Genomic DNA, 576716 nt, shown 5'->3' on the forward strand with positions numbered 1-576716 from the left:
AAAATTTCTGATATTTATCTGAATTTCTAAGAAGCAGTTTTGTGTTATGACAAGAATCTGGGCTTTGAAGACTTGGATTACAATTATGACTTCTTGGAGTTCCCCTCATGGCTCACTGGTTAACAAACCCAACTAGTATCCATGAGGATGCAGGTTCGATCCTGGGTCTCACTCAGTGGATTAAGGATCTGGTGTTGCTGTGAACTGTGGTGTAGGCCAGCAGCTGCAGCTCCAAATCAACCTCTAGCCTGGGAACCTCCATATGTCACAGGTGCAATCCTAAAAAAAAAAAATGCAATTATGACTATGACTTCTTACTAGTTGTGTGATCCTAGTGACTTATATAATTACTCAGAGTCTCAATTCTCCTCATCTACAAAGTAGAAATAATAGTACCAACTCAAAAGATTGTGGGAAAGATTATAGTAGAGAATGTACCTAAATGCCTAGCTTATAGTGGGATCTACTATAAACACTACAATTAAAGGTAATTGTAAACTCTTAAGTTCTGAACCTTTGTAATGAAAATATAGAAAAACACTTCAATCTTTTTGAAAAATTGCATTAATTATGCCAATGATTTTTCTGTATACTCTCTGAATGTGTCGTTAAACATTGTGTGATTAATGCTTTCTCTCTCTCTCTCTTTTTTTTTTTTTTTTTTTGTCTGCACCCATGGCACGTGGAGATTCCTGGGTCAGGAATCAAACATGTGCCACCACAGAAGCCTGAGCCACTTTAGTGACAGTGTGGGATCCTTAACCTGCTGAGCCACAAGAGAACTCCCAATACTTTTCTAATTAAAATACCACCATATTCTGTATAATTTCCTATCACAGTCAATAAATATTTAAATACATTTGAAAATAATATATAGCTTTTGATTTGATATTGTCAGAGCTTAGTGTCTTTTGGTGTGTCTTCTCTAACACTTGACAATTACAGTTTTTTTGTTTGTTTGTTTTTGTCTTTTTGCCATTTCTTGGGCCGCTCCCGAGGCATATGGAGGTTCCCAGGCTAGGGGTCGAATCGGAGCTGTAGCCACCGGCCTACGCCAGAGCCACAGCAACGCAGGATCCAAGCCTCGTCTGCGACCTACACCACAGCTCATGGCAACACCAGATCCTTAAACCACTGAGCAAGGGCAGGGACCGAACCGCAACCTCATGGTTCCCAGTAGGATTCGTTAACCACTGCGCCACGACGGGAACTCCGACAATGACAAGTTTTTTAACTTTACCTCAGAAAAATTAAATTTAAAATGAATAACTCGTGAAGGATCTGGCATTGCCATGAGCTGTGGTGTAGGTCACAGATGCAGCTCGGATCCAGCATTGCTATGACTGTGGTGTAGGCCGGAGGCAGCTACAGCTCTGATTAGACCCCTAGCCTGGGAACCTCCATATGCTGTGAGTGCGGCCCAAAAAAGCAAAGCAAAAAAAAAAAAAAAGTCTTTAGGGGAGTTCCTGTCGTGGATCATTGGTTAACGAATCTGACTAGGAACCATGAGGTTGCAGGTTCGATCCCTGGCCTTACTCAGTGGGTTAAGGATCTGGCGTTGCCATGAGCTGTGGTGTAGGTCGCAGATGTGGCTCGGATCCCATGTCACTGTTGCTGTGGCTCTGGCCTAGGCCGGCGGCTGCAGCTCTGATTCGACCCCTAGCCTGGGAACCTCCTTATGATGCGGGAGCGGCCCAAGAAATGGCAAAAAAACAAAAAATAAATAAATAAGTAAATAACTCATGACCAGTGAGTTATTAAACTTAGATCTAATAAACATTTTTTCTTTTTTCAAGCCTACTCCGTATCAATTCCTATATTTTAATAGATCCTATCCAAATCAATATAAAATTACAGTAACAGGAGTTCCCGTCGTGGTGCAATGGTTAACGAATCCTACTGGGAACCATGAGGTTGCGGTTCGGTCCCTGCCCTTGCTCAGTGGGTTAACGATCCGGCGTTGCCATGAGCTGTGGTGTAGGTCGCAGACGCGGCTTGGATCCTGTGTTGCTGTGGCTCTGGCATGGGCCGGTGGCTACAACTCCAATTCGACCCCTAGCCTGGGAACCTCCATATGCCGCGGGAGTGGCCCGAAGAAATAGCAAAAAGACAAAAAAAAAATACAGTAACATACACGAAATTTGTATTTATATATGGAAACATACAGACACATCTTATACACACTAAAATATAATCTATTGGTGTATTTAGAACCAAGTGCCCAGTTTGAAATTTTATATAAGCAGTTAGCAAAGAAAATGCTTTAAAAAGAAAAAGTAATGCTGGAGTTGGTTAGAGTATTTACCTATATAGTTGAAGCTCTTTAAAAGAGATTGAGGCATTCCCGTTGTAGTGCAGTGAAAACGAATCTGACTGGGAACCATGAGGTTTGGATTCCATCCCTGGCCTCACTCAGTGGGTTAAGGATCCAGTATTGCCATAAGCTGTGGTGTAGGTCGCAGACATGGCTGGGATCCCAAGTTGCTGTGGCTGTGGTGTAGGCCGGCAGCTACAGCTCCGACTGGACCCCCAGCCTGGAAACCTCCATATCGCGGGTACGGCCCTAAAAAGCAAAGTAAATAAATAAATAAATAAAGATTGAGTAAGATTACTTTCTTTTTTTTTCTCAGAAATACCTTCATTTTCAGTATCTTTACATGAATGTTTGCACAATTCAGCTATTTAATAAATATCCACAAGATGGTGCCATGGTTAACATATTAACATGAGAATTTGAAAATTAAAAGGGAGGAAAATGCTCAGCATACCATTGTATGTGACAAAATTACCATCAAATTTTCATTCCCTTTCTGTAATACTCATTTATGCATTTCACATGTTGTTCAGATTATTATATTTGTGGTATTATAGTATTAAAGTGTTTTTTTGATTGTAAACATATTCAGAGAAACTATTAAACAATGAAAGGATATCCAAAATTGCTAAGACATAAGTTGAACCTTTTATATTTTACAAATTAATGGATTTTTTTAATGACCTCTTGTCCCATCTTTACTGCCAGAATTAAATATCCAAATGGCATTCCATTAATTAGTGTTAGTTAATAGTACATGTAGCCTAGGTCTTTGCTATGGACTGAATTGTATCCCCCCAGAATTCATACATTGAAGGCTGAACCTCTGGGGTGATGATATTTAGAGATGAGGCTTTAGGGAAATAGATTTGGATGAGACCATGAAAGGAGGCCTCATGATGAGATAAGTGCTCTTACAAGACACCAAAGAGCTAGCTCCTCTCTCTTTCCACCGTGTAAGGACAAAGCCAGAGATGGCCTTCCGCAAGTCGGGAAGAGTTCTCACCAGAATCTGATTATACTAGTAATCCTGATTTTGGCCTTACAGCCTCTAGAACTGTGATTAAGTAAATGTCTGCTGTTTGAGCTACTCAGTCTATGGTACTTTGTTATGGCAACTTGAGCAACTAAGATTGTCTAAAACAACAAAAATTACCCAAATGGCAGAAACCAATTATTAAAAAATAAAATGTGTGCACAGTAGATAGAATTTGGTATAGTCTATAACAATTAACTATTATTTATAGTTAACCAAATGTAATCGTTAGTAATATTTAGGCTGTTGTAATTGGAGTTCACTATAGCCATAGTAATAATGGTTTTGTTGATGAAATATCTAATATAATCATTTTAAGGAAGTATTTTGAAGGAAAAATCCAAAGGAAAATTTGATGAGTGAGTGGGAAGAATCTCCAAAAATAGTCAGATGTATTCAGCAGGAATACATTGAAATTTAAGAAAACAGCTAAGGAAGGAAACTAGGAAATGGGAAAAATGAAGTGAAATTTTTGACAGTGGAAAAGAGGAAGTGTGAAAGTACTCTGATTGGATTCCCTACAGACACCTAAAAGTCATTTTAAAAATGTATCACTAAACTCTTATCTTTTTGCATTTTTTCTGTGATGATGTGCAGTTGTTATTAGTTAGCTCAGGTTGAAATTTGAAGTCTTCTTTGATTTCCCCAGCTCTTTATTTGACATGACTTAACCTACCACAAGATTTTGCCATTTCTTTCTCTGGGGTATAAGTCTAATATGTTTTCTGCCTCATTTCTGGGTTAGTTATCAAGAAACCTTATAGAAAGAACTTTAAGTACTTACTTTTAAAATGTATATACTCTCCCAGATTTTAATCTAGTATCTATTTCCAATATTATCTATTCCATTAATGCTAATTAATGGAATGTCATTTGGGTATTATTCTTAAGAGATGCCATTTATAAATTCTGTGTTGGTGATTTAACTATTCAGAAATCCTATATTCTTTTGGACTTACTCTGAATTTTGCAACACTTCAGTTACTGCCTCTTTCCTCCAATAGTCTTTTCTCACTATTTATCATCAAATCATATATTCATCTAACGCAGAGACACTGGTAAAGGAATTTTTGATGACTATGGGGAATTGATATCTTTTTAAAAATATATTATTTTGAAATATTTCAAGCCAAAAAAAGAGTATAAAGAATACTCTTTTCTTTGAATTTGAAGAATTCATTAATCTTCAAATTCATTAATTTTTACAGTTTTCCTACTTTTTCCTTATCACTCCTTTCTTTCACTCTCTCTACACACATGCATACATGTATGCATTGTTCATTTTTTTATTATGGTAAAATATACTTGACATAGAATTTACCAGTTTTAACCGTTTTTAGGTGTATAGTTCAATGGTATTAAATAATTCATAATGTTGAATAACCATCACATGCTATGCCAGGCAATTATCCATCTCCATAGCCCTTTTCAGCTTGTAAGACTGAAGCACTATACCCAGTAAACAATAACCCCCCATTCTACCCTCTTCCCACAACCTGGAAACCACCATTCTTTTTGTCTCTAAAATTTTCACTACTATATGTATCTCATGTAAGTATAATCATACAATATTTATTTTCTCGTGTCTGACATTTCAATTAGCATGATGTTCTCAAAGTTCATCCATGGTATACCATATTTCAGATTTTTTTTTCTTTTTAAGGCTGAATAATATTCCATTGTATGTATGTACCACATTTGTTTATCCATTTATCCATCAATGGACACTTGGGTTGCTTCCACATTTTAGCCATGGTGAATAATACTGCTGATAACATAGATTACAAATAACTCTTCAAGACCCTACTTTTGGGAGTTCCTGTTGTGGCGCAGCGGAAACAAATCCTACTAGTATCCATGAGGATGCAGATTTGATCCCTGGCCTCACGCAGTGGATCAGAGATCCAGCTTTTTGGGGACCTGTGGTGTAGGTTGCAGACTCAGCTCAGATCCTGCGTTACTGTAGCTGCGGTGTAGGCTGGCAGCTATAACTCCAATTTTACCCCCAGCCTGGGAATGTACTTGTGACATGGGCGCGGCCTTAAAAAGAAAAAGAAAAAAAAAAAAGAGGAATTGCTAGATCATAAATACATCTGTATTTAAAAAATATAAAAAATGTATGCTTTGTACATCTTCATATATAAAGAGACGTATTTTTTTTCTTGAGTCATTTGAGAGTGTGAATTGGCATAATGCCTCTAAATACTTTCTGTGTGTATTTCCTAAGAATAAGAAAATGTATGATTATATATCCACAATATAATTACAAAATTTTAGAAATTTTACATTGATACATTAGTATTATCTAACTACAGTCCATATTCAATTTTTGGCAGTTATCTCATCAATGTCCTTATGGCATTTTCTATGATTCAGAATCCATTTGAGGGCTACACATGACATTTTGTTGCTCTGTCCATTTAATTTCCTTTAATCTAGAATGGTTTTTCAAATTTTCTTTGTCTTTTATGATAGTGATATTTTGAACAGTATAAGTCAGTTGTTCTGCAGAATATCCTTTGCCTTTTGTCTGATGTTTCCTCCAATTAAATTTAGGTTATGCATTTTAGTCAAAATTGCTTAATGATGATGTCAGTTTGCCCCATTACATTATATTTGTTATATTGTCAGTTACTTTGGTAATTGGCTCATTTTTCCTATGCTGATATTTTTTGGTAAAAATCAGAAGATGGGTGTATATTCTCTTACTTCCCCTTATGTCTTGCCTAAAAGATAGCATATTGTAGTTGCTCTATTTACAGTTTGTTTTTTTGGCTTTACAGTATATACTGAAAATCTTTTCATTTCAGTTTATGCAGATCTTCCTCATTCTCCTCTACATCTGCATATTCTATTGTGTGGATCTACTGTAATTTATCCAACCAGTCTCCTTATGTATGCACATTTAGGTTTTTTCAGTATTCTGTAATTACAAATAATGGAGCAATGAATAGCCTTGTGTATATGTATTTTCAAATATTGTTGAAGATGTATTTTGAGGGTAAATTTTTAGACATGGGATTACTGGTCAAAATGTAAAAATATATACATATATATAACTAGTTAGATAGTGCATATTCACCTCTGTAGGGAATATACTACTTTTAATTCCCATTGGCAAGTTATGAAAGCACTTATCTTTTTTTTTGTCTTTTTTTTTTGGTCTTTCTTTTTGCCATTTTTTGGGCCTTTCCCTGGAGGTTCCCAGGCTAGGGGTCCAATTGGAGCTGTAGCCACCAGTCTCTGCCAGAGCCACAGCAACATGGGATCTGAGCTGTGTCTGCAACCTACACCACAGTTCACGGCAACACCAGATCCTTAACCCACTGAGCAAGGCCAGGGATCGAACCCGCAACCTCATGGTTCCTAGTCGGATTCGTTCACCACTGAGCCACGACGGGAACTCCTGTCTCTTTTTTTTTTTTTTTTTTTTTGTCCTTTTAGGCCACGCCCACGGCATATGGAAGTTCCCAGGCTAAGGCTCTAATCGGAGCTATTGCCACTGGCCCATGCCACAGCCACAACAACACAGGATCCCAGCCACATCTGTGACCTACACCACAGCTCACGGCAACACTGGATTCTTAACCCAGTGAGCAAGGCCAGGGATCGAACCCGCAACCTCATTGCTCCTAGTCAGATTCGTTTCCTCAACACCACTAGGGGAACTTCTGAAAGCGCTTCTTTCTTCAAAGCCTAACCAGTACAGTGTGTTAAAAAGCTTGAGAGAGCTGGCAAATCTGACAGGTGAGAAATGGTATCACAGGGTAGTTTTTGGCCTGAAGGACTCATTTTACTATTTCTTGAAGTGCAGGTCAGCTAGTAATTAATTCTCTCAGTTTTTATCTGGGAGTATCGTATGCTCTCCTTCAATTTCGAAGAATATAGAACTTTTAACAGTCTTTTTTTTCAACTCTGAATATGTCACCTCATGACTTCTGGCCTCCATGATTTCTCATTAGAAATTAGCCGTTAACCTTATTTAGGATGTCTTTTACCTAATGAGTTACATCTCTTGCTCCCTTCAACAGTTCACTTATGAAGTGTCTGGGTGTAGAACTCTCGGAGTTTATTCTACTAGGAATCTATTCTGCTGCTTGGATGTGTATATACTAAAGTTTTTAATCAAATTTGGGAAGAGTTTAGGCATTATTTATTCAAATATTCCTTCTGCCCTTTCTCTCTTTGCTACTTGGGCTTAAGTTATGCATACGTTGATATGCTTGATGATATACCACACATCTCAGAGACTGTTCATTTTTGTTCATTCTTTTTTCTTTCTTCACACTGGATAATCTCAATGCATGCATTCTCATATGTATAATTGTATGTATGTATAATGCATAACGCATAAGGGTAGTCTAAGAAGGAGAGGAGAGGAAGAAAGGAGCAGGAAAAAAATAATTGAAGAAATTTTGGCCATGGATTTCCTAAATTTGATGAAAAACACTAATCTACACATCAGAAAAGTTAAACAGATGCCAGTTAGGATAAACTCATATGTATTTAGCCATCAGCATCAAGGCAAGACCCTCCACCAGCAAGAAATTGCAACATGTGAAGATTACAACAGTTTTTAGCAATAATGTATTTTTTAGTTAAGGTAGGTACAATGTTGTCATAGACGTAATATTATTGCACACTCAATCAACTACAGTATAGTGTTAGCATAACTTTTATGTGCAATGGGAAACCAAAAAAATGTGTATGATTCACTTTCTTGCAATATTTGCTTTAATGCGGGTATCTGGAACTGAACCCACAGTATCATTTAGGTGTGCCTGTGCTTAGTCAATCTTTTTTCTCTTCCTACTTTCAAGATTTTCTCTTAGCAGCTATAGTTTTTTGAGCTTCTTGAAAGTCTAAGTCAATATTTTCTTCTTTTAATCAACTTTGGGAAGGTTTCAGTTATAATTTTCCAAATAATTGTCCTGCCCATTTCTCCCTCTCCTATCCTTTTGAGACTACCACTACATGTATGTTGATATGCCTAATATTGTTCCACAAGTCTCTGAGGCTTTGTTAATATTGATTAGTATTTGACTTTGTGTTCTTAAAGTTGTATTATTTCTGGATCTAGCTCAAGTTCACTGACTTTTTTTTTTTTTTGGTCATTTTTAGGCCATACTTGCGGCACATGAAGGTTGCCAGGCTAGGGATCTAATCGGAGCTATAGCTGCCAGTGTACGCCACAGCTACAGCAATGCCAGATCCAAGCCGAGTCTGCAACCTATACCACAGCTCACAGTAACACCAGATTCTTAACCCACTGAGCGAGGCCAGGGATCGAACCAGCAACCTCATGGTTCCTAATCAGAGTCATTTCCACTGCACCATGACGGGAAATCCAAGTTCACTGATTTTTTTTTGGCACTTAAATATACAGTTGAACAAAATGAATTTTTATTTTGATTGTGAATATATTAAGTGTACAAATTAATAAAAGGATAGTGTTTTCTATGCTTATGTAAAACATTTTTACATTGAATAAGTTTCTTTTATATCCATCAGGCTTATGATTTTCAGCACAATTCTTACATTTCTTATCAAGTTCATAATTAGCCATTCTTTGGATTGATTATTTTAAGAAACTCTTTTTGTGGTGGTTGTCATTATAATGGTTTTATTATCATCTGTAATAAAACTTTGTAGTTTTCCATGTTTATTTTGTAACTAAATACCTTAGTAAAGTTGCTCAGGTTTTTTAAAATCTTCATTTGATTATGAGATTCTTTAGATATTTGATCATAGTATGTGTAATTAAGAATGTATTTTGCCTCCTTTCAAAGTCAGTATCATTTATTTTGTATGTTTGCCTTTTGTCTCTGTGCATTAGCTGGGCACAGAGGTGTCACAAACTTTCATGTTCTTATATCAAAACTTACCAAGGTAGGAGTTCCTGCTGTAGCACAACAGGATCAGCAGCATCTCTACTGTGCCAGTATGTGGGATCGATCACTGAGCTAGTACAGTGGGTTAAAGAATCCTGAATTGCCACAGCTGTGCCTTAGGTTGCAACTGCAACTCAGATCTGATCCCTGGCCCAGGAACTCCATATGTTGTGGGGTGGACAAAACAAAACAAAATGAACAAACAAAAACTTGCCAAGATATAAGATATCTATGTAGCATATATTTAAACAGGGAATAACACAATTGCAAAAATTATCTATGAGTATATGTTTTAGTCTGTTGGATACTGTAAGAAAGGCATGTTATGCCAACAATAGTTGTTTTCAGATTTTTTTTTTTTGGAAGTATAGTTGATTTAAAATGTTGTGTAGTTTTAAGGTGTACAGCAAAGTGATTCTGTTACATATGTAACTTTTTCAGATTCTTGTCCCTTATACGTCATTACAAAATATAAGGTAGAGTTCCCAGTGCTACACAGTAATTCCTTGTTGGTTATCTATTTTATATACAGTAGTGTGTATATGTAGATAAGTCTTAATTTATCCCTCTCTCCCCTTTTCCCCTTTGATAACCATAGAAAACAAAGATATAGAAAACAAACTTCTAGGCATAGAAATGGTTCTGTTTCTGTTTTGTATATAAGTTTATTCGTAGCATTTTTTTAGATTCCACATAAAGTGATATATATGATACTTATCTTTGTCTGGCTTACTTCACTTAGTGTGATAATCTCTAAGTCCATCAGTGTTGCTGCAGACAGCATTATTTCATTCTTTTTGATGGCTGAGTAATACTCCATTGTGTGTGTGTGTGTGTGTGTGTGTGTGTGTGTGTCTGTGTGTCTGTATCTTATCACATAATATCTTCTTTATCCATTCCTCTATTGCAAAACATTTAGGTTGCTTATATGTCATGGCTATTATAAGTAGAGCTGCTATGAACATTGGGGCAGGGGGCATGTATCTTTTCAAATTATGGTTTTTTTCCACCTAGATGCTCAGCAGTAGAATTGTAGGAACATATGGTAATTAATTTTTTTTTTTTTGGCTTTTTAGGGCTGCACTTGCAGTATGTGGAAGTTCCCAGGCTAGGAGTCAAGTTGGAGCTGCAGCTGCCAGCGTCTGCCACAGCCATAGCAACACAGGATCTGAGCCTTGTCTGCAACCTACACCACAGCTTATGGCAATGCTGGATCCTTAACCCACTGAGTGAGGCCAGGGATCAAACCCACATCCTCATGGATACTAGTCAGATTTGTTTTTGCTAAGCCATAGTGGGAACTCCCAAAATTGTCCTTTTGTGAGAATACATTCATCCAGGTCCTTTGGATTGAATTGATTCAATGCCCCCAGAGATGATGTAACTCAGGTTTGGCCAGACAAAGCCGCAGAGACTGGTATACCAGCTAATTAGAACCAGTGAGACTTGACGGAGAAAGTAAGAAATCATCAAATTCAGATTGGTAACAATCTGATGAAATCAACAACATTTGCTAATAGTGTAGATGGTATAAAAGAAAGAGAAGGGTCAAGACTGATTAACCTGAGGAGTTCCCACTGTGGTATAGAAGGTTAGGGATCCAACATTGTCTCTGTTGTGGCGGGGATTCATCCCCTGCCCAGTTCTGTGGGATAAGGATCTGGATTGCTGCAGTTGTGATGTAGGTCACAGCTGCAGCTCAGATTCGATCCCTGGCCTGGGAACTTCTATGTGCCATGGGAGCACGCCCCCCCCCCAAAAAAAAGGCTGAATAACCTGAGCATTTGGGAGATGGTGGAAAAGTTAAGAGTTTAGTTTTGAGAAAAGTAAATTTGAGATACCTATTAGACACAAGAACAGATGTCAAGTAAAGAATTGTAAAGATGAATTTAGAATTCCTTAGGGTAGATTTAGGAGTAGATTTGTTGGATCAAAGGTTATGTGCATTTTTACAGAGTTGCGCTGGAGCCAGCTCCTGCTGGCTTATGAGAGTTGATTGTTAAATTTAAAAAAATTTTGTGAGTCAGTTGTTAGAAATATCCATTAAAAATTAAATTATATATATATATGTATATATCTTATCATACAGCACAAGGAAATGTGTGTGATTGGGTCACTTTGTTGTACAATAGAACCTGACGAAATATTGTAACTCAACTATACTTTAATAATAATAAAGTTAAAAAATTAAATTATATGAACTTACAATTAAATACATTACTTTTAAAAAAATATAATGGGGGCAGTGTCAGAAGAAGTCAGGATTTTCACCGCTACCCAGCAGGAATGAGGCTACTTTCCCCCCATCTCCCCAGGAAGTCACATAGGGAGTAGGAATCAGGCACTCCTATCTTTCCCAGGCAGGGAAGTATCAGTTGGAGCACTAGAGCCAGAACTCCCATCCCTGCCCGGCAGTAATGAACAGCCCTTACTCTGAATGTCAACAGAATCCAAATCAGAAACCTGGACTTCGACCCCTGCCTGGCAATGATGAGAAAATCTGCCCCTCTCCTCCCCTGCCATAGCAATGTCAAAGAAAGCTGGTTAAAACAGAAGGTTTTTGTTTTTGTTTTTGTTTTTCATTTTAGGGCTGCACCCTCGGCATATGCAGGTTCCCAGACTAGGGGTCTAATCAGAGCTACAGCTGCCGGCCTAGGGCACAGCAATAGCAATGCCAGATCCGAGCTGCATCTGCGACCTACACCACAGCTCAAGGCAACACCAGATCCTTAACCCACTGAGCGAGGCCAGGGATTGAACGCGCAACCTCATGGTTCCCAGTCAGATTCATTTCTGCTGTGCCACGTTGGGAACTTCCAAAACAGAAGATTTAAATAAGATCCAGAGTCTCATAAAACAAAACTCAAGATATCTAAGTTTCTGTCAAAAAGCACACCACCTATCCAGAACCAGGAAAGTCTCAAACTGAATAACAGAAGAAAAAAGAAAGATAATCAGTAGCTGCCAACTTGATGACAGAGGTGTTAGACCTATGTGACAAAGATTTTATGTTTTTTTTGTTGTTGTCTTTTTGTCTTTTTAGGGCCACACCCACAGCATATGGAGGTTCCCAGGCTAGGGGTCTAATCAGAGCTATAGCTGCTGCCTACACCAGAGCCACAGCAAAACCAGATCCAAGCCAAGTCTGTGACCTACACCACAGCTCATGGCAATGCTGGATCCTTAACCCACTTAGTGAGGCCAGGGATCGAACCCACAACTTCATGGTTCCTAGTCGGATTCGTTTCCGATGCACCAGGATGGGAACTCCTGACAAAGATTTAAAAATAGCCATCATGAAAACATGTCACTGGACACTTACAATATGCTTGAAACAAATGAAAAAAATAGAAATTTTTGGCAGAGAAATAGAAATGTAAAGATAAACCAAATGGAAGTTTTATTTTTTGAATTTTATTAGAGTATAGTTGACTTACAATGTTGTGTTAGTTTTGGGTGAAAAAGTTATACATAGGCATTTATCCATTCCTTTTCAGAGTATTTTCCCTTATAAGTTATTAGAAAATATTGAGTATATTTCCCTGTACTCTGCTGTAGATTCTTGTTACTTATCTATTTTATATAGATTTATCCCTCCTAATTTATCCCTCTCTCGGTTACCTTAACTTTGGTTTTGAAATCTGGGTCTGTTTCTATTTGTGAATAAGTTCTTTTGTATCATTTTTATTATATTCCACATATTAGTGATCTTCTATGATATTTCTCTCTCTGACTTATTTCATCTAGTATGGTAATTTCTGAGTGGAAATTTTAGAATTGAAATATATAATAACTCAATGGATGGGTTCAGTGGCACAATAGAAGCATCAGAGGAAAGAATGACTGAACTGCAAGAAAGAACGGTAGAAATTACTCATTCTGAACAATAAGGAGAAAATAGATTAAAAAAATGAACAGACCCTCAGGAATCTGTGGGACTATAACAAAAGATCTAATATTTATGTCATTAGAGAGTCTTTTTTGAAAAGAGAAAGAGGGCATGGCTGAAAAAATGCTTGAAGAAATAATTGCTGAAAACTTACCAAATGTGGCCAAAAGAAACCCCATAAACCTATATATTCAAGTGTCTAAATAAACCTAAAGAAACCCAAACCAATATACATCACAGTCAAACTATTAAAAACTAAAGACACATTAAAAAATCTTTAAAGCAAAGAGTAAGAGAAGCAACAACTTACTTAGAGAAAAACAATTCAAATGACAGTGGATTTCTCATGAAAAGCCACAGAGACCAGAAAGAAGTAGCACCACACTTTTCAAATGCCAAGAGAAAAGAACTCTGAATCCAGAATCCTATATCCAGCAAAAATAACCTTAAGGAATGAGGGGGAAATAAAGACATTTTCAGATGAAGGAAAACCAAAAAATTATTACCAGCAGACCTACCCTAAAAAAATGGTTAAAAGAAGAGCTATAAACAGTTCTCTAAACCATACAAAGAGATGTACTCACAAATACTATAGATAAGTCAAAATAGAATTTTTCCTTTTTTTTTTTTTTTTTTGGTCTCACCTGTGGCCCAGGGAAATTCCTGGGCCAGGGATCAAACCCAAGCCACAGCAGTGACAATGCTGAATCCTTAACTGCTAGGCCATTAGAGGACTCCTCAAAATAGAATTCTAAAAATATTCAAGTAACCCAAAGGAAGGCAGGAAAGGAAAATAGAAAGGTGCAAAAACAGAGAACATAAAGAAGATAAGAAATAAAATGGCAACTTAACAGATCAACAATAATCTTAAATGTAAATGGTCTAAATACCAATTAGTAGACAGAGATTGGCAGAGTGAATTTTAAAACAGGACCCTGCTATATACTTTCTTTTTAAAAAGTATAGGAGGAGTTCCAGGAGTTCCCATTGTGATTCAGTGGGTTAAGAACATACATAGTATCCATGAGAATTCAGGTTCGATCCCTAGCCTCACTCAGTGGGTTAAGGATCCAGCATTGCTGCAAACTGAAGTTTAGGTCACAGATGCAGCTCGGATCCCACGTTGCTCTGGCTGTGGCATAGGCTGGCAGCTGTAGCTCTCATTCCACCCCTAGCCCAGGATCTTCCATATGGTGCTAGTGCAGCTGTAAAAAGAAAAAAATAAATAAAAGGAACTTCAAAAATAATGATCTAGACAGGTTGACAGTAAAACAATAGAGAGGGACATCACAGAAACATTAAATAAAAGAGAGTAGTAATTGTTATATTAATATCAGATATAGTACAATTCAGAGCAAGAAAATTGCCAGAATGATAAATATATTATATGATGATCAAACCACCAATAAGACACAGTAATCCTAAATATGTATGCACCAAACAACAGATCTGCAAAACAGGTGAGGTAAAAACTGATAGAACTGAAAGGACAAATGGACAAATGCACAATTAGAGCTGGAGACCTCAATACCCATCTGTCAACAACTGATAGATTGGAAAGCGGATTTAAATGTAAAAGCTAAAGCTGTTAGAAGTAAAAGAAGAGAGAGAATATCTTCATGATCATGAATTAGGCAGAATTTTTGCAGAGAGGACCTCAAAAACCATAACAGAAAAAAAAATGACAAAAGGGCTTCATCAAAATTTAAAATTTCTGTTTATTGTGTGGATATACCACATTTTGTTTATTCATCAGTTAATGGACATTTGAGTTGTGTCCATGTTTTTGGCTATTACGAATAATGCTACTATGAACATTTGTGTACATATGTTATTGTGAACATGTTTTCATTTTTCTTTGATATATATACACACTAGAAGTAGAGTTTCTGGATCATATGGTAACTGTCTTTAAAAATTTGGGGAATTGCCACACTGTTTTCTAAAGTGGCTCTAACATTCTTACCAGCAGTGAATGAGGATTTCCATTTCTCCACATCCTTGTCAACATTTATCTTTTAGATTGTAGCAATCCTACTGTACGTGAAGTGATATCTCCCTGTGGGTTTGAGTTGCTAATGATGTTGATCATCTTTTCATGTGCTTCTTAACCATTAGTATATCTTCTTTAGAAAAATATCTATTAAAGTACTTAAGACCTGAATAGACATTTCTCCAAGGAAGATATACAGATGGCCAGCAAACACATGAAAAAATGCTCAACATCGCTGATCATAAGAGAAATGCAAATCAAAACTACCATGAGATATCACCTCACACCAGTCAGAATGGCCATCATTAAGAAGTCCACAAATAACAAGTGCTGGAGGGGCTGTGGTGAAAAGGGAACCCTCCTGCACTGTTGGTGGGAATGTAAACTGGTACAGCCACTATGGAGAATGGTTTGGAGATACCTTAGAAATCTATCCATAGAACTTCCATATGACCCCGCAATCCCACTCTTGGGCATCTATCCGGACAAAACTCTACTTAAAAGAGACACGTGCACCCGCATGTTCACTGCAGAAGTATTCACAATAGCCAGGACATGGAAACAACCCATATGTCCATCGACAGAGGATTGGATTCGGAAGAAGTGGTATATATACACAATGGAATACTACTCAGCCATAAAAAAGAATGACATAATGCCATTTGCAGCAACATGGATGGAACTAGAGACTCTCATACTGAGTGAAATGAGTCAGAAAGACAAAGACAAATACCATATGACATCAGTTATAACTGGAATCTAATATCCAGCACAAATGAACCTTTCCACAGAAAAGAAAATCATGGACTTGGAGAAAAGACGTGTGGCTGCCTGATGGGAGGGGGAAGGAGTGGGAGGGATCGGGAGCTTGGGGTTATCAGACACAATTTAGAATAGATTTACAAGGAGATCCTGCTGAATAGCCTTGAGAACTTTGTCTAGATACTCATGTTGCAACAGAACAAAGGGTGGGGGGAAAATGTAATTGTAATGTATACATGTAAGGATAACTTGATCCCCTTGCTGTACAGTGGGAAAATAAAATAAAAAAATTAAAAAAAAAGTCATGTGGGCTAAAAAAAAAAAAAAAGGTATATAAGTTTCCAAGCCTACTTGCTTTGGGGGGAATTTTCTCCTTAGAAGTAAAAGTTTAAAACATCAGTTAAGTATTAAAAAAAAAAGTAGGGAGTTCCCGTCGTGGCGCAGTGGTTAACGAATCCGACTAGGAACCATGAGGTTGCGGGTTCGATCCCTGCCCTTGCTCAGTGGGTTAAGGATCCGGCGTTGCCATGAGCTGTGGTGTAGGTGTGGCTGGGATCCCGCGTTGCTGTGGCTCTGGTGTAGGCTGGCAGCTACAGCTCCGATTAGACCCCTAGCCTAGGAACCTCCCATATGCCGCGGGAGCAGCCCAAGAAAAGGCAAAATGACAAAAAATAAATAAATTTTTAAAAAAATTAAAAAAAAACCTTAAATCCATTTTTTGTTTTTTAATTTTTTTTTTTTTTTGCTTTTTTTTTAGGGCACTCATGGCATATGGAGTTTCCCAGGCTAGGGATCCAATCGGAGCTACAGTGGCTGGCCTATACCACAGCCACAGCAACTCCAGATCCAGGCTGTGTCTGCAACCTACACCACAGCTCACGGCAATGCCAGATCCTTTACCCAATGAGGGAGGCCAGGGAGCGAACCTGCATGCTCATGGATGCTAGTCAGATTCATTTCTGCCAAGCCACGACGGAAACTCCCCGCCAAGATCACCATTTTTTGATTAGTGGATTTTTACATTTTTCTTTTCATTGTATAATATATACAGCAAAATTTACCATTTACACTACTTTGTAAGTACAATTTAGTAGAATTAATTACATTCACAATGTTGTGTGACTATCACCACTATCCATTTCCAGAATTCTTCCATCATTCCAAACAGTAACTCTGCACCTACTAAACAGTCATTTCCCATTCCCCTGCTCCCCCCAGACCCAAGTAACCACTATTACACTCTCTGTCTCTATGAATTGCCTATTCTAGGTACCTCATATAAGTGGATCACCCAATATTCATCTTTTTGTGTCTGGCTGACTTCACTTAGCATATTGTTTTTGAGGTTCAGTCATTTTATAATGTATTGGAGTCTTTCCTATTTAAGGCTAATATTCTATTGTATGTGTATACCACATTTTGTTTATCTATTTATTTGTTGATAGATAGGGGTTATTTCTACCTTCTGGCTATTGTGAAGAATGCTACTGTGAACATGGTACAAGTATCTGTTTGAATTATTTTGGGCACATACCTGGTAATAGAATTGTTAGGTTATATGGTAATCCTTTGTTTAACTTCCTGAGGAACCATGAAAACTGTGCTCTACAGCAACTGCATCATTTTTCATTCCCACCAACAATGCATGAAACTTCTAATTTGTCCATGTCCTCACCAACGCTTGTCATTTTCCTTTTTTTTTTAATAGCCATCCTAATGGGTGTGAAGTGGCATCTCATCATGGTTTTGGTTTGGATTCCCCTAATGATCAGTGATGTCAAGCGTCATTTGCTGTCCTTCTTGGCCATTTGTATGTATTTTTTGGAGAAATGTCTATTTAAATCTTGTGTGCATTTTTGTTTGTTTGTTTTTGGCTGCTCCCTCAGCGTATGGAAGTTCCCAGGCCAGGGATCAAATCTGAGCTGCAGTTGTGACCTATGGCCACAGATGCAGCAGCATCAGATCCTTGACCCACTGCACCAGGATGGGGATCAAACCCATGCCGCTGCAGAGATGCTGAATCCTTAACCTGCTGTATCACAGCAGGAACTCCTTGTGCTTTTTTTTGGCCACCACATGTGGAGTTCCTGGGCCAGGGATTAGATCCTAGCCACAGTTGCTACCTAAACTGGGCTGTGGCAACTCTAGATCCTTAACCCTCAGAGCCTGGCCAGGGATCAAACCTGCATCCCAGTGCTCCCAAAACACCACTGATTCTGTTGCACCACAGCAGGAACTCCTGCATTTTTAAATTGGATTATTTTTGTTGTTGTTGAGTTGTAGGAGTTCTTTATACATTCTGGATTATTAGTCCCTTATATGATTTGCAAATATTTTCTCCTATGGGTTGTGTTTTCATTCTCTTGATAGTGTCCTTTGGTGCAAAATTTTTTAATTTTGTTGATGTTCAATTTACTTTTTCTTTTGTTGCCTGGGCTTTTGAGCTTGTATCTATAAAAAATAAAATAAAATAAAAATAAAATAAATAAAAAATTTGAAAAGAAGTTCTCATCATGGCTCAGTGGTTAATGAACCTGAGTAATATGCATGAGGAGGCAGGTTCAATCCCTGGCCTCACTGAGGGGGTTAAGGATCCCACGTTGCCACGAGCTGTGGTATAGGTGTCAGATGCCGCTTGGATCTCACGTTGCTGTGGCTATAGCGTAGGCCAGCGGCTACAGCTCTGATTGGACCCCTAGCCTGGACCCATATGCAGTGGGTGTGGCCACAAAAAAATACTGTGTTCTGCAAGAAACAGATAGCAATATTATTGAGTTTAAGTAGTTTACAGTCTAGTGAAGAGGTTTGGCATGGATACTGTGGACCCTGTGATTTGAATTTTGGACTTAGACCTGGTTTGAGTGTCAGCCCTGCTACATATTGGATTGTGACTTAGACCAACTTCCCTAACTTCTCTGAAACATAGTACAACCTGGAGATGGGTGGCACCAACCCCAAATTATTACCACTGGAATTCAATGAGTAAATGAAGACCACTTGTGAAAAGAAATGAGCCCAGTAATTGGAACAGAGAAACTCAATCAATATGACTTCCTATCATCATAGAACAAGAAGAATGTGATATTATCAAGGAGTTGCAAAAAAAATACAGAAGCACAGAATGAAGAGGAGTTAATTAAATTACAGAAACCTGGAAAGTTATAACTTGAACTAAAAAAATATTAAATGCAAATGTAGTGCTGCAAAGATGAGAGATGTATTTCTATGCAATTCGTGTCCAGTTTGGTTTGACCTCAATGAATATCTAATTCCTTTCGGTTTTATTCAGAAGTGCTACTATTATATTCTTAATAGAGCCCTAGTTTCAGACAAAAGAGAAGGACCTACTAAATGAATTAAATTTACATCCAGTAGTAATAAATACAATTGAGACAAAAAAAATTTTTTTATATGTAGAATAGAGTAATGGTCCAACTTCATTCTTTTGCATGTGGATGATACAATTTGGCACCATTACTGAAATCGTATGTCCATATATGTGAAAATATAGTTCTAGGCTGTTTTGGGGGAGAGGACTTTTTATTCCAGTCCATTGGTTTTTATATCTGTCTTTATGCCAGTACCACACCTTTTTGATTACTGCAGTTTTACAGTAAGTTTTGAAAGCAGGAAGTGTAGGTCTTCCAACTTTGTTCCTATTCTTCAAAGTTGTTTAGGCTATTTAAAATCCCCTAACTAGAAACTCTTGAGAGTCTGGTGACTTATCAGCTACTCTATCAGACCTAATAAGTCAATTATTATTGGACTACATCTGTGAATAGTTCTAACAGGTGATATCTTCAGGGGAAAATTAATATTTGCTATTGGATATCTAAAGCTCAGCTAATAATGAAATTTTCTGCTGGTCTATTTTTTTAAAAAGTTCAATCCCAAAGCACTCTACTTATGTATTCCTTTAATTCCATCACTCTTTTGCAGTCCAAATGGCTGGAATCAAAATTTAAATTCTGCTAAAACCCTCAAGGACCAGTTAACCCTTCCTGTGGCTCTAAAGACTGTCTACTCACCTATTCAGGAACTTACTAGCCCTTTAAAACATGTGAAAGCAGCATCGTGACTCAGTTGAACAACAGTAGCTCCAGATCTTGCAGTCATCTCAGAGAAGCAAACTGTTTCCAAGTTTTGCTGTTACTGAGAAATCTAGCTTAGTCTCTTAACTTTAAGTTATATTTTGGAGTTGTTTTCACTTTCCTGACATAATATTTTCAATTAAACAGAAACTGGTAGGTTAAGTGACCATTTGTTTGTTCTGAGTCTTATTTAAATATAAGAATGTACTGAACTAAGTCTCATTTCTGTCCAAAGGGACTCTCATTTCAGGATTTCAGTAGCTTTAATAAAATCCAAACAAATCTTTTTTTAAAAATTAAAAAAAAAAATTCCCCTGAAATTCCATGTGGATTTTAGAATGAGTGTTTCTATTTCTGAAAAAAAAAAAAAAAAGTAGTTGTGATTTTGATAGGGATTACATTGAATTCATAGATTACTCTGGATAGTACTGTCGTCTTAAAAATACTGAGTCTTCCAATCCATGAACATGGGATGTCTTTCCATTTATTTATGTGTTATTCAATTCCTTTTCTTTTTTTTTTTTTTGGTCTTTTTTTTAGGGCCGCATCCCCAGTACATGGAAGTTCCCTAGGGATCCAATCAGAGCTACAGCTGCCAGCTTATGCCACAGCCACAGCAACACAGATCCAAGCTGTGTCTGCAGCCTACACCACAGCTCACGGCAATGCTGGATCCTTAATCCCCTGAGCAGGGGCAGGGATCAAACCCACATCCTCATGGATACCAATTGGATTTGTTTCTGCTGAGCCACAACGGGAACTCCCAATTCCTTTGCTTTTTAAGTTCCTTTCAGCAATGTTTTGTGGTTTCAGTGTATAAAACTGATTAAATTTATTCCTAAGCATTTTATTCTTTTTTGATGCTATTGTAAATGGAATTATTATTTTAATTTCCTTTTTGAATTGTTCATTGATAGTGTATTAAAATTAAAACGAATACACAACTGGTTTTTATGTATTGATTTTGTATCTGCAATTTTGCCATTTTGCTGAATTGATTTATTATCTCTAAAAGTTTTTTTTTGTGTGTGTGGTATATAGAACTTTTAGTATTTTCTGCATATAAGATCATATCATCTGCAGACAGAGATCATTTTACTTCTTCCTTTCCAATTTGTATACCTTTTATTTGTTAAGTTTTATAGTACATTTTTAAATCAGGTAGGGTTATTCCTCCAACTTTTTCTCTTCAAAATTATTTTGACTCTTCTAGGAAGTTGGCATTTTTGTACAAATTATAGAATCAGCTTGTAAATTTCTAACAAAGGTATCCTCTAGGCACTTAAATGTAATTCTGTTGAATTCATCAATCAATTTGAGAATATCTTAGTGGTATTGAGTTTTCCAATCCATGAACCTATTATATCTCTACATTTATTTTTAAATTTTATTAACAATATTTGTGGTTTTAAATGTATAGGTTATACACATATTTTATTACATTTATCAAAAACTGATTTATTAGTAAGTAACTTCCTTTCTAATATCTGTGTCTTTTATTTCTTTTTCTTGCCTATTTCACTGACCAGGATAGCAATACAACACTGAAGTGGTGAGAGTGTGCATCCTTGCCTTGTTCCTGATCTGATGGGGGAAAACTTTCAGTCTAATTCTTAAGTGTGAGGTTAGTTGTAATTTTTGCTTAGCTATCCTGTTGAGGTTTAAGGAGTCCCATTTTATTACTATTTTTTTTTACTTTTTGTAATGCGTGGATATTGAGTTCTATAAATGCTTTTTCTACACCTATTGAAATGGTTATATGAATTTTCACCTGAATCCTGCTAACATAGTCACTTAAATTGAATGACTCTTGAATGGTAAACCAACCTTGTATTTATGGTTTAAACTTTACTTCCTCATACTGTATTCCATATTGCTGAATTCTGCTTGCTAATATTTTGTTTAAATGTGTTTTATCCATGTTTGTGAGAAATACTCTATAATTTTCTTTTCTTATGATATTCAGTTTTGGTATCAGAGCAATGCTGGTGGCATAAAACGAATTGGAAAGTATTTCTACTTCCTCTATTTTCTGATAGAGTTTGTATAGGCTAGCATTGGTTCATCCTTAAAAATTTGATGGGTTCAAACCAGTGAGTACATTTGTGCCAGGAATTTACTTTGCACAAGTATTTTAAACTAAGAGTTCAGTTTCTTTAATAGCTATAAGTTTATTCAGCTCATCAAATTCTTATTTCTTCTTGATTCAATTTTATTAATTTATGTTTTCTTCAAGAAGAAAATGTCCTTTTCACTCAAGTTGTTGAATTATTAAGAAAAATTTGTTCATAACACTTTCTTTTATCCTTTAAAAATCTGTAGTGAATAGGAAGTTCCCGTCACAGCTCAGTGGTTAACGAATCCGACTAGGAACCATGAGGTTGAGAGTTTGATCCCTGGCCTTGCTCAGTAGGTTTTAAGGATCTGGTGTTGCCGTGAGCTGTGGTGTAGGTCGCAGATACGACTCGGATCTGGCATTGCTATGGCTCTGGCGTAGGCCAGCGGCTACAGCTCCGATTAGACTCCTAGCTTGGGAACCTCCATATGCCGTGGGTGAGGCCCTGGAAGACCCAAAGGCAAAAAAAAAAAAAAGAAAAAAAAATCTGTAATGAATAATTTTTGTATTTGCTGTTTCTTGATCAACCTAGCCAAGAGATTTATATTTTTAAACTGTTCAAAGACCCAGTTTTTGGTATCTTCTAAGAAGGATATTGTCCTAAATAATCACAATGTTATTATCTACCCAGGAAATTTAACATTGATACGTTAATCTTGTGTAATATACAGCACACATTAAAATTTCCCTGGATGGGAGTTCCCATTCTGGCTCAGCAGTAATGAACTCAACCAATTTGTATCCATGAGGATGCAAGTTCGATCCTTGGCCTCACTCAGTGGGTTAAAGGTCTGGTATCACCATGAGCTTGGTGTAGGTTGCATACTCGGCTTGGATCTCGTGGTGCTGTGGCTGTGGCTGGCAGCTTCAACTCTGATTCTAGCCTAAGAAATTCCATATGCCACATATGTGGCCCTAAAAAGCCAAAAAATAATAATAAAATAAAATTTCTCTAGTTGTCCAAAAAAGTCCTTTAAAGCTGTCTTTTATTCAGTCAAGGATCCAAGCTAAGACCATGCATTGTTGCTGCATGTATCATCTCTGTAGTCACTTGCAATTTGTAACAGTCCTGTCTACTTTTTTCTTTGATAAACATTGATATTTTAAAAGGATCTAGCCAAATGTCTCATAGAATACCTCACAATTTGTTTTTGTCTGGATGCCTTTTCAAAATTAGACTCAGGTTAAAAGTTCTTGGCAAGAAGTTTCATAAGTAATATTGTGTACTTCCCACTGTATCATATCAGTGGGAGGTATTTAATGTCAGTTGATTGCATTATAGCTATGCTAAGTTTGATCACTTGACTGAAGTGGTGTCCATAAGATCTCTCCATTGTAATAATACCTTTCCCCCTTTGTGATTAATAAGTAATCTTAGGGGTGATACTTTGAGGTCATGTAAATATCTTGGTACCCAGCGAATTTTCATACAATGATGTCTACTGTTATACTGGTGGGTACAAAATAGAATTTCTTAGTTCTATAATTCATTCTACTTTCCTTTTTCATTCAACATATATTTACTGCCTACAATGTTCTAGGCACCATGGTAGGAATTAGGGATAGTGAGGTGACCAAAAGAAACACATTTCCTCATTCTTATAGAGGGAAATAATAATGAAACAGCCTCTTCTCAGCACTCTAGGAAGGAGCTACCTAAAGAACATTATTTGTTTTGTTACTCTCTATATCAAAGTTTGTTTCATTTGTCATTTTTCTTTCTTTCTTTTCTTTTCTTTCTTTTTTTTTTTTGCACCTGCAGTAGGCAGAAGTTCCCAGGCCAGTGATCTACCCCACACCACAGCAGTGACTTGAGCCACTGAGGTGACAACTCTGGATCTTTAACCTACTGTACCACCAGGGAACCCCTTTTGTCATTTCTTACCTTGCATGTGTGTGCTTTCTCCCACTCGATATAGTAAGCTAGTGGTTTTTCTGTATTTTATTGATTTTCTCGAAAGAAACAGAATTTTTTTTTTAATTTTTGGTGCCACACCCGTGGTATATGGAAGTGCCAGGCTAGGGGTTGAATCGGAGCTACAGCTGCCGGCCTACACTACAGCCACACCACCAGGGGATCCAAATCACATCTGTGACCTACATTACAGCTCACGGCAATGCTGGATCACTGACCCACTGAGCAAGGCCAGGGATCGAACCAGCATCCTTATGGATACTAGTCGGATTCGTTTCCACTGCACCATGACGGGAACTCCCTAGAAAGAGAAATTTTAATTTATTTATTATATAGTTTCTCAGTGATCTACCTCAACAATATTTGCTTTTACATTTATTATGTCTGCCCTATGATATCATTTGATTTATTTTTTTTCTAGCTACTTGAGTTCAAAAATTAATTCATGTATTTTCATTCTTTCATTTTTATTGATAGAAATATTAAGAATATTTTCCTCTGACCACTACTTAATTGTATCACTGAGATTCGGACATCTAGACATTTATTGTTATTTTTTGAAAAATTCTGGGATTTTCATTTGTATTTTCATTTTCAGCCAAGAGTTGTTTGCTAGAAAGTTTTAAAATATGTAGTTGGGAGTGGGTTAGAGATCCGGCATTGCTGTGAGCTTTGGTGTAGGATGCAGATGCAGCTCAGATCCCACATTGCTATGGCTATGGTGTAGGCCGGCAGATGAAGCTCCAATTTGACCCCTAGCCTGGGAGCTTCCATATGCTGTGGGTGTGGCCCTAAGCCAAAAAAAAAAAAAAAAAAAACTTGTTGGGTTATTTGGTTCCTATAATCGATAACTTTCATATGTTCATTGTGTATTGAAGTTTTGAGTAGCGCAACATTTCTTTCTTTGTCCCATTTAATGTTTTTCAGCATGAGTTCTTCCTGTCTGATATTAAGGTCATAAACTTTACTATCTTATTGTTTGTATTTACCTGGTACATCTTTGCCCATCCCTTTTTGTTTAGGCTTTCTGTTTCACTTAATTTTAGGTATGTATTTTAAATAAAGCATAAATTAAATTTTGTCCTGAAATCTGAAAATCTTTTTCTTTTAATAGGTGAATCAAGCTCATTTACATTTGTTAATATGGCCTAAGTATTTGATCTCACTGGCAACAATGGAAATAGCTCATGGCTCAAAGAGAAAGTCACAGGAAAATCAGAAATATTTTTAATTAACTGAAAATGAAAATAGAACATATCAGAATTTGTTGGATGCAGGGAAATTTGAGAAACAGTTGTTTCTTTTAGAAAATAAAGAAATATCTCTAATCAATACTCTAAGCTTCCATTTTAACAAAATAAGAGCAAATTATAAAACTGATGTGACCAACAAGGGGTTAATATCCAAAATATACAAATAGCTCTTAACAATTCCATATCAAAAAAGCCCCAAATAACCCAATCAAAAAATGGGCAGAAAACCAGAGTAGACATTTTTCCAAAGAAGACATACAGATGGTGAGCAGGAACATGAAAAGATGTTCAGCATTTTTATTTATTAGAGAAATGCAAATCAAAACCACAGTGAGGTATCACGTCACATTGGTCAGAATGGCTATCATCAAAAAGTCTACAGGAGGAGTTCCCGCCATGAGGGGTTATAATACCAATTTTAGATAAATTATGTCATAAAACAGAAGGAGAGGGAGTGCTTCCCAACTCATTTTATAAGATCAGCATTACTGGAGTTCCCATTGTGGATCAGCAGTAACAAACCCAACTAGTATCCATGAGGATGTGGGTTCAATACCTGACCTTGCTCAGTTGGTTAAAGATCTGGTGTTGCCATGAGCTGTGGCATAAGTCACAGACTCGGCTTAGATCCTCCATTGCTGTGGCCGTTGTATAGGCCGGCAGCTGCAGCTCTGATTAGACTACTAGCCTAGAAACTTCCATATGCCACAAGTGCAGCCCTAAAAAGAAAAAAAAAAAAAAAAAAAAAAGGACAATCGGAGCAAAGGGAAAGCAAGGGTAGGAGAAAATAAGAGAAAGGTGTGTCTTATCTGTTTGGGCTGCTATAACAAAATACCATAGACTGGGTGATTTATAAACAACAGACGTTTATTTCTCAGAGTTCTGGAGGCTGGCAAGTCCAAGATCAAGGCTCTGGAATATTTAGTGTCTGCTGAAGGCCTACTTTCTGGTTCATAGGTAGAAGGGACTAGGGACATCTATAGGAGTCTCTTTTATAAGAGCATTAATCCCATTCATGAGGGGTCTACCCTCATAATCTACGTGAGCACCATCCACAGGCCCCATCTCCTAAAATCATCACATTGAGCATTAGGTTTCAGCATATGAATTTTTTTTTTTGGGGGGGGACACACATTTTCCATCTATAGCAAGATGTCAAAAGGAAACAAAACTCTAGACCAAAAACACTCCTGATCACACGCATAAAAATATTTAACAAAATATTAGCACATCAAACCTAGAAATGTGTAAGTATAATACATCAAAACCGATTGAGAGTTCTAAGAATGCAAAGTTGATTCAATATTTTAAAATCAATGTAATTCACCTTTAACAGGCTAAAAAATTATAGTCACCTCAATAAAAACCAGAAAAAATTTGACAAATTCCACATTAATTTAGGTGTTTTTTAAACTGTAAGCAAACTTGAAATAGAAGGAAACTTCCTTAAACTGATCAAAAGGCATCTTTGAAAAATCTAGAGCTAGCATGGTGAAATATTGAGTGTTTTCCCCCTACGAACAGGAATAAGGCAAGAATGTCCTCTTTCACCATTCCTATTCGGCATTGTACTGGAGGTCATAGTGAGGCAAGAAAAAGAAATAAAAGGCATACAGATTAGAAAGGAAAAAAAACAAACCTATCTTTGTTTACAGACAACATGGTTATCTATGTTGAAAATCAAAAAGTATCTATAAGGAGCTCCCTGATGGCTCAGCAGGTTAAGGATCCAGTGTTGTCACTGCTGTGGCTGGGGTCACTGCCATGGTGCAGGTTTGATCCCTGACCCTGGAAGTTCTGCATGCTATGAGCATGGCCCCCAAAAAAGTATCTATTGAAAAAAAAATTAGAATAATTAATGAGTTTAGCAAAATTTCAGAATATAGTTAGTATACAAAAGTCATTGTATTTCTATACACTAGCAATGAACAAATGTAAGTTGAAATCTAAACAGCATGAAAAAATGTGAAATACTTAGGAGTAAGTGTAGTGAAATGCAAGATCTGTATACCAAAAGTAGCAAAATATTAATGAAAGAAATGTTTAAACCTAAATAAGTAGAGGGATATTCATGGTCAAAAGTCTCAAAATTGTTCAAATTTTCCCCAAGTTGAGTTAGAGATTCAACATAACCCCAATAATTTTTTTGACAATTTGACATGCTAAATCTAAAATTTGAAAGTGTATATAGAAATTAAAGGACTTGGAATATCAAAATTAAGTTTGAAAAAAAATAGAACTCACACTACTTGATTTCAACACATATTATAAAGCTATAGTAATCAAAACTATAATATTTATATAATGATAGACATGCAGATTAATGGTACAAAATAGAAAGAATTAGACCTACATATAGATGGTCAAATGAGTTTTCCACAAACATGTCGGATAATTCAGTGGATATGGTCAGTATTTTCCAAAAAGGATCTTGAAATAATTGGATATACACATGCTAGAAGAAAAACTAACCCTCACCTCACATCATATATAAAGATTTTACTTGAAATAGATCACAGATCTAAATATAAATTCTAAAATTATGAAACTGCTAGGAGAAAAACTTTATTTCCCTGGTTTAGGCAAAGATTTCTTGGATCACGCAAAGCATGAACAAGAAAAAAATTGATAAATCATACTTAAACTTCTCTTCAAAAAATGTTTAGATGAAAAGACAAGCCACAGACCAAGAGACAATATTTACAAAACACATATCTGATAGGGGACTTGTATCCAGAATGTACAAAGGACTCTCAAAACTCAATAATAAGAAAATAACCAAAAAAAAAAAACCCTCAATAAAAATGGGCAGAATATTTTGACATTTAGTTTAACTTTTCCTTAAGTGTATTACCCTTTGTGGTTTCTAGCTTTATAAAGGGGCTTCTTTCAGACTTCTCACCTCACAATTGCCCTAAGCATTATCTTTTATCCTCTCCTTGAGTCTCTTTAAAACTAAAATTTTAGATTACCAGGTATCACTGGTTGAATTGTGTCCCCCTAAAAGATGTTGAAGTCCTAACCCCCAGTACTTGTGAATATGATCTTGTTTGGAAATAGAGTCTTAGCAGATGATCAAGTTAAGATGAAATTATTAGGGTGGGCCCTAATTCATTATGACTGGTATTCTTAGAAACAAGGGAAGTCTGGACACAGAGGCAGACACACAGAGGGAAGACAGTGCGAAAACATAGGGAGAACACTATCAACAAGCCAAGTTATGCCAGAGGCTGTAAGAAACTAGAAGAAAGGAATGGAATCAATTTTCCCTTAGCCCTCAGAAGAAACTAACCTGATCTCAGACTTCTAGCCTTTAAAATGTGAGAAAAATTTCTTTTGTTTGTGATACTTTGTTATAACAGCCCCTGAAAAGCACTGCAGTAAGGATCAGCGGATGCCCTCCAGAGCACCTGGCATCAGGACTCACTTTCCCTCCTTTGGGGGCTCTATACAGTTCCCTTACTTACCAATGCAACTCTGAATTCCAAAATATGTTGTTGAAAATACTTTACCAGCAATATATTTGGAAAGATTTTTAAGGAAATCTAGGCTTCATTTTGTTGGAAATGAAAGTCTACTTGACTCTTCTAGAGTAACCTTCTGAAAATGGAGTTTGGTTTCTTAAAGGTACTAATTACTTTCCAAATCTAATTTATTATTTATTTTGTTCCTTGCCTAATCTCCTGGTATAATCTCTATAAGGCATTTTATTTCTTGCACTAAACTGCTAGTTCTTTGACAGTTGAGATGATTTAACTCACCTTCATATTCAGCATATAGAAAAATACCTCACATATGGGTTTTTAATAACTGTGGATAACTGAATGTACTGTATATTAGTCACATGCTTAGGTCCTTGGAGTGATGACTGTAACTCTTAATTCAGAGTTTCTTTTTCTTAATATACAAATGTCTGTGTTACTCAATTTATGTCCACCTAAGAGGGTTGTTTTTTTTTTCTTTGTTTTTTTTTTCTTTTTAGGGCCACACCCACAGCATATAGTGGTTCCCAGGCTAGGGGTCGAATCAGAGCTACAGCTGCCAGCCTATGCCACAGCCACAGCAATGTGGGATCTGAGCCACATCTGTGACCTATACCACAGCTCATGGCAACTCCAGATCCTTAACCCAATGAGCAAGGCCAGGGATCGAACTCGGAACCTCATGCTTCCTAGTCAGATTCGTTTCTGCTGCACCATGACGGGAACTCTGGGGTTTTCTTTTCTTTCTGATTAATATAACTAAATCTAAATCTCAGGAAACCTGTTCATTTATAGCTTCCCATGTTTCCTATATTAAAGTATTAAATAACTTATCAATAAATATTATTCCTATTACAACCCCATAAAGTAAATATAACTTTACAAATGAGGAAATGAGGATCAGAAGGGTTAAGTATCTGTTCCAAGGTGAGATACATAGTAAGGACCAGAGTTAGAAATAAAGTTTATTTGGCCCTTAAGCCATTCACTCACTATCCTGTACTGACAGCTTATTACAGATCCCATTATGTAATGATTAGGGAACTACTAGGTATTTTTCTATTACCATTTGAATCAGAAGATCATAGTCACTTATTCTAAAATAATGAAAGCTATCTTTCAAAATACCTGCTTATGTATGTTTTTATAACATATTTTATGTCCATGGAGTCACTTTCCCTTGTTCACTTGACATGTTTGTTAGATATATACACCTTCAGAGAGTATATGCTGGAAAAAGACAATTATTTTGAAGTGACTTTTTCTTCTCGATAAAGGAAATTTTCCACTCTAGGGTATTTAAATTAAATATCATAAGCCTTTCAATAAGATTTTCAGTAATACATTTGCTTTTTTGGTGCAGTCTATACCGCATACTACCACATACCTACTTATATGGTACTTCTACTTACTTTCATGTACTTACTTATACTTACTTTGTTTGCTTTCCAGTGGTTGTATGTATGCCACAGGTAAACTTCATGTACCCGAATAGTTAAGTCCCTTTGTGTCAAGAATGGATTTTCTGTCACTTTGTATTCCCCTTATGAATAGTTTCCTATTTATTATAGGCTTGATGAGTACCAGGATATTTACATACATTTCATTTATTATTTACAATAACATGACAAATTAGGTATTATGACCCCCGTTTTGCAGATGTGGAATATGGGGCTATTAGTCCAAAGGTTGTAAACCTATTAAATGACTATAATGATGGGTCCTTAATATGTGATTGTTGAGCTGATTTGTGGTAATTTCCCTGAAAGATCCTTCCCTCTGGGTATAATGAAGTAAAAAAAAAGACCTGGGTTTATATCCTTATGCTATAAATTACCAGCCTCTGTCATGGACAAGTTAATTAACATCATTTGAGTTTCCTGATTTGTGAAAATGGGAGAATAAAGCCCAATCCATGAGGGGGTTATGAATATTAAATCAGGTAATATAGATACCTAATTAACATATATTGATTTATTAATTGCTTGATTTTGTTTCTTTCTCCTTCTACTGAAATGTAGGTTGAATTAATATATGTATAAATTAACAAGTACTAAAAAGAAAAGACAAAGTATCTTCTGTTTTCTTTGTGTACACATGATTTAACAGCCTACTAGCCGAAGACAAAATTCAACATAATTTAGTGCTTTTTATATGCTAATATGTCCTAACTATATTAAAATATCTTTAGAGAATCCTCTCAGATCATTTACTATCACACTTCCTAAACAGAGACTCACTTGCTTTTTAGAATGTTCATGGCCTTTTCCTAAATATTTAGGATTTTATTTCCAACAATCTTGGATAACAAACTGGTAACTTTTTAATTTAATGGAAAAGTTTGATTCAAATATTTCTCCTATCCCTCCTTTTCCCCAAATTAATGGAAGATTTTCAGATGAGACATTTTTTTCTGTTAGCTGATTTAACATCATTGTTGTTCTTTAACTTGAAACTTATACATGAATTTTATGTTTTGATCTGATTTTTCTTTAGTCTGTTCTATTGCTAAATAAGGAGAAACTTCACAATTTCTATAGAGAGTTCTATTGCTTAAATTCTGTATAGTTAAATTCAAAACGATGCAGAAATGTTAAGTAAATCTTACATTGATCCTAAATATAATCTATTTGTTCATAGAAGACAGAATGTGCTACCAAAAATTCCTAGATCTTTATCCTGGTAATTCAAGACAGAGTATTTTCCTTAGAAAGCACTGATCTTTACAATTCTTTTATGTTGGTAAGCCATAAAGTTTATTTGCTGATTTTTAGGCATAGTGCATGATCTTTCAATAGGATCTGATGAACTAAAAGGAACTGTTGATTACTTTTTTGAGAAAAAATTTTAAATTAGAGTACTAATAAATTAGTGTGTATTGTGTATTTTATACATATTATTCATATTTTGAAAAACTGTACATTTAAAATATTTAAAACATAATAAATGTCTTTTTAAAGAAATGAAAGCAATCATTTATCTTCAGCTGATTTTATTATGTACAGTTTTCTTTTATATTGCTACATTAATATTTTCCCCATGATACTTGTGATGTCCCTCTGGATACCAAAAATATATGTACACATATTTCTTCTCTTAACTGTCTTTGTATAAAGTTATTTGCTTTTTGGCACACAGTATATTTAAAGAACTATAGGCAATTTATACTAGCTCAGAGCCATTTTGATTGCTCTTAAGCAAATTAGCCAGCATTGAGGCAGTTCGGTGCTCTCTCCCATGTAGCCCTACTCAGGCTGCACATTAAATAGTCCCTCAGTCTAGTGCAGATGTCCAGCTATATTCACTCAGAATATCCTTTCAGAATGGTGCTGAACTTGCTGTTTTTGGACAGAATGTGTATATGTTGTATTTAAGTAAAACATATGATACATGTAATTTTAAAATATGACCGTATATAAGTGATGATTTTCTAGCTGTGTTTTAAAAGCATCACCCAAGTTAAATAGTAGAAAACTTCACTGGAAACCATAATATTCTCTGTACCAAGAACATTAATTTATTTATATTTCACATAGTGGTGTAATTTTTAAAAAAGTATATTTTTTTGGTCTTGCTTGCACTGCTTTTGAATTATTGGGCAAATATTTTTTACTAGTCTTATTTTATCCTCACTTTTGGATTATTTAGCAAACTGCCCAGCATGTTAACTGATATTAAATTAACCCACAGGCAAGGCTACCTAAAACACAAAATAGCCACTCTTCTTATAATTATCAAAATTCTGTTCCTAATATTTCAAATTTGAGTATATTAATTGTGGATGTTAAGTGGTTTTCATATATATTTGCATCATGAGAAGAATTTAAAATAATAACCTAGGTAGAACTAGGACCTGCATCAGTGTTTTCAGTTCTAAGATTTTAACTTACAGCCTTCCCTGGATCATTAGTGAAAATGATCTCACCTATATCTAAAAATTATCAGCTTATATTTCTGTAGCAGATCATAATTTAACATCTTCAAAATAGCAGTATGAAGTGAATTGGTAATATTTGTTCAAAATATATATTTATTCAGTACTGTACTTTAGTAAGAAATATCTAAACTTATGTATATATACATAAAAATGCTCATATAGAACCACAGAGTATTATTTGGATTACCTGCATAACTAACTATATGCTTATAGCTAAACATAGAAAACTTTGACCCATGTGGCAAGTGCAAAATTTAATTATAAAATAATAATCACTACAATTAAAGTATATAATTTACCAATAGAGTAGTTTAATTTAAAAAAAATTTGCTTTAGATTTGCTATCATAGTCCTCTCTTCATATTTTCCTACAAATATCAACATTTAAAATTGTTGTTAATTAAAATAATTAGCCTTATTACTATGGCAAATTAAAATATATTAAATTATTTTGCAAAGACCAAAAATTAAATTTAATATTTTCTGGATCTTGATTCTAAGCTGATAATCTTAGCATATGTCAAAATATTAGATGTAGTTTAAGATTTCAATTAATTTATATTGAAAACATAAATACACACTTGCTACAAGCTAATGTCCACACTTTTTTCACTTAACTTTATTTTAAATAAAATACAGACAAAGCTTTTTCACTCATAGGCCTATGATAAATTTTAATTAATGGGAAAAATTACTTTTTAGCATCACAAGACATGGTTTTTAAAGTTGAAGTAATGTTTGTGAGTAGAGAAATAGATGGCTGAGGCAGCAGAAATAAAGGAGAATTAGAAACCTTTTCCTACATGCTATTTTTGTTCATCACCTATAATGTGGAGACAAAAATGTTAAAAAAGTAAAAAAGAAAGAAAGAAAAAAGAAAGGAAGAGAAGGAAGCAAAGAAAGATAGGGACAACCAAAAATATGGGTGATAGTATAGGTAAGTTTAAAAAAAACCCACTGTGTTTTAATATTTTAATTATATTTTACTTAATATTGAAAAGGATACTCTGGAATGATCAATTACTTTTATATATCATGATTGCTATATAATGTTGTCTTTTACTATTAAAAATCATACCACAATGCACACTCTTGCTTATTTGAATACTGAGGTAGGGAATATTATACTATTAATCATCATCAAATGCTGCTTCATTTAATAATTTGATCCCATTTATTCTTCTGATATTTGAGGCTTTAAAATTTTCATCTTGAATCATCGCACTATAACTGATTTGCAAATTAATTACTCTAGGCCTTTCAAATGTTAACATTTTTTCACAGCTGTTCTGAACTTGGACAAAAGAAGAAATGCATGTTTCTTTTTAAATGGTGTGTATAAGTCTGGTCTGAAGTTCTTGAATTAGCAGAATGGGCATCAGAATGTTGCTGCATCACTGAAGACAGTTACTTCTTAGTAAAAATATCTAAAGGAGAAAATTTTGGAACAGGAACTATTTGGGCCCAAATGGCTTTTATAATAGTTCTAAAATGTAAAAGGGGATATTGTTACATTAGCTATACACAGAATACACAAATTATTGAATAATTATTCCTAAAGAAGAGTGAGTTATTTTTCACTTTAGGAAATCATGTTCCCAAGGCATAAATTTTAAACTCAGGGCGGAGTTCTTTACCAGCAAGTTGTTCAAACTGTGCACTTAGAAACAAGGGAGTGGACTGTACTGTAATATGGTTTTGATAATTTGGATGCACTTCTAAAATTAAATTTTAACATTAAAAGATGGAAGTTTTGCTTTATAGGTGAACTTTCACTATTCTTATAACTAATCTGAAAAACTAAGGCATATAACAAAAATAAAATTAGTCATCATGATACTGCTTTACAAGTTCAAGTTAAAATATCAATTTTTTTTTTCCTAAGTAACTACTCTACTGATGAAATATAAGAGCAGAAGCTTCCATCTCCAAACCTTTCAATGGGGATTTTTGAGCTTGTCACCTATAAATTCCAGAAGCTGTCCCTTATTTTAATGTTAAAAGATACTTATTATTACTTTAATTACACCAATTGAATGCATCTGAGGTCCAGGTAAATTATTTCTTCTTTCATAATATAGGTTAAATGTAGGATTTTGTCTTAGTGCTTAAAAGAAAGGACGGGTAGTTTGGATAAGGATTGGTGGTTTTTTTCACTTCCTCCCCAAAAGAGCTGATGTTTTTGGCTGACTGGGTTTTTTTCGGGGGGGTGGGGGGGGTAGGGAGGAGGGAAGAGGAAAAGGCTGAATGTAGAATTACTGATTAGGCCTCCACTAAAATTCTTCCTTGACCAATGGGAGACTGGGAGAGAGGAGAGGTGAGGTGGAACACTCAAAGTATAACAATATCTGTGTAGTTTTTGAAAATGTACAAACTCTCCTCCAGTACCCCGTCCCCTTCCTCGTATGTGCTGGTACCTCTGGACGGTCCAGAAGCCATTTTAGAATTCAGGAAGCAAAATATGTGAGTTCCACTTGTGCTTTTGCAGGTGCTGTCGTGGCAAGGATAACCTCTGCTCGCTTGTCGGGTGTATGACCATGCCGTTATTTAATGTCTTTGAGGATTCAATTTTAAGAAAATCCCAAACCCACACCCTAACTCCTAAAGCTCGCACAATGTTCTATAGCAGATGGCAAAACATTTCACTGGAACCTTAATTTACCAAGTCAATATCCAGATTTAGGGCGTTTTTATTCTTTTCAGGCTTCGCTAAAAGATCCATCCTCGATTTTCGGATCTATTCCAGGTTGAAAAAAAAAGGGACCACTTCTAGGTATTTTGCGCGCCCTAACCCCACCCAAAGTCCCGACGGGCCTGCAAATTCCCATTGTTCCAAGCTGAGGGTCTTTCTGAAAGAACGTGCATTTTCAGTACTGGATGTCTAGCAATTTGTGGGTGAAAAAGCAACACCGTAGCACAACTTCCCAGGCAGTCGAAGAGGGTGAGACGCCTGAGAGGCAGTTGCCTCCTCGCAGTTGGACGCGAGGCTCGGAGCCCGGCTGTCCTCAGCTGTCACGGGGGGGGAGGGGGGGCGGGAGAAGGAGAGGGAGTGCCGGCTTTGGCATTGGGCATGGAGTTGCTCCAGCCGCCGCGCCCGGTCCCGCCGCCAGCTCACCTCTGCAGAGAGCTAGGCACTCACCCGCCCCATTTGCCCCTGCTCCCACGTCGCCCTCGGGCCCCAGTCCTCAGGCACAGGTCGCCGGAACCATCCAGTGGGATGGCCGCTGACTCTTCGGGGACCGCTGCCTGAGGGCCAGGGCCGGGAGACCTCCGCGGTCCCGGTAGCCCGCAGCACCCGGGGTGCCGCGGCGGCGGCCGCGAGGCACCGGGGCCGCTCCCCCTCCCCGCCCCCAGCTCCCGCCTCCTGCCTGCGGCGCCGTGCGCCCGCTCGCCCCGGCCGGCTGGCGCAGCAGCGCTCACACTCACTCCGAGGGCGCCTCCAAGGTTACCCGCGGGGTGGGGGCTGGGGCAGGCTCCGCCACTGGCCTCCTCCGCTGCTCTCCTTGCGCCCCAGACCTTCCGCCGCTCCAGGGCGACCAGGATCCAAACCCCAAAGCAGAAGAAGAGACTCCAAAGTCCGGGGAGGGAAGTCGAGCTGGGAGCAGACAAGCGTCCGGGCGGGGGGCGGCCTTAGTTGGCTCTGGGTACCGGGAGAGTCGGGTCAGGCGAGGTCGCGGCGGGAAGGGGCTGCGGCTCCGCCGGCCGGGCGCGCACTGAGCCGCGTAGCCTGGGCCGGGGGCAGCGGCCAGGAGCCCGAGGCGCCCCTGGCCCGCTGGGGGGCAGAGACAAGCGGGCGGCCAAACCTGCTGAGGAAACTAACTAAATAAAAAGAGACTGTTATTTAAGGCGCGGAAATTTGAAATATTTGGACAGGAAGAGAAAAGAAAAGAAACCTTAGCGAGGGAGGGGAAAATAAAAAAAAAAAAAACACAACGCGAGCTAACGGTTTTGAAACTCCCCCACCCCCACCCCGGCCTTTTCTGCGCGCCCTGAGGGAGCTCCGGGCTCGGGCTTCCTCGCCAGGGAGCCAGGAGCTGCGGTTGGAGTCTGGAGAATTTCTAAGGGACCGAAGGGGTGACTTCGCAGCCCCTCCACAGAGGGCTTGGGTGACTATGGGCAGAGCTTTTCTCTGGGTCTTAGGCTGGAAGATTGTCTCCTGCCTCTCATTAGGTCCCTGAGTGAATCTAGTTTTTTGGCTTTTTTGTTTTTGTTTGGAATTGTGGTGTAAAATCAAAACAGTCTCGAGAGACCAAGGTGCGGACTTTTCCCCCTCCACCCCTCACCCCCGGCCCCGCCTTTTGATGAAGGTCGCCTAGGGCACCCAGGAAGGCTGCGAGTACGACCCTTTCTCGCTCCAGCACTGTGCTGGTCTAGTGCTTCCAGAGTATCACTACTACCCCCGGCAAAAGCCGAAAGCACCTTTTTGGGAACAGAGATTTCGAAACCAATCCGGGCCACGGATTCCACAATGTTTGTTTGATCAACACAATCAGGGACATTTATAATATTACCAATTGAACTGCTTTCCTGGGACAGAATTATTATCTAGTTATTAGTAACCCAGGGTAGTGTGTGTGTGTGTGTGTGTGTGTAGGAGCTCATCACACCATTACGACATACATATTGGTTATCAGGAAACTACTGATTCACTACCGAAATATGGTAAAGTGCAGTTTGTTTAGTGGCCTGGAGACCAGCACGTGGACCGAAGTCCTATTGGAGCTCCCCACCCCCATGCCAACCCCGGCCCTGCTTTCTCCCACGTGTAAGTTTACTCCGCTCAGGCAAAGCTTAAGTTTCCCGACGTGGATGCGGACGCGGGGAATAACCGAACCTGAGAGCGCCTCTCTGCTTAGTATCCTCCATTCTTCCTATGGTGTCGTCCCCTGCGCCTCAGGTCACTTTATTCATCTGCATGTGTCTCTCAACCCTGCATCTGAAAAAGTTCAGATCCTTCTCCACCTCAGGTCGCTGCAAACTAGACCTCGGTTAAACTCGGCAGCATCGTTTCTTCCATCCTATACATTTCGGTATGTTTGTCTTACAGAATATTGTCGAGGTTTTTGAGAGATTGAATGATGGCTTTTCATACTTCCCAGAGGGGACCACACAACTCATTTCTAAAATACTTAGATTAGCAAAGCTATTTCCTGCAAAGGGCCCGAGAAATGTGGCGATGTTTTAATGCCTAGACAAGTTTAAGGTTGATGAAGCGAGACGGAGCTCCCTCTCCTCTCAGCCAGCTTCCACCACCTGAGAACAAAGCAACTGAAGAAGTACTTCATCTTTAGCGTTAATGAACGCCCTATATTTGAAATATCTAAAGACAATTTTAATGCTTATTCTTGGTGGATACCGAAAAGTTAATTAAACGCGACTTTAAATTAAGAAAAGTCCATCTTTACAGCTGCAACTTGTAAGAAGTGTTATTTATATTTTTTTAGTAATAGTCTCTTGCTTAGAAAATATCCAGCGTACTCAAGCTGTGTATTTTGTATATTGATTCTAGTTTTTAAATCCAAAATGCACTTTTTCCTTGAAAACCATCTCAATTTCTACTTCCCCCCGAATTTTAACATGCGTTTTACATTTAATTTCATGTTGCTGTCAAAAAATAAATTTAATCAGTAACTTGTAGTTTGAGGTGACAAAAGTTAATTCTTTTTGCATTTGACATAGGGAAGGTGTACTTAAAATGCCAAATGAAAAGGATTTTTTTCCTATATTTTTATACTATTACGGAAAACAAATGATTGAAAACCACTTGCCTGCAGCCACTCCAGTCTTTGTTAGGGAAGGCATCAGAACCTTGTCCTTTGGTAAACCTTGAAGTAGTTTTTTTCTTTTTGTACTGAGAGCAGGGAGCTTATGAAGCAGAAGGAGGAAACTTTTACATAAAACACCTTTGTCCATGTGGGAGATGATGAATAGTGTTTATAAATTTATAAATGGTAACTGCATTGTAATCCTTTGGTGAAATCTTTATAATGACAGAGTGAGTAGTAGATGCTGCAAAATGCTCTTGAAAATTTTTCTATTTCTAATTCATATCGAAAATTTTAATTTTTAGTTAAACATATTCTTAAGAGTTTATATGCCTTTAAAGTTTTGTGGCAGTCACTCCTATATGTAGGAGTGAGCTATTTATTCAGTGTAAAAGTTTCTATATATGTTGTACTTTAAACCTCTAAATTAGTTATGACTCTTACATGTAATATATATGTATGTTCTTGCTTTTTAATCTCCTAAATATTGGTATTTGCAGTGTATTTTAGTACTTAAACATTCTGTAATTTTACACTTCTGATATTCAGGGAGGAAAAAAGCCAGTGTTCCACTTAGCATACTTATGGTATAATTTGGGGAAACATATTTAACCAATTGTTTCATTTTGTGGCTTAAAAAAATCAACTAATGGAAAGCACTTTTAAGATGGCATTTTATTTTTAATGCAACTTGTAGAGCTAACATATACTTGTTTTCAGATCACTACTTCTGAAACCTGTTTTTCAACTATTTAACTTTGAGCAAAAGGGAAGATCAAATATTAGGATAAATTCGCACTGAAATAATTTCAGGTTTAATCTCCAAAAAATGTTGTTCTTACTGTTTTAAAGCAGAAATATTAAGCACCAAGTAAAGTCTTTGGGGAGAGGCATAAGGAGAGAAAGAAAAGAATAACTGAATCATCAATAGAATATGCCTAGTTTTTTAATTGGTCTGCTTTTTCTAATGTTAAGACTTAAAATACCATGACATTTTAGTACGGTTCTCCTTAGCAAGAAGCAAATTATATGGGGATTATAAGAGGAGTAGAAATCACAGAAAAACATTGTCCTGTTTTGAAAAAGTGTTTTAATCAGGCAAAAGAAGCATCAGGACACCATTTTTAAAACAAAGTCTCCAAGTTGGGTACTGAGACTGGCGAAGGAAAAAGCAAGGAGAAAAGTCTGGGAAAGATAAAATATGCAGAAGAAAATCAAAGCTATTTGCGATTATATGTTAGAACTCAGGATTTTGCAGGTGAAAAAGATGTTGCTTAAATATATTCATAAACTTTTGGTAAGATTTCCACTTAGCAGTTTCAGAAGGTTTAACTAGCTGCTTAAAATATGACAAAACTGAATTTTAACAAATGATATTAAAATAGGGCAGCCAATCAGTTAGCTGACAAAATAGAAGGCAGTGTGGGAGAGCCCTCCCCACATTCATTGCAGATTCGGAGCTCCCTCCGCCTGGTTTCCCTCCATCAGGCTAACGACCTCGTTTCTGCGGTAGAGCCTGGCCAAGTCGCAGGCGGTGTCCCCCTGATGGTTCCGATGCCCCACTTTGCTGGCGGTATGCTTTACAAGGAACTCCACTACCGGAAGGTGGCCTTCTTTGGCAGCCAAGTGCAAGGGCAGGTTCCCTTCATTATCCTCGATGTTCACATCAGCTTGAAACTCCAGCAAAGTCTGTAAAGTGTCCAGGAAACCTGCTCTGGCTGCATCGTGAATGACAGCGAAACCAGTTCGGTCTTTCAAATCGGGATTAGCACCTCTAAGTAGTAGTCTCCTGGCAATCTCTGGATTTCCAAGTTTCATAACCTAGAAAAGAAGAAACAACGGTAGAATCCCTTCAACTGCTCCTACTACAAAAGTATTTTAAAATATTCATCTCTTTTTCTATTTATGTAACTATTTTTGGTGAAGGAGTGCTTGGGGAAGTCCCATATGATGGAATTTGAAAGGCTCAGTTGCAGGAATTGAGTACTAGTAGATAAAAGTAAAAGGAAACTTCTAAAAATTGAACTTCTATGATGGGATATCTTAAACCGTCCCAAAAGTAGGAGAAATTGATTAACAAAATAGAATGAGCCTGACTTGTATTAAATTCACTGACAACTTAATTCTCTGTCTCCATGAAGAGTTGTGTAATATCATAAATTTATTAAAAAAAGAAATGGAATTTGAGATTTAAATGTCTCCTTCTGTTTGCTAGTTCATACTCCTAAAATGTGCCCGAGGTATTAATTCTGTACAACAAAAAGCGGGTAAAATTTATTTTTTCAATAGGTGAAAGGAAATAAGGAGGTGAGTTTCTTTAAACCCTCAAAGAAATGTTTCCGCACATCAGACTCCATCTAGTCTGTTTTACTAGTGTAAAAGTGATCTCTTAAAAATTCAGACTTGGTATTTTCTTAAATTATTAAACATCACACGTTTTCTCCAAATAAAGATAGCCCCAAGTTTCCAAGTAGTTTTTTTTTAAATAGTTTTTTCCTTTGCAGTTATTTCATATGGGTTACTAGGTGTATTTAGTGCATAGAATCCTCCACTTGAAATTTTAAAATGCTACTGATTATTAAAGTGTTAAAAAAGTAACAGTGTTCTACATTGCCAACTATACTGATTTATCTAAAACTGAGCTCATGATATGGTTTGTATTAGATAGGAAATGACTGTATGGCAACTGTTCTTGAAAAGAATGGAACAGTCATCCTATTATATTTGTTTCCTAAAGTTCTAACTAGCCTCCTAATTTTCAAGTGAGCAAAAGAAGAGAAAATAAGGTATTTAATGTGGATTTTAGGACAGACAGCTTTGTCTTGTAGTTTCAGACCATTTATTAATCAACTGGTGATCCTATCTTATTTCTTTTTGTGATTATCATCAGGGATTTAGGAATAGCTATTTGTAAACTGGCAATATTTTTAAAGTCAGAATGTAGTATTAAAATCTCCTATCCACATACAGATAATTCACAAGACAAAGACGTCTACCGGTGTTTAAATATATTTCACTCTATTTAATGGTCTCTATTAGATTCTCATAATTATAAAATATCTTGAGCAGCATGCAGTTACACAATACATATAATTTAGTTGTGAAAAATACAGTCTTGTTAATGTGTAAGAAAATTTCAGCATTTTAATATTTTAAATTTACATTTAGGTATATTCATAATAACCTAAATTTATGATAGATTGCATAGTAGAAACTCAAATGTTTTTGAAATTAAATATACATTGGAAAACACATATGAAGCTGATTTATCTCTTTAGAATGTTTGTTTTAAAAAATCACAAATTAAGTAATATAATAACATACATTTAAAAGGAATAATATTCTGTAAGTGCAAACTATATAGATGGCCAAGATGTCAAGCTTCCCTGGTGATAAAACCTTGCTGACCATTAGCCCTTCCTTTGGGGCAGTGGTTAAAAATGATACGTAATTTATTTTTCAAGAATATCAATGAAATATACTTTTTGGTTATTAAAAATTAACACAATTTAATTTTAACCACAACTACCTCTAAATATTAGTCATTTAAGGACCTGGACTGGGAAAAATGAGAGACAGACACTTTGGATCTTTGTAAAGCACATGTACGATCAAGGCCTTTGATATTATCCTGATTAAGAAACTTACACTAGGAAGGGGGGAAGATCTTTTAACATAATTGCAGGAGGAAATCTGCCATATTTCACAGAAAAATAATAGTAATAGTAGAAATTGTTTTGAAAGAAAGTTCTTTCTTGAGTTATGACACAACTTCAGAGTTAGGATTATACATACTGAAAATAAGCCTTGAGACTCCTGTTTGTGTGCGTTTCATTTTATGTACTAGGGCTAAACCACAATAAGTGGGTGTTAGTATCTTGATAAGTATGTTTAAAATAAACAGGACTGCAGAGTTGTATTAAAAATGTTTGTCAGAACTTTTTTTTTCAGTATTAATCTCCCAGTCCTCGTGCTCATCAAAAGCCCTGTAAGATCTTATTCGTAGAGGGTTAAGTGGCTCATTCTTTGTAAGATATATATAATACTTTGAATTTTCAATAGGAAACTTTTCAATATATTAAATTTGTGGCATTGCTATCATCACCAAATTACTAGGTGGAAAAATGAATCTGCCTGAAATAACAAGATAAATAATTTAGTATCTATGTATAAGCTTCCTTAATACATTTGAAATTTTTTGCAAGGCCAGTGTATTCTGTTAAAATATACAGGCTGTATGGACTTCGTCTGTTAATAATACATCTCCTGCCACTTAAATTTCTAATATTTGCGATTAAAATAAGGCACTCTAAAAACCCACTTCCCATTGGATTTTCAAAACAGCTTTAAGTGTTGTATTTTGAAGAGCTCATAAGAATATCATCAGAACTCAGATAAAGCAACAATTTGAGACTACTTTACCATCTTTCTGTTTCTAAGTCTTTCAACTAAGTTACAAGATCAGTTCAGAGAAGGAAAAAAATTACCAGGTACACTATTTGGCAGCTGGATGTGTTTCATTTGTTGCTTGTAAATCTAATTACTAAAAATTAGAACATACCACGGTATGACCACAGAGACAAAAACACTATAAACTGAGCTCTGATTAGAAAATTCAACTTTCTATTCCTTCTCAATCCTGAATGGGTGGATGGTATTACATTAACTGTGAAATGTACATCCTGTGCCCGTGCCCAGGCCACCCATTCCAAACGAGGAAAGGTCGTTTGTCAAAACTTGAAGCTTTTGAAGAAAAACACCCTCGCCAGTAGTCAAGAAAATTAACATTAAAGTCAATTATTGGAGCAAAGTTCGGAAACCACTAATAGCAGTGTATTTACTTCAAATAATAATCATAATAATGTGTTTACAGAGCTGTCTAAAAAAAAAAAAAAACCCAAAAATAAAAAACTCCGCGCTGCTACGAATGCTTTACAATCCCCACCATCACAAAAACATTCCAAAAATTAAGACCAAACCTGGAACCCAGTTGATATCGAGGATATTATTGGATTTGACGAGTTCGTTCAAAGTACGTCATTTTGGGTAGTTGGATCCACTTAAAGATATAAAATATGGCAACCAACTAGTTTTAAAAACAGTGAAATTTTGTACCCCTGAAGGCTTAAAAGCTATTATTCTAGAAACCCGGGTCACGTAGGCAACATTGTTGACCTGTTTTCCCCACCTCTCTGGATACCAACCTGCAGCGCAGTCCTTCCAAATCCATTTTGTGCATTGACGTTTACATTATTTTGCAACAAACTAGTAAGTTGCTCTAGGTCCCCCCTGGCAGCTGCGGACGCCAACTCGTTCCCCCAAGGCTCGGCCATTCTTTAGGGTCCTGACGGTCGGGAAAAGATGAATTAGTTGTTTTTCTTTTTCCCCTTTCCTTTGCTCCTAACCAGGCTGCATGATGGCATCGGAGACTGACAGAAGGACTGGGATGGTTAATCTGGAGTAGAGCTTGGTAGTAAATACTAGTAAGATCTGCCTGCCAAAAGCCCGCCCCTCGATTCACACGTGATTATTCAGCAAAACTGAGCCATTGGAGAGGGGCTCCGCTCCTGGCTTTTTAGCTTAACCCCTATGAAGAAGTCTAGTGATTAACAGAGAGATATGCAGACACACATATATTCCTGGTAAATTACTCTGGACGTAAAATGTAGGCTGAGCTGTCACGTACGTACACTGCTAATCTCTGTGAGGAATGTGTGCGGAGATTTAAGGGACTAGATCAGGGTAGGAAATACTGCGGAAGAAGAGACATTTGGGGGAAGAAAAGGCATTCACCCACCCTTGTTCACGGTGGTGACCTGAGCCACGCGAGCCAGAACCGCAGGGCAGGTCCTCGGGGGGACTCGGTCTCCATCCGTCTCGCCGAAAGAGTAGTCGTGCGTCCTCCGCTGCAGGGGGAGCGCCGCGGTGGCTGGCTGCTGACGTGCTCTGGGGGTTAAAGATGATCGCCAAAAGCAAACCAGAGTAGCAGTTCCGTGGCCCTCAAGTTACAGATCGCAGCAGCTCCTCGGTGGCCTTGGCTTCTCGGGAAGAGCCTTTATTTACGTCCGGGCCGAGCTGCGGGCTAACGCCGCGCGGGAGGGCTCCGGAGCCCGCCCGCCCGGCTACCGCAGCCCCGCCGAGCCTCAGAGGCCGTGGGAGCCAGGCTCGGCGCGCGTCTCCGGAGACAGCCGGGCGCGCGGCGGGTCCCCGGCAAGCCGGTCATGCCGGCCCCACAGGGTCCCGGGACTTGCAGAAGCGAGGACGGGGGAGAGCGATGCGGGAAGCGTCTACGGGTCCGGGTCCGCTGAGGCAGCGCGCTGCAGCATCGCGGTCGCACACGGCAGCCCACCGGTAACTTCCCGCCTACGACCAAGCCAGTTCAGACTTCCTACTGCAGAAGTTCATTCAGCTGCCGCCGCCTCTTTTCCTTCCTTTCCCGGTTTTCTGAGGGCCTCTGGAGATCGCGAGGGTCCCGGGAGGTCTCAGGCCAAGCTTCGAGCATGGGGTGCTGCCACAATTCCAAGGCACAGCCAGTCCCGCTGCCCTCTCGGGGAAAGCCCAACGGCTTCGGCGCCCGGTGCCACTTCGCCAACCTCTCGCGGTCCCCTGGCCTGTGCCCCCAGCCTGTGGCGCCGAAAGGGCAGAGGCCGCCAGCCAGCTGTGCCCGGAGCGGAGCCGGGTAGCACTGCTTCCTCCGGAGCCGCAGCGCTCCCAGTGACAGTTTCTTCTGTAGCTGGTCCCCCTCAAATCACCGGTCCCGGCTCCCTTCACCCCTACAGACACTTGTGCGTCGTGCCCCTTTCTGGTCTTTTCCTTCCCTCCCTCCCTTGCTTCTTTTTTCGCTCAAACAATTGCTGCTTCTGTTGCTGCTGCAGAGACGGTGCCGGTTTCTTCTCCCTTTTTCCGACTTCATCAGCTTTTTTTGAAAAGAAAAAAATTGAGCGCTTTTTGAGTTGAAAAACCCGCCCCCATTTTAACGGCAGTTTTAAGGAGGCTCTGCAGAGTTGCTGGCCGCGGGAGCGGGAACTCAGGGCGCCGCCCACGCCCCGCCCTCCGCGCTGGTGGCGCTCGAGCTCTCGGCCGGGCTCGCCCCGCCCCTTGCCCGGCGCCCTTTTTCTAGCCTGTTAGCAGCTTGCATTCCTCCCTCCGTCTCCTGCGCTGGCTCCCACCCGCCAGCTCGGAGGCCCGGCCCCAGCTCGAGCGGCTTTCGGCCCGGTGGAGCAGGGTTTGACCTCTTCCCACTGGCGGGCGGAATGGAGTCTGCGGAACCCCGGGCTGCCCGGGGCCGGGGGCGGGGGTGGGGCGGAGGTGGGGTGAAAGAGGTTTGTTAATTAAGGCTGTGGAGAGCAAAGCTCGGTGGGTCAGGCTGCTGGAAGGCGGAAAGCTGGCCCGAAGCGAGTGTTTTCCCCGGGCTTGGCGGGGCAGCCCGGCCCGCCTCCGCGCTCCTGCGCTAGGCTCTCGAAGTTCGGGCAGCCAGGCCTACGGCTGCAGCCGCTCCTGGGGCGCGAGCCGTGTCAACTCGGCCTCCTTTTCTCAGTCCAGAGCTTCGGCCTCCCACCTGCCAGATCAACGACCAGGGCCACGATGGACAGAGGTAGCTGCAGGGGTTGAGGGAGAGACCCAAATGACAGCAAAAACAGTGCTCTGAAAAAGGAGAAGTCTTTTATAGCCTTCTTCCTCTTATTTTTTTTTTATTTTTATTTTTTTGCGAAAACTAAAGGCACTGTATAGGTAAGAATCATGACGAACTCTGAAGCCTTCATGTTACAGGGACTTGAAATATCCCCTTTCTTTGGGGAAAGGGAGAAAAGCAACTAACTTTAAAGCAAAATAAAAAATAAGTCCTGGGAAGGGTTTTCTAACAAGACTATTTCTTTACTGTCACAGTTCTTTAATTTCTTAGATGAGACTTGTTTTGGGGGATGTAAATGTAAAGGAATCGTATCTTCCCTGGTCAGTCATCAGGACACCAGTTCTCTGTACTTTTTACTTCCTCTTGTAGCTATTTAAGATTAATCAACTACTGCTTTCTATATTTTTTGCTCTTAAAAATATCCAGCACTGCTGCATGGTGCACCTAGTGGTCAAAATGAAACTAAGCAAAAAAAAAAAAAAAAAAAAAAGACAGGTGGTCTAACTATTACTGGCCTATAGCAGGCATAATATCCTCAAGCAGCATCTATACCCAGCTCCTTGAAGTACACGGGGACTATTAGCAACAAAAAACACACCAACAATATCTGGATAATCATCTAGCAACAGATTGTAGAGGGAGAGTTGAAACTGGGAAGAATCTGGCAGTGTTCTCTTTAACCGAATTGGTGAGAAAAAAAAAAAAATAACCAGAGCTCTTCTTTTAGGTAACTAAGCTTGAAATGTGAATGAAACATGAACTATAGCAAAAGAAATTAACTCCTCTTATTTTTACATGTATTTATATATTTCAAATAGAAGATTTAGGATTCCATATATACCAGTAAATACCACAGATAATACAATTTACATAAATGGTTCTGGGAAATTACTATGTAATCTTTCAGTACAGCTGGGGTGTGTGATGATATAGTAGAACTGTTAGCTGATAAGAGATAACTGGCAATTTATGAAAGCTGCTTTCTAGCATTTATTATGGTTTCTGAAAAATATGAAAGTTGCTTTCTAGCATTTATTATGGTTTCTTGCTAAAAGAAGAGATTATAGTAAGTCTTTTTTTTTTTTTTGTCTTTTGTCTTTGTAGGGCCATACCCATGGCATATGGAGGTTCCCAGGCTAGGGGGTCCAATCAGAGCTGTTGCTGCTGGCCTATGCGGGAGCCATAGGAACACCAGATCTGAGCCACGTCTGCAACCTACACCACAGCTCTTGGCAACGCTAGATCCTTAACCCACTGAGCGAGGCCAGGGATCGAACCCTCAACCTCATGGTTCCTAGTCGGGTTTGTTTCTGCTGCACCAGGACAGGAACTCCAGGAAGAATCTTAAATTGTACTCATTATGTAAAGTATAGGTATACATGTGTTATAATTGTCATGAAATAAAATACTTTTGCTGAGTAACTGAATAAATAAAGCTTATAGTAATTTAAGATGCATACACGAGCTGGATTAAGATTTTTGGAGATCCTAATCACTGAAAAGATTTTGATGTCCCATGGTCTTACCTCATACATAAATAAAAATAACACAAAACTTAAAAAGTAAGTGTAAAGAAGTCCAACAAAGTTCTGATTTTTCCCATAATGACTACTTAGGTGCTTTTACTGAAGTATTAAATTCCTTAAGGAAGTTTCTGTTCATTTGCTTTCACTCTGGCTTTCCTTGTGTCTTAAAACATATGCTTTGTTTGCTTATTGTGTAACACAGAACTGGCAGCATAGAGGTTGCATTCTTAGTTCAGAAAGCATAAGTAAGCACTATAAAGGACCTCCAATGTAAATCTTATATTAATTGAGTGATAGTTCATAGATTCAAAGGTATCTCTGCCTTAAATAAGCTTCTATTATGACAGTGTAGAAGAAACATTCACAATTATCTATTTTATTGATGTTTCATTCTCACAAATGCAGAAATAGAGCCTTTTAGTTTGATATAAAATATTAAGTTATGGAAGTCTTTTTCTTTGCAGCAGTTCATGCTCTTTAAAGGGTTCATAGAAATACTGTAATCAAATTATTTTGTGCTTTTCCCCTCATTAACTCAAATATGCATAGTTTCTGAATGATTAACTTATAGGTATGTGTATATGGTATTTACAATTTCTTTACATAGTTCTGAAGTCTTCTTTTTGTTGTATTTATGGATCCAACAGAGGTAGGAAACAGATTAGTACCCTCAGGGGCCTTCTTATCATTTCATAATTGTGGTTTTGGCATTTTATTTCTGAGACTCAGCAGACTTTTTCGTATGGGTACTCACACCACTTATGAAAGTCTTTTTGTAAAGTAAGAAAAAATATGTCCAGTAAGCATCTCAAAAGGTTAAACATAATAACAATTATCATTTGTATAGTGTTTCCTAGTTATAAAATATAATGCACACATTATTTAATTTTAACAACTCTATGAGGTAAATAAGATATTTCAGATGAAGAAATTGAAGCTTATAGATATTGACTTAAAGCCAAGTAGTGGATATAGGATGTGAACTCAGATCCTGGGTCCCCAAATGTTATGCCTTTTCCATTAAAGAGTCCAGGACACTGAGGTTTGTGTTTAGAACTCTCCCAGATTTGTCCCTATGTGCTTCTAACATTGGCTGGTTGTGGCCTGTATCTTTTCCCTGTAATAAATTGTAACCATGAGTTAAAAAGAGTCCAGGATCAGGCTAGTCTCCTAAGGAACATTTAATCATTAAACACTAAATCACTAAGTATATTTTTGATTATTTAAGTGTGGGTCTGATGCTGTAGCATCATTAATCTTCTCATAAATTACATTATAATTGAGTAGTAGTGTTAAAAATCTTGATTAACTTAATCAATGGATCAAGGTTAACACTGCCAGTAGTAAGTCATGTTGATATTTTGTGTCCCTGATGTGATGTGATGAGGACACATCACATTTGTGGTATTCGTCCCCTGAATCCGTAAACTCAGCATAATTCTGAGAAAACATGAGGCAAACCCAAACTGAGGGACATTCTATAAAATTCCTGACTACTACTCTTCAAAAGTGAAAACTGAGAAATGGTCACAGATTGGAAGAGGCTAAGGAAACTTGACAACTAAATGTAATGTGGTACTCTGGTTTGGACCCTGGAACAGAAAAGGTACATTAATATAGAATCCAAAGAGAAGCTCTAGAGTATAATTAATAGTATTATGCCAATGTTAGTTTTTTGGTTTTGATAGCAGTACCATGGTTATGTATGATGGTAACATGAGAGGAAGTTGGATAAAAAGTAAATAGGAACATTCTGTACTGTTTGCAAGTATCCTGTAAATCTAAAATTATTTCACATAGAATTTAGCAGGAGTTCCCATTGTGGCACAGTGGAAACGAATCTGATAGAAACTGTAAGGTTGTGAGTTTGATCCCTGCCCTCGCTCAGTGGGTTAAGGATCCAGCATTGCCAAGAGCTGTGGTGTAGATCACAGACGTGGCTCAGATCCCACGTTGCTGTGGCTCTGGTGTAGGCTGGCAGCTGTGGCTCCGATTCAACCCCTAGCCTGGCAATCTCCATATGCTATGGGTGTGGCCCTAAAAAGACAAAAGACCAAAAAAAAAAAATCAGCAAAATAACTACAAGTAAACTTTATTATATGTGTTTGAAAAAATACAAAATAAAATTTCCTTTTAAAAGAGGAATGGTAAGATCAAAGAACGTGGAGATTTTAGAAAATAGATCTGTATTTTAGAAAATAGACTGAATTCCATGAGTTAATGTAGTAGAACAACTAAAATAATGAATATATTAAAATTATTTTTCTTTGCTAATGCTTATGTACAGAGAATCTCTATACATTTTTATTCTATCAGTTTGTGATACTAAAATGAAATTGTTTCTTTTAAGGAAAGAATTCTGGGGAAATGACTTATTTTTTCCCTCTTAATTCAGTATTTTTCTTTCATTCCTTTCTTTGTAGTGGAAAATTACTCTGGATTCTGGGTATTCAACCATGGGGTTAGGTCATAGGGAAGAAGTAGTCTCTTCAGGGACTGTACAGCATGGAGGGTAAAATGCAGGGAGACAACAGGGTAAGTGGAAAGAGCACTAGTCTTGACCTAGCCTTGAATACTAGTGCAGCACGACTTTGGGCACATTTTTAACCCCTCAGAGCAGTTTTTAATTCTGTAAAATGGTTGTAAGAATGAAATAAGATATGTGAGGTACCTGTACATACTAGCATCTGATAAAAATTCCTAAATTCAAAAGCATTTGTTGTTTATTAGGTGCCCAAGTCTTTGTTATGTATAAACTCTGGTGAATATAAAAATACATGGAATGAAATAGTTTATAATCTCAAGGAACTTTCAACCTTTGAGGAGAGATTTAAACATGCATGGATGGAAAAAATAGAGAAAAAAATTACAGAATTTATCAGAGTATTTAATTGTATTATAAAAATAGTAAAAGCAGTGATTAGAAAGGAGAAGAATCCTTGTTGGCTTAAATTTTACGAAAGATATGGTCTTAAGAAAAGCATTTAGGAACTGGTGTACAAAGTAATAGAAACTAGTATGTTTGGAGAGCTTTCAGGTTTGTGAAAAGTTTTCACAAGTATTATATAACTCATTCACAATCTATGAGATCAGTTTTATAAATCTTATTTTAGAGATAAAGAAATTGAGATTCAGAGAAGTTGTTATTTTTTTTTTGTCAAAAGGTAGAACTAGAACTCAAGCCTAGTAATTCTGAAATCTGTGCTTGTTTTGTAAAAATATTTTGTTCCCATGCATTATCACAGTTGTTTTCTCATCACCTGAAATAGTCACCTCAGCAGCTGAAGTCAGAGAGTTTAAATGATGTGTCCAAGTTCCCCCAGCTAATTAGCTGGGAAAGCAGTACTAGAATTCATCTGGCTGAATGTCTAGGATATTCTCCCCTTACCCCCTTCTTTTAGAGGCACCCATGGCATGTGGAAGTTCCTGGGCCAGGGAACTGAACCTGAACCACGGCAGTGACAATGCTTAAATCCTTACCTCCTAGGCCACCAGGGACCTCCAAGAACCTTTTTATATTTCCACATTCTTTTGATTCCCAGATGGAGAGAAGGGAGGGAGATGGGGAGCAGCACTGGCTTTTAATGGGCGCTGAGATATACATACACCCAGGGAAAAAAAGACCTCAACTTTGCTAGGCTGCATTAATCCTGGCCATGTGACTAGAGACAATTACTCACCTGCCTGGTGCTGAGAATGACATATATGAATGGGGCAACCGAATTGCCACACTTAAGCTGCTGGTACTATGTTTCACCTCATGTCACATTGGTGCTATGTTTTGGAATTACTTCCTTAGGGATGCCAATTAACCAAGACCCTTAAATCCATGTGATTATAGAGGGTTCTATTCCTTATCTACCTAATTCTGGTCTAAATACAGATTATCACATGAGAGTGTATTTTCATATAAAGAAAAAACCCCGCATAAACCTATGTCTTTAAACATCATAGTGCTTTTGTGTTCAGGAAATACAAAGACCTAGGCCTTGATTCTCTATGGTGATTTCATTTGTATCTATTTTATCTCTACAGCACAACATCTGCAATCTTCTTCACACTCTGAGGATTTTACGAACTTTCCAAGACAAATACATGCTCTATTACAGTTCAGAAGATGATATTTTCTCAAGTCAAAGTGGACATATTCCATTGTCACTCCTCCTCCAGGCAGGATAATTACAAACCATCACACTTACTTGTACATAGTCTGGCTATTCTTTTTTTTATTATATTACTCAGTGGATTTTATTACATTTATAGTTGTACAACGATCATCACAACCAAATTTTATAGCATTTCCATCCCAAACCCTCAGTGCATCCTCCCACCCTCCAACCTGTCTCATCTGGAAACCATAAGTTTTTCAAAGTCTTTGAGTCAGTATCTGTTCTATTCTTTACTCAAAGCCTGATTATATTTTTCTCGGGTCCATGTTCTCACCTTTCTCGTCTTCCCTATCTGCCCCGTGACCACCGTGGGAGTCTGGTTACTTGTTACTCCTTGTTACTGAATGTCTGAGGATGCAAATCATCAGGGGACTTGGGTCGAATGCGCCAGTGTGTAAGTGGGTTTTGATAGGTTGAGCGTAAAAGACTGTACAAGTTGTATTTAGATGAAACTTTGTTAGAGAAAATGTACATTTATGAAATGCTGTTTTTAGACGAGTTGTGACGGTGTGCTGAGTTGATTTGTATGTGAGAGAGGCTTGATGTTTGTGTGACTATATAACCACGTAAAGGCGCGGAATCTGATTCCCGCTCCAGCCAGTGGGAGGAGGTACCCGAGGTCTTTACTTAATTCAAACCGGAATAACCTGTTGCGGGACTCCGCGCTCCCGCAGTTGCAGGTTAGCGTCCCAGCCCGCAGCGCGCGGATCCCCGCCCGGTAGTCGTGCGCCCAGCGCTTGACAGGAGGGCAGTCACGTGGCAGCCGCAAAGCGGCGCTTTGCGACCTCGATGACAGGCAAAATGTGCGACAGCCTTGGCGCTGGCCAACCAGGGGCGGAGGCGTGGGCCAGGGAGGAAGCGGAGGAGGCGGAGGCGGCCGTGGCGTTCGCCCGCCTGCTGGTTCGCTCGCTTTCCCCGCCCCCGCCGTTCTTGCCGCCGCTCAAGGGAGCCGGGTGCGCGCTGTCGCAGCCCTCATCCTGGCCGGCGACAGTAAGCCTGGACCCACATCCCTCCCAACCTCCCCGTCCCGGCGGCTGCTGCACGGGCTCCGCGGGCCGCAGGCAGGCGGCCCAGGCGCCTGAAGGTTACCGAGTGCATGAACGCCTAGCCTCCCGCGCTGCCCCGCCCGCCGGCCCGCCGGCCAGCCCGCCCGCTCGTCCGTCCGCTAGCCCGCCAGCCCCTCGGAGCCCGGCGGCGGCGGCGGCGGCGGCGACGACGGCCGCAGGAGGCGCCGTCTCCCTCCCAGGTGCGCGCTTCGTTCCCGGAGCCGCGGAACTCGGCGGCCGCCATGGCGTCCAACATGGACCGGGAGATGATCCTAGCGGATTTTCAGGTGAAATATCAGGCCCAGTTACCGTCCCACCTTCAACCTCGTGGGTTCCCAGTGCCCAAAGGGTGGTCTCTTCCCAGCATTTGTTTGAGCACTGCAGTGGTGTGTGTTTTGGGTTTTTATACGGTGCGTGGCTTGAGGTCTGTGTTTGTGTGTCTGTGTGTGTGTCTGGTGTGAACTATTGGGGAACGTGTAATTCATGTTATATTGGGGGCGTGTAAGATGTGTTATACATGACATGAATGAGATTTGTGGGGTGAGGGGGTGTTACGTTGGCTTATTTTGTGTGTAGATTGTGTGGTTTTTCCTGTATTATATGAGGAATGTGTAGAATTTGAGGGTATTAACTGTGGGGGTTATTATGAGGTGCTTTGGGTGAGGAGTTTTAGGTTGTTTATGAGAGTGTGCAGTATGGAGTGTGGGTGTGGTGTTGTGGGTGTGGTGTATTAAGGGGAAAGTAAAAGATGATGAGATGGTGAGGGTATGGGGCATTGTGGTGGTTTTAGGGAGAAGTAAACACTTGAAACTTTGGAATAAACAGTGGAATCTTTTGGGGGGTAGGAGGATGAGGAGGAGACAAATAGACTGTATATCAAACTATCTTGCAGTGAATTTACAAGTCCAATAAATTACCAGTTTGTATGTGTGGATTCCTTTCCTCTACAGATTTGAATTACTTGGTTGGTGTCCTTTCTCTAAGAATATAGATGATAAGCAAAGATAATTCCTTACCGAACCCAACTCTAGTGACACTGGTATATAAGTATTTTAGGGAGGCCCTTTGGAAGTAGAGCTATGTGCTTCATGAAAGACTTGGATTTAGAACTAATATCCTGTAAACACTACCTTTTCCTTTGGGTGAAGAAAACATTGTAATGAGATATTTTTAACCATTTGTTTTGGCATTAACTTAGAAGCCCCAGTTAAGTATAGGCAGACATTTCCCTCCTTCTTTAACACCCTCATCATTGCACATGGTCAGACACTAGCATAGTGGGCGGTATTTTTCCTTACTAATATTTTGTTGGACTTTTCTTTTTTCTCTAATTTTTTAAGTTACTTATTTTTACAACTTATATTCTGATGGCTATTCCCAGAGTTTGCTCTTTTGATTATTCAAGTGATAGCTGATACATCAGGAATATGCATGTATCTGCATTTGACTTTACTGCAGTTTCCAAACTCAGACTGAAAGAGGGTTCTTGAAAATAAGCGTTGACAAGATTTTGGTGCTTTGTAGGGTTAGGATTGGCCTGAGGTTTTCTGCCTGATTCTTTCACCTTTTTTTTTTTTTTCCATTCTCCATTTAAGTTTTTTATCTAATGTGGAATGTGGTTGTGTGAAAAAGGTCTCTATATGTCTAGGAGTAATTTTATCTTTTTATATAAAACTGTTATGCTCTGGTAGGAGTGGTTTTAGATAATGACAAAATGGATAGTTTATCTCTTAAAGCTTTAAGATAACTATCACTTTGCTTTGATTTACCAAACTTTCAACTTTCTCTAATAACTTGTAACTGTTTGCTTTCTTATTATTTGTGACAGTTATTATGCTTAGTTGTATCTTCCAAGGTCAGTAAATTTAGGATTCTTGTACTCAGAGGCAAAGTAAGATTTTTCTGACAAGTATTTGGGGTTTTGTTTTGATCATATGAATACATTCTAGTAAGTTTTTTTCTTCAAACCAGTGGCAATATTGTGAACAATTGTTTACAAAATGGAAAAAAGCTTATGGTACCTGCAGCAAATAGTTATTTGCCAACTGATGAGTTAATTTCATTTTGTCAAATAGGCAACATTATTGGTAGAATAAAAGTTATTTTGAAAACTATGCACAAGCACATTAGCCATTTGTGAATTTAGGAATCTTGTATTGTCTTACAAATGGTAATTCCAGGAGTTCCCGTTGTGACTCAGTGGAAACAAATCTGAGTAGCATCCATGGGGACACAGGTCTGATCCCTGGCCTTGCTCAGTGGGTTAAGGATCCGGCATTGCTGTGAGCTGTAGTGTAGGTTGCAGACACGGCTTGGATCTGGCATTGCTGTGGCTGTGGCATAGGCTGGCGGCTACTGCTCCGATTGGACCCCAAGCCTGGAAACCTCCATATGCTGTGGCTGTGGCGTAGGCTGGCGGCTCCTGCTCTGATTGGACCCCAAGCCTGGAAACCTCCATATGCTGTGGATGCAGCCCTAAAAAGACAAAAAAAAGAAAAAAAGTGGTGATTCCAGATCAGTTTGTTCTTGTGAATTTGGTTTTAAAATGGATTATTCTTCTTTTTTAAAACATTATATAGGAGTTCCCATTGTGGCTCCAGTGGTAATGAATCTGACTAGTATCCATGAGAATGTGGGTTCAATCCCTAGCCCTGCTCAGTGGGTTAGGGATCTGGTGTTGCCATGAGCTGTGATGTAGGTCATAGACAAGGCTCAGATCCAGCGTTGCTGTGGGTGTGGTGTAGGCTGGCACTTCTAGTTCCAACTGGACTCCTAGCCTGGGAACTTCCATATGCTGTGGGTGTGGCCCTAAAAAGAAAAAAAAAATTATGTAAAATATTTATAGAGTTAACTTAAAAAATTAGCATTTATTTATTTATTAGAAACAAGGTAATTTATAAATATTGTAACTCAAGACTTGGAATGTAGATACCTGGATGATACTGGCTTCTTCTATAGCCAGGCATAATCAGTTTCCTCAGCCAAAGTGAGTATAGTAAAATTACATTCTACATACTTCATTATGATTGTGAAAATTATAGTTTTGAGAGCTTGGTGCTTCCTTTGTAGAAAGCGACATGATTTTTAAATGTGATTAGATTTTTTTTTTTATTTGCTTTGTAGAGCCGCACCCACAGCATGTGGAGGTTCCCAGGCTAGGGGTCTAATCTGAGCTACAGCTGCTGGCCTACACCACAACCACAGCAACGCCAGATCTGAGCCACATCTGCAACCTATACCACAGCTCACAGCAACACTGGATCCTTAACCCACTGAGCAAGGCCCGGGCTCAAACCCGCAGTCTCATGCATGGTTCTTAGTCAGATTCGTTTCCACTGGGTCACAACAGGCATTCCTAAATGTGACTAGATTTTTAAAATAAATAAGTTTAATATTTTGATTATTGCTGGGTAATAGGTTCTTATAAATGCAATGTCTAACTGTGGAAAAAAATATGTATATTTTTGGTCTTTTTAGGGCTGCACCCATGGCATATGGAGATTCCCAGGCTAGGGGTTGAATCAGAGCTGCAGCCGCTGGCCTATGCCACAGCGATGCTGGATCTGAACTGTGTCTGTGACCTACACCACAGTGCATGGCAACACTCGATCCTTAACCCATTGAGCAAGGCCAGGGATCAAATCTGCGTCCTCATGGTTACTGGTCAGATTCGTTTCCGCTGAGCCACAATGGGAGTTCCTATGGAAAAGTTTTTGAGAAGGATTTTGTATTCTCTTTAACTATTTCAACTCGATAAAGAAATGGTGTTCCCGGTGAGCTAGTGGTTAAGGATCCAGCATTGTCACTGCTGTGGTACAGGTTCCATCCCTGGCTCAGGAACTTTTGCATGCCTTGGGCGTGGCCAGAAAAAAAAAAAAAAGAAAGAAAGAGAGGACTTCTGCTGAAATCATTGGAGGAATAGATAAAAATCATATGAGGTAAGTAGAACATAGTTTTATTTTACTGTGTTCATTTTGGGATAGGGAAATTGATTTGACCAGTTATGGAAGAAACCAGCATCATCCGTGTGTTCACTATTCTAAGTCTTGAGCTATAATTTTAAAAATAAATTGCCTGGTTTCTTCTTCTTCTTTTTTTTTGTCTTTTTAGGGCCTCACCTGTGGCATATGGAGGTTCCCAGGCTAGGGGTCGAATTGCAGCTGTAGTTTCTTGCCAGTGCCACAGCCACAGCAATGCAGGATCCAAGCCACATCTGTGGCCTACACCACAGCTCATGGCAATGCTGGATCCTTAGCCCACTGAGTGAAGCCAGGGATTGAACCTGGATCCTCATGGATCCTAGTCAGGTTTGTTAACCCCTGAACCATGAAGGGAACTCCAGAATTTTCCTTATTTTTAAGGCTGAATCATATTCCGTTTGTATGTATGTACTGCATTTTGTTTATCCATTTATCTGTGGACACTTCCCCCCACATTTTGGCTATTGTTAATTATTACTGCTGCTGTGAACATGGGTATACAAAAAAATCTGTTTGAGTCCCTGTTTTTAATTCTTTTGGGTATATACCCATGTACCCAGAAGTAGAATTGCTGGATCATATGGTATTTCTATTTTTAACTTTTTAAAAACATTATTATTATTTTTTCCTTTTTAGAGCCACACTTGCAGCATATGGAAGTTCCCAGGCTAGGGGTTGAATCGGAGATTTAGCTGCCGGCCTGCACCACAGCCACAGCACCAGACCCAAGCTGAGTCTGTGACCTACACTACAGCCCACAGCAATTCAGGATCCTTAACCTACTGAGAGAGGCCAGGGATTGAACCCAAGTCCTCATGGTTACTAGTCAGGTTTATTATCGCTGAGCCACAACAGAAACTCCTAGTTTTAATGTTTTGAGAAACTGCCATATTATGGAATAGTGACTGCACCACCATAATTTTAATGGAGAGAATGACAGGATACTGTTTAATCAATTATTTGTAAATTTCACTCTGAAAAAGTGAGTTGAGAACTTGAAATAGTCCAACAAAAATCAGCTCTAAAAGGTGGCTGCAGCTCCGATTTGACCCCTAGCCTGGGAACTTCCATGTGGGGCAGACGAGGCCCTGAAAAGTAATTAAACAAAAGCAAAAAACTTTTAAATGTAAATAGTGTTAGCATAGTATGTTACTGGTAAAGGAATGACTAGACTATTAAAGCTACAGTTCCAGGGAGTTCCTGTCATGGCTCAGTGGTTAACGAATCCAACTAGGAACCATGAGGTTTCGGGTTTGATCCCTGGCCTCGCTCAGTGGGTTAAGGATCTGGCATTGCCATGAGCTGTGGTGTAGGTTGCAGACGCAGCTCGGATCCTGTGTTGCTGTTGCGTTGGCTGCGGTGTAGGCCAGCGGCTGCAGCTCCAATTAGACCCCTAGCCTGGGAACCTCCATATGCCGAGGGAGCAGCCCTAGAAAAGGCAGAAAAAAGAAAGACAAAAAAAAAAAGCTACAGTTCTGGCTGACCAGAGGCAAACTGGGAGGTGTGGGGTGGGGGGTAGGGGTGGAGGTGTGTAAAGAAATTTCGTGGGTTTAAAAAACAGGAAAGCATTGATGAATTGTGAGAGTTTTTTGTTTTGTTTTTTTTTAAGTTCTTGCTACCTTTCTATAGTAAAGAGATGCATTCATGTGAAAGTTCCAAATCTTTTTCTGTTTTAATTGTATAATTTCTAAACTTTTTTTTTTCTTTTCTTTTTTATTTTAGGGCCCAAGCTTCGGCATACTGAAGTTCCCAGGCTAGGGGTTGAATTGGGGCTGCATCTGCGACCTAGACCACACACAGCTCATACCAACTTTGGATCCTTAACCCTCAGAGCTAGGCCAGGGATTGAATCCGCATCCTCGTGAATACTAGCCAGGTTCATTACTGGTGAGCCACAGTGGTGGTTCAGAACTCCCTAAACTTTTTTAAGATTGAGATGTAGAGCAAAAATCATTTGATCACACTTTTGAGACTGTGTTTGATTTGTTTCAGACGTGAAAACAGTTATTCAAACAGAATTGCAGTTGCTATTAAATACTTCCAGTAATTAGATTACCTCTTTCTTTTTTTTTCTTTTTTCTTTATTTTTGTCGTTTTGTGTTTTTAGGGCATAACCCGCTGAGCCATGCCAGGGAGCGAACCCACATCCTCATGGATGCTAGTCGTGTTCACTAACCGCTGAGCCACAACACGAACTCCCTAGATTACCTCTTTCTTTGGGTCCAGATGAGCAAAACAAAAAAGCCTTCTCCCTCCCCCACCGCTTAAGCTTTCAATTAATGTCATGCTATTTTTTTCCCCTCTAGATGTGTTTATTTTACTTATAATTTTTCTTTGAGAACAAAACGGGTGGTGTAGCCATTTAGATTAGTGTCATATGTGGGTCTCATATTTTTTTCTATTTCTTTCTTTGTTGCTGATGATATAGAGTCACAGATCATGGCTTTACTCAAGTGAAGAAAAAACAACTCTCAAAGTAGTAATACTTTCTTTTAGGTCTTTTCCGAAGCAGAACTTATCTGTTTTGCTAAAAAAGTATTCTTTCTGAACCTAGTTCCAGTGGTCACAGATTAAGAGAACCTTTATTTCTTCTCTACTTTGGCATTGATTTTGATGTTACTTTGTGTCGTACATCTTGGGTAACAATTGTGCCTTTGTTTTCCACTCCTGGTCTTTCTAGCTAGTAATATTTTTGCTGCCTAAGGTGCTTTATACATTTTCATACATTGGACTGTCACTATGGTATTTAATAAACATTTACCTATCAGCTCCCCCCGTTTTTTTTTTTTGGTCTTTTCAGGGCCACACCCTCAGCATATGGAGGTTCCCAGGCTAGGGGTTGAATCAGAGCTGAAGCCTCTGGCCTATGCCACAGCCACAGCAACTTGGCATCCGTGACCTACACTGAAGCTCACAGCAGCGCCGGATCCTTAACCCACTAAGCAAGGCCAGGGATTGAACCTGCGTCCTCATGGATACCAGTCGTGTTCGGTAACTGCTGAGCGGATGGGAACTCCATTCAGTTTTAATTTAAGTAATTTATCTAGCATAGGGGTCAAAAAACTACATCCTGAGGGCCAAATCACCACCTGTTTTGTCAATAAAGTCTTAGTGGAAGTCAGCCATGCATATTCATTTACATATTGTCTCTGGCCACTTTTGCCCTCAGTAGAAGAGTGAGTAGTGGATTGTATGGCTTGCAAAGCCTAATACATTTCCCCTACTCCTTACAGAAAAATTTTACTGATCCCTGATCTAGATAAGTGTTTTTCAACTTTGGATGATTTCTCTTCCCCAGAGAACATTAGGCAATGTCTAGAGATATTTCTGGGTGTCACAACTTGGGGGTGCTACTGGCATTTAGTAGGTTGAAACCAGGTATTCTGCTAAATATTGTATAATACAGTAGACATCCCATGACAGTGAAGAATTAACTACCTCAGAATTTCTCTCTCTTTTTTTTTTTTTTTTTGTCTTTTTGCTATTTCTTAGGCTGCTCCCACGGCATATGGAGATTCCCAGGCTAGGGGTCTAATCGGAGCTGTAGCCACCGGCCTACGCCAGAGCCACAGCAACTCGGGATCCGAGCCGCGTCTTCAACCTACACCACAGCTCATGGCAACGCCGGATCGTTAACCCACTGAGCAAGGGCAGGGACCGAACCCGCAACCTCATGGTTCCCAGTTGGATTTGTTAACCACTGCGCCATGACGGGAACTCCTTTTTTTTTTTTTTTTTGAGAATTTCTTCTTCTTCTTCTTTTTTTTTTTTTTTGGCCTCACCTGCAGCATGTGGAAGTTCCTGGGGCGGGAATTGAACCCATGCCACTGCTGTAACTAGAGCCATAGCAATGACAACATGGATCCTTAACCTGCTGAGCTATGAGGAAACTCCCTGCCCCAGAATTTCAGTAGTGCTGAGAACCCCTGGTGTAAATCAGTGATTCTCAAACCTTAATTTGCGTAAGAATAACCTGGAGGGCTTGTTAAATCACGGGTTGCTGGAGTTTTTGATTCAGTGGATCTTGGGTGGGGCTTGCACATAAGCATTTCTTGGTTCCCAGGTTATGCTGATGTTGCTGGATCCTAAGACTGCATTTGAGCACAATTAGTCTGGATGACTTCTGGGGTTACATTCATTCCTGTGATTCTTTGATTTTGTGATCTTAAGTACTGTTCCATTTTTTATGACTTAGGGAAATTTGAATATTTCAGTATATATATAGTATATATATATAATGGTCACAATAAAATGTGCTGTTTCATGACTCCATATATTTGAGCCCTTATTTTTCATGTCCCTTTGGAAAACTTAGATTTATCTTTCAAAATCCATTGTTGCCTTTTTATAACATCCATACTGTGTGTGCCTAGTTAGTGTTAATCATTTCTTCTTATGTATCTTGTACATATTTCTCTTCTTTTGAGACTCATGTCAGATTGTCAGGAATCACTTAACATGTTCTTTCCCCTACTGTCAGCTCTTTGAACAACTGCCTGGGTCTTTACCATCTGTTCCTGCAGAATCTATTAAGAAGTGCTCAGTGAATATTTTTTGAAGGAATATTATGAATATTGGCTGTTATGGTACAAATAAATAGAGTAGAATTGTAAATTTTTATATATTTTGAAGCATTTACTATTTGTTGACATATGGTTTTGGTTAAGAAAATCTGCTTACTGAGAGAATAAAGATGGACTGGTTTATTGAATTGAGGGTTGTAACTCACGATGTCCCATTTATGGAGAAGTACAAAACACCTCCCCTCTGGTTTAGGTTTTATGGAGGGCTCAATATGGTAATGTGGCAAAATATAGGGCTTGAGGTCATGAACTTTTTAAAATTTGAATGCTGTTACTGAATTGCTATGTGTCAGCCACTCTTCCTGATTATGTTTTCACTCTCAAACTGTTTTTAAGGCACATATTCTAATTTCAAATCAAAATTGCTTACCACGTTAAATTATTAGTCATTGACTTTACGTTTGAGATAATTTCAAGAAGCAAAATTAACAGTATAATTGCACTTGTCTTTATACTTATTTATGGTTATAGAGGAGTAATTTAGATAAAAAGAATGAGATGTCACGTTGTGGTAAAGTAGAAAAGTTTACAGGTTATGTGCACCTTAATGGAACTAGAATTAGATTCCAGTCGCCTGTTCTTTTTGTTTTTGTTTTTTTTCCTTCTGCAATTCACCCTAGTTTAATGACTGAGCTATAATGGAATAGTGTTAGTGAGAGGAAAGCTTTGTCTCTTGTGCCCTCCTGGCTCTGTCCACTTTCTTTCTCCCAAGGGAAAAGTAGTGGTTGAACTTTTTTTTTAAAGGCAGTTTTAGCCGTATTTTTTGGTATCTAGTTAAAGTGAGATGGAGACACAATGGAACATTCTTATTTTAGGTTTAATGGGGAAGGAATAATAACATTAGCATCTAGCTTTTGATTGGTTTGTATGTGCCAGATACTGTGCTATGTTCTTTTTTTTTTTAATAGTTATTTCCCCAATACAGTTTTTTTTTCTACTGTGCAGTATGCTGACCCAGTTACATATACATGTACACATTCTGTTTTCGCACATTATCATGCTTCATCATAAGTGACTGTGCTACATTCTTAACATCTAAATTCAGCAGTGACCCTGCCTTGGAATCCAGAGATAAGAGTTCCCCATGGTTTCTAGACATGGTTTCTTATGAGCAGAGGCACTGACTTCTTTTGTTTCTGACTGTCTTTTCAAGGATATTTGTATAGTGAGCAGCCTTGGAAGATAGAGGGACAAAGGGCAGGCATGCGTAGTATCTATTTTAAAAGGTTTGGGTTCTCTAGACTCTGGGTTCCTCTTCTGTAACCCAGTCCATTGCAGGTGCAGGTACCATTTGGCCCACTTTGTGTCACTTTGTGGGAAATGGTTCTGGGGAACTGTTCAAGAAAATTCTGATATTTTGATTACAGATATTGCTGTGAGTCATAAAGTTCATTGTCTGCAATCCAGAAGTTTAGGTCTTTGGCCAGCATCCATGAAAGTGGCAGGCTAACTTAGTTTGCAAGTAGGGTAAAAATCTCAGATCCTTGGAGTTCCCAACAGGGTTGGTGGCGTCTTGGGAGTGCTGGAACGCAGGTTTGATCCCTGGCCTGGCACAGTGGGTTAAGGATCTGGGCGTTGCTGCAGTTGCACCTGCAGCTGCAGCTTAGGTTGCAACTTTGGCTTGGATCGGATCCCTGGCCCAGGAACTCCATATGCCACAGGGCAGCCAAAAAAAGAAAAGTCTCAGATCCTTTTCTGCTCTTAACAGTTCTGGCAACAAGGTTGGCATGTTGACAGACACAAAACTTTTTAGAAGAGGAAGGGTGAGGGCACTAAGGGCTGGTTAAAAATTTGAGAGTGGTCCATGGGAATTGGTAGCGAACATGTTGATAAAACTGTTAAATGGTTCTCTACTTTTTTGCCTGTTAATGAGGAGGAATTAAGGAGATGGTTGCAGCCTGAATACCAGAAGTAGAGTCAAGGTCAGTGCCTATACACTCCTCTCTGGTTGCTGCTGATTGTCAGCAACCCTCAAATAACCTCTTTGCTAGAGGGAATTTTTTTTCACCAATCTGTCAGTCAGACTCAGATTCAGACGCCCCACAATATAACAACTAACACTAAGGTGTTCCTTGCTGCGGAGAAGGTTCTTCCTACTTTCATACTTTTACAGATTGTGTGCACATACACTTGAGTGTGAAAGGAGTCAAATTTGCAACTACTGTGGGCAGAAAACAAAGTTGTTAGAACTTTCACTGCGTTGTCTGAGAGATAAGAGGATAGGGTGCATATTGTCTTGTGGCTCAGCCACTCCTTTGGAGGAAGCTTTATTCCCAACTTTCCTGTGTGAAGCAAAGCCACTGATTCAGTGAGGTCCTCAGTTTATTGATGTTTCCCTAAACCTGGGCCTGGTTCACCAGTGGTTCAGCCAAGCTGAAACTGATTGTGTCTACTCGTCTTTTGTGGCTGTTCAGCCTCTGTACCAGCTATGCACACTGATAATGACTGTAATTGCTGTGTTCAGTGGACAGAATCAAGGCTGTTCTTATAGGTTTGGCCTGTACTCTCCTTCATGAAATCTGTATTTCTACTGACCCTTGGCCTGTTGCCAATGGCATAGCTATTTGGTCTGCCACTTGGAAACTATAGACTGGCAGATTAAAGACAGCTTTCTTTGAAGCTGTGAACTATGGAAACAAATTATAGTTGCTGATCAAACTGTCTGGATCACTCATGTAGATGCCCACAGTACGGGCCTTTTCTCTGATGAAGCCCTGGAATCAAGCTTCTGATTGGGCTTGTACTGCCCAGAGCCATCATTGATGGTAGGATCCATCATTGTATCAGATTTGACAGCATATCAACTATCGTAAAGTGGGTATAAAGTAAAAGACTGTTTTTGATGCAGAAGGTACCACTGCATGCCAGACTTGTGACTCCTGCTAAAAGTTGGCCTGTTTATCATATAATGAGAGAAGCCACATTATATGGGACATGGCCCCTGTCTGCTTTTGGCAGATTGAATGAATTGGACCTTTGAACTCCTCTGAGGTATCAGTGGTGCCCCACTGCTGTTGACATTTTTTTCTAGTTGTGTTGTTCTCAGTCCAGTTAGCTGACTGGCTACACCATTTTGGCCCTTGAAACTAGTTGTGTTATGCTTGCCGGCTTTCTGGACCATTTGCAGTCGGACAGTGGTGCACTTTTTTATCACAAAAGTCACTCAATAGTGAACTGATAGTTATGATATTTGAGGGAACTTTCATGTCCTTTACCATTCACAGACATCTGGTATTTGGATGAATATTGTACATTAGAACAAATTCCTCCTTAGTAAGTCAGTTTGGTTACTAAATGCAGCTATCTCCAGAAAGGGATCATCTCATTTTGGTTACTTCCTAGGTAGTGATCAGGATGGAAGGGGTGGGAGGTTATATAGCTCTATTTTGAAAATTCAGGATTATATTCTAACCATTTCTGGCCATGATGCTTCTTTATTTCTCCTGGCAGCAGCTCAAGGCCAGCCTATTGGTATACCTTCTATGTGGCAGCTTGCCAAAAGATGGCCTAGGGTATTCAAATTGAATTCTGGTTCCCCACATGGATTCTCTTGTTGGGTTGACTTGGTCTAGGATCAAAAGGATAATGACTACCTGGTTGAGTACATTGCTTGCTGAGTCTCCCTACAGTGGCTCATGTGGATCATTAGGGACCATAAATAGATTTCTGTACATTTTGTAAATATTCCCTTGACCCTCTTGCACCTGACATTCCCAGATAAAAGGCCTGAGTTTAAGTAGGAGATGATGGGAAAAAAGATGAAATTATAGCTGCTGGAATGAGACCTGATTTTATGGCAGTGGAGGGAAAGCAACAATCTTGACACTTGGGGAGGGAGTACCTTAGACCCCAGAAAGTTTGGGGAAAGGAAAGACATTAATGTTCTTTGTTTTTCCTGAACCAAACTTGAAGCCTTCTTTATGAAGGAAAATGCCCTGTTACAGCTCTTCCAAACTGTTGCAGGCACATTAAATTCAATTGATTGTTGGGTCTGCCAGACCTCAGTGGGCTCTGATAGTCATTTGGTTGGTTGTCATTCCTCTTAACCTTACTGAATGGTTTACAGGAAATACCAGGGGTTGTCCCCCCGCCCCTTACTTCCCATGCAAAACACCTGTCAATACTTCCTGATGCCTACCCCACCCGTATACCATAGCCTTCGCTCAGAGATTCTGTGGGGCAGATTGCTATTGGCCTGGACAAATGGGACCATTTGGACTGGCTGCCCTCATTCATTTCTTTCAAAAACAAGGACTAGGCTGAATTGTTGGAATTGAACTGGGAACTTTAACGGCCACCACCTGACTGGGAGGCCATGCTGGGACACAAGTTGACAGTGCCTCCCAGAATCCAACAATTGTAAACAACCCACTCTTTCTAGGTGTCTTGTGTCTGGCCTTAGGACTGTCTTCCTTCCTTCCTTCTTTCCTTCCTCCCTCCCTCCCTCTCTCTCTTTCTTTCTTTCTAGTCTTTTTGTCTTTTCTAGGGCCACACCTGTGGCATATGGAGGTTCCCAGGCTAGGGGTCTAATCGAGCTGCAGCTGCTGTCCTATGCCACAGCCACAGCAATGTCAGATCTGAGCCGCATCTGCAACCTACACCACAGCTCACAGTAATGCCGGATCCTTAACCCACTGAGAAAGGCCAGGGATCAAACCCATGTCCTCATGGATGCTAGTCAGGTTCACTAACCGCTGAGCCCTGACGGGAACTCCACGACTGTATTTCTTATGTGGAAACCAGGCATTAATTTGCTTCCTTCCTAAAAATAGAGACTCTAGCAATTTTTGAGTGTTTAGGCAAACATTACCATGGATCTTTTTCTTTTGGCTGCACCTATGGCATGTGGAAGTTCCCAGGCCAGGGATTGAACCCATGCTACAGCTGTAACCAGATCCACAGCAGTGACAATGCTGGATCCTTAACCCATTGTGCCACGAGGGAACTCCATCTGCCAGAGTAGATCTTTTAGCCTTCAGATGACTGCAGAGATATCTCCAAAATGAGTCTGTCTTTGGCTTCCTAGGGAAGCTTCCCAGAATGATTGCTGACTTGTAATTTATGTGCACCCTATGGACAGTTATCCCTAAGAGGGAAGCCATTCAATTAGAATAGGTGGTTCACAATTTGTTCCTGACGTTTTAGCTCAAGTGACCAGTAGCACACCTTGGCCCTTCCCGCATTCAGGTCAGCTTAAAGTCACTGACCAGAGTTATGGTTGATAAAATTGCCCTAGACTTCTTCCTTATGGGCTAAGGCAGAGCCTGTATAATTAATTAATGCTGTTGTTCCTGGATTAATGCCTTGGGCCAGGTGGAAAGGTTAACACAAAAACTTCAGGAGAAAGAAATCTGATTCTTTCCTGAGGTAGACCCTGATGGCTTGTGGGATTTCTTCCTGTTATTTGGGTGTGGAATCCCGAGGAACATGGATGAAATAAATTCTGAAGGTTGGCCTCATCCTGCTGGCTGTTGATAATTGCCTTAATTAAATGCTGTATGAGACAAATTAAGTGGATTTAGTTCTAGCTTCTGTCAGATTAATCAGAGTGGCCATTGGAGTGGTATGCTCATGAGAAACTTTGTTCAGTGGTGAAGATGGTTAGAAGTGAGGAGTGGATATTGTTGGGAGACAGTTCTCTGTGTGTCTCTTCTATTTCTGCACATTTTAGAAACAGAGACACTGATTGTTACAGATTATATTTTCAAGGGTGTTGGATTGTGACCAGCCTAGATAATGTCTCCTTTCAGACAAAAGGCAAGTTTGCTTACAGCCTGGAAGATAGATACTTTCATCTTCCAAAGCAAAGGGTATGCATGCTTACTGTCTTTTGTAAAATATTAATGTTCCTTAAGCTCAGGGTTCCTCTCCCGAAATGCAGATCCACTGCATGTGCAGGTGTCACCTGGTGTACTCTGTATCACCCTCTGAGAAATGGGACTCAGTAACCAGTATAAGAAAATGCTGATACTCTGTCTTCTGCTCTTGCTGTGAGTAATAAAGTACTTTGACTTCCATGTCTTGAGTCTTCCTCCAGCATTCATGAAATTGTAATGAGCTGTTAGCTTGCGAGTAAGTAGAGTGTAATATTTGACCCTTCACAGTTCTTACTACTATGAAAGGTCAGTAATCCCTCACTTTACGGATTGATTTTGGAGACAGTAATTATAATAGCTACTAACTATAATAATATTTACTGAGCAGTACTTTCTGCTGGCCTCTGTGATTTATTTTATCTGCATTTATCTGCATTCAGCATGCAGAAGTTCCTGGGCGAGGAATCAAACCTTCACTACAGCAGTGAATGCCAGATCCTTAACGCACTGAGCCACTGAGGAACTCCTATTATTCCCATTTTAAAGATGAAAAAGTGGAGGTATATAGAGTTTGAGTAATTATCTAATGACAGGTAGTCATAACAAGACTGGGTTTGAAACTCAGGTCTGCTCTATTCCAAAGTCAAGTTTGTGGTCTTATATATCCATGTTTCTCAGATAAGTATGCTAGAGAGTGCTCAAAGCTACAGAATAAATATGCACATCTTCTTGTAGCACTAATTGACTAGAAAAACTTAAATGTGTTTCCCATTGTGGCTCAGTGTAGACGAATCTGACTAGCATCCATGAGGATGCAGGTTCAATTCCTGGCCTTGCTCAGTGTGTTAAGGATCCGGTGTTGCCATGAGCTATGGTGTAGGTCACAGACTCAGCTTGGATCCCGTGGTTGCTGTGGTTGTGGTGTAGGCCAGCAGCTGCAGCTCCAATTCAGCCCCTCACCTGGGAACCTCCGTATGCTGCGGGTGTGGCCCTAAGAAGACAAAAGAAAAAGACAAAAAAAAAAAAAGAAATGTGTTTTTAAAAAATTAAAGACAACTGTAAATATAAAATTCATGAATTTTAAATAGAAAATGAAATTTCAAGAAAATTGTTGAAATGTGGCCTTCTTTTCTTTGGGTCATCTCCTCTACTCCCATGGAAAAATATGTTTTTCTTCCTCTATCATTATGACCATAGTAGTGGAAAAAATTAAAAATACTTTACAGTATTGCCTTTTAAAAAACAAATCAAAGATGCATCAAGTTAGTTTTTGATACCCTCATCCTATTGTAGCTTTGTGAAACACAAAAAGAACAATAGAGTTTTTCTGGTTTCCCTGGATTTACCAAGGCTAATAGGGAGATCAAAAGAAGAAAAAATTGGAATTCATTGACTTCTTATTTCGAAGTTGTATTAGCAATGGTTGCTATTGCGATTACTTAGTACTTCAGCAAGAGCTTATCCTATTACTGGTATTATTTTACTTCATTTTTACATTTATCAGCTGTAAAATATTATGTTAGTTTCAATTTATAGTTATGCTCAGTAAATTTGCCTTATTTTTTGAGGAGTGCTATCAGTTTGAGTATATTCCTAAGGTCCTAGTAGTGGGACTTGAAACTAAAGTATAGTGGTCCCTTGGTATCCACAGGGGATTGGTTCCAGGAGCCCCTTAAGACACTAAAATCCAAGGATGCTCAAGTCCCTTATATAAAATGGCCTAGTACAGTGAATACAGCGGGCCTTCAGTATCTGGGGGTTTCACATCCGTGGATACTATAATGATGCTGTGACAGAAGAAAGAGAATTGATTGCAGCTAAGGTAAGCTGGCCCCAGGCTGATACACATAAACTTTGTTTTACCCGCATTTTTTTTTTTTAAAGGGGCATGCCCCCAATATGTGAAATTTCCCAGCCTAAGTCTCAACTTCAGCTATGGGGGATCATTTAACCCACTGCATGGGGTAGGGGTGGAACCCATGCCTTTGTAGCCAGAGCTTCCGCAGTTGGATTCTTAATCCACTGCGCTATAGCAGGAACTCCTGCATTGTATTTTAGAAAAGGAAAACATTGCTTAGTGATTATTATGGGATAATATAATAAATATTTTGCCAGGGCTGACAGGGTATTTGATGAAATTAAATGCTTAGGGTTTTCATTTATTTATTTATTTATTTATTTTTGTTGTTGTTGCTATTTCTTGGGCCGCTCCCGCGGCATATGGAGGTTCCCAGGCTAGGGGTTGAATCGGAGCTGTAGCCACCGGCCTACGCCAGAGCCACAGCAACGCGGGATCCGAGCCGCGTCTGCAACCCACACCACAGCTCACGGCAACACCGGATCGTTAACCCACTGAGCAAGGGCAGGGACCCGTAACCTCATGGTTCCTAGTCGGATTCGTTAACCACTGCGCCACGACGGGAACTCCTGCTTAGGGTTTTTAAACGTGATAAGGCATTTGGGTTGTGTTAAAAAAATTCTTGGAGTTCCTGCAGCTGCTCGGGTTGCTGCAGAGGTACAGGTTTTATGCCCACCCAAAGCAGTGGGTTAAAGGATCCCAGTTGCTGCAGCTGTGGCATAGGTCAGTTGCAGCTTGGATTTAGTCCCTGGCCCAGGAACTTCCATATGCTGCCTTCTATGGGTGCACCCATTAAAAAAAGAAAAGAAAAAAGAAAAGAAAGAAAAGAAAAAGAATTCTTTTTTTTTCCTTTTGTCTTTGGTCTTTTCAGGGCTGCACCTACAGCATATGGAGGTTCTCAGGCTAGGGGTTGCATTGGAGCTACAGCTGCCAGCCTACACCAGAGCCACAGCAACACCAGATCCGAGCCTCATCTGCGACCTTCACCACAGCTCATGGCAACGCTAGATCCTTAACCCACTGAGCGATGCCAGGAATCGAACCCGCAACCTCATGGTTCCTAGTCGGATTCATTTGCACTGTACCATGACGGGAACTCCGAAAAAGAGTTCTTATCCTTTAGAGATATGTGAGATATATATTGAAATATTTATTGGTGAGATGATATGATGCCTGGAATTTCAGAACTGTCTGGGAAGGCTTTGGGGTGGGTTGATGGGAAGTGAAGTAAGACTGGCTATGACTTGGTAATTGTTGAAGAGGATATCGTATTCATGGCTGTTCATTGTTACTTCTACTACGATATATGCTTGAACTTTTACATAATAGGTAAAAAAGATGTTCTGCCAAATCAAAGTGACTTTGGGGGGATTGCAAGCTTTAGGATAATCATGTTGTAATGGACTATAAGATTAGAAGAATGGGGATGAGACTATTACAAGGGAGTAATTACGTAGCAATCACAGTTATGTTATGTGATCCTATCATTAAACCAAAATAGTTGATAAATTTTTGTCTCTATTTGTCAGTGTTATAAAAATTAACTAGTTAAAATTTATTTGTTAAAAGCCTTAGCTATAGTTTGGAATAAAGGTTTCCTAAAAAAAGTCAATTTTCTAAGATAAAAGATAGAAACTTGTGAGGAATTAACTTTGTGTGCTGAGTTTGAATAATTGATGACAAGTGTAATTTTGGCAAAGAGGTGCTAACAGCTTTTTTCTTTTTTTTTTTTTAAAGCAGTACTTAAAATCAGAAACCTAAAGGTACAGAAGATATATTAAGCAAAAAGGGAGGGCCATTTAGATGACGTGTCATTTTCTGTGTACATTGATACAGTCTGTTTTTTCCAATGACTTTTTTTTTTACTTTTTATTTTACCTTTATTGTCCCAATAGAACACATGTGATAGTAACACTTAAATATGGCTTGCTTCATTTTTTAAAAAATTATGTAAGTTTCAGGTGTATAGCAGTGTAACCCAGCATCCTCATGCACTACGAAATGATCACCCCTCAAAGTCTCGTTATCATTAATCACCATACACATGACCTCCTTTGCCTCTTTCACCCAACCCCTGTTGCCTTCTCCTGGTAACCACTGATGTGTTCTCTGTATCTATGAGTTTGTTTTTGTTTGTTCATTTGTTTTGTTTTAGATTACACATGAGTGAAATCTTATGGTATTTGTCTTTTTCCTTCTGGGTTTACTTAGCGTAATACCCTTAAGTTCCATCCGTGTGGTTGCAAGTGGAAAGATTTCATTTTATGGCTGAGTAGTATTCTATTGTATTGTTTTACATATGTGTGTGTATAGCTATATCTATATATATCTATATCCATATCTGTACACACACATACTGCATCTTCTTTGTCCATCCATTCATTGATGGAAACTTAGTTTTTTCCATATCTTGGCTATTGTAAATAATGCTGTAATGGACATGGAGGTGCATGTCTTTTCAAATTAGTGTTTTTGTGTTCTTTGGATACCCAGAAGTGGGATAGCTGGATCATATGGTAGTTCTAGTCTTAATTTTTTGAGGAATCTACATACTGTTTTCCGTAGTGGCTGCACCAGTTTACAATATTACCAACAGTGTATGAGGGTTCCCTTTTCTACGTGTCCTGTCCAACACTTCTTATTTCTTGTCTCCTTGATAATAGTCATTTTAACTGTTTTGGGATGATACCTCATTCTGGTTTTGATTTGTATTTCCCTAATAATTGTAGATGTTGAGCATCTTTTCATGTGTGGGTTGGCTTTCTGTATGTCTTTTTTGGAAAAATATTCGGATCCTATGCTCAGTTTTTAACTGGGTTGTTTGAGGGTTTTTTGTTGTCAAATTATATGAGTTCTTTATATATTTTTGGATATTACCCTCTTATCAGATATGATTCTCAAATATCCTCTCCCATCAATAGGTTGCCTATTCATTTTTTTTTTTTCCTTTTTAGGGCCGCATCTGCAGCATATAGAAGTTCCCAGGCTAGGGGTTGAATTGGAGCTGCAACTGCAGGCCTATGCCACAGCCACAGAAACACCAGATCCGAGCCACACCTGCTACTTACGCCACAGCTTGTGGCTGTGCCAGATCCTTTACCCACTGAATGAGGCCAGGGATGATACCTGCATCCTCATGGATACTAGCCTGGCTTTTAACCTGCTGAGCCCCAACGGGAACTCTTGCCTTTTCATTTTGATGATTGTTTCCTTTGCTGTGCAAAAGCTTTTTAGCTTGCTATAGTCCCATTTATTTTTGCTTTTGTTTCCCTTGCCTTTGGACTCGAATCCACAAAGACATCTCTAAAGACTGATGTCAGTGAGGTTTTCATCTATATTTTATTCTAGGAATTTAACAGTTTCAAGTTTTACATTCAAGTCTTTATTTTGAGTTAATTTTTATGCATGGTTTAATATAGTGGCCTGTTTTCATTGTTTTGCATGTGGCTGTCCTATTTTCCTAACACCATTTATTGAAGAGGCTATCCATTTGACCATGTATGTGTAGGTTTATTTCTGGGCTCTCAGTTCTGTTCCATTGATCTCTGTATCTCTTGTGCCAATACTATACTGTTGAGTTTGTAATATAATTTGGACCTTTTTTTTTTTAACTTTTTAGGGCTGCGCTTGTGGCATATGGAGGTTTCCAGTCTAGGGGTCTAATTGGAGCTACAGCTCCCGGCCTCTACCACAGCAATGAGGAATCCAAGCCATGTCTGCCACCTACACCACAGCTCATGGCAATGCTGGATCCTTAACCCATTGAGCAAGGCCAGGGACCAAATCTGCAACCTCCTGATTCCTAGTCGGATTCATTTCCGCTGTGCCACGACGGGAACTCCAGTTTGTGATATAATTTGGAATTAAAGGACATGGTATCTCTAGCTTTGTTCTTTCTCAAAATTTTGGCTATTCAGGATCTTTTGTGTTCCATACAAATTATTTGTTCTAGTTCTGTGACTTATGCCATTGGAATTTTGATAGGTATTGCATTGACTGTGTAGATGGCTTTGGATAACAAGGACATTTTAACAATATTAATTCTTCTAACCCATGAGCATGTAATATCTTTTATTTGTGTCCTCTTTATTTTCTATTGTTGGTATCTTGTGGTTTTCAATGTACATGTCTTTTATTTCCCTTCATTACATTTATTTCTAGACATTTTATTCTTTTTTTTTTCTTTCTTTCTTTTTTTTTTTTTTGCCTTTTTGCCATTTCTTGGGCCGCTTCCTTGGCATATGGAGGTTCCCAGGCTAGGGGTTGAATCAGAGCTGTAGCTGCTGGCCTACACCAGAGCCACAGCCACTTGGGATCCGAGCCGCATCTGCAACCTACATCACAGCTCACGGCATCGCCGGATCCTTAACCCACTGAGCAAGGCCAGGGATCCAACCCACAACCTCATGGTTCCTAGTCAGATTTGTTATCCACTGAGCCACGATGGAAACTCCAGGACATTTTATTCTTTTTGATGCAATTGTAAATGGGATTGTTTCTTAATTTCTCTTTGTGTTAGTTCATCGTTAGTGTATAGAAATGCAACAGATTTATATATATATATTAATTTTGTATACTGTCACTACTTAATTCATTTGTTCTAGTAGTCTTTTGGTGGAGTCTTCGTGTTTCCTATCTATAGTATCATGTCATCTGCAAATAATGATAGTTTTACATCCTTTCCAATTTGGATTCCTTTTATTTCTTTTTCTGCCAAACTGCTGTGGTTAGGACTTCTAATACTATGTTAAATAAAAGTGGCAATAGTGGGCATCTTTGTTCTCTTTGTTGAGTACGAGTATTAGTTGTGGGTTTGTCATATGTGGCTCCTAGTATGTTAAGGTACATTACCTCTATATGCATTTTGTTGAGAGTTTTTAATCATACATGGATGTTGAATTTAATCAGATGCTTTCCCTGCATGTGTTGATGTGATCATATGATTTTTCCCCTTTGTTGTATTAATGTGGTGTATATATTGATTAATATGTGGATGTTGAATTGCATCCTTGCATCCCTGGAATAAATCCCAAATGATTATAGTGTATGATTCTTTTTATATATTGCTAAATTTGGTTTGCTAATATTCTGTTAAGAATTTTTGCATCTATGTTCAGTGATATTGGCTTGTAATTTTTTTGTGTATGTGGTGTCCTTGTTTGATTTTGCCATCTGGGTAATGCTGTCCTCATAAAATATGTTTAATATGGCTTTGCTCTAAGAACAGAGAAATACTGCATAAGCTGTTAGTCTTCCCACTTACACATGCATGAAGAGTTATCATAAAGTTAAAAGGTAGATTATGCCAAAATGAAGTATGTTTTATTGTTAAGATTAAAGACTTCGTTGGATCATAAATCCCATCCATAATCCAGGAGTAATTTTTTTTTTTTTTTTTGGCTTTTTAGGGCCGCAGGTGTGGTATATGGAATTTCCCAGGCTAGGGGTGGAGTTGGAGCTGCAGCTGCTGGCCTGTGCCACAGCCACAGCCATAGCAACTCGGGTTCTGAGCCATGTCTGCGACCTACACCACAGCTCACAGCAATGCTGGACCCTTAACCCCCTGAGGAAGGCCAGGGATCAAACCTGCGTCCTCATGTATACTAGTCAGGTTTGTTTCCACTGAGCCACAATGGGAACTCCAATCCAGGAGTAATTTGGCAAGATAAAAATATTCATATGTCAGGAAACAACCACATCCTTTCCTGGCTTGTCTACTAGAGGATTTTAATTTTTTTTTTTTTTTAAAGTCTATGCATTGTGTGTGTGTGTGTATGTGAGAAAGAGAGAGGGAGGGAGAGAGAGAGAGAGATGGAGGGAGATAGAGATATAATATTGATTATAGCAGAGTCTTGGCATTTCCAGGGGTGGATCCTGAAGGAGGCCTGTGTACTTAACGTAGATATAGAGTCATCCTTTGATGAAAGGGGAGTGGTAACATACGTAGTTGGCCCCAGAACGCAGATCCAAATACAGTCCTCCTGAATATTTAGGAGACCTTCATGAAGATAGCTGCAAGGAATTCTCTACTGGCCAGGGCACATCTCACAGTTGCAGCTGTTATTTGTTACCCATGGGGAATGTATGAAACTGTAGAGTCATGTATCTAGGTTGTTTTTCTCTTTTATCTCAGCTGGGATGCTTTGAGGTTGTTCAACAAGGCATTTAAATGCCTCTCTTCTGGTTGTGATCAGATCAGTGAGTTAAAAGAGGTGGAAATATCATGGAGCTTTGGTGGTTTAGTAATTGTGTTTGATTAGTGAATAGCTTTTTTAATTCTTATTACACATCACATATTGTGATGGAAAGATAGAATGTGAGGATATGAGGAATACTGAGAAATATGTATTACCTGAAATTGTCTTTATTTGTATTTTTACTCACTTGACAAAATTGAATACCTTTTCTGTGCTGGGTACTATACTAGTTAATTGGGAGATCACTACTTCATAAGGCACCTAAGATAGCTAATAAAAGTTTCCCCATTTGTAACTTACTGATTTACTCTAGACCTATACAGAAGTTATTTTCTGCCATATGAAGGTAACTGTGTTACTGATAACTCTTATTATCTGAGCCCTAATTTTCCAACTCTTTTCACCACTCTTAGCGCTTGGTTGCTTTCTTCTAGATGTGTTTACTTATTAATGGCACACTTCAAAGATGGAGCTTGGGAGTTACCACAATATTCCAGAAGAGATTTGGAGTACAGTAGAATGCCTCTCCCTCAGTTTTGCACATTATATTACTGTTAATGCAATCTCCTTAAAATTTTGACTTGTTTGATGATGGTAACTTAAAATGCTATGTGAGTGGGTAAGGTATATTTCCTTCATTCTAAATTTAATCATTTAAATTTCTCAAACTAAATGGAGAACTTTGTTAACTTCCATCCCTCTACCTGCTCTTCATTGTCTATTTAGAAATCTGCTCCACATCAGTTTTTCCTTACATTTCCTTTGGTTTCTGCATCTCCCTTTCTACTGGCTCTTGTTTCTCAACCTATATCCAATTTGAAAACTTGCCAAGTTTCTCTCGGTTTCCAAATACCCTTTATTGATCCTATGTCCTGTTTTGAATGCTTCTGTATTCTCTCTCCTTTCCTCCTATATTTCTCTTATGTACTAACGTATCTTCAGGGTCTGTCCTTGTTCCTTTTCCATTTCACTCTACCCTGTCATATATGGTCTCTTTGGATAATCATCTTTTCTTTGGTTTTAACTATCTGTTATATATGTGCTATTGACTTCCAAAGCCAGCAGCCTCATTCCAAACTACTCTTGAGCCATATATTCAGTTGCTTATACAGGATAAAAGTCAGGTTATTTGGCATGGTTAACAGAACCTGCTGTGATTTGGCCTAAAACAGCTTATGCTTTTCCTGATATCTTGTTCTGTAGTGATACTTTTGATGCTTGTAATTTTCGTGAACTTAAAGTCATTTCATGTCTCTTTGCCTTTGCCAGTTCTCTCATTGCTTGCCTCTCTGTCTTCTGTTTATCTTTGAGACTTCTGCATAGACATTATCTCCTGTGAAGTGTTCCCTGATAGTTACTTACTGTCTCCTCTGTATTTCTCATTCTTATACATACATCTGCCATTGGAGCTATCACATTTCTTTGTAAATATCTGTTAGTCTTTCTTACTAATTTGTGAGTTCCTTACAACCAGGAACTAGATCTTATTCATTTTAATATTCATGGTGCTTAATACACTTTCTGGCACATAGTGTATTCTCACTGAGTATTAAATTGAACTGAACTAATTTTGAGCTTGTTGAAATAACATGAAGTATGATAAAAGAAGGGTATGATTGGGGATTTGGATCCTGATTTTGTCATCAGAATATTAGCTGTGTTAGCTTTGTGTCATTTGCATATGTAAATGAACAGCAGTCTGTTAACACTTGAGTGTCCTGAGGTTTGGAATTGTGTCATAGTCACCTCTGTATTGAGTGTATCTCAATAGTACCTAACAGTGTCTGCCAGATGTCAGGCTACCAATGTTTAGTGAACTGAAGCAAGTCAAATTGAAATTAGATGAAGGCATTAATGCTGCAATGATAGTATATGACTAGTAATCTTCATCTTTATTTTTGTATTTTATCTTTAAGAATAAGTCAGAGAAATTTTGTCAATTGCCTTACTGAAATGCAGATTTAGGAAATATGTTATATTCCTGACATGCGAGTCAGATCATCTGTTAAAAAATGGAATCATTTATTCACAGTGATTGCAGTTTCCCTTCTAAGATCTGTAGGTCAACATCTCTTTTAAGAATTTGTTCTGGAGTTCCCGTTGTGGTGCAGCAGAAATGAATCTGATGAGGAACCATGAGGTTGCGGATTTGATCCCTGGTCTCGCTCGGTTTAAGGATGGGATGGTGTTGCCATGAGCTATGGTGTAGGTCGCAGACACAGCTCTAATCTGGCATTGTTGTGGCTCTGGCCTAGGCCGGCAGCTGTAGCTCCGGTTCAACCCCTAGCCTGGGAACTTCCATATGCTGTGGATGCGGCCCTAAAAAGCAAAAAAACAAAATAATTTATTCTTAAATTTTGTCATGAATCGATGGCAAAGTAATAGTTGTCTTAATTTTTCTGTTTTTCTCTTCTTTTGAAGTGCTTCTAGGATTCCTCCTATTAAAAAAAAATCCGGAATCCCTGTCATGGCTCAGTGGTTAACAAATCCAACTAGGGGCCATGAGGTTGCATGTTTGATCCCTGGCCTTGCTCAGTGGGTTAAGGATCCGGTGTTTCCGTGAGCTGTGGTGTAGGTCGCAGACACGGCTTGACTCCCATGTTGCTGTGGCTCTGGCGTAGGCCGGCAGCTACAGCTCTGATTAGACCCCTAGTCTGGGAACCTCCATATGCTGTGTGAGTGGCCCTAGAAAAGGCAAAAAGGCAAAAAGACACACACACACAAAAAAATCCTGTAGTGCCTTTGATGGTTCTTGGTGCAAGACATAAATTTACAGACTCAGGAATCTTGAGAACACCAAGTAGGAATGGTATAGAGAAGTTCACAATTAGACACATAATAGTCACACTCCTGAAAATCAAAGATAAAAGCATCCAGAGGAAAAGGCATTCTGTGAAGAGAACAATGACAAGAATGTTAATTAATTTTTCATCAAAACAATAGAATATAGGGGACAATGGAATGTTTTATGTAAGTGCTAAAAAAAATTATCACAGTAGAATTTTATATATAGCAGAATTATCCTTCCAAAGTGAAAGTGAGGACATTTTCAGAAAATAAAACCTGAGAGAATTTGTTGCCAATAGATAGAAATGCTGATGAAAGTTCTTTAGGCTGAAGAGAAACAGTACCAGATGGATGTGTATGGAAGAAAACTGAAAATGGCATATACAGGCATATCTCAGGGATATCGTGAGTTTGTTTCAGACCATCACAATAAAGTGAATGTTGCAATAAAGTAAGTTACAATTTTTTTTTTTGTTTGCTGGTGCATATAAAAATTATGTCGATACCAGAGTTCCCATTGTGGCTTAGCGGGTTATGAACCCAATTAGTACCCATGAAGATGTGGGTTCAACCCCTGGCCTTGCTCATTGGGTTCAGAATCTGACTTTGCTGTGGATGCAGTGTAGGCTGGCAGCTGCAGCTCTGATTCGACCTCTAGCCTGGGAACTTTCATATGCCACAGTTGTGGCCCCCCCCCAAAAAAAATTATGTTGCTACTATGTAGTGTAGTCTATTAAGTGTGAAATAGCATTCTGTCTACATAAGCAATGTACATACCTTAATTTAAAAATACTTTATTGCTGCATGTGGCACAGCAGGTTAAGGATCTGGCATTGCTGCAGCTGTGGCATGGGTTGCAACTGCTGCATGGGTTTGATCCCTGGCCTGGGAACTTCCATATGCCCTGGGTGCAGCCAAAAAAATACCTTATTGCTACAAAATGCTAATCATCAACTGAGCCTTCAGTGAGTTGTAATCTTTTTGCTGGTGGAGGGTTTGAAGTATTACAAGAATTAGCGAAATAAGAAACAGAGATACAAAATGAGCAAATACTGTTGGAAAATGGTGCCAATAGATTTGCTTAATGTAGGGTTGCCAGAATCTTCAGGTTTTTTTTTTTTTTTTTTTTTTAAACCAGTATCTGTGGGAGTTCCTGTCGTGGCGCAGTGGTTAACGAATCTGACTAGGAACCATGAGGTTGCGGGTTCGGTCCCTGCCCTTGCTCAGTGGGTTAACGATGCGGCGTTGCCGTGAGCTGTGGTGTAGGTTGCAGACGCGGCTCGGATCCAGCATTGCTGTGGCTCTGGCATAGGCTGGTGGCTGCAGCTCCGATTCAACCCCTAGCCTGGGAACCTCCATATGCCGCCGGAGCGGCCCAAGAAATGGCAAAAAGACAAAAAAAAAAAAAAAAAACCAGTATCTGTGAAGCACAGTGAAATGAAGTATGCCTCTATATGCCTGTATGTGGGTAAATTTAAAAAATTGTATTTCTCTTTGCATATTTTCTTTCTTTCTTTTCTTTTAGTTTCCTTTCTCTTTTTTTTGGTCTTTTTGTCTTTTTAGGGCTGCACCCACAGCATATGAAGGTTCCCAGGCTAGGGGTCCAATTGGAGCTGTAGCCGCTGGCCTGCACCAGAGCCACAGCAATCCATAATCCAAGCTGAGTCTGCGACCTACACCACAGCTCAGTGCAACGCCAGATCCTTAACCTACCGAGCAAGGCCAGGGATCGAACCCGTGTCCTCATGGGTGCTAGTTGGGTTCACTAACTGCTGAGCCATGATGGGAACTCATTGCATATTTTCTTTAAAAAACAATTGACTAGGAGTTACCTGGTAGTTCAGGGAGTTAAGGATCTGGCATTGTCACTGCAGCAGCCTGGGTCGTTCGTCTGGCGGGTTCAGTCCCTGGCCCTGGGAATTTCCACATGCCACAGACGTGGCTGAAAAAAACAAAAACAATTGACTAATGCAAAAGTAACAACATTACATTGCAGAGTTTTATATTTTATGTAGAACTTAAATACAGTTGACCTTAAACAACATGAGTTTGAACTTGTATGGGTTGACTTATATGTGGGTTTTTTTTTTTTCCAGTAAATTTGTGCCGTAATACTATGTGATCCATGGTTGGTTGAATCTACTATAAAGTTATACATGGATTTTCAACTGCATAGAGGGTTGGCACCCTTGACTGCCGTGTTGTTAAAGGGTCAACTGTATGACAACAAGCCCAAAGAAAAGAAGTAATTGAACTCTCTTGTAAGGTTCTTATATTATATGGGATGTGGTAATGTATTAACTCAAAGTAGACTGATAAGTTATGGATGCACATCATAAGCTGTAGAATAACCACTAATAAATAGAAAAACTATAATGAAAAAGCTTATTAGAGGAGATGAAATGGAATACTAAAAAGACTTAAAATCAGCCATATTAGTAATTACATTAAATATGAGTAGGCTAAACAGTTATCAAAAGGTAGAGACTGTCAGATTGGATAGAAAGAAAAGCTGGGTCTATCTTGTTTATAAGAGGTGCATTTGAAATATAAAGAAATACAAAAGTAAACGGATGAAAGTAGCTATATTGTATGGATACTAATCATGCCAAAGCTGGTGTAATTAGTATCAGTCCAAGTAAACTTTAAGGTAAAGAACGGTACTAGGAGTAAGGGAAGTTCTGGCCTACTATTTCTCTGCTTTCTGATCCTGGATAAATCATGTGGCCTTTTTTTTTTTCTTTTTTCTTTTTTTTTTTTTTTTTGTCTTTTTAGGGCTGCCCCTGTGGCATATGGAATTTCCTAGAGTAAGGATCGAATCAGAGTTGCAGCTGCTGTCCTACGCCATAGCCACAGCAACGCCGAACCTGAGCTGCATTTGTGACATGCTGCAGCTTGTGGCAACACCAGATCCTTAACCCACTGAGCAAGGCCAGCGATCAAACCCGCAACCTCATGGTTCCTAGTCGGATTCATTTCCGCTGTCCCACACTGAATACTTATAAGCTTTAATTTACAGCAATGCTATAAAAAGCTAAAGAATTGATTTAGCTTTTGTTTGTGTTTATTAAAGAGTCTTGGGAGTTCCTGTTGTGTGGCTCAGTGGCTTAAGGACCTGATACTGTCTCTCTGAGGATGTGAGTTTGATCCCTGACCTGGCTAAGTGGGTTTAAGGATCTGTGTTGCAAATGCTACTTGGATCAGCTGTTGTAGTGGCTGTGGTGTAGACTGCAGCTGCAGCTCCAGTTCAACCCCTAGCTTGGGAACTTCCATATGCTGCAGGTGCAGCTGTAAAAAAAAAAAAAAAAAAAATTCTTAGAACTCTCTAGCTTACCTTGCTGCCTGAAATACTGTAAAGCCTGAAAGGAGGAGCTCTTTTACCCACTGTGTTTATATTTCCTCATACTACTGGCACATGATAGACACTCAATTAAATATTTTTTGGTAGTTTTATTATTTTTTTTTTATGATTTTTGTTCCTAAAATTCTTCTATAAAAATTAGTATGTCGGAGTTCCCGTCGTGGCGCAGTGGTTAACGAATCCGACTAGGAACCATGAGGTTGCGGGTTCGGTCCCTGCCCTTGCTCAGTGGGTTAACGATCCGGCGTTGCCGTGAGCTGTGGTGTAGGTTGCAGACGCGGCTTGGATCCCGCGTTGCTGTGGCTCTGGCGTAGGCCGGTGGCTACAGCTCCGATTCAACCCCTAGCCTGGGAACCTCCATATGCCGTGGGAGCGGCCCAAGAAATAACAACAACAACAACAACAACAACAACAACAGACAAAAGACAAAAAAAAAAAATTAGTATGTAATGCAATTCCCGTGAAGATGTATTAAATATTTGCCCCCTCTTGTGGACATAAATGAGAATGTAAGCTCTTATAATAAGTCTGTTCTCTAGTTTTTTTTTATTAAAAGGTATACCATAAACAATATATTAAATTTACCAAGATTTTTTTTCTCTTTCTGGAAGGCTACTAATCCATACAACTTTATCAACTCAGTAAACTCCTAAAACACACATAATTCATACTCAAGTAACATTGTGTAATGTCCAAGATAACATTTGTATATTATTATTAGATTCGATCAAATCTGCATCTTGATGGATACTAATTAGGTTTATAACCTATGAGCCACAATGAGAATTCCTGCAGACTTAATGTATTTGATTTTTATTTATTATTCATTGATGATAATGTTCTAGAAAATTGACTCAAAATAATGGATTCGTAGGAGACTGATTTGTTAACCAGAATATTAATTTATGACAGGATATACACTTTTACATTGACCACAGTACTTATAATCATTATTCTGAACATCCTCTTCTTAGTATTAGGATGCCTGAGAAACCATTTTGGTCATTAGAACATGGATTGGTAATCATGGAAGCAGAACAAAATGCTTGGATTGTTTTGAGTGATGGTTTACCCAGGCTATGGTAAGTGTAGGGAATTATTTCTGTTCCATTTCAACTGTTTGGATATTCATACAGTAGTTCCATGAATACTGTTTTTACTACCAGTAATGGACAAATTCTTACTTTCTGGTTCTTCTTTTCCTATATTACTGGTACTTTTCTGTTAGAAGCTTATTTTTATTTTTTATTTTTGTCTTTTTGTCCTTTTAGGGCCACACCTGTGGCATATGGAGGTTCCCAGGCTAGGGGTCAGTCAGAGCTATAGCCACTGGCCCATGCCAGAGCCATAGTAATGCGTAATCCAAGCTGCATCTGTGACCTTCACCACAGCTCACGGCAGTGCTGGATCCTTAACCCACTGAGTGAGGCCAGGGATCAAGCCCACGTCTTCATGGATGCTAGTTGGGTTTGTTAACTGCTGGACCACGACGGGAACTCCTAGAAACTATTTAAAGCATATACGAATATGATTAGCTTGGTGATTTATACAATTAGTCTCCTGTTACAGCTTGCTCTTGATAAAATTAGGGAACAACTTAATACTTTCTAATACTGTGCCAAAGATACTCATCCTTTTTTGATGTTAATAGCTTGATGAAATTTGTAGGGTTGTAGTGGAAAGATTGAGTGCTTTGGGGTTCTGACTCTGGATTCAGATCCTAGTTCTGCCATCAAGTAAATGAGCAACTTGGACATGCTGCTTGATCTTTTTAAGCTTGAATTTTCTCATCAGTGATACTTTATCTTATAAGGATGATGAGAGGGTTATGAATTAATGTGTCTAAACACTTGAAAAGTGCATAAGAAATGTATGTGTATTAAATTCATCCATTTATTCATCAGCAAGTATTAATGAGGGATCTACTTATGTTCCAGGCAGTTTACTATGCATAGAGTTACAACACTGACCATGATAGTCAGTGATCTCTGTACTTACGGTATTTACAGTCTAGTGGGGAAAGAGGCACATGAACAGGCAGTTATAATACTGTGTAATAAGTGCTAGAGTAGGTGATGATAGAAGCACACTTAAAAGTGTTTTTAGAAATGTCTTAAAGAAGGCAGTGTCAAAATCTTTAAAACTTTTCAAGGCTTCAGTCCCCCAACTTACTAACAGTGCCTTGTTGATGTCTGTGAATTGAATGCACGCACAACTCATATGAAGGAAGTGTTTGTATGAAAGATAGCTAATGGGAATTAAATTCTGGTATGGTTATTCAAGGTTTTTTTTTTAAAGAAAAAACTTTTAAGGAAAGATTATTTAAGAAACCAAAACTTGGGTCAATCACTGATATATTTTCTTTCTTTTTTTTTTTTGTCTTTTTGCTTTTATAGGGCGGCTCCTGTGGCATATGGAGGTTCCCAGGCTAGGGGTCTAATCAGAGCTATAGCCACCAGCCTACACCAGATCCAAATCGAGTATGTGACCTATACCACAGCTCACGGCAAAGCAGGATCCTTGACCCACTGAGCGAGGCCAGGGATTGAACCCACAGCCTCATGATTCCTAGTCAGATTCATTAACCACTGAGCCACGATGGGAACTCCTGATATATTTTCTGATATTAAACTTAAAGTGCTTTACTTAGGAATATCTAGCTGGGGGTTAGGCGGTGGACAAGGCTCTCTTCACACTATCCTGGTGGTTCTCAAACTTTGACCTCTGTAAGAATCACCTGGGATGCTTAATAAAATATATATTATAGAGCCCTGCTTCTGGGACATCTACCTCTGTAGTTTGAGATAGCACCTAAAATTTGGTATTTTTAATAAGCATCCCAGGTAAACCATATGTAGGAAGGACAAGGACTATTCCATAAATAACACTTGGGTCCATCATGCTCTCTTTTTTGCTGTCTGCGATAGTGACTTGTTTTGATGTTGCTCAGGTCCTTCTGTCTCTATCTTTCTGAAGTCAGCAGTACAGAATATATTCATAGATACAAGCCCCAAAGTTATCTTCCTAGTGTTGGTCCTCCCTGGCTAATCTATCAAAAATTTCAATCCCTTCCCAATGCTTCACATCCCCCTTCCCTGCTTTATTTTATTTTATTTTCATTTAATTTTTTTGTCTTTTAAGGGCTGCACCTGCGGCATATGAAGGTTCCCAGGCTAGGGGTCCAGTTGGAGCTGTAACCACCTGCCTATGCCAAAGCCACAGCAACGTCAGATCTGAGCCATGTCTGTGACCTACACCACGGCTCACAGCAATGACAGATTCTTAACCCACTGAGTGGGGCCAGGGATTGAACCTGCGTCCTCATGGATGTTAGAAGTTTCTGCTGAGCCACGATGGGAACTTCTCCCCTTCTCTGCTTTAATGCTCAGTTTATTACTATCTGAAATTTATGTGTGTATTTAAACAATTTATCTTGCTTATTGTCTGTATCTCCCCTTTACAATGCATGTGTAGTGAAAGCTGAGTTTTCTATGTTTTTATTCACTGTATGCACAGAACTTAGACTAGTGCCTAGAAGGCAGTTGATGCTTAATAAATATTTGTTGAATAAATGAAGGCATGGGGTGAAATAGGGTTGGGAGACATTCATTATTTTTTTTCCCCCAATATCCTTCTTTTTGGGCTGTTTTTGAGGCATATATACCTTTAGTAAATAAGATACATAGACTTTTTTTTTTGTCTTTTTGTCTTTTTCCAGAACCGCACCCGCGCCATTGGAGGTTCCCAGGCTAGGGGTCCATTCAGAGCTGTAGACACTAGCCTATGCCACAGCCACAGCAACGTCAGATCTGAGCTGCATCTGTGACCTGAACACAAACCACTGCAACAATGGATCCTTAACCCACTGAGCGAGGCCAGGGATCAAACCCTCAACCTCATGGTTCCTAGTCGGATTCGTTAACCACTGAGCCACAATGGGAACTCCTAAAATACATAGACTTTTAAGAGCACAATTTGATTGGAGTTCCAGTCGTGGCTCAGCAGTTATCGAACCTGACTAGCATCCAGAAGATGTGGTTTCAATCCCTGGCCTCACTCAGTGGGTTAAGGATCTGGCATTGCCGTGGGCTGTGGTGCAGGTCACAGGTGCGGCTTGGATCTGATGTGGCTGTGGCTGTGGCATAGGCCAACAGCTGCAGCTCCAATTGGACCCCTGGGAACCTCCATATGCTGCAGGAGCAGAGAAAGACCAAAGACCAAAAAAAAAAAAAAAAGCCACAATTTGATTAATTTCTTTCTTTTTTTTTTTGCTTTTTAGGGCCACATCTGTGGCATATGAAAGTTCCCAGGCCAGGGATCGAATCGGAGCTGCAGGTACCAGCCTACACCACAGCCACAGCAACGTGGATCTGAGCCACGTCTGCAACCTACACCGCAATTCACTGCAATGCCGAATTCCTGACCCACTGAGTGAGGCCAGAGATGGACCCTGCGTCCTCATGGATACAAGTCTGTCCTCATGGATACAAGTCCGATTTGTTACCACTGAGCCACAACAGGAATTCCAGCCCTATTTTTATTTATTTATTTATTTATTTATTTATTTATTATTATTATTATTATTTTTTTGTCTTTTTGCCTTTTCTAGGGCCGCTTCCCGTGGCATATGGAGGTTCCCAGGCTAGGGGTCTAATCAGACCTGTAGCCACCAGCCTAGCCAGATCCACAGCAATGCGGTATCTGAGCCGAGTCTGCAACCTACACCACAGCTCACAGCAATGCCGGATCCTTAACCCACTGAGCAAGGCCAGAGATTGAACCTGCAACCTCATGGTTCCTAGTTGGAGTCGTTAACCACTGCGCCACGATGGGAACTCCCTGTTTTGTTTTTAATACAGCCAGCCGTTTGCTCAGTGGAGGCCATATAAAAAAGGAAAACCATTTCATATTAATCAGTTTGGTAAAAAAACAAAAATAATAAGTAGACCTCGAGGCATTTTAAGCAGGAAGGAAATTGGATGCTGATGAAACCTTCGCATGGGTTAGGGGAGAAAGGGCTTTGTTTTCTGGAAATAAGTGATTATAGGGATAGCTTGAAACTATTAGCAGTTAAGAAGTCAGTGATTTGTGAGAGCTCACTTGGAGGCCATGATAAATTTTGTCTTCAGTTTGTTCGAGGTTTGATCTTTTGCTCCAGAGAAGGCTTATTTTACTTTATTTTTTGGTCTTTGTGATTAAATTAATTGCGAATCTGGGTGATTTTTCATATATATGACATCATGGAAGTGTCTCTAAAAGTGTCCTGTTTTTATCATTTTTTTTCCCCCAGTGGCTGCACCTGTGGCATATGAAAGTTCCCAGGCCAAGGACTGAATCTGAGCCATGACTGTGACCTACACCTCAGCTGTGGCAACACCAGATCTTTTAACCGACTGTGCTAGGCTGGGGATCAAATCTGCCCCTCTGCAGTGACCCAAGCCACTGCAGTTGGATTCTTAATCCACTGCACCACAGCATAAACTCCTATATTTATCATTCTTGTTTAAAGCTATGTTTAATGCTATCTTGGGATGGGTGTTCTTCCCATTTGGTTGAGTGGGAGATATGTAATGAACATACAGAAATACATGTGTGTGAGTGTGTGTTTGAAGGAAATTCTGTTTGTTTTTAGGGAAAGCTGTATATTGTCTTCACTTTGACATCTTGTTACACTTTTGTTTTTTAGTTACTTCTAATAAATGTACATAATCCTGGTACTTGGATTCTTGCCAAATAGTGCTTATTAAATATTGGATTGATTTTTTTTTAACCTTTTAGTATTTGCAACATTGATGTATCAGAGAGTTAAGGGTCTAGTTTTCACATTTTCAATTTCTCTGAAGATCCTCTACTACATTTTATTTGCATTTCCTTGTTAACTAAAGTTTTTGGGCTAGGAATTTTAATTTTGTGTGATCTCATATAGATAGCTCAGTCTTGCTTAGTATTTGTTTGTCCAACTACGTACCTACTGTATTAGTTTCCTAATGCTGCTGTAACAAATTACCAGAAACTTAGTGGCTTACAACAATATAAATCTTTTCTCTCATAGTTGTGGATATCAGAGTCCAAAATTATCATGTTAACAGGGCCACACTCCCTCTAGAGGCATTAGGAGAACATTTCCTACCTTACTTCTGCTTCTCATAGCTGTTGACATTTCTTGGTTTATGGACACAGAGCTCTAATCCTTGCTTTGATATTCACATTAACTTTTTCATCTGTGTGTGTGTGTTTATCTCAAAACTTCCTCTTCATCTCTCTTATAAGCGTCACAATTAGGGCCCATTCAGATGATCCAGGATAAACCCCTCATTTCAAGATCTTTAATTTAATCACATCTTTTGCCATATAAGGTAATATTTATAGGTTCTAGGTCACTTTTTTTCTGTTTGTCACACCTACAGTTGTCAGCATTCCTTTTTTTAGAGCAGCAGGTGCGGCATACAGAAGTTCCCAGGCTAGGGGTCGATTCAAATCAGAGCTGCAGCTGCCGGCCTGCATCACAGCCACGGCAAGGTGGGATCCGAGGTGCGTGTGCAACCTACACCACAGCTCATGGCAATGGCGGATCCTTAACCCACCAAGCAACGCCAGGGATCGAACCTCATGGATACTAGTCAGATTCATTACCACTGAGCCGCCATGGGAACTCCCAAGTCAGCATTTTTTAGCGCCATGCTAATGTACATCTGAAAGCTTGCATGTGGTGGGCACTCACTGCTTTGTAAAAAGTACCTGCAGGCTGCTCAAAGTCTGGAAGGTCTTGAAATGGCTGTCACCATTCGCTTTTGTCTGTTTTCGTGGCTGAGTTGGTGACTTTGTTAACACTAGAGGCTTTTTTCTCTAAGGCCCTGATGACTTCAGTGGCCACATCTCATGTCACACACTACAAAGTGGTTAAAGGGAAGGTGCTCTGAGCTCCCCAGACACATGGGCTTTCTTGAGATCATAAGATTTTAGCCAAGTCCCTTAAGAGCTTTGGGTTTTGTCCAAGCTTCTTGTTTGAGCTGTAGTTAGTTGCCCCCCACAACTCAGCCAGCCTGCAGGTGATGTGGGCCATGTGGCAGTCCACTACTCAATGGTGAGTAGTTGGTTATGATGTGACTGGAATGGTTGAGAATGACTACCTGAGGGACAAAGCTATGCATCCCTGAGGGAAGGTCATTCTTGCTGCTTGTCCTTCAACATATTCTTCACATTGATACCCAAGATGCAATTAGGCAGGACCTTGTGGTGTGTCTATATAGACTTGACCTTCATGGTGCTGTTGCAGGGGACAAAAGTCAGTACCATGGTAGGCTTGGGAAGTCTGATTCCACCCATCCTCCAGACATGATGCAGATGCCTCTGATCTTACAGATGACCTGCAAGGGCTTGTTGATGGAGCAGGCAGGGGGAGTGATGGAGGCCAGTGTGTCTAGCTGTGCCATGCCTGCCACGTTCTTTTCCCTCCTGGTGATCTTCTGAACCAGTGCATTTTGCTGTTGGTAACCAGCATGTTGTCACTGTGCTAGCCCAAGATGGTTGTGAAGGCCAGAGCTTCAGATTTGTAATTGATCTTCTTGATGTAAGGTTTTACCTCCTTGGTCAGCTCCTCAAAGCAATCTTAAAAGATAATTAAAACCATAATTTTAATATAAAATACATTAAAATGAGATAAAAATAGTATAGGGAGAGAACTTGTTTCAGTATCTTAAACAGAGTAGCCTATTTCAATGTGTTGTGTTAGGAAGCTGTCTCTTTAGCTGGTTGCTAAGGAAACTTTTGACCTCTATTTGGCATTCTTGCTTTAGAAGAAAAACTAACCTTTGAGATTAAATAGAAATATATCTCAGTAATGTTTAAAGCCTTTCCATACTACTTGCCTTTTTTCTTTTTTTAATAGTTGACTTTGATTTTTTTGAAAGCTTAGTGCTATGTAAAATTTGAAGATTTCCTCTTACACAGTCACTTAGTGGCGAGAAAGGAAAGCAATTACAAGGCAATAAAACAAGCACACTTTGAAAATTAGAATTTAAAAATTAAAAAGATAAGCATTCCTGCTGTGGCTCAATGGGATCAACAGTGTCTTTGCAGCTGCAGGGACTTGGGTTTGATCCCTGGCCCAGTGCGGTGGGTTAAGTTTCCAGCATTGCTGCAGCTGTGGTGTAGGTTACAACTCTGCTTGGATTGGATCCCTGGCCCAGGAACTCCATGTGACAGGGGATGGCCAAAAAAGAAAATTAAAAATTAAAAATTAAAATAAATTTAAATTTTAAATGGAAATATGCATACTTTATACATATATCCTCTTTTTTGAATTTTATGATTTTTTAAACCATTTCTAAAAATTGTTACAGTGCTCTGTTCTAGATGTACAATGAAGTTATGCAATTCTTTTTCACATTCTTTTCCATTATAGGTTAGTACAAGATACTGAATAGGAATTCCTGTTGTGGCTCAGTGGTAACTAACCCGACCAGCATCCATGAGGATATGGGGTCAATCTCTGGCCTCACTCAGTGGGTTAAATATCCGGTGTTGCCATGAGCTGTGGTGTAGGTTGCAGATGTGGCTCAGATCCTGCATTGCTGTGGCTGTGGCATAGGTCGGCAGCTGCAGCTCTGATTGGCCCTTCAGCCTGGGAACTTCCATATGCCGCAGGTGTGGCCCTGGGGGGAAAAAAAAAGATACTGACTATAGTTTCTTGTGCTACATGGTAAGTTCTTGTTGGTTATCTGTTTTATGTATAGTACTGTAGGCATGTTAATCCTGAACCCCTAATTTATCTTTTCCCTACCCCCTTTGACAACTGTAAGTTTATTTGCAGTCTGTGAGTTTGTTTCTGTTCTGTAAATAAGTTCATTTGCATCATTTTTTTAAAGATTCCACATGTAAGTGATATCACATGGTATTTGTTTTCTGTCTGACTTCACTTAATGTGATAATCTCTAGGTCCATCCATGTTGCTGCAAATGCCATTATTTCATTATTTTTTAATGGCTGAGTAATACTTCATTGTATGTATATACCACATCGTCTTTATGTATTTGTCTGTTGATGGACACTTAGGTTGCTGCCATGTCTTGGTTGATGCATATAGCACTGCAGTGAACATTGGGGTGCACATATCTTTTTGAATTATTGTTTTTCTACTAGTCTATGAATGTGGTATCATGATTCGTCTTTGTTGAACCACTTTTGCAATCCTGTGATAAATCCCACTTGGTCAGGCTGTATATGCTTTTAATATGTAGCTGGTTCCAGATTGCTAGTATTCCCCTGGAAATGTTACAGAAGAATTATGTTATTTCTTCTCGATGATGGGTAGAATTCATCTGGTCCTTGGCTTTTCTTTGCTGAAGGCTTTTGATTGCTGATGCAATCTTTATGATTGCTGTAAAGCAATTACATTTTCTTTTTCGTCTTGAGTCAATTTTGGTAGTTTGTTTCTAGGAATTTTTCCATTTCATCTAGGATATCTAATTTGTTGTCATATAATTGTTCTAGTTTTATTTTAATATTTTTATTTCTATAAGGCCAGTAGTAACATCCCTGCTTTCACTTCTAACTTTAGTAATTTGAGGCTTCTCTCTTTTTTTTGTGGTCAGTCTAGCTAAAGCTTTGTCAATCTGTTATCTTTTCGAAGAACCAGCTTTTGGTTTTGTTGATTTTATGTATTGTTTTTCTGTTTTCTATTGTATTAGTCTCTAATTTGATTATTTTTTTTCCTATTGCTGGCTTTAGGTTTACTTCTTTTTTTTTTCCTTAAGGTATAAAGTTACATTATTGACTTGAGATGTTTGTCTCTTTGAATGAAGATGTTTATAGTGGTAAATTCCTTTTTGGCAATAAAAAGATATTTTATATGATTTCAGTATTTTATTTTATTTTATTTTTGCTTTTTAGGGCCATGGGTGTAGCATATGGAGGTTCTCAGGCTGGGAGCTACAGCTGCTGGCCTCCACCCCAGCCACAACAATGCCAGATCCAAGTCGCGTCTGCGACCTACACCACAGCGCATGGCAGTGCCAGGTCCTTAACACACTGAGAAGGCCAGGGATCTAACCTGCAACCTCAGGATTCCTATGAGTTTCTGTTGCGCCACGATGGGAACTCCTGATTTCAGTCTTTTAAAATTCACTGAAACTTGTTTTGTGGCATTACATAATGTACTATCCTAGAGAATGTTCTGTGTGCACCTAGGAAAAATTTGTATTTCTCTTGTTTGGGGGTGGAGTGTTGTGCAAATGTCTGTTATTTTTAGTTGGTTTATAATATTTTTCAAGTTTTTTATTTCATTATTGATCTTCTATCTAGTTCTGTACATTATTAAAGGTAAGTTGTTGACATCTCCAAATGTTTTGTAGAACTGTTTCTCTTTTCAAGTCTGTCAATTTTTTCTTCATAAATTTTAGAGGCTCTGTTATTAGGTGTGTACGTTTATCTTTTTTATATCTTTTTGATGGATTGGCCCTTTTATCAACATAAAGTACCCATTTAATTCTCCTATAATTTTTTTTAAGCTCAATGTCTGTTTTATCTGATATTGGTACAGCCACCCAACCTCTCATTTGGGTAGTAATTGTGTGCATATTTTTCTCTTCTTTTACTTTCCATTGTTTGTGTCTTTAGATCTGACATGAGTCTCTTGTAGATAGCATTTATTTGAGTTGCATCTTTTTATGCCATCTGCTAATCTCTGCCTTTTCATTGCTGAGTTTAATCCATTTATGTTCCAAATAATGACTAATAAGGAAATATTTAGTTCTGCCATTTTGCTATTTGTTTTTCATGTGTCATATCCCCCCCACTCCATCAATTCCTTCATTATTGCCATTTGTGTTTGAATGTATTTTTTTTTGTCTTTTTGCTATTTCTTGGGCCGCTCCCGCGGCATATGGAGGTTCCCAGGCTAGGGGTCCAATCGGAGCTGTAGCTGCCGGCCTATGCCAGAGCCACAGCAACGCTGGATCCGAGCCGCGTCTGCATCTGCGACCCACACCACAGCTCACGGCAACGCCGGATCGTTAACCCACTGAGCAAGGGCAGGGACCGAACCCGCAACCTCATGGCTCCTAGTCGGATTCGTTAACCACTGCGCCACGATGGGAACTCCTGTATTGTATTGTTTTGATTCCTTTTTTTTAATTTCTTTTTGTATATTTTATGGGGTTTTTTTTGAGGGGGGGGATCTTTTGTCTTTTTAGGGCCACACCCACAGCATATGGAGGTTCCCAGGCTAGGGGTCTAATTGGAGCTGTTGCTGCTGGCCTACGCCAGAGCCACAGCAATGCCAGATCCAAGCTGTGTCTGCAACCTACACTACAGATCACAGCAACGATGGATCCTGAACCCACTGAGTGAGGCCAGGGATCGAACCCACAACCTCATTGTTCCTAGTTGGATTGTTTCCACTGCGCTACCATGGGAACTCTGGTTTTTTAAAGTGGTTGTCTAAGGATTACAAATAACTCTTTCAGTTTGTAACAGTATATATATATATATTGTCTTTTTAGGGCTGCACCTGCGGCATAGGCATACAGCAGTTCTCCATATAGGGGTCAAATTGGAGCTGCAGCTGCTGGCCTTAGCAATGAGGGATCCGAGCTGCATCTGCAACCTACACCACAGCTCAGGGCAATGCTAGATCCTTAACCCTCTGAGCGAGGCCAGGGATCGAACCTGTATCCTCATGGGTACTAGGTGGGTTTGTTACCCCTGAACCACAACAGGAACTCCTGTAACAGTCTATTTTGAATTAGCTTAGCTTCAACAGTATACAACTATGCTACTATCTCTCTTCTTTTATGTTGTAATCACATCTTGGGACTGTACATTATGTGCCTATTAACATTAATTTATAATTTTTGTTTTATGCAATTGTCTGTTAAATCATACAGAAAAAAAGAGAAGTTATAAACCAAAAAGCACAGTAATACTGGCTTTTGTATTTACCTATGTACTTAGCTTTACCAGTGTTCTTTATTTCTTTGTATGACTTCTTGTGACTGCCTTGTGTCCTTTTAATTCCCATAATGGACTCCCTTTTGAATTTCTTGTAGTGTAGGTCTAATAGTGACAGCCTCTTTCAGCTTTTGTTTATCTAGAAATGTTTTATTTCTCCTTCAGTTTTTTTTTTTCCTTTGCTTTTTAGGGCTGTACTTGGGGCATATGGAAGTTCCCAGGCTAGGGGTCAAATTGGAGCTACAGCTGCTGTCCTATACCATAGCCACAGTGACACAGGATCCAAGCTTTGTCTGTGACCTACATCAGAGAGCACAGCAACACTGGATCCTTAACCCACTGAGCAAGCCAGGGATTGAACCTGCATCCCCATGGATCCTAGTTGGGTTCATTAACTGCTGAGCCAGAAGGGAATTCCTTTTTTTTTTTTTTTTTGGTTGTTCAATTTTGAAGGACTTTTTTTGTTTTTCAATTTTTTTAGTTTGTTTTTTCACTTTAAATATGTCATCTCACTGCCTTTTGACCTTTATAGTTTCTGATGAGAACTTAGCTTTTAATCTTACTGAGGGTTTTTCTCTTGTTATTTTCAAGATTCTTTTTGGCTTTTGATAGCTTGATAACGTATATTTTCATATGGATGTCTTTGCATTTATCCTTCTTGAAACCTTTTGAACTTCTTGAATATGTTCTTTATCAAATTTGTGAAGTTTTCAACTATTTTTTCTTCCAATATTTTTTCTGCCCCTTTTCCTTCTAAGGCTCCCTCTTATGCCTATGTTGGTATACTTGGTGGGGTCCCACATACCTCTTAGGCTCTGTTCATTTTTCTTTGATCTTCTGAGACTGGATAATTCTAGTTGACCTATCCTCAAGTTCTCTGATATTTTTTCTGCCTGCGTAATGTTGCACTTGAAATCCTATAGATAATTTTTCATTTCAGTTAGTGTATTATTCAGTTCTGGAATTTTTCTTTTTTTCTCGAAAATAACCTTTATCTCTTTTTTGCTATTCTGTATTTATTGACACATCATCCTTCTGGTTTTCATTAGTTCTTTTTCCATGGTTTCTTTGAGCTCTGAGCATGTTTAAGATAGTGATTGGAAGTCTTTGTCTAGTAAGTCTTACGTCTGTTCTTTTTCACAGACAGTTTCTATTAATTTCTTTTTGGAATGGAACATACTTTTTTGTTTCTCACATTCTTTACAAATTTTTTTGAAAAGTGGGTATTTTATTTTATTTAATTTTTTTGTGTGTGTGTCTTTTCTAGGGCCGCACCTGCGGCATGTGGAGGTTCCCAGGCTAGGAGTCTAATTGGAGCTATAGCCACCGGCCTACACCAGAGCCATAGCAACGAGGGATCTGACCTGCATCTACGACCTACACCACAGCTCACGGCAATGCCAGATCCATAACCCACTGAGCAAGGCCAGGGTTCTAACCCGCAACCTCATGGTTCTTAGTCGGATTCATTAACCACTGAGCCACAACGGGAACTCCAAAAAAGTGGGTATTTTAAATATAATGTGATAACTTTGGAAATCAGATTCTTCCCCATTCCTCATGGTTTGTTTTTGTTGTTTTCTGTGGGTTGTAGTTGTCTGTTTAGTGACTTTTCTAAACTATTTTTGTAATTGTTTTGGTCATGAGTGGTTTCCATCTTAGTCTGGGCTACCATAACAAAATATCAAAGAACAGAAATCTATTTTTCACAGTTCAGAAGTCTGGAAGTCTGAGATCAGGGTGTAGATGAGAACTCTCTTCCTAACTTGCAAATGGCTGTCTGTTTTCACTTTGTTCTTACAGAGCCCCGAGAAAGAGATGAAAGAGCAAGAACAAGCTCTCTGTGCCTCTTATAAGGGGCTCTAGTTCCATCATGAGGACTTCCCCTCTATGACCTCATCTAAACCGAAGTACCTTATTACAAAGACCCATCTCCATGTATCATCATGTTGGATGAAATGGGGGGGGTACATAAACATTCAGTATATAACAGTATCTGACGTCTCTTTTTCTTTAAATGTGTTCTGCTGGTATTGTGAGAGAGGTTTCCTGAAACACCTAGAATTTAAAGATATTTTCTTATTTAGAAAGAGGGAAAAAGAAAAAGAAAATCATATCTTAGCCTTTTGGACTGGTTTTATGTTGGGGCACTCTAACCATCAGCTAGGCTGTTTAAAACCCTGTGATAGTCTTCACTTTCTGATTGTGCTGAGTCTAGAGATAAGAATAGTTTTCTCTGAGGAAGTGTCCTGCGTTGGACACGTGCATGCTCTTCTAAATTTCCCCAGTGTTTTTTAATGCTTTAATTTCTCAAAGAAACTCACTTTGCAGGTTTTCCTCCAGGTTTTTTTTTTTTTTTTTCCTGCACCCATGGCTTATGGATCAAATCCATGGCTTATGGATCAAATCTGGCCAGGGATCAAATTTGAGCTGCAGCTGTGATCTATGCCACAGCCAGGTCACTGTGCTTATTAACCCACTGTTCTGGGCTCAGGATTGAACCTGCACTGCACAGAGACAATGCCAGATCCTTAAACTGCTTTACCACAGTAGGAACTCCCTTCTCCATGAATTTGACATGTCTGTTGTTTGACTCAACTGTTAATATTTTGTCCCAGATGGCAGTAAATTTTCCTTTGCCTTTAGGTGTTTTCGAAAAGATAGCCTCTGATAGTTACTTTTCTGTCTTAAAAGAGATCCAAATTGATGAAACAAAGGAGAGTGCCTTTGGTCAGTCCTTCAGGTAGCCCCATACAGGTCACCACAGACCACACAAATTCTTTGAGAGCAAAGTCTACTCTGCTACCTCAAGAACCCGGGTCCATGGTACAACCATTGGAATGTGGGCTGGTGCATTCTACACTGCTTTGAGCCAAGAGCTGGGAAGGAGAAATAAAATGCTGTAAAGCTTTCTCACTGCTTTTCAATCTTTTCTTTTCTCTTTTCTTTTTTAAGTCCCCCTTTTCTGGTTTCATCATTTGTTTAGTTGATATAAAACTTTGACCATTTTCCAGAGTTTTGGCAAATTTGATTTTGATCGTTTTTACTCACTTTTTTTTTGGTATTTCTCTGGAAGGATGGGCTCTGGAACTACCTCTACGTTTCTTTTGTTTTTTTGTTTTTTGTTTTGTTTTTTTTTAAAGGACAAATGGTGATGCCATTGAAGAGGTGTGTTTTGCTTGTGCTTTCTGATATTTTCTGCTGCTGGACTTGCTCTGCCCTCCCTGCAGCTTTTCTTTCTGTTTCCTCCTGTGTAACTTCTGCCTGATCTTAACCGTAGTTAGTAGCTTTTTTTTTGGATGATATTCGTTGCTTGTGGAAGTTCCTGGGCCAGGGATCAAACCCACGCCACCCCAGCAACCTGAGCTGCTGCAGTCACAGTGCTGGATCCTTAACCCACTGTGTGACAGGGACATGTTCTTAGTAGCTTTTATTAATATTAGGAGGCCTTGGATTATTCCTCACTTTCCATTTAGCTTAAAATGAAGATTGCATTTTTAAATGTTGTCTTCCTTGTTTGCCTTTGTTTTCTTTTTTTGTTATCCAGGATTCACACTGTTCCTTGACTGTCCAAAATTTTCACTCTTGGTGTTTGTAGTCAACCCTTGTGCCCACCCAATAACCCCAGTAATCATTAATATGTTTCCTGTTCTTATAACTTTGCCTGTTCAGAATGTCTTATAAATGAAATAATATGGTATATAGCATTTTGTGTCTGTCTTTTACCTAACATAATTTTTTTGGGATTTATCCACTTTTTTTTGGGTCAGCAATTTGTTCATTTTTGTTATGGAGTAGTTTTCTAATATATGAGTGTACAGTTGAAGGATATTTAGGGTGTCTTCTGTTTTCAGTGATTATGAATGAAAGCTGTTATAAACATTCATGCATAATTTTCATATGAACATAAATTTTTCTTTCTTTCTTTCTTTTTTTTTTTTTTTTCCAGGGCTGCACTCATGACATATGGAGGTTCCCAGACTAGGGGTCGAATCAGAGCTACAGCTGCTGGCCTATCCCACAGCCACAGCAACATGGGATCCAAGCCATGTCTGTGACCTACACCACAGCTCATGACAACGCTAGATCCTTAACCCACTGAGTGAGGCCAGGAATCAAACCCGAAACCTCGTGGTGCCCAGTCGGATTCGTTTCCACTGCACCACGACGGGAACTCTAAATTTTTATTTCTTTTGGATAAGTATCCAGGAGTAGGATTACTGTGTCATGACTTTCTAAGAAACTGCTAATCTATTGGCACTGTTTTGCAAAGTCGCTATATCATTTTGCTTCCTCTCCAGCAGCGTGTGAGAGTTCCACTTCTGCATCCTTACCATCTCTTGATAATGTTAGTATTTTGGGGTTTTGTCACTCTAATGTGTGGAAAAGGTATCTCTCTGTGTTTGTTTTGTATTTCCTTAGTGACTAATGATGTTGAGAATTTTTTCATGTGCTTGTTCCTGTATATGTATCTTCTCTGATGAACTTTCATTTTCTGTTTTTAATTTTTGGCTATGCCTATGGCATTCGGAAGTTCCTGGGCCCAGGATTGAACCTGAGCCACAGCAGTGACAACAATGGATCCTTAACCCACTGAGATACCAGGGAGCTCCTGTTGAAGTTTCTTTTAAAATCTTTTGCTACTTATAATTTATCTAAACTGAGTTTTGAGAATTTAAAATTCTTGGATTCTGGTTAGTAGTCCTCTGTGAAATGTTTTGCAGATATTTTCTCCCAGTGTGTGGCTTGCCTTTTCATTCTCTTAACATTGTCTTTCAAGGAGCAGTATCTCTTAATAAAGTCCATTTTATCGAATTTTGAATTGTGCTTTTGCTGTATCTAAATGTCACAAAGATGTCCTATGTTTTCGTTTAGAATGGTGTTAAAAACAGAATGAGGAGTTCTGTCATGGCTCAGTGGTAACGAACCTGACTAGTATCCATGAGGATGAGGTTTCAGTGCCTAGCCTCACTCAGTGAGTTAAGGATCTGGCATTGCTGTGGCTGTGGGGAGGCCTGCAGCTACAGCTCCGATTCGACCCCTGGCTTGGGAACTTCCATATGCCTCAGGTGCAGCCCTAATAAGACCAAAAAAAAAAAAACCAAAAACAGAATGAGTCATATACATAATTAACAATTTTTTAGTATCCATATTGAAAGGTGGAAGAAGTAAAAGAAACAGGTGAGCTTAGTTTAAATAATGTTTTATTTAAGCCAGTTTTTTTTTTTTTTTTGTCTTTTTAGGGCTGCACCCGCGGTGTATGGAGGTTTCCAGGCTAGGGGTTGTATCAGAGCTGTGACCCCTAGCCTACGCCACAGCTGCAGCCATACCAGATGGCCGAGCCCTGTCTGCAGCTTACACCACAGCTCTCAGCATCACCGGATCCTTAACCCACGGGTTGAGGCCAGGGATCGAACCTGTGTCCTCATGGATATGAGTCAGATTCATTTTCTGCTGAGCCATGACGGGAACTCTAAACCTATATATTTTAAATGATCATTTTAGCATATGTTCAGTAGAAAAATTATTAATGAGATATTATGCATTTTTATTTTTGTACTAAGTCTACACTAGTGTTTATGTCTTTTTCTTTTCTTTTTCTTTCTTTCTTTCTATTTTTTTGCTTTTTAGGGCCGCACCCATGGCATATGGAAGTTCCCAGGCTATGGGTCGAATCTGAGCTACAGGTGCCAGCCTACGCACAGCCACGGTAACTCAGGATCCAAGCAGCATCTGCAGTCTCTACCACAGCTCATGGCAATGCCAAATCCCTGACTCACTGAGCGAGGCCAGGGATTGAACCCACGTCCACATGGATGCTAGTTGGTTTCGTTTCCGTTGTGCCACAACGGGAACTCCTGCTGGTGTTTAGTTAATGCAGCATATTTTAACTCAGTTGAGCCTCATTTCAAGGATTCACTAACCGTATGTGTCTAGCAGCTTTGATATCTGACAGCACAGATGCAGAGGCTTTATAGTTTGGGGTTTTATTTTAGATCTGTTTATTTATACAGTTATGCATTTATTTAAGTATTTTTATATGTATATATTCTCCACTGTGTTTATTATTATTCTTTTTTGTCTTTTTGCCTTTTCTGGGCCGCTCCTACGGCACATGGAGGCTCCCTGGCAAGTTAAGAAAAAAAATTGTTCTCAGTTCTCCTCCAGTGGCTGCCATCCCTTCCTTTTGTCCACACAACTCCCAACCTGTTTCCTCAGGGCCAGTTCAAAAATGAACCAATTCACTACCATTTTTATAGAAAAGAACCAGTGCCAGGAATGTAGAGAAGAAAGTTGTAAGGAGGCAACAGTACTGCCCAGGTTCTACTCAAAGGTAGGCCAGGTGGAGATGCACAGAATTTAAACAATGGCCTCATGATGATGTATTCTAAGTAGAATGAGCTGGAGAGGAGATAGGGTAGGCCCACCTGAGGCTTTAGAGGACTTTTCTTGGGTCTTTGTCAAAACCAGAGAAAGTGACATCAGGAGAAGCATGGGGAGACCAGGGAGGTAGTCTTTGGAAAGTTTCACAGTTCTCCCATGTTGGGAGGTGGGGAAAGTATAGAGGGTACCAATGGCCTCACTCATTTTGGCAGACAAACTTACTCTACTGTTGGGAAGTCACAAAAATGCCATAGACACTGCAAAAGGCTGTGAAGGGATGCACAGTTTCACAAAGCACAGTAATCACAGACTATAGCAGTGGAAATCATGCTAGTTGATGCAGAAACTACAAAATCCGAAAACAAGGAGAGTGGCATTTCAGGGAGCAACTCTGTTATCAGTCACCCAGACTTGACCCCCGGTCAGAAAATGTGTTTCACAGACCAGCTGACAACCTTGAAAGTAGGACTTATAAAGGACTTAAATCAACCAGCCAAAAGATGGGAATGATAGTAAGCTCTTCCAGGGCTCTCAGGAATCAAGGGCAACACTGGGGACTGGGTGGACTGATGGACAAGAAACAGTACCAGAGAGCTTTTCTGCTTACCAGTCATTTGGAGAGGGGAAGAGGATCCAGGAAGCAGTTGAACAGAGTAAAGATGGGGTTCCGAAAAGGAGTCTGTGGAGGCTGAATCAGAAAAAAGAATGCACACTGCACACCCATGATGAAATGCAACTCTGGACCCCAAATAGGGGAGGTGGCCATAGGGATGGGCATCATTGACTGAGGGTGGTGGGTAGGACAGCCTCACAGTAGCCATCACAGGGCCACAGGGACGTATATGGCCTCAAGGTCCCAGAGGGCCCCTAGCCTGGTTGGGAAGTCACTTTCTCACAGAGGTGGTCCATTGAGGTCTGGGTGGTAAAAAGTATGGAAGTCCTCATCAACAGCGGCCTCTTTTGGCAAAGTGTTGGCAGACAGAGCAATTGAATTTGTCTTACATAACTTGGGGCCCATCCTTGAGTGGGCAGGTATTCTTGATAAGAGGCCAGCTTTTGAGTCTTTGAGAATTTCTCTTGCTCTTTGTGAAAGCCTCCCCTGGAAGAATCCCCATGGCCTGGTCCAGGAAAAGAAAGTTCAGCATTGACCCTCCACCAACTGTGACCTAGCTCCCCCCACATTGGTTCTCTGTCTCAGGAAGAAGGTGAGACACTCAGCAGTGGTGGAGTCATTGGTCCCCTTGATCTTGGATGACCTCTGTGAAGAGCTGATGAGGAGTCACCAGGCTTTCCATTGGCCATGGGGGAGGGCCCAGAAGACTTGGTGGTCTGATAAGACATTCATCTTTCTCATCTCCAGTCTCTTCCCACTCTGGCAGTGGGGGTTGCTGCTGATGATTCTGCTTCTCTCATTTCAGCATTGCAGTTATGACAATGGCTACAGAAGGATTTTCATCTGTTATTTGGGCTAATTTTTGTATAAAGTACAAAGTATGGATTGAAGTTCATTTTTAAACACATGATTGTCCATCAGAAGCTTTTTCATAAAAGTTGTTCTGGGAAGATATAGAGATCTTAGAGATGCAGAGATCATCCTGGGCTCCAAAGCTCAGCATTTAAACATATTTTATTACTTTATTGTCTTTTATTTCATGTAATTTAAACTTATGTTGTAATTAACAATTTTCAAACCACCTGTGTAAAATGCTTAGCAATGTTAGGCATTTTGTTTCTTGGCTTTATTTATATACCTATTCAAACTTAAATTACACATTATGCTGTTTACTTTTTTAAGGCTAATTAACCTCCCCAAATTATATCTAAAATTCTTATTTACTTTGTTTTCAGGCATGTACTGGCATTGAAAACATTGATGAAGCTATTACACTGCTTGAACAAAATAACTGGGACTTAGTGGTAAGAAGTTTCTTTTTCTTTTTGTCAGCTTTATTGAGATATACTTGACATATAACATTGTGTAAATTTAAGGTGTACAAAGTGATGATTTGATACTATACATGTGTATTGCAAATTGATTTCTGCAGTAAGGTTAGTTAATGCATTCATTACCCCATATAGTTTTTTTGTTTTTTTTTTGTGAGAGCTTTTAAGATTTACTCTTTCAACAACATTCAAATATACAATACAGTATTGTTAACTATAGTTACCATGTACATTGGATCACCAAAACTTTTCATCTTATAACTGGAACTTTGTGCCTTTTGACCACCTTCATTCATTCTCCCCCAACCTGTGGCAACTGCCAGTCTACGCTGTTCTTATGAGTTTTTGGTTTCCTTTCTAGATTCCACATATAAGTGAGATCATGAGATCATACAGTATTTATCTTTCGTTATCTGACCTATTTCAAGTACTTTTTTTCTTTATTTGACAATTACTGAAATTTGATGAATTTTTTTTTTCCTTTTTTTTTTAGGGCAACACCCGAGGCATATGGAGATTCCCAGGCTAGGGGTGCAATTGGAGCCACAGCTGTTGGCCTACGCTACAGCTGCAGCAACATCAGATCCAGGCCACATCGGTGACCTACACCACAGCTGATGGCAATGCCAGATCCTTAACCCACTGAGCAAGGCTAGAGATTGAACCCACAACCTCATGGTTCCTAGTGGGATTCGTTTGCTTTGCACCATGATGGGTACTCCTTGATGAATTCTTGAATGTCTTTAACATACCTTAGAGGGGGTTCAGCATACCACAGTCCATCTGTAATTCTAATCTGAATGAATAAAATCTATATACCATATCTTTAATATGAAGTTCATATTTAGTCCAGTATTAACTTACTAAATTATTATGAATTCTTAGGTAATTTAAATTATTTTTATTTTCTTTTGTCTTTTTGCTATTTCTTGGGCCGCTCCTGCGGCATATGGAGGTTCCCAGGCTAGGGGTCCAATCAGAGCTGTAGCCACCAGCCTACGCCAGAGCCACAGCAACGCAGGATCCGAGCTGTGTCTGCAACCTACACCACAGCTCATGGCAACGCCGGATCGTTAACCCACTGAGCAAGGGCAGGGACCGAACCCGCAACCTCATGGTTCCTAGTCGGATTCGTTAACCACTGCGCCACGACGGGAAGTCCTAAATTATTTTTAAACTTCTCTTCTTTTACTGTACATTAAGGTTCATCTTCCCCTGTAGTATTGTGGTGGAGATGATTGGAAGGAGAGAAAAGTTAGACTTTGTCTGAATGTCTGAATAACTCTTTTGATGTTTTTCCTTCACTTCTTTCTATAAGAAGATATAGAAATTTACAAATTAATAATCACTTTTAATTCCATCCTCACTGATGACTACTCTGTTCTAAAGCTGTTAAAGAAGTGGCATTCTGGTGTGGCTTTCCTTATGAACTTCAGGCAGTTTATTATAGAAGTGGTTTAGTTTTTTGTCGGGGGGAGTAAAGGTGAGGCCCAGCTCACTGACAAAATTGTACTCTATTTACAATTGCAGAGCAAATTAAAAATGAATTATGTAACAACATAGGAGCAGTATTGGTTGTTTCGGGTTGACACAGATGTTTCTCAGTGCCTTTGAAATCCTAAAATAGTCCAAACTAGAATTTCAAAGAAGTATTAATTTTCAAAAGTCTAAACTTGCGATGTGTAATTAAAGAGCTGAGAGTAGAAATGTAGGTATGTCTAAGTCTTAGGTAGCCAACTTTTAAGTGTCTGTGTGCTTTGTGTGGGTTTATGACTATTAATTTTTTTATTAAAAATATAAAAAGCCATTATTTACAGCTTGTGAAAATAGTAACTCAAAATAAGATGTGGAAATTTACAGAGAACAAATTAATAATCACCTTTAATTCCATCACTTAGAGATAGTTATTATTTAACATTTTGGGGTATCTTATTCCAGGGTGTTTTCTTTTAATTATATGATTAAAGTGATTTTTAAATGATTTTTTATTTTTTTTTGTCTTTTTTTTTTTTTTTGCTATTTCTTTGGGCCACTCCCACGGCATATGGAGGTTCCCAGGCTAGGGGTCGAATCGGAGCTGTAGCCGCCACCCTACGCCAGAGCCACAGCAACGCGGGATCTGAGCCACGTCTGCAACCTACACCACAGCTCACGGCAATGCCAAATCCTTAACCCACTGAGCAAGGGCAGGGACCGAACCCGCAACCTCATGGTTCCTAGTCGGATTCGTTAACCACTGCGCCACGACGGGAACTCCGTAAATGATTTTTTAAATGCAAATTAAATTGTTCTATTTTTACTGTTTTATGATTTGGATTTTTCACTCAATAGCCTGTCATGAATGTGTTTCTATCCAAGTAAATGTGACTTGTTCATCATTCTTTTTAATGTTTGGATGGAATTTCATGGTGTGGTTATAGCATAGTAATTTTACCAATCCTATGCTGTTAAACATTTAGAATTTTCATGATATTTTGGAATTATACACATTGCTATAGAGGACATTCTTGTAGTTCATCCTTACATACTTAGTCTGTTGTTTTCCTAGGAGATAATGGATAAATTCAATTCATAATTGAATTTCTGGGTCAAGTTATATACATACTTTTGGGCTTTTGGATGCTTAGAGTCATATTGCCCTCCAGAATGGGCACACTAATTCAAATTTCTACCCACTGTATAAATTTTTTTTTCCCGTTTTAGGCCCACACCTGCGGCATATGGGAGTTCCCAAGCTAGCAGTTGAATCGGAGCTGTAGCTGCTGGCCTATGCCATAGCCACAGCCACAGTAATGCAGAATCCAATCTGCGTCTGTGACCTACACTGCAGCTCATGGCAGTGCCGGATCCTTAACCCACTGAATGAGGCCAGGGATTGAACCCATGTCTTCATGGATGCTAGTCGGGTTTGTAACCTGCTGAGCCACAATGGGAACTCTCCTATATAAATTTTTAAGATTGCCTATTTCATTAAACCAGTGCTACCTTATTTTTTCATGTTCTGGCACTTGTCAAAATTTACAAATATTTGTATGGCCTTATTTCAAATCCATGCTTTACCACTGCGCTATCTTCTTAACAAATTATAGCAGAGATGACATATTCCTGATTTCTATGTGGAGGAAGGGTCACTGACTTATTTGGAGTGATATCACCAGGTTTCTTGTCTTGAAACTTCTTTTGCAATAGTGAGAATATTGCTTCATTTAGTTTGTATATTTTTAGTATGTCTTGGAGAGGCTGATGCAAATTATTGGTTGAAATAAAAAATCCCACCAAGCCACTCTTGCATGGTACTGATGAGAGGTAATATGCGCTGGGGTAAAGGGACATTATGGACTGAAAGTAATGGACTATAAGTCTTTGAAGTGAGAATTATCATTTGTCAGAGTTGGATATAAGTTCTTTCCTTATCTGCTTCCTATTGATCCATGTTCATTAATTTTGGAGGTAAACATCTACTCAATTTAGTAATTTGTCTAGAGTATTGCAAAAAGAGAATTTTTCCCAGATAGTGTTAAATAATTGAATGATACAGGTATTCTCCAACTATTTCTGAGTTGCTTGATTTTGGAAAATACTAAAATAGCACTTGGGCTAAAAATACTCATGCTGTATTTCTGCAAAAATACAATCTCATCTTGTGTTGGTCCTAAGCAAAGGCATCAGGCTGTCTTTCACAGTCTTCAGCTTTGGCTTTCTTTTGAAATTTATGCCCTAGTTGGCTTTTCTTGGCAAATAATCCATTTTTCTCCACAGTAAGGATTTACTGTGTTGTGTAACTATCTTGCTTTAAATTTTGTCTTATTTCCCTTGTTTTTCCACAGCACTCACTTTACATTGTTTTTAAAAAACAAAGCAATAAAAAAAATAAAAATCATTATTTATATAAAAAAGAATCTATACATGTATGTATAGATGGGTTACCATGCTGTACGGTAGAAAATTGACAGAACACTGTAAACCAGCTATAATGAAAAAAAATAATAAAAATCATTATATATAAAAAAAATAAAAAAGGAAGCAAATGTTTTGAGTAAGCCATTACTAGTTCAGACTGCATTAGGATCATGTATTTATATGGTGTTTTTTATATTTTGCTTGTGTGTTGTATTTTGTGTTCGAAATTATGATTATCGTTGCCTTATATTTTATGGGCCTTATGGAACAACTTACGTAAGTTCCATATCCTTATGGAACTTAGGGTGTGTCTGTATCTTACATTTGCTGTGTGTGCTGGTTAGCCTTCTCCAGTGTCTTTGTGAACATTTTGCTAGAGAAGTGTGGAGGAATGTGAGTTAGGCATCACAGTCTGGAATTGTGATGAATTTTAAAAAGACTAATAACAAAAAACTCATTCTGTTGATACTGAATGCTTACAGACTCTCTGGATTTATGTTAGATACAGTGGAAGCTGAAAAAAATGTTAATACTGTATGGTGTCTGAGAAGTATACTGAAAAATTGAGAAGACAAATGGTCTTTTATACCTGTATATAATAATCAGAAATGGGAATAACTTCTTGAAAAAATGATTGCAAATATATTTTTGCCATTTTATAGATTTAGACACACAAATAAAATAGTATTCTATATGAAAATGTAGCTCAGTCCTAGGAACTTCAGTCATTAGTCACGTTCCCTGATCCTGAACATTAATTTTATTGTTTAGCTATCCATAGAGTGGTATTTCGAAGCCCTATGTTTTAACTGCCCTACAATTGACCCTACTTATTTGGGGGCAACTGCAGTTTGGGTTATATATGCTAAAATTCTGAGAAAAAAAAAATGTGAGCTTTAATACCGTTGATGAGCATCTTGGGCTACTGTTTTATTTGACATGAATCCTCTAGTATTACTCCATCTACCTCAGACTTTAATTTTTCACACTGTCCTGCACTTTTAGTTAAGAGAAGATTAATGCCAGTATAGGTGATTCTTTCATTGCAGACAAGTATTTTCTTTTCTTTTTTTTTTTGTCTTTTTGTTGTTGTTATTGTTGTTGTTGTTGTTGCTATTTCTTGGCCGCTCCCGCGGCATATGGAGGTTCCCAGGCTAGGGGTTGAATCGGAGCTGTAGCCACCGGCCTACGCCAGAGCCACAGCAACGCGGGATCCGAGCCGCGTCTGCAACCTACACCACAGCTCACGGCAACGCCGGATCGTTAACCCACTGAGCAAGGGCAGGGACCGAACCCGCAACCTCCTGGTTCCTAGTCGGATTCGTTAACCACTGCGCCACGACGGGAACTCCAGACAAGTATTTTCTATATAAATCCAGAAAGGTGAATAAATACCCAAGGAAGAATTACTGGCAATGATTTAGAATCTTTTACCAAAGCATTGCCTTCGTACATAGATGCGTCTATTTGATCACTTTAAATTATAAATCTGGGCTCCATAATTGACCCCCTGCTCATTTTTTGTTTTTCGGTACAGAAGAATTTGAGTCAGTTGTGAATAGAAATCTATATGACTTGTGTTAACTTTGAGTAATCAGAATATGAGACAGCTAATCGTAGTGGTGGATCCATTTCCTTCATCTTGAATTAGAAGATTTAGCTTTTTAAACCTCTTGTCATTACTTTATTGAGTATGGCCTAGGCCAAGTTACTTCTCTGTGAACTTAATATAAGATAAGGGATTTGGGAGTTCCCTGGTGGCCTAGCGGTCAAAGATCTGGTGTTGTCACTGCTAGTGGCATGGGTTTGATCCTTGGCCTAGGAACTTTTGCATGCTGTGGGTGTGGCCAAAAAGGGGGGTGTTTGGACTAGTTTATCAAGATCCTTTGTACATGAAATATTTACAAAGACTGTTTATGATCTAATTTTTGTTGAGATTCTATAAAAAGCAGACAATTATAAATAGTAATATAAGTAAACATTTTAATAGAACTTAAAAATTTGAAACAGTTGTATGCATACTATCTTGTTTAATCCTTTTAACAATTTTATGACACAAATAATGGATGGACAAGATGCTGTGCTAATTGTTTCATGAAAAGTCTTTATATATGAAGCTCCTTCAATAAATTAAAATTTCCAATAAGCTATAGAACATGCAAGGGAGGCTTTTTGACATATACTTGATAACTCAGTGCTAAGTAAAATAAAGTACAAGTAAACATTAACTTAGCCATACTACATTTTAAGTACTCTATGCTCTTAGGAAATGATTTTTGAACTTTGTACTTACTTTCTGCTCTAATATGTGCTGGGGGCTGACATAGCTACTTTGTTGAAGGAAGACTATTCTGAGTGTTTGTATTTATTTTTAACTACATGTCCCAACTTAAGGCAAAAATGAAACAAATAAGCCTGCCTAACTTTTGGATCATTACTGAATTTCTAGTCTTTAAAGATAATTTTATATTAATAGGCACCTGGAGTTCCCATTGTGGCTCAGCGGTTAACGAATCTGACTAGGAACCATGAGGTTGCAGGTTCGATCCCTGGCCTTGTTCAGTGGGTTAAGGATTTGGCGTTGATGTGAGTTGTGATGTAGGTTGCAGACGCAGCTCGGATCCTGTGTTGCTGTGGCTGTGATGTAGGCCGGTGGCTACAGCTCCGATTAGACCCTTAGCCTGGGAACCTCCATATGCCAGGGGAGAGGCCCTAGCAAAGACAAAAAGACAAAAAGACAAAAAAAAAAAAGAGTATGAACTTTCGCTAAGTGAAGTCAGCCATACAATGAGATACCAACATCAAATGCTTTCACTGACATGTGGAGTCTGAAAAGGGGACAGACTGAACTTCTTTGCAGAACAGATGGTGGCTCACAGACATTGAAAAACTTATGGTCTCTGGAGGAGACAGTTTGGGGGGTGGGGGGATGTGCTTGGGCTGTGGGATGGAATTCCTGTGAAATTGGATTGTTAGGATCATTATACAACTACAGATGTGATAAATTTATTTGAGTAATAAAAAAAGATAATTTTATATTAATAGGCACTTATCATAAGGTCACTAACTCTGAAGGGTCAAACCCAAGGAAAATTATGCTCATCATCTGTCTCCTTTTGAGATTCATTGAGGTGCTTTGAGACATTTCCGTTCCTCCATTTTACACTTTTGAAGAAATGTAGTTTCATAACTATCATGAAATGCCTTAGAACAGTTTTTTCTACTACCCTACTCAGGATGTGGCTATTGAGTTCCTGGAATATATGCTGCTTTGCTACTTTATACACCTGCAGTTTTATGAATGAACTAGTCTACCCAGTGACATAATGAATCGCTGTCATCATCAGAAAGCAGCCAGGCATTGAGTGCTGCCCCTCAGTGGCCATTAGACACTGGCTGATATTTGTAGAGATCTTTGCAATGACAAAAGAGATGTTACTCTGAAGGAATATCTCATTATATCAATTTCTCCTCCTTTGCTGTAGCCTTGGTGGTTTTTTTGTTTGTTTGTTTTGTTGTACCCGCAGCATGAGGAAGGGATTGAACCTGTGCCACAGCAGTGACCTGAGCCCTTACAGTGACAATGCCAGGTCGTTAAACTGCTGAGCCACAAGAGAACTCCTTTGTTTTTAAAGGGCTATAAGCCCCTTAAAATTCTACAGAAGTTTTTAATTTCAAGTTTGTAATTTAATAGCCATCCACCTCTATCATCTGTCCTTTTATTGAGGGTCTACTTTATGTTAGGTATTATGTCAAATGATTTACCCTACATTATTTCATTTAATCTTCACAGCAGTCCCAAAAGGTGGCTAGGTAGGTATTACTTTTTTTTCCCTTTTTTTTTTTCTTTCTTGGCCTTACCCACGACATATGAAAGTTCCAGGCCAGGGATCAAATCTGAGCTGCAGCTGTGACTTATGCCACAGCTGCAGCAAGTGGGATCCTTAACCCACTCATTGCACTGAGACTGGGATTGAACATGCACCTCTGTAGTTACCTGAGCCACTGCAGTTGGATCCTTAACCCACTGAATCACAGCAGGAACTCTGGTATTACTTTTTTTTTTTTTTCCCTTTTTATGGCCAGCACTTGAGGCTTATGGGAGTTCCTGGGCCAGGGGTAGAAATCAGAATCACAGCTGGGGCCTACGCCCCAGCACTGGCAATACTGGATCTGAGCGGCATCTGTGAGCTAAACCGGCAGCTTGTGGCAATGCCAGATTCTTAACCAACTGAGTGAGGTCAGGGATCAAACCCACATCCTCACAGAGACAACCTCAGCTTCTTAACCTGCTGAGCCACAATGGGAACTCCTAGGTATTACATTTATTTTATATAGGAGAAACTGAGGCTCAGTGATTAAATAAATTACTCAGGTTCACTCAGCTGACTAGGGGTAAAAAGTGAGAATTTGAACCCAGGTCTCTCTGTAAGAATTTTGATAGCTTTAGAATTGTATTTTAGGAGTTCCCGTCGTGGCGCAGTGGTTAACGAATCCGACTAGGAACCATGAGGTTGCAGGTTCGGTCCCTGCCCTTGCTCAGTGGGTTAACGATCCGGCGTTGCCGTGAGCTGTGGTGTAGGTTGCAGACGTGGCTCGGATCCCGCGTTGCTGTGGCTCTGGTGTACGCCGGTGGCTACAGCTCCGATTCAACCCCTAGCCTGGGAACCTCCATATGCCGCAGGAGCGGCCCAAGAAATAGCAACAACAACAACAACAAAAAGAATTGTATTTTAAGGTTATAAGATTTTCCATATCCCATGTATTATTCTTTTCTGAATTCCTGTACTTTTTATCACTCACAACTAATTTCATGTTGTCAAGTGAAAGTAATTTTGCTGTAGTTACATAATGATATTTTAAATATGTTTATGATTTGTTTTCAAGTAGATTTTTAAAAGATTCTAGAGGAAAGGAATTATATTTCTTATTAATTTTGCCTTGGTACACGGTAGTTCCTTAATAAATGCTTATTTGACTGATTTTATTATAGCATACTTTTTTTTTTGTCTTTTGTCTTTGTTGTTGTTGTTGTTGTTGCTATTTCTTGGGCCGCTCCCGCGGCATATGGAGGTTCCCAGGCTAGGGGTTGAATTGGAGCTGTAGCCACCGGCCTACGCCAGAGCCACAGCAACGCGGGATCCGAGCTGCGTCTGCAACCTACACCACAGCTCACGGCAACGCCGGATCGTGAACCCACTGAGCAAGGGCAGGGACCGAACCCGCAACCTCATGGTTCCTAGTCGGATTCGTTAACCACTGTGCCACGACGGGAACTCCATACATATTTTTTTAATGTTTTTATTTATTTATTTTTTTGAGGGTCACACCTGTGGTATGTGGAGGTTTCCAGGCTAGGGGTTGAATTGGAGCCAGAGCTACCAGCCTACACCCCAACAACAGCAACGCCAGGTTTGAACTGCACCCATGACCTATGCCACAGCTTGCAGCAACACTGGATCCTTAACCGGTGAGTGAGGCCAGGGATCACCCATATCCTCATGGAAGTTGGGTTCTTAACCCACTGAGCCACAATGGGAACTCTAGCATATATATATATATAATGATTTTTTTCCCCATTATAGCTGATTTACAGTGTTCTATCAGTTTTCTACTGTATAGAAACTTGACCCAGTCACACATACATATATATATATTCTTTTTTTCTCACATTATCCTACTCCATCATAAGTGACTAGATATAGTTCCCAATGCTATACAGCAGGATCTCATTGCTTATCCATTCCAAAGGCAAGAGTTTGCATCTATTAACCCCAAATTCCCAGTCCATCCCACTCCCCCCGTGCTGCTTAGCAACCACAAGTCTTTTCTCCAAGTCCATGAATTTCTTTTCTGTGGAAAGGTTTATTTGTGCCATATATTAGATTCCAGATATAAGTGATATCATGTAATACTTGTCTTTTTCTCATTTACTTTACTTAGTATGAGAGTCTCTAGTTCCATCCATGTTGCTGCAAATGGCATTATGTCGTTCTTTTTTATGGCTGAGTAGTATTCCATTGTGTATACATACCATATCTTCTTAATCCATTCATCTGTTGATGGACATTTAGGTTGTTTCCATGTCTTGGCTATTGTGAATAGTGCTGCAATGAACATAACAGGTGCATGTGTCTTTTTCAAGGAAAATTTTTTCTGGATATATGCCCAAGAGTGGGATTGCTGGGTCATATGGTAGTTCTATATTTAGTTTCCTGAGGTACTTCCATACTGTCTTCCATATCGGTTGTACCATTTCACACTCCCACCAACAGTGCAGGTGGGTTCCCTTTTCTTCACACTTCCTCCAGCATTGGTTATTTGTGGACTTATTAATAATGATGGCCATTCTGACTGGTGTGAGGTGGTACCTCAGAGTGGTTTTGATTTGCATTTCTCTAATAATCAGTGATATTGAGCATTTTTTCATGTGCTTATTGGCTATCTATATATCTTCTTTGGAGAAGTGTCTATTCAGGTCTTTTGCCCATTTTTCAATTGGGTTGTTGGCTTTTTTCCTGTTTAGTTGTATAAATTATATATTTTAGAGATTAAGCCCTTGTCAGTTGCATGGTTTGAAACTATTTTCTCCCATTCTGTAAGTTGTCTTTTTGATTTTTTTTCATGGTTTCCTTTGCTGTGCAAAAGCTGGTCAGTTTGATTGGGTACCATTGGTTTATTTTTGCTTTTATTTCTGCTGCCTTGGGAGACTGACCTGAGAAAACATTTGTAAGGTTGATTTCAGAGAATGTTTTGCCTGTGTTCTCCTCTAGGAGTTTTTTGGTGTCTTGTCTTATATTTAAGTCTTTCAGCCATTTTGAGTTTATTTTTGTGCATGGTGTGAGGGTGTGTTCCAGTTTCATTGATTTACATGTAGCATCCAGTTTTCCCAGCAGCACCTGCTGAAAAGATTGTCTTTTTCCCATTTTATATTCTTGCCTCCTTTGTTGAAGATTAATTGACCATAGGTGTCTGGGTTTATTTCTGGGTTCTCTGTTCTGTTCCATTGGTCTGTATGTCTGTTTTGGTACCAGGACCACACTGTCTTGATGACTGTGGCTTTGTAGTATTGTCTGAAGTCTGGGAGAGTTAGGCCTCCTGCTTGGTTTTTGTTCCTCAGGATTTCTTTGGCAACTCTGGGTCTTTTGTAGTTCCATATAAATTTTTGGATTCTTTGTTCTAGTTTCGTGAAAAATGTCATGGGTAATTTGTAGGGATAGCATTGAATCTGTAGACTGCTTGGGGTAGTATGGCCATTTTTACAATATTAATTTTTCCAACCCAGGAGTGTGGAATATATTTTCATTTCTTTGAATCCTCTTTAATTTCCTTGATAAATGTTTTATAGTTCTCAGCATGTAAGTCTTTCACTTCCTTGGTCAGGTTTATTCCCAGGTATTTGATTTTTTGGGGTGTAATTTTAAAAGGTATTGTATTTTTGTATTCCTTTTCTAATATTTCATTGTTAGTATACAGAAATGTGACTGATTTCTGAATGTTAATCTTATATCCTGCTATTTTGCTGAATTTGTTGATCAGTTCAAGTAGTTTTTGGGTTGAGTCCTTAGGGTTTTCTATATATAGTATCATCATCTGCATACAGTGACAGTTTTACCTCTTCTATTCCAATTTGGATATCCTTTATTTCTTTCATTGTCCGATTGCTGTGGCTAGTACTTCCAATACTATGCTAAATAACAGTGGTGCAAGTAGACATCCTTGTCTTGTTCCATATTTTGGCAGGAAGGATTTCAGCTTTTCTCCCTTGAGTATTATGTTTGCTGTGGGTTTGTCATAAATGGCTTTTGTTATGTTAAGGTATGTTCCCTCTATACCCTCTTTGGTAAGAATTTTTATCATGAATGGATGTTGGACCTTGTCACATGCTTTTTCTGCATCTTTTGAGATGATCATGTGGTTTTTGACTCTTCTCTTGTTCATGTGGTGTATGACATTGTTTGATTTGCATATGTTGAACCATCCTTGTGAACCTGGGGATACATATTTTTAAGTCTGTTTTAAGTTTCCATTATTTTTGCATTTGAAAAGTCCTTGCCTTAATTCTTACTGTTATTTGTCTTCATTATCTGGCAAACATAAGGTTTGAGGAAGAGGGTGACCCAGATACATAGGGAGTAGGATTGGGCTGATTTCATTATCTCACCAATAAAATTTTGATGGTTTCTAATGGTCGTAGCTTTTCGGGAAATATTTTCCTCTGGAGTTTTTTTTTTCTCAGCATCTCAAAAAAATTTTTTTTCTCTCCTGCTTATTTCTGATTGTACCTACCATTCACTCTCCCGTAAAGAAAACTCATCGTATAACCCAACTTGAGATTTTTCATGAGTTCTGCCTTTCAAGAGAAAGCTTAATTGAAAAAAGACATTGCAGAGTTCCCGTCGTGGCGCAGTGGTTAATGAATCCGACTAGGAACCAGGAGGTTGCGGGTTCGGTCCCTGCCCTTGCTCAGTGGGTTAACGATCCGTCGTTGCCATGAGCTGTGGTGTAGGTTGCAGACGCGGCTCGGATCCTGAGTAGCTGTGGCTCTGGCGTAGGCCGGTGGCTACAGCTCCGATTGGACCCCTAGCCTGGGAACCTCCATATGCCGCAGGAGCGGCCCAAGAAATAGCAAAAAGACAAAAAAAAAAAAAAGACATTGCTACTTAGTGTATAATTAAGTGGGTATGAAAGAATTGTTTTCTACCTTTCAAAGGAAAACTCAAGTTTTTTCAAAGTTTTCATTTACTAAACTTACAGCTAGTGGTTTACATTGTCAAATCAAATCTGTTTGAGGTCCACATTTTTTCCCACACTGCAACTTGATCTTCTGCTTATTTTTTCATTGGTTTTTGCTTCAAGTATTGTTGCTTTTCCTTCAAATATAAACTAGTTCTAGAATTAGTTTATTGCATGAACCAAACATTTCCTCTTTTATAAAACCTACTGTAGATAAAAGTTCAGAGGCCTTAAGACCTAGTAAGAATGTAGTATGTTTGTCACCTTGCAGAAAATGATATTCCTGCTGTTAAATGAAATGTGGAAATGTGGCTAATATTTATTTTTAGTACTATTTATCTTACCTGTGCTTCAGGGCACAAACTATTTAAATGAAATATATAGTAGGAGTCCCCTCATTGCTATAAAACTAAGCCAAAGACTTTATGCTAATTCTGAAATTAGTAATAGTATATGCTACTTATGACTTGAACATTTAAAATAAAATAAAAATTTAAATGATTTGATTTTAAAATTCTTCAGTTCAATCAGATGCATTTTGATCCTGATATTTTATAAAGCTTCTTAACCTACAGGTTAGCTTGATTTAAAGAATGGGTTTATTTTCAACAGGTTGCCTTGATACGATATTCAACTTATTTCTATTGCTGGAAGTGGTTTAAACCAAATGTCATTGCAGCAAAATCAGTGGTTTAGTGGTTACACCTGTAAATGTGATGACGGCGTTCTTCCTGCTGGTTTCAGGGATCAGCTGACGTAAACCAGTGTGTGCTTGAAAAGAAAAAATAATAAGGCAATTAAAATTCCCATTTTTGCGAGTTCCCATCGTGGCACAGCGGAAATGAATCTGACTAGGAACCATGAGGTTTCGGGTTCGATCCCTGGCTTTGTTCAGTGGATTAAGGATCTGGCGTTGCCGTGAGCTGTGGTATAGGTCACAGATGTGACTCAGATTTGGCATTGCTGTGGTATAGACTGGCAGCTGCAATTCTGATTAGACCCCTAGCCTGGGATCCTCCATATGCTGTGGTTGCGGCCCTAAACAGTCCAAAAAAAAAAAAAAATCTTATTCTTGGAGTTCCCTGGTGTCTCAGTGGGTTAAGGACCTTGTATTGTCACTGCTGGGGCTCTGGTTACTGCTGTGGCATGGGTTCAGTCCCTGTCCTGGGAGCTTGTGCATGCTGTGTGTGGCCAAAAAACATTTTTTTCCCCATTTTTATTATCCCTTTATATTTATGCTGACATTTTAAAAATAATTTCTTACTTAATGGTAATATAATTCTGAAAAAGTTTCAGTTGTATTTCTTTCTTTAAATAAAATCGTACTTAAAATGTTCACATACAAAAATTTATATTTCTTCCTCTTGTATCCTGAGGTTCTCATTTTATCCCCTCCCCCCCCCCCTTTTTTGTCTCTTTGGAGCCGCACCTGCAGCATATGAAGTTCTCAGGCTAGGGGTCAAATCAGAGCTGCAACTGCAGGCCTAGCCACATCAACTCAGGATCCAAGCAGCAACTGTCACCTATACCACAGTTCACGGCAATGCTGGATACTGAACCCACTGAGTGAGGCCACAGGTTGAACCCGCATCCTTATGTATACTCGTTGGGTTCATTACCTCTAAGCTATGACAAGAACTCCTCATCCCCTTTTATTTGTTTTTCTAATTAAAAAAATTTTTTTTGAAGTGAGAATGCTTAAGATCTACTTTCAGCAACTTCATTCTCTTTTGATAATCTCTTTTTGGATTTTGTTTTATTATTTATATTTATTTATTTATTTATTTATGTCATTTTGCCTTTTCTAGGGCCACTCCTGCAACATATGGAGATTCCCAGGCTAGGGGTCTAATCGGAGCTGTAGCCGCCAGCCTACACCACAGCCACAGCAATGCGGGATCTGAGCCGCATCTACGACCTACACCACAGCTCATGGCAACGCTGGATCGTTAACCCACTGAGCAAGGCCAGGGATCGAACCTGCAACCTCATGGTTCCTAGTCGGATTCATTAACCATTGAGCCATGATGGGAACTCCTATTTTTGGATTTTGTTGTTTGGTATAGATTTTGTTTAATTTGATGTTTTAGTAATTTTTAAATTATATTTTTGGAGTGCTCATTTAAAACTTCTTTCTTATGGATGGATTTATCTCAAACACAGGCTTGCTCTGTGTCTTAAAAAAATCATGGTCAGCTGCTTTATAGCACAGGGAACTATATCTAGTCACTTGTGTTGGAACATGATGGAGAATAATGTGAGAAAAAAATGTATATATATGTATGACTGGGTCATTTTTGGTGTACAGCAGAAGTTGGCAGAACATTGTAAATTATAATAAAAATTTTTAAAAAATCATAGGCAGAGTTCTTGTTGTGGCTCAGTAGAATGAATCTGACTAGGAACCATGAGGTTGTGGGTTCAATCCTTGACGTTGCTCAGTGGGTTAAGGATCTGGCATTGCCGTGAGCTGTGGTGTAGGTTGCAGACTCGGCTTGGATTCAGCGTTGCTGTGGCTGTGGCGTAGGCCAGCAGCTGTAGCTCCCATTTGACCCCTAGCCTGGGAACCTCCATATGCCACGGGAGCAGCCCTAGAAAAGGCAAAAAGACCAAAAAAAAAAAAAATCATAGTCAAGGTAAAAATCTCTCTCCATGGTAAACAGTGATTAATATACCTTCATAGGTCTTCAGATACCAGGGTACTCTAACCTTAGCTGAGGTCAGTCTATATCTGTTTTAGTTACAGAAAACTGAACAGTGAAGTTCTTCTTTGAATACTTCTGTCACAGAATTTGGGCTATCTTTCTTAATGTTGAAATCCCTCTACCATTTAACACTGCCTCTTTATTATGAATGAATTTCCGTAACTCTGGAGCACGCATGACTTTAAACAGCCAAATCATCCTATAACATGCCATATGTATTCCTACCACCAAGTTTTTGTTTTTAGGTCTCCCATAGATGTTTTCCCCCCCTTCCTTTTGACCACCTAGATGTTATCTGTCCTTTAAGGCTCAACTGAGGTTCAGTCCCTTCTGGTCCTTAACAGCCTCTTCTCTCAGTGGGGACACCTGTCTCTGAAGCTTCATAACACACACACACACACACACACACACACACACACACACACACACGAGTTAAAGAGGCTGTGTGGTAATTGCCGAAAGAATTAAAATGACTTCCAGCTATGGTGTGTAAGGAAAGCTTTTATGGATAAGCATAATTTGGTTTCTAGATGTAGCTGGGAGAATGCATTACCCGATACGTTTAATAAATCCATGGCCAGGAGCTATGTAGAACATGTTTTTGAAGATATTTGAGGAGTTCCTGCCGTGGCTCAGTGGTTAACGAATCTGACTAGCATCCATGAGGATGCAGGTTCGATCCCTGGCCTTGCTCAGTGGGTTAAGGATCCTGCATTGCTGTGGCTGTGGTGTGGGCCAGCAGCTACAGCTCTGATTCAACCCCTAGAGGAACCTCCATGTGCCACAGGTGTAGCCCTAAAAAGCAAAAAAAGAAAAAAAAAGACAGAAAAAAAAATTATTTGGAGTCCTCATCTTCATGCAGTGGAAACGTATCCAACTAGGAACCATGAGGTTGTGGGTTCAATCCCTGGCCTCACTCAGTGGGTTAAGGACCTGGCACTGCTCTGAGTTGTGGTGTAGGTCGCAGACGCAGCTCGGATCTGGCGTTGCTGTGGCTCTGGCATTGCTGTGGCTCTGGCGTAGGCTGGCAGCAACAGCTCAGATTAGACCCCTAGCCTGATTAGATGGATTAGACTCCATATGCCATGGGTGAGACCCTAAAAAGACAAAAGACAAAAAAAAAGATATTTGAATAGTCCTTATGTATTAACACGTTATTTATTACCTACATGTTGGCATCTTGACTTTTTTTTTTTTTTTGGTCTTTTTGTCTTTTCGAGGGCTGCTCCCGCGGCACATGGAGGTTCCCAGGCTAGGGGTCCAATCGGAGCTGTAGCCGCCGGCCTACGCCAGAGCCACAGCAACGCTGGATCTGAGCCGAGTCTGCAACCTACACCACAGCTCATGGCAACGCCAGATCCTTAACCCACTGAGCAAGGGCAGGGATCAAACCTGCAACCTCACAGTTCCTAGTTGGGTTTGTTAACCACTGTGCCATGACAGGAACTCCCATTTTGACTTTTTTAACCGGAAAATTTAATGTCAAACTTGAGTTGTAGTCTGTATTTTATAGTCTGGCAAGTCTAATAATAGTACTCTCACAAATTCTTGGCTTGAATTTTGGGATTTTTGTTTTCTTAGTAATTGATATACTGTGTAGATGATGAATTTTTAAAAATGTATAGTGACATAATGTGTGTTTAGAACATGAGAATATCTAAAAAGGCTAGAAATTTATAGAAGAGTTGCAAAATAGTGCAGGGTTCTTGATAGCCTTCATTAAACTTCTGATGTTAACATCTTTCATAATTATATTACATTTGGTAACTGTTGGTGCAATTGGTATAATACTGTTACAATACAATAATACTGTTGTACTGTTGATGCAATACTGTTAACTAAACAATAGACCTTATTTGGATATCACTAAATATTCTATTAATGTAGGTTTTATTTATTTATTTTTTTTTGGTTCAAGATCCACTGTGCATTTAGGTTTTTAAATTATTATTACTATTATTTTTCTGCTGCACCCATGGCATATGGAAGTTCCTGGGCCAGGGTTGAATCTGAGCAGCAGCTGCAACCTATGCTACAGCTGTGACAACGCTGGATTCTTAACCCACTGTGCTGGGCCAGGAATCAAACTTACACTGTCTCAGAGATGGCGCTGGATCTGTAACCCACTGTGCTACAGCAGGAACTGCCACATTGCATTTAGTTTTCATGTCTTCCCTAGCCTCCTCTAATCTGTGATTTTTTTCCCACAGTTGTTCTTTGTTTCACGACCATGGCACTTTTTGAAGATCATGATATTTCAGGTATTGTGTAGCATACCTGAATTTAAATTTCAATAATGTTTTCTCATGATAGGTTAAGCACATACCTTCTAGGCAAGAATACCACAGATGTAATTTTGCATCTTTCTCAATGTCACAGGAGGTACATGTTGTCAATATGTCGTATTATTCGTGATGTTAACTTTGATACTTGGTTAAAGTGATGTCTCAGATTTCTCTACCTCTGTAATCAGTAAATAGCTTATTGAAAGGTACATTGGGACTATACAGATACCTTCTTTTTCATTAAACCTTTGCCCATTAATTTTTTCTTTATCAATTTATCATTACACCTCTTGAATTTTTTTTTTTTTTTTAGTAATGGTCTTAGGTTTTACTGTCTCATCTTTGAGCCATCAGAATCTACATTTAAATAATGACATACTGCTCTATATGTGGTATGATGGTCCTACAGTGTTATATTTCCAACTCTTCTAACCCATTTTTGTACTGTTGTTTTCATGTATTTTAATTTTGAGTATTCTGTAAAATATTCTGTGTTGCCATTATTTTTTCATCATCTGCAAGTTTAAGTTTTCGACTGATATATTTCTTCTGCCTGAACTATTTTCTTTAACATTTCTTGTAGAGTAGGTTTATAGGTGATAAATTCTCAGTTTTTTTGTTTGAGAAAATTTTTATTTTGTTCTAATTTTTTGAAAGATGCTTTCAATGGGTATGGAATTCTGGATTGACAGTTTTTTTCCATCCATCACTTTAAAGATGTCATGCTGTTATTTCCTAGCTTTTATGGTCTCTGGAGTCTATTGCTATTTTTATTTTCATTCCTCTGGAACAATGTCTTTTTCCTCCCCTCTAGCTGCCTTCAAGATGTTCTCCTTGTGTTTGTTTTCAGCAGTTTGAATACGGTCCACCTAAGGGTGTGTGTGTGTGTGTGTGTGTGTGTGTGTGTAGCTTTTGTAACCCTGCTTGGTGTTCTTAGATCTGTGGCTTTGAATGTTCTTTTTTCTTTTTAACGTAACATACAGTTAACCATTTTAAAGTACACAATTCAGTGGTATTGAGTGAATGCACAGTGTGCAACCACCAGTTCTCTTTAGTTGGGTTTGAAAATTCTTGTTACCATTTTTTCCTGCTCTTTTCTTTCTCTCTTCTTCCATGTTTCGTATATAAATGCTTTGATTTTGTTCTACAGCTCTTGAGTTCTCTGTTCTGTTTTTTTCTCCATCTTCCTACCCCCTCCCCTCCTGTGTTTCAATGTGAGTGATTTCTATAGACTTGTCTTCAAGTTCACTGATTCTTTCCTTGCGTCAGTTCTACTGTTAAGCTTGTTAAAGACATTTTTTGTCTCTGTTACTGTGTTTTTTATTTCTCGCATAGTCTCTCCCTCTGCTGAAATCACTCATCTGGTCTTACATGTTGTCCGTTTTTTCTGTTAGAGCCTTTAATATTTTAATCATAGTCATTTAAACTTCCATGTCAGCTTTAACATCTGTGTCCTGTTTGTTTCTGATGATTGCTTGTCACTTGCAAATCTGTTTTTCCTGACCTTTTGGTATGCTCTGCAATTTTTAGTGAAAGCTAGACATTTTATGTAGGATAGTAGAGACTAAAGTAAATTTTTTTTTTTTTGGATGCTTCCTGGGCCAGGGATTGAACCTTTGCCACAGCAGTGACCCCAGCCATTATGGTGACAAAGCTGGATCCTTAACCTGCTGCACCACTAGGGAATTCCTGGAAAATATATATATTTGTCTTTTTAGGACTGCATCTGTGGCATATGGAGGTTCCTAGGCTAGAAGTCCAATCAGAGCTGCAGCTACTGGCCTATACCACAGCCACAGCAATGCCAGATCCTTAACCCACTGAGTGAGGCCAGGAGTTGAACCTGACTCCTCATGGGTACTAGTCGGGTTTGTTACTGCTGAGTCACAAGGGAAACTCCACTCCCAGTAAATATTTTTTATGTCTGGAAATTGGCATGCCTTTCTTTATGCTAAGATTTTATTGTAGATGTTTGATTTGATCTCATTTTGAGTTGGGTTGTACTTGAGACCTATTTCTCCTATGGCTTTTCTCACTATACCAAAGCCTTCAAATTCCTCTCATGATGCATTGTGTTTAGAGTGTTGACTAGTTTGATAGAGTTTTTTTTTTAGTGCTCATTCTACCCTCAGCTTTTGGTTTTCTCTCTGAGCTGTGCTTCACAGAGGGTGTGTATCTCTTACAAGTTGCTTATTACTCTGCTAGCTGTCCTGGATGTTGGGACTGGAGGACATGCTCTGTTTCTGATAATACATCAGTCTTCTACAGTCTTTCTGATAGTACATTTAGTGCTATACAGCATTAAATCCCTGGGGCTTAGGTTTGTGGCTTTTGCAAAGCTCCTGTCCCTTACAGCTACACTTTCTAAACCCAGCATGTTTTCCTGCTCCTCTTCCTGAGGCAGAAGGTTCTCTTCCCCACCTTTTCTCTTCTTCTAGTCACCACAGATATCATAGGTGCCCTAAGGTGAGAATGTTTGTTGCCCTTCCCCCCTCAGATTAAGGCTTTTATTTTGTGAGGGAGATGCAAGAGTCCTGGAGGACTTTTGTGCCTCTCCTGCTGCTCCTTTCTCTTTGTTCTACACCTTGGTAAGTACTTTCATAGGACTTTGCCAGGGTTTTTTTTTTTTTTTTCCCTTGAGAACTTTATGGTGTTCAAGGAGTAAAAGCCTGCAGGAACTTGCAGATGCCCTCCCTATAATTGCATTAACTTTCTCACCAGTGTATTGTTAGCCTCTACGAATTTGTTGATCACAGATCACCCTAGTGTAATTATTATTTAGTAAGCCAGTGCTTACATTGTCTCTCTCTCTGCATGTACCTGTCTTAGATTTTTGGGCCAGTTGTTTGCCCCGTGACCTTAGCATTCTAGTTGGTTCTAGAAAAGTTGTGTATTTGTGCTTTTGCTCTCCATTATAAGTTTGGAAGCAGTCTGTTTTCTTTAATAATTCATTGTCATTATCTTGCTTCAATTTCAGTTTGTATTTCTCCTTTACATTTGAACAAAGGTTTAGTAGTTCATTAAAAAATTTCAGATGTATGGTCCTTCCTCTTTTCTTGTTTTGTTAGTAATTTCTAGTTCCATTGTGTTGCATTCAGAGAGTATTATTTATAATAATTCTATTTTGAGACAGTTATGTTTCTTTGGGACCTCACATATGATTGACTTTTGTGTATGTGTCTTTGGCTTTTGAGAGATTTGTTCTCTGTTAACAAATGTAGAATTTAATATATATCCGTAAGATCTTCTACCTTATCTTTTGTCTATTTGTCATTATTGAGAGTAGTATATTTAATCTCATTATTTAGTATATTTCTGTGTCTTTAAAAGTCTCCTATTTTTTTTCTTCATGAAGTGACTGCAGTGTATTTCATACATGTGTATTCATAAAAGCAATACCTTCATTGTGAAGTGTGGGTCACATTTAATGCTTTGGGCTTGAATTGTGTTTTATCTAATGTCTGATGGCTGCCCCTATTCTCTGTGTTTCCATTAGCCTGGTATTTTAATTGTAATTTTATTTTTAGTCATTTTGAATTACTTTTTTTAGGTGTATTTCTTATATATAGTATATAATTGAGTTCATTTCATGAGTTGCACTGAAAATATTTTTTTAAAAGTTAAGACCATTTGTATTCACTAGTTTGATATTTGGTTAGTGCTATACTATTTTGTAATTATACATGCTTTGTTGTATTTGCTGTGCTTTATGTGAAATACACTTGCTTTTATAAACAGTTAGAATTTTTCTTGTATTTAAGGAGATCTATATTTTTGTTCTTGAGGTCACTTTTATAGTTAAACTTTTATTTATTTTTTAAATGATTTTTTTCCATTATAGTTGGTTTACAGTGTTCTGTCAATTTTCTGCTATACAGCAAAGTGACCCAGTCACACATACATACATTCTTTTTCTCACATTATCCTCCATCATCCTCCATCGCAAATGACTAGATATGGTTTCCAGTGCTATTCAGCAGGATCTTATTGCTTATCTATTCCAAAGGCAAGAGTTTGCATTTATTAACCCCAGACTCCCAGTCCGTCCCCCTCCCTCCCCCTCCCCCTCGGCAGTCACAAGTCTGTGCTCCAAGTCCAAGAGTTTCTTTTTTGTGGAAAGGTTTATTTGTGCCTTATATTAGATTACAGATATAACTGATATCATATGGTACTTGTCTTTCACTTTCTGACTTGCTTCACTTAGTATGAGAGTTTCTCATTCCATCCATGTTGCTCCCATTGGCATTATTTTGTTCTTTTTTATGGCTGAGTAGTATTCTGTTGTGTATATATGCCACATCTTCTTAATCCATTCATCTGTTGATGGATATTTAGGTTGTTTCCATGTCTTGGCTATTGTAAATACTGCTACAGTGAACATGTGGGTGCATGTTTCTTTTTCAAGGAAAGTTTTTTCTGGATATATGCCCAAGAGTGGGATTTCTAGGTCATATGGTAGTTTTATATTTAGTTTTATGAGATACTTCCAAAAATACGGAACACTTCGTGAATTTTCATGTCATCCTGTGCAGGGGCAATGCTCATCTTCTCTGTATTGTTGCAGTTTTAGTATATGTTCTGTTCAAGCGAGCGCTATAGTTAAATGTTTAAAAAAATGCTCCTAGCCTCATATTTCTTTTCGTGATTCTACTACATGATTTATCAATTTTCAAGTATTCTCTAAGCCAACATTTTACTTTTTTTAAATTGTCTTTCTGTCTTTTTTAGGGCCACACCCGAGACATCTGGAAGTTCCCAGGCTAGGGATCTAATTGGAGCTATAGCTGCCAGCCTACACCACAGCCACACCAACTAATGCTGGATCCGAGCTGCATCTGCGACCTACACCACAGCTCACAGCAACACCGGGTGCCATATCCACTGAGCAAGGCCAGGGATCAAACCTGTGTCCTCATGGACACTAGTTAGATTTGTTTCAGCTGGGCCACGATGGGAACTAACTCCCTGTCCTTCATTTCTGAGAGAATTTTCTTTATTTTTCTCCTGGATAACATCAACTTTCTTTCATTTTTCCCTGCCCTTTTTTTTTTTTTTTTGGTTGGTGTTATTTTTCAGTTTTTGAATTTTCTGATTCAAGGCGACTTTGTAAATCCTTAAATGCTTGTTTAAGTATATTTTGTAATACTGATTTACAGATTTTTTTCTGCTTTGTGGTATTTTGTAGGAGGAAATTTTCTTTAATAGATAGTTGTGAAATTTCATTTCTTGCATGCCTCATATATTTGTTAGTTTGTGTTGTGTGTGCATTTTTATGGTAATAGGTTGACTTACAAGATTTTATTTAATGGCGCCCTCTTCTGTCAGTTTAGCAAAGTTCAGATACTTTAGCCAGTTTTGTTTTGTTTTGTTTGTTTTTTGTTTTTGTTTTTGTTTTTGTTTTTTTTTTGGTTGGTTGGTTTTGATGTGTGTGGGGCTGGTGGGAGAGGTGGTGAGGAGTATGGTTTTGGTTTGGTTTTATGATTCTCTTTTGGCTTTTTTCCCTTTTTTCCACTTGATTGCCATCACTTTCTTTTTGCCTTTTTTTGCTCTTTGCAGAATCTGTGTGTTTCTTAGACTGCCCTTTAGGTTATGTCTCCCCTTTTAAATTGTGCTTTTTTTGGAAGTCCCTTTCTTGTGATCTTTGCTTTGATCTGTTTATATACTTTTTAGTGTTTCAGACAGACTGTACTGAGTCTCTCAGGCATAAGTTTTAGAGCAATTTTAATCTCCTTCTCTAACTTCCTTCTTCTGTCTTCTCATTTTTCCCGTCTATCTTTTTGGGTTGGGGTAGGACCATGGGTATGAGAGATCATGCACTGGGATTTGTTAATTTTTCTCTTTTTATTCATAGTTATTTTGAAGTTTCAACATTCTCTTTGTTTAGCTTTATTTTCTCCCTGTCGTGTATCGTTACAGATGGTGTTAACAGTTTGGGTCCAGTCAAGATATAGAAAAGTCACTAAGTAGGTTAAATGGTGAAGTTCAGTATAATGAATTATTACCTACCGTAAATGAGTAAGGATACAATCTGAGGAAACTTTGTATTGTACCATAGAACTGAGGGAGAGTACTCAAGGAAGGACATACTTAGAAGGGGTTCAGACCTTGTTGGAGAAGTTGTTCAGCTCCCTCACTAGAAGAGAAGTTCACTGGCCAAGCCAGAAGTGGTTTATAATGATATCACTTATAACTGGAATCTAATATCCAGCACAAATGAACATCTCCTCAGAAAAGAAAATCATGGACTTGGAGAAGAGACTTGTGGCTGCCTGATGGGAAGGGGAGGGAGTGGGAGGGATCGGGAGCTTGGGCTTATCAGACACAACTTAGAATAGATGTACAAGGAGATCCTGCTGAGTAGCATTGAGAACTTTGTCTAGATACTCATGTTGCAACAGAACAAAGGGTGGGGAAAAAAAATGTAATTGTAACATATACATGTAAGGATAACTTGATCCCCTTGCTGTACAGTGGGAAAATAAAAATAAATAAATAAATAAAGAAGTGGTTTATAGCTACTGGGCAAGGAATTGGCACCCTGTGGTGTGCAGAGTGGGGAGCATATCAGGAGTCAGTAATGTGGGTTGTTCAGTGGGCTTGCATGGAGTTGGGAACCCTCTAGGCACAGGCAAGCTGTGTACACAGGCTTGTAGAGGGATTCAAGTTATTGCTGGCTGGGCAAGGCCCTTTGAACACTGGGTTCTATGATGAAAGGGCCATGAAAAGATTATCACTAGGTCAAGACTGCAAGGTTGCAGAAAGGCCACACTCTGGGCCTATATACATGACTGGGGCAGAGTTCCATTGGGTAGCCTTACTCACTACCTGCTACCATGCTGCAGCGAGAAACTGCAGGAAAGCCTGTTCCCTCTGCTGTATCCTTCTAGTGCCCTCTACTGAGAAAGTTTAAGATTGTGCTCTTTAAAAGAAAAATACTTAAAGGAATTCTTCCTTTCCTTTTCCCTTTCCTTTTTGCTTTCCTTTCCTAGAACATAATTTAAGTGTGCATTCAAATGTGAGTCAGTAAATTGATAAATGACACAGAAAGAAAAATCACATGATTGATAGGCAGCCATTGTTAAGTTACCTGGAAGTCCTACCAAATTTTATAATCTGTACCTTTTTTCGTATTAAATTCTTTGTTCGCAGGACCATCCCTTGGCACTTAAAACCTTTTCTTCCTCCCAGCCTGTCAAACATTTATACTGCCTTAGGCACCTTTTTTATAATCTTTTTCTTAACCTTTTCATTACCAATTATTACCCCGTCCTTTGTAGTCTTAATTTCAAACATTCCTTTTTCCCACTTCATCTCATACCCTTTAATAACCTGACATGGAAAATCCATTAAGCACACTAGGATCTAGAATTCATTGATTCTGCCACCTTTTCTCTATCTTTCAGATTCTGTGTATCTACCTTTTCTGACTAAATTTTTTGCTTTCATCCTTATACTGACATTTGTTGGAGGGCCAACACTTGAAATACAGGTCTTCTGACTCTAGATTCAGATTCCACTATACTAGAGATGGCAAATAGTTTTAACATGTAAGCCAATTCTGTTGATTCTTCTTTTTTCTCACTGTGTTCAAAGGCAATAGATAGTGCCTGCCTGAAGAAGTGTGTTAAGTTTTATGGGGTCATGTCCAGATTTAGTAGGAAAAAGTGACATAATTACCTCTGAGTACCTACTGTGGACATATATTTTTCATTGTAACCACATTTGTTTCAGTGTCTTAAAAATCAGTTGAGTTTACTAGTATTGAAGGTCGAGTAGCAAATTTAGGTTTTGGTTTCAGACAAAGATAAGTGGCATTGGTAACATCTCGACTCCCACCACTTGCCGTGAAGTGTTCTATAAAGCTAATATATAAGCCAAAATGAATTTACCTCCTTCACTTATTAATTGATTAATTTAAATATATTGAATCCTTACTATATGCCAGCACTTTTCTGACCACTGGAAGTAGAGTCGTGAACAAGACCAACAAGATCCATATTCTTATTGGAACTTATAGTCTTGGGTGAGTGGGAGCCAGATTATCTGCAAATAAGTTTATAAACATACTGTATAACTTTAGAAAATAATACTGTGAAGAAAACCAAACAGGACTAAAGAAATAGAGAGGGTTATTTTATATTGTGGATTCAGGTAAGGTTATTTCATGGGGTAGCATTTTAGCTAACACCTGGGAACGAGGAGACAACCATGTAAAGATCTGAGGAAAAAAGCATTGCAGAGACAGAGAGAAGAGCAAACGTAAAGGCCTGGGTGAGAACCAATGATTGTTTGAGAAAGAGATGGAACTCTGATGAGACCTGAGTAGAGTGAACAAAGGAGAGAGAGTGCTAAGAGAAGTCAGACGAGAATTTTGTGTGTGTCAATAATATTTCAATTTGACAACTCATAATCCAAAAATTATTTTTTCATTAATACATGCAACATTTAAATACATACTTGAGAGAGATATAGACTGTAATATTGGTTTGGATTACAAATTAGTGTTCTTTTGCAATAGACTTCAAATGATGAGCTATATACTACCTATCAATGAAAAGCAATACATTATTGTTCTGAAGAAACAGTTACTCAGACCCTTAGTTCTTTTGTACCTGTCTTTCACTTTTTGGATTCCATTGACCTCAGAGCTCAAAATCCGCAAGAGACTGACTGATTCTGGTCAGTCAATATGAAAGGACTAAATATTCTTAGTGTTAATGAGGCTCAGTACAATTAGTGTATCTGGACCCAGCAATCCTGTTTAGGGTAACAAAAAACTCAATATACTTAGAGTATAACGGAATCTTACATTTTTGGTCAGTAAGTGAAGTGTATTCCTGAATTCCAAGTAAGTTAGAAAGTACAGTGAGGCCCTTGCATTCCTAATCAGTCAGGAAATGTATTAGAGTCCAGATCTCTTACTTAGTCTGGAAATGTAATGGTCCAGCATTCCTAGTTAGGCAGGAAGTATAGTAGTCCAGCAGTTAGTCAGATATTGCTTAGCAACTGGTAGGAAGGTTTGATGGAAAGGAAACAGAAACACATGGTCAGAGTGAAGTTTTGGAATCATTAATTTATTCAAGTCATGCTTTTGATTGATCTCTTTAAAATTTTATGCCTCGTATCTGGGTTTTTCTTTTTACCTTAATAACTTAATAGAATTTTTTTTTTTACTATCTTGCCTTTTATTCTTTCCATGTCTTTCATCTTGTCATATTAATTGATTCATTAATTCACATTGTTGCTCCCAAATAACTTCATATCTTTTTTTTTCTTTGTTAGTCAAAGGCCTAAGGGTCTTATTCTTATCTTCCTTCTTACTAAAACCTTACAGGCAGAAAAACAAATGAAAAACATAGCTGTTTCTCTTGTGTTTACTTCTATTAAATGTGCTTGTGTGCGTGAAAGTATTTAATAGAAGTAAACCATATATATATATATATGTATATGTATATACATACACATATTTGGCCTTACCCATGGCATACAGAAGTACCCGGGCCAGGGATCAAACCCATACCACGGCAGTTACCTGAGCCACAGCAATGACAGCACTGGGTCCTTAACCACCAGGCCACGATATATATACACCTTTTTTTTTTTTTTTTGGCCGCACCTGCAGCGTATGTAAGTTCCCAGGCTAGGAGTCGAACCTGAGCTACAGCTGCCAGCCTATTCCACAGCTACAGCAAAGGCAGATCTGAGCTGTGTCTGCAACCTACACCACAGTTCATGGCAGTGCCAGATCCTTAACCCACTGAGTGAGGCTAGGGATTGAACCTGCATCCTTATGGGTACTCGTTGGGTTCATTACCACTGAGCCACGATGGGAACTCCATACATTTTAAAAATATAAATATTTGTGTTTAAATACATGAACAATATTATTGAAAATTTGGAAACTATGTAAAATGTAAAAGGAGAAAGTCACTTGCACTCTTACACACAACTTTTGACATTTTGGTATATTTTTCCAGTCTTTTTTTCCCCCCCTATGCTATGTATGAGTTTGCACATTGGTGCATATATTGGTTTTTGTTAAACTATTTTGGATCACAAATATGTTAAAATATTTTGAAACCTGTGGATGAAAAAAATCGCGTAAAATACAGAATTTTACATAAATATTTTTGGGGGAATTCAGAATTCAGTGTATCAGCACTAGTATTTTACATTTGCTGGCTTGTGTTGTTGCTGAACCTTATTCTTTTAGATCTGTTCTAAAAACAGATACAGTAGAGCCATTACTGCTCAGATCTTTTGGCCATGGTAATACTGTAGTTGGGATATATCATCTCATATTTTATGTTTACTGTTAGCTGTTTTTGTCAAAGTATGACATCCGTGTACCAAGTGACTAGATCCTGAGACTTCCAGTTTCAGTAATATGTAGTGTCAGTACCGGGGTTACTTTAATAACCCACATTATAACTTTTTATCAGCTGACTAGTACTTCATTGCAGAGTGAACTGTAATTTATTTAATCCTCTATTGACATACATTTAGATTCATCTTAATTTTTCTTTACTATAAATAAAGCACTGGTACAGTAAATACCCTTTATTTACTTGTCTGACAGTTTTCTTGTGATATATTTCTAGAGGTGAAATTGCTCAAACTTGTTAAGTGTTGCCTGGTTGCACTTGAGAAATATACCAATTTATAAATGAAAAAGTTTATATTTGCTAACACTAGGCATTATTGAATATTTTTATTATAATTTTTATAAGTGAAATGCATGGATCCTAAGTATGCAGTTAGATGAATTTTAACAATTCTATACACCTGTGTAACTAATACCTCCATCAATATATAGAACATTTCCATTATCACGGAAAGAGTCTACAAGGAAAAATTCCATTGTTTATAGACCATTTATATTTTTTGGTGACGTATCCATTCAGATCTTTTATGTATTATATTTGCACTGTTTTTCTTCTTGCTAATTATTAACTGTAGCAGTTTTTCATAAATATATGTATATACACACATACATGCATACATACATATATACTAATCCTTTGTCACACGTATGTGTTATGAATATTTTCTTCCAGTATATGGCTTACTATTTCATTTTCTTAATGGTGCCATTTGAAAAACAGGGTTTTAATTTTAATGAAATTCAGTTTATGAATTTTTTTCTTTTTCACGCTTTTGTGTCCTATGTAGGAAATCCTTGGCCTTATACAAGGTCACAAAGATTTTCTTCTGTGTTTTTCCCTAGAAGTTTTATAGTTTTAGCTTTTATGTTAACATATAAGATTCATTCTGAGGTAATTTCTGTTTATAATGTGAGTTTAAAGTTCTTTTAATTTTTCTCCTGAATGGATATCCAAGTTGTTTCGGCACCATTTTTGAAAAGATTATCCTCCTTATTAAATTAGCTCTCATCCTTATTGAAAATAATTAAATTTATAGAAATGTTATGTAAATACAGAAGTGTTGAGGAATGGGTTTGTAGTGTTGAAGTATAGGGAATCAGGATCTAGGCATTTTGTTTGGAAGTTGATTAATTTTGATAGACCTTTATTTTCTGAAATTTCCTTCCCTCCCTCCGTCCTTGCCTTCCTTCCTTTTTTATGGCTATACCTGTGGCATGTGGAAGTTCCTGGGCCAGGAGTCAAATTGGAGCTGCAGCTGGGGCCTTTGTCACAGCCACAGCAACACTGGATCTGAGCTGTATCTGTGACTTAGAGCACAGTTTGTGGCACTGAATGAGGCCAGGGATCGAACCCGCATCCTCACAGAGACAATGTCAGATCCTTAACCCACTGAGCCACAGTGGGAACTCCTTTTCTTTTTTTAATTGAACCATAGTTAATTTACAATATTATGTTAGTTTCAGGTGTACAGCAAAGTGATTGTTATACATATATATTTTCAGGTTCTTTTCCATTATAGGTTATTATAAAATATTGAATCTGGTTCCGTGTGCTATACAGTAGGCCCTTGTTACCTATTTTATATATAGTAGTGTGTTTATGTTAATTCCAAACTCCTGATTTATCTCACTTCCCCTCCCGCCATGATCCCCTTTGGGAACCATAAGTTTGTTTTCTGTCTGTGAGTGTGTTTTGTAAATAAGTTCATTTATATCATTTTTTTAAATATTCCTTGTATAAGTGATATATGATAATTGTCTTTCTCTCCTTGACTTACTTCACTTAATGTGATAAACTCTGGGTTCATCCATGTTGCTACATGTGGCATTATTTCATTTTTTGTAGCTAATATTCCATATATGTGTATTATTTATAATATTCCATATACACACGCACACATATACAAACAGACACATCTTTATCCATTCATCTGTCAGTGAACATTTAGGTTGTTTCTATGTCTTGGCTATTGTGACTAGTGCTGCAATGAACATTGGGGTACATGTATCTTTTTTTTTTTTTTTTAATCTTTTTTTTAGGGTCGCACACTCGGCATATGGAGGTTCCCAGGCTAGGAATCAGAGCTGTAGCAGCTGGCCTACACCACAGCCACAGCAACGCAGGATCTGAGCCATGTCTGTGACCTATACCATGGCTCATGGCAATGCAGGATCCTTAACCCACTGAGTGAGGCCAGGGATTGAACCTACAACCTCATGGCTCCTAGTTGGATTTGTTTCCGCTGTGCCATGGCGGGAAGTCTACATGTATCTTTTTGAATTAAGAGTTTTGTCTGGATATATGCCCAGGTGTGGGATTGCTGGATTATATGGTGATGCTATAAAAAACATATATAGAAGATTATATACATTCTGTTACCATTTTGTGAAATAGGTAACATAGGTGATGTTTTCTTCATTTTGCAAATGGATAATATAAAGTTTAGAGAAATATGCCTAAGGTAATCACCAGCTACTTCCCCAGACTTCTCTCTTTGGAGAGAGTTCTGCCTATGTTTTCTTCCAGAAGTGTTAGGATTTTCAGTTTTACGTTTAGGTCTTTAGTTCATTGAGAGTTTCTTTTTCTGTATGATGTGGGGAAAGGTTCTAATTTCATTCTTTTATATGTAGCTCTGTAGTTTTCCAAGCACCACTTATTGAAAAGGCTATCTTTTCCCCTTGTATATTTTTACCTCCTTTGTCATAGACATGACAGTATGTTTCTGGATTTATTTCTGAGCTCTCTATTCTAGTCCATTGTTCTTTGTTCATTTTTGTGCCAGTACCATATTTTGACAACTGTAGTATAGCCTGAATTCAGGAGGCATAATATCTCCAGCTTTGTTCTTTTTTTTTTTTTCATGATTGCTTTGACTATTCAGGGCTTTTGGTGGTTCTTTGTAAATATTAGGATGATTTATTCTGGTTGTGTGAAAAATGTCCTGGGTATTTTGATAGGAATTGCATTAAATTTGTAGATTGCTTTGGGTAATACAGACATTTTAACAATATTGATTTGTCTAATCCATGGCCATGATTTCTTTGTGTCATCTTCAATTTCCATTTCTTTGTGTCTTCTTCAGTTTCCTTCATCAGTGTTTTATTGTTTTCAGAGTATGGTTTTTCACCTCTTTGGTGAAGTTTATTCCTAAGTATTTTATTCTTTTTGAAGGGATTTTAAATGGGATTGTATTCTTGTTTTTCCTTTTTGATAACAGTGTATAGATAAGCAACAGATTTCTGCATAATAAACCTGTATCCTGCAGCTTTACTGAATTCACTTATTAGTTCTAAACCTTTTTTTTTTTTTTTTTGGTGGAGTCTTTCGAGTTTTATATATATATAGTATTGTATCCTCTGCAAATAGTGATACTTTTACTTTTTTTCTTCCAATTTGGATACCTTTTATTTCTTTATCTTATCTGATTGCTGTGGCTAGGATTTCCACCTTTATTTTTTTGTTGTTCCTAACTACTTAATGATTTTTATTTTTTCCATTATAGCTGGTTTACAGTGTTCTGTCAGTTTTCTACTGTACAGCAAGGTGACTCATTCACACATACATATATACATTTTTTTTCTCACGTCCTCATGCTCCATCACAGTTGACTAGATATAGTTCCCAGTGCCATACGGCAGGATCTCATTGCTTATCCATTCCAAAGGCAATAGTTTGCATCTATTAACCCCAAATTCCCAGTCCATCCCACTCCGTGCTCTTCTCTCTTGGCAACCACAAGTCTGTTCTCCATGTCCAGCTTTATGTAAGATGAAAGTGGCAAGAGTGGGCATCCTTATCTTGTTCTTGATCTCAGAGGAAATGCTTTCAGCTTTTCACTGTTGAGTATAATGTTAGCTCTGAGTTTGTCATATATGGCCTTTATTTTTTATTTATTTTCTTTTTATGGCCACACTTGCAGCATATGGAAACTACAGGCCAGGGGTTGAATTGGAGTTGCAGCTGGGGCCTGTGCCACAGCCATGGCAGCACTGAATCTGAATCACACCTGTGACATACGCCTCAGCTTATGGCAACACCAGTTCCTTAACCCACTGAGTGAGGCCACAGATCAAACCTGAATCCTCACAGAGACAACATTGGGTCCTTAACCCACCGAGCCACAATGGGAACTCCATATATGGCCTTTGTTATGTTGCGATATGTTCCCTCTGTACGAACTTTGATGAAAATTTTTTTGATCATAAATGGATGTTGAATTTTATCAAATGTCCTTTCTGCAGTTATTGAGATGATCATGTAATTTTTATCCTCCCTTTTGTTAGTGTGGTGTATCACATTGATTGATTTAGTGATATAGAACCATCTTTGAATCCCTAGAATAAATCCCACTTGATCACAGCGTATGACTTTTTATGTATTGAGGAATTTGGTTCAATTTGTTGAGAATTTTTGCACTTATATCCATCAGAGATGTTGGCCTGTAATTTTTCTTTTTGTCTTTTTTTTTAGGGTTATACCTGCAGCATATCAAGTTCCCAGGCTAGAGGTTAAATCGGACCTGTCGTTGCAGGCTTACACCACAGCCACAACAATGCTGGATCTGAGTCATGTCTGTGATTTACACCACAGCTCACAACAACACCGGATCCTTAACCCACTGAGCAGGGCCAGGGATCAAACCCATATACTCATGGATACTAATTGAATTTGTTACCACTGAGCCGCAATGGGAACTCCCTGTAATTTTTCTTTTTTTTTTTTTGTAGTGTCTTCGTCTGATTTTGGAATTAGGGTGATGGTGGCCTCAGAGAATGAATTTGGGAGTGTTCTCTCTTCTTCAATTTTTTTGAATAGTTTGAGAAGATTAGATATTAGTTCTTTATACGGGAAAGTTTCTTTTTGTCTTTTTTTTGGTGGGGAGGGTGCACCAGCAGCCCATGGAGGTGCCAGGCTAGAGGTTGAATTTGAGTTGTAGCTGTTGGCCTATTTCACAGCCACAGTAATGCTGGATTTGAGTTGTGTCTGAGACCTACACCACAGCTCACGGCAATGCTGGATCCTTAACCCATTGAGCAAGGCCAAGGATAGAACCCATGTCCTCATGGATACTGGCAGGGTTTGTTAACTGCTGAGCCATGATGGGAACTCTTGGGAGAGTTTTTTGATTACTCATTCAATATACTACTAGTGATCAGTTTGTTCAGAATGTCTGTTTCTCCCTGAGTTAGTCTTGGAAAATTGTATGTTTCTAGAAATTTATCCATTTCTTTTATTTTTCTAAATTTATTTAAAAAATTTTTTATATTTTTTTTGTTTTTTTAGGACCACACCCATGGCATATTGAAGTTCCCAGGCTAGGGGTCTAATTGGAGCTATAGCTGCCAGCCTACACCACAGCCACAGCAATGAGAGATCTGTACCTCATCTGCGACCTACACCACAGCTTGTGGCAATGCCAGACCCTTCACCCATTGAGCAAGGCCAGGGATCTAACTTAGGTCCTCATGGATACCAGTTGGATTAACTTCTACTGTGCCACAACGGGGACTCCCTCCATTTCTTTTAGTTATCCAATTTGTTGGCATATAACTATTTTCTGTAGTCTCTTATGACGTTTTATATCTCTGTGATATTGATTGTAACTTCTCCTCTTTGATTCTTGTTTTATTTGAATCCTCTCCTGCACAGGGGTAAAAATTGGAGCTATAGCTGGGGCTTATGCCACAGCCACAGCAACCCTGGATCAGAGTGGCATCTGTGACCTGTGCTGCAGGTTAGGGCAGTGCCGGATCCTGAACCCACTGAGTGAAGTCAGAGATTGAACCTGTATCCTCATGTAGACAGTGTTGGGTCCTTAACCTGCTAAGCCACAATGGGAACTCCTCTCTTTATTTCTGTTCAGCCCGACTAAAAACTTAGAAGGTTTTTTTTGTTTTGTTTTGTTTTAAATTTTTTTTTTATATATTTTCAGAAAACTAGCTCTTGGTTTCATTGATCTTTTTTTTTTTTTTGGACTCTTATTTTATTTAATTCTTCTTTGATCCTTATTGTTTCCTTCCTTCTTGACTTTGTTCTTTTTACAGTTTCTTTAAATGGTAAGTTAGGTTGTTTGTTTGAGCTTTTTGGTTTTTTTTTCTTTTCTTCAGGTGGGCCTTCCTTGCTATAAACTTCCTTTTTAGAACTACTTTTTGTTGCACATCCCATAAGTTTTGTAAAGTTTTGCTTTTCATTTGTCTCAAGGTATTTTCTGATTTCCTTTTTGATTTCTTCATTGACCTGTTGGTTTCTTAGTAGCTTGTCATTTTTCCCCCACATGTTACTAGTTCCTCCCCCCACCCCCCGAATCGATGTCTGGCTTTATACCATTGTGGTTGGAAAAAATGCTTGATTTATTTTCTGTCCTCTTAAATTTATTGAGACTTGTTTTATAGCCTAGCATGTGATCTATCCTGGAAAGCATTTGATGTACATTTCAAAAGAATGTGTATTCTGCTGTCTTTGGATATTAAGTTCAACTGGTCTAATATGTCACTTAAGAGCACTGTTACTGATTTTCTGTCTGGATGAGATCCATCCAGTGATGTAAGTGGGTGTTAAAGTCCCCTACTACTGTTGTGTTAATTTGTTTTAATATTTGCTTTATATATTTAGGTACCCATTTCATAGGTGTATATATGTTAATGAATGTTATATCCTCTTCTTGTATCGAGCCTTTTATTATTATTGATCCTTTTATCATTACATTATCCTTCTTTGTCTTTTGTTATAGACTTTCTTTTATAGTCTACTTTGTCTAATGTGAGTATTGCTACCCCAGCTTTCTTATTGTTTCCATTGCATGAAATATCTTTTACCAAGCTGGGCCACCTGGTCAAAGACATGAAGATCAAGTCCCTGGAAGAGCTCTATCTCTTTTTTCTGCCCATCAAGGAATCTTAGGTCATTGATTTTTCCTGGGTGCATCCCTCAAGAATGAGGTTTTGAAGATAATGCCTGTGCAAAAGTATACCTGTGCTGGCCAGTGGGCCAGGTTTAAGACATTTGTTTCCATTGTAGATTACAATGGACATGCTGTTTTGGGTGTCAGGTGCTTAAGATGTAGCCACTGCCATCCACAGGGCCATTATTCTGGCCAAGCTCTTCATCATCCCTGTACTGTGAGGCTGCTAGGAGAACAAGAGTGGCAAGCCCCATACCTGTCCCGTGCAAGGTGACTGGCTGCTGTGACTCTGTGCTGGTGTGCCTCATCCCCGCCCCCAGTGGCACTGATGTTGTCTCAACCACTGTGGCCAAGAAGCTACTGATTATGGTTGAAATTAATGACTGTCACACCTCTGCCAGGGGCTGCACTGCCACCCTGGGCAACTTAGCAATGGCTACTTTTTTTTTTTTTTTTTTGTCTTTGGTCTTTTTAGGGACTCACCCATGGCATATGGAGGTTCCCAGGCTAGGGGTCAAATCAGAGCTACAGCTGCCAATTTACACCACAGCCACAGCAATGCCAGATCTGAGCTGCATCTGCAACCTATACCACAGCTCACGGCAACACTGGATGCTCAACCCACTGAGCGAGGCCAGAGATTGAACCTACAACCTCATCATTCCTAGTTGGATTCCTTTCTGCTGCACCATGACGGGAACTCTGCCATGGCTACTTTTGATGTCATTTCCAAGCTACAGTATCTCACTCCCAGTCTCTGGAAAAAGATGGTGTTCGCCACATCTCTTTATCAGGAATTCACTATTTTCCCCCCCTGCATTTTTGGCTGCCCTCAGTGTATGGAGCTCCTGGGCCAGGGATCATATCCCAGCTGCAGTTGAGACCTAAGCTGTAGCTTCGGCAATGCTGGATCCTTAACCCACTGTACCGGGCAGGGGATTGAACCCACATCCTAGCACTCCTAGGATGCTGCTGATCCTGTTGCACCACAGCAGGAGCTCCAGGAATTCACTGACCATCTTGTAAAGACCTACACCAGAGTTTCTGTACAGAGAACCTAAGCACCAGCTGTTGCCACCACATAGTTTTATATGAGAAAAATAAAGTCAATGAAGTCAGGGGTAAAATTGTGTGTGTGTGTGTGTGTGTGTGTGTGTTTAGCTCTGAAGTGAGCTTTTTATAAGTAACATATAGCTGGCTCTTGTTTTTTAATATAATTATTCACCATGTGTCTCTTGATTGGAGCATTTAGTCCATTAACATTTAAAGTGGTTATTGGGGGAGTTCCTGTTGTGGCTCGGTGGGTTATGAACCTGACTAGTATCCATGAGGGTGTGGGTTCAATCCCTGGCCTTGTTCAGTGGGTTAAGGATCCGGCATTGCAGTGAGCTGTGGTGTAGGTTGCAGATGCAGCTTGGATCCTCCAATGCTGTGGCTGTGGCGTAGGCCGGCAGCTGCAGCTCTGATTCAGCCCCTAGCCTGGGAACTTCCATATGCTGCAGATGTGTAAATCTTTTAGAATGAGTTTAAAGTGAAATGACTGTCAGTTTAAAACAAGTAGATACAGTTACAAGTCAACATATATGAACCCCATGGTGACCTCAAATCAAAACCAAGAAGAGGTTCATAAAAACTAATAAAAAAGGAACATAAGCATACCACAGAAAATCATCAAATCACACAGGAAGAAAAAGAAGAAAGGAATAGAGAAGAACTACGAAAACAACCAGAAAATAAGTAACAAAATGGCATGAGTACATACCAAAAACCACTTTATTTTTTATTTTTTTACTTTTTAGGACTGCACCTGCAACGTATGGAAGTTCCCATATTTTTTTCCTTCTAGTGTGTTTTTCATTTCAGTATTATGTTCTTAAGCTCTGATTGTTTATTTATTTATTTATGTATTTATTTATTTTTATTTTCTAGTTCCTTGTTAAAATTCTGTGTTCACTTATTCTTTTCCCAAATTCAGTTAGCATTCTTATCCCCTATGCACTGAACTCTTTGGTAACTCATTTATCTCTGTTTCATTAAGGTTTTTTTTTTTCTTATTTTGTTGGAAATAAACTCATATACTCATTTTGTTTTATTTTCCCTGTCTGTATGAAATTAAGGGAGACGGTTTTCTATCCCAGTCCTAAAGGAATGTCCTGGTGTGGGAGTGTCCCTGTGCATTCTGCATGTGCCCAGTAGCTCGGCAGAACTGGATCTGAAGTGTGCATGGGTCATGTCTCCTCTCGGGGTGTTCTTGCAGGCTACCGCTTTGGTGGCAGGCTCTGCTTCCCCTAAGTGCACACACCTCTCCTAGCAGCAGCACCTTTACCACAGTGGGAAGCAGTGGTAGAGCAAAAGGGGACAGAGTGGGGATTCCCCTACCAACTGTGGCAAGCACTGTGATGGTACTAGCATGCCAATCAGAACGCTAGGCTACCTCCAAACTGTTGCCTCTGTGTGCACTGGCAGTGGCTGTTTTCCCTCTGTTCAAATGCAGGGCCAGGTCCTAGCTTGCTCCATCCTTTCCACTTGTGAACTCTTCTTAGAAGTGTCAGCCTTTCCTCTAATGGAGAGCTTCACCTGAGCATGCTGGGCTGGAGCAGGTGCCTGGCGTGGGCTAGGTTATGCCCTGGGGAAGTAATAGGAAATCAGTCAGAGTCCCAGGGAGTTTTGAGTTTGCTTCCTATTCCTTGTTTTCAGGATTAAGCAAGCACATGCGCACAGTCTTCAAGAGTGGAATCTCTGTTTGTTTTTTATAGCTCTCTGGTAAGTCTTGGTGGTTTTTAAATGAGCTGAAGGGACTCATCTTCCTGGTATTGGCCCTTAGGGGCAGGGCGACCAATATGTGGCTCAAACCCCTCACTCCCTGAGGGAGGATCTATAAGCCTGTGGTAACCCCCTTTTCTTCTGTGTTTCCGGCTAAGGTTGTGGGTCCCAACCTGATAGCATCTCCTCCCTTCCTTCCTGACTCTGTGGTTATTTATAGCCTGGATGTAGAAGAGTATTTTTGCCAGTCTCAAGTTTGTTTTCAGTGAGAGTTGTTTCATGTGTGGATGTATTTTTGATGTGTTTGTTGGGGGGGAGGTATGGTCAACATCTTCCAGCTTCCCCATTTTGATCTCCCTTCCAGTAAGCATTATTATTATTATTATTAATTGCTTTTTACGGCTGTACCTGCCGCACATGGAGGTTCCCAGGCTAGGGGTCAAATCGGAGCTGTAGCTGCCATTTTAGTATGTTTAAAGCAGATTTCTTTGTGGTTTTCTTTTTTTTTTTTTGTCTTTTTGTCTTTTGTTGTTGTTGTTGTTGCTATTTCTTGGGCCGCTCCCTCAGCATATGGAGGTTCCCAGGCTAGGGGTTGAGTCGGAGCTGTAGCCACCGGCCTACGCCAGAGCCACAGCAACGCGGGATCCGAGCCGCGTCTGCAACCTACACCACAGCTCACAGCAACGCCAGATCGTTAACCCACTGAGCAAGGGCAGGGACCGAACCCGCAACCTCATGGTTCCTAGTCGGATTCGTTAACCACTGCGCCACGACGGGAACTCCCAATGTGGTTTTCTTTTTAAAATTAACTTCATTGATGATAAACCCATTTTAAGTGTTCAGTATGATGAGTTTTGACAGATATGTATACCTGTTAGTACCACCACAGTCATTATCTCTTAATTTCCTTATTGTACCTTCCCTATCATTCCCCACCCACCCTAAGCAACCCTTGATCTGCATTCTTTAGCTAGAAATTAGTTTTTTCTAGAGTTTCATATACACAGAAATACATAGTATTTTCTCTTATGTGTCTGAGTTCATTCATTTCGCATATTTTTGAGATGTACCCATGTAGGTGACTCTATCAATATTACGTTCTTTTTTATTGCTGAGTAGTGTTCCGTTGTAGCCAAACAATGTGGTGTGCTCAAAACAGCATTTGCCTGTTGTTGGGCATTTAAGCTGCTTCTAGTTACTGAGTATTGTGATTAAAGCTTCTATGAATATTAGTATACAAGTCTTTGGGGAATGTTTTCATTTCTTTTAGATAAATATTTACAAGTAAGACTGATAGGTTTTATGTTTACCTTTATATATAAAGGAGTTTTGAAAGTATGCGCTGTATATATGAACCTGTTGTTCAGCATTGTTAAACTGGTATCATCTGATTTAATTTTGCCATTTTAATAGCTATGTGGTGGTATTTTATCATGGTTTAATTTTTTTTTATGGCCAAACCTGCAGCATGTGGAAGTCCCTGGGCTAGGGGTTGAATCAGAGCTGCAGCTGCAGGCCTGTGCCACAGCCATGGCAACACCAGATCTAAGCCACATCTATGAGCTATGCTGCAGCTTGTGGCAATGCTGGATCCTTAACTCACTGAGTAAGGCCAGAGATCCAGCCCACATCATCACAGAGACAGCATTGTGTTCTTAACCTCCTGAGCCACAGTGGGAACTCCTCTGATGGTTATTTTAATTGAACAGTATGCATACTGGTTATTCATATATCTTTTTTTGAGAAGTTTCTGTTCAGATCTTTGCCCATTTTCTTACCGACCTGTAGTCTTACTGAGTTGTTTAAGAATTCTTCATATATTCCGAATATAAATCCCTTCTCAGACATATATCGTATATATATATGTCAAATACTTTCTCCCTGTCTGTAGCTTACTTTTTCCATTTCTTAAGGCTGTCTTTCAAAGAGCAAAATTTAAAATTTAAAATTTTGAAATCCTTCTTTCTTTTATCTTTTGTCTATGTCTTCTTGGTGTCCTTATCTCTAAAATGAGGGGCTAATATGAGACTTAAATGATTTAATGTAAGTAAAGCACCTAGAGAATGCATAGCACCTAGAAGAACTATATAATGTTAACTACCTTTATTGTTACTGTAACTCCTTTACTCAGAAGTTATCATTGAGGTTTTTGGATGCTGCCTGCACATCCCTGTTTCATCTCCCTCCCCTCTCAAGAAGCCTCATTTGCATTTTCTCTAGGGGTTATTTGTTTAAAAAGTATAAGAAGACCAAAGCCAAGATTTGCTATGTGCGTAAGGAATGATTTGTATTAGATGCTGTAGTTTTATAATCCAATTTGCTAGTTGCTCATTTATCTTTCATATCTGACGTTGTAAGGATATCCAGAGGAATTTTTGCCATTTCCCTTTCCCTAAAGGTCTAAAGCCCGCCCTGTGTGTCATCATTTTCTCCTTCTGTTAAGGCTGAAGATAAGACTATTTTCACCTTCTATGGCTACCTCTGACCTTGGCTTCCAGTATAAACATACCTCGCATGTCTTCCAGGGGGCTCTGAGAAATGACATTTCAGAGGGTGTTGTTTTTACATAGAACATAGAGGCTAGATTCTGATTGTATTAAGTGAACCAATTAAAAACATAGATCCTCAACATTTCATAATTAAGGATGAAAGCGTTAATAGTTATACCAAAATATATTTTCAGACTACTGTGAGCTAGGTCAAGGCATGATGCTGTTCCTAAAATATTTTGCAGTCTGAAGAATATGTAGTACATTTGAATGTAGTACATTTGAGTCAGTCTCAGAAATAAAACTATTGTCTTTTTTTTTTTTTGGTCTTTTTGTGTTTTCTAGGGTCGCACCCGTGGCATATGGAGATTCCCAGGCTATGGGTCCAATCAGGAGCTGTAGCTGCTGGCCTACATCACAGCCACAGCAACGCTGGATCTGAGCCACGTCTGTGACCTACACCACAGCTCATGGCAATGCCAGATCCTTAACCCAGTGAGCAAGGCCAGGGATCGAACCCTCAACCTCATGGTTGCTGGTTGGATTCATTAACCACTGAGCCACGACGGGAACTCCTAAAACTATTGTCTTTATCCTGTTTCTTTGACCAAATATGTAGTTAGTCTCTATTACTATTTTCCTGGTTATAGAATGAGAAATATAATATCTTTCTAGCAAAAAAAAAAAAAAATTAGCAATGGGGTATTAGCATTTAGCAAATGATGTGTGACTCTTATGTATTCAGTATGATTTCTAGTCTATAGCCTAGGTTTTTCTAAATCTTAATCTCTTTTCTAAAGACAACTGCCTCTATCTGTGTTCTCCTGAGCCCTGGGTCAGGTACGATGCATCCCCGAAGTCTAACATAGTGCTTGGCAGTTAATAGGCATTTGGTGAGTTTGTTGAAACAAACTTTTAATTTTACCCTTTATTTCTTGAGTCTTTCATTCTTTCCCTTTCCAATCAGTTCTATTTGAACTCAAGAAATCACTATTAAAAAAAAAAGCAAACAAAACCTTATCATAGCCATTCTTCTTTGTCTTCTTCTTCCTCCTCTTCTTCTTCTTTTTTTAATTTAATTTTGCTTTTTAGGGCCTCTTGTGTGGCATATGGAGTTCCTGGGCTAAGGGTTGAGCTAGAGCTGCAACTGCCAGCTCATGCCACAGCCGCAGCGACTCTAGATCCAAACGTCTGTGACGTAAGCCACAGCTGGCAGCAATGCTGGATGCTTAACCCACTGAGAGAAGCCAAGTATTGAACCCGTATCCTCATGGATACTAGTCCCATTCATTATTTCTGAGCTGCAGTAGGAACTCTTTCATTTATCTTATAGTTTCTATCTATACTTTTCGCGCCATTTAAAGAATCAGTTATATTTACTTTCTTATTTCCCATGTATTTTTTTTTTGGCTTTTATTATGCAGTTCTTACTAAAATGGCTTTCAGATATATTTAGCAGTCTCTTCTCAGGCCTCATTATATTAGAGTGTTTTCACACTTTTTATTTTTTGTCTACTCCCTTCTTATAGTACCTTCATTGCCCCCTCCATGACATAGTCCTGGTCTTTTTCTTCTGTTTTTATTGCTTTGTTTTTAGCCTTTTCTTCTCTTTTTCTTACACATATGAATTCCCCAAGAGTCTATCTTTGTCTCACTTCTCTTCACCAAAGAAGAAAGAGAGGGAGGGAATTAAAATATTCCTAGGGCTTCTTTTGTTTGCCTTTAAATGGGTGTTTAACTTAGATCTAATTTTTTAAAATAAGTGTTTTTTTTTTTTTTGTCTTTTAGGGCCATACCCACAGTATGTGGAGGTTCCCAGGCTAGGGGTCCAATTGCACCTGTGGCCACCAGCCTACACCAGAACCATGGCATCTCGGGATCCAAGCAACGTCTGGGACCTATACCACAGCTCATGGCGATGCCGGATCTCTAACCCACTGAGCGGGGCCAGGTATTGAACCTGCATCCTCTCGGATGCCAGTTGGGTTCACTAACCGCTGAGCCACGATGGGAACTCCCATTTTTTAAAATAACTTTTTGTCTCAATTTGAATATTATGTGAACTTCTCATAGTGAAATTAATTGTTGAATAGATTTTTCTTTGCATGCTAGAAGGCATGCCATGTTATGCTAGTATATCTCCATTGCCTAGCACAGAGATTGGTACATAGTAGGAAATTATAGTTGTTCCCCAGCATCTATGAGGGGTTGGTTCCAGGACTGCAGGTCTCATAGTGGTTCTGCATCTGCGGATTTAGCTAACTGTGGATTGTGTAATATTGTAGTATGTGTTTATTAGGAAACAAACCCCCACATATTAGTGGACCCATGCAGTTCAAACTTGTGTAGTTCAAGGGTCAACTGTAGTACATATTTGTTAAGTCAACAAATAATATCCTACTGTTACTCAAAGTTAATATTATTTAAAATTGAATTCATCTGAAATTTTCCTTTCTTCTACATCTACCCATTGTTCAGTGTCCATATCGACTGCCACCCTTTTTCTGAAGCTTGCCTTCATCCTCACAGTTAAAAAGCTCTATCTGGAGTTCCCGTCGTGGCTCAGTGCTTCACGAATCCGACTTGGAACCATGAGGTTGTGGGTTCGATCCCTGCCCTTGCTCAGCGGGTTGGGGATCCGGTGTTGCCGTGAGCTGTGGTGTAGGTTGCAGACGCCGCTCGGATCCTGTGTTGCTGTGGCTCTGGCGTAGGCCAGTGGCTGCTGCTCTGATTCGACCCCTAGCCTGGGAGCCTCCATGTGCTGCGGGAGCGGCCCAAGAAATGGCAAAAAACCCAAAAAAAACCCCCAAAAACAAACAAACAAACAAAAACCTCTGTCTATCTGCGCTCTCCTGAGCCCTGGATCAGATACCAGACATCCCCAAAGCTCTCTCCTCGTTCTGTATTTGTTTGGCAGATAATACTTTTATTGTACCTTCATTCTGGATTACATCTTATTTATGTACAAAGTTTATTGCATACATAAGGTTGAGGTCAGGGACTAACATTCTATCCAAAAACAAATGCATTATTTGAAAGAGGAAAAGTTGAAAGCGGAGGTGTATTATGGTACCTTCTGCAGAGTATTTCCCCTCCCCCATCTTGCCACTTTGAACTTATCCTTCAGTCTAAGTCGAGACATTATGTTATCCAAAAAGATGAAAGATTTCTATGAGCTATCCCCATGTCTTGACTGTGTGGCTTCTCTTTGTGCTTCTCTAGCATCATTCATATAACAAAAAATTATTGTGTGCCTTTTTAGTGCTTGCATTGTGGTAGGCAACAAGGATAAAGTGGTGAACAAAATTGATATTTCTTTCATCATGGAGCCTATGGTCTAGTGAGAAAGACAGACACAAAACAAATAATAAAATAAATATCAGCTGCAGAGCTCCAATTGAGGCTCAGTGGGTTAAGACCTCGACATAATATTTGTGAGAATGCAGGTTCGATCCCTGGCCTCACTCAGTGGGTTAATAAGTATCCAGCATTGCTGCAAGCTGCATTATAGGTTGCAGATGAGGCTCAGAGCCCACATTGCCGTGGCTGTGGTGTAGGCCTGCAGCTGCAGCTCCCATTCTACCCCTAGTTTGGGAACTTCTATACGCCGCAGCTTTGGCCCTAAAAAGAAAAAAAAATTCTCAATTGCTATGAAAGAAGAGTATGAGGTTCTATATGAGAGTAAGGATACAGGGGAGAAAAGGAAGGGTGATCAGAAAAGAATTTTTTTTTTTGTCTTTTGTCTTTTTCAGGCTGCACTCATGGCATATGTAGGTTCCCAGGCTAGGGGTCTAATCAGAGCTACAGCTGCTGGCCTACACCACAACCACAGCAACACAGATCTGAGCTGTGTCTGCAACCTACTCCACAGCTCACGGCAACGCTGGATCCTTAACCCACTGGATGAGGCCAGGGATCAAACCTGCAACCTTGTGGTTCCTAATCGTATTTGTTTCTGCTGCGCCACAATGGAAACTCCCAGATAAGAATTTTTGAAAAAAGTATATCTAACAAAAAGATGAATTATAATGATTAAGATTCATCCAGACAAAGAATGGGGAAAAGGGCATTCCAAGTAGATGTAATAATATCTTAAAAGGCTCTGAGACATAAAAGAACTTGATGCCTTTAATGAACAAAAAGTGCATTTTACCTGAAGACATAGTATTCACTCATCATACAGATGAGGAAACTGAGTCTCAAGGATGTTCAGTGAGTATAGAATATATTCTAAGGCCATCAAGGTAATAAATGGGAGAATCTGGATTTAAACTTTGGATTTTATAAATACTTAGTGTTCTTTCCATTCCCAGTGAAAATTTGAAGAAAATCTTTCCAAATTCTGTATTTTGTTCTTTCCAACATCATAGATCATTCTCTTATCATTTTCTATTTTTTAACAAAGGAGATATTTGTATGTAGAACCATTGCTGTCAACAGAAAGGGGATAATTGACCTGGCACCAGACAGAGATGCTTCTATTGAATTTGTGGCTTTGAAAACTGATTTTAGCATTTGCTTGTCCCAGAGGATTTATGAGTCTCCAGAGTTGTCAGGGTTCTGTGGTACCCACTGTCTATATTAATATGTAGATTTTGGAGTTCTTATCGTGGCACAGAGGAAACGACTCTGACTAGGAGCCATGAGGTTGTGGGTTCAATCCCTGGCCTTGCTCGGCGGGTTAAGAATCTGGCGTTGCCGTGAGCTGTGGTGTAGATTGCAGATGCAGCTCAGATCTGGTGTTGCTGTGGCTGTGATGTAGGCTGGCAGCTATGGCTCCTATTGGAACTCTAGCCTGGGAACCTCCATATGCCACAGGTGCAGCCCTAAAAGAAAAGAAAAGAAAAAAAAAATCTGTAGATTTCTTTGATTTTTTTACCAGTGGAGCATTACAACTTGGAAAATTTGTAGCAAGTGTCTTACACTCTACTTTGTTTCCTTTTGACAGTATAACTTTGTAAACTTGATCTATCTCTAGCAAATATGTAAGTTAATGTTTCGCAAAATACACAAGCTCCTTTTTGCAGTTGATTTCCAGGCAGCTGATAAGATATCGAAGTGTTGGCTTTTTTCCTCCTCCCATTTTGATGTGGATGGGAAAGAGGAGGGAAGTTGTTCTGATACAAAGGCAAAGTTGAAAGAGTCACTTTTTTTCCTCCAGAGAATCTTCTTTATTGCCCAGCAGTGATCAACCTGTCCATAATCCAGGATGTAACAGCTTGTTTGCTTAGTAGCCTTCAAAAATGTCTATATTATGTCACATTTGTGCTACGTTCTAAGTAATGTGTCTTGTTAGCTTAGAGACAAATTTCAGGTATGTTTTGTGTGAGCAGACTTCCTCAGTGTTACTTCTTTTGTAACCTGATAGAATTATGGTGTTCTTTTTAATCAAAGAATTTTTGACCTTACGTTTTTTTCCTTTTTTTTTTTTGGTCTTTTTGCCATTTCTTGGGCCGCTCCCGTGGCATATGGAGGTTCCCAGGCTAGGGGTCTAATCAGAGTTGTAGCCACCAGTTTAAGCCAGAGCCACAGCAACGCCAGATCCGAGCCGTGTCTGCAACCTACACCACAGCTCACGGCAATGCCGGATCGTCAACCCACTGAGCAAGGGCAGGGACTGAACCCGCAACCTCATGGTTCCTAGTCGGATTTGTTAACCACTGCGCCACGACGGGAACTCCCGTTTTTTCCTTTTAAGTGTTCTTTTTTTTAAGGATAATGATTATAACACAAAAGAATGAATTTAATTCCTGAGCTAATTTTAAAATTCTTGTCATTTTTCACTTGCGATTTTATGTCTTGCTTCTCAATCTGAGGAAGGAAGTAATGTTAAAAGATTACTTTAAGGTATTGAATTTACTTGTTCTAACATCTGTAAACACTGGTTGTGTGGGTGTTTTGCTTTAATGAGGACTGTGGAATTAAGCTTTTTATGACTCAAGATTTGGGGATATTATATGCTAAGTGCATTTTAAAAAATTCTGTAAAATACAATTTTATTATAGAGAAGAGAAACTTTTTTTTTTGTCTTTTTGCCATTTCTTGGGCCGCTCCTGCGGCATGTGGAGGTTCCCAGGCTAGGGGTCCAATCGGAGCTGTAGCCGCCGGCCTACGCCAGAGCCACAGCAACATGGGATCCTAGCCGCGTCTGCAACCTACACCACAGCTCACGGCAACGCCAGATTGTTAACCCACTGAACGAGGCCAGGGATCGAACCCACAACCTCATGGTTCCTAGTCAGATTCGTTAACCAGTGCGCCACGACTGGAACTGCAAGAGAAACATTTAATAGAGAATTTTTTATCACTAAGGAAACACTTAGTATTTTGTTTACATTTTTATACTATACTTATTTTCCTTTACAGTGTTTTCCACCCTGTCCTACCCCACCTCTGAGCATTTTTCTGTTTCTTTAAAATGATGTTTTCTGTTTTTGTTTGTTTGTTTTCAGGCAGCTATCAATGGTGTGATACCCCAGGAAAATGGCATTCTACAAAGGTATGTTATCAAGTGCTTAATGATAGGATGAGAATTTAGCAAAGCAAACAAGAGATAGTTGTTAATTTTTTTGGTTTCACTTTTTGAAAGTGCATTTGATTTGTGATGTATAAGTTCATTAATACAATTATTCTTCTTTCAGACATTTTTATTAGTTATATTTCCTAAAGTCTCCAACTTATAACTGTATAATATTATTTTAGATTAGGTGATACCATTTTTAAAGGTGATTTTATTTTATTTTTAAGAAAACTTTTCAAAGTTATCTTCTAATTCATAAGGTGGAAGGAACTGAATCCTTTAAACTGTTAGTAGTGAGAAAATGAGGCATGGCTTAGTAACTCCAGAGCATGGTTATCATTTAACTATACAGGCTTTATCTCCAACCTTACTAATTCTTTTTCCCCCCTCCCTTTGGTTTCTAAATTAAATATATGGTAACTTGCAGTGGTTTGAGTAAGACCTTAATAATAAAACTTCCCAGAGCACTGAGCTGTTTTACCTGAAGTATCCAATGTTAACATGTAGAATAGTCTTCGTGGTTTTGCGTGATTGCCAGAAGGTAAAATTGGAAAATTATGCCAAGAAAACTATAGCAGTTACAAAATAATTCCTTAAATTAAAAATTTTTAACTCTTCTTAAAATTGAAGACTCTGGTTCTGCATTAAGTGAGCACACTATAAAGCTATAAAGTCATAGGAGGTAAAACCATTCGCCCTTCCAAGTGTAGTTTAATTACTTGATTACCGCCCCCCCCCCAACTTCAGTTCAAACTTTGGCATGAATTTTGGTGGCTGGTATTTTTTTATTGTTGTTGTTGTTGTTGCTATTTCTTGGGCATATGGAGGTTCCCAGGCTAGGGGTCGAATCGGAGCTGTAGCCACCGGCCTACGCCAGAGCCACAGCAACACAGGACCCGAGCCGCGTCTGCGGCTTACACCACAGCTCATGGCAACGCCAGATCGTTAACCCACTGAGCAAGGGCAGGGATCGAACCCGCAACCTCATGGTTCCTAGTTGGATTCGTTAACCACTGTGCCACAATGGGAACTCCCCTGGTGGCTGGTATTTCTAAGTCACTGAAGCATGATCTGCTAAGTGCAGATGAGGCAAACAGAAACAGCAGTCTAGGAATGAGATTGTTCTGGAGAGGAAGAAAACTGCTGTTGCAGAAACATTCAAAAATTCACCATGAACTGTGAAATGTGCTGTACTTTATAGGACACTGTGTATATTTAGGAAAGAAGAAAAATTCTGTTTGGTCCTGTACCACCCTTAGTGATTACTGTTTTTTTAGGTGAAAGCAGTAACCAACAGACCTGTTCTCCCGCCACTCCTCCCCACCATCCTCCTTTTGAAAAATCAGAGTTCCTTCCATTCAGAGTACATTTTGCTGATTTCCAGAGTCTGTACTAAATTTATGTTTTATTTGTTTTATTGTTGTTTGGTTGGTTGGTTCAGAAGCATTCAGTTCTATTTGAAACCCTTGTCTAGAAAGCAAAACAAGTGATTAGAGGAACTTCCTTTAAGATGAATTCTTTTCATGGTTTAGAAAGTTTTAGACTACTAAATGTAGCTCCAGTTTTATTCTTGAGTAAATGTTATTCCATTTTTTTGTGCCAGAATTTTTGCTTGCTAAAACCCTTGTGGATTCAGCTGCTAGGTTCTGAGTACATATTGGATATATCTTACAATTAATAGTATTTGCTATGGGTGAACTGTAGAAATTCCCTCTTCCTTGGAAACATTCCCACCTCTCCTGTCACAGGAGATACTTTTTTGCTTAATATATTTATATAGCTAGAGATTCAGAACTGAATTGATTCCTAATAAGGTTACTGTAATACTTGGAGTTTGACTTTCATCAGAGTGTTTTTTTGTTTTGTTTGCTTGTTAAAGGAATGAATTGTATGTCCACAGAAGAACGTAATAATTTTCAACTATTTTCCTTCATAACTATGTTCTTTAGTTTTGAAATCACGGTGGGTTTGACATTGCTGAAGATGACTCTTGTGTGTCTACTTACCAGAAGAAATGAAAGAGGGCTCTTTGTACTTTCTCATGTATTTCACACCGAAAGTGGAAGACACGGTGCTTGGAATGTTATATGTAGGCAGTTTGAAGGATATTCATTTTGTGTGTTTGATTTTTGTAGTTAGTTGAATGTAATCTAAAAACAGCTCTTACTTTGTCATTTACACCTTAACAGAGAAAAGAGCTACCAAAGTTTTTTTTTTTTTAGTATTTTATAATTATTTTTGAAGGGAGAAGAACCCAGACTCTGTTCTTTTTTTTTTTTTTTGTCTTTTTGCCTTTTCTTGAGCCGCTCCCACGGCATATGGAGGTTCCCAGGCTAGGGGTCGAATCGGAGCTGTGGCCACTGGCCTACACCACAGCAGAGTTAACGTCTGAGAGCAGACTTAAAGCTGTGGCACCCTCTGAAAAGGGTGGCTATAGCTGGTACTCTATGGGGCAGGTCCATGGCACCCACTCTAGGAAGTCTGCTCTAGGACAGGCCTGCCCAGAAGGGCCTCCTAATGACCACTGAAGGACGTAGGGTCTTTCTTAGTATTGGAGAAAAAAAGGAAAGAGCTTGAGAGGGGTTGAAGTTAGCAGAACTTTGAAGCTCAGCAGAGGAGCACTACCAGCTTGGCCCCAGACGTATAAGAAATCTTGCTCACCTAGTACTTGTACCTCTGACAGGATGCAGGGTCTTGTTTTGAAGTATTGAAAGAAGCTAGAAGCTAACTCTAATGTGTGGTTGATGCTGAAGCAAAGTCAGTGCCACTGTTATTGTGCCGTCACTGCTGGAGTGATGTTGATAGGAGCGGTGTGCAGACTGTAAGAGGAGAGTTTTGTGTGTATATACATGTGTTGCTGGTGTTCATGTTTCTGTTACTGGTCATAAACCCATGGTTGGTATTTACTAGTTTCTTTTTTCACTGTTTATTCTATATTCTTTCTGCAAGTGCCTCACATAGTCAAGGCTTTTTACTTGGTGGGACATCTCAAACATTCATTCTTGAAGAGTCAGAATCCTCAGTGGACCTTTCTTTAAAAAATTGGTTGTAGTTTCCCAGTAACTTTAAAAAAAAAAATTGGGGTATAATTGATTTACATTGGTGTGTTATTTTCAGGTGTATATTTCACAGTGATTCAGTTATATACACACAAATATTTTATATATATGTGTGTATACACACACACACATCTTTTTTAGATTCTTTCCCCTTAGAGATTATTACAAAATGTTGAGTATAATTCCCTGTGCTTTGTAGTTGGCCTTTTTTTTTTCCCTTGCATTTTTGCCATTTCTTGGACTTCTCCCTCGGCATATGGAGGTTCCCAGGCTAGGGGTCGAATCAGAGCTGTAGCTACCGGCCCGCACCAGAGCCAAAGCAACGCGGGATCTGAGCCGTGTCTGCAACCTACACCACAGCTCATGGCAACGCCAGATCCTTTGTCCACTTAGCAAGGCCAGGGATTGAACCTGCAACCTCATGGTTCCTAGTCGGATTTGTTAACCACTGAGCCATGTTGGGAACTCCTGTAGTTGGTCTTTGTTAATTATCTATTTTATATTTAGTAGTATGTATATGTTAATCCCTTCCTCCTAATTTATCCCTCCCCACCCCCCTTTGGTAACCATAAGTTTGCTTTCTATATCTTTGGATCTCTTGCCTTTTCTTTCTTTCTTTTTTTTTTTTTTTTTTTTTTTTTTTAGTTTTTTAGGGCCGCATCTGTAGCATATGGAAGTTCCCAGACTAGGGATCGAATTGGAACTGCAGCTTTCAGCCTACTCCACAGCCACAGAAATGCAGGATTCAAACCATATCTGCAGTCTTTGCCACAGCTCATGGCGATGCTGGATCCTTAACCCAGTGAGTGAGGCCAGGGATCAAACCTGCATCCTCATGGATACTAGTTAGATTAGTTTCTGCTGTGCCACAATGGGAGCTTCCTGTGGTTCTGTTTTGTAATTAGTAAGTTCATTTGTATGTGGTGTATATATATTTTAAGATTCCACATTTAAGCAATATCATAGGATATATATCTTTTTCTGTATGGCTTACTTCACTTGGTATGATAATCTCTAGATTCATCCATGTTATCGCAAATGGCATGATTTCATTCTTTTTCATGGTGAATATTCCATCTCCCCCCCCCCCGCCCTCCCCCCATATCTTTATTCATTGATCTGTTGATGGCCATTTAGATTGCTTCCATGTCTTGGCTATTCTAAATAGTGCTGCAGTAAACACTGGGGCATACATATCTTTTTGAATTATAGTTTTCTCCAGATATGTGTCCAAGGGTGGGGTTGCAGGATCATATGGTGACTATTTTTAGTTTTTAAAGGAGCCTCAGCCTCCATAGTGTTCTCCATAGTGGCTATACCAGTTTACATTCCCCCCAACAGTGTAGGATGGTTCTCCCATTAACTTAATTTTGGACATGCCCATTGCGTAGCAGCAACCTCATTTTTTCCCTTGGTAATAAGGACCAGCTAGTACCCCCTCCTTTGCTAGTTGATTGAATAATGTGAAGAGTACAGAATGGCCAAGTGGCATTCTTAAATTCTAATACAGTGGAAGTACTGTGAAAACTTTATATCCTATGATCTGTGAACCACCAGAACCCAAAGTTGTAGGAAGCAAAACTTTGGTAAGTTATTAGGCATGTTAAGTGCAAGCACAGCCACCAGTTAATTCCCATATCCATTTTTTTCTGACAGTATGAGAAATATCATTGTGTTTTGGTCATTGATATAAAGCATATATCATATCCTTTAAGTAGGAGCCCAGTCTTTGAGGATATTTTCTCTGCATCTACGCCTTGCCTATGTACACCGTTCCACTATTCCATGAAGCTGGCTGCTTCTGGATAACAGTATACATGAATGATACCAGTGCTGTACTTCTTTTGCTGTGAAATGAATTTCTTGGTTAGAACCAGTGTTGTGTGGGAAACCATAGATCAATAAGGTGATGCTGGCAGAAACACTGCTGTCAGGGAAGTCAATTTCATATCCAGAAAAGTATGTTTTTATGTGAGAACAGAATGCTTCCCTCCTCCGTGATAGAAATGATCTAATACCACATTCCTGAGAAATGGTACCATATTAGGGACTCCGTATTGGTCTCTGTTGTTTCAATTTAGGCACTCAGTAGTCTGCCTAGCCATGTTCAGATTTGGTGAGGGCAAGTTGATGTTGTTGTGCCTATGCCTAACCTCCATCCCTATTGTCATGGCCACCTTGTGCATTAATACACTGAGCAGTCCTGGAGTGGCAAGGGGAGAAAGCTGACTGACATCAACAGAACAATGTCATTTTATCCATATTGAGAGACTTTTTTTTAAGCAAATAGCTATAGACAACCTTCACACTGTAACATATATTCACATTTTGTGTCCATTCTAAATGTTCCATTTCTCTTCCCCAGACTTCCATGTCAGCCAGTTTTCTTTTTATTCTTTCCATGTCCTGATCAGCTGGCCACCCATTAACTATTGCCCATGATTCAATGTAGATTTGTATCTCAGGCTATTTCTCCTTCTAGATTAAGTGATCAACCTGTGGTACAACCTTAAGTTCTCTCCCACTGGGGATAACTATTTCTTTCACTATCTTTCAGGGATATCTTTGATTGGAGTTGTAATGTTTCAGCAGGCTATTTTTGGTTGGTATCAGCATATTATGCATAACCTTTTTTTCCTTTCCCGTCCAAGTTTTTTCTTCTCAGTTAACTTAGCGCTTATGCATTGATGGGTAGTACAAGATTCAACAAGCAGCCTTTTGCCGTGATATGCTTCTTTTCCCTGGCCCCCAGAAACTTCACCAAGGAGAAGGCCTCTGCTTTTTTGTGGTCTGTATCTCCTAATCAATAGCATGTACATATCTTACCAAAGAATCCAAGTACTTGCTACTTTTGCTCTTCAAGACCAATCTATATTGTCATCAGTATAATGTTGTTTTGTGGAATACCTGGGTGAACAAGATCTGTCCAGGCTAGGACTCCCTATTGTGGCTCAGTGGGTTAAAATCCTGATGTAGTGTCTGTAAGGATGTGGGTTTGATCCCTGGTTTCGCTCAGTGGGTTAAGAATCTGATGTTGCTGCGGGCTACACCTTGGATCTGGCGTTGCCTTGTCTGTGGCATGGGCCTCAACTACAGCTCAATTCTACCCCTAGCATGGGAACTTCCATATGCCACAGGTGCGTCCATAAAAAGAAAAAAAAAATCTGTCCAGGATAGATTATTATGACAAAGAGCAAGAGAGTTGGCATAATCTTGAGGAAAAGACAGTGAAGGTATATTGTTTACCTTACTGAGAGGAAGTGAAATGTTTGTCATGGTGATTGCAAATTAATACAGGGAAAAAAAAGTGTGTGCAAGATTAGTTCTCTTCTTACATAATAATCCTAGTTCCTTGGGTCAGGAAGTCAATATGAGATACCTATTGGGATCTGGGGAAAAAAGTGCAGGGTAGGTTGAACAGGTTCAATGAAGCTGTGAGTGGATTTAGGCCAAAACTTCCTTTACCATCATCATCTTCCACTTTTACATCCCCAAGAATATAAAGCATTTAGTAATTCCCTAAAGACCTGGATATTTTCCTTTTATCAGTTTATAAACCCCTAGTAAATGGCTACAGATCTCTTAGGAGAAGGCTTAGAGGAAAATTTACCATACTTATGTGTGGCTCTGTTGCACTTTTTATCTGTGAATCAACTCATATTTGGAAATGGAGTGACTGTGACTCTCCATTATAGTTATGGAAGTTAGGATATAGGCTGTCAGATCTAGGTTTCTGCTGTTTAGAGATCAAGTAATATTTTTCAACTGCCTTTTAAGTTTGTTCTTAGAAGTATTATGTTCAATTAAACAATACTAAAGATCTCTGCATATTAAAGTCTTCTGATTGCCACATTTTGTCTATTCTGTCCAGCAACATCATTGCTCCCCCCTTTTTCTTACTAAACTCTGCAGTTTGACCTCTGCACTTTGGGTCTCATCATGCCTATTAGGGAGTCTTTTTTTCAGAGGTATCATCTCCCTGTGTCATTTCCAACCAACAGAAAACAGCCACTACAGAGTTTTTCAAGAATGTAGATTCCCTTATTCTGACATATTTTTTTAATGCTATAGTGCAGAGTTCTTTGGGACCTCATGGATGATATAGTGAGAGAATGTGTATATATTCAGGTTGTACATGATAAATCCACTCTAGCGTTTGTATTTTCCTGAGCATCTGGATTTCTTCTATATTTTGTCAGGGAAGTTTGAGCATTTCATCTCCATTAAATGTAGATTCCTTTGGGACTTAAGTTTCATTCAGTCAACAAGGAAACTTAGAGGTACTTAGAGCTGCTTAAGCAAATATATTATATTTGGCCCTATCCAAACTTTTTTGGTCAAACTCATTTCCGATGCATTTTCACAACTATTCCCTAGGTTTTTGCTGATATAATTTATCAAAATCTTATAATTACTTTTGGATATAAACTCTCTTCTCTCAGTTAAGACTTGTGCTTGTTTTCTTGGAGCTTTCCTACATCTGACTTTAGAGCAGTAGGGAATGGTGGAGGTAGGTTTTGAGAATAGGCATCCCCTTTTAAGGCAACTGTCTCAGGTAAGAGTATTAATAGTTTTTAAGCAAGAGGAGGCTAACCTTAAATCATGGGAGGAGAAGCTGTTTTTGCTTTCAAAAGAGGCTCAGAGAAACTCCAGGAGGTCAATATTCTAGCCTTCATCTGAACTTACTCAGGTATCCCCCTTCTACATCTTAAGGTCTCACTCCTTCCAAAACTGGCCCTTAACTTTCATAACAGAGACTTAGAAAGTATGTATATTCAACTTTTACTATAAGTAAGCAAGCTGCAAAATTAAATTTTGAGTCTGATTCTTAGGAGGATGATACCTTGGTTATAAGAATTAAGAATTTGGAGTTCCTGTTGTGGCAGAAACAAATCCGACTAGGAGCCGTGAAGTTGCAGGTTCGATCCCTGGCCTTGCTCAGTGAGTTAAGGATCCAGCATTGCCATGAGCTGAGGTGTAGGTTGCAGACGCAGCTTTGCTGCAGCTGTGGCGTAGGCTGGCAGCTACAGCTCCAATTAGACCCCTAGCCTGGGAACCTCCACATGCCACGGGTATGGCCCTAAAAAGACAAAAAAGAAAAAAAAATTAAGAAACTATTTTTTAAAGTGCCGCTTAAGGAACTCTGACTTTATTACCATTAATTGAATCGGAAGTTAAAAACCCCAAGTGTGTCATTTTCTTCTGTAAGCTCTCCTTTAGAGTCACCAGCAGCCTGCTCTTAGTCGTTGTTGTCATTATATTACCACCATCATGGCCAGTCAGATAATCAGTGGTTACCTGAGGTACGTATTTCAATAGCGATAATTAATCATTCTGCCAGTGCATGTCTTGGATCATAGTAACCCATTTTCCATTGGCAGTACATTGAAGGCTAAGGCCGTAATCAAGCCAATTCCTGAATCCTGTGTTTCCTGGGACACCTCCATTATCAAGAAAATTAAACCACACTAGGGTATTTTAACAGAGGGAATTTAATGTAGACACACAGTTGTGGAAGAATTAAAGAGCGAAAAAGTAAAACTGAAGTAACCTCGACACAATAACTGCTTCAGGAAGTTACCATGCAAAGGTTCAAGAGGAGCTCTTTGGAGCTGAGGATCAGACCTCTGTGGAATGTGTACTGTTTAGCTGCTACCGGTATCTCAGAGACAATGTCAAGAAGTTGGTTATAAGAGTGCTGAGAAAAGCGGGAGACTGAAAGTACAGTGTGATGCTGATGGAAATCTGTGCAAAGAGAAAGAAGGAAGTTTTTTCTCCCTCCTAACTACTAATCTCTGCCTAGTATCCTCTACTTGACAGATCCTATCAGGAAACCAATATGCCAAAGGAAAAAGAAAAATTTTCAGAACCGTAGCCCTTGCATTACAGAATAAATTACACAAGGGTGCATTTGGAGTTAAGAAAACTGTAAGTCAGTGACCTAACTATTAACTTTAGCTGTTTTCCTTAGGTTCTGAGAAGTGTCAAAATTGAGATATGTGAAGTATCATTGCCCAGATTTTGTTTATGAATTCTTAGAAGCTCACTTTGGATTCCAGCAGTGACATTCTTCCTGCTTTAAACATGTTCTGTTTTCTTATATCTTCCTTCTCACATTACAGTCCTTGAATTTAACAAATGGGAGAAAGGATAGGTTTTTGTCTTTGGATCAGTGATTACTAGAGTGAACTCTGGTGAGATCTAAGCAAGTCACTTTCAGACTTTTTGATGATGACCTACAATGAGAAATACTTGGGATCCCAAACACACATAGTACACATATATTCCAGAATCAGAAGTTTTATGAAACAATGTTTGGTCCTATCCTTTCAAGTGAAACATACTGATAATTTCTATTCTTTCTATTCTATTCTATTCTATTCTATTCTATTCTATTCTATTCTATTCTATTCTATTCTATTCTATTCTCTCCCCTCCCCTCCCTTCTCCTCCCCTCTCCTCTCCTATCCTAAATGTATTTCTTACTCTAGTTTTTAAAAAACTTATCAGAACTAAATCAATTATGTAATCTATAATTTGCTAATGATCAAAGCAAATGTATGAATTAAGTGTAAATATTTTCTGTTTCTTAATTTTATAAACAATGCATAACTTGGCATGTTTTTGGTCATTGTTGATGTTTCTATTCAGGCCCCCAACTCATTATTTTTTCCTTAAATTCAGGATGAGAAGAAATATATTTTAAAACTGAGCTTGTTGTTCTGGTGGTGGAGGAAATTATACAATAATGATATTTAATAGGAGCATTCCTACTGAGGAGGAAAAAAACCAGTGAATATGTGTGTGTGTGTGTGTATATATATATTATATATATCCCCATATATTCATAAATTATGTCAGAAAAAAAACAAATTCTTTATAATTTTTCCTCTATTCATTAGCTTGTTATATATATGTGTACCTTTTATGTATAAAATCTTGAGCTCAGCAGATGGACCAGCCATTACTGTTCCATCGTAATTACTGATAGTGGTGGGGAGTTAGAACTAGTCTTAAATAGTACAGCATGCTCTGGGTTGAAATTCAATATGAGATATGAAGGCTAAATATAATTAGCTCAGAGAAATATTCTTTGGGGATGGGATGGGAAGGAAAATTTTTTCTTAGAAGGAATAGTTTATGTTCCCCCATGAAATGGGAAGAATCAAGTTAAGATAAGAAAGGAAAGGCTGTCTGGCTGTTAACACAGAGAGATGGAGCGAGATCCCTGGGACCCTAGTGGGTTAAGAATCTGAAGTAGTTACTGCTATGGTACAGGATCAGTCCCTGGCCCTGGAACTTCCACATGCCTCGGGCATGGCCAAAAAATAAACTGTGATTTCTTTGGAGTTCCCTGTAGATTCAGTGGGTTAAGGATTCGGTGTTGTCACTACTGTGACTCTGGTTTCTAGCTTGGGTAGCTGATTGGAGTAAATGGGAGAATTAGGCTTGGGGAAGCATAAGTGGTTTAAACTGACTATACTGAGTTTGAGGTTTGAGATCTTACTAAGTATGTACGGGCATTGTGTTAAGCTTTGCATACACATTATATGATTTACTCCTTACAAATGTAATTAATTTTCCCATTTTTCAAATGAGGTACCTATTAAGTGGACAGAGTCAGAATTTGGTTTTTATTTCTTAAGAAGGGAGAGACTCAGACATGTTTAAATGTTTTTGAGAAGACTCCAGAAGAGTAGGAGATGTTGAAGATCCTGGAAAGGAAAGGGATAACCATGATGTAAAGCTAATGAGAAGATGATTCTAGATTTTGCGTAGGTAGCATGACGTCTTCTCTGCATAAGAGAAGGAGAGTGCATATGTGGGTTAATTTGTGGATTTGATGTCAGAAAGGTAAGGGAATTTCTTCTTGGTGGCATCTATTTTCTCTGCCAAGTAGAAAAATGTATTTTAAGATTGAGGAGTGAGAGGGAGAGAGGAGGTTTAAGGATGGTTAAGTTTCGAAATAGTTTTGGTTGAAAGTAGAGTTAATCAATTAATGTCAGTGAGTGGGTTAAGAAGACACTTTGTAATTCACAGAGTTTAAAATGATGTTTTTGCCAACATTGTAACTACGTAAGGCAAAAATCGAGTTAAGTGACGTCCTGATAACTGCTAACAGACATAGAAAGGCAAGGATGGGAGGGAGAGTAATGTTGCTTTCAGTTGTCGGGAGAGATTTTGTGGAAGAATTAGAACTTAAGTTAGTCCTTGATGCACAGGTAGGTAAATCTGATATGAAAAACAACACAAACTGAATATAGAGAGGGTCCTAGTGGTAATCTGTGGTGATTTAGTTGATGATAATACTTCTTTTATGTCAATATTTCAGTGACTATGGAGGTGAGACCATACCAGGACCTGCATTTGACCCAGCAAGTCACCCAGCTCCAGCTCCTTCTCCCTCTTCTTCTTCGGTATTTCCACCTGTAATGCCGTCTAGGCAAATTGTAGAAAGACAACCTCGGATGCTGGACTTCAGGGTTGAGTACAGAGACAGAAATGTTGATGTGGTACTTGAAGACAGCTGTACTGTTGGTAAGGTTTTTCCTACCATATGGCCTTCACAGATAAACAATTTATTAGGTAAACATTATATTATTTTCATTTAAGTTCACTGGTAACAAACAAAAAGAGAAGAAAAGCAAATTGGAAGTGTTATTTTTATGTACAGATTATTGCATTCTAATTTTAAATACCATTTTGAGATTGAGGTAAGTTTGAGAATAATTTTTTCTTGTTCACATATGCAGAATGGGATGTGGTACTATTTTAGGACAGATACAAATCAAACATCTTGTAACTTAAAAAAATACCAAAATTATTAAATATGCTGATAACAGACTTTGTAGCTAAAGCTCTCTCATTTTTCATACTATGGTTAATGAGAAATCAGAAATAAGACACGTTTCCATCACCACTTCTCCCTACCAGCTGAATAAATGTTTCACTGCTGTCCTCTCGAAGGAAACTCAAAGTGTATGCTTGCCATTTTCAGACAGACTTTACCAAAATTCTGTAGAGAAAAACTATGTTGAACGCATTTGATTCAGATTATTTGATACATGTTTGTTGTAGAACGAAAAGTTGTGTTAGTTTCTATTTCAATATAGTTTTGCCTTAAATCTATATCCTGGATATATTTCTAAAATGTTGCCTTTTTCCTTTTTGGGGAGATCTTTTACTAGTTTTATTTAATTTTACTAATTGAGGTACATTCGAGAAAAGCAAGGCTGTTAAAAGAGTGATTGTTCCCAAACAATAATCAGATTGTTATTCCCTTATTTAAAACCATTTAGAAACTTTCCATTCTTTCTAGGATAAAATTCAAATGTTTTAACATGACCTGTAAGTCTCTGCTTTATCAGACCATGCCGCAACTCTAGTTTTCATCTGTTACCACTCTCTTTTACTCACCATGTCTAAGTTGTAATGGCCTCTTTCAGTTCTTTGAATAGGTTATTAGCACAGGGCCTTTGTACTTGTTCTTTTTTTTGCCTGGATTCCTCTCCTAGTCCAGCTTTTCTCCCCATGCCCCTCCCCATGCCCCCAAATATTCTCCTATATATACCACATACCTTTTTTTTTTTTTTTAAGTAAAAAACACATGAATGAGATATGACAGTATAGGCTTATTAACTGTAGATACATTTTTGTTTGGCAAATCTCTAGAACTTTTTCATCTTGCATAACTGAAATTCTGTGTCCACTGACAGCAACTCTCCATTTTCCACTCCTCCCGGCTCCTTGGCAGCCATCATTCTACTTTCTGCTTCTATGAGTTGAGTACTTTAAATACCTTATGTAAGTGGACTCAAGCAGCACTTGTCCTTCTGGCTTCTCTCAGTATCATATCCTCAAGTTTCATCCATGTCATAGCGTATTATGGTATAGGGTTTCCTTCCTTTTTTACAGCTGAGTAATATTCCATTGTATGTATATACCATATTTTCTTTATCCACTCATCTGTTAATAGACGTTTAGGTTGTTTCCACCTCTTGGCTATTGTGAATAATGCTGCAGTGAACATGGGATTGCAAATATCTTTTGATAAAAGAACTTTTCAGTTCTTTTGGATAAATACTCAGAAGTGGGATAGCTGAATCATGTGTTCTATTTTTAATTTTTTGAGGCACTTCCATACTCTTTTTCATAGTGGCTGCACCATTTATATTTCTGGTAATAGTGCACAAGGGGGCCAAATTTTCCACATCCTTGCCAACGCTTTTTATTTTCTGATTTTTTTTTTGTTTTTTTATAATGGCCATCTGAACATGTATGAGGTGATAACTCATGGTGGTTTTGATTGGCTTTTATGATGATTAGTGATGTTGAGCATCTTTTCTTCTACCTGTATGTCTTTGGAGAAAAGTCTATTCCAGTCCTTTGTCCATTTTTAAATTGGCTTATTTATTTTTTTGCTGTTGAATTGCAATATTTCTTTATTTATTTTGAATATAACCCCCTTCACAAATAGGAGGTTTGCAAATCTTTTCTCCCATTCTGTAGGCTGCCTTTTCACTGTGTCGATTGTTTCCTTTGCTGCACAGAAGCTTTTTAGTTTAATGTAGTTCCACTATTCTGTTTTTACATTTGTCGGCAGTGCTTCTGGTGTCATGTCCAAGAAATCATTTCCAAGACAAATGCCATGGAGCTTTTTAAAAATGTTTCTTTTTTTTTTTTTTGGTCTTTTTGCCTTAGTTTCTAGGGCCGCTCCTGTGGCATATGGAGGTTCCCAGGCTAGGGATCTAATCAGAGCTGTAGCTGCTGGCCTATGCCAAGCCACAGCAACATGGAATCCAAGCCGTGTCTGTGACCTACACCACAGCTCACAGCAACGCCGGATCCTTAATCCACTTAGCAAGGGCAGGGATCGAACCCACAACCTCATGGCTTCTAGTCAGATTCTTTAACCACTGAGCAATGATGGGTACTCCCAAAAATGTTTTCTTCTAGAACTTTTATAGTTTCAGTCTTTAATCCATTTTGAGTTAATTTTGGGGTATGATATAAGATAAAGAAAGGTCTAGTATCATTTTTTTGAGTATGGATATCCAATTTTTCCTGCACCATTTGTTAAAGAGATTTTTTCCCCCTCATCATGTACATTTGGCACTCTTTTCAAAGATTATTTGAGCTATACCTAACCTATGGCTTTATTTCTGGGCTCTCTGTTTTGTTCCATTCGTATATATTTCCTGTTTGTTTTTTTAAATGTTGGGTTGCATTCACGGCATGTGGAAGTTCCAGGGCCAGAACCTGAGCCCTTGCAGAGACAACTTGGAGTTGTGCTGTAGGCCACAGGGGAAGTCCTATATTTCCATCTTTATGCCAGTATTATACTGTTTTGACTACTTTTAAAATGTTTTGAAGTCATCATGAGACCATAAGCTTCATTCTTCTTTCTCAAAATCGTTTTGGCTATTCAAGGTCCTTTCTGTTTCCATATGAATTTTAGCATTGTTTTTTCTATTTCTACAAGAAATGTTACTGGGATTTTTATAAGGGTCACACTAAATCTGTATGTCACTTTGGGTAGGATGAACATGTTAACAATATTAAATCTTTCAATCCATGAACATGTGTTGTCTTTCCATTTATTTGTGTCATCTTCAGTTTCTTTCAGCAGTGTTTTATAGTTTCCATTGCACAAGTCTTTTACCTCCTTGGTTAAGTTTATTCCTATGTATTTTATTCTTCCGATGCTATTATAGATGGGTTTGTTTTCTTACATTTCCTTTTGGATTATTTGTTGCTGGTATATAGAAACATAATTACTTTCATATGTTGATTTTTGTATCCTGAAACTTTGCTGAATTCCTTTATAGTTTTGAAAGGTTGTGTATGTGTTGGTGTGTGTGTGTAAAATCTACAGGGTTCTCTATATATAAATCATATTATCTGTGAAGAGAGAGAATTTTTTTTCCCACTGTACAACATGGGGATCAAGTTATCCTTACATGTATACATTTTTCCCCCACCCTTTGTTCTGTTGCAGTATGAGTATCTAGACATAGTTCTCAATGCTACTCAGCAGGATCTCCTTGTAAATCTATTCTAAGTTGTGTCTAATAACCCCAAGCTCCCAATCCCTCCCACTCCCTCCCCCTCCCATCAGGCAGCCACACATCTATTTTCCCAGTCCATGATTTTCTTTTCTGTGGAAAGGTTCATTTGTGCTGGATATTAGATTCCAGATATAAGTGATATCATATGGTATTTGTCTTTGTCTTTCTGGCTCATTTCACTCAGTATGAGAGTCTCTAGTTCCATCCACGTTGCTGCAAATGGCATTATGTCATTCTTTTTTATGGCTGAGTAGTATTCCATTGTGTATATATACCACTTCTTCCGAATCCAATCCTCTGTTGATGGACATTTGGGTTGTTTCCATGTCCTGGCTATTGTGAATAGGGCTGCAATGAACATGCGGGTTGCATGTGTCTCTTTTAAGTAGAGTTTTGTCCGGATAGATGCCCAAGAGTGGGATTGCGGGCACTTTCATATGGAAGTTCTATGGATAGATTTCTAAGGTATCTCCAAACCGTTCTCCATAGTGGCTGTACGAGTTTACATTCCCACCAACAGTGCAGGAGGGTTCCCTTTTCTCCACAGCCCCTCCAGCACTTGTTATTTGTGGACTTCTTAATGATGGCCATTCTGACTGGTGTGAGGTGGTATCTCATGGTAGTTTTGATTTGCATTTCTCTTATGATCAGTGATATTGAGCATTTTTTCATGTGTTTGTTGGCCATCTGTGTATCTTCTTTGGAGAACAGTCTATTCAGGTCTTTTGCCCATTTTTCCATTGCTTGATTGGCTTTTTTGCTGTTGAGTTGTATAAATTGCTTATATATTCTAGAGATTAAGTAAGCCCTTGTCCGTTGAATGATTTGAAACTATTTTCTCCCATTCTATAAGTTGTCTTTTTGTTTTCTTTTGGGTTTCCTTTGCTGTGCAAAAGCTTTTCAGTTTGATGAGGTCCCATGGGTTTATTTTTGCTCTTATTTCTATTGCTTTGGGAGACTGACCTGAGAAAATATTCATGATGTTGATGTCAGAGAGTGTTTTGCCTATGTTCTCTTCCAGGAGTTTGGTGGTGTCCTGTCTTATATTTAAGTCTTTCAGCCATTTTGAGTGTATTTTTGTGCATGGTGTGAGGGTGTGTTCTAATTTCATTGCTTTGCATGCAGCTGTCCAGGTTTCCCAGCACTGCTTTCTGAATAGACTTTCTTTTTCCCATTTGATGTTCTTGCCTCCCTTGTCAAAGATTAACTGACCATAGGTGTCAGGGTTTATTTCCGGGTTCTCTATTCTGTTCCATTGGTCTGTCTGTCTGTTTTGATACCAGTAGCTCGCTGTTTTGATGACTGTGGCTTTGTAGTATTGCCTGAAGTCTGGGAGAGTTATGCCTCCTGCTTGGTTTTTGTTTCTCAGGATTGCTTTGGCAATTCTGGGTCTTTTGTGGTTCCATATAAATATTTGGATTGTTTGTTCTAGTTCTGTGAAAAATGTCATGGGTAATTTGATAGGGATTGCACAGAATTTGTAGACTGCTTGGGGTAGTATGGCCATTTTACAATGTTGATTTTTCCAATCCATGAACATGGAATATCTTTCCATTTCTTTACATCTTCTTTGATTTCTTTGATTAAAGTTTTCTAGTTCTCAGCATATAAGTCCTTTACCTCCTTGGTCAGGTGTATTCCGAGGTATTTGATTTTGTGAGGTGTAATTTTAAGAGGTATTGTGTTTTTGTATTTCTTTTCTAATATTTCATTGCTGATATACAGAAATGCGACTGACTTCTGAATGTTAATCTTATATCCTCCTACCTTGCTGAATTTATTAATCAGTTCAGGTAGTTTTTGGGTTGAGTCCTTAGGGTTTTCTATGTATAGTATCATGTCGTCTGCGTACAGTGACAGTTTTATCCTATTCTTCCTATATGGATGCCTTTTATTTCTTTTGTTTGTCTAATTGCTGTGGCTAGGACTTCCAAAACTATGTTGAAGAGCAGTGGTGAGAGTGGGCATCCCTGTCTTGTTCCAGATTTGAGTGAGAAGGCTTTCAGTTTTTCCCCATTGAGTATTATATTTGCTGTGGGTTTATCATAAATGGCTTTGATTATGTTCAGGAATGTTCCCTCTATACCCACTTTGGTGAGGGTCTTGATCATGAATGGATGTTGGACTTTGTCAAATGCCTTTTCTGCGTCTATTGAGATGATCATATGATTTTTGACTTTTCTTTTGTTAATGTGGTGTATGACGTTGATTGATTTGCATATGTTGAACCATTCTTGTGAACCTGGGATGAACCCTACCTGGTCATGGTGTATGATTTTTCTTGTATGTTGTTGGATTTGGTTGGCTAAGATTTTGTTGAGAATTTTTGCATCTATATTCATCAAAGATATTGGCCGATAGTTTTCTTTTTTGGTGGTATCTCTGTCTGGTTTTGGAATGAGGGTGATGGTGGCATCATAGAATGTCTTTGGAAGTATTCCTTCTTCTTCGACCTTTTGAAAGAGTTTAAGGAGGATGGGCATCAGTTCCTCTTTATATGTTTGATAGAATTCACCTGTGAAGCCATCTGGTCCTGGACTTTTATTTGTAGGGAGTGTTTTTATGACTTCTTCAATTTTATTTCTAGTGATTGGTCTGTTCAGTTGGTCTGTTTCTTCTTGATTCAGTTTTGGCAGGCTGTAAGATTCTAGAAAATTGTCCATTTCTTCCAGATTGTCAAACTTGTTGCCATATAGTTGTCCATAGTATTCTCTTATGGTTTTTTGTATTTCTGCAGTATCCGTTGTGATTTCTCCTTTTTCATTTATAACTTTGGTTATTTAGGTTCTTTCTCTCCTCTTTTTAGTGAGTCTGGCCAGGGGTTTGTCAATTTTGTTTACCTTTTCAAAGAACCAGCTCTTGGTTTTATTAATTTTCTCTATTGTTTTTTGAGTCTCTATTTTATTGATTTCTTCTTTGATCTTTATAATTTCCTTCCTTCTGCTGACTTTAGGTCTCCTTTGTTCTTCTTCTTCTAATTCGTATAGGTGGAGGGTTAAGTTGTCAATTTGGGATCTTTCTTCTTTTTTGAGAAAGGCCTGTATCGCTATAAATTTCCCTCTGAGCACTGCTTTTGCAGCATCCCATAGATTTTGAGAGGTTGTGTCTTCATTATCATTTGTTTTAAGGTATTTTTTAATTTCCTTCTTGATTTCCTCATTGACCCATTGGTTTTTTAGTAGCATGTTGTTTAGTCTCCATGTAGTAGGTTTTTTCTCGTTTCTTTTCCCATGGTTGATTTCTAATTTTATGGCGTTGTGGTCAGAGAAGATACTTGAGATAATTTCTATGCTCCTAAATTTGTTGAGGTTAGCTTTGTGTCCCAATATGTGGTCGATTCTTGAGAATGTTCCATGTGCATTTGAGAAGAATGTGTATTCTGAAGAATGTAGTGTCCTGAAGATATCAATTAAGTCTAACTTTTCTGTTGTTTCCTTTAGGATCTCTGTTGCTTTATTGGTTTTCTGTCTAGAAAATCTGTCCATTGGTGTGAGTTGGGTATTACAGTCTCCTACTATGATTGTATTCCCATCAATTTCTCTCCTTTATGTCTGTTAATATTTGTTGTATATATCTGGGTGCTTCTGTATTTGGGGCATATATGTTGATGATAGTAACATCTCCTTGGATGGATCCCTTAACCATTAAATAGTGTCCTTCTTTGTCTTTCTTTATGTCTTTTGTTTTAAAGTCTTTTTTGTCTGATATGAGTATTGCAACTCCTGCTTTCCTGTCATGTCTATTGGCATGAAATATTTTTTCCCATCCCTTCACTTTCAATCTATATGTATCCTTTGTCCTAAGGTGAGTTTCTTGTAGGCAGCAGATTGAAGGTTTTTGCCTTTTTATCCTTTCAGCCACTCTGTGTCTTTTGATCAGTGCATTTAGTCCATTGACATTTAAGGTGATAATTGATAGATGATTATTTATTGCCATTTTGAACCTCGTGTTCCAGTTGATTCTGTGGTTCTCCATTCTTCCTTTCTTTTTTTGGTTGGATGGTCTCCGGTTATTATCTGCTTGAATTTTTTTTTCATTTTGTTTTTTTTTTGTTTTTTGGGAATGCAATGTTTGGTTTTGGCTTGTGGTTGCCCTGTTTTTTAAGTATGCTAACCCCTTCCTATAATTGTGTGTTTTAGCCTGATGGTCCTGTAGGTTCAAACACTTCATTACTATATTAAAATTAAGAAGAGAAACAAACAAACAAAAAAAGTGTCTATTTATTTCCATCCCTTGCCCACATTTTATGATTTTGATGACTTTTTTTTGCTTTTTAATTTTATTTTGTTTGAAACATGTTCATGATTAAATCTGTATGCTGGCTTATTTGAGTGACTGCTCTCTGATTGTGGTTTCCTCTATCCTAGTTCTTCCTCTTTTTTTTTTCCTTTTTCCTCCCTTTCTTTCCTTCCTTTCTTTTTGGTTTAGAGAAGCCCTTTCAGTATTTCTTTTAGCCTGGGTTTTGTATTGCTGTATTCTTTTAGCTTTTGTTTGTTGGAAAAAATTTTTATTTCTCCTCTATTTTAAATGATATTCTTGCTGGATAGAGTATTCTAGGTTGCATATTTTTTCCTTATAGCACTTTAAATATCTCTTGCCATTCCCTCCTGGCCTGTAGTGTTTCTGTAGAGAAATCAGCTGATAATCTTATTGGGGGTTCCTTTGTAGGTAACATCCTGCTTTTCTCTTGCTGCCTTTAGGATCCTCTCTTTATCACTAACTTTTGCCATTTTTATTATAATGTGTCTTGGTGTGGGTCTATTTGGGTTCAACTTGTTTGGGGCCCTCTGTGCTTCCTGTATCTTGAACTCAGTATCCTTTAGGTTTGGGAAGTTTCCAGTGATAATTTCTTCAAATATGTTTTTCCATTCCCTTATCTTTTTCTACTCCTTCTGGAATTCCTATTATGTGTAGATTGGCCCGCTTTATATTATCCCATAGGTCTCTTATATTGCTTTCATGTTTTTTGATTTGGTTTTCTGTCTGCTGACCTGATTGGGTGATTTCCATTTTTCTATCTTCCATATCACTGATTTGTTCTTCTGCATTATTCATTCTGGTTTTTACTGCCCTTAGTTCTGTTTGTATCTCTGCAAATGAATTTTCTAGTTTTTCTTGGCTCCTCCTTATATTTTCTAGTTCCTTTCCGAGGGTGTCTGCATTACTATTCATATCTTCTCTTAATTCATTCAGTATTTTCACTATTAAGGAGAGATAATTTTACTTTTTTTTCTGATTTGGTTGCCTTTCATTTCTTTTTGTTGCTTGATTGCTCTGTCTAGGACCTCTGTTGCTATGGTGAACAGAAGTAGTAAGAGTGGGCATCCTTGCATTGTTCATATCTTTAGAGGAAAAGTTTAGTTTTCCCACTACATCAGATGTTAGCTGTGGACTTTCCATATATGGCCTTTATCATGTCGAGGTAATTTCCTTCTACTCCTAGTTTGTTGAGTGTTTTTATCATGAAATGGTATTTTGTCAAATGTATTTTCTATATCTATTGAGATGACCAAGTGTTATTTTTCCCTTCATTCTCTTTATATGACTTAATATGGTCTATCACATTGATCGATTTTCATGTGTTGAACCATGCTTGTATCCTATGAATAAATTCCTCTTGGTTTTGGTGTATAATCCTTTTAACATGCTGTCAAATTCAGTTTTCTAGAATTTTGTTGAGGACTTTTCCATCTGTGTTCACTTGGTATGAACCTCTTTGGTTTTGTCTCTCCTCTTATAATGTCTTTGGATTTGGCAACAAGGTAATGCTGGCCTCATAAGATGAATTTGGAAGTATTCCTTCCTTTTCAAATTTAGAAAGAGTTTGAGAAAGGTTGATTTTAGTTTTTCTTTGAATGTTTGGTAGAATTTTCCAGTGAAGCCACCTGGTGCTAGACCTGTTTCTTTTCTAGCCTTTTTTTTTTTTTTTTTTTGGTTGAGAGATTTTTGATTACTGATTGAGTCTCGTTACTTAGTTATAAATCTGTTCAGATTTTCTATTTCTTTTTGATTCGGTCTTGGCAAATTTTGTGTTTCTTGAAATTTACCCATTTCTTCTAAGTTAATCTCATTTGTTTACATGTTATTGTACATAATAGTCTCTGTGATTATTTTTGAGGCATCAGTTGTAATACATCCTTTGTAATTTCTGATTTTATTTATTTGAGTCTTCTCTTTTTTCCCCCTTGGTTTAGGCTATTAATCAGTTTTGATGTTCTTCTCAAATATTAGCTCTTAGTTTCGTTAATTTTTTCTGTTGTTTTCCTATTCTCTATTTATTTCTTCTCTAATCTTTACTGATCCCTCCTTCTGTTAACTTTGGGCTAAGTTTGTTCCTCTTCTTCTGGTTGCTTAAGGTATAGTTAAGTTGCCATTTGAGATCTTTCTACTTTTTTAAAATCTATTTTTTATTAAATTATAGTTGATTTATAATGTGCCAATTTATACAATAAAGCAGAGTGACCCAAACATATATACATTCCTTCTCTTATATTGTCTTCCATCATGGTCTAACCCAGGAGATTGGATTTAGTTCCCTGTGCTATACAGTAGGACTTTATTGTTCATGCATTCTAAATGTAATGGTTTACATCTGTTAACTCCAAACTCCCAGTCCATCTCACTCCCTCCCTCCTCCCCATTGGCAAACACATGTCTGTTGTTTATGTCTGTGAGTATTTCTCTTTTATTAGGTTCATTTAGTATTAGAATCTCTAGTTGCATCCATGTTGCTGCAAATTAACTAATTTCATTTTTTTAATGGCTGAGTTTTATTCCATTGTGTAAAAGTACCACATTGTCTTAATCCAGTCATCTGTCAGTGGACATTTAAGTTGCTTCCTTGTCTTGGCTATTATGAATAGTGCTGCTGTGAACACAGGGGTGTATATATCTTGCTGAATTGTAGTTTTGTCTGGATATATGCCCAGGAGTGGGATTGCTGGATCATTTGGTAGTTCTATATTCAGTTTTCTGGGGAACCTCCATATGGTTCTCCATAGTGGTTGTATCAATTTGCATTCCCACCAACAGTGTAGGAGGCTTCCCTTTTGTCCACACCTCTGCACCATTTGTTATTTGTAGACTTAATGATGGCCATTCTGATGAGTGTGAGGTGGTACCTCATTGTAGTTTTGATTTGCATTTCTCTAATCAGTGATGTTGAGCATCTTTTCATGTGCCCATGGGCCATCTTGAAATGTTGTTTTTCTGAGTTTAAAAAAAAAAAACTGAAGTATAGTTGATTTACAATATTGTATTAGTTTTATGTGTTCACCATAAAGATTTAGTATTTTTGCAGATTGTATTCCGTTATGTTATTTTAAGACATTGAGTTTAATTCCCTGTGCTATACAGTAAATCCTTGTTGTTGCCCCCTCACCCCACCCTGCTCCCTCTCCTCTTTCGTAATTATAATTTTATTTTCTACGTTTCTGGTCTGTTTCTCTTTTGTATGTATATTCATGTGTATTATTTTTCTAAGATTCCACATATAAGTTATATCATATAGTATTTGTCTTTCCTGACTTATTTCACCAAGCATAATATTCTCTAGGTCCATCCATATTTCTGCAAATGGCAACACTTCATACTTTTTTTTATGGCTGCGTAATATTCTATTCTCTGTGTGTATATCACACCTTTTTTTGTCCTCCCCCCCTTTTTTAGGGCAACACCCAAGGCATATGGAAGTTCCCAGGCTTGGGGTCAAATTGGAGGTGCAGCTGCCAGCCACAGCCACAGCAATGCCAGATCCAAGCCATGTCTGTGACCTACACCATAGCTCTTGGCAATGCTGGATCCATGACCCACTGAACAAGGCCAGGGTGAACCCACATTTTTATGGATACTAGTTGGGTTCTCCCTACATGGTAACTCCCTGTCCCTGTGGTGACATTTTTTGACTTAGTCTTTTTAGTCTGATTTAAGTGTGACCACTTTGTTTTCTTTTGGATAATATTTACATGTAGTATCTTTTCCCATTCTTTCACTTTCAGCCTACGCATGTCCATGAATCTAAAGTGTCTTGTAGACAGCATATGGTTGGGATCCTCTTTTGTTCTGATATCCCCACCTCTCTGGGTGCAGCAGTTTCATCTGAGATCTCAATTCCCAGAACACATATTGAACGTGGGCCACTGCAGTGAAATTGACAAAGTCCTGACCACTTACACCACCAGGGAACTCCCTCTCTTTTCCTTTCTTTGTATCTTCCTCTGTATTTGTTTTTTTCTGTAGTGTCATGCTTTGATTCTTTTCACATTTTACTTTGTGTATCTTTTATTGGTATTTTTTTGTAGTTAAAATGGGGTTTACCTAAGCCATCTTAACAGTTATTTTTTTTAACCTAACTTCAATTATATACAAAAACTGCTCTTTTACTCTCTCTCCCATTTTGTTACTGATGTCATGAATTGCATGTTTACATATTATCTATCCATTTATGTATTTTATAGTTATACTTACTTTTTTTTGAAAGGCAAGAAACAGATTTATTAAGATAAGGATGCTTGTGAGAGGTGCAAGTGGGCAGGCATGGAAGCTCTGCCTAGTTATACTTACTTTTTATACTTTTGTCTTTTAACTCCTATACCAGATTAAGTGATTTAAGCACCACTGTTAAATATTCTATATTTTGTTGCTGTCTATTGTCCTTTTATTGCAGCTCGAAGTACTGTGTTTAGGATTTCTTAAAAGATAGGCCTATTGTTGATGAACTCTGTCACTTTTGTTTACCTGAGAAAGTCTTTATTCCACCTTCATATTTGAAGGACATTTTGCTGGACATCATATTCTTATTTGGCAGTTCTGTTTTTTTCAGCACTCTGAATATATCATCCTACTCTCTTTTGGCCTGAAAGGTTTCTGTTGAGAAATATTAGCTCATAGTCTTGTTGAGGGCTTCCTCTGTAACAGATTCTTTTTTTTTTTTTTTTTAGCTGCTTTCAAATTTCTCTTTATCCTTTACTTTGACAATTTGATTTTAATGTGGGTTTTTTTTGTTTTTGTTTGTTTTTGTTTTTGTCTTTTTAGGGCTGCACCTGCTGCATTTGGAGGTTGCCAGGCTAGAGGTCTAATCAGAGCTGTTGCTGCCGGCCTACACCAGAGCCACTGCAGTGCCAGATCTGAGCCACATCTGTGACCTACACCACAGCTCATGGCAACACCAGATCCTTAACCTGCTGAGCAAGGCCTGGGATCAAACCTGCAACCTCATGGTTCCTAGTCAGATTCGTTTCTGCTGTGCCACGGTGGGAACTCCTGATTTTAATGTTTTGATGTAGACTTCTTAGGATTAATCATTTTTGGTATCTTTTGTGCTTTGTGAATTTGTTTATCTTTTCTTTTCCTAAGTTTAGGAGGTAGTCAACTTTTTTTTTTCCAAAATATGCTTTCTCTTTCCTTTCTTTTTTCCTCTGCAGCTTCCATTTGCGTATATTGATTCTTTAATGGTGTTCACTCTTTTCTATCCTTTCTTCTTTTCTCTCCTTTAGATAATTTCAAATGATGTGTCTTTAGGTTCACAGGTTCTTTCTTCTGGTTGATCAAGTCTGTTGTTAAGTGCCCTTAGCGAAATTTTCATTTCAGTTATTATATTCTTCAGGTCCAGAATTTGGTTCTTTTAAATATAATTTCTATCTCTTTGCTGATATTTAAAATGAATTTGTATTTTTAAAATCACCAAACCCATATATTGATATTGGAAAAATAGTTTTATTTATCTTTATAGTAGTAATTAGACTTGACTGTACTTATTGCCTTTACTTCTTAGTGTAGTGATTAATAAGTGTATTATCATTAAAGAAAGAACTCACTTCCCTGTTACACATTCTCTTTTAAATCATAAAATTCTCAGACTTTTTATCTTTTTTAAGAAAACTAGAATTCAGTCCTATATTAAATAAAAATTAACTACTATTATGTAGTATGTGACTGAGATAGTTAACAGTATTTCTTTCAAATTGATGTGGTTCTTTTTGTTGATGGAATATTAGGTATATGGTGGAAGTTCATGGAATTTTAATCACTTTAACCACTTTCATTGGTTCACTCATTGGAGTAAAACCCCCTGCTCATTTCAGATACAGTGGGTGATCATAAATGCAGGTTTCTGGATTATATATCTTAATGTTAACTTTAATTCTATCTTAGTTTGGAGACTCTGACTATAGGGACATTTTAAAGATGTATTATAGAAGTATATGATAGACTTTCTAAGGATTACATTTTGTGAACTCTTGGCTTTTTAAATTCAGTATAAAAGCAGACTTGTGCCCATGTGTGGTAGAGGAGAAGCATTCAAGTCATTCTGTTTGAAAACAAGTACAATTAAAATAGTTATAAATACTTTATAAATAAAATTTGATTCAAAATTAGTTGTAAACTAGATATTATTACTGTATGATATAAACCTTTTTCCTGCTTTTCTTAGATGTTCCAATTTTCTGTTTGTTCTAGACTATCATTTTGCTCTTATTATGAATTACATGCCAGTCATGGAATCACATCATGCACCTTCTTTGTGTTCACTGTTGGTTTGCTGATATACATCACTATGGAAGGCATACTCGGGAATGCTTGGCATTATAAAAAGTTTTTTTCTTATTTTGTTGCTTCTGATTGATTAAGTTCTGTTAGTTTTATCACAGTATAAATTGAATCCCTCCTTTATTTCGATTCCTTCTGTTATAGTTCAAGAATTAATTTCTTTCATGAATTATTAAAATAATTCCTTTTTCTGTTTCCATTTTTTTTCAGTTTCTTTCTTCCTCTAGCCTATATTTTACAGTTTCCTTTTAGTGATCTTTCTAGGGTATCTCCTCATATCCTTCATTAGTTCCCTATTTTCTGTATTCGGTTTGACTTTGCCCTTTCTTGTTTTAGCTTTCTAGAAAGCTTATACTTGTCTTTCAATACCATAAGTAAATACCTCCCTTTTGTATGCCTTTTCTAACCTCCACGGACATGCTTAATTTGATTCATTGCCTATGATCTCATAAAATGTTGTATGTAAAACATCTTACTCTTTGTGTTTCAGTATTCCCACATGAATGTTAATTTCTTTTTTTTTCTTTCTTTTTTTTTTTTTTTTTTTGCTTTTTAGGGATCACCCTCAGCATATGGAAGTTCCCAGGTTAAGGGTCAAATCGGAGCTGTAGCCACTGGCCTACACCACAGCCACAGCAACATGGGATCCAAGCCGAGTCTGCAACCTACACCACAGCTCACAGCAATGCCAGATCCCTGACTCACTGAGCTAGGCCAGGGATCGAACCTGTATCTTCATGGATTCTAGTCAGATTCATTTCTCTTGCACCATGGAGGGAACTCAGACTAGGTCTTATTCTCTAAACTCTTCTTTCAGCATAATGTTTGGGATAGAGTAGTACTAGTTGAGAAAATGAATGACTTGGAGTTCCCTGGTGCCCTAGCAATTAAGGACTTGACATTGTTGCCGCTGTGGCTCGGTTTTATTGCTATGGCTCAGGTTCAGTCCCTGACCCGCGAACTTCTGCATGCCATGAGTGTGGCCAAAAATGAAAGAAAGAAAGAAAATGACTGATTCAGTAAATGATCATATGTATATATTTGTATGTATGTTATTTTATCTACTGTAGGAAACTTAAAATCATTAAATTTTATGTGACCTGCATTAAATAGTTTATAGATATTGAGCATCTTTCTGTTATTAAGGAATTAGATTAGAATTAATTTTTTTAGTGTTTGTGTGTGTGTTTGTATATACTCAAAGAGATGCTAAATAAGATAATGCTACTTTCCATGTTATTACCCGGAAGACTCAACAAAATATAAAAGTAAACCCAAAGGCAGTCAAGAACTTTATATCAGAGTGACACCTAGTGGTAATTGTATTGGTTTGTTAACGTTTTTAGTGTGCCATATATTACTGCAGTTTCATTTTATTACAGAATCCTTCTTGATTTTCTTATCTTGAATAAATTTAAAGAATTATTTTAAAGCATTGGTTCTTCTATAAAATACTGTCTAGGAAGTACTCCCATCTTGAGGGTGGGAATTATTATGGATTATTTTGTCTGTAAGTTCTCGCTATTCATTTAACCTAATAACATACAGGTATTTTGTTCAGTAAAGTTTGTTGACTCAGTGGTGTCAGCATACCTACCTTTGCTGGGTCTATTCAGCATAGCTTAGTTATATTTCTGGAATGTAGCAGAAAAAATAGTTCTGTTGTTAGTTCAACCACTTGCCTTTTTTTTTTCCTCTTCTGTTTTTTTATTTACTTTCTTAACACTACTTTTAAAAATATTGGCTACCATTTTGGTTTAAGAGAATAACATTGACTTTGGAAAGAGTTAAAACATTTAACAAGTGCATTTTGAGCCTGAAAAAGTAGTTTGGGATATTTTAAACCAGTTTTTGTCTTGAATATATAAATTTGGTTTCTAGACTCGACTCTAGAACTCAGATAAACTAATTTTTAGTACATGCCTCAACTCCTCTATGCCTTATCTATCCTTGATGAATAGTAAGTACTTTGTGTTTTATTGTTGTTATTATTAGTACACATGAAAAGAAGGAAAGAGTAGCAATCTTACTGAGCTCACATAGGTGGTGTTAGCAGTCTATGGTGACATGACAAGAGAACTGATCCTAGCTTGTACTTCAGGGGAGGAAAGGTAGCAAATGTTGTGCATTGGTAGCATGGTTCTTTTGCTACGAACTGATGTCTGTTGCCTCCACACCAACAATTGTGTACTCCCCAACTTATTTATAAAGTGGTTTTTCCCAGTTTTATGGAGATATAATTGACATAGAGCACTGTGTAAGTTTAAGGTGTGCACTGTAATGACTCGACTTACATATATTATATAAAATCATTTCAAAATCTAAATAAGCATCTCAAACTGTGGTCCTAATGTGCATAATTTATTTTTATTTATACATTCATTAGCAGTGTTTTTTAAGTTTAGCTTTACATTGCACTTTCAGTAATTTTTTTTTTTTAAGTGGAGATGTGTATAAAAAACAAACTGAGTATCTTCCTTTTCTCTAACTCTTAAATCGCTGCTTTTGTGTCTGGTTTAAGGTTGCCATTTTATAAAAAGTCTTTGTTTAAAAGTTTTGTTCATTTGGAGATTCCACTGTCTTTTAGTGGGTTAATAATCCAACTTCAGTGGCCTGGGTTGCTGCGGAGGCAGTGGAGCTTGCAGCTGTGGCACAGATTGAATACTTGGCCGGGTAACTCCCATGTGCCACGCACGTTGCCATTTAAAAAAAAAAAAGAAGAAGAAGTATTGTTCACTTATTGTCATCCCTCCTTTCACTTCTGATTATCTTATCTTCAGACCTAGGCAGTGATAATCAGAAGCATAGACTTAATGTTTTCCAATATCTTTATATTCTTGCATTTATCATTTGGTCTTCTTTTCCTCTGATGATTCCCCATCATCTTCCTTTGAAAAATTACGAAATAGCCTTTTTCCTTTTTAAAGGAATAAACACATAGGGTAATGACTCAGATATACAAACACAGGCACACCTTAAAGATATTGTGGCCTTGGTTTCAAGGCCACTGTAATAAAGTAATTATCACAGTAAAGCAAGGGCATGATTTTTTTGGTTTCCCAGTGCATAAAAAAGTTGTTTATACTGTAGTCTGTTAAGTCTATAGTAGCATTATGTCTAAAAAAAATGCGCATGCCTTAATTTAAAAAAAATACTTTATTGCTAAAAAATACTAATCATCATCTGAGCCTTCAGCAAATCATAGTCTTTGCTGATTGAAGATCTTGCCTCAGTGTTCATGGCTGCTAACTGAAGACTGGGGCGCCTGTGGCAGCTTTTAAAATGAGACAACAGTGAGGTTTGCCACATCATTTGACTCTTCCTTACACAAACGAATTCATCTTGGGGAGTTCCCATCGTGGCGCAGTGGTTAACAAACCACTACAGCTCCGATTAGACCCCTAGCTTGGGAACCTCCATATGCCGCGGGAGCGGCCCTAGAAAAGGCAAAAGGACAAAACCAAACAAACAAACAAACAAACAAACCCAAAAAACCATGAGTTCATCTTTGCAATGTTGTTTGATGGCATTTTACCCACAGGGAGCTTCTTGCAAAATTGAAATCAGTCCGCTCGAATCTCTTAATAGCATTTAGAATGGTGAATCCCCTCCAGCAGCTTTTGAATTTACTTTTCCCAGATCCATCAGAGGAATCACTATCTATGGCATCTGTGGCCTTATCAAGTGTATTTCTTAAATAATAAGACCAGAAAGTTGAAATTGCTCCTTGATCCGTGGGCTGCAGAGTAGATGTTATGTTAGCAGGCATGAAAACAACACAAATCTCTTTGTACCTCTCTTTTAGAGCTCTTGCGTGACCATGTGCAGTGTCAGTGAGAAGTAGTATTTTGGAAGGAATCATTTTTTCTGAGTAGTAGATCTCAAGAGTGAGCTTAAAATATTTAGTAAACTATGTTGTTAACAGATGTGCTGGCATCCAAGCTTTGTTGTTCCATTTGTAGAGCACAGGCAGAGTAGATTTAGCATAATTCTTAAGGGTCCTAGGATTTTCAGAATAGTAAATGAACACTGGCTTCAACTTAAAGTTACCAGCTGCATTAGCCTCCAAAGAAGAGAGCCAGCCTGTCCTTTGAAGCTTTGAAGCCAGGTATTGAATTCTCCTCTCTGTAAAAGTACTAGATGGAATCTTCCTACAATATAAGACTGTTTTGTCTATTTGAGAATCTGTTGTTTAGTGTAGCCACCTTCATTAATTATCTTAACTAGGTTTTGTGACTGACTTGCCTCATTTCTACTATCAGCATTTGCTGTTTCACTTTGCCTTTCTTCCTTTATCTTTTTTATTTTTTTTATTTTTATATTTATGGCTGCACCCATGGCACATGGAAGTTCTTGGGCCAGGTATTGAATCCAAGCTGCAGCAATGCCAGATCCTTTAACCCATTGCACCTGGTGGGGGATTGAACTCACACCTCCACAGTGATCTGAGCCACTGCATTGTATTCTTTACCCACCGTGCCACAGCAAGAGCTCCTCACTTTGTATTTTTGTATTATGAAAGCGGCTTCTTTCCTTTAAACTTCATGAAGCAGTCTCTGCTAGCTACCTACTCTCCTTCTGCAGTTTCCTTACCTCTCTCAGGCTTCATAGAATTGAAGAGCGTTAGGACCTTCCTCTGAATTAGCCTTTGGCTTAGGGGAATGTTGTGGTTAGTTTCATCTATGCAGACCTCTAAAACTTTCTCCTTGTCACCAGTATAGCTTTCTTACCATTTGTGTGCTCACTGGAGTAGCCTTTTTAATTTTCTTCAAGAACTTTTCCTTTACATTTACAACTTGGATAATGTTTGGTGCAAGAGGCCTAGTAGCTTCTGGCCTGTCTTGGCTTGTGACATACTTTCCTCACTAAACTTAATTATTTTTAGCTTTTGATTTTAAAGTGAGAGATATAAGACTCTTCCATTCACTTGAATACCTAGAGGCCCTTGTAAGGTTATTAATTGGCCTAATTTTCATACTATTGTGTCTTAGAATTAAGGAGGCTTGAGTAAAGGGAGAGATAGGGGTTTAAGCAGATGATAGAGCAGTCAGAATACACACAGTATTTAGCAAGTTCCTTGTCTTGTATAGGTATGGTTTCTGGTGCCCCAAAACAATTAGAATAGTAATATCAGTGATTACTGATCACAGATCACCATAACAACTATAATAATAATAATAATAATAATAATGAAAAAGTTTGAAATTTTGTGGGACTTAACCAAAATGTGACACAGAGAAATGAAGTAAGCCAGTGCTTTTGGAAGAATGGTGCTAATAGACTTCTTGCTTGCCACAAACCTTCAATTTGTAAAAAATACAATATTTTGCAAACTGCAATAAATTGAGGTAGGCCTGTAATAGTAAATAACACTGTTTTTCCCCATGGTCTCATATTTATCAATTACTGCTGAAAATTGGGAAGTAAATCCCAAAATACTTTTGTGTAATCAGTCAAAAGTATTCTTTGAATTCTATTCAAATAGAATAAGTCATTTTATTACAGATGTTTGTTGATTACTTTGGGTTTAATATTATACTAAATTCTTAAGGCTATACATAAACAAGGCATTCCTTATCCCAGAGGCCTCTACAGTCTGTATGTAGATAGAAGGAAGAGAGGACATATAAATAAAGAACATTCATTTATTCTTGGGCTGTGTATAAACAAGGCATTCACTATCCCAGAGGCCTCTACAGTCTATATGTAGATAGAAGGAAGAAGAGGACATATAAATAACATTCATTCACTCACACAACACATACATACACACACATGACTGCTGCACTCTATCCACTATGCTCTATACAATGCTTACAGCAACACTGTGAGGCAGAAATGATTGTCCCTGTTTCAAAGATGAATAAATTGAGGCTCAGAGAATTCCTAAACCACAAATTCAGTCTTAAAAGAATCTAGAGTTCATGTTCTTTATAATGAAATAATTTCTGTTATGAAAATATACACAGAGTGCTATGAGAATATTGAAAAGGAAGCACTTCAGTTTTAGTTGGTGTTATTGGAGTGTGGGAAGGGAATGAATAGGGTTGTGGGAGTGGTCAGGAGATTGAGAGAAAGACCTGTATTTGAAATATGAGTTAAAATATGTCATGTGGACAGAATGGTGGGAAGTTTATTCTAGGCAAAGAAAAGTACAGAGGCAGCAATGATAGTGGTATGTCTTAAGGAATAATGAGGAATATGCAACATTGAGCATAAAGTTGGAGTTGCAATCTTCAGTTAGCTGAAAAGTCCCCTTAACTAGAACCTTTCCTTTTTTTTTTTTTTTTTTTTTTTACCATTGACAGATTCTTGCTATAGTTCCCTGTCCTGATCCTGCCTCAGTCCCTGCTTCTGTCCTTTTATGCTCATTGACTTATTATTTCATAAACCTAGAGATAGTGAGAACTGCTTTCAGGTATTTGAGAAATTGTAGGTAGATGTATCTCTGTGTAATGAGAGTAAGCCACTTACTGTTTCATGGAGATTAATGATTTAGAGGGATCTGTAAAAACAAGTCTAGCTGACCACAAAGTTAAGAAGTCCTTTCCACATTTTTATCTTGGGGTTATCTAATGTGTGCTTAAATATTTTTAACAATAGGATGCTGATTAATTTTAAGGAAGTAATTCCATTGGCCAGCAACTCTGACTAAAATTTTATGAGTAAAACACTGTACATCAGCCACATGCAGCACAGAGGTATCAGTTAAAAGTGTTAATTTTTCCTTGAGTTGCCCCCTGTAAACTGCATTCCTTTGATCTCACTCCCCTTTCAGAGGCAGAATACACAGTGTAATATATTTTCTCTCCTGATAGTTCTGTAGCTGTTAAAAGACAGTACTGTTTTCTCCCACTTCTTCAAGCTGAACATCTTTAGTTCAGCCATTGCACAGTACTGTGTTGAAATTGAAATGTATACTTTATGAGAATATAATGTACAGCATGGTGGCTATAGTTAGCAATACTGTATAGTGTATTTTAAATCTGTAGAGCTTAAAAGTTCTCATGACAAGGAAAAAATTTTAAGAAGATGATTGATGTTAATTTATTGTAGTCATTTTGCGATATACACATATGCCAAATCGTTGTGTTGTACACCTTGGAGCCAATACAATGTTACATAATAATTATATCTAAATAAAGCTGGAAAAAGTGCATTTTATAGATGCTAGTTCTTGTTACAGCCATTTTATCTGAGGCACTGCTTTCAGGTATTTTCTCACTTCAGAACCGTTTTAGGATTCATTTCATTTCGGATTCATTTTAGGATTCATTTGTGACTCATTTTAGGGTGCCAGTGCTGCATGTGCAATGTGATACTCATATTAGTGCACACCTTGGGTTGAGAGAGAGAGCACAGTTGATTCAGAAATGTCGTTTCTATTAGTGTAACCTAAATTAGCTTTTGGAATGACTTTTTCATGATGTTTCAGAGTCTCACTGTGAGATGGTGATTGGTTCTTCCCCTGTATTTTCTATCCTTTCTATATCTTTGTATAGCAGTTGTTTTGTGGTTTCTTAAAAAGTTTATCTTTCTTTTATACTGAGTTCTTTAAAGATGGACATAATTTCATCTTTATATTACGCTTGGTAATAGTAGATTTTAGTTAAATATTAGTTGAGTGCATTTAGTGGATAATGGGATGAGCACTGATCTAATACTTAAACTTTTAGCATTAAAGAGTATCGTCTGTCCTCTTTCCTTTTAGTTTGTGATGTTTTCTTGCTTAGGACTTCTTTCCTACAGCCTCAATTCCTATACAGCTTGAATTTTTTTATTAAAATATGGTTGGTTTACAATGTTGTGTCAATTTCTGCTGTAAAGCAAAATGACCCGGTCATGTGTATGTGTATATATATATATATATATATATATATATATTCCCTTATAATTAACTTTTTGTTTTTCTCTTGCTGCCTTTAGAATCCTCTTCTTTAACTTTTGCCATTTTTGTTATAATATGTCTTGGTTTAGGTCTGTTTAGGTTCAACTTGTTTGGGGCCCTCTGTGCTTCCTGTATCTGGGTATCTGTTTTCTTCTTTAGATTTGAAAAGTTTTTCAGTTATAATTTCTTCAAATGTATTTTCATTCCCCTTTTTCCTCTCTTTTGGAATCCCTGTTATGTGTAGATTAGCACGCTTTATATTATCCCATAGATTTTGTATCGCTTTCATGTTTTTTCATTGGACTTTCTGTTTGCTGTGCTGATTGGGTGATTTCCATTATTCTATCTTCCAAGTCACTTATTTGTTCCTCTGCATTATTCATTCTGCTGTTCAATGCCTTTAACTCAACTTTTGTCTCTACAAATGAATTTTCTAATTTTTCTTGGCTCCTCCTAATAGTTTCTATTTCCTTTTAAAAGCAATCTGAGAAACTATTAATATCCGTTCCTAATTCCTTCAGTATTTTCATTACATCCTTTTTGAACTTGGTATCTATTAGACTGCAGACATCTGTTTCATTGTTTGCTCCTTCAGGGGAATTCTGCTCCTTTAACTGGAAATAGTTCCTTTGAATTTAGAGAAAATGCTGAATTTAGAGAAAATTATCTACTCTAATCTTAGAGGGCCATTTATGTGTGGGAGTATCTCTGGGTGGCTTGTGAGGGTTTACTTTTTTTTGTTGTTTGTGAGGGCTGCTTTTGTTTTGGATGCTTGCTCTTTCCTCAGTGTATACAGGTGGTTATCACCTTGATAGGGAGTGTGAAGGTGTATGGCTTGCCTGTGCTTCCCGGGAGGTGGGGGCAATGGGTGGCTCCTGTAGGTACCACTTGGTAGCTGGCCTTTGACAGTGGCAGTGATTTGCCAGGAGGTAGGGATGGCACCCAAAATGCTTGGCCCTGCTATGCGTTCCTGGGGGTGGGGGTGGGGGTAGAAGCAGGTGGTACTCAGTCGCTAGGTCCTCTGCTTCAGTGACCCATGAGTTGACTGTGGCCGCAGGTGGTGCCTGGTCATGGGACCCTTAAGTGGTGGCACGCTGCACCCACTTCAGGAGTCTAAGACGGCTGTGGTGATTTGTACCCACCCCCGAAGCCTGCACAAGAGGCACCCTGCTGCTTGAAAGCCTGTGCTTGCTCAGAGAAAGAAGTTCTTATGATTGCTCTCTCACCTATGATTGCCCTCTCCTCTCGCCTCTCACACTCCCCTGCAACGGTGCCTTGCTTTTCTGGTGGGCGCAGGCCTCCTCCTGTGCTCCCTTGCCTGTGGCATACTGCTCCCTAGTCCCCTCAGGCTGTTTCCATACAGCTAACCCTAATCTTCTCCCTGGAACTAAACTTAAGAGCAGAAGTCTCAATACCCAGTCCCTGCCCAAGTGGCTCATGTTTTGGTGTATGGGGCAGTGGTACAGTTGTCTGTGCAGCTCTCTGTCTGCTTTGTCCTTCTCAGAGGAGGCCTCTGTGCTTTATTCTGACACTTTGAAGCTCTCCCCCCATCCCAGTTGATCTCCTTGTCAGTTGCCTCCCAGGGTGGGATTCCTTTCCTCTTTCATAGCTCCCTCTCAGGAGTGCTGGTCCCATCCTGATTTCCTTTTTTTTTTTTTTTATTCAAATGAATTTATCACATCTGTAGTTGTATAATGACCATGACAATCTGATTTCACAGGATTTCCATCCCATAACCCAAGCATACCCCCCCATCCCCCAAACTGTCTCCTCCAGAGACCATAAGTTTTTCAACGTCTGTGAGTCAGCATCTGTTCTGCAAAGAAGTTCCGTCTGTCCTTTTTTCAGATTCCACATGTAAGTGAAAGCATTTGATATTGGTGTCTCATTGTATGGCTGACTTCACTTAGCATGATAGTTTCTAGGTCCATCCATGTTGCTAAAAATGCTGGTATTTTGTTCTTTTTGATGGCTGAGTAATATTCCATTGTGTATATGTACCACATCTTCTGGATCCACTCCTCTGTCGATGGACATTTCGGTTGTTTCCATGTCTTGGCTATTGTAAATAGTGCTGCAATGAACATTGGAGTACATGTGTCTTTGCGAGTCGTGGTTTTCTCTGGATAGATGCCCAGGAGTGGGATTGCTAGATCAAATGGTAGTTCTATGTTTAGTTTACTGAGGAATCTCCATACTGTTTTCCACAGTGGTTGCACCAATTTACAATCCCACCAACAGTGTACTAGGGTTCCTTTTTCTCCACACCCTCTCCAGCACTTACTGTTTGTAGACATTTGGATGATGGCCATTCTGGCTGGTGTAAGGTGGTACCTCATCGTGGTTTTGATTTGCATTTCTCTAATAATGAGTGACGCTGAACATCTTTTCATGTGTTTCTCGGCCATCTGTATGTCTTCTTTGGAGAACTGTCTGTTTAGATCTTCCGCCCATTTTTTGATGGAGTTGTTTGGTTTTTTTGGTATGGAGCTGCAGAAGGTGTTTATAAACTTTGGAGATGAATCCCTTGTCAGTCGATTCATTTGCAAAGATTTTCTCCCACTCTGTAGGTTGTCTTTTTGTGTTGTTCAGGGTTTCCTTTGCTGTGCAGAAGCTTTTAAGTTTGATTAGGTCCCATTTGTTTATTTTTGTTTTTACTGTCATTACTCTAAGAGGTGGATCTGAGAAGATGTTGCTGTCGTTTAAGTCAGAGAGTGTTTGGCCTATGTTTTCCTCTAAGAGTTTTATAGTATCTGGTTTTCTATCTAGGTCTTTAATCCATTTTGAGTTTATTTTTGTGTATGGTGTTAGGAAGTGTTCTAATTTCATTCTTTTCCATGTGGCTGTCCAGTTTTCCCAGCCCCACTTATTGAACAAGCTGTCCTTTCTCCATTGTATATTCTTGTCTCCTTTGTCATAGATTAGTTGGCTTAGGTGCATGGGTTTAATTCTGGGCTTTCTATCCTGTTCCACTGACCTATATCTCTGTCTTTGTGCCAGCACCATGAGGTTTTGATGACGCTTGCTTTGTAGTATAGTCTGAAGTCTGGGAGCCTGATTCCTCCAGCTCCATTTTTCTTTTTCAGGATGTCTTTGGCTATTCTGGGTCTGTTGTGCTTCCTAACAAATTTTGCAATATTTTGTTCAAGTTCTGTGAAAAATGTCCTTGGTAATTTGATAGGGATTGCATTGAATCTGTAGATTGCCTTAGGTAGTATAGTCATTTTGATAATATTAACTCTTCCAATCCACGAGCATGGTATATTTTTCCATCTATTTGTGTCGTCTTTCTTTCATCAGTGTCTTATAGTTTTCAGAGTACAGGTCTTTTGTCTCTTTAGGTAGGTTTACTTCTAGGTATTTTATTCTTTTGAATGTGATGGTAAACGGGATTGCTTCCCTAATTTCTCTTTCTGCTCTTTCATTGTTAGTGTATAGAAATGCCATCGATTTCTGTGTATTAATTTTGTATCCTGCTACTTTGCCAAATTCATGGATGAGCTCTAACAGTTTTTTGGTAGGATTTTTAGGGTTCTCTAGGTATAGTATCATGTCATCTGCAAATAGTGATAGTTTTACTTATTCCTTTCCAATTTAGATTCCTTTTATTTCTTTTACTTCTCTGATTGCTGTGGCTACACCTTCCAGAACTATGTTGAAGAGTAGTGGTGAGAATGGACATCTTTGTTTTGTTCCTGATCTCAGCGGGAATTCTCTCAGCTTTTCACCATTGAGAATAATGTTTGCTGTGGGTTTGTCATATATGGCCTTTATTATGTTGAGGTAGGTTCCCGCTATGCCCACTTTCTGAAGTATTTTAATCAGAAATGGGTGTTGAATTTTGTCAAAGGCTTTTTCCGTGTCTATTGAGAGGATCATATGGTTTTTATTCTTCAATTTGTTAATGTGGTATAGTGATTTCCTTTTTAAAAATTTTTTTTTGTCTTTTTGTCTTTTTTTGTTGTTGTTGTTGCTATTTCTTGGGCCGCTCCCGCGGCATATGGAGGTTCCCAGGCTAGGGGTTGAATCGGAGCTGTAGCCACCGGCCTACGCCAGAGCCACAGCAACACGGGATCCGAGCCACGTCTGCAACCTACACCACAGCTCACGGCAACGCCGGATCGTTAACCCACTGAGCAAGGGCAGGGACCAAACCCGCAACCTCATGGTTCCTAGTCGGATTCGTTAACCACTGCACCACGACGGGAACTCCCTAAAAATTTTTTTGTATTTTTAAAATTATAGTGTTCTCTCAATTTCTACTGTACAGCAAAGTGACCCAGTCATACATATACATACATTCTTTTTCTCAATTTATCATCGATCATGTTCCATCACAGATGATTGGATACAGTTCTCTGTACTGTGGAGCAGGACCTCATTGCTTATTCACTCCAAATGCAATAGTTTGCATCTACTAACCCCAAAGTCTCAGTCCAGTCCCCCCCCTCCCCCTTCCCCTTTGGCAACCACAAGTCTGTTCCTCATGTCCATTAGTTTGTTTCTTTTCTGTAGATAGGTTCATTTGTGGCATATATTAGATTCCAGACATAAGTGATTCTATGTGGTATTTGTCTTTCTCTTTCTGACTTACTTCACTTAGTATGAGAGTCTCTAGTTGCATCCATGTTGTTACAAATGGCATTATATTGTTCTTTTTTCTGGCTGAGTAGTATTCCATTGTGTATATGTACCCCATCTTCTGAATCCATTCACCTGTCTCTCTTATCTCTCTCTCTTTTTTCCTTTTTGTTCTACCCCACTATGTGGAGGATTTTTTGCCCTTTTTGGAAGTCTGAGATCTTCTGCCAGCATTCAGTAGATGTTCTGTGTGAATCATTCTACATGTAGATGGTTTTCTTGTCATTGTTGTATTTGTGGGAGAAGGTGAGTGCCATGCCCTATTCCTCTGCCATCTTGATCAAAATCTCCTTGATTTTTTGGTTGGCTTAGTTTATTCTGGTTGCTTTATAATGCAAGCTTGTTTGCCCTCTTAGTGGGCTAGAATCTGGAGAAGAGAAAGCAATAGGAAGATACCACTTAATGTACCACTTTGCTAGTTATTATTCTATCAACCCAACAATTTCTTATAAATACTTAGTGAATTTTGAATGGCTAAAGAAAATATGTTTTGTATACACAATGGAATACAAATCAGCCTTTAAAAAGAATGAAATGACGCCATTTGCAGCAACATGGGTGCAACTAGAGATTCTCCTGCTAAGTGAAGTAAGTCAGAAAGACAAAGACAAATGACCATATGATATCACTTAAATGTGAATCTAAAATAGAACTCAAATGAACTTTTTTATGAAGCAGAAACAGATTCACAGACATAGAAGACAATCCTGTCGTTGCCAAAGAGGAAAGGGAGTTAGGGAAGGATAAATGAGGAGTTTGGGATTAACAGATACAAACTGCTATATATAAAATAGGTAAATAACATGGACCTACTGTATAGCATAGGGAACTATATTTGGCATCCTGTAATAAATCACAATGGAAAAGCATATGAAAAATTATACACACACATATATGTATAACTGAGCCACTTTGCTACACATCAGAAACTAACACTACATGATAGATTATTATACATCAATTAAAAACAAAACAATACTTAGTGCATCTTAGTGTTTTAGGATTGTACTTTTGAGCTTATCCTTTCTTACTCCTTTCCTGTCTTCCCTTCTTTGAGTCATTTATGCTGTTATAGGATAATCGACTGTTCCACAAACAGATTTGATTTGGAAGCTCATTTATAAGCTTGGAAAATACATTCTAGTTTGGAGATGACCAAGGAACTTAAAAATATAAAGATTTAAGTTAACAGGAGTTCCTGTCATGGCTCAGTGGTTAAGAAATCCGACTAGGAACCATGAGGTTGCGGGTTTGATCCCTGGCCTTGCTCAGTGGGTTAAGGATCAGGCCTTGCCATGAGCCATGGTCTGGGTTGCAGACGCAACTCGGATCCCGTGTTGCTGTGGCTCTGACGATTCGACCCCTAGCCTGGGAACCTCCATATGCTGCCAGAGCGGCCCAAGAAAATGGCAAAAGGACAAAAAAAAAAAAAAAAAGATTTAAGTTAACAGTATGTGGGACTTCCCACTGTGGCATAGTGGTGGGTTAAAAATCTGGCGTTGCTGTAGCTGTCGTGCCGCTGTGGCTTGGATTTGATTCCTGGCCTGTGAACCCAGGAAGTGCTGGAAGTGCTGCAAGTGTAGTGCTCCTCCCCCACTCCCTGCAACAAAAATTGGGGTATGTGACAACCCAAGAGAAATAGAACAAATTGCCTGGCCTTGTCATAATAACTTAAACCATGATGTAGACTGCTGACATCAGCCTAAATCTCCCCAGATTTCTTAGACATATAGAAACCTTGAAATTTTGTTGTTATTTTTTCCCCTAATCAGATTAGATCCTTTGCCCCTTAACTGTTGTGCCGTGGAAAATCAACCCTCATTCAGATAGTCTCCTTATTACTGTCTCTACCTCTGGTCTTTCTCCATTCTATCTGATTTTTAATAGCAACTCCTGCTTTCCTTGCATTTGCTGGCACATTTATTTGTTCACTCAACATGTATTTTCTTTCTTTTTTTTTTGTCTTTTTGCCATTTCTTGGGATGCTCCAGTGGCATATGGAGGTTCCCAGGGTAGGGGTCGAATCGGAGCTGTAGCCGCTGGCCTACGCCAGAGCCACAGCAACACGGGATCCGAGCCGCGTCTGCAACCTACACCACAGCTCACGGCAACGCCGGATCGTTAACCCACTGAGCAAGGCCAGGGATCGAACCTGCAACCTCATAGTTCCTAGTCGGATTCGTTAACCACTGCGCCACGACGGGAACTCCACAACATATATTCTGCTATGATTTAGGTACAGTATTTGATTCTAGATATAAGATACAGAGGAAAACAGGTATGACATTTGTCTTCATAGAACTTAGTAAGGGATATAGATATAACCTATTCATAAAAAATAAATTGCAACCTTTAAGTAATCTCTTAAGAATATAATCCTGTCACTCCTCTGACTGAAAAAAATTTCATGTAGATTATCAACAGACTAAAAAAGGAACCCTATACAATCATCTTAGCAGATATAGAAAAAGCATTTTACAAAATTCAATATTCATTTGAAAGAAACTCTTCAAAATTAGGATTAAAAGTAAGATTCGTCAACTTGATAAAGGGCATTTATGAAAATCCTATGCTTAGCATAATACTTAGTGATAAAAGATTGAATGCTTTCACTCTAAGAATAAGGACAAGGCAAAGATGTTCACTCCTTCCACTTCTATTCAGTGTTCTACTGGAGGTCCTAGGTAATGCAATAAGGCAGGTAAGAAAAAGAAATAGTAGTTCCCTGGTGGCTTATTGTGATGAGGATCTGGCCTTATCACTGCTGTGGCTTGGGTGGCTGCTATAGCACAGGTTCAGTGTCTGGAACTTCTGCATGCTCTTGGTGCAGCTAAAAAATAAGGAATGCGGTACCTCCGTAGGGAAAAAAGAAGGAAAGAAAAAAGAGATAAAGTACTGATTGAAAAGGAAGAATTAAGACTGTCTTTATTATGCAGGTTCGATCCCTGGCCTCACTCAGTGTGTTAAGGATCCGGTGTTGCTGTGAGCTGTGGGGTAGGTTACAGACTCAGCTCAAATTTGGCATTGCTGTGGCTGTGCCATAGGCTAGTGGCTACAGCTCTGATTCAACTGCTGGCCTGGGAACCTCCATATGCCGCAGGTGCGGCCCTAAAAAGACCAGAAAAAAAGAGACTGTCTTCATTAAAAGATGACTGTCCTTGTTTTAAAAAAATGAAAGGGAAGAATTAAGACTGTCTTTATTAAAAAAAGACATAGTGGTCTATGTAGAAAACCCTAAATAAGCTACAAAATAGTTACTAGAATTAATAATTGAATTTAGCATGGTCACAAGATATGAAATCAGTATAAAAGATCACTTATATTTCTTCTATACTAGCAACAGACAATTGGAAATTTAAAGAAAAAATCCTGTTTGCAATATTATTTTTATTTTTTACAAGAAATTTTTAGGGCCATACCCAGCACATGGACATTCCCAGGCTAGGGGTCAAATCAGAACTGCAGCTGCTGGCCTACACCACAGCCACAGTAATGCAGGATTTGAGCCATGTCTGTGACCTACAGCACAGCTCACAGCAATGCCAGATCCTTAACCCACTGAGAAGGGCCAGGGATCAAACCCACAACCTCATGGATACTAGTCAGGTTCATTACTGTTGAACCACAAAGGTAACTCCCTAGAAATATTCTTTATCTTGATTGTGGTGGTGGTTTCACAGGAGTATACATTTATTAGATATCATCTCATCAAAAATTGCACTCTTAGGATAAGTTCAAGAATGCAGTATATAGCACATATAGCTTGGCAGAAGTAATTGTTAAGACAAACTAGTATGAAGCAGCAGTTCTGTGGCAAAGCTATGGATCATGGAGAGTTCACAGCAACATGGAGCTGGGGTCAACATGCTTGGTAGCTAAGCCATTTCTTCTGTGCTCCATCCCTCTTAATCCTTAGGTTCTACCAGTTATTAAACTCCATAGGAATGTTTCTAATATTATTTGCATAAAAATTACCTAGGGAAGGGAATGGGGGGCTGATTAAATGTGTATGTCCCATAGATTTATATTCCAATTCTGTAGTGATGTAGAGCCCACAAATTTGCATTTTAAGAAAACAGTACACAGTCTTTAAAGCCAGCGTCATGATTAATTGAACCATTTTCCTTTTGCTGATGATACCTAGTTCCCCTCCATTCCTGGTATGTCACTGTAATATACTATAGTGAACTTAATTGAACCTTAGTAATTATATTTCTTCATAAAGATGCTTAGAAATGCAATTCTGCATGAGATGGGAGGCACATTATTGAAATTTTAGATATATACTACCAGATTACTCTTTAGAGAAGTCTTATTTTAAATTGCCATCAACCGTATACTAATTTATACTCTTTGCAGCAGCTTGTGATATAAAAAACCCAAAACCCTCAAAAACCTCAACCTATGAGCTAAGACCATAAAACTCTTAGAAGAAAATATTAGAAAAAGCTTCATGACATTGATTTTGGCAATGATTTACTGTGTATGACACCAAAGCACAGGAATAAATTGTATCTGTTCAAGTCCTTTGCCCATCTAAAAAAAAATTTTTATTGAATTGTAGGAGTTCTTTATATATTCTGGAATATTAATCTCTTAGCAGATTTACAAATATTTTCTACCATTCTATAGTATAGGTTGCCTTTTCACTCTATAATGGTAGAAAATATTTGTAAATCTGATAAGAGATTAATATTCCAGAATATATTAAAAAATTCCTACAATTTGACAACAAAAAACCCAATTAAATTTGTTTCCACTTGGAGTTCCCGTAGTGGCTTAGTGGTTGGCAAACCCAACTGGTGACCATGGGGTTATGGGTTTGATCCCTGGCCTTGCTTGGCGGGTCGGGGATCTGGCATTGTCGTGAGCTGTGGTGTGGGTTGCAGATACGGCTCAGATCCCACGTTGCTGTGCTGTGGTGTAGGCCAGCTGCTGCAGCCTGGGAACCTCCATATGCCGTGGGTGTGGCCCTAGAAGGAGAAAGACAAAAAGAAAAAAAAAGAAGAAAAAAGGTTTTCACTACAAAAAAAACATAATTATGTGATTAACAGAGGTGTTAATTAGCTAATGCACAGCGGTAATCATATTTTAGTATATAAATGTATCAAATCAAATGTATGTATTAAACAATATTATGTGTTCTCAATAAAAAAGTTTTTTTTAGATCGACAAAGGACTTGAATAGATATTTCTCCAAAGAAGGTATACAGGTGACCAGTAAACACATGGAAAGATGCTGAACATCATGAATCATCAGGGAAGTGCAAATCAAAACCAAAGTGAGATACCATTTCACACCCATTAGAATAACTATTATTAAAAAAAAAACCCAACCAAACAAAAAGTAGCAGGTATTGGTGAGGATATGAAGAAATTGGATCTCTCGTACATTGCTGGCAGGAATGTAAAATGGTGCAGCAGCTGGGGAAACAGTATGGAAGTTCTTTAAAAATTGAACATAGGATTCATATAATCCATCAATTCTGCTTTTGAGTATATACCCAAAATAATTGAAAGTAGGAACTTTTACAGAAAAACAGAACAAATAGTAGAATCAACCTGAGTGACCATTGACTGATGAATCGGAGCTGTAGCCGCTGGCTTATACCACAGCCACAGCAACACAGGATCCGAGCCACACCTATGACCTGCTCACGGCAATGCCAGATCCTCAACCTACTGAGTGAGGACAGGGATCAAACCTGCATCCTCATGGATGCTAGTTAGATTCGTTTCTGCTGAGCCATGACGGGAACCACATAAATCTTGAAAACATAATGTTAAATGAAATAAGCCTGGTGTAAAAGGATAAGTGTGTATTTTTCCTCTTATAGGAGGTACCTGTTAATAGTTGAATTTCAGTAAGTGGGATAGTGGTTACCAAGGACTGGGAGGAGGTGGGAATGGGGAGTTATTGTTTAATGGATACAGAATTGTGTTGTGGAGTGACGAAAAGTTCTGTAGATGGATAGTAAAGGTGGTTGCACAGTGTGAATGTACATGATGCTACTACACTATACACTTAAAAATGGTCAAAGAGATACCTTTTATGGTATGTATATTTTATCACAATGAAAAGGAAAAGGAAAAAAAAAGCTTTGCCAATTTGGAAATAAATGGTATCTTACGTTTTCAATTCCCTTTTCTTTTACTCCTAATTAGTTAATAACCAGGTTTAATGGCTCTTTGGTATGTATTTTTACATGTTTCTATTGTAACTTTGTTTTGAAAAAAAAATCTATTTTTTAAAACTTTTTATGGCTGTACATGTGACACATGGAAGTTCCTGGGCTAGGGGTTAAATCAGAGCTGCAGCTGCAGGGCTACACCACAGCCACCGCAATGCTGGATCTGAGCCATGCCTGTGACCTACACTGCAGCTTGACCCAGAGAGAGGCAAGGGTCAAACCTGCATTCTCATGGACACTGTGTCAGGTTCTTAAACCTTCTGAGCCACAACAGGAACCCCTGTTTTGAAAAAAATTTAAATTTACAGGAACATTTAATTTGTTAATGAGATTATTCTTGCATCTGTTACGTGTTTTCAAGTACTTCCTCTATTTTAAGTTTTAATTTTTTGTGTGCTTTTGGATATAAGGAAGTTTTTTAGTTTTACACTATTGGACTTTTCTTCATAGATTTTCTTTTCTTTTCTTTTTTTGTCTTTTTTACCTTTTCTGGGGCTGCTCCCGCGGCATATGGAGTTCCCAAGCTAGGGGTCTAACTGGAGCTGTAGCCACCGGTCTACACCAGAGCCATAGCATTGCAGGATCCAAGCTGCGTCTGCGACCTACACCACAGCTCACAGCAACCCCGGATCCTTAACCCACTGAGCAAGAGCAGGGATCGAACCCACAACCTCATGGTTCCTAGTCGGATTCATTAACCACTGAGCCACGACAGGAACTCCTAGATTTTCTTTTTGCATTTGCGATTAGGAAGCTCTTTACGTCCTGACATATTGCTCAGTGTTTGTCTTTTTTCAAAGTGCTTAACTTAGTGCTGTACACACATTGGATGTAACATGAACATGATGTTTTAGGACTAGAAGAGCCCTTAGACGACATTTATAAATGTCTAGCTGCCTTTATTTTTTTTTTTTAAACAGGTGTGTAAACTTAAAACTCATGAAAACTGCCCTGCCATGGTAGTTAGTAGCAGACCCTAGAACAGCCAATCAGTCTTTTAACTTTCAGTCCAGTCTTCTCTCCACTAAACTTAAAACAACTTTGTTTTACGGATGGTGAGCACAGAGTGTTTTTATTTGGGTAAAGACTCTACAATACAAGAAGCAAAGAAGTAACAGAAAACACAACTGTTAATGAAAATTATTTGATAATCTTTATTGATCATTATGCTTCATAAATGACTGAAACTTTTGCCCCCTGTAAAATTATTTAAATACTTTCTCTATCTGTTAATTATAATCATTAAGTTTTTTTCAGTGTTAATGGGAACATTAATGTTTGGGGGAAAAAAAATACTTCTGCTTTTTAATCTTACGACAAAATTAAACATCACACTTTAGAGCAGTCTGATAGTGTATTTTCTATACATTATTGAGTGTGCTCTCAAATCCTATAGGACCCAGTGATACAATGTAAATAACCTTCTAAAAATGAGTAGCATTTTCTGGAATACTTTTGTCTCGGACCCCCTAAATACTCACATATTTACGATTCTTTTGATAATTATAGGTGTTATGGAAATGACCGCTTTGTTTAAATTTATATGTTTCAGCAGCAAGATATGCAAGGGCTACATCTTTGAATCTCTGAGGTGGGAAAGTGTAGAGGGAAAAGCAATGGAGCATTTCCTTGTAGTCTTTGCCATTAACTTACTACTTGTTCTTGGGTAAGTTATATCCCAGAACGATTTTAAATAGCCACTGAGATGGGTTCTTTCTAGCCCTGAAAGTCTAATATGCTGCTTCTCCTACAGAATCTTAGTCTAATTTTTCTCAAAAGAATACTTTCATAGTTGAAACAAATGTTTATAGGGGTTGATGGCTTATAATGTTTAAAATAAGAGAACGAATGAAGGCAGTAGAAGATTTCTGATGATACAAAAACTGTGCGTTGACCAGGGAAGAAGAAATTCTCTTTGGAGAATTGTGCTTGAGAAAAATCCTCATGATATATTATCGCTCCTTTTTTTTCTCCTTTTTTTTTTTTTTTTTTTTAAATGGTTGACCTGCAGCATATTGAAAGTTCTCTGACCAGGAGATGACTCTGAGCTGCAGCTGAGACCTATGCCACAGCCACGGCACCACCAGATCCAAGCTGCATTTGTGACCTACACTGAAGCTTATAGCAACACGGGATCCTTACCCCGCTGAGCGAGGCCAGGGCTGGAAAGATGTTGGGTCCTTTTAACCCACTGAGTCACAATGGGAACTCTGCTCATTTTGTTTTTTGTAGATGACAGGTTAAATTTTCTTGTGTTTACTGGTAGACTGAGTCTTATTTTTCTTTGGGAGCAGTTTTTACTTTGGCTCCACCTTGTTTTGACATTTTTAATTAAAAAATGTTAACAGGTGGCATTAATACGAAATGTATTCTTAGCTTTTTCTTTTTTTTTAGATTAATGTGGCATTTGAGTCCCAGAAAGAACCTTTAATTTGGCTGAGTAATTAATAGTCCCTTAGTGATAGAACTGGGATAATCTTTCAGCCTAGTGATCATTACTTCTGTATAGTCAGTCTCAAGGAATCCCCCAAATTTCTGAATTATACTTTTGAGAATCATTACTTTAGATCGCCAAAATAATGTTATAAAGAAGTCTCAGAAGGATCAACATGGTATGCATGAAATTTAAGGACAAGTCCAGTTTTCCAAGGTAATAGAAATAAAAACAAAAATAAACAAATAAAAAAGCTTTTGCACAACAAAGAAAACCATGAAAAAACCGAAAAGACAACCTACAGAATGGGAGAAAATAGTTGCAAACAATGCAACCAACAAGGCCTCAATCTCCAAAATATACAAACAATTAATTCAACTTACCAACAAAAAAATAAACAACCCAATTGAAAAATGGACAGAAGGACCTAAACAGACATTTTTCCAAAGAAGACATATAAATAGCCAGTAGGCACATGAAAAAGATGCTCAGCATCCTTAGTTATTAGAGAAATGCAAATCAAAACTATAATGAGGTACCACCTCACACTGGTCAGAATGGTGTCTACAAATAACAAACTGCAGAGGGTGTGGACAAAAGGGAACTTTCCTACACTATTGGTGAGAATGTAAATTGGTACAACCACTATGGAAAACTATAAGGAGGTTCCTCAGAAAACTGAGTACAGAACTACCACATGATCCAGCAGTTCCATCCACTTCTGGACATATATCCAGACAAAACTACAATTCAGAAAGATATATGCACCCCTATGTTCACAGCAGCACTATTCACAATAACCAAGACAAGGAAGCAACTTAAATTTCCACTGACGGATGAATGGATTAAGATGATGTGGTACATTTATACAGTGGAATACTACTCAGCCATAAAAAAGAATGAAATAAATTAATTCGCAGCAACATGGATGCAACTAGAGATTCTAATGCTAAGTGAAGTAAGTCATAAAAAGGAGGACAGACTTCATATGATATCACTTATATGTGGAATCTAAAATGTGGCACAAATGAACCCATCTAACGAAACAGAGGACAGACTTGTAGTTGCCAAGGGTGAGGGAAGAGGGAGCAGGATGGACTGGAAGTTTGGGGTTAGTAGTTGCTAACTATTACATATAGAATGGATGACCAATGAGGTCCTACTGTATAGCACAGGGAACTATATCCAATCTCTTGGGATATACCATGATGGAAGATAACATAAGAAAAGGAATAGGGAGTTCCCGGCGTGGCGCAGTGGTTAACGAATCCAACTAGGAACCATGAGGTTACGGGTTCTGTCCCTGCCCTTGCTCAGTGGGTTAAGGATCCGGCGTTGCCGTGAGCTGTGGTGTAGGTCGCAGACGCGGCTCGGATCCCGCGTTGCTGTGGCTCTGGCGTAGGCTGGTGGCTACAGCTCCGGTTCAACCCCTAGCCTGGGAACCTCCATATGCTGCAGGGGCGGCCCAAGAAATAGCAAAAAGACAAAAAAAAAAAAAAAGAAAAGAAAAGGAATATATGTATATGTTTGACTGAGCCACTTTGCTGTACAGCAGAATTTGGCATAACATTGTAAATCAACTATACTATAGTAAAAAATTAAAAAAATTGAGGGCCTGTCAAAATAAACTTTTATACCCATTAGAGGCAAACCATGGAATTCACTCATTAAGGTAATTTTCACAGTACCTGGCATTCAGTCAAAAACTAGTAGACATGAGAAGTAGCAAAAAATGTAGGGAAATAATGGTGCAAAACTACCTTAATTTAATGAAAACTGTTAACTTACAGATCTAAAAAGCTTTGTAACTTCAAGCAGGAATTATTGAAAGGAAACCATGTCAAGGCACATCATGATAAAATTGCTAGAAATCAGTGGTAGAAAAAAATTAAAAGTAGAGGTGAGGCAACAAAGGCACATTCCTTACATACAGAGACAGATTAAAAAATAATGACTACAGGAGTTCCCATCGTGACGCAGTGGTTAACGAATCCGACTAGGAACCATGAGGTTGTGGGTTCGATCCCTGCCCTTGCTCAGTGGGTTAAGGATCCGGGGTTGCTGCGAGCTGTGGTGTGGGTCGCAGACGCGGCTCAGATCCCGCGTTGCTGTGGCTCTGGCGTAGGCTGGCGGCTACAGCTCCGATTCGACCCCTAGCCTGGGAATCTCCATATGCCACAGGAGTGGCCCAAGAAATGGCAAAAAGACAAAAAAAAATATGACTACAGACTTCTTTTCAGAAGCAGTGCAGGCCAGGAGATAATTTAGTGATATTTTTAAGGGCTGAAGGAATAAAATGTCAACCTGCAATACTCTATCCAACAAAAATATCTTTCGGAAGTGAAAACTAAATATACTTTTTCACACAAACAGGAGCTATAGGAAATATTAAAGGAAGTTCCTCAGACTGAAAGAAAATAATACTGGATGGGAAATAAGATTAACACAAATAAATGAAGAACACCAGAAATTGTAAAAATTTGAGTATATTGAAAATTTTCCTTTCTAATTTTTAATTCCTTTAAAAGATAATTGACATTTTAAAGTAAAGGTAATAGTGTATTGTGGGGTTTATAAATTATGTAGAAATAAAGGTATGAAAATAATAACACAAAGAACAGGAAGGGGGAAATGGAAGTAAGACAAGCCCTGTGTTCTTTGAAGGTGGACTGTTTTAAATATGCATATTGTAAACCCTAGAGCAATCACTGAAACAATGAACCACACATAATACTTACTAAGCCAAGGGGTGCAACGAAATGGAATACTTAAATCTATTCAATAAATGCAGATGAAGGTAGAAAAAGATTTTAAAAGAAGTAAATCAGAAAGGACAAATAGGAAACAAATTATAAGGCTATAGACAACTGCAGTAAATAGAAATGATCTCAAATCCTTATTAGAAGGTAGAGGAGTTCCTTGTGGAGCAGTGGGTTGGGAATCTGGTGTTGTCATTGCTTTGGCACAGGTTTGATCCCTAGCCTGGGGACTTTTGCATTGTGCTGGCACAGCATGCATGCGCGCGCACACACACACACCCACACACACACACACACACACCCACACCCACACAGAGAGAGAAGAGGTTCCTATTTTGGCTCAGTGGAAACAAATCCAACAAGTATCCATGAGGACGCAGGTTCCATTTCTGGCCTTGTTCAGTGGGTTAAAGATCAGGCATTGCTGTGATCTGTGAGCTGTGGTGGCAGTCGCAGTTGTGGCTCAGATCTGGTGTGGCTGTGGCTGTGGTGTATGCTACCAGCTGCAGCTCTGATTTGGCTCCTAGCCTGGGAACCTCCATATTGCCATGGGTGCAGCCCTAAAAAAGACAAAAAAAAAAAAAAAGAAAGGAAAAAGAAGATGGAGATTATGACACTGGATAACAAAGGAAAACCCACTTTAAATATCATGCATGAGATTGAAATGTAAATATAGAAAATAGTAATTAAAATATATTAAAACATGTTATTAATGTTAATATTAAATAAGTAAGACTTCTAGACAAAGAATATTTTCAAAATTTATTTTATTAGAAGTTCCTGCTGTGTTGCAGTGGGTTAAGAATCCAACTACAGCAGCTTGGGTCGATATGGAAGCCAGCATAGTAGATTAAAACATCCGATGTTACCACAGCTGCAGCTTGGATTCAGTTCCTGGCCTGGGATAGTCCATATGCTGTGGATGTGGCCATAAAATTAAATATATATATATATATATATATGTTTAAATATATATATAAAATAGTTTGCATCTGCTAATCCCAAACTCCCAGTCCATCCTTCTCTACCTCCTTCCTCCTTAGCAGCAACAAGTCTGTTTTCTATGTCAGTGTGACTGTTTTTGTTTCTTAGATAAGTTCATTTGTGTCATATTTTAGATTCCATATATAAGTGATATATGGTATTTGGACTAAGAATATTATAAGGGCTAAGTGGAGACATTTCATAATGATGGAAATGTTAGCTCATCACAAAGATATAAGTATTCTAAATTTGTATGTATATAACAACAAAAGACTGAAAGTAAATAAAGGAAAAAAACCAGTCCACAGCACTGCAGTGAGCAAAGGACAAATCCACAATTGTAATTGGAGATAAAAACACTCCTTTGTCACAGTAATGTTCAGAACAAAGGACAGAAAATGTGAACAGCATATCAACCAGTTTGACCTACTGAATTGTATAAAATGCTCCTCATAACCATAGGAAAAGACATACTCTTTTCACATGCATTTGCTACGTTCATTAAGGTAGAAAATATGCTCAACCATAAAGCAAGTCGCAGAAAGTGACTTAAAATGACTTAAAAATCATGGGAAGTATGTTCTCTGACAATATTAAATAAAATAGAAATCAAAAGAGGACCTCCCATGTGGCTCACAGCGTAACTACTCAGTGTTGCTTCTACTGTGGCTGTGGCTCCACCCCGGCTCAGGAACTTCCATTTAAAAAAAAAAAAAGGAAATCAAAAGAATATGTAATAAAGTCCTGAAATATTTTGGAATTAGTGTATTTCTAAATAAACCATAGGCCATAAACAAGTGGATGGATAAACAAATTGTTGTGTATCCACACAGTAGAATGAAAGTAATGGATTTTTGTTACATTTAACCATGTGGAAGAATCTTGGATAGTTTATTTTGAGTGAAAGAAGCCAGATTTTAAATATACATTCTGAGGAGTTCCCTTGTTAGGGATCTGGTGTTGTCACTGCAGCAGCTTGAGTTGCTGCTGTGGCACAAGTTTGATCCCTGGCCTGGAAACCTGCACAGGCCTTGGGCATGGCCAAAAATAAATTAAAAAATGCATTCTGAAATTCCATTCATCTAAAATTCTAGCTAATTCAAACTAATTCGTACACAGAGACATCACATCACCGGTTCCCTGGGGGTGCGGTAGGGGTAATGTAGAAGAATTACCAAGGGGCATAAGAAAACTTTTAGGGGGTGATGAATAAATTCATAATCTTAATTATGATGTTGGTTTCATTGTTTGGTATGTTTGTCAAAACATCAAATTGTGGATTGTAAATAGGTGCAGTTTATTTTATATCATAATATAGCTATAAAGAAATTTTTTTAAAAGCAAATCAAACGCTTACAGAAGGAAAAATTTATACACACATGCACACACACATAAACTAATAAGGCAGAAAATAATAAATAGAGAAAATGAATAAAACCTAAAGCTATTTTTTGTGATCAGTAAAATTGATAATTCTCTTGCTGTAGAATAAGAACAAGAGAGAAAACACAAATTCATCATATTGAAAATGAAAGGTACCTACAAACATTTAACGGATTCTACAGCAACATTAAGAACAAACTTATGCCAGTAAATTTAATAGTTACATGAAACATTAGAAAGCTAGAAAACTTATTTTAAAAGTGTAAGTTACCACAGCTGACAGAAGAAAAAATTTAAAATCTTAATAGCTCTACATCTAAGATATAATTACAATCAAAACCTTCCCATAAAGAAAATCCAAGCCCAGATGGCTTCATTGGTAAAGTCTATCTAATATTTAAAGAAGAAATATTAACAATCATTCACAAATAGAGATGAAATATTCCCTAATTCATTCTGTGAAACCAGCATTAACCTTGATACCAAAACCAGACAAAAAGAAACTACTATAGAGTGATATTTCTTTCTTTCTTTTTTTTTTAGTTTTTAAAGTCGCATGTGTGGCATATGGAAGTTCTCGGGCTAGGGGCTGAATCACCGCTGCAGCTGCTGGCCTACAGCACAGCCACAGCAATATGGGATCTGAGTCACATCTGCAGCCTACACCACAGCTGACAGCAACACCAAATCCTCAACTCACTGAGCAAGGCCAGGGATCAAACCCGCATTCTCATGGTTACTAGTTGGAGTGTTTCCGCTGTGCCACAGTGGGAACTCCCCAGACTAATATTTCTTACAATAATAGAGGCAGAAATCCTCTACAAAATATTTTTAAATTGATTCATTAAGTATAATAAAATATATACATATATGTATAATGTACTTCATGGTTAGGTGGGCTTTATCCAAATACAAGGCTTGTTTAATAGCTTGTATATAATCCATTATTGTAATTCACCGTATTAGTATAATGAATACAATGGAATGAGAAGTTTCATCTGATCTTTTCAGTAGATGAAGGAAAAAGCATTAGACAGTATTTAACAACAATATTTACAATTTCATGGGTTTTTTTTATTATTAAACTTGCAGCAAAGTAAGAATAGCAGGAAATTTTGTCAACCTGTAAAGCACATTGCTGAAGGACATACAACTAATGTAATACTTTTGAGACTTAATATTTCCTTCCTAAAATCAAGTACAATGCAGGTTCACTTGTATCAATTCAGCACTTTATAGAAGACATGTACGTAGCCAATAAGCACACAAAAATATACTCAGTGTAATTAGTTATAATTAATCATCAGGGAATACAAATTGAAACCACAGCGAGAAATCACACCTACTGGAATGACTAAAATTAAAAAGAAAAATTCTGATTGTTATGGTTGGGACCAATTGGAATTTAAGTTGGAATGTAGGATGATACAATCACTTTGAAAAACAGTTTGGCACTTAAAATCTAGCAACTCCGCTCTTAGGTATTTACTCAAGAGAAATCAACACCTATGTTTACACCATGTTCATCTTTATTTGAATGGGGAAAAAGAGAAACAACCCAGATGTTCACCACTGGTTAATGGATAAACAAATTATGCTCTATCTGTATGTATTAGTTATTGGATGCTGTGTAACAAATTACTCAAAAATTAGTGGTTTTAAAAAACAACATTTTGTTTTCTCACCGTTAATGAAGGTTAGGAATCCAGGCGTGGCTTAGCCTGTCTCGTATGGGCTGGAATATATCATCTCAAGGCTCAAGTAAGGTCCACTTCTGTGGTTACTAATGTGATTATTGGCAGGATTCATTTCCATATGGGCTGTTAAATTAGGAGCCTCATTTCCTTATTCACTCTTGTTTGGAGGCTGCCTTTAGTTCCTTGCTTTGTTTACCTCTCCATAGAGCAGTTCATAATAAGGCAGCTGGCTTCATCAAGATGATCAAGTCAGGAGCAAGAAAGGGTGTCCTAGCAAGACAGAAGTCACAGTCTTTTGTAAGCTAACTCAGAAGTGAAATCCTGTCACCATTACTGCATTTTCTTCACTAGAAGTAATTTGGTATAGCCCACACTTGAGGGAGGAGATTATAAAGTGCATGAATATTATGAGGTTGGCATTGGAAGCCACTTCAGAGGCTTTTTACTGTACCATTTAATGGACCACTAAGCAATGACTACTAAGCAAATACCAACTGGTTATGGTACATGCAACAACATGGATGATTCTCAAAAACTTTATCACATAGACATAAAGAGAACAGATAAAAGTAATCTTTAGGGTGAGAAGGAGGATCAGTGGTTGGGGTAAGATCAAGTTTTTGTTTCAAAGGGGTATGAGCAAACTTCTGTGATAAAGGAAATACCCTCTATCTTGATTGTGGTGGTGGTTACAGTGGTATATATATGTTTGTTAAAATTCAGGAGTTAATTTTATTACATGTAAATCATAACCCAATTAATTTTTTAAAAGTATGTTGGATTCAATGGACTGTTCTTTGTTTTTTTTTTTAACTATTTTATTTTATTTTATTATTTATTTTTTGGTCTTTTCTAGGGCTGCACCCGCGGCATATGGAGGTTCCCAGGCTAGGGGTCCAGTTGGAGATATAGCTGCTGGACTACACCACAGCCACAGCAGCGTGGGATCTGAGCCACATCTGCAACCTACACCACAGCTCACGGCAACGCCAGATCCTTAACCTACCGAGCGGGGCCAGGGATCGAACCTGAAACCTCATGGTTCCTAGTTGGATTCGTTAACCACTGCACCACAACGGGAACTCTGGTTTTTGTGTTTTTGGTTTATTTTTTCCTTTTTTCCTCCAGTTTTATTGAGATGTAATTGATATATGACACTGTATTCAGTTTGTTTTACAGTGTAATTACTTACATACACAGTGAAATGATTACCACAGTAAGTTTTGTTGATATAGATGCAAAAAAGAAAAAAAAAGGTTTTTTTCCCCTGTGAACTCTTAAGATTTACTCTCTTGACAACTCTCAAATATATCATACAGCAGGGTAAACATGTTATGCATTATATCCCAGTACCTTTTCTTATGACGGGAAGTTTGTACTTTTTGTCCTCCTTCAACCAATTCCCCTTCTCCTCATTGTCTGCTTCTGATTACCGCAAACAAGATCTTTTTCTATGAGCTTTTTTTTTTTTTTTTAAAGATTCCTCATTTAAGTGAGATCTACAGTATTTGTCCTCCTTTGGTTGACTTCTTATGCTTAGGATAATGCTCTCAATCAAGGTCCATTCATGTTGTTGCCAATGGTAGGATTTCTTTCTGTGTTATGGCTAAACAACATTCCATTGTATATATATACGTACTATAACTTGTTTTATCCTTTCATCCGTCTATGGACATTTGAGTTATTTCCACATTTTAGCTATTGTGAATAATACTGCTAAGAACATGGAGAAACAGATATCTCTTTGACATAATGTTTTCATTTCCTTCAAATATATTCCCAGAAGTGGAATTATTAGATCACATGGTCGTTCTGTTTTTAATTTTTTGAGGAACCCCCATACCGTTTTCAGTGGTAGCTATACCAATTTACAGTTCACAAGAGTTCTCTTTTCTCCATTTCCTTGCCATCATTTGTTATCTCTTGTCTTTTTGAGGGTCACCATTCCAGTAGGCATCAGGTAATAATACCTCATTATGATTTTTTGGTTTGCATTTCCCTAGTGATTAGTAATGTTGAGCATCTTTTCATGTACCTATTGGCCATTTTTATATCTTCTTTGGAAAGTCTAATCAAGTCCTTTGCCCATTTTTAATTGGATTATTTGTTTGGTTTTGGTTTTTTTACAATTATATAAATTCTTTATATATTTTGGATGTTAAACCCTTATCAGATATATGGTTTACAAAGTCAATGGACTATGCTTGATGATGTCTGCATATCTTCACAATTTTTGAAATAACAACCAGGGGTACTGTAGTGGCAGTGCCATCTTGTGTTAAGATCTTTGGAACCAGAGAGACCCGGAGATGAAAACTGGCTCTGAAACGTGCTGCATTCTAGCACTTCACTGCCCTGAATTATTTTGAATATCCTTGAACAGCACTACTGTTTACTGAGTCCCTATGCTGGCCAGATAGTATGCTAGACACTTTGGTGTGTATTACCTTAAATAATGCAACTTAAAATTACCGGCATTTTTTTGAGTCTCTTGAATATATTGGACACATACTAATACAAAGTGTTTTCCATTCCATATGTCATTTAGTATAGCAGCCCAATGAAGTGTTAGACTGTAGTTATCATTCCCACATTACAGAAGAAGAAATTGAGATCAACAGAGAAAAATTTTTTTAAATATGAGGGATACAGGGTTGCTATCATGATGCTGGATTTGTTTTCTGTTCTTTTCTACCTGTGGAACAAAAGACTTTTTGTTTTATGTGTTACTCAAGCTTGCTGCAAAAACTAACTGGTTTTTTTTGTTTGTTTGTTTTTTTGGTCTTTTCTAGGGCTGCTCCTGCGGCATATGGAGGTTCCCAGGCTAGGGGTCTAATTGGAGCTGTAGCCACCGGCCTACGCCACAGCCACAGCAACTCGGGATCCGAGCCGTGACTGCGACCTAACTACAGCTCATGCCAACACCGGATCCTTAACCCACTGAGCAAGACCAGGGATCAAACCCGCAGCCTCATGGTTTCTAGTCAGATTCGTTACCCACTGAGCCACAACGGAAACTCCTAACTGGGGGTTTTTAAATCTTTGTTTTTCCTTTCCTTTAGGTAATGAATGCTAAGGGTATCCAAGAGTTTAAGCAGAAGGTGTCAGATGAAGAAGGTGAAGATAGGTTTCTAAGAGGAAAGCACTGGGTAGATTTCTAAGAGCATAGCCAATTTCCAGATAGGTACAGCTCTAGAAATAGCAACCTTAGCCACACATGAAAAGGCAGTGTTTATGTGTTTTTGGTGTAAGAAGTACAGTTCATCTTTTTATCCTTTCCCTAAACAGAATAATCCTTTGTCAACAGTGATATTTTTGAAGGCCAAAGTTGATAAAAGTCTGTGCTTCTAAAATATAATGTTGCGTCAGAGTCTTTTTATGATGTTTAATCACTATCCAAAGTGCCCAGATAGGAATTTTCTTTAAGAAAATACATAGAACTTGTATAGCTTAAACTCTACCATTCTTTTCCTTTGTCATCATGAAGTGACTTTTCTTCTCTTAATATGTAGTATAGTCATTTTCTGCAGTGTTTAATCACTTATAAATGGAATTGAATTATGTGTTAATCTAAAATTACAGATTAAACCAGCTATAATGGAAAAAATTAAAATCATTATATATAAAAAATAATAAAATTATAAACTAATCAGCCTAATAAAAACAGATATTTGAAATATTTTGCCTTCTGGAGTTTTTGCATAGCAAAAATGAATCCACTAGGAACCATGAGATTGCGGGTTCAATCCATGGCCTCACTCAGTGGGTTAAAGATCCGGTGTTACCATGAGCTGTGGTGTAGGTCGAAGGCGCGGTTTGGATCTGGCATTACTGTGGCTGCGGTGTAGGCCGGCAGCTGTAGCTCTGATTTGACCCCTAACCTGGGAACCTCCATATGCCATGGGTGTGGCCTTAAAAAGCAAAAAAAAAAAAAATTTGTACCTTCTGATTTAATGATCTGTTTAATAATAGTCCCAGAAATTAGCTGAGTAATTTATTAGTGTACCTGATTCCTAAAAAGTAATTTGTGGAATTTGGGAAAATTGTGGTTCCTCACTGTTTTTCATTAGCGTCATTTTCATTTTTGCCTTTTTACCTTTTGTCTTTTGTCTTCACTGAATAGAATATCCTTGCCTTTGAGTTGGCTCTCCTTCACAGCCCAGCTATACTTGATGCTTGGTTTAGGTCTAGCTATATTTTAAGCCTAATCTTTCTCACAAAGCCATTTCTATTTGATACAACATAATTTTTTTTTCTGTTCTGAAATCCTTTTGCGTTTCTCTTTAACATAATTTAAATTCTTATAGATTATATACATTGGCTTTTTTTTTTTCCTAGCTACTTTCATGAATGTTATTTCCTTTCATCCTTGAACCCTAGAGGGGTAGGCATTAGTAGTCCCTGTTTTATGGATGCAAAAACTAAGAATAGAAGAGAGTTATTGACTTTTTCAAGATGAAACGTCAATCCAGATCTTCATTGCACAGTTTGCTTTCTTTATACTATAATGCCTCAAGTTTTTAAAGAAATTTTATTGAAGTACAGTTGATTTACAGTTATTTTTAAAATCTTATACCTTTACTGACTACGCCTGCCATTTACTGAGCACATATATAGGTATTTTCAGTTGGTTGATTTAAAATAGATTGTTTTTATTCAAACCCTCAATCACTGATAGCTGTTTCTTTTTAAAAAGTGACTAACTTAATTGTGGGGTCTTTTATCATAGTGTTGAATCCCAAGTTCCTCAAAGGGGCAATATGTTCTGTGATCAAATTTTGAAATTTGAACTACTGAAAATTTTCATTGTACATTAGCTATATTTATAAAAAATATGTAAAAAGGAAAATTTTCGTATTCATTCATCAGGCAAATGTCATTGACTGTGGACCATGTGCATAGTACTAATGTTAACTGTGGATATGAACAAATATTGATTGCATTATTTTTTAGTAATATCTGGTCTCTTCTTATTTGTACAGGAGAAATTAAGCAGATTCTAGAAAACGAACTTCAGATACCTATGTCTAAAATGCTGTTAAAAGGCTGGAAGACTGGAGATGTGGAAGACAGTGTGAGTTTCTTAATTACCTAGAAATAAAAAGAATATTAAGCTGTGCTATTGACCAAATGATGTATAATGTTAGTTTTTTATTAATGTTACATATAACAGATGTAGATTTGATAATAGTAACCTAGTTTATATAGGGAATCAACAAACAGTGTTTTTCAAGCTAAAGCATTTTCATAGTAAAAACAACTGTTTTAAGTGAGTTGGGAATGTAAGTGAAACCACTCTATGGTAGGTTTTTCCTATTTCTATTTTATAGGAGTTAATTTGGCATTCTTTTTTGAAAGCTTTTACTTTTTTCTCAAACCTCACATGATGTCAGTAGGTACCTTGGAATAATAATTTACTGAACCATTACTTATTGGTCTGAAAAAAGTCATAGTATATACATTTATATCATAAGTATTAATTATGGAACAAAGAAGGTAATAGCATTTTTTTATCTTGGAAAATTTATTGATAAAGATTATTTCTTCTTTACTTGGATAGGGGCAGGTGCATGGAATGTATTACATTTTAAGAATTTGCACAAAGTGTTGCAATTTGAAGGTATTAATTGCTGTTCTCAAGGACCCAATATTAGCCTAAAGTATCTCACACACTTACTCTTTTTCTGACAGAGAGAATGGGAAGGAATGGAAAGAAATGAGTTAACTCTAAAGTTTTAGGTTTCTGAGAAAGAAATAATTATCAAATCTTTTCACACTAACTACTGAGTTGATATTTCTTTCTTTCTTTTTTTTTTTGTCTTTTTAGGTCTGCACCCATGGCAGATGGAGGTTCCCAGGCTAGGGGTCGAATTGGAGCTGTAGCTGTTGGCCTACGCCACAGCCACAGCAGTGCCAGACCAAGCTACATCTGTGACCTACACCACAACTCACAGCAATGCTGGATCCTTAACCCACTGATCGAGGCCAGGGATCAAACCTGCATCCTCATGGATACTAGTCAGATTCATTTCCACTGTGCCATGACGGGAACTCCTTGTATTTCAATATATAGGCATAAACTTAGAATCTTCACTTTAGGTTCAATTCTTCTTTGTCAGTGGCTTCTGGTAGACATTGTGCTTATAAATACTTAGATATGGGTTCATTTGATATATGGAAATGTTCTGAGCATTTTTATAAGTTATTTACAGGAATTTCAGCTTGGCAAGATAATTATAAATTTAGGTACAAATTATGATGTCCTATATTAATGGTCGGTAAACTATATTTATACGGAGCTGGGTAGTTAATATTGTAGGCTTTGTAGGCCATGTAGCCTGTTGCAACTACTTAGTTCTGCTGTAATAGCTTGAAAACAGCCATTAGACCATATGTGAAAGAGTGAGCATGACTCTGTTCCAATGCATCAATATTTATGGACATAAATTTGAAATTTATATACTTTTACATATCATGAACTATTCTTCTTTGGATTTGTTTTCAAACATTTAAAAATGTAAAAACCATGCTTATCTCACAGACTATACAAAAACTGGCAGTAGGCTGGATCTATTGCACAGCCACAGCTGGCTGACCCCTGGTGCTATATGGCTGTTCCAACTGAAACATGCATTAAAAAATGAAAAGACAGAGTTCCCGTCGTGGCGCAGTGGTTAACGAATCCGACTAGGAACCATGAGGTTGTGGGTTTGGTCCCTGCCCTTGCTCAGTGAGTTAACGATCCGGCGTTGCCGTGAGCTGTGGTGTAGGTTACAGACGCGGCTCAGATCCGCGTTGCTGTGGCTCTGGCGTAGACTGGTGGCTACGGCTCCAATTCGACCCCTAGCCTGGGAATCTCCATATGCTGCGGAAGCGGCCCAAGAAATAGCAGAAAAAAAGAAAAAAAAAGAAAAGAGACACTGAGTAAATCAACAACTTTGGCTGAAATAAAACACCATAATGCATTAGTTATGTAGCTATATCATTTATTCATTCATTTATTGAGAAACCTATAGATATGAATCAGTCTTAACATGGCATTTTTGGCAGTTTGGGAAGAGAAAAACAATCATTTTGAAAATGTTCTTAAAGCTATGTATTCTAATACAGCTGTCTCTCAATATACATAGGAGATTGGTTCTAGGACTACTCTCCATACCAAAAATCCATGGATGCTAAGCCTTTTATATAAAATGGCATAGTATTTGCATATGGCCTGTAATCCTCTGTATACTTTAAATCATCTCTAGATTACTTGTAATATCCAGTGCAATGTAAATGCTATGTAAATAGTTGCTGATGATGTGCAGCAAATTCAAGTTTTGCTTTTTGGAACTTTTCACATTTTTTCCTTTCCAAATATTTTCCATCCTTGGTTGTGGAGCCTGTGGATATGGAGGGCTGACTACATTTGAACATGGTTTTTGTTACCAGTAATATTTTCAGTTACTTATTTCTGTGTTCTCTGCCTAGGTGGTTACTGCTATTTCTATGCCATTAACTTTCTGATTGCTCCCAAATTTATGTTTCTATGAATTCTACGTATCCAAATTGGTAGTTCACATTTATACTTGCATACTTTCTTGGTATTTTAAAAAAAATTTTATGGCCGCATCTGTGGCATATGGAAGTTTCTAAGCTAGGGATTGAATCTAAGTCACAGCTGTGACCTCTCATGAAGGGTTCAATGTTTGGGTAAGATTAGCCCTCCCCAGATGTCCCTGTTTCCATCTTCAGGGTTAAAAGGGTTTCTTAGACATCCACTCTACCTTGTTTTCCAACACTTTCAGCCTTGTCATTATTTGATTCAACCAGGACCAATTTCATGACACCTTTTCCTTCTGTTTATGGCATTCACTGCAAGGAGTCTCAGATTCTCACACCACCCCTCACTCAAATCTCTGTAGTCTGTGCACAGTCCGTATCTGTCTCTATTCTTTTTACTCCACAGTACTTGAAACATTTTTGCTATTCCCTGTGGAACTAATTCATCGTTAGCAAAATTCCTTCTGTTGTCAACCTCTTCCTACATATTCCCTTTACCATCTATCCGTGACTGAAATCTGCCTTGCTAAGGACATTGTTTCTCTGTAGGCTTCTCAATGTTAATTGCTTTTCTCTAGCTGCCGTCATACCAAGGGACTAACTGGTAAAAATATGTGTCCTCATTGTCCCTTTTGTGTGTGTGTGTATACGTACATACATACGTATGTATATATAAATCACCAACTTCTTGACATCATCTTTCTTCATATTTCGATGATTTTTGGTTCTTAGTGTGTAATTTCTCTGTCCTAATTCTTAGTAATGTATCCATGTAAATGATTCTTCTAACATGTTGGCCTCTTATTTCCTTGAACTTCTTTTTACAGTGATCTTTTTTTCCATCCTAGGTGGTCTCATTTCCTTTCTGTGGTATAATGTAATTATAGCAGTTCTTAAAACCCGATTTCAAGCATCTGCTTTATGCTCATTTCTTCTTCTAGCTCACTTCCTTCAGTATCATAACTACAACAGTCCTTCAGCCCTATCCAGACCTCCAGTCCATTGTTTCTACCATCTTTTCTTGATTATTCGTGTCCTCTCTTTCTGCCGTTTACAGTAGACTAAATCCCACGGTCAGTCACTGTAACCATTTTTTTGCATGTAGCCTCAATTCTTACTTCATGGTGCTTGCTTGACAAAAATCCTTACCTTGGATACGTCCAGCTCTTCTTATTCTGTGCCTCACAGATAAATGGGACTAGAGACAAACAAAATCTTTAAATTCATGACCATAATCTTCATAGAGCCCCATAATGTTGCTGGGGATTATAGTCTATTTACCAGGTTTATCCACATTCTCTTAAATGGCTGCTTTATGCTTATCCTTAGACCTTTAAAACACCTCTCTGCCACTCTTACTCTCAGGTGCTAACTTCACTTCCTGTTTTGTTTCACTGATGAAATAAAGGCAGTCACAAGAGAACTTCCGCAAGCTCCCAACTTGCTCTCTCTTTACTTGCCTGCATCTTATACACATACTCTGCTTTTTCCCCTGTTGCTCTAGATGGCCCATCCAATCTCCTGTCTAAGACCAAAGCTCTGGATTGCATTGGATTGAGTTTTGTATTCCCTCTGGCCTAATCAAGGACTTCACTCTAATTCTTCACTGCATCATCACTGTTTTCCTCTAGTAGAGCCTTACTGTTAACATTTAAACAATATGTAATTTCTTCCATTTTTCTCTTGATCCCACCTCCCTTCCAGCAATCACTCCGTTTCTCTAGTTCCCTTGATAACAAAACTTCTCCCAAAGAGTTGTCTATATTTGTTGTCTCTAATTCCTTTCCTTCCGTTTCTCTTGAGCCCAATCTAAGCAGGGACCTGCCAGTGCTCTTGTCATATTCTTCACCCTTCCTTTCCTGCTTTATGTTTAGTCAAGAAAACTATCACTTCCTAATATTCAACTATATAGGTTACTTACTTCGTGTATTCCTACTAAAATGTAAGCGCCATAGATCAGGGGTTTTAGACTATCACTACTGTATCTTCAGTGGTTTTTGTTGTCATTGTTTTTGTCTTTTTAGGGCCACACCCATGACATATAGAAGTTCCCAGACTAGGGTTGAATTGGAGCTACAGCTGCCAGCCGTAGCAACAGCCACAGCAATGCAGGATCTGAGCCGTGTCTGCGACCTGCAGCACAGCTCATGGCAACGCTGGATTGCCGATCCATTGAGTGAGGCCAGGGATCAACCTAGTCCTCATGGATACTATTTGGATTTGTTACTGCTGAGCCATGACAGGACGTCCCAGTCTTCACTGTTTAGAATAGTCCTTGCACAGAATTAATAAATATCTATTGAGTAAAAATATTTGTCCTAGGTTATGACGTAAAGATGTAAAATGTATTTCTTAATGTGTGTTGCTATCTGAAAAAAGTTCGAAGTATATTAGCAAGTATTTACCATCAAGTTGGGAGTATAAAAGCTATGTAGGAGTTCTATGGTAAAGAAATTTGGTGCAATTTTATATGGTTATCAAGATAGTAGGTCAGAGGTAGTCCAAGAGTATTTATTTATCCCAGACCGAGTGCTTTAACAACAACAACAGCAAAAGGCTAGCTAGAGTCAGAGTTAAGCGATCTAGGCAACGCTTGTTAGAGACCTCATCAAAGTCATTTCACCTCTTAGGCTGTAGCTTCTCATCTATAAAGCCTTTGGATTGAGGTATTGTATATGATCTTTTCTTGGTCTAATGATCTCTGCAAACCTGTAGTGCTAATTTCTGCTATAATGATCCTGGAATGAAGTGGGTATTAGTTGCAAGGATATGCCTCTTCAATGAAGAGATTAATGAGTCTCAACTATATTATATGTTTGTATCTTCATGAGCTAAAGAGTTTGTGTTTTATTTTAACTTGCGTATTTAATGCTCATTTGTATGGAAAACAAAGTTATTTGGACTCAACAGTTCTTCTGTATTACTCTAAGAAATTGTCAAAGATGAAAAGGCAAACTATAATATTGACAATTTTCCAAGAACAATAGTAAAAGATTAACACTGTATAGTCAATAGTTATTTTTTTGTTTGTTTTTATTTTTTCTTTTTCAGACGGTCTTAAAATCACTACACTTGCCAAAAAACAACAGTCTTTATGTCCTTACACCAGACTTGCCACCTCCTTCATCATCTAGTCATGCTGGGTAAGATGTTTACTTCTCCTGGGAATCTGAAATGAAAAGTTTGTTAAGTTGCTTTAAGCTATATGTAAGTATCAAAACCAAGTCAAATCAAAATCTTGTTGATGCTTTAACTAACCAACAGCTATTAACTATATAAACTTTCAAACTATTTGGGTAGTTTATTTGTTTGATTTCAGTGATAGAATTAAAAAAAATTTTTTTTAATTTTATTTTTTGTCTTTTTGGGGCCACACCTGTGGCATATTGGAAGTTCCCCCTGGCTAGAGGTCAAATCGGAGCTATATTTGCCAGCCTACACCACAGCCACAGCAATGTCAGATCCAAGCTGTGTCTACGACCTTTATCACAGCTCACGGAAACTCTGGATCCTTAACCCACAAAGTGAGGCCAGGGATTGAACCTGCTAGTATCCTCATGCATACTAGTCAGGTTCATTACCGCTGAGCTACAACAGGAACTTTGAAATCTTTTTTATAAAGAAAAGCTTTAGCAAAACTCCATTATATAAAATATAGTCAAAAATGTTACTTCTGTGTTTGAAGGAGAAGAACTTTGGAGGGAAAAGAACGAGTAACTGTAACTCCAGTTTCTCTCATAGCTTAAAAAACATGTATTTGAGGAAAATTCATTGGGCTCTGCAGCATACAGTTTGAAAACTACTGATGTAAAGTTTTTATTAATATTTTCTATTGGGAATAGAGATTCTCTTTCCTTTTTTCAGTTTTCATAGTGAAACTCAATGGAATGATCAAATAATTTTACTGTTTGATTTTATATTACATTATTATTGCTTGGAAACAACCTGATCTAAAGTGAATGGTTAAGCTCATGATAGCGTAATAATTTTTGTGAGTACAGTATCCTTCTAGAGATATGTTTAAGTTGCTTTTTTAGATTTTTCACATTTTTTGCACATTTTCTTCTTTTTTTTAATACAACTTGGTGTCCCTAAACTTCAAATATTGGCAAATGCTTTCCCAGCCACCTACCAAATATCTTTATTATTATGTAATGGAAGAGAGAAGTCCTATTTTTTTTTTTTTTACTGCACTACCCACAGGACACCTCTGGCCACCAAATGTGTGGTTTTCCCTTGCCCAACACCAGGCAATCCTTCCACACCAGCTGGATATTCTTCAATTTAACTAAATTCTACAACTACTTACCTGCAGATAGCATTAGATCCCACAAGGTCAGAGCTCAGTGTCATAAAACTGACTACAAGTCATACCCAATTGCAAGTCTATGTTGTCACCTGTGTTTCTGACCAACTGGCTATAAATTGGAAGTTCCCACCACTTCTTTTTGGGTTCAATAATTTGCGAAAATGGCTCACAGAACTCAGAAAAGTGCTCTACTTACTACTACCGATTTCTTATAAGCGTATTTTAAAGAATATAAGTGAACAACCAGATGAAGAGATGCATAAGATGAGATCTGGAAGGGTCTGAGCACATGAATGCCTGTAATGTTTGGGGTGTGCCACCCCCCCAACACATGAATGCATTCTTGTTACACAACCTGCAAGCTCTCCAAAGCTCTTTAGCTAGGATTTTTTTATGGAGGCTCATCACATAGGCATAATTGGTTAAATCATTGGTGGTTAGTAATTTACTCAACTTTCAGCTCCTCTCCTTCTCAGAGGTCAGAGGGGAGGGGAGCATGGAAGAATCAAAAATTCCACCCCTCTGATCAGGAGGTTGGTTCCCCTGGCAGCAGCTCCTATCCAGAGAAATTTTCCAAAAGTCATCTCTGTAACAAATCTAGGTATGGTTGAAAGGGGCTCATTATGAATAACAAAAGAGTCCTTTCTTCTTTCAACTTTTATCACTCTTATCACTTAGAAAATTCCAGGGATTTTAGGAGCTTTGGATAGAAAAGAAGACTAAATGTTTATTTCTTATAGATCATAACATTACAGGTGGATAGTAGCAAAAAGAAAGTTAAATTTGACTTTACCAAAGGAGAAATCATTGAACTGAAAAAAGTTTAATGTAACAAAATTGTATCTGATATTGAGGGAGTTCTCATCATTGCTCAGTGGTTAACAAATCAAACTAGGAACCATGAGGTTGCGGGTTCGATCCCTGGCCCCGCTTAGTGGGTTAAGGATCTGGCGTTGCTGTGAGCTATGGTGCAGGTTGCAGACACGGCTCAGATCTGGCTCTGGCCTAGGCCGGCGACTACAGCTCCGATTAGACCCCTAGCCTGGGAATCTCCATATGCCATGGTGCAGCCCTAGAAAAGACAAAAAGAAAAATGTATCTGATAGTCTGTTAATGATTTGTTTTAGATTGGGAATTTAACGATTTCTTGGGTTGCTCTTTATCTTCTATGTCCAGATCATATATTAATGGTAAGTTGCATTTGCACACTATTGCAAACAGCCAAACAGAACCTGTAGTCCTTGTGTTTATACCGTTTCTTTCTGTATAGTATAGCAAGTGTAGGTTCTGTATTTAGCCAGGTAGAACATTATCTTGTAGGTTAGTGAACAAATTGTAATCACTGTCATCCATTATGTAAGCTACATAATTACAAGTAGATTGGCGACATCTCATTATTTATAATGATGCTTTTTCCTGTGTTGGAACAAGACAGAAAAATCCAAAGCCAGTTAAAAGACATAAAACAGTGTATCTGGGAGGTGGGAGGAGGGTCATTAGAAGTTCTTGCTAACGAAAAAGTTATATTAAGACACATTTTATTAAAATCTAACTGAAAGGCCAAGCTGTATATCTTTAAGGTATGTTAATCTAAGATATCTTTCTGTAAAACTAGAGATTTTTTCTTTTTTTTTTTTGTGATATATATCTTAAATTCTGATTTCATGAGAGTCAATTTTTAAAAAACCCATACAGAGCCCTAAAAGCTAATGGTAATAATTATTTTTAATTTGTGTTTTCATTTTGTGTTTTATCGAAAAAATAATTTTTTTTTTTTTGGTCTTTTTGCTATTTTCTTGGGCCGCTCTCGCGGCATATGGAGGTTCCCAGGCTAGGGGTCGAATCGGAGCTGTAGCCACCAGCCTACACCAGAGCCACAGCAACTCGGGATCCGAGCCGCGTCTGCAACCTATACCACAGCTCACGGCAACGCCGGATCGTTAACCCACTGAGCAAGGGCAGGGACCGAACCCACAACCTCATGGTTCCTAGTCGGATTCGTTAACCACTGCGCCACGACGGGAACTCCCGAAAAAATAATTTTTGAGATATTAACTGTATAGTGGAATCCAAAAGTAATTTTCTATTTGTATAGCATATCATATTATGACGAATATGGTAGACAGATAAAATTGTCCCATGCTAAACTCCATAATGACTCAAATAGATTTGTTTTTGCAAAATTATCTTGTAGTTGGTAGATCCATACAAATCTCACTTGTGATTTGTAACCTAACGTACAACCTAAAAAAGAGAAGATAAAAGGTAATTCTGATTCTTAGTGTTATATTTGAAAATTTGCAAATGAATGGAAGAGCTATGAAGTTGGTAGAGGACAATAGGAAAGTTTATATATATATATATTACCCTACCCCATCCATTTTGTCATCTCAGATTTGGAATTTTTTTTTTGTCTTTTGTCCTTTTAGGGCCATACCCACAGCATATGGAGATTCCCAGGCTAGGGGTCGAATTGGCGCTGAAGCCGCTGGCCTACACCAGAGCCGCAGCAACGTGGGATCCGAGCTGCGTCTGCGACCTACACCACAGCTCACGGCAATGCCGGATCCTCGACCCACTGAGCGAGGCCGGGGTCAAACCCGAAACCTCATGATTCCTAGTTGGATTTGTTTCCGCTGCACCATGACGGGAACTCCAATTTGGGATTTTTTTTTAGAGGTATATTTTATTTCTGTGGTTGGTTTGATATGTAATTGGTTTTATTATTTTATTTCTCTGTCATGAGTCAATGGATGTTGGAAGATAGAGAACTGGATAATAAATTGCCTATTAATTGCAGTGCAGAACTGTGATGAGTTCTTGCTGCTGGATTCTATCATTCCAATTCCAGTTCAATGGCAAACAGGTTCTTTCTTTATAGAGCGTCAGTCTTCTCTGAACGGACTAGACATCATTGGTGTCACAATGTTACAGTGTCCTAAATTTTGTTACTCCTAAACAAAATTTATTACAACCAAGTCAGGAAAGTAATGTGATTATAATCCATCTCTCCATACAAAAGATACCAAGATCTAGTCAGAAAAATCCTGAATTATAGTCCCATTTTGGATAGAATGTTAGATTTTTCACTTATAAAATGGGAAGCGTTGATTTTTTAGTTGCCGGGTGGTTGTAAAAATTCAGCAAGCAGGAGTGGTACATTATATGGAAAAGCACAAATTACAAAGCATTGTAATTATAATTATTTATGCTAATAAATACCAATAGTAATCTTTTTCATTCAACTCTCACTTGATTCTTATAAGCAGCTGTATAAGAATACAGGCTGATTTTGGTATCTTTGTTTTATAAACAGGGAAACTGAGGTGTTTAGAAGAGTTCTGTGAATTGTTTAAGGTCGATAGTGAATACTTTTTGATAGTGGAATCTTCGTCTGACTCTCCATCTACTAAAGCTTCTAGATTTTTGTCAGAAATACACAAAGCTTTATTCCAGAGATGCCTTATTTTTTGAAAGCTGTTCTTTAGAATGAGGGTTTTTTTTAGAGAAAAAATCTTGTAATTTGTCATTATATACTCTTCGAGGGGTACTTGTATACATCATTTCACTTACTGTATTTCTTCTCAAGAATATTAATGAAATTTTGGTGTGTGGATGAACTTTTAGCTACAGTTCACAATTAATCATTTTGTAAAATTTAGATATAAAATAACATGCTCTTAAATTGTTTACTGACAGTTTTATTCTCAGGGGTTGATACAAACTATGTCTTAAACCATGTCCTATAAAATTTTTTTTCCTTAACTTGATTTTACTACCACTAGGGGGTGCCTAGTAATTGAATCTTATTTTTTATTTGCAATTTTTTTAAAGCTAAGAGCACCAAAATTATAATGTGTGTCTATAACTGAATTATAGTTAGAATTATTTTAAAGTAAATTGTGTTATTCAGAAAACATAATTTCAGAATTTTTGAGAATTTGAGAGCAAACTTTTTAACATATTTTTTATAACAGTTGAAAAGCATTTAAAAGCCTTTTAAAATAAATTAATTTCACCAATTAATTGAAATAATGATTCAGTACCCCTATGACACAAACTTCAGATTATACCATAAATCATAGTAAAATTAGAAACAGTAGAGGGATACTGTTAATTATACCTGTTTTATATTATTTTAGTAAAGATTCAATCCATCAAAGATGTATTGTTTGCCTACTAGATAAAAACAGGTTCTGTCCTCTAGGAGCTTATAACCTATTCATTAAGGTGTTAAACTTTTTCTTAATTCATCTCTTTACAAAAACTTTCCAGCACTCTCTTTTGGTATTCTGCCTGCCGCTCAGGTGGATTCATCTAGTAAGCTCTGCTTTTCTTCAGCTGCTCTAAAGATTGGTGTTCTCCAGAGTTCTGTTTTCAGCAGTCCTTCTTAATGTACCTCCTTCCTGACATTTATTCTTAATCCTTCAGTTTCCAAATATGTATATGTATGTAAACAAATCTGTTTATAAACACCTATTTCCTAGTTGCCAGTGGAGCTTTTCACTGGTGTGTGTCCCATGTATAATTCAGTCGTATGTCTAGAACTGAGGCAGTCCTGAGAAATCTGTACTGCTGCCTATATTTTTTGTCTCAAAAGTACAGTGGTACAAAATATGTAAATTTTTCTAAGTAGGATGATTCTTTAAAAGGTCATTGAACTTGGCATATAAGTAAATGATGAGTTTATTGAGATCATTTTTGGTGGAAAGATGAGAATGAGAACCACATTGTCATGTGTTTTAAGGAATAAGTGAGAAATGAGGAATTGGAGTTTCTGTTATTTTCAGAAAATTCAACTGTGAAGAGAAGGAGAAATTAAGGGAGGAGTAGGGTCAAGAGACTGAGAATTATTATAAGTATGAGGAAAGAGCTGGCATATATGAAAATTTGAAAAAGAGAAACCAGAAAGAACTGGTGACCAAAAAGGGTATAGGAGTGTCTTGGCTTGAGCGGCAATAACAAAATAAAATAGACTGGGTGTCTTCAACATTTTACATTTACTTCTCACAGCTCTGAGGCTGAAAAGTACCAAGATCAAGGTTTCCATGAGGTTTGGTTTCCAGTGAGAGTTTTCTTCCTGCCTCACAGAAAGCCACCTTCTCACTCTGTCCTCCAATAGGGAAAATGAGTCAGGGGGGAGAGAGGGAGCGGGAGAGAGCGGAGTGTGGGTTGGGAAGCAGAAGGGATGGGGCACAAGCAAGCTGGAGTGCTCTGGTCTCTTCCTTTTCTTATAAAGACACCAATCCCATCGAATGAGGGCTCCACCTTTATGACCTTATTTAATCTTTATTCCATCCTAAAGATTGTTTACAAACGCAGTGATATTGGGGATTAGGGCTTCAACGTAAGAATTCTAGGGGTCAGGGGATGCAGTTCAGTCCACAGCCGGGAGGCAGGGTGGAGTCCAGGGATTAAGTGTTGACATGAAGCCAGCTGGCATTTAGAGACAGTAGAAAAGGCAGAGGAATAGAAGATTGGAGCAAATGGAGAGCATTTCTGGGATCTGGATTTCAGAGCTATTAAGTAATAGCTGATGACAAAGTGCGAATTATAGATAATACTGAAGTAGAAGATAGGTAATAGTTATAAGAATAAGGATATTAATTAATGTATTTGGTAAAATGACTTAAGAGTTATCATTTATGAAGGCAGGCTTTTCGCCCTTCATATATATTATCTGGTTAAATCCTCACAGTAAATCATAAATAGGTGTTATTACCCACATTTTGCAGGTGGGGAAACTGAGTTAGGGGTTAGGTTAGTTCTTTAAAAGTAAACATGAATAAGGGTGCTAGATACTAAAACTTTGAATATAGAAAAAGTGGTACTTAGAGGGAAATTTATAATATTAAGACCACTGATGGAAGACAAGATAGAAAGCAATGAATTTTATGTTCAACCTAAGAAAATAGAGAAATAGAAATTCCCATTGTGGTTCAGTCATAACAAACACGACCAGTATCCAGAAGGATGCAGGTTTGATCCCAGGCCTCGCTCAGTGGGTTAGGGATTCAGCATTGCCATGAGCTATTGTGTGGATCGAATATGCGGCTCAGATCCCACATTACTTTGGCGTAGGCCAGCAGCTGCAGTTCCAATTCAACCCTAGCCTGGGAACTTCCATATGCTGCAGGTGTGCCCCCCCCCCCCAATAAATAAAAATAAAAGAGGCATAACCATAAAGTAAGACTGAAGAATACAGAAGGAAAGGAAAATTTAAAAGCAGTAATAAATGATAGAAGTAATCAACAAGTAATACTGCTTGAAAAATCAACCCAAGAAAAGATGAGACTAAGCGCAAATAAAAATAGTAGGTATGAAAAAGAGGACTTAACTCTAAATTCAGAAGAGATTTTAAAATTAATAAAATACTTATTAAATAATACTAAAGGAAAATAAATTGTTTCAAAACAGTAAATACACAGGAATAGTAATAAAATAAGCATCTTTATGGCAATAAAATCTGAAATTTTGTTGAAGTGGAGAATTTTGTGTAAACTAAAGTAGTAAAATGAATATAAGAAATAGAATACCTGAAGAAAGTGATGACCATTAAAGAAATTGTATTTGTAGTCAAAAATTTCATATGCCACTTCTTCCCCCTCCCCCACCCCAGAGGCTTTCCCTAAAGAAATCTTATTAAGTCTTCATGGAATGGATTACCTCAGTCTTGTACAAGCTCTTTCCAGAGGGACTGCAACTTATTTTATTTTATAATATTCATGAAACCTTGTTACCAAAAGTAGAAAAAGATAATACAAGGAAGAATTTTGTGTAAATCTCATTCATAGCCATAAATAATAAAAATGGCACTTCTTCTTGTATTCAAATGGTCTAAGATGTAATAAACCAAAAAGCATAACTTGATTATGTCTCTCCCTTGCTCCAAACCCCTCCATTAGCTTTCTGTCACACTTAGATAAAATCCAAGTTTTTTCCTATGGTCTATAAAGGACTTATATAACCTTGCCCCTGACTTTCTCTCTAACTTCATCTTTTATCATCCTCTCTCTGGCTTGTATCTTGCCAGCCACACAGGCCTTCCTGCTCTTCTTTAAACATTGTAAGTATGCTTCAACTTCAGGGCTTTTGCATCTTGTCATTCCCTTGCTTGGAATGATCTTCCACCAGTTATAACTTTGCTCACTCCTTTATTTTAATCAGGCCTCCCCTCAAATATTACATCTTCAGAGAGACTTTTCTTGATTTCCCCTGGCTAAAAAAAAAAAAAACCCCTCTGTTATAATCTCTCCTTTTATTTTACATTATCATTACAATGCATTATATTAGTAATATAGTAATATATTCATATTTGTTGTCTATGCCTCTCATCACAGTGTAAAACTAAGAAATCGGGATTTTTTTTGTTATTCACTGTTGTATCCTCAGAAGCTAAAAAATGCCTGAGGGGTAAGTTCCCCTGTGGTGCAGCGGGTTAAGGATTCGGCATTGTACTCACAGTGGCTCAGGTTGCTGCCGTGGTTTGGGTTTGATCCCTGGCCTGGGAACTTCCACATGCCACAGGTGTGGTTTTAAAAAAAAAAAATTCCTAAAATATAGTAGGTACTTAGAAATATTTGTTGGAATCAGTATGTGGACTGATAGATTCATAAGGATGTTTGCTTCCTTAGACCAAAGCTAAGGATTAAAGTTCTAACAGTGGGATATCAAGCATCATGCAGAACAAGCATTAGATATTTGGGGAGCTAAAGGTCTTACAAGTGTCCCATAAATGTAATGAACGAGGCCATCTCCACTCCGTAGCCTGAATTTAGTTAGCCTTTTTGTCCGGTGTTCCTTTTGATTTCTCTCGTCAAAGTATGAAGTAATAGAAGGAGCTCTGGCTTTCTAGTCAGTCACACTGTTTATCCTGTATCTACCCTATACTGGTTTTGTGGCCTCAGGTTAACACCTTTCTTCTTTGAGTCTTCGTTTCCCTAGTATTTTTTCATGTATGGCTGCCCCTCTCTCCCCAACAAGATCCTGGGTTGTGAAGAGCAAGAATATTGTTTTTCTCTCTCTATTTTTAAATTTTTTTTATTGTTATCTTTTTTTATGCTGGCTCACAGCAAGTAAAAATTCCCAGGCCGGGGACAGAACCCACGCCACAGCTGTGACCTAAGCCCACTGCAGTGACAATGCCAGATTCTTAACCCACTGTGCTAACAAGGGAACTCCAAGAACATTTTTTTTTTTTTTTTGCGGTTTTAGGGCTGCACTTGTGGTGTGTGGAAGTTCTCAGGCTAGGGGTCAAATCGGAGCTACAGCTGCCAGCCTACTCCACAGCCACAGTAACGCAGGGTCTGAGCCGCACCTGCCACATACACCACAGCCCACAGCAACGCCAGATCCTTAACTTGCTGAGCGGGGCCAGGGATCAAACCCACAACCTCATGTTTACTAGTCAGATTAATTTCTGCTGCACCGTGTCGGAAACTCCAAGAATGTTCTTACTGAGCATCTCCCTCAGCTCATGAAGGTGTCATTTATGTCGAGGCCCTTAATAAACAAACATTTGTTGTATTGAATATGACAAGTTTCATGACAAATTGAAGAATTTTTCATCCATGCATATGTAGTCTCTCCACTGGCTGTTTCTCTAATTGTCAAACTCCTCATAAAATATTTTTCAGGTAAATAGGAAGTCCATCTCTCATTTTATTCATGCAGAATGTCAGTTATTCACTCATTTGCTAGATACAGATCAAAAACCATTTTACATTTTGTTAGGTCCTTTTTCTAGGTGTTAGGGATACAGTGAGAAAACAACAAAGTACCTGCTTTCAGAGTTTACGGTATAATATATGTAAACATGGGGTAGGATGGGTGGAAGGCAACAAACTACAAATAAGATAAATAAGAAAAGTTATCAGATGAAAATAATGCTTTGCAGAAAACTGAAATAAAGTGACATAATGAGAAGTAATTGGGTGATTACTCTAAGCTGTAAGTGAGGTCAGGAAAGGCCTCCCAGAAGATATATCATTTAGCATGAATGATTGAGGAGCCCTTAAAGTGAAAGCCATAATGAATAGTAGTATTCTAGGCAAGGGGACTAGCTAGTGCCAAAGCCCTCAGGCCATGTACAGATACATGGTTGGAGAATGTTTTAGCATTTTGGGATTTGGTATTACAAGTGATCATCTTGCTAGAAAAGGGCTGAATGGGTATCTTGGTAATAAAAGACAGTCTTTTCAGCTTGCTTTGGTCTTAGACTAATAACTGACTTAAAAAAAAAAAAGTCCAGCTCTATTTTAATTATATAGATTATTTTTATGGAAGAAATGACAGAAAATAAGGTATCCCTTATGTATAGTTGTCTCTTTTTTATAAGTAGTGATTTCATTCTTACTATTGAACTTTGACCTTTGTACTGGGGAGATAGTTCATTGAGTTCTATGAGGATGTTGTTGAGCTCTGGTCATGTAGTCCAGCATATGGTCCTCCTGTGTGGCCTCTGAGTTGTGACGTTACTTTTAACTCTTTTAAATTAGTTGCTGTTTATGCAAGTGGGAGTAAATTCAAGGTGCTGATTGGGATTCCTGTGATAGTTGAGTAAACCATTGGTGTTAAATATGTTAAAATACGTGGCCTTTTTTTTTTTTTTTTTTTTTTGTCCTTGGAAAATCGTTGGTGGGAAACCAGGTGACAGTAGACTTGAATTAGGCAAAAGTAAGGAATTATATTTTCCAGTGGATACTGTGAAACGAAATTGAGGCGTAGTGAGTCAAGGTATCTGAGTCCTAGCCCCCAGTCTCCCACAGAATCACTCTTTGACCTTGATCTGGTCATTCCTCTGCTTTAGGCTTCAGATGTTCCCAGAAAATAAATAGGATCCATGACTGGAAAATGAAACTGCTGTAGTAGCTAGACTAGCACCAAATGAAGCTTAGACTTGATTCCTAAGTGAGGTCTTTTAATGTTCACTCCAGATCTAAATCCTAGGACCCACATGCTCAGGTGACCTATAAAAAGTTATGACTAGGTCCTCAGAGCCTTGAGGACAGATGCAATAGGCCTGTCTCACCAACCTGGTCACAATAGGAAACAGCTTAGAGGGCTCATGGCAAGCCCTGTCCAGGAATATTTATCACAGAAGGTAAAACATGGAACAGAGTTTAGTGCTCTAGGGCATAGGAAATGGAAGAGGAAGCTGCTGGTCTTGTCCCTGCCTTCTGTGAAACGTAGTACAAGGTGACCTTGTGAATAATTATAGTAGTCAGTTCTCTTCTCTGGAAGAAGCAAGTTTGAAATGGGGGACAAAGATGCTTCAAGTGTTTTATGGAAACTCTTCCTTTGTGAGGAAAAGCAGCATGGGCAGAAATAGTATTCACTCTGTGAGCAGAGGCAGAAACTTGAAGAAAGGCAAATGTAACATTGTTCTCACTATCCTTGAGATCTCTTAACTGTTTTCATTGGTTATACTCTTCACCGCATCCATTAAGCATGGTATATAATAAGGGAAAAAACTGAAGTATTCCTGTTCTATCTCTGCTTCTTAAAACTATTCAGCAGCTGTGGCAATAGGTGCTCCTGGTTAAGAGGTGACACCTTGTGGGTGGTATGTGTATTGATACTCATACAATTGGAATTTACTTTTTTTTTTTTTACACATTTCTCTCACCCTATACCGAGGCCATTCTAGATACTCTTTCACCTACATTATCCCAACTAAGAAGTATCATAGAACTATTGTGGGATACACTTAGTATATGGACATCCTAAGGATGCTCTCACATAGCCCTCGTCCTACTTCTGTTTCCTCAGCACCTGCACAGATGTTAATTCTTGTAATGTTTTTCACTGTTATTGTCTATATCCTGCTATTTCAGTTTTTGGTGTTCTCCCTTAATGCAAGAGACTCTGACTTAGAATAAGAAGAAAGCTCTAGGATATCATCTTTAAAATAAGTTAAAGCAATCACCTTATCTAGTCCCATTTTTATGACTGGGGGAACAGAGGTACAGAAGGGGGAAGTTAAATAGTCTCACAGGCTTTAGCTTCTTCAGCCAGAATGATCAGGATGGTAATTTTTGCCTCCCAGGGTTTGGGAGAGGGGCAGGGTGATAAGATAGCACCTATGAGCATCAGACCTGACACAGTACAGTTGCTGAGTACTTTCTCTTTCCCAGGTCACAGATTTAGTTAGTGAATAAGCCAAGAATTGGCTCTCATAGAGCTCTTAACTCCAAACCACTCATCAAAGTTCCTTTGAGCATTGCTCAAAAGGTCAGAGTCAATATGGTCCTCAACGTAATGTCTTATTTCAATCTAGTTCACTGTGTAAAGTAAACTAGGAGCAGTGCCTCCTGGCCCATGGTAGATTTTCAATAAATCCTTTAAATGGATGGACTAAGTGATGCAGCTCATTCAGAAAGAGATGATCAACTTCCAAAGGGGGATTCCTTTTGCTATGGATTTTTTATTTTCAAGCTAGAAAAAAGTAGGTTTTAATCTCTGAATAATTTGCTGAAATGTTATTTGAAGTGGTTGTTCTTTGAGTGTGTCTTCTTCATGGTAGCTTTTTATTGATCAGTATTTGTGTGAGATTTTAGTGCTGTGGCAGAAAGACATTAAATGGCCTTAAATGACAGTTTTCTGAAAACTTAATATATGCAAGCAAATGTTCTGAATGGATTGGCTAAGATTTTCTTCCAAAATGCTTTACAAGGCAACTTTTTTTTGGTTGTTTTCACAAAGGATATTCATCTGTGAAAATGTTTCAGTAGTGTTGTAAGCAGTATGTTATTTGATATATCATTCTTTTTTTTTTTCTGTTCAAATCCTTTGTCCATTTTATTTTATTTTTTTATTATTTTTTTTATTTTCCCACTGTACAGCAAGGGGGTCAGGTTATCCTTACATGTATACATTACAATTACATTTTTCCCCCATGATATATCATTCTTAAAGTACCCATTACTGCTCAAGAATAAATTAGTCAATGTTTCATGTGTATTATTGTGATTACTCTTCACCTTAAATTTAATGCTCACAAGCATTATTATTAGATTTTGTGAATTGAAATTAGGACATATTGGATTGGATGTCTTCTAAAAATGAGTTCCTTACATAATATTCCTTACTTAATAGGTGCTGCTGAAAAGTGGCTCTTTTAAGAGGACATTTCCCTAAAGTTATGCATTCTGGATGAAAGGAACTTGTCCCCAGTTAAAGCATTGATAGAGATCACAGCACATCTAAGTGGATTCATGTACCAAACCCATTTATAGAGTTTACTACCTGTTGATAGATAGGTCAGTGACTACTGAGATTAGTTTATTAACATCACACTTTGAAAAAGAAGTACTTGTGTTTTCCTTTGGTTGATTTAGTGGACAGTCAAATACGTGGTCACTAATTCATGAAACAAAAATCAGTGTACCTGTAAATGTATTTTTTTCTTTCTTTATGATTTGTCTAGATGGATAGCAGTATGTTTGACGATTTGCTATGAACTACTTGATGGATCACAGTATATCACTATCACCGCTAATTACCTTATATTAATTTTGATTAATCTTATATACTTTGGTTAGTATATTTTGCTGAATTCAACATATCACTATATTGATAAACAGTAATTATAGACGTAAGAACACCTGAACTTTGAAATGCTCTTGAAAAATGTTATTAAGAATTACGTGAAACCAAATGTTTATTGTTTATTAAATATCTAGACATATTTAATTGATAGCAAAGAAAGCAATTAGAAGTAGCTGCAGAGTAAGAGGCCAGCCTTTGTTAAACGGGTTTTAAGATTGTTACAGAACTTGTAGTGATGATAACATGGTGTCTTGGAGGATGTTAACAACTGTAGCAGAGTGTTAATTAAGAATGATGTAATCTGCAGCTCAGAATTATTAGTATCATATGTTAGTTTAGCTGGACAGGAGCAAAAGCTAATTTCAGTTATGATGAGGGCTCAAGTTGTATTTGTAGTGGAAAGATTAACATTTTATTTTTGTCCTGTTCCTGAGACAATTTAAAAATCCTGAATGAAATACAGTCAAATGTAAACATCAAGTCCCTAGCTCATTTACATATGTGCCAGATTTTCAAACTGATTGCTATTTGAACCTAATCTGTCATTGCTGGCTGCATTAGCTACAACAAACATTACATTTACATATTGATTTCTTATTTTGTTTTAGTGTAAATAATCCATAATTATAGTAAATTTGGTCTTTTGTTGACAAGAGCTCATATGACTCTGTAAGTTTAGAATGGAAATTTAAATTACCATGTGTCATGCTTTTTAATTTAAAATCTTCGTATATCTGAAGGGATAAAAAGATCATTGTAGATCATAAAATATTCCCAAAGAGACAAAAGAGAAAATTTTGAAGGGCCTTTTGGAAAGAGATTGTAAAGTGAAAAATTCAGTAGCACTCTCTAAGATTATTATTTATATTTTTATAAGAAAAAGTCATAATAATTTGAAAAAATTAACTTTTTTGCTTCAATATCAGGTCATAATTAAAAAATAAAATTATTGGAAACGAACCTTCTAAACCTATTATTACACATTGATTTTGTTTAAAACATCCAGTACAAGAAAAGAAATAGCATACACACAGCAGAAGTTTCCATCTCTGTGTTGGTGTTAATATTTTACTCTTCTTAACTGCATATATAGCATTGATTTGAGAAATTTAATTTCACTGATTACAACCTGTATATGTCAGTAGTCATATAGTATTATTAAGTAGCAGTGGCAGAAAATATCCATGGTTTTCATTTACGTTGATTAAAAGTGTGTTATGCGGCGTTCCCACTGTGGCTCAGCCATAACGAATCCAACTGGGATCCATGAGGATGCGGTTCTGTCCCTGGCCTCGCTCAGTGGGTTAAGGATACAGCATTGCTGTGAGCTGTGGTGTGGGTCACAGACACGGCTGGGATGTGGCATTGCTGTGGCTGTGGTATAGGCCAGCAGCTGCAGCTCTGATACAACCCCTAGTCTGGGAACTTCCATATGCCACAGGTGCAGCCCTAAAAAGAACAACAAAAAAAAGTGTGTTGTATTTTTGAGGTTAAAAGCACAGGGCCCATTAATTGCAAAAATAGTAGTTGTCAAATTGAGAACTTTTTATGGTTTACAATTTTTAATGGAGATACAATTTACATACAATAAATACATAATTTGTTAGTTTCCCCCAGTTGTATGAGTTTTGTCAAGTGTTTATTGTTTTTTAAGTGGATTTTAATTAGTGAGATTTTTTTTTTGTCTTTTTGTCTTTTTTGTTGTTGTTGTTGTTGTTGTTGTTGCTATTTCTTGGGCCGCTCCCGCGGCATATGGAGGTTCCCAGGCTAGGGGTCGAATCGGAGCTGTAGCCACTGGCCTACGCCAGAGCCACAGCAACGCGGGATCCGAGCCGCGTCTGCAACCTACACCACAGCTCACGGCAACGCCGGATCGTGAACCCACTGAGCAAGGGCAGGGACCGAACCCGCAACCTCCTGGTTCCTAGTCGGATTCGTTAACCACTGCGCCACGATGAGAACTCCTAATGAGTGAGATTTTAATTTGGATCTGTATATACAGGTATTTAACAAACAAGTCATTTAGTAGAAGCCTGTGCTGAATTGATGGCAACTCTTTACTCTAGTACTGTGAATACAGAACCTCTGACAGCCCTTATGTTAGTCAGCTGAGGCTGCGATCATAAAATATGGTAGACGGAGTATCTTAAACAACAGCTTTTTATTTCTCACAGTTATTGAGGCTAGAAAGTCCCGAGATCAAGATCCTGACAGTTTTGGTTCCTGATGAGAGCCCTCTTCCTAACTGCCTTCTCACAGTGTCCTCACTTGACAGAGGGAAAAACACAAGCTCTGTTCTCTCTTCTGTTCCCAACTCTATCATGGGAGCCCCATCATCATGACTTCACACATAATCATCTTCCAAAGGCCCTACCTCCAAATACCATTACAGTGGGCTTAGGCTTTCAGCATGTCAGTTTGAGGGGGCACACAAACATCAGTCCATAACAGTCCTGAAGCCCAAGTCTAAATGTGGTGTTTTTCTTAGTCAAGTTGTTTCATCTTGGTGGCTTTATACTTTATAACAGTGTTTCCCCTAGAAATGTTACTATTTTAATAGGAATGTTATGATTTAGCCTGGCCAAATAAATCTTCTGCCCACTGAAGATTTAAGAGGGAATTCTTTTTTCTTTTCTTCTCTTTTTTTCTTTTTTCTTTTTTTTTTCTTTTTTTGAAATTTTAAGAGGGAATTGATTCAAGGAATTGCTAAAGAAGAAATCCTTAAATTATTGTTATTATCCTTGATGTAAGATACCCTGCCTTCTACTGTGCTGCCTATGGGCCTGCTATTATTTCTCAAAAAGAAGCCATTCCTGGAGTTCCTTTTGTAGCGCAGTGGTAATGAATGCAACTGGTATTCATGAGGATGCGGGTTTGATCCCTAGCCTTGCTCAGTGGGTTAAGGATCCAGAACTGGCCGTGAGCTGCAGTGTAGGCTGCAGACATGGCTCAGATCTGGCAGTTCTTGTGGGTGTGGCATAGGCCAGCTGCTGTAGTTCTGATTTGACCCCTAGCCTGGCAACTTCCATATGCTGAGGGTGTGACCCTAAAAAAAAAAGATGCCATTCTTCTTCTTAATCAGAAATTATGACAGGTATATAGCTACATGATGATCAAATAATTGTTTCACTGCCATAATGTAACCTTAAGTTAACCTTGAAAAATCACTTTGTCGTACATACTGAAATAGCCGTGTGCTTTCTGCATAAGTGGATCACTGAAGTACTCTCTTAATGTGAAATAAACAGTCAAGAAAGAAGGGACTGTTACATATATTTTCTTAATGTTGTTGCTTTTATCAGTACTTGACATAAGGAGGCCAGTAATTTGTGGCTTTTTATATTGGCAAGTATAAAAATGTCTGTAGCTTCATATTTATTTATTTGGGCCTATATTAAAATTGGTATGCTATTTTCCAATGTCAACTCCCCACTCCCACTCCCCAAAAACCTAGAAGGGAATATAAAATGGATTAAACTAAGTCAGTGAATTAAAATGAAATTGGTGCTCACTAGAAGGTAGAAATTTTATTTTATTTTTTTGTCTTTTGTCCTTTTTTAGGGCCGCACCCGTGGCATATGGGGGTTCCCAGACTAGGGGTCTAATCCGAGCTGTTGCCCCGGCCTACACCAGAGCCACAGCAACACCAGATCTAAGCCATGTCTGTGACCTACACCACAGCTCACGGCAACGCTGGCTCCTTAACGTGCTGAGCGAAGCCAGGGATCAAACCCACAACCTCATGATTCCTAGTCAGGTTGTTTCCGCTGTACCACGATGGGAAATCCAGAAGGTAGAAATTTTAGAGATGATTTCCCTGTTCCTAAAACATTTACAGTGAAATTAGAATGGGATCTTCTCAGGCAGAGGTGGACCTTCTGCTAATGAAAGGGCACTGGAAGGCCAAGACTTGTGGACAAAAAAGAAAGAAAATAGAGAAGGGATGCTCAACTGAAACTATTTCTAGAATTGTGTGGTAGCTTAGATATTGTTGCTTAGTTGTAATCCTGAAAATTTTCAGGAGGTGGATCTCTCTCTGTCCATTTGTCTATCTTTTTATAGTTCCCTCTTACATCTTCCTCCCTTACTCTGCCCCCGCCACTTGAAACTTAAGACACTGGCTAGGAGAATTACGAGATGGTATATGTAAAAGTGTCTAACACTTAGCCATGAATTGCTTAAAATTTTTAACGTTGTGTTGTATTGTGTTTATTGCAAATAGCCACCAGTTCAAAGCTTGGGGACAATGTATATCATTCTCATTACATTTTAAACATTAATTTCAGTTTGTATTTGAGGGCAGAGCAATGGTATGTTTTAATGACTGTTGTCTCTTTTTAGAAACAACCATGTCCTTGTTGGTAAATGCAAATATTCAAACTGAAAGGAAATTCATAATAGAGAATGAAAAATTAAAAACCAGTGAGGAGAGAATAAACATTCTATTAAAACCATTTCTTGGAGTACTCTTGTGGTGAGACTGGTTATGGATCTGGTGTTGTCACTGCAGAGGCATGGGTTAGATCCCTAACCCAGGAATTTCCATATGTCATAGGTATGCCCCACCCCAAAAAAAACAACCCCCATTTCTTGCATTTAATTAAAATTCAGCTGCTTTTTAAAAATTTCTACCCCTTTCTCCTCCTAATTGAAGAGAAAGTATGCCATTGAGAGGAAAAAACTGGTTCATATTAGTTCCCACATGCTTACTTCAGTTGGAAGTTACCCTCAGAGCTACTCTAAAGGATAAAGTTGAAGTAGCATGACTGAGTTTACATTTTGAAGGTAAAAGAGAATGCTTAAAGGTGGATTAACCATGGATAACTATCCTAGCCAATCCTCAGAAGACACTGTTTGAGAGAAAATTACTTCTAGATGTAGAAACCAGGACTGATCATATTCTGCTAAGCAGTTAAGAATCAATTGGTGTAGATAATGTTTTAGCAATAAAGTCTTTGCAAATGATGCAAATCACCATAGTAAATTTCTTACAGCCTTTGCCCCCCTCCTTGGTCAAATTTAGGTATTCGTCCTCTGTATTTCCATATCACCTTAGCAAAGGTGGTATTAGAGCTCTTAGCAAATGGCCTGTGTGAATTGTAGGTTTGCTTGTCTGGCCCATTTCTCAGTAAACTCGGTGAAGGAGAAATGTGATCTTACTGGATTCCCTTCCCCAGTATCTGGAGGACAAATCATAAGAGTTTGACTTTGTAAGAGTCACTGCTACTTATTTTGTGTGTATCACTAAATTGTTGCTGATGGGAGTTCCCATGATGGCTCAGTTGGTTAAGAACCCAATACAGTGTCCTCCAGGATGTGGGTTTGATCCTTGGCCTTGCTCAGTGCGTTAAGGATCCGGCGTTGCTGAAAGCTGTGGTGTAGGTCACAGATTTGGCTCAGATCCCACATTGCTGTGGCTATGGTGTAGGCTGGCAGCTGCAGCTCCAATTCAGCCCCAGCCCAGGAACCTCCATATGCCGCAGGTGTGGCCCTACAAAGAAAAAAAAGTTGCAAATGATGTTGCTGCAAATGGCATTATTTCATCCTTTTTTGGTGGCTGAGTAGGATTCCATTGTGCATATATACCACATCTTCTTAATCCACCTTCGGGTCAATGGACATTTATGGATTGCTTCCATGTCTTGGCTATTGTGAATAGTGATGCTATGAACACAGGGGTGCATGTATCTTTTTGGATAATAGTTTTGTCTGGATATATGCTCTGGAATATATATGTCTGGATATATGCTGGATCATATGGTAGTTCTATATTCAGTTTTCTGAGGAACCTCCTTACCATTTTCCATAGTGGTTGTACCAATTTACATTCCAAGTGTAGGAGGGTTCCCTTTTGTCCACATCCTCTCCACATTCGTTATTGGTAGACTTATTAATGTTGGCCATTTTGACCAGTGTGAGGTGGTACTTCATTGTGGTTTTGATTTGCATTTTTCTAATAGTGATGTTGAACATCTTTTCATGTGCCTACTGGTCATCTATCTGTATGTCTTTTTTGGAGAAATGTCTGTTTAGGTCCTGCTGCCCATTTTTTGATTGGGTTGTTTGTTTATTATTGTTGAGTTATATGAGTTGTTTGTATATTATGTAGATTAAGCCCTTCTTGATTGCATCATTTGCAAATATTTTCTCTGATTTTGTAGTTTGTCTTTTCATATTTTTTTAATTTTTATTTTATTTTATTTTATTTTTTTGTCTTTTTGCTATTTCTTTGGGCCACTCCCCACGGCATATGGAGGTTCCCAGGCTAGGGGTCTAATCGGAGCTGTAGCCACCGGCCTACACCAGAGCCACAGCAACGCGGGATCGAGCCACGTCTGCAACCTACACCACAGCTCACGGCAACACCGGATCGTTAACCCACTGAGCAAGGGCAGGGACAGAACCCGCAACCTCATGGTTCCTAGTCGGATTCGTTAACCACTGCGCCAGGACGGGAACTCCTCATATTTTTTTTAATGGTTTCCTTTGCTGTGCAAAAACTTTTAGGTCCCATTTGTTTATTGCTTTTATTTCTGTTGCCTTAGGAGACTGTCCTAAAAAAAAAAAATGTATGGTTTATGTCAGAAAATGTTCTATGTTTTCTTCTAGGACTTTTATGGTGTCATGTCTTATGTTTAAGTCTTTAAGCTATTTTGAGTTTGTTTTTGTGCATGGTGGGTGTGAAGGTGTGTTCCAGTTTCATTTATTTCTGTGCAGTTGTCCAGTTTTCCCAGCACCACTTGGTTAAGGGACTTTTCTTCCCATTTTATATTCTTGCCTCTTTTGTCGAAAATTAATTGACCATGTGTGTCTGGGTTTATTTCTGGGCTCTCTATTCTGTTCCCTTAGTCTGTATGTCTGTTTTTGTACCAATGCCACACTGTCTTGATTAATGTGACTTTGTAATATTGTCTGAATTCTGAGAGAATTATGCCTTCTGTGTAGTTTTTGTTCCTCAGGATTGCTTTGGCACTTCTGGGTATTTTATGGTTTTGTATCAATTTTTGGATTATTTGTTCTAGTTCTGTGATAAATGTCATGGGTAATCTAATAGAGATTGCATTAAATCTGTAGTTTTCTTTGGGTAGTATGGCCGTTTTATTTATTTATTTATTTTTGTCTTTTGTCTTTTCAGGACCACACCTACAGCATATGGAGGTTCCCAGGCTAGGGATCCAGTTGGAGCTGTTGCTGCCAGCCTGTGCCAGAGCCACAGCAATGAGTATGGCTGTTTTAACAGTATTAATTCTTGCAAGATCATGGGCTATCCTTCCATTTCTTTGAATCCTCTTTAATTTCCATGATGAATGTTTTATAATTCTCAGCATTTAAGTCTTTCACCTCCTTGTTCAGGTTTATTCCTAGGTATTTTATTTTTTGATGTGATTTTAAAAGATATTTTTTTATATTCCGTTTCTAATACCAAAATGCAACCAGTCTGAATATTAATCTTGTATCCTGCTACTTTGCTTAATTCATAGGGTTTTTTATATGTAGTATTGTGTCATCTGTATAGAGTGACAATTTTACCTCTTCTCATCCAATTTGGATACCTTTTATTTCTTTTGTTTGTCCGATTGCTGTGGTTAGGACCTCCAATACCATGTTAGATAAAAGAGGTGAGAGAGGGTATACTTGTTTTGTTCCAGATTTTAGCAGGGAGGCTTTCAGCTTTTCTCCATTGAGTATTAATGTTGGCTGTGGGTTTTTTATAATGGCTTTTATTATGTTGAGGTATATTCCCGCTATACCCACTTTTGTAAGAGCGTTTATCATGAATGGATGTTGAATTCTATCAAATGTTTTTTCTGTATCCATTGAGATGATCATGTGGTTTTTGACTTTTGTTAATGTGGTGTATGTATTACATTGATTGGTTTCTATATATTGAACGATCCTTGTGAATTTGGGATGAAACCCACTTGGTTTTTGATGTGTTGTTGGATTCGGTTTGCTAATATTTTGTTGAGGATTTTTGCATCTGTGTTCATCAACGATATTGACCAGTACTTTTCTTTGTTTGCGATGTTTCTGTCTGTTTTTTGTATGAGGGTGATGGTGGCCTTATTGAATGTGCTTGGAATGTTCCTCTGCAGTTTTTGAGAAGGGTTTCAGAAGGATGGGTGTTAACTCTTCCCTGTTTGATAGAATTCACTTGTGAAGCCATCTGGTCCTGGACTTTTTTTGTAGGGAGTTTTTCTAAATTACATATTCAATTTTGTTTCTAGTAATCTGTTCAATTATGTGTTTCTTCTTGCTTCATTTTTGGTGGACTGTATGTTTCTAGAAAGTTGTCCATTTCTTCTAGGTTGTCAGATTTGTTGGCATATAATTGTTCATAATAGTCCTTTATGGTTTTTCATATTTCTTCAGTGTCTGTTGGGTTTTCTCCTTTTTCATTTCTTGCTTTGTTTATATGGGTTCTCCCTTTTTCTTGGTGAGTGTGGCGAGAGGTTTTTTAGTTTTGTTTACCCTACTTCTATTTTATTGATTTCTTCTCTCATCTTTTTGATTTTCTTCCTTCTGCTGACTTTAGAGTTTTGTTTGTTCTTCCTTTTCTAATCTTTTTAGGTGGTAGGTTAGGTTGTTGATTTGAGATTTTTCTTGTATTTTGAGGAAGGCCTATGTTGCTATGAACTTCCTTAAAGAACTGCTTTTTCAGCCTCCCATAGATTCTGTGTGGTTGTGTTTTCATTGTCATTTGTCTCAAGGTATTTTAATTTCCTTGTCAATCCTTTTTTTTTTCTTCTTTTTTTTAAGTAGCATGTTGTTTAGTCCCCATGTAATTGAGCTTTTTTCTCATTTCTTTTCTTGTGGTTGATTTCTAGTATCATGCCTTTGTGGTCAGAGAAGATGCTTGAAATAATTTCTATACTGTTAAGTTTGTGGAGGTTAGTTTTTTGCCCCAGTATGCAGTCTTAGAAAATGTTCCATGTGCATTTGAAAAGAATTATATTCTGGACTAAATAAATAAATAAATAAGGGGTTCTCCCATCATGGCTCAGCAGAAATAAATCTGACTAGCATCCATGAGGATGCAGGTTCTATCCCTGGCCTTGCTCAGTGGGTTAAGGATCTGGCGTTGCTGTGAGCTGTGGTATAGGTCACAGATGTTGCTCAGATCCAACATTATTGTAGCTGTGTTGTAGGCTGGGAGCGGCAGCTCTGATTCGACCCCTAGCCTGGGAGCCTCCATATGCCACAGGTGCAGCCCTAAAAAGACAAAAGACCAAAAATAAATAAATAAATAGATTTAAAAAAAAAGAATGTATATTCTGGGCTTTTGGAATACAATGTTCTTAAAATGCCAATTAAGTCTAACTCTTCTATTGTGTCATTTAGGATCCCTGTTATCTTATTGATTTTCTGGCTAGAAAATCTATCCATTGGTGTGAGTGGGGTAGTAAATTCTCCTACTGTTATGTATTCCCATCAATTTCTCCTTTTTTATCTATTGGTATTTGTTTTTATGTATTTGGGTGCTCCTATATTAGGGGCATGTATGTTGACAAGTATAATATTCTCTTCTTGATTTGATCCTTTTATCATTAAATACTGCCCTTCTTTATCTTTCTTTCACTTTTTTTTTTTTTTTTTTTGCTTTTTAGGGCTCTGCTCATGGCATATGGAAGTTCCCAGGCTAGGGGTCAAATCAGAGCTGCAGCTGGCAGCCTACACCATAGCCACAGCAACCCCAGATCCGAGCCACTTCTGTGACTTACACCACAGCTTACAGCAACATCTGATCCTTAACCCACTGAGTGAGTCCAGGGATCACACCTGCAATCTTATAGTTCCTAGTTGGATCATTTTCCACTGTACCAAGACAGGAATTCCTCTTTATCTCTCTTTATGGCCTTTTAAAGTCTGTTTTTGTCTGATATGAGGATTGGGACTCCTGCTTTCTTGTCATGTCCATTTGCATGAAATATCTTTTTCCATCCCCTCACTTTAAATTTGTATGTGTCCTTTTTCCTAAGGTGGGTCTCTTGTAGGAAGAGTATTCTATTCTTAAAAAATAGGCCACCTTAAACTTATATGTAATAAAAATTCCCACTTGGCTTTCAAGAATTTAATATTCATAATTTTGGTCAAGTAAAGATTATTATCATCTCTTAAAATTGTTTAAAAATTTTTGATTTATTTTTTTGGCCACATTTGAAACATGTGGAAGTTCTTGGGGCCGGGATCCAATCTGTGCCACAGTTGTGACCTGTGTCACAGCTGTGGCAATGTTGAATACTTAACCTGCTGCACCATGTAGGAACTTCCAGTATCCTTTTTTCTGAAGGAGAAACTGAGAATTTGCACATTAATTAGGTGGCTGAAATAAGAGCCTTGGGTTTGGTAGACATACAACAAATAGTATTGACAAAATGTATTATTGTGGGGGTGGGAGACAAAGGTCAAACAAGTAACAAGTAGTGAAGCAGGAATTCAAATCTGGCTCTTTGGCTTCTAAGCAGTTTAAAGCCATAAATATTTTTTCTTGCTAATTTACTCTCCCCCAGAGCTCCTATGAAATTGTAGAGCTAGACTAAATTGGTATTCCTCTAATGTAGTCTTGCAGTCAGTGCTGGTCCTGACAAACCTCAGTTTGCATGAGTCTGCCAGTAAAGATAAACATACTAAGGAATTGCATAATGGCAAGCACTAAAGGTATTAGACATATGTGTAGATTCATACATAAAGATAAAGAAGGATCTATATAATAATCAAGACTTCCAGAATTCTGAACTCCTTATTAGCCTAGCATTTGAAGCCCTCGTAGTGTCAGTCTTGAGTGTTTTTCAAGTTTCCTCTCCCAGCAACCCTTCTTCACATTGCCTTATACTTCTTTCTTGTTGCTTTCTACACTTTTCCCGCTATTCTCCAGTCTCCATCTTTACTGAGACTAGTCCATGTCGAGATCATCCTCCATTATCTACTTGTCAAATCACTATCCATTCTTCTTCATAGTACTTCAGGTTGCTCTCTCCCTTTTCCACAAACCTCACGTCTGTTTTAACTCCTTAAGTAGTCTGTCTTGAGGTCAGTAATTATGTCTTTGATTCCTATGTTATTACAAATAAGAATCAAATAATTATAGAAAGAATAAGTGAGTTGGGAACTCCAAGCAGGCAGGGGTCTTATTTATTATTGTATCTGGGAGATGGGATGCTGATGTATAAAGAACATAGAATCAAATATAGTTTGGAAACTGGGTTCCATCATTTTATATAGCAACATAACCCTGGAAATTACTTAGACTTTCTGAACTGCAGTTTTGCAAATAAAATGACACTTCACAATGAGAATTAGTAGTTTTTTATCTGTAGTTCTCATTGTTGTGGAGCTATTCCTTAACTGTTTATAGGATTGCATTGAGTCACCTTTTAGTATGCTGGTTGCCAAGGGAAACACAGATAAATAATAAGATATTTAGCCTCATAAGGCTTGTAGTCTTAAATATAGGGCTTTCATTCATGAAACAAAGCAAACCATATAAAATACACTATAAATAAGTATTAAATATGGTGTATGATATAGGAATTTAGAGAAGAGGCAGTGTGTAATAATTATGATGATAGGTCATGAGGTAGTCTGAAAGCTGTACAGTATTTGGGAGGAGAGGGATCTGTAGTAGTCCACCCTTATCCATGGAGGTATGCCTCAAGATCCCCAGTGGATGCCTGAACCCACAGAGAGTACCAAACCCTATATATACTATGTTTTTCCCTATATAGGCATACCCTGAAAATATTATGTGTTCAATTCCAGACCACTGCCATAAAGCAAATACTATAGTACATGAATTTTTTTGGTTTCCTGGTGTGTGTAAAACTTATCTGTATACTATTCCATAGCTTTTTAAGTGTGTAATAGCGTTATGTCTTTTTAAAAAAATGTATATACCGTAATTAGAAAATAATACTGTTGGAAAAATGAAGCCAACCCTTGCTCAATTCAGGGTTGCCATAAACCTTCCATTTGTAAACAAACAAACAAACAAACCACAAAAAAACCAAACATAGTAGCTGTGAAGCAAAATAAAGCAAAGTGCAATATAATGAGGTATGCTTGTACCTGTGACCAAGTTTAATTTATAAATTAGATACAGTAAGAGATTAACAACACTAACTAACAATAGAAAAATCGTAACAATGTACTGTAGTTAAAGTTACGTGAATGTGGTCTTTCTCTCAAAATATCTTATTGAACAAATTTAATGTCTTTTCCGTCTTAAGTACTGATAACTAGAATGTGGCTGTAACTTTTGCAAGATGAGTTTGTGGCAGAAAAACTAGCATAGATTTCTTTTTCCTTCGTCACAATTTCGTGAATAGAAGATTCATTCTTGCTGTTTATCTTAGCAACTTCAGCATGCAGGTTTTTTTTAACTTTCCACCTTTTCACTCTTAGTTGTTTTCTTTGTTTGTTTGTTTTTAAGAGCTGCTCCTGTGGCATATGGACGTTCCCAGGCTAGGGGTCTAATCAGAGCTACAGCTGCCGGCCTCCACCACAGCCATAGCAACTCAGGATCCAAGCCACATCTGTGACCTACACCACAGCTCATGGCAACGCCAGATCCTTAACCCACTGAGCAAGGTCAGGGATTGAACCCACAAACTCATGGTTCCTAGATGGATCTGTTTCTGCTGCGCCACGATGGGAACTCCTCACCTTTCCACTCTTAGGGAAAGCACTTTATGGTTCTTCTTTGGCGTATGCAAATTGCCAGCATCACTGCTTTGGGACCTTTAATAACTAAAATAAGGGTTACTTGAACACAAGCACTGCAGTTCCGCGATAATTGATCTAATAATAACCAAGGTGAGTGCTAACGAGCAGGATATTCTGGACATAGGGATGATTCATGGTCCAGGTGGGATGGAGCAGGAGGGAGGGAGAATTCATTGCTCTACTCAGAATAGCCTGCAATTTAAATCTTATGAATTGTTTATTTCTGAAATTTTCCATTTGATACTTTTGGACCTTGATATATTTGATACATTTTGATACCTTGGTTAACTGCAGGTAACTGAAATTACAGAAATGGAAACTGTGCAGGGGACTGCTGTATGTGCTGTCTGCTCTCTTACTTGACCTTCATTTCTTACACATAATCATACACGATATCTCTTTGGCTGTCTAATAGGCAACTTAAATTTGATATATACAAAACTTCACGATTTTTTTTTTACTCAACCTGCTCTTACTCCAGTTTTCCTTTTTTTTTTTTGTCTTTTTAGGGCCGCACCTGTAGCATATGGAGGTTCCCAGGCTAGGGGTCTAATTGGAGCCATAGCCGCTGGCCTACACCACAGCTCACAGCAACGCCGGATCCTTAACACACTGAGCGAGGCCAGGGATATAACCCGAAACCTCATAGTCAGATTCGTTTCCACTGCGCCACGACAGGAACTTGTTAAATGCAGTTCCATTTTTACATTTGATCAGGCAACCTTGGGGTTGCAGGTTTGGTTTTTCACATTCTATCAGTAAGTTTTCTGTCTCTCCCTCTAAATTCTGATCCTTCACTGTCGTTGCCACCACTACCTTAGAATAACTATAATCACTTCTTGCTGGGACTAGCCCTGCTTTGACTCTTTCTCCACTATAGCCAGAGCAACAGTAATGTCTAGATCTAAATGTAAGTCAGATCTTAACCATTTCCCAATGTAAAACTTTCCAATGAGTTTCCTTTGTAGTTACTATAAATACTAAGTTCTTTATTGTGGCCTTCGAAGACCTACATACATGATCAGGCTCCTGCTGTCTCTTTCTGATACCAGCCTCAACTTAAATGTCACTTCCTCAGAGATGCCTTCCCCAGCAATTATGTTGAAAATAATTCCCTTTACCTGCCTTCTCTGCTACCTTTTATAATTCTGTTTATTTTCTTCATAGCACTTAGCATTCTCTAGTTACTTATTCATTTACTTGAGTATAGTTTTCTTTACAAAATATAAGTTTCATAAAAGCAGGGACCATGTTTTTCTTGTTCATAACTGTATCCCTAGCAACCAGAATAGTGACATAAATATAGGTAAGTGTGGAGTTCCTGTCGTGGCGCAGTGGTTGACGAATCCGACTAGGAACCATGAGGTTGCGGGTTCGATCCTTGCCCTTGCTCAGTGGGTTAATGATCCGGCGTTGCCGTGAGCTATGGTGTAGGTTGCAGACGAGGCTCGGATCCAGCATTGCTGTGGCTCTGGTGTAGACCAGTGGCTGCAGCTCCGATTCAACCCTTAGCCTGGGAACCTCCATATGCTGCGGGAGTGACCCAAGAAATAGCAAAAAAAAAAAAAGACCAAAAAAAATAAATAAATAAATAAATAAATATAGGTAAGTGCTCAATAAATATGTGTTAACTGAGTGAATGAACATGCTGTATTCTTCCACTTAGTATTTCCTTGTCTAAAAAGTCCCACCCATTCTTCTTTCCCTTATATTTCATTTTTTTGTATTTCTTCTCTGAAGCCTTCCCCTTCTCACTGAGGCAAAGTTAAGCATTTTCTTCTCAATTTTCATTGTACTTTTTTCAATTTGTCAGTTGTACCGTATATTATATTATACTATGTCTGTTTTTGTGTATGTCTGCCCTTATTAGATTGTGAAGCTTTTTGTGGACAGAAACTGTGTATTATTTGGGTTTGTGTCCTTAGCATCTGGAATAAGGCAAGGCATTCAGTTGATGCTGATATATAAATGAATCAAAATCAAAGTCTTATTTCCTATGGTAGTTTAAAGGAGACAACTTGGTTGTGTAAAATACAAAGATGAATAAGACTCTTGCCCCGTCTGAAAATTTACAATTTAGTCATTAGTCAATAAATATTTATCTGCATTGTGCCAGGCATTATGCTTAAATGTAAGGATACAAAGACAAAGGTACCTGCCTAAAGAAACTCTGTCTTAGTTGGGTATCATTTCCTTTGATTTCGATCAGTAATACTTCATGCTAATACTGGTGTTTCCTAGGTATTTTCAATCTATAATTAACCTGTGAATTCTGTGGGAGACACTAGGTACACAGATTAATACTGTCATAAACAAATAGATCTGTGGCTTACCTTTTTTTAATTTATGTGCCTAAATTCAGTTATCCTTCATAGTTTTTCTTTCTTTCTCTCTTTCTTTCTTTCTTTCTTTCTTTCTTTCTTTCTTTCTTTCTTTCTTTCTTTCTTTCTTTCTTTCTTTCTTTCTTTCTTTCTTTCTTTCTTCTTTTTTCTTTTTTTTGCTTTTTTGAGGCTGCACCCACAGCATATGGACTTTCCCAGGCTAGGGGTCAAATGGGAGCTACAGCTGCCAGCCTATGCCAGATCCTAGCTGTGTCTTCTGCCTCCACCACAACTCATGGCAATGCCAGATCCTTAAACCACTGAGCAAGGCCATGGGTAGAACCAGCAACCTCATGGTTCCTAGTTGGATTAATTTCTGCTGTGCCATGATGGAAACTCCTATCCTTTGTAGTTCTGACACATTTTAATATTTTAGAACTTTGGCACAGTTTAATGTTGCTCTGAATTCTCGAATTTCTGAATTCCAGGTGTTTCTGAGTCTCTGAGTGAAAGCACAGTTATTTTGAAGGAATTTTAGTAAGGCAATTAAAGTTGTGTAGATTTCAGTATTTTCTGAATTTTTACTGAAACCGTATTTCTATTCTTATATGATATTCAGGAGTATAAGTAATATTTTCAGGAGTTCCTCTTGTGGCTCAGCAGTAACGAACCCGACTAGTATCGGTGAGGATGCGGGTTCAATCCCTGGCCTCCCTCAGTGGGTGAAGGATCTGGTATTGCTGTGAGCTGTGGTGTAGGTTGCAGATGCAGCTCAGATCCTGCATTGACGTGGCTGTGGTGTAGGCTGGCAGCTGCAGCTCCGATTCCACCCCTGGCCTGGGAACTTCCATATGCTGCAGGTACAGCCCTAAAAAGACAAATAATAAGAACAATAGTAGTAGTAGTAGTGGTGGTGGTGGTGGTGGTAGTAGTAGTGGTAGTAGTAGTAGTGGTTTCAAATTTCTGTTCTTCAAGAACTGATATTTCACTTGGAATTGAACAAGTCTTTGAGTATACATTTTAATAGCGTATTTGGGATTTAATATAATTGACAGATTTCGTTTTCTTGGAGAAAGTACACATGCAGTTCATAGCACATGAGTTGTAGAAATTCTCATGTATGCAAAGTATTTGTAATTGAAATTTAAAAACACCTTGGTGGAGAAGGAGTTAACAGGTTAGCTCCCCTTGGTTGTTCTCAGCATGTTCTCCTGCCTTTAGGAGCTGAAAAGATGATAACATTGGGCCCGGACATGCCTGTGTGGCGGTTATGGTACTCCTGGGGTTTTTGCAGCTAACTGTAAAGCAAGCTAGAACTTGTTCATCTCAGAGTTCCTTGTTTTTCTTTCAACCCTTTCAGTGCCCTGCAGGAGTCATTAAATCAAAACTTCATGCTGATCATCACCCACCGAGAAGTCCAGCGGGAGTACAACCTGAACTTCTCAGGAAGCAGTACCATTCAAGAGGTGAGTTATGTCTCACAGCTAAGGAATAAAGGTAGCTCATTATAGCTAATGTTGACCCTGTTAAAGAGGGCTTATCTATTCTGGTTGGAAACTCTATTTATGTTTCATTATTGGGTTCTTTATTTTAATTAACTGGAGCATCAATGATTACTGTAGATATATTAAATGACTTGACCTAGAAAGATAGATGTTGTAAATGAAAGCTCTTGATAATTCTTAAAATAGTCAAGTCTTAAAACCTTGCTTAAAACTTACTGTTATATATTTCACATTTTCATAGTAATTATTCAGAATATTAATTTAGAAATTATTGACAGCATGCATTTTCCAGCATGCTTATATTTTATTTGAAAGGTTGCTCTTGAATATATTATTTATAATGTGTATCCTGCCTGTTTCCAAAAGGAATTTGAGGAGGCTTTTCTTAAGCAGCTCAATTCCAGCCTTGGGCAGTATTCCTGACATACTGTTGGGAGACTCAGTCATTTTAGATCACAGTGTCTGAGAATAATCTATTTATAGTATCAATATTTTCTTCATCATGGCCAACCAGGGCCACTGTTTCAAAAAAGAACCTTCCCCAAGAGAAAAGAGGTATCTTGTAAGTGACCCCACCCACCTAAATTATCTCCTTAGGGAAAAAAATGTGTAAGGCTATGATAAAAACTTGTGCCTAGAAACAGTGAAATGATGATTATGTCACATTACCCCTTGTTAGGAAGGCAACAACTTGTCGACTCATGTTTTTTGTAAAGAAAATTAATCATGCTTAATCTTGGATTATTTCATAATTTTTTTCCTTGGACTGCATTGCTTAAACTAATTATAATGCCATATTAAAAAGAACAAGTTGTTTTTACCATCATCATTTTTCAGAAGTATATGAATTGTTTCAGCAATGGTTGGACTGTTAGTGGTTTCCTTTTTTCATGTTTTATCAATAAAGTTCAGTTTATGAATTTAGCATAAATAACTCATTACTTAAAATTTGTTTTCTTTGTTTACCACTTGAATAGTTTGTTGACTAGTAACTAAGATCTTTAAAATTTTTCTTGGCCTCTAATTCAAATCATAGGTTTTAAGTTATTTGATTTTTCCAGGATTTTAAATATATTAATTTCCCTTTCATTTTTAATATCTATAATGATGTTACATTTTTAATTTAAAATTTTAATTCTTTGAAGAATCGTTGTTGTTTTTTAACATTAAATATAATGTTTAACAACGGCCGCATCACAGAGTTATTGTAGGAACCTCATGATTGTGAAATTTAAATTACATATTGAACAAAAGTAAGAAATTTACTTTCAAAATAAATATCCCCAGTTTCATCAAGAAAAGCAAAGATAATAGGTAAATTTCATTCTGTTGTTGATTTATTTTTTTAATTGAAGACTAGTATAATTCATGAAGGTAAACCTAGAATATTTCTCTTTCTGAATGAAATTTTTGAATTTCTTTCCTAATGTAAAGCCAAAATTTTACCTTTTTTTTTTGGATTTTTGTTTTAACATTTCCCAGTTTCTATAGTTTGAGTGTGTTTCAACTTTCTCCCACAAGAGGGCGGAGAGGACTATTAAACTGATAGTCTAAAAATGCCATTCAGTGTTTTCAAATTAGCTTCTCTTATATTAACAAAAAGGAGCATAATGGCCAAGTTATTGTTTGATTTACAGATAATTGGCATATTGCAAGGAGGAGACTTAATTTCACCCTTTTAAATTAAACAGGGAGATTTAAAAAGACATAAAATATTCATTAATGTTCGGTGATTATAAAGTAGTGGCATATATTTATTTTGCCTTTATTACTGTTTCGATGGGAAAATACTGCAAATATTTCCGAAATCGAGTTGGCCATACTGACAAGTTGAAATGTTTAAGCAACGTTAATGCAATCTGCTCACACCTGATATCCTATTCAGAATGATTCAAAATGACTACATCAATTATTAAAAAAATTTTTTAAAATTCTGTAAATGTGCCATTGTACGCCACAGTTGGCTGAAACTGTTCTCCGTGGCCTACTATTTAGATTATCAAATATATTCTAAGCTTCAAGGACTTGAAAACAGTAAATCTTTTTTATGCCATTTTCTAAGTGAAAAATATCCTGAAGATATTTTTGCAAAGATAGATATTCTTAGGCATTTCTCAACAGCAGTTTTTGGTTTCTTCTTTGTTTCTTTTTTCTTTTTTTCCTTTTTTAAAAGTTGATATTTTGAGCAAGGGGAGGGAGTGAGATGGACTGGGAGTTTGAGGTTAATAGATACAAACTATTTATTACATTTAGAATGGATAGACAATAAGGTCCTACTGAATAGCACAGGGAACTATAAATAATCTCCTGGGATAAACCATGATGGAAAATAATATATTAAAAAAGAATGTAAAATAATATTTTGAAATGCTAGTTGCCAGGAAAAAAATTAATGCAGTTTTTTCTAATATCTGTTGCTTTACTGTGAGCTGACAGGTACACATGGGTTATTTTATTCTGTACAGTTTAGAAAAGGAATGTGGTTTATACTCTCTAGGCCTGGAGTCACACTCCTTAGGCCTAAGCCTAAGACTTTTCTCCTTCAATTTGTGGAATACCTAGAAAGGGATTCAAGAGAACAAGATGCAACCCCTAGTGACTCTTAAGTATGTGCATTTTTTTGTTGTTCTTGCTGCATGATTAAAAGCCAGGTTGCAACACACAAAAAGTAAAATCTTGAAATGATTTTGCAGTGTTATTTCATAAATGCTAGCATTTTTGCTATTAATGTGGAAGCTTAAGGATGCTCATATAACCTACCTTATAAATTAATTTTTGTCACCAGTTTCAGAAATTTCTTTGCAGTGTTTAATAGGTCCAGGAATGAATTCCAACCAATATATGAGGGAAAGGAAAAAAATTTTAAAAACTGATTTTATTTTCCAATTAGTAGATTACTTTTGTTGTAGATAGGAAAAAGCACTACTTTTTGGCATTTTTAATTTTTGAAAGGCTTGCACTTAAAAAAAAAAAAAAGCTTGTGTAGTATTTCTCCCCCAGAGTGAAGGGTCTATGAAATGAAATAGGATTGAAAAAGGCACTAAAATTTCAACTTTTAATTAAACAAAATACATTTTAAAAAATACTGACTAAGAAAAATAGAATTAGATGCAGTTTGAATTTTAAATAACTCCTCAGTGACCATATGTTCATGCAAGTTAGTGGTAATAAACTGATAGTTGTACAAGTGTTTGTTCGTTCTGGCTCTGTGGTCTCTTGCCTCATGCATGACTTAGGTCCTTTGGGTGCTCTAGATTTTAATTTAAGCTAGTTAGATATTGAGGTTATTTTTTTTAAGCTCTTTACAAATCCTTCCACTTACATTATCCTCCTACTTGAGGACAAGGCAATGGTAGTTTAAAAAGGTCAGAATGAAGAGTTTCAAGTAGCCATAAGAATAAAAATCCTTTACCTTTTAACATTATAGGAAAATAATTTATAAAAATTATCAAATAATAATAACATTGTAACAATCTTTCTTTCCACATTTTTGAGTCCTAAGTCAGCTAGTTGGCACCTTTAAAATAGTGAATTTCCTTGAAAATTTAAACAAGCTTGCCTTATGTTAATGGATTTTCTACCTTGAGAATTTAGATTTTTAAACAGTTAATTGTACAGATTTTAGCAATTCTGTCTAATAATATTGAAGATCTGTGGTTACAAATGCCCTTGGGATTGGTTAAATTAAGGGGGAAAAAAAGATTGATTTGCTTATTGCAAATCCTAAACTCAGGTGTGGAAAAGGATATAAAGTCCCTGAAATCAAGCCAACTTTTCTTGGAAACTAATATTTTGTTGTCCATCTTACTATTGCAAAAGTTCCTATTAGACAAAATATCCACTTTTCTTTGTAGATGTCATACAAAAAACTTAAGGAATACGCAAATGACCTAGAGTAACAGTGGTAAGAAACTGAAGTATTTTTAATACAGAATCAGAGAGCATTACTTATCTATTATAGCAAAAAGCAGGATGAATAGCTGTTGGAATTATTTGAATCCTTTTTTGAGTTTCACTTTACCATAGAATTCTCACTGTTCTTATTAATGTTGATTTAGTTCTTAATGGGAATTAAAGGGAAAAACTGACAGCCTATAAAGATATATCTTGCATGGAATAGTAAAACACTTCACTACAAATACTAGCGATTGTTGAGTGGGAAGTCAATAGTTGGAATTAGTAACAAGAGGTGAACTAAATAAATCAAACGGGTCCTTAAAAATAATGTTGGCTAAGTAATTGTGAAGTCATGAGGCCAATACTGATTTTGCAAATTTGAAACTCCTGTCGGGTTTTTTGTGTCTATTTTTCTCTTGCTACTTTCTCAACTTCCTTGACTAATGTATATTTCGAACTACTCTCCTTTAAGGCTAGAGGTCATTAACAGTAATTAAAAACGTAATCTTTTACAGATTATACTAATGAGCAATTTTCTAGTAGTAGGTTGATTATAACTTCTTAGCTAACATGTCTTTTCTGCATATGTTTTAAGTATAGTTGGTTGGTGGTTGGTTGGTTGGTTGGTTGGTTTTCTAGTATGGAGCGGGTGGGGGCTGCTGGCACAGAACTGTGAAGAGTAGGGAGTTGAGGATGTGCAAATGGAATAAGATAAATTGTGTGCTTATTTAATTAAAAGTTTAAGTGGTTTATTTTTACTGCAAGATAAATGGCATATATAAGCTCAATTAGAATGAACCCATTTTAATTAATGTGTATCATACTTCGATTTTTTAAAGTCACAAGTGACATTTTAGCAAGAATGAAAGAGATAATTTCTTAAGCAACTGGGCAATGAATTCAAGTACTTATTTAGTTTTCAGAAAAGGTGATTATGAGTCTCTTTTAAATATACATGTATATTATCAGTTTCAAGTTGCATTTTATAACTGAACTCTGTAAAAGTTATACCACTTCAAATGAACAAACTAGGGATGATTCTTTTATAAGTATTGGTGTTTCTGTGATGCTTAGTAAATTATCCCCTTAGGAAATGAATTTAAGTAATATTTACAATGCAGCCATTTGAAACTGACATGTTTCTGTCCCTCTAAAAGTATTTTAGAATAATCTCAATTAGAAAATTTTTTTAGCCCAAGTAAGTATTTCAACTACATTTCAAGAAGGTAGAAACAGTGAAATTTTGTTGAGAGTCAAGGGACAGTGCTTTAGATTTTTGTTACTTAAGATATGTGTATCCTAACAACTTCTTGGCAGACCATATTTTGTAATCTGTGATTTGTGTGTTGGTAGTTTTAAAATGCCTGGGTTAAGAGATATTATGTTCAGTTATCAGAAACTAATAAACATAAGACATTTTTATATGCAAGAAAAGGCAGAGAGTAAATAATTGCACTGGTGACCAATACTGTAATAATCCTGTTTTACAATATGCACTTGACAGGTTGTAATAGTGCTAATTGAAGAGACTAATTCACACTTGCTTCATTCTATTCAAAGGCAAAATCAGCAGCTTGTTTTGCTTTTGACCAGATGGTCCTCATGAACACCTACTGTGCACTTTAAGTGCTTTACTAGAATTACAAAGGCTGGGGGCTGCGTTCGACTCCAAATGATTTGAGAAGAGAGAGAGAGAGGGAGAAGGAGAGAGAGAGAGAGAGAGAGAGGAGAAAAAAAACCCCTCTGTGCTCAATGGATTTGGTGCAAGTAAATTAATTCTAGTGGACCCATTACACACTGAGCCCCCTTTTCAAAGCTCTGAGCCTCCTCGCTTGCTCTGTAGCAATGAGAAAGAGAAAGAGAAAGGCAGATTACTGCAAACAGAAATAAAAAAAAGGGGGTATGAAAGGGAGAAAAGAGGCCTTGAAGCCTTTCATATCATTTGAGTTTTTCAAGTGCGTTATTTTTGGGGAGGGTGGATATATGAAAAGCCAATTGGAGTTTTTTTTGTTTTAAAGTGCGCTATTTAAGCACCCTGAATATAGGCGCAAGAGCAACAGTTGACTGAGTTTACTGTGGTGAAGCTTTGTGTTCCAGGATGAATCAAATTCATTATATTCAACTCTTTGTGTTTTAACATGAATGTAGGGTTAGTTTCACAAGACTGTGTCTGTTTAGGATAATTATAATTTAATATTTTCCTTTCATAAAGTTATCACTGTAGATGTCTAAAATTTTAATCAAAGCAGATTTTGTACATTGACTTTGAAGCACCCTGACAGTTTAAAATTCAAAGGAAAGCTTTTTTAGTTTTCAAAAGAAAAGAAAGGCTCATTCTAATGGCATTGAAGCAGAGATTATTATAACTAATTAGAAGTCACACATCTGTTAGCTTTTGGTTTGTGACTTACTTATGTATTTTTTGAGTAAAATATATACTTTAAAAATATATTGCTGTTATAGAGTGAACCCAAAGAGATAAAATGCACTTAAAAGAGAACCACTTATTTGAGCTACCCATTTTTCCAAATCTCCACATGGTCCCATAAAAATATGTAATGTATTAAAGTTCATTAAATGTGAATTTGAATTTTATAATTAATAACCTTAAGTTTACATGCACTTCCAAACATGTTTTTGCACAGTTCTTGCTAGCATAATTCTGAATATTAATCAAAGGTATTATAAAATAACGAAATACATGCAAACCCAGTTTGTGCAAATTTATAGGTATTCTGTATTCTTAAAGCTATTTGTGTACACTTGCGGTGGGAATACTGACTCTATAAAATGATTGTTATTCTAAGCTATGTGGGTTAAAAAACAAGGGATCACATCTAAGAATACATGTCAGTTATTTTGTATGTTTTTGTATTTGCAAATTTAATTCTCTTATGATATGTTTTTGTTCCGTGGTTTACTCTTGTTTGATGGCACGTATTACTGACACTGTAATTTAAGTTTATTTTAATTATAGCCATTAGGAAATACAACAAAATTATAACAATAATATATTACATAATGATAATTGTGAACATTTTACAAAAAAGGTAATTTCTAAGTTTAGCCATCTCTTTAAATGAATGTCTAGAATTTGAATTTTTGGCATAATGTACCAATATGCTTTATATGTCAATATGTTTCAGTTATGTTCTTAGAAAATAAAATATAGAAATACAAAAAGAACCACAAAAATATTTAAAAATTTCTCAAAGACTTTTAATGAAGCAAGTAACATGCCTTCTTTGATATTTAAATTTAATTTAATTAATTTCCTCTTAATGTGGTCATTACTTTGGGACTTGTTTCATTGAAATATAAGTTGTAGGATGGGGAGGAATATAACGGGAATGCCCAGCCCTTCAACTAACAAAATATCCAATGAAATTTATAAGCAGTGAGGTGTTAATGAATTGATATCCTTGGGGAGAAAAAGATTTCAAGAAAAAAATCTGAATGTTTAGGAAAAACTTACTGAAGAACATTTTTTGCAGTAGACTCTTTAAAATAAAGGTAAGACTATTAGATTCTCTTTCTAGTAGGTACCATAAAAAGCTGTCCTTAAAGCCAGAACCTCAATTAGCAGAAGTGGATTGATCATGACCATGCAGTCATTTATTTAGGTGAGGCTGATTCTTTGGTTTCACCCACACAGAAGTTGGAGCATTTCTCCTCCTGAAGAAGAGTTTATTTCAGTATTAAAGTATTAACCCCCTAGACTCCTGAGTGTCAGAAACATGGTTCTTTTCTATAGGGTAAAGTTTGGAAAAGGGGGCACTTCCTTTGTAGACCTTGGTAAGTACCACATTACTTAAGCTGAAAAATGTTTTTAACATTTAACTATCCTCTAGCCGTAAAATAAGAATTATAACCTTCCTATTTTTCTCCCCTCCCACCATCCCTCACCAAAAACAAACAAAAACGAACAAGGAAGTAAATTGAAGGATGGGTAAACGAATATAAAGTGCTCATAAACATAAGCCAGACTAAGTATATATTAAGATAAAGCCTGTATATAGGAAATTATTTACATGTTTATCTTTATATACCAAGGATTATTAGTCTATAACCTCTTAAAACATCTGTATATGTGATTTTTCTTTTGTCTAATGTGTTTTTTGTATAGCCTAATTATTTAATCAAGGAGTTATTCTTTTTCAAACATATTTATTTTGGCAAATAAACTTAAAAATGTTATTGCTCAATTTAGAGCTGTATTGCTTTATTATTACCCTTAATATATTCCTATTATTATTTTATTAAACATTTTTTTAAAAAGAGAAAGACTTTAAAAGCTCATAGCAAACATTTTGTATAAATAACAAAATGTATGCCTTGCTTTGTGGTCATTGCGTGACCAGACAGTAGAGTACTGGATTGTTTTAAGGTTTTTACAGCTGCAAGGCAAAAGCATCTGCTCATTGCTAAGCCGGCATTGTTTAATTTTGACACTGACTTTTCCATGTGTCTTGTACCAAGGACTGGATTAGATGCCACTAAGATGAAATTTGTTTTAAGTTGCTTCCAAAGTGCAGCTGTCCCCATATAGCTTAACCAAAACAGACAGACATAGGATCAATCAGAATCTTTGTACAGGGTCACCTCAGTAGGCTAGAGAGGCTCAGAGGAAGAACGTTAATGGTATTACTTATCATGAATAACTGCAAAATTAGTTTCCAGGCTGATTTACTATATATAAAAGTAACACACACACCCCCGTGCTTTTTTAGGGCAATAGAATAATTTTTAAATATTTAGCTTTTAAACTGGAATATAATGGTCAACTATGAAGGTGCTTATGTGTGCATTAGGCACTATTCTTCTGCAATCAATTGCAGGAAAAATGATCAGTTTATTGGTCACTAAAGTAGTAATTGGCTGAAAATAAAACCCAACCTAAAATCTTGAAAAGTGGACATTTTTATAGAATGATAATTTTTCTTTAATGTTTCAAGTGAATGAAAAATGAAAGAGCACCTCACTTCCCGGGTTTCCTGGGATTGTGTGAATTTCTACCCAGCTGGTCCAAATTGATTGATACAGGGCCAAATATTTGTCTGCCTACATTTCAAAGTCTATAATTTGCTAATGAATTGTGGTAATAATCTTTCATCATACATGAAAGATTTAGCCAAACAATTTGCTAAGTATGTATTTTGATCATAAAATTTTTGGACTTACACCAAGCTTTACATCTATTTTACAGCTAATGCATGGGGGGTGGAGGGAGAGCAGGGGGAGAAATAATACTGAACGTGGACATGGTCACTTGATGGAAGGGGATGAAGGAAACAAGAGGGAAGAACGTACTTTGGAAAAAGAGTAATGCTGGGAAAGTCCTGTGAGTGAAAGTGGAAAACAAATTAGATCTGCACATAGAGTGTAAAATAGAATTTTAAAAATGCCAGCAGAGTTCTAGTGTGCAGTATCTAGAGGTATGCTATCCATGTGAATGAACGCAAGGAAGGAACCTTTTACTTTTTTGTCTACAGATATTTCACACATTGATTATAGAATAATTCGCTAGAAATTTATGCTAGAAAAGTCAGATACACGCAAATTAGAAGTAATTGAGGCATAAGGATAAAAGCCAGATGTCTGTTGGGATTGATTTAGAGACTTTAAAAGAACAGTGAAGAAATAAATGTGACTGGACCAATTTCAGAAGAAAGTGAGAGAGGAACCTCCTAGTTAAGTTTTTAACCAGGAATGACTAGAAGTGACTGTTGGCATCTAAGAGAGTATTTTCTTTCTCCAAAACAAAGACTTAACAAAGGATAACAAGGCTGATATTTGTTAGGGGATATTTGGGATTAAATAACCTTCATTTGAGAAAGTACAGACTTTATTTATTTATTTTGGAAGGGCAGTGTAATGTATACACCACAGGAAATCTTAAGACTAAACTGTGGAGTGAGAGGACAAGAAAATGTTCTAAATAAGACTCTATCTTGTACACATAATTTCTCTTTCATTGTTAGAGATCAAGGCACCATGACTTCCTATTTGACTGTTATAATCTTAATTTCTTTCAAGTTGTCCATGAGAAAAATATTTAATAATATTGGCTGGAGTTCCTCTTGTGGCTCAGCAGTAACAAACCTGACTAGTATCCATGAGGATGCTGGTTTGATATTTGGCCTTCCTCTGGGTTAAGCATCCACCATTGCCACGAGCTGTGGTGTAGGTCACAGATGCGACTCAGATCCCGAGTTGCTGTAGCTGTGACATAGATTGACCTCTAGAATGGGAACTTCCATATGCTGCAGATGCAGCCCTAAAAAGCAAAATGGGACCTCTAGAATGGGAACTTCCATATGCTGCAGATGCAGCCCTAAAAAGCAAAATAATAGTAATAATATTGGCAAATTTTTCCTTGCCTTGTAAGCAGAGAATTAAAAAAAAGCAAGTAGCTAAAAGAAGAGAGAAAAACTGTATTATAGAAGAAACTGAACCTTCTGTTTTGTAGATTTTAAAGATTAAACAGCACTAGAATTTTTGCATACCTGCTGTACCTCTTGAATATGTCTCATTTCCAGAGCATTAATCTATATCCATTTATATAATTCTCTTTTTGTTCTCTTATAGCGATAAGCCTGTCATAAATGTTAGTTCAGTGAATATCTATCCAAGATGGCACTGTTGGAAACTCTTAAAGTATTTAGGAAAGTCAAAGTTCTTTATGTCAAGCCACAGCTTATTTCAGATAAACTGTTATCTTGTTTTACACTTTTTCTCAGCCTCTTTTCCTCTATCTTGCCTTTTTTCTATCTTATCAATTTAATACTTGTCTATAATTTTTTATAGCTATATTGTTATCACCCTGTGATTGTTACTACAGTAAATATAGAAGAGGTCTAATAATCATTATGAAGGAAAAAATCATCAAAATTATATTTAAGTAAAATTAATTGTGAGGTGATTAGTGAGAGTCCTGATTCTCTTGTTAATAATTTTATAAAAATTCCATTTCCAAAACAAATATTAGAGTTATAGATTATGTATGTTAATAGATTAAGAAAATGTGGGTTGTCATTTATTTCTAGTCTTTTTACCTGCGCCTTTGCCTGAGGAAACTGTGAAATATTGTCTCCTAAAAGGTATATCTGTAGTATCTAATAATAGTAGAATATTGGTATAGTATCAGTTCATTTCTGTTTAATAAGGAGATGTTTTCCTTATCCTTCGTATTGTTAACAAGAGAATCATAATGTGTTTTAAAATAAGGCTGCTATTTTCTTGCAGGTAAAAATTTTTGTTGGTGATAGTAAGTAACAGTAAAACGTCTTAAGAGTTCTTGGTCTCCAGTGGTAATTGTCATTTCAAGTTTCTGTATATAATAAATGCGGCAATGTGTGAAGTATGACTCTAGAGTAAATGTGATTGATATATTGATATGCATACATGTCATAAATTTAAATGAATGTTGACTCCTTCAAATTAGTCGTTTTTCTTGTTGATATGCCTATCTGCTATTGCTCAAAAGTTATTCTAAATTTTCAGGAACTAGCTGTAGAGACCATGATGCTTTTTTGGGAGGGAGGGGGTTGGCCTCACTATGGCCTGTCTTTGTCCTATAAAGAGGGGAAATTGATTTGTTAAAACGGTCAAAAATAATTTGAAGACAAATGTTGTGAGCCAGGTGGTTATTCAATCTGGGTGGTCAAATTGCAGTTATTCAGGTTAGGTGTCTCTTGTCATGTGTCATAGCATTTACCACACTGATTTGCAATTATCTGCGTACTTTTTTTTTTTTTGTCTTTTTGCTATTTCTTGGGCCGCTCCTGCGGCATATGGAGATTCCCAGGCTAGGGGTCCAATCGGAGCTGTAGTCACAGGCCTACGCCAGAGCCACAGCAATGCGGGATCCGAGCTGCGTCTGCAACCCACACCACAGCTCACAGCAACACCGGATCGTCAACCCACTGAGCAAGGGCAGGGACCGAACCCGCAACCTCATGGTTCCTAGTCGGATTCGTTAACCACTGCGCCACGACGGGAACTCCTACGTACTTATTTATTTCCCCGTTAGACTAAGCACCTTAAGAACAGGAAAAGTAATAGAATTCTTCTCTTTATTTCTAGGACTTATACTGAATTTGTCACAGAGTAGGTGTGCTTAATGAAAGACTGAATTAAAAAAGAGGAATCTAATAAATCAATGAGATTATTTGTAGATAAACGTATTTGTAAAAGTGAAGTTATCCAAGTATGTCTAAGTATTTCAAGTAATCCAAGTATTAATATCTCTCTGATTTGGCTCTATAAATTCTCATTTATTTGTTAAAAATGAGGCTGAGAGTAGATAGTTTGCACAAAAGTACAGAATCAAACTCCCACTTTAACAGATTTTTGTCATCCTTAATTGGTAGTATCTGCCAGATAATTTCTTAGTAGTTTTCCTTCTAGGTGAGATTGTAGCTGATTTTTAAAAATGTTTTCTGAATCTGGGATGTGTTGTTACATATTTTTATCAAACTAACCTTACTTCTCAATTGGCAGTTAGTTTGTGATAGTGGAAAGATGATTGCAGTATAGTATAGGGAATCAGAGTTCTAATCTCCCTGCCCCTAACAAGCTACATAATCATCTAGCCCTGAGTGTTCTGATATTTCTTTTTCATTTGTTTGACTTTTTCATAGTGTAGAACTGCAGAGGCTCAGTTTTTGCTAGTGAAAATATAAAATATCTTAGATCCTTAAAATATGCATGAAGTCCCTGTGTCCCACTGAACCTGTTAGGCACTTCTTTTTCTTTTACTTTTTTTTTTGTCTGTCTTTTTAGGGCCACACACGTGGCATTTGGAGGTTCTCAGGCTAGGGGTCCAATCAGAGCTATAGCTGCCAACCTCTGCCACAGCAACGAGGAATCCAAGCCATGTTTGCAACCCACACCATAGCTCACAGCAAAGCCAGATCCTTAACCCACTGAGCAAGGCTAGGGATCAAACATGCGTCCTCATGGATGGCTAGTCAGATTAGTTTCCACCTAGCCATGAAGGGAACTCCTTACTTTTTTTAAAAAAAGTTGTATTGAAGTATAGTTGATTTACAGTGTTGTGATAATTTCTGCTGTACAACAAAGTGATTCAGTTATACATGTACACACATTTCAGATTCTTTTCCCACATTAGATTATCATGGAATATTGGGTAGAGTTCTCTGCTATACAGTAGGTCCCCATTGGCCAATCATTCCTCAGTGTGCATATGCCAGTGCCAAACCGCCCCCGTCCATCCCTTCCATCCCCCACCTGTCCTCTTTGGTAACCATAACTGTTAGGCACTTCTGTTGAAGCACTTCTGTCCTTTTATTTGTTTCGTGTTCATTTTCTTTTTTATGGTAGGCTCCTTGAGGGCAGGATTTCAGTCATTTAATCTTCATATTTACAGCACTAAGCCTAGTGCCCTGCACCTTTAAAATGATTATTGAACGAGCAAATATTTACATGAGTCAACATCTAGTGGTTGAAAAGAAGTTTGGAAACCTGGATTATAGTATCTGATCATTTGCTTTCTACTTACATTAATTTGAGCAATTTATTTAACTACTCTGGGTCTGGGTCATCTCTAAAAAATAAATGATTTCCAAGAATTTTTCTGGTTCTCAAATTTGGTGATTACATGTGAATTTAAAAATTTCCTATGTGCTTCATGTGAACTTTGTGTGTGGGAGAGGGAAGTTGAGGGGCAGAGAAAATGGAATGTAAATATATATATACTTGCTACTGTGGAATGTAAATATCCCTTTAATCATTAAGGTGTTTTTTAAGATATTCAGGGTTGAAATAGAGGCCTCTATTGCCATGCTGCTTAACGTTCTGTAATTGAGATTTTTTTCTGAATAGTTTTATTTTTACCTTAAGGTAGACTTTTACCTTAAATACATATGATATAATAGAACTTTAAAAGTGAATCACACAAACATAAAAAAGTCTTTCTAATATATAAGATTTTTAAGAATACTGAGATGGCATAAAAGTAAGTGGTGTCAATTTGATGTCATTAGCTTCACTTCTGGGTAAGTGAATTAAAATTCTGTGTGAATATCAAGGCTATGGTGCTGTCATAAGGTTAAACATATAGATCAGTGGAATAGTATTGGAAGTCCAGAAATAAATTCCTTATGCTCAAGGTCAATTGATTTTCAGCATAGTTGCCAAGACAACATAGAATAGTCTTTTCTTTTTTTTCTTCCTTGCCCACCCTGTGGCATATGGAACTCCCAGGCCAGAGATCAGATCTGAGCCACCGTTGTGATTTACACCGTGGCTGCAGCAATGCCAGATCCTTAACCCGCTGTGCCAGGTAGGGGATAGAACCTGCATCCCAGCACTCCAGAGATGCTGCCAATAGTTGCGCCGCAGTAGGAACTCCAGAATAGTCTTCAACATATGGTGCTGGAACAACTGGATATCTGTATGCAAAATGTGAAATTGTAGTATTCCTTCACATCATATATAAAAATTGCCTCAATTAAATCAAAGACCTCAGTGTAAAAGCTAAAACTATAAAACTTATGGAAGAAAATATAGGAATAAATTCTGTGACCTTGGGTTAGGCAATGGTTGCTTTGATAGAAGATTGCAAACAGGGGTTCCTGTTGTGGCTCAGTGGTTAACGAATCCAACTAGGAACTACGAGGTTGCAGGTTTGATCCCTGGCCTTGCTCATTGGGTTAAGAATCTGGCATTGCCATGAGCTATGGTGTAGGTCACAGACTCGGCTTGGATCCCATGTTGCTGTGGCTCTGGCATAGGCCAGCAGCTATAGCTCTGATTAGACCCCTATCCTGGGAACCTCCAGGCTAGGCAAAGGCCAAAAGACAAAAAAAAAAGAGTGAAAACATAAATAACAAAAGGAAAAGTAGGTAAGTTGGACTTCATCCAAATTAAAAACTCTTCTGGAGTTTCCACTGTGGCACAGCAGGATTGGCAGCATCTCTGCCAGGATGCAGATTTGATCCCTGGCCCGGAACAATCGGTTATGGCATAGGTTGCAGCTGCAGCATAGGTTGCAACTATGGCTTGGATCTGGGCTCTGGTCTGGGAACTCCATATGCTATGGGGCAGCCAGGAAAAAAATTAAAAACTTTTGTGTCTCAAAGAGCAACATTAATAAAATGAAAAAACAACTCATAGAATAGAAGAAAATATTTCCATATCATGTATCGATAAGAGACTTGTATCTGGAATACATAAAGAACTCTTTAAAGTTCAGAAAGAAAAATAACCTAATTCTAAAATGAGCAAAAGATTTGAATGACATTTCTCAAGGAAAGATACACAGTCTATAAGCACATGAAAAGTTGCTCAATATCTTTAGTCATTAGGAAATTGCAAACCCAGACCAGAATGATATAACACTTCATACCACTAGGATGGCTAAACTAAAAAAGATGGCAGTAACAAGTGTTGACAAGGATGTTGAGAAACTGGACCCCTCAGAACATTGCTAGTATGTAAAACAGTTTGGCAGTTCCTGAAAAAGTTAAACATAGAGTGACTATATGACCCAGCAGTTCCATTCCTAGATATATAGTAAGAGGACTGAAAACATGTCTGCACAAAAATGTTTACATGAATATTTATAGCAGTATTATTCTTAGTAGCCAAAATATGGTAATAATCCAAATGTCTATCAATTGATGAATGGATGCACAAAAAAATGATATATCTGTATATGGAATGTTATTCGATCATAAAAAAGGAATGAAGTACCAATGTATGCTAAAAAAAATAGATGAAAGTTGAGCAAATTATGCTAAATGAAAGAGCCAGACGCAGAAAGACCCCATATTGTATGATTACATTTATATGCAGTTCTCAGAATAGGCAAATGTATAGAGACAAGAAATAGTTTAGTAGGGTTGAAACTACTCGGTATAGGGAGTTCCTATTGTGGTGCGGCAGAAACGAATCCAGCTAGTATCCATGGCCTCGTACTGTGGGTTGGGGATGCAGTGTTGCTGTGAGCTGTGGCGTAGGTCACAGACATGGTTCAGATCCCATATTGCTGTGCTATGGCGTAGGCCGGCAGCTACAGCTACTGTTTGACCCCTAGCCTGGGAACTTCCAAATGCCTCAGGTGCAGCCCTAAGGACAGCAAAAGGAAAAAAAAAAAAAAAAAAAAAAAGAAGCTACTCAGTATAACATGTAATGGTGGATACATGGATAAATTTATCCGAACCCATAGAATGTAGCACACCAAGAGAGAACCCTAACGTAAAATATGGACTTTGGGTGAAAATGACATGTCAATGTCGGTTCATCTGTTGTGTGAAATATACTACTCTGATAGGGTATGTTGATAACGGGGGAGACTATGAATGTATGAGGGCAAGGGCTATATGGAAACTCTGCACCTTCTGCTCAGTTTTGTTGTGAACATAAAACTACTCAGAAAAATAAAGAACTATTAAAATTTTTTTTAGGTAGATTAGTGGTTGTCAGGCTAAGTAGGAAAGGAAAATGGGTCATGGCTGCTAATGGGTATAGGTTTTTTTTTTGTTTTCCTTTGTCTTTTTGTTATGTTTTTGATTTTTTTTTTTTTACATTTCGTTTACAGTAAACCACCAGGTATGTAACAATTCATTATAAATATTACATATTTTAAAATAGTTGTGTGTTTATTTATATGCAGCAGTTTTTCATAATGAGAAATAAAATGTAATTTAAGTACAACACAGTGGTCTTCATATGAATACCCATAGAGTGTTTAATAAATTAGGAAGGGAGTTCCCGTCGTGGCGCAGTGGTTAATGAATCCGACTAGGAACCATGAGGTTGCGGGTTCGGTCCCTGCCCTTGCTCAGTGGGTTAACGATCCGGCGTTGCTGTGAGCTGTGGTGTAGGTTGCAGACGCAGCTCGGATCCCACGTTGCTGTGGCTCTGGCGTAGGCCAGTGGCTACAGTTCCGATTCAACCCCTAGCCTGGGAACCTCCATATGCCGTGGGGAGCGGCCCAAGAAATAGCAACAACAACAACAACAAGACAAAAGACAAAAAATAAATAAATAAATAAATAAATAAATAAATAAATAAGGTCAGTTTAAATCCTCATGTTTATTTGTGTACACATTTGTTTTTGTGTGCATCTCTCTCCCTACTTAGGCAAATTTTCAGTGTTCTAAAATAACATAAAAAATAAACAGTTTTTTTGGCTTTCCAAAAAAAATATGAATTTTCCATATATAATTTTTTCCATGTTTTTATTATAGTGAAAATAAAAATCATAAACTTTATCATTTCAACCATTTTTGAGTATATAATTCAGTGGAGTCAAGTATACTTACATTGTTGGGCAACCATCAACACTATCCATCTCTAGAAATTGTTTCATCTTCCCAAATTGAAATTCTGTATTCATTAAACAATAACTCCCCTTACCTCTCTCCCACACCTACCGTTTTACTTTCTGTTACCATGAATTTTCTACTCTAGACACTTTCATATAAATAGAATTATATAGTTTTTAGGGGTTTTTTTGTTTTGGTTTTTTTTTTGTCTTTTGTCTTTTTAGGGCCACATGCACGGCATATGGAGGTTTCCACGCTAGGGTTCCAATTGGAGCTATAGCTGCTGGCTCATGCCACAGCCACAGCCATGGGGGATCTGAGCTGCGTCTGCGACCTACACCACAGCTCACAGCAGCGCCAGATCCTTAATCCACTGAGTGAGGCCAGTGATTGAACCCGAATCCTCATGGATACTAGTCGGGTTTTTTAACCACTGAGCCATGACAGGAACTCCAAATTATACAGTATTTACCCTTTTGTGATTGGCTTATTTCACTTAGCATAATGTCCTCAAGGTTCAATTGTGTTATAACGTGTCAGAATTTTTTTAAGGTTGAATGATATTCCATTGTATTTTTATACTACATTTTGTTTATCCATTCATCCATTGATGAGACACTTGGGATGCTTAACCTTTCGGCCATAATGAATAATGCTGTTATGAACATGGGTGGATAAATATCTATTCAAGCCCCTGCTTTCAATTCTTTTGGATATATACCCACAAGTGAAATTTTTGGATCATATGGAAATTCTATATTAAGTTTTTGAGAAGCTGTCTTACTGTTTTCCACAGTGGCTGCACCATTTTACATTTTAGCAAAAATGTAAAAGGTTCCAGTTCCCATATCCTCACCAACACTTGCTATTTTCTGTTTTTAATAATAGCCATTGTTGGAGTTCCTGTCATGGCTCAGCAGTTACAAACCTGACTAGTATCCACGAGGATGTGGGTTTGATCCCTGGCCTTGTTCAGTGGATTAAGGATCCAGCATTATCATGAGCTGTGGTATAATATGCAGGTGTGGCTCGGATTCCTGTGTTGCTATGCCTGTGGCATAGGCTGGCAGCTACAGCTCTTATTCGACCCCTAGACTGGGAACTTCCATATGGTGCAGCCCTAAAAAGACAAAAAAAGTAAGAATAATAATAATAGCCTTTGTAGTAAATGTGAAATGATAATTGTGATTTTGCTTTGCATTTTTCTGATGACTAGCGGTCTTGAGCAAGCATCATTTTGCGTGCTTATTAGCCACTGTATGTCTTTGAAGAAATGTCCATTTAAATCCTTTGCCCATTTGGGGGAGTTCCCGTCGTGGCTCAGTGGTTAACGAATCTGACTAGGAACCATGAGGTTGCAGGTTTGATCCCTGGCTTTGCTCAGTGGGTTAAGGATCCGCTGTTGCCGTGAGCTGTGGTGTAGGTCGAAGACGCAACTTGGATCCCGGGTTGCTGTGGCTCTGGTGAGCCTGGGAACCTCCATATGCTGAGGGTGCGGCCCTAGAAAAGGCAAAAAGACAATCAATCAATCAATCAATCAATCAATCAATCAATAAATAAATCCTTCGCCCATTTGGAAGAGTTTCTTTCTTTTTTTTCTTTTTCATCTGCACCCATGGCATGCAGAAGTTCCCGGGCCAGGGATCGAATCTGAACCACACCTGTGACCTATGCCACAGCTGCATCACTGCTGGATCCTTAACCTCTGGGCCTGGGATTGAACTGGCGCCTCCACAGAGACAAGCCTGATCACCCCATTGCACCACTCCAAGGGGAGTTTCTTTGTGGAGTGATTAAAATATTTAGGAATTCATTAGTGATGATGGTTGCACAAGTTTGTGAACACATTGAAAATCACTGAATTATACACTTAAAAATAGTAAAAAGTTAACAAACAAAAAAAATGGACATGGAGAACTTAGAGCTTATGAGAGTGCTATACCTACAAATTGAAAAATTGTACCAAGAGAGTTAGGGATGTTGCCACCAGGATAAAGTATATAAGAACACTAAGTTTCAATTCACAATGTTTGCCAAGAATTTAAAGAATTCTTTTTGAGAGAGTAGCTAGATATCCCCCTTTTCTACTGAAGTTAGGCCAAGAGAAAATGGACTTTTTAATGTTGGGGAGAATTTTTCTTGAGTTTGATATTATTAAGCATTGGAGTTATATGGAATCACATTTAAAGCATTTGTTTTAAATATTTTAAAGGGGACAGATTGTTGGTTTTTACTTGATAGCAAGTCTATTGCTTAACTAGAATAATATCCCAAGTCGAGAAATACCAGTTTTTCCATGTGATGGTAACATGGACAGAAGTACTGTGAAAGGGTACTGATGACATCATCATACAGAATTTCTGTGACTAATTTTGCATAGTGCTTCTTCCATCAGTACGATTCTCTTACTTTGATAGAAGCATATCTGAGCATGGAATGAATACTTTGTGTGGAGATTAAAGATATTAATTATGTCTGTTAGAAAAACATATCTCTTTGAGCAACTATCATCTATCATCTATAATCTAGTAGAGGCCCATTAAAAACTGGAGTGGTTTCTATTTCACAATAATTGGAATAAATTTCTATGTAGACTCTTACAGTCAGTGATAAGTTGTTGATGACTCCATTGAGGGGAAAACAGGAGAAAGCTTCACATTGGGATAGTATTTTATGTCTTTCTACTCCCTTCCCTCTGCCTTAGTACATTTGATTCTTCCGGTCTTTGCTAGTGTCAGGCCTGGCACATATGGCTATGCAGGTTGACAGTGGCACCCCCTGAAGCTGTGGTCTTGATGAGGATATGAATGTAGGACTTGATGGTCACTTCTTATATAAGTAGAGGTACTGATACAGATTGTAGGTAAGTAGTCTCTGAAAAATCTCCAGTAAAATCATTGCTTTTTTCCCCATTGTATTGTTTGTAATGGCTTCCCTGATTCCGTTTCCTAAGTCTTTAATCTGTTAACAAGGTCTTAACCTTCTCTACCATCCTTTTGTCTCTACACAGACTCTCCTCATCTATAAAATTAGCATGGGTTAACATTACTTGCCTGACAGGTATTATTTAATTGTGAGAATGAAAGACAATACAGGTGAATACAACTTTATTGACTCATTTTTATAGCAGTTATTCTTACTTCTTACCACATACCTCAGATTTTACTAAATGATGTTACTTATTTGTCTCTGAACACGCCCCACCATTTTTAAAAAGTTTCCTTTTTAACTCTTCTCCTTCTGCATGACCTCTCCTCGCACTGTTTAAAGACCCCTGTATGTTTCAGAAAGATCATACTTAGCTGATATATCCTCCAGGAAACCTATAATCTTTTGTTCTATTATAAATATAGCTTTTTTTTTTTTCCTTCTTTCTTTTTAGGGCTGCACTCATGGCACATGGAGGTTCCCAGGCTAGGAGTCAAATCGGAGCTGTAGCTGCTGGCCTATGCCACAGCCACATCAATACAGGATCCAAGCCACATCTGCAACCTGCACCACAGCTCATGGCAACACCGGACCACTAATCTACTGAGCAAGGGCAGGGATTGAACCTGCGTCCTCATGGATGCTAGTCAGATTCGTTAACCACTGAGCCACAATGGGAACTCCAAATATAAATTCTTCTTACCCCTTGATTTTACCCTCACAGGCCACAAAGTGTTATTGTGCCTCATACACTCTAAGTGTAGTTGCCTATTCCATTGTCCAGCCTATATGTTCTCTGAGGAAAGAAGGGTTATACTGTGTCTTACTCATCTTTATATATTCTTCATAAAACCAAACAGAATGCTTTTATAATAGTAAAAGAAAAAGTAGCATTTGTTGAAATTAAATATAAAGGAATTTTGTGAACCTGATAAACTGTTGGTAGCTTGAAATCAGGCACAGTGAGTATTTACAGAATGGAAATCGGCAAACTTTTCAAATCACAGCAGTTTGTTTGGAGAGCCAATTTACCAGCACACTACTGATTGTGTGTCTCTAACCCTCGGTAGATTGTGAACTCCTTCACATTCATCTCTGCCTCAGTGTCTGGCCTATGATAGGAAGGCTCTTTGCTGAATTAATGAATAAATAAATGATTGAATATATCAACTGCCTTATTACTCTATTGCCTGACCCTGGCAGAGACTAAATTTCAGAAATCTAGTGTATTTTTTGAGATCAAGATAGGAAATGGCCCATTGTCATGGTCTGCTTCATAGTTTGAACCAAAAAAAGTGTTTATTGGAAATCAAAGCTATTAAACATACATGTTTCAATAGCACAGTACGGATGGCATTTCTGTCCATTATCACCTTGTTAAGCTACTCCTAATGTGACTTTGCTGCCTACTAAGTTTTTGGCATCTATTGCTTAACTGACTGACTTACCTTTTAATTTCCAAGTTGGAAGCCAGTAGTGTGAACCATCTCAAATTAGCTGAAAGATTTTCTTTCACATTATATGAGGTAACTAACTGATTAATTCTCTCTAGTCGTGGATGGTATAAATACCAATAAATGAAAATATAATGTCCTAGGGCCTTAAAATATACTTCAAAATTAGTATAAAATATAATATTTTTATATATAAAAAATTTTTACCGTTCCTTGTATTAATTTTCTTGTTGATTTTATCTAAAGTAACATTCAAATAAAATGAAATTTAAAGATAATGTTAACAGTCATCTGCCTTTTAATTTTTCCTGAAACATCCGCCATCATCATGATGCTTATAAGCTTTAAAAAAAAATAATTCAGGCATACTGACCATTCCATGTGCCATGTATTATTACCTAAACTCAAACCATTTTTAATTTATTTTAAATTTTGAAGATAAACCCTGTGATCAAATCTCAACACTAATTATTAAGAGAATAGAAGCACTGCAGCTTACTGTCTGAAGATCTCAGTAAGTTTTATGTTCTATACACCGCATTATGTGACTCATAAAAGGGCTGAGAGTACTAGTAGGTATTAAATATATAGCACATTTACTCATATAATTAATGAGATAAGTAAGCTAATCATTTACCAACATAATTTGTTTTTTGAGTTCTGCGCTTACTTTACACAATAGGTTAAATATTTTTTTGGTTAAAATCGAGACAGACAGAAAATGACATTAGACAACATGCATATTTGTTGGTTTTATTGAAAGTGCGAAAAATTTCAAACAGTTCTAATTAGGTGCAAGTGCACTCTATCTCTAGAGGTACATCTTTCAGCATCAGCTACTCAGTTGCACATTGAAATTCAGTTCTGTATGGAAATAATGGACTATAGATACTAAAGATGTTTGATTCAAAGATAATAGTGGAATGATGACATTTTAATAAAACCTTACCTATTTTTAGAGAGTAGTTAATAGATAGAACCTATTCAGAAAAATGGGGGATTCTTGTTTGGGTTAAAAATTTGTAATGTGTTAGTATTTTTTTTCAAGTGTGTGTATAGGAGAATATTACTGAAACATTTCCAGAGACTAATAAACATTTGAAATTTACAATAAAAACATTAAAAAATAAGTACCTTTTCCCTACAAAGTCAAGGTCATCATAGATTAAGCATGTAACTAAACTTACTTTTTTCAGGCATTTTATAAAAATAATTAGAATTATTAATGTATCTGTGATCTATAATATATGGTCAATTTGTATGTGTAGAAGCAACCACTCAGGTTACAGAATAGCTTTCTGTAGATTGCATGTAATTAGTTTGCTTAAATTCTGTGCTTAGGTGTTGTTCTAACTATAAGAGTTGGAAAATTAGAAGTACTTCAAATTAATATGAGCATTGTGGAGAGAGGTAGAAATTCTCTCAAAACTCTGCTCACTTGTGAGAGAATTTTGTGTTGGAGACTCCTGTATTGAGTAATTATTTTGACTAGATGATTCCTGAAGCCTCTTTTGGCTTTAAAGTTCTTAGAATCTGTTGGATTTTTGAAGTGTTTTCTTAACAGTGTGATAGAGTATTATACCTTCTGTTTCAAAGGTATCCTTTTGATAAAATGTATCATCTAAATAATGTATAGCAGTAAACAAACTAAAATAATTATAATTAAAGTGATAAAACTAGTTGTCACTAACACTTGAACATTAGTTTTATAAAACATTAATTAGGTAATCATGTTACCAGTCTGTCATACACTATCAGAGCTTAACATTTCTTCAACTTGGAAAACATTTTATTTTAATCTTTTGAGATCCCCTAATTCTGTGTCATAATTATTTCACTATGAAATGAAACAAAACTGATTTATTGAGCACTAGATATATCACAGTGAAAATGATCTTCCTTTTCTAAGCTGGATTTTATCTCAAGGCAAAATATTACTTATTTTGAAGCAAAGGTGTAAATTCCAGGCTCTAGAGCTTATTCTTGTTTAAGTCATGTTATCAGAAATTGAATATATCATCAGTATATGTGATATTATTAAACATATTAACTGCCAAGATGTATGGTTCAGACTCTACTTAAATGCATGTACAAAAGCTATTTTTAATATTTGCATTTAAACTATCTGTGACATACAAACAAATACTTATGGAAGGATATAGCAATTACTAATATTTTTATTTATTTTCCTACTGTGCTTTTTATACTTTATCACACAGTTATGATCTTATTAATCAGTAAAAAATGTGTTTTCAGCAATACTAAATTGAAATACAACTGAGAGAAATAAAATATAATTTAATGAGAAATTATTTACTGAGAATTATTACTGTGCCTCCTCTACTTAAACATATAACTCTTACCCTTCTGTCTGGAACATTTTTTTGCGTGATTGATTTTTTATTCTTTAGGTCTCAGTTTAAGTGTCATCTGCCATCATCCCCCCTAATCTAAGTAGGTCTCTGCTCCTTTGTTAGTTTTCATTATTAAACCTAGTTTATTTCCTTCATAGGATTGATCACAAGTTGTAATTATATATTTGTTTACTTGTCTTTCCTATTAGACTGGACTTCATGGGAGTAAAACTATGTTATCCATTCCCTGGTATAACCCAAGCATGTATTTCAGTTTTACTGCCTCTAAGAAATATTTCCAGTCAAGCTCACTCTCTTCCTCTTGTGGACTGACACAGCACTTTTTACTAGATCCTCCACTTACTAACTCTCAGAGCTTGGGAATTACTTTGCCTCTCCCAGCCTCAGGTGTCCTCCTCTCTGAGATGAGGACATATCTCAGGAGTTTGTTCTGAAGATTAGCTTGTTAGTGTATTTAAAGCTCTTGACAATGCTTAAAACATAATAAGCACTCAGTACATGGTTTAATATTATTTTATATATATATATAGATTGCCTGGATTGTGTGAAATTGTGTTGTCGTTGTGTCCATTGCCCTCTTTATTCTAAGCTTCAAGAGGATGGTGTCTATACTTATTTGTCTATACTGCTGTTATCTAGTACAGTGTTCTGTTTCAAGTTAAGGTCTAATTCAACATCCATTTGATGCTTGATTCTATCCCTTATATATCTGCGGAGTAATAATACTCTCTTCATGTCTGAGTGTTGTTATGTGCTGAACAAACAGTTTCACCTTTATTTCGCTTTGGTCACCAGAAACTCCAACTGCTCAAGCTACTCTACATTCTTTAGACACACACTCCTGCAATTTCTTGTACCTTTGCTTGTTTATTCTGTCTTCTGCTGTGACCGCTTTTACATTCCATGAGCATATCTAGAAAGTCTTTAAGGTCCATGCTCAAAGGTGTCACCTCCATAAAGCTTTCACTAGTCTTTCATAGAGATAGAATGACTCTTTGTTTATGAATTTCTCTTGATACTTAATTATATTAATATCTTAAATATAGGAAATTTGTATAAAGATCTGCCTACATAAAAGACACGTGTGTGTGTGTGTGTACACTCTTCTATTCAACGAATATTCCTGGTGCTCCTACCATGTGCTGAGCACCATTCTAGCAGCTTATAGCACAAGGATAAATTGCATGTGGACTTGCTAGTTAAGAAGATAAACTCACACTTATTAAAGATGATTTAGTAGGTGTTGTAACAAGTCTCTTACAAGATTGTAGAGACTGGGATTAGCTTTATCTGCAAGGTTGAAGGCCTTCTTGGGAGGCAATATTTGAGGTGGACTTCTAAAATGATTAAGAATTTTCCAGGGGACAAGAGGAAAAAGCAAAGAGGCATGAACATAACTGTGTTTTAAGGAAACATTTTTCTGAATACATAAAAGTTTTCTTTTATCACCAGATCCTGTCAGGGTCTACCCAGCAGAGTGCTTAACATGTAGTAAGTTGTTAACGTTTGAATAATAAATGCAGTTATATGAGTCGAGCACAAGCCAGCTTAAACTGTTCTCTGTATCCATCTCTTGCTTCTACTTTATTCTGAAGTATCTTTACTCCCAGTCAATAGCTTCCCAAGTAGCGATACAGTGGCTGCTGCATAAGCTCTTAGTTTATTCTGCCAGTTTGGTAGCCTTAGTGAAATTTGCCTTTCTCATGGTTACAGCAGAATTCTTGCTGCTGATTTAACTGGCTCAGCTTGGATCACATACTCATCTTTAAACAAAAACTTGGTGGGTAAGAGGATAATAAAGTGTTAATTTGCATCAGTAGATGGGGGGGCAAATCATTCTAAATGCAATGGGATGGTTTTAGAGTTTTTTAATAGAAAAAATTATATAGCTTTTGTTTTTTAAAAATACTATTTTGCTCAGTGTGTAGAGTGGATTGTAGAAGGTAGAAGTGAAAACACCTAGACTAGTGAAGTGGTTATTGTAATAGTCTTGCTGAGAGACCATGGTAGTCTTGATAGATTAAAAGAATGGATGGTGAGATTAAAAGGAAAATGAAAGATGATTCCTGAAAATTTTACTTGAGTAATTGGTACTGCCATTTATTGAAATAGGGAGGACTGAGTATGAGGATAGTTTAGTTTTGGCTATTACCTTTTTCATTGTCTGTTAAATGTCTGTGTGGAGAAGCAGGTACATCAGTTGAGCAAATCCTTAAGTGTCATTTTTCTCATCTTTGAAGTAGAAATAATGTTGTACATTTAATGGGGATACCGAGGGATGTGGTAATGTATAAAGCGTGTGGCATTTCAGAGTTAGTTGAGTGAATAAATTAATGAAGTTCATATTTAAAACCTAAGAGTAAATCAACTATGTACTTCAATAAAATTTAAAAAACAGAGAAAAAAAAAAAGAAAAAACCTAGTAACTGCACCTTTTAAAAAATGGAACTGCCTTACTTTCCCTCTCTAGTTTTGTTACCACATTTAATAGTTACAATGTATCCTGTGTTGATTTATCATATTTGGTAGATAAAGAATCTGACATAGGAACATTTATTTTTTTTAAAGCAACTAATTTTATTTTATCAGGATGTCTAGTTTTTGCCCTCTTCATTCTTTTTCACTCATAAAAGTGATGAGTCTTGTGAAAGTGTAGGCTAGAGTTAAAAAGGATTCTCTGTAGTACCTAGTCAAGCACTAATGAATTTGCCTTCCAATATATGTTTGACATTACCTAACCCATGAGTTAAATAAAAATGACATTGTGGTTTCAATAGTGTACAATTGCCTGGTTACTTGGTCCCTTTACACTTGCTTGTGAGGCTAATGCTGTTTGGATTTATGAATTCCTGATGCAGGTTTCAGATTTTGTATTTGGGGATATCTTAAAGATATCCCAGAGAGGCGGGGCCTTTAGATGTTGGTTAAAGCTGCTAAAGCAGGGGAAGGGCCTGATATCAGTGGATAATTTTGAATGGGTAGCAGCTATCTCAAATCATCTTAAGTTATCTAAAAAATTATTTTACATTTGTAGTTTACATATATGGCCTAGATTTGCTTCCCAGTTCATACTCCTTAAAGTTTAGTAACATGAAATAAAATGAAATTGTTCCATACATTCAAGTTGATATTGAAAAGTTTAACAACAGTTTTTCTACCGTAGTCTTAGGGTTTTGTTTTTTTTTTAAATATTACTCAAAAAGTGCGTGAATAATACCTTCATTATAATTGACTAAGGAGGAGTTCCTGCTGTGATGCATTGGGTTAAGAATCCAACTGCAGTAGCTCAGGTAGCTATGGAAGTGCAGGTTCATTCCCCAGCCCAGCACAGTAGGTTAAAGGATCCAGCATTGCTGCAGCTGTGGTGTAGGTCACAACTGTGGCCCAGATTCAATCCCTGGCTTGTGAACATCCATCCGCTGCAGGTGCAGTCATAAAAATATAAATAAATAAATAAATAAGGACCTCAAGAGTCTAAAAAATAAGACATGACAGTCCTACTTTGTGAGTTGTGTGAATTTCTCTGAGATTGCTACTTAGAAGTGAAATGGCTGGTTTAAGGGTTACATTCATTTTGTTTTCATAGCTCTTGCCAAGTGCCCCCCCACCAAAAAAAAAACTTTACCCTACTTCTTTACTCACCAGCAGTATTAAGCTGCATGTTACATTGTGTTCTTACCAACAATGGGTCATATCACTATTTTTAGTTGTTTCCTAAATAAAAGGTATAAATGATATTTTTTTTAATTTGTATTTCCTTAGTTACTAGTTAAACATTTTTTTTTCTTTCTCCGTTAGTTTATCTTAATGATATTATAGTCGTTTCCAAACCTGGTTATTTTAGTATTTATCGAGCTAAAATGTGATCAGTTTACATGCATATAGTAATTGTTAAACTATAACAACACTAAAAACACTTTTAATTCATGTTGTTAATTTTACTGTAGACCAACTATGTGTTGTAGTGTGTAATTTATTGCCCTTTTTAGTATATAGTTGAAATAAAATGTAGAGGCAGAATAGCAGAGTGGTTAAAAGTATGCATCATTGAGCCGTACTACCTGGGTCAGAATACTGCTTCCAGAACTTGTTATGTGACCTTGGTTAAGTTACACATCCTGGAGTTCCCGTTGTGGCGCAGTGGTTAACGAATCCAACTAGGAACCATGAGGTTGCGGGTTCGGTCCCTGCCCTTGCTCAGTGGGTTAAGGATCCAGCATTGCCTGAGCTGTGGTGTAGGTTGCAGATGCAGCTCGGATCCCACGTTGCTGTGGCTCTGGCGTAGGCCGGGGGCTACAGCTCCAATTGGACCCTAGCCTGGGAACCTCCATATGCCGCGGGAGTGGCCCAAAGAAATAGCAAAAAGACAAAAAAAAAAAAAAAGAGTTACACGTCCTTTCTGTGCCTCAGATACCTTATCTCCGGATGAATGGATAAAGAAAATATGATTTATTCATACAGTGGAATAATATTCATCCTTTAAAAAAGAAGGAAATCCTGCCATTTGCAGCAACATAGATGAATCTAGAAGACATTGTGCTAAGTGAAATAGGCACAGAAGGACAAATACTCTATGATACTACTTATATGAGAAACCTAGAATAGTCAACTACATGGAAGCGAAGGTAGAATGGTGGTTGCCCGATATTGGGGGAAGGAAGAAGGTATTAGTGAAACGGTATAAAGTTTTAATTATACAAAATGAATAAATCCTGGAGATCTGCTGTAAAGCACATTGTCTATAGTTAACAAGACTGTGGATTTAAAAATTTGCTAAGAGGGTAGATCTTATGTTAAGTGTTCTTATAAAATAATAGCTATAATAATAAATGAAGAAGATGGGAGGAAGCTTTTGGAGGTGATGGATTTATGGCATAGAGTATGGTGATAGTTTCACAGGTGTAATTCATCAAGCTGTATACATTATATAGGTACAACCTTTTGTATTTTAATCACACCTCAATAAAGTGGTTAAAAAAAAGAAAAATTATGAAAATAGGTGATATCTGTAAATTGCTTAGATTAGTGCCTGGTCATAATAAGCTCTATTTCAATGTCTGCTTAAATAAATTAATTAAATTTGTAAACGTAACTGCGTATTGAGTACATGTATTCCTTTAACCATTAGGATCACAGTATTTTCAATAAAACTTCATGATGCAACAATATGTTATAGCTCTAAATGTCTAAAAACATGTTAATGTCTAAAAACCATATCTTAAATAATATTTTATAAGTATCTTCCAGGGTGATTATGAAATTGAAAAGAATAAATGTTTCTCTTTTTTTCTGGAATGAGGTGTGGAATAAGTGAGAAAGTAGTTTCATTTCCAAGATACTCATATGGTTGATCTTTAGAAACTTAAGACTTTTGTTTAGAGCAGTGGCTACTACTGTGATAGGGTAGGAAAAATGCACAGTTTTTTGGGGTTTATTTATTTATTTATTCATTTATTTTTGGTCTTTTTGTCTTTTTAGGGCTGCACCCATGGCATATGGAGGTTCCTAGGCTAGGGGTCCAGTTGGAGCTGTAGCCGTTGGCCTATACCACAGCCATAGCAATATGGGTTCCAAGCCTCATCTGCGAGCTACACCACAGCTCACAGCAATGGTGGATCCTTAACCCACTGAGTGAGGCCAGGGATCTAACCTTCGTCCTTATGGATGCTAGTTGGGTTCGCTAACCACCGAGCCACAACGGGAACTCTGCACAGATTTTTAAAGTTGGAAAGAATTGGATTCAAATCCTGGTCTACCACTTTAATAAAGCCATTTCGGTATACACAAGGTTGATGTGAGCATGAAATATAGTAACATATGCAAAGTGTGTGCATCATTGCCCTGGCATTCAGTAAGTAGTTACAGCTGTTATAATTGTTTCTTCTCTACCTTCCTAAAACTTTATTGATATCTTTATCATAATAATTATCACATTATACCATGAATATTTGTTTCAGGATGTGACCCTCACTGGGCTGTGATTTAGCTGGAGGCAAGCATGTTGTCTCTATCTTTTTATCTCTTCTGCAGAGGTTGCAAACTGACAACTACAAGACTGTTTTGTTTGGCTACCAGTTTTGGTTCTAGAGTGTTTTATATTTGACTGGTTGCCAACATTTAAAAGTTTAAAAGATTCACATTTAAAAACAAAACAAAACCAGATTCCTGGCTTCTGGTTTTTCTCAGAGAATCAGGAAATGCTAGCAACACTGAACCCCAGATTTCCCATAACAGCAGTCAGCTGTTCTGGGGTAACAGCTCCCTCCTTGGGGAGCCATGCTGTCTAGTTTGCATAGTCCCCAGCATCCAGTATTGCTTCCTCAAAGGTAAGGTCATCACATTTCACTCATTTATGTTTCCTATCAGGCTACTGTAGACACTTGGCATTTGAGAAAGCTACTCTGGTGTCAATAAGAGTTTGGAATTTAGGAAATGCTCAACAAATATTTGAATGAGTGAAGAACCATAAACATACAAGTTTAGAAGGTTTACCTAAATCTGGTAAAATGTCCAAGGTGATAGGGGTCTAGCTATGCCTTTTTTTTTTTTTTTTGGTCCTTTTAGGGCTGCACCCACTGCATATGGAGGTCCCCAGGTTAGGGTTCGAATTGGAGCTGTAGCTGCAGGCCTCCAGCACAGCCACAGCCACAGCAATGCAGGATCTGAGCTGAGTCTGTGACCTACGCCACAGCTTACGGCAATGCCAGATCTTTAACACACTGAGCAAGGCCAGGGATGGAACCTGCATCTTCATGGATACTAGTCAGATTCGTTTCCGCTGAGCCATGACAAGAACTCCTCTAGCTGTGCTTTAATAACAGCTCTTCCCGTCATCTTTTTTCAGTATATTGTGTGAGGAAGGAATGGTAGCACGGGGTGGGGGGAGAATGATGTTCTGAAATAACTGGCTTTCATTGGATGTGATTACCAGGCTGCCACATTTTCAAGAAATAGACACCCTCAAATTTGTTCACTACTGGTGTAATGCAGTGAACATGACAAAAATAAAATATGATCAAATGCACTTGCCATTTATTTTGGAATGCATGACAATATCTATTCACTTGAGCAAAAACACAAACAACACCCAACTGTGTTTGAAGACAGCCTATCTTTGATCAGAACTCTGAAATATCCCTTTGAGTTAGCTATTAGTACAATAAACTTTATTAATTTGTACCTGACATTAATTTGGGATTTATGATTATTATGTCTAGTTGAACTAATGCATGTCCCAGATCTGTGAAGGAAGAGTTAGCCAAGTAAGTGAAAGATGTGGGTAATGTTTCTTTGGCAAGGAATCAGGGCTGGGTAATGATCTACTAAAAAACTTTTTTTGAGTTTAAGTTTTTGGGGAAGTTTCATGATACAGTTAAAAAGAGAAAGTGCCTCAGAGTCCATAAATATCCTTTGGAATCCTGCTTTTGCTACTTACTTGAAGAGTTTGAACCCTCAGCTGCATTTTCTGTAAAGAAAGAATAAAAGTGGCATTGAAGTTTTTTTAAACTTTTTTTAGTATGGTTGATTTACAGTGTTCTGTCAGTTACTGCTATACAGCAAAGTGACCCAACTGCATTGAAGTTGGTTCTAAGAATTTGAGAGTGTACATGACAGAAGCTTTGCATTTCATGGTTTCTCTGCCTGGGACACTCTGGGATTTGTACCTTCTCATTCAGGATTCCACCCATCCAAAGTAGAGAATGACTGGGAGGAGTCTAATATCACCCTTCTTAGAACTTTGATCTAATTTTGAAATTATCTTGTTTACATATTCACATTTCTTTTCTGTCTTTCTTACCCCTCTCCCCACCATACACCTACTGTAGAATGAATGTAAGCTCCGTGAAAGCAGAGCTTTCGAATTGGACCTGCACCTCAGCCACAGCAATGAGGATCCGAGCCATGTCTGAGACCTATATACCACAGCTCACGGCAATGCCAGATCCTTAAGCCACTGAGCGAGGCCAGGGATTGAATTTGCAATTTCATGGTTCCTAGTCAGATTCGTTTCTGGTGCACCATGATGGGAACTCCTAAATTTACATTTTTAACTTAAGAATATTTTACTATCTTGAATATTTAATTATTATAATATACTTCACTATTGCTCCTTTTTTTTCAAGTTAGATATCATTATATGTATTCTATTACTGTTTCTTCAATTTTGGAATACTAATGCATATAGTTCCTATTCATACTTATCAGACTACTTTAACATTATTAAAAACCGTAAAAGAGGGAGAGAGAGGGAGTGGAATGGACTGGGAGTTTGGGGTTAGTAGATACAAACTATTACATTTAGAATGGATAAGCCATGAGGTCCTACCCTATAGCACAGGGAACTATATCCATTCTCTTGGGATAGACCATAATGGAAGATAATATAAGAAAAAGAATGTATATATATATATGTATGACTGTGTCACTTTACTGTATAGCAGAAATTGACACAGCATTGTAAATCAACTATACTTTATAATTTAAAAAATGAAATCTTTGGTATGAAAAATTAATTTAGCACAGTGTCTAAAGGACTTCTTTATGTCTCAAGGACTATAAAGAAATAAGAATGAGATGAAGCATGTTTAAGTATATAGTATGTATATATAGTATATATACGTGTGCGTGTGTGTGTGTGCATAGTATAGTAAGTATTAATGGTATTTTTTTGTTGTTGCTCTACATTCTCTGCTTTCTTAATCCTAATCCACTAATAGAGTAGCTACTAGCCACATATGGCAATTTAATTAAAATAACGTTTGAAATTATTTTTCTTAGTCACACTAGCTAAGTTTTAAGTGCTCAGTAGCCACGTGTATCTAGTGGCCACCCTTTGGACAGCACAGACACAGAACAGTCTGTCCTCACTGAAAGTTCTGTTAGCAGCTATTAGACCATCATATACACAATTCCTTGTCCTTTATTTGCCACATTGTATATTAGATTTTTTGTTCGTAATTTGAAAATGAAGTTTAATATGTCCTAAAAATACTACCTGTCTTAACGTCTTGAAATCTCTTTTCCCAAAAATGGTTATTTTATCAACTGTGTATTTAAATCAACATGTTCCTTTTTTCCATTTATCAGGATAGTCAACACTGACATTTTTAATCATTATTTAAAACTCTAAATCCTGTGACGAATACAGTTGAAGTAATGCCTTTACACATTTACTCACTTTTAAGACAACGCAGCATATGATAATGTCTCCATGTGCCTCTTTTACCATATACAATGAAAAAAATACTTATTAAATGGTGATTTTTTCCCCCTTTATCTTATTAAGTAAATTATATGGTCCTTTTTTGTGGAAGCCTTCATAGTTAGAGATGTAAAACAGCAATTTCTTGGTTCTATAGCATGACATAGTTCAGAGCTGAGATTAGAGAAACCCCGTAGAGTTGTTAATACTTGAGGGCATCCCCAGCTAGAAAAGTATGTGAATTTAGGCATGGGAGGAAGGAAGGATCTGCTTTAAATTTAGTGTAGGGTCACTGAATCTTAATGATAGATTAAACAAGGGAGGTAGAATAATGAATAGGGGTATGCAGTGTGTAGCACTAATACCAGAAGTCCATGGTTTGTGGCGGTTTTTTAATGTCCTTTCCCATATGGTTTTGAATAGAGTAGGTTATGGCAGGGATGAGCTAAGGAATAGCTTTGTTAATGAATAAATAGGAGTAATTTTTCTTTAAACAGGAGACTTCAGGCTGTTTATTTAGAATGCCAGCTTATTTAATAAATAATGTGATTAAAAATTTTTTCTAATCATAATAATACATTAAGAGGGGATGCTAAAGTATACCTGTTATTTTCTTTATAAAATGGCTGTATTTATTTACATTTCAGAGCCAGTCCGAACAGTGAAATCCTTGGGGTGTGATTTTAACTGCCTTAATTGAACACTAGTTGTGTGGAGCTTCTGAGCACTGCCATCATCATTCCTTAGTTAAGGTTTATTGTACAATATTAGACTTTCGTTCATTGTGTCAATTCACTCTGGAAGCCTTAATTAAATTGTCATTTGGTACCAGTTTCCACCTCTCCTTCATTCACTAAAAGTTAACTAGGTATGTAATTTTCATGCCTATTCCCTTATTATAACCTTGCTCTTGGCCAAGGCAGTTAACTTTGCTTAAGATAACCTTCCTGCCCTCCCACCCACATCTCTCTTATATAGATTAACACTAAAATTAAGCTGATTTTGAAAGTAGCAAGTTAGAATCAGAAAATCTGACCAGACATACTTTAGCATATCTCTCAGGGCTGTTCTTTGGAGATTACTTAATATTTCCAAAAGGAAAGGTTAAGTAGGTTGTCTTTGCTGTCTTGGTTGAGCAGAGTGAAGAGAAATGTAACTCTCCTGACTCCAAGGCCCCCAGTGCAAACACTGGCCTAGTTGTTCCCAAACTTTCTCCTTGATGTGGGTGACTTGAATAGTTTATTTTCACTTGATGAGCCACACCCCCAGGCCACTTTAGTATTCATGGCAGACCCCAACACTAAGTCTCTTTGTTTTCTTTGTTTTTTGCATTTTTTTGTTAACAAGAAAAGATAAAATTATGAGAGAACTGATTATAGACTGAGATCCCATTGCTGATGGTTCCCACCATTTTTTTCAGCATCTCAAAGAAAGGCAAAAGTCCTGGATAGGCAACAGAAAGCAGCAAAGCAAACATAAACATCATGCCCGAACATCATTGTGGTACTACCAGAGTGGGAAAGTCTTTATCATATATAAAGATAGGTCTTTGCCCAAAACAGTAAGATTGCCAGCATCTGAAATATTTTGAAGTTTCTGTAGAACTTTTTAAGGGGGAAAAAAAAATGCTTAAGAAGAAAGAAGAAATGAGTTAAGATTTTTAGAAATCTGCATTATCTTCTTGACTTAGGCATTAACCAAGTGACTGACATTTGCAAGTATCTTAATTTGTGTGCGTGTAAAATTTAGAATAAAATGCTGTTCTGTGGAAAACAAATTGGCAGAGTAGATTAATGGCATTGCCTTACATCATCTCCTTTATAGATGCAGTTTCATTTTAGAACTTAAAGAGGTTGCAGATAACACAAATACCTGATCAGTTTCACTTGCCAAATTAAAAGCACAGAGGAGGGATTGGGAAGAGTGCCCATCTGCCGAGAGAGGGGGAAACTGGAATAACAAGACAGGGCATAATTGATTTACTTTACCTTGACAAAGTAGAAGCAGCAGGCTCATAGTGTGAATGTCTTCATATATTTTTATTCCAGACAAAGCTCTTACATTAGTGCTGGGTAGAGACTCAGAAGACATTGGGCAAAGGTTTATACAAAGAAGAGTCTTTGCTAATTCTCACACAATAAAGTTTATTTACTGTTTTGACTGTTCTTCTCCTTTTACCTTGATTCATTTTCCTGAATTTTTTTGTCTTGCTGTTCCTTTCCCAGCTGTGTGTGACACCAGGGACTGCCCTCTTACTGTGAAGGCAACATTCAGTCCTTGAAACAATAACTAGTTGCTATTTGATCTTGCAGCAGTCCTTCCTCTACAGCATTTAAAGTACAAAATTGACAGCCTATAACTGCTCTTCATTGCCTGTTGCAGCACAACAGGTATGAAAAGGCTCACTTACTCTCTTGACAGGTTTCACCCATAGTTGGTTACTCTTACTTGTTACCACTTAATGCCCACCATTCAAAGTAAGTGTAAATGGTCTCAGGGAAAGTTATTACATGTTACAATTATAAAAGTGTCAGGTGGAAAAGAATTTTAAAGATAATTTATTGCAACCCTTTATTTTTAAAGAAGAGGAAATTCAAGCTCAAAGATATGTCATAGTCATGAAGCAATCTAGATTTCAGTGTTGTAGAACTAAATCAAATCCTAATCTCACTGTTTACTAACTGGAGTAACTTTAGGCAAATTACTTGTCTCTGAGACTGTTTCCTCACTTCTAAAGTGAAGATATTAATACATATAAAAGATTATCATGAGGATATGTTAACATAAAACCTAGTTCCTGATTAATAGAAGATGCTCAATAAATGTTCAGTGGCTTTCTCTTTCTCCTTACCTTATTCAGGGTCACTCAGATGATTAGGGCTCAGCTGAAATGAAAACTGGGTTGTTCTGACTCTAAGTATTTATCTTTACTTTGAATAAAAACCAAAAAAAAAGTCAGGTTAGTAACAAATTTTTTTTAATTTCTTACTGCAGAAGTAATAGACACTTAAAAAAGACATACACAAAAAATAAAACTGAGTCATAATCCCATGATACAGAACAAATTTTAACATTTATTCTCTATCTTTTATCTGTGCACTGTACATATATATCTGTAACCTACATATATATAACTGAAGCAGAAATGGACATAATTCTGTAACCTGGTTTTTCTTTACTATGTAACAACTTTTAATGTTACTAAATATTCTTCTCTGTCAGGATCAGCAAACTTTTTCTGCAAAGGTCTGGATAATAAATACTTTAGACTTTGAGAACATCCGGTTTCTGCTGCATCTGCTCAAGTCTGCCATCATGGTGTTGAAAAACATCCACAGACAGTACATAAACAAGTGAAGGCAGTGATGTTGCAATACAATTTCATTTACAAAAACAGACAGCAGACTAGAATTTGGCCTGTAGGCTGTACTTTGTTGACCCTGCCTCTACATCATCATTTTAATGGCTGCTTAGTTCATTTACTTATTTAACTGTTTTATTATTGAATATTAAATTTGTGTCAATTGTGTGTGTGTGAGAGATAATAATCAAGGCTGCTGTGAATATCTTTGTTGCTAAATATTTGACTTGCATGTATGATTATGTCCTCAAGATTAACTTGTATGCTGCTTCTGACCTTATATCAAATGGTTTGTCTCTAAAATTCAGACTTAAAAATCAAAGTATTTCTGGTATGTAAATGCTTCTTGGTTTATGTTACCAATTTTTAAAGCAGTTCATAAAATTGAACTTTATAAAATTCAAGGTTCAAGTTTAAAGTAAAGCTCCTTAAAATGTTCTTGTAATTATTCCAGTTATTTCTAGGGTTAATTTTGGACTTAATTGGTGTTTTCCTTTGTAGAAGGAAGTATACATTAATTTACTTGAATTTCAAAGGAGAAATTTTAAGAGCATTTAATGAGTTATATTTTATTCATTATGGTCAATAAAAACCCATTGCTTCTATGGTATCTATTAGGCCATTGTTGGAAAAGCTTTGCTCTTTCACTGTTTCCATAAAGTATAGAGAAGAACTGTTGCCCTCTAGGATAAGGTCTTAACTGATGTGAGGTTTACCTCATACTGTTTTTCCTTTGGTTCTTGTTTCAGGTAGCTTATGAAAGAGAACCAACCAACCAAACATACAAACCAAAAAAACCATGAAAACCTGTTTAGTCTTTCATTTCCTTCAAACAGTTCTCTGGTATTCAGAGACATTTCTTCAATTTAATTGATATGTACAGGTGTCTTCCAAGTTTATTTAGTGTGACCAACAGATCATTTATTGTGGATTTGCAATTTTACTGCAATGCCTGAATATATATTATAGCCAGAAAGCAATCACACTTAAGCTTAAGGCAGAAAAACGAAAGATTAGTTTTTCATTTTTTAATTTTTTTTGTCTTTTTGCCATTTCTTTGGGCCGCTCCCGCGGCATATGGAGGTTCCCAGGCTAGGGGTCGAATCGGAGCTGTAGCCACCGGCCTACGCCAGAACCACAGCAACGCGGGATCCGAGCCGCGTCTGCAACCTACACCACAGCTCACGGCAACGCCGGATCGTTAACCCACTGAGCAAGGGCAGGGATCGAACCCGCAACCTCATGGTTCCTAGTCGGATTCGTTAACCACTGCGCCACGACGGGAACTCCAAGATTAGTTTTTCAGTGATGAATATTATTAGTTATTAATTATTTCAGTGCTAAGAAGTCTGTAGTAAAGTAGGACCATCTCTCACTTTCTTAGACTAAAAATGATCACTTTATCTTCCCCCTCAATTAAAGCATTTCTGGAATTTCTGTAACAAATCATTATTAATCATGTTCATTCTCAAAAAGGACTGGCCTCCTTAGGCAAGAGTTCAAAGAACTTTAGAGCCAGTAAATTAGAAAGGTATGGTTATCTGGGAGAGCCTCTAATTCACATACCCTAAAAAAGAATTTCTTAAACTTTGGCTTGGTAGTGGAGTTCCTGTTGTGGCGCAGTGGAAACGAATCCGACTAGGAACCATGAAGTTGCGGGTTCTATCCTTGGCCTCACTCAGTGGGTTGAGGATCGAGCTTTGCCATGAGCTGTGGTGTAGGTCGCAGATGTGGCTCAGATCTGGTGTGGCTGTGGTGTAGGCCGGCAGCCATAGCTCTGATTAGACCCCTAGTCTGGGAATCTCTATGTGCTGAGGGTGCGGCCCTAAAAAGCAAAAAATTAAAATTAAAATTAAAACAAACTTTGGCTTGGTAAGAATTATATAAAGGGCTTGTTAGAACACATATTGTGAAGTCCCAGAGTTTCCAGTGCACTAGGCCTGGGATGGGTCCCCCAGATTTTCATTTCTAGTAGTTTTCAGGCGATGCTAATACTGTTTGTCCAGGCACCACACTTTGAGAGAACCACAGGCGAAGAAAAATAATTGTACCATTTTTGTTGTTGTTTATGATTTCAACTTCTGTAACTTTACAATTTCTCTAAACCTTCCCCCCCGCCAAATCTCTTAAAATTTAGTATCTTTTCTATTTGTGAAATACACTCAACTTTGCTCATTTGTAAACATTTTCTTCACTCTTTAGGAAATCTTTTTTAAAATCCAGTCTTAGGGAGTTCCCGTCGTGGCGCAGTAGAAACGAATCTGACTAGGAACCATGAGGTTGCAGGTTCCATCCTTGGCCTCACTCAGTGGGTTGAGGATCCGGCGTTGCCGTGAGCTGTGGTGTAGGTCATAGACACAGCTCGGATCTGGCGTGGCTGTGGCTGTGGCATAGGCTTGCAGCTGTAGCTCCGATTCGACCCCTAGCCTGGGAACCTCCATATGTCACGGGTGTGGCCCTAAAAAGTTTAAATAAATAAATAAATAAATAAATAAATAAAATCCTGGGTTAACTTTTAACTAAAGAATGAATTAATTTTAATAAACTTATGATCATGAGTTCAGTCACTTTATGATCTAACGTTCAAATTTTGTATCACTTTCACCCACACCAAACTTGTAGCACAGGATTATGAATACAACCATGCTTTAATTATCTTATCCTTGGTAGTTTTTCGGGATGGCTAAAATCCGTTTCCAACTATCTGCATTCAAACTAGTTTCCTTATTCATCTTTATTATCATCATTCCCAGTAACTCTTAAGATTGCCAACTGTCAGATTTCTTTACAGACAAGTAAGAGGTGAAATAAATTTTTAAAGTGTGGTAAGCAAAACTTAGTTACAGTTGTTGGAATGAAGAATTCAGTTAGAGCCAAAAGATGTTTTAATAGAGCAGAATGCTGCCAGTTTAAAGCCTGACTGAAAGCAACTTTAATTTTAGCTTTCTTCAAAAACAACATCTTCATTGTCTTCTGGAAAGACGGTATTTGAAAAAAAGAAATGTCTCGAGTTACTGTTTTTAGAGGAAAGAATTGCTGAGTCTTTCAAATGGTTAATGAGAAGAAGTAATAGTTAAACACTTGGAGCATTGATTTCTGATTTGAATTCTCCAACACAGGCCAGCCCTGAGGGAAGGAGAAAAAAAAGCTTGCTAATTAACATTTGATTACTGATGCCACCTTCTCATTCCCCTTGCACCATCCGGTTTCAAGTGTTTTTGTTCATGAAGGATTTTTTGGTGCATTTTAACTTGATCTTAGTAAAACAAATCCATGTGCAACTACAACCAGTGTACAATCTGTTAAAGAAAAAGAAGAAAAAGACCTTAGATATGGGAAGTAAGTGTTCAAAACCTAGTCTGGATAAGAAGTGATTGGTTTCTTAACTATTAAAAGCCTTCTTCATAACATCAATGATTGCTGAGAAGCTGGAACTAAGCCTAGTCTGTATGTCTTGTTTTGTGTGTTGGTGTGCGTGTGTGTGCGCGCGCACACGCACAGCACACACACACACATTTCTTACTGTTATTTTTTAGCTGTTAACCCAGAGCATCATTTGTGTGAATTACCTGGAGTTCAGATTTTGATATATTTAAAATTTGGATAAGTTCAGGTTCTAAAATGACCAAAGGCCATTTTCTTCTAAGACTGATATGTAGTTACAGGGTGTATTTCTGTAAGGGTTGTAATTTGCTATAGTTACTTCAGAAAATCTAGAAACTAGAGTGCCAGCAAATTGTTTCAGCCCATGGCAATTAAATATTTTGTTACTAATTTTTGCCATATAAAATATTGATATGTGAAAAATCATAGACCAGATTTAAAATTTGAAAGATGTTGAAATAAATTAGTAGAATTTGATAACTGTATCACTTAGCTTGTAGTATTTTGGCAAAACTATAGCCTCACTCGAAACATTTGGTTGATGAAATAGTAATCTTGGAAACCAGTATGCCAAGCTTTACTTTTAAATGAGATCTCTTGTGGGGTAAGAGGGGCATTATTTAGTTTTTCTTTTTTAAAAAATCTAGACTTTTACTGTAATTAAAAGCAAAAACTAAGATTTTTCTTTATCCAAGAAAAAAATTTCACCTAAAATGCTTATGTCTGTATTTCTTAACTGAAATTATTTGCTATTCTCCTTTTTGATTTGTTGTGAAGATGTGTTATTAATTCTTTACTATTTTTTTCTTTCATTTTCTAGCCTTAATGGTTTTAAACTTTCTCTCTTTACTTGCTTGTCTTAAATATATTTAGCTCATCTTTCCTGCACCTGAGATTAACGCTAGTATTTTCAAGAAATCATAGAATTTTAGCACTTTGACATTCAGTAGTAATCTCATTTTATTCTCTACTAATATTGGGTAAACAAGGTTTCAGAGAGGTTCCACCAAACTTGCACCACAGTAACAGCTGGGCAGAATTAGGACGCGAAATCTAGTTCTCTGCCTCTCTATGTCATAGTACCTCAAGCTGACTTTTCTGTTATCAGAATCTGCTTTCATTTTGATAATACCTGAATGAATTTTAAAATTCCCTAAAATGTTTCTCAGTAGTAGGACCAGCATTTAGCTATAAAATGTAGCTAACAAATTTATCTACTAAGTTTTATATTATTTCAGTTTGAATAGCTACAAACAGCTCCTTTAAAACTTATCTGAGCCTCAAAATTTAGCCTTTAGCAGAGTAACTTCCTAAGAATTTTTTTCTAGGAAATTCTGATAAAATTTAATTGCAGTATAAAACTGAAAATCTGTGGAACTCAAAACTTTGCAGGAGATGCATATCATATAATTTTATATTGAGCAGGTCATAATAAAATGATTTGTTCTCTAGTGTTTATCACTGAAATTTCTACAGTGAGGAAGTTTGAAGTGGAGATCATTGCTTACATTAATTATTATGTATAAATAGATGTTTATTAATGAAAAGCAAATAATAAGGAAATAAATCTATCACATTAATTGTGTACTATTTCAAGTTAATCTGATTTAAATTTTTTTTTCTTAATCACAAACAACTATCTTATATGAAGCAGTGGGGAAGAAATGAAACCTCTTTTAGAAAATCTGGAAAACAAGCTCTGGAAAATTTATTGTCAATCTAGAACACTTGGTCCAAATACATTATAGTTTGTAACATAATTTCAGTGTTCAACTGGTAATCAAAGCATTTATTAAATTTCTTCAGAAGGGAAACATTTGCATAGTTTAGCAGCCTAAAATCTCATAGATTTAGAGCTAAATGCCTAACAAGAATTGAAAAGATGATGAAGATTCAGCATGATCTTGAGCCAGTACTGGTCAAAGAACGTGGGTAAGACAAAAAGGCCATTAGGATATGACGTGCCACTTGTCCTTAACTGGAATTTAACACAAATCTCTAAAGATGAAACCATCAGAAGTAGTGCAGTAATGATAGCTGGGCATGCCAGCTGCAGCAACCCAGCTGGCATGTGTGTTCTTTCTACCTCTCTCAACTCTCAAATCAGTCAAGCTCTCAACCTTCTCCCCTTCCCTTGAGTCCTCTTCTCTTCCTCCTCTGGTCCTCCATTCCTTCTGTTTTTGAGAAACTGTGTCCTCATTTGATTTATGATGACCTAAATCATGTGCATCATTTTGTACACAGCTGTATTTTGTCATTCAGCTTTCCTAGAATACTAATTTTTCAGAGGAATCACTTTTGGTTTTGTGTACATTTTAGATTTTTTTCCTTCCCTGCAGGATTGTCGCCTAAAAATTTAATTAATTAAAACCAACAGTAAAAACAATAGAATCTTTAAGTCCTCATTAATAAAATTATCACTTAATTTGTACTGTTGCTATCTTATCTGTCTTTCTTCTGTATATTGGTGAAATCTACCTATGGTTACAGAATTAATAAACATGGAATTATTTTTGAGAAACTGCTTCGTGTTCACTTAGATTGTTGTAACACAAGGTTCTTTTGGCTTAATTCCAGAAACACTGCAAATTTAGCTTTTCCTTTGGAACAGACATTACCCTAATATGCTTTATGTTGTACTGTCTCAGCCAAGTTCTTTCTGCATTAACCAGTTTATTCTATGACAAGTTGCTTAACAGATGTCATTCTGGGGAGAACAATGAAGCCAAATACTTGTGCAATGGCTAACATTACTCTAACTTTGATCACTTTTGTTCAGCACATCAGTCTGGCGTTGTGCTTTATACCAACATAACACTATAGCCAGAACATGCTTTTCAGGCTTAGAATAGCAAAGGAATGTTATTCAATTCAGCCAGTTACAGATGAGTTAATGAAAGAAGAAAAATACTGTTTATTTCATAATACCATATTGTTGTGTTTGGGAATTAAGGTGGAATTTAAAGAATCCAACTCCAAAGTTATTTGTTTATATACTCCACTCATAGTATTTGTGTATATTCTCCAATGCAGGGGTAGTCTTGCCACCTTTCCAGCAGATGTAAATATTTGTCCTGCCTTCCCTCCCACCTTCAGAATAGCTGCTGACACGTGGGGCATGTAGAGAACATAATTGAAACTAACTTTAAGAAAGGAATCTTTTGCTCTGAGGCCTGAAGTTTCCTAATACTCCCTTCTCTGGCCTCTCCCTTTTATTAATAAATAATAATAATCATACTTGGAGTTTCTGGAACAGCTTTCCTCTTAAAAGCACAAATGTTTAAGCATGACAGAATGATATTAGCTAGTGGAAGTGGTAAGAGGTTAGCCCGGTTGCATTTGATTAAACTGTTGGGTTGATAATGACTAATGAAAATTTCCAAACTTGATGTGACTGACCATACACAAAAAACTGCATGGTAGACTGGCCATTGCTAAGAATCTCTGAAAAAAAAAAAGGCTGTTTGAATTGAGTGGGAATCAAGCCATGCCCCCAAGCTCCTCAGTTCTCATTTACTGAGTCTTTTTTCACAGGTGTACGTTAGAGATAAAAATGGATTGAGTTCCCGGTTTTGTTTTGTTTCTTTCTCCAGAGAATATATATCCCTATTTTACTGGAAGGGTAACTTAGATGTGTTTATGTATAATAAACAGTAATGTGATACAAAATGCTATAATTGAACATGATACTTCAGGCTTCTGCATTTAAAAAACATGAATGAATGCTGCTTGTGTTCCGTATTGAAGTCTTATTTTAGAAGCTATTATATGCAACATATGAACATTAGCATCATTTGTTAAAATAGGGTCATCCCAAAACTAACCTGAAGAATTAGCTAAGATGAATGATCTCTTCATTCTTCGGATCTGATAATTTCTTTTATTTTTTTGTAAATATGGAATGAAACAATTTTTGTAATCTATTTAGAAAAAAAAACTGAAGAAACTTCTTAATTACTGGATAATAGTTTAAACTTCTGACACTTTATTCTGATAAATTACTTACCTCCTCTCCTTTTTAAGGTAAAAGATACAATGTTAATCTTGAGAAAAACAGTATTTTAACTTTTAACAATACTTAAAAACTATCATTACTATATTTTCTTTTTTGGGAAGGGACTAAGTAGTATATTAATGAATGGTTCTCGGTTAATATGCTGTTGAAATAGTTTCTATTTGGGGGTGATTTCAAAAAATTAATCTATGTTGCTCTATTAATAAGTTGTTATATTATTAAAACTTACATAAAACAGTGAAAGAAACTTCAGATTCTTCCTTCTACCCCCTCCAACAAAAAAAATACTATCTTTCTCTGTCCTACATAGAAACTTAAAATATATCTTTTATTTGAGTCATTGCACATCTTAAGTCATTTAAAAAATTAAATAGATTATAAGAAGTTATAATTATAGTATGACCTAGGTGAATGGTGTACTTGAAGTTTTTTGACTGAAAAGAAACGTGAAGCCATCCAAAAAATTGGCTGAGGAGGGAGATGTTTCTTGAAGGTTATTTCATCTAACCTTCATTGAGAATCTGTTTTTAAATTTGATTTATATTTTTTTATAAAATTTTTATGATTTGTGTTTTCCTAGTTTCAAATTCTTATTTTGAATCTAGAAGAAAACAGAGCAAACATTGTATCCCATAAATTGACTGGCAAATATCATAGGTCATGTGGAAACCCTATTTTTATTGTTCTCTTTCTTTTTATAGGTAAAGAGAAATGTTTATGACCTTACAAGTATCCCTGTTCGCCATCAGTTATGGGAGGGCTGGCCAACTTCTGCCACAGATGACTCCGTAAGTGACAGTTGAGTTGTCAGTTTTATATCCTCCTCTCTCTTTTGCCACTTCCAGTCTAATTGACGGTAATATTAAGCAGAATCAAATGTTTTGAATCCATCGAAAGAATTTATAAATCAAATAATGCGAAGACGAGATGAGTTCACTTGCAGAACAGATAACATAAATCAAGTATATCAGCATTCTCTTGGAGTTACAGTATCAGTTATCAGGAACTTGATGCTGCTTGATTTGACTTCAGTTTTTGCTTGATGAAAAAGACACAGCTATTCAGATATTACTAATGAAATGTCCCAACACAAAAATTCTTTTCCTAAGTTACTTCAAAATCAACCTAATTATTTTATTTAATTTTAAAATTGCATTTCCCATAATAGACCCATGCTTTAAAAAGTTAATTTTTGTGGTTAATATTAATAACTCTCTATTCTTAAACATGACCATAATTTTTACTACCATAAAAACTGGAAGACTTAGTCTGTAATTTTTAACTATTATCATATCTACTCATAATCATTTTCCTATTGTAAATTTTGAAACTTTTCCTTTTTCTGCTGTTTCCAGTGATAATTCTTTTCCAAGAGAATCATCTTTTTATCATCTAAGGGGTCCAACTGAAATTACATCTTGGCTTCTCTTATCCATAATCTTGATTGTTCTAACCAGATACTCTGTTTTTTTATTTTTAAGCAAAAAATTAGAGGAGTTCCTTGGTGGCTCAGTGGGTTAAGGATCCAGTGTTGTTACTACTGTGGCTCAAGTCACTGCTGTGGTGCAGATTTGATCCCTAGCCCGGGAACTTTGCATGTGGCTAAAAAAAAATTAGAATGTTTCAAGTATTTTGAAGTAAGTCTTAGTTTTTAAATAAGTAGGGTTAAAAGGGTATTGAGACTGGAGTTCCCGTCGTGGCACAGTGGTTAACGAATCCGACTAGGAACCATGAGGTTGCGGGTTCGGTCCCTGCCCTTGCTCAGTGGGTTCACGATCCGGCGTTGCCGTGAGCTGTGGTGTAGGTTGCAGACGTGGCTCGGATCCCGCGTTGCTGTGGCTCTGGCGTAGGCCGGTGGCTACAGCTCCGATTCGACCCCTAGCCTGGGAACCTCCATATGCCGCGGGAGCGGCCCAAGAAATGGCAAAAGGACAAAAAAAAAAAGGGTATTGAGACTTTGTAAACATCTTGTAATAATAATTATCCAAATGATGATTATGGCTAAGAGTTTAATTACCTTTTCTTATTTTCTAGTGAGTATTATGTTGTTATCCAGATAATTACAACTCCTCTCTCAGCACCAACATCATAAACTTGAATACAAAGGAATTCTTTATGGAAAAATTTTAAAACTTTTTTATTTTATGTAGATGCCACTTGAGTCTATTCCACAGTCTAAACACTGTACCTTTGGAAAATGCTGTGTGGGTTATGACATTTTAAAAATAATCAGAAAATAACAAAACTTGTTTTCATTTCTTAATTTTATTGCAGTATAGTTGATTTACAATGTGGTATTATTTTCAGGTATACCACAAAGTGAATCAGTTATATATACATATATATCCATTTTTTTTTCTCATATGGATTATTACAGAATACTGAGTAGAGTTCCTTGTGATATACAGTAGGTCCTTGTTAATTATCTGTTCTAGCCTTGTTAGCCATCTGTCTTTGGAGAAATGTCTATTTAGATCCTCTGACTATTTTTTGGTTGGGTTACTTGGGTTTTTTTGAGGTAAAGCCTCGTGAGATGTTTGTAGAAAATCTTGTTTTTTTTATTTTTTTATTTTTTCTCTTTTTGTCTTTTTTGTTATTGTTGTTGTTGTTGCTATTTCTTGGGCCGCTCCCGCGGCATATGGAGGTTCCCAGGCTAGGGGTTGAATCGGAGCTGTAGCCGCCGGCCTACACCAGAGCCACAGCAACGCGGGATCCAAGCCGCGTCTGCAACCTACACCACAGCTCACGGCAACGCCGGATCGTGAACCCACTGAGCAAGGGCAGGGACCGAACCCGCAACCTCATGGTTCCTAGTCGGATTCGTTAACCACTGCACCACGACGGGAACTCCCAAATCTTGTTTTTTTAAGTGAAACCCTCCAGAAAAAAATTATTTATTTATAGGAATTTAGATATTTAACTGATTTTAACATTGCCGTTTTAGTGTATTGTTAGAATTATTGATTGGTTGTCCATGGCTAAGGGGTAAGGGTGTGGATGTTGTTTCTGGTTTTTCTCCACCTGTTAGACTGAGAAATTTGATAGAAAATGTGCTACATTTATTTACAAAATTAAGAAAATAATGTACATAAATGATATCTTTCTGTTTACTTTAGAAGACATGAAAAAGTCAGAAGTGTTCTTAGCATCATCTAATAATCTGCTACAAGAAATCATGACACTAATAAAAGAAAAAAAGTACAGTTGAGCTGATGTATCACTTAGATTCTCTGAGCTTCTGTTACCTCACTAATCGGAAGCATTGTAATGAGGATTAGTGATGATATGTATACAGTACCTGGGTCATAGTAGACAATAGATGAAGAGTCAATATTATAATTAATATTAACATAACCCTGAAAGACATCACAGGCAAGAATTGGCTGGTTTAAGTAAATGAAATGGTACCTAAGATTTGCTTTAAAATAACATCTGGGGTTGAGAGAGTGAGTGGGGATAGAGATTAAATCCAAATTAGCTATCTCTGGATTATTGTTGAAACTGGGTGATGTGTATATTTGATTTTTTACACTATTCTCTCAAGTTTGTATATATTTGTAAATTTTTATAATAAAAAGTTTAAGGCAAAAACAATTGTCTGGTTTAAGGTTAATAGAGTCTAAATATGAGACTTCATAGGGTTGGAAAAGCCAATTGCTCTCAGACCCCAACTTGTAGAAACCAAACTGAAACAGGTTTATCAGAAGCAAGTTCCAGAGTTCCCTGTCAGCCAGGACTCAGCATTATCACTGCTGTGGCTCGGGTTCCTGCTATAGCTTACGTTCCATCCTGGCCCAGGAACTTCCACATGCTATAAGTGCAGCCAAAAAAAAAAAAAGAAGAAAAAGAAAAACAAGAAGCAAGTTTCAAGAGTGAGTGATAGGCAAAATCAGTGATAAATTCTTCTGTAACATAGTACCTTATACATTTTAGATGTTGAATTGTTGACTTGAGTTGACTGTTTTATGAGGCTCGTGTCTTTTTATTCACTTTTTAATTAGGAGCTCCTGTGGTTCAGAGGGTTAAGAACTCAACATAGTATCCGTGAGGATGCGGGTTCAATCCCTGGCCTTGATCAGTGGGTTAAAGATCAGCATTGCTGTAAGCTGTGGCACAGGTCGCAGATGTAGCTCGGATCCCATGTTGCTCTGGCTGTGGTATAGACCTGCAGCTGCAGCTCTGTTTTGACTCCCTAGCCCAGGAACATCCATATGCCACAGGTGTGATTGTAAAAAGAAAAAAAAATTTTGGCAGCACTCATGGCATGTGGAAGTACCCGGCCAGGAATCAGACACTCGCCACATGAATGACAATTGCAGGTTCCCCACTGCATCACCAGGGAACTCCCAAGGCTTACATTTTAATGATTATTATTTAATTTTTTACCAGAGTTCTAATGCAATTTCATTACTGTCGAAATATGGAAAGCAGCTAAAACTCACCATATGGAAGTCTTTGATCCTACCTGGTACCACATCTAAGTCATAGCAGACATAAGAGAGAATCTCTATTAAGAAGCTTGATTTTTTTTGCCTCATTTTTCATATTTGCACTATGAAGTGAACCTGTGAAGTAACGCCTGCCTATACCTCCGTAGAGCAAATGTTGCCAGTTGGCAGAATGTTGCCTTGAGCTGCATGATTTGATACAACAAAGATGTTTAGGGCCAAGCTGCTTTTAATCAGTGCCATAGCAGATCCACTAGCTGTAGTGCTTGAGTTTTGGCAAAAGTTGCTTACAATTGTAGTCTTTTAAGGAGATCCTAGCTAAAGAAATGTCCTTAAACCTTTCTACCATTAGAACTATTAAAACTCATAAAGCTGGTGCTTGTATATATATTATTGCAGGCAATGGTGTTTTTCCACTTATTTAAATCACTCAAGTGGAGGCATCTGCTACAAAACAAGATTGTCCTCACAGCTTAGGGCATGAATTGTGTACAGCTGAGAGATGTCAGCTGTGTAAACAGCCTGAAATGTGTTACCAACAAAAATATAATTAATTTCTTTCCAGACAGTGTGCCTAACTTAATTCTTGGGATGGTTTAGCTTTCAGAGAGAGCACCTGAACATTTTCTTCCCAGTGCCAGAGTATAGGATTGGTTATAAGGTCATTAAAAGTGAGGTTAGTTTGTACTTTTCTTGTTCAGTTGCAGGAATTTGTGTGGCTTTTAATATGTAGTAACTTTGGATACCAGTGGCTTCCTTGAATTTATGGAAATATCTTAGATCAAGAAGCTGATAGACATGGGATGATAGAAATGTTCTAAAATTAGATTTCAGTGATGGTTGCACAACTCTGTAAATGTACTAAATTAAATTAAAAACACTTTAAGATGAATAAATTTTATGGCATGTAAATTATACCTCAATAAATCTATTTGTAAAAAGAAGTTAGTGAAGAACTAGGTTAAAATACTTTTTCATTTACATTTTTATGTTGCATAAGAAGTACTTTCAGTAACACAGGAGATGTTTTCTTCAATGTACTTCTCATTAAACTTTGACTTAGCAAAGAAGACAAAGAAATAGACTTGTAACTAGATTCTTATATAATCTTGAGTCTTTTACGAACCTGACAGACTAGTCTTTTGACGTTTTCAACACTACTCGGTGAAGTTAATCTTTAAGACATTGTTGCCCTGGTCTCCCTTCAGAGTTAAAATACATTATTTGCTTGTGGTTATATTTTAATGGGGTATGGGATCCTGTATGGATTGTCAATAACTCTTTCAGTTCCTTTTGCACTTTCACCAAGGAAATAGGTATCTAAAACTTCACCAGTAGGGGAATGTTTTCATGCTGTGACGGTTCAGCTGTGAGAACAAGGAGTTGCAAGTAGGCGAAATTTCATTTTTACACTTTAACAAGGACAGCCTTGGTTTCCAGAGAGTAGAAATAATTTTAACATTGTGAATTATGTCAAGGCACCTTATTATAATGAAGACAATTTGAATGTATGTAGTCTTTAAAACCCAAGATTTTAATAATACTTATACAAAGGAAGAACAATCCCTCAGTTTTTAATACTTTTTTGTTGTTACCACACCCCCCCTCTTTTTTTTTCTTTTGATATTACTGATGGCCTTCTCGGGTGCATCACTGGCTAAGGAATGTTAATGCAGAATTTGAGAAAGTAGGAATTTTAGGGCCAGAGGTCTTTAAGCATGTATTAGGAGTCAAAGATCTACTTACTAAATATTAAATATTTTCACATTGAAAATAAGACCATTTAAAACAGAATCATTACACAGCAGTTTTTCTATAAGATAAAAATAGAACAAAAATCACACATACCTTCTTCCTTTTTTAATGTTTTTTTAAAATTAACAAATAGTTGATTTACGATGTTGTGCCAGTTTCTGCTCTACAGCAGTGACTCAGTCACACACACACACACACACACACACACGTATATAAACACATACATACATACATTCTTCTTTTAAAATACTGTTTTCATCATGGTCTATCCCAGGAGATTTGATATAGGTCTCTGTGTGATACAGTAGGACTTTTCCTTTTTTTTTTTTTTTTTTAGTTAAAAAAAATGTGAATGAAGGACTGTCATCTACTTTGATCATTCTGGTATGGGCCAATTTCTTTTGTAACTTCTCCCTGATGATTTGTCTTTGCCAGGTGTCAAATTATAAACATTTCCCTGATATTAGATCCCTACCCTCTACTTTATAGGCGTTGCCATCCCAGTACAGACTCTCCCTGTTACCACATCACTACCACACTGTAGTTACCTACCTACACTTATAGTTACCTACCTGTTAAGTAAACTCACAACCTCCACTATAGTGATTCCATCATCTGTTGCTGCAAGGTTAATATTTCTAAAGTGCAGAATGAATCACATTCAGCCTTGCTTCTTTATCTTCAATGGTAACCCAATATGTGCTGATTTATGTACAGATTTTTAGGCTGTCTTTCAAAACCCTTCATTCTTTAGTCTGAAATTTCCCTTTCCAGTTTATTTTCCCATATAGGCCCAGAGTAAATGCTCACTAAATATCTCTTGAATAAATGATTGGATACGATGCCGTATGTATCTCAGCCCTAGCTAAATATTCATTTTGCTGTTCTTCAGATGTACTTGGTGCTATGCTCTGTTATTTAATCATTCTGTTCCTTCTACCTAGAATACCGATAGCAGTTTCTTTCCTCTTTAAGAGCTTTCCTTAAGAGACATTGCCTGTAGCCCTCTTCCCATGCCACCTTCTCCAACCATCTTAGAAATTAGTTTCTATTTGTTTTTCTATGTAAATTACTTTCATCTTTCCTTATTTTGTTTTTTCCTTCCTTCATTCCTCCCACCTGGCTGCATCATTTAACAGAGTAACCACAAATAGCTTGATTAACCTCTTGGGGTCTCAGTCTCTGTAACTGTAGAACACAGATAATATTCCTGAAGTTTTGTTAAAACTAAAAGTCAGTAGTAACAAATTTGGTTATGCCTACATTTATTTTGAAGATTGAAGTAGGCAGTACTAGATAATGTCTAACATATGGTTGACCTTTGGCTATTACTATTTTTTTCATCCGTCTATTCATTTTACATTTGTGGAACAGCTCTTATAGGTCAGTAACCACTCTGGCCCTTATAGTTGCAATGATAAGGTCCTATACCCCAGAATTTGCAAAGTATGCCGCGGGACTGATATATGAACAATGACAATCGAAGTTTGTGTAGATGCAATGGAGTCATAGAAGAGGGAACAACCACTTTTGCTAGCAGATGGGGGTGTGAAAAAATGACTTTCCAGAGAAAGGAACCAAATGTCCCGTAAGCAAAATATATGAAACAAGTTTAAATTACATTTTAATTTATATGCTTGTGTTTTTCTCTTTTTTTAATTCTAAAAATTGGTAATAAGAACTCTTCATTTTTGTATGCTCTACAGGATCAAATGTAATGTGTTTTTTTAATAGTAGTGTTTTATACATTCACTCATTTGAATTGTTCAGAGCTCCACTAAGTTGATATCTATGACAATAAACAACTAAATGATGAATTTGTATGATCATAGTGACTTGATAAACTGTTTGAGAATCAGTTTTATTTTCTTTCTAATAAAAATAATCAAAACTCAGTATTTCTTTATTGATAGGTAGAATAACAAATTTAGAGCCACTACACTGAGCAAGTTTGTACCAGTGTGTGTTTGTGTGATGTGTGAGAGAGAGAAGCAGGTAGGCAGACCAGTCTAAGTTCATCAAATCCCAGTATTGCTATCATTTGGAATTAAGTTATTTATTGTATGAATTTCAGTTTCCTCACCTGCAAAATGACGATGAGGTTAACACCTTTGAAATTCTGTTGTGAAGATTAACTGGACTAACGTAATAGTTTGAGGAGTTCCTGTCATGGCTCAGTGGTTAACGAGTCCGACTAGGAACCATGAGGTTGCGGGTTCGATCTCTGGCCTTGCTCAGTGGGTTAAGGATCTGGCATTGCCGTGGGCTGTGGTGTGGATCGCAGACGCGGCTCAGATCCTGTGTTGCTGTGGCTCTGGTGTAGGCAGGCAGGTATATCTCCGATTGGACCCCTAGCCTGGGAAGCTCCATGTCCTATGGGAGCGGACCTAGAAAAGGCAATAAGGCAAATAATAATAATAATAATAATAATAATAATAATAATAATAGTTTGAAACATATGAATTGCCATTCTTAAAAGGCAAATGGTTGAATATTGGCAATTTCCTATGTTTTATCTAATATGTAAAGCACGTAATATAATGCAGGATTTGGCAGTTCAGCCCAAATCCCACTCTCCATTTGTCTTTGTAAATATTTTTAATAGAAGTAAAATTGGCATATAACATTATATAAATTCAGGTGTACAATGTGGTGATTTGATGTTTGTATACACTACCAAGTGATCACCACAGTAGTTCTATTTACCGCCCATTACCATACAATTGATCCCATTCACCCATTTTGCCCAAACATGTTACCTTCAAATAACTACCAGTCTCTTCTTTATAAATGTGAGTTTTGTTTGTTCATTTGTCTTATCGTACAGTATTCATCTTTCTCTGATTTTAGGTCCATTCATGTCACAAATGGCAAGGTTTCTTTCTTTTTTATGGTGGAGCTGTATTACACATGCACACACGCACACACTTCACGTCTTCTTTATCCATTTATCCATTGATGGACGTTTAGGTTGTTTCCATGTTTTGGCTATTGTAAATAATGCTGCAATGAATGTAGGTGTGCTCAGTCTTTTTTCTCTCTCTCTCTTTGTATGGCCACATCTGTGGCATATGGAAGTTCCCAGGCTAGGGGTCGAATTGGAGTTGCAGCTGCTGGCTTACACCACAGCCACATCAGTGCTGGATCTAAACCACATCTGTGACCTACACTGTAACTTGCAGCAACACCAGATCTTTAACCCACTGAGCAAGGCCAGGGATAAACCCATATCTTCATGGGCACTATGTCAGCTTCTTAACCTGCTGAGCCACAATAGGAACTCCCATATGTCTTTTTTTAATACTGTTTTGTTTTCTTTGGATAAACACCCCCAAGTGACATAGCTGGATCATATGGTAGATCTTTTTTTTTTTTGTCTTTTTGTCTGTTGTTGTTGTTGCTATTTCTTGGGCCGCTCCCACGGCATATGGAGGTTCCCAGGCTAGGGGTTGAACCGGAGCTGTAGCCACCGGCCTACGCCAGAGCCACAGCAACTCGGGATCTGAGCCGCGTCTGCAACCTACACCACAGCTCACGGCAACGCCGGATCGTTAACCCACTGAGCAAGGGGCAGGGACTGATCCCGCAACCTCATGGTTCCTAGTCGGATTCATTAACCACTGCGCCACGACGGGAACTCTAGGTAGATCTATTTTTAATTTTTTAAGGAACTTCCATTGTTTTCTATAATGGCTGTACCAATTTGCATTCTCACAACAGTGTAAGAGGGTTCCCTTTTTTCCACATCCTCACCAGCACTTATTTTTCTTGACTTTCTGATAATCACTGTTTTAACAGGATATGAGCTGGTATTCCTTGTGTTTTTGATTTGCATTTCCCTGATGATTAGTGATGCTGAACAGCTGGCAATCTGTATGTCTTATTTATTTATTTATTTTATTTTTTTCTTTTTGGGGCTGCACCTGTAGCATATGAAGGTTCCCAGGCTAGGGGTGGTATCAGAGCTATAGCTGCCAGCCTAGCTCACAACCACAGCAACACTGGATTCGAGTTGCGTCTGCAACTTACACCACAGCTTAGGGCAATGACAGATCCTTCACCCACTGAGTGAAGCCAGGGATCAAGCCTGCGTCCTCATGGACACTAGTCGAGTTTGTTAACCACTGAGCTGTGACAGGAACTCCCTGTCTTCTTTGGAAAAATGCCTATTTGGGTCCTCTGCCCTTTTTTTTTTTTTTTTTGTCTTTTGTCTTTTTTGTTGTTGTTGCTGTTGCTGTTGTTGTTGCTATTTCTTGGGCCGCTCCCTCGGCATATGGAGGTTCCCAGGCTAGGGGTTGAACCGGAGCTGTAGCCACCGGCCTACGCCAGAGCCACAGCAACGCGGGATCCGAGCCGTGTCTGCAACCTACACCACAGCTCAGGCAATGCTGGATCGTTAACCCACTGAGCAAGGGCAGGGACCGAACCCGCAACCTCATGGTTCCTAGTCGGATTCGTTAACCACTGCGCCACGACGGGAACTCCCCTCTGCCCATTTTTTAGTCAGATTTTATTTTTATTTTTTGCTATTGAAGCAAGTTCTTGTATTTTTTGACATTAACTTTTTATGGGATATATGATTTGCAAATACTTCCTCATATTTAGTAATTTGCCTTTTTGTTTTGTAGATGATTTCTTTTGTTGTGCAGAAGTTTTTTAGTTTAATGTAGCCCCACTTGTTTATTTTTGCTTTTGGAGTCAGATCCTAAAATTCTGCAGCAAGACCAATGTAAATAATGTTTTTTTGGAGCATAGTCACACCCATTTGCTTATGTATTGTATACAGCTGCTTTTACACTATAACTAATGGCAGGAATGGTGTAACAAAAGCATGTTCTTTTTGGCCCTTTACAGAAAAAGTTTGCCAACCCCTGGTGTAACATCTGGCATTTAGTAGGCATTCAACAAACATTAGCTCCTTTTCCCTTGAGCAAGCACCTTCTTTATACCACATACACATGCAGAATTGGAAGCATTCTTTGAAAAGCTCTAGGGTCATCTTATGCTATTTAAATTATTTTGTTAGCCTATCCTAGGTCAGATAGATTTAGACAATCTTTGGACATTTTCACTGGCTTTTTCTTTATTTGTCAAGGTCATGAATAATGTTGCTTCTGATGGTGGTGAGACTCAGTAGCTTCAGAGGGTTCATTGCCCTTGTCAACATATAGAGTCTTTTACAAATAACACAGGCAAAGACTAAACAGACAGAAAGAACGGCTTTGAAAGCAGTAGAAGAAAGTTTGAGTTTTAAAGAAATGGGAAGTTATGAAGTGGTCTATCCCCTGAACAGTGAGAGTGAGAAGTTCGGGAGGGTGGATGAAACACTCAAGGGACATATTTACTCGGTAAATATGAGGGAGAACACATGGAAGTGAGACAGCCCCTAACAGGAAATTGACCAGCACTAAAATCTGATGTTCTGAATCTTGATTTCACTTTATTAAAATCCCAAATTCATAGATTACTGCTTTTTGCCCATGAAGGGGTAACTGCTATGGGATTTTTCTTCCCTCTATAAACAGCTAGAAGACTGGATAAAATATGCGAAACAACTGTTTTCAAATATCAGACTCTGAAGAAGGAAACAGATGAGTCCTACCCGAGGCAATTTCTGGATCCCAGAGCTGGGAGAGGAAACCAAAACAGAATCTGCATTATTGTGTTTGAAAAGACAGAGAATGGGGTTTAGGGAGGTCAAGGCAGCTGGACTTTGCTGGGCAGAGTATTAGCAGAGAAAAAGCTCCAGAAATCTGCATAGGGTTCTGCTGGTCTTTAGGTGAATACTAGTCTGTGCATGCATAGGGTGAAGTGCCAGGAAATTGGGCAAAGAACTACTGCCAGGAAAAAAAGCAATTAACTGGGAGCTCTAAGGCGAACAATTCTCAGAGCTCAGATAGAACTGGGAATAGTTTGAGTTCCCAACAGCCATAGTAGAGGCACCTCAGTGAATAATACATGGAGCATTCAGGAGATACCACAGGAGAGTCACACCTTAGTGGAATGAATAAACAAACCCTAGAGTGAAGGCTACTCTAGGACTGTCTTTTTACAAGCTTAAAAACAATTTTCAAAAGGATCACGCTGATTCATAGGTAAATGCCTCTAAGAACAGAGTCTAGCATCCAGTTAAAAGTTACTGTACATACAACAGGCAGGAAAATCTAACCCATAACCAGGAGAGAAATCAGTCAAAAGAAATAGACATAGAAGTAATTTAGATAACTAAATTAACACATAGGGACTTTCGTTATTATAAATATTATGAATATGCTCAAGGATTTCAAGGAAAATGTGAACTTAATGAAGAGAGAATAGAATATGTAAAAGACAGAGAAAGCAGTATAATATCTGAAATGATAATTTCACTGATGAGCTTAACACCAGATTAAAACAGAAGAAAAAAAGACTAGTGAACTTGAAGACATAATAATAAAAACTATACAAATTGGAGCACAGAGAGAGGGAAAAAAAAAAACAAGAATAAATTAACAAAATGTCAGTGACCTCTGGAACAAAACCAAGCAGTCTAATATATGTGCAATTGGAATCCTAGGAGAGAAAAGATAGGAGGAAAGAGGTCAAGAACAGAAAAACTGAAAAAATAATTTCTGCAATTTTTTTCCATATCTGATGAAAACTAAAAGCTTGGTCCAGGAACCTCAGTGAATGCCATGAAGGCTAAACCAAAAGAATTCCACACCTAGGATTATTACTCAAATTGCTGAAAACAAGTGATAAAAAGATAAATTTCATAGAAGAGAAAGTAAAAAACAACAACAAAAAACACGTTACACAAAGGAACTAACGTAAACATTTTAGATTTCTCATTAGAAATAATGTAAGCAAAAAAAAAAGAAGCCACACAGTGGAATGACATTTTTAAACTACCAAAAGGTTTTTTAAAATGACAACTTGAAATTCTATATCAGGTGAAAATACTCTTTCAAAGCTGAAAGCAAAATAAAGACTTTTTCAGACAAACAAAAACTGAGAGAGTTTGGGGCCGGCAAACATGAAGTACAAGAGATATTAAAGGAAGTTCTTTAGGCAAAAGGAAAATGGTATCATATGAATAAACTTGGGGCTCTATACAGAAGAATGAAGAGTGCTAGTAGTGATAAAAATGTTAAATGTAAAAGATACTTTCCTTATGTTTTTAATTTCTTCAAAAAAAAAGGCTATTTGTTACTTCCCTGGTGGCTCAGCAAGTTAAGGATCCAGTGTTGTTAGTGCTGTGGCTCAGATTCCAGCCCTGGCCTAGGAACTTCTACATGCTGTGGGAGTGAACCAGAAAAGAAAGAAGAAAAGATAGCTGTTTAAAGATAAAATAACAAGTAATCTGAAGTTTTAAGCATATGTAGAAGTAAAATATATGACAACAGTAGTTCAAAAAAGACAGAATGGAATTATGCTGTTGTAAGGTTCTTACACTATACATAAAGTGGTTTAATATGAACTGAAGGTAGTCTATTAAAAATGCAAATTGTAAACCTTAGTGAAACCACTAAACACACACACAGTATAGCCAATAAGCCATTAAAAGAGATATAATGGAATACTAAAAAATAGAAATTCAAAAATTGGGCAGGGAGAAATAAAAAAGGAACAATGAAAAGATGGAATATGTACAAAACTAATAGCAAAATAAGTTTAAATCCAACCATTTTGATAATTACAGCAAATATAAATGGCCTATACATTAAGGGGCTTATATTGTCAAAATTAATTTCAAACAGCAAGATTCAACTATATGCTTCCCAGAAGAGACATTCTTTAAATACAATGACAATGATAAATTAAACATAAGTGAATGGGAAAAATTTACCAGGCAAACACTAATGTAAGAAAGCTGCAATGACTATATTAACATCAGACAAAATACAGAACAAGGAGTATTAGCAGGACTAAAGCAAGACATTTACAATGATTAAAAGGACTACCGGTCAAGAAGACATAGTAGTCTTAAATGTGTACATATCAAATAATAGTTTCAAAATACGTGAACTGACAAGTTTTGAGCAAAAAAAAAACAAAAAACAAACAAAAAAACAGTGAATTGACATTTTTAAACTACTGAAAGGTTTTTAAAAATCACAACTTGGAAATAAGAAGTAGAAATCTAACAAAATATATGTAAAATCCTTATACTGAAAACTCCTAATTACTGATGAAAAAAATAAAGTCCTTAGAAATGGAGAGAGATCATGGTCATGGATTAGAACACAGTGTTTTTAATGTGGTAGTTCTTGTCACACTGCAATCCCAATAAAAAATCAATAACCCCCTTTTGGAGTAGAAATTGACAAGTTAATTTTAAAATTTATATGGAAATGTGAGGGACCTAGAATTTCCAAAACAATTTTGAAAAAGAACAAAGTCGGAAAACTTATACTGCCTGATTTCAAAAAATAATACACTATTTAAGACAAGTGGTATTTGTGTAAAGACGGACATATAGATCAAAGGATAGAGCATTCAGATATAGAGCTATATACATGTCAATTGATTTTATGCAAAGGTACAAAGTAATGCAATGGAGAAAGGATGGTCTTTTTTTTTTAAACAAATAGTGGTGGATTAACTGGATATCATTAAAGACAATTTTAGCCTTTACTTTATGCCTTACACGAAAAAATTATCTCAAAATGGATCACAGACCTAAATACAAAAGCTGCAACTATAAAACAAGTAGAAGAAAATACAAGAGAAAAATTTCTGCAACCTTTGGGTAGGAAAAAGTTTCTTAGAACACTAGAAGCCCTCACCATAAAGAAAAAAAAAAAAACAGATAAATTGAACTTTATTACACTTTGCAACTTTTGTTCTTCACAAGAGTCCATTTAGAGAAAAGGGAGAGGAATTCCCTTTGTGGCTCAGCCATTAACAAACCTGACTAGGATCCATGAGGATGTGGATTTGATATCTGGCCTCACTCAGTGGGTTAAGGATCTGGCATTGCCATGAGCTGTGGTGTAGGTCGCAGATGTGGCTCAGATCTGGCATTGCTGTCACTGTGGCATAGGCTGGCAGCTGCAGCTCCGATTCAACCTCTAGCCTGGGAACCTCTGTATGCCATGAGTGTGGCCCTTTTTAAAAAGCAAAAGAAAGGAAAGGAATGGAACGGAAAGGAAGAAAGAAAGAAAAAGAAAAAAGTGAGAGCAAACCATAGACTAGGGGAAAATATCTGCGAAACATCTACTTGGCATTTTTGGTGAAGGACCTCTATCCAGATTGTATAAAGTAGTCTTACAACTAAGTAATAATACCAGGGAATTGGGGGAAGTAATATAACCTTTTGAAATGTTGATTGTGTTGGTAGAAGTTAAAAGAGTGTGTGTGCATGAGAGAGAGAGTGTGTGTGTGAGAGAGACAACTCCTTGAATTGTACGCTTTAGATGAGTGCATTTTATTATAGGTAACTGGATCTTAGTGAATTTCACTGGTGAATTTAAGATGAGTACGTTGATCTGAAACCATAACTGATAAATGAGGAGGTGAAATGTAGAACCAGTATTTAACTCTCAATCTGCCCTCTCCCTGTTGCCAATGTTTTCTCTCTTGTACCGTGCAATTTCTTATGTGTTTTGTGTTATTCAAAATAGTTCCAATTTTGGCATTCCTGTTGTGTCTCAGTGGAAAACAAATCTGACTAGCATCCGTGAGGATGCAAATTTGATTCCTAGCCTTGCTCAGTGGGTTAAGGATGTGGCATTGCTGTGAGCTATGCTGTGGGTTGCATAAGAGGCTGGGATCTGGGGTTGCTGTGGCTGTGGAGTAGGCCAGCTGCTACAGCTCCGATTTTACCCCCAGCCTGGGAACCTCCATATACAGTAGGTGTGGCCCTAAAAAGACAAGAAAAAAGTCCAATTTTAAAATACCCACTCTATAATTTTTTCCAGAATTGCATTCATACTGGTTCGAAGTTTTACAATTGTACAGTAAAAGAAACAAAAACAATCTTTGCTGTTATTTTCCTTTATTCAGTTGGCAGTAAGGTGACTTTGTTTTTTGGGGTTTTTTTTATTTAATTTAAAATTTTTTTTTTATTTTTTTGTCTTTTTGCCATTTCTTGGGCCGCTCCTGTGGCATGTGGGGGTTCCCAGGCTAGGGGTCGAATCGGAGCTGTAGCTGCCAGCCTGTGCCAGAGCCACAGCAACGCAGGGTCCGAGCCACGTCTGCGACCTACACCACAGCTCATGGCAACGCTGGATCGTCAACCTACTGAGCAAGGGCAGGGATCGAACCGCAACCTCATGGTTCCTAGTCGGATTCGTTAACCACTGCGCCACAACGGGAACTCCTTGTTTTTTTTTAAATTATATTTATTACAGTTGATTTACAATGTTCTGTCAAATTCAGTTGTACAGCAAAGTGACCCAGTTATACATATATATGCATTCTTTTTTCACATATTCCATCATGCGCCATTATACATGATTGGATATAGTTCCCTGTGCTGTACAGCAGGACTGCATAGTTTTGAATATAAGTGAATTTAAAATTTCCACTGTAGTGCTTTGGCTCGTATGCCTGTTTGCTCTTGAATAATAGCCATATTATAATGCAGCCGGGAAGGAGTAGCAATTCTCCATTCTGATACCCTTAGCTACTTAACATAGTGGTAAGTGAGTATATTAGGAGGCATGTATATAGTGAATTGTAGTTTACAAACGATAGTTTGTACACATCATCTCATTTGAGCCAGTAGTAGATTATAAATAAATAATTTTTGATGGAAATAGTATACAGGAGAAGACAGTTGCTATTCATTATTGTAAATTTTCCTTAGAGTTACTTCAAACCACCTTTTCCTAATAGCTAGCTAGCTCTTAGGAAGTGTACTTGTTATAACTTACTTGTTTATACTTCTATCTATGAGACTGTGAACTCCTTGAGGGCAAGAAGCATGTCTTATTCTTTTTTGTGTCTCATGTGCCAATCATGTCCCTGGCACAAAAGAAACACTCGGTAAATGTTTCTTGCATTTATATTAAAGGTAACACTGAAAAGTCTAGTGACTGGCACCAAGTCGCAATATGTAACTGCTAGCCCAGTACTCTAATACATGTCATTGCTTTCTTCAGAAGCACTCCTGCTCTATTTCAAGAAGCCAAGCCCTTTTCCTCTCCTAACTGAGAAAGGTGTTATTAGAACTCTTGTACCTGATCCTATTCTGTAACTGAGAATTGGAAGTTTGTTTATAATACATATGTGCAGTGCTTAATCTCTGGCATTTGTTTTCAAGTTAACATGCTGTCTATTACATTTGAACAGCTGTAACATATGTGATAAGATTTCTTAATAAGTCATTTTCTTGAGCACTGGAAATATGAATCTGAAGAGCAGTGTTCCCAGCTTGTTAAGTTATGCTTTAGACCCTTGGGTTGTGATATAATCAATTGCCTATAATTCTCTATTTGCAAAAGATAATAGAGATAAAGATTCTATGACATTTTATAATGTGCACATAAAAGGGATTTTTGCAACTGTTTTGCTAAATTATTATAAATTTTCTAACCAAAAGAAAAGGCTTAAAACGAAAATTTATGCATGATGAGTAGCTTTTTGAGCTCAGGGTGATTTAATCAATAGTCAAATCAATTGCTGCCCCCATAACATGTAGAATATATAAGAGTTTTTTGATAAACATCCACAAGAGATTGTTGGTACTGATTGTTCCCACAGCCAAAGAAAGTCTTTTTGTTCTTTTATTGTATGTTTGTTGACAGTTGTGATCAACACAGAATGAACTGCTTTACAGTTTATTACTTTCAGAGTACAAATTTGAATGCTGTGGATTCAGATGTATAAAAGAGATAAAATTACAGACAGCTTTGAGTGGCAGTTACATATCAAACCTCACGGGGGTTTGACAGGCAACGAATATCGTTATTAGACGCTTTTTCCATAATTGCTGACATTTATCCAGTGTTTCACAGTATTTGCTAATGTATTAATGCAGTCAATCTCTGAGAGGCTGCACATGCCTTTTTAGCCCTGGCTTTTATGGGATTCTGAAATTCATAGACCCACAGATACTTATTCCCTGCTGGTTGCCGTAGTGACAGAGCTCAGAGATAAGCCAAGACAGAGCCCTTTTGTGATTGCTTTTCAGGTGACATTCAGCGGCAGCTTGAGTAGAGTGTCCTTTTATAGTTCCTGTAATTCAGAAAATGATAACAGCTTTTTGCTGCTTAGAAGAGAAGTCTGTGGACTGCTCCCAGTGGGATTTCAGTTTGCTGTGCCACTTCATACCAACACCAGCCTGATAAAGTTCTTATTATTGTGGAGATTTCAGAGTGCAAGGGGACTGAATTAATTATGACAGGTTAGAAAATACAGGACTGATACTACAAATAAAACTTTGAAGAACCAATACATGTTTCACAACCATATGTAACAAATTCATCTGGACATTTTAAGCTACTACTGATGATATAGTTAGGCGCTTGCTTAGTAGGTAAATGCACCTGACTTCTCAATTGCTTGGTGTTCCATCTCAGTGTTTAGAAGTTATCTTTCATTTGTGTGTATCCTTTTCTCATATGAAACTTAAGCTTTAACATTTTGTTATTTAGAGGCAGGTAGCTTTATTAGGAAATGTTCTTAGGGTTATGGTAATTTCTTTTTAGTATTCTCAGCAGTGGAATGAAAAAAATAAACATTTTATAAATAGCAGCCTACATAAAGTACTTCAAATTCAGAAGAAAACATAATAATGGTAGAGCATGATAGATGGAGGGGGCTACATTTCAAGAAATAACTGGGGAAAATGCAATCTTACTTGGAGAAAACATAGATGCCTTAAAAAGTCACACGTTTTCCCTACATTCTTGAAGCTAAGACAGTTAATAGTTTTAATTCTGCAAGGAAGGAAAACTCCAGTAACGATGGCTAAATATAGGAAACCTTGAGAGATGGACACCACTGTCTATGTTGTTGATGTTATTGAAAAGAAACCCAAGAAAGAACACCAAGCCCAAATTAAATCATGCAAATCTGAAAGCACTTAAATGTCTTACCCATAAAATGTAAGTATTATTTGCAGGAAGCAAGTAGAACCAGCTGAATAGAGAAGTAATTTGATAATCAGAAGTGATGAAAAAGAATAGATGTGTTTACCAATTTCAGAATTGCTGGTGAACCATGCTAGATGAACAAGCATATGGATAGCACATGAATGAGGGCTCAGAAGAGAAATTTGGCCTGAAAAGTCTAATTGGTCATCTTGGATTAGGTGTGCAATTGAGGAGCTGGAGATCTGTTTTGTGTTACTTGTGTCTAACCTTTTAGGCTCATTTCAAGCAGATGTAAACTCTCATAAAATTCAGATATTTGTAATTCAGACAAAAAAAAGGGTAACCTTCAGACTAGCGACAAACAAATATGACATTTTCAAATGATATTTAGTAGACCTTTATTAACACTGTGTTATCCCATGATGTTCTTTGCATTCCTTATGTCCTAAGGTTTAACCTCATCATCTGTTATGTGCTTTGATGTATTAAGTAAGAAGAGAGAAGAAAGGCTTATGAGAGTTGTATTATTGTAACGTGTTTTTCTGCGCTGGGTTATCCACTTAGAAGTCTCTCTCAAAATTTAGCTATCTACTGAGAAGATCTTTAAGACCGTATCATTCCCACAATGTTTTAGAACGGATAAATATCCGTTTGTAATTGTTACTAAAACAAAACACAATACAAGCAAGCAAATAAATCAGCGTAATGAAACATACAGGATAGAGAAAAACAGCATGTAGTCTTTCAAAAAATATAGAGACTCCATGTTAAAAGAAAAAGTTATTGTATTCAGCGAATTGGTTCATTTCACTAACACAACCTATCTCCGACTCAGTAACTCAAAAATTTCATTATAATTTTTGCTTTTGATGTTTATCTATTTTCAGGTAATTGTAAAGTCAAAAATAATTTAATGAAAATTAGCGTCTTGCAGTGTGAATCACAAAAATTGAAGTTTAGTTATTTCAGTGCAAAATATGTCACAACTAATTATAAAATACTTTTGTGGCTTGACTCTATGAAGTAAAAGAAGTCTAGGTAAAATTTAACCATTTCTTTCTACCTTTTAATTATTATTTTGGTTGTTTAATAATAACAATAATAGGAATAATATCTATTTATCCTACTTTCTTATAGGAACTTTGCTAGACTTTTATTTTATTTACTTATATTTTTAAGGGCCACATTCATGGCATATGGAAGTTCCCAGGCTAGGGGTCCAATTGGAGCTATAGCTGCCGGCCTATACCACAGTCACAGCAATGTGGGATCCAAGCCACGTCTGCAACCCACACCGCAGTTCACAGCAATGCCAGATCCCTGACCCACTGAGCAAGGGTAGGAATCGAACCCGCATTTGGATTTGTTTCTGCTGCACCACAACGGGAACTCCTGGACTTTTATGTTTTGTCTTTCATCTTCCCATTAATTGATCCTGAAAGGTAGGTGTTATTATCCTTATATTTGCACATGAAGGAACTCAGGTTTAGAGTGGTTTAGTAACTTGCCCAACAAAACAGATAAGAAGTGGTGGAAAGAGGATCCCATCCTAAGTTTGACTCTAAAGGCTACTTCTTTGCACTATACCATAGGGATTTTTATGGACTTTAAGTCCCAAGTTCTTACTTTTCCTTCCCTAGCACAGTTTTTCAATTTTACCTATTATGAACATTCAGATATTTCCCTTAATCTGTCTTAGCCCCATAAGATCGGTCCTTTTGCTCATCTTAGACCTGTCTTTCTGGGAATAATGATAACCTTAGAGAGCACTTAAAAAATGCTTACTGTATACAAGGCACTAGTCTTAGCAATGTACATTTAATAATATAACTCACTTAATCTTCCTAACTACCCCATAAAGTAAAAGTTATGTTTTCCTCATTTTACCCATGACCAAACTGAGGCATATTCATATGACCTCATAATCAGTGGCGGTGGTAGTTGAACCCAAGTAGGATTCATGGCCTTATCTTATTCCTCTCATAATAACAGAGAAAGATCAATGATAGGACAACTGTGAAAGCCTATCAGTCATCTTTGTTCTTCACCAACTGTAATGTTCACTGTGGAGCAACTCAAGGATGAACATGCCACATTCATTGTGGCCATATTTCCACTTTCATGCAACGTGAAATGGAAACTGGATCTTTTTGTAATTCAGTATGAAGCATAACCTCAGTGTGTACTGTGTCTGCCAGTTCTCTTTATTTTTCTTTTCGTTTCCTTGGTCTAGAGACAGTTGTTACTCATAAGCTTTTAACACCCAAGAAGAAGGTGTCATCATTCTAGTCTTTTTCATCTCTAGAGCTATATCAGCTGGCTGTTTACAAATTGATCATAAAACTCTAGAAATCATATTAAATATTGTCCTCATTTTTAAAATGGAAGGTACTGTGGCTAGTCATTTTTAAACTAAGCAGGATTAAAATTAGAGAGACAAGGTTAAAACTTGCAAACTCCTTTACACTGAACATTAGAGTATTGCCACTAGCCCAGATCCACACATTCACGTCAGATAACTATGTGTAGAAAAAGAGCACTGGATTTGGGAGTCAGAAGACCTTGTTTCTCGTCCAGGCCGAGTAAGATCATCCCTTAACATGCTCTGCACCCCATCTACTTCTGTGTTCTCAGAACTATGTATTATCAGTAATCTCTTCTTTAGTATTTTTATTATACATTCTTTCTGCACTTAAACATAAAAAGCCTCTTACCTTAAAAGAAACATGCAATAAAAGCAAAGGCAGAAATCTTCTCTGATTTTAGCTGCTACTTTCTCTCTTACTTTTTGCAGCCAAATTTCAAAAAGAGTTGTCTGCAGCTACTATCTTTATTTTTTTCTCTTCCACTAATTCCTCAACTTGTTACCACTCTGGCCTTCAGCCCATTTCTCCACCAGAACAGCTTTTCTTCAGGTACCAATAACTGCTAAACTTCATTGTGCTTGGCTTCATTAAACAAAACCTTTTTATTGAAGTATATTTATTAAGAAAAGTGTACATATTATAAATGTACAGCTTGATGAATTCTCATAAAGTAAATATCCCTATGTAACCAGCATCCAGATTAAGAAAGAACATTTCTAGCATCCAAAGACCCTCTCATTTCCCCTTCATTTAGGAGATCAGACCATAGATTAGTTTTGCCTTATTTTAAACATAAATAAATGGAAGCTTCTCCTTCTCTACCCAGTCACCAAATATTGGAGTTCTTTAGCTCTCAGCCCCATGTACTCATTCTGTCTTTCTTTGTATGTTCTTCCTAGACATTCTTATTAGATCTATAGTTTAAACTATCACCCATGTGGTGGTGATTAACGAATTTATATAGTTTTAGCCCAGTCATCCCATGTCAGCTCCAAAACAGTCTTCTTATCTTCTCCACTTAGAGGTCCAAAAGGACCTTAAATTCAACATATCCAAAATTGAATTCATGTTCTCCCCTGGCCATACCTGGTTTTCGTTCTAAAGTTCCCTAATTCTATGAATGGCATCACCACCCATCCAGCTCCATAAACCAGGTAGAAGCCACTCTTGATATCTCTCTCCCTTGGTGACCATATTCAAATAGTCAATCCCTGTCAAGTTTAGCTCTTCTGTATCTTTCATTCATTCACTTCTGCCCATTTCCACTACCACAACCCTGATGTAAGCTACCAACTTTTTGAATCTGGACTATTGCAAGAGCCTCCAAACTGGGCTCCCTCTCATGTCCCTTAAATTCACCCTTCATACTATATCAGGATAATCCTTTTTTAAAAAATGTGTGCATTTACTCAAGTAATGTCTCTATTTAAGTCATTCCCAGTAAGACCAAGATCCTTAACATTACCCACCAGACACGGTGTAGTCCGATTCCTGCTTACTACTACTTCTTCTTCTTCTTTTTTTTTTTTTCTCCTTTTTAGGGCCACACCTGCAGCATATGGAAGTCCTTAGGCTAGGAGTCAAATTGGAGCTCTAGCTACAGGCCTACACCACAGCCATGGCAACACCAGATCTGAGTCGAATCTGCGACCTATGCCACAACAGCTTGCAAGCAGTGCCAGATCCTTAACCCACTGAGGGAGGCCAGGGATTGAACCTGCGTCCTTTTTTTTTTTTTTTTGTCTTTTTGCCTTTTCTAGGGCCACTCCTGTGGCATATGGAGGTTCCCAGGCTAGGGGTCTAATTGGAGCTGTGGCCACCGGCCTACACCACAGCAACGCAGGATCCGAGCTGCGTCTGCAACCTATACCACAGCTCATGGCAGCGCCGATCCTTAGCCCACTGAGAAAGGCCAGGAATCGAACCCGCAACCTCATGGCTCCTAGTCGGATTCTTTAACCACTGAGCCACGACGGGAACTCCCTGAGCTTGCATCTTCATGGACACTATGCCGACCTCTTAAGCTGCTGAGCCACAGTGGGAACTCTCTCCTATATATTTTTTACTCATTCTTCCAATTCAGTCACTTCTTCATGAAGCCGTTTTTTCACTGTTTACCACAGTTATGATTATACACACACACACACACACACACACACACACACATAATCAAGCTGTGGCTTAATGTAGGATCTCAGTTCCAGACCAGGGATTGAACCCAGGCCACAGCAGTGAAAGCACTGAGTCCTAACCATTAGACCACTAGGAAACTCCCAGTTTTGTTTATGTGATTGTTTACCACATAATCTGTGAGTTCCATAAGGGCAGACATCTATTTTTCTTCACAATTGCATATCTAAAGCCTGATGATAGGTGTTCAGTAAATATTGGTTGAATAAATAAAACTTTCTGAGCCTCAGTTCCCAATTCTTAAAGCTCTTTAACATTGTTGTAGGGTTCAAATAAGAAATATATGGGGAAATAAACCTTAAAATAGAGCACACTAAAGAAATGTAAGAAACTGCTATTATTATACCCAAGCAGATAGATTCTTGCTACTAATGATTAAAATTAAATTTTGCTGTGATCCTCGGATTATGCAAACAAATGGCAGAATTAATGTGGTTTCATTTCTCAGTCATTTGATTTGTTGACCTGTGTCCCCAGTTGTTCCATCATTCCTGCCATAATTCAGACTCTTATCATTTTCTCCTGGTTTCCCTATTTCAGGTCTTCCTCTCTTGCTTCCCTTAGTCCACCCCCCCCCCCAGTATAGTTATCTTTATTAAATGCATTTGCATCATATTACTCCCTTGCTTCAAATCTCTCTGGTTTTCTGGACCTGTTTTCTGCTTACAGGATAATGTCTAAGCTCCCTAATGGGATATATATGGCCCTTCATTTTTATTGTATTTATTTATTTATTTTTTAAGGCCACACCTGCAGCATATGGAAGTTCCCAGGCCAGGGATTGAATCTGAGCTGCAGCTGCAGTGGCAATGCCGGATCCTTTAACACACTGCAGTGGGCCACCTCCGCAGCAACCCGAGCCCCTGAAGTCAGTTTCTTAACTCGCTGTGCCGCAGTAGAAACTCCTGTGTGACCCTTTGTGATCTGACTTATGCTTTCCCTTTTATTTGTATCCCTCACCATTTTCTACCTCACCTAGCTCCAACAGCTAACTAAACTAAACTACTTGTTCATTAGGTGTGTTACCTTCTTTCTGACCATTTTCTCTTTGCTTATATCATATTCCTTCTCTTCGAAGGTGCTTGCACCCCTCTTGGTCTACTCCTTTGTTGTATTATCCTTTAAGATTCAGCTGGCACTCCTTTGTGACATTTTCTCTTACCATCCTCAAAGTTAGACATTGCTAGGGAACTTACCACACTGGTAAAATTAATTATTTATACTTCTTATGTTCCAGTACATTTCACTACTTGCTGTGAACCCCTCAAAGGCAGGGATGCTATTCTTTATTCTCTCTCTATCCATAGACATCTACTTGATATTTATTGACAGCATAGAGGAGAAGAAAGACCAGGAAAAATGAAGAATGGCCATATTTTAAAGTGTGGGAAGATGTGTAGGGTCAAACTCATGTTGTGTAGTGGAGTCCCTCTATTATTGCTATTAAGACTGAGGTCAGCTATAGGATCCTGGTGCTGTATAGAGGGGGGAGTTACAGTGCACTTGACTTTCGCTAGTTAGGGTTCTTATTGTGTCAAGATCAGCTGAACAGTCAGATGTTTTCATTGCACATGTATTTACAATATGGCACTTGAGTTTTACTTTGAGGTCTTTTAAGGTAACCACGGTGAGCACTTATGAAAAGTTAAAGATAGGATACTACTACTGTATGTACTACACTATATAGTACATAGGATGAACCTATAAATGTTGGAGAAATAAAATCATTCATCTGTTTTCCAGTGTTTTTTGTTTTGTTTTGTTTTGTTTTGCTATTTTGGGCCACACCTGTTGCATATGGAAGTTCTCAGTCTAGGGGTCGAATTGGCCTAAGCCACAGCCACAGCAACACAGGATCCCAGCCTTGTCTGTGACCTACACCACAGCTCACGGCAATGCCGGATCCTTAACCCACTGATCGAGGCCACGAATTGGACCCGCACCCTCATGGTCCCTTGTCAGATTTGTTTCCACTGAGCTGCAACGGGAAATCCCTGTTTATCAGTTTTTAAAGTAATTTCCCATATACTCTCATTTTACTCTCATAATGTTTTTAACCAGACAGAGGAGTTACTGAGGATCTTAAAAATAAAGAAACTGAGGATCAGAGAAGTAAAGGACTTTGGCAAGAACACTAGAAAGTTGGAAAATGGTAGAGTCTGGGCTAGACCGACTTGTTTACCAAAATGCCTTCCGCAGAACCCCATGGCCTTTCTGGTTAGCTCCACCACTGCATTGCCATTTGTTCTCTCATCTGTGAGAAGTTTTTTTAACCTGGGCCAAAATTTGAAAATTTCCAAACTACAAAGTACAGCATTATGCCTCAAGTACCACAGTTAAAGTGGACAAATATAAATCTGGTAAAGTCTTCAAGTGCTCTTTCCTTGATATGGGCTAGTTCAAGCTTGGTGTATCTATTGACCTAGTTGTTACTTGAGACACTGAGGGGAGGAGACAGCACAGATAAGGTTTAGTGTAGTTGGGAGATGGTAAGGATAGCAGGGTCATGGTGTAGTAGAGGATAATATTGGTGAGCCTAGGGTTTGGAGAGTAGGGTACAGTATGGAGTTATCAAGACTAGAATGATGGAGAGAACCAGCTCCTAGAAAAGGATTTGGGGACCAGGGATATAGTCTAGAAGAAGCCCTAGGCTGTCTCCCAGTGGTACCCTACTGTGACTACCAGTACTCCCAGATATACACAGCTATACTGTCAAAGGTTCCCCACTAGAGCCAGACTCCCCCCTCTTCATGGTATCCCCAAGGACATTTGACTCCAGTAGAGAGTTGATCACTGCCACTTGTTTCTTAGTTTCCACATGGCAGCCTACTGGTTATGCCTCAAGGCACCAACCCTGGTGAATGTCTCCTGAGTTAGCAAAGCAAGAGGATTCTTTTATTATCTTCCTTTCCTGACAGACTTCACCTCAACCGGCTATATAGCATGATGTTTTTTTTCTCCCAGGCCAGGTAAAGGTTTTGATGTTAGGAAATTGGAGAAGATCAGGCTTGGGTAATATTATTTTGGTCTTATCATGTAGCTTTAAATGTCATTTTAGCTGTGGAAGAGTTTATATGATGTCATTTAGGAAGCTCTTGGATTAAGTGGTAGTGAAATGTGTATCTTTAATGACAAAGAGGGGAAAAAATGTGGTACATTGAAGCCTATAAACCCAACGTACAGTTTTCCCTCTGTAACTTGCCATCTTTTTGACCTTGGACAAGTCGTATAACTCCTTCATGTTGGTTTACTTTAGCAGACAGATGAGCTGTATTAGAAAATATGCAGAGTTCTCTTCTTGGCTCAGTGGTAACGGATCTGACTAGTATCCATGAGGATGCAGGTTTGATCCCTGACCTCGCTCAGTGGGTTAAGGATCTGGCATTGTCGTGAGCTGTGGTGTAGGTTGCAGACACAGCTTGGATCCTGCATTGCTGATATGGTATAGGCTGCAGCTGTAGCTCCTACTAGACTCCTAGCCTAGGAGCTACTCTATGCCACAGGTGCAGCCCTAACAAAAAAGAAAGAAGGAAAGAAAAAAGAATATGTGCCTATGACTATGTATAATAGAATATCTTAAAGATGCTTTAGATATATTTACTAATTTTTCTAAGCCTGTGTTTCCTCATCTATCCTATGGGAATATTAGCAGTTTTAGAATTTAAAGAGTTCATGCATATGGATTGCTTGGCTGAATAAAAGTGAGTTTCTTTCATATGAGTGAACAGATAGAGATTCTAAAGTCAGAACAGGGAGTTCCCTTCGTGGCTCAGCAGTTAACAAACCCGACTAGGATCCACGAGGTCCACGAGGATGCGGGATCGATCCCAGGCCTTGCTCAGTGGGTTAAGGATCTGGCGTTGCCATGAGCTGTGGTGTAAGTTGCAGACACAGCTTGGATCCCTTGTTGCTGTGACTGTGGTGTAGACCAGCAGTTCCAGCTCCCATTTGACCCCTAGCCTGGGAACTTCCATTTGCAGCATGTGGCCCTAAAAAGCAAAAAAAAAAAAAAAAAATCAGAACAACTTGAATTAGAATTAAATCTGAACCCTACCAGGAGCACAGAGTCTCTCAGGACTTCTGTTTCCTGAAATGAGGGGGAATAGAAGTGAAGAGCCACTTCATAGAGCTCTTGCATTAATAGGGAAGTGGGGGGGATGAATTTAAAGTGTCTAAGCATAGTGGATGCTCAGTAAATATTGGAATCCTCTCCCTTTCTTTCTATCATCTTTCCTACCCCAAACTCCAAGGTTTCCCCTAACTCTTAAATTCTCTAATTCTATACAATTCTAATACATAATGTTTTCAGAAAAATGAAATGGACCAACTAAAAGTAGGCAAATTTCAAATAATAATCGACTACTGAATGACAGCTGTACTAGTGTCCTTTAAAAAATAAAGTGTTCCTTAATCCTCACATCATCTTTTGCTTTCATCTTTTTTGTTTGTGATTTTTTTTGGAATTTTATTTGTTGGCCATTTTTGGCCACCCCGCAGTATATGGAATTCCCGGGCCAGAGGTCAGATTGAGCCACAGTTGTGAACTATGCCACAGCTGCAGCAATGCCAGATCCTTTAACCCATTGTGCTGGGCCAGGAATAGAACCTGCGTCCTGGCGCTGCAGAGATGTGGCCAATCCCGTTGTGCCACATTGGGAACGCCTCATTTTGCTGAGAGATCTCTAGAGATTTTGCTTTGTTTTTCAGGAATATTTCTGACATTATTTTTATACATTGATCAAAATAACCTCTGCAAAAAAAAATTTAGTTTTTAGTTTTGTTATATTCACGTTAAAGGTTCTTTTTTTTTTTTTTTTTTTTAATGGTTGTGCTATTCAGTAAATTTATTTACCTCTAAGTTACAGGCTGATTAGTTTTTTGAAAAATAGGACCTATAATTAGCACACAAAAAGATGATTACTGCCTGCTTTGGTAAGTTAACATTTTGGAATAGCTTTCATTTGACAGTAGTATTTTTGACATTGGCATGAATAAGTGTTGCAGGTGTGACTCTGCCCACAGAAAATATGCTTGACTCAGGAAAGGAGCATTATTCTATCATATGTCAAAATATTTTAAAAGTATTGCTGGATTTGAGAATTTTTCCTTTAAAAAAAAACACAGCAGATTATTCTTGGTGTGTGTCTGTTTGTGCATGACTTTATATGTGTCCGTACAAGAACACACATAAATGAGTAAGTAAACACATACACATGTATGTAGAGGGACTACTTACTGCTTCTTGTATTTATCTGAATTAGAGTCCTAAAAAATTCAGTAGAAAAGTAATGCTGATATAGTATTATTTTTATATGAGACATTATTAAGAATGTGTTAGAGTATCTTGATGTATAGTATACATTACTGGATAGTTTCTACACCAATCTGAAAACATTTTTATTAGCTACATTATGCATCCTCATAAATTAGAGGCAATCGTATCTTACAAAATAGAGTTTAAATGACATTTGAATGACTCTGATTTTTGTGTAGTCCACAGAGATGGAATATGTTAGAATGGAAAGGTAATTATACAGAAACATTGTATAGGGAAATAAAACTAATGTGCCTTTATCAAAAAAATGAAAATGTATAAGTTCAAATTATGTTCATGTCAAATTTGAGATGTCTATATTCTACTTATTTTGACTAGCTGTTTCAAGACATCAGTGACTACTGAATGAAATTTAACCTATCTTTTTTTTTTCTTGGGGGGGGGGGGAGTCTTTTTGCCATTTCTTGGGCCGCTCCGCTCCCGTGGCATATGGAGGTTCCCAGGCTAGGGGTCAAATCAGAGCTGTAGCCACCAGCCTATGCCAGAGCCACAGCAACGCTGGATCTGAGCCACGTCTGCAACCTACACCACAGTTCATGGCAATGCTGGATCCTTAACCCACTAAGCAAGGCCAGAGATTGAACCTGCAACCTCATGGTTCCTAGTCGGATTCATTAACCACTGAGCCACGACGGGAACTCCTAAATTTAACCTATCTTATGTCCAAATCCTTTTCACTCTAACCCAGAGGTCAGTAAGACAGTACTCTGGTGATAATTTTTAGCATTTCTCATCTCACTTTGGAATAGTTTCCGGTCACACAGCCCTCCCTAAATAGGTTATGTGTTTCTCAAAAAAATTACAAGTATTTTTTCTATTTTGTTTTAGCTAAGAAAGTAGGCCCCTACTAAGCCTAATGGGGGCTTGAAATGAGAAGATGTAAGCTGTGTCCTCAAGGACTTTAGGGTCCACTACCTAAATACAGATACAAGCAAAGTTAGAAGGACCCCAAGTCAATTCTAAACGTTCACAATACTGGAGTTGAGCAGAGGGAGAAAAATCGCATGACTGGGATGGGCCAAACAAGGATTAACTGGCAAGGTGAAATTCTTTCTAGTTTCTAGATAGCACCCATTTATGTTGCTATTCCTAACTTTGTATGGTTAATTCAGAATCTGTTTTCCCAGGAGGAAAAGCTGAAACAGGATGCCCAGCAGCATTATGTCCGTGTGCCCAAGACCAAAGCTGTTAGCATAACTGCCTGAGTTTTGCCAAGGAATTAGATGCTGCTGAAAAAATATCCAGAGCTCCTATATTTGCTATCCAAAGAGTTCCACAGTGTTGTGGGGTAAATGGCATCCCACTATTGACTAGATATGTGCCAAGTGGCTGGTTGGTACTCTTTATGCATACAAAGCAGGCTTGAGATGTATCCCTGCATATTTGAAGGTTCTGTGGTTATATAGAGCTGAAGTCACCACTGTTAAATATAGTAGCTCTCTAAAATAATGAGGTTTTACCACTAATAGAATCTTTTTTATCATACTTAAAATGAGGAGCTAGCTTGAGGTAAAAGCGCTTTTCTAATAACCAAAGATTTTGTCTTGATTTTCTGTGGCTATGTTGTGATTATAGAATAAGGCTTATTTTGATAAGATCTTGGATTCTTATAATCAAAATTAATAAATGACTTTAAATATTAGAAAAATGAAGAAAAATATTTTGAGGTTTTTTTCTTTTGAATAAGGTACCCCTTCTGTATTTTGGATTGAGAAACACTCTGTATTTCTAATGTATCATTCATTTATATGATGGGTTTTGAATTTGTGGAACTGTTAAGGTACTGAAATTATGTTGCCATGCCAAAATTACTGTGGATTCACCAGTGGATGCGATTTCCTGTAAATTAGCAACTGACTTCTTCTGTTGAATTTCTGCTCACCCTCATTATTTTGTCCTTTGCTTTTCATGAGTGTTTAATACTTCTATATTCTTTTTCAAAGAAGTTTCCATGAGCTTTGGGTTGCATCCTACAGCTGGATTGTTGATGTGTCTGTGCATGTGTGTGTGTGAAAAACAACATTGAATTCCTTTTAACTCTGACCAGGTAATGGACACTGGGCATTTGTGAATCAAATCATGCAAGCTGTGGCAAGTACTGATCCATTTACTGCTATTTTGTTCGTGCACATTAGCATTGATTATGATGTGGACATATTTATATCACACACTTTCTCCATCTAAATAACAGCAGCAAATAATGAAGTATTCACAGCCTAGCCATCATCATTTGGTGTTTTCTTAAGTCCAAATTGAAGTAAAAATGGAGTAAAAGACCATTTTATTTATTTTTAAAATCCCCTATCAGAAGAGAGTAATTAACTCAAGATCTACAATTAGCCTCACAGCAGTCTGTATTAACCACCTCCAATCATCCCAGGTCTTTCAGAGGTGGCATAATTCGGAGGTTATTTTGCACTTGAAACAGAGAGACTTATAATAACTAGCTTGAAACACACTTAAGAAAGCGAGGTTTTTCCTTGTTCTTTTTTTCTTTTTGAGTTAATGTCTGCACTCTCTAATGATAATTTTCTGGTTTGCAAGTGGAAAAAAACAAATATTAGGAGAGAATACTTCCTTCCTACCAAGTTATAGAGTCTTGTCTTTCCTTAGGCAAATCTAGAAGTACTTGCTTTGCTTTAGCTGGAAATTTCATTATTGATTTAGTTACATGACACGAAAGAATTAGCAAAATAAAACATTCAAGCTTGGTGGAAAACCATGAAGAAACTTGAAGAGACCCACTCATTATCATTGCCTGATGGTGAAGTATAATTGCTGGCTCTTCCTTGTTTACCTTTTTGGTTTGGTTTTGTTTTAAAGGAAATGTTCAGTTGCAGAGCATTCCTGCATAATTCAGATATAACACAAAGCTCGACCCTGGGAACCTTTGCTGCTGCTCTCTGAATGTTCTTTATGCAACCTGCTTTTGCAGGTTTAAATTACATTCTGTGACACTGTTTTTGTGGTTGAATTAGAAACTTTTTTTTTTTTTTTTAGTTAAACCTGTGATAAGTAATTGTCACAGTTAGCGCCCTGGTACAATGCTAATTTGAAGTGACATGTCCATACTGGCCCTCCGTAACATGAAGAAGCCTAACAGGTGTGAGGGGTGTGGCTTCCCATGGGCTCTGTTGAACTTCTAACCAGAGAAAAATAGCAGAAAAAGTGAAATGAACCTTGAATAAAGCTGTCAGCAGTAATTATCTCAGCAACACTTTGTGGGGAGATAAAATAAGCACTGGTGCTTTTATAACCTGAACACACTGGACCCAAGATAGATTTTTCACCCATTTAACATAAACTGCTGAATACCTTTCAAGAAGTATTTTCATGGAGCCTAATTAAAAAATATCAATAATTATTATCATGAAATATAAATTGCTGGAAGACATACATCAGTTTCCTAGGTTAACACATGGTTTCTTTTGGTGTTTTTTTTTTTTTTTTAATAGTTTTGATAGCAGAGAAAAATCTTTTCATGCTCCTTCTTTTGTTAAGCCATTGTGTGAAATCTCAAGTATTATATAGAAAATTATATTATCTTCTGGGAAAAGATACTTTCACAATTAGAAGTGATAAGTAATAAAAATGCTTGAAAGTTTGGTTTTCAATTACTTTGAGAGATGGTCAGTGTTTTGGATTTGCCCACATAAAACGGAATAATATATATGAAATGTAGGTCATCATATCAACACTGCTGCATATACTTCCTTGGAGAGGTACAACAGCATTATACTACTTGAGTTGAGAAGGACTCAGGGAAGATCTGATAAATCTTTTTTTTTTTTTGTCTTTTGTCTTTTTTGTTGTTGTTGTTGTTGTTGTTGCTATTTCTTGGGCCGCTCCTGCGGCATATGGAGGTTCCCAGGCTAGGGGTTGAATCAGAGCTGTAGCCACCAGCCTACGCCAGAGCCACAGCAACGCGGGATCCGAGCTGTGTCTGCAACCTACACCACAGCTCACGGCAACGCCGGATCGTTAACCCACTGAGCAAGGGCAGGGACCGAACCCGCAACCTCATGGTTCCTAGTCGGATTCGTTAACCACTGCGCCACCTGACGGGAACTCCTGCTAAATCTTTTTAATCTGTTTTCTAAGCAGGGTCCATTGTCATTTTCTTTGACAGCAGTATTTTTAAAATAGACTCTAATTTACTTACAAAATATTCAAATGACATAATGACTATGGCTACCTGACCTGAAAAGTATAGAAAAGTTACAGTCTAATTTTTGTTTATAAATTTCCAGGCTATAGAAGCTAACTAGCCAAGCAAAAAAGCAGATGAGATTTTGCAGCATAAATTTCTCCCTTTATTTCTTTCATTGCCTTTCTAGAATTATGATTTTAGGTAATCTAATGGCATCTAGAGACTTTCACATTTTTTTCGTAATTCACCTTTACCATGTTCTTGCTCCCAATAAATATATCAGAGTATTAACAAGCTAGCCAGCTTGGCTCACATTTAAAGTGGAGGTGATGTCATTTAAAAAAAAAAAAAAAAAAGCTGGGATTCAACATATGTTGGTCCTGATTTTGCTGTGTTATTAGCTTGGAGACGTTGGTTGAAAGTATGAGCCTCATTTTTCTTTTCTGTGGAATAGGACTGTGACAAACTATGCCAAGTGCATTCCCATTAAGGGGATAACAAGGATTAGGTGTAGCAAAATAAAACAGAGCTGACATGATTTGTGATTCATTCACAAACCTGTAGCCTGGAAAACCATTAACTTCATTGGAGTAGAAGCTGTTCACTCTTGGCTGTAACCTTAGCACTCAGCTGAGTTCTTGGCACATAGTGGATGCTCAGAAACAGTTAAGTGAATGAATAATAATATTTTGCACTCTACTTAAAACAAGTTTAGTACTATCTGTTTCCTAAGAATTATAAAGCAAAATCCTTACTGTCAACCATCTATCTATCTATCTATCTATATATATATATATATCTTTACCTCTGTCTCTCTGCATATATACATAATTATGTATATAAACTCAACCCTCACAACAATCTTTTTGAAAATTTTTTTGAAATTTTTATGCAATTCTTAAAGGTTACTTCCCATTTACAGTTATTAACAAAATATTGGCCGTATTCCCCATGTTATGCAATGCATTCTTGAGCCTATCTTACACTTGATAGTTTATTCCTCCCACTCCCCTACCCTTCTACTGCTCCCCCAACTGGTAACCACTAGTTTGTTATCTATACCTATGAGTCGGCTTCTTTTTTGTTATATTTACTAGTTTGCCTCACAACAGTCTTTACAGAGAAGGTAAATGAGGCACTGAAAAGATAGGATTTCAAACATTAGCAGTGTAGCTGTGGAGTCAAGTTCATATTACTCTGCTTATATACCTCTCCAAGCAAGAATAGTGACACTTGATTACCGAAGAAATTGCCTTACAGTGACAAAATTTCTTTTTCCCAGAAATTTCCTTGTCACAGATACAAATGATTCAGCAGATGTAGGCGTACATTTGATTTTTTTTTTTCCCCCTTATTCAGTAGGATATTCCCTCTCCCCCTCATTTCTAGAACAGCAGATTTCCTGATCTGTTACACCCCTTGAAGCAGTTTCCTGGCCTTTCTTGGAACTACCTCTTCCCCAGTGACAAAAATATCACACAGGGCTCTGCTCTGGGCAGACTTCCACAAACTTAGGGTGGCAGAGTTTTGTTTCCTAGGTACTTGGCTTTCCAGTCTATTGGGTCCCGTCCCTGAACCAGGCTTGAGCCCCTTCAACCCAGGCCCTGACCTTCCCACATAAGACCTCTCTCTCTCAAATCCCCACTGCCTCTTCTACCCAACTGCCACCTGTGATTCTGGTCCTCCTCTCAATTAAAATTAACTAGCTGACTGAAAGATGTTTATTTCTGGATGATTTGTCTAAGTGTCACTACATTTGACTTACTACCAAAAGATGTCAAGTGTTAGAACAGATAGTATTTTGAGCTTAGGGAGTTTGTAGAAGGTTTTCAGGAGGAGATTGAGCTGAATTTTAAAGAATTGCTCTTACCTAATTTTCTCAGATGACCCTAATATACGAAGTGGACAGCTGGAAAAGAATGGGAAGAGAAATCCAGCCGAGAGTAAATGGCGTGAGCAAAAGCCTACGAGTAGGCAAGTGCAAGGCATATTTTTGAATCAATGAGCAAACAAACCTATATACAGCATAAAAACTGGTGGGGGTAATAGCTGGAATGGTGGGCCATGTTACAGCCTTAAAAATTGGTTCAGGGTGAGAGAAAAGCACGTGGAAATCACTTAGTCCAGGTTTTTTGTTTTTTATTTTACAGGTGATAAAACTGAGAGAAGCAAGTTGATCAAAGTTATACAATTAATAAGAGGCAGATTTAGGATTTTAACCAAGGACCTTTTATCTATGTACAATGCTCTCTCCATGTATTAACCAGGACTGTTTTTACACACACAGAATCATGCCACAGGCTGCATTGATGGGAGAAAGTCATAAAAAGGCGCTATGCAACCATAAGACATAAAAGAACAATACTTGCTTTGATCTAATGGTGGTGACAGAAGAGAAGTAGCTTACAGGGTGGTTAAATGTATTAAATCTGAAAGTTCTCAATAGATTTAACTGGCCTCCTAGAATCACCGCAACAGATAGGAACACTCCTTTTTTCTACCCTCCGTAGCAGTTTTCCTCTCTCTCAGTCTTAAATTCATTGCATAGGAATTAAATGACAGACCTGTAGCAAGTCCCACTTTGGGGCATCATTTATAAGACATACTTTAAAAAATTCTAGTCATAAGCAGGTAGTGAATGTTGGAGATGGACTCTCAGGCACACTGAGGGCCAAAATATATCTAAACAAACATATTCTCCACTGAGTGGCACTTATAAGAATGTCATATAAGCTCTTGAGAAGAGATGAGAAACCCCTAATAAACTTACTTTGTTCACCTAGGAAGAAGACATTTTACTATATATTGATCAACATCTTCTGGGTATCTTTAGTGTAGAAAAGATTAAATAATATATTTGGTTGCTCTGCTTATGTTTCAGGATGTCTACTTATTAAATTAAATATTAGTTGACATAAGGTGTGATGAAAGGCTTGACTTAATACCAACCAGTAAGCCAGTGTACCAGTATACCAATACTGTCGTCCAGGCTTATATTCTTTTTTTAATTTTAATAATTTTATATAAATTTTAAAGGTTACTTTCCACTTACAGTTATTACGAAATATTGGCTCTATTGGGTCTAAACTATTTTACACCCAATAGTTTGTACCTCCCTCCCCTCCCCCCTCATATTGCCCTTCCCATCGTCCCTGTTGGTAACTACTGCTTTGTTCTCTATATCTGTGAGTAGGCTTAAATTCTTAAATACAGAAATAGTTGCACATTGTATCTGAAAACACCTAAATGAGAGTCCTTTCTTCTGTCAAAGAGCCAGAGATGAAGCTATGTGTGCGTGTGTTTCAAATTGCAAAATTAAGTTCACTGTGCTATGCACTTTTTCATTTATCATCTTTTTAATGTTGTCAACAAAGATAATCATTCCCATTTCTCATATGAGAACATTGAGATCTTATGACATCAAGTGACTAACCTGGACAATGATGTTATTAATGATTACTGTTTGATATTTAATAATAGCAAAATCAGAGTCCTAGGCCTGCATCCAAGTGCCTGGCATATAGTAAGAACTTAATAAATGTTTATTGAATGATGAAGTTATAGACTCTGAGTAACTATATGGTTAGTGTAACTTATTCAGCAGCTAGCTCTAAATTATAATGTAATTATAGGGAAGAAGGTCAAGGGAAATCTACACATTTCAGATTACTTTTTTCCCCTCACCAGTCTTGTGGTTTAGAAGCAATGTACTTAATGTCCTCTCTTCTCTCTTCTGCCCTCCACCAGAGGGTGCTCATAAGCAATTAAATGACATAAAGCAGTAGAGACAGGAACTGAAAAACCAGTACCATTTTAATTCACAGTATGGATTATTGGCCTTTGTGCAGAATAGTTGACTTTAAAACGGAACTCTTGATTCAGTTGAAATAGCCTCTTTGGTTTAAAGTTGCCTTGCAAATAACAACTTGTCTGCTTTCCTATGCTATTATCTTTATACAGGTAAACCTGACCGTTCTTGCTGAATAGGAAGACCATGCCACGAGGCAGCCTCGGGCTGGTCTAACAGGGCTATATTACTTGCCTAGCTTAATGCTTTTCTGTAGTATTCTACTACTCTGGGATATTTCAGAACCTCTTCTAATGTACTCATTAGAATCAAATAAGATTCAAGGATACTGTTATTACCTACATACTTAGCTTCTAAAAACACATCAGCTAATTCTGTTACACTAGGCAACTTTTTATCTCCCTGTCCTGTAATTTGCTCTCAGGGGCTGGGATGCAATAGATTTAAAAAAAAAAAAAAAAACTTTTTTGTTGAGTACACTTTTGTTGTTAGAGAGAACTCAAGATAATATTGGACTAGGGGAGGAAAGCATGAAGGTAGGCAGTTATAATGTGGAAAAGTAGCATCAGGTGATTCTCCTTGTTTTCAGAAATCCCAGCAAATTAAAAGAAACATGCAAAAAGCAAGTCAAAAGCATTTAATTAGTTTCATATACATCCTAAAATATTTGTAGAAATTTGAGGTAATTGAATCAAGAATTATCAGGGAGTTACCATCGTGGCTCAGCGGAAACAAACCCGACTGGTATCTATGAGGGCATGGGTTTGCTCCCTGGCCTGGCTCAGTGGGTTAAAGATCTGGCATTGCCAGGAGCTGTGGTGTGGGTCAGAGATGCGCCTTGGATCCCGCATTGCTGTGGCTGTGGCATAGGCTGGACTCCTGTATTTCGGATTGGACCTCTAGCCTGGGAACTTCCATGTGCCATAGGTACAGCCCTAAAAATTAAAAAAAAAAATTTAAAAATTGTTATTATAATTTTAGAACTAACTAACATCTGAAGGATGCAGTTAACATTATTTAGTAGAAAAACTTAGGCGTCTAGAGAACATGTTTATGCTGTCATTAAGCAGATATGTGACTTTGGGCAAATGATTTTACCTCTCTGCATCTCAGTTTCTCTCCCTGTTAAATGGGAGGATTAGACTAGATCTTGTGAAAAGAAACTACCTTTCATTTAGAGTCTGTTGGGGATGGTGGGACTCCTGATAGAAGAAATTTAAGAATAGGGTGCTGATAAATTTCTCTCTCGAGATTCTCAATACTAGCTTGGAGTGGAGCAGAGGATGCTTGACAGGGAGGATATGGCAGCAGTGCCTAACTCAGTTAAGGCTTCAAGATCTGTGGTCTCCTGTTTGGGATGTCAGCAGCTGATGAATTCTTCCAACTCTATTATCTTTTATGAGTCTAAAATGAAGGGATCTGTAGCAAGCCATCCTTGTTTCTTCCAGCTCTGCTTGCTTGTGAGATAGCATTTGTGTTTTTGTACATAACAAAAGCCTCAGAGTTTGTTAATTTCATTAAACCTTACCAACTGCCAAACCAACTGAGGACCATAACAGCACAAGGCCAGACAAAGAACACACTTTAATAGCTATTTACACAGGAGTTTTATAGATAATTGATCTTGACCTATACATCTCTTATGATATTCCATTGGTTCCAGATTATTACTAGTCATTTCCTTTTTAACACTGTGTTTTTTTATGAGGTGACTAAACTGCTATTTAACCCTGCTATAAGAATGTGACAGTGGGCTAGTCCAGACAAGTGGAGGTGCAGTTGGTAACTAACATTCTTAATAAGCTTGCTTCAACCTGCCACAAATTAAAAGCTCTGTGACTTTTCTAGCACATAAGTGATTTTTAAAAAGAAAAAAAGCTTGGATTGTGAATAAATAAGCTTTTTTGATTTGCACTCTGGTTGGCAGTAAATGAAACTTCAGCCTCATGATTCAGTTTGGCTTAAAACTACCTTAATAATCTGTCTGGCTGAACAGTGAGCATCTGAAAACTTTGAAGGAGTCACCTCTGGGGCTCCTTACTCATAAAAATGCTTTGTGTTGGTCAGAAATGTGATGTAGTTAAAAACTCCATGGCCTTTGGAGTAAAATCTGCTTTGCCTCCAAGCAGGATCCATTAGTCTGTCTTACACTTTGAGTACATGATTGCACTTAGTAGTTGATTGATTTTAGATAAGTTATTCTACTTCTCTCTCTCTCTCTTTTTTTTTTTTTTTTTGTCTCTTTACCTTTTCTAAGGCCGCTTCTGCGGCGTATGGAGGCTCCCAAGCTAGGGGTCTAATCGGAGCTGTAGCCACCGGCCTGCACCAGAGCCACAGCAACGGGGGATCCGAGCTGCGTCTGCAATCTGCACCACAGCTCACAGCAACAACGGATCCTCAACCCACTGAGCAAGGCCAGGGTTCAAACCTGAAACCTCATGGTTCCTAGTTGGATTCGCTAACCACTGAGCCATGATGGGAACTCCCAAGTTATTCTACTTCTCTAAGGCTGTTTTTTGATTTATAAAATCATGATTGTCTTTAATTTGTGATATTGTCATGTAGGGTACCTTTTTTTTTTTTCTTTGTTTTTTTAGGGCCGTACCCATGGCATATGGAATTTCCCAGGCCAGGGATCGAATCAGAGCAGTAGCTGCTGGCCTATACCACAGCCACAGCTATACCAGATCCAGGCTGCATCTGTGACCTACGATGTAGCTTGCAGCAATGCCAAATCTTTAACCCACTGTGTGAGACCAGGGATTGAACCCACACCCTCCTAACACTAGTCGGGTTTTTAACCCACTTAGCCACAACAGAAGCTCCAGGGTAGACATATATTATGTTAAGTACTTAATATATAGTGCCTGGCAAATTGATAACATCTGGAAGCAGCTGTTTTAATTAAGCTGAAGATGGTTATTATTGTTTATCAGACCATAAGGCAACTACTATATAGTAGAGCCTTAATAGTTATTTGATTAAATTCTTTTTAAATGTCTCTGAGATGTTTTAAACTCAATCAGTTTTATTATGGTTTTTTTATTACTCAATGAATTTTATTACACTTATAGTTGTACAGCGATCATCACAACCCATTTTACAATTTCCATCCCCAACTCCCAGCCCATCCTTCACCCCCAACTTGCCTCCTTTGGTAACCATAAGTTTTTAAAGTCTGTGAGTCAGTTTCTGTTCTGCAAAGAAGTTCATTATAACCTTTTTTAAGATTCTACATATATGTGATAGCATATGATGTTTGTGTCTCACTGTCTAACTAACTTCACTTACCATGATAATTTCTAGGTCCATCCATGTTGCTGCAAATGCCATTATTTCTTTCCTTTTAATGGCTGAGTAGTATTCCTTGGTATATAGGAACCACATCTTCTTTATCCACTCCTCTGTGGATGGACATTTAGGTTGCTTCCACATCTTGGCTACTGTATATAATGCTGCAGTGAACAGTGGAGTACATGTATCTTTTTAAATCATGGTTTTCTCTGGATAGATGCCCAGGAGAGGGATTGCTGGATCAAATGGTAATTCTATTTTTTGTATTTTAAGGAATCTCCATGCTGTTTTCCATAGTGGTTGCACCAGTTTGACATTCCCACCAATAGCATAAGAGGATTCCCTTTTCTCCACACCCTCTCCAGCATTTATTGTTGGTATATTTTTTGATGACTGCCATTCTGGCTGGTATAAGGTGGTACCTCATGGTAGTTTTGATTTGCATTTCCCTAATAATTAGTGATGTTGAACATCATGTGTTTTTTGGCCATCTGTATGTCTTCTTTGGAGAACTGTCTGCTTAGATCTTCTGCCCATTTTTTGATTGGGTTGTTTGTTTTTTTGGTATTGAGCTGCAGAAGGTGTTTATAGATTTTGGAGATTAAGCCCTTGTCAGTAGCTCCATTTGCAAATATTTTCTTCCATTCTGTGGATTGTCTTTTTGTTTTGTTTAGGGTTTCCTTTGCAGTGCAAAAACTTTTAAGTTTATTTTTGTTTTTATTGTCATTACTCTATGAGGTAGATCTGAGAAGATATTGCTGTGGTTTATGTCAGAGAGTGTTCTGCCTAGGTTTTCCTCTAAGAGTTTTATAGCATCCCATCTTATATTTAGGTCTTTAATCCATTTTGAGTTTATTTTTGTGTGTGGTGTTAGGAAGTGTTCTAATTTCATTCTTTTACATGTGGCTATCCAGTTTTCCCAGCACCACTTATTGAAGAGACTGTTTTTTTCTCCGTTGTATATTTTTGCCTCCTTTGTCACAGATTAGTTAACTGTAGGTGAATGGGTTTAATTATTTTCTTCTAGTTCTGTGAAAAATGCCATTGGTATAGTTTAATAAGAATTGCATTGAATATGTAGATTGCCTTGGGAAGTATAGTCATTTTGCAATTTTTTTCCCTCTTTTTAGTGCTGTACCCGCAGCACATGGAAGTTCCCAAGGCTAGGGGTCTAATCCAAGCTATAGCTGCTGGCCTACACCACAGCCATAGCAATGCTGGATCTGAGCCACGACTGTAAGCTCATGTCAATGCCAGATCCTTAACCCACTGTGCAAGGCCAGGGATTGAACCCACATCCTCATGAATACTAGTTGGATTCATTTCTGCTGAGCCACAATGGGAACTCTCATTTTGACAGTATCGATTCTTCCAGTCCAGAAGTATGGTATATCTTTCCATCCATTTGTGTCATCTTTGGTTTCTTTCACCAGCATCTTACAGTTTTCAGAGTACAGGTCTTTTGTCTTTTTAGGTAATGTTATTCCTGGGTATTTTATTCTTTTGATATGATGGTAAATGGGATTGTTTCCCTAACTTCTCTTTCTGATCTTACATTGTTAGCATATAGCAATGTAGTTGATTTCTGTGTATTAATTTTGTATCCTGCAACTTTGCCAAATTCATTGATGAGCTCTAACATTTTTCTGGTAGTGTCTTTGGGATTTTCTAGGTATAGTATCATGTCATCTGTAAACAGTGGTAATTTTACTTCTTCCTTTCCAGTTTGGTTTCCTTTTATTTCTTTTTCTTCTCTGATTGCTGTGGCTAGGACTTCCAAAACTATGTTGAATACTACTGGCAAGAGCAGATATCCTTGTCTTGTTCCTGATCTTAGCAGAAATTCTTTCAGCTTTTCACCATTGAGAATGATGTTAGCTGTGGGTTTGTCATTTATGGCCTTTATTATGTTGAAATAGGTTCCCTCTATGCCCACTTTCTGGAGGGTTTTTATCAGAAATGAGTGTTGGATTTTGTCAAAAGCCTTTTCTGCATCTACTGAGAGGATAATATGGTTTTTATTCTTCAGTTTGTTCATGTGGTGTATCATACTGTTTGACTTGTGGATATTGAAAAATCCTTGCATCCCTGGGATAAATCCCACTTGATCATGATGTACAATCCTTTTAATGTACAATACTTTTAATGTATTGATGTACAGTCCTTTTAACGTATTGTTATAGCATCTGCGACCTACGCCACAGCTCACGGCAACACCGGATCCTTAACCCACTGAGCAAGGCCAGAGATCGAACCCGCAACTTCGTGGTTCCTAGTTGGATTCGTTAACTACTGAGCCACAACGGGAACTCCTAAAAAAACTTTAATTAATGTTCTTTTTAACACACAAAGAAATTGTATTTTATAAACTGATTTTTAAAAGATAACAGTAAGCTATAGTTTCAGAACTGTTAGGTTGTGTTAGTAAGTGTATCACATGTAAGGTGAGGATCCTGCAGGTGACACAACTGAATTTTTCTAGTGAAAATTGGATTAAGATCATGGTCCATTTAGAACTGGAAGGGTTCTAAGAAGTCGTTCATGTGGGTTACTCCCATTTTCTGCATTAAGTCTCCTGATGACTGGCCCACAGTTCCATTATTTGGTTTCCTAAATTCTTGTTCTGTACTTTAGAAATATCTTAGTCTGTCGTTAACAGTGAGGAATAAAGACAGACTTACAAGTGTGTGTTTGGAAAAAGGCTAATACTTGACTACAAAAGCAAAAATACTTGGCGTTCCTGTTGTGGCGCAGTGGAAAATGAATCCAGCTGCTATCCATGAGGATGCAGGTTCGACCCCTGGCCTCACTCAGTGGGTCAAGGATCTGGCATTGCTGTGAGCTGTGGTGCTCGTCGCAGATGCAGCTTGGATCCCACACTGATGTGGCTGTAGCTCTGTTTGGACTTCTAGCCTGGGAACTTCCATATGCCATGGGTATGGCCTCAAAAAAGCAAAAAATAAATAAATAAATAAATAAATACTTTAAAGAAATAACTCATATGTTTTTTTTAAAGCATTATTAAAAATGACCTAATAAACACCCTGAGAGCCAAGCCTTAAATAATAATAATACTTGTCAGAGGTAGCCAGTGACCAATTGTGATGGTTTTAGGGCTTGTCTTTTTGCAATTGCTTTGATATTTCTTTTTAATATGTTTATAAGGAAAATATGTAAGAGGGGAAACATTAAGAAGATTCTAAAACTTCACAGAAGAATGTGCTTTGAGGGCTTCTCAATTGTTTCAAATAATTGCCATTGTTATTTATGAAAATTGTTTTCATCTGTACGCATTGAATAGTCCAAAAGATCACAACAACCTTTTGGTCTCAGGATCCTTTTGCACTCTTAGAGTGTCATCAGAGACTTCAAAGAGCTTTTATTTATATGAATTATGTCTGTTGATATTTTTCATATTGAAAATTAATATTGAAAAAATTAAATGTTGAAGATAATAATCCACTAACGTTAATATAAATAGCATCTTTAAGTGAAAATTAGTTGTATTTTCCAAAAAATAAAATTAGTGAGAAGAGTGACATTTTGCACTTTCACATCTCCTCAACATCTGGCTTAATCCAGAAGACAACTGGACTCTCACATCTTCTGAATTAAACCTGTTCTGAGGGAATTCCCATCGTAGTGTAGTGGAAACGAATCCGACTAGGAACCATGAGGTTGCGGGTTCAATCCCAGCCTTTCTCAGTGGGTTAAGGATTTGGCGTTGCCTTGAGCTGTGGTGTAGGTCACAGATGTGGCTTGGATCTGGCATTGCTGTGGCTGTGATGTAGGCCAGCTGCTGTATCTCTGATTAGACCCCAAGCCTGGGAACCTCCATATGCAGGGATGCAGTCCTAAAAAGCAAAACAAAATAAAACAAAACCAAAAACCTATTCTGATATGTTGTTTTCAGTGAAGTGTATGAAGAAAATCTGGCCTCACACAGATCTGTAGTTTTAAAATGGAAGAGCATTTTAATAGTCTTTTCAGATAATTGTGGATATTCTTCTTCGATATTAAGTCAGAAGTCAGCAAGTGATAGTTTTGTAAATGTTAGTTTCAATGTGGATTCTGGAGCTGCATCACTGTATTTTTTTTTTTTTTTGTACTTTGTTGCAGCAAGATCCATTGATCTATCTATCTTGCACTTTGAGTAGAACCTTTACTCATGCATTAGTTTTGCTGTTTGGAGAGTATTGGTCCTCTGAGTTATGCATAGTTTCTAATGTTGAAGGATTTCATTATATGATATCAAAAAAAAAAAATCACTCTGATGATATCACCACTGACCTCATTAGAAAAGTGTTGAAGCATTGGGGAACTGTTGAGCCCATGGTGGCTGATAGTTTTCCAAAATTTTAATTTTAAATCTTGAAAACTCACTTTTTGTCATTGACAGTTAATACTGTCATACTTGTGCCTTGAAATAAAAGGTTTGCTTCACTCATTTTGGAGGAAGATCCTGTTAAATACCTAAATCTGGGAATAATCATAGTTCATCTCCTATTCATTTAAGTAATAATACAATTTTTCAATAATTCCTTGAAAAAAGTGGCTGATTCAGAACACTTCTCAAATAACTGCACACGTGTTTTCCCCTTAACACAGTCATAATTCTCTGCTATGCAGTGTGAGTGTTTTATGCAAACTTACCAATTGTTATTTAGAATATTAAAAACCATGTACTTAAGAGCCAAGTTTAATTAAGAGTAATAATTTTTACCCATTCATCAGAGACATTCTTTAATGAAATTAGCATTTTTACAGCAAGTACATGGCACTGAAGACTTTAACACAATTTGTTGTCACTACCTTGATTCGTGCTAAGGTACCAACAGTTTTGCCTACTAATGGTGAAAAAGCACAGTGAAAAAGTCAAATGTTATCTAAGTATTAGTATTAAAATTATTTTAACTTTGTGGACCCCCTAAGAGATTCTCAGGAATCTTGTGTCTACAGACCATACTTTGAGAGTCATTGACAGTTACTGTCTTCCTAAGAAAATACTCAATATTTTCTATAAGAAGAAAAGAAAAAACCTTCAAGTAGGTTTTAAGACTATTCTCTAACTGATGGAATGTGTACTATGTGGCAAATGTATTCTTTAAGCCATCCTCATAGAAAGTCTGTGAGGAGAGGTAATATTATTGATTTTTTTATAGAAGAAACTAAGGCTTAAGATTTAAAATATTGATTGGCGTAAATAGTAGAATGGCGAATAGCAGAAGTGAATTTGAGCTTTGTCTTTACAAGTCCTTGCTGGAGTTTCTGCTGTGATGCAGTGGGTTAGTGATCCAACTTGTCTCTATGGAGGTGCAGGTTTGATCCCAGGGCCTGGTGCAGTGGGTTAAGGAGCCAGCATTGCTGAGATTACAGCTCTAGCTTGGATTTCATCCCTTGCTGGAGAACTTCCATATGCGATGGGTAGGGGTGTCGGGGAGGGGAAGGCAGGGGTGGTGGCAAAAAAAAAAAAAATTAATTACTTAAAAAATAAAAGATCTTGGAGTTCCTGTCGTGGCACAGTGGTTAACAAATCCGACTAGGAACCATGAGATTGCAGGTTCGATCCCTGACCTTGCTCAATGGGTTAAAGATCCGGCGTTTCTGTGAGCTGTGGTGTAGGTTGCAGATGCCGCTTGGATCCCGTGTTGCTGTGGCTCTGGCATAGGCCGGCGGCTACAGCTCTGATTCCACCCCTAGCCTGGGAACCTCCACATGCCGCAGCAGTGGCCCAAGAAATGGCAAAAAGAAAAAATAAAATAAAATAAAAAAATAAAAGACCTTCCTTTCAAGAGAATGAGAAGATAAGCTACAAACTGGGAGAAAATATCTACAAAAGGTACATTGATAAGAGACTATTATCCAAAATATACAAAGGACTTTTAAAACTCAACAAGAAAACAACGCAATTAAAAAATGGCCCCTGTCCTTAAGAGACATCTCACCAGAGAAGATATATAGATGGCAAGTAAGCATGTGGAAAGATGTTCCACCATATATGTCATCAGGAAAATGCAAATTAAACCAACAGTGAGATACTACTACACACCTACTTGAATGGTTAAAATCCAGAACACTAACAATACCAAATGCTGGTGAGAATATGGAGCAACAGGAACTCTGATTCACTGCAAAATGGAAGACAATTTGGCAGTTCCTACAAAAATAATAAGCATACTCTTACCATATGAACTACCAATTTGCTTCTTAGTTATTTACCTAAGGAAGTTGAAAACTTATGTCCATGTAAAACTCTAAACATAGACGTTTATGGAAGCTTTATTCATAATTGCTGTAACCTGGGAACAACCAAAATAGCCTTCAGTAAGTGAATGCATAAATTACAGTGTGGTACATCCAGACAATAGGATATTATTCCCCATTAAAAACAAATGAGCTCTCAAGGCATGAAAAGACATAGATGAACTTTAAATGTGTATTATTAATTTTAAAAGTCCATGCTACATCCAACTGTCTCCTGTTAAGTAGAAAGGATTCCTTAGCAATCCGTAAGGATTTTTAAGTGCCTGCATTTTCCTCAGATCACTTTTTTTTTTTTTTTTGGCTACATCCATAGCACAGGGAAGTTACAGGGCCAGATAACAAATCTGAGCCACAGCTGCGACCTATACCAGAACTGTGGTAGCACAAGCCTGAGATCAGACCTGTACCACCACAGAGACACCAGATCCTTAACCCACTGTACCACAGCAGGAACTCCCTTCAGATCATTTTTTAACACAGCAGATTTACTTATTTTGGTCATTTTTTTCTTCAAGTCTAATTTAAAATTAGGTTTCTTATCCTTATGTTACTGAGTCCAAGCTTATGCTGCTCACTGCCTGGCAGTTCAGTAAATGGAGAGATGAGTTGTTAAGGCAAGGAATAGCAACTTTGTTTGGAAAGCTAGCCCTCTGAAAAGATGGTAGGCTAAGTCCCAAAGAACTGTCCTACTGTCTTCAGGCTTCTTTTATACTGGAAGAGAAAGGAGTGTAGTTGGTTGTTGCAAACTCCTTGGTGACTGAATCATTTGGTTTTGCACCTGTACATGCAGATAGATCCAGTTACAATGTTTCTATAAACCTCCAACAAGACGAACATTCCTCTCTGTTCTGCAAGTTTTTATCTCTATATGAATGGCAAAGTAGTATACCTTTAAAGGTCAAAGCCTTGAGAATGGGCTATCCTATACAATTCTGGACACTTTAGCAACATTCCTAACTTGTAACAAAAGCAATAGAATATAAAGATTAAAGTAAAAGAGGAGTTCCCATTTTGGCTCAGCGAAAATGAACCCAACCAGTATACATAAGGATGCAGGTTTGATCACTGGCCTCGCTCAGTGGTTTAAGAATCTGGTGTGGCAGTGATGTGGTGTAGGTTGCAGATGCAGCTCAGATCCCACATTGCTATGGCTCTAGCTCTGATTCAGCCCCTGGCCAGGAACTTCCATAGGCCATGGGTGTGGGCCTAAAAAGACCCCCTCCCCCCCCCCCCAAAAAAATATATATATTAAAGTAAAAGAAGCAGATCCAATACAGGACCATATATTTGTTCTTCCCTATTGCACTTTAAGTCATCAGCTGACAAGAAGAATCAGCCTAAGTTCTTGCCTATTATGGCTATTATGCTTTAAAATGTGGCCTTATTTTTAAAGTATACTGTAAAATCCCTTATTTTTATAAAAAGGAGGGTTTGTTAAACAGTTTAAATATATGCTTTTGTGTTAATGTGGGAGAATATAGACTTGTCAAATTAATTCATTAAAATAATGCTAATAATTTATAAAGTCATGTTAACTTAGAAATACTGCTTTTGTCTACCCTGAAATATTATCTTCATTTTTTATATATAAATATCATAACTACTATTAGAGTCATGTTTTCCATAGTCCTTCACTCAAGTTTTTTGAGAATCAGCATCATTTTGAATCAGTGTTTTCATGCTGGGTCATTTTGTCCCAAGCCACAAATACTCATTCACAGAATAACAAAAAAAGTGTTTATTGAGTATTTGCGTGGGTTAGGCTTTGTTCTTAATGCTTTACACGTTAGCTCAGCCTTATCCGTACCCTTTGAGAAAGGTACTAGTCTACTACTCTCTCTCTTTTCTATCACTAGGACAGCTGCATTTGTTTGTTTTCATCTGCCTTATGGGTATATTTTCATCATCTTTCCAAGATATTTTTCAAAATATCTTTTAAAGGCTTATTTACAAGGATTTTCAACACTTTCAATTATGAGATCATACCTCTAAGCATAATCATGAAACTGGTGTCAAATATTCTTGTCTCATTTATTATCCGGTTCTGACAGGTGAGCTCTGTAAGTACTTGCAGCATCATAGACAGGAGAGGGGACAGGTTATTTCAAGCTAATTTGTCTTTCCCAATCAGTCTATTATAGTTCAAAATAAAGTATTGAAGGAGTAACTTGTGCTATGAGAAACTAGAATTTCAGATAAAACCTAATCTTAATTGGTGTTTTAGGTATGTAAGTGTCTTATGGAGTTTCTCTGATTCTGTGTCATTCCTACAATTTATATTTTATTTAGGTTCCATAATACTCTTGTGTGATTTCCTTGTAAATTAGAGACATTTATTTTAATCTCAGAGACCTTTTTTTCTTTTTTCACTCAAGGATTAACACTCTTCTTAGTGATAAGCTTAGGAGAAAAGTAAACAGGCCCAGCTCTTGCCCTCATAGACTTACAGGGCTAAGCTAGACTTAGGTACAGGTTTGTTTGTCCTCTCCACTTTGCAGTTGCAGATATTATCTGTTTTCTTATTCATTACATAGTGTTTATTTCCAGCATAATTTCAGGCTTAAATTTTTGGTATTTGCTCAAATGAAGATCATCGTTCTTTATATAGAAAGACTTTATTGAGTATTTCTGTTCCTAGAAGTTACCAGTTCACAAATTTTTCTACCCCACTGATGCGTTTAAGTATGCAAGTTCAGGTAGGTGGCAGAAGAGTGTAAATCAGTGTTATTTTCTGGGGGAAAACTGTATATATACCATGAGACCCTTTCCTATAACACTGGTATACTACTGCTGTTTGAAACATTGTTTTTATTATGCTTTAATATTCTCTTTTGGGTTTTCTTATCTTCAGATTTTTACCCTGAATAGTCTTTGATTTGTGATTATACTTTCTTCTGTTGATTCACAGAAGGATGCTTGTACTATATTAATGAGGAGGCTGAAAAAAAATTAATAATACTTTGTTATCACTAATTCATCTTAGATTTAGAGGAGACTTTTTCAGATGTGGTGTAGTACCATATGTTTGTCCAGCTCTATCAGGTCAGGATTAAGCCACAGTAATTTCTTATACAAAAAAATTGGCAGATTATAATCTCAGGGTTAGAGATTCTGAGGTATTCCCCCTCTTCCAATCAGTAAACATTTATTATCATTTTAAACAAGGGACTGGGCTAGCTACTGGAAGCGATGGGAGGTGCAAAAGATCTAGTACCTAGCCTACACCCAAGAGATAAGAGGAAATAAAATAACTATAACACAAATATTAAAAGAAAGGTGGAAATACGCTACTGTGAAAGCACAGAGGAAGGAGCTCTTTTAGCTGTTTCATTGCGTTGCCTCCAACTTCAGCACTCCTTTTAGGATTCAAAATATAGTGAATTGAATAACAAACTTGAAGGACTGACACTAGACTTCAAGACTTACTGTGAAATCTACAGTAATGAAAAACATTGTCGTATTGGTAACAACAACAACAAAAAGAAGACAAATAGATCAACAGACTAGAGAGCTCATAAACAGAACCCTGTAAATAGAGTCAGCTGGTTTTTGACAAAGGAAAAAAAGCAAAAACATAGATGAACTCAAAATGCATACAGCCTCCCATATCCATGGATTTCAGTCTGTAGCTTTTTGAATCCATAGAGGTTGAGCCCACAGATACAGAGGGCTGGCCGTTTTATGCCATTTTATATAAGGGACTTGAGCAAATGCAGAGTTTGGTATCTATCCTAAGATCAGGGCCTGGAACTAACTGCTTCTTGAGTAGGAAGGGATGACTATATTGCTAACTGATAGAGACCAATTTGAAAGGCTACACATTAAATGATTCTAACTATTTGACGTTCTGCAAAAAGCAAAACTGTGGAGACATAGTGGTGAGGAGTCAGGGGGAGATGAATAGAGCGAGCACAGAGGGGTTTTAGAGCAGTGAAAATACTCTGTATGTTATTATAGTAATGGATAAATGCCATTACACCTTTACCCAAACACATAAAATGTACATCACCAAGAATGAACATTAATGTAAACCATAGACTTGGGTAATTTTGACGTGTCATCGTAGGTTCATCCCTCTTAAAAGAACCCCACCATTCTGGTGAGTGATGGTGATAATGGGAAAGACTGCATGTGGGAGGGGGCAAGGGGTTTCAGAGGAATCTCTATTTTCCTCTCAATTTTAAGTTACTTAAAATTACTCTTTAAAAAAGTCTTAGTACATATATAACAAAATCCTGTGCTCTTCGACAAAGTAACCCATTTCAGCTAGTGAGATTTTAGGCATGAAAAGTCTACTTTTTCCCCAGCCTCTCCCAATCCCTGAGTATCCAGAAGATTATACCCAGATGTGCAACAAGTGTGTAAAATTAAATAATAAAACAGAGGAATTTTGATTTTACCTTATATTGGGTTTTTTTAACCCATTTTGAATCTCTGCATCTGCCATGATGAAAAGTCAAAGAATTAAAATCTAACAAAGCCAAAAAAAAAAAAAAATCTGGATAAAGCCTTGAATAGGTTTTGAATTGAGCCACAGTCCCCTTCATTACATTAGGTTAAAGCAATCTTGTAATTGAAAGATTACCATTATGTAGAGGTTAATTAACTAATATGATACATGTAAATCTAGATATAAATCTTCAACTATAAAATCAAACAAAGTACAGCCCTAGTCTTTTTCTTTTTCCAATTTCTTACAAAATATATACTACAATGATAATATCGATCATTTATAATTATGTAACCATTTGGTTTCAGATACCTTATCTTAGAGGGTCTTCATACCAACTCTGTCAGGAAGATAGAACAGATTATAATACCTTTTTTGGTAAACTAAGGACAGATTGCATAACACCATTTTCTAAGCAAGAAAACTGAAGTACAGAAATTCTAATTGATTATGCCCATTGTCATTGGGCAATTTGAGTGCTGTAGCCAGCCTGGAATCTCAGCCTTAAATAGGTTCCCTGAAAGTGGACACTATGCCTTATCTTTAATTAGTCTTGGGCACATGGTAACTCAGAAATTCCTGACCCTTTAATTTCCTCAGTGCAGAGTGAATCAGCTCTAGATGAAGGAAAAAGTGCTGGCCACTCTCCTCTTATCTTCAGGAATTATTAGTAGCTCTGGGGAAGCTCAATGTTGATAACTGTGGAGACAAGCCCCATTACAGAGCCAGCCCATTTTTAGTACCACGTACTTTTTTTTAAATTTTAATTTTATTCGGGTATCGTTGTTAGCACAAGTCCATGTGCCTGATGCGCAGTAAGGTCAAACAAACCAAAATGTTGGGGTTTGGAGCAGAGAAAGGTTTATTGCAGGAGATGGGTGGCTCTTGTCCCCAAAATATCCCAAACTCGCTGAACCCAAAATTGTAAAGCCTTTTAAGAGCCAGATGAGAGAGGAGGGGGTTCCCGAGCTAAGTGATCAGCTCAAGCTTAATTCTCCAATCGGTTGTTAGTGAAGCCAGATGAGAGAGGAGGGGTTCCCGAGCTTAATTCTCCAATTGGTTGTTAGTGAAGTCCCAGGGGAGTATCACAAGGGTTCACATGATCAGTCCTTAGGACCCAGTAGGTCTGGGGGCTATGTGCTCATGATCATCAGGTATTTAATTTCTTCCATTTGGTGATGATTTTAGCATCTGCAAAGTAACTCAGGAAATGTACATCAGATACTGTTTAGTATCTAGGTACTTCAGAGAGGAGCCTCCCCTTGGAAGGCCCATGGGGTCCTGCTTAGTTACTTAGTTGACTTATAGGGTTGTGTCAATTTTAGGTGTACAGCAAAGTGAATCAGTTATGCATGTGCATATACCCATTCCTTTCCATATTCTTTTCCCATTTGGGTCACTACAGAGTATTGAGTAGATTTCCCTGATGCTTTCTTCCAGGTCCTCCTCAACTATGCCCTCTTTTAACTTACACATGATTGGGCTGAATGCAGAGACAGATAGTTGAAGTTAATCGGCCATTTCTCTTCCCCAAGTCCTAATTCTAATGATCATTGGAATGATAATAGCTCTTCTGCCTATTTAAGTATAGTTTCAAAGCCAGCTTTTACTTACCTTATTCCATTTAACCCTTTTGAAAGTCCATTGAGGCAGTTAGGGCAGAGATTTCTCACCTCAATTAATAAAAGAGGCAACTCTAGCTTGAATAGAGAAATGACTTTTCCAAGATCGGGAGGCTAGGCAGTACTTAAATTGAGATTTTTCTGGCTCCTTCAGGTCTCTTTCCATTACACTACACTGCTTTTGATTGCCAGTGACATTTACCATCATTACTATTTCATTACCAGAGGATTTCAGGGTGGGGGAAGAGAACTTTTTCAAATGGAAAATACTGTGAAGGCATCAGGGCTTGAAATTTAGCCTGTGTTTCTTAACCAACTTCACTATGCCTTTATTTATACTGAAATGAAATAAATTTAGCTAATTGTGACATTGTATTGATGGATATGATTGAATAGAAATCAATCAGTCAAGACAGAATCAATACTTGAACATTTATGTATTTATTTATTCAAGCAGGTCTTCTAGCATTTGTACCTTACAGTACTTGAACATTTATGTATTTATTTATTCAAGCTGGTCTTCTAGCATTTGTACCTTACAGTACCAAAATATCTAGATCCAAAAGCAAGCAAACAAAAACTTCTAATCAGGTGAAAGGAGAAATAACAATAATCAAACACATATGATTTTTATCAGTGTAATCTATATGACATACACACCTCACCTGCATATTTATTGAAATATACCTGCATATTTATGTGATGTTTGCATTTTCCATTCCAGTATTCGTCTTTAGATAATTAACCTAATTATAACACATTTGAATTGTAGTTATGACTAACCAACTATTGTAACTAGGTCCCTGTGAATTTACAGATACTTCTGTTTCCTCATATCAGTTTAATTCACACCTCCCCAAAGTTACAATGGATGTTTTCAGTGTGCTAGCGGATATTCTATTTTGTTTCCAATAATAATAAAGGAAGTTTTACTTTATATTATCATTACATTAAATGTGTGTCATTTTACTAACACCAATGAGAAATACTGTCTTTGATTTGTTTGTTTTGGCTGCACATGGGGCATGTGGAAGTTCCTGGGCCAGGGGTTGAACCTATGCCACAGTTGCAACATGTGCCACAGCTGTGGCAACACTGGTTCCCTAACCCACTGCACCACACAGAAATTTACAAAAATACTATCTTTGGGTTATTTAATATTGTTTTAATTCTTCTGTATAGACAAAAGTAACTGGTACTCATATTTCCCCTAATTTAATTTACATCTCAAAATAGTTGTTTAATATCTGATCCACTATAAAATTCAATATTGCTTTAATTGTTTTAGCTAAATATGGGTGAGGTTTTCAATAATGGTAACAAAAAGAGTAAACTGAATGTCTGTGTGCCAGGTACTCTTCTTGGAGCTTTACATGTATGTATTACATGTATTCAGATCTATAATGATCTGAAATTGTAGATTAATATCGATGAAAGCATAAATGGCATTGTAACCATGTATAGAAACTTTTTAAAAAATGCCTTAAGCAAACACTTACGGGTATACCCTTCCAAAAAGATTTATAGAGTACTGTGCTGGGAATTGGGAAATGGAGGTGTCACTCTACTAATCAGAAAAGTAACAGACATGCTGGGGTGGGGAGGTATATATAATTAGCTTCATTTTAGGCTTGTTTCAGTTTCCTGGAGCCTCAGTCTATGTCTAATGAAAAATAGCCTTGGCTATAGTAACATCCATATCTGGAAAATTTTCAGATTTTCAAAACCTTCCTTTGAATGTAACATTCTAATCTAGCTCCAGAAATAATAAAAAAAAAAATCTGAAAAGTAAAAATTTTTGTGAACTATGACCTCATCTTGTTTACAAGTGATGGATTCTACTTTTTGCAGATGTGTCTTGCTGAATCAGGGCTCTCTTATCCCTGCCATCGACTTACAGTGGGAAGAAGATCTTCACCTACACAGACCCGGGAGCTGTCCGAAGAGGTAAGCCTGTTTGCCAGCTTTTCATTGAACAGAAAGCCTGTGCTCCACTCACCTGCCCACTTCCTATTCTTTTTTAGCTGCCACAGCAATGAATAGATCAAGTTAATGTGGCGTGAAGAGTCTCAGTAAATTCTTGAAGGCAGAAACTTTCTTTATGAGATTATTGCTAATGTGCTCCTTCTTGTTCTCTAAGTTTCATGTTTCAAACAGACAGAATTTGGGTGAATTGGTTGAAGTGATTTTCACTTAGAACTGTCAGGTTAACAAAGGGATTTTCTTTGCTGCTGACTATATAGGTAAGTACATATTAGGCTTCATCCTGAAGGTCCTTTAACTCTGAGTTGCAGTACCTTCTAGGAGCCAGGCATTCTGCTCCATACTAGGTAACAAAAATGAATAACAGTGTACCAATACCGCAGTGCTCAGAGTCAAAGGTGGTAGATTAGCAAACCAATAATAATGGCATAATGTAGTAAATGCAGTGATAGCAGTGCATACAGGGTGCTGTAGAAACAAAAAAAGGCAGAGAAGACTGAACACGTTTATGTGTGTGTTATGCCTGAATGTGTCTTTGTGGGTGGGTCTGAACTGTATTAAAAGAAAATTGTCTTTTCCTTGGCTACAAATAACAGTATGTGTCCAGCTCTGACTTTGGTTATAAGGGCCTGGGTAAGAGAGCCTTGACATTACAGTTTATGTGTTTTACAAGTATTTGTTGAGCTGCTACTCTACTAGGAAAAGTCATTACCATGACTTAAAAAGTGCATGCAACAGAGGTCATAACTAAATAGTACAAAAAACTTTATTTATGCCAGTGTTTTTCAGGCTAGAGCAGTGATCCAAGTATTCAAAAGCTTGAGCTAGTTCGGCAAAAGCTTTTTCCGCTTGCATTCTATACAAGATGTGGTTGCAACTTTTTTATTTCAACTGATATATTTTGTATACTCATTACGGAAGCTGCCGCAGAACCTCTCCAGCCACCCTCTGAAAATGTAATTGTATCACTTAAATGCTTGAAAGAGAAAGGGGCCTGCATAAGTGAAGTTCTAGTCTATGATCATCCTGTGAAAATGATAGTCTGCTACTCTGGGTTTTAGAAATCTGCAAAGAAGGGAGGTTTTCCCCCTTTTACAGATACTACTGTACTGTTTTCTTGGACCTCTAAAAATGTTAATTTCCTTTAAAAAGCCCACACCATTTTTTTTTTTCCAGCACTTTATCTCACTAATTCCTTGTGAAAGAAAAAATAATTGAGTTTCACTGCTTGGCAGAAATTGCCAGAAATAATTTATTGAAATATTTCCTTCTAATGCTTGAGTATATTTTTAATCACTAAAGTAGGTTGTGCTTCAACTCTTTCAGTGGTTAAATCTACTAACATTAAAGGGGAGCCAACTAGCTTCACCCAAAATTCTTAATTATTTTATGTTCTGAGAGGTGACAGTTACCAATTTCACTTCATTTTATTTCTTTCTCTCACCCTCCCCATTATATGCGTTTTTTGGGCAGTCCCTTCAGTGGGAAGAAGTCAAGGCCATATAGTGATAAATAGTGTTTGTGAAGCTGGCATAAACTTTTTAGGTTAATTACAGAAGAAGGTAAAGTAGAGTTAGGGGGCTTTGTAAAACTAAAACAGCCACGGCCTTGGGAATTTCTTTAAAATCTGATTATCTGGGTTGAGTCCATTATTTTTCCTTCCCTGGCTAGCTGTCAATACCACTTCCTTCTAGGGGCTGATGAGAAGTGAGGAAGAAATTTTGACTTGGTTTTTATGTTGTCAGAGAATTGTAAAACGGGAAAGGATTTCTTATTTTACTTACACTCTCCCATCCATTCATCTCTCACTCATTTAAACAATTCTTTAATGTCTTCTACATGCCAAACATTAGGACCATTAGTCTATGTGCTGCAAGAGCTCCCTTTTATCTCCATTGGCCGGGTTCTGACCTCAGGAGGCAACAAGTACCATTGCTGAGGATCTCTGTCTGTTAATATCTACCTTATATTAAACTGGAAGCTGTGACCTTGTAGCTTCCACTCAGTGGCTCTGCTGCTTTCTTCTGGTTTTAACCCTTCTCTTACATGACTTCATGTATTTCAGTACAGTTAACGTTTTGCTGTTGACTGTCTTTAAGCCTTGAGTTAGGAGGGAGATATTTGAAACCAGTAGTTAAATTCAAGTTTTCAGTTTTATATGCACTATAGTTATGTGTTCTCTAGCTGGTAGAATTTTGTTTCTTACATCCTCTTTCTAGCTTTGCAAATACATTGTCCTTATGCTAATTGAACATTTTCTTGTTTCTTCCCATCTTCCCCTTGCTTCTGTACTCCCTTTCAAAGATCTTCCTATATTTCTGGATATTTACCTAGATACCTGTTTTCTCTTTATCCCAGCTGCTTAGATAGGACAGTGTAGGGACCCCCTGGACCCAGGTTCCTTGGAAATTGTCCAATCCTCAGTTGATAGTGGAGGAGCAGGGTAGGTACCCCAAGAATAACAAAAACAAATTTCAAGTGTAGTTAATGTTAAAACTATTTGTTTATAAATTCAGTTAAGGAGACAGCTACTGAATACTTACCATATGCTAGTCAAATGAATGTAAACTGAAAATTTCATATTATATAATCAGTGAGAAAAGTGACACAACGAGACATAAGACACTAGGGGAGCACATGTGATGGGGAGGTGCTGTAACCTTCAAAAATGTTTTCAGGAAAAGCCCTATCTGCTTTATCTTCCTCTGAGGCCTAACACCTAGTAAAGCGCCTGGCACATCGCAGCCACAGAATAAATATCTGTGAATTATTTATTTTTTTTTTTTAAAAAAGAAGAAAATAGAGAAGAGGAGCAGGGATTAGACAGGTTGACGTCCAAATCAAATTATAAAGAATGAGTCACAGTCAGCCAAATAAAAAAAACAAACAAACATGGAAATAGTGTTGGAAGTAGTGTTCCATTCGGAGGAAACAGTGTGATATATTGTAGAATATGGGGAGAAATTAGTATATTTTGGTGTTGATGCACAGTAAAGTGGGAGGCAAAGATAGGAGATGAGGCAAACGTGAATAGGTCTTATACGTCAAGATGGGCACTTGAACTGTGGGAAGCCATAGAAGACTTTAAAAGTGGGGAATGATTTTTTTTTTTTTAATTTTCCCAAGTAGAAAATTTAGAGAAAAGCACTTTGGCTGCTGTACAGAGGCTAGATGTAAGGGAAGCAAGATTGGAGACAGACAAATCAGATAGGAATCTATTGTACTAGTATAGGCAGAAGATAATGAGATCCTGAACTAGAACATCATTAGTGAAAAAGAGAGAAGGACATGGATTCAGAATATATTTTGTAAGGGAAAATCAGTAGGACTGGTGTCTAATAGGATCTGTGGGAGAAGGGAGGGAGGAAACAACAATGCCTAGCTTTTGGCTGAAGTGACAGAAAAGATTCATTCAGTAGGCATTCAATAAATTCTCATTATACAACCACTGTACACCTGACGCTGGTGTTAAGTGCTGGAAACATGGCTCTGAACAGAGCCCGGTCTTTCCATCAAGGAACACTACCTAACCACATGAATACAGATAGTTGCCAAAAGTCTATATTTCAGTCTTTAAAACTTGATGAGACAAGTATGTAGCTTGTCTACCAGTGGTGCCATGCCACATACTCACCAGAGGCAGACTAAATCATAATCCAGTTCCTTCTAAACATCTCCATCCAAATTCCTACTAAAGATTCACTCTGTTAAAACTGAACTTCTGTCTTTCTCAAAACCCATCTGCTCACCCATGTTAATGCTCATCGTCAGCCCAAGACAAGAACTGTTTACTGCAGTCACTGAGGGACCTGCTCTTCTTTGAAACTGTCCCACTTGATCTGATATAAGATCTTTATATCCTTTTCCTTTTTTACTGTTCAAATAAGGATATTTTTATATCAGCATCAAAGTTGTTACCCTAATTTGTTAGTTGAGGTGCTTGCTGTTAGTTTATGTTCTGCCCATCAAATTGATGCTACCCCCACCAGCCTCTCTCACATCAGAGGGTTAAGAGGTCTCTCCTGCATTTTTATTCTCTCCATATCTATTGCTGAAGCTTCATGGGAGCTAAGTTTGAAGGAATTTTTTTTTTTTTGGATGAGAAGATCTGAACATGTTGTTAGAATGAAGAAAAGGAAAAATTCGTTTTTATAAAATGCCATGCTATGCCATTTCTTTTCCTTTTCACAGCCACCTTTGTGGGTCAATATAAATTACCTTCTGTGGTCGATGCAGTGATGCTCACCCAAAGTCACACAGAAAATAATAAAGTATTCAACACCAGGTCTTTTGATTATAAATTCAGATTTCTTTGTTGTAGTTTTTGTGGGTTTTTTGTTTTTGTTTTTGTTTTTTTTTGGTCACGTTTCCATTTTTTTTGGTTTAGTTTTTTGGTCACAGTATCATAACTATCTCTTCCTTAATTCTCATCCTACCTAACCTAATATTTCTTGTCCCCATTAAAATTTTCTCAGACGTTGCTTCTCAGATTCTTTCTCTTAATTGCCCTTCTAATCTTTGATAGCCGTTTCTTTTACTGTTTCTCTTTCTTCATCAATTGAAATAAATATATATGTGTGTATATATATTCTGTAAACTTCTATCCTTATCACCATTCTTCCTTTATTTTTTAACTGATATTATTACTTTCTATAACCTCAGCTATTATTTATTTGCTGATCATTTGCAAATCTAAATCTTTTCTGGGCCCATTTCTTAGGCTCCCCAAAGGATTTTTTTCAGTTGCCTACTAGATGTGTTTACCTGGGTGTCCTGTAGTTTCCTCAAATGTGTTCTATCTGGGCACTGACCTCAGTAGTCTTCCTCACCAGACCTGACTTTCCGTACCCACTCAGACAGCCAAACTAGAAATTTCGGTTTCTTACTTGCTTCTTCCATTTTTTTTCATCCTCTAATCTAATTGGTCAACAATTGCAGTCAGTTCTAGTAAAGTATATTTTAAGTCTGTCCCCTTCATTGAATTCCCACTACTACTGCTCAAGTACAGGCTCTCAAGTCCTCTCACTTGAAACTTTGAAGTGAGCATTCCTTCTCATGTCTTCAGGTCTAATCTGGCATATGTTAAACCACACACACACACACACACACACACGCACGCATGCACCCACGCACACCCATCAGAGTTGTTCCCTTGAACAACCTTCTCCTTACTCTTTTAGTGATTTTCCTATTGACATCAGAGTAAAATCCACATACCTTAGTGTGCCATTTAAGGACTACTACAATATAGTCTCATTAAAATTTTCTTGCCTTAGAGCCAGTCCTCATTCTTCTTCCATACATGGAACTGATGATTCATGTAGTTTGTTTTTTGAAATTATTTATTGGTTTTTTAGATATCCAGTTTCTTGCTTGTGTTTTTTCATCTGCCTAGAGTATAACTCCCTTTCCACCAGTCTTTCGTTATATACACTCCACAACATTGGTATATTTTTTAAAGATATGGGTTAAATATTAGCACTTGCATCAGGCCGTGGAGAGCCTTCTCATGTAACTAATCACTCTCTCCTTTATTATCCAATGGTCTTTGCTTATACTTTTTTTTGTATCATTTAACACACTGAAAAGACGTATTTGCAACTAAATACATCTTCCTTTAAAACGAGAATTTTCTAAAGACTAGAACCATGTTTTTTCTTTGTATCCCTAGCTTTTAGCCTTGTTCTTTGACACAGTAATTAGTTGGTGAAAGGAATATCTGCTTCATTTATAAGCTTGCCTTATGTGTATGAATTTTAGGTTTTGTCTCAAGTAATTTGGTTATCATCTTTTCTAAGAAGTTTGCCCCCCATTCCTCCCACTCCCAGTGTGTTAAGTGCTCTCCCCTGAAATTACCTGTCATAACACTTACTGTTAGGTACTCTGGTTATCTGTGTGTATTATGTGGTATTCCTAGAGAGAACACGGGCTATATAGCTTTCACCCAGGTCCAGGCAATGCAGCACTTAGTGAGGTTTGTAAATGTTTGTTAAATGATAAAGGGAGTAGATGAATGCAATAAACAGCCAAAATAGAATCACTAATTTTTTTACCCTTTTAAAAAAATTTCTGAATAAATACCTTCTCTGGATTCAAAGCATTTTAGGGCAGTCATGACTGAACCAAGAGATTATCTATTCTCATCAGCAAACATTAATGAAAGAAGATTGTTTATCTCATTTTTTAGAAAAAGCTTTTCCTAACCTGTTAGGTGGCTGATAAGAAAATATGAAGAGATTGGGAGTTCCTTATACATAATTAAGTAGCTCATTCTTGCAGATACTTCAATAATTCATATTTGAAATAATACTTTTTTCAACAAAATCGGCTTTTTAGATACCTGCCTTTGAAGATGTTGTAGGATTTCACTTTCTGGACTCTTAAAAGAGTTGAGAATTCTGTAATTTGTGAAGACAAAATAATGTGTTACATAGACACAAAATTAAAATCACTGTCCTAGTATGAGATAAATTCCTATTGTTATGGAAAGGGGCTATTATTTGACTGAAAACTGGATTAGGAGAAAGAGGATAGATGTGAGGAGTAAGGTAAAAGTGGTGAGAAAGAAAAGATGGTATATAGAATGGTCCCTTTCTTTTTCATCCCTGTGTCCTCCAAACATCCTTAACCTGATGCCTCTTAAAGGGAGGGTGAGTACTCGGCAAGACTAGGTGAAGGCTGAGATGATTGCTTAGCTGACAGGTATGAGGTTGATCATTCTGGACCTTTGTTTCTTTCCCCTTGCCTGTGGAACCTGGCTAAGTACCCAAAGGAACGTGTAGCATACCTTTTAGATCCTGAGGCTTTACCTGTTTAAGGCTAAGCCTCAAAATTCAAGGGAAGTTCATGCTCCAGATATTTGCCTACATGAAACACAGATGGAATTCAAGTCCTAGTAAATGTTATTTTGAAGAGGAGGCTCCCTCATACTGCTTTTGAAGGTTTTTTTGGGGGGAGGGGGCGGGGGGCGAGTTGTCTTTTTAGGTTTGTACCGGCAGCATATGGAAGTTCCCAGGCTAGGGGTCAAATCAACGCCACAGCCACATCAACATAGAATCTGAACCACATCTGCTACCTACACCGCAGCTCCCAGCAGCATTGGATCCTTAACCCACTGAGCGAGGCCAGGGATCAAACCCGTGTCCTCATGGATCCTATTCAGGTTCATTTCTGCTGAGCCACGATGGGAACTCTGGTTTTGAATCTTTAAGCTGTTGAATTGCTGAAATCAGAGATCTTGGCTCTACAAAGCAAAACACTAAAGTTATCATTAGGCTTTCATGTAGAACCAAGACTTCTGTGAGAAATAGTGGTATAGTCAGAAGAGCAGATAGATCCTTAGGGCAAGGACCATTCATTTTTATTCATCCAATAAGTATATGTACATTAATTCTCTTTTCAAACCATTGGGAAGACTAACTTTAAGAGGGAAAATGTTGCAATGTGGACATTAATGCTTAGTTATGCCCATGGAGGAAATGCTAAGCCTGCTGATTCTTGTGGAGTAAGTACCTTGGCCTCTTCATTTGGAGCTGTTAGACGCCCTGGGTTAGTAGTTTTAAAAATTGTTCCATAGTGTCCTGAAAGCCTTCAGAGGTGCCCCAGCTGTCAAAAGGTCATGAGGAAGAAAAGGCCAGGCTCAGGAGCATTGTTGGTCTCTCCTTGCATCAACCGGAGTGGTCTTATTTTATCTATTTATGCACTGTAATTATACTAATATTTTGCCTTGGTGCAGGGGGAAGAAGGTAACTCTGCAAAGAAATTTGAAAACCATTGATAAGCGATCTTTAAAATCCCTTCTAGGTTTAAAATCCATGATTCTGTGACTACCTGAACGCTGACATCCCCCCAGCCAAGTTTTATGAGTCTTTGATTCTGTTTCTTTGAATGCATTTTCATAATTTAGGTATACAGCACCGTATATTAAAAGAAACTTCACGTGTTAAATGGTCTTTGTAGACTATTTATTGAACAGAGAACAGGTGGGCATTTAGCCAAATACCCTGCTGGGAACCGCGTCTCATCCAGGACATGAATATTTGTCAGGATTCATAACTCAGTTCGGATGTTTGAAATCTCAGTATTGTTGAAATCCCCTTCTAACTTAGATATCAGGGGCTGAGTTCATATTTCGAAGCTGATGTTTTATATTGTAATGCCTTATATCTCAACTGATGTTGCTGAAAACAAAATAAATGGAGCATGTATATTAGTGCCCAGCATGTAGTAAATTCTCAGTAAATGTTTATTGAATTGAAGCATCATTATTATATCTCATATTTAATAGACTTCAGTTTACAAAGAGCTTTCATGTTTCATGTTATCATCCAATAATACTTTGAGGATAGTGTATTTAAGAACCTTTGCAGTAGGAAGTGGCAAATTTGGAAATACTGCCGTAACTTCTACCTGACAAGTATAGATTCATATAAGCTTTTTGAAAGACTCATAGCTTATTTGTCTCTTACCTTTGCAAGTGTACCCATTTCCTCATTTATTGAGCACTTAATTGTGCACTGTAGGCTGGGAATAAAACAGACAAAAATCCCAGCTGTCATTGAGTTTGTAAGCATCCTTCATTTTCCCTCAGCCTCCAACCTTTAGTCTGGTGGTGTCATAGCAAGTATAGAAATATATGTAAGCCTTAAAATGAAAAATATTAAGCTTTACTCCAGAAAATAGCTTTGTATCTAATAAAAAATTTATAATGCTTCTGTATTATTGTGACTGTATTTTGGAACTTGATTTCCTAAGTTCAATATGAAACTAATCGGGACTTTTCTTAAATAGCAAAGCACCGATGTCCACATGGTTAGTGATAGCGATGGAGATGACTTTGAAGATGCTTCTGAATTTGGGGTGGATGATGGAGAAGTATTCGGCATGGCATCATCAGCCCTAAGGAAATCTCCAATGAGTGAGTATTAATAGCTCTTTGGGTCCAGCATTGTAATTCTCTCTCCTAGTGCAGAAACTTACAAAGAACAGTGAACTTAATCTCTTACTGACCTTCAGGTTTAGAAAGATAAAATATTGCAAGGAGATATCATTCATTAGAACCAGAGCTTCTTGAGTTCTAATCTCGTGCCCAAACATCCCCAGTGCTTTGGTAAAATTCATTAAAAACTCAGTGGAATGTAACTTTTGTTTCACATGTATAATTACTTACGAGTTTGTCTCTTTAAAGCTAGACATTGATAAACAAATAGGTGTACTTTTTTGACTATACTTGTTTCTACATATCATATTGGAGATGAGTTTTAACAGTAGTTATATTACTTTTGCATTCAGTGGTGTGCATCTTTGGAAGGAAAAAAAGTAAATTAAATGTGCCATCTCCCTCACTTGCACCTGAAAAGATACATAGGGTAGACTCTTAAGTGGTGCTATATACAAAATGACCATTAAAATGAGTGTAAATGACTCATTTATTCTGTAAAATTAGGGATCTTTTATGAGCAGAAATAGATGTGATATTTATATAAAACTATTTTCCTGATTAGTATTGTTTTTAAAATAATTTGAGAACCTTTTTATATAATTTATTCACACATGTCATTTTAAGAAAATTTTGAAATCTTAATTGAAAACTGGCACATATTTTCATTGCCTAGCAGGATTGTAATCAGTTGGTTTTCAAAACTTTATGAGCTTGAAAATTTTTTTAAGGCTCTTTTTCAAGGTTTGATGAAATCTAATGTATGTCGAGTTAAAATGTCTCCTCAGATATATCACAGAAGCTAAAATTTAATTTTATTTCCTCTTTATTGATTAAATATATTTCTTATATGTGGGATTAGATGTTATGTGGTTTGTTTTTTGTGTCTATTTGTTTTGGTTTTTTGTTTTTGTTTTTTCTTTTGTTTGTTTTTTAGTGCCAGAAAACGCAGAAAATGAAGGAGATGCCTTATTACAATTTACAGCAGAGTTTTCTTCAAGGTAGGGTTAGGATATTAACTATATAAAATTGATGTTCTTTTAATGCTACTGTGATTTTTTTTGGAGCAATTTTAATCATAGATTGCTTTTAATTTCTCCTTAACATATTCAAAGAATAGGTTTATCAATTTATACAATCTTAATAGTGAATACATAGTATTCAAGTTAAGTAACTACTATTTATATCACTTCAGAGATGTAGTTACTTCTGTGTCTTTATTGAAGCATAATAAATGGATTACTAATTTAATATCTTAACTATATTCCCAAAAGGACTAGGTCATGGGATACTAATTTTTAGTATATACTATGACAATCTTTTAAAATAATATTGAATAACAAGATAATTTAAAAATTTTAGATTTAAGTGAATTTTTTCTTTTAATTTTTGTGTTTGGAATCATTTAACCATTTCTTTCAATAGACTAATGCAAAATTTTCTGTGTTTGAAATTTTCCTAAGGTGTTTAAAATATTTGAACATCTAAACCTAAATATTATTGTAAATGATATTTCTCTTTAGTTCTATTTTCTTATGTAATTTGGAAACTTTGCAGGCTACTGTTTTTTTCCCCCTCTCTGTTGAACTTCCGGAATAAGTTAACTAAAATGGAAAGTTAAGACTATACTAACTAGGAAAATCTTGTGAAAGTGGGTAGCAGGAATTGCTGCTTATAAATGGCATGGCTTCATACTTATTAAATCTATTTGCTAGATGTACTTGAGAGTCCAGTGTTCTGATATACCAGCATAGGTCAATAAGAATTCTAAAAACTAATGAGTCTCATTCCTAAGCCTTTAAAGAAATGTTTTAATGTTTGGTCTATACTTGAGACATTAGCCCCAACATTTACTTAAAATTCATTGGTTAAACATGTGAAACGAAGTAAATTTGAAACATATTTGAATTAACAGATTCAAATTTTTTCATAGATATGGTGACTGCCACCCTGTATTTTTTATTGGCTCATTGGAAGCTGCTTTTCAAGAGGCCTTCTATGTGAAAGCCCGAGATGTAAGTGCAATCGTACTTTTTCTGATTAAAAAGTGCATCCTATAGGTTTACCACCAGGCGTAAGGCAGAGCTTACTGTCTTCTGTTTTTTTCAAATTGAAAACTTGATTTTGTTTATGGTTCATCTGTTAATCTATTTGTCACCAAGGTGCCCATTTCAGAGGGGCAGTACTATGATAGGACTCTTGCAGAAAGCCTCATAAAGCTCTGAAACAGGGATTTTTCATAGGCGTAAAAAAGGGTAGACATGCTTAGAAGGGACCAAGCTATGTGTTTGTATTGTTTTGTGTTACATGGGATTGACAAGTTCTTGCTAAAGGATTTGTCCTTCAATCTTTTCCCCAAATAATTATTCCACCTAATATTTACATCTCATAACTGTAATACTTTTTTTCCTAAAAGTCATTTTAGACAACAAAAGGATTTTTCTTTAGATGTAAACTGGGTCACCTTGCTGTATAGTAGAAAATTGACGGAACACTGTAAACCAGCTATAACGGAAAAAATAGAAATCATTATAAATGAAAAAAAAAAGAAATGAGCTCTGTGATTTTGAAATCAAGTAGATTGAAGCATATAACGAGAATTAGAAGTTATGTTTTGAACAAGAAGATTCTATGCAACTGCTCTATTTATATGTTAACACAGTGGTTGAGACCTGTTATCTGGCTTCTGCCTATCTATAGCCTCAGCTCTTCCATTCCCTGCCTTACACTTAATAAATCTAGCAATAGTGTACCATTTGTATTTCCCCATAATTTTACTCTTTTCATGCTGCCCTGCCGTCAAAAATACCTTTCACCCTGCTCTTTACTTGGTCAACTCCTACTCTTCCACACGCACCCCTTTAGTACTTTGCAATAATGCTTTGCTTTTAATTATCCATTCTCTCTCTTGATGTGTTTTCTCATATGCTGCAGATGTAGCCTTAAAAGAATGAGGGGAAAAAAATCTATTTTTTATATATATTTTTCTATATTAAATGGATTTTATTTTTAAGAAAATATATATTTATTATAATACAGGTTTATAGTTTCCATAAAAAACAGATATATGTTAAGATACTGAAAAGCAAAAAGAATATATTCTAACACATATTAACTTTATGATATATGTTCTTTCCATATTTCTATTATATATTGCACTGAGTACATTTATGCATGTTTAATATAAAATTGGTCACGTTATAACCCTGTTAAAGCGCTTATTTTCCACTTTTAATACTATCTGATCGTTTACTTATATTTTATAATATTAACTTTTATTAAAACAATTTTAATACAGAAAAATTAAAAGAATAGTAAACACCCATATCTCCTATATGTAGGTTTAATAATTACTAAAATTTTGCCATGTTTGCTTCTTCTGTATACAAGGCATCCCAAAGTTTTAATGGGATTTTTAAGCCTTATAACTTCAGAAGTTTAACTTCTGCACACTTATAAAAGAACAGTATTAGAAATTTAATTGTTTATATTATTTATACTTACTATAGATTTATGATTTTGATGAATAAATTTTTTTTTCTTTTTGCAGTCATACCTGTGGCATATGGAAATTCCTGGGGCTAGGGATCAAATTGGAGATGCAGCTGCAGGCCTACACCACAGCCACAGCAACACCGGATCGAAGCTACATCTGTGACCTGTGCCGCAGCTTGCAGCAATGCTGGATCCTTAACCCACTGAGTGAGGCTAGGGATCAAACCCACAACCTCACAGACACTATGTTGGGCACTCCATGAATGAGTTTTTTAATGGTAAATTTTTGTTTCAGTTCCTTTCTTATTGAAAATGGCAAATATTGACCAGAATAGAATTTAAATTTATAATTAAAAATACACAGAAAAACGTCATGACTCGGTGGTTGGCGAACCCAACTAGTACCCATGAGAACACGGGTTCATTCCCTGGCCTTGCTTAGTGGGTTAAGGATCTGACGTTGCCATGAGCTGTGGTGTAGGTTACAGACGTGGCTCGGATCCCTGGTTGCTGTGGTTATGGCTGGCTGCTGTAGCTCCGATTCGACCCCTAGCCTGGCAACTTCCATATGCTACAGGTGCAGCCCTAAAAAGACCAAAAAAAAAAAAAAAAATCACAGAAACAAACAAATGTAAAAGAAATATAAAGTTGCAAATGATTTTTTTTAAGTTTTAGCAATTAAACTTTTGAAATTAAAACTTAAACTGCATAAAACATTTAGGATACCCCTATTATTCATTATTTTTTGCTAAGCCATTTCAGATTGAATCATACACATATTTTACCCCTAAAAACATTTGCATGCACTTTCTAAAAATAATGATAACCTCTATGGTATCATAATACCATTATCACATATAACATAATTGACAATAATTTTCTAAGGTATATCATCTGATATCCAGTGCATTTTCAAACTTCACCAGTTATCCTCCAGTGAAAATGTCTTTTTAACTTTTTTGGGGAAACTGTGATCCCTCAAGGATCATGAATTATATTTGCTTGTTAGAATTTTTTTAAGCTTTAATTATTTTTATTTTTATTTATTTATTTTTTTTGAGCAGACACCCCCTCTCTTCTCCCCCTGCCCCTTTTTATGACATTTGCTTTGTGAAGAAATCATGATGGATAGTTTATCGATTGTTCCAGATTCTGGATTTGTGTGATTGTTTCCTTACTATATTATTTAACTTGTTCCTCTATTTCCTGAGAAATGGATATTAGTCCTAAAAGCTTTGTTAGATTCAGGTTAATTTTTTTTTTTTTTGGCAAAAATGCTTTGTGAGTAATGCTGAATACGTTGTTGTAACAGGATTTTTAATGGCTGTAGAGTCTTAGTATGGCAATGTTATTATTTAAACAGTCTCTATTGTTGAATATAAAAATGTCTGAAGGAGTAATTATAGCTTTAAAATAATCTATTTTTCAATCTATTCCTGAATAAGAATGTATTTGGGATTAATCTGTCTCTGTTTTCCAGCAAGCCTGCTAAACAGTTGAAGTAGCTAGAAAATATGAGCGCCTTTGATAACCTAAATATAGCTCCCAAATAAGCATAGACATCTTTTAAATCCTATTTTAAAAGCTACTATAAGATAAACAATGAATACCTTAAACATACAACTTTAAGTGATGATATATTACTTAAATGTATAGTATATAATAGATGAAAAAACTTTGTGCTAAGTATCTTTATACTGTAAATTGGCATTTGGATTTTTTCAGACTGATAATCCCCAGGGGAGCATACACTCTTTCTTATTAACTTCTGGGTATTTCTAATGAAACAATTGTTTGCTTTTGGTTTGTGTATTAGTGTTTTAACAACTGAAAATCACTGGTTCATATAATTAAATGTTTTATTTCATATTAGGCTCATACCAAAATCCACTGACCCCACTGGACTCCTCAACTGTCTTTAGTTTTTTTTCCCCTTGTCCAGGGCTTTTTTCTTTCCTTATTTCACTTTTCCAAGTTAAAGATCAACAATGGTTTGTGTATCATTTATTTATTTATTTATTTAATTTATTTATTTATTGCTTTTTAGGGCCAATGATCAAACCTGACACCTCATGGTTCGTATTTGGATTCATTTATGCTGCGCCATGATGGGAACTCCTATGTATCATTTATTACATTGCTCTAAACTTAAATAAAACTTATCATGTGATGGATAAGTTATTCAAAACTAAGTCTAAGCAGGGACATTGATTACAGTCATCAACCAAAATATGTACATCTCCTTTTGAAATTAAAGAGGATTGTATAGAAAGTTTAGAAATAGTACTGCTACTTTAACTTTATATAGTGGTCTATGCTTTATGATAACGTTTTCCTTTCCGTATCTCATTGGAACCCCACAGCAAACCAGTGAGATACAGATATATAATGTCACTATTCCCATTGTAGAGATGAGGAAGCTCAGAAAAGCTACATGACTTAACCAAAGGCTAATCAAGAGGTAAGCAGTAGAGGCCAAATAAGAGCCCAGTTGTTCCAGCACAGATAAATATGGTTTATACATTACCATCATACTTCCAAAAGCTTTTCAATGCTAACTGCTATGCTGCAGGATTCCATTATCAAACTTCATCTCTCCTTTTCAGAGTTCACATTAGAGAATTAAAACACATCTTTTTCAATATTTTCTTAAACTTCTGAATTAATAATTTTTAAGAAAACAGTTTGCTGATGTTCAGATATTTTAAGGCAAGTATGACTGATACTGTGGCATTCTTACTGAGTTTCTTTCGTCTTAAACATCACATGTTTAATTTAAACTGTGGGAGGCACATTAATTTTACCAGGGCAGCAGATGAGCCTTGAGCACCAGCATTCTTCACTTGAAGTGAGAAATTGAGTTCCAAGAGTAAATAAAAACAAGATTGAAGGTTTAAATCCTCTGCTAGGCTTTTTGAACTTATATACTCATTAAATGTTTATTGGAGTGGTGGGATTACAAAGGATTTGGGGAGCTTCATCAACTGGTATATAGTTAATCACTAAGTAAAACACTACATTTGATAAAGTGTTTCTCACGATGCCACATTCAATCCATCTTAATGAAAACTGCTTCAAACTGATTTCATTTGAGAGCACTTGGTGAGAGTACTCATAGTTCTTTCTGCCTTTTTCATGAGGCATTTACAATACTGTTCAAAGCAGAGCTCCAATTTCAGTAAAACAGGTATTCTAAGTTCTTGTGTTTAAGCGTATTGTGACAAAGTTTTGACTTCTCACAACGAGTCAATCAGTTTTATGATCTCCTCCCTTGCCCGTAACTGTTGGAAATCTTCGTTGAGTTGAAGACCATAAATATTTATCACATGCCAGCTGAGGACCTAGAATATAGAGGTTTCCTGCCCTTGAGATGCTCACAGTCTAGTGGGGAAGATAAGACAATATAAATAGATCCATTCAGTATAAAATGCTGTAGAAGCAAAGAAGAGTGGTACTTTATCGACCTTAGAAGCTCAGGGAGATTTCTATAAGAGGTACCTCTGATCTGACTCTTATAAGATGAATAAAACTTAGGCAAATAAAATTCTAAACAGAAGGAAAGTCTAAAGCAAAGGCCAGAAGATTAAAATCGAGGGAATTACAACCAAAAAATTAAGACAGAGAGCAAAAAATACAAGACAGTTGGATTTCAAGTCGTGATAGACTGGGAAGATCAACAGGGGCATGGAGGGGTCTGGTATTAGCTGGCATTTAAAAAATATTTGTTGAATGAAGCTTATATGTGGTTTAGATAAGTGAGAGACAGTAGTTAGCTTTCTTAATTCTGGTAGTAGAAGAGTTACTACTGGCCACACCATGATTTCCTTGGACTTTTCTTAAAGAAATTTCTGTTGCTCCATATAGCCTCCCTACCTCTCAGTCCTGCTGTCCCTGAATTCTCTTCACAACAAAAAGTACCTTAGAGAATGATTAGACATTTATAGCAACTAAAAATCAAAAGCAATAAAAATCCCACTGCCAAGGTTTATCTCCCATGTGAAGGATTGTTCCTTTCCCAGCAGCTCGTTGGGAGACTGAGCTTTGCTCTCGGTAATTCTGTTACACCTCCTTAGATCTTCACTTCAGACTTAGTGCTGTTTCCAAACATTCACATAAATTAAGGAAACCAGTGCTTTAGTTCTCGATTTCCCACTTAATAATTCTGTGGTCCCGAACAAGTAATGAGCCTGTTTCTAATCTGGGGGGCAGTGGGAAAATGATGATAATACGTATCGACTTTATGTGGTTGTTTTGAGGATTACGTTGAATCTATTCATAAATGCACCCAGCATCATAGCTAAGTGCTTTTAAACAGTTTTGAACAAAATTGAGAAATGTTTGCAAAATAAAATTGTTTTTCTTATGCAATTCATGACCTAGCTCTGAGAACAGTTCCAGAAAGGAATTTTGAAAGCCCCTTTGATCATTTACAGTACTAAAATGAATGTTTTACTTAAACAGTGCTTGTTAATTATCAAGTTTTGTTACATTAATTTTAAAAAGTCAGCCCATTTTAAAGTTGTACTATTTCTGTTTCCTCAAGTTAAAAGAAATCTAAATATATGACTGGTCAGTGTTTTTGCTTTTGTTTTTATTAAAGTATAGTTGATTTACAGTATTGTGCCAATTTCTGCTGTACAGTAAAGTGACCCAGTCATACATATATATATATATATATATATATATATATATATATATGATAACATATATACATTGTTTTTCTTATATTATCATTCATCATGGTCTGTCCAAAGAGATTGATCAGGGTTTTTTAGGCAAAATAAGTTTTACTCAAATCTGAAACCACAACCGTAGTTGGTGAGTTTCTAGCACTCCACCATCTAGAAAAACCCGGCAAACAAACTTATTTGTGCTTTGGAAAATATGCCCAGTCTGTTCATCTTGTCTTTGTTTTCTTTTCAATTTAAATTCCTTAAAGGCAGACAGTGTCTTTTGAGTAATTTTATATGACAGCTAAGCCAGTATCCTGCACGTGTGTGACATAAGAACGATAATGCTTGTATAATTTTTTAAATGTTTTCACTATAAAGTAAAATGTTTGTTAAAAAAAGAAAACATATGCATTTAAAGTAGAAAATGAATTACTTCATAATCCCAAACCTGAAAATAACCACTATTAAATATTTTACATATTTAATGTTTACGTGATTTTTTTAAAAGTCTCCAAACATGTGTATCAGTAAAAATATTGATATATTTTGCATAAATGCAACCATACCAAGTACCCTATTCTGTATGTAATTAGATATTTCCACTAAACTGGATATTGTTAGTACCATATTTAGAATTTGCCTCTAGTTTTCCAAGTTATCAGATCTCTATAATTAAAATTATAAAAATTTTTAGTGTCTATATGAAAATGATTTTTAAATGAAAAATTTATTAATTTAGTTTTAAGATATGCTGCTTGTGTAAAACATTCTTCTGAGTGTACTGCTGTTCACCATTTTTTGAGAACTATATAACCATATTTGAAAAGCAATATAGGTAAAATTTGTTAAAATATCAAAAGCAAAGCTGAGTTTTTATTAGTAGGCTTTACTTATATTTGTATCATTTCTCCCAAAGATTCTTCCCTGTCCTTAGAAAGTATTTGTTACTCACATTACCTATTTTAAAAGGATAAAATTCTGAATTGGATCTCTAAGTATTTCATCTATAAATTCAAGAAATCTGTTCCATGGAGTTCCCTGGTGGCCTAGCGGTTAAAGATCTGGCATTGTCACTGCAGTGGTATGAGTTTCATTCCTGGCCTGGGAACTTCTGCATGCCATGTGTGTGGCCAAGAAAAAAAAGAAATCTGTTCCATATCTAATCTTAAATATTTTCACTTAAAAATGAAAGAAATGGTGGAACGAAAACTAAGTGAATTTTTTTTTTTTTTTTTGGCTGTGCCTGTGACATGTGGAAGTTCCTGGGCAAGAGATTGAACTGGCGCCACAGCAGCAAACCAAGCCACTGCAGTGACAATGCCAGATCCTTAACCTGCTACACCACACAGAACTCCCAAGTGGAATTCTTATATTTGAATTCTGGGTCCCCCTTTACTTGCTCTGTGCAATTAAAATTAGTTTCCTTAATCTCTCTGAGCATCAATTTAAAATTTTGTATCATAATACATACCTCACAAGGTTAACCAAAAAAAATTAATATAAGTAAAATATCTTCAAAATACATGTGAAACATCCTTAAGATTATTTGCTTAGAGTAGGTGGATATTGAATAAATCAGGCAGATTTGGATTTGAAACTGGACCCTGATACTGACTAGTTATGTAAGCCTCTATTTTATTTTCTCTGAAATGGAAATAAAAATATCTTGGCAATTAACCCAGCTTGGAATAATGAATCCTTACCTTAACAGTAACCGAGTTACTCAGATGCACATGTTAGAGAAGATGAATATAGGCCTGCATTAATTGGTAAATGTGGTACATGTCAGGGAACAGTAGAAAATAAGGCTAAAATAGAGAAGTAGATTTCGTCATGGAAATCTCTGAGTGCCAGCTAAAGACTTTCATTATTGTTAGGTAGTGATTAGCTTTTGCAAATTTTTAAAGAAGAGGGTGACACCATCAGAGGAATAAGCAATATGGTGGCAGTTTGTAGGATGGATGGGAAGGGAGAAATTGGCAGCAGAGACTGAGCAACAGTACGTTTGTACGCGTGTAGTTGTGGAGTGTCCGACAATGATTAGAAAGTCATAGTGCAGTAATAGTACAATGCGGTTTACAAACTTTCTGGTTACTACCTCTCACAGTCTGTTAGCTTTTGTATACCTTTTATATATGTGTGTATTCTGGTATCCTGTTTCTCCCACACCCTCCTTTGGAGTGCTTAACAAAACAGAGTAATACCACTTTTGTCATACACCTACTCTAACATGTTCTGACCTTTCTTTCCTCTGTGAAGCATTTCAACAGAATATGTTGATTTATATTTGCCTTGTCATTTCCAATCTTTCGTAATTAACTATATTAAGAAAATTAAAGTATTTCTGATGTAAAATAGTTCATAGAACCTTTTTAGAGATATTGGAAGCTTAATTTCTCTAGTATATACACTTATGAAGAATTCTAAAAATCAGTAAAAAGAGGACAACAACCCAGTATGAACAAGCAATATAAGCAACTGTTTCACAGGAAAGGAAGTAAAAAGTTTGCTGTAACAGCCAATCACTCAGGCTACCAATTTCCTTATTCATAAAAACTTTAGTCAGATTTCTCTTCCTCAAAGATATTTTATGACCTGAGTATTACAGTTTGAACAGTGAAAACTGATAAAGCTCTGTACCTAGTGAGCATTTGTCAGCTTATTTTATGAAGAGAGTTTGAGTTTTCCTTAGGCTTTTTGATTTGTTTGTTTAACCTGTGACTTTCATATGAGAGTTCTCCCTGTGTGAGATTCAAACACATCTGTGTCTTCAAGCGTTCATTGTGCCATCCCAAAATCTGCTTCAGAAAGTGTGAGGAAAAAGACGCCATCCTGGCATCTCCTGATCTTCGAAAGCTGGTTCCTTTTAGAACCTCTCTAGTTGATTACTGACTATTGGTCCCTGAACTCAGCTTTGGGAGCCAAAATAGGCAGAGTGTCACAATTCTTTCCTTAAATCAGTCTACACTCTGGTTCTTCACTCTTCAAAAATTACTAGCTTGGAGTTCTTTCAACACATCAGGCCATTGATATCACAGGGCCTTTCCCAACTTTTTCTCTTTGTTTATCATCTTTCTCTCTTTTTATTTATTTTTTTAATTTTTATTATTTATTTATTTATTTATTTATTTATTTATTTATTTATTTTGCTTTTTAGGGCCACACCCATGGTACGTGGAAGTTCCCATGCTAGGGGTTGAATTGGAGCTACAGCTCCCAGCCTACACCACAGCCACATCAACTCAGGATCCCAGCCATGTCTGCAGCCTATAGCACAGCTCACAGCAATGCCGGATCCTTAACCCACTGAGCGAGTTCAGGGCTTGAATCTGCATCCTCACGGATACTAGTTGGATTCATTTCTGCTGAGCCACGATAGGAACTCCTTGCTTTTCTTCTTTTTCACTTTTCTTTTCCTGTTACCTAAATTTAAAATTTAACTCGTGTCACCATCATAAAGAAGCAGCCAATCTAGTGTTCATGCCTAGACCCAAGGACCACCTCTGTTATAGCATAGCACTCATATCGCCACTCCCATCTAGACAGAGTTAGACTTTTAGATCTCTATGTCACCCAAGGCACAGAAAAGAGAAGTGGCTTTCGCAAGGTCACACAGCTGGGAGGTGGCAAAGCAGGAATTTTAGTCCAAACAAGGTAGTGTCAAGCTGCTCTGCCTCCATTCTTGCTGTGTTTTGATCTTGAGTCATGGTCGAGTGCTGGACTGGAACTGTGAACATCCATAGGCAGGGATAGGATTGTGGAAGTGGGCACTATGCTGAGCGATGCCTAATTAGAGCCTGCTCTAAAACATTAGAATAGCTGCAAAGGACCTTTCGAGGTACTGGGAAAATTTGAATATGAACTCTACATTAGATGATGTCATTGTAGCAGCGTTAAATGTCTTAGGTGTCTTTAAAGAAATGTGGTTATGTAAGGGAATGTCCTTGTTTCTTAGGAGACAGGTACTAAAGTATTTAGAGTTGGAGGTGTCATGACATCTGCAACTTTAAATGTTTCCAGCAAAGAAGCATAAAAAGAATGATAGAGCAAATATGGCAAAATGTTAATAATTGATAAATCTAGATGAAATGTAAGTTTATTGTTGTATCAGGGTGTCAGTTGTTTGTATCAATAAACCATCCCCAAACTTGAAAAGAATGATAATGATTCTGATTATTGTAATGATAGTGGTGATAGAAAAGGAGACAGGAAATGGAAGGGGGAGGAATAAAGTTAGGTCCCAGTTTATGCAAAGGAAATTATTTTTAATTTTAATTCTTATACTGAAACAACGGTGTAATACTATTTCTAGAAATTACTTGTTATATCAACTTCAAAATTATTGAACACATAGATTATGGATGTGCTGATACTTCAAAAAAAGACAACTTCCGGAGTTCCCGTCATGGCTCAGTGGAAACAAATCCAACTAGCATCCATGAGGACGCGGGTTCAATCCCTGGCCTCCCTCATTGGGTTAAGGATCTGGCATTGCCAAGAGCTGTGGTGTAGGTTGCAGATTTGGCTCGGATCTAGCGTGGCTCTGGCTGTGGTATAGGCCAGCAGCTACAGCTCTGATTCAACCTCTAGCCTGGGAGTGCAGCCCTGAAAAAGAGAAAAAAATAAAATAAATTAAAAAAACAGACAACTTCCTTTTCATTCCATCAGCAAATATTTTCTGAGTGTCTGCTCTGTGTCTGGCTTATTTTAAGACATAGCCAGCTCATTTCTTCCAGCTCTAATGTTCTATGGTTCTGTGATCCTAAGTGTCTAAATACAATAGCTACTGTAGCTCAAGGCCAAGTCTCATTGGTTGCTGTCAGCTTGACATTTCCTAAGCATCAACTTAGTACTTTAGCTCCTGGATTTGAATGTGTAGGTTAGTGAGGCCCTGAAGGCACAGACACAAATAGGCATCCCAAACACTATTGCCCGTCGGAGAAATGAAGGAGCTGCATATAATCTTTAATATATTTTCATGTCAATCATTTATCTGGAAATGGCTTTTAGGTCCTTTATTTTGCATGGATAGTTCCACAATTTTGATCCTAACAGCTACATTTTATTCAGCAACTACTAGGTTATAAATAGGTATTTTACCTGCTTTATCCACAATCCTCGCAGCACGCATCTTGCCCCATAGTCACTGGTAAGTCACGGTTTATTTTAGCATAGAATTTTCTGTTACTTTAAAGCTTGGAGACTTTAACTGTGTTACCAAAACCTAGATCACTAAGAGGGAGTCTGAGGAGAGTATAGCTCGGCTGCTTGCCTTTGTCATCTGCCAGATTTACATCCTCTCTGCCAAATTAGAGAGGACAGATAAAATACAGGTTTCTTTTTTTTTTCTTTTTTTTTTTTGTCTTTTTGCTATTTCTTGGGCCGCTCCCGCGGCATATGGAGGTTCCCAGGCTAGGGGTCCAATCGGAGCTGTAGCCACCGGCCTACACCAGAGCCACAGCAACCCGGGATCTGAGCCGCGTCTGCAACCTACACCACAGCTCACGGCAACGCCAGATCCTTAACCCACTGAGCAAGGCCAGGGATCGAACCCGCAACCTCATGGTTCCTAGTCAGATTCATTAACCACTGCGCCACAACGGGAACTCCCAGGTTTCTTTTTAATACCTCAGTCTTACCGCTTACTGCAGTTAAATCTCTGCTTCCCTGTCTGCCACCCCTCTCCATCCCTAGCTCTTAGAGAGCAAGGGAACTTTGTTTTATTCATCTTGATATTCTCAATGCCTAACATACAAGCACTCCCTAAACGTTACTGAACGAAATTATTAATGGGGCTAAAGGGAAAAATGGGTTATAGTAATGGAAAACAAAATACTTTTTAAGCTTTTTTTCTGTGTAACTAGATGCCCTTTCTTCGGAAAAGCAGTTTTATGATATGTTGAAGCCACTTCTCACTGTTTTAACCTGTGTATATTTGAACTCAATAAAATAATCAGAGATCCAGGTCTGGGGTTCAGTTATGTGTGCCTATAATTTAATCAGAGATTTATGTAGCCCAAATTTAGTAGCATTTGCATATTATTGAGTCTTTATATTTTGTTTATTTTTACCGTCATAATAGCAGAAGAAAAATTGTTGAAAGCTTGTTATGTTTGCGAGAAAAGATTAAGATTATTCAGTTTTTCTTTTGAAAGCTGCTATGGGAGTACCTCCAACCCGAAGATCCTCTTCTGATACTCTTTGTATCTCCCCTTTCTCACAGTTTAGAGCTTAAAGTGAGAATTTTTTTTTTTTTAAGTGTGTTTTCCTGGCATCTCATGTTTAACAGTGTCAGGGGTTTGTGTCCCTGGAACGAAAACTGTTTCTCCAGAGCCTTTTTTCTCTCAGCTTCCAGTGAAAAGAGGGGCGAGGCGAGCCAGTCGCTTACCACAAAGCAATGCCACCACAAAGGAAAGATTAAGGGTTTAGAGAGAGGTCAATGTGGGTTTTTCTCTAACTAAACACTTTCCTAAAGTTTCCTTGTGGAAAAATAATGAAGTCATCTCAGAGTTTTTAAAGAATTTTTATTTCTTTTTCACCGTCTGCATTCGCTTGTCTTCTCAGCATGGATGTTTAATCTTCCTAGGCTTTGTGAATTGGCCCAAATGAATAAGTGGTGAGCTGTCTCTCTAGGAGCTAGAGGCTTATTCTAAGGGCCTAATCACTGAGTAAACACATCTTTGCCCTCCCTCTCACAACTGCGATATAATAGTCGAGATTCTAGCACAGTAACCTGGATATTGCAGGGACCAATGCTTTGAAATGCAGAATGGTTGATCCTCCAAAACAGACAGTGCCTGATCTTCGCCTGCCTCTTTCTTCTTTTTTAAATTAAATATTGCCAAAGAGATGCTGTTTTATTGCTTGATATTGTGCATTAGTGCCCTGGATTTCCAAGTTTAGTTTCAGTCAACACTGTCGGCTGCACTTATAGGGAACTCTCCATGTTGGGTTTCTTAGTAGCCTCTTCAGCACATGTGTGTTTGGTTTGGAAGAGCATTTAAATTAAATCAGTGAAATAGCAATGTAAATCACTAATCTCTTTCCCAAAGTCTAAGTCTAAATGTTCCATTGCAGTGTTCTTGAGAGAAATAGGCATTTTAAAGATTTAGCCATTGCCATTGTTTGGTTAGAAATATGCTGATTCAAAAGTGGACAGCTCTCTTGTTCCCAGTGTCTCATTAAATGTAGTTGCTGCGATACGATCAAGCAGAATTAGAGGTTGACATCCCTCTGTCTATTCAGCTAGAGAGCTTCTAAGAAGAGGAGCTCTGAATTTGTTAGTGCTGCCAGATTCGTGTTCCTTTCCCTAAAACAGCAGATTTCTAGATTTGTTTACTAGGAGTGATTTGGCATTGCTGCTGCCATTTGGTGATTTTTTGGTTTTTGTTTGTTTGTTTAGGCCAGAGGTCTGTGGTTGATATCAGCATTCACGTTTCCCTCATCAAACACACTGAGATCTATGCTAACTTAGGGATGCGAAAGAAACTGAAAGAGACCCAGTCCTCACCCTTGGGAGATTTTGTCTAGGGGGAAAACTGGTAATAGAAGAGACAGAGGCCCAGAAAGGGAAGCTCTTAACGCTGCCTGAAGGAATTAGGGAAGATCTCATAGAATCATTTGCTTTGAGCCTTAAAAGATGGTAGGAATTTTCCAGATGAGTATCTCTCCAACAATGTATCTGATTACAAACTTCCTAGATATCAGCTGCTGGTATCTGCAGACAGCAACAGAGATGAAGAAACCCTAAAGCTTTTTTGTTCACTGTTTTATCACCACTGCTTCCTACCGGGCCTGACACAAAAAATATTTTAGCACATGCTGAATGAATGAATGAGTTGATACATGGAAGCAGCTACTGTTGGAGTAGCTGAGCTGTTTACACTCCAAGAATTTTATCCTTATTCCCATTACATGCTGTCTCTGAGGCCCCCAGAAGTACTGACGTATAAGCAGTAACCAGCCTGGTGCCTTAATATTCTACAAGCACTCCAAGCTTTGACTATAGTGAGGTTGGGTTCCCTGCTACTTCTATTTTTTTTTGTCTTTTGTCTTTTTTGTTGTTGTTGTTGTTGTTGTTGCTATTTCTTGGGCCGCTCCTGCGGCATATGGAGGTTCCCAGGTTAGGGGTTGAATCGGAACTGTAGCCACCGGCCTACGCCAGAGCCACAGCAATGCGGGATCCGAGCTGCGTCTGCAACCTACACCACAGCTCACGGCAACGCCGGGTCCTTAACCCACTGAGCAAGGGCAGGGACCGAACCCGCAACCTCATGGTTCCTAGTCGGATTCGTTAACCACTGCGCCACGACGGGAACTGCCCCCTGCTACTTCTATAGTATCGAAGAAAGAACATTAGGCTTGGAGTTAGTTAATCTGGGTTCCAGTCCCAAACGTACTACTTCCTTACTGGTTGTGGGATTGAGGCTAAATCAGCTTTACAAGTTCCCTTTCCTCAGAGTTAAGAATATTATTTTACAAGTTTATTCAGGAGATTAAAGTAGATAATGGATATGTAACTAACAAATCCATTTTGGAGGCATCTACCTCTGGCTAGCCCCATCCACTACAAAATTACCCTTTGAAATGTTTTAATGATTTAAATGTTTTAATGATTACTAATATTACTATTAGACTTAGGATTAATTCTCAGGATAAGCATCTAACTTTTATCAACATGAGCTTTTTTTCCCATAAAAAGTCCTTCTTTTGTTTAGAATCCCACACAGCAAGTTTTTCTTCATCACATCCTTACTTAATATGAAGGGAAGGGCCCTAATCGTCCTTGAAATTTTCCTTTGCCTGAATCTCACAGATCAGTTTGTATGTTATTGTCTTTAGCATGAAATTTTATCTTTCCTTTTCCTGGTAACTGACTGTTCTTAAACTCAGCTCTTCTTCAAGGTAGCAGCAAGATGTTAGTTAAGGACTGTTAAGGTGCTTTAATTGTTAACCTCCTTGTGGTTAAAGTTCACATGTTGCAAGTGATGTTCCTCAATTTCGGTTTTTAGTTTCAGTTATTTTGTTGATTGTCCAGCTATGACAGAGGATACTTTTAACAGAGCAGATGTCATATCTTGAAAGCAAGTTTTATCAGGCAAGAGGGAAAGAATAATTTTCCATATGAGAAACAACATTGGACATTTTCTGAAATATAAACTGGAAAGAATCATGTGAAGTGAACACTTTTCTGTCATCCTTTTAAATGGCATTTAGATGTTACATGCTCTTAAATACGGACTTTGATATAGGAACACATTAAGGGCTTTGAAATTACCAATGGAACTAAAACAAAAGTTTCAGACTTTTTTATTTCAAGTAGAAGAGACTATTCAGTATTCAAATAAAAAATAAGAGATTTTGGCATTCAATCTTAATCAGTATTTTTTCTCTGTAGAGTTGAATAGTTCAAAATTAATTTTCACTTTACATATAAAGTATGTATTAAATACGAAGAATGGTAATATTTTGTTTAAAGAAAATGCAATTCTGTTGTAATTTCTGCTTGAGATAGGCTTGCACATGTTAATACAAATCTGACAGCAGTCTGTGAAACAGAATATAATCATCCTAGCCTTTTTAGAGTGTAAGGAAGCAAAATGTATTCGTATTAGTAGATGCTTTAGGAGCTCCAGGTGTCAGGTACTCTTTTAGGGAATAACATTTAGTTTTTATCTTTGTTGTTTGTATTGACTGTGCCTTTGCAAAACTGAAGAAATCTTACATTAGTGGATATTTTAAATCATCCATTTTTTCTCTTCTTTTCAGAGAAAGCTTCTTGCTATCTACCTCCACCATGATGAAAGTGTATTAACCAACGTGTTCTGCTCACAAATGCTTTGTGCTGAATCTATTGTCTCTTATCTGAGTCAAAATTTTATAACCTGGGCTTGGGATCTGACAAAGGACGCCAACAGAGCAAGGTAATACTGTTGTTCGTAAGTGATAAGCAAGGTAATACTGTTGTTCATATTTTTTTAAAAAACATCATCATTGTATTTGGTTTCTTATCATCATAAACATTTTCATCCTTAGCATTAAATTCTCTATTACTACACTTAATTAGATAAAAGCTATTGGTTGTAGTTAACATATGCATTTAGTTATAATTATGAAAATATACCTTAACTTATAAAAGATTTCTTAAATTCAAGAATAACCCAAAAACCAAAACCAGTATACATTGTTCTCATCTTTTTGCAATAGGAGGCTATAGAACATTTCTGTGTACTGCATGTTCTACTGTTCTAATATGTTTTTAAACATTAAAATCTGTTTCTAATAATGTTCAGAAAAGACAAGAGAAGTCTAAAATATAATCCTGCTAGTCAGTTTATTTTTTAATAATTCTAGTGATGAAGGCAGGACATTCTGGACCAGTCCAGTGGAGTTGGTAAAAGCTTAACTCTAGCATATGCTAATTGATGTAATCGCTTTATTGCACACATTCTTTTGCACACAGCCAGCGATACATCCATATTCTCAATAGGAAAAAAAAAAAAATCCCTTTCTTAGCTGTCAGGATAAATTTACTTAGTTTGTTAATCATAATATTTGTCAGTGATGAATAATTCTTCATATTTTGCCTATTTAAGTTTCCCATCTGAAATATATTTCATCATGTTTAATTACACATGTGGCCGTAACATCCCATGATGCTACTTTGGGTGTGTTAACACAGTCATAATCACAGGCTGCTGGTTTATGAACAGGGAGATTAAATTAATTCATTTCAAGGCAATCTTATGGTAGTTACCTAATTTAAACGAATGTAGAACAATTAGAAATCATCTGATTTGTCTTTTTATTATTTTATGGCTCACTGAATTTTTACTCATTATTCAGACCTTGTTTTATGTAATCTGAATCTGAAAAGAAAGATGATTCTTCCCTTAAATGTGAAGCAAAAGAATGTTGAAGCAATTTCTTCATCTAATACTTCATTTCTTTAAGTAAATGGTTAGGAAATTTCATAGGATGACTTCGTTCTGCCTTGGAAATGTTCCCTGCTATACATAAATAAAGAACCTTTAGCACCTGTATTTGTTTAAATTAAATCAGGTTATTATTCACACTCAGTTAAAGGTGATGAAAAGCAGTGCCAAAAACAGATAAAAATGCAGCATCGAAGGTCTTTCATGAGGCAAAATACATAGACTGGAGACTTGGCTAAATCTTTTGCCATTCACTGGCAGTAAGGAATCTCCTCCTTTCCTTTTATCCACAACTTGATGGAGAAGGAAACACTATTTCTAAACCATCTGTAGTGGCTAAGTTCAGCAGGCTACCTGCTGTTATTTTGTTCTATCCTCCATTTAATTCCTTAGTTCCTTTTATTTTACAATGACAAAAAATTGCAGTGTAGTTTCTTTTGAAAAGCAGTGTTTGAGGGTTTTTTTTTATAACTGGCAATCAACAGCCATGTAATTGCTTTGTTATGTTTTACTAAAGAAGTCTGTTAAGTAGCACAACTTTGATACACTAGTAATAAGAGTTTGCAGGTTACAGAGACACCTGTGGTGACCAAAGCGACAGAAGCTGCTTATTAGAAAGAGCCAGTACAGCTGTGTCCTGTTAACTCCTTATGACACTTTTTTAAAACACAAAATAAAGGCCTTGTTTAAGGCTTTAGAGCTATTTCTCAATGAATTGCAGGACCAACTATGAAGTATGATAGGACATTTCAATCTAAAAAATTTCTAATTTTTTTAAAATGTGGCATCCTATTAGTTACTGTTAGGAAAATAAAAAGAAATGATATTAAAAACTAAATAGAAATATCTAGGAATTCAATTGATAAACATTTATAGGAATAAGAAACAGGGCATTGGAGAGAAAGAGAACATAATTTCTGGGATTTAAGATACTTGGCATCCTTATTCAAAGTCAGATTCTATCCATATTACAAATTAAAAGGTATTTTAAGTTAAAGTATTACATTTCTCTCTATAAAGTAATAAGTAAAAATTATGTAGCTACTGTTCATCCACAGCTCCTCATTATTATAGTTAAGGCCTATGGTGAAATTTAGACTTTATAAACAAGATTCACTGGAAAGGCATAAAAGAGAGTAGATTTCTTTTCGATATATGAATTTATAAGAGAATTAATAAGATTGATTTATTGCCTCAAAAAAAAGGTTTAGCTTTAGCTGCAGTTTTCTTGCCACTTATATAGTCATCTAAATAAAATTATCTGTTTCCATCTCTGTGATGTTTCTTGGATCTTTATCACATTTATCCGAAGATCTTTGTCATGAAAACTGATGTTATCATCCATTTGATGCTATCAACACTAAGTAGCAAAACCTAAAACTTTCCCTCTCAATTCAGTGGAAGTATGCTGCACTAATGTTCACTGACCAGTGGACTACATATATCTATCAAAGGTTGTTGTGCCGTCATTTGCTAGTACCAGGTAGTTAAAATCAGACTGATTGATATATGAAACTATAGAAGAGATTTCTAGACAGCGCAAAGTTTTCCTTTCAAGTCTTATTTCTTTGTTAAAAACTTTGAAAATGAATTCCTGGTGGATTTCTTGTCTGACCCCACAGCTGGTTATCCTAGTTTAGGCCAATCATAAATTTCAAGAGTCCTGAGGCGGTAAGCTCTTAGTCTGGATGCTTCCTTAGTGGTTTTCTGAGACTATGCTCTAATATGATAGCTGAGGACATTGATGCCCAAGATGAGAAGGGGCTTGTGAAGAAAATTTATTTTTGCCTAAGAAATTCTCAGCTTAAGCCTACGAAAACATTAGTCTTCATAATTTAGTGTGAATCTCCCCTGTTTGTAGAAGGTAAGTGGAGGATATTGAACTAAGTGAATGCTTTGGTAAAGTTACCAGTTTGAGAATTGCTTTTATAAGGCAAATTTCCTGATTTTGCTAACAAATGAGAATTAAAAAAAAAAACATTTCTGTAGAATGTCACTGGTATACACCCCTGTGATGTTAATGATTGCAATTTCCTACTTCCACAATTATTCTAGTAACTTTCTAAGGTGAATACTTAGGTTAATCAACTTACGTCTGTATAAGGGATTAGAATAATTTTCTAGATTGATCTTACAACATTCCAAATATAAACTGAGACATCAAACTTTAGCAGCAGTGATTATTTACCTGTTTTCTCCCTCACTAAATCATGGTCTTCTGGAAGGATGTTTTTGTTTTTTCGCTGTGCCCATGGCATGTGAAAGTTCCCTAGGCCAGGGATCAAACCCACGCCACAGCAGTAACCAGAACCACAGGAGTGACAACACTGGATCCTTAACCTACTGAACCACCAGGGAACTCCTGGAAAGACTTATTCATTTTATTTGCCTCATTAAACAAGGCACTTTACAAAATTCTAGGAGAAAGAAACTCAATAAGCATTTAGCAAGTGAATGTATACATCTAATTCCATCTAAGGATGTTGCCTATAATTTCAGTATTGTATATCTAAGTGGAGGTTTCTTAGAAAACTCTATATAGTCTTGTTGGCTGCCATTCTTTCTTAAAGCAGTAGATAGAAAGCCCTTGTTAGTCTTCAGAGGTTTTAGAGGGTATAATTTCCCAAATATCCGATTAAACAATAATCCTGATAGAAACAGTAGGATATACCTGTAAATGAAAGAACTAAAAACAGACAGATAATAGTAAACAGAGATCCTGCGAATCACTCTGGAAGTGACTAAAATACCTTAAGAAATGTATATATTCCTTCATCTTTATTCATTGAGTAAACATTTACTGAATGTTTGATATGAACTAGGAATGGTGCTATGCACTGAGGATGGAACGTTGAGAAAGACACGGTGCTGATGTTCAAAACACTCACAGTCCAGTAAGGAAAACAGACATAAGAGCCAGTATGTAATGTGAAATATGTTCAGTGTGCTTTGGGAGTATAGAGGAACTTCACACTGAGTTATTTTATCTGAGCAAGCCAGGGAAGGACTTGAAAGAGATGACACACAGAAGGTGATGATAGAATTTCACTCTTTCTACTCAGAAATTTTTATATTAACAACTTTCCTAGTTTATTAGGTTGCAGATATTTGCTATTCTTACAAAAGGGTATTGGTATTTTAAACCTCGTAATTAGCTATCTGAGCTGTGGAGGAGATAAAAAAATAGGTGGAGTTGGCCAACTAATATAATCTTGTATGATCCGAACCAAATTAAGGATTAAGGCCAAGCACTGGGATGGACAGACCCCAAGATGTTGTTCTGTTAGTGATTCACCCTGGTGTCGGCATGTACTGATAGGCAGACAGTGTTGCAGAGATCAAGTACTCTTAGAGATGTGTAACATATAGAAAAACATCTTGGGAGTTTCCGTTGTGGCTCAGTGATTAACGAATCCAACTAGGAACCATGAGGTTGTGGGTTTGATCCCTGGCCTCGCTCAGTGGGTTAAGGATCCAGTGCTGCCATGAGCTGTGGTATAGGTTGCCAACATAGCTCGGATCTGGCATTGCTGTGGCTCTGGCATAGGCCAGCAGCAACAGCTCCGATTAGACCCCTAGCCTGGGAACCTCCATACATGCTGCGGGTGCAGCCCGAAAAAGACCAAAAAAAAAGAAAAAGAAAAAAAAGAAAAAAAAATCTTGGATTTACCTAATACAATAAAATTATTTTTAGCATAGTATATTCTTAGTGAATGAATGCTTGGTCTGTGAAAGAATGATTTCTTAAAATTTAGAACAGGTTTCACCTTTAGGAAGCCTTGCCTCCTTCTGTTCTTGTCTTGCCTCAATCTGGATAAAAATGCACATTCTCTATGCTCCTATAATATCATTATACTAACTAGTACTATTGGCTCTCATTATATTGAATGTTTATTGCCTGTCTTCCTGCTAGGTTATCAGCTTCTCAAGGGAGCTTTGTCTGTAATCTCAATGCATTAAAGTGCCTTTTAAAAAATAAGTGTTATTTTGATAAGTAAACAAGTAATCTCTAATAGGCTTACTGAAACATAATGGATAAGAGAGACTAGCTTGGGTAGTGGAAAGAGCATTGGAAATGCTGTTCTGTCCCTCTCATTGTGTGATTTCTCCCACATCTATTATTAGGGCTAATAAAGTAAAATCCTTCAAAAGCCTTCTCCTTGCAGAATGAACTAAAAAATGACTAAACCAGACTGAGTTTAGTCCTCATCTGTTGCTGGCCCTGTAGCACTGGACTATCGTGGCCTATGCTCATGTGCCATAGGCATCTGCTGTCCATCTGGAAAAAGTAATGAATTCCAACAAAGATGAGTTTATCCAGTAATTCCAAGGTTTCTTCCCCAGACTCTCCAGGTCTCTGTGATACCCCTAAAGCACATTGGGCCTCTCACATTGGACCCTCTCAGATGGTGCTCTGAGCCTTCTGCATTGGTGGCAGCATTGATTAAACATGTCATAGGACCAGAATGCTGCACCAGCTCCTTGGTGAACTATGCCAAGAAGCTAGGCATAGGTCCATTTGGGCACCATCAGAATTAAATATAGATAGAACTATATAAAACACTAGCACAATAAGTGTTATATTTGCTTACCTCTATTACATCTATTTGAGACTGGGTGCATGGAAACATTGGCACACGAGTGCCATTGGTGCTAAGCTGCAGGTTCTTGACTGAAGTTGCTTCATCAAGGAAAGCCATATAACGTATATGGCGCCATAAACCACCAATATTAACCAGTAATAAGTGCGTTAATGGATATCACTTGTTTTGAACAGGAAGGCGCCCATGGCAAATGTCTTCATACATCCTGTATAGATATTGCTTTAAATTAGCTAATTCTAGAAAATTTAAACATTTGACTCGGATAATGCCAACTAAGTAATCATCCAGCTATGGGTGCTAAAAAATGAGTTAAGTTTCTCAGGTGAGAATGTTTCACACATCAGTGTACATGCTACAAAGTGTTAAATCAAACATTGCACACTATTTCTAAGCAATATTCAGAGTAGCTGCAGTAGTTCCCTGGGAATTGCTGACGGTGTCTAAGTTACACAGGTTGCATATAATGTACATAGCATTGTGTTAAGTTTCCATACACAGTACTAGTGTTCACAGACAGAATTCTGTTGCCTGTCATTATTAGCTTTTGAACTTAATGCCCTTGGGTGCAGTATTTCAGGTCACTGTAGACTTATGTTGCTGTGCTGACAGGGACTTGTTAGCCTTAAAACTCAAGTGATAGTTTTCCATATTACTTAATCTTTGGCAGAGTTAATTGGCTTAAATCTCTTATTATCAGTAGGCCGTCTTTGCCTGCACTTTCTATTTCAATAATTAGCCATATTCACAGTGGCTTACTCTGAATTCCAAACTACTAACTGGTTCATGCTTGGCTGAAGCCTAGCTGACCACATTACTCCAACCCTACACTTCCATTTGATCCAGCAAATATAGCCCAGGTGTGGGGTCCACATGGGAGACACAAGGAGTGTTAATTTCCAGCTGCTACCCTAGGAGCAGATATGGATTCTGCAGAAGTAGCTGATAAAACAGATGGACATGTTGTGGTCAGGGTACTAAGGCTTCCAGAGAGCCTTCATGGCAGATTTCCATATAATTTCCCCCAAACTTCTTATTTTCCTTTGTGACACATTTTCCTTCCAATACTTGTAAAGGAAATGTATTGCAATCCTAAACATCCCAGGTCAAGGCTTAATTAATGCTTTAAAATAAAGGTTCCAAAACACCAGGAGAGTTTGTCATTTTCTCCCTGGTTTGTTTTGTGAAGAGGGAGGAGAGAAGGTGAGGAGGAACCCCTCCTGTTCCATGATTACATCCTACCCACTCATTTTCTCCTTTTCTCCTCTGCTTTTGATTTTTAGTGGCGGTCTTAACAGAATGTCAAGATCAATTTGCAGCATGGTTTAACTCAAGGTTTGTGTTCTGCCAGCAGCAATTGTCCCTGCAAACAATGCCGTGTGTTCTTGTAACTTCAGAAGCTTTTAGAAGGATCATGGCAAGGGCAGCATCTAATGACTTTATTAGTGTAGGGTTTCAAAATGGGCTCAGTAATTGTTCATATCTCTTTGTCAACAAGTCATAATTACTGCTCAGCATTGTCCAAGGGTGCACTTGTGAATAGTTTCCTAATGGTACCGAAAGGAAGGAAAAGAGGGAAAGGATAAAGGTGATGGCCTCTTATAATTGAGAAGAAGCCAGTCTGTATATAGATGATGGCTAAACTGTTTATGATACATCCTTTACTCTTGTAATAATAGATAATTATCCTTTTAAAAGTGTTCTTTGAGATAATTTTAAATTATCAGTTTACAAGTTTTTTTTGTTTTTTTTTTGTTTGTTTTACTCTGACTGGATACTTCCCATACTGCTACATACTGCTATAATCATAACGACCTGGTGGTGCATGTATTATCTCTAAATCAAGCGTTTGTGTAAAAAATTTTTTCCTTGGAGTTAACCTAATTCGTGCTAGTCAAGAAATACGTATTTAACTTTGATCCAGTTGTCTGTTTTCACAGTCCACACGGAAACTGTGGTTAGAAAAGAACAAAACAAGGTGATACTGTTGACAAGACAGTCCAGAAGAACAACATTGAGTGTTTTATCAAATCCAGTTTTCCTTATGCACTAGGCTTTTCTTGTTACTCTCAGTGTTTGTCCTAAACACTGCGCTTTGCATATTCTAGGGATCTTGATTTTCAGAATCGGTATTAAAAGAATCATGGCCTTTTCAAGACGTACAAAGTTTGAGCTTCGCACCAAGCCTTTGCCCCTTTGTACTGTGTTGCCACATCCTTACCTGTTCTGTGACTCCCTGCAATTGATGTATATATAGTTCTGTGCAAATATTCATTCCCAACAGCTAATTGTCCTCGTATTTTAGGATATACAGATTAAAATAAATATGACTGCCAGAGGCACTTGATCCAGTGTTTATATAGAATGCAAACTATGAGTTATCTAATGAAACAAATTCTAAAAGTAAAACATTTCCAAAATAAAATATTTTTAAAAGTAATATACCCCATCATATCTTTTGCTTTTCTTTTTTCCTGAAATTGATAAGATCGCAAGAGATTTGTTTTCTTATCTGTTTTGTCAGTGTTGATAATTTTTGTATTCATGGTGGTTGGTGAAGCATTTTTTGCTAATCTCATCATCTGTGCCATTTAAATTGGTAGCATTTTCTCTCTTTCATAAATAGTGGTAGTAAAACACTGAGAGAAATTGTAAAAGAAACGTGTTAGTTCAGTCATGTAAGACCACCTATAGAAACTACTTCCTCTGGCATTTTTCCAGTATTTGCCTGTCAGTCTGTATAGATGCTCAAAGAAGTTTGTTTTAGTGCCCAATAATCCTAATGATCAAATTTGCCAAATATACCACCAAAAACTGACTGTTAATCTGCAATTGGAGAGCGAAGCAGAGTCCTCTTTCTCATGTGTTTAGATAGTTTGTTAGGGAATAGACTTGGTATCCTTTCCTTCAGCATATGTTTGATCTTTGTACTTGATTGCATTATAGTAATAGAAGTGAGAGTATTACAGTATTCGCAAATAAGAGATGTTTTTTTTAAAGCCGCATGTGAATTTGCCTGCTGTTGGCTGACTCAGGCTGTAGCCACAGCAACAATTTTTAAAATCCTCCTAAATTGTCTCCCCTGTGTCTTTCCTTTCCTCAACATGTGATTATTACCCAAAACATCCTTTTTAACATGCTTCTCTACAGATCTCAACTAAGGAAAGAATGAGGCAAGTTTATATGAACAATAAAGATGTTCTGTCTCAATCTGAGAAATTACGTTTCCAGTCCCAGTATCAAATAAGGTATTGGAGGTTCTCAGCTTCTCCCAAATAAGTTACTTAACTAACAGCCATAGAAACAAAAATTTATTATTTGGCTATTATGAAAGCTTTGTAAGTATTACTTATTTGTTCTTAAAGCAAAACCTATATTCACATTTAAATATGTCAGTTGCCATTCTTAAGACTGATTTTCAATATAACTGTTTCCTCACTGCTTATGCAAACAATCATACATCAGTCGTAAAATTTAGGGCAATTAAGGGGTGAGACTTAGTCTGGGATTATGACAAAAAGGAGATTATTAGGCAAATCGTATAACATTTCTGGATTTTTTTTTTTCTTCTATGAAAGCTGGGGGGTTACTGACGCTATTAGAACTTTTATCTCTAAAATTCTAGGATTTTTGATGACTTTAACACAATAGTTTTCAAAAGAAAAATGAGAGGTAAGCAAGATTTCATTTAAAAAATAAATGTTAGTAAAGTTTATAAGTAAATTATACCATATTTCCCTTGCCAGCTTGTGATCCAGCCAGAGTGACCCTAATTGGGTGTAGCCAAGGAAGCCATGGTTATTTTCCACCTCTATGACCAGTAAAGGCATCTTCCTCCCCTTGGAACTATCCTTCAAGTTTTTGCCATTTGTGATGGGAGCTTCTGCTGACAGAGTATCAATAGCTAAGATCAAGACTAACACTACTTAGGAGTTCCCGTCGTGGCTCAGTGGTTAACAAATCCGACTAGGAACCATGAGGTTGCGGGTTCGGTCCCTGCCCTTGCTCAGTGGGTTAAGGATCCGGCATTGCCGTGAGCTGTGGTATAGGTTGCAGATGTGGCTCGGATCCCACGTTGCTGTGGCTGGTGTAGGCCGGCGGCTACAGCTCCGATTAGACCCCTAGCCTGGGAACCTCCACATGCTGCAGGTGCAGCCCAAGAAATGGCAAAAAGACCAAAAAAAAAAAAAGACTAACGCTACTGCTTTTTTTTAAAAGGTGCATAACAGTAGCAATCATTAATTAAGCCCCACCTATGTATCAGACACTCTGTGTATGAACTCATTTAATCCTCACTCTGTATACATAATTACCCCTCATTTAACTGCCGTTCTGCAAGGTAAATGGCAAAGGTTCAGTTTCACCTGTGAGGAAACTATTTTTGGCTCAGAGAAATTCTGTAACTTACCCAAAGTCACAGAAATGTTGTACCAGATATAAATCCTAAATCTACTTGTGCACTTCTGCTACAAAATACTTCTTCAGGCTGGCTTATTTAACAACAAAAAATTTTTTAAAATAACTATGTGCAAAGCCTTAGGGAGATACAAGACAAGGATCTTTCGCTCAGGGAACAAATAAGCATGGAACTTATCAAATCAGAGTGGGGGGTTAGAAGCATTCTTAGTTAACATCCAATTTGAAACTATGCAGGCATTTTCCCCTATAATATGTCTAGTTGATGTTACTGCAATCTCTACCTCAATATTGCTAGGGACAGAGAAATGAAAGCTTCAAAAGGTAGTGTATTTTTGAGCGGCTCTAAAAGCTGGTAAATGTTTTTTTTTTCTACAGAACTTCTTCCCAGAGAGAGCTTCTGCAACTTTCTACCATTTGGTTCTAGTTTTGGCCTTGGAATTACCTGGAATAAGCCTGATTTCTCTTCTGCATTGTAGTCCTTTATCGGTTTAACCACAGCTATCTTGTCTGCCCCAATTTTCTGGGTTTTCTTACCAAGTATATGTATTTCTTCCATTATTCCTCATGTGATAGGGTGTCTAGACGTAGCCTATTCTAAAGGGACCCAGAATTGAGCATAATGCTTCAGAGGAAATTTCTCTGGTACTATGCTTAAGTCTATTCCGTAATTTTACTATTGGCTCCTGTTGAACCGAGGGAGTCAGCTAAAATCCCTTAGCAATTTTTCAGATATGGGGTGGCTCAGAATGGGCTGTGTCTGAGTTGTTATTAAATCAGATCTCTGCCATTCTGTGCTAATGCAGTTGATTGAAAGATCTTTGGAAGTTCGGATTCTGCCTATTAACTCTTCCAAATTTTATCACTCATAAATGGTACTTTAACTCCTTATCAACTGTACTCCTATTAACATTCTTGATAATTTTCTCAGACTACAGACATGTTCAGCTTTATTTACCACACTTAGATGTGGTCATCAATAGAAACTGTATCACCCCCATATATTTTAATTTCAAACATCTGGGTCTGACCAACACTTTGTATTCTACTCACTTACTCACGTATTGCTGGTGCTAAAATTTTATAATCTCATCGTGCCCTTCAATCTGTTGACTTCACCAATTCACTCCATCCACCCTTTCCTGTGTCCAGTCTTCATTTCCCTCCTTGTCCTATTTAAATTTGAAGGTCTGTCATTATCACTTCCTTGTAATACTTTATAAACTCCCTTGTCTCTGTCTGCCTTCATTGCACTCATTGTTGAACCCAACAAGTTATCTTCTCTATATGCCAGTGCCTTGCAGTTGAATGTTACTGGAGACAGTCTCACCACCTGATTTTTTAAAAATAAACTCAAGCTAAGTTTTGTACATAAATAATGAATTCAGCTTTGTAATTCTGGCAGCTGAAGGAGAAAAAGGAAATGTGATAGCATATCCTCATTCATTTATCCATCCACTGCATACTTAGTGAGTTTCTATTATGTGCCAGGTACTAGGCCGTAGAGTTTACAGTTTGCTGTTTAAAATTCTCATTGTCTATATACACAATGGAATATTACCCAGCCATTAAAAGGAAAAAAAATGGCATTTGCAGCGACATGGATGGACCTAGAAATTATCATGCTAAGTGAAGTCAGTCAGACAGTGAGACACCCACATCAAATTCTATCACTTACATGTGGAATCTAAAAAAGGACACAGTGGAGTTCCCGTCATGGTGCAGTGGTTAACGAATCTGACCAGGAACCATGAGGTTGCAGGTTCGATCCCTGGCCTTGCTCGGTGGGTTAAGGTTCAGGCATTGCCGTGAGCTGTGGTGTAGGTCGCAGACACGGCTCAGATCCTGTGTTGCTGTGGCTCTGGTGTAGGCCGGCGGCTACAGCTCCGATTTGACCCCTAGCCTGGGAACCTCCATATGCCGAGGGAGTGGCCCTAGAAAAGGATAAAAAAGACAAAAATAAAAAAGGACACAATTAACGTCTTTGCAGAACAAATACTGACTCACAGACTTTGAAAAACTTACAGTTTCCAAATGAGACAGGTTGGGTGCGGGGGCGGGCTGGGGGTTTGGGATGGAAATGCTGTGAAATCAGTTGTGATGATCATTGTACAACTATAATGTAATAAAATTCATTGAGTAAAAATAAATAAATAAATAAGCTTAAAATTCTCATTGTCTGATAAGAGGAAGCCTAATAGTTCAGCTCAGAATTTCCTGGCCCTAAATTTAAGGGAGAATTTTATTACATGATATTCTACTTGAGAATCATTAAGAAATGTAAAACAATAACCAATTATTTTCTACTTTTGTTTTATATAAGATAGATTATTTTGAATAGATGTTTCTTATATAAATCCCCTGCAAAAATAGAGGATTTTGTATTAAATTTTTTTTCAGTAATGGTAGTTGTATGGGAATATGGTCCTTAAATATTCCTTTTTCATGATTTAACTCGTAACAGGTATAGAGCTTAGAGGAAAAGCCTACGTAGTAAACCTATCCATTCAACTCTTTCTATCAAACATCAGCTGTCTCAAATGAGCCTTTGTCAAGTTATAATTGATTCTTGCTTGAAAGATTTGATGAGTGAGTAAAGTGCTAATACTGTGTGCTGTTGGTTATTTATCTTTTAAAGACTTTCCTCCTGTGTATAAGATTTCTACTAATGCTCTCTTACTTGTAAAAAATCCATTAGAATAATAGTTCTTTTCAAATACATAAGAAAATTGTGTATAAATGTCAGGGTTTCAAGAGAAGCCAACGAACTCTGAAAATATTTTATATAATAATAATGCCAAACAAATTTTATATAATAATAAAAACACAGTCTCCAGATTTTGCAGGTGGAAAAAAATCAGAGAACATAGTGCAAATATATATATATATACACATCTTTACTTCAATCTCTACCTTAGAGTAGGGCATGATCTTAAGATGATTCTATAGAATTTACACAGCAGTATAATACAGTGCCAGGCATGCTATTAAGTATGACTTCTTATTGACCGATAAGAGTCTGAGATTTGCTGTTATAACTTATTTTAGGCAACATTTTACCCTATCCATAATTTGGGGAGGGGGGGGCAAGGGAAGAGGAATCAAACATCTATTTTGACTCTGAAACATGGAGAAAAAAGAAGTAATATTGATTAATCCACAGACCAATTCCAAAAGCAGGTATCATTACCTTCAACTTATATATGAGAAAACTAAGGCTGAGAAAGATTGTTATCCATAGAAAAAACTAGTAAGTGACAAAAATCAGATTTATTTGACTCTAGAGTCTTTGTTCTTCCCACAGTATTATGCTGCTTGCAATAATTTCTGCTTTCTCTAATATGTTAATATTTGGATGTTTTACATCTCTTCTAAGCCATATTTTCAGTCAGTGGGTGGTAACAGGATGAAATTATGTGAAAAACATCAGTATGCTTAAAATCAGGAGGGAAGCTTAGCCTCGTGAACCTGTGAACCAATACCTGCTATTTTGAGCAACCAAATGACCTATTAAAGTAGAAGCATACTGAAAGAGGCCTTAGCCTTGATAATTCACACCAACTGTCTTAATTAAACTGTTTTCAGCAAAGTATTTGGAAGAGGAAAAGGAAGTTGTGTGGTCAACATTGTCATGGTGGAGATAAAGGTTACTGAAGCATGAACTGCTTCATACAGCAAATATACTGTTTGGCAGTAGGTGCTAGGAATGCAGAGGTGAATAAGAGATGATTCTCCCAATAGCTGTCCAGGAGCACCATCTTGGAATAGAAAGCTCTCCTTGACTTCTAAGCTCCCATTCCTTTCTCTGATTTTTTTTCCCAGCACTTAATCTGAACCACTAAATCTATACATCTGATTATGTTTCCTATTTGGGGCTGTTGATTTATCAAACGCAAAATATTCTTTGTTATCTTAAGGACACAAACCATGTCTTATCCTTGTATATTTCATAGGCCCTCATAAACACCTATCAGTTAGTAAAAGGCACAGAAGAAAGAGTATCTGACATTTTACATAAATTTGCTCTTTTGTACAGCCGCTGGAAAATGAATCTTCTCTTTGCATTGCTAGAGAAGGAATTTCTCCTTTTGATAAGCTCTTTGGTTAGGTGTTCTCTATTACCTCTCTCAACTTAAAAATAAAATAAGGTACTTTGAATAAATGTTTGTGTTCTTACTAATGGTGAGAAAAAGACAGCCAATTAATTATCTATTTTTGATTATTGTCCCTCAAAAAAATTAGTACAAATTAGTCCCAGCACTGTCATTAAACTGTAAGTGCCTCAAAGCCTTTAGACATAAGTGATTATAGATGACAACAAGGAGATATTTCGATTTATTTTAAAACTCTCACTACTAATCTGTTGAGACAATTTAACAGTTTACTGTTACTGAGTAGTCTTAAACCAGGTAGACAGGTGAAAGATGCTTTTCAGATTAAATCTTCCCAAAATCTCATCCCGTGTTTTCTTAAATTAGCCTTTAGTTTGACTGTGTTCTCTGACATGCGTATAGTATTTGTATTTGCACAGAAAATTGGAAAATATGTACCACTAGCCACTAAATGATTCTATACCTTTTTTTAAACCTTTATCTAGTACTCTTTAATAACTCTTTTTTGGTTTCTTTTTTTAAATTTCTTTTAAAGTATAGTTAATTTACAATGTTGTGTCAGTTACTGATGTACAGCATAGTGACCCAGTCATACATACATATACGTTTATTTTTTCCCTCATATTCCATCATGTCATTCCCCGTGCACCTTATTGTTTATCCATCCTAAATGTAATATTTTGTATTTAGTAACCCCAAATTCCCACTACAGCCCACTCCCTCTCTCTCCCCCTTGGCAACCATATGTCTATTTTCCATGTCTGTGAGTCTGTTTTGTAGATAGGTGCAATATTTTAGATTCCACGTGTAAGCGATAGTCATATGATATCTGTCCTTCTCTTTCTGACTTACTTCACCTAGTATGAGAAACTCTAGTTGTATCCATGTTACCACAGATGGCATTATTTTGTTCCTTTTTATGGCTGAGTAGTATTCCATTAAGTATATATACCACATCTTCCTAATTCATTTATCTGTTGATTCTATGCCTTTTTACCCTGTAATTCCACTTCACCAACAGTCTTTTTTTTCTAAGGAAATATTTCAAGAATTTATCCCCGAGTTCCTGTGGTGGCACAGTGGTTAACGAATCTGACTAGGAACCATGAGGTTGCAGGTTCGATCCCTGGCCTTGCTCAGTGGGTTAAGGATCCGGCGTTGCCGTGAGCTGTGATATAGGTTGCAGACGCGGCTCGGATCCTGCGTTGCTGTGGCTCTGGCACAGGCTGGCAGCTACAGCTCCCATTCAACCCCTAGCCTGGGAACCTCCATATGCCACTGGAGTGGCCCAAGAAATGGCAAAAAGACAAAAAAAAAAAATTTTTTTAATTTAAAATAAAATAAATAAAAATAATTTCTCCCAGTATTATTTATAATGATAAAAAAAAACTAGAAAGAAAAATCTATCTGTAAGTAAATAGTTATGAATATGGCAACATATACATATACTCAATGGAATATTATTCAACCATTTAGCATTCTGGCTCATTACTATTGTATAGAAGGCTAAAAATCTGTATCCAATTAGGCAATGATTACCACAAAAAGGAAAAATTATATTTGAGCAGAAGACTGCTAAGAAATAAACAGATGAGATTAAGATTTGTTCAAAGTTTGGGGTTGCATGCAATATTTTTTATTTTTGTAAGAGATTTGGTATCCTACTTTCAAATTCATTGCTTATTTAATGATTAGATAATATAGTCACATTAATCAAAACTCAAAAAACATAGAAAGATATATAATGAAGTCTCCTACTTATCCTTGTCTGTAAGTTACCCTTCCCAGAGGCAATGTCATAAGTTCCTTGTTTATCCATCCAGAGATTATTTTGTATTTATAAAGCTAACATACAAACTTTTCCTCAGTTTTACACAAATAGTAAACATTAACACCCTGCTTTTCATACTAACATTGTATCTTTTTTTTTTTTTTTCTTTTTAGGGCCACACCCATTGCATATGGAGGTTCCCAGGCTAGGGCTCCAATCGGACCTGTAGCTGCTGGCCTACACCACAGCCACAGCAACGCGGGATCCAAGCCATGTCTTCAACCTACACCACAGCTCATGGCAATGCCAGATCCTTAACCCACTGAGCGAGGCCAGGGATGAAACCTGCATCCTCATGGATGCTAGTCGGGTTCGTTAACCACTGTGCCATGACAGGAACTCCTAATGTTGTATCATAAACGATATCTCGTATCAGTTTGTAAAGAACTCTTTCTGTTTTATGGATACTTAATATTCCTTGGAGTTCCATAAGATACTATAATTTATTTAACCAGATCCTATTTGTTGACATTTGGGTTATGCCCAATTTTCTGCCATTACAGTCTTTATAGTAAATAACTATGCATATATGTTTCCAACTGAAAATATGTTTGTAGACTAAATTCCCAATTGTAGGAGTGCTAGGGTAAACGTTTGTATGCATATTTAATTTTAATGGACACTGGCAAATTGTCCACAGGGAGTTGCTACCAATTTCACTCCTACTAGCAGTGTACAAGTAGTTACTTTTTTCCTTATAGCCTTGCCAGTGCAGGGTGTTACCAAAATTTTTTTATCTTTACTAATCTGACAGATGAAAAATTGTTTCATACTGTAGCTGTAATTTGGAGTTAACTCATTATGACTTGTTTTGAATATCTTTTCACACGTTTATGAGCCTTTACTGTTTCCATTTCTGGAAGCTGTCTTTATGTATTGTTTATTGGTCATTTCCTTATTGTTTTGTAAGAGTTCTTTATATTTTGGGAAATATAGCCCTTTTTCTGTGGTTTGAAATTCAGAATTTTTTTCTCCTCTTCATCATTTATCTTTTGGCCTAGTTATGGTGTTTTTTACCATGTAAAAATAGTCAAAATTATCAATTTTATCTTTTATGCTTAATTCTGCTTCTGCTTTACTACCTTCTTGTCACCTTCCAAATATGCCCAATACTACTCTCCAACTTTAAGGTCTTTGTATTTGCCATGCTCTCTGCCTGGAATTCTCATCCCAGAGATATGTATTCCATTCCCTCCTTTACTTCTTTTGAGTCTTTGATCAAATATCAACTCTTCAGGAAGACTTGCCCTAACTACCCTGTTTAATTTTGCACCCTACCCGTCACTGCTTTGTTTTTCCTCTATCCCTGGAGCTCACAGACTTGAGTCTCACATTATGTTGCAGCTCCCTATACAAATGAAGCAAGTGGGAATTAACTTCTTCAAAGTGATCATCACCTCAGGACACTAGACACTTAGCCCAATGAAGCTACCATTGCCCAAAACATTTGAGGGACACCTTCTTTAAGAACTGCCTTCAGAGAGAGCTTAAAGCCTTTCAAGGAAAGCAGTCCCATTTCCTAAAAGCAGTGATTCTCAAAGTGTGTTCCATTAACCACTTGCATCAGAATTACCTGAGGTGGTGTTGGCACCTTATTAAAAAGGCAGTTTCCTGGGCCTTACCCCAGATCTTTTGGGTCAGAATCTCAAGGGGATGGAGGGATGAACTTGCCTTTTGAATAAACTCCATAGGTAATTTCTAGGCCACTAAAGCTTTTGCACAGCAAAGGAAACCATAAACAAAATGGGAAAAAAAAAACAAAAACACAGAATAGAAGAAAATAGTTACAAATGAAGCAACTGACGAATTAATTTCCAAAATATACAAATAGCTCATGCACCTCTATATAAAAAAAGAATCAAAAAATGGTCAGATCTAAATAGAAATTTTTCCAAAACAGACAGATGGCCAAAAAACACATGAGGAGTTCCCGTCATGGCGCAGTGGTTGACGAATCCGACTAGGAACCATGAGGCTGCGGGTTCGGTCCCTGCCCTTGCTCAGTGGGTTAACGATCCGGCGTTGCTGTGAGCTGTGGTGTAGGTTGCAGACGCGGCTCGGATCCCGCGTTGCTGTGGCTCTGGTGTAGGCCGGTGGCTATAGCTCCGATTGGACCCCTAGCCTGGGAACCTCCATATGCTGAGGGAGCGGCCCAAGAAATAGCAAAAAGACAAAAAAAAAAAAAAAAAAAAAACATGAAAAGATGCTCAACATCCCTAATTATTAGAGAAATGCAAATCAAAATTACAATGAAGTATCACCTCACATTGGGCAGAATGGTCATCATCAAAAAGTCTACAAACTGTGAGTTCTTGGTGGTCTGGTTATTAGGATTCTTCTCTTTCACTGCAGCAGCCCAGATGTAATCCCTAATCTGGGAACTGGAATCTCACATCAGGCCACTCCACGCTACAGCTCCCCACTCCCAGCCAAAAAAAAGTTTACAAACAATAAATGCTGGAGAGGGTGTGGAGAAAAGGGAACCCCTCTATACTGTTGGTGGGAATGTAAATTGGTATAACCACTGTGGAGGACAGTATGGAGGTTTATTAAAAAACTGAAACTGCCATGTGATCCAGCAATCCCACTCGTGGGCATATATCTGAAGAAAACCATAATTCAAAAAGATACACACACCCCAATGTTCATAACAGCATTATTTACAATAGCCAAGACTTGGAAGCAACCTAAATGTCCATTGACAGAGGTATGGTTAAAGAAGATGTGGTACTGGGGTTAGTAGATGAAAACTGTTGCTTTTGGAGTGGATGAGCAATGGGATCCTGCTGTACAGCACAGGGACCTATATATCTAATCACTTGGAATGGAACATGGTAGAGGATAATGTGAGCAAAAGAATGTGTGTTTGTATATATATATGTGTGTGTGTGTGTGTGTATGACTAAGTCACTTTGCTGTACAGCAGAAATTGACAGAACATTGTAAATCGATCATAATAAAAACTTTTTTAAAAAATGGGTATGGTACATATATACAGTAGAATATTACTCGGCCATAAAAAAGAATGAAATAATGCCATTTGCACTAAATGGATGGACCTAGAGATTATCATACTAAGTGAAGTAAGTCAGAAAGAGACAAATATCATGTGATATCTTCTATGTGAAATCTAAAAGAAAATAGTAATACAGTGACCCAATGAGCCTATTTACAAAACAGGCAAACTCACAGGCATAGAAAACACAGTTATGGTTACCAAAAGGGAGACATGAAAGGGCAGGATAAATTAGGAATATGGAATTAACATGTATACACTGCTGTATATAAAACTGATAACCAACAAGGACCTACTGTATAACACAGGGAACTGTACTCAATATTTTGTAATAACCTATGTGGGAAAAGAATCTTTAGGTATACTTTGCTGTATACCTAAAACTAACAACATTGTAAATCAACTGTATTCCAATAAAATTTTTTTAAAATCCATTACTCAAGGCGATGTATGCAATACAAAAACTCATAGAGAATTTATATGTATGCTTAAAACATCTATTCAAAATTTACTTTACAATCAAAATTTTTTTTTTGCCTTTTTGCCTTTTTCCAGGGCTGCACCCGCAGCATATGGAGGTTCCCAGGCTAGGGGTCTAATAAGAGCTGTAGCCTCCAGCCTACACCACAGCCTCAGCAACTCGGGATCTGAGCTGCGTCTGCGGCCTGCACCACAGCTCACAGCAATGCTGGATCCTTAACCCACTGAGCGAGGCCAGGGATCGAACCCACAATCTCACTGTTCCCAGTCAGATTCGTTAACCACTGAGCCACGATGGGAACGCCAATAATCAAATGTTATTCCACCTCAAGTAGGTCTATGACGAGTATGTTGCTTAACTTACTAAAATATTTTATAATCAAAAAAAAAAAAAAGCCGTTTCTTCTTGCCACAGAACTGTTGCCATTGCTTTCTTTGGTTTTGAGATTGTAGGAATCCAGTTGCCATAGAAATTGTTTATCCCTTCATGACCCCTGACTCTGAAGACCTTATGCAGTTAGATTGGCAAGTTGGATGCTGCCTCTGGGTGTACTGTGGCACACTTTTATGTCTTCAGAAGGAAGACAATACCACAATTATGAAAACGATGTTTTCTTCCTCTTAAAACAATTTGTTTTTCCCCATGTCTGATTTTGCTCTAATGTTTTGAGGTAGGTTTTTGCTGCTGGTAGTGTGCTGTGAATGGTAACTTTGTAATGAGAATGATCTTGAGAGAATGAAGCAAAGCCTCCTAGCCATGAAAAAATTTAATATTTGTGTTGTGAAGTTCTTATAAATTGTAGTGGAAGGAGTGACAAGAAGGAATTTTTAAATTTGGGGCTATCTGTTGGCCCTACAGACTCTCAGGGATTGAAACTTGAAATCTCAAAGTAAACATGATTCAGATCTTAGGAATATTAATCAGATTAATTAAAATTTTAACAAAGTCGCTCTTTGATTAGAATGAATTGTTAGTTAAGGCCACTAGATCAGCTGGCTCTATGTCCCTTTGTATTTCTCAGCTGCTTCCAAAATGTTAGAATGATTTGCCAATACCCAGGAGAAAACTGATCGCGTTGTTTTTTTATAGTAATTGAATAACTTAATGGATGATGTGACACTGAAGGCTATACCTCCCTTGAATATGTTTTGTGTAGTTTTGAAATTTATGTTATATATAACTTACGCCTAGTAAGATACTTACATTTTCATAATTATTTTCCTTTCTAGCTCACTTTCACAAAAAGAGTTTGGGATGTACACAGTTTCCAGACAAAATTGTCTTGAAATCAAATTCTTAAAACCACTAAGCCAACTTGCCTGTCTGCCTCCCTTCTTTTCTTCCTTCCTTCCTGGCTTCTTTCCTTCCTTCCCTTTTTGGGGGCCTCCTGTTTAGGTAGTATTTAATATCGCTTGTGAAGCTAGTGCTGTGATGGGCATCTACTGTGTGATATCCACTTAATCCATTGGTGTGAAAGCAACAAGGACTTATTTCCTCCCTTTTGTAGGAAATGGCATTCCAACTGTTCTTTGACATCTTTAATTTCAGAGGTTGCCAGTGGTCAGATCAGGGTCAAGACTGGCTTCAACTATTTTAGTAAGAAGCAGAAAGAAAAATGAGATCCTAACTTTCAGGTCCCCTGATCTACACATCTCCATGGACGAATTACAGCTGTGTGTGTGTGAAATCTGGTATGGAGGCTTAGGCTACTTGAGCACCTTTTATCCCTTAATAGTTGTGGAATGTGAAGATCTGAATTTTCATGGGGGCACTGATATTTCATGGCCAACAATGGGTTTTTTAAGGCCTTGTCGTTTCAAATTGTCAAAGGGTCTAGTTAGAGCTACTCTAAATGTGTATATGGACCTACCTCCCAATGAACTTATTGCAGTGGTGCTAACCTGTCTTGACACTCTTGCCAACAGTTCTAGTGACCCTGCATTCAGTAGTCACAGCATAGGTTTTGTGGAGGACTCAACCTAAATTTCTGAGATGAATTTCTATAGACAAGAAATATATTGGCTTTAAAAATTAAGAGGTTTGATTCTGTTTTGAATTTGGTTATCAAATGAATCTGAACACATGACATTTTAATGCCGTTTATCTTTTCAAATAGATTTACCTTCTAATGCATGTGACGACAGGACTTTGCTCATCAGCTAAGAACATACATTTCAGAGGAGTTGTTACCTGAAATATTATCATAAGGCATAAGAAAACACACGATTTAAGTTGCCTTTCATGAACATAATTAAGAATTAATAAGCCAGTACCAGTGGCTAGTCCCCAGAATTTCCACTGTTTTGCCTTTTGTGACCTGTGTTATTAAAAGTCCATTATTTTTACAGACTTTATTAAATTGGATCTTATTAAAGCATTCTATATTTGCATTTGGTCTTTCATAATTCATTATTATTATGACATTTACTTTTTACCATCAGATCTGAAAACATATCATAAGCTACCCTTTTCTCTTGAAAGAAATGCTAATTTCAAACAGTCCTCTAATAGAAGAGAAAAGCTTTATCAGTTTTTTCATTTATTCCAGATCGTGTTAAGAATACTAATGCTAGACTTCAGTATGCTAATATCTCTGAGCTTTTTTTGGTCAAAAGCTTAGAATTATTATTTTTATCCCATACTAAGTATGAAGCTAGAAGACCTGCTCCTACTGGAGAAAACGTAATTCCAAAGTACAATTCTTGATTCTAAGAACTTGTGAAAATGTTGCTAAATCCTGTTTAAACTGTGGTGATGCTGGTCATTGCAACTTTTACCACATGGTATTTATCCTCTTTAAGAAATTCTTTCCTCTTAAAATTCATTTTGTTTGTTTTTTCTCATAGTTTAGGGTAGTATAGCCTGCATGTTAAGAATGATAAGAATCATCACATGATAAGAACCCTATGTTATTAGCCCCAATCAGCACCTAGGGTGTACTGCCTGCTTTTCTGTAAAATAATCATTTCCATATCATTCATGATATAGTTGAAAACTTAATATAGGAAGATTTTTACATCATACAGACTATCTAATTATAATAAAACAATGAGTTTTTTCTTGGGGTGCTGGTAAATTTATTAAACTCTGAAATGAAACTTTGGATTTTGTCTCATTTTAGATTTCTGACAATGTGCAATAGACACTTTGGCAGTGTTGTTGCTCAAACCATTCGGACTCAAAAAACAGATCAGTTTCCACTTTTTCTGATTATTATGGGAAAACGATCATCTAATGAAGTGTTAAATGTGATACAAGGTAAAGTACATGTTGCAAGAGGAGTAGAGTATCTCCTTGAATGTGTGATAATCTTTAATGTTTCTCACTGTTGCTGAAAATAATTCTCTGTACTGGTGAATATCTTTGTGTTTTAAAATATAGAGCATCCTGAAGAAGAATATATTTAAAAAGTATAGGTGCTATGAAAAATAAAATATCCAACAGAAACATCTTAATAAAATTGCAGAGCCCTTGAGACATAGGATAATCATGTTAAATGTTCAGAATTGCTGAATTTTCTAAACTAGCAATTTAGTCATCAAATATGACATCTATTGATTCCTTGCTATAATGTTGATTGGTTGAAGGAAATCCTTATCTTTAGTAATAAAAAAAAAAAAAGAGTGACTAGATATTATGAATTGAATTGTTCACAGTGGCACTTGTTTCTCATTTGTGTGAATCCATGTCTAGAATATAACCCTAAGGCGTGAAGCTGTAGGATGCCTGTCAAATTAATCACAGTGCACTTTCTTTACCCAAAAAAAATGAGTAATTTTTTTAACCTTACCAATGTACCTTAAGGATTAGTATAAAATATTACTTTATTCATGGCAAAGAAAGCTTAAATTTTAAACAGTGTATCTACCCTCCACCACAGGGAAAAGGATGTTTCAAGTGCTTCAAGCTAAATCTTGTGTCCAAGATACTTAATTTCTGCCCCTATTTAAGTCAAAAGTTCTATAGCAGATAATGTAACAGAGGAAGAAGTGTAAATTCTAGTGCTTTTAAAACTCAAATAAAACAAAACCTCAGGTATTTTATGTTTTCTCTATAACTAGAGCATTCAGTTTCATAAACAATGTTAAGACCTACAGGGGGAAAATACATAGGGTAGATGAATAATGAAGATAATATTTTATTCCTGTTTTCCCTGTCAGAGGCAATAGTACGATAACTAGTGGTTCTCAAAGTGCAGTCCATGGACCCTGGAGGTCCCGGACCTAGGCCCTTTCAGGGGATCTAAGAGGTCAAAAATATTTTCATAATAGCAATAGACTTCTTTTTTTTTTTTGGCCTTTTTTACTGTGTTAACATTTACACTGGTGGCACAAAATTGGTGCTTTTTTTTTTTTAATGGCACTTTAGCACAAACCAAGGCCATGGTACAAAACTGTACCAATAGTCACATTTTTCACCTCCATGTATGTGCATCTTAAAATTTTTTATTAAATTATAACCCTATTTATAATTCCTGTGACATAGTGGGCACACATTTCTCCAGAATGAACATAGCGAGTCTTACTTCAAGAAAAAGAACTGAAGTTCCATCATGACCCAGTGGTAACGAACCCAACTAGTATCCATCAGGTTGTGGGTTCGATCCCTGGCCTTGCTCAATGAGTTAAAGGATCTGGCATTGCCATGAGCTATGGTGTAGGACACAGACATGGCTCGGATCTGGTGTTGCTGTGGCTGTGGCATAGGCTGCGGCCACAGCTCCAATTCAAACCCTAGCCTGGGAACTTCCGTATGCCACGGGCGCGGCCCTAAAAAGACAAAAAGAAAAAAGAAAAGGAATTGACATTTGCTGCCAATAATAAAATTTGAGTTTTTAAGCAAAAAAGTTATATCCTTCACCATTTGAGATTGACAGCATAAATTCTTCTCTGGTAACATCAATGGGGATGTTAACAAGTGTGATTTTTAATATCATAAAATTAGCTGTATCAACATTCAGAAGAAGTGCGTAGCTCAGTGAGCCAGTATTCTCCAAGTGACCAATGCATGATATTATACAATCATGCATGGGCAAAAGATCCATTCAATGGGCAAGATAGACCAGTAGATTTTAGTATAACAAAGTACAGTAAGTTCATTAATATGGTTTCAAATTACTCACATACCTAAGAAAATTCCACTTGTCAGTTTGGGTGTATTAAAGAAGATTATCTATTGAAATATTCCTCATATTGCTTCATAAATTTCGACCAAGACAACACATTGTAACTGGTTTAATGTAGATATAAATATGAGAATTCAGTTGTGTCCTGTTAAGCCAGACATTAAAGAAATTTGCAAAAATATTACAATAATGTCATTCTTCTCACTAAACTTTTTCATTTGAACCTAGAATTGTTTTTCATACATTAGCAGATTATAGGTCTATTGTTACTTTTAAAAGAATTGATAAATAAGTTTTAGATATTTTCAGTTTTAATTTCTAACACAGTAAATGCTGATAACTATAACCCACATAAACAAAAATTCTTTGGTGATCTCATTAGTTTTAAGAGTATAAAGAGGTTCTGTTGCAACAGGCTATAGAAAACAAATTTTCCCTGAACCACATTAGCTGGTACCTTTCTCCATCTTGGATCAGTAAGGGATTAGGTGTAAAGTGCCTTCAAGTCCGTTGTAGCAGTGAGTCCTTATAGTTAAGGCTAAAGCACAGTTGATAAGTAGTTGCTTACAGCCTGAAAATTAATGACCAGTGAGTGTGTGGTCACCTGTACAATTATAGTATTTTCCCATTGATGATTCTAGTACCCTCCATAAAGTATTCATGACTCTTAGTCCCTACAGCTTACAAATAACAAATGCAAACCCAAAGATTTGCCTAGCAATGACATCTGTGTTGAAGGTACTCTTAAATTTTTTGCCTGCCATTTGCTATATCTATTAGTAATAACTACCAGTGACTCTGTAAGTGTGGACCAGGCACCTTACATTATCTCTAGTCCTTCTAAGAACCTTACAGAGGTGGTAATATCTTCATTTTGCAGATAAGGAAATTGATCCTTAGAGAGCTAGTTACTCCTCCTCCCCTCATTTGTTCATTTACTAAGTGAATGTTTATTAAGCCTTTGTCATGTACTAGACAATTTCTAGGTACTAGATCAGACAGTTATAAGTAGCAGAACTAGGGTTAGAATTCTTGACTACAAAACCAATTCTGCTTTCTCAGTAACGTGATACCACACCAAGATAATATTTTGTCTCTAGCTTATTTATTGAGGGAGTAGTGCTGACATGAACAAATTAGATCATTTCTTTGGCTAAGAACCACAGCTGCTCCCTAGCACCATGTTGCCAGTGGTCATGAGGAAAATTGTGAAAGGGCCACTGGAAGATCAGGTTAGTCATACCATTGTCCTCTGGGAGGATACCCACAAGGATGCTTGCTCTTTGTTGCCTCATTGGTGGCCTTTGCATTAAGGGGACAAGGAGACACCTTCTCAGACCCTGGAGACAGACTCTTCTGCCTGTAGGCTAAAAAGAAGATAAAAAATTGCCACATCTTCATGTATTTTCATGAATTTCTCTCTTGTTGATGGATCCACTGCAAATAACAAGCATATATGTGCAATATTTGTTTATTATGGACTTGGACAGGGGATAAAATAGCTTTCAGGAAAATCAAACACTCTACCCCCCCCCATAAAGATTTATAGCATAGTTATTTGAAAACAGCTGACGGGGAAATACAATTTGGGCAAAAAAAAGAATTTTTTTTTTTTTTTAAGAAATTGAATTACTGTTTTTCTTTTACAAAGAAGTTTTAGTGATTGGAGATAATTCTAGGTAAAGTATATTGAGGTGGCAAAGACAGGCTTTTGCATCAGACTCATATGGTTTCAAATCCTGGCCCCATCACGTAACCAACTTGACCTTCATTAGTAGGTTACTTGAGCTCTCTAAGGCTCATTTTCCTTCTCTTTAAAAGCAAAATCATAATGACACCTTCAGAGAATTGTTGTACAGATTAAATATGATATCATTTAGCTTAATCATTGGCATCTAAAGAAATGGTAGTTGTTGCTAGTATTATTAGGTGGATAGATTTTCCTAACTTGAAAGATATTTTGATCCTCTTGACTTAGATATTATTCTTATAGTGCTAAAAATCGTTCTTATTAAGAAACTCTTCCCTCAAACCTAAATATTCTGAACTTTCAACTGGCAGTATGCTGCTTTACTTTCTTATTGAAAATATGAAACTTTTCAGTGAAAACATGAAAGTATTAGAATGCTAGTCTGTAATTTTTTAGACTGTAGTTATTCCTTACTGATTAATTTTACAATGACTTTCCATTTTATACTAACTTTGATAATGTAAATTTTGACAATCTCTATATGTTGCTAGGTAACACAACAGTGGATGAGTTAATGATGAGACTCATGGCTGCAATGGAGATCTTCACAGCCCAACAACAAGAAGATATAAAGGATGAGGTAAGGTGAAAGGTTAAGTAGGCCTTTAATAGGATTTTGATGAGAAATTTGTCAGTGACACTTGCCTGTGTCATGATCAATGAATAAGGTTGATGAAGATGCATTTCCACATGACCCAAGGACTTTTATGTTACTGAATTTGCCTCAGAATCCATTCTTTTCATGAACCCAAGTCCCAACAATTTGTTTAACTTTATGGACATTTTTACTATGCTGGTTTGAGAGTGGTGTCAGGAGGTCAGTTTACAGGAAATGAATTCTGAAGTGTGTTTACACAAGAAACTACAGTCCAGGAAATCCTGTATGTCTCGTATGGGTCTTTCACTCGCTCTTAAGGTCCTCTTGCTCTTTCTAAGTATTGAGATTGATTAGCAATGAATATATTTTCATTTGAAACATGTTTTTGAAGCACTATGAAAATTCGTAAAAGCTCTCCAGAATTCTGAATTTCTTGGTCTCCCAAACACACCCAGGTGGTGTAGATAACATGATAGAGTAATAACAGCAGTGCTGATAATGACAGTAGTAGTCAACACTTGGTGACTGTTTGTAATGTACTAGGCAGGATGCCAAGTTCTTTACGTTTGTCCTCTCATGAGGTCCCCACAACAGCCCCACGAGGCTGCATGTGAGTCAGAGTTCTGTCAGGAAACAGATGACACTTTCAAACTGGCTTATTTGAGAAGAACGGTTTTTTTGGGGGGGGCTTTTTTTGTTTGTTTGTTTTTTTAATGGAGGTTCCCAGGCTAGGGGTCTAATCGAAGCTACAGCTGCCGACCTACGTCATAGCCACAGCAACGCCAGATCCGAGCCGTGTCTGCAACCTACACCACAGCTCACGGCAACACTGGATCCTTAACCCACTGAGTGAGGCCAGGGACTGAACCCGCAACCTCATAGTTCTTATCCAGCTTCATTTCCACTGCGCCACAATGGGAACTCTGAGAGGAATTTAATAAGGGAACTATTTATAAAGATGTGGGTAGGGTTTATGGGAGTCAGCAATGGATGTAGTACACTCTAGGGCTAAAAGAGAGTCATTACCATCCCTAGGCCTAACGTTAGGCCTAGGAGAGGGTGGCATATGGAGAGAACTGCTTCTACTTTTTTAGGAACATAGCCAACCTTGGTGACATGGCTAGGAGGAAACCAAAGAACAGCTTCACTTTCTTTTACACGCCTCCTCCTATTGACCTAACTCAGTTAGAGACAGAAAGGCAGGCAAGAGAACCTCCCTGTGCAAAAAACTAGATAGAGCTTGGGTACTGAGGGGCAAATAGAACATGACCCAAAACAAATTGGTGCTGTCATCTCACTTTTGAGATAAGAAGACTGAAGATCAGAAAGGTTAAGTTAATTTATCCAAGGTGACATGGCTAGTAGGATCTATAATAATCTCAGGTAATTATTAGTGCTTTATCAGTAAAGAAATTTCTGAATTAGAAAAATAGCCTTAAGATAAAATATGAGACTCATATTATCATTTGTTAATTTAAAATGTTAAGTTCATTTATCTATCAAACTATTCTTTTAAATATTCTCTTTGTTTTAATCTTTAAAGAAAGATTTGCATAGAACATATAAGGGAGAGTTTGATTTCTGAGCAATGATGTAAAGTCTCCAAGTATAGTGAGTATTTTCAATAGAATGCCCTTTAGCTATTGCAAATGAGAAACATGTAAGCAATTTTAATATAATCTTGTACTACTGCATTTTACTTCATCATCTCTGTCTTCTATTAGACTGTGAGTTTAAGAGCAAGGGTTGTATCATATTCATGTTTGTAACTCTGTCTTCTAACAGTGTACCTAGGACAAAGACATTCAATTAATGTTTGTTAAATAACTAAATAAATGAATACTAGAAAGAATTCATATTAAATAAGTGACTTGTAAAATTAATATTTGATTACAATGGTATAAAATGTGATGTATCCATATTAACAAATATGAAAATTTAGAGTGCTATAACTAGTTTAGAGTTTTAATACTCAGTAGGTCACTTTTATTGCCATAAAACTGTAATTTTTCTTAATAGTCCATGTTTGATTTACTCTGAGGGAAAGGTAATCGGGTATATGTTGGAAAGATGTTTATCTGTTACTTTATAAATTGACAGTGACATTTTGAAATAATGAAGTACTGTGCTTAGTTAGGAATTTGTAATAATAGGTGTGTTGCCATTCAAGATTACTTTTATCCTGGAATAGAGGCATTGATTGACAATAATTCACTAAACACATTCTTCAGCCATTTAAATCTTGAGTCTCATTAGTACTAGATTTACAGATTATGCTTTATAATAATGTGAATGCACAATATTTGCATGCATATTCCCAGTTCGTTCTTTCATCTTAATTTGTGTTCTTCATAATTCATTGGTAAAGAAATTAGCTTTAATTCCTCTAATACTGAGCACAAATTTAATATGAGGGTTATAGGAAAAAAATCTAAGACTCCATATAATTGAAATTTTTTATTGAAATTTAACTGCAAGAGATAACGATTTCTCTTTGTTTTTAGAGTGTCTTCATAAAAGTTATCATTCAGGTCAAAAATAGAGTTCCTGAGAAAAGCTTTTCTGAGTTTAAAGACTTCTTTTGGACTATGCATAGATCATGACTTGTTATCTGCTGAATAAGTGATATGAAACACTGTCCTTTATAATTATGAATTTGGCTTTACTTTTTTAAAAATTTCAAATAAGACTTAAGCGTGCAATTAAAATCAAATTTGTGAACAGATTGGAGGATAGCTTCCTAGGCCTGGATTTATTTAAACTTAACTTTGGTTCAGTTATGTCCATCACTTCAGTGATTCAATTGTATTAATGCCACCAGAGGTGCATGTATAAATAAAACCACTCTGAATCATTCTTCAGTGGCCCAGAATGGACTAACCTTTATGTCACTAATTGTTCTGGCTCTAACCAGGAGGTATAAATTACATGAGCCTCTGTTTTGAAAGAAATACTTACATATAGCTTTATTCATAGACATTTTAATTAATGGTATTAGTTTGGTTTTGTAAGCGTATAGTGAGTATATATAAAGTATATAGAACTGGGCTAGGTTCTGGGGACAGAGAGGTGCTTTGCTCCAGTGAGGGGCTATTGGCAAAGAAGGGATGAGGAGGAAAGCAAATATCGCTATGTGACAATGGCCACATTTTAGAATCTATTTTTGATTACACCCTGGTTCCAAACAATAGATGCTTACTAACATGTAAATTATTCAGTTTTTTAGCCCAAAGTAATCTTGAAATTTCTAATTATTAAGAATTTATTGTACTTAGTTCCTGATCTATTTGTTGTTTCATTCGTCTGTTTGTTCATCCATTCAACACAAATTTATTTCAAATCCTCTATTGTAGGTGCAGAAATTGCCCCCTTTCCAGCCTAACCACTCTGCTTAAGTTGTATCTGAGCTGATAGCTCTGTAATTTTCACAACCTAAATGTTGGAGATTAGGGCAGATTTCAAGGGCACTTTCATAATACTTATTTCTTTGGTAATTCTAAGAATACACGAGTGGAACATGGGCACAGTATGCCAGAGGGGCATTCTAGGCTTATCTGTTAAGGATTCTGATTTGGGGATTTGAAAACTATTGCCATGGCATAGGGAGAGTATTTTTATTGGCTCATGTCGTAAAAGGAAATTATTGGCTTTGTGTTTGCTCCATGAAGTGTATAACTTTTTTGTCCTAAGCTTTGTCTTTATCTTACTGCCTGAACCACCTTTCCCTTTCTTCTGTTTAAAAATCTCATAACTTCATACTCATTCTCTTTCCAAAACTAACATTGGTAAACAAGATACAGATTTTGGTTTCTGTTGATGTTTTCTTTAAAACAGGAATAAATCATCCCAAGGTAGAGAATAAAAACAATATCTTTGTGTAAAAGCTAAAGCAGACCAACCTTTAAAAGGATCTTTCACTATTAGACTCCTTTTAAAATACATCCAGACGACTTCTAGAAGCTAGCAAGAATACTATCAAGAGTTTTATTAGGAGAGTTTTCCCTGATATAGCTGCGTATTAATTTATATATGAGATTAAAAACCAAAAAAACTCAGTATTTTTAAACATTAGTGGAAATGCAAAAGTCATGGGATATCTTTTTTTTTTTTTTTTCCCTTCACTTTTCAGGGCTGAACCTGCAATAAATGGAAATTCCCAGGCTAGGGGTCAAATTGGAGCTGCCAGCCTACACCACAGCCACAGCAACACAGGATCCTTAACCCACTGAGTGAGGCCAGGGATTCAACCCGCATCTTCATAGATACTGGTCGTGTTTGTAATCCACCAAACCACAATGCGAACTCCCAAAAGTCATAGAATATCTAATACCCAGAAGTAACTTTAAGGAGAAAGAGCTGATTGAGTTAACTGTAAGTGACTAGGGCACTAAATGAATAGCTGAGTATACCATAAATGCCTTTCTGTAGATAGTTGCTTTCTGCTCAAAAAAAAAGGTTCATTTTTTTTTGAGATATTACTGACATATAACATTGTATTAGTTTCAGGTATACAACGTAACAATTTGATATTTGTATATGTTACAAAGTGATCACCACAATGAGTGTAGTTAACATCCATCACCACGCATAGTTACATTTTTTTTCTTGAGATGAGAATTTTTAAGATCTTCTCTTTCAGAAACTTTCAGATATACAAAGCAATATATTTAACTGTAGTTACCATGCTGTACATTACATCCTTATGACTTAATTATTTTGTAAGAGGAGCTTGTACCTTTCAACCACCTTCACCCATTTTACCCACCTCTCAATTAACCACCCCTTCACCCAGCTCCAGTCTCTGCCAGCCATCAGTCTGTTCTCTGTATATCTATGAGCTCAATTTTTTTTTTAGATTCCACATGTAAGTAAGATTATATGGTATTTTTTCTCTGTCTGACTTATTTCACATAGCATAATGCTCTCAAGGTCCACCCATGTTGTCAGAAATGGCAAGATTTTCTTCTTTTCTATGAATGAAAAATGTTCTGTTTTATTTTATATATATACACACACACATATGTACATTCACATATATATACACATACAGACAACATTTTCTTCATTCATTGGTGGACACTTAGTTGCTTCCGTGTCTAAACTATTATAAATCGTGCTGCAGTGAACATCGAGGTGCATGTATCTTTTCAAGTGTTTTTGTTTCCTTCAGATAAATACCCAAAAATGGAATTTTTGGATCATATGGTGGTTCTATTTTTAATTTTTCTGAGGAAGCTCTCTACTGTTTTCCATAATGGCTGCACCAATTTACATGCCACCAACAATGCAGAAGGTTCCCTTTTCTCCACATTGTCTTCAACACTTGTTACTGTTTGTCATCTTGGTAACAGCCATTCTAACAAGTGTGAGGTGATATCTTGTGGTTTTAATTTGTATTTCCCTGATAATTAGTAATGTTGAGTAAACTTTTCATGTACATTTTGACCCTCTGTGTGCGTTCTTAATGTCTATTTAGAACCTCTGCTCATTTTTAATCATTTTGTTTGTTTTTTTCTATGGAGTTATATAAGTTCTTTATATTTTAGATATTAACCCCTTGTCAGATATATGATTTGCAAATATTTTCTTCCATTTGATAGCTTGCCTTTTCTTTGGTGCAAAAGCGTTTTAGTTTGATATGGTCTTATGTGTTCAGTTTTGCTTTTGCTTTGGTATCAGATCTAAAAAAAATTGTCAAGACTGATGTCAAGGAGCTTACTATCTCTGTTTTCTTTTAGGAGTTTTATGCATTCAGGTCTTAATTCAAGTCTTTAATCCAATTTTAACTAATTTTTCTATATGGTTTAAGATAGTGGTCAAATTTTATTCTTTTGCATGTGGTTGTACAATTTTCCCAACAGCATTGATGTAAGAGACTGTTCTTTCCCTTGTATATTCTTGGCTCCTTTGTTGTAAATTAGTTTACCATACATACATGGGTTTATTTCTGGACTCTATTCTGTTCCATTGATTTGTGTGTCTGATTTTATACCAATACCATACTGTTTTGACTACTACAGCTGTGAACTACTACAGGAAGCAGGATGCCTCCAGCTTTGTTCTTTTTTCTTAAGATTGCTTTGGCTATTCAGAGATTTTTGTGGTTTTGTACACATTTTAGAATTGTTTGTTCTATTTTTGTGGAAAATGTCCTTTGAATTTTGATAGAGACTGCACCAAATCTGTAAAATACTTTGAGTAGAATGAACATTTTAACAATATTGATTCTTCTAAGCCATGAGATGAAATAAATATTTTCATTTATGTGTGTTTTCTTTCATTTCTTTCATTAATGTCTTACAGTTTTCAGTATAAAGATCTTTTACCTCCCTGATTAAATTTATTCCTATGTATTTTATTTTTTCAATACAATTATAATTGGGATTATTTTCTTAATTTCTCTTTTTGATAGTTTGTTAATAGTATATAGAAACATAACAGACTTTTATGTATCAATTTTGTATGCTGCAACTTTACTATTCATTTACTAGTACTAACAGTTTTTTGGTGGAGTCTTTAGGGTTTTCTATATATAATATCATGTCATCTGTAAATAGTGACAGTTTTACTTCTTCCTTTCCAGTTTGGATTCCTTTTATTTCTTTCTCTTGCCTGATTGCTCTGGCTAGGACTTCCAATACTATATTGAGTAAAAGTGAAAAGAAAGGAACATCCTTATCTTGTTCCTAATCTTAGAGGAAAAGCTTTTAGCTTTTTACAGTTGAGTATGATGTTAGCTGTGGGCTTGTCCTAAATGGCCTTTTTTTTTAAGTACATTCCCTTTATAACAACTTTATTGAGAGTTTTAATCATAAATGGGTGTTGAATTTTGTCAGATGCTTTTTATGCAGCTATTGAGATGATTGTATGTTTTTGATCCTTCATTTTGTTAAGGTAGTATATATCACGTTGACTAATTTGCATATTTTAATCCATTCTTGCATCCCTGGAATAAATCCCACTTGATCATTATATGTGGGATCCTTTTAATACATTGTTGAATACAGTTTGCTAATATTTTGTTAAAGATTTTTGCATCTGTGTTCATCAGGAATATTGGCCTATAATTTTCTTTTCCTGTGATGTACTTGTCCAGTTTTGGTATCAGGGTAATGCTGGCCTTGAAAAATGAGTTTGGAAGTGTTTACTTCTACTTCTTGGAAGAGTTTGAGAAGGATTGATATTAATTATTCTTTAAATGTTGGTAGAATTCACTAGTGAAGCCATATGGTCCTACACTTTTCTTTGATGAGAGGTTTTTGATTCATGATTCATCCTCCTTAAATCCTGTTCAGATTTCCTGTTTTTTCATGATTCAGTCTTTAACTTGTATGTGTCTAGATATTTATCCATTTCTTGTAGGTGATCTAATATGTCGGTATGTAATTGTTCATAGTAGTCTCTTATGATCTTTTGTATTTTAGTGGTATCAGTTGTAATGTCTCCTTTTTCATTTCTGATTTTATTTGTTTGACTTGTCTCTCTCTTTTTTTCTTGGTGAATCTAGCTACAGGTTCATTTGTCTCAAGGTATTTTATTTTATTTTATTTTATTTTTGTTGTTGCTGTTGTTGTTGTCTTTTTGCCTTTTCTAGGGCCGCTCCCGCGGCATATGGAGGTTCCCAGGCTAGGGGTTGAATCGGAGCTGTAGCCACCGGCCTACGCCAGAGCCACAGCAACGTGGGATCCAAGCCACTTCTGCAACCTACACCACAGCTCACTGCAACACTGGATCCTTAACCCACTGGGCAAGGCCAGGGATCAAACCCGCAACCTCATGGTTTCTAGTCGGATTCGTTAACCACTGTGCCATGATGGGAACTCCATCAAGGTATTTTTTGATTCCCCTTTTTATTTCTTTTTTGACCCATTGGTTCATTAGAAAGTTGATTAATCTTCATGTAGTTGTGAATTTTTCAGTTTCCTTCTTGTAATTGATTTCCAGTTTCATACCATTTTGGTTGCAAAAGATAGTTGATATGATTTGAGTCTTCTTAAACATATTAAGGCTTATTTTGTGGCCTAACATATAATCTGTCCTAGAGCATGTTTTATGTGCACTTGGGAAGAATGTGTACCCTGTTGCTTTTAGGATAAATTGTTCTGTATGTCTATTAACTCCATCTTTTCTAACATGTTGTTTAAGTCCAAAGTTTCCATACTGTTTTTTTTGTTGTTGTTTTTGGTCTGGGTGATTTTATCTATTGTGAAAGTAGGGCGTTAAAGTCCTCACTGTTATTGTATTGGTGTCTATTCCTTCCTTTAGTTCTGTTAATACTTATTTAGGTGCTCTTATGTTGACTGCATAAATATCTTAAAAGGGTTCTTCAGTGATTTTTCTCCATAATTAGGCCCAGATCACAAAAGATGATAATTTTTCTCATCTTGTCTTATGTATTTCTTTTATAAATATTTATTGGTCTTTTTCTATTTACCAGATGTAAGGCACCAGTAACACAACTATGAACAAGACAGACAGGGTCCTTTCACTTACAACCCAATAGTTCCAATAAATCTGTGAAGTGATCAGGTTGATGAAGCCCCAGGAGCACCTAGCCAGGGTAAGCTAGACATACTGTGTAGGCAACTTGACATGGAGCACACAGAAGGGCTCTTGCATCCTGCCAGTGCAAGCTGTGAGGCAGATGGAACAGATAAGAAATAAGATAATAATTATAGGCATTTTTCAAGTTCCTGCTATTTGCCAGGTATAGCTCTGATCTCAAAGGCAGTGTTTTTCAGTGTGGACTACTGGAGTACACAGCTATCTGTTAAAGATTCCAGGCAGTAGGAATCGGTTCTTGGCACATTGTTTTGTGTGTATGTGTGCATGCACGTATATACATGAGGTAGAAGTATTCATCACTCTTCATTCTGTTCATCAATGATAAATGTATATTGCCAAAGAAGTTTTTAACTTAATGATTATTTTATTTTGCAAGCTCTGAGGTAGATTTTAAAAGATAAGGTAGAATCACTATTGATGGCAGATTAACTCTACTTCAAATAAAACCATCCAAAAAGTGAAGACAACCCACAGATTGAGAGAAAATCTTTGCAAATCATATATTTGATAAGGGACTTATATCTAGAATATATAAAAAGACCACTTACAACTCAATAAAAAAAAAAGACAACTTCCCCATTAAAAACTTGGCAAAGGATCTGAATAGACGTTTTTTTCCAAGGAAGATAAGAAAATGGCCTATAACTACATAAGATGTTCCACATCATTAGTCATCAGGCAAATGCAAATCAAAACCGCAGTGAGATACCACTTCTCACCAACTATGGTGGCTAGAATTAAAAAGTCAGATAACAAGTGCTGGTGAGGATATGGAGAAATTTGAATGCTTGTAGACTGCTCGTGGGACTATAAGATGTTAAAACTGCTTTGGAAAATAGTCTGGCAATTCCTCAAATGATTAAACATGGTTACCATATGATCCAGCAGTTTCACTTATTTACCTAAGAAAAGTGAAAAGATATGTCCATAGGAAAATTTGTTCATGAGTATGTATAACATTACTCATAGTAGCCAAAAGATAGAAACAACCCAAATATTCATTGAGTGTGAATAGGTTAGGAAAACGTGGTATATACACGCAGTGGAATTATTATTTAGCCATGAAAAGAAATGAAATTCTGATACCTGCCACAATATCAGATAAATTTTTTAAATATTATGCTAGGAAGTTCCCGTTGTGGTGCAGTGGAAATGAATCCGGCTAGTATCCATGAGGATGTAGGTTCAATCCCTGGCCTCTCTCAGTGGGTCAAGGATCTGGCATTGGCGTGAGCTGTGGTGTAGGTCGCAGACACAGCTCAGGTCCCGTGTTGCTGTGGCTGTGGTGTAGGCTGGCAGCGTAGCTCTGACTCAACTCCTAGCCTGGCAACTTCCCTATGCCACTGGTGTGGCCCTAAAAAGCAAAATATAAAATATTATGCTAAGTGAATGAGCCAGTCACAAAACACCACGTATCATATGGTTCCATTCATACGAAAGTCCAGAATAGGAAACTATAGAAACACAAAATTGAGTTGTGCTTGCTTAGAATTGGGTCAGGGGTGTGAGCAAGTTTGGAAGATAGGAGGGTGATAGCTAAAGTGTATATGGTTCCTTTTTGAGGTGATGAAATGTTCAAAATTTGACTGTGGTGATGCTTGCCTATATCTATGACTTGTACTCTTTAAACCATGGATTGACCTGTATACTTTAAATGTGTGAATTATATGGTATATATATTTTGTATCTTAAAGATGGTTGCGTATATCTCTGAATATGGCAACAACATTGACTTGTACACTTTAAACGTGTGAATTATATGAATGATTTATGTCTCAATAACGCTTTTTTTTTAAAAAAAATCTATAGGTTCGGGTAGGAAGAATATGGATATTCAAATGAAAAAGATTGCACCTAAATGTCAATCTATGCACTGCTTTACTGAAATGAATAGCTAATAATCAATAATATATCCCTGAAATCTTGATACGGTATTGAAGAAAATAATGAATATTGCTAACAAGCAGCTTCAAGTAGACATCTTTCTAGTAGACTATTTAAATAATGGAAAAGGAGTCTAAGGTGTTTCTTCTAAGTCATTTATCTCAGAGTAAGTGTCACCTGGGAACTTGTTAGAAATGCAGTTTCTCAGGCCCCCACCGCAGACCTGCTGAATCAGAATTATGAGGGCGGGGCCCAGTTATCTGTTTTGACAAGCCCTGCAGTTGATTCTGCTGCTGCACAATAAAGTTTGTGATCCTCTACTCTAAAGGAAAGGTATAAGCATTTTTGTAATGTCATGTGTTAAAAAATTTTATAACACTAATAACAAAGGTAAAAATCCAAAGGCCTTGTTCAAATTTTACATTTCAGCAATATATTCTTGAGAATCCTAAACCTATTTTTTAGGGCTAAAAATACCGTAATTTTTAATTTTGAGGATAAAATTTTAAGATTTCTTAAGAAAAAATGAACTGTGGTGAACGTGGCTTTAGTCATCAAGAGTTTGAGTCTTTCCAGAAACTTGATAATTTTCTTCATCCTTCAGTGAAAGAAATTGATTATATGTAGTAGAGGCTATTTCAAATCCCTAATAAAGACTTCAACAGAACATGAGGAAATACTTTTTAGAGCAAGAGCAACCAAAGAATGAATTAGGAATCCACTTACCATTATCTTCCAAGGTTAAAAAGTGAACCTTTCAACTTTTGAGTATGATAAACTCATTGACTCAAGTCTGACAGAGATTAAAGTAGCCCTGTATGAGAAATGTCCTTATTTAATTTGAGTCCTGATTTGATCCAGATATTCAGATATAACTGAAAGAGCCAACAAGCATTACGCTCTATTCTCAATAATCTATAACTGGAATTTTTCTAAGTTATTAGAAATAAAGGAAAGAGAGATATGAAAGCTGCCCTATAGCTGAAACTAGGAGTCATCAACCTGGATGTAAATAATTTTGATGAAATAATGCAAACAATATGAATTGTCTTTTAGCTGATAATAAACTGTTGCTAGTGTTAATTAAATATTATGGCTTATTTTTATTATCTAAAAATTAAATCTTAGAAATTTTCCTAAAATTGGTAATTACACATGGGCCAGTATCATATGCTCAGTGTTAAAGGAATTAAAGTCCATTTCTTTGCCAGTGAATTATGAGGTACACAAATGAATATGAAGAATGAACTGGAAATATACCCACAAATATTATGCATTCATACAATTACAGAATATAATCTATAAATATGGTATTAATGAGATTCAATTGAAGAAGACAAAGTATTGGACAAAATTGATTACCCTTTCATGATAAAAACAAACAAAGCTTTCCTCAACATAATAAAGGCCGTATTTGAGGAACCCACAAAGCAGTTCAGCAAGAAAAATAAATAACAGACATTCAAATTGCAAAGGGGTAAAATTATCTGTATTCACAGATGACATAACCTTATATGTAGAAAAACCTAAAGATTACACACACACAACTGTTAGAGCTAATAAATAGATTTGAGAAAGATGCAGGATATGAAATAAAAATCAGTTGTTTTTCTATATACTGGCAATGAAAAATCATAAAAGAAATTTTAGAAAACAATTCCACTTACAATAACATTAAGAATAATGAAATACTGAGAAGTAAATGTAGCCAAGGAGGCCAAGGCCTTGTACTCTGAAAACTAAAACTATTGCTGAAAGAAATTAAGAAGACCTGACTAAGTAAGTGGAAATACTTCCTCTGTTCTTGGAATTGGAAGACTTAATGGTATTTAGATGATTAAATTTTCCAAAATGATGTACAGATACAATGCAGTCTTTGTCAAAATCCCAAAGGTGTTTTTTGCAGAAATAGGAAAACCCACTATAAAATCCAAACAGAATCCAGGGAAACCCAAATCACTGAAAGAGTCTTGAAAGAGAACAAAGTTGGAGGACTCACATTTCTTGATTTCAAAACCTACTACAACCCTACAGTATCAAAACAGTGTGGCACAAACCTGAAGATAGGTATATGGACCAACGTAATAGAAAAGAAAACCCGGAAATATACCCTCATATGTATGGTCATATGATTTTCAACAAGGGCACCAAGACCATTCAATGCGAAGGAACAATCTCTTCAACAAATGGTGCACGGAAAACTGGATACCCAGATGCAAAAGAATGTCGTTGAACCCTTAGCTAACATCATATATAAAAATTAACTCAAAATTAATTAAAGACTTAAATTTAAGAGCTAAAACTATAAAAGTCTTAGAATAAAATATAGGGGAAAATCATCATAACCTTGGATTTGGTAATGGCTTCTTGAATTTGACCTGAAAAGCACAGAAAACACTAGAAAAAACAGATAAGTTTGGTCCTCATAAAAATTAAAAAGTTTTGTTTATCAAAGACCACTATCAAGAGTGTGAAAAGACAACCCATGGAATGGAAGAAAATACTTACAAATTATATATGATGAGGGTTTAAAATTCAAAATAGAATATATAAAGAATTCCCGGAGTTCCCGTCGTGGCTCAGTGGTTAATGAATCCGACTAGGAACCATGAGGTTGCGGGTTCGGTCCCTGCCCTTGCTCAGTGGGTTAAGGATCCAGCGTTGCCGTGAGCTGTGGTGTAGGTCGCAGACGCGGCTCAGATCCCGCGTTGCTGTGGCTCTGGCGTAGGCCAGTGGCTACAGCTCCGATTCAACCCCTAGCCTGGGAACCTCCATATGCCGCAGGAGCGGCCCAAGAAATAGCAACAACAACAACAACAAAAAAGAATTCCCACAGCTCAACAACTAAAAGCCGAACAGCACAATTCAAAATGGGCAAAGAGCTTGAATAGATATTTCTTCAAAGAAGATATACAAATGGTCAACAAGCACAGGAAAAGATGCTCAACATCATTTGTCATTAAGGAAATGCAAATCAAAACCACAATGAGATACCATCTCACCTCCACTGGGATGGCTGTAATCTAAAAGGATGGAAAACAATACATATTGACAAGGAGATGAAGATATTAGAACCCTTGTACTTTGCTGGTTAGAATGTAAAAAGGTACATGGAAAACAGTTTGGCAGTTCCTCTAAAAGTTAAGCAGAATTATCACATTACCCAACAATCCATTTCTAGGAATTGAAAACAGGGATTCAGAACGTGTGCAGGAAATGCTCATTGCAGCATTACTTACAATAGCCTAAAGATGGAAACAGTCCAGATGTCCATCAGCAGACGAACGGATAAACAACATGTGTAAGCAGGAGTTCCCGTCGTGGCGCAGTGGTTAACGAATCCGACTAGGAACCATGAGGTTGTGGATTCAATCCCCGCCCTTGCTCAGTGGGTTAACGATCCAGCGTTGCTGTGAGCTGTGGTGTAGGTCGAAGATGCGGCTCAGATCCTGCATTGCTGTGGCTCTGGCATAGCCGGAGGCTACAGCTCCGATTCCACCCCTAGCCTGGGAACCTCCATATGCTGTGGGAGCGGCCCAAGAAATAGCAAAAAGACAAAAAAAAAAATGTGTATGCATAAAATGGATTATTTATTCAGTCATAATAAAAATTGAAGTGTTGGAGTTCTCTTGTGGCCCAGTGGTACAGGGTCCAGCATTGTGACTGCAGGAGCTCACATTGTTGCTGTGGCACAGGATCAAGCCCTGGCCCGAGAACTTCACATGCTGTTGGCACAACAACAACAACAAAAAAAGGTTGAAGTGTTGATACATGCTGCAACATGGATGAACCTTGGAAGCATTGAAATGAAAAATGCCAGACTCAAAAGACCAAATTATGTATGATTCCACTTATACATCTTGAGTAGGCAAATTCCTAAGAACCGAGAAGATTAGAGCCCAGGGACTGGCGGTATGGGGAGAGGTGGATAGGTATTGCTTAATGGATATAGAGAGTTTCTATTTAGGGTGATGAAAAAGTTATGGAATTGTACTGGGGAAATAATTTAAAATAATAAAAAAATTTTTATAAATTAAAAATAAATGAAATAAAAAAGTTATGGAAATAGTGGTTTGCACAACATTGTGAAGGTACTTTAATGCCACTAAATTGTATAGTTAATAATGTAAATTGTGTATTATGTGTATCTTACTGTAATCTTAAAAAGAAAACAAAGCAATATGCATGGATAATAGTACTTTTGAGTGCAGACAATTGAGAGATTGCTGTGGGTTGGCTATCTTGTTGATTCTTGGGCTCAGTACTTGCTGGACACCACTGGGGACTGACATAAAGTGGAAAAGGTTCCAACTCTGCCTTCATGAGCTTTAATCCTGAGCAGTGTATTACTCTGTATTAAAGTCCAAATTTCTTCCTCTTAGGGAAGCAAGGATGTCAGTTCAAGTACCTTAAAGAAAAGAACAAGCATGTGTTGAGTGTCTGCTAGTGCCAAGCACCATGGCAGATACGTTGTGTAAATACTGTCCTTAGCTTTCATGATAATCTTATAAGATAGTTACTGTCACTGTATAATTGAGGAGGAAAAGTGAGACTTAAAGACATTAAATAATTTTTCGAAAGTCACACAGCTGTGTCAAAACCAGAATACATGCACACCTATGTGCTTTTCACACCTCGTCCCTTGTAAAGCTGAGTTACCTTTACATTAAAGGCTCATGGGATAAATTGAAGCAATGCTTTTACCCAGATAGTAGAATCAGAGTGGCTGACCTGAAGAGTAGGTCAGACACTCACAGATTCCCAAATATCATATTCACTTGAGTAGAATAAAAAAAGTTTGTCATAACTGTCTACTCATGAGCATAGAATAATGCTCACTGTTAAAAACTTATATCCACACCCTGTTTATTTACATTTGTTGCTCTTAAAGTGCCCGCTGATAGATCTGTTCATTCATGCTTGACACCTCAGAGTAGAAGTAAATAATTTGTCATATGTGAAACTAATGTAAAGAGATTTGTGACTCAACATTGGCATTACTCAACACACCTGTTCAGAGCCAACTCTTCACATTTTTTTCTTCCTTTGCCTGAGGTGGAGACCTCTTCATGGATTACAGTAACACTTTTTGACAAGCTTAGACTGGGTGGAGCTGCCTTGTAATGACAGAGCAGGATTGATGATGTCTCAGTAATGCATTCTTTTTTGATTTGGGTTGTCAACCTTTATTACTGTAAAGGCACTCATTTCTAAACAGCTAGCCCAACCTGTCCACTTTTTGTTTTTAGTAGCAGTAGAGTCTAACAGGGTATGTTTATTTTTCCACTTATGCAATATTAGCTAGCTTTGGGGGAAATATATCTGGTTATTGTATTTTCTTTTATGTACCATTGTTTTTAAAGTAGCTGTCTTAGTGTTCTCCAAATAAGAATTAAAGCCTTCTATCACTTCTAAAATCTTCTTGAGTGGCTGTTGAGACTTTCTTAATGTCATCAACCTGACAGACACCTAAAGAAAATGTTAGCTCAAACTCTCTTAAGACAAATCCTTTAAGAAGATTCAGAAGAAACCGTTCATGTCTTAAATGCTTCCTAAATTCCTGTTTTTGAAGACAGTCACCTCCTTCATGAATTTTTCTTTCTCACTAGACGATATATGGCTGTGTTTGTGAGAAGGAATTTAGGAGCTAAAAGTACATGTGCATTCTACTTTACCTTGAATTTGCTACCAGATTGAGGCCCTTCCACTGGTTGTTTTTGGAGAGGCATAAAAAAGAATAAAGTGTGAGGGACGGTACTTTTCTTAAGGAACTTACCATCTACAGTTTGAAAGCTAAAGCACATTTTTACAAAAAAATAGTGTGGTGCATGACGTAGAAGATTTCAGAAGGAGTGAACTGTATAGTCAGAAGAGGCTTCTCTGAAGAGGTGAGATTTGACCTGGTACCAGAAAGGACAGGACAGTTTATACGGGCAGAGGTAAGAGGAGAGAGCGCATTGCAATGTGGAGAAAACATGAAAAGGAATAGTGTAAAGAAGTTGAAGTCACGTTGGTCCAGTTAGATAAAGCAGAGGATTTGTATAGGAAGAATAGCAGGAGGCGGAATTAAATTGCCTACCATTACTTTTTTTTTTTTTTGTCTTTTGTTGTTGTTGTTATTGTTGTTGTTGTTGTTGTTGCTATTTCTTGGGCCGCTCCCACGGCATATGGAGGTTCCCAGGCTAGGGGTTGAATCGGAGCTGTAGCCACCGGCCTACGCCAGAGCCACAGCGGGATCCGAGCCGCGTCTGCAACCTACACCACAGCTCACGGCAACGCCGGATCCTTATCCCACTGAGCAAGGCCAGGGATCGAACCTGCAACCTCATGGTTCCTAGTCGGATTCGTTAACCACTGCGCCACGACGGGAACTCCCCCGTTACGGTTTTTAATGTCACTTTTGCCTTTTGAAATTATGTTGCTCTGATTTTTACGCCTCAAATAGGGGATCCTGAGAATTCCTTGGCACCTTTCTTACAGTTACAAATTTACCTTAACTCCAGATACTATTGTGCCAGCCAGCAGTAATTATGATATAGTATGGAAATACAGCAATGGCAATAGGTACAAAGTACAGAGGTGACCTAAAGAAGACCTCTTGGAAGAGGAAACACTTGAGTCTTAAAATATGATGTGTAGGTGTTCACCAATAAACCACTAACATATATAATATAAATTCTTCAAGATAGGTGTTACTAGACCTATTTTACGGGAGAGGACAGGAGCGTTAAATTACTTTCCCAAGTCAGATACTAATTGGAAAAAAATATCATTTTATACACAGCAATTGGGATTGTACTAACTTTACCAAGATAGAATGTAACCATTTGCGTAGCAGTACTCAAAAGTGTGGTGCAGTGGCTACTAGCATCACACTCACCTGTAGAGCTTGTTTAAAATGCATGTTACTGGAGGTCCCGTCGTGGCGCAGTGGTTAACGAATCCGACTAGGAACCATGAGGTTGCGGGTTTGGTCCCTACCCTTGCTCAGGGGGTTAGGGATCTGGCATTGCCGTGAGCTGTGGTGTAGGTCACAGACGCGGCTCGGATCCCACGTTGCTGTGGCCCTGGCGTAGACTGGTGGCTATGGCTCTGATTAGACCCCTAGCCTGGGAACCTCCATATGCCGTGAGAGTGGCCCACGAAATGGCAAAAAGACCAAAAAAAAAAAAAAAAAAAGCGTGTTACTGGGCTTCTGATGTATTGAGTCAGTTTCCAGTTTCCTCTTGTATAAAATAGTAGTAATTACCCGATGTGCATGTTTTGAAAATTAAGTAAGATAATACATATAAAGCATGCGCTAGTGCCTACTATTCAGTAAGCAGTGTATAGATAAATGCTATGTATTGTTACTTTTAGTCTAGTCTGGACTGAAAGGAACTTTATAGATCATTCCTTCTTTACGTCATTCTACAGTTGAGAAAATTGAGAGCTATGCAAGTTATTTGCCCAAGATTACTTATAGAGTCAGGCCTTTTCTTTTTGTTTGTTTTTTTTTTTTCCTTTCCCTTTTAGTGTTATTTTTCTCTTACTTGAAACTAACTATTTCTCTTGTAATGGGACATCCAGAAGGTATGTAGGAGATGGGAGGAAATATTTGCAAATGATTTTGAATTCTAGATTTTTTGGGGTTTGGTGGGGTGTGTTGTTTGTTTGTTCCTGTTTTTGCTTTTTAGGGCCGCACATGCAGCATATGGAAGTTGCCAGGCTAGGTGTTGAATCAGAGCTGCAGCTGCCGGCCTATGCCACAGCCACAGCCACAGCCATGCCAGATCCTAGCCATATCTGTGACCTACACCACAGCTCACTGCAACGCCAGATCCTTAACACACTGAGCAGGGCCAGGGATGAACCTGCATCCTCATGGATACTAGTTGGGTTTGTTACCACTGAGCCACAATAAGAATTCCCCCAGCTTTTTTTTCTCAAATAGCATTTTCGGGAGCTCCCATCATGTAGGTCACAGACATGGCTTGGATCTGGTGTTGATCGGGCTGTGGCGTTAGGCCAGCAGCTACAGCTCTGATTCGACCCCTAGCTCTGGAACTTTCATATATCTAGGGTGTGGCCCTTAAAAAAAAAAGGCCAAAAAAGCCCATAACATTTTCCTTGTTTTTTTTAATTAAAGTATAATTGACATAGAACATTTATTACTTTTAGGTATATAATATAATGATTCAATATTTGTATTACAAAATGATCACCACAATAAGTCTATTTAACATCCATCACTATAGTTACAGAATTTTTTTCTTGTGATGAGAATTTTAAAGATTTACTCTCTTAACAACTTTCAAATATGCAATATAATATTCCTTGTCATACTGTGCATTATATCCCTATGACCTGTTTATTTCACAACTGGAAGTTTATACCTTTTGACTCCCCTTACCCATTTGGCCCACTCTCCACCCCCCGCCTCTAGATACAGTGCATCATCTATGGGTTGGGGGGTGGTTGTTTGTTTGTAGTTTGAGATTTACCTATAAGTGAAATCATACAATATTTGTCTTTCCCTTTCTAACATATTTCATTAGCATAATGCCTTCAGTGTCCATTCATGTCACAAATGACATTATTTTCTCATTTTTATGGCTAAATAATATTCTTTTATGTATATATACACCACATCTTATTTATCCATTTCATCTATCAGTGAGATCAGGTTTTTTTCCATATCTTGGCTATTGTTAAGTAATGCTAAAGTGAACATGGGGATGCATATATCTTTTCAAGTTAGTGTTTTGTTTTCCCCAGGTAGATACCCAGAAGTGGAATTACTGGATCATGTGGTAGTTTTTGTTTTTAATTTTTTAAGGTGCCTCCATACTGTTTTCTATAGTAGCTGCACCAATTTATACATTTTTTTTTTCTCTTGCTATTTAGGACCACACCTGCAGTATATGGACGTTCCCAGGCTAGGGGTCAAATTGGAGCTGCAGCTGCTAGCCTATGCCACAGCCACAGCAACGAGGGATCCGAGCCGCATCTGTGACCTACACAGCAGCTCACGGCAATGCCAGATCCTTAACCCTTTGAGCAAGGCCAGGGATCGAACCCATATCCTCATGGATACTAGCCAGATTCCTTTGCACTGAGCCATTAGAAAAATGCTTCTCTAAATTCTCTTTTTCATAAAGCTCTTATATCATGTGCATGTGTATATATTCGATTATACTGCTGAAGTCGTAAAGTGTTTACCTAGAGAAAAAGATGGACTAGAATAACTGTATGGAAAGTGAAAGAATACAACCTGTGGATTCTGTTCATAGCCTATATTGCAGGTGTAACTGAGACAAAGAATATACACTTTGTAGTCCTGAACTAGTTTATCCACACAAAGCAATAGAAAGATTCAGCTTTGCAACAACCCAAAGTATGTGTAAACCTCTCTTAACGTGGGAAGGAAGTGATAGGTTCTGTAAGGCTTTCAAATCCAAATACCAGTTTAAATGCATAGCTGTAGCTATTTAATTACTATTTACTATGAGTAAGAACTCCAGAATTTCATTTTGAAAGTCAGGACCAGCCAGCCACGAATAACAATCCTTCATATGCTTCAGAGCCCCTTCATGCTTGCTTTGCAAAATGGCAATCTTCTATTAAGAGAGGAACTAACAACTACCTGCCTGCTCACTCCCTCATTTCACCTCAGAGGAATTACCTATTTCCCATCTGTGTGCCAAGCTAAATCAGGTGACACAGTTTCTGCCCTCAGAGAGCTTGTCACTTACTCTCTGCAGTGGAACCTCAGTATGTGAGGCAATTAAAGGACAATTATGTTCAAACCAGGAAGATATAGTTCATACAAGTGCAATCAAGAAAGTTTGTTAAAAAGATGAAGAGATGAGAGTGGGCTGTAGAAACATGAAAAGAAGTATGGTTTGAGTTAGGCCTTGGTTATCTGGAAGAGATTCCTTTCTTGAGAATAGCTCACTGTCTCTATAAGTTAGTGGTTAAGAGCCCAGGATGCCGTATAGCCTGAATTCAAACCCTACCCCGACCATTGAAGAGCTGTATAACCTTGAGAAAAATCTTGGTCTCTTTGTGCCTCAATTTCCTCAATAAGTAGTTAACTTGATAGGATGAAATCAGTTGATATGTGTAAAGTGCTTAGATTAGTACCTGGCATCCAGGATGTACTCATGAAATATTTTCTGTAACAGTAAAATAAACTGAATTTGGAAGAATAAGTGGGAAATAATCATTTGGATCAAGGAGGAAGTACATTGAAAAATGTAAAAATGTGATAAAGCTTGGAGATGTGAAGTGGCTTGGAACATGTGGGAAATGAGAAGTAATTTAGTGAGGCCAAAGGGACCTATTGGTAGAGGGAAGGGAAGAGAAAAGCTAAAAATGCACATTAAGGCCACACTGTGCTTCTGTGCTCTGCTGTAGAATTTGAACGTTATGCTGTGGACAATGAGTATTTATCACTTCTTTTAAACAGGAAGTTGACAAAATTAGATTTGTAATTAAGGAAACGAATTCTGACGACTATGCTACTTGCTTGTCACTTTGTTGATATCTTTATGATAGTACTTGTTTTGGTATTATAATTTATCTGTTATTTTTTTCTTTTGGAGGCACACTGCTTTTTCAAAGTGTGGTCCATTGAGCATACATTCATTAAAAGTATAGACTTTTGGAGTTACTGCTCTGGCACAGTGGGTTAAGGATCCAGTACTATTTCTGAGGTGGTGTGGGTTCAGTCCCCAGCTGAGCATAGTGGGTTAAGGATCTGGTGTTGCCACAGTTGTGGCATAGGTCACAGCTGCAGCTCAGATACAATCCCTGGCCTGGGGAATGTCCATATGCTGCAGGCATGGCAAAAAAAAGAAAAAATAATAACAACAGTAATAATATTAGACTAAATGGTTAGAATTTTGAGCTTCCATGCTAGACCTACTGAATCATAATCCCTGCAGTTGAGCCACACCAATTTTCTAACAAGTGGTTCCTATATATCTTAAAATTTGAACCACAATAGAAGATAAAAAAAGAATGTGTATATGTTTAACTGAATCACTTTGCTGTACAATAGAAGTTAACACAACATTGAAAATCAACTAGGAGTTCCTGTCGTGGCTCAGTGGTTAATTAATCGGACTAGGAACCATGAGGTTGCGGGTTCGATCCTTGGCCTTGCTCAGTGGGTTAAGGATCCGGTGTTGCCGTGAGCTGTGGTGTAGGTTGCAGACGCAGCTCATCCCGCGTTGCTGTGGCTCTGACGTAGGCTGGCAGCTACAGCTCCGATTCAACCCCTAGCCTGGGAACCTCCATATGCCGAGAGAGTGGCCCTAGAAATGGCAAAAAGACAAAAAAAAAAAAATCAAATATATGTCAATAAAAATAAATAATTTAAAAAATTTTCAGAATTGGTTTAGTGGAAAGAACAAAGATTTTTTTTTTTGTCTTTTTTTGCTATTTCTTTGGGCCACTCTCGTGGCATATGGAGGTTCCCAGGCTAGGGCTCCAATCAGAGCTGTAGCCACTGGCCTGCTCCAGAGCCACAGCAACGCGGGATCCGAGCCGCGTCTGCAACCTACACCACAGCTCACGGCAACGCCGGGTCCTTAACCCACGGAGCAAGGGCAGGGACCGAACCTGCAACCTCATGGTTCCTAGTCAGATTCGTTAACCACTGCACCACGACGGGAACTCCAGGAAAGAACAAAGATTTTAAAAGCAGGGTTAGAAAACCTGATTCAGTCCCATGCAAGTTAGACACTACGGGCAAATTCGAATCTCAGTTTGCCCACAGTCATGTGGATAATAACACTTAATCCAATTGTAGTATTGTGGGGATGAAAGAAACCGCATACTGTACAATAACTAACCCATAATGGGCCGTCATATGTATTGCCTTCCTTTCCAGTCTTCTAGACCTATCTCCTACAATTGGTAAGAGAAGGAAACTTCATCTTACTTATCTTAGTTTCCATTACCTGACAAAGGTTAAAATATAGTAACATACATGTTTTATAAATATGTAGGGGGATGAATGAATGGATTTAATGGGAAGGGACTAGAAACTGGGAGACCTACTAAGAGGCTAATGCTATAGTCTAAGCAAGAGATGACCAGGGTCTGAACTGAGGCTTCATGCTTGAAAATGTACAGGTTTCATTGCTGGTTGCAAGACAAATAGATAGATTCTTTCTGGATTGGTTTAGCTTAACATAAACTCTCTCTCAGAAGCTGGCCCGCTTCCTCTAAAGCAAACACTGAGACGGCAGTTCGGCAGTTCGTTTGAAATCCTGCCACTAAAGAAATTAGCAAACCAGTCTTAAATCCAGCTTTTCAACTCACTCCCACATTCTATCCAGATGAAAAAGAATCTTTTCTAAACATCTCCACCGGAAATTCCAGAGACTTACATTCTAGCAAAGCAAGACAGTCCTAGTTAGGACTTGGAAGTTACTTGCTTCTTGTGAATTCATCTGTTTTCACAGTCCTACAATAGGAGTATGATACAAATATACAGGATACAAATATCTTGAAATTTCTCTGTTTAAAACCCTTGAAACTGGAGTTTAAAAAATAATTTAAAAATAGTCTAACATTTAGGCTCTTGTCCTTGATATAGTAGAATCAAATCTATTCTTTCAGGCTTGTAAGCTGAAAGAATATCAAATGTCAGGTTTGCCATAATCCTTATTTCACTGTTTTTGAGCACTAGCAGGTCATTAATGATTTTACAGGCCAAGCAGTTTAACAAATATATGGAATGGATGGGCAGTGGGCCCCTACTGTATAGCATAGGGAACTCTGTGTGATTGGGTCACTTTGCTGTACAACAGAAATTGAAGAAGCATTGTAAATCAAATATACTTTAATACAAGTAAGAACTGAACTACTTAAATATATATATATATATATATATTAAAACTTATAATACAGGTTACTGTGGAGCCGAAACCCTCAATCATTGCTCAATTTTTAAGAATCTACAAGTACCAGGCACTACTTGGGATAGGAACTGGAAATACAGAGATAAACAAGGAAAAGTCTCTTCAGTCTGATTAGGGTCTGAAAAGAGAAATGAACATGTAATAGATGATGACAACTCTACTGGATAAAACAAGTCTAGAAGTACATATCCATTCTATACATGTCCATTATGTGGAAATTCTGTAACTACTGCCTTCACTGATTCAAAGACAATATTTTGAAGAAAATTTAAAGAGGGAGAAAGAAACACAATAAGCATGTAGGTTGAAGAAGAGTGGCAGGAAGAGTTCTAGATGAGGTACCACATGGCCTGCACTTTAACAGGTTGAGTGATGCTGAGAAAATTACTTAAACTTTTTAAGTCTCAGTTTCCTCATCTCTAAATGGAGATCAAAATCCCTTCCAGGCCAACCTAATTATTGTGAGTATCACATGTGAAAGTACTTAATAAACTTTGAAATATAAGACTTTAAAGAATTAAAAGTCTTGGATAAAGGTATAGGCAAGGGGATATTCATCAATACTTAATACATTATCCTTTGCAAATACTTAGTTAATGGTAGCTTTGATTAATAAGGAAATGAGAGCTTTTTAAAGAATGGAAGCCACAGTGATAAATTAGGCCTAGGGCCAACAAATTCATTCTTACCATAAAATGAATAAGGCCTTCTAAGTCATTCCTGATTCTATTAACAAAATGATCATTCCCTCCAGTCTGGAACTTTAATCCATTTCAGAGCACGAATCCTCAGTTATAGTGTGGGTCACTTAAAAGTAGAGCAAACTTAGGGGTTTGTCCTGGGTCCTCATACAAAAAAATAAAAATAAAAATAAAAAAAACTTCCTCCCTCTGCAACTTAGCGTACAACTTAAAGGCAGACTAGCCATTTACAGAATAAGCAAAGTAGGTTCACCAAACAAACAGAGAGACAGGAAAAATTTATCTACAGAGAGAGAGATACTTTTTTGAACTTTCTGGTATTTCAGAAAAATCAAAGTAATCGTAACAAAAATAATAATTTTGTCAGACTTCTGAATACAGTTTAAGTATTGTTTTTCTTCTAAATTACATATGATGCCTAATCTCTGCTTAGGACCTTTAATATTCTTTTCTTGGCCCTGGGACACCTATCAGAGCCCTGGTACATAAACGGTGACTTGGGTGGGGTACAGCAGTCAGCTGCAGAACAAGGGAAGATGTTTCAGAGACCTGGGGCTCATGGTCATATAATTATGCATGAACTTCACCCTCCTTACCCTCCTGTGCCATTCCCAATTTACCTATTGAAAACTGATTCTCTTAATGAGGGGTAATTTGCGCCAGGTCCTCTCCAGGCAATTCTTAGCAGAAATTCAACTGTTTGGTCTGAGGTTACACATCTGTTTGTTACAAGGAAAAGAATTAATATTTTTAGGATGATGATGAGGGCCAATGATTATTAGGATAACATTTCTTAAATGGCCTCTGCAGTCCCATTTATCAGATGCTCACTATGCTAGGTGATATGTGCTCATCATTCCATTTTATCCTTCCATGGATTCAACAAGGGGGTATTTTCCCCATTTTAGAGGTAAAAATTGATCATTGTCGAAAGAGGAACTTGCCAAGGACACAGAAATTAAGTGGCAGACCTGAAATTCAAACCAAGTCTAGACGTCTGTGTTTGGAGCTGCGCTTTTTCCCTTTACTGTTCTGCCATCAGGATAGAACAAGGTGTAGAATCCAAGCTCTTTGGCTGGAAGATGCATGTCTGGCCACAGTACACCATGGAGTCAGTGCTACCAGGCAGTACTTCTTCTTCTTTTTTTTTTTTTTCCATCTTTTTAAGGACACACCCACGTCATATGGAGGTTCCCAGGCTAGGGGTTGAATCAGAGCCACAGCTGCTGGCCTACACCACAGCCGCAGCAACGCCAGATCTAAGCCGAGTCTGTGACCTACATCGCAGTTCACAGCAACACCAGATCCCAAACCCACTGAGTGAAGCCAGGGATCGAGCCCGTGCCCTTATGGATACCAGTCAGATTGTCACTGCTGAGCCACAATGGGAACTCCAGGCAGTACTTCTTTAAATGTCAGTTTAACACATGTTTTCAGGCAGTGCCCTCATCATTTATACTTCCAAGTGCAGAAAAATAAAAATATTCCTCTCCCTTTTCGCACTGTAGAGAACTTTGTTGCTACTTTGTTCTTGACTCTCTAATTTGCTACTTGAAGGGTTTTTGTGGTGTTTTTTTTTTTTTAATAAAATTGAGATAACGTAAAATCAACCATTTTAAAGGATACAGTTCAGTGGCATTTTGTACATTCACAGTGTTGTGCAACTGTTACCTCTAGTTCTCATACCCATTAAGCAGTCACTCCCAACCTCTTCTGCCCCACACCAGCCTCTAGCATCCACCATGCTACTTTCTGTCTGTATGGATTTGCCTACTGTTGATATTTTCATACAAATGCAGTCATACAACATGTGACTTTAGTGTCTGGCTTCTTTCGCTTAGGTCCACCCATTTTGGACCTAAGCAGCATATATCAGTATTTTGTTCTTTTTATGGCTGAATAATATTCTGTTGTATGGATATATCACATTTTGCTTATCCATTCATCTGTTAATGAGCATTTGGATTATTTCCATCTTTTGGCTGTTGTCAATTATGATGGAATTGGCGTTCATGTACAAGTATCTGTTTGAGTCCCTGTCGTCATTTTTGGGGGGTATATGCCTAGAAGAGATCACTGGGTCATGTGGTAATTATGTTTAACTTTTTGAGGAACCGCCAGACTGTTTTCATAGCATCTGTACCATTTACATTCCAACCAGCAAGTTACAAGGATTCTCTACATCCTTGCTAATACTTTTATTTTCTCTCTCTTTTTAAAAATTATAGCTATCCTAAGTGGATATAAGGTGATATTTCCTTGTGGTCTTTTTTTTTTTGAGGGGGGGAGTTCCCAGGCCAGGGATCAAACCCACAGCACAGAAGCAACCCAAGCAAATGCAGTGGCACCACCAGACTCTTAAGCTGCTGCACCACAGAGAGCTCCTCCTTGTGGTTTTGATTTCCATTTCCCTAATGACTGGTGACATTGGACATCTTTTCATGTGCTTATTGGCCATTTATATATCTTCTTTGGAGAAATGTCTAATTCTGATATTTTAAAATGAGTTACTATTTAAATATCTTGTTTTGTAAACAAGACTATCAGAATATCCTGTGGCCTGAGAAATTTTCAAAAATAAGATCATTGATATCTGAACTCTAGTTCTGTCCCAGTTGGACCAGAAGGTGACGCTTTAAAAGCAAGAGCAGTGGGAGGTAGTTCCCGTTGTGGCGCAGCAGAAACAAATCTGACTAGGAACCATAAGGTTGCGGGTTCGATCCCTGGCCTCACTCAGTGGGTTAGGATCTGGCCTTGCCATGAGCTGTGGTGTGGGTCATAGACACAGCTCAGATCTGGAGCTCGGATCTGGTGTTGCTGCGGCTGTGGCGTAGGCTGGTGGCTATAACTCTGATTTGAACCCTACCCTGGGAACCTCCAAATGCAAAGGGTGCAGCTGCAAAAAAAAGAAGGTTGCCTGGCATATAGTAAGCATTCACTTAATGTTAACTATCATTATTATCTATCAAGTGCCAACTTGGTAATGTTAACTTATGCTGGAAATTCAGAGATTAATAAAACAGTATTCCTACCCTCCAAGTAAGTGCTCAGTCTAGTGGGAGAGACATATATGTAAATATATAATTATAATAATACAATGTGAATAGAACACAGAAGTGAAGCCATTCAGTCTAGGGTTGAGAGTGGAAAGAGTACCCGTGAGTGCCTAGACACTTGAGTTGGGCCTGAAAGATGAGTGTAATTTTGCCAAAGGAGAAGTATTCCAGGCCAAGGGTAGAGCACATGCAAAGGCAGAGAGGCATGCAAAGCCTGGTCTGTTCAGGGAGCTGTGAAAAGGCCTGCATAGCTAGGGCATAGGGTATGGAAGAGGGGCAGTGGGTAATGAAGCTGATAAAGTAGCGTCTGTGCTAAGAAACTTAGACTTTATCCTAAAGGTATGGGATTATCATTGAAAGTTAGGAAAGAGGAGCGTTGTGATGTGATTTTCATTTAGAAAGGTAAGTCTGTGCTTTTAACAATGGAAATTTCTTAACAGTGGTATATAACTACAAAGTCTCCATAAAAATAACCCCCTCAAGATTGTATCTTTCTTTTAGATGAAGTTTAAAACACTTTTATAGTAGGACCAGTTTAACATCCTTCACTTTCCCACAATATCTGGCTAGGTATACTACTCATAGTAGATGCTGAACAGTCATTGCCTGAAACTAAGCCAATGTATCAAGCAGTTCAGAACAAAAAGTTTTATATCTAAGCTTCTAAGACAGCTGCAGCAGTGCTGAATCCTTTTTTTTTTTTTTGTCTTTTATCCTTTTAGGGCCACACCCACTGCACATGGAGGTTCCCAGGCTAGGGGTCTAATTGGAGCTACAGCTGCCGGCCTACACCACAACAACACTACTCACAGCAACACCAGATCCTTAACCCACTGAGCGAGGCCAGGGATCAAACCTGCAACCTCATAGTTCCTAGTCGGCTTCATTTCTGCTGTGCCACGATGGGAACGCCTTTCTTTCTTTTTTCTTTTTTCTTTTTTCTTTTTTTTTTTTTTTTTGAGGGCCGCACCTGTAGCATTGGAAATTCCCAGGCTAGGGGTAGAATCAGAGCCACACAGCCACAGCAACACCAGATCCCCGACCCACTGAGTAAGGCCAGGGATCAAACCCACATCCTCATGGATTCTAGTTGGATTCGTTTCTGTTGCACCACGAAGGGAACTCCCATTATTTCTTTTCTTTTCTTTTTTTTTTTTTTCTTTGCTCAAAGCAATGTACTGTATTATTAGTTTTGCTGCTCCTGTTTGGTTTCCTTTTTTTTTTTTTTTTCAATACATCATTTTTTTTCTACTGAACAGCATGGTGATGCAGTTACACATACACATATACATTCTTTTTTCTCACGTTATCCCATGCTCCATCATTAAATGACTAGACATAGTTCCCAGTGCTACACAGCAGGATCTCATCCATTATTTCTTAAAATAATTTTTCTCCCCCTCTTCCCTGCATCTTATTTTTAGACTGAAATTACACTTATATTAGATGGCCAAAAGTTATCCCACAGGTAGCCTTTCCAACTTCCTGCCTTCCTTGGGTCTAAAATAAAATTCGGTTCCATTTGGGCCTCTAGATTACCCAGACAGATAATCTGCTTGTCACTTTCCATATTACCTCATCATTGTCAGCATTGATTTTCAATTTCCCCTTCATTTCTGTTACCTAGGAATTTTTCTTTCTTTGTTCTTTCTCACATGCTGAGTAATACTTTTAAAAAATTTTGCTATATTTTATCTACTATCTCTAAGTATTTATGTTGAAGAATTTCATGTCTTTTGGTCCATATCTCCTTAGAGACAGGCCAGGACCATTTCCCTGTTTTTAGGATCCTACTTATTAGAGCAAAGAGCAATGTGTACATTCTAACCTGGGCATTCAGAGGAACAAATAAATACCATATGCACATGGGTGTTTATGTATGCAGTTGATTATTATTTGAAACAGCCCTAACCACTATAGCCTGCTTCAGTTTGGTAATTTGAAGTATTACATTAGTCCTTTGAGAATTAATGGATAACTACTAATTTTAAACACTACCGAGGAGAAACAAGTTACACTTAAATTCCATTTCTGGTTAAATTCCTCATTTAGGAACCAGTTGATAGCTTATAAAATGTTTTCATTCTTTTTAATGGACATTGTTTTTAATGGGTTGTAGGTGAAATCTAATTCATTGGCCACTGTCTCAGAGATGTACAATGATATTGAGCCACCCTGTGTACCACAGTGGAGGAAAAGCATAGGCTTTCAGGAGAAGAAGACTAGGTTTGAATTATAATCCCAGCACTTCCTAACAAGTCATTATACTACTCAGAATAGGAAAAAATACACTTGCATAAAAAATTATGAGTCTGAAAAATACTTTCCACAACTTTAGGTATATAACTGTTGAGCACTGGTAATTCCACTCATTCATCTGACAAATGTGTATTGAATGTTTGCCGTGTGTAAGATGGTAGCCTAGATACTAATGAAATACAGCATCCCTTCCTTCTGAGAGCTTACAGCTCAGGTAGAGACAGTGAGACAAATATACAGATGAGTGTAGCACAAAGCAGTATGAGAGCAGTGACAGATGAAAGGCTCCAGTGGAGATGATCTCTTAGTTTTGAGCAATCCAGCTTCTCACTTTGCTGTAACAAGGAGTGTTTTCATACCAAGTAGCTCAAGCCATAGCCAAGGTAGCACCCGAAACCTATTCCTGAACCTGATCATCCAGCTTCTAATAACTTTGTCTGATGCATCCTCTAAGATTTAGCAAGGGAAACCTCTATAAGGGCAGTATTTATAGGACACAGGAGAAGTTCCAAGATGCACATCTACCTTTCATGAAAACAAATTTATATATATATATATATATATATATATATATATATACACACATATATATGAAGTGTTAACCTCAGCACCTGGAATTTTCTTTAAAATCTAATCATATAGAATAATATGGGGGGGGAATCTAAGAGGTGTTCTCTGAATCCCCAATTTGAAAGTGGTTGTGAATAGGACAATTGGAGAGGCAAGAGTAAAATCTATGAGACAGAAGAGAAGAAATGATAGCCATTCACAAGCAACTACCAAACATACAAGAAGCTGTGACCGTAATGAGTTTAGGAAAATTCATCCTGAGCCACATGCCTGAGCCAGTCCTTCTGTCTGTGATAGGGATTTCTGGGGCCGGGGCGGGCGGGGGGTGGGGGGGGCGGGGAGGAGGATGTTGGGAGACCGGGATTCAGATATAAGTTCTGCTACTGACTTAATGGTCTTGCATAAGTTATTATTACCCTCATATGATTCCGGTTTCTTCAGCTGTATAGTGGTTCTGTGGGACATGTCGGTCTTGTATATTTCCAAAAGTAAATGAAATGCTGGTAGGGTTTTGAGTGATACAGCCAATGGAACAGGGTTTTCCAGCAGGAGAGAGTGACATTAATTAAGGAATAAGAGGAAAGCGATGTAAAACTTGAACATTGAACTCTTTACAATAAATCAGTAGACTCCTTAAAATAATAATGAAAGTGGTCCAAGCATGATTACCTTACGCCTTCCTCTCTTAAACTGTGGCCTGCCTCTGTGTCCCCACCACTAGTGTGATGCCTAAAGTAGAATTCATGCTTAATGAATATTTCTAAGAAGGAAAGGAGGAAAGAGAAATAGAAGGGAGAGAAGGGGAAAGGGAAGGAAGCAAGTTAGCTGATTTAGGAAGTCCTCTCACAACAGGTGCCGTATTTTGTGGCAGGGATCCTTTTATTTAATAGCCTGTCATATCTGTTACAGTCGATTTTATTTTTATTTTTTATTTATTTGTTTTTATTTTTATTTTTATTTTTTTTCATCTTTTTGCCATTTCTTGGGCTTCCCATGGCATGTGGAGGTTCCCAGGCTAGGGGTCCAATCGGAACTATAGCCACCAGCCTATGCCAGAGCTACAGCAACACGGGATCCAAGCCACATCTGCAACCTACGCCACAGCTCATGGCAACGCCGGATCCTTAACCCACTGAGTGAGGCCAGGGATCAAACCCACAACCCCATGGTTCCTAGTCGGATTCGTTAACCACCGAGCCACAACAGGAACTCCTACAGTCCGTTTTAAAAATAGTTGTTTACCTAGAATGCTTTCATTAGAAACTCTATTTGTGCTCAGAGAGGGCTTCCAGCTATGCTAGCTTTTAGAAGGTCACTTTGTGTACATAGTGTCATAACAGGTCATTTCTGCCTAGCCAGTCAGTTTCATTGACTCAGATAGGGCTGCTTTGTGGATGAGCCACAGCAACTCCAGATCCAAGCCACATCCTCAGCCTTCATTGCAGCCCACAGCAACACCAGGTCCTTAACCCACTGAGTAGGACCAAGGATCAAACCGGAGTCCTCATGGATGAACTAGTCAGGTTCGTTACCACTGAGCCACAATGGGAACTCCAAAAATTCAATTATTTAATTTAATAAATGATGAAAAAGGGAGACATTGTTTTCTGAAGAAACACACAGCTTGCTACTAGCAGGGCTAGAACTTGAGCACAGGTCTGCTAATCTCATTACCTCTCCTTGGTGACTGTTTAAGATATTATATATCAAATATGGGTCAGCCAGTGTCAAATGAACTATTAAGTGGCCACTCTATACAAACTTGTTTATTGAGTGAGAGAAGGAATTTACAGAGTAATCAATTAGGTTAATGCAAATATAAACAGAAATAAACAAAATGTGTCCTTTCAGGCGGATTATATCTGATAATAATAAAACTGTGGTATACAGACCAACGTGAGAAAACCCAGTTGGAATTAGTGAAAATATACTTAAAGAAATATGCTTGTATTTCTTGAAAATAAAAATGCTAATGGCTAAGTATGAGTCTCAAAGTAGGAGTTTTTAAAACCTATTTTCCGTCATGTGTGATATTATATGACATGTAAATTATCCTGACTGCTTTGCAGCCTAAGCGGTCTCTATTTGTTCTAACATAATTTCCCTCTCATACCCTTTCATCAGAGATGGTATAGCAGTTAGCTTCAGGCCAGCAACATCTAACTCTGTCTCATTTTTTATTTGAAAGATTAAGAATCAATGAAATACTACTATTCGTATCAGAGATTGTGGAATTAATGGAATCACTGAAACCGAAAGGAGTATGAGGCTTCAGGGAGAAGGCCAGTCAGAGGGAACACCTAAGATAATGCTAAGCATATACTGAACCTGAGTAAGCATATATCGAATTGGGGAAACAAAAAGAAAGAATTAAGTTAAACCATATGAAATTTCCATTTTTATAGGTCAAAACCAGTCAAAAATTGTTGACTTCATATGATTCGGCCTGATGTACAAAATGATCAAAAAGGGAACCGATGCTCTAATATCAGCAGGTGTGGATATTCTGTAAAATTCAAGTACACGTGTATTGGCTGTATGCCAGAATTTAACAGATAAGAAGTTGAATTAACTTTTAATTTCATATGAAATTACAGTTTAGATGTAGGCAGAAGGCATAATTGCTTCAGACACTAAAAATATTCTAAAAGATCTTCAACATAAATAACTTATGCGTCATGCACACTTCATGAATACAAATGTTGTGGGAAAATACTTAGTTGGTAGCTGAGCTTCAGTGGTGTCATCTGGCTGAGGTTAAGCAGCGTATTTTTCTTTCAGCCTCTTTCTGTGCTGACCAGGGAATTACTTCCTAGTCGTTCACGCTCTCCTAGCTCTTAGTCCCCATGCTGATAATCTCCAAGTTTATCTTAGAAAAATCAGGAGAAAAGGTGAAGGGAACTAGTCACTGTGACATGAACTAAAGGTCAGGTGCTTTGCTAGATAGTTTATATATTATTACATTTAATTCTCCCAAGAGCACTATGAGACAAACATTGTTTACTTTTTACAGTTGAGGAAACTGAGACCCAGAGAGGTTAAATAGCTTGCCCAAGGTCACACAGCTGATAAGTGGTAGAGCTAGGTTTGAACATCATTATTTTCATTTATCTACTATGCTGTTCACCTTGTTATTTGTTGACTTATTTATACCATACATTTTAAAAGTGCCTTGTTTGGAGTTCCCATTGTGGCGCAGTGGTTAACGAATCCGACTAGGAACCATGAGGTTGCGGGTTCGATCCCTGCCCCTGCTCAGTGGGTTAACGATCCAGCGTTGCCGTGAGCTGTGGTGTAGGTTGCAGACGCGGCTCGGATCCCGCGTTGCTGTGGCTCTGGCGTAGGCCAGCGGCTACAGCTCCGATTAGACCCCTAGCCTGGGAATCTCCATATGCCGCAGAAGTGACAGAAGTGGCCCAAAGAAATAGCAAAAAAAAAAAGACAAAAAATAAATAATAAATAAAAGTGCCTTGTTTAATTATAATAAAATTTACATATGAGTAAGATGGGGGATTATCATTGTTTTTTTCTGTAAAAACAGTGATATGGTAAAGCACATTTGAATCATTTTCCTTTCTTTTAAGGATGAACGAGAAGCCAGAGAAAATGTGAAGAGAGAGCAAGATGAGGCCTATCGCCTTTCACTTGAGGCAGACAGAGCAAAGGTAGGTTTGGTCAAGGGACTTCTAGGATAAAGAACTCAATCCTAAATAGTCTTTCATTATTTAAGTGCCAGCTCTTTAATCATTTTGATCCCTGAGAGAGTTGGGTTTGCAGTAGAGAAAGCAAGATTCAATTAACAGAAAGAATATAATTCTACCCCTGGTTCTTAAAGCTTGGTTCATTTTGACAAGTTAAATTTTTCGAAGAATCATGAGAAAGGAAAACAAAAGTGGGCCTGGTATTTACTTCTTTTGTTTTTTAATCAGTCTGTGGTAAAATCTATCAGTGTTAAAAAAAGCTCTTCAGGTGATTGTAATGTGCAGTCAGGATTGAGAATCACTGATTTATGTAGTGCTTCCTGAGCACCCACTTCTGTACTGGGAAGTGAAGGACAGGAAAATGAATAAGCCACAGTTTCTGCCCTCAAAAGGAGGGTCACAATGTGGCATAGAGTAGATTAAGTCAAGAGCACGGATAGCCGGACACTTAGATGAGGATGTCTTAGGAAATGAATGCCTTGGGAAAGCACTGAGCTCTGTGAGAGTTCGGGGAACAGGAGTTTTTCCCAGTTTTTTTGGAGAACCACAAAATGGGGAACGTACTAGGAAGGGTTTCATAGAAGAGATGATACATCCAAACTGGATAGAGAAAATTAGGATGAAGTGATATATGCTAGCAGCAAGGGGCCGGAACGCACGGGCTCATGATGGAGGCTGATGTGAATGGAGTTTGATATTTGGGTACAGGAGAGGTAGCAGAAAAGACCAGAGAAGTTCTAAAGGATCTCGAATGCTACGCTAGCTACCCAGAGCTCCCCGGGTGTTTGGATAGGAACCCAGCAGGATCCGAGAGCTATGGTTTGTTGTTGCTTTTTTTCCATCCTTGTTCAAGAGAAAAATGCTTTGATTACCAAGGTGTACCTATGGGCCATACTGGAAATGAGCTCTTTTTCTTTCTCCCTCCCTCCACCCCCCACTTTTTAGAGCTGCAAGTGCGTCACATGGAAGTTTCCAGGCTAGGGATCAAATTGGAGTGACAACTGCTGGCCTACTCCACAACCACAGCAACATGGAATCCGAGCCACATCTGAGACCTGCACCACAGCTCATGGCAACACTGGATCCTTAACCCACTGAGCGAGGCCAGGAATTGAACTCGCATCCTCATGCATATTAGTCAGATTTGTTTCCGCTGCTCCACAACGGGGACTCTTCTTTTTCTTTCTCTTTCTTTTCCCCTCTCTCTCTCTCTCTCTGTTTTTAAAGTAGGCCAGTGTTTATTCAGTGTTAGATCTGTTTCTCTTTTATCAACAGAGGGAAGCTCATGAGAGAGAGATGGCAGAACAGTTTCGTTTGGAGCAGATCCGCAAAGAACAAGAAGAGGAACGTGAGGTAGGACATAATTTCTAGAAAACGTATTCAAAAGCTAGGTCTGTTTCCCACTGCATAGGATCCTAAGTCTGTTAATGTTTCTTGCAACTTACTTCTTTCCACTTTTCCCAGATTCATTAGAGTGTGAAGACTAACTTTTTTTAAAATTATTTTTAAAATTTTGTTTTTGGAGTATAGTTGACTTACAATGTTATATTAGTTTCAGCTGTACAGCACAGTGAATCAGTCATACGTATAAATATATCTATTCTTTTCTCCCATATAGGTTATTACAAACTGTTAAGTAGATTTTCCTGTGCTGTAAGTTCTTGTTAATCATCTATTTTATACAGTAATGTGTATATGAGACTAACCTTATTTTTAAAGAATCATTCCTGGTGTGTTGTGTTGAACTCTTAGAAAACCTGACCTTGTACTAGATTCATTGTTTTCTATTCTCTTCAGTTCCTCTCCCCTTTTCGTGCCTGACAAGTACTCCCATCCTTCCTAAATATTGTCTCACCCCAGAAACAAAAAGACTGTATTTTTCTCCCCTTTTCCCAGGCTTCACTTTAGCCATCAAAAGACACTATGAGTTACTTCTGCAACATCTTGTACTGGGCCTCTGTGTATGAGAAATCCATGTAGCTTGGCTGATATCCAGCCCCCTGAGTTCATGTCATGTCTATGACAGTAGAGAGAATTTTTCGTTCACTCATTTTGCAGATATTTTTTTGACTACTTAGTACATGCTCCAAATCTATTAGGGAGTGAGGAAACAGATGTGAGTCCTCCCCTCCAGGAGTTCATAGTCTTATAAAAATAGAATCATGTGCCATATGTAAAAGTTATTATAGAGGTTTACCTAAAGTGCAGTGGGGAAAAAGAGAAGGAGTGTCAAATGACTTCCTAGGATGGTTCACACAGAAGGACTTTCAGAACTTTTTTCTAGACATGGAGTTAATGATAATGGCAAGATTCACCTATAAAAAGAGAAGCCATCTAACAAGTAGTGGAAAGGCCTAGAGGGGCCTAACTTGGTCTGAGGAAAACGCCATTAGTTATCATTCTTGGTCAGAGGATGCTACCTTGTACCTTATGCAACGAGTTTTTTTTTTAATTGAAGTATCGTTGATTTACAGTGTTGCATTAGTTTCAGGTATACGGCAAAGTGATTCAGATATAGATATAGATATATGAAATATATGAATATTTCATTTTTTCATATTCTTTTCCATTGTAGGTTATCACAAGATATCAGATGTAGTTCCCTGTGCTACAGAGTAAATCCTTGTTGTTTATCTCTTTTTCTCTTTTATATATCTAGTAGTGCATATCTATTAATCCCATGCCCCTAATTTATCCCTCCCCACTTCTTCCCCCTTAGCATGCATTTGTCTTTCTCTGTCTGACCTACTTCACTTAGTGTGATAATCTCTAGGTCCATCCATGTTGCTGCAAACGGCAATATTTCTTTTTTTTTTTTTTGCCTTTTTAGGGCCATGCCCACACTGTATGGAGGTTCCCAGGCTAGGGGTCGAATCAGAGCTGTAGCCGCTGGCCTATACCACAACTCACAGTAATACCAGATCATAAACTAACTTAGCGAGGCCAGGAGTTGAACCTGTGTCTCCATGGATACTAGTCAGATTCATTTCCACCAAGCCATGCTGGAAACTCCCAATATTTCATTCTTTATTATGGTTGAGTAGTATTCCTGTGTGTGTGTACGTGCGTTTGTGTGCACACGGCGTGGGCGCACAGGTGCATGCACACACCACATCTTCACATCTTTATCCATTCATCTGTTGATGGATACTTAAGACATTTCCATGTCTTGGCTGTTATAAATAGTGCTGCTGTGAACACTGGGGTGCAAGTATCTTTTCGAAATAGAATTTTCATCTTTTATGTATTTCCATAAAAATTTTTCACTTTTATATATGCCTGGGAGTGAGATTCCAGGATCATACAGTAGTTATATTTTTAGTTTTTTAAGGAAACCCCATACTGTTTTTCCATAGTGACTGCACCAATTTGCATTCCCACCAGCAGTGTAGGAGGGCTTCCTTTTCTCTGCACCCTCTCCGGCATCATCAACAAATATTTTTTTTTTGAACAAGAACTGTGCTAAGCACTGAAAGGGAATCAGATGATAGTAAGACACTTTTCTCCTGCAAGAAGAGATTACATCTTTTAGGGAAGATGTATAACATGTCTATAAGTAACAGCCAATCAAGAGAAAACGTACTAAACACCATAACAGAAATAAAAGCAAAATACTTTGAAAGTTCAGGGGCAAAGTGAAAATCTTCTACAGCTTTTGTAATCAGACAGTGTTACAAAAGCAGTGATATTTGAATGAGTTCTTGAGAGATGTGTAAGATTTCACTGTTTGTAAATCAGAGTTTATTCGTGTTCAAACATATCTTATATGTACAAGATGCTGTGCCTGACAAGCTCTTAGTCTTTATACATGCTGGGGACTCTCAGTAGTGGAAGATGGAAAATATTTTGTTGAACATTTCTATGTATCAAGTACTCTGCTAGCTGCTTAACCTATGCTTACTCATTGACCATTAAAACAAGAAACAGGGTTAGGGACTTCTCTTTCCAAGTGAGAAAACTGAAGCTCATTGAGAAGTCGCATATAGAAATGGGAATACCTGAGATTCTTACGGTCTTTAAGACTCCACTGCATTAGAAGAAGGCCTTATATCATCGTATGTGACTATAGGAATCATGAATGCAGAGTTCCACAACAGTTTAGATCTGTGGTTTGTCACTGTACTCTTAGGCTATTTCAAGAACTACAGTTTTAAAAATTAGGGCTTTTCGCTTTCAGGCTCTTTCACAAAATGTGCTCTCTCAGTAGTGTATCTTCAACCATATTCTTGCTAAATGTCAAGTGTTCACCGTTAACTGCATGCTCTGGATCCAGAGCTTGGTAGCGTATGTACTTTCTTCTAATGACTTAATTTATTTACCCAGGGCTAAAATTTTCTCTCTTTCCAAATGTAGATAACCCCCGTCCTGTCATAGAAAACCCCCTAAACATCCTTTAGCGTATCTCCGTGTGTATGTTCTAGCTGTAAACATGTGCAAGGACGGGGCAAAGGGAAAGAAAGAATAAGCCTTCTTTGCAGCTAGGTATTACTCGCGCTTGTCCATTGATGTGCTCTCAAAAACAATTCAGGTAATGCTGTATACTCTGTCCTCTCCCCCAGAAAGGCATGTTAAAAGCTCTTATAAATCCCACCATTAAGAAACTGTTTATCTTTAATTTATCTTAATTCAGTCCTATCTAAACTTATTTGTCCCTTTTTTCTTGGAGTACCAGTTAACATATTTCAGCACACTAGAGTATGACAAACAACTCTTTGGGAAAAGCTGGTATTATGTAACCTCTGAAGAAACGGAGACCCAGAGAGATTATACAGCTTGCCTGTGGTCACCAAACTGGTTGGACACATAATCTGGACTAGAAGCCAGGTCACCTGACTTTTCACAGTAACACTGCCTCTCCTTCTAACCAGAAATCCTAACCCATAAAATCCTATTGAGAAACAAGAGTAGTTTTATTATTTTTATTACCTCTAGTATTTCAAAATCCTTTAGAAAAATGAAATGTTGATTAGTCAAATCACCTTGGTTATAGGAAATTCCTTAGGGAGTGGCCTCATTTTGCTGTGTGGTAAGTATTGGAGTAAAATCAGCAAAATCAATCCCTAGCCTGGGAACCTCCATATGCCTTGGGTGCACCCCCACCCCCCCATAAAAATCAGTAAAGTCTAGGAAGGCCTTTTTTTTTTTTTTTTTTTTTTTTGGTGGCTGTGCCTATACCATGCAGAAGTTCCCAGGCCAAGGATCAAACCCATGTCACAGTAGTGACAATGCCAGATCCTTAACCACCTAAGCCACCAGGAAACTCTTAGGCATTTTGACCTAGTCCTTGGCCATGATAAAGTGAAAGTCTCTAAAACTATTCTGAAGGAAAAACAAAGAAATGACAGCAAAAATTTCTGCTATTTTACTAATTTATATACTTATTCTTTCCAAAATGTGTTTTAGTAACTTATATAAATGTATGCAATCCCACTGGATTAAAAACAAAAGATATAGAAATCAGGACAAGGTCAAATAAAGAAAGATAAAGCTAAAGGCAAGATTAGTATTCTGGAGTTCCTGACCTGGAGCAGCAGAAACGAATCCAACTAGGAACCATGAGGTTTTAGATTCGATCCCTGGCCTCGCTCAGTGGGTTAAGGATCTGGCATTGCCATGAGCTGTGGTATGGGTCACAGACGCAGCTCAGATCTGGCGTTGCTGTGGCATAGGCCGGCAACAACAGCTCCAGTTGGACCCCTAGCCTAGGAACTTCCATATGCCATGGGTGTGGCCCTAAAAAGACAAAAGACAAAAAATATTACTATGCTGACAACAGATAATCTAGTACAGGCACCAAATGCATGTGACTGAGTTCTGTATATTTGCCACAGAATGTGTTATATGTTTCTCTTGGGCTAAAAAAAAGGAAAATATGATTGTTTGCAAGTTTCACTCTGTCTTTAACATCAGATAAAGGCCGATGTTATAGTCCCTCAAAAGGTGCCTAGATTTTTCACACACAGAGACGTTAGAGCAATGTTTCCTGTCATTCCCATTCAAGAGGAAGCTGTCAGAGTTCCCGTCATGGCTCAGTGGAAACAAATCTGACTGGCCTCCATGAGGACACAGGTTTGATCCAATGGGTTAAGGATCTGGCATTGCCGTGACCTATGGTATAGGTCACAGATGCAGCTGGATCTGGCCTTGCTGTGGCTGTGGTGTAGGCTGGCAGCTGTAGCTCCAACTTGACCCCTAGCCTGGGGACCTCCATGTGCCTCAGGTGCAGCCCTAAAAAGATCAAAAAAAAAAAGAGGAGGCTGTGTAGTTTGGTTATTAATACTATCCCCAGCTATATCCACTAGCTACAGTAGTAAGAGTGAGTCATGTATAATAGCTTCTTACAACTTTATGTGACTCAGAGTCATAAGGCCAAAGCAGAGTTTAGTAAAAGCATCTCTGCAAAGGCAGAAACAATACAGTTTTCTGGTAGTCCTGTTTAAAGGATGGATTTTACAGTAACTAAAATGTATGAACTGCATAGCCTTTAAGAAATCCTACATGAATATTATTTTTGACACCTAAGTTTTGGGTAAGTAGAGAAGGTTTCAACTAAGAATTTTTATTCCCAAGTCTTTTAATCAGTCAATATTCAGCAAATATTTGTTGATCTCCTTCTATGTACAAATCACTAAGTTGAGTGCTATGGATACTCTATAGGATATGTGAGACAGCCTCTGCCCTCAAGGAGCTCACTGTTTAATACAGGAGGATAGATGAACACAAAATAAGGATAGGAAAAGATACTATACATTGTAAAAACCATAGGTTTGAATGATTTCTGACTAGGAAGGCAACAGGAAAGACCTCACAGAGGGAGGGCGCTTTGGAAGATTGATAAGACAAGATGAGGTAGAAGACGATTTTGGATGGATTGATGAATAGATGGGTGGTTGGATGGGTGGTGAAAGGTGGGGCAGAGGCTGAGTAATGATGAACAAAGGGAGAAAGGCAGAAGGCTTCCTAAGGAACAGTAAATGGACACATTTAGGACACAGTCTTAATAATTAGAGCTGAGGCTAAAAGGCCAAGTTTTGGAGAATAGTGAATGGGAGAAAATGGGCACAAAGCTATATTCCTTTTGCTGCCAGTTCTTTCAAACAGAAAATTTTGAAGTTATGTTTTTGCCTATCTACCCAGAGTTGGTTCCTTTCACATCTTGGTGCCTCTGCAAGTGAAAAATCTTAAGCAATATTAAAGACCAGTAGATGAAAGAACAGAAGAGCATGGAATTGGAAGCATCAGCACATCCATCTCTTCAGTTCTCTGATTTAATTTTCATTACCATCCTACAGAAAGGGTAAGGGAGAAAATGTCATTACCATCTTACAGGTGAAGAAAGTAACATTGTAGCAGAATTTGAAAACCTATTTTAAAATTCTTATCTAACACTTGCCTGGTAAAAGCGGAACCAGAAGTCCTACCCAGTATTCTTTTTTCGGGGGGGGGAGGGGCGGGGAGCTTCACCCGCAGCATATGGAGGTTCCCAGGCTAGGGGTCTAATCAGAGCTACAGCTGCTGGCTTACACCACAGCCACAGCAACACCAGATCCAAGCAGCATCTGTCACCTACACCTCAGCTCATGGCAATGCCGAATCCTTAACCCACTGAGCAAGGCCAGGGATCGAACCTGCATCCCCATGGTTCCTAGTTGAATTCGTTTCCGCTGCGCCAGGACAGGAACTCCTACCCAGCAATCTTTCTACCTATTACCCCATACAGGAAGAATGAATAAGTTATTAAAGTAAAACTACTTTTTATAATTTGTGTTTCATCTTATATAACTTGCTTGTCACACAGATAATACCACTACACTAAGCAATAATTATAATCCTCCTTGCCATCAGGATATCACTAATTAAGCAATTAATAGGTGCTAAACTCTGTGCTAAGCACTTTAGAGACATTATATTATTGACTCTCTGCAACAACTTAATAAGTTAGGTGCCAATATAAATATATCTTACAATAATTATAGAGACCATATAGCCATAATTTCTTAGGTAGTTCCAATTTGAAGTATTCTGCTGTTGTCCTCATGAGCCATTAAAATAGACCAGAAATTTCAGTTTCGTGGTATCTAAATGACTACCTACAGCATGTTCTTCATATCTCAGTATCATATATCCAAATTTTAGTTGAGGACATATGGTCATGTGCTTTGATTTACTTTATCCAGCAGTGAGGCTTTCTTTATTTGCAGTAATCTATTTATATATTTAAATGGATGATTGGTGACCAGAAACAGAGAATGGCTTTAGGATTGGGTCAGACCAACTGTTCCTATGTCAGATCCACTATACTTCTTGTTGAATACCATAAGAACTTATTGATCTTAAGTATCATGACTTTAAATACTGTCTATACATTTGGCTCCCAGATTTATATCTCCAGGTCCTCCCATTCCCTGAACTCTAGACTTGAATATGCACTTGCCAGCCCATCGCCTTCACTTAGATGTCTAATAGCTTCACAAACTTAACTTGTCTTAAACTGATCTTAGCCTTCCACCATGTCTGTCCTTCCACGGTCTTCCCTATCATAATAAGTGGAAAATCTTTGAGTTGTTTGAGCCAAAAGCCTTGGAATCACCCTTGACTTTCTCTTTCATGTCCGTATTTGATAAGCAAATCCTGTTGATTCTACCTTCAAAATGTATATAGAACTCAAATACTTCTCACTAACTCCACCACTACCACTCTCATCTAAGCAACCATTGTCTGTTACCTGGATTAGTTTAGTAGCCTCCCAACTTGACTCCATGACTCCATTTTGCCTTTCCTGTATATATTTTGATAAATTCTTTTTAAAGTAACTGACACAGGGAGGTCCCGTCGTGGCACAGTGGTTAACAAATCCGACTAGGAACCATGAGGTTGCGGTTTCCATCCCTGGCCTTGCTCAGTGGGTTAAAGATCTGGCATTGCCATGAGCTGTGGTGTAGGTCACAGATTTGGCTCGGATCCCGCGTTCCTGTGGCTCTGATATAGGCCGATGGCTGTAGCTCCGATTAGACTCCTTGCCTGGGAACCACCATATGCCGTGGGAGCAGCCCTAGAAAAGACAAAAAGACAAAAAAAAAGAAAAGAAAAGAAAAAGGGGCAATACCAGGTAACAGCAGAGATGAAGAGCAACCGGAACTCTCATGTATTAATGAGAATCATTGATGATAGCATATCCACTTTGGGAAATAATTTGGCACTTTCTCATAAGTTAAACATGTATGTAACATATCACCCAGCAGTCACACCTAGGTGTTTATACAAGTGAAGAGGAAGTAACAGTAAAATTTATGTTCACACAAAAATCTGTGCACAAATGTTTATAATGGCTTTATTTGTAGTCACCAAAAACTTAGACAACTCAAGTGTCCCCCAACTGGAGGAGTAATCAAACTCTAGTATATCTATACAATGGAATAACAGTCAGCAATAAATAGAAGTGAACCACTGATGTAATCAGCAATATGGATGCGTCTCAAATGCATTATATTATGTGCATTTATATGATATTTATAATTAAATTTATTTAGCATTCTGTAGAAGGCAAAACCAGGGACAGAGAGCAGAACAGAGGTTGCCTCGGGGAATTTGTAAGTGGGTGGTGTTGATAGAAATACTCATTTTGATTGAGGATTGTGTGAGTTATCAAATCTCACAGAACTATATATTTAAAAGAGTACATTTTACTGTATATAGATTATACCTAAATTTTAAAATGGGAACAAAGTCATTAAGGCACGTATGATCTAATCACTCCTATCCTTTGATTCTTCTCTAACCTTAGCTCCTACCCCTCTCTCCCTGATCATTCTGCTCCAGCCACATTGGCCACCTTGCTGCTCTGGGGCTTAGCGTTTGCTGCGACTTCTACCTGTAATACTTCTCTCAGATCTAAATGAAACTCCCTGTCCCCCTTAGGCCTTTGCTCCTTGAGGCCAACAGTATTTGCTTATTGACAGTTACAGTGTTTCAAGTTGTACCCCTCTACCAATACTGCTTGCACTTTTCTCCATAGCATTCATCACCATGTGACAAACTATATATACTTTTCTTGTGTGTGAATTTATTTGTTTTTCTCCCACCCTACTAAAATATAGGCTCCATGTAAGAAGAATTCACATCGCTCAAATGTGAATGCTTTGAATATTCATATAGCTTTAGTAAAACAGAAAGCCCAAGATCAGTTCATATTTCCAACTTATGCTGGGTTTTTTTGTTTTGTTACAAACCTAAAATAATGCAAATAAAAAACTGTATTTGTTGAGCAAACTAAATTGAGGTTTAACAATGGTGTTTACTATGACTGCTATTTGAGTGTGGGCGTCCTTCATGTCATTGTTTTACCTCGGTGTTTACTTACATGAGGCCTTTGCTTTTAGCCAGTTTGAAACTGAGCTGCTGATGTATTTTTGTCCTTTTTACCAGTTAAGCTTGGGTATTCCGATCCTAATTCAGATGTACTTAATATCTCTTCATTGTTTTCCACATTGGATCACTGGTGTGGGATGTCTGAGGTCTGTTTTCATTCTGGGGAAAAGCCCCGGAGACCGGGTGCATTGAGGAGTAGACATTGTCTGCACAATGAATGGGGTAATGAGCTACTGTTGTTTATTTGGCTGTGCTATAATTGGTTGAGTTCAGACAATAATGTAGCATCTGTTGTTATACAGTGCAGGGAAATGTCAAAATAGGAAGTAAGCAGACAGGTGGATTAAAGGGAGAACAGGAGGAGAAACCAGGAAATATCACATTGAGTTCTGATTTAAAGTAGGTACAGAAGGAATAATAATAATGATAACCAGACCAACGATGCTGTCATTTGTTGAGCACAGTATTACAGCATGTGCTTCAGTGCTGGGCACTTCTCACTAATTTGTATGCTGACCATGTGTCAGTATTGCTAAGTGTTTTATAAACATGACCACATTTTATACAAGAACCTCTGAGGACGATGTTGTCAGCCCCATTGTATAAGATAACTGAAGTTCATAAAGACTGTCATATCCTCAGTGGCCACGTATTGAACCACTGTCACACGCAAAGCCTATTTCCTAACCTTACCTTACATTTAATTTTAAGATTAAAGTGTTTTAAACTCTAGTGTTAGAAGGCAGTATAGTGGAGTTCCCATCGTGGCTCAGTGGTTAACAAATCCAACTAGGAACCGTGAGGTTGCTGGTTCGATCCCTGGCCTTGCTCAGTGGGTTAAGGATCCAGCATTGCCATGAGCTGTGGTGTAGGTCGCAGATGTGGCTCGGATCCCGAGTTGCTGTGCCTCTGGCATAGGCCGGTGGCTACAGCTCCGATTCAACCCCTAGCCTGGGAACCTCCATATGCTGCGGGTGCGGCCCTAGAAAAGGCAAAAAAAAAAAAAAGATATGTGCCCTTTTTATGTATGTTGCATTTCAATTAAAACTTTAAGACGACGAAATACATGACTTAGAACAAAAGATAAAGCTGTTACTATAGAACACTGATTCAGATTTTCTTTTAATAAGTTTATATATTTATGTAAAAATACACATGAAAAATTAATGGTGAGTGTCTGAGGTGAAGTAAAGTTTTAGAAACAGGTGGTAGTGATGTACATTGTGAATGTACTTAATGCCACTGAATTGTTCGCTTAAAAATGGTTAGAAGGGAGAAGTTCCCATCATGGTTTAGCAGAAACGAATCTGACTAATATCCATGAGGACGTGGGTTCGATCCCTGGCCTCGCTCAGTGGGTTAAGGATCAGATGTTGCCCCGTGGCTGTGGTGTAGGCTGGCAGCTATAGCTCCCATTCGACCCCTAGCCTGGGATCCTCCATGTGCTGCGGGTGTGGCCCTGTGAAGATTTGGATTCGATCCCTGGCCTTGCTCAGTGGGTTAAGGATCTGGCATTGCCCAAACTGCAGTGTAGGTCACAGATTCGGCTCAGATCTCATGTTGCTGTGGCTGTAGCATAGGCTGGCAGCTGCAGCTCCGATTAGACTTCTAGGAACTTGCATACGCATTGGGTTCGCCCCCCCCCCCAAAAAAAAGAAAAAAAATGATTAGAAAAATTAATGGGTGTAACACTCAAATGATGACAGTGGCTGTCTCTTGGTGGTGAATCTAGAAATTAATCATAATGTTTTCTTATCACTTAATCTAGTTTTTTCAATAAATATATTACCTTTATAATCAGGAAGAATGCTTTTTAATCTCAAAGATATTGTTTTAAAGAACCACCCGTGTTAGAAATAGTCAAATGATTCTATTAATAGTTTAGAAAACGTATTTAACTAATCCACAGAGGTAGTTTCCCCCACAAACAACTCTTGGTTAACCCTTAAGGAACACATACATGGAAAGTTAATCTGGGAGTTCCCTGGTGGTACACCAAGTTTGGGATCCAGCATTGTCACTGCTGTGGCTCAGGTTGTTGCTGTGGCACAGATTTGATCCCCTGGCCCGGAAACTTCCTCATGGCCAAAAACAAACAAGAAGGAAGGAAGGAAAGACAAGAAGGAAGGAAATTAATCTGAACAGTTGATGCTGAAAAGAGTCAGACCTCAGAGAAAGGAAACTCAGGATGTTCAGTTCTTGGTTCCTAGAAATAGAAGCCATCAGTTTCTGTTTTGGCGCAGAGGAAATGAATCCGAGTAGTATCCATAAGGATGTGAGTTCGATCCCTGCCTTGGCTCAGTGGGTTGGGGATCCTGCATTCCTGTTGGCTGTGGTGTAGGCCAGCAGCTGTAGCTCCTATTCCACCCCTAGCCTGGAATTTCCATATGCCGTGGGTGCGGCCCTAAAAAGAAAAAAAAAAAAAAAAAGTAGAAGCCATGAGTTTAGAGTCTTTTAGCATTCATTGAGCACCTACTATGTCCTTAAAACCATACTAGGCACTTCCACTGCATTATTTCAGTTGACATGTTAGTTTACTCCTTATCTTAACATATATATTTATTGAGGAGTTCCCATCGTGGCTCAGTGGAAACGAATCTGACTGGTATCCATGAGGACACAGGTTCGATCCCTGGCCTCACGCAGTGGGTTAAGGATGCAGTGTTGCCGTGAGCTGTGGTGTAGGTCACAAAGGTGGCTCGGATCCCGAGTTGCTGTGGCTGTGACATAGACCAGCGGCTATAGCTCCAAATCAACCCCTAGAGCCTGGGAACCTCCGCATACCACAGATGCGGCCCTTAAAAAAACAAAAAAATGACAAAAAAAAAAAGTGTGTGTGTGTATATTGAGCATCTATTTTGGGCTATGCCCTATACTTGGAATAAAAAGTAAAATATTTCCATGTCCTTATGGAGATTGCAGGCTAGCGGTAAAGCCAGACATTTAAAAATAAGTATAGTACAGTAGCGTGAATGCTATAGTAGACATAATTAGAACTCAATTTTGATATACATGGGTTCATCTATTCATTAGGTTGTTAATATATGACAATGTTACTAAAATAGTTTAATATATGAAAATATTTAGCTGAAACTCATTGCTGGCCCAGAACACTAATACATAAATTCCCACTCATGTTATCCCCCAAGAAAGATAAAAGTTAAGTGGTTTAACTTTCTAGTCTTGTGGTTTTTGAACTACATTTTTGTCTCCATTTCTGGGTATCAGTTTCCCCATATAAAAAATGAGAGTATAGACCTATTTAGCCAATGTGACCCCAAGCAACCATTCATTAACTAAAGCCTATTATGTCTCAGATGCCACACTGCGAACTTTACATATAATGTGTATTTTGTGTATATAAACGCCCAGATTAACTTTTCATGTTTATAATCCCTGTGAAGTAAGTGGTATTATCCAGTGCCTCCAGAAGGAAAATGACCTCTATATCGTAGAAAAGACCAGCTTTTTCTATATACTGCAGACATTTTGAATGCTTTTTTGAAAATACTTCTGTATTAGAACCAAAAAAAATTATCCTAAGTAATATAGAAAGTAATTTCTCATCTGTACTGGAGTCTGAGCAAACTTTGTTCTCTGTTGGTTATTTTAAATGTACTTTAATAGGTAATACATTTACATAAGTCAGAAATAAAAAAATATAAAAAAGCATATTCAGAAAATGCTGTCACTTTTTCCACCCTGTTTTCCTCCACCGTATGTAGGTTACCATTGTTGTGTGGTTCTTTTTGTGCAAGTTTATTGATTTTTCTCCAAAGAAACAAACTATTTATTGGTTAACTTGATGTATTTTTCTCTTTTTTTTTCTAAGCATTCCTTTATGCTTTTAGTTTATTTTCTTCTCAGCTTACTTTCCATTTGTTTTGTTGGTGTTTTTTTTCCTTCTCCTGGTTTCTTTTTTTTCTATTTTTCTTTTAAAAATTTTTTACTAAAGTATAGTTGATTTACAGTGTTGTGCCAATCTCTGTTGTACAGCAAAGTGACCTAGTCACATATATGTGTATATATATATACACACACACACACTCCTTTTCTTTCTTTCTTTCTTTCTTTTTTTTTTTTTGTCTTTTTGCCTTTTCTAGGGCTGCTCCCACAGCATATGGAGGTTCCCAGGCTAGGGGTCGAATCGGAGCTGTAGCCACCGGCCTACACCACAGCCACAGCAACACAGGATCCGAGCCTCGCCTGCAACCGACACCACAGCTTATGGCAATGCCAGATCCTTAACACACTGAGCAAGGCCAGGCATGGAACCCGCAATCTCATGGTTCCTAGTCGGATTCCTTAACCACTGTGCCACGACGGGAACTCCCACACATTCCTTTTCTTATATTATCTTCCATCATGGTCTATCCCAAGAGATTGGTTATAGTCCCCTGTACTATACAGTAGGACCTCATTGCTTATCCATTCTAAATGTAATGGTTTGCATCTACTAACCCTAATTTCTCCGTCCATCCCACTGCCCCCTCCCCCTCGGCAACCACAGTTCTGTTCTCTATGTCTGTGAGTCTCTGTCTCATTTGTGATAGGTTCATTTGTGCCATATTTTAGATTCCACATATAAGTGAATATCATAGGGTATTTGTCTTTGTCTTTCTGACTTACTTCACTTAGTATAATCTCTAGTTGCATCCATGCTGCTGCCATGTGGCATTATTTCATTCTTTTTTATGACTGAGCTAGTTTGTTAAGTCTGATTCTTAATTAACTTATTTTTATTATTTCTTTTTGAATGATATAAGAATTTTAGGACTATAAATTTCCTATGAGCACAGCTTTAAATGACTCCCATAGATTCCAACATGAAATTTCAATAGTCATTATTTTATAGATATTCTGTAATTTTCATTTATATTTCTCCTTTGAGAATTGTTTAATGAGAGAGGGAGTTTTTTTGTTTTTTCCCCCCAAAGGGAAGAGTGACACCAGACTTTGAAAATTGTGTTGAGGGAGTTCCCGTCGTGGCGCAGTGGTTAACAAATCCGCCTAGTGGGTTAAGGATCCGGCGTTGCCGTGAGCTGTGGTGTAGGTTGCAGACGCAGCTCGGATCCTGCGTTGCTGTGGCTCTGGTGTAGACAGGTGGCTACAGCTCCGATTCGACCCCTAGCCTGGGAACCTCCATATGCTGTGGGAGCGGCCCTAGAAAAGACAAAAAAAAAGAAAAGAAAATTGTGTTGAGCTTTTTGGGGAACGTATATTCCAGTCCCTCGCACTCACATTACTTGATTATAATAGTTGTGAATTAATTGGGAGAATTTTTATTTTTCTATCAGTGATAAATTGGGAACATGGAAATGTGAAAGTAACCAGAAACAGGATATAACTGTAAAGCTGAGCATGCTTATACTAGGCGTATTGGTCTGAGGAGCCTCCCAAAGTGCTAGGACAAAAAGGTTTTAGGGAATTTCTGCCATGAGCAAGGCTGTCTGCGACTTCTAACCTCCTTCCACTGGAGTGTGTTGAATGTGAAGCAGTGTAATACTGTAGGTTGGGAACTGGCAAGCCTGCATTCGAGCCCAGCTCTAGCCATGAGGTCTTCCAACTGCTTACCCCACCTGTTTGAGTCTGTGCAATCTCCAGGTCAAGTACCTGGACTTGGCCAAATCTCACAGCAACTTAGCAGCAAGGCTATAACTTAGACCATAGTCTCCTGCCTCCAGTAAACCTGATAACTTAATTTCTTTCCATTCCATGGCATTTCTTTATTGTAACAAAAAATATATATATATATATATAAGAAATTTGCCTTTTTTAATCATTTTTAAGTACAATTAGGTGGCATGAATTATATCCACAATGCTACAACCATTACCACTATTTCCAAAATTTTTCATCACCCTCAACAGAATCTTTCCTCCATTTTGATGTTAATATATTATCCAGAATTCTACAAAGTCTTCAGTCATTTCTAGTTGGAAAATGTATGTTTTCTCTGTTGCTTGCTCTTGCTTGTGCTCTCTCTCTCCACCCTTCCCCCGTCTGTATGGAGGAGTGGAGAGAAAAAGAAAGCAAGCAATTGGATGTTTGATACCTATTTCCTCAATCACAAATACTTGAGGCCTTCAGTAAAAAAAATAAATTACCTTTCTTTTCTTTTTTTTTTTTTTGCCTTTTCTAGGGCCGATCCCGAGGCATATGGAGGTTCCCAGGCTAGGGGTCCAATCAGAGCTGTAGCCGCTGGCCTACACCACAGCCACAACAACACGGGATCCGAGCCACATCTGCAACCTACACCACAGCTCACGGCAACGCCAGATCGTTAACCCACTGAGCAAGGGCAGGGATCGAACCCGCAATCTCATGGTTCCTAGTTGGATTCGTTAACCACTGCGCCACGATGGGAACTCCTACCTTTCTTTTCTATGTAGTTACCTATCAATTTAATGTGTCATCAGGGTGGGATTTATTTCATTTAGTTGCTTATTGAGCTAATAGTAAGAAAATGAAAACATAAGCTTCTGTTGAAGCATTAGGCTTAGTTAATAAGTAGGCAATAACTTTTTGATAAGTTTGTAGAAAGCAGCAGGTTTTTTCTAGTTTCCCACCCCCCGCAGTAATTTAACACCTTATTTTTGCCCTCTTTAGGCCATCCGGCTTTCCTTAGAGCAGGCCCTGCCTCCAGAGCCAAAGGAAGAAAATGCTGAGCCTGTGAGCAAACTGCGGATCCGGACCCCCAGTGGCGAGTTCCTTGAACGGCGTTTCCTGGCCAGCAGTAAGCTCCAGATCGTCTTTGATTTTGTAGCTTCCAAAGGATTTCCATGGGACGAATTCAAGCTACTGAGTACCTTTCCTAGGAGAGATGTAAGTTCCCATGCCTATCTTGGGTAGTGTGTCCAAATGGGAGTAGCCTGTCATTAGAGCTGGACAAAGTAGTCCAAGAAAAGCCCCATGGCACAGCTTACCAAAGGCCACACACTCAGGAGTCCCTCTTTGTTCTGCACACTCTTCGCTCCTCAGCCTTGGGAGAAATATGGTTCTCCAGGCCACAGACATGTGCCTAGTAGCCTAAGTAAGAAATTAGGCACTAGGTCTTTCTTCCTAGCTATTTCCCCTATTCCAGCATTCCTACAGGTGTTCCCAAGATCTCACCTCTGTATACCTTACAGTAGACCTGAGAATTGTGTGCTTAACAACTTAACAGTTAGATCAGGGTCAATGATTATAGTTATGCTATAGTTACGCCATTAATGAGTTATGCTAAACCAAGAACATTTTGTGATTTGATAGTTCTTACTAGCCTGGGAAGTCAGGAAGGGGGAACTATATTCACTGTATGTCTGTGCTTCACCAAAGTTTTCGATAGTTTCTCATAGTATTCTGGGGAAAAGTAAAGAGATGTAAATCAACAGTTGGGTAGATTCATTGTTGATTAAATGGATGTGTCCAAAAATTTGGTTAAGAGACTGCTCTCTCCCTAAAGGGAACCAAAAGACTCTGTATTTAATCCTTTATTCCTCACCATACTTTATTTGCAACTTAAATGAAGACACTATCAGATTTATGGATTATGAAAAATAGGATTCAAGAAACCCTTAAAATAGTGAAACAGTAGGCAAAAGTGAGCCTAGACAAATTTTACAGAAATAGGGATAGAAAAAGATGCCTACATTAGATTTAGAAAATCAATTGCTCAAGTATGGGATGGAGAAACCATGCTTTTAGCAAAGGCTATTGTGGTTAATTTATACATATATAATGTATTGTGACAGCCAACAAAAAGCTAGGTACATTTTTAGAGGTATAATCCCAAGAAGAGGATGGCTTAAATCCTGGGCAACACCACGAAGATAAACTACCCCTGAGTAATCCTTAGACTCCATGCTGAAACTCCAGCCTGAAGAAAGAGGAGCTTATCTAGAGCAGGGCTGGTGGGAAGGTGAGGGAACTGGAGATCATATCATTTGGGGAAGTGATTTTTCCTCTAGAGAAGGAAAGGCCATGGGAGATGTAGTTGTCTTCTTGAAAGCTGCTTGAGAGCCTGCCATGAAAAAGAGGTATCTGGCATTGTGCGGCTTCAATGATAGAATGGGACCAATTAGTTAAAAGTTACGGGAGGCAAATTTGGCCCAATATATGAAGGCTACTTTCTAAGAAGGAAATATTTTGTGTTGTAAGGTAGTGATTTTTCTTTTTTTTTTTTTGGAGATAATGAAGCACTACTGAATTATCCCTTTTCAGTAATAATGGATATACATGAAGAAGGAGTCACTCCTGGTATTCCTACTTTATGTGAAAGGGGGCTTGGACTAGCTTATCTCTAAGATTCATTTTAAATCTTAATATTCTTTAATTCCGTTATGATTTGGTAATGTGAGGTTTGGAAACCTAGACTTCATCTAACACACCAAATCCAAGAATTTGGTTAAAGCTCATCTTAGTCCCTCACATTAGCAGGGTAAATTTGGATTTGCAGGATAGAGACAGAAACTAGTGGTATGGGTTTAGCTCTACTACTCAGCCACAAATCCCCTCAGCGGGGTGAAGATCCTACCACTCTGTCTGAGCCAAGGAGACTGAAGTGGACCATAGGTGCTAAACATTGTCCCCTCTCTCACTGCCCTCACCTGCTGCTCCACCCTCTTCCTCTTTTTTTCATACGTAAGATGCACAGACAAGCATAAGGGGACACATGCATGCACATGCTCTGTGGACCACATGGCAGGGGAAGAAACTACCTTAAATTCTGACACTGAAGCTGAATTCTAAATGTGTAGAAAAGAGGCACTTATCAAAGGGTAGGATCAGCCTGGTTCTCATGCTGCTTCCAGCCTGTAATGGACCGTGAACATCTCACCTTGGAGAAGCTCAGGAGGTAAGTTAGGAACTAAGGTGAACCTTAACCCAGCACTTAGTTTTAAGTCACTCCCCTTCTGGGCCTCATCTATAAAATGAAAGTACAGGAAGAAAAGGAGTCTAGGGACTTTCCTGGCTTTTAAAATTAATCTTCCTTTCAAATTAAATTTTAAACCTGACTACTGGGGGTGAGGTGGAAGGAACAGTCTCTTTAAAGAAGCTTGGTTTTATGATCAGTATTAATAACCTCTTCCCATAGGATAAAAATGTGGACTGTAGAAGGTTGCTATTAAAAAGAATCAGGCAGAGTTCCCACTGTGGCTCAGTGGGTTAAGAACCCAACTAGTATCCATGGAGATGCGGTTTGATCCCTGGCCTCACTCAGTGGGTTGAAGGATCCTGCATTGCCATGAGCTGTGATGTAGCTCACAGTTGCAGCTTGGATCTGGCATTGCTGTGGCTGTGTCATAGGCTGGCAGCTGCAGCTCCAATTCAGCCCCTAGCCCAGGATCTTCCATATGCTACAGGTGCGGCCCTAAACAGAAGAAAGAAAAAGAAAAAAAGAATCAGGGAAAGTGTGAAGTGAAATGCAAAGGGTTCTTCGGCTTGCAATCTACTTGCCTCGAAGTCTTTTGACCAAGCATTCAGCCTTTTCAGTGCAGATGTGTTAAGTGCCAGTGTGGATTGGCCCTAAATTGGAGGGTTAGTCACTTGGCCTTGGAGGAAATTTACTCTTGATTTGGATCTCAATCACTCACCCTTTGTTTTATGCTGCTGAAGAACACTATTCAACCTGGTTAACAGTCTCTTCTTCCAATGTCCCTTTCTCACCTGACCCCATCTCTACCTCCATCCCATCCCAAGGCAAATTTGGACCAAGTTTGGCCTAGTTGCCCAGAGAAAATGTCTAACCAGAAAGGTTTGTTCCTGCTGGAAAAATCAAGGGCTTCCCAGTATCCATCACAGGTCCATTTTATGGGCCTTGGTCAAACCTGAAAATATTCTAAAACCCTACTCTAATCATTCCTTTACTTATTTGACGACTCTTTGATAACTCGCTACTGCACAAGGGTAAGTACAGACCCCTTAGACCCCTTAGAATATTTTAGAGTATTTTCAGAAACTGATCACAATCTCGCCCATACCTACGTAAACCTCATTACTTAATCTCATCACCAGGAGATAGGATGTTGCTCACTTTTCACTGAAGACGCAAGACGCTGTCATGCCTTTGTGTTTGTGAAGATAGTTTGTTCTGTCTCCCTCCTTTTCCTGACTTGTTTGAACTTGTCTTTTCACGCCCAGTTCAAATGTCATCTCCTCCAAGAAGCCCTCACTTCTCCCAAGCTCTTCACCTATGTGCCCACTGCAGTTTATGCAGTCGTCTCCAGCTGGCCTGTCCCGTCCTGTTATTGTCTCTAGAGACTGTCCATATCATGTTCATATCTATCTCCCCTGAGGTTCTCAGCATGGTGCCCCGCACATAAGCGTTCAAGCTACTGTTGTCAGTGTTAATAACCTCAGGTCTGATCCTAAATCCCCGCTTCCAGAGTGAACTAGAGATGGGGCCGTTCCAAAAGAGAACAGATGCTGTAGGCCCACCCAGATTCCAGACCCAGACCTAAACCCAGAAAGCCCACCCAGGCCTCATTAGACCTCCTAGAGCTAGGGGTGGGATAAGAGTTAATGGCCCTTCATCCTTCTCTGAATGCTCTTTCAAGTTGAATGACTAGTGTTTTTGCAAGGCTATTCTGTAACAGCCATCTGTGTCTGTAAGGATTAGGATCTAATTTGTAAAAGTCATCTTAAATTACAGCCAAACTAAAGACTGTTAAAAAGCGCATCTTAAGACCTTGCCTTTTTAATAACAAATAACGTAAGACTTAACTCTAGGAGTCTTATTGTGTCTTCAGCCTTCTTTCCACAAAGCAGAGACTACTTTCTCACCAGCGGACCTGTTAAACTTTCTTCTGCACCCCCCCCCCCAATCAAAACAATACTTCCTGTTCAGATTTCCCAGCTGTCCAACTCTTTACTAAATGTCTTCTGGGCACACCACGGAGTTGAGCAATGTGGCCAACCAAAACAGCAGCAGATACACGTCTTCCTAGGAGAAGCTGACTGTCAAGATGCTGAGAACACTGAGTTGTTTGTTTTGTTCTGTTGTTTTCCATTTTGCCAATAACAGTCACCAAGATAAGAAGTAGTATTCACTTCTTGAGCTGCCTCTAAACTTCTCTCAAATCTGTTCTTTTCACTCTTTCCCCCACATCACTACCCAAGTCTTCATAACCCAGGTTAAACCTACACCATCCTAATTGATTTCCCTGCTCCAGTCTTGCCTACCCCACCTCCAAGATTATTAGCTGTGCAAACCTTAAACAAGGTACACCCCTCTCTAAATCCCAGTTTTCTTCTCTGTAAGCTAGAAGCAATAAATTCTCTTTCTCCCAAGACCATAGCATGTCTCAAATAAGGCAAGGTATATAAAAGTGCTTTGTAAACTGTGAGATACTCTCCAAATAAGAGATGATGATCATAATGATTCTCCAGTAACCGAATTTTCAGGATAAAAAATTTTCAATAGTATTTATTAAGGGCTTACTATACTATGCACTATTCTAAGTGTCCCTTATGCATTATCTCATTTAATGCTAAAAGTTATTTTCAAAGTCAGTATTCATACTGTACTCACTGAAATGGGGAAACTCAGGTATAAATGAGGTTAAGTAACTTGCCCAATGTCAGTAAATATCAAAACCAGATACAAACTTTAGAGTCTGTGGTTTCAGTCCCTATGCCATCGTGTCTCCAGAGTCAAGTAAGGAATGAATTAGTGAGGTGGTTTATTATCTAGAAAAGTATTTTCAATGTATAAATGAAACTCAGTTGTATACATTTGGAAAGATTTCATCATTTCTGATTTCTTCATATTGTCCTGAAAATTTTTATTTCTAAGTCACAGCCGGATATAGGTAAAGTATACACTTAGTTGTATTTCATACTCTGTTAATCCAGGCACTGTGCTAAGAGCTAAGGAATGAGGCACAGTCCTTTCTTAGAGAATACTGTGGCCTCTCATACAAATAATCTCATAGTGCAGCTCACACAGTGGTCCTAACAGTAGGCCAGACCAAAAGGGCAAAGAAGTCAGAGCTGGCCTGGGCGACCAAGAAAGCCTTGTAAAGGAGGTAGCAGGGGAACAAAATTTTGAGAGGATAGGATTTCTGGTGGATTGATAAGAGAAGAACGTTCTCCAGCAGCTAGGACAGCTTGAGAAAAGATTGGAAAGTGCAAGGCATGACTAGACAGTGGAGCAAAGACCAGACTGGTTGAAATATGGAGTCTGTATCATAACGTTCTGAGAAGAGGCCAAAGGGGATTGTATGAAACCTAGAACACCAGGTAAGGGAGCTTGTCTTTATTCTCTATAGTTTGTCAAGCAAGGGAATGACATAGTCATCACGGTTACCTTCAGTGTAAGAATAGCCTCCCTGGAGTTCCCGTCGTGGCTCAGTGGTTAACGAATCCGACTAGGAACCATGAGGTTTCGGGTTCGGTCCCTGGCCTCGCTCAGTGGGTTAAGGATCCGGCGTTGCCGTGAGCTGTGGTGTTGGTTGCAGACGTGGCTCGGATCTGGCATTGCTGTGGCTGTGGCATAGGCCGGTGGCTACAGCTCCGATTTGACCCCTAGCCTGGGAACCTCCGTGTGCCACGGCAACAGCCTAAGAAATGGCAAAAAGAAAAAAAAAATAGTCACCCTTACGTTACTCCATAATGTACAGAGTCACATGACCTGGCACATAGTAGGTGCTCAGTAAATGTCAATCCTCTGATCTCTTTCTACTCTCAATATCTCATTGATCTCAATCAGTCTTGTGGCTTCAAATGTCGTAAATACAGTTACAACTCTGGTGTGTCTCTCCAGCCAAATTCTTGCCTGAACTCCAGGCATTTGTACATACAACTGTGCCTGTTCAGCATCTCCCATTTATGTCTGATTGGCATCTCAAATTAAACATAGGCAACACTGAACTCCTGATTTCTGCCTTCCTCCAAACCTTTTCCCTTCATAGTCATCCTCATCTCACTAAATGGCAACTTCACTCTTTTTGTTCAGGCCAGAAACCTTAGAGTCATCCCTAACTCCTCTTTCTCTCATTTTTCTACCCAAGTCATAAGCAAATTCTTTTGGCTTTAACTTCAAAATATATTGTGAATCTACTTTTCACTGCTTCTACAAGTAAGCTGTGGTCCAGGCACATCCCATCTTGTCTAGATTATTGTAATGGTGTCCACACTGTCCACTCTGTCATCACCTGCCCCCTCTCCCCCTTTCACTCTCTTCTTCTAAAAAAAAAAAAAAAAGTCATAGTGATTTTTTTAAAATGATTTTTATTTTTTCCATTATAGTTGGTTTACAGTGTTCTGTCAATTTTCTACCATACAACAAGGTGACCCAGTCACACATACATATATGCATTCTTTTTCTCACATTATGCTCTATCATGCTCCATCATAAGTGATTAAATATGGTTCCCAGTGCTATTAGCAGGGTCTCATTGCTTATCTATTCCAAACGCAATAGTTTGCGTCTGTTAACCCAGATTCCCAGTCCACCCCGATCCCTCCCTCTCCCCCCCACCCCCGCCTTTTTTTAAAATATTAAGCAGATTGTGTCACTTCTCTTCTTAAAACCCTGCAATGGCTTCCCATCCAGTTCTGAGTGTTTGACAGGCCCTCCCTGATGTCACTCCCTAGCATCTGTGTCTGCACTCATTCTTTTTTCAGTCACCCTGGCATCCTTGCTGTTTGTGAAAAACCACAAAACAGTTTTCCCGCTTTGGGTCCTTGTACTTTCTTCCTCTTGATACCTTTATTGTTCTTGTTCTTACTTCCTTTAGGTCTGCTCACATATTACCTTCCAATGGAGGCCTTTTCTGACCAACCTGTATAAAAAAACCAGTCCTCTTTCCCCCTGCTCTGACCCTACCTTCCCTACCCTGCCAGACTGGCAAAACCTATGCTTTTTACTCTGCCTTTTTTTTTTCTCCCTGCACTGAACTGATCACCATCTGACATAAGAGATATTTACTTGTTTATTATCTATACCGTACTAGAATAAAAGCTTTTTGAAAGCAGGAACTTTACTTGTTCACTGCTATGCACCTGACATCTAGAATAGTACCTGATACTTAATCGATGCTCAGTAAATATCTGTTGAATAAATGAATGAAGCAAACAGCCCAATAATCTGTCTACCATTTGTTGAGTTCCCACTGTGTGTTGGACAGCTCTGCTATGTTCTGGATAGAAATCATTTAATTGAATCCTTATAACAACCCTATGAGATTGTACTATCCTTACTTTATGTTTTGTGTTTTTGGGGGTTTTTTTTGTTTGTTTGTTTGTTTTAGGGCCACTCACACGGCATATGGAGGTTCCCAGGCTAGAGGTCTAATTAGAGCTACAGCTGCCGGCCTACGCCACAGCCACAGCAACCCCAGATCCAAGCCACATCTGAAAACTGCACCATATCTCACAGCATCGCCGGATCCTTAACCCACTGAGCAAGGCCAGGGATTGAATCTGCAACCTTATGGTTCCTAGTCGGATTCATTTCTGCTGAGCCACGATGGGAACTCCTATCCTTACTTTATAATTGAAAAAAAAAAAAAAAAAGCACAACTAGATTTCAAATCAACGTTCAAAATCTATTACACCAAGTAAATATTATCTCCATTTTGCAGTTACAGAAACTGAAACTCTAATTTAAGTGTATTGAATAAGATCACATAGCCAGGAAGTGGCAAAGCTGGAAATTAAATATGAAGGTACTAATTCTTTTTCTGTTATATCTTACTGGCAGTTTGGAAAGGTGAATTGACATGGAGAAAGACTGAAGCCAGAATAGTCAGGGGATGTTAACAGTACTTAAAATGAGACTGAAAATGCAACCAAGCAGGGGAAGATTAGAAAGATGGTTGTATGTAGTCTGCTAATAATGCCTGGACTAAGTATTGTGATAAATGGTTCCCAAGGTCTGTCCCCTCTATACTTGGAGTCAGACAGATCTTTGTTCTAATACTAGTACTTCCATCCGTTTGCTAAGTTATACTGAGTACATGATTTCTATTTTCCGTATTTCAGTTCCTTCATCTTTCAAGTGAGGGTACTATCATGTGTCCTCACAGATACGTGGGATGACAAGATCGAAAGTGATAATGAAAACACTTGGTAAATGGCAGAGGGCCATGACGTTTGATTTGGTAGTGCTGAGTTTCTTGGATCCATTTCCAGCAAGTCATTGCTTTTGACCTGTCTCTAGCCTTTAAAAAATAAGTTTTTAGATACATTCTTTATTCTTAATACGAGAGTAATCTGCACTTTGTCACTTGGATTATAACAGGCCCTTCCTTGGAAAAAAGTCCACTATTTATTGCATTTGCCCTAGTGCAGGGAAGTGTGTTCTGAGCATTGGCAGTCATGACAGGGGAGCCAGCAGGATGCTGTAATATAAGGAACAAGTTATCAGGTGGACCTTGCATGAGTCACATGACCTCTATAAACTGGTTCCTTCACCTGTAAAAAGGCAGATAATAATACCATCTATGGGATGGTCTCAACAATTAAGTGAAGTGATTTGAGAGTGAAGACTTGACACAGTAGGTATTCAGGACACGTGAGGCTTTAAGATGTGTAGACCTTGTGCTGGGAGGGAATACACAGCTCACCAACTGAACATGCCCCTGGGCAGGGTGCTGTGTGTAGAAGGAAACCATACCATCGCACTTTCAGTCAGACTTTCCTTTAAGGAAGTTTATTCTGGAGCTCCCATTGTGGTTCAGTGGAAACAAACCTGACTAGTATCCATGAGGACGCAGGTTCAATCCCTGGCCCCGCTCAGTGGGTTAAGGATCTGGCATTGCCATGAGCTGTGGTGTAGGTCAGAGACACAGCTCAGATCTGGTGATGCTGTGGCTGTGGTGTAGGCTCTGCAGCTGTAGCTCCGATTCAGCCCCTAGCCTGGGAACTTCCATGTGCTGTGGGTGTGGCCCTAAAAAAGATTTAAAAAAAGAAAAGAAAAAGTATATTCTCTTCTCCTCCTTAGCTGGGAGTGCATGGGAATGTAATTAAACACCAGAGAGAGAGGTTTTCAGTAAAATGTGTTGGTAGAGTTTTCTGCTTAGTTTGATTTTATTTATTTATTTATTTTTGTTTTATTTTTATAGGGCTGCACCTGCAGCATATGGAGGTTCCCAGGCTAGGGGTCTAATCAGAGCTGTAGCCGCCAGCCTACACCAGAGCCACAGCAAAGCTGAAGCCGAGCTGTGTCTGCGACCTTCACCACAGCTCATGGCAACGCCAGATCCTTAACCCACTGAGCAAGGCCAGGGATCGAACCCACAACCTCTTGGTTCCTAATCGGATTTGTTAACCACTGAGCCACAACGAGAACTCCATTTCTGCCTAGTTTCGAACTGAGTTGAATCTGAGCCTTCCAACAGTAAATGGATCGCTGATGTGAAAGTTTTCTTTGAAATTGTTGTGCCTAATTTAGTGATCTCTTGGGTTCCTACAGTCTTTTCCAGCTTTCAGTCAGACAAGGATAATATTATTAATGTGCTACTTTGTGCCAGACACTTTAGAAAGTATTCTCTCAATCTGTGTACAAACCCTAAGGCATAGATGGTCACCCCCTTTAACACAATAACTGAGGTTAAGAAACACTAGGTATTATTCCAGGGTCACATACATAGTAACTGACATAATTGCAGTTTGAACCTCCAGAGCCTATGCTTTTTATCCTAAACAGAAAACTTTTTCTTATAATGTGTCAGAGGGGTCCCCAAGACCACTTCCAGGTTTACACAGGATGAGTTTAATTCCCGCACATGTGACGTGTTGCCAAGCAGGGATGCTTATTAGGGTCTCAGTGCCCGGGGTGATCATATAGGTACCCTTCGCCTGGTACATACCAAAATTCTAGAATCTTAGTAGGAAAGCAGGTGTTCAGCCTCAACTATGTTGTCTGCACAAGTCATCTAAGGTAGCGAGCTACAACTTCAGTTCTGGGAATAGTGGGAACCCTCCCAAATGCCAAGTTCCCAGACACCAACCAAAGGCCGACTTTATAGGCAGGCTTTTCAAGGAATAGCAGCTGGGCCTACTATGTTAACTATTTTCTGTACAGTTCACCCCCTCTGCTCTTGACCTAGGCATCAGTTCAGAAAATCGGTAGGAACCTACATAAGAAAAACCTGTAGTATTGATCTCAGGTATTTATGCTTTTTTAGGGATCCTGTACTTAGCCAGCAAAAACGAATTCCATTAACCATTACGGTCTGTCTTAGAAAGCCAGATGGGGAAGTTCCCGTCGTGGCGCAGTGGTTAACGAATCCGACTAGGAACCATGAGGCTGCGGGTTCGGTCCCTGCCCTTGCTCAGTGGGTTAACGATCCGGCGTTGCCGTGAGCTGTGGTGTAGGTTGCAGACGCAGCTCGGATCCCGCGTTGCTGTGGCTCTGGCGTAGGCCGGTGGCTACAGCTCCAATTCCACCCCTAGCCTGGGAACCTCCATATGCCGCGGGAGCGGCCCAAGAAATAGCAACAACAACAACAAAAAGACAAAAAAAAGAAAAAGAAAAAAAAGAAAGCCAGATGGCTCTTCCTTAGGTTTCTGTATTAACCCTTTTTTTTCACCTGGCCCAAGGTATCGGTTCAGGTAGAGCGTAATTCTAGCTAAGTTGAAGCTGACCAGAACATCTTCCAGTGCTGTGGCAGTGTCATGATATCAGGGTACACACAGGGAGAACAATGCCAGAGGGTGTTCGTGGTACCCCTGGAAACAAAGTTTACAAGTGTCAGAGCACCCCAAGCTGGATGTAAAGTAGTCAGGCCCATGTGGTAGCTCCCACCATTGGGTTCTCAGTCAGCAATTGAGTTGAGCCCTTAGTTTCAAAGGGACTGCCTGAGGCAAATCTCAAACCGGTTTGCTTGTCCATGACACCACTTTAGTCACCTCCTGAGTGCAGACGACATCTGGAGGCGTCTGGAAGTTAAAGAGCTGAGGCCAGCCCTGCGGTCTCATAGACACCACTGTCATGGTGTCATAGGCTCAGCAGTCAGTTTGAATTCAAGGCACTTGCAGCAGCTTGGAAAGGCAGCATGAAGAGTCATCCTTCAGGAAGAGGGGGAATTTTCCTGGAACAGTTTTGAAAAACAAAGCTCTTTAATGCTTCTGCCTCCCCAGGGGCCAGGGTTTTGATTTTTTTTTTTTTTTGCTTTTTCTCCTTTGTAACAGAATCATTGTGTCTCATTTAGCAGTCATAATTCTACTTTTTTTTTACTCATCCCCTACTCTCATCCAGAGCTTTCCTTGGGAACGACTGTGTATGCAAAAGGGACAAAAGGTTTTTATAGAAAACCACTTTATACAACTTAACTAGAAAGACACATCATGTTTAGGAACTGGTTAATACAAAACCCTGAATTACGAAAAAAATTTCAGAATGACTTTTATATTACTCCCACCCCTTTTGTCCTGTTCATTTATCCAGTGAGCAGCCTAGAAAAGATGCCCTTTTTGAGAAAAGCAGCATTTAATTATCTAACTGTCTTTCTAAGATGTGTGCTCCCAGAGAGAGGTGAGAGAAGTGGAATCAAGCTATTCATTAGTCCATTGTTGCAAACTGCAACTCTTCTGGGAAGTTGAACACAAGTCAACACGAGGGAGACATCCCCCAAAGGAAGTCGAGAGTCCATTCTGTCAGGAGTGAGCAGAGGGGCCACACTCCTTGTGAAAAGCTCTCCCCCAACTTGTAGGAGTGCAGTCTCTGTATCAAATATAAGCCAATCAACAGCTCAATTTTAGGTGGTCCCATCAAAAGCAAGCCCTTTCCTGTGGGCATTTGTATGTGACCCAGATGGTACAGATAACATCCATGAGGTTTTCAGAATTTCAGGGCCCACAGAGAGGTGTCCTAAACCCACAGTGGTCCCAGAGTCAAAGTCCTGGTCGTTGAGCTTGTACTTGCTTGTGTTTCAGCACAGTGCATTCTGATACCAAAGCCGTTCACAGCAGGCAATATCAGGTTTTAGTTAAGAGTCAGATCAGGACAATTAGGATTTATGGATTTAGGATTTCAGTAGAAGCCAGCCACTTTTTCTTCAGAAGCAACAAAGGCAAGATGCTATAGGGCCAGACAGCTATTTGTTCCAAGTTCAAATGACAAGCAAGGCTTTCTTGAGCCTTTTTGTCCTTGTCCAAATTTACCTAATCAAAAACACGCACAGTATACTGAAAAATCATCAGCCTCTAAAGATCAGACGTCTGATTTTATATAAAAGCTCATTAGCGAACTAAAAACTGCTTTTTAAAATGCCCAACATGGGGAGCTCCTGTAGTGGTGCAGCAATAATGGACCTGACTAGTATCCATGAGGCTTCACGCAGTGGGTTAAGGATCTGGCGTTGCCGTGAGCTGTGGTGTAGGTCACAGGAGCGGCTCAGATCCTGTGCTGCTGTGGCTGTGGTGTAGTCCAGCAGCTGCAGCTCTGATCCAGCCCCTAGCCTGGGAACCTCCATATGCCACAGATGTGGAAATAAAAAGCAAGCAAGCAAGCAAGAGAGAAAATGCCTGATAAGTGAATAAATAAAATGCCCATAAATAAATAAATAAAATAAAATACCTGAGGTGTATCTCTATCTGGAGATTGCCCCTCTTTTCTATGTTGTCTTCCTTTTTCCAGAGGGTCCAATAAACGCAAATCATTAGTTCTAGAGACTTGTTCTGTTACTCAAGGAGTTTATTAAATTCAAACCCACTTACCAACAGCAAAAAACAAGGCTGTTCTACCAACACTTGTTAATTGCAGCTTTCCCTAGTTGAGCTGATTCCTCTAGCATTTATGAAATTAGAATAGTGTGATGTTTTGAATCCATTTTTACTGTATACCCAGATGTAGTAGTAGCTACAAAACCATTTTTTAATCCTCCTTTTTTTCTCATTGCAAATTTACTTAACCATCTAGCAGTAAATTTAGCATCACAGAGTTATATTAAAGTTGCTTCACTTTGCTGTATACCTGAAACTAACACAACATTATAAGTCATCTATACTTCAGTGAACTTTTTTTAAAAAATTGCTGGGGGTTTGTTCCCATCGTGGCACAGTGGTTAGCAAATCCAACTAGGAACCATGAGGTTGTGGGTTCGGTCCCTGGCCTCACTCCGTGGGTTAAGGATCCGGTGTTGCCGTGAGCTATGGTGTAGGTTGCAGACGCAGCTCAGATCCCATGTTGTTGTGGCTGTGGTGTAGGCCAGCGGCTACAGCTCTGATTGGACCCTTAGCCTGGGAACCTCCATATGCCGCGGGATCGGCCCTAGAAAAGGCAAAAAGACAAAAAAAATTCAAAAATAAATAAACAAATAAATAATTGCTGGGGGAAGATCCCTTCTAGAATGCAAGGGAAGTTGAAGAGGGAGCCATGCTAGGCTGCTGCAGCAAGAGTGAAACAGCCCAGCTGAAGAAATGGCTGAAGTATTTTTCTCCCTTAATTTTCCTTCTGTTTTATCTAAAATTGGGCTCCAATCCTGGGAACGGATTTAACTTTTTTTTTTTTTCCTCTCACTTAAAGGAGAGAACAGTACAAACTTTTAATATTTTTGGCCCATCCAATCTCTTGCCACCTGAAAGAGAAAACAAACAAAAGCCAAAGGCATTACCTTTCCATCACTTTAGCCAGAACAGCCAAAAGAGGTCAGGGGAACCAATAAGCCAGTGCTCCTGGAATTGGATCTATCATTTAGGTAACTTTTTTATCCTTAGGTAACTTTTACCTCTCACCACAGACAGCTGTTTCATACCATGGATAAATGACTCTGTATCATTCTCCAAAACAGAACAGTGCTCTCACCATATTTTGGTGCGTCTGGTCAGGCTTTTGAATTCCCCTTATGACACCAGCTGTGGGAGCAGAGGTCCTAAGGCCGCTCCAAGGTTCGATGATTCTCTAGCAGAACTTACGGGACTCAGCATACAGTCATTCTCATGGCCATGATTTATTATAGCAAAAGGATACAAAGCAAATCAGCGGAGAAAAGGCACATGGATTGAAGTCTAGGAGAAACCAAGCAAAGCTTCCAAGGATCCTCTCCCATTGGAGTCACACAGAATGAACTTAATTCCCTTGGCAATGATTTAAGACAGTGTCTGTGAGGTGTTGCTAAGCAAGAAGATTCTTAGGGACTCAGCTCAGGGGTTTCATTGGAGGCTGATCCCTCTGCCTGATACATACCAAAGTTCCAGAATCCTAGAAAGAATGCAGATGTTCAGCATAGACTGTGTTGTTTGCGCAAACATCTTAGGCACAATGAACCATACTTATCAGTTTGGGGACTGGCAGGAGCCCTCCTGAGAACCTAATTTCCAGATTCTAGCCAAAGGCCAACCTTGTAAGCAAGCCTTTCAAAAGAAGAGTCAACATCCCTGCTATGTTAACTCTTCTCTGCACATATAATTTTATAAGATAGTCACATCTCAGATTCACTTCTAGGGGTTACTACTGGATATGTAAGTGGAGATATCAACATATTCCATGTAAACTTGCCCCAGATCTGTAGACATCTGCTCAGAGCCCTGCAGTTGTTCTTGAAGCTGCAGCCTCTTATCCTCACCGCAGAGAGATAATAATTTCTTCAAACTGGCTACTTAAAGTAAAGGGAGAGTTGTTGGTATTTATTTTTCCTTGCTTGTTTTATAAGCAAATATAAATCAACACTGTAAGGATGATTTATTTAACACTACCTCTTCTTTTCAATCACATTTCAGAGGCACCGTAGCCTGAAACGAGAGTATACACAGGCCTGGAGTCAGTGGACATGGCCTTGAATTCTAGATCAACTTTTCACTAAGTGATCTTAGATTACTTAATCTCCTGGTAAAATGAGAGTGACAGCATCTACTTCAGAGGGTTGTTGTGAGCATTAAATGGAAAAATAAATATAAAATATTTAATATATATCATTTAACACAGAGTTAAGAAACTAATAATGGTAACTGGTATGATGGTAATGGCAATTATTTCTCTTTCCACCCTTACTCCCTCTATGCTATCCTTATTTTTTTTCTTTTATGTTTTGGTTTCAAGAATATAAGTAATCTTTATATAATATTAATTGTTTGGAAATTGCCAGCTTTCCAGGAAGGATACAGACAGTCTACCTACATGCCCAATAACAAAAGGGTAAAAGGAGTGTTTAGGCAGAACTGTCTGGAGTTTCATATCTGCATTCTGTTTTACCAAAACAGCAGATTTCTTTCATAGTTGGAAACATTCCTGAGTTAGTTTATAGTGTATTTCCTAGGGTGAGAGACAGGCTTGTTTCCTCGTGGAAACTTTTATTTCATTTATGTCAGGGTCCTCCCGGGCTTGCTCTGTGTAAAACGCTTAGGGCAGTAGCTATACTGTCTTATTTGCCTCAGTGCCCCCATTTCTGACATAGGGCCTGCACAGGCCTGCCACAGAGCAGGGGCTCCCTGAATTGGGGGTGAATAAATACGTGGCACTTTCTGTGATGATAATCATAACATGGCCAAGTCTTGGAGTTCCCTGGTGGCCTAGCAGGTTAATGATCTGGCGTTGTCACTGCTGTGGTCTAGATTTGCTCCCAGGCCCAGGAACTTTTCTACATGCTCTGGGTGCAGCCAAAAAAAAAAAAAAAAAAAATTTTTTTTTTTTTTTTTTTTTAAATAAAAAGCCAAGTCTGAAAGGGGAGATAAAGCAGAAGATCATCCTAGCAGGCACGGGGCACGTAACACCAAGCAAGGCACAACGTGAAGCGTAAACAAAAAAGTGTGCGTCAGGAGTGCAGAATGTAGTGAGCAGTGTACTTGAAGCCAAGCAATTTCGATTTTATTCTGCAGGCTGTGGGAGCTGTTGGTTTTAGGACTGAGAGGTTACAGTCACTTCTTATGATTTGCTGTAGTTTATGTTGTATGAAGTTGCCACAAACAATAAATTAGCAAATCCTCAATCATTGCCCCTAAAATAAAAGGTTAAATTACTGTGAGCCTCTGGTCACAAATTTTCATCAACCAACCAGTCAATACATAACTTCGTTTATGTGTGTTTCTTTTTAAAGAAGCTATTTAATATATAATGTTGATTAATTGACATTGAACTCGTGGCCAACGGTACTATAACTCATGCCTGAAGGAAGCTTATCTAACACACAGTCTCCGTAAGGTACATCCTAGCTTTCTTGTGCTTAGGAACACTAGATAACACTTGAGCACTATGCTCGGGGGCCACTGATTGGAGACTACACACAGTTTGCTATGACTGGAATTTAAGCGGTGAAGTCAGCCATGGCGGAAAATGAAATAGGAAATGAAAAAATACTGGAGCATTTTCTATATATTAATCCAACAAATATTTGAGCACCTCTTATGCACAGCACATTGGGGATACGGTAGTGAATAGGCTGAACAAAGTTTTTGCCCTCACGAAACTAATTCTAGGAGAAATTTGAGCTAGTTAAGGTAGATATTGACCCTTGTATTAAAGGTGAGGAATGTAGGCTTGGAGCTGTCAAGTGGCTATCAGACATTGGGTAGCTAGTAATTTGCAGAATGATGGTTCCAGCAAGGTCTTTTTTTGTTTGTTTTTTATGGCCACAGCTGTGGCACATGGAAGCTCCCGGGCTAAGGGTCGAATCAGAGCTGTTGCTGCAGGCCTGCACCACACCACAGTAACACCAGATCTGAGCTACATCTGTGACTTATGTCATAGCTTATAGCAATGCTGGATCCTTAGCACACTGAGCAAGGACAGGGATTGAACCTGCATCCTCATGGATACTGTGTTGGGTTCTTAACCTGTTGAGACACAGTGGGAATTCCCTGTTGATTATTTTTAACAGAAAGGATTAGAGGAGTGAGAGGCTGGGAAAGAGAGACCAGATAGGACTATTGAAGTAGACAAGACGACAAGCTATGGGAGTCAAAACTAAAGTGGGGAGTTCCCATCATGGCACAGTGGTTAACGAATCCGACTAGGAACCATGAGGTTGCAGGTTCCATCCCTGCCCTTGCTCAGTGGGTTGATGATCCGGCATTGCCGTGAGCTGTGGTGTAGGTTGCAGACGCGGCTCGGATCCCGCATTGCTGTGGCTCTGGCGTGGGCCGGTAGCGACAGCCCCGATTCAGCCCCTAGCCTGGGAACCTCCATATGCCGTGGGAGCGGCCCAAGAAATGGCAAAAAGACCAAAAAAAAAAAAAAAAAAACTAAAGTGGAAGCAGAGGGGATGAAGAGGTGATACAGAATCAGGAAGAAAAAGAATTTGGGATTTGATGATTGTCTAGCTATGTCAGAGTGGAGAGGGTAGGAAGAAGGAGTTGGCAAAGGGGCTTAGAGGTTCTCAGCCCGGATGGCTTTAGAAAGGTGGTAGTTGCCATGTGCAAAAACCAAAGACAGGTGGAGATGCAGGTTTACTTTGAGATTCAAGTCTGAGGTGCCAGGAGAGACTCTTTCTCAAGAGGATAAAGAGATTTAAACTGTGTGGCTGGCTCTCTTCCAGAAAATGTCCCTGGCAGTGACTAGAGCAGATTGGAGGAGACAAGAGACAGAGAGATAGTATAGGGTGGTGGTTACAAGATTGAGTGCTGGAGTCCCCTACTGAATATCAAGTCTGTATTTCCTAGCTTTTTGATCTTGGGCACATTAGATGGTCTCTATGTAGCTCAATTTCTTCATCTGTAAGAAAAGGGTAATGTGATAGTACCTACTTCACAGGGCTGTTGCAAAAATGTAATGAAGTGATACTTAGAAAGCACTAGTATGTAGTAAATGCTCAGTATATCTAAACTATTATTATAAAGTTGATGGCAAGGAGAGGAAGGGCTCTTGCTAACCCGCAAAAGTACTAAGAGAACCAATGGTATGATAGAAAAAAACACATCATAATATGCCCCTGACCAGATCAAAGGAATACACAAAAAAACATTTAAAATATGCTTGAGGTGATTACAGCCATTTCATGGAAGCTGAGTAGAATTCAGAGCCTTAATAAAACCTGCCTTTGGCCCTTTCTAACTCATTTACAAAGTACGTGGAACAGCAGGAAGTGATGCCAAAAAGTGATGAATAAAGCTGTTTATTTTATGCCTATTATATGCACAATGGAAGATGGATATCATCTCCATTTTACAGATGAGGACACAGAAACTTTGAGAGTTTAAATTTCTCAAGGTTGCCCAGTAAACGTCAATACCAGTATTTGATTCCTAAAACCTAGGTCCTTACTCTACACCATGCTAAAATAAAATGGAGTGATTGTCACTCATTATGTGTAGGTATGTTGATGTATTTAAACCTTTCCAAAGTTACTTACTATGCTCCAGAACTTAATTTTATAAGGTGTCTATAAAGCATATATACCAGTCAAAATTGCTATACCAGAAATCAAATAAACTTTCAAAGGCTGTACATTGCAATCCAATCTGGCTCTATCTGGCCATAAATAAAAAATCATTAGTTCTGTGCTCAGTATTCCAGGTGCTTCTACAGACATGCTTTGCTCACTTAAAGTCTGTATAATAACCCCACTGTAAATACAAATAACTGCAAACGTGTATATGCGCAGATTAACCTTTTCTAGACACTCCTTGTAATCTTCGAGCCTGTGCTGGAGGTACTGAGTGCATTAGCACTTGCATCAACATGCCAGATCCCCCCGGGCCTCACTGCAGGGCCGGTTCCAGCTGGGCTCCAGCCCCTGCCCCAGCCTCTTCAGCTAGGCCACACCTTACTCTTCACCCAGAACCAGGACCTCAAGCCTTCAGGTTTAGTGTCTATAGCTGAATCCCAAACCTGAAGATTCTTTTGATATTTTCAAATTTATTTCACTTTCCTTCTTCAGGTTGTAAGAGCCTTTGGTGAACAAGCCTTCCTCGTGCGTACGTTTTAGATTGTGAGAACGAGGAAAGACCCTTATTTTATATTCATGAGAAAACCAAGATGGAGAGAAAGAAAGTAGCTTGATCAGGGCCTAGAAAAACCAAAGGCAAACAAAAGCAGAAATGGCTGACCTAGGTCTACATGGTCACGAAGTGAGGGCAAAATAAGCATTTTTTAAACAAAAAAGAATTATACACATGAAGTCTGAAGTTATTTGGGATTATGTCTGATTCATCTGAACGTTCCCTAGTAGGGTGCCTGGCATGGGAAGCAGTTAATAGTGGTTTATTGTATGTGAAAGAACGGGTCGGTAAGGTGGTTTAATTAGATCGTAGGAGACAGTTGTGCATGTTAGAATGCGACAGGGAGCAAAGAGGTGTGGAGTTTATGGCTGAGTTAGGTGTTTACCTTCTTTGTGCCCCCATCGCCCTCTTCTGTATCCATATCCTAGGCCTTTACTGTTCTGAATTGCAGTGGGCATCCTGCCCTGGACCCTACCTTCCCTGAGGGCAGAGATAGTACCCTGTTCACTGGTACCTCCCAATGCCTAGCATGGTTTCTGACATTGTAGTAAACATGCAGGAAATATCTGTCTAGTAAATAAATGAGAAGAAATAAAATACTCCCACTCATCATTCATCTACTGTTGGCGGCAGGTTGGTGTTTGCACTTCTCATCTCACCAGGCAGAAACTCATGGATAACTTACGCAACCTATGATTGAGGATAGGTAAGAGAGGGACCACATTATAGTGATATTCGCCCTATTTGTTCCTGCCTTCCTCTTTCTTCCCTCCCTCCGGTACACAACTTACTTGCTTGCTGGCTTCCTCCCTCTCCTCTCTCTCTCTCCTTTTCTCTCTCTCTCCCCTCGCATAGTCATGGAAGTAGAACTTCAAAGTCTGAGTCAAAAGCATGGAGTCTCTGGAATTCAAGAGCCAGAAATCACTCATCTGGTTAAACTTTTTAGGTTTGCTTTTTTTTTTTTTGGTGTGGTTTTTGTTGTTGTTGTTTTTTTTTTTTTTTACTTCTCCCTCTTTTTTAAAAATTTTAGTTTATTTACAATATTGTGTTAGTTTCAAGTATACTGTATATTTCAGCTATATATATTCTTTTTCCGATTATTTTCCATTATAGAGTACTACAACATATTGACTATAATTCCTTGTTCTGTACAATAGGTCCTTGTTGTTTATTTTATATATAGAAGTGTGTATCTGTTCATCAAAAATTCCTGATTTATATCTCCCCACCTTCCTTTCCCCTTTGGTAACCATAATATTGTTTTCTATGTTTGTGAGTTTGTCTCTGTTTTATAAGTTCATTTGTACCTTTTTTTTTTTTTTTTGTCTTTATAGGGCCACACCCACAGCATATGGAGGTTCCCAGGCTAGGGTTCTAATCGGAGCTGTTGCTGCCAGCCTACACCACAGCCACAGCAACGCCAGATCCAAGCTGCTTCTGTGACCTACACCACAGCTCACGGCAATGCCGGATCCTTAACCCACTGAGTGAGGCCAGGGATCAAACCTACAACCTCATGGTTCCTAGTCAGATTCGTTTCTGCTGCGCCATGATGGGAACTCCTTTTTTTAGATTCCACACATAAGTGATATCATGTGATATTTGTCTTTCTCTGCCTGACTTCACTTAGTATGATAATCCCTAGGTCCATTCATGTTGCCGCAAATGGCATTATGTCATTCTTTTCATGGTTGGGTAATATTCCATTGTATGTATGTACCACATCTTCTTTATCCATTTGTCTGTTGATAGACACTTAGGTTGCTTCCATGTCTTGGCTGTCGTATATAATGCTGCTCTGTGCATTGGGGTGTATGTATTTTTTCAAATTAGAGGTTTCATCTTTTCCGGGTATATGACCAGGAGTGAGATGGCTGGATCATGTGGTAACTATTTTTAGCTTTTTAAGAAACCTCCAACAAGAGCCTATAACATGCTGCCTACAAGAAACCCACTTTAGGGCAGAGAACACACATAGACTGAAAGTGAAGGGGTGGGAAAAGATATTTCAGGTGTTTTTTAACGGCTAGTTGTCAGCCTCTCATTTTGGCATCTCCAGCAGGACATTCTCAGAAAAATGTGATATAGTGGGAGGGGAGTAAATTGGGAGCCAGGAATCCTGGGGCTGAATCCTCTTCCAGCCATTTGTTTGATATCAAGGAAGATACATACTTCTCTGGGTCCTGTTTTCCTCGTCTGAAATATGAATTGATTAAAATTTTGTGTCTGTTCTGATACTACGTGATCCTATGATTAAATGATCTGGATATAGATCATACCTGCCTCATTGACAACTGTCCCTTTTTTTGGCCACACCCAAGGCATGTGGAAGTTCCTGGGTCATGGATCAAACCTAATTCCAACAGCAGTTTCGACCTGGGGCAATGCTGGATCCTTAACCCACCGCACCACAGGGAACTTCCAACTCTCTTCTAAAATCTAAAACAAAACTGTTGGCTTCCTGGCCCTCCTGGCTTTGTCTAAGATCATCTTCTCACTTCTTTTATATGAGAATGTCTCTGTCCCAGGCAGTTTATGGGGACTTAAGCTTTTATTTACTGTAGCTGGCAGCTCCTATAAGCTGAGGCTTTGACAATATTTCACATTTATTTATCTGAGCCAGAGCTTAGGATCAGGTGGCAGCCAAGTCACTTAAGGTTATTCAAATGCATTGAAAATGTTGCTTAATAATTCAGAACCAGTTTTCTCTGTTTAGAGTATTAAGATTTTTTAAATCCTTCTAATTAGCCAATTCCAACAGCAGTTTAAATAGGGAAAAAATCTGTCCCTTCTGAAAGGGCAACTGATGCAGACTTATTTTCAGTCCCAATATCTCTGCAGCAGGATTGACTGAGGCAAGGGCCCAAGAGAGTCTGAAGCCAGGGGACTTGCTGGGTGGCCTGCTCATGTGTCACTGGCAGGTTCTGCTCCTGTAGAAGTGAGGCTTGAGGGAAAAGGTCTGCGGATGTGTCTCCTTTTGACTTTGGGTTGATGGAGGCTCTAGGGACGAACCTCCATTCAGTCATCCAGTATGTCGGTCTTTCAGCAAACATTTACTGAATTTAGTATATGAGGCCCTGCGATAGGTAGAGAATAAGACCTCGTTATACGCCTTTGGAATTCAGCCTCACTGGAGAGTCAGACTCATAGACAGTTGCAAAATAACCTGAGAGACGGAACAGATAACTCAGTGGAAGACTGTAGCTGATCCTTTGGGTTAGGCCCTCCAGCAATGGGCTGATTTGCCTGGTCAATAAGAGTACTATTTTAGCAAAGGATAAGAATTTCCTTACCTGCGCCTCTTTTCCAGTTAAACACTGACCTTAAATCTGTCAGTAGACCTGTCTGAGAAGCCTGAAGTAAAGCAAAGGTATTAGTTAGGCAAATGTGGATTGGCTACATACAGGCCAATGGACTGTGACTGTGACAGAGAGACCACAGTGCACATGTATTGCCTCTGTGTCACAAGAGCCATGGCCCAATGAATGGGAGAAGATGCCACTTGAGAAAGCGATTAGTTGAGGCTCTGTCACTTAGGCCTGGTTTCATGGAGAAGCAGCAGTTGAGCTGAACCTTGAAAGATGTATAAGTTTTCAACAGGTGGAACTGGGAGGAAGGACAGTCCAGTAGAGGAAAGAGCATAAGCAAAGGTTCGGGGAGGAGAAGACGTAAATGGGGAATGGCTGAAGCATAAGGTCGGTGAGGGGATAGTATTTAAAGATCAAAATAATAAAGACTGTTGAGGCCAAGCTACTACCACCGTTACAAAAAGTTTAGGCCCAGATTTTATTTATTTGATATATTTTTTCAAAAGAAAATAGAATAAATGTCTCTTTTGCTTCTAACTCCTAAAACATTGTTAATAAAGGCTTACTCTGTATATTTCAGTGTTCCATCATGTACGTTCTCTGATTTGATCATTTATTCAACAAGCTTTTACCGAGAGCATATAAAGTACCACATTTCTTTGCTGGATGCTAGGGATACAAAAACAGGAAACAGTCCTATCTTTTTTTTTCCCCCTCTGGCTGCACCTATGGCGTGTGGAATTTCCTGGGCCAGGGATGGAACCCAAGCCACTGCTACAAACTATATCATAGCTGCAGCAATGCCAGGTCCTTAACCCACTGCACCACAGTGGGAACTCCAGTCCTGTCTTTTATTCAATCTGTCCAGGAGACATTTGTGTGAAGACTAGCTGTGATGATGCCCATGACTAGCTGTATGGTGGTGCATCAGATGTCAACATCCTTGCTTAACAAACAGGGAAACTCAGAGGAGAAAAAGTGACTTGTTCAAGTTCACACAGGTGGTCAGAAGTAGTCTTCTAGGACAGGGAGCCATATATGCAGTCACTCAGAGGGCTCTTTTCCCTTCTCTCCCCTGCTCTGAGGCTTGACCCTCTGGACATCAGGGCTGAACTGAAAGGAAATGAGCATGAAGAAAAGTTTGCCCAGACAAAGACAAAAAAGAGAGAGAGAGAAGTCTGGCCAGTAAAATGCGTTATCTCCAGCCACCTTCTAGTACCACTTTCTTAACATCTTCTCTCCTAAATGCTTTGGTTTCTCACCATGGTACTTCTCCTTAAATCCAGGAGTTTGGGAGTTGCCAGTATAAGTTTGGTATAGTACAAGCACCCACTGGACCCACCTTCAAAGAAAACACCTGCTCTGTTCATGAGTCTTGCCTTCCAGTTTCATAAGCTTTGGGCAGATGAAATGTAATATCAAAATAGCTCAGAGAGAGCCTTGGTAACATTTAAGATATTGAATGTGCTGCATCTGGTAACTAGAAAATTTAATGATCTCCTGCTGTTTTGGTAATTGGATAAGTAAATACATCAGAATAAATCACACCAGCAAGTCTTTTGTATGTCGTTAGGGACTCAACTCTTTTAACTCCTGTTCAAAGCTCCAGCTCTTGAGCAGTGTTTGCGTGCAGTTACACACGCACCAGCTCGCATAGCCCTGCTTGAGTATTAAAATGCAATCAGAATGCTCCCTCTCTCCCCAGCCAGTCTGCCTGAAGCATACATCTAGTATGCCATTCCAGATATTTCTGAAGCCAGGGAGAAAAGTTTTTTTTCAGAAGTTTAAACTAAACCTACTAAGGCATTTGAGCCCTTCACGGTCTATCTGCAAACCATCTTTGCAGCCATGTCTTCCGCTATAGGTATGCTACGAGCCTTGCCAGAAACACCGCCCATTTACAAATCAGAGAAAATGAGGCCAAAGCAAAAGGGGGCCAACCTGTTGCAGTAAGTAATCATGTAAGAATTTTAAGTAGGAAAGAGACAGGATGTTCTTTAGACTCTCCCGAGTGGCAGGGAAGACCCAGAGAGAAATATCTATTAGAGCTTATTAGGTGTTAGATGATGTTGTCATCAGCTTACAGATGAGAAATGTGTGTCTTCTGGAAGTTCAGTGACTTACTCAAGAGCATTCATACAAAACAAGATTCAAAACCCACCAGAACTTCACTGACTCCCTAATGAGCACTTAATCCATATCTCCCGGTGAAACACTGGGGCAAACAATATTCGAGGCTTCTCAGAAGGTTTTTAAATTTTTAATTATCCAGAAATAGCAGTTCTGGATCTAACCAGTTAACAAATTTCTTTCCTCTCTTTTGTCTCTTAGTGCTCTGTTCCGAACACAATGGTTAGTACTGTGGGCCAGTCTTTTATCAGAGGCATCCTAGGAGCCTTTTACACAAGAGGCTGCCTTTCAGGATATTAGCCTCTGAAAGTAAGCCTTTTGCAAATCATGACACACATGGAAAATGTTTATGTGAGAAAAAAAAAAAAAAAAACAACAGAGTTCCCATCATGGCTCAGCAGAAACAATCTGACTAGGAACCATGAGGTTGCCGGGTTCAATCCCTGGCCTCACTCAGTGGGTTAAGGATCTGGTGTTGCCATGAGCTGCGGTGTAGGTTGCAGACGCAGCTCAGATCCTCTGTTGCTGTGGCTGTGGCGTAGGCCAGCAATTGTAGCTCCAATTGGACCCCCAGCCTGGGAACCTCCGTATGCTGCCGGTGCGACCCTAAAAATAAAAAAAAAAATTAAAAAAAAGAAAGAAACAAGAAAATGATCATGCACCTCATTGGGTCAAAGGCAGCCCAGCCCTGAGGACTGTGACTGCTTTGAGGAATGAGACCCATATCTTGGCTTACCTGTTTCCTGGCACAGAGACAGCAAGCTTGCAAACTTCCTTTAAGTTACTTGAAACTGTGTCTTCCCAAGACCAAGAGGGATGGGACTAATCTTGGGCTTTCCAGGGTGAGGAGGCATGTCTGTTCTCACGCTTCTTATTCTTTTTATGTTCTCTTTATTCATTTATTCTTTTTATGCATTTTATTTCCATTCTGCAGACGTGGATCTTCTCGTGTTTCTAGACTAACGACAAGGCTTTCCCCTCCCTGTCCCCCCACCCCTTTTAATAAAGGTCCCTGTATTCCCTCTGGGCTCTCCCCACTAACATTGTTTAATAGTACAGTGACCTGAGCCACCATCAGGGATACCAGTGCAAGAAGAGGGTCACCTTTTTTGTTTGGCAGGGTCTCCCTGACAATGTGCCAAGTTCGAGGCCATTTTGACGTTGGTAACACTCTAGAACGGTTATCCTCATTGCATAGCTCATTTAAAGGCACCGGCTGGGAATGAGGAATCCAAATTTGGTCCTAGATCTGCTATGAATGCTGAGTAAACCTGGGGTTAGTTCTTTCCACTCATTGAGCTTTTCTTTCCCCATCTGTTACAGAGTTGACCTCTGAAGGTCCCTCCAGCTCTGACCATCACTAGGGCTGTGATAATTGAGGCGCTGGATGAGTGAGATGCGCCCAGATGCCTGCGGTAGTAATGTTATGGGGAGATATGTGCTTCAGTTACGTGACAGGGATAGTCGTTCCAAGCAGGAGACTTAGACTAAATAGTCCAGTGTGTGACTACTAAAAGTACCTAGTGCGGTGATTAAGAAAACAGACTTTGGAGCCAGACCTAATTTTAAATCCTTGCTCTGCCTTGCTCTGTCACTTCCCACCTGTGCAATCTTAGGCAGGTTACATGATCCCTCTGAACTTCCATTCCTCATTTTTTAAGTGGAGGTAATAGTACCTCCCTCATAGGGTTGTGTAGTAATTATAAAGTACTTGGAACACTTAGCACCTAGTAAGCTCCCATAAATGTAACTCTTGTTATCATTATTATAATGTGATTTTTTAAAAAAAGAACAGATAGGGCAGCCTACAGGATGCAATTTCTATCCCTTTATCATCTTAGTTTTCTCTCCCTTTGTTCTTTTTTGTCCCCTTTTCCCCACTTAAAAAAGTCAAGGAGGGAGTTCCTATTGTGGTGCAACAGAAACTAATCCAACTAGGAACCATGAGGATGCAGGTTCCATCCCTGGCCTCACTCAGTGGGTCAAAGATCTGGCATTGCTGTGAGCTGTGGTGTAGATCTCAGACGTGGCTCAGATCCCGCGTTGCTGTGGCTCTGGCATAGGCCGGTGACTGTAGCTCCAGTTTGACCCCTGGCCTGGGAACTTCCATATGCCTTCCCCTAAAAAAAAAATAAAGTCAAGGAGAGGAAATGTCCTATAGGCATCCTGTGCTTTGCAGCCATAGAAGCCCACCCAGCCTTACTCTCTAGCACCTCAGTTGTTCCACCACAATTTAATAATGGAAAGCAGAGCATCTGTCACTGTTTCCTGGAAACCCACACCCCAGTGTCACTTCTTTTCTATGATCCAATGAAGCAGATTGCTCCAGAAACTACACCAGAATCTGGGATATAAATAAGCCATGGAGTGGTCCCATAGTGGGACCCTTCAGATTGGAAGTTCTTTCGGGGGTTGCATTACTGCTTGTAGCAAATGTAGAGGAAAAGCTGCTAGGAGCTCCAGCTGGTGCTTTTGTGGTTATTGATGATGATGTTGATGATTAATTCCTTACGTTTGCAAAAGACTTTACAGTTAGCAAAGCCCTTTCACACCCTGGTCAGCACCTGACCAGCAGATCAGCTCTTTAAGTTCTCCCTTTGATACTGCCCTCTTTAGGGATTCCCAGCTCATCAAAAGATGTTTAAAGAAAATGGCCAATTAGCTATTAGGACCAAGTTGACGGTAACAAAAGATATGTTCCTGAGGGGAACAACAAAGCCTGTGCCACAACAGGGACATGACCCAAGACAGCTGCAGAAAGTCTGCTTTCTTTATGCCCCAGGGAAAGCTATTTAGTCACATTAACTGTCCCCTGTTAAGAAGTAGGATCAGAGGTTAAGAGGCAGTGAAGGGCAATGCATCTAATACAGGCTAGAAGCTCACAAACCTGGGTGCAAATTCCAGCATTATCTTTCCTATTTCTGTAATCTTGGCCAAGTCCCTTAAGCCATTTTTGACCTCAGAGAATTCATCTATGAAATGAGAATAATAGGAGTATTTGTAGGATTGTTGTGACCATTTTCTCAGGTAATATATAGAACAGCTAGTCTAGTGCCTGGCACTTACAAAATGCCAAGTAAATGGTAACTTTTTTTGTAGTGATGACACTAATGATTTTTTTTAAACTCGTGATATTTAGTATGCATGTTTTCTAATAGAGTAACTAACAGAATATGCTACTCATAGCCTACCAAAAAGTTCAAGGTAAATGCTAATTTTGAACAAAACCAAAGGAAGATATATGCAACTTCACTATAATATGGGAATTTACATATGCAGCCTTTGCGCTACCTCATAGAGTAGAAGAAGCTCAGGATTTGAAGTGAGAAGGCCTGGCTCCACCAATTTCTAGTTGTATGACCATGTGTAGGTAATGTCCCTGTTTGAGCTTTGGTGTTCTCATCTGCAGAAATGAGGACACATTAATCCAGTCTTCTTAAGACAGCTCTTAAGATTTAGATAATATATGTGAAAGAACTTAGAGAGCTTGTTTGCACTGAATAATACTCTGGTTGGATGCACTAGTTTATTTATCCAGTCATCTACTGCAGTGCATCTTGGTTGCTTGCAGGTTTGGGCAGTTATAAATAAAGATACTTATGGACTTCCTGTCGTGACACAGTAGAAACGAATCCGACTAGGAACCATGAGATTGCAGGTTCGATCCCTGGCCTCGCTCAGTGGGTTAAGGATCCTGCGTTGCCGTGAGCTGTGATGTAGGTCACAGATGTGGCTTGGATCTGGCGTTGCTGTGGTTGTGGTGTAGGCCAGCAGCTGTAGTTCCGATTCGACCCCTTAGCCTGGAAAACTCCACATGCCTCGGGTACGGCCCTAAAAGGACAAAAGAAGGTACTTATTAAACATCTGTGTGCAGGGTTTAGTATGGACCTTAGGTTTTCAACTTCTTGGGATAACTACCAAGGAGTAAATTACTGAATTATATAGTAAGAATATGGTTAATTTGGTAAGAAACTATCAAACTGTCTCCCAAAGTGGCTCTGCCATTTTGCATTCCCACTAGTAATGTAGAAGTGTCTGTTGCTCCACATCCTTGTCAGCATTTGGTGTTGTCAGTGTTCCGGATTTTGGCCATTCTGATAGGTGTGCGGTGGTGCATATCATTGTTATGGTTTAAATTTGCATTTTCCTGATGGCATACGATGTGGAGGAGTATCTTGCCTTCTATAGATCTTCTTTAATAAGATATCTTTAAAGTTTTTGGCCTGTTTTTTTAATTGGGTTGTTCATTTTCTTGTTTTTGAGTTTAAAGGGTTTTTTTTTTTTTTTGTATATTTTGGATAGTAGCTCCTTATCGGTGTGTCTTTTGCAAATATTTTCCCCCAGTCTGTGGCTTGTCTTCTCATTCTCTTGACAGTGTCTTTCGCAAAGTTTTTAATTTTAATGAAGTTTAGCTTATCAATTATTTCTTTCATGAATTGTGCCTTTGGTATTGTATCCAAAAAGCCATCACCATACCCAAGGTCATCTAGATTTTCTCCTGTGTTATCTTTAGGAATTTTATTGACTCGTGTTTTACATTTAAGTCTACAGACCATTTCAAGTTAGTTTTTGTGAAGGCTGTAAGGTCTGTGCATCTAGATTCATATATATATGGTTCAGCTCTGGAACCAGTTGTTAGACCCAGCATTTTTTTTCTAGATGTGAAAATGTTAGATCCAGACTTTCCTTTATTCTGTTTCAAAATAAAAACTTACCTTAACAAAATTAAATAAAAATGAAATGGATTGATAATAATACCAATCCTACAAGATTGTGATTTAATGTTTGTGTAATTATCTTGCAAACTATAAAATATTATCCATATATTGCTGCTGCTGTTATTTTAGCATTAGTCTACTCATACCCTCAAGTAGTTCCTGGCCTGGTGGTAGTGTCATATTTATGCTCAGGTGTTTATATATGTGTGTGTGTGTGTGTGTGTGTATATGTATATGTGTGTATGAGAAGCAGAATAGTATTGTAACTAGAAGGAACCCTAAAACAGAAGTGAGCATCTCGGGTAGAGTACTGTAACTATGCCTTATCAAGCGTGTGCCCTGGGCCAAGCCGCTTCACTTCTCAGCCTCAGGTTGCTCATTTGTGAAATGAAGGGGTTGGACTATTTGGCATTAAGAAGTTTTCCCACCCTAACATTCTGGGACTCACTCACTGTGGCCCAGGATGAGACTCTCATATTGATTCACATTTTTCTCAGCAGCAGTGTTACACTTTTTCAGAAAAACAAACAAACAAAAACTGAAGCCCAGGGAAATAATAGAAATACATACACATGAAAGTTCAAACTGCTAAGAAAAGTAACCTAGAAAAGAATAACTTTATTTGGCAGAGAACATGTCCCATTTTTGCTAACATAAACAAGTTTCAACAAAGCCAGTTTGCTAAAATATTAACGAGAAAATATATCCATTCCAGTTTCCTAAGTATAATGAATAAAATGTCAAGAAGGTTGACTTTCCTTTTCTGGCATAGACTAGTCAGGCCATCCCTCTTATCTGAGAATGCCCCTCCTCCCCCAGGGAGTCCCAAAGGGTGGGTTTCTCTGTTGATTTAGAAAGTCAATAATTCAGTAAAATCCCAAGTAAATGGCAGAGCATAAGCTCAGATTGCATTTTTGTATTCGTATTTTATAAACACTTCAGGATTTTTTCCTTGACCCTTGACCTTTTGCCATTCTTAAAGTGAAGATATATAAGAAAGCTTGGTTAGAAGTAACCTCAGGGTCATCTCGTGCAACTTCTTCCTCTGCGTGGGCTCTACTCTTAGCAGCACCTCTGGCAAAATAGTCCAGTAGTTAAATATGGATCCCAAGGCCAGCTCTCCTGGTTTCACATTCTGACTCTGCCCTTAGCAACTTCGAAACCTCGAGCAAAGTTACTTAATCTATTCCATGGCTCAGTTTCCTTATCTGTAAAATGGGAATAATAATTATACCTATGTCAGAGGGTTATTATGAAAATTAAATTATTTTATACATGCTTGGAATATGCCTGGTACAAATTAAGCGCTCAGTAAATGTCAGCTGTTATCATCAAGATCATCTTCTTCCTGTATTTAAATGCTCCTGGGAACAGCAGAGGGTACATTCACCTCTCCCCTTCTTTCCCCTTTATTTTCCCCGATGCAGCCTGTCAGCATGTAGGCCAGAAACATTCTGGTTATCATGAGCTTTGGAGTCAGACAGACTTAGGTTTTAAACCTTACTCTTTTCTGCAGTATTGGACAAGATAACCCATGGTATCTTCAACTTTAAAGTGGTGATAGGAGTTCCCGTCGTGGAACAGTGGTTAACAAATCCGACTAGGAACCATGAGGTTGTGGGTTTGATCCCTGGCCTTGCTCAGTGGGTTAAGGATCCTGCGTTGCCATGAGCTGTGGTGTAGGTCTCAGATGAAGCTTGGATCTGGCGTTGCTGTGGCTGTGGTGTAGGCCAGCAGCCTATTAGACCCCTAGCCTGGGAACCTCCATATGCTGCACGTGCAGCCCTAAAAGACAAAAATAAAATAAAATAAAATAGAATAAAATAAAATGCTGATAATAGGAGTTCCCCTTTGTAGTGTACTGGAAACAAATCCGACTAGGAGCCATGAGGTTGTGGGTTCGATCCCTGGCCTCATTCAGTGGGTTAAGGATCCGGCGTTGCCATGAGCTGCAGTATAGGTCGCAAACACGGCTTGGATCCAGCGTTGCTGTGGCTGTAGGGTAGGCCTGTGTCTACAGCTCCAATTCAACCCCCAGCCTGGAAACCTCCATATGCCACAAATGTGGCCCTAAAAAAAAAAAAAAAAAAAATGCTGATAATAATACATACTTCATTTGGCTGTTTTGAGGACTACTTAAGGTATTTTATATAAAATACTTAGCATGGTTTCACCTACATGTGGGCACTAAATAGGATTGGCCCTTGAACAACATGGGTTTGAACTATGCAGGTCCGTTTATATGTGGATTTTTTTCAATAATAAATAGTATTAGTAAATAGTAAATACTATATAGTACTGCAGTATTCGCACTCGGTTGAACCTTGGGTGTAGATCCCCACATATAGAGGAGCCACAGATATGGCGGAACTGCTTATGTTATATGCAGTTTTCACTGTTTGGAGGGGTGGTGCCCCAACCCCCTCATTGTTCAAGAGTCCGTTGTGGTTGATTGTTGCTCCGATGATGATGATGAACAAAAAACACATAAAGGACAGCAGGAGAAGGAAGAAAAGTACAGGAGGTAAAAGAAAGAGAAGTAGTAGCCACACCAGCAGCTGCTGCTCTGTTAAAAAAGTTCTTTCTGGGAGTTTCCTGGTGGCTGGGTGGGTCAAGGATCTTGCATTGTCACTGCTGTGGCTCTGATTACTGCTTTGGCATGGATTCGATCCCTGGCCTGGGAACTTCTGGATGCCTCAGGCATGGCCAAAAAAAGAGTTCTTTCTGACCAGCTGAGTTCTGCTCCCTTACGGTTGTCACAGCTCTACCCACTGGAGCTGCAGAGAACCCATCTGCTCTGTCTACCTGTCCTACTTGCCAGCCCTTCAGACAGTCAGAAAGAGCTGACCCAGCCCCCTCCCTGCCCCTGTAGTAGCAGTCCCCTCTCTCAGGAAAACATATCCCATTCCTCCCATGTGTCTTAGAAGCTCCTTCCTAAGAGGAGGTCCCTCCTGGCACGCTCCCTGTCCTTCTGGAATGGGGTGCTGAGCACTGCAGGCTGGCTTCACAACACGGCCACTCTTACTGGGGAGAAGCATGGTGTCCTTCCTCCCCACCCAGGCTCTCTACAGGCTCTTGTTCCAGTCCAGGCAGATGAGAATGCAGACAAAAATCATCCTTGTTCACTTGAAATTTCTTTCTGAAAAGACCTTCAAAGAAAAAAGAATTGCTTATGATACGGGGCACTAGATTGAGCAGCCCCACGGCAACCATGTCTGAGTGAAGCAGCCCGGTGGTGGCACAGCCCCACCAAAGCTGTAGAAGGCCGTCTCCAGATAATGAGGCATCGCCCTACCGGGGAGAAGGGAGCACTTCTGCTGGGCAGCAAGATAGAAATAAGAGAGGCAGCCCAGTGCAGGCCTAGGCTCCAAGAGACTTTGGAGAAAGAGCTCCAGCTTTGGAGTTGGACCAACCAGGGCCCCTACCCAAGGCAGCGCTCCAGCCAGTAATGGCTGCTCCCAGCAGAGCACTGACTGGTTCAGTGTCTGTACCAGAGCCTTCACCACCCTCATTCCATTTACCTAGCACAGCAACCCACAAAAGAGAAACTAATTATTCTCCAGATGGGAAAACTGAGGCCCCCAGGTTGTGTTACTTCTTCAAGGTCATAGAGATAGTAAGTAAGTGACAGAGTTTGAATCTAAGTTTGCTTCACACTTTTTAACTCTTATTCTCTACAGACAGACCCTCACTAAGTAGCAGCCATGGTGAGCTTCAGTTTTATCATCGCCACCTTACCTTGCATGGTTGTTTAGGGGTTAAATAACATATTTCAAGTGCCCAGCATATAGTAGGTGTGCAAGAAACTCTAGTTTTCTCCTTCTCACTGTCCCTGTTCTCCCACTTTAAGTGACTGGGAAAATAGCTTTTCTCAGACACCATTTCCTATGTGAAAACTGGGTGTGTTTTCTGAACGTCTGCTCTGCCATATAGACACGGCCTTGAGGCTCCAAGCTCCCAGCTTCTTTTGCTTCCTTTGGTATGTTTCTGCCGGTATGCACAGTTCTGGCACTATTAAGATTTTGGTTTCTCCTCCTAGCAAACATCACATTTACAAACCACAAATAACAAAGTAGAAGATGCCGGAAGAGCCCTGGCATGTTAATTAAGAACAATAGCGAAAGCAGCTGGGCAGAAAATGCCAACGAGTCAGAAGCAGAGGCGGCATAGCTGTGTTTGTTGACAGAAGCCAGCGCAGTGTTGAACGTTAATTGGGGAAGTGGGTAAACATTTGCCGGCTGCTTTGCCCCCAGTGCGTTGGAAGACAGACAGCAGGCTAGGTCCTCCCCGCCACCTTGCCTGCCCATCTGCCCAGAGCCCAAGAGACACCAGTAGAGCAGCCTTGCTCCAGGTTCCTCATCAGCAGAGAGGATTCTGGAGGCGGACATGTCTCCTTAATGACCCTCCTGGGCATACCGGCTTTCCATCTGGAAACAGTCAAAGGTAGTATTCCTCCTTCAGCCCGCCAGCCTGCCTGCCACCCTCAGGTCCCCAGGGCGTCCTTCCCCACTGGCTTGGAGAAGACCGCCGAGCCATCTCATTAGGTGGGACTTGAGTTGAGCAGAGGACGGGATTGCCCATCTCAGGTGCCACAGTCTCTGCCCAGGCACCCAGAGCATGTCTGACAAAGCGGAGTCCCCGGCTTCCGTCTCACACACTGGGATGCTGGGGTCCATGTATCTCTGTGTCCGTCCGTCCTTACAGCTGCTCACATACACAGCAGCCGGCACTGAATACTTGCTCTGTGCCAGCACCGTGCTCATTAATCCTCACATCCGTCCTACAAGGTTGATGCTAACTCCAGAGCCACAGCGCTAATAGCCAACACAGCTGCGATTTAAACCAGAATATTTCTGGTTCCAAAGCCCATTGTCCTTTCTACTAAACCAGTATTTCTTAGCATTTAAAATTCTTGTTCCCTTCGGGAAATGTTTGATTTTTTTTTCCTCACTCTCAGATTCAGAAAGCCCCCACATCGCATCCTTGTCCCTGACCTAGGAAGCCATGAACCTGATGTAGGGTCCCTGGATGATTAACAGATCCCAACCGAGCCAGAAAGATTTGTCTAGCTTTATAGTCCATAGTTCATCTTATAAACTAATCATTTTTTATTTCTGAAATATAAATCCATATTGTGACATTGACTCATTTTTGGGGACTAAATATCCCCGCCACTGCCACCAACAAGGAGACTGCGATGTGGCTCCCTCGGGAGCCTCTCCTTGGCAGAGGAGATGCCTGTCTCAGGGCGTGGCGGGGTGTGCCCTCTGCAGTACTGCGCTTAAGTTTAGCAGGAAGATCAGCCCCAAAGGCTTTGCTCTTTCCCGCCAAGCAGAAAAGGCCCTCCCCGCTGTCAGGAGTTAATCAAGCACAGATCCGCAGGAACGCTCTCACTCGTTCAACCCACACCCTTTCCTAAGGACCTCCTCCTGCTCCGCTGGCCAGGCGGAGCTGTACAGGAAGCAGTGGGCCTCCACCTGCCTAGGAAGAGGTTTAGTTTCCTGAACCTGTGCCCTGAGGTCAAATTCTAGTTCTTCCGCTCACTGTGAGACCTGACCTCTCTGAGCCCTGGTTTCCTCGGTTGTAAAATGGGAATAACAACACCTACCTCACAGGGTTATTTTGATGATCAAATGAGATAATAGATGTGAAAATGTCTGTGCCAGTGCATAGTAGGCTCGAACGCAAAGTGCAGGATAGGAACCGAATGCCATGAGTCTTTTGAGCATGTGTTTTCTTTCTTTCTAGGTAACCCAGCTGGACCCAAATAAATCATTATTGGAGGTAAAGTTGTTCCCTCAAGAAACCCTTTTCCTTGAAGCAAAAGAGTAAACACAGCCCAGCGGTGGAACCAGCCATTCCTTGACAAGCCAGAGGCCTTGCTTCAAGAGAAGGGCTCCTTGCCAACCCACCTACACGCTCGTCTCACTCAGTTCAGTGTCACACTTCTGCCTCTCGCAAGATTGCTGGAAAAAAGTAATAATAAACATAGCTACTTAAAATTGCCCATCCACGAGTGTATGTCCCCAGCCCTCACTGTAGAGAATGACACCTCTGCCACCCCTCCATCCCCTTCCCGTGGCCCTCGGTCCACGACTAGCGCTCTGTTGAAGCGTGAGTGATCGCGAAGTAGGACTTTGACCTCTCCAGTGCCCTCTCCCCACAGTGTCTGGGGCAGTTCTGACCTGTGACACCAGGCTGCTCTGTATTTGATATGTCTCATTGAGCCAGGGCTCATCCACCTCTGCCTTTTTCTTTTCATGACTGGATTTCTGTTGTGTCACCTGATTTTAAGAGGCAGGGGATAAAAAGTCAAATGGGACTTCTTGGCATGGAGATTAAATGTTGTAGGAAAAAAAAAAAAGCATATCATTTTTGTTGGTACTTCCTGACTCTACTAAGATATAAGGCTGTGTTTGAGGACTGCATTGGACATATATGCAAGATATTTATTTACTGCTGCTGCCTTGGGTCCCCAGGCTCCATGTAGGAGGCATTTGCTGTTCCATCCCAGCCTGAGAAACTGTTTAAGCTCTCAATGGGAATGTTGAGATTGTGTGAAGAGGACCAGGACAGGACCAGGACCTCAGTATCTGGCCCGGCTGCAGGAAACTGCTGTTGGGTTTGCATTTGGGCAGTTAGAACCTCACAGATACCAGCTCCCAGGTTGCTGGCCCATCAGGGCTCACTGAACGCCCTTCTCTCCTGCTCTTTTCTCCCTCTAAACCGTCACGCATTTGGACCTTGTCAGTTGGCAGTTTGAGCACCTTGCCGGTCGCCAAAATCTGATGAGCCACCCACGGACTCTGAGCCGAGCTGTAATAAGGAACCTGCTCCACTGTTTCATTCTTTCAGTGTTTTGATATTAGATGGTGGACTCCCATCTCAAATGAAAGGGACCTCGTTCTCTGGCTGAAAATTCTGTCTTCACATATTTAAGAGAGCAAACTTGGGGGCTCAGCTCAGAAGACATGTGTTGCCTGAATTTATATATAATAATCTGGGATGGTTTAGTAAATGTGGGTTCTTGATAATCTGTGGATTTGGGGTTTGGAGCTTAGTTCACGGAAGTACTGTTTATACCTTCGCCGCCAGTGATTTCTTTTCAGTCTTGGAATGTTTCTCCATTTCGGTTTTGTGTCACCGATGGTCTCTGTCCTAGGGGTCGGGATCCTGACTTGACATTTTGTACTTGTCCAAAAGAGTCTAAGTGCTGGGGTTTTTTTAGAGTTCTCGAAAGACTCAAACCACAGTCTGAGATACGCCTGGTCATTCTCCCTCTGCCCAGAAGTGGGCATTGGCCAGGAAAATTCCATCTTGTGTCTTTTCTCTAATCCTCCAACCAAGGACCTCCCAGGAACACCCTCTCAAGAGAAACGTGTTCCTAGCAGACTAGTGCTACGTCTGCCCAGGTGCAGGCTGTCTCTGGCCCCAGGCATCTCTCCAGGGAGACTGAAAGGAAAAGAGACCCAAGATGGAGGCTTTCAACCTGAGCACATCCTCTCCAGCTCCACTCTCTCCTTCTAAACTAATGGCTCTACAGGACCGTCATTTCCAATGCTACAGACGCACGCGGGCACCAGCTCTTCTCTTTCCAAGGAGACCTTGTTCTGTAGCTGCCGTGCAGAAGCCACAGCCTTGAACTCGGGCCATACTCAGGAACAGCAGCAAGGGTGTGGGTGGGGATTGGAGGGATGGGTCTCTGAATTCACGTTCATGTTTACCTGTTCCATCTAATTTGGGTTTGACTTCATCGTGTTGTTCCCCCATCCTCTTCACTTCTGTATTCCAGTAATATAAACTTTACTCTGAAACCTATTTCATACAAGTTATTAAACACTACTTGAATGTGTGTGAAGTTTACACACCCTTCTTCAACCCTGCCTTGGAAGGTTCTTCTTGCTCAGTCCCACGAAATCCTAGCCTAAAGGCCCCCTTCCTAGGCAAGGCCTCAGCTAGTTAGCACTGTTCACGCATGCCATTCTGTTCTACTGAGTCCAGAACAGGAGGCAGAGCAATTTCATGCCCTTTCTTACAAACACAACGTTAAAAGGACTTATGTAAAGTTAGGATCCAAGAAAAACATGAACTGACTTACTATTACCACAGAAATAGCCATGTCCTTTGTAAATCTTCCTCCTGCCCCTACCCTTCTTTAGGGCTTACCTCCCAGCCTCAAGACACAGGAGCGAGTCAAGCAGAATATGTGCTTTGTGTTCTCATGCCCACCTGTCTAGAGTGAAGTCCCAGGGCTGCTGTCGTCTCTGCCCCATTCCACTTCACTCCTCTGTGTTTCTTGGATTATCACTTGTGCATTTGGAGCATTAGTTTGAAGGTTTGTGGAAGCATTGCCAATTTCCCACCGCCTCGGAGAAGGTGCAGTTGGGGGAGCTTTCTGGTTTTCAGTGTTGTGCTCTGGCACCACTAGGACTATGGAACGCATGGGTGTTCGTCCTTGAATGGTGAGCATCCAACGCCGAATTCTTTTTTGGAATCTTGAATAGGATTCAAGATTTTATGAATTTTATTGGTGACATTAAAAACACAAAATAAGTTTGCATTGGCATTAAAATTGCTCTTCCCAAAGCTAGATATGCTGAGTTGAGTGTGCTGGTCAGTGGGATGGGTTCTAAAGAGGTTGCGGAGCTCTGGCAGATTTCCCCAAAGGCCCTGATGCTGTTTGTTTGGATGTAGCAGGGGGTCTTAATTGTCTCCATAAGCAGCATCTCTGATTGACACACTTCCACCATCCAACTAGTCCTGGACCCCACAGGCGGATGGGACGTGGAATCCTCAATTCAGTCTAGGAGTAACTCACACGGGCATTGCCCTGTATAGTCTCAGGAACCCTTCCACGTGCATTAACTCATTTGATCCTTTTAAAAATTCTCAGAAGAAGATCTACACACACACATACACACAGGATGCACCGCACAACACACTTCCCATCGTGGTTCAGCAGAAGCGAATCTGACTAGTATCCATGAGGACGCAGGTTCAATCCCTGGCCATGCTCAGTGGGTTAAGGATCCAGTGTTGCCCTGAGCTGTGGTATAGGTCACAGATGTGGCTCGGATCCTGTGTGTAGGCTAGTGGCTACAGCTCCGATTGGACCCCTAGCCTGGGAAACTTCATGTGCCTAAAAAGACCAAAAAAAAAAAAAATGTGGTGTTCCTCGAAGTGAATAACTTCTCTGATCCTCAGTGTCCTGATGACATTCGCACAGCATTTTGCAGTTTACCCCATCTTCTGCACCCAGCGTCAGAGTCCCTGCAATGAGGGAAGCAGGGCAGACATGGCCATTCACCCCTGGCTCGATCCCCTCAAGGGCTTCCCGTTGCCCTCCAAATGAAATCCAGACTCAGCTTGGATTTAAAACTCCTGTCATCTGGTCCCACCTCCCTCCCCATCTGCATCTCTGGCCACACCATGTCCTCAACACATCGTGAGCTACCTGTGGTTTCCTAAAAGCTCATCAGCTCCCTGTCACCCCTGGCCTTGCACACTATTCCCTCTGCCCCTAGTGCTCTTCTGTCACCTTCAGCTCGGACTTCATCTCCCTCAGGATGGCTTCCCCAACCATTGCCCCATAGGTTCACTGCCTGTGCTCTGGGTCTTCAGCCCTGGGCTGCTTTCTTTTCTTTTCTTTTCTTTTTTTTTTTTTTTGTCTTTTCTAGGGCCACACCCACAGCATATGAAGGTTCCCAGGCTAGGCGTCTAATCAGAGTTGTAGCCGCTGGCTACACCACAGCCACAGCCACACCAGATCCTTACCTCACTGAGCGAGGCCAGGGATTGAACCCGCAACCTCATGGTTCCCAGTCAGATTCGTTAACCATGGAGCCACAACGGGAACTCCTGGGCTGCTTTCTCATAGCACTAGCACTGGATCACTCTGAACTGTTAACGCTCAGCTCCATGTCCTTCCTCCCTCTATGCCCAGACGGGGAGCTCCCCAAAGGGGCTGAGTCACTTCATATCCTCGCAGCTGCGAAAATGACTAGTGTGTAGGAAGCACGTCGTCGATTTGGACTTACTACCTGAATTCAAACAAAGAAATACGGTGGCTGTGTTCTAATAAGGTGGTCGCTTCCATCTCTAACCTCCCGCTCGTCTCGTAATGTTGTGAGGGCAGAGACCGGATCAGTCATCTGTGTATTCCCTGCGCCAGCCCCGGGTCTGGCACAGAGCAGTCGTGCACCAGGTAGTTCCTGAAGCAGTTAATTAACGGATGCTGGTGAGGAGAGCTGACGAGTAAAGGAACTGGTGTCGAGCAGCCAGTAAGCCCTGCAGGATGGGGAGCTTGAGGCACTGTCTCCACAACAGCCTCAGAATCCCTGCGCAGTCGCTACCGTTAACGTCCTCAGTTAGGAAAACTGAGGCTCAGAGAAATTATGTCCCAGCCCCAGAGACAGGCAGGTAATCGGGAGAGGAGCCGACCCTCTGGTCTGGATACGAGCCCAACACGCGTGCCTGTTCTGCCTGCCTGTGAAATGTCAGCAGCCCCCAAGTTTCCCCTCTGCCCTCTGCGGTTCCAAAACTCTCCTTAGGTAAGAGACAGTTTGTCCTTGGAGACTCCGTTCAGGGTAGAGTCCATGTCAGTCTGATTTGTTGTTTTCTCCCTCAGCACGGGCCTGGCTCCGTGTATGTGCCTGATAAACGGCTGTGATGAGGTCAGGTAGTGATGAGATAATGATAAGATAGTGAATATTTATATCATGTTTACTGAAGGCCAAGCACTAAGTGCTTTACTTGTATTAACCCGTTCACTCCTCACCCCAGTCTCATGGAGGAGGAGCTGTTGCTATCCCCACTTTATTGGTGAGTAAACTGAGGCACAAGGGGTCATTCAGCTAGTAAACCTAGAAGCCAGATTCAAACGCAGGCAGTTTGGCCACAGAGTTCATTCAGGCAGTGGTCACTCCACTCCACGACTTCTCCTCAAGGAAGCAGCCTCGTGGAGTCCCCAGGCCAAGTCAGGGCCCCTTTCTGACGCCCGTGCTTGTCCCTAGTAGAGCACTTTTATCCTCTTATTGTGATTATTTGCACAGAACTCTCCCCCGTGGACCGTGACAGGCCTGTCCCCGCTGGGCCGGGCACAGGGCACAGACAGTAAATGCTATGTGAGTGACTGAACTAAGGAACTGCCCTCTGAGGTGGGACACACTATCCCTGTCTCATACATGGACAAGCCCAGGCATCGAGACATCAAATCATTTGCCCCAAGTCCCAAAGCCACTGTACAACGTACCCTGTCTAACTCCAAGGTAAGGGTTTTTCCCACCATGCATTTTCATCAGATCAGCATTTAATTTAAGTACTTTTATTTAGTGCCATTTTCCTTATGGAGATTGGGTCAGTTTTGACTCCTCCATTCCTCACTTAGGCTTTTTGTTAAACATTGGTTCTCAGCCTCTACCCTTGACCCCGAATTCCCAGGCTGGGGCGGGGCCACCAGTTGCAGGGCAGTGTGGTCAAAGTCAGAGGAGTTCCCAGAGCTCCTAGTCCAACCCCATCCAGGAGCTCTGGCCGGAGTTCGCTCTGTAATAAACGCATCCACCCAAGCCAACAGTCTGAGATTCCAGAGTGAGAGGATGGAGGCCTGCCCCTCTGGGCTTGGATCCTCAGGCCCCTGGAAATTATTGCCTTGCTTGGAAGCACACACTGGTAACATTTGCATAGGACTTTCCTGAGGAGGTGGCAACAAGGAGAGTCTTACTGAAACTTTTCTCTGCGTTTTGGGGGTCAGGTGGAAGCACATGTAAGGGAAAGCAGGAGTGGAGGTCAGGAGGCTCTCTTTCCTGAGGCAGATGCCGAGGCCTTGGCTGCATGAGCATCCCACGTGGGAATCCTTCTTCCTGGCTGGCTGGGTCTGCAAGGTCCTTTCCTCAGGTCAGAGCATTTCTAGACCCAGCAGGAAACCTTTCCTCATTCTACAGATGAGGAAATGGAGGAGCAGAGCAGCGAAGTGACTTGGCCAAGGCCTCCGTGCTGGCATATGCCTTCCACCACACGGAGCATCGGTGGAGAACCGGCTGGCACAGCTACCGCCTACATGCCTCAGTTTCTTCACATAAGAATGGGGTGCATTTTATGGGTCTTTTGCATACTATGGGGGGTCATGAACACAGAAAAAATGGGTTCTCTGGAATAAAAGTGGTACTGCACCAAGGGGGCGTGGAGCCCAGCCCCCGTACTGGGGGAGCCCCCCTAGGAACCGGCAGTATCAGGGTGTGCTCCAAACAGTGGGGGCCCTGAGAAGAGATAGGTAGGGGTGCATCCAGAGGCTGAGGGTGGACCTGGCCTGTGCCGCTCCTTTCTTACTGACACGGTGCCACTTGGTGCTTTGTGGCAAGCATGTTCTGGTTCATGGAGCCCCTGAGAAGGTGGTGGGTGGAGTAAATGAGGTGACCAAGGGAGGGAGAAGATCCCGGGCCACCAAAAGATTTCTGAACCAAGCAGATCCTGATCCTGGAGGGAGTTTTCAGATAATGGTTCAAGTGCAGAGGTACCTCCTATCACCAGCTCCCAGCTCCCCAGTCTTCCTTCGAATGGGGGTAAAAGGGTGCCGAGAAAGGAACAGCTTTCCACTCTGAAGGCAAAGAGAAGAAATCATCCAATTACTGCTAACAAATAATAATCCCCAAAATATCTGGGTGTTCGCTGCATGTCAGACACAGGATGTTACGTGAATCGTGTTATCAAAGCTTCACGATGATCCCATGAAAGCATTATTTTTGCTCCCATCTTTCGTAAGAGAAAATGTGACAAACGCAGCACTCTGTTTCCACACTGGCAGCCCTGCTCAGCCAGGCCCTGTGGCCAAAGTTGCTAAGGATGCATGAAGGGTGGTGCCAGAATCTTGCCTGGACTGTTGCCAGTCCTGAGTGGCAAAGCGGGGGTGGGGTGGGGGGTGGTTCTAGGTTCACAGAAGGGCTCCAGATACCTTCTTTCACACACACCCCCATCCAACTGGGGGTGGAGAAAGTGGCCTCAACTCCACCTCCTAGTCCCCAGTCAGTCTCTTTCATAGCTGCAAACAACCACTGTCAGCTCTTCCCCAAGCTAGCTGGACACCCCTGAGAAAGTCACTTCCTCTGTTTCCTCTGATAGGAACTGGAGATGAAGATGAGTGGCTGTGTGCCGCAGGGGGGGGGGGGGGGGGGATGCAGAGGCACTCGGAGGCCTTGGGGTCAGCCTTCGCCAGTAAAGTCAGTAGGAGTTTTCCAGGTAACTCACTGGCCCAAGACAGGGAACCTGGAGGAGGTGCCTGTGCCTCACCGCCACCCCAAACCTGGAGTCTGATCCACCCTCTGGGGCGAAAAGGCCCACTTGTGTGTCAGCTTCCCCACCCGACTATTCCCTCTCCCCGCCAGGAAAGAGAATTCAGATGTTGGGCCCCAGGCCAACCTGAATCCGGTCCTGAGCCAATCCTGCAGCTTGGAACCACCCCATACACAACCTGGGCGGTCCCAGCGCTGAAGGAGGAGTGGCAGCGGGTGGCAGCCGGCAAGTGGAAGTCAGACTAGAACTCGTTATTTGAGGGAGAGGCCCAGGCTGGGGCTGGATTCGGGCTCTCCCCCCAGCTCCATCCCTCTCTCTAGTCTTCACTTTGGTCAGTGACCTGGGCATGACTGGCTCACAGTCCCTCCGAGAACTTCTGAAGGGGAGCCTTGCCCTGATGCCCTTCCTCTTCACAGTTTCTCCCCCACCCACGCGGTGGCCCGGCCGCCACCAACCTTCAGGCAGCCTGATTCTAGGATGGCTGGGAGGCAAGCCCAGAGTGGGTAACTCAGCGCTGCAGAGGCTCCAGATCAGGAGTCTGAGTGGCACACGGGCCAGGAGCTGATTCCCAGAATTGCTGTTTCCAACGCTCTCTAGGGAGATGGAGACCAAGAGCAATAACATCCAAGGAAGATCACTCTGCCAGGTCACCAAAGTACCAGGAGGACCTGCAAATCACCTGGGCTTTTGCAGGGTTTCCTCTGTACAGGATCGCCTCTCTCTCCCCCGCTTCCCCAGCCTGGCCAATCCCACGTCCTTCCAAACTCAGCTCCAAGAAACTGTGAGGACTAATTTTAAAGAGGTGAAGGGTCAGAAAGGAGGCCGGTTTCAAGATAAATATACTACAATACCTAACTTTCTTAAGCAGTTGTCATAACTAGACATGGGTTGTCATAACCAGTTGTAGTGGGTGAAAAGGTTCTATTCGACAACAGCCACATAAAATGCCAAGGAATGCTTAAGAAACGGAACTATGGGGGGAAATGACAAAATCTACAAAGGGACATAAAAGTTGTGAATAAGTGAAAATCATGTTGTGTCCTTGATGGGAAAATACTGTGCTGTGAAGATACATACTCTCCCTCAAATTAATTTCTAAAGGCAGTTAAGGCAAATTTCCAAAGGGTGTTTTAAATTTCACTTCCTTTTTGGAACTAGCTTTAAAAATTCTAAAATATTTATTCAGAAGACTGTCTTTCCAAGATAGCCATGAGAATTCTGGGGCGGGGTCAAGGAATCAGAAGGATGACTTGCCCTCCGAAGTATTATAGAACTAGTGAGACTGGTGCCGAAGGAAGTCGCTCCCTAGATGAGAAAGTGTTGCGAGGACCTAAGGTCACCTGAGGATACAGCGTGTGGTATATGGTCAGTGGGGATGGGGCAGATCATTAAGAAGTTCTGTAATAGCTGACTAATCATTTGGGGGAGAAATTAAATCACAAACTTCACATCTTCCACCAAAATTAACTTCAAATAAACTAAAGATATAAATGTAAATAATTTTAAAAGTGCTAATAGAAAATATACATGAATGCCTTTAAAAAGTTGGATTTGAAAAACACATTAAGTGGGATTGGTAAATAGAATCCATGAGGGAAAAAATGACAGATTTGACTGCACAAAAAATTTTAATATTGGTATCACAATAACAAAACAAGATCAACAAAAACAAAAATGGAGAAATCAGCATATGGTCAAATAACAGGATAGTGGTACCTTTAGTATATAAACAGCTCTTACAAATTAAGGAAAACAGAAGCTCTATGATAGAAAAATAAGAAAGACATATACATAGATTTAAAAAAATGAGTGACCAACACATATAGGCAAAACTAAGGAGTAACTACAAATTACAGTGACAATAAGATACATTTTTCCTGCCCGAACTGGCAAAGATGAAAAAGATCAGCAGGAGGCATTACTGTTGAGTGTGTTCATTGATATACAACTTCTCCTAAGGGCTGACATGGTAGCAGAGGTATCAAAATCTTATATATATATTTTTAAAAAGCCTCTGACCCTGATTAATCAATCTTATTTCCAGGAATTTATCTTATGAAAGTAATTAAGCAAATTCACTGAAGATCTTCATTGTAGCAATTTTTTATTATAGCAAAAACTGGAAACAAACTTAAATACCTGTTAATAGAGAATTGGCTAAATTAGTCAAGGTACACATGCAATGAAATATTAAGCAATCTTTTTAAAAGGTTATATAGATATATCAATTAATCTAAACAGTGCTTATCATATTTGTAATTTCAAAAGTAACAAAAAGTGCATTTTTGTAAACATAGGCACACAGAAAAATATATTTTCCAGATGTACTTTGCTGAAGTGTCTAAAATGTTTTATGTTTTACTTTATCGGAACAGGCTATAATATTGCTCCCATTTGGGAAACCTGAGGTCTTGCTCCGGGGGTCCCTTTCTTCAGGAAGTTTCTCTTGACCCTCCTTTCCCCACTCCTGCCTCAGCCCTGTTCCCACTGTGAGATCATTCGTGGGTGACTGTGTTCACAGTTGGCCAACGAGTTCTTTAAGAGCCCATCACAGTCGACTGGTCATCAGTCCTCAGGGCCAGGCACATGCTAGGTGCTCAATATTAATGAAATGAAGGAATGAATGACCACTATTCATGTTTCCGTGAGTAATCAGAGAGGTGAACGGAATGGGGCCGACTAAAAGCTCCCGAGTCTGATCCTAAACGCCCAGAGCCGAAGAAGAGAAGAAAAATGCCTGGGAGTGGGAGTAGGATCTGGATTCCCATCTTCCTGGAGGCCCAGCAGCACTGTAACCCCGCGCACGTTGGGTCGCCACGCTGAACCTCAGAACCTCGGCGAACTCATCCTGAAACGCGGGACTTCACACCTCCCCCGAGGACTGCGTACCGAGCAAGACGCAATGACCAAGCGTTTAGCAGAGTAGTGGAACACAGTAGGCACTCAAAAATAGAAGTAAGTAGTTGGGCGATGAACAGCACTCTGCGCGTTTGTCCGAGCCTCAGATGCGCCCGAACAGAAGGACGTGGAGGTGGGAAGCTTCGCGACGCCGAGCGGCCGCCTCCCCTGCGCGAGCCCTACAGATGCTGGGGCTTGATCCGAAGGAGCTACCGCTGGGGCTCTGCGCTGGTGATCCTGCCCCGCTCTGCGAGTGGATGCCTTCGCTCCCCCCGCCTTCTGCAGGCTCCCCAGCCCACTCCTCCCGTGGGAGGGGGCGGGGGTGTCCAAGAGCCCAGGAGGAGCCTGGTCCTGCCCACGCGAGGGTAAAGGTTCCGCGACGGGCCTCAGGCCAAACATCAGTCCGCCGCGCCCAGCCCAACCCCGCGCCTGGAACCCGGCAGAATCTGAGCCTTGGGTAGGGACCTCCCAGGTACTCCTGGGTTCGAATTCTGCTCGGTCCGTACTAGTTAATAAGATGTGAGTCTGTTTTCTCACCTGTCAAGTGGGATCATAGGACTGGCCTCACAAAGGCGGAGGGTGGCGCGACTTAAACAAGACACTTTAAGGAAGCGCGAGGCGCAGGGCCCCTCGCAGGAAGAGCGCTTGTCCTAACCTAGGCCAAATCCGTGGCCTTGACACTGCCAAAGCCATTTTAGTAGGCTAGGGACGGGGACCGCAAAGCCGGCTGCGCTTCTCCCTGCCCATCTTGGGGTGCACGCGGCTGAGAGTCTTAATTAACGTGGAGTTGATAGATGGGAGGAAAATGTTGTCGTTGTGGGTCTGTATGTGTACAAGAGTGTGTATCCACGCGCGTGTTCGTGCGTACAAGAAAGTCTGTAGTTGTGCGGGAAACAACATGCTTGAGGCGGCCGGTGTAGACTCCTTCTCCCAAAGGCACCGCACCCCTTTTCTCCGCGCCCCCTTGGCGGTAAGGAGTTTCAGCCAAACTGACGGAATCTGGCTCGGCCTTGGGAGGAGTAGGGATGAGGGAGGGGGTGATTCCGTCCCGGAGCCACTGGTTTGGGGATAATTACTTTTAATGTCAGAAAGATTTAGTTTAATATCATCTCTATTAGGCTGCCGGGAGGGTAATTAAACGGGACGCGCCGCAGCCGGCAAACAGATGGCGTCTGCTTGCTCCGAGGCCGCGGGCAAACAGCGCAAAAGTCAACGCCTCCCGGGTCCCCCATCAGAGCCCCCGGCCTTGTTCCCACTCAGCGCCTTGGCGCCGCGCCTCCAGCCCCCTCTGCTCCTCAGCCCCCAAGCCCGGCCTCACCCAGGGTCTCCACCAGGTCCATTCGTTCGTGCCCCACCACTACCTGCACCGGGGAAGGTGAAGGGGAGTGGATTTTTGCAGCGCTGAGCGCTCGCCTGGGGCCCTCATCCTCTGGCACAGCAAAGGCGTCAGCAAATGAGTTTGAGCTAAGAGGCCCTGTGTGAGTGAGTGTGTATGTGTGTGATTGTGTGAAGACAACCTGCCCTCAGCCACCTCATTTGTCCCCAAGGTCTGGTTTTCTCTGCCCAGGGTCCAGCAACCCGGGGGCCCTGGAGTAGGGTTAAGTCCATGCGCCAGTGAGGGCCCCGGGACAGGAACATATGCTCCAGTCTGGGTGTTCATTCAGTCGCCCGAGGTGGGAGTCTGGACATCTGGGTGAGAGGTCACGTGCGGAGTGGAGGTCTCAGAATGAGGACATGCTTATGAGAATGCTATGAAGTCCATCAAACTTCCCGAAGGGGCCCTCTTGAGTGGAAGGGCAGCATCAGACATGCATATTGTGGGCGGATACTGCATGAAGGTGCGAGGGTGTGTCCAAGGCTTGTGTAGAATGAGGTCACAGGTGCAGATTGTGTGTCCAGCTGTGTGAAACTACCCTCTAGGTGTGTTTTAGGGGTATAGCCCCTCAAGCTAGGCACGATTTCCCCACCTCTGGCGGCTCAGTTCGGCCACCCCTTCTAGTCTGCTTCCCTCCGGAAAAGAAGCCCAAATCAGGACTAGCCGGGAGTGGCCTGTGGAGCTGTGAGTGCAGTGACCTCGAGAGTTACTCCCGCATCTGTCCATGACACATTCATTCACATGAGCCTGGGGGACTTCACGTCAGGACTTTGGGTACATAAAAAGAAAGGTGTGGGGTCCCAGGCCTGTTCGGCTGTGAACACAAGGCAACCTCGGTGGGCTGGGTTCTAGGATGTGCCCTCTCCACAGCCTAAGAAAATGAGGTTCCTTGTACATCAGTGGGAAAACAGGAGGCTGGACTCTAGGTTGCCGCAGGATCACTGGGACCACAGTGGGGGAATCTCACAGTGGCCGGGCCTCAAGTGTGAGGAGGGGCGTTTGGGGCAACACCCCACCTCCACCCCGGAAGCTAGGCAGATTTCTATTGTTCATTTTGCTTGGGGTTTAAAAGTGTCTCTGAAAACTTAGGGCAAGGCAGCTCTGGGGGGAGGTGCCTGGGCCCTAGCAGAGCCTGTCCTCTCTTCCCCACCCACTCCCCTGCCAGGGTGCAATTAACGCATAGATTTCTTTGACCTCATAACCTCAAGGTGTTGGAAGGTGGCGTCTGGGTCCTATGCTCCTGCGGGACTATTATTCCAGACTCACTCCCTTACCCGCACTCCATGCGGGCGACCCAACAGGAGCTGACCCCTTTCTCCCAAACATTCTCAGGCTCCGGCGAGTGAAATTTAATCGGAGCGATCAGCCAAGTCTCTACCACCATCTCAGGCTGTTAAGGTCGAGCTCGTCCCGCGCGGGCCGGGTCAACTTTCTGGAAGCACCCTGTGCGGCTCTTCCGCCTACCAGCCAGGCCTCCCAACCCCCGCCCCCCGCCCCCAGCCAAGGTGCTCAGATTGGCTTCCTGGGGGAATCTGCACGAGGTTCCGCGGTGCGCGGTGGAGCCCCGATTCTTTGCGCCTTCCTACCCCAATCCCCAGCCTCTAGCAGCAGAGCCGGCTGGGCTGGCAGCAGCAGACCTGCCAGGTGGAAGGGGCTACATCCCCAGGCCTCCGGCCGAGTCTGCCATGCCCAGTACAGCCGCGCCTCAGACGGAGCGGGCTAGAGCCCGGTGGCCCTGGAAGTTCGAAAGAGCAACGCGAAAACGCTTGGTCGGGAGTGGAGGGAGAACGACGGGAAAACTCATTTTTCTCATGAATTAAACGAATTTTCTTTACCCTGAAGGAGAGGGAGAAAGGTGGAGAATAAAAAAGGAGAGTGAGAGAAAATTAGAACGAGGAAAAGACAGAAGGAAAAAGCAAAGAGAATCATAGCTAAAGAAACCCGAGGCGATCCCGCCGGAGGACCACGGCATTAATTCCAGATGTTGCCATTGAAAAGGGAAACAAAATCCGAAACCTGTTACCTCTTCTGCGGACTAAACCGTTCCTCAGGGTCGTGACGTCAGGACGGGAGAGTAATGCAAAAGTTAAAACTCTTCCTGGGGGCCCGCGGCGACCTTGTCTCCGGACCAGAAGGACTGAGACTGGTGCGCGTCCTGCGTCCATGAGGATCTGGGGAAACAGGACAGTTTTTTACTTTCGCTTAAAAAAGAAAATCAAACTCTGAACTTAAAACAACGTGGAAAAGAATCCCACCACCACGGAAAATATATCTAGATGCTGCAGAAGTGGGGAAAGGAAAAGGCAAAATGGGGCAGAAGGACGGATTTAGGGGGGCGGGGAGAGGAAAGGAGATAGCGCACCGCTCCAGCGGGCGCCGACAGGAAGCGCAATCTCATTTCTCCTTTCCAGATCCTTTTTAAAAACGAAATTCCTCAAACCACACTTACCCTCCGTGATGCCTTGTCGTATCAGGACTTTTTAAATAGAGGAGGACCTGCGTTTTAAAGGCAGCAGGGGGGAAAAAACTGCCTCAACTACCCCACACGCATCGGATTCGGGAGCATGCCGAAACAGCCGGATGGAGGCAGGAAAAATCGTCCTGGCATTTATGCCACGAGTACCCTCCCTTCTCCACCCTTGCGCCCCCGTTCCACCCCCACCCCAACCGCGGTAATTGTCACCTGCCCCCATCCCGCCCCCGGTCGCCGGCGCTACTTGGGAAAGTTGGTCTTGCCAGGCGCCCCCGGCCAGTGGGAGCGGCGCAGCGGAGCCCGCGCCCCAGAAACCGAGGGGTTACACACGTCTACGTAGAGGCGCATCGGACACGGTAATTAAGAGCAATTCACACGCTCTCGGGCACACGGAAACTACTTGTCACGGTATTTTCAACGCTCCTCCTTGCCCACTTTTTTCCACTCCTTCCCTGGCGCGCCCCCTCCCCTCCCCTCCCCGAGGCACTCTGAGGAGCTTTTGGAGTTTCGAATCTTTCGGACACTGTAGAATGCGGGGCTCCCCGGGCGCGGGCCCGGCCAATCAGAGCGCCGTCTGCCTCCCCTGGCCAATGGCAGGCGCCACATTGTTGTCCAATTCTGTCTAATGGAGCCCTAAGGAGCAACAATAGAGCAGGCGAGCCGCTCATTGAGAGTCTGGCAGCGCCCGGCAACTGGGGCCCGGTTGTGCGCAGCTTTCGGCGCGCTCCGAGAGGGGACGCCGCGCGGCGAGGGCCGGGTCGAGGGTTCCAGCTAGCAGATCCCTAAACGGTCCCCTGGCTCCGATTTCCGACGGAAGGGTTGGACAGCGCAGCGTTCTGAGGGGGTCCGGAAGTTCGGACATGGTGACTGAAGGAGGGTGACGTGGTCAGATAAGGGGCCAGGGGGCAAGGGGAAGAGGCCGAGAGCGCCAGCGTCGCGAGCGGAGCTGGGAGGCGCGTGCAGCGCCAGCGGAGGAGGATCCCCCAGCCCACGGCAGGTAGTTGAGGGCCGCAGGGAGGGCAGGGGAGGCGGCCTGGCCTTCCGCCCCTGTCGATGAGGCCCCCGGGCCACTCCGGCCGTGGGGACTGCGCAGCTCGAGGGGCCTGAGGGAAGAGGCACCGCGCTTAGGGACGGGGTCCTGGATTCTTGAGCGGAAACCCCAGGATTCGGTCCCGGGCTCTGGCGGGGAACCGGGGACCCAGAGGAGGCCTCGGCGGAAGCTCAGAGTTGGGCCTGCTTGGGCCTTCTGTGCCGTGTCGCAGAGAGGACGCCTGTGTTCTCTCAGACCCAATTCCAGAGGCAAGTCTCATGCCTCGGTGCTGTCTGCTGGGCCGTTCAAGTCCCAGAAACCCAACTCCGGGGCCAGAACTCGGGAATCTGCTCCCGAGCGGGGTCCCACGGGGCCCCAGGATGGGGAGGGCGTGTCTGACGGCTCGATCCCTAAACCGGGAGGGGAGGGGAAGGCCGGGAATGCTGGTCAGCGAAAAGGATCTCCCTCCTAAAAAGCCTAACTTTTGCAAGATAATTTTTTCCTCCCCTGACTACTCCAGACTACAAGGCTAAAAACTGTGCCACAGGTTTACTCCATCCCCACCCCCAGCCTATGCCTGCGGGCTTTTTTTCCTGTACACGCCTCTCCCCCCCGTGTGGACCCCGGGTCCCAGACCCACATAACACCTGTTTCTCGCTGTTTTTCTCGCCCTTCAAGCTAATCTTTGGGCTGGGTTTGCCTATCCAAAGAGTTTCTTCTGCTGGATTTTCTCCTTAATCCTCCTTCCCAGGCCTTCTAAACTCAGCTCCACAATCATTTTCTCTCTTACTCTCTGGAGGCCTGTACCTCGGATCCTGGAGCCCCCACATTTCCTCGGGTCTCTGGGCCCCTTGGCCTAAATTTGCCCTGAGTTGTTTGTTTCACTTCACTTCCTAGAGCTGCTTCTTCTTCTTTTTCCTGATTTTTTGTCTCCAAATCTCCTGCTCCCACCAGCAAAAAAAAAAAAAAAAAAAAAAAAAAGAAAAGAAAAAAGAAAGAAAGAAAGAAAGAAAAAAGAAAAGAAAAAAAATCCCCCAGCCCAACCAGCTGAACTTTATGTCTCAACATCTCCCTCCTCTTCACCTTTCTCCTAAGCCAAATGTTTCCGCTGAGGTTTGTCCTGTTTTGCTCTTGGCATCAATCTAGTTGTTGGGTTAAAATTTTTCATCTAATCCGAGTCCCAACAAACAAACATTTTGCTCTACCTCGGTTAAGCTAAACTTTTGGATAATATATATATATTTTTTCAAACCCTCGTTGCATTCACCTGAACCAGTGACTTTCAAACTTTCTTTGTCTTTTAATTTTTTTTTCCAGCGGAACCCCTGATTCAAACGAAATCTTACACCCAGTGCATAAATCAGTCGTAAGAAGAAGAGCTCTGGTGGGAGTGGGGTGCGAGAGCTGGGCCTTACAAGGGGGCTCCAACGGCACCTCCTCCCAGCAATTTGGCAACCGCTAGCCAAACTTCCTCTGCCGCTGAAATGCCCCTGTCTAAGCTTGGATTTCTTTAGCTTAGCGCGCCGTGTACTCCTCACCGCAAGTTTCTCCCCTCTTCCCACGGTCTTCCACGCCAGGTTCTGCCATGGAACTGCGCTCCGAGCTGCCCAGCGTACCCGGCGCGGCGACGGCGGCGGCGACAGCGACCGGGCCGCCCGTGGCTTCGGTGGCGTCGGTGGCGGCGGCGGCGGCGGCCGCCGCTTCGCTACCGGTGAGCGTGGCGGGCGGCTTGCTGCGGGCGCCGCCGCTCTTGTTGCGGGCTGCGGAGAAGTACCCGCGGACGCCCAAGTGCGCGCGCTGCCGCAACCACGGCGTGGTGTCTGCGCTCAAGGGCCACAAGCGCTATTGCCGCTGGAAGGACTGCCTGTGCGCCAAGTGCACGCTCATCGCCGAGCGCCAGCGCGTCATGGCGGCGCAGGTGGCGCTGCGCAGGCAGCAGGCGCAGGAAGAGAACGAGGCGCGCGAGTTACAGCTGCTCTATGGCACGGCTGAGGGCCTGGCGCTGGCCGCCGCCAACGGCATCATCCCGCCCCGACCCGCCTACGAGGTCTTCGGCTCTGTGTGCGCCACCGACGGCGGCGGGCCGGGAGCCGGAGCGACCGCAGGGACCGGAGGCGGCGCGGCGGGCGCGGGGAGCTCAGGTGAGGAGAGGGGAGCAGGGATGGAGGGGGTCCAGAGGCGCGCGGCCCAAGGACTTGTCCCCGTACAGGATGAGTGGAATCCCATTCTCCAAACGCCCCAACTGTCCCAGCCTGATTTGGGACATGAACACACAAACTCGCCTTCCTCTCCTTTCTGAAGCATTTGCACTTTATTCCTTTCACCGCAGGCCCAAATGTAAACGCTTTCCCCTTATCACCTGTACCCAGACACCGGCAGGTCCCACCTTCCTCGCTGACCTCGCTGGGTCTTCTCCACAGCGCCGAAGCCCACGTGTTTCATCTTTTATTTCATTCTGCGCCTCTCTCTCCACACGCTGCGGTTCCTCGGCTCCTTCCCAACTCTCCAAAGAAATCCGACCCTCTCCGAGCCAACCCCCCACTCGCACCCCCACCCCAAGATTCGTTTTCTCGCGTTCCTAAGGGTCCGCGCTCAACCGCTCGCCTACTCTCTGCTCTTTTTCTAGCTTCTTTCCCCACTTGTCTCCCTTTTCTCAGCGTTCGCGCTCTCCGGCTTTTCTCGATCCCCTCTCCTCTTCCCCCTCTACTTCCTGTCTGGCCCCACCTAGACCTTTTCTGGGGAGGGTGGAAATAAGGCCGGGGTCCTGGGGTTGTGGGGAGCTCAGCTCCCAACTCGGGAGGGAAGAACTTCTTAGGTCTTAATTTGGGAAAGGATGGATTAGAAATAGAGGCTTTACTTTTGCCTGTAGAGAGGTTGGCGATCTTTTAGATGCCCAAGGCGCCTTCCCTTACAGGCTGCGCTGCCCAGGATGAGAGGCCACCCAGGGCTGGGTTGGCCCTTGGAATCACCTGGATGGAGTGAGGCCTTCTATACAGTGTGTGGTATGGGTGCAAGTTGTGTTGGCTCCTGTTTGAACCCTGGGCTAGGCACTTCTCCAGGGCAGGGCAGGACTAGGAAGGCTGAAGGTGTTGGGCAACAGATGTAGGAAGAGGGTCACTGGACACTGAGTTCACAGGGCACAGGTGGTTGGGTTTCTGGGTACGGAACAAGAGCCCTTTGGCAGCCGCGGGGGGGGGGGCGGGGAAGAGAGCCAGGGCTGTAGGGGCTCCGGGGAAGAATGATGGAGCAAAAAGAAAGAGGGGCACTGGAGCCGGGTGAATGAGAGTTGTGGGCTCAGAGGGAAAGGAAGCTGGGTTCTGAATGGCTGGGGTGCTGTGGGGTGCGGTCCTTTCCCTGCTAACCGCTCCTTACCTACCCTTTTTCTCCCTTCCCAGAGGCCAAGTTACAGAAGTTTGACCTATTCCCCAAGACGCTGCTTCAGGCAGGCCGCCCAGGCAGCCCGCAGCCGCCGCCGGGAAAGCCCTTATCACCCGACGGCGCGGACTCGGGTCCTGGGACATCGTCCCCAGAGGTGCGGCCGGGCTCTGGCTCAGAAAACGGCGACGGCGAGTCCTTTTCGGGGTCACCCCTGGCCCGGGCCTCCAAGGAGGCGGGCGGCAGCTGCCCGGGCAGCGCTGGCCCCGGAGGTGGCGGCGAGGAGGACAGCCCCGGATCCGCCAGCCCTCTGGGCTCAGAATCTGGTTCGGAGGCCGACAAAGAAGAGGCAGAGGCTATGCCCCCGCCAGGGCTGGGCGGAGGCCCGGGTCCACGACAGCGGACGCCGCTGGACATCTTGACCCGTGTCTTCCCGGGGCACCGGCGGGGCGTCCTGGAGCTGGTGTTGCAGGGCTGCGGCGGCGACGTGGTGCAGGCCATAGAGCAGGTGCTGAACCACCACCGCGGGGGCCTGGCCGCCAGCCTCGGCCCCGCCGCGCCCCCTGACAAAGCCGCGGTGGGGGCAGTAGCGGCAGCGGACGACTCGTGGCCAGGCCGCGTCGACGCCGCTGCCGCCGGGGGGCCTGGGCTGCCCTCACCGCTGCAGGCGGGCCCCGCCGCACCTCCGCATCACAGACCTTTGCTGGCCGGTGCCATGGCGCCCGGGGCGCTGGGCTCGCTGAGCAGCCGCTCGGCCTTCTCGCCGCTGCAGCCAAACGCCAGTCACTTCGGTGCCGACGCAGGCGCCTACCCGCTGGGCGCGCCCCTCGGCCTCAGCCCCCTGCGCCTGGCCTACTCGGCAGCGGCGGCGCACAGCCGCGGCCTGGCCTTCATGGCACCGTATTCCACCGCCGGCCTGGTGCCCACGCTCGGCTTCCGCCCGCCGATGGACTACGCCTTCAGCGACCTCATGCGCGACCGCTCGGCCGCCGCCGCTGCTGTGCACAAGGAGCCAACCTACGGTGGCGGCCTGTACGGGCCTATGGTCAATGGCGCCCCTGAGAAGCAGTAGGGCGAGGGGCCTGGCAGCCTGGCGGCCCCCAAACGGGGACCCCAGCCTTGTCCCCGCGGGCCGCCAGCCCCTCTTCGCTATCTGCGCCCTGGCTGGGGTCCTCTCGCTCCAAGGTGGTTTTGCGGTTTTGTTTTGGACGGTGGGTGGGGAGATCTGAGCCAAGGGGGGTAGCTTCAGAGGCAGATATTCTCGGAGGGGGTGCGCGACCCGATCCTTGTCCCCCAACCCCTCCTCATCAAGGCTCCCCAGCCCTTCAAAAGGAATTCTTGAAAATTCAGAGGCTGCAGCCGCTATCTCCTGCCTCTCCTGTTACTGTGCTCAACTCACCTGCCCACGCTCTCAAATGGATGGCAGGATAGTCTGAGAGTCTGTCTTCTATGTCTCCCCCTCCTTTAAAAATTTTTAAATATTCGCTCTAACAAATATAAATTTAGGATGTATAAATCTCTTGGCACTGAGTCGAGTCTTTGGGACACATATATATTGTTATCAATTGTAAAAAAAAAAAAAGGAAACAAGTTCTAAGGTGCACTTTCCTCGTTGCGGTATTTGTCGCTCTCTTTGTTGCTTATGCCGATAAGCATGGGTTTCCTTGGTGCAGTGTGAGTTTTTATATATGTATAAATCTATATATAAGCTATACATATATATACAAGCCAGTGTATAATGTTATAAAATGGAATTCTAAGTTATTAATTGTAACCTGTAGGTGACCTCGGTATTAACGTGAAAAATACTGAAAAACAAGCAAAAAACCGGACAAAATGGAAAAAAATTAGACTATGCCCTCATTGTACTTATCAGGTTTTATAGATTAAATATATTGTAAACTCGGGACGAATCCTGCCCACCCGCCCCTCTTGCCTGCGGCGGGTCTCTCCCTAAGGAGCGGTCAAGGTGCGCACTGAAGCAGGAACAGAGTGACATGTGACTGAGCCGGAATTGCCCGCCGGAGGGCCCATCCCCGCCACCCGCGACTCGCCAAACATCCCGGCCAAAGGGCCGGCAGCTGGAAACGCTGCTGCAGAGAATGGCTCACTTTGTGCTTTCCTTTGCATAGACATGAGCTAGAAATAAATGTTATTTTCTAAGAAAACAACGCCGAATCCCGCCCCGCGTCTCGGGCGGCCGGGCTGAAAAGGTCTGCATTTCTCGCTGGGGCCGAGGTGGCCAAGGAGAAGCTCGAGGAAGCTTCGGCGGGGGCTAAGACCCTCGGGGAGTGAGGGTCCGGGCGGCGGGGGGGTGGGGGGGGGGAGGACGCTTCCTGCAGCTCTGGGAGAGGCACACTCTCTACCCCGGAAGGAGCGGCGCCCGGCGCGCACGTGGGACTTGGCGTCCCTCCCACTCCCAGTTCCGGCGTGCGGGCTGCAGCGGGGTCGCCTGGCCAGTGTGCTCTCGGTCCCCCGACCGCGGGCGGAGCCTTCCCCCCAGTTCGGCGAGGCTTTCGACCGGGTTCCCCTGCTTCCCCAGGCGCAGATGTGGGCGTCCGCCGTGCGTCCTCCCTTCTCAGGTTTGGAACAAACCGCAGCCGAGGCGGCAGGTGGGGAGGGAAGGCTGCGAGTGTCTGCCCACAGAGGCCAGCGGCATGGGGGTTATTTGGTGTGTGTGTCGGGGGGCTGGTAGTGGGGTGCTGCCTTCACCCTAGGCGGTGTAATCCGAGAGGGACGGTGAGGACGCGCCTTCCAGCCCGACCTCACTCCGCACCCTTTTTACCTTCCCTCCTGGAGCCCAGCAGAGCAAATTAGCGGCTCCGGGGGCCGACCCCCTCCTTCGACCTCCCGGGTCCCCCCTGCTCCCGGCAGGGGGACTCCCCTTCTCCGAACGAGCGGGTGCCCCCTCCCCTAGGCTGGGCCGGCGACTTCCCAAGGTAAACTTCTGGGGCCGGCTCGAGTTCCGCCAGGCGGTGAAACTTAATAGCAGGACAAGAAAACGGTTTAATAAAGAAGGGCTTTATTAGGGAACTAATTTGATTGAGTTGCCTAATTCCACTTTAATTGGAAAGGGGTTTGGCTGTTTGGTTATAAAGTGCGAGGGTGACAAGGAGCTGGAAGTGGGGGGAGAAGGAGCAAGAGAAGAAAGATGGGGGCACGAGAGAGACGGGGCGAGACAGGCAATGAAGACAGGAAGGAAAGGAGAGAAGGGGGAGAAAGAAAAGAGGAAAGAGTTGCCTAGGAAGTAAGGGGGGAGGCGGAAGAAAGCGCGCGCGAGGTTCTAGAAGTGTGAACTTGGGCTTCAAGCCTGCGCCCTCTCAAGCCTCCCGCGCCCTCCTCCCACTCCAGGTTTTCAGAGGCCTCGTGTCCTCGCTCAGTTCTCGCTCCAGCCTCTGCCTCCTCAGCCTCTGCCCTCATCTCCAGTCTAGGCGAATTTAAGGTGGGCTTGGGTCTTTTAGTTTCAGGAGGTAAACTGCGTCCTCTAAGTTCTCAGTTCCCGCTGGTGCTCAAGCCAGATCCAAGGAGGCGGCCTGTGGACCCACGTTCCCCACTCTCAGGAACACCTCAGGATTCATAGATTTCAAGGTCATCATTTTAGTTCATCCTCACAGCACACCAAGGAGATGTCGATGAGTTGTTTTTTGTCATCTCCAGTTTACGGACGAGGACACTGAGGTCTAGAATGGTTCCGGGACTTGTCCCACCATCCCCATCCGGGGACCTTAGAGCTCTTGTCCTTTCCACTCTCCTCATGGGGAGTGACTTCCTTCTCCTCTCACGAGGCTGGCGGTTCAGGGAAAAACTCCCTCCTGCATACACATGCGTACACACGCGGCCCAGAGAGGAGAAGCGCTTGCTCCCAGCACCGAGAGGCTGCGACCTCACCTCCTGGCTTCATGCAACCTCTGTAGCGCTCAGAATGGTTCTCCAGCAGTGCAAGTTAGAGGGGGTGGAGTTCTCAAGCTCCTCTTCTCCCTGGCGGGGCAGTCCGTCACGGCCCGGTGAAGTCCCACTGCCCACAGTTAGGAAGACTGAGGCTCAGAGACTGAGCACATCCAGGTTCTGGATCGCACACCGGGATCAGCCAGAGCCCAGGCAGGACACTTAAGCTGGGTTACTAGGTTGTCGTGGTGGGAGTGCCACCAGGTGGGTGAGTAGGCATGTTAGGTTCTGGGAGTTTAGGCAGGAGGAGGGAGGGAGCTGGGGCTTGTGCTGCTCTGGGATCGGTGTTGGGGAGGAGTTCCGGATTCCTGCATTTGCCTTTGCATTGTTCTCACCCTTGATGCGGAGGACGACAGTGGGAACAGCGCCTCTTTCCTCCTGAGAGGGTGGAGGCGGGGAGATGTGACAAGAGTTCCTTTCCTGATAGCTGCTGTCCATATTTATCCCCAAACTCTCCCCTAAGCCTGCTGGAACTGACCCTGGCCTTGGCACCCGGAGGACACAGGCCTGGATCGCCTTGGGGGAGACAGACTCATGGAAAGATTAGTAGTTTTAAACTTATCTCCTCCTCTCCCACATCTCCTTCCAACCACAGCAGCAGCCACACACTACTGAGTGCCTACTGTGTGCCAAGTCCTGAACTAAGCACATTCCCCTGCACAGAATCCTGCTCAGTGGATGAGAAAGGGCCAAGAGCTGGGATCCAGGCTCTTTTGCTGGCTAGGTTTTTTCATTCACAGATTACTTAAGTCAGCAAATATTTGCTAAGTACTTACTGGATGCCAAATCCAGTGCAAGACAGGTGCCATTCCCGCCCAGTAAAAACTATGTGTTGGGGGTTTTGGAGGGAGGCAACTAAACTGGCAAGTAAATGCAATGATCAGTGCTCCAGGGGTCAGGGAAAGGCAAGTTTGGCAAGGCGCTTCACCTTAGTTTCCTTGCAGTTGAATGGGCCTGACACTAGTAGTGTATGTCACTTTGAGTGCTGTGCGGATTAAGTGAGATATTGTGCAAAAAGCTCTTAGCTCGGTGCCTACTCACTAGGCTTCCATTATTATAATTCTCTGATTCTTTGGATATTGTCCCACTTTGCAGAGGAGTAAACAGCTCAGAGAGATTGAGTGACTGGAGCAAGCTCAGCTTATACATCCTCTCAAGTGTCACACATTATGGGAGACAGCCTGCCCGGAGCAAGAGGCCACAGAGAAGGGTCATCTGATTGGAGAATGTGGGTTCTGGAAATGCTTCTCAGAAGGGATGAGGCTGCAGCTGGATTCTGAGGGGGTTGGTGAGGGGCAGCATTGCAAACAATATATGGTAGGAAATTGGTGAGGAAGTGCAGGGTCCCTCCGGAGGGTCCCTCCTTAACTCCAGAATGAGGAACCTGACTTTCAGAGGATGCCTTTGGGAGCCACTGACATCTGTTCCTGGAGAGATTTGCATTTGGATTGGATAGATTGTTAGGGGAAAGGCAGAATCCCTCTGAGGAGGAGCCATGAGAGATGGTAGCACTGAAAAATGACCAGTGGGAGTAAGGACTAGGAGAGAAGAGGTTGACTTCAAGAAACTGCTGGAAGCCAGACCCTCCATTGTTGATCCAGTGTGGGAAGTAAGCTGGGAGGAGGGCATATGGCTGATTTTCAGGTATCTGGGCTGGGTGACTCATTGAAGGTAACACAGAGTTGTGGCCTCTGGAACAGAGGCAAGATTGAAGGGTGAAGAAAAAATTTGCATATTCAAAATACAGAGTTCGAAGGGCTTTATAGGGCCTCTAGGTATGGACCCCAAATAGCAGCCACCCCCCCCCACCCCACTCCGCACAGGACACAGGGCTGTTTTAGTGGAGGCCATGGACCAGAGAAGGGTGTTGAGACCCCAGACACTGGAGATCTGACTCTCACCATTTTCATTCATACAAAGTAGGCTAGCCTCTTAAAATCATTCTCTTGAAATTTTACACCCTATAAGGTCATTGTCCTGGGGCAGGATGCTGGGCAATCAGTCCCTTGATCTATTGTGACCCACTGGAATTTAAACATCAGGACTCCTCACCTGCACAGCTTCTTTTCAAGGTCTTCTTTCATTTTGCAGACATGGTCAAGTGGCTTCTTAAAGTTTCAGGCTTAAAAACTGCATCTACCACTGCCCACCATAGGTCACACCTTCTGGCTTCCTGCTTCTCTTAAACTGCTGCTGCATAGCAAATGGCCCCAAGTTTAGCGACCAAAACCAGTAACCATTTCATTATCTTATAATTTTGTGGGTCAGGAATTTGGACAGAGAGTGGCTGGGTCATTCTTTTGCTCCATATACTGTAGATGGAGGTCTCTTGGTGGTACTCAGCTGTGGATGTGTTGGCTTGGAGACTGACAGGTGCCTTTGTGTGGATGGCTGGAAGCCTGGGCTCAGCTGGACCACTGATTCAATGCAGCCCTTCGTCATGGTGGCCTCAGGGCATCAGACCTCTTACATGTTGACTCAGGTTCCAAGAGCAGATGTTCCAGTGAACAAAGTGAAAGCTACTGGCCCTTCATGACCTAGTCTTATATAGGTCAAGAAATGTAACAAGACTCTACTATTTGCAAATGACTGACACACAAGTCACACTGACTTAAAAAGAGGTAGTTGACATCCTTCCTGAAGCCAGTCCTCAGTTACCAAGGCTTCCGGTCCTTTGGAAAACGAGGCTTTCAGGACAGCTGAATGTTTGCCTCTTTCAGCCCTACCTTGTCTTTGTTCTAGCATTTTAGGGTATAAGCTTTATAAAACATGCTACTTGCTTTTTCCGTTTTCTCTTCCAAGGGACACTGAAGTACTCTGAGCTCTCTGTGAGTCAGATTTATCTCAGGATGTTCCATGATAGGGATGTAGGGTCTTATTGGAATGAGAGTTCATTGACTCTGGCACTAAGAGACTCAATATTTCTGTGACTTTTCTGATGCGCTTTTTATTTTGAAGACCTTTTATTATGAGAGACTTTGAGCATGTAAGAAAGTAAAGAAAAAAAAGTATGATAAATCCTTACGTATTCATCACATAGCTTTAATAATTATTGACATTTTGCCATATTGTTTGGCCTTAATTTTTCTTTGACGTGTTTAAACATAAAGCACTGAATTGTGAAAGTCCATTGGGGAGTTCCCATCGTGGCGCAGTGGTTAACGAATCCGACTAAGAACCATGAGGTTGCGGGTTCGATCCTTGGCCTTGCTCAGTGGGTTAAGGATCCAGCATTGCCGTGAGCTGTGGTGTTGGTTGCAGACACGACTTGGATCCCGTGTTGCTGTGGCTCTGGTGTAGGCCGGTGGCTACAGCTCCCATTAGACGCCTGGGAAACAACATATGCCAAGGGAGCGGCCCAAGAAATGGCAAAAAAAAAAAAAAAGAAAGTCCACTGTGAAGTACTTCAGTATGCACCTCTAAAACATGAGCCATTTTCTTATAGAACCACAGTATCATTAATACACTGTCAATAGGGAAAACAATTCTTTTGTATTACCTAATACCCAATACATGGTAAGCTTACCCAATTGCCACCATTGAGGACAGACCTATGTATTTGTTTATTTACACATACTTACATATAACACCTAACTGATATAATTGATTTGTTAGAACAGGATTTGATTGTCTATAGCAGACAGTGTCAGAGTCCCACTCACATCCCCTGGACCTTTTCGTTCATCTGTTTCCAACTTCCAGTATCAGTTCAGAACTACAGAAGAGGGTTGCATACCAGAATTGAGGGAATTGAGCCATCTCCCCAGAGTAGGCATTGTTTGTAGAGAAATTTATTTACTTATTTTTTTGTCTTTAGTCTTTTTAGGGCAGCACTCATGGCATATGGAAGTTCCCAGGCTAGGGATTGAATTGGAGTTGCACCAACTGGCTTATGCCACATCCACAGCAATGAGGGGATCCGAGCCACATCTGTGACCCACACCAGAGCTCACAGCAACCCGGATCCTTAACCCACCAAGTGAGGCCAGGGATCAAACCTGAGTCCTCATGGATACTAGTGGGGTTCATTACCCCTGATCCACAATGGGAACTTCTATTTTTTAATTTAAATTTTGTTTTTATTATTTTGAAATATTTGACTTTTTGGTGGAACATTTCTTTTTTTTTCTTTTTTTTTTTTTTTTGTCTTGCCATTTCTTGGGCAGCTGCTGCGGCATACAGAGATTCCCAGGCTAGGGGGCGAATTGGAGCTGTAGCTGCCGGCCTACACCACAGCCACAGCAACATGGGATCCAAGCCGCATCTGCAACCTATACCACAGCTCACGGCAACGCCGGATCGTTAACCCACTGAGCAAGGGCAGGGACCGAACCCGCAACCTCATGGTTCCTAGTCGGACTCGTTAACCACTGCGCCACGACGGGAACTCTGAGGTGGAACATTTCTAAAAGTTGGAACCTACAAATAGATTTGTGTAAAACCAACATCACACTTAGGATTCAGAACATTTCCTCCTGCTGCTCCTTTATCATCAAACCTTCTCCCCAGCTTCACCCCTGGCAACTGATCTGTACTCTGTCTTTGCAGTTTCTTCTTCTTTCTCAAAATGTTATATAGATGGAATCATACAGCATGTGGCCACTTGGGATTGGCTTCTTTCACTCAGAATAATGCCTTTAAGTTTCATCCAAATTGTTGCCTCTGTCAGTAGTTCCTTCCTATTTATTGCTGCGTGGTACTCAGTTGTATGGATGTACCACAGTTTGCTAATCCATTCACTCTCGAAAGACATTTGGGTTGTTTTCATTTGTGGTGATTGTGAATGGGTGAATGGAACTGCTATAAACCATGAACAGCTTTTGTGTGATCATAGGTTTTCATTAGTCCAGGGGAAATCCTTGGGAGTGTCACTGCCAAGTCATACGGTAAGTGTATGTTTACCTTTATAAGGTATCGGCAAGCTGTTCTCCAGGGGGGTATACCATTCTGCGTTCTCATCAGCAACATATGAGAGTGCTGCTTCATCACATGTGGTTTGTCCCTGCTCATTTTTTTAAAAAAGCCCTTTTGATGGCAGTGCAGTGGTATCTCATTGTGCTTTTGGTTTGTATGTCCCCGATGACTAATGGTCATAAGCACCTGTTGATGTATGTATTTTCTAGGGATATATCTTTGCTGAATTGTCTGTTCAAATGTTTTGCCCATTTAAAAAAAAAAAAGTTGTTTTCCTACAGTTGAATATTTTTGAATAACAGCTTTTTGGGGAAGTAGTTTATCAGACTTTTTTAAGTGTACCATTCAGCAGTTTCTAGTATATTCCCATGGTTGTGAAACTACCCCCATAATCAATTTTAGAATATTTTCATCACCCCCCCAAAAGAAATTCTGTACCCATTAGCAGTCACTCTCTATTTGCCCCAAACTCTCCAACTCTACACAGCCGCTAATTTACTTTCTGTCCATAAATTTGTCTGCCCTGGAAAATTCTCAGAAATAGAATCACACAGCATGTGATCTTTGGTGTCTGTCTTCTTTCATTTAGCATAATATTTTCGAGGTTCCTCCATGTTCTAGCATGGAGTGGAACTTCATTCCTTGTTATTATTGAATAATATTCCATTAAGTGGGAGTTCTCTTCAGCTCAGCAGTTAACTAACCCGACTAGTATCCATGAGGATGAGGGTTCGATCCCTGACCTCACTCAGTGCGTTAAGGATCCGGCGTTACCGTGAGCTATGGTGTAGGTCACGGGCATGGATCCAGCATTGCTGTGGCTGTAGTGTAGGCCAGAGGCTACAGCTCTGATTGGGCCCCTAGCCTGGGAACCTTCATATGCTGTGGGTGCCTCCCTAAAAAGACAAGAAAAAAAAAAAAAGAGAATAATATTCCATTAAATGGATATACCACATTTTGTTTATCCATTCATCTGTTGATGGACATTTAAGTAGTTTCCACCTTGTAGCTATTATGAATAATCCTGCTATGAACATTTGTGTACAAGTTTTTCTGTAAACATGTTTTCACTTCTCTTGGGTATATGCCTAGAAGTAGCTTTGCTGGATCATAACTCATTAACCTTTTCAGGAGCTGCCAAACTGTTTTCTACAGCAGCTGTGCCATTTTACAATCCTTCCAGCAATGCAGTAGGGTTCCAGTTTCTCCACATCCTGTCAACATTTGTTATTATCTGTGTTTTTGATTCTAGCCATCCCAGTGGGTCTGAAAGTGGTATCTCATTGTGGTTTTGATTTGCAAAACCCTGATGACTAATGACATTGAGCATCTTCTCATGTGTTTTTTGGCCCTTTGTATATCTCCTTTGTAGAAATGGCTATTCGAGTCCTTTACCCATTTGAAAAATGGGCAATTTGTCTTTTTGCTGTTATGTTGTAAAAATTATGTGTGTATTCCAGTTATAGCCCCTTAGCAACTAAATGATTTACAAGTATTTTCTCCCATTCTAGGGTTATCTTTTTGCTTTCTTTTGCAGCACAAGTTTTTGATTTTAGTGAGGAAGAATTTATCCTTTTTTTCTCTTTTGTATCTTTGATCTTATATTTAAGACACACTAAATTGAGATCATGAAGACTTACACTTGTATTTTCTTTAAAGAGTTTTATACTTTTAACTCTTATATTGAGTCTTTGATCTATTTTGAGTTAATCTCTGTATATGTGTGAGGTAATGGTCCTAATTCATTCTTTTTGTATATGGATATCCAATTGTCCCCAAAATGGATATCCGTTTTTGAAAAGATTGCTCTTTTCCCCATTGATCTGTCTTGGCTCCCTTGTCAAAACCCAATTAACCATAAATGTGAGAACTTAATTTGTACTCTCATTTCCATTCTCTTGATATATGTCTTTTCTTTATGATAGTACCACAGTATCTTGAGTACTCTGAAACTACAGAGTACTTTCTGAACTTGCAAAGTTTGAGTCCTCGATTTTTTTTTTTTTTTTTTTTAATTTTGAGGCTGCCCCTGTGGCACATGGAAGTTCTCAGGCTAGGGGTCAAATCGGAGCTGCACCTGGCAGCCTTTGCCACAGCCACAGCAATACGGGATCCAAGCCGTGTCTGCAACCTATACCACAGCTCACAGCAATGCCAGGTCCGTAACACACTGAGCGAGGACAGGGGTCGGACCGGCATCCTCATGCATATCAGTTGGGTTCCTTACCACTGAACCACATGTGGAACTCCTAGTCCTCTATTTCACTTGTCTTTTTCTAGATCATTTCGGCCATTTTTGTGTCTCTCGAATTTCCATATAAATTTTAGGATTGACTTGTCAATTTCTACAAGGAAATAAATTAAGAAACTATGTGAATTGTGTTGGATCTGTAGATTAATTTGAATATTCCCATCATAACAGTATTTCATCTTCTGATCCATGGACGTGGAAGGTCTTTCTATTTGAGTCTTAAAAAATTTTTTTCAATAATGTTTGCAGTTTCTAAGGAATAAGTTTTGTCCTTATTTTGTTAAATTTATTCCTAAGTATTTTTTTGATATTATGGTAAATGGAATTGCTTACTTAATTTCATTTTTGGATTATTCATTACAAAGGTATAGAAATAAAATTGCTATTTACTTATTTATTTTAATTTTTTTTGGCCACATCCATAACATGTGGAAGTTCTCAGGACAGGGAACCCAAGCCACTGAAGTGACAATGCTGGACCCTTAACCCACTGTGCCACAGGAGAGATCCCTGATTTTTATGTATTGATCTTCTATCCTGCACCCTTGTTAAACTCATTTATTGTTCTAATAGGTTTTTTTTTTTAAGTCAGTTTCTTAGGGTATTCTCTACAAGATTATGTCATCGATAAACAGATACAGTTTCTCCTCTTCATTTCTAACCTGGATGCTTTTTTATTTCACTTTGTTACCTAATTTCCCTGGCTAGACTCTCCAATAAAATGTTGAATAGAGACACAAGACTGGACATCCTGTTTTGCTCCTGATCTTAAGGTGAAACCATTCAGTCTTTCACCATTAAATATAACGCTAACTGTGCATTTTTTGTAGATGCCCTTAATTAAGTTGAGAAATTTCCCTTCTAATCTTAGTTTGTTGGGTGTTTTTATCATGAAGGGGTGTTGGATTTTGTCAAGTGCTTTTTTATGCAGCAACTGAGATAATCATATGATTTTATCATTTATTCTATTGCTATGATGTTATGTTAATCAATTTTTGGATTTTAAACCAAATTATATTCCTGAGGTACATCCCGCTTGGTCATGATGTATAATCCTTTTCATATGTTGGTGGATTCAGTCCATTTTGTTGAGAAATTTTGCACCTATATTCATAAGGAATATTGGTCTGTAGTTTTCCTTTGATGTCTCTGTCTGATTTTGGTATCAAAGTAATGTTAGTTTAATAGAATAAACTTGGAAAATATTATACCCGCTCCTGTTTTTTAGAAGAGTTTATGAAGAACTAGTATTTAAGTATCCTCCTTGGTAGAATTCATCAGTGAAACAATATGGGTCTGCGTTTTTCTTTTTTGGGTAGTTTTTTTTTATTACAAATTTGATCTCAATCTCAATTTGTAATTGATCTATTCAAATTTTCTGTTACTTCTTGTGTCAGTTTTAGCAGTTTGTATCATTCTAGGAATTTGTCCATTTCATTGAAGTTATCTTATTTGTTGATACATAGTTGTTTATAATATTCCTTTATTATCCTTGTAAAAAATTTCTGTAAGACCAGTGGTGGTGTCCCCTCTTTCACTTCTGATTTTAGTAATTTGAGTCTTTCTTCCTTCAGTCTTCAGTCTTTTTTCTTGATCAGTCTAGCTAAAAGGTTGCCAATTCTGTTAATATTTTTTTTAAAAACAACTTATTTTTTATTTTGTGTATTTTTGTATTCTCTATTTCATTACTTTCCACTCTAATCTTCATTAGTTCCTTCTATTTGCCTTGGGATTAATTTGTTCTTTTTATCATTGAATATTGAGCATTTGTTATTACATATTCTGGATGCAAGTCCTTTGTTGGGTATATAATTTATAAACATTTTCTTTTGGTCTATAGCTTATCTTTTCATTTCTCTTAATATAGTACCTTCCACACTGTAACAGTTTTAAACTTGAAGTCCAATTTATCAATTTTTAAAGAATTCTGTTTTCTATGTCATATCTACAAACACTTTGCCTAACTCAAAGTCATAAAGATTTTTTTCCTATCCTTTCTCCTAAAATATTCATAGCTTTGCATTTTACCTTTTGACCTATGATCCATTTTGAGTTAATTTTTGTATAGGCATGAAGTTTATGTTGAAATTAATTCATCTGCATACAGATGACCAAATGTTCCAACACTATTTTTTTGTTGTTGTTTTTTGTTGTTGTTGTAGTTTTGTCTTTTTCCCTTTTCTGGGGCCACACCCGCAGCATATGGAGGTTCCCAGGCTAGGGGTCTAATCAGAACTACAGCTGCTGGCCTACGCCAGAGCCACAGCCAGATCTGAGCCGCGTCTGCGACTTACACCACAACTCACGGCAATACTGGATCCTTGACCCACTGAGCAAGGCCAGGAATCAAACCTGAAACCTCATGGTTCCTAGTTGGATTCGTTAACCATTGCGCCACGACAGGAACTCCCCAACACTATTTTGTTAAAAGATTATCTTTTCCCTCTTGAATTGTCTTTGCGCCTTTGTGGAAAGAACTATTGGCCACATCTATTTTGTTCCATTGATTTATGTATCTCTTCCTTTGTTAATACCGTACTGTCTCTATCACTGTAGCTTTATAGTAAATGTTAAAATTGGGTGCATGAATCCTCCAATTTTATTCTTTTTTTTTTTCAAATTGCTTTCATTTTTCTAATTCCTTTGGCTCTCCAGACAAACTCTAGTATGTTTGTCTACGTCTGCAAAAATTCCTGCTGCGAATTTGATTGGAATTATGTTGAATCTATAGACTAGTTTCAGTTTCAAGGAAGAACTTAATTTTAACTATATTGAGTATTCCAACCCACGAACATGATATGTCTCTCCTTCCATTTAGATCTTCTTTCATGAGCATTTCCTAGTTTTCAGCACACAGATCCTGAACTTGTGTTAGATCTATACCTTTTTCATTTTGGGGGGAACCATTGTAAGTGCTCTTTTAAACATTTGGTTTCCAGTTGTTCATTGCTATTATATAGATATACATTTTGATCTTTATATGCAGACACTGTATCTTGCAGCTTTGCTAAATTCATCTATTAGTTATTGGAGCTTTTTTGTATATTCCTTGGGATTTTCTACGTAAATAATCATGACATCTTTGCGTAGGGATAGTTTAACTTCCACTACAATGGTGAATGTTCCACTTAGGCGAGTAGAGATCCTTGTCATATCTTAATCTTAGGGGGAAAGATTTAGTCTTTCACAATTAAATATGATATTAGTTCTGGGTGTGCCGCTTTGGGTTTCAGGGTGGCTTTAAGTTCAGGCTGGGAGATATTGGAGGAGTAAAACAAGAAAACTCACCACTGGATTAGTGGTCCCTCAAGTTCTGGTTTCCTTCCTCAAGCCTCCTGCTGTTATTTACTTTTCAGAGTCCTCAGATAATTGCTCCATGTGTTCTCTCTGAGATGCTTTTTGGTTGCACGCAATGGAAGAGACAGTGTAGAATGTCCATCTTAGCTGGAACCAGAACGAAATGACCACCTTTTAATTGCTTACACTCTAACAAGCACTGTAGTCTACATGGAAGGTAATGTGCAGCATTCCAAGGTATTCAGTCAGCCCCTAACACATGCAGACCCAGCTACTTGCACTTGGGTCAGAGGAGAATTAGTAAAGGTTTGGAATCACTGGAGCTTACATAGGACGCAGTTCAATACTCTGGCTTCTGTGGAACCACATATTCCTGTGTTTAAACAGCAGATCTGGGAGTTCCAATCATGGCTCAGCCGTTAGCAAACCCGACTCGCATCCACGAGGACATGGGTTCCATCCCTGGCCTTGCTCAGTGGGTTGGGAATCCCGATCTGGCATTGCCGTGAGCTGTGGGGGTAGGTCGCAGATATGGCTCCGATTCATCATTGCCGTGGCTGTGGTGTAGGCCGGTGGCTTCAGCTCTGATTGAACCCCTAGCCTGGGGACCTCCATATGCTATGGGTGCAGCCCTCCAAAGACCAAAGACGAACATTTTTAAAAATAGTAATAAAAAATCCCTCCAGCAGATTTGAAATAAATGATAATAGCATAGTGAGTGTAAAGATGAAGAATCAGAAACTTAAATTTGTCACTGTATACAACTCTTGGAGATTTTATTCATGTTTAAAATTTAAAACAGTAAAACAAAGTGTGAAATTTGAGGTGCAGTGTTTTTGGTAAGCATGACATAGTTCAGGTGAAAATCAAAGATATTAACTACAAATCCTTATTTGTTTCTTGTACAATATTCTCTGAACTTTTATGGAGTTCACACTTTTGGAAGTGCTTTTTTTTTTTTTTTTTTTTGCTTTCTAGGGCCACACCCACAGCATATGGAGGTTCCTAGGCTAGGGGTCCAATTGGAGCTACAGCTGCCGGCCTACACCACAGCCACAGCAACACTGGATCTGAGCCATGTCTTCGACCTACACCACAGCTCACGGCAACGCCGGATCCTTAACCCACTGAGCGAGGCCAGGGATCCAACCTGCAACCTCATGTTCTCTAGCTGGATTCGTTTCTGCTGCGCCACGACGGGAACTCCTGGAGGTGCTTTTTAATGTATGAATTTTTTTTCTAAGTTTGGGAAAAAATTATCTTTTCTTTTCCCTATAACCTCATCTACTAAAAATGCTGCTGAATGTAGGTATATATCAGTGAAACAGACTATTACAGACAAATAAAGCTTGTGTATAATAAGGGCAAAGTTTGAAAGTTAATGTTAACTTTTGAAATAATATTATACAATCTAAAAGAAAGCATAGACATAAGAGGATTAACTCATAATTTGTTCTTTGCTCCACATGATTTGTTTTCTGAATTATATTTTATTATTTGGCGGGAAATTTTATGTTATTATTATTTTCTTTTTTCGGCCTCCCCTATGGCATCCTGAAGTTCCTGGACCAGGGACCGAACCCACGCCACAGCAGCAACCCAGCCTGCAGTAACAACACCAGACTCTTAATCCACTGCACCACAAGAGAACTCTGAGAATCATATTTTGAAGAATTATTCCAGGAGAAATGACAAAAGATGTCAGAAGAGGTAAAAAGGCAATGTTTGAACACTTCAATCATTTCTCCCAAGAACTGGACACTCATTCTGAAACATGACTCAGTATTTGCTACCTTTCAGCCATTTTATCTCATTTTGCAGAGTAAAAATGGAGAGTTTTACCAAGCATAGTAGAATGGTGAATACGCTATTGAAAATTTTTGACTCTAGAGACAAATGGAAATCCACTAGAATGCATCCTCCAAAACCAGAAAGTAATATACTCTGTTACCATTTCCAAAATTTGTTGTGAGATGCGTTTAAAGAATCTCCACCAAAGTATTTATCGGTTGCTTCATGTAAAAGAGATTTTTCAAAACTAAAACATATGAAGTCTACCCATCCACAAACTAGGCCTGGGTTTTTCTCCTGTCCATCAGCTGCTCATAGCAAACCTCCTCAGAAGCCATAGGCGAAGCTGATGGAGAGGCCTCAATACAATAGAGGTAGGAGACATGGAATTTCAGTCTATTTTTCCCTTCTGGACCTTCTCAAACCCAGTACCAAATGGAGCGTTTAAACTGTATGATAAAATTGGGGTTCCCGTCGTGACGCAGTGGTTAACGAATCTGACTAGGAACCATGAGGTTGCAGGTTTGATCCCTGGCCTTGCTCAGTGGGTTAAGGATCCGGCGTAGCCGTGAACTGTGGTGTTAGATTGCAGACACGGCTCGGATCCCGCGTTGCTGTGGCTCTGGCGTAGGCCAGCGGCTACAGCTCCGATTAGACCCCTAGCCTGGGAATCTCCATATGCCGCAGGAGCGGCCCTAGAAAAATGCAAAAAGACAAAAAATAAATAAATAAATAAATAAATAAACTGTATGATAAAATTGCTGGTGGGTCTGATCATACCTAGCTCTTTTTTTTTTTTTTTGTCTTTTTGCCATTTCTTGGGCCGCTCCCGTGGCATATGGAGGTTCCCAGGCTAGGGGTCTAATCAGAGCTGTAGCTGCCGGCCTACGCCACAGCCACAGCAACGCAGGATCCGAGCCGCATTTGCGACCTACACCACAGCTCACGGCAACGCCGGATCCTTAACCCACTGAGCAAGGGCAGGGATCGAACCCGCAACCTCATGGCTCCTAGTCGGATTCGTTAACCACTGCGCCACGACGGGAACTCCATACCTAGCTCTTGATAAGCATCTCTGGTTCCATAGTCATCTGATCTTCTAGCTCAGATGCTCAGTTTATATCCTAGGGCCCAATAATCTGCCAGGAGCTTGTCTTTGAACAGTGAAGACTTCCCTGCTGCAGAAGTATGAAGAGCATTCTCCCAGCATCTTAGACATCTACACAGACAGCCTTATTTGGGGGCTTGTCAAAGACTCCACATGGTCTCGTGGCCAACCCGGAATACCTCTAACATCATTTGGTCTCTGGGTCATGTGACCCTGAGTCAGGGCAGTGTTTACAGTAACCTGAACTGGCTGTAGAGAGCTCTCAAAGTAGGTAGGCTTCTAAGTCACTCAATAAACGGATTGGAGTGATAAACCTAAGTGCAGGCTGGCCTGTTAAAGCTGTGACTTTTCCTTAGTTGTAGGGGATGGAAAATGCAGTGATCGCCTTTACTTTGGGGTGGTGGGGTGCCCTCCAGTGCCCTATGGCATTAGACTGCTAAAAGCATTGTTGATGGGGCAGGCCCCTTAATCTCTGCAGGGTTAAACCACTCCCTGGTACACATGCTGCTTTCCAAGAGGACTTCTGCTCGTGAGATCTGGTTAACATGGTGTCGTCGGCACCGTGGGTCACTCTGATCTTCTGTGTCAGAATGAGCAGCGTCCCTTGGCCTTGTGCTGAGGCAGGAGCAGTATCATTGCCCTGAGGCAAGAAGGTCAGTGTGTACTGCTGCTCATCCGTAGGTGAGGGTGAAGTGAGAACTGTGAACGGCCCGTCTTCCTTTTTGTTGGGGATTGCAAAAAGAGGCATTTGCCAAATCAGTAGTTCCATACCAAGGGCTGACCAGTTCTAGCAGAGACACCACATCTGGCACAATGGCTTGTGCTTGGACCTACTACTTGGTTGAGTTTCTGGTAGCTCAGTGTTGCCCACCATGACCTATTTTTTGCAGATATTATGGTAAATTAGAGAGGGATATGGTGAGAATCACCACCCTGCATCCTTTAAATCACTGAGGGTGGAGCTAGTTTCTGCCATTCTACCAACGATGTCACACTGCTTCTGATTTCTTCTCTTGGCCAGGGCAGGGGACACCAGGGGCTCTCACTTGACCTTTACTCACAGGATGGATTTCACTATGAGATGGCCTTGAGCCAGAACTCCATGTGTCATCTGGCTTTCATAACATCCCAGCCCAACAAGGGAGCCGTGCCAGCAGATTGGGTTTGCTGGTAAGAGTGCCGGTCTAGGCAGCTTCTTCAATAGCCCTCAAGGGATTTGGGTGTTCTTTTCTCCAGTATGTAAGTAGTCTTATAACTGGTGAGAGGGCTTGTGGGGGAAGGGGGGTGATATGTACTGTATACACTTGCTATGACACTGCCAGGTCCTTCCTCCAGGGGACTTGGCTTCACCTTCAGCCAATGGACTCTGGACCTGAGGACTGGCTCAAGTCTAGAAATTGAGCAAAGGATTGTCATTTTCCACTGTGGCAGCTAGTTACCAGTCTTCTGCTTCCGTATTCTTGTGTGTTTTGGTTTTCAAGTCTATACGCTAAATGGCTGCCCGTCTGTCTCAGCTCTGGAAACACTGTGGCCCCTTAGCCATCACCACCTATCCCTATGGGTCAGAGTCTCTGGTTATGACTCCAGTTTTTGGCTCATAACACCACCTTGCCTCTGTTGTGTGCGGGCTGCCATCTGGCCTCTGCAAGCTCAGGAGTCTATATTCCTACTGCCTCTAGGTAGCCTAGTTCCACGGCTGCTTCGTTACCATCAACTTAGCTTGCAGAGGAAAGCTGCCACCACTGAGTTCATTCTAGTACATCCCTTATTATTCCATAGGGTACATCTACTTAGTAAAGCGAGTGTCTTTGAGCCCCCTTACCCAACTTCGTCAGTTGGTGGACGCCTGGTCTTCCATCCTAAATCCGCTCTCGCGTCCCCACCACCCTGCACCTCTCGTCTCTTCTGTAATACTCTGCCGAGGCAGCTATGGTCTTTCTGCCTCATTTACTGCAGGCTGTGGTCGTCTCCAAGTTTCAAGGAACACATCTCCTAACAATGTGTTAAGATGGGCTTTGAATATCCTTGTCGGGCTGTGAGTCTTGAGTGACAGGAGCACCCACTTCAATAAACTATCTCCTGTGCAACCTTGCGGCGTTCTTTCACCGTGGTCCCACACCCTCAAGATACACTCATAAATAATCTTCCAGTTCCTCTTGTATCTCTTGTGTTAGTTTTTTTTTTTTAATTTTTGTTTTAGTTCTTGTAGCTCTGGCTGTGAACAATTGGATACCATCCATTTAATGGCTGGTACGACCCCATCAAGCCGTGCTGAAATCAGACCAGTGGGCAGTGGGGTGGGGGTGGGGGAGGAGGACAAGCGTTATCTTGAAAGGCCCATGTCTTGGGTAAGGACTGGTATGGTCCCCTGGCAGTGGGAGGATGCTCTTCTTTATGAGGGGAGGGATGCCTTTGGCAACATCCAGGATTAAGGAGAATATGGGGCTCTGAGCTTCTCAAATCTGAATCCCAAGACTCAGGATCACTTCTGCCCTGTGGACCCTAACTTTGCCCAGGACTTGCAGGGGCTGTGGATTCAGTCTCTTTGATAACTCAGCCATGTTCACAATCAAATCTTGGGCTGATTTTTGGCACAGTCTTTCCTCCAGCTGCAAGACATAAATGTCTCCTTAAGTTGTGTCATGGCGCCCTTCTGGTTTTCACAGTGTGCTCTGAGTTGAAAGTGGACTTAAATGAGCCTGAATGATTCTCTTTCATCAAGGCTTCTGTGGCAGATAGCAAAAGCCAATCAACCCTGCAGTCCTTAGAATTATCCATTGCCTCCATATCTTTCAAGTGCTGGTGCTATGACATAGTTTTTGAGTCCCTTTCTCCTGATATATCTGCCCAGTCCTTTATAGGTGAGAGTCATGAATTGTGATGCTGCAGAAGCATCCCACTCCTCACCAGAAATGGGATTCTTTTTGCCCTCTGACTGGTCAGTGATTTCATTCTGGAATCTCCTCCCGACATCTGCTTTCCCAGGTCATTTCTGTTGCCAGCTACTCAGTTTGGCTTTCCCCCAAAGTAGATCTTGAGACGAGAATTTGGATGTGAGTCGTTTATTTGGGAGGTGATTCTAGGAGGCCTCGTGAGGGAGTGAAAAAGCAAGAGAGAGACGGAGAGAAGCTAAGAAAAGTTATGTTCATGAGCGGGTGGCCTCTGGCATCACCTGGAACTCAGTCCAGTGGGGACCCTGGGAGGGGTGGGAGGTGGGAGGTCTTATCCACCAAACTCGTAACTCTTCTTAGGTTAGGTTGTTCCTGGGGCATCAATGCCTTAGCATTCTGGCCTCCCCTGAACATAGCTGAGAAGACCCTGATACTAGAGAGAGTTCTCAGGCAGAGAGACACGAGAAGCTCTGTGCAGGTGACCTCTAGGCTAGGGCTCCAGACAGCTGGCATCTCCCTTCTAATCCTAGCAGCCTCCTCCCTGGCACCTCCCAAAGCTCCAAGCTGCCCATGCCATTGTGCTGCTCCAGGTGCTACAGGGGCTTCCTGCGGTTTTCAGGATAAGGTAGCTGCAGTTCCCTGAGGGCCAGTGAAATGCCAGATGTTCCAGAAAGATCTTTTCTCACATTAGTACATCTCATCTTTATAAGAACCTCATCAAGTTCATTCCACTGAGGAGAAAACAGTCCCAAAGAAGTTTGATGGCCTCTGACTGGCACAGAGAAACTCTTTCATAATCCTGCATAATCCTGCCCATGTCAGCGCCTTCCTCCCATCAAACCTTCTTTTTTTTTTTTTTTTTTTTTTGGCTGTCCCATGCCTTATGGAGTTCCCAGGTCAGAGATCAGATCCCAGCTGCAGTTGCAGCCTACACGGCAGCTGTGGGAACTCTGGATCCTTAATCCACTGTGCAAGGCCGGGGATCAAAACTTCATCCCAGGGCTCCAGAGGCACCGCTGATCCTGATGTGCCACAATGGGAACTCCAAGCTCTCTCCTTTGTCTCAGCCACATCAAGCCACTTTCGGGCCCCTAAACAGAGCCATCTTCGCACCTTCCTACCTTTCTATGTGGAGTTTTCTTTGCCTAGAATTCCTTTTCCTTTCAGTATCTCGCCAATGCCTTCCTGTCCTTCAAGACTCAGCTTAGGCAACACCTCCTCCAGGGAGACCTCCTGCCCTGCCAGGCTGACTTAGCCCTTCCTCAGTGCTGCCACAGTCTCTGTGCTCTCCGGTGGACCCCTACCCTCTTGGTGTCCGGTTTGCCTGTTTCTGGCCTTGCATCCCTGCCAGAGCCCGTAGGAATTCTCCGTGGATATTTGTCAGGTGAGCGAAGGATCAGTCTGTTCATTTGAGTTCTCACTCTTTGTTAGCTTCTGCCATTTCCCCACAGTTTCACATGGCTACGTTTTTCTAGGGCCAAGCTGAAGGCCTCTAGGGAGGCAGCAATCTCTGTTCTCTTCCCTGAATTGGAAACTCCCGGAGGGCAGGAAACGAGAGGGGGCCTCTCATCACTGTCGCCCACACCTAAGTGGCAGGCAGAGCTGAAATCATGCGGCTGAATGGATGAGTGGTTGATGAGTGCTTTTCACAGTGTGCTCCATCCAGAGCTGTGTGCTGTGCCTGTGAACGCAGCAGACAGCCCTCCCTGTCCTCAGATCTGGGTTCCTCCAGCCTGACCCTGATCTTGGGGCTCTTGTGCAAACAGGTTGTCTGAGAGGCAATCGCAGAAGGCACTTCCCTGGAACAGAGAGGAAGGGAGGCAGGCAGGCAGGGAGCCACCTGAGGTGTGTCCCTGAAGCACAGGGCACCAGAGTGAGTGGTCGGAGGTCGCTGGGAAACTGACAGCACTAACGCCCTGCATGAACCCAGATCGGGACTTGAACCCACAGTTTTTTTTTTTTGTTTGTTTGTTTGTTTTTAACCCACAGATTTTATTTATTTTTTATTTTTTGTCTTTTTGCCATTTCTTGGGCCGCTCCCGCGGCATATGGAGATTCCCAGGCTAGAGGTTGAATCAGAGCTGTAGCCACCAGCCTGCACCAGAGCCACAGCAATGCAGGATCTGAGCCGCATCTGTGACCTACGTCACAGCTCACAGCAACGCCGGATCCTTAACCCACGGAGCAAGGCCAGGGATTGAACCGCAACCTCATGGCTCCTAGTCGGATTTGTTAACCACTGAGCCACGACGGGAACTCCTTGAACCCATAGTTTTTAAATTAGAATCTCTTACCCGGTATCTGGACTGACGGAGGCTCAGGTCCTTTGTGCTGCCTCGCAGGAGACATTCAGTGAGCGACAAAGTGATAGGCAAGAGACAGATTTATTAAGATAGGATGCCTGTGACAGATGCAAGCAGGCAGGCAAAGAGCTCTGCCCTGAGGATTCGATGGGCCACATTTTTATAATCCAAGGGGAAAGACGGCCTCTTCCTCTTACTAACAGCTCCTCCTTGGTATTTGGTAAGAGAGTATTTGACCCTCTAAGGTCCCGCCAGGACGGTCATGGTGCTTATTCAGATCAGCAGAAGGGGGGTCCTTAACCTCCTGCCCTAGGTCTATACCTGAATGCAGGCCTCCCCCCACCCCCCGCCCAGTGTCCTGAGGCAAACCCCCCAAACAAGCCTGCGTTGTCGGCGTTCTGATGATCCTCTTACGTGGTCTCCCAAAGTTCCCTAGGTTTTCCTCTCCACCTGTGGTCCCTCACTGGGACTTGTCCAACAACCTGTGTAACTGTCCTATCAGTTGCTGTGGGAAACCCGGGGACCTCCTGTGAAGAACACTCGCCTTAGAGCTCTCCTGCCGAGGGTGAGGGAGCTGGGCTGTGTTTAAGGCCTCACCCATCCGTGGCTGAGGGCTGGCACGAGGCGGGGAGGTGGGCTCTGGTAGCCAGAGGAGGCCCTCAGGTAAAGCAGTGCAGACGCTAGCCGTGGGACGGCGAGGACAAGCTCTGGGGGTGGGCTGTGGAGAGTGACGATATCTAGTGAGTGACAGTATCTACTGAGTGACGGCCACCTGAACTCGTCTTTACTGTAGAGCCAGGCTCCAGGGGAAGATTCCAAGGTCTGGGTAGGTGATGCTTGGGCGGAGAGCCTTGCCTCTTTAAAAGCTGCATACCCTCTGCTTTGCAGCTCCCTCTTACTCTGACAGAAAGTCACTGCTGTTTTAAGGACGGTGGGTGGGGAGTTGTCTCGAATCCTGGCCAGCTGTCAACGTTGTTAGACCCCTTGGGGAAGGGGCTGGTGAGTGGACAGAGTGTGCCAAGTATATGTGGGAATGAGAAGACCCTCTGCTCTAGCCACTTGCCACCACAGGGAATCTGGGGTGCAGGATGGTGTGGGGTCAATCTGTTTTGTTTTTTAAAGAAAAGTGATAATCTATGTATTTATGTATAATCTCTTGATTTAAAATGTACTGGGTTGAATGGTGTCCTCTCCAAACTCATGTTCATCTGGAATCTGAGACTGTGATCTTATTTGGAAATAAGGTCTTTGCAGATGTAAGATGGGGGGGGGGGTCCTGTTGTTTAGAGTGTCCCTGATCCAATGACTGCATCCTTATACCAAGAGAAAACAGGGGTGACTCAGATACATGGCGGGGGTGGGGGGGAATGGCCATGTGAAGACAGGCAGAGTGGACTTATGCTGCCGTAGGCTATGCAGTGTCCAGGCGGTCCAGCATCTGCCAGAAGCTGGAAGCAGTGAGGGAGGATTCTTCCCTAGGGCCTTTGGTGGGGGCGGGGCAGGTCATTGGCCCTACTCACACCTTGATTTTGAACTTTCAGCCTCCAGAATTGTGTGAGAATAAATCTTGATTGTTTTAAGCCACCCAGTTTGTAGTACTCTGTTTTGGCAGCCCTAGGAAACTAACACAGTGGACAGTGACTATTTGTAAAAGCTCTGTGCTGTCCCCATGATAGGGGGGTAGGACCCAGGTCCCTGAGTCTCCAGCTTAACATCCTCTGCTTTGGGACCTGCTGAGACAGGGCAGGGGGGTCACAGGAGGAGCCGCTGGTGGTGCCTGGGGCAGGCAGGGAGGGTCCCCGGGGGAGGTGGGCTGGAGGAATGGGCTCTGGATTGACTGGGGGAAGGTGGACCTGAGGGAGCTGGGAGGGCAGCGTAGACCAGCCATAAAGGTGAATCGGTTGGGGGCAGGGGTGGGGTGACAGAAAGAAGTGTGCGGTCAGGCTGAGGCTTGGGGTTTGGTTGACAGAAGGCGTGGTGCTGGCGAGAGCCAAGGCTCGGAGGAGTGGGAGTCACCTCAGGTTTAACGTTTTGAGTTGGAGGTTCCTGTGGGACACACAAGGGGAGCTGGATGTGCTTAGAAGAGGTCTCTGGGCTGGAGACAGAGATTTCAGGACCTGCCTGCGGGGACCGAGGAGCCTTCCAATGATGAGCTGGGCCAGAGCGGGGACAGCCCGGGGGTGTGGAACAGTCTTGGAGGGAGGTCAGTGCTGCCCCAGGCTGTCCAGGGGTTGCTTTAGCAACTAGAAAGGGGGATGTCTTTCATCGGCTCGTTTGAAAAACTCCCAAAGCTTCTTCAAAGAGGGTCAGAAGAGACAGGAGGGCACAGGGGTGGGGATGGAAGCCCGGGGAGAGGAGCGTGTGGGCTGCAGGGGGAAAAGCATAGACCGTGGGAGGTGGGAGGAGGACCCGCTGGTGCGCGGGCAGGTTTAAGTGCTGGCGAGGAGGTGCCCAGAGAGGGAGGAGCTGATGCAAGGAGAGGAGCGTGCGTTGCAGGGTGGTCTTGGGCAGGAGGAAGGCCAGACAGAGGACAGGGGCGGGGAGGGTGGAGACTGCTGGCAACCAGTGAAGGGCAAAGCTGTGGGATGGGAGGTACCATCTGTTTGGGGGCCACATCTGACTGTGAGGCAGGGTCTGGATCACCTGCCCAGAGGAGGGCCAGGGTGGTGCTCAAGGAGAGAGCACCATTTGGCCACCAGTGGGCGCAGTTACACCCACACAGCTTTGTCTGTTCCGCCAACAACAGTAACTTGTGGACCGAGGTCCTGGCACCCTCCAACCCTGCGCTTCAAGAAGCGTGTGTGCACCCTAGGAAGTCTTCCCTCGGGGAGGCCCTGGTCAGCCCCTGCTGCGCCCACTGGAGACCAAATGGTGCCGCCCCCGGGGGGCCTCCCACGCCCCGAGGCGGGGCCACAGATTCCACTGTGGGCTCCTTGAAGCGTCTGCTGTGTCTGAGGCATTGGAACAGCCCTCATCTCTTTTACTCTTTGAAATAACCCCGTGAGAGCAGTATTAGTCGTCTTTCAGAAGTAAGAGCCGAACCCCTTGCTTGGAGCATCCTGTGCACCAGGCTGGCCGCTTGAATTTGTCACCTCATTCCATACTTCTGCCGCCCTGTAGATGAAGAAGGGTCGTGTTATCTCCGTTTTGCAGATGAAAAGGGTGGGGCGGGGGAGGGAGTTTAAGTACCAAAGCCCGCCTAGGGCTCAGCCTTTGGAGGCTGGCACTGTCTGGCTCTAAATCCATGTGCCCAAGTCATTGAATCCCCCTGAGCCTCACTTTCCCCTTCTATGTAATATGTAGGTAGTATTTTCAGCAGCATTGCCCAAGCCTGGAATCCAAGGCCCCCTCTCCATGTTGTGAGATTATTTTTCAATAATCACTTGTATTAATTACAGAAGAATTTCCATTAGTGTTTACCAGGTGCAAAACAGCTGTTACAACTCCAAAATTGTGATATAAAAATTATCTTCCATACAGCAAAAAACCTGAGAGGAAAAAAAATCCCTTCATGTTATAGTTCGTAGTAGTTTTTTAGTAGAGCATTACAATTAAGATATTAAATTATAAATTCACATGGTATATTTAAAAATTAAATTATAGAGTAATACAAATACTTAAAAAAAAAATCCTTTTAGGGCTGCACCCAAGGCATAGGGAGGTTCCCAGGCTAGAGGTCAAATTGGAGCTGTAGCCACTGGCCTACACCACAGCTGCCGCAACACAGGCTCCTAGCCGCATCTGCGACCTACATCATAGCTCATGGCAGTGCTGGATTCTTAACCCACTGAGCGAGGCCAGGGATCGAACCTGTATCCTCATAAATGCTAGTCAGATTTGTTTCCACTGAATCACAACAGGAACTCCAATACAAATACTTTTAAGTTGTGATGTGCCAATAAAGTTCAAAATTTTATCACTAATTGGGACTTAGAACTCAGAATAGGCCAACAGTTTAGATGATTCTGTGATCTGCGTAAAGGTTAGAAGGAGCAAGGAGGAGGAAGATGTCTGTAAATAAATTATTTCACAGAAAAAACTTAAAAAATTTTTTTTCTCTCTCTCTCTCTCAGCTGAGCGCTTGGCATGTGGAAGTTCCCAAGCCAGGGATGGAACCTGAGCGGCAGCAGTGACACTACTAAATCCTCAACTGTTAGGCCACCAGGGAACTCTGAAAAAACTGAAAAAAAAAAAAAAAGAAAAAAAGAAAATTAATTTTAAATGGATAAGTTAATGTTCTAACCTGTTGGCACAATGTACAAAAACACAATAATGATAGTTTGTGTTTATAGAGTGTTTACTACCTGCTCTTCTAGCACTTTACACGTTATTTCATTTAACCTTCACAACAACCCTGTGAGGTAGGCAAGGAAAAAGAGGCAGACAAGTTAACCCAGCCAGAAAACAGCTTAGTGCCAATTCCTTTACATCTGACCATGTCCTTTCTCTTCCTCAGTGTCTTCATCTGTGAAATGGGTTCTCAAGCCTGTCACGTGAGAAAGCAGCATCTTGAAGGATCACTGTTAGAGTCAGGGCTTTGTTCCCCTGTGGCTCTGGGGCTTCCAGCCTTGCCCTCACCCAGTGGCTATCTCCCCTCCCTTCGTTTTACTGTATTCGCTTTCATCCTCTCTTTCGGTTGTAATTTTCTAGATCTCTCCAGGGCTTTCTCCCAGTCTCTTCCCCTTCCCACCCAACCCAAGACCCTGGGTTTTCTCCGCCTGTCCTCTGCTGCCCCCGTGTGGCCCAAGGTGGAAAGGCCGCTCCTCGCGGACCGCGCTCCCGGGGCCTCCGCGCTCCCGGGGCCTCCGCGCTCCCGGGGCCTCCGCGCTCCCGGGGCCTCCGCGCTCCCGGGGCCTCCGCGCTCCCGGGGCCTCCGCGCTCCCGGGGCCTCCGCTGAGGCTAAGCGCAGGGAGATGCAGAAGCGGTGCCGCGTTTGAGGCTCGCCGTCTGCCTCCTTCCGACTAGGTGGGGGTTTGGCACCCAGCTCTGGACTTGGTTCGCCCCTGGCTCTATCTGACCTCTGGGTGCGCGGGAGGGACAGAGGCCTACCTCTAACCTCGGGTCTGTGTGGACACCCCACCCCCGACCCCGAGTGGCTGTGGTCGCCGCCGCCGCGCGCCTCCTTCCTGAGCCTCAACCCGGAGGAGCGCTGCGCCCCGGTGCTTGAGCCTCCCCGCTGTCTCTAGAATTAGGTTAAATTGGAACCCAGGACCTATGATGGTCTTTGCCTAGCTTCCTTCACCCTTGGACGACTCTCCCCGCCACCAAAGGTCACAGTGGTGACTGTATGTAGGCAGACGGATTTATTCGCCTTCACAGCACTTGGCCCATGAGCGGCAGCGCACGGACCCAGACCCCTGGCGTCTCTGAATACTTTTCTTGCACCATCCAGCCCTTTCCCAGACCTTAGGTATTCCCGTCAGAAGCCTGATGAACAACAGCGTCTTCTTAGATGGTTTTACGTGGCTTCACACTATTCCACTCACGTGCTTAAATATATTTTAAAATTGTACGAGCAATGTATTAAATATACTTTAAAATTGCAGGAGCAATGTGCGGTCATTGCAGAAAGATTAGAAAGCCCAGCAAAGACTTCCGAATAAAAATGACAGGTTGTACAAGAACGCTCTTTCCTGAAATTCCATGAAAATGACAGCAAAGAGATTTGATTAATATATTTAAAACCGCAAGGACAAAGAGAGCAGGAGAGGAGACGCCAGCAGCAGCATTTGGGAAGCAGGGAGCGGAGAGCACATCTGAATCAAAAGACTTCAGAAAATCTGCCTCTTACACCCCAGTGTCGGTACAAGCAACTGGATTTACATTGGGAAAGCCCAAAGGCTCAGGCCCTTGGAAGTAGGTGGGCTGAAAACAAAGAGCAGGTAGATTCGCGCTCCGCCCCCGCCTCCCCCGTGCTGCCAGATGACCTTCTCCCCAAGTGGGCAGAAAACTAGAGGTGTATTCTTTGGAGAGGGTAAAACAGAGTCTCTGAGCGGGGGGGGGGGGGGGGGGGGGGGGGACTCGAGGGTGGGAAAACAGGAGATTAAGTGAATGTTCACATCTGAAGGTTGAGTCCCCAGCGCAACACCCCGTTCCCTGCCCCGCCTTGGCTCCTGGCACCTGGCAGCTACGCAAACACCTGTAGGCAGGAAGTTGGAATTTGATCCTGGGAAGAGGGCCAGCGCCTAAGGAAATGGCCCAGGCAGACCCCGGCTGCCTCCAGCCCAGGATGCCCGCTGTCCACAAGCCCCACCCATGGGCACACAGCTCTCAATCAGCTTTCTCATTTTTTCTTTTAACTGTTTATTTTTATTTTTGCCTAATTTCAGACTTAGAGAAAAATTGCAAGAATTCCTGCCTACTCTTTGCCACAATTCCCCTAATAGGTACATATTATTTTCTACTGAACATGATGTTCTTTTATCTCTGAATAATTCAGTGAGTTTTTCTCAAAACCAAGGTCGTTCTTTTGCTCTAACATTGATATTAACATTGATTCAGGGCTATCATCATAGCTACAGACCTTCTTCAGATTTTTCCAATTATACCAGTAATGTCTTTAGTGCAGAAAACTCCAGACCATGTGCTGCATTGTTACCATGTCTCTTTGGATTTCTATCCATTTATATCTGTATCTTTTCAGTGTGTTCCAGATTTATCCTCTGGGAGCTCCTTCAGGCTGGTTCTTGTGTCCATCATTCTGTCATTCCTTTTTTTTTTTGCTTTTTAGGGCTACCCTTGCAGCATATGGAGGTTCCCAGGCTAGGGGTCCAGTCAGAACTACAGCTGCCGGTCTACACCACAGCCACGGCAATGCAGGATCCGAGCTGCGTCTGCAACTACACCACAGCTCAGGGCAACGCTGGATCCTTAACCCACTGAGTGAGGCCAGGGATTGAACCTGCAACCTCTTGGTTCCTAGTCAGATTTGTTTCCTCTGCGCCACAACGGAAGTTCCCATTCTGTCGTTCTTTGAGCATGTCTGTCACAAAGGTGTTGTGGCCTCATCTGCTATTTTCTCTGCCCTAGTTCAGGAATCAGACATTTCTTCAAGAAGCCTTCATTCTTTTAGTAATGCTTCAAAGACAACAAGGGATCACCAGAAAGCAAAGGAAGTTGTCTAGTAAAAAAAAAAAAAGACAACAAACCAATCAAACAAACACAAACAGATAAAAGCTACTTGGCAGAAACAGAGACTATGTAGGAAGATAAAAATAAAATTCAACACACTATCATGAATATTTTCAGAGTCAAGAGAAGCTACTGTATCCATTAAAGAAGAATAAAATACCATAAAAAGAAGGATTAGTGAGGAAACAATATTAGATGTTAAATATTTGAGAGCATAAATAAAACATGCAATTGAGGGGTTCTGAGGAGATGCCCTAAAAGGGGAAGCACAAAGACAGAGATGGGGAGTTCCCTGGTGGCGCAGAGGGTTGGGGATCTGGCGTTGGCATTGTTGTGCTTAGGTTCCATTGTGGGAGCTTCCACACGGGGTCCCCTCAGAAAAAGACAGAGGTGGAAAACATAAGAGCAAAAATAAAACGGAGGTCCTAATTCTGAAAGCTCGTTCTAGAAAAAGAGAAGAGGGAACACGGAGGTGAGGTCCCCGGTAGGAGGGGCTGGGTGATGGTAGACTTGGGTAAACCCAGCCTTTTGCAGAACGAGGGATAGAGCTGCAGTTTTCAGCAGCTTTATGTTGACAAAAAGCATGCACAACCTAAAAGTTGACAGTGAAGTTTTATTTGGGGCAAACTGAGGATTTTTGCCTAGGAGTCAGCATTTCAGAGAGCTCTGAAATACTGCTCCAAAGAGGAAGGGGAAGGTCAGGCTATGTGCGATCGTGGAGAAGGGGGAGGTACACGCAGCCGAGCACACATTTCACAGAAAACTGCTGCCTGTCTCGTGGAGGTTACTGCTCTCAGGAGGAGCAGACACCGCCGTGAGGGGTTTCAGTGCTTTTCTTTTTTTATTTTTATTTTTTGTCTTTTTGCTATTTCTTGGGCAGCTCCCTCAGCATATGGAGGTTCCCAGGCTAGGGGTCGAATCGGAGCTGTAGCCTCCGGCCTATGCCAGAGCCACAGCAACGCAGGATCCGAGCCGCATCTACTACCTACACCACAGCTCACAGCAACGCTGGATCGTTAACCTGCTGAGCAAGGGCAGGGATTGAATCCACAACCTCATGGGTCCTAGTCGGATTCGTTAACCACTGCGCCACGACGGGAACTCCCTCAGTGCTTTTCGATATGAGGAGATGTAAGAACTGGGCTCATAGAAGCTACTCCTGAAAACATCTATCTGAAGACCTGTTGGGCCAGTTTTCCCAGAGCACAGAGGGCCTCACTCCTGATCTCCCCCCGGAGCTCCTTTGAAGGGGGTTTTGAGGGTCAGCAGCTGCAGCGGCTCCTGAGTCAATCCTTGGAGAGGCAGACGGCCAGTGCCAAGCTCCAACTCACACGTATTTGAAAGCTGTTGGGTAGGGGTGTGCTGGGAAAAATTTTAACAATCGGCTCCCCCTAAAAGTGTGCATATGTATGCATCCATAAGTTTATTATCAATTTTAGTGATATGAGTAACACAAACTTTACAATAATAGGATATGCAATACCCTTATTGGAAATTCTGTCTAGCCCTTTGAGTCTTACAGAATACTTTCACTCCTTTTTGCCAAATTCTTATATCTATGTCTAATTGATGGTTGTGATTCAACCATAATTTCAACCTGCTCTTTTCCCACATTTTTTTTTTTTTCCGATGTTTAGGCCCGCACCCATGGCATAAGGAAGTTCCCAAGCTAGGGGTCGAATCAGAGCTACAGTTGCCAGCCTACACCACAGCCACAGCAATGCGGGATCCCTGACCCACTGAGTTCATTACTACATGTTTTGGAATTTTACCTGTTTGTCTGTGATGTAAATGACTTTTTTTTTTTTTTCTGCATTAGATAATAGTTTTCAAATGCTGGAAAAATATTTCCTCAATATTTTGTGCTATTGATGATGTAACAGCCTCAGATCCAGCATGTTAGTAATATTCATTATTAACATTTTCTCCATCACTTTCTTATGGCTGCATCAGAGGTCAGGAAAGCCTGTCTGCAAATTTAGGGCAAGAGAATAAATATTTTATGTCTTTGTTGCATATTCTCCTTTTGTTATATTTTTTCCAGCATTTTAATGTAAAAATCATTCTCAGGTTACCATAAAATAGCATCTTGGCTGTGGTTTGCTGATTCTTGATCTAAAAAATCAGCAAAACAATAACTCAAGCCTGATGTTGTGGTGTTTGCTGATTTCTGTGGTGTAAATATTCTCACCATGGTGATTTCAAGCTACCAGTGTGACCTTCCTGGAGACAGAGATGGGGAGAGAAGCACAGCAGCTCACACTTATGTGCTATTTGTGCCACACAGATACAGTAGATTAAAATAACCTCAAGAACATAGGGAATATAGTAAAAGGTAGTACAATAAGGAGGAAGTAATATGTTTTGAGTATGTATCACCTTTGTTTTTCTAATCAACTTATTTAATTTCAAAAATGTAGAATTTAGGTTTGTTTGTTTGTTTTTTTTCTTTTTATAGGGCTGCACTCACGGCTTATGGAAGTTCCCAGGCTAGGGGTTGAATCGAAGCTACAGCTGCCGGCCTACACACAGCCACAGCAACTCGAGATCTGAGCTGTGTCTGCGACCCACACCACAGCTCACAGCATTGCTGGATCCTCAGTCCACTGAGTGAGGCCAGGGATCGAACCTGCAACCTCATGGATCCTAGGTGGGTTTGTTGACTGCTGAGTCTTGAAGGGAACTCCTAGAATTTAGTTTTTAACAATGGTGGTGGTTTAACAACCAGGAAGCGGTTGAGGGGACTGGCAGAGGTCTGCTGGGTCTGAGGGTGGGTATCGTCTCTAATTAAGGCCAGAACTCAAGTCTACGGGTACGGCCAGGCTCAGGCTGTGACCTTCATCACTGCTGGGTCTTTGTGGGGCTCTGTCTGGGGTTAATTTGGGGCCTATATATGTGACCTAGAAAATTAGAGCATTTCTCCTGGTGAAGTGGACTGACCCTTGCATGACTGGAGCCTCGAACCCAGGCTTCTCTGTTGACAAGCCTGGGAATGAATTCACGGACCCCAGGCTAAGCAGAGGCTTTGAGTTACTGTGGATTTTCCTTACCTTCTGGGTGAGGCCTCTCCTCCTGTCATCTCCATATTTCCCACTAGAGGGCAGCAGAGACTTGACTAAAAAGGAAAATGTCAGCAGCTCTTCAGGGAACTGTGGCTGAAGCCTGGGTCAGGCTTGACCCGCGATCTGAGGGTGGCAGAAGGATTCCCCCCCTCTACGTTATGACCACATGGCACAGCTCAGGAGGCTCAGCTCCTAGGTTAAGGGAGTCAGACTCTGGATTTATGACTGACCCCGACCCTTACCTAACCATGTCTCATCCCTGGCCCTCTCTGTCTGGCTAAATCATACGTTCCTGGAGGTTGGGGGTGGGGTGGATTGCATTTGTACTCCCAGTGCCCGTCATAGAGCCCAGACTGCGTGGGCGCTGAGGAAATGTTTATCGAATCGGTACTTGGAGGGTGGGGCTGTGCAGCATGTGGGAAAGATCTGGGCTTTAGAATCAGATAGACACAAGACTTAAAGTCCAACTCTAGCTGTGTGACCTTACCCAACTTACTTAGCCTCTCTGAGCCTCTGATGCACCATTTGTAAGAGGAAATATTGGTACCTAGCTTGAAGGACTGTTGTGAGGATTAGATGGAATGACACGGGCATGGACCCAGTACATTCTAGTTGCTTGATAAAGGGAGAAAGTGTATCATGATGCAGTTTTGAGGAATGGTGAGGAATTGGGTGTGGATAAAGCATTAGAAGGGAGATGGAAGATGTGATTGTCAGAGAAGGAGGCTGATGGTCACGAAGGAGCCTGCACGCCACGTTGAAGACATAGGGTTTTCTTTTCTCGGCAGTGAGGAGCCCTGAGGAGCCCTCCACCTGCTTGGTGAGACAGAACTAAGACACAGGAAACCTCTTACCTCAGCTTGGCACTCTCATTTATTGAGAATCACAGGTACATTTAATTTGGAAATTATTTCAAGTTTACAGAAGACTTCGAAGTATAGTCAAAAGAACACCATATCTTTCTTATCCAGAATAACCTATTGTTACATTTGCTTTATCATTTTCCTGTATTACTTATTACTCCTATTCTGTTTGACAGTAAGTTGCACACACCATGATCTTTTGCCTCTAAACACTTTAGTGTATATTTTTGAAGAAGGATATTTTCTTATGTAAGCTTAACTGATAAACGGCTATGATGTTAGTAAATTTATTATTAGTATGATTTTTTTTTTTTTTTGCTTTTTAGGGCCACTCCTGGGGCATATGGAGGTTCCCAGGCTAGGGGTTGAATCAGAGCGATAGCTGCCGGCCTACACCACAGCAGCATGGGATCCGAGCTGCACTTTCGACCTACACCACAGCTCACAGCAACGCCAGATCCTTAACCCACTGAGTGAGGCCAAGGAGCGAACCTTCGTCCTCATGGATGCTAGTCAGATTCGATTCTGCTGAGCCACGACGGGGACTCCCTGTGTTGTTTTAACTCGCTAAATATATTATGATTGTTATGGCAGCAAAGAAAGTAATCCTGACACTTTCACCAGTTCTGACTACGTTTCGGTTTCGTCAGTTGGCCCGCTGATGTCCTTTATAGCATCTTCCCTCTCCTACATGGTCACACATTGTACTCAGTTGTCACATCTCTTTAGCCTTCTCTAACTTGGAACAGTTCCTCAGCATTTCTTTGTCTTTTGTGACAATGGCTTTTTTTTTTTTTTTTTTGTCTTTTTGCCATTTGCTGGGCCGCTCCCGCGGCATATGGAGGTTCCCAGGCTAGGGGTCAAATCGGAGCTGTTGACACCAGCCTACGCCAGAGCCACAGCAACGCGGGATCCGAGCCACGTCTGCAACCTACACCACAGCTCACGGCAACGCTGGATCGTTAACCCACTGAGCAAGGGCAGGGACCGAACCCGCAACCTCATGGTTCCTAGTTGGATTCGTTAACCACTGCGCCACGACGGGAACTCCACAATGGCATTTTTGAAGACAGTCTGCCCACCCCCTGCTCCTTTTTCAGTTTAATGTGTCTCCTTTTGGGTGTGTCTGATGTTTCCTTGTCACTAGATTCGGGTGCTGCCCCCGTGGCTGGAACATGCACAGGGGATGTGTCCTCCTCAGGGAAACATCGGGAGGCACTCGGTGTCCATCTTGATGCTGATTTTGATCCTGTGGTCCAAGGGTTTTTGATCCTGGGTGCCCCAGAGAAGCATCCCACGTGGTGGGAACTAGGAATTCGCATCAAGGCAGTCATCGCTCCGCTGGGAACTGGGCACGAGGCGACGGGCGCTATGTCATGCCTGCTCTCGAGGGCGACGCAGACTCCCACGAAGCCACAGGCCAGGAGGAGGCCAAACAGGTAGACCCATTCATTCATTCACTGCACATTTGCTGAGCGCCTCTGTGGGCCAGGGCCGAGCTGGAGCCGACATTCTCCACAGTCTAGTGGAGGGGACGACTGATGAAAAGATTGCTGTGTCCCCAGCATCGAGACCAGGACCTGTCACATAGGAGCTGCTCAGTCAGTGGGGCTCGACCGAAGGAACTGCTGAACCTCCAGCAGTATCAGCCCTTGCCTAGAGGCAGTGGTGTGCTCTGCTCCCTCAAGCGGTGCAGAAACTGAGGCTCAGAGAGTGAAAACAGCCGTCTGCGGATTTGGGAATCTTGTAAGTCCTCGTCGTCCCAAGCAGTTGGAGTCTCCTTCTGGTGGGCAGCGGGGGGGCTGGCTCATCTTAGAAGAAGCTGTTTTCCACTCCCCCCACTTCCTGCTGCACCGCCTCCTCTTCCCATCCTGTTCTGGGGCCTGGGGCCCCCTGATTGGGCCTGTGGTTATTTAGTCAGCGATAATATTGGATTTACTTTCATCTCTGAATTGCATCAAATGTCGCCAGTGACATTTAGCTGACACACAAGGAGGAGGCTGGCATTTTTAGACTGTCAGCCTGTTACAGATGTAGAAGCGGATTGTGTCGGGCGTCTGGTTTATTGTTAATTAGACGGAGTCTCAGTGAGCGGGTGGATAAGCCCTTCCATAGCTCCTGCTTCAAAATGAGTTCAAACCTCCTCCCATAAATTAATAAGCCCTGCCAGTTTTCCCATTGGGATGGGGAATTCATCTCAGAAGTTTGGGGAGCAAATGACACAGTGAGTTGTTCTCTGTCTGTTCTCTTATCTTTTATATTTCAATTTTGCCCTCACTGTCTTTCTCCTTTGCAACCAAGAGAGAAAGTAAAAGAAAAAGAGTCACATTTGGATAGCAACTCATATTAGTAATATTTATTGAATGCTTGCCAGCTGCCTACCTCTAGTGTAATCCTTTAACCTCTCTACCTCAGTTTTCTCATCTGTTAGTTGGGATAATGGTCCTACTTCCTAGGGTTGCTGTGAGAGGTAAATGCATGTGAGCATGCAAAATGCTTAGAATAGTGCCTGGCACATAGGAGGCACCACATTCCTTTCTGCCACTGCTGTGAGCATTCCTGTTCTGTGGTCAGTGTGGTGGGTGCTGAGGAAACATGGACTAACTTGTCCCTGTCCCTCATGGAATTTATAATCTGATGGAGGAGTCCAGAGTCCAGGACTGCATTGTTTCAAAATTCTCGGGGGGTTCCCGCTGTGGCTCAGTGGTAAAGATCCTGGCTATCCGTGAGGATGCAGTTTTGATCCTGGCCTCTCTCAGTGGGCTAAGGATCCGATGTTGCCGTGAGCTGTGGTGTAGGTCACAGACATAGCTCGGATCCCACGTTGCAGTGGCCATGGTGTAGACGGGGGGGCTGCAGCTCTGATTCAACCCCTAGCCTGGGAAGTCTGTGTGCCGCAGGTGGAACCCTAAAAGAAAGCAAAAAAAAAAAAGATTCTTGGATTATGGGATTTGGAAGTTTTATGATTTCATATTTTTAAGATTCTCTGAATTCACAGTCCTCACATTCTCTGTGTCTATGATTCTAAGGTTCTGTGATGCTCAAGTGCCAAGAGGTGACCTGAAGTGACAAGCCTGTTGCCTTCTCTTCCTGAGCACACAGACTGTTTCTCCAGGCTCCCTTGTAGTTAGGTGTGGCCCTAGGTGGAATCCTGGCCAAGAAACATGCGTGGATGTGATGTGGCCACTGACAGGCCTGGCCGGGGAACCTCCCATCAATCCTGCGCCCCTTTCCTTTTTCCCTCTCCTGATTGAGTGGAGACCAGACTGAGGCCCTACCAGTGGGAAGAGCCACAATATGGGAGGAGCCTGGGTCCCTAGACAAGCACGTGGCAGGTTGTCCAGCCAGGAACGTGAGCAGGGACTGAGCAGCTGTTGTGTTAACCATTGACTCTCGGGATTTATCTATTTGGCAGCAGGCAATTCGGGGCAGATGAACCTTTCCTGCCCGAGCCTCCTTCCCGTCCTTTCTCCGTCACTTCCCACCTGTGGCGGTTCCCTCGTCACCTTCTCTGCCCTGCAGCTGGCTCACGATGTCCCCAACATGCCGGTCCAGGCCTGCCCCATCCTGAGTCCCAGAGGCTTTTCACAGGAGGGGCTTAAGCCTGTCTGCTCTGGTCACACCTCAGTGGCTGAGTCCCTGCCTGTCTTTACCCTGTGACCCGCAGGAGAGCCCTGGTTGGAGCTGATGTTACTGTTCCGACTGTGGGGCTGAGGAGCCCATCTTGGGGGATGGCCTGGGCCTCTCCTGCCCCCTCCCTTTCTCTGTCGGAATGGGCCCAGCATCTGCCCTGGGTGGGGTGGGGGGGCGGTGCCCCTCCATCGCCCTATTCCCTGTAACTCACACCCTCCCCGTCCCCGCCCTCCCCCCCCTCCCCCCCAGCCAGGACTGGGGCTGAGGACCCAGAGCAGCCCTCCCCGGAGGGCAGAAGCTGCTTCAGCGGAACGAGGAATACAGTCTGTTCCGTGTTGAAGGAAACGTTCTGTGATTTATGCTTAAACCGCACTGGGGGCGACGGTGCTTTCGGCTTGATAAGTAAGTGGATACGGGGATGAGAACTTTTGCTTCTGCCAGGGCGAGGCTCACAGCCTGGGATCTGAACTTCTTATGTTATGAACTTCGCTGCGAAGGTAGTGGGGGGTCAGGGGAGAGGGGCACATGGAACCCTGTCCTGTCTACATGGACGACCCCCCCCTCTCTCTGGCAGCCGGAGCTCCCAAGCCACCTCCTCCAGGATGCCTTCCTTCATTCCCCCAGACAGAGCCGCTCCTCCCTCTGTGCCTCAGTTTCCTCATCTGTAAAAGGCGGCACAGTAAGGATTAATGAGATGCTACACATAACATGCTCAGACCCTGGCCCGGCCATTGTGAGTATCCTGTTCTGTCAGCTGTGCCCCTTGGGTTGGGGGTTAGTGTTGATATTAGCTGGTTACTAGGATTCCAGTTCTCCTGGAGATGCACTGACCTATGCAAAAGCCCGGGAAAGAAAACTTTAGCTTCCAGACACCAAAATTAAAAGACTCGAGTCAACGAAAGGGGGACTAGGACTGTCCCGGGCAGAGTGTCCAGGGCGGGCAGTAGCCAGGCTCCGTCGTCTGTCTTCAGTGATGGGAAACCCTTCTGAGCAGGGACCCTGAAACGGCTTCCAACCCAGCAGTCCAGCAAACATGGCCCTGGGTTCCTAAAGAGAACAACAGTGCTCAGTGGAACTGAGGCATTCTGGGCCCAGACCGTTGATACCTAAAGAAGCTGAAATTCAGAGAGGGTAAGTTACCTCCCCAAAGTCACACAGCCATTAACGGGTAGAGCGGGGTTGGAACAGCAGCCTCCAGGTCCTTCCCTTGGTTTGGTGCAGGGCACACACAGAGGGCAGCAGATACAGGGGCAGCTGGCATGGCTGGTGCAGGCAGCTGGAAAGCTTTGTATGCCACAAACAGAAATTATGAGTCTCCCCAGGGGCCAAGAGAAGGAGGCCAGGGCCTCCTGGACTCATCCTCCTCTATCCCAGCCTTGCCCTCCAGCCGGCGTGGCTGAGAAATCACCAACATCACACTTGATGCCTGCTCCCTGCAGATCAGCGCTTGTTTGCCAGGGCTGTGAATACTGTGCCTTTGATCTATGTAAATAACAAACTAAAAAGGCAGGTTCTGTCACCATGCAACTCAGCCATCCCCATGCAATTTCGCTGTCCCTTGGAGCGGGAGGCTTCCAGCTGAAAGATATTTAGATCCTCATGGATTCTACTTGAGTCGCCATCTAAACAGCAAACACCTTTGCAGCTGCAGAAAATCTTCCCCTATTTCAGATGGGCGGCGAGCCGGTGGAGGTGGGCTTTGCGTGCTGTTATTTTTAGAACACGGGGGAGGGCCTTAGAGATTTGAGAGAGGTTTTTCAGGTGGGGTATAAACTCAAAGAATGGAGAGAGGCTGAAAGAGGTGGTGATTCTCTAATGGGGGAGCTTGAGATGAAAGGCTGACATATTTATGTCCCCTTTTAAACCTGAGTCGTGTAAGGGTGAAATTTAGAGTCTGTCTCCCATTATATGCACCTTATGGTGGTCAGTCACAGGTGCTGGGATGTGGTGCAAACACTTAGCTCTCTTGTTCACAAGAGTCCTCTCTGGAGTCTCTCTGAATCCCTGAGCAGCATGTCTGTGCTAATTCACACAATTAGCGTATCAGAAGCGGCCTAGGGGACACAGAGCTTTGAGTATATGGAAGGCCTGCTTTGTCTGTTTGTTTCCTGGCGGCGGCTGCAAAGTCAGAGAAGATGTGGAAATCCATCCCTGATGAAAGGTGAGCTCATAAATAACCTCAGGACATGGACAAGTCCTGAGAGCAGGGAAAGAAGTTGGGGAAGGCAGGTCACCCCGGCGAAGGGAGATTTCTGGATAGCCCCCTTCGTGCGATTGGTGGCAGCTGTGCAGAGAGAAAGGCACGTGTTTTTCCCTGAGCACAACTGGACTGTGGTTTCCGACCTGCCGTTTTGGGCTGTGAGGCTGGGAAAGTCATCTCACCCCTCTGAGCTTCTGTTTTCTTGCTGGGGAGCAGGTAATTGTCGCAGCCATGTAGGGCTTTCATGAAATACGGAATGTAAAGTCCCACCCACCAATGGATGTGCCATAGTGCTGGTTTCCAGACCCTCCGGTGACAGCTGGGTTTGCTCTCGCTTGGGTTTGCTGTATTTCTCTATTTTCTTTTTCTTACTGTGTGCTACTGACAGAAACTGAGCTGAGCAGAACACTCAGGGGTGAGGATATTTTGGCTCCTGTTTTCTACCAAACACCTGACATTTTCGAGGCTTGGGATGTTGTGGCATAGACTATTTTTTATTTTTTTATTTTTTGTTTTATGGCTGCACCTGAGGCGTCTGGATGTTCCCCGGCCAGGGACTGAATGCAAGCCACAGCTGCAGCAACGCCCAGTCCTTTAACCGACTGAGCCAGGCCAGGGATGAACCGGCACCTCTGCAGTGACCTGAGCCACTGCCATCGCCTTCTTAACCCACTGCACCATGGCAGGATCTTGTATTTCTTGACATAAGCAATTCCGCAGCTATAGATGAAAACTTAAAAGACTCAGTCTTTAGTCCTTGGCTCACAGCTGGTCCTCGGTAGCTATTTAGGGTGGAATGTTGACAATCAAAGCCCACCTTCTGGGGCTTCCTATCAGCTCCACGCAGGAAACACATATTGACCACCTGCCCCTGGAAGTGGCGGAGCAGATACTAAAACACTTTGGACTTGGAGAGGTCTTTGGTTTCCTCAAGTAAAGGTTCTGTGTAGCATGCCAGGAGGACACGGAGCAGAGAGGATCTCATGGCCTGGTGAGTTAGGAAGGCTTCATGGAGGAGGGGACACTTGAGCTGGGTCTTGAAGATGCACAGGAGTTTCTCTGAAAGGAGAGAGAGGAAAAAAGTGTTCTGGACAAACAGCACAGGTAAGACCCAGAGGCTTGAAAGGTGAGCTGCAGTGAATCTAACTAACCTAAGTGAAGCCTAGGAGTGTTGAGACAGCAGCTCTGCATTCCCCAGGGGTGGCCTGAGCTTCAGACGGACAGTCCTGCCACGGAGCTGCAGCTGGGGATGCCCCCATCATGGTTTTAGTTAGCATTTATTGGGCACTTAGTGTGTCCCTGGCACTAGAGGTGATTTGTGCATATTGACTTTCAATCTCCGTCAAATTTATGAGGTAGCTGCCCTCTGTGTATCTCCACTTTAGAGATGAGGAAACTGATGGCCATGGAGGCTAAATAACTTCCCGAAGTTCATGTGGCTGCAGGTGACAAGCACCTCTGGTCTCCCCTTTCTCCCCATCTTAGTGCACTGCCTTATTTGGTGTCTGCCCTCAGGTGTGTAATATGGTAAGAACAGAATGAGCCACTAATTTGGAAATCATTGTTCAGCTGGGAATGGAGAGGGGTGGGAAGAAGAAATCGCAAGTGATGACAAGATGGAAAATTAGAGGTGGCTAAAATTAAGTGATATTACTCACACAGACATACCTACTCCCACACCTGGCTTTCATCCTGTTTTCTTCCTTTTTTCCCTCCTCTGGTTTTTAGTAGGGCTGGCCTCAGGTCGCTGATGATAAGAAACTGAGAGAATTACAGTGTCCAGAGCAGCCTCCCTACTGGCGCTGATCTGGGAGGCAGCACCAACTCCCTGGTGCAGAAACCACATTCATTTCCACCTTCCTCCTTTGTCTTTCTCTTCTGAGGCTCGGCTTTAAATTGAAAATTTTCCCCTCACTTGTGGGAGGCACTGGAGATCGGGAAGTTCGTTGGTAGGGGTGGTGGGTGGGAGTGGCTGTGGGATGGAGGGGGAGGGGAGGAGGGGAAAACAGGGGGAAGGGAGGAGCAGAGAAGGAGGGAATGGGGGAGAGGAGGGAAGAGGAGGGCGAGGTGGGAGGAGGAGGGGAGGGGAGGGAGGGCGTGAGCTGGATGGTACTCTGAGGACCTCCTCCTCCCTGCCTGCCTGCCTGCCCTTTGGGGCAGAAGGTAGGGATTGCCCTTCTGGTCTGGAAACCTCAGTGCCCCAGCAAGGGTCTGGTGTTGGATGCGAGGAGTCAACTCATGTGGGTCTGAGCAGAGCTGTAGCTGCCCAGTGACCGTGTTGGCATGAGCTGACTGGACAGGCTCACTGGAAGGGGCTGGGGTGGTGGTCAGTGACTATGGTGAGGCTCAGTCTCTGAATCTGCAGGAGGGATGGCCCCTGGGGTGGCGTGGGTGGTGCTGGGTTTTAGACTCCGGTAGACCTGGATTCAGATCCCAGCTTCTGACACTTACCAGCTGTGTGACCTGGACGAGATTCCAAACCTCTCTGTGCCTCAGCTTCTTTTGCTGTTGTGAAGTTTACATGATAAAAATTATGCAATAGGAAGACTCAGTATTGTCAGTGCTACCTAACTTGATCCATCGATTCAATGCAATCTCAATCAATATCCCAGCAAGTTATTTTATAGATATTGATATATTGATTTCAAAGCTTATATAGAAAGGCAAAAAAACCCAGAACAGCCAACCAAATATTGAAGGAGAAGAACAAAGTTGGAAGAGTGACACTATCCAAATTCAAGACTTATTATAAAGTTACAGTATCCAGATAGTATGGCACTGACAAAAGATCAGTGAAACAGAATAGAGAGTTCAGAAATAGACTCAAATATAGTCAACCAATCTTTAAAAAAGGAACAAAGGCATTACAATGGAGAAAAGATAGTCTCTTCAGCACATTGTGCTAGAACAATTGGACCTTCACATACAAAAAAAAAAAAAAAGAATCTAAACACAGACTTTATACCTTTCATGAAAATTAACTCAAAATGGCTAATACACCTAAATGTAAAATGAAAAGGGTAAATCTCCTAGAAGGAAACAAAGGAGAAAATCTGGTTTTGGTGATGAGTTTTAGATACAATGTCAAAGGCATGATCCACGAAAGAAATAATTGATAAGCTGGACTTTGTTAAATGAAAAACTTATGCCAGCAAAAGATGCTGTCAAGAGAATGAGAAGACAAGCCTGGGAGAAAATATTTGCAGAATTCACATCTGATAAAGGATTGTTATCCAAAATATACAAAGAACTCTTTAAACTCAAAAATAAGAAAATGAACAAACAGCCTAATTAAGAATGGCCAAAGAGCCTGAACAGACCCAACACCAAAGAAGATATACAGATGCCAAATAATCATGTAAAAAGATAATAAACATCATATGTTATTTGGGAACTGAAAATTAAAACAACAGTGGGATACAACTACACACCTGTTAGAATGGTCTAAATCTAGAACACTGACAATGCCAATGTTGGTGCAGCAAAAGGGGCTCTCATTGTTTGTGGGAATGCAAATGGTATAGTCACTTTGGAAGACAGTTTGGTAGTTTCTTAATAAACTAACCATATTCTCACCATATGATCCAGCAGTTACAGTCTTTGCTATTTACCCAAATAAGCGGGAAACTTGTGACCATACAAAAACCTGTACATGGATGCTTATAGGAGCTTTATCCATAAGTGCGAAAATCTGGAAGCAACCAGGATATCCTGTGGTAGGTGAATGGATAAACAAACTGTGGACATCCAGACAATGGAATATTACTCTGCACTGAAAAGAAATGAGCTATGGAGAAGCCATAAATGGATACTGCTAGTGAGAGAAACCTATCTGAAAAGGCTACATATTATGATCTCAATACATGATATCTGGAAAAGACAAAAATTATAGAGACAATAAGAGTCAGTGGTTGCTAGGGATTAGTAGGGAGGGATGAATAAGTGGAACACAGGATTTTTAGGGAAGGGAAACCATTTTGTATGATGCTATAATGGTGGATACATGTTACTATACATTTGTCAAAACCAATAGAATGTACAACACCAAGAGTGAACCCTAATATATACTTTGAGTGATAATGATGTGTCAGTATAAGCTCATTGATTTTATCAAATGTACCACTCTGGTTCAGGGTGTTGAAGTAGGGGAGGCTCTGTGTGTAAGTTTTTCTACTGACTTGTAGCCTCACTTTTCCCCAACCATAAAAAAGATAATGCCTGCCTCTTAGAACTGTGATCATTAAGAAGAATAACACATATGTACCTCACTTTTGACAATGGGTAGATCATCCAGACAGAAAATCAGTAGAATACATTGGCCTTAAATGACATGTAAGACAGACCTACAAACTTATATCAAACATTCCATCCAGAAGCAACAGTTTACACATTCTTCTCAAGTGCACATGGAGCATTCTCCATGTGCACTCCAGAATGCAACAGTTCTGAGAGTGACATTTATAGCAATAAATGTCTACATTACAAAAAAAGAAAGGTCTCAAATGAAAAACTTAACTTTACACCTTGAGCGACTAGGAAAAGAACAAACTAAGCCCATAGTTAATGGAAGGACATAACAAAGATTAGCTCTGAAATAAATGAAATAGAGACTAGAAAGGTAACAGAAAAGATCAATGAAACCAACAACTGTTTTGTTTGTTTTTTGTTTTTGTTTTTCCTGTTTTTGCTTTTTAGGGCCATACCTGTGGCATATGGAAGTTCCCAGGCCAAGGATCAAACCAGAGCTGCAGTTGCCAGCCTATGCCACAGCCACAGCAATGTGGGATGCAAGCCATGCCTGCGATGTATACCACAGCTCATGGCAATGCCGGATCCTTAACCCACTGAGTAAGACCAGGGTGAACCTGTGTCCTCTTGGATACTAGCCAGGTTCATTACTGCTGAGCTCATTGGGAACTCCAAACAACTGTTTTTTTTTTTAAAAAAGAGAAACAAAATTGGCAAACATTTAGCTAGAGTAACTAAGAACAAAGAAGAGAAGAGTTAAATAAAATCAGATATGAAAGAGGGTACATCAGAACTGATAACAGAAATACTAAGGATTTTAAGAAACCTCTGTGAACAACTGTGTCAACATATTATATCATCTAGAAGAAATGGATAAATTCCTAGAAACATACAACCTATGAAGACTGAAAATGAAGAAACAGAAAATTTGAACAGGTAAATTTCCAGTAAGGATATTAAATCAAATATCTCCTAATAAAGAAAGGTCCAGGACCAGATGGCTTTACTGGTGAATTCTACCAAACATTTAAAGAATTAGTACCAATCCTTCTTAAAATCTTCCAAAAGATAGAACAGGAGGGAACACTACCAAACTCATTATATAAGGTCAGCATTACCCTGATACCCAAACCAGACAAGGACACTATAAGAAAATTACAGGCTATTACCCTTGATGACTATAGATGCAAAAATTCCCAACAAAATATTACTAAACTGAATTCAATGGTACATCAAAAGGATCATACACTATGATTAAATGGAATCTCTTTCAGGAATGCAAGGATGGTTCAACATATTGAAATACGTAAGTGTGATATGTCATATTAGCAAAAATCATAGGATCATCTCATAAAATCTATCAACAAACTAGGTATAGATGGAATGTACCTGAACATAATAAAAGCCATATATAACAAACCCACAGCTAACATTATATTCAATGGTAAAAAGCTGAAAGCTTTTCTCTAAGATTAGGAACTAAACAAGGATGCCCTCTTTTGTTACTTTTATTAAACATAGAACTGGATGTCAAGAAAAAGAGGCAAAGTCATCCAAGTCAGAAAGGAAGAAGTTGTCTCTGTTTGCAGATGATGTGATATTATATATAGAGAACCCCAAAAATTCCACCAAAAAACTGAAAACTAATAAATTCAGTATCCATGTGGATGTGGGCTCAATCCCTGGCATCACTCAGTGGGTTAATGATCTGGCATTGCTGTGAGCTGCAGTGTAGGTTGCAGACAAAGCTTGGATCTGGTGTTGCTGTGGTTGTGGTGTAGGCTGGCAGCTGTAGTTCCAATTCAACCCCTCTCCTGGGAACTTCCATATGCCACACCTGTGGCCCTAAAAAGCAAAAAAAAAAAAAGAAAGAAAAAAAAAAGAAAACAATTCCATTTATAATAGCATCTAAAAGAATAAAATTCTCAGGAATGAATTTAACCAAGGAGGTGAAAGATCTGTACATGGAAAACAATAAAACATTGATGAAAGAAAATGAAAAAGATAAAATACATGGAAAGGTATTCGTGTTCATGTATTAGAAGAATTTATAACATTAGAATGTCCATATTTCTTTATTTTTTTTGTCTTTTGTCCTTTTAGGGCCGCACTGGTGGCATATGGAGGTTCCCAGGCTAGGGGTCTAATTGGAGCCGTAGCTGCTGGCCTACATCACAGGCACAGCAACGCCAGATCCGAGCTGCATCTGTGACCTACACCACAGCTCATGGCAACACCAGATCCTTAACCCACTGAGCAAGGCCAAGGATCAAAGCCACAACCCTATAGTTCCCCGTCAGATTTGTTTCCACTGTGCCACGAAAATGTCCATATGTCTTAATGCAATCTACAGGCTCAGTGCAATTCCTATCAAAATTCCAATGTCATTTTTCACAGCAACAGAAAAAAACAGTTCTAAAATTTATATGGAACCACAAGAAAAAAAGATCCAAATAGCTAAAGCAATCTTGAGAAAGAAGAATGAAACTGGAGGCATCAAACTATATTACAAAGCTATAGCAATCAAAACTATACAATATTGGTATAAAAACAGACACAGATCAAGAGACCAGAATAGAGCCCACACATGGAGTCAAATTAATTTTCGACAAAGGAGTTAAGGATACACAATATGAAAAGGACAGTCTTTAATAAATGGTGTTGGGAAAACTGGACAGCCACATACAAAAGAATGAAACTGGACCATTATACCATACACAAAATCAACTCAAAATGAATCAAAAACTTGAAATGTAAGACCTGAAGCCATAAAACTCCTAGATGAAAACATAGATGAAAAACTCCTGACATTGGTCTTGGCAATGAGTTTTTGGATTTGACAGAAAGAGCAAAGGGGACAAAAACAAAAATAAGCAAGTTGGACCAAATCAAACTAAAAAGATTATGCAGAGCAGAGGAAAACCATGAACAAAATGAAAAGGGAATCTATGGAATGGGAGAAAATATTTGCAAACCACATATCTGATAAGGGGTTAAGATCCAAAACATACAAGGAACTCAAATGACTCATTAGCAAAAAATCCAAAAAACCAAATTAAAAAATGTGCAAGGGGCCTGACTAGACATTTTTTTAAAGAAGACGTGCAAGTGGGCCAACAGGTATACGAAATGTTTGTCAACATCACTCCCTGGCCTGGGCTGTTTGGCAGGGAAGCAGAGCATTTACTCCCCTCTGCATATCTTCGGAGTCCAGGCTAAAGGGAAGCGACAAGAGAAGCAGGGGAGGAAAAAGCTAACATTTATAGGGATCCACTGTGTTTCCTAGTCATTGATGCCTTCAATAAGAATTTAATTGAGCACCTCTCCTGTGCCAGGGACACTCTAGTTGCAAACAAAACAGAGGCCCTCTTGAGCTCACGTTCTCCTGGGGAAGACAGACACAGGCAAGTGAACAGGTAAACAGGGGACTTCAGACTTGTTTCAGCCTGGAGAGAGGATGCTGAGGTGGAAGGGATGGAACAGCGCCTCCAGGTGGGGTGGTCTGGGAGCTTACATCAGAGATCTGAAGGGTGACAGAAGGAGCCAGCCTGTGAAGATCTGGGGGAAGATCATTCCAGATCCTGGCCTAGGACTTGGTTAGATCATCTCACATAATTCTCACAATCGCCTTAGATACAAAGTCTTCCTTTTATAGATCAGGAAACCGAGGCTGAGTGGTGACTTGCTTGAGGAAGTGGTAGAGACAAATTGAGCCCAAGTTATCAGACACAAAATGCCCTTTGGGTGCTGCTTTTGTGTAGAAAATAAAGGCAAAAGCCCAGCATGTCAATCTCATAGAGGAGTAAATTGGCAATCCTGCGAATGACGCAGCCTTAAAAACAATTTTCCCCTTAAAGAGGGTCCTCAGGGCAGACTGCCCTCTTCCACATCTTTGCCTGGGCCAGCTTCTTCGTCTGGAAATGTCCGTCCTGCTTCTCTGGGCCCATGCCCACCTGGACCTATCAACCCAGGGGGACCCGAGGCCCTGGCATACCCGGAAATGCCTTCCGGAGAGGGAAACAGGTTTACCCAGCATCACCTGGCTGCAAAAGGGTGTCATAGCCAAGAGGCTGGACTCAAATCCAGTCCTCCTGGTGACCCCTCCCCTTTCCCTCCTGTGCCCCACGGGCAGCTGTGCCCTCCCTGCCTTCTGCAGGCTGCCTTTCCCGCCCACTCCCTCTCCCCACTGCTCAGGTTTCCTTCTGGGAGGAAGAGCAGGTTTGTGTTTTTTTTTTTTTCCTCCCTGCAGAGATGACTCTATTCTTGTGGCCATAGATTACTCCTGACACCTAATTACCGTATATCATCGTATCGTAAAATGATGATTGGCGGTGTCACTGTCCCAAATTTGCGCTCATAAAATACGTGTTCTTTTTGTTTTCCTCCTCTGCATTTGTCTGGGAGAAAAGACAGGCAAATTTATTCCAACTTTTCAGAGGAACTTTAAAGCACAGGAACAGAGGAGTTTTAGACGTGGGTGGTTTTAAAAATACCCTGCAGAGGCAGGAGGCTCCAGCCTTGCTGATTTTGTGTGGCCCCGGGGAGGAAATGGAGACCTCGGTGACGATGCTGACTCCTAACCTGCATGTCCCTGCCTTCGCTGGCCTGGCCAAACTCCCTCTATCAGCCTTTCTTCCTTTCTGTCCCCCATCGGCCCTCCCTGCCCTGGGCCTCTCTAAGAACGCGTTGGAAGGTGGGGGGAAAGATTCCCATTCTAATGTCACCTGGATTTGTGTTCAAATCTTGCCTTTGCTGCGTGGCAGCCCCATGACCTTGAGAACGTTACGCTGCTGATGGAGTCTTGGTTCCATCACATAGAAAACAGGGAATAGCAAATTCGACCTGGCCCGGCTACTATGAGGATTACAAATGAAACAACTGTGGAGGTAAAACACCTACTAAGGGCCTGACATGAAAGAGGACTGAACAAACGTTTGCTCCTTTTCCTTCCCTTGCAAAGTTCTCCTGCCTGTTCTTGCAAAGAGGGGCCTGAAGCCCTAGAACCACTCCTGACCTGATTAACCTTCCCCTTCTCGTACAGGCTCAGGCTGCAGTCAGGAGCCTAGGAAAACAATCGGGTTAAACTGGTTGGCATTTGGAGAGAGGAACAGGTGTCCACTCTGCCCTCCGAGAGGCATCAACAAGGCCATTTTGAAAGAACAAGCTTCTCTATCAGTGGGAGGAACCAGGAAAGTCAGCGTGGCCCATCACCCTCCCACAACGAGCTCCCTGATGGGGTTGTGTTGTCTGCAGCCTGAGGGAGCCATTTAGGGTTCCCCCTCCTTCAGGCCTCAAGATGGGCCCCCAGCTTTCACACAGCAAATACTTCTCCTGGGTTATGGAAGTGGTTTTTAAAACCAAGACAACTTTAGAATCCAAACCAACCTGCAGGTGAGTTCCAGCTTTAGATGGGGGGATTGAGGACCTCCAGGTGGACATCCAGGATGAAGAGGATGGCTGCCCTGCAAATACCTCACTTCTCGGGCTTAGCCCAGAAGCCACCCTGTCGGAGTGCCTTTCTCAGCCCTGGCTCGAGGTATTTTTTTCCTACTCTGGGACCTCCCTGTACTGAACTCTTGCCTCCACTTGACTTTGCTCAGTCAGCCCTGGGTCAGTGGTCATGTATGGGCCTGGGATCCTGACTCTCAGAGCACCCTGCGTGTTCCTCAGGCCTGTTTAATGTCTGTTCCTCTGGGCTGGCTGCTTTACAAGGGCAGGGAGTCAGCCTGCTCACTGCTGTATCCACTGCCTAGTACAGTGTCTTGCACATGGTAGGTGCTCAGTGGATAAACACAGTAACACTAACCTAAGGTTTACTGCCAGGTACTGTTCTGAGCACTGTACATATATCATTTCGTAAACTCCTCACAACAATCCTATAATGTGCGTATATTATCATCCCAGTATAGTAAGTACGGCGATTAAGAGCTGTGATCCTGGAGCTAGATTACCCGCCTTTCTGTCCTAGTTCCACCACGTATTTCCTGTGTGACTTTTGTTAAGTTTCTTAACCGTTCTGTGCCCCAGTGTTCAATGAGGATAATAATTATACCTGCTTCACAACAGGGTTGCAATGTGGTTAAATGAGTTCCCATGCATAAAGTGTATTATTATCCTCATTTTGCAGTCGCAGAGAGTTTTGGTGACTTGCCCAAGATCACACAGCTGAGAGAGGACAAAGGCATGACTCAAATCCAGTTGTTTGGGCTCTAGAGTCAAGGCTCTTAACCAGCTCACCATGCTTTCTTATTGAAGACGAATCTGAAGACCTGGCTCCTTTGTGGGAACACTGCCGAGGTCTCCCTCCTCAGAAACCTGCAGCTCGGAAGGGCGTTTAGGCGCCTTGTGCCGGCTCAGGCCCCCGCCTGTTTTCTCGGGGCAAGCACAGCGCGAGGTTCTCCTGCCCTCCCACCCGGCAGGCGGGGTCTTCCCCCCTAAGAGCGGCGCGGTCAGTAGGGGTCGCCGCCGTCCCCGGCCCAGCGACTCTCCTCTAGGCCAGCAGGGGTCAGCCGCGGCCGCTCTTGAAGTCTCCAGCCAGCGGCTGTCAAGCACGGAGCCCAGCCCTGCCCGGCGCTGGAAGGACCCTTGGAGGTCATGCGCCCACCGAGGCACTATGGGGTGTGTGTGCGGGGGGGGGGGGGGGTCCCCATCCAAGGTCACCCAGGGACTCCAACTCCCTTGGTCCCTGGCTCTTCCACAAAGCCCAGGAGCCCAGTGCGACGTTGCTCTAGAAACCGGGAGGTTTGGGTCCCTGGAAGATTCCACAGGAGGTCTTGGTCCTAGTCCCAGTTTTACCACGGACGAGCTATGTGACGTTAGGCAGGTCATCACCTTCTCTAGTCCCAGGGTCCTTCCAAGGAGGGCGTCCAGGCGGCCTATGCATCCTGTGATTCTAGAGAGGGTCCCTCTTTCATTACGGCATCCCCCGGCCACGGCGAGCCCAGAGTTGGCTCAGCGAGTGTGGGAGTAGTAGGGGGAGTGGTGGGGGGTCCTATCCCCTTTCCTGAGTATAGCGCGGGGCTGGTTGGAGCGAAGTGCCCGGAATCCGGCAGGGGGCGCTGCCGCACTGTTCGCGGCTGCCCGCGCGTCCTCCCAAGGACAGTGTGGCCGCAGCGGGCGGCGCACCGGCAGTGGCTGGCTGAATTCGGCCGCGCCCACGCTACTGCTGCGGTAGTTCCAAGACGTGGTCTGGGACTCGGGGGCGGGGGCGAGGGCGAGTCACCCGGCGCTCTTGCTGGCTCTCAGCCGGTTTCCTGCAGCTCAGTGTAGGGGTGTGGGAAGGGGGCAAGGAACAAGCGCAGGGAGGTCTGGCTTCACCTACTGTGTGACCTTGAAAGGTCACTGCCACTCTCTGGGCCTCTGTGTCCTGTCTCGGCAAGGAAGTTTGTTGAAGAAGCTGATGAGATATTGCATGTGAAAATGCTTTAAGAAATCTGAGGGCTGGGCCGGATTTTATTGAAAAATAGCCACACTCATCCTCCCAGTCCCGCACCCAGGTAGCAACCGTTTTAGCCCTTTTAACTTGTGCTGTCTAATGTTTACCTGTATATTTCAAAGTAATATGCTTATACCGCTGTTTCAGACATTATCTGTTGTCTTCCTGTTGGAATAAATGAGGAATTAGCTGTGTTCCAGCCCCAGTCAGTATACTTGGAACACAGTTTTTAGGTAACTCAGTGGTTAGCATTTCTATTAAGGAAATGTGTCTTTTCATTTCCCCAAAAGCTCTCTCAGAACTGCCTTCCACTTCTCAGCCCACATCTTCCCCCTCGAAAACTTTGTCATGTTCCATATTGGCCGTCGGCTTCCTTTTCTCAGGGCGGTTGCCTCTGGGGCTGCCGTTGCTCCTTTCTCCAAGGCTTTCTCCCCATGTCCCTGTTTCTTGGTCCTCAGTTTACTCCCTTTTTGGGAAACTTCAGTTGCGTCCTAAGAAATTGGGCAGGGGTGGGAAATGTTCATATATGTGGACGTAATCTGTATTCTACCCTTGTACTTGATCGATAACTCAGTTAAGCATAGAATTCTGGGTTGGAAATTATTCTTTCAGAATTTCCATGCTCTGCTTCATTGTCTTCTGTACCTAGAGTAACTAACTGTTCAGAAGCTTCATGCCTTCTGATTCCTTTTTATATATAATTTCTCTTTCTCTTTTTTTTCTTTTTTTTTAAGATTTTTCTCTTTATCCTTGGAATTCTGGAATTTCATAATGAGTGTGACAGGTTGTGACTTGCCATTCATTGTGCTGGTCCTTGGTTGGCCCTTTTCAACCTGAAGATTTGTCTTTCCGTTCCATGGAATTACAACATCTTTTCTTTAATAGTCTCTTTCTGTTTCCTCTCTGGAACATCTATGAATTGAATCCTGAACCTCATCTTTTAGGTCTCTTTTCCCATGTTTCCCTTATTCTTGTTTTTCTGTTCTACTTTCTAGATGATTTCCTTAGATTTATGTCTTAAGCCCTCTATTGAATTTTTAAAATTCAGCTATTATATTTTTAACTCGCAAGAGTTTTTATTTGTTCCAAGTTCTCCCCCTGCTGTGCCCCCCCCCCCCCATGAATCATAGATATAGCCTCTTCATTTATCTCTCTGAGTTTATTGCTTAGTGGTTTTCCCCTCCTGTTCCCTGGCTTATTTCTGTCTCCTCTAGTTTTTCTGTTTTGTTTAGTTTATTATAGTCTCTCTCTGGCTGTGCGTCCCTCTTCACACTGGAGTTTTCTCTGATGCTTAGTGGTCCTAGGCTTTTGTTGATAATTAGATTAAGGGTCCAAGAAATTATTGAATGTCCTGTGAAGGCAGTTGGATCAGTCTCCTTTAAGGTGGACCAGGCAGGGCCTGGCCTTTTAGTTGGGGGACAGATAAATATCACTGAGGGATGTTCTTTTCTCTGGGACTGCTCTGCAGGGTGGGATGGATGTGGTTAAAAGCATGGGATCTAGAGCCAGACTAACCTGAGTTTGAATCCCAGCTCTGCCACTTACTAGCTATATGACTTTGGACAAGTTATTTAATTTCCCTGTGTCTCAGTTTCCTATCTTTAAATTAGACATAATAAGAACATTATCCCATGGTTTGTTGAGTTTGTAAAGCTCTTAGCCTGGCACATAGTGATGGGTCTGGGGGTCACTGCCTGCAGCCTCATTCTTTACAGAGTAAGGAAGAGGGCTATGGGGGTCTGACTGTTCCTCTGGGAAGAGTCTTAGTTAATCCTCCTGTTTTCAGCCCTTTCTGGCCTCAAAATCTCATCCTTCTCCCTGCCCTTTGCCTGGCTCAGCAAGGCACTTGGCTTTCTTCTCTGTGATACACCTTCTGGAGGTCTTATCTGACTCAGTAGAAACTAGTGCAAGTTTAATTAATCAAAAAATTGTTCCAAGCCAGACATTATTAAAAAATGAAACATGCATTGTAAACATTTTATTTTAACCTAAAACATACAAGTGCCTATTCCCTTTTGAGTGTGGGCATGTTAACTGGAACTCTATGTAACATCTTTCTTGCACAAATCCCAATGCATAAAGCTTTGTCTACCATTTCTTGGTCTGCATCTTTATAGTGCAGCTAAACTTAAAGGAACTTATGGAACAATCTGAGCGCAGATTTTTTCTAGATTTATATAATTTCCTCCCAATCTGTTACAATTGCTTGTCTGTAACTCATCTGAACATTTTTAAAATAGCAATCTGCCTTCACTGAGTTTTTCCCAGGCATTCAACTTAGTTTCATAAAACAACTCCCTTTTCACAATCATATTTTATTGGCTTATTAATATTAAATTGAATCACATAATTACAAAAGCAAGTATAACTGGCATAAACAGGTTTGGGACTAAGCAATTGTTTCTGGGAAAGCAGATGAATTAACTGGAGGAGATATTATACATGGGTGTTCTAAGGAACCTCTACCACACGGGTATTCAGCCTCTAAAGTTTGTAGAGAGAAGGCCAGGGCGGCTGTTCTGAGAACGCTCATTCCGTGGTGGTGGTGCAGGAGAGCTTAGGTTCACCTCGCTGCAAAATAAGTACCATTCACTCCTTCATCCCCTTTCAATCTTATGGAAATTTGTTGAACTTTCTCATCCATTGTGACTCCGCTTCTTTCTTCCTGTCCTCCGGGTTTATATCTTCTTTCCTTATTGTCATTTTAAGGGGAGCGGGTATAGATATAGAGGGGGAAAAGATAAGCATTAGAATTCAAGCTGCCATTTTTATCCAGACCATTCTCTGTTATTTAAGACTCCCAACATCCAGTGAGGGGCAGAGACTATTATACCCACAAAGGTCACACAGCTATAACGGACAGAAGCAAGCTTCAAACTCAGGTCTGTCAGAGGCGGTAGTGGATACCGGGGTGCTTTGCCTAGATCTCTCCAGAGTCAACACGCCATCCTCCAGCTGCTGGGCAGTGTTGGTTGCTGATGGCTCAATGGAAATTGCCCTTGGCTGTAGGAGCTGCCTCATCCTCGTATATGCTTCAGCTCAGTGGAGCACTGGGGACCAGGAACTGGCCTGAGGGGGTGTAGTGGCCCTGCCCTCTTCCCTCAATTAGGAGGATTCTGGAGGGTCATCCCAGCTTTAGGGCTCCTTGTGGGAGCTGCTGAGATGTCAGTTGCTATTCATTGTGGGTCGGCTTGTCCCTTTGCCCAGTTATAGGTGTGTCTCCAGAGAGGACTCCCCAGTAAGCTCTCTGTACACAACTCCTCACTTGAGAGCCTCTTTCTAGGAAGCTCAGTCAGTGTAAGGCAGAGGCTGCAGTCTGTGGTTTTTTGCTGCCTTGTCAGGTAGTGGAGATTCTGAGCTTCCAGGTTGTCTTGGGGCAGGATTCACCAGGAGGGCGAGGAGAGCGGGCTGAGGGTTGCCGGTAGAGAGCCTGGGCCCCAGTGGGGCTGACACCATGCAGAAGGGCCAGGGATCCCACATTCCTTGGTGTGGTTGGAGGGCAGGGCTGTGTGGTGGGTGAGGATCTGAGCAGGTGGGTGCTATGCAGGTCTGGGTCCTGGAGGGATTTACAGTCGGCGAGGGGTACAAGAGGGCTTTACACAAGGAGCAACATGATCAGAGCTGTGATTGAGCGAGACGAACTTGACTGCAGGACGGAGGAGCAAGGTGGGGGCAGAGAGGGCAGTGAAGAAGCTGCTACAGTGTCCAGGAGAGCGAAGAGGAGGGCTGGTTCAGGGCGGTGAGGATGCAGAGATGGTCCTCAGTGACTGAGTGCTCCCCACCAGCACCCCAGTCTCTACCACCCTGCTCTTTTTCTGTATGTTTAAGTGCACCACATAGTTCACTTGTTATGGTTATTCTCTGTCTCCCTCCACTACAATATAAGTTCCACAAAGGCAGGGATTTTTCTCTGTTTTGTTCACTGATGCATTGTCAGCTATAAGGGAATGTCTGGCACATGGCAGGTGCTCAGTAAATAATGTTGGATGGATGGATGGATGGATCCTTGTGAGGTGTGAGGGACTGGCATAAGGGTTTGTCCTTTGGCATCTGCCTGGGTGGATGCGGGGGGCTCCTTGGTATGAGTTTGGAAGAAGGGGCTCCATTTTGCAGGGGCTGAGGGGAAGGCATGGTGGTAGGGCGACCTGTTTATGTCTAGCAGGTCTCAGTCCTTGTAGACTTGAATTATTCTGAGTTGCTAGGAGTTATGGGTTTTTCACAGGTGACCAGAGGGCTTGGTGTGCAAAGTGGCTGCCATAGGTTTCTAGTTTAAAATGTTGCTTGTCTTTTGCTTCCTTGTCCCAGTCCCTCTCAGTTCCCTGAGCCCTGAGCTGGTGGCTCTCCTGCGAGGGTGCTCTGTGCTCGGTGGGCTACTTCAGGTCTCTAAGCCTCAGTTTCCCTGTCAGGTGAGGCAACGTCACTTCTCTGAGAAGCGTTTCTGCCCCCTCGTCAGGGTTGCCTTCCTTCTCTCGTGGTTTCCAGGGTGTCGAAAGCTGCGTCACCTCTGAGTCACCATGGGATCGGGGAAGCTGTTTATCGCAGATGCAGAACTGGCTTGTGGACCGGAAGAAACGCAGGGCAGCAATGAATAACTGCTTCCCCAGACGGGAAGCACAGAGGATGGAGCTCACCGTGGCCGTGTCGGAACTTGTTTGTGTGTTTCGTTTTGACGTTTTTCTTAAATGACCCAGAAATGATCTTTCCAAGATGCACTGATTCTGCCTGGATGCCTCAGTGAGGGAGTGTGGCATCTCAAACTCAAAGTGTGCCAAAGCCAGCTCGTCACCGCTCCTCCCCAACGGCTTCTCCTGCTCTCAGTGGCGTCGCCGTCCTCTGTGGGAACCATTGTGATTCTCTCCTGCTTCTGTATTCTTTTTCTCCTGTCGTTGCTACTGCTCGGAAATATCTTTATTTTGCCTTTGCTCTTTACAGAAAGTTTTATTATGGAAAATCCAGACTCATACAAAAATAGAGAATAATACAGGAGAGAATAATGAACCCCTGTGTACCTGTCAGCCAGCTTCACAATTATCAGCCCATGGCTTGTCTTGTTTCACCTACTCCTGCCCACTCTCCCCACCCTACCATGCCCCGAGATTATTTTAAAGCAAAACCTAGACTAGACAGCATATCATGCCTGTAAATATAAGGATGCATTAAATTATATAACTAGAGACACAAGCTAATCACAAAAAGACAAACACCGTATGATGACACTTAGAGGAAATACTTAGAGTAGCCAACCACACAGACACAGAAGGTAGAAATAGTGGTTGCCAGTGTCTGGCAGGTGCAGAGGATGGGGAGTTATTTTTTAATGGTATAGGGTTTCAGGTTTAATACCACTGAACTGTTAAAAATGGCAAATTTTATGTTTATGTATTTTGCCATGATAAAAAATTGGAAAAAATACATAACTATAATGCCATTACCATTCCTAAAAAAATAGCAAAAATTCCTTAATAGCATCAAACATGCATTTAGGGTTCAAATTTCCTGAGTTAATTCATAATTTTATTTCTTTTAAATTCTATTTGGTTCAGAATCCAAATAAGTTCTTTGTGTTACAATTGGCTGAAAGTTTTTTTTTGTTTTTTCTTTTTTGTTTTTTGTCTTTTTAGAGCCGCACCCACGGCATATGGAGGTTCCCAGGTTAGGGGTTGAATTGGAGCTGTAGCTGCCAGCCTACGCCACAGCCACAGCAACTTGGGATCCAAGCTGTGTCTTTCACCTACACCAGAGCTCACGGCAAACCTGGATGCTCAACCCACTGAGCAAGGCCAGGGATCGAACCTGCGTCCTCATGGGTGCTAGTCAGATTCGTTTCCCCTGAGTCATGATGGGAACTCCCCTTTAGTAGCAGATTTTGCAGTGTCTTCAAGAATTGAGGAGAGGTTCCTGATTATAGCATCACTTCCACTCACTCCTAAGCAGGGAAATAGGGACTTGCCAAAGGCGGTGAATCCTGAATCCTGAATGCCTTCTGGTGGGACCCTCTATACTTGATGATGAAAATTCAGGGTAATGGACCCATGTGGTGTTTTTGTTTGATCGTGGACAGTTTGGAGGCACAGCGGGATAACCTGAGAGGCATCGGCAAGTGATATGCCAGCTATCTGGGCATTCATAGGCCCAAGGGGAATGATAACCATTACACTGTCATTTTTTTCTTTGTTCTTCAGCTGGACTCATATAAAGAGTAACATCCTTTCCTAAACTATTTGGATTCCCTGAGGTACAGTTCATACAGGAAAGGCAGGGTAAGTGCTTGATTCTTTCCATTTATTTTCCATTTTAAAAATGATGAGTTGGTTCCCTCACATTATCTGAAGATGAGCAATGAGATGGTTTGGTCTCATTATGAACTCATGGATTTAAACAAATGTGGCGTGTTTCAATCCATTTCAGTTTTTTATCTTTATTGATGCTCAGATGGTCCCATCCGTGGTTAAGGGGAAACATCTTCAAGTAGGCTCCCAAGTCCTCTTGATTATGACCTCAGTAGTCTCTGCCAGCTTTCCCGCTTTGGGGAATGACGGGATGCTCCTTTTTGTGTGTTTCTTGTCCCAGACCTGCGATCAGCCATTTCTCCAAGGGCTTGGGGTGAGAAAGGGTTCCAAGTTGAAAATGCTACTTATCTATTGTCTCTCTTTCTTTTTGGTGGAAAAAGATATTTAGAAACCAGTCTGGGTACTAGGGTTTACATTATTTTTTAATATTATATTGGATACCTACAAAAATAGTATATACCGTAATAATTATGAAGCATCATAATAAAATGACTACTAAGCAGCCACCACCCATTTTAAGAATTAGAACATTATCAACATTGTGTCAGTGCTACCTCTTTATCTCATCCCTCAGCCTCCATCTAAGAGGGAGGATTGTATATTTATCCTTCTCTTGCTTAAAAGAAGTTATCACATTTGTATGTGTCCTTAAATATACATGTTTAGTTTATAGGGTTTTTTTTTTGAATTTTATAAGAATGGTATTGTGAAGTATGTTCTTCTGTGCTCTTCCTTGCTTTTACTTAATGTAAATCAAAATAAATCTTAGAAATATCCTATTGGATGTTTTTAGCTATAGTTCACTTATTTTCTATGCTATGTAATATTCCGCTGTGTGACTATACCATACTAATTTTATCCATTCTGCTGTTTGTGGACATTTGAATTGTCTCTGGCTTTTTAATTACAAATATTTTGCGAAGATAATGCTGCTACAGGTATTTTTGTTCATGTTTCTGCTATGTGTATCCAAGAGTTTGTCTAGGGTAGTGGTTATCAAACATTTTAGTTTCAGGATTCCAAAGAACTTTTGTTTATGTGAGTTGTAGCTGTATATGTTTACTACATTAGAAATTAAAACAGAAAAAAATATGCATTCCTGCTGTGGCTCAGTGATGACAAACCCAAATAGTATCCATGAGGATGAGGGTTCGATCCCTGGCCTTGCTCAGTGGGTTAAGGATCTGGTGTTGCCGTGAGCTGTGGTGAAGGTCACGGACACGACTTGGATCCCGCGTTGCTATGGCTGAGGCATAGGCCAGCAGCTACAGGTCTGATTCGATCCCTAGCCTGGGGACCTTCCACATGCTGCAGGTGCAGCCCTAGAAAGACCAAACCACCACCACCACCACCACAAAAACCCCAGAAAAATATATATTTCATTTAAAATTAATAAATAATAAAAAGCTCATTATTACCTGTTAACATAAATTGTATATTTTAAATGAAAAATCACTATATCTTCTAAGACAAATTAAGTAAGAGGAGTGGCATTGTTTAAATTTTTATAAATCTCTTTAGTATCTGGCTTAATAGAAGACAACCAAATTCTGGCATCTGCCTCCGTGTCTGGTCTGTTGTGATATCAGACATCATGCAGCCTCTGAAAAACTCCTTTGTATATTTGTGGGACAAGAGAGAAAGTCAAATAGTGTCTTTCAAATAGATTATGAAAATGATTTTGCCCTCATGGATTCCCCTCAAAAGTCTCAGGGTCCCTGGATCACACTTGGAGAAATGCTGCTCTAGGGAATATTGGTTTAAGGGTGAAACTGCTGAGTTGTAGAAATTTCTGTGTTCACATTACATAGAACGGAAGTCAGTGTTCAGCTGTATAAAATAATGCCAAATTGTTTTCCAAAATGCTTGTAGCAATTAACACTCCCACCAGTAGCCTCTGAGAATTCCCGCAGATTAATATTTTCCCCAACACTTGATGTTATCAGACACTCTAATTTTCACCCATCTGAAGCATGTAAAGTGGCATTTCATTGCGATTTCTCTGTGCCCAGTTTCTTCGCATTTTAATCCGTCCTCCTCACACTGCCACATTAATATGTCTGTGCTGATATTTCAATCATGTCATGTTTGTTACTCCTCAAAATCTTTTTTTTTTTTTTTTTGGCCTTTTATAGCTGCACCTGTGGCATATGGAAGTTCCTAGGCTAGGGGTCAAATCGGAGTTGTAGCTGCTGGCCTACACCACAGCCATAGGAACACAGGATCCAAGCCACATCTGCGAGCTATACCACAGCTCACATGGCAACACTGGATCCTTGGCCCACTGAGCGAGGCTACTGGTGGGAGTGATTTTATGTCATCATCGTCAACTCGGTCATCACCACCGCATCATGGTCAGACTGAAAACTAACACCAGGACCGTCTCTAATTTTCTCAGGACTTTTGGGAGGAAGAAACAGTGCCAAACAATTCATTTGATGCCCATATGTTAAGTGTTATGCCAGGGTCTATACATCATCTCATTTAATCTTCACAACAACCCTGAGCCCTAGGTATTTTATTATCTCCATTTCACAGATGAAGAAACTGAGGCTTAGAGAGGCCTCATGATTTGCTCCAAATCTTTGATCTGGGGAGTAGTGGGCTGGGTTTGAACCCAGGTCTGTTTGGGCTGCAAAGAGTTTTGTAGCAGTGTGTGATGATGTGTGCTGTGATTTCACATGAATATGGGCCCTGGGCAATACTGGTTTGCAATGAGCCAAGCCAAGCCATGGTCGGGAGACAGGCCAGGGTGGCTCAGGTCAGCTGTTGATGTTTACTTGCCAAAAGATATGGCAGAGAAGAGAAAGGAAGAGTGGGTTCTTGGGAGGGATGGTGGGTGGTGGCAGAGGCAGTGCAAAGGCCAGCAGCCATTGGGCACCTGCTCCATGCCAAGCTCTGTGGCAGCCTCTAAGTTTCTAGGACTGGAGCTGACCTGGTCTCACCTTCAGGGCGCCCAACTGGGGAACAGACATCCCAACAGACATTGATCATGTGCTGTGTTCTATTAGGATGCAGAGGTTGTATTCCTAAGAAATCTTGTGTTATAAGAAATGGAATTATAGAGACAAGCGCTTCAATGGGGAGAAAGAGGTTAAGGGCTAGGTAGTTTCAGACGTGCCATAACAAAGTTATTTTTCCTTCAGGAATGTCAACAATAAAGGTGCTTTTACAGCTTTAAGTGTATGGCTGTAAAACCTGAACATCACAGAGCAAATCTAGCCTTAGACGTCCTCATGCTTTTGCTTAAGGGGAACAGCCTCTCTTTTTCTTTCACCCCAGCCTGGGGCAGACGTCTCTCACTTTCCTTTGCCTTGACTGTCCACTGCTGGCGTAACAAAGAGTCAAGCCCATCTGAGGAAACATCAGGATACTGCCACCCCAGCCCCCACCCGCCTCCTCCACTGGCTCCCCTGTAGCAGTTTCTTCCTCTCCACTGTGTCATAACCAACTGGGATCTGCTTGGTATAAATTGTGCTCTCTAATTAAAGGATCACACTATATTTAATTTGCATTAAAAATCTCACCATAGGAGATATTCTTATCGGGTGTAAGAATAGTAAAGGGATATGTAGAGGCAGTGTTGTGTCACTGTTAAGAGTGGGGCCTCTGGAGCCAGTCTTTGTGAGTTGAAATCCTAACTTTGCCACTTACTGTGTGACCTCAGGCAGGTCACTTAGTCCTCTGTGCTTCATCTCCAAAATGGGGAGAATGTTTGCATCCACTTCTCATCGTCACCAGGATTCAAAGAGATAATGACTACGAAGCCTTGGTGCAGAGCCTGGCACATAGTGAGAGATCAATACATGTTAGCTATTCCATGGTGCGGAGGTGGGGGCTCTCCCACTGAGCCTGCGGTGGGGGGGCCTGGGGAATGAGGAAGTCACTGTGGAGGAGGGGAGACGAGCTAGACTTGAAAAGTGAATGGGGAGTTCCCATCGTGGCTCAGTGGTTAACGAATCCGACTAGGAACCATGAGGTGGCAGGTTTGATCCCTGGCCTCGCTCAGTGGGTTAAGGATCCAGCACTGCTGTGAGCTGTGGTGTAGGTTGCAGATGCGGCTCGGATCCCGTGTTGCTGTGGCTCTGGCGTAGGCTGGTGGCTACAGGTCTGATTGGACCCCTAGCCTGGGAACCTCCATATGCCGCAGGAGTGGCCCTAGAAAAGGTAAAAAAAGACCAAAAAAAAAAAAGGTGAATGGGATGGGACAGGAGGATGAGGCAGAGGGAACAGAGAGACACAGGAAGATTCTTTTGAGGCGCCCAAACATGCCGGGAATGATCAAGGCCATGGTATCTGCTTATCACCAGCTGCTATAACAGAGAAAACTCTAAAAAGTCAATAGATAGGTGGTAATTAACATAATAGATGTCCATTTCTTATTCATATAAAGTTCAATTAGTGACAGTGGGGGAGTAGGGGGTACTTTGAACTTCTGCCTCCTCTTTATTATTATTATTATTATTTTTGGCCTTGCCTATAACATGCAGAGTTTTCTGGGCCAGGGATGGAACCCATGCCGCAGCAGTGACCCGAGTCACAGTGGGGACAACACTTAACCCACAGAGCCACCAGGGAACTCCAGAGCCTCATCATTATTAATCCAGGGTAACAGAGGTGCTACAGCTTCCCAGGTCACCCCAGGCACTGCCCTTGACTGGCAGATGGGGGAAAAGAGTATAGAGGATCAGGCAGGAAGATTTTAATGGGCCAAGTTTGGAAGTGGTACACATCACTCCTCGTACATTTCATTAGCTGGAACTTAATGCACGGACACATCTAGCTACAAGCTAGTTTGGGTATTACAGTCTAGATGTGCTTTCAGAAGGAAGGCAGAATGGATGTGGTTACTAGCTAGATGGTCTCAGCCCCAGGTTCTGGGCTGAGAGGTGTACCCACCCAGATGAGCAGGAGCCAGTGGTGAGGAGCCAGTGAGATGGATCCTGATCTGAAGACAGTGGAGAACCACTGGGGGGGTTCCCCAGGGCAGCACTGTGGTCAGAAAGCTCCGGGGATTAATTGGCTCACTCGGCTGCAGGGAGGAAAGATGTGGGAGGGTGAGGAGGAGAGGCTGAATGTAAAAGACCAGTGAGGGGCTGTCGCAGGGATCTATGCAGGGGTTGATGAGGCCGGCCCTCGGCCATGGACACGGGGTTGGTGGGGGGGCGGCTTAGTGAGAGGTCACCAGGCAACAGTTACTTGGAAGATAGCTCTTATTCCGAGGAACCAGACCTTATCTGTTGGTGGTGTATTCTCTATGTGCAGACATGAAACTGTCCTTTAAGTGGGCTGGCCAGGATCCCCCCAGAGTGGCCTCTTATGGGCTTGAACACTGTCATCTGCTTCTCTCATCTTGGCTCACTGTTGCACAGTCTCCCCCTTTCCATCTTTCATTTTTTCTTCTCTCTGTCTCTGACTTTATTTCTCAGGCAGGCTGCCCCCCACTAGGCAAGAACCAGAGCTGAAGCCAGGTCCAGGCTTATATTCACACATCCTAGCAGCAAAGAGGTGTGCACACCCAATTATGCATCAGAGCAGTGGTTCTCACATTTAGTGTGCATAAGAATCACTTAGAGCGCTTGTTAAAACACAAACTGCTAAGACCCAGAATCTCTGATTTAATAGGTATATTAGTTAGCTAGGGCTGCCATAGGAAAGTACCACAGACCAGGGTAGTTTAAACAACAGAAATTTATTTTCTTACGCTTCCGGAGGCTAGAAGTCTGAGATCAAGGTGTTGGTAGGGTTGATTTCTTCTTTTTGCCGGGGGCAGAGGGGGGGACTGATTTTATTTTATCTTTTTATTTTATTTTATTTTATTTTATTTTTTTAGGGTTGATTTCTTCTGAGGGCCTCTCTCCTTGGCTCGTAGATGCCCGTCTTCTCGTGTCCTCTCATGGTCCTTCCCTCCTCCCTCCCCCGCATTCCTCCCCCCCCCCCACCCCACCCCCGTCCCTCCCTTCTTTCTTTCTTCCTTCCTTCCTCTCTCCCTCCCTCCCTCTTTTCTTTCTTTCTTTCATGGCCACACCTGCGGCATATGGAGGTTCCTGGGCTAGGGGTCAAATCGTAGCTGCATCTGCCGGCCTTCACCACAGCCACAGCAATGCTGGATCCAAGCCGCATCTGTGACCTACACTGCAGCTTGTGGCAATGCCGGATCCTTAACCCACTGAACGAGGCCAGGGATTGAACCCTCATCCTCATGGACACTGTGTCAGGTTCCTAACCTGCTGAGTCACAATGGGAACTCCTGTATGTTTTTTTCATTTGATCTTCCTGAGATGATGGAAATTATTCCCCCATTTTGCAGATGAGAAAATTGAGACTTAAAGGGGGGCGTACAGCTAGTGACGAGAGAGTCAGGATTTAAACCTAGGTCTGAATGTTCCAAAACAATACTAATGGTAGTGATGATATGATAATGTTAGTAAGAGTTGCCAGCTCAGCACTGCTCTCAGGATCAAGCTAACCTGTCTTCTCGGCTCTGCCTCTGATCTGTGTATGTGTGGCCTTTTGCAAGACCCTCCCTCTTGGGACCTCATGCTGCAGTCTCTGGTTCTCAGGTCCCTCCCCTGGCAGGTGGTGATTCGCCAGGGTTGGCAGTCTGAGGGGCAGCTGATTCCCTCGGATGGAGGCATTTGTTATCTGTACATTGGAAATATTTATGTATCTCAACCTAATTAGTGAGCAAGCATAATAATAATAATTTAAAAAGACATACTGGAAAGGGAATTGCTGTTGGAAACAATTGTTTAGACAAAACACCATTTGTTCCCAGCTCTTGCTCCCTGCTGGAATGGCGGGCCACTTGTTTTGTGACAGATGCCTTTTGACTGGGGTTTTAGAGCGTGAGCATCTGTGTGGGGTGGGGGTGGGGATGGAGCTGGCCCACTCTCAGCTGGCCTCTGAAGGGATTCCCAAGGTCTCCTGCAGGTGAGAACTCTCTACCCCTTCTGCAACCACGGGGTGCCCAGACCTCAGGGGCAAGGCTACACCCTCAGTCCTGGTGTTACCCTATAAATTTTGACGCAGAGCTGTGGTCCTGAGATCACAGTGACTTGCCCAGGGTTACTTGGCAAGATGGTGGCAGAGCCAGAACGGGAATCCCCATCTCCTTGGTACTTCCAGGATGGCATGTTGGTTTCTGAACCAGTGATCATGATGTCAGCGCATCTGACTCTAGTATCTGGTGTCTGGTCTGCCTGCCCTTGAACAAGCCTGGTCAGGAATCACAGACTCTTTGTGTCCTGCCACTGGCCCAAAGGTTACTATCACCCTTTGGCCTGGACGATACCAGGGGGACTGGTGATTTCCATGGCCTAGCAGGACGAGCTTTCAGGGATTCTCAGGCTAAGAGGGACTCGAGTCAATATAATGCTTCTGTTCTTGGTCATGTGACTTCCTTGCTTGTGTGTGATTAGTGGGCATCTCCATTCACCAGCACTGTTTGATCTCAGATTCCTCATTTATGAAATGGAGCAGTAACCCCTGTCCTCCATACCCCATTCACAAGGGCACTGTGAGAATCAGTTACACGAAGAAATAAAAACTGCTTATAAGCTAAAGAGTGATATAAAAAATTATTAATAATAGTGGTCACCATTTACCAAGCACTTTCCATGTGTGTGTCAGTTGAGGTGTTAATGCTTGCGGCTGGAACACACAACCTTCAAATCTCAGTGGATAAAACAACAAAGGTTTATTTTTTTGCCCATCATAGTCAGAGGCTGGCTGAGTGGCTCTTTTCTTTTTCTCTTTTTGTCTTTTTTAGGGCCGCACCTGTGGCACATGGACATTCCCAGGCTGGGGTCAAATCAGAGCTTCCACTGCCAGCCTACACCATAGCCACAGCAACGCAGGATCCGAGCTGTGTCTGCAGCCTACACCACAGCTCATGGCAACGCCAGATCCTCAACTTACTGATCAAGGCCAGGGATCGAACCCATGTCCTCATGGATGCTAGTCAGAGTTTGTTACCATTGAGCCACGACAAGACCTCTGGAGCAGCTCTTTTCTAACTTTGCTTTCCTGGAGTCTATCCCTTTTAGCCTCACTGATACGGTGAGAGGAACGTGGAAGGGCCTGGTGGATTTAGGGCCGAGGCTGGAAGTGGTATATCTCACTCTGTTCACATTCCATTGGCCAGAAGTGAGTCCTGTGGTTCCTTGTGGGAACTGAGAAACGAAGTGAAGTGTGTGCCCAGGAAGAAAATAAACCTGGTCGGTGGACACATGGCATTTTTTCAGCTACACTGTGTCTGTGTCACACACTTCTCATAACAATCCCCTAAATGGTTTTATTATCTTTTTTTTTTTTTTCCCAGATGAGGAAATAGAGACTCAGAGAGGTCAAATGACTCATTGAAGTCGCTGATTTAAGGGAAGGGGTGATCCGGATTCAGTCTATCTGGCTACATAGTCCTGCAATTTTGTTTTTTTCTAGAGAGAACTTCCAGCTGCAGGTGGATCAGTTTAATTCCTGTTATTTATTGAGGGCCCACTACGTGCTGAGCTCTGTGAGAGCTCCTGTAAAATGTCGTAACCATTCTTTTTTCTCTTCTCCATGGCTACACCACTTTCATTTCTCCAGAAGTTCTAATTCTGTCTAGTCTTTAAGGTTCAGCTTCAGACTGTTCCCTTCAGAAAGTGTCCCCTGACTATACCTGGGATTTGTTTTTTTCTGAGCCTCTCTTGTGCTAGCCTTGATTCCAGGAAATAGTGTATAGGAGAGATTGAGGTGCAAAGTGGATCTTTCCCCACCCCAGCAATCAACAACTAAAGTTTGTGGCTTAGAAAAAAAGACACAAAGTCCTCACATTTTAAAAAGACTAACTAGGAGTCAGGATGACCGCTGCTGGCTGAGTGTCCTGGTTTAGAAAATCAGTCCCACTCTGACCTCTTCCCCCTAGAAGAGGAGGATTGGGAGAGGGAACAGCTGTTACTTCCCATCCAAATCCCCTGGAGGAGATAAAGAATTTTCCCTCCTTGACACAAGGCCCTAAGGAAAGGGTAGACTGATATTTTGCTTCCCCATAAACTACCTGGTCTGATTCTGATATAGCCGTGGAAGAGCAGAGGAAAGACAGGTGGTGGTTTGGTCTGACGAAAGGAGCAAGGACAGTCCATCTACCACAGTCGGGTCTCAGATGTGCGCTCGGACCTCTGAGTGGGGCCCACAGAGATTAAATGCGAATGGGGCCTCGCACAATGAGGGGCATGATGGGGGAATGTCAGCCAATGAGGAGGCAGTCTCATGGCACAGGGCGTCGCCTGTATATAGGGGAGCTGTGGGGAAGAGCCTCATCTGCAGAGTTTATGAGAGCCTCCCACCACCCATAAGGATCCCACAGGCAGCAAATCCGGTCAGTGGGATCCTTATGGGGAGGACTGCCTCACTGTGAGCTGCCACACCCGGGGTCCGCCACCTCTTCCTTCCCTCCTCATGCCTCAGTATTGGAGCAGTGGGAGAGAGAGGAGGAGGTGAGGGAGAGCAGACCTTGCCCCTTTCAGTTTCAGTGAGAGCCGGATGCTTGAACTGGGCTAGAGATAGCGGAGGGCAGGGAGTGACAGGGCCAGCGTAGGAAGAGATTTGAATCAAACGTAAGAATAAGAAAATAATAAATAGAATTGAGTCCTAAAGAACCCGAACGAGACTGTTCTAATAACTAAAAGCGACTGAAAAGTTATGGCCTCAGACTGAGTTTGTTAAGGCAGCCTGCTACCCAGCAGGAAAAAGAAGGGTTCAACCAAGCACAGTTGGTAGCAGGTATTGGAAAAATAAAAAAACGATTCCAGGTTTATACCCCAATAAACTGAAACTCCACAGTAAATCAGTTTCATACTCATCCATTTAACTACTATTTGCTGAGCTTCTCGTCTTTGCCAGACAATGCTCTTGGCACTGGTGATTCCAAGGATTGATTCCAAGGTGAGAAGACAGACAAATAAAAAAAGACTCTTCCATGTGATAAATGCTGTAAGGTAGGATTCTAAGTGCAGTGGGGTGTGGAAGAGAGAGGGACTTAGTTATGGTTGTGTGTGTCAGGGGAGGGGTTGGAAAGGTTTTCCGGGGTCTTGAAGAATCAGTGGGAGTTGATTAGGCAGATGCATTGGAGAAGCATATCCACGTTCGAGGGCACAGAAGCGTGAGATAATGGGGCACATTAGGAGAACTGTGAGGAGTGCATTTGAGCAATGCATAACAGGTGTTCATGACCACCATTTTGCTTCCTATTATCATTTTGTTCTCTTTGCCATACTGGACTGTAAGTGCCTTCAAAGAAGGGCAATATCAAATCTCTATTTTAATCTCCTTGCTACGACCAGGAGAGGTTTGCACATACAACACGGAACTGCTTTCACTGGAGGCGATCCAGCAGAAGTCGCATGATTCTCAGGGCTTGAGGAATTCTGCAGTGGGTGGGAGATAGATAGGCCTGCATGTGTCTTAGGGCACTTTAGTCCCCTGTCTAGGACCTAATTTCTCCCTTTGTATGTAAGGAAGTTGACCAGATAATCTCTAGAGTTAGTTTGGAAATAGCCTGAATTTAGAATTTGGGGGTCAAGAGCCGTGGATTTAGAAGTCAAGAGACTTGGTCCCCAGTTCCAGCTCTGCCATTGGCTGAGTGTATGACCTGCTCTTTCCCCTATAGCCTCAGTTTCCCTATTTGTAAAATGCAGGAGCCGCACACCATAAAAGTCTGACCTTCTATGCCTTCCTCACTGAATTCTGTTGACCTTGTCCTGGCCTCGTGTCCTTCCTCAGGAAGACCTCACTTTTCTCAATATTCTTCAGACACATTTTCAAACTCTATGGGGTAAGGGAGGGAGATTAGGGTCAGGAGAGGGTATTTGAGTGAGGCAATGAATATTTATAACAGACGCTCCCACCAGAGGACACATTAAGTCTTGCAGCATAACAAAACTGAATTACCATGAAATAAACTTTCTTAATTAAACCAATTAAATTTCTTCCCAGTATGTAATTTAGAAACTCTGATAAACCCTGGTTGAAAAGGTTTGTTTTAGCCTTAAGCTGGCTGAGAAAGCAGGAACATCTGGTTGGTGGTGGAAAGGCCTGTTTAGGCTCGGGGCCATGGGGGCAGCACCATGGAGCTATCCATGGTGCTGAAATAGCCTCTGCCTCGCGGCCCTGATAAAGCACACAGGCCAGAGCCCAGTAGTGCTTAGGAGAGGCGCTGTTTCAGGACAGCATCTTCCATCCTAGGCATGGTGCACTTTTCTGTTCATATGCTTGACAGCAGCCACTCAGAAGTTACCTATGTATTCGCTCCTTTCCTACAGATCCTCGAGAGTTTGAAAAGTTATTTTTCTTATGTTTATGAGATTGTACACTCTCAAAGCTTGAAACATGGACTGGTCCAACGTCCTCATTATAAATAAAGGAAATTAGTCTTCAAGGAGTTAAAATGACTGGACCCAAGGTTACACAACTTGGAAGTGACAAAACTGAGATTCAAGCCCAAGTCTCTGATGCTACCTTCAGTGCTCTTTTTACTAGGATATTCCTGTGGTCAGAGAATGGGGGGCAGGGGCTATGTCTTATTCACCTGTCTTAGTGTCTGGAATCTATTTTAGTGTCTGGAAAAGTTTAGGAACAAGTGCATACATGCACGCTCTTTCTCCTCCTCCCTAGTCAAATACATACTATTGCAACCAAACCATAATACCAGTTATTCTCAAATAATTTTTTATATTTGAGAGGATTTGACAGTTAACAAAATGATTTTTGACTTGTTTGCTTTGATTATCACAGTAATTCTGGAGGCAATAATACTTGTTCTTTTTTATACCAAAGGAAACTGAGCCTCATAGGTCTAGTGGCTCATTCAAGGTGGCACAGAGGGTCAGGGAAGAAGATAAGAGTTGGATCCAGCTCTCCTGGTTTCTAGCCATGAATCTAGGGCTGTACTTAGCACATTGTGGGGGGAAATAGAAGGGTAGTATGTGGTTCTTGCTCTCAAACTACAGTCCAGTTGTGGAGATAAGATCTACCATCTGATGTGTGGAGGTAAGTTACAGGTACTGAGGAAATAGGTAATGGATGAAGTGGTACGGCTATGACTGCTCTGGAAATTTAAGAGAGGAAGTGGCCCCAAAAGCCTGTGGGAGACTAGAGAAGTCCTCAGAGAGCAGGTGGGGGCCAAACTGGCACTGGAGGGTGAATGTAATTGTGACAGGTAGAGAGAACATCGTTCTCATGAAACGAGGCAGTTTTAATGCTGGACGAAACTTAGCGGTGATCACTTCCTACCCCTCCTTTTATAGACAGGGAGACTGAAATAGAAGCGAGGGACTCGTTCAGTATTATAAAGCCATTTATGACAGACCTTTATGTGTAGACCCTGTGGACAGAGGGCAGATAAGACAGAGTCCATGCCCTCAGAAGTTTCTCAGGCTAACGGAAGGAGGGACATGGAAACAAGTAGGTGCATTCTGGTGTCATTGAGGGAATGATGGAGTCTCTGTGGGGGCTAGTGCGGTTGCTAAGGAGGGTGCACTGATTCTATAGAGTAGCCAGCACACTTAAAGGTCAAGGGAATTCATGTGAACTAGTCAAGGTCGGTCAAGGTCAAGTAGCAGACGCCAAACTCTGTCTCTCAACTGCTGAAACCACTGGCTAGAAGGAATTTCTGCCTAGTTGTAGCTTAAGCTGGAACAATGGAGAGAAGCAGACACTGATGCTGGAATCTGAGAGGCTGTGTTCCAGTTCTGACTCTGTCTCTTTCTGACTGTGTGGCATTGAGCTTGTTACTCCCACTTCTAGAAGCATCAGTTTTTTTGTTATAAAATGGAGGGAGGGGCCACTTTGCCCCTTTAAAGGTTGTGGGAGGATCAGAGAAAATATCCAAGTGTAAGTGTTTAGTTACTTATAAAATGATAAAGCAATATACATGTTAATTGTTATTATTCCCTTGGTATAGAGCTTGATGTGGAAGAAAAAATCCTGGGTTGTAGTCATCACCTCTCTGGCCCCTGCTTTCTTGTCTGTGGAATGAGATTATAACCTGTTCCATCTACCTTATAGAAATGGTATAAAGTGGAAAATACCAAGATAACAAAATGATAGGTGTAAACAAACAAAAAGTATGACTGTATTCCTGGATGGGGATCAGTGATTGAATAGAAAGCAAACTGGGCATTGTTACTGTAAACTCACATTTGTATCTTCAGTCCATTTACAAAGAGCATTCACAGACATTATCCCATCCAATTCCCTCAATAGCTCTGTGAGATGAGCCTGTAGGGATGAGCCTATCACAGATTATTAGCCTCATCTCACCGGCGAGAAAACTGAGACTCAGAGGAAGTGATGAGCCCAGAAGCTGAATCTCAGCCTGGCCTCAGAGTCACCTCCCCTCCTTCCTTTCCAACCACTCCCAATTTCCTAGTGCCCAGAACTCTGTCTTCAGGTGAGTCAGTTTGAAAGACAGGCTAGTCTTGTTCTTTTAGACTTCCCCCTTGCCTTGGGGAACGGTACTGATTTTATCCCCCCATTCAGCTAGCCCTGGGGGTGCTTGATAAAAATCTTTCCCAGAAATTGGCTAGAGATCTCACCTGTATGGGGTACCCCTGCAAACTAATAAACAGAGCCACCTGTACCTTCATCTTTGTTCAAAGGATTCCAGATGGGAGAATGACACAGCTGGCACCCTCCTTAGGATGCTTTCAGCTTCTTAGGCTGTCTTAGCCAAGACATGCTCTGCTTTGTTCCTGATCTCAGCTGAGGGCTGTCCTCCCCGTTATGTAGGCAGGAAGCTAGGGGTTATTGTCCACTTCTTGTTCGTGCTCCTCTTTTGCTGAAAACTTCCAGTGGCTGGATCAAGCCACTCTCCATGTGTGTTCCCTTCTTCATAAAGATCCTGAGAAAGGGAGAAGAGGAGAATTATTCTATATGGGGATTTGGGGACATAATTGAATCGTGTTTTGTTAGAAGGTTTACTGCAAAAAAATCTCTTCCACACTGTGGCCATGGAACTTTGGGAGGCTGTTAAGCTGGAGCCTTCGGTGAGGCCTGAGTATACAGAATCCAGGAAGTAGGGCTTCACTTAGTCTTCTTTCGTCAAGGACAGTATCTGGGTGTGAAGCATACAGATCCAATTGGGAGGGGAAGGGATTTTCAGGACCAGAGTTGGTCCAGGCGCAGGAAGCACTAATACCTGCCTCTTGGGGAACAGTTATTGACAGATGATTATCTTTCAAGGGCAAGCCAGGCACCCTTTCTTTTAGGATTCATCCCTGATCCCCCATGTTGGCTGGGGGTTCCTCTCTGGGCTCCCTGATCCCTGGGCTGCTCTCTGTCCCAGCCCTAATCACATTGTGCTGTTAGTATCTGTGTTAATGACTCTCTCCCTCCATAGACCACGGGCTTCTCTGCTGCTGGTTCTAGTTCAGCTTCCAGCACAAGGTGGCATACGGTGGGTTTAGCACTGTTGTTCAGAGCATGGGCTCTGGAGCCAGCCTGCCTGTGTTTGATTCCCAGGTTGACCACTCACGAGCCCAAAGACCCAGGGCCAGTCACTTAACCTCTCTGGGTCTTCATTTCCTCATCTGTAAAGTGGGAGTAATAATGGTAATTACCTCACTGAATTGTTACAAAAGTGAAGAATGTAAACCATTTCGAGCAATGCCTAGCACAGAGTCCGTGCTCTGTAAGGGCCAGGTATCGTTATCTCGGGTATTTTGGGTCTTCATTTTGTATAAAGCAGATCTACCTGCATTAGCAGGTGTGATTTCATCCCTCCCTTTCTCCGGTCTGGCTGTGGGAAAGAGTTCTATGTGTCTAGGCCTGGAGGGCACAGCAGGCCAAGGAAGACTGCATAGAAGGATTTATAATTGTTTTTGCAGAATTTGACCCTGAATGAAGTCTCCGTGTTGTGTGACGTGAAGTGCAATTAGACTGACTTGTCCGTTCTCTACCCCTAGTCTGCTCATATGACACCCATCTTCTGGGTTCAGAGGATGCCGAGAGGCCTTGGCTGGTTTGTGTTGAGTGGCCTGGAGGGCTGGGAGGGCAGCCAGTAGGGAAGGGTGAGAAGAAAAGTACCAGAATGCTTCCTTTTAGGGAGGTTATGGGTAGCATAGTCCTACTGGATATGTCTACAGAACACATTGTCTGGTACTATATAATGTTTGTTAAATAAAGTAAAATATCTCCCCAATCAATCTGGTGAGAGAGGAGACCTGGAACGGCCTTTGGAGTCTGATTGTCTTGGCCCTGCTATTTACTGGTTGTATGACTTTTGGGAAATTCATTTGCCATTTATTTTATTTTTTGCTTTTTAGGGCCGCACCTGCAGTATATGGAAATTCCCAGGCTAGGGGTTGAATTGGAGCTACAGCTGCCGGCCTACACCACAGCACAGCAATGACAGATCCCAGCCACTTCTGCGACCTACACACCACAGTGCATGGCAACACTGGATTCTTTTTTTTTTTTTTTTTTTTTTGTCTTTTTGCTATTTCTTTGGGCCGCTCCCGCGGCATATGGAGGTTCCCAGGCTAGGAGTCGAATCGGAGCTGCAGCCACCGGCCTACGCCAGAGCCACAGCAACACGGGATCCGAGCCGCGTCTGCAACCTACACCACAGCTCATGGCAACGCCGGATTGTTAACCCACTGAGCAGGGGCAGGGACTGAACCCGCAACCTCATGGTTCCTAGTCGGATTCGTTAACCACTGCGCCACGACAGGAACTCCAACATTGGATTCTTAACCCACTAAGGAAGTCCAGGGATCAAACCCAAATCCTCATGGATGCTAGTTGGGTTTGTAACCTGTTGAGCCACAATGGGAACTCTGTAATTTGCCATTTAAACCTCAGTTTCTGGAAAATGAGGGGCTTAAAAGTCAATGGTCTCTTCTTTAAGTTTCACTTTGAAAGTGGAGTTCCTGTCGTGGCTCAGGGGAAATGAATCCGATTAGGAACCATGAGGTAGCAGGTTCGATCCCTGGCCTCCCTCAGTGGATTAAGGATCCGGTGTTGCTGTGAGCTGTGGTGTAGTTCGCAGACTCAGCTCAGATCTGGCGTTGCTGTGGCTGTGGTGTAGGCCGGCAGCTGTAGCTCCGTTTGGACCCCTACCTTGGGAACCCCCATATGCTGCAGGTGTGGCCCTGGAAAGACAAAAAAAAAAAAAAAAAGAAAGTGGAAATTTCTTTTTTTTCCTCCCTAGTGGTACAATGCAAACTAATATTTTACTCTATACTGACTCTCACTAAAGAATTTCAATGTTTCTTCCCAAAATGGTCACTTAAACTAGAAAACATCTAACACAACATTGTAAATCCAACAATACTTTAATAAAAAAAATAAACTGTATAAAAAATCAATATTGTCTGGAGTTCCCATCATGGCTCAGCTGAGAAGAATCTGGCTAGTATCCATGAGGATGCAGGTTTGATCCCTGGCCTCGATCAGTGGCTTAAGGATCCAGTGTTGCCGTGTAGGTCGCAGATGCGGCCCAGATCTGGTGTGGCTGTGGCTGTGGCTGTGGTGTAGTCCAGCAGCTGCAGCTCCGATTCACCTCCTAGCCTGGGAACCTCCATATGCCGCAAGTGCGGCCCTAAAAAGACAAAAATAAATCAATAAAAATAAAAATAAAAGATCAGTATTCTCAAACAAAAATAAAGTCAACATTCTTAAATTCAAGCAGATTTCCAGGCCTCACCCCAGAGACTTTAATGAATTGGGCCTGAAATTGGGCCCAGCAATCTGTCCTTCTAAGAAGAAGCCAGGAGATTATGAGATATAGACCACAGTGCATGTGAACTAATTGGTTCTTCCGAGGTTTAATACGTCATGGACCTATCATTTTCTCAAGATCAACTTAAAATCTGACCATATGGGCCCCTGAGTAAAACTCTTCAATGACTCGTATTGTCTGGGGGGATAAAATTGTACTTTCTTAGCCTGGCGGTGGGGCTGGCCCCCAACGCCGTGTCTCACATCTCGCCCACGATGGTCCTTGACCTCACCATGTGCTAGCCATGCAGAGACTGCAGGAAGTGTGTCCCACCTCCATCCCTCTGTTTCAGCTCTTCTCCCTTTCTGATGCATTCACCCCTTTTGTTCCTTTTAAGACTTTGCTCAATCTTACTTCTTCTTGGAACTATTGTTTAACGGCTCCGACCAAAGAGATTCTGTTCTCCTCTGAGTTATAGAAGCCTGACACTTTGTACCACTCACTGGTCATGCCTTGTATGGTTATTTATTTTTGTCTTATATGTGTCCTGCCCCCACCCCCCATTCGACTATGAGCTCCTGGAAAGCAAGGATTCATTCATGTCTCTCTCCCCTCCTTCCTGCCCCCCTTTCAGTTGGCAGAACATCACAGATGTTCAGCAAATGTCTGAAGATCAGTGATACCCTCTCTCCTAGAGGCCCTAAGTTTCCTAGTTGATTGTCTATCAACTAGGCTCTGAGTTTACTAGTTAATTGCCCATCTCGGGGTGAACCAGATTGTTGCTTGCTTTCTAGCTGGGAACATTCTGTAACAGCCAATCACAGAATAAAAGAATTATCTCATGACGAGAAATATTATTTTCATCTCTAAACTTACCATCCTGAAATTAACTCACCCATTATTGTAATTTGTTAAAACTAAAAACAATTCATAGCCATTATTTAAAATATTAGAAAATATTAGTATTATCAATAATAATATCAATTATTATATAACTTAATAATCATAATTAATGTTCTGTCCCTTAGCTGTTAGAGGAAAGTGTGCTTAGGCTGACATGTGTCTGTTTAACAGACACAACACAGCTAAGGAGTATCTGTGGGAGATGAGTTTATTGAGCACTTCTTGCCTCTGAAATCCCCACCCAGGACTTTTTCACCCTCGCCTTCTGCCTCCTTCAACCTAGGCCACAGGGCTGTCATTAATTCTGTATGCTAATGGCATTGTTACCTAAATAAATAATTATGATTTTCAATTAAGGAACCCAGGACTTCCGGGAGCCAAGCTGACCTAGACACCGAGAGGCCCTGTGGCCCCAAGAGGCTGCAGAGGCAACTGAGCTCTGCCCTTAGCTAAACCAGCCAGATCCATCACATGTGAGAAGGGCTTTCCAGAACCTGAAGCCTCAGACCCTCATAGCCCTCTGCATCCACTGCCAGTCATTGTGACTTGGGGAAAACTGGTTTGGCCTGGGAATCAGATGACTTAGTATCGGTCCCGTATAAATCTCTTGGCTGCCAGACCAAACTTGAATGTGCCTATGAGGAACTGGAGGAGCTTACTAACATGCAGATTTTGACTCAGAAAGTCTGGGGTGGAGCCTGGGATTCTGCATTTCTAATGCGAGCTCTAAGGTGATGTGGATATTGCTGATTCATGGACCATGCTTAGCAAGGAGCTAGACCATGAGCTTTCCCCTCTGAGCCTCGTTTTCTTCAAGACACTAGACTTGGTGATCTCTAAGGACCTGTCCAGCTCTAATTTTCTGTGATTCCATAATAAATAATAACCATGGCTTTGTAGCATGTTTGTAGCAGCTTTACTCATAATAGCCAAAATATACAAACAACTTAGATATCCATCAAACTGGGGAAAGGATAAACAACTTGTGGTATGCTTATTCGCTGGAAAACTACTCATTAATAAAAAGGAATGAACTACTGATACATTCAACAACATGGATGAACCTCAAATGTACTGTGCTAAATGAACAAGACACAAAAGATGATGTAACGTGTTACTCCCTTTATATGAAATTCTAAGGATAGACATCAGATCAGTGGTTTCTAGGGGGCCTGGGTTATGGGGAGGGTATTGATCAAGAGAGAGCATGGGGCAAAGTGCGACGGAAGGGGTGATGGAGATAGTTCTTTATCACGATCGTGGTGGTAATTACGTAACGTGATGCTTTTGTCCACACTCACTGCATTATTCACTTAAAATGGGTGCATTTAATGATATGTGTATTATACCTCAAGAAGGCTGGTGAGCACCTCCCACCAAATGAAAATCACCTAGCGGCTGTTTCTTGACTATCCACTATGTGCTAGGCATTTCGTAGAATTCATTTTCCTTCTATTTAATACCCCCTTCAAGGTAAGATTGTCTCCAGATGAGGAAACCTAAGCTCGAAGGGGAACTGATGGCTTTCAAGGAAGTAAGATTTGGGCACAGGTCTGATAACTCTAGAATGTGGGATACTTCTGGGTGGCTACCTTGAGTCCCATATCTCTCTGTCCTTTCTTTCAGCCTCATGAGTTCTAAAAAGGCATCCCAGGCAGGTCTAGTTCCTGGCCTCCCTACGAGGGACTTTCATTGTAAGAGGTATTACAATCATGTATCCCTTTGTTGAGCACGGAACACACCTTGGTTAGAACATGCCCTAAAGTGACATTGGCAGCCTGGCGGGTGCAGTAAATCATCAGTACTT

At 39.6% G+C, this 576716-nt stretch overlaps 3 protein-coding genes, 1 non-coding gene and 2 pseudogenes across 6 annotated transcripts; 3 read left to right on the forward strand and 3 right to left on the reverse strand.

The window, feature by feature from the left end:
- Positions 1 to 39514: 39514 nt before the first annotated feature.
- Positions 39515 to 45472, reverse strand: CDKN2C (cyclin dependent kinase inhibitor 2C). Of its 2 annotated transcripts, XM_047789141.1 has the most exons (3): positions 44242 to 45472; positions 43649 to 43788; positions 39515 to 40265 (listed from the first exon to the last, which is right to left on the reverse strand). In XM_047789141.1, exons 2-3 carry the CDS (start codon positions 43775 to 43777, stop codon positions 39888 to 39890), a joined length of 507 nt encoding a protein of 168 aa, XP_047645097.1. In that variant the 5' UTR covers positions 43778 to 43788; positions 44242 to 45472; the 3' UTR covers positions 39515 to 39887. The 2 variants fall into 2 exon arrangements, with proteins under 2 accessions (XP_047645097.1, XP_047645099.1); XM_047789143.1 differs by lacking the exon at positions 44242 to 45472 and having other exon boundaries at positions 43649 to 43929.
- A 7129-nt stretch (positions 45473 to 52601) lies between these two features.
- Positions 52602 to 481509, forward strand: FAF1 (Fas associated factor 1). Its single transcript, XM_047789144.1, has 19 exons — positions 52602 to 53105; positions 101582 to 101650; positions 148294 to 148340; positions 159753 to 159958; positions 206996 to 207087; positions 212610 to 212701; positions 242821 to 242926; positions 287578 to 287664; positions 341432 to 341527; positions 350354 to 350480; positions 351439 to 351502; positions 352435 to 352516; positions 368438 to 368592; positions 391182 to 391318; positions 395427 to 395515; positions 429067 to 429147; positions 430459 to 430536; positions 446161 to 446376; positions 481256 to 481509. Exons 1-19 carry the CDS (start codon positions 53061 to 53063, stop codon positions 481337 to 481339), a joined length of 1953 nt encoding a protein of 650 aa, XP_047645100.1. The 5' UTR covers positions 52602 to 53060; the 3' UTR covers positions 481340 to 481509.
- On the reverse strand, positions 100626 to 101154 carry LOC125132210 (proline-rich protein 3-like; annotated as a pseudogene).
- On the reverse strand, positions 123792 to 123895 carry LOC125134716 (U6 spliceosomal RNA). The gene has a single exon (XR_007136728.1). It is a non-coding gene; the product is annotated as a U6 spliceosomal RNA (small nuclear RNA).
- On the forward strand, positions 136521 to 137803 carry LOC125132209 (40S ribosomal protein S2-like; annotated as a pseudogene).
- A 14557-nt stretch (positions 481510 to 496066) lies between the features above and the next one.
- Positions 496067 to 501510, forward strand: DMRTA2 (DMRT like family A2). 2 transcript variants are annotated; one of them, XM_047792606.1, is made up of 3 exons: positions 496067 to 496534; positions 498145 to 498708; positions 499963 to 501510. In XM_047792606.1, the coding sequence occupies exons 2-3, from the start codon at positions 498153 to 498155 to the stop codon at positions 501012 to 501014; spliced, it is 1608 nt and encodes a 535-aa protein (XP_047648562.1). In that variant the 5' UTR covers positions 496067 to 496534; positions 498145 to 498152; the 3' UTR covers positions 501015 to 501510. The 2 variants fall into 2 exon arrangements, with proteins under 2 accessions (XP_047648562.1, XP_047648563.1); XM_047792607.1 differs by having other exon boundaries at positions 496067 to 496530.
- Positions 501511 to 576716: the final 75206 nt, after the last annotated feature.

The sequence above is a fragment of the Phacochoerus africanus genome, chromosome 8 (assembly GCF_016906955.1).
Source record: "Phacochoerus africanus isolate WHEZ1 chromosome 8, ROS_Pafr_v1, whole genome shotgun sequence".
NCBI classification, from domain to species: Eukaryota; Metazoa; Chordata; class Mammalia; order Artiodactyla; family Suidae; genus Phacochoerus; species Phacochoerus africanus.

Coding starts and splice junctions, on each gene's coding strand:
- CDKN2C (XM_047789141.1), bottom strand. CDS start 43,777: ATGGCCGAGCCTTGGGGGAACGAGTTGGCGTCCGCAGCTGCCAGGGGG. Junction 40,266..43,648: donor TTGGAAGGACTGCGCTGCAG/GTTGGTATCCAG, acceptor CTTCTTTTCTAG/GTTATGAAACTTGGAAATCC.
- FAF1 (XM_047789144.1), top strand. CDS start 53,061: ATGGCGTCCAACATGGACCGGGAGATGATCCTAGCGGATTTTCAG. Junction 287,665..341,431: donor CTTCTGCCACAGATGACTCC/GTAAGTGACAGT, acceptor TACTTTTTGCAG/ATGTGTCTTGCTGAATCAGG. Junction 391,319..395,426: donor AGTGTTAAATGTGATACAAG/GTAAAGTACATG, acceptor ATATGTTGCTAG/GTAACACAACAGTGGATGAG.
- DMRTA2 (XM_047792606.1), top strand. CDS start 498,153: ATGGAACTGCGCTCCGAGCTGCCCAGCGTACCCGGCGCGGCGACGGCG. Junction 498,709..499,962: donor GGCGGGCGCGGGGAGCTCAG/GTGAGGAGAGGG, acceptor CTCCCTTCCCAG/AGGCCAAGTTACAGAAGTTT.